This window comes from Andrena cerasifolii, chromosome 6 (assembly GCF_050908995.1).
Source record: "Andrena cerasifolii isolate SP2316 chromosome 6, iyAndCera1_principal, whole genome shotgun sequence".
Lineage (NCBI taxonomy): Eukaryota > Metazoa > Arthropoda > Insecta > Hymenoptera > Andrenidae > Andrena > Andrena cerasifolii.
Window position 1 is genome coordinate 6,912,610 of NC_135123.1, and position 498,613 is coordinate 7,411,222.

The 498,613-nt window shown below is 47.8% G+C and overlaps 20 protein-coding genes and 2 long non-coding RNA genes across 59 annotated transcripts; 13 read left to right on the forward strand and 9 right to left on the reverse strand.

Annotated features, from left to right (window-relative positions):
• Window positions 1-206: 206 nt before the first annotated feature.
• LOC143370385 (uncharacterized) lies at window positions 207-8,944 on the forward strand. Of its 3 annotated transcripts, none has more exons than XM_076815435.1 (8): window positions 207-1,204; window positions 1,349-1,545; window positions 1,629-1,820; window positions 1,893-2,147; window positions 2,229-2,276; window positions 2,354-8,478; window positions 8,568-8,687; window positions 8,757-8,944. In XM_076815435.1, the coding sequence occupies exons 1-8, from the start codon at window positions 1,185-1,187 to the stop codon at window positions 8,838-8,840; spliced, it is 7,041 nt and encodes a 2,346-aa protein (XP_076671550.1). In that variant the 5' UTR covers window positions 207-1,184; the 3' UTR covers window positions 8,841-8,944. The 3 variants fall into 3 exon arrangements, with proteins under 3 accessions (XP_076671550.1, XP_076671549.1, XP_076671548.1); XM_076815434.1 differs by having other exon boundaries at window positions 207-863; window positions 976-1,204; window positions 8,568-8,944; XM_076815433.1 differs by having other exon boundaries at window positions 8,568-8,944.
• An 18-nt stretch (window positions 8,945-8,962) lies between these two features.
• LOC143370387 (uncharacterized) lies at window positions 8,963-11,467 on the reverse strand. 3 transcript variants are annotated; one of them, XM_076815437.1, is made up of 6 exons: window positions 11,309-11,467; window positions 11,186-11,231; window positions 10,941-11,112; window positions 10,771-10,857; window positions 10,667-10,694; window positions 8,963-10,597 (listed from the first exon to the last, which is right to left on the reverse strand). In XM_076815437.1, exons 1-6 carry the CDS (start codon window positions 11,385-11,387, stop codon window positions 9,165-9,167), a joined length of 1,845 nt encoding a protein of 614 aa, XP_076671552.1. In that variant the 5' UTR covers window positions 11,388-11,467; the 3' UTR covers window positions 8,963-9,164. The 3 variants fall into 3 exon arrangements, with proteins under 3 accessions (XP_076671552.1, XP_076671554.1, XP_076671551.1); XM_076815439.1 differs by having other exon boundaries at window positions 8,963-10,348; window positions 10,454-10,694; XM_076815436.1 differs by having other exon boundaries at window positions 8,963-10,694.
• Window positions 11,468-12,141: 674 nt separating this feature from the next.
• LOC143370389 (uncharacterized) lies at window positions 12,142-12,844 on the reverse strand. The gene is made up of 2 exons (XR_013085609.1): window positions 12,727-12,844; window positions 12,142-12,521 (listed from the first exon to the last, which is right to left on the reverse strand). It is a non-coding gene; the product is annotated as an uncharacterized LOC143370389 (long non-coding RNA).
• On the forward strand, window positions 12,371-14,790 carry Arpc4 (Actin-related protein 2/3 complex, subunit 4). Its single transcript, XM_076815440.1, has 4 exons — window positions 12,371-12,512; window positions 12,719-13,045; window positions 13,131-13,301; window positions 13,373-14,790. The coding sequence occupies exons 1-4, from the start codon at window positions 12,510-12,512 to the stop codon at window positions 13,376-13,378; spliced, it is 507 nt and encodes a 168-aa protein (XP_076671555.1). The 5' UTR covers window positions 12,371-12,509; the 3' UTR covers window positions 13,379-14,790.
• Window positions 14,791-18,177: 3,387 nt separating this feature from the next.
• Nfi (Nuclear factor I) lies at window positions 18,178-92,835 on the forward strand. Of its 10 annotated transcripts, none has more exons than XM_076814874.1 (13): window positions 24,281-24,829; window positions 26,168-26,580; window positions 28,794-28,949; window positions 57,557-57,748; window positions 57,991-58,174; window positions 63,659-63,712; window positions 63,933-64,031; window positions 68,377-68,517; window positions 72,052-72,195; window positions 83,450-83,637; window positions 84,705-85,067; window positions 85,304-85,538; window positions 85,659-92,835. In XM_076814874.1, exons 3-13 carry the CDS (start codon window positions 28,908-28,910, stop codon window positions 85,886-85,888), a joined length of 1,872 nt encoding a protein of 623 aa, XP_076670989.1. In that variant the 5' UTR covers window positions 24,281-24,829; window positions 26,168-26,580; window positions 28,794-28,907; the 3' UTR covers window positions 85,889-92,835. The 10 variants fall into 10 exon arrangements, with proteins under 10 accessions (XP_076670982.1, XP_076670983.1, XP_076670980.1 ...); XM_076814870.1 differs by having other exon boundaries at window positions 24,283-24,829; window positions 26,168-26,622; XM_076814867.1 differs by lacking the exons at window positions 24,281-24,829; window positions 26,168-26,580 and adding an exon at window positions 18,178-19,006 and having other exon boundaries at window positions 84,711-85,067.
• A 234-nt stretch (window positions 92,836-93,069) lies between these two features.
• Cerk (Ceramide kinase) lies at window positions 93,070-124,411 on the reverse strand. Its single transcript, XM_076814876.1, has 8 exons — window positions 124,065-124,411; window positions 109,969-110,220; window positions 105,584-105,777; window positions 104,119-104,494; window positions 101,728-101,880; window positions 101,452-101,648; window positions 96,153-96,322; window positions 93,070-95,335 (listed from the first exon to the last, which is right to left on the reverse strand). The coding sequence occupies exons 1-8, from the start codon at window positions 124,192-124,194 to the stop codon at window positions 95,260-95,262; spliced, it is 1,548 nt and encodes a 515-aa protein (XP_076670991.1). The 5' UTR covers window positions 124,195-124,411; the 3' UTR covers window positions 93,070-95,259.
• A 1,668-nt stretch (window positions 124,412-126,079) lies between these two features.
• On the forward strand, window positions 126,080-129,840 carry Sps1 (inactive selenide, water dikinase). Its single transcript, XM_076814879.1, has 6 exons — window positions 126,080-126,672; window positions 127,259-127,363; window positions 127,544-127,805; window positions 127,879-128,069; window positions 128,149-128,393; window positions 128,628-129,840. Exons 1-6 carry the CDS (start codon window positions 126,387-126,389, stop codon window positions 128,778-128,780), a joined length of 1,242 nt encoding a protein of 413 aa, XP_076670994.1. The 5' UTR covers window positions 126,080-126,386; the 3' UTR covers window positions 128,781-129,840.
• Window positions 129,841-130,294: 454 nt separating this feature from the next.
• On the forward strand, window positions 130,295-132,997 carry Ak3 (Adenylate kinase 3). Its single transcript, XM_076814880.1, has 4 exons — window positions 130,295-130,463; window positions 131,568-131,687; window positions 131,803-131,975; window positions 132,115-132,997. The coding sequence occupies exons 1-4, from the start codon at window positions 130,295-130,297 to the stop codon at window positions 132,325-132,327; spliced, it is 675 nt and encodes a 224-aa protein (XP_076670995.1). The 3' UTR covers window positions 132,328-132,997.
• Window positions 132,998-136,804, reverse strand: Atg4b (Autophagy-related 4b). The gene is made up of 6 exons (XM_076814877.1): window positions 136,184-136,804; window positions 135,716-135,886; window positions 135,297-135,644; window positions 134,850-135,131; window positions 134,368-134,768; window positions 132,998-134,286 (listed from the first exon to the last, which is right to left on the reverse strand). The coding sequence occupies exons 1-6, from the start codon at window positions 136,245-136,247 to the stop codon at window positions 134,101-134,103; spliced, it is 1,452 nt and encodes a 483-aa protein (XP_076670992.1). The 5' UTR covers window positions 136,248-136,804; the 3' UTR covers window positions 132,998-134,100.
• Window positions 136,805-145,343: 8,539 nt separating this feature from the next.
• On the forward strand, window positions 145,344-176,093 carry Mglur (metabotropic Glutamate Receptor). Of its 3 annotated transcripts, XM_076813705.1 has the most exons (8): window positions 145,344-145,487; window positions 159,114-159,397; window positions 159,504-160,266; window positions 161,688-162,487; window positions 167,516-167,628; window positions 168,934-169,590; window positions 169,703-170,174; window positions 173,466-176,093. In XM_076813705.1, exons 3-8 carry the CDS (start codon window positions 159,719-159,721, stop codon window positions 173,609-173,611), a joined length of 2,736 nt encoding a protein of 911 aa, XP_076669820.1. In that variant the 5' UTR covers window positions 145,344-145,487; window positions 159,114-159,397; window positions 159,504-159,718; the 3' UTR covers window positions 173,612-176,093. The 3 variants fall into 3 exon arrangements, with proteins under 3 accessions (XP_076669820.1, XP_076669818.1, XP_076669819.1); XM_076813703.1 differs by having other exon boundaries at window positions 159,114-160,266; XM_076813704.1 differs by lacking the exon at window positions 145,344-145,487 and adding an exon at window positions 157,639-159,004 and having other exon boundaries at window positions 159,114-160,266.
• Window positions 176,094-181,871: 5,778 nt separating this feature from the next.
• Window positions 181,872-186,496, forward strand: Dbct (Dihydrolipoamide branched chain transacylase E2). 3 transcript variants are annotated; one of them, XM_076814837.1, is made up of 5 exons: window positions 181,872-182,229; window positions 183,797-183,921; window positions 184,063-184,594; window positions 185,319-185,714; window positions 186,093-186,496. In XM_076814837.1, the coding sequence occupies exons 1-5, from the start codon at window positions 182,191-182,193 to the stop codon at window positions 186,327-186,329; spliced, it is 1,329 nt and encodes a 442-aa protein (XP_076670952.1). In that variant the 5' UTR covers window positions 181,872-182,190; the 3' UTR covers window positions 186,330-186,496. The 3 variants fall into 3 exon arrangements, with proteins under 3 accessions (XP_076670952.1, XP_076670953.1, XP_076670951.1); XM_076814838.1 differs by lacking the exon at window positions 181,872-182,229 and adding an exon at window positions 182,439-182,489; XM_076814836.1 differs by lacking the exon at window positions 181,872-182,229 and adding an exon at window positions 183,197-183,295.
• Lap1 (leucine rich repeat containing protein 7 lap1) lies at window positions 186,490-194,115 on the reverse strand. 3 transcript variants are annotated; one of them, XM_076814813.1, is made up of 10 exons: window positions 193,960-194,115; window positions 193,757-193,892; window positions 193,387-193,676; window positions 192,608-193,319; window positions 192,175-192,365; window positions 191,838-191,951; window positions 191,167-191,599; window positions 190,235-191,085; window positions 190,079-190,150; window positions 186,490-190,010 (listed from the first exon to the last, which is right to left on the reverse strand). In XM_076814813.1, exons 1-10 carry the CDS (start codon window positions 194,113-194,115, stop codon window positions 189,834-189,836), a joined length of 3,132 nt encoding a protein of 1,043 aa, XP_076670928.1. In that variant the 3' UTR covers window positions 186,490-189,833. The 3 variants fall into 3 exon arrangements, with proteins under 3 accessions (XP_076670928.1, XP_076670926.1, XP_076670929.1); XM_076814811.1 differs by having other exon boundaries at window positions 190,235-191,088; XM_076814814.1 differs by lacking the exon at window positions 191,838-191,951 and having other exon boundaries at window positions 190,235-191,088.
• A 991-nt stretch (window positions 194,116-195,106) lies between these two features.
• On the forward strand, window positions 195,107-199,451 carry LOC143370139 (RUN domain-containing protein 1). 2 transcript variants are annotated; one of them, XM_076814833.1, is made up of 9 exons: window positions 195,107-195,490; window positions 195,567-195,663; window positions 195,736-195,903; window positions 196,230-196,410; window positions 196,475-196,569; window positions 196,652-197,413; window positions 197,484-197,581; window positions 197,652-197,746; window positions 197,833-199,451. In XM_076814833.1, the coding sequence occupies exons 1-9, from the start codon at window positions 195,336-195,338 to the stop codon at window positions 197,937-197,939; spliced, it is 1,758 nt and encodes a 585-aa protein (XP_076670948.1). In that variant the 5' UTR covers window positions 195,107-195,335; the 3' UTR covers window positions 197,940-199,451. The 2 variants fall into 2 exon arrangements, with proteins under 2 accessions (XP_076670948.1, XP_076670950.1); XM_076814835.1 differs by having other exon boundaries at window positions 195,570-195,663.
• Window positions 199,452-200,421: 970 nt separating this feature from the next.
• Nrk (Neurospecific receptor kinase) lies at window positions 200,422-205,296 on the reverse strand. 2 transcript variants are annotated; one of them, XM_076814832.1, is made up of 6 exons: window positions 204,736-205,296; window positions 204,470-204,660; window positions 204,124-204,385; window positions 203,447-203,689; window positions 203,181-203,368; window positions 200,422-203,029 (listed from the first exon to the last, which is right to left on the reverse strand). In XM_076814832.1, exons 1-6 carry the CDS (start codon window positions 204,797-204,799, stop codon window positions 202,028-202,030), a joined length of 1,950 nt encoding a protein of 649 aa, XP_076670947.1. In that variant the 5' UTR covers window positions 204,800-205,296; the 3' UTR covers window positions 200,422-202,027. The 2 variants fall into 2 exon arrangements, with proteins under 2 accessions (XP_076670947.1, XP_076670946.1); XM_076814831.1 differs by having other exon boundaries at window positions 203,447-203,698.
• A 434-nt stretch (window positions 205,297-205,730) lies between these two features.
• Window positions 205,731-207,707, forward strand: LOC143370141 (replication factor C subunit 4). Its single transcript, XM_076814839.1, has 6 exons — window positions 205,731-205,973; window positions 206,054-206,329; window positions 206,717-207,110; window positions 207,193-207,306; window positions 207,378-207,461; window positions 207,531-207,707. Exons 1-6 carry the CDS (start codon window positions 205,861-205,863, stop codon window positions 207,621-207,623), a joined length of 1,074 nt encoding a protein of 357 aa, XP_076670954.1. The 5' UTR covers window positions 205,731-205,860; the 3' UTR covers window positions 207,624-207,707.
• A 372-nt stretch (window positions 207,708-208,079) lies between these two features.
• On the forward strand, window positions 208,080-249,387 carry P120ctn (adherens junction protein p120). 14 transcript variants are annotated; one of them, XM_076814830.1, is made up of 15 exons: window positions 220,134-220,159; window positions 233,177-233,221; window positions 233,646-233,711; window positions 234,454-234,495; window positions 234,584-234,713; window positions 234,804-235,086; window positions 235,171-235,299; window positions 235,547-235,606; window positions 236,074-236,696; window positions 236,824-237,211; window positions 239,199-239,512; window positions 239,725-240,028; window positions 240,106-240,244; window positions 240,470-240,593; window positions 243,534-249,387. In XM_076814830.1, the coding sequence occupies exons 1-15, from the start codon at window positions 220,149-220,151 to the stop codon at window positions 243,786-243,788; spliced, it is 2,913 nt and encodes a 970-aa protein (XP_076670945.1). In that variant the 5' UTR covers window positions 220,134-220,148; the 3' UTR covers window positions 243,789-249,387. The 14 variants fall into 14 exon arrangements, with proteins under 14 accessions (XP_076670940.1, XP_076670933.1, XP_076670934.1 ...); XM_076814825.1 differs by lacking the exons at window positions 220,134-220,159; window positions 240,106-240,244; window positions 240,470-240,593; window positions 243,534-249,387 and adding an exon at window positions 208,080-209,347 and having other exon boundaries at window positions 233,175-233,255; window positions 239,725-240,061; XM_076814818.1 differs by lacking the exons at window positions 220,134-220,159; window positions 240,106-240,244; window positions 240,470-240,593; window positions 243,534-249,387 and adding an exon at window positions 208,081-209,349 and having other exon boundaries at window positions 233,175-233,255; window positions 236,041-236,696; window positions 239,725-240,061.
• A 641-nt stretch (window positions 249,388-250,028) lies between these two features.
• On the forward strand, window positions 250,029-253,791 carry LOC143369563 (uncharacterized). The gene is made up of 6 exons (XM_076813655.1): window positions 250,029-251,155; window positions 251,332-251,456; window positions 251,544-251,768; window positions 252,516-252,651; window positions 253,354-253,483; window positions 253,636-253,791. The coding sequence occupies exons 1-6, from the start codon at window positions 250,892-250,894 to the stop codon at window positions 253,719-253,721; spliced, it is 966 nt and encodes a 321-aa protein (XP_076669770.1). The 5' UTR covers window positions 250,029-250,891; the 3' UTR covers window positions 253,722-253,791.
• Window positions 253,792-264,591: 10,800 nt separating this feature from the next.
• LOC143370467 (uncharacterized) lies at window positions 264,592-345,445 on the forward strand. 4 transcript variants are annotated; one of them, XM_076815622.1, is made up of 6 exons: window positions 264,593-269,282; window positions 282,140-282,247; window positions 319,370-319,442; window positions 334,390-334,413; window positions 335,053-335,168; window positions 340,336-340,474. In XM_076815622.1, exons 1-5 carry the CDS (start codon window positions 267,362-267,364, stop codon window positions 335,165-335,167), a joined length of 2,241 nt encoding a protein of 746 aa, XP_076671737.1. In that variant the 5' UTR covers window positions 264,593-267,361; the 3' UTR covers window position 335,168; window positions 340,336-340,474. The 4 variants fall into 4 exon arrangements, with proteins under 4 accessions (XP_076671738.1, XP_076671737.1, XP_076671735.1 ...); XM_076815623.1 differs by lacking the exon at window positions 282,140-282,247 and having other exon boundaries at window positions 264,592-269,282; XM_076815620.1 differs by lacking the exon at window positions 319,370-319,442 and having other exon boundaries at window positions 264,595-269,282; window positions 340,336-345,445.
• On the reverse strand, window positions 303,227-304,031 carry LOC143370470 (uncharacterized). Its single transcript, XR_013085623.1, has 3 exons — window positions 303,944-304,031; window positions 303,442-303,647; window positions 303,227-303,364 (listed from the first exon to the last, which is right to left on the reverse strand). It is a non-coding gene; the product is annotated as an uncharacterized LOC143370470 (long non-coding RNA).
• Window positions 345,446-349,394: 3,949 nt separating the features above from the next.
• Window positions 349,395-352,681, reverse strand: LOC143370468 (glutaryl-CoA dehydrogenase, mitochondrial). The gene is made up of 8 exons (XM_076815624.1): window positions 351,982-352,681; window positions 351,802-351,834; window positions 350,952-351,320; window positions 350,749-350,878; window positions 350,359-350,581; window positions 350,047-350,276; window positions 349,623-349,783; window positions 349,395-349,556 (listed from the first exon to the last, which is right to left on the reverse strand). Exons 1-8 carry the CDS (start codon window positions 352,046-352,048, stop codon window positions 349,489-349,491), a joined length of 1,281 nt encoding a protein of 426 aa, XP_076671739.1. The 5' UTR covers window positions 352,049-352,681; the 3' UTR covers window positions 349,395-349,488.
• A 50-nt stretch (window positions 352,682-352,731) lies between these two features.
• On the reverse strand, window positions 352,732-353,921 carry LOC143370061 (caveolin-3). Its single transcript, XM_076814677.1, has 3 exons — window positions 353,835-353,921; window positions 353,445-353,624; window positions 352,732-352,845 (listed from the first exon to the last, which is right to left on the reverse strand). Exons 1-3 carry the CDS (start codon window positions 353,919-353,921, stop codon window positions 352,732-352,734), a joined length of 381 nt encoding a protein of 126 aa, XP_076670792.1.
• Window positions 353,922-358,599: 4,678 nt separating this feature from the next.
• On the forward strand, window positions 358,600-360,265 carry LOC143370469 (uncharacterized). Its single transcript, XM_076815625.1, has 3 exons — window positions 358,600-359,004; window positions 359,245-359,615; window positions 359,850-360,265. The coding sequence occupies exons 1-3, from the start codon at window positions 359,000-359,002 to the stop codon at window positions 359,954-359,956; spliced, it is 483 nt and encodes a 160-aa protein (XP_076671740.1). The 5' UTR covers window positions 358,600-358,999; the 3' UTR covers window positions 359,957-360,265.
• The last annotated feature ends 138,348 nt before the right edge of the window (window positions 360,266-498,613 follow it).

Consider the following 498,613-nt stretch of genomic DNA (forward strand, 5'->3'; position numbering starts at 1 on the left):
TTCACACTACTCGAGCTGTATCTGAAAGCAAGTAAACGTTGAAAGACTCTCTACTTCGCTTGAAACGTGAAAGAAACTTGAAGGGATATCTCAAGTGAAGTGAATAAACAGGTGTAAGTTGGTCTGCACTCGACAGACTTCTTTTTTTTTCTGCCGCTGAACACGTATTCCGTTTATTCCTTGCGAGTAGGAGTTAATTTTATTGTAAACTGGCTGACAGTGAAATATGCGGCCCTCGGCGTTGGCAAATAAACGGCAGCGCCCACGAAAACGCTCGAAATCCGCGCCAAACCGTTCGGTCAGGAGTGAAAGAAACGACACGTCGCGACGCCGGGGCCCAGCGTCTGGGTATTTTCGATGTAGCCTCGGGGGGAACGCCGCTCTCCAAAGTTTCGGAATATTCGCGGCGGCGGTGGTGTCTTGCCAGAGGCGGCAAGTAACGCGAAACTACGCTGCTTACTTTGTTGCCAACGGCGCGATGAGTGGTTTAGCCGTTCCCGTGAATCATGCTATGTAGATAGTGCAGCGTTCTTAGCCTGCGCTGCGTTAAGTAGCAACGGTTTCCTCCTTTTATCCCGTGTAATTTTAGAATTTTCTCTCGTCAGTTTGCATTGATGACGCTTTCAAGGCGTCCCGTGTTGACATTCTAATGCACCTCGCATCGCGTGCGACGCATCTCCGCTGCTATTTCGACGCAGCGGATCCATCGGGCTCGGTTGACATTGTGCAATCTACTGGCGCCTACCGTCAACAGAATACCGGGACGATGAGAGTGCAGCCCTGCAATTTTATTCACTGTCCGAGCTGATTGCGGAGAAGCTTTCCATTCTCGAACCTTCGATTTCGTTTCTGACAGTCCAACGGTAACGTAAGAAATCAGCAACTCGGTTAACATGCGCGGATAAAATCGCCCCGAGATTCCTGCAGTTTCGACGCTGGGTAAAAGGTGTGAAATTGATGGGGGAAAATCGATAGATGGCGGGCAGGTTCAAATGATTCTCGCGGCACTTGGGATCCATTGAAAGAGTTTTTATCTCGCGTGTTCTGCGATCGAACGAGCAGAGGAATCGAAATGTCAGGTCTTGGACGAGGATTTTCGATCGTGTGTAATGTTAGCCGCAAGTGACCAGTCTGCGCTTCTCGCAGCGCGTTCTACACGCCGAACGATGCCAAGGGGATAAATTATGCCTCGAAAGGAGAACACGTAAGTGTCCACCAGTTACCATTCTAACCTCCCGGTCAAGGGGAAGGATTTACCTTCCCGTGGATGAGAATGAGCGTGCTCGCTGTCGCGTCGAGTTCCCCTCGACCAGGAGCACAGCCGTGGCTAACGTGAACGTATTCCCAGCAAAGCGAAAACATGGGAGCGAGACAGAAGAAAACGTATGAACACATACTTCAAAACCCTGGCGGATCTGCTGCCGCCCACGCAAGAGGGCCGCAAGCGCAACAAAGTCGACATCCTGGTCCATGCCTCGAAGTACGTCAAAGACCTCCATAGCCGTATGGAGGAGTTGTTCTCCACGCATGCTTCGGAAGCGCACAGTAAGAAAGCTCGTACAACACTGTCTTTAAGAAGAACGCAAGCCATTCCGCCTCTTCACCTTTCCGTTTTTGCTTGCATGCAGAGGAAGAATTAACTCGTCTGAAAAAACTTGTAACTCAGCTCTTCTCGCGCACGCAGTTGCTATCCACGCTACTGCGAGAGGCTGGAATCACTGTGCCAGCGGAGCCGGCTCTTGAAAAGATATCTCCCTTAAAGTGGTCGAATAAGATTAACGGAGACAATACGGAGCCGTATTTCAGCTCGACGGAAGAAAGTAAGGGTGCCGGGGAGTCGTGCGATAGAGGGAGGAGATTTTTTTCTATATTTAAAGGGTGCTTGGTTTCAGTAAAAAGTTCTGAGAACAAGAGGGAAAAGTCTGTGGAACGTAAAGTGCCTTCTAAGAGGAAATCCGTAGCTTCTCCTCAGTTGTCCACCAAAAAGTTCGTAGAGAATAATGAGATTCCTAAAGATGTGGACAGCTTGATCGAGAATCAGGAGAATCAAGCGAACTGTGCGAATAGCAAGGATGATAATTCAGATGCGATAAGCAATACCTCAGAAACTGGGTCGAAAGAAGCAGAAAGTCACCAAACAGACACGAGTAAATATTTCTTCCGAGTTACTGTCCTGCTTCGTACGTATAACAAGGATTCGGTATTTGACTTGCAATTCTGTTAATTAGGTCCTGAGGTGGCAGTCACGTGCCCATTAAATAGCAAAACAAATAATGGTAGGTATTTGTAAGCCTTAAATAAGATTTTTGGACTGGTGTAGGCCCAGTCTTTGCATTTAATATCTTAATTTTAGCATTACAGAAATTGGATTCTCAGAAAAAGGTAAAGAAAAAAGTAAAGAAAAGGGATGGGAAAAAGGATGGGAAAAAGTCGGCGACACCATGTATAAATAATTCTGTGCCTAATCTGACTCCGAGCACTCTGATACTGTCTGGTGGTAAATTAATGCCTCTGGTAACTCCTATGACATCGAATATAATTGTAAATGCCCAACAGCAACCAGCGAATCCCATAATTCTTAGCAACTCCCAGCAGAATCAAATGATCGTCATGCAACCCTTAACGAACCGTGTACAAAACTCTGTCGTCTCCATCTGCAATCAGGCTTTAATTAACACGGTACAAAAAGTCACGCTGAACACGGTCCCGAGTATCCGCGCGAACGTGGTCATGGATTCGCAAAATTGGGCGTCGAACGTGAAGAATATAATTAACGCGACGAAAATCGGTGGTCACAAGAGTATTCTACCCAAAGGTAAAGAGGTCACGAAAACTACGATGACGTACAAAGTTCCTATCCCGGCGGTTCACAAGGAGAAGCTAGAAAAGACTAAAGAACAGGCGTGTAAAAAGGACGCGGAAGTTAAGTCCAAAGTTAGCAAAAATCAGGCAAAGAGTAGCAAAACTCAACAACCCGTGGAAGCAGTAGAGGAGAAAAATGAGAAAGAGAGAAGCGTGGAAAGTGTCGAAGATGCGAGTTCACCTCAGAAGGGATCGCTCAAGCGTTCTTCAAGTGCAGAAGCTAGATCTGCCGACAAACCTGCTGATAAGAAACGGAAGATAAACGAAAGTAACGAAAATACCGTTAAGGTAACTTCGGTACCTGTCTCGAGCGCGGACTTTGCTGCGACTTACAAGTCCATTGAAAATTTGAAGCACGTGATTGAGAAGATAGGGGAGGGTGAGGACGAAGATCAAGACGGAGGTGACACTCTTACTCGATCAAACGACAAGGAACCCTGCGCTGAATCAAATGTAGAAACTTCAGCCCCATTGTATACCACTAATGTTAATCACGAGGATGTCTCCGGTTCTTCGAAGTTAATTGAAACTTCAGTCTTGAAATCGGACACCGTGCAGTGCGAAACGAAAAAAGATCAGGACCCCCCGATTTCAGATACGGTATCGCCAGTCACCTTTTCAGAGGAGCATCTAAAACCTGTTGACGAAGTGGTGACAGTTTCTCCGGAAGCCGAGTTCGATATTCCTGTAGACAATGCGCTAGAAAAGCCGGGTAACGATTTAGACCGTCCCGCTTCAAAATCACCTCTGACGGAAGTCGAAGAAGCTGTTCAAGAGTCTGTGGGGTCTAAGAAGAGAAAAGAAGTATGTAACCTAGGCGCGGAATTCGACAACCTGCTACAAGTGACTTCCAAAGAGCCAGAAGCCATTGAAAGCACTGCGAACTTAGAAAGCAATAAGATCATTCTGAATCTTGACACAAACACCACGACTACGTTGAGGCCAGACTCTAGCAGGGTAGCTCAGGCATCAGAAAGTACAGCACAATCGTCGTCATCGTTGCTTCCAGTCAGCATAGTCGAGGACGAGTCGAAGTTAACGAAGACGCCGAAGGACGAGATTTCCAAAGCACCGTTGTCGTACAACACGGAGAACTCCTTCGTACCCATTGGTAATCGAGCCGATGGCCTTCACTCGGACCTCTCGAACGACATATTCGCTTCCCTTCAAGTTCCCTCTAGCTCGCACAACCCCGAGTCGATCTCCCCTACCGCGGCTTTCCTAATGGCGTTTCCGCTGGTGTCCTCGCTGAACGGCAAAACCGAAGTCCTGGATGAGGAGATGAAGGAGGACTTCAAGTATCATAGTCAGACACCGCCCATGCTTTTGCAGATTGGAGCACTGGAGCCCAACAGTTTCAAAATAAAGACATCATCCCCTTCGCATATAATTGCAGAAAAACGTTTGAAAGTAGCCTGCGAGGAGAAGAAGACCATAAATCCGCCCGTAAGCGAGTCAGCGACCTCGGAGATCATCGTTCCCGTGGAATGCAGCTCGACTGCCAAAGCTCTGCCCAAGGTGGTGAACGAGGAACCTTTAAGGGAGCCTTACAAAATAGTGCAAGGTGTGTTGACGTCCTCTTTGGAAAAGACCACTCCTTCGAACTCCTTCACACATGCAGCTTTATACTCTGTGGCAAGTGTGTCGGATACCGCTTCCATCAGTACTAACACAGAAGCAGCAGAAAATCGCCAAAGTCTCGCTAGTTTGCGAAACGCGATCACCAATACTACCAGTGAAAACGTGATCGCCTCCCAAATTGGGACCGTTTCTATCTCGAATAAGACAAGCCAGAACAGCTGTCCAATTCAGTCTTCGAGCTGTGATACCAGCGTCCGTTACTCTACGTCTCAGGACTTTCTGTCCAATTACTCGACCGTTGTCGATAACAGTCTCACCACTTTGCAACAGAGCTCGGCGGTTTGTAATAGTGGAACGATCCAGGAGACGAGTGCGCCTGTATTAGCGCAGAATGTAGCATCCAATGCGTCTCAGGCATCTTTGGCTTCTCACTTAGGTAACACTACGACGACTACGAACACTTCGCCGTTGCCTCTGCAGTCCATGCAGATGGATTACACGCCGCAGATGAAGGATAAAGACTCTCATAACTCTCGTGTTGCTTATGGGGTTCATGGTAAAGATCCTCTAGTTGATTCCAACATTGTACCTAACAATCGACTCAATTATACTGGACACGTAGACAGGGTTCTTCCTACATCGTCTCAAAGCATACAGCAGGATTACTCCATGCAGTCTAAGGATGTATCTCTTCCTATTCTTTCTTCCCAAGCTATGCAGACCGCTTACGATTCGCAGCCCAAAGACGCCCATGTTCTGTCTACGCAACAGAACAGTCATCAGACTTACACGGTCCACGAGAAAGAACACATTGTTCAAAACTCCCACAATGACTACTCTGTTGATCAGAGTAAGAGCTTGCCTCGAAAAGACGCTGTGTCATATCCGACGGGAACTGGGAACGCTTCCAACAGAAATCAAAGTTATCCTTCGAAGGACCCAATTGCGAACTCGTCTGAGAATCACTTCCAACGAAGCTACCCAAAGATGAACAAGGATAACGACTCTACTACCAGCAACATCGTAGATCCGGATGGGAAATTGAGCGATGGTTTGAGAGCGAAGCCTCAGGAAGCGCAGGATCACAGGCGAGACACGAGTTACGCGACAACGAAGAAGATCGATGTGGATCCATTCGCTCAGACGTTCTCGTATGAAGTGAAGGAGTCCATGAACACGCAAGTTGAGCAGAATGTACTGAGCCAGAGCGCTGATAATATGTTTCAAGGGAAGCGAAATGATACTCAGAATTATAGTTCATATTCTAACAAGGACATGAAGAAGATTAACGCGAGCTCCTCGACTAGTATGAACAGTAAACCTTTGATTCAAAGTGCCCCTGTTTCGCGTTACACCCAGCAGCCAACGTCTTTCGTTGCCACATCCAACTACGAGCAGAGCACCGTCACTGACAATCACGCGAAGTCAACGACCACCGTTGCTCACAACTCTTCCAACTTCAGTATTTTATCCTGGACTACGTTTTCACCCGTCGGCGGCAGTGGGAATAACAATGTGGTACAGTTTGAGCAAGGGCCCAATCAGACGGACAATACGGAGACAAAAACCATCTGCGAGAATTACAGCTACGTTCCTCTGCACAAGGAGAATGCAAACTTCTCCAACGTGTTAACGAACGACGTCTATTCGGCGAATTCGACAGTGGCTAATATTGATAAATCGAGGATGAAATCTGGAATGGAGCAGAAGCAAGCCTTCGTTGATCCCTCCAAAGCAAGAACCATTCAGGCAAATGTGCCTCCGTCTGGTAAGCAGAGTCGCATGCAAAGTCAGAGTCAAGCTTCGTCCGGCACTAATGACTACAACAAGTTTAGCACGGAGAATAAAAACAAATCCAAGTACGGAATGGAGTCAGAGTACATTCAAAACGAGTACCCGGCAATGGACCCGCAGCAGCAGCACGCGGCAAAGAGTCATCAGCCCATGCCCACGAAACAGGACAAGGCTGTCTACCCAATGTCCACGTACGATTCCCAAGTGAACTTCGATCTGCCCGAAGTTAGTAGCCAAATGAAGTACTCCGTAGAGACCTATGCCAGCTCGAACTTCAAGTATCCAGACAAGTCGCAGCAGCAGAATCAAAACAAGTATCAACCGTTGGTTCAGGGGCAGGTTCCTCCTCTCCAACACGACAGTGTTACGTATAACAACGACGGGAAGCACGGGCATCAGCATAATACAGCAAAGTCGAAGGTCAATCAGCAACAACATGCTATCAGGGCACCCGTGAACTGGATGATGACGCCCGAGATCAAGCATAACGCAAACATTGCCGACATCATTCTACCGCCTATTGGTAAGGAGCATGAATTTTGCCAGAACAACTTATTCACTCAGACCCCATCGTACAACCAAGGAACGCCGAATCAATTTTACAACAACTACGACGTCGCCGCTCACACTTTCCCTAATTTACCAGTTCTGCAAAGCGACCCGAAGAGGACTTCAGAGGTGTTTTACTCCGAGGAACAGCCGTTCCCCTGGTCCCCCACGAAAACCAGCGCTCATGTCGAGCAAACCCAGGCGGTTAAGGGTATAGATCAGCACATCGTTCCCTCCAGTCTTCCAACTCTGGTCGGTGACCTAGATCTAGGCACTAATATACCGGAGAAACAGAATTTCTTGTTCGGTCAGGTACCGGCCAGAGTTCCATCCGATCCGAGCAAAGATCCTATCAAGGACAAAGAAGGAACTGTTACGGGGCGTGATTTCCACACTGTGCTGAATAACCAGACTGTTCAGCATCCGGGGGCAGGGCCCTCGTTCCTCTCTGTGAGTCAGCTGGTGGAGCACGAGAAGGCTGAGAAGTCACATCAACAGCACCATCAGCAACATCATCACCATCACCACCACCACCATCATGCTCATCAGCATCAACAGCAGCAACAACAGCAACAGCAGCAGGCTAGGAAACACCAAAGGAAGAGTAATACTAGCCCTAGAGGAAACAGCAAACGGCAGATGGATATTCGAAAGCAAGCTTCAGGCAATGATCAGTTGCACCAGAGGCACGAAGAACAGAAATCATCTGCACACAGTTTCCCAGAACAGGGTTACCAGCAGCAGCAGCAGCAGCAACAGCAGCAACAGAAGTATCAACAGAATAATGTCCATTGGAGGAGCAGGAATTGCAAGAGCAATTACACCGCGGAAGCATTGATAGGAACTAATAACAGTGTCCATGATACGAATCAGGACAAGCACGCCTCTATAAAGTTTACCACCACTAATTATCCTCAGAACAAATTTCAGACTAGCTTGCCCACCGCAGACCCGGTCATGCCCATCAATTACTTCTCGAATACGGATGATGGAAGCGGCTATGGGCAAATGGTCAATCAGAACTTCAACTCGTATACGTATTCTTCCAACACAAACATCTATCCTACTTCTAACTTTATAACTAGCATATCAAACACTCCAACCAGCTATATGATGCCGCTACATGATAATACCGATTACATGGAAGCAAACGCCTTCCTCTTATCAAACGTGGCAGCCTCCTCAGCTGCCACTTCGTCGACCACGTCCACAGTGACAACTTCAACTTCCAATGTAAATACTAACACGAAGAATCATCAGCACTATGGGAAGCACCAGAATTGCGATAAGAGGACTTACTCCACGAACGCAAAGAAAGGGAAGAGAAAGGGTCTGGATGGAGCAATGCAGAATCTAGAGTTTCCTCTTTCGGGTATTAATTCACCCTTGGAGGATTACCATCATTCTACATTTTTGCCACCGCCCCCGCCACCGCACGCCAGCCCCCTTTATCAGAATCACCCTCAGGCAAACGTGTATACGAAAGCTGTGAATGGCTTACCACCGCCGCCACCGCCAGTGGCTGGCCCTCAGAGTATACCCACTGTAGCAACGGCTGGTTTCCCCATGAATCCTAACATGCCAAGAGGGGGAATAGTTTCGAGCAACCCTATGACCATGAGTCATCATCCCTCGGGCACTAGTCTCACCAATTTCAACTTGAGTACTATATTTCCCGAGATGAACGATAAAGTACGTAGATCCTCTGATTACTCTACCTCTCCTGTACTCGTATCATCTGTAATGTAGATCGCTAGGTAATCATTGGACCTGTTCATTAGGTTACGGGATACAAACCGCCGAATGGTATACCCCCTGGCTTATCACAGCCAACGAACCAGACCACGGCTTATGCACAGAGAACCAATTATCCGACGAACCCTCTCTGCCATTTGCCACAGGTTTGTTTCACGGAGAAAGAAATTAATGTCGACCTTAAGTTGATATTAAAGAACAAATACCATCTTCAGGTGTCGGAAGGAAGTCAATTTGGCAATAGCGTTCCTCCTCCCCCTCCGCCTCCTCCTGGCGTAATACATTACAAGAATGTATGATAAAGTAAGTACAAATGAGGGAACGCCTCATTGGCCAATCGACAATTGTACATATGTAAATAGCCTGTGTAATTGATTAAATTAAAGGAGACGTTGGAAGTGAATTAACGGTAACGCATGGCAATGTATATCCTAGTCTTTATTGTGTACTTTCGTTATAAATTTAAGACAACTTCATTAAGTTCTATATAAAACAGAAACATAGATAACTATATTATTATTTATCGTCACTAGATCTGGTGAGATTTATCTTAATTCGTAGCATGCACGAGGAGCACGTATATCACAGCATATATTTTCTATTGAACATCTCTGGAGACCGAGTTACCTCAATTCTTTGATAGGCGGTTTCAACGGAATCTTACCAAAGATGAACCTCTCCGACAAATACATGCTCTTTTCATCCTGTGTTAGTTGACCCTCTATCGAGTAAACACTGTCATCGATTACAGCCACTGTCATAATGGAACTGAACGGCGATTTTCCAAACGGTCCGCCCGAGGACACTGTGACTGTACTGGCCACCTGGGTTTGCGCGAAATTGCCAAACGGCGAGGTAGTGTGCTGAGCCCTGGGCGCGAACGGGTTCGCAGTTGTGGTCGTAGCCGTGGTGCTCGTGGCAGCGAACGGTGCTCCTTTTGTGTCGCTGAACGTAGATGTCGCGAACGGGGTTGTCGTAGCGGTAGGTGTCCCAAAAGTCATTCCTGCACTCGTGGTGCCGAATGGCATACTAGAAGATGTGACAGTAGTACCAAACGTTTCGCCGCTGGTCCCCGTCGTTATTCCAAAGGTGGGTCTCGAGAACGGACCGGCAGTCGAGGGGGTGGCTTCAAACTGTGATGTTGCAGTGGCGAACGAACTGCTAGTCGTAGGCGTGGCTGTACCAAATAGAGGTGCGTTGGACGTTGATATAGTAGGTGCGGTGCTCTGGGCAGTTCCAAATATGTTCACATTGGGCGCGGGTACGTTAACGCCGAATGCATTTGCGGGTTGGACAGCAGCGGAACTAAAAGTGGGTGTCGTGGTGTTGGGTCCGCCAAAGATGTTGTTGCCGGGGCCTCCGAACGTCGGTTGTTCGCCGAATATCGATCCCTGCGCGTTTCCAAAGTTCGCTCCGCCGCCGAAAACGGGCGCTCCTCCAAAAGCAGGTACTGTCTTGGACTGCGAGAATATCCCCGAACTGAACGTTCCCGGTGCCGGAGTTGTTCCAAAGATGGGATTCGTAGTCTGTAAAGTCGTGGAACCACCGAACGGATTAGCGGTGGACGTTTTAGCTCCCCCGAATAAGGATGTATTAGATTGAGTAGTAGAACCGCCGCTAAATAATGAAGGAGCGGGTGTCGCCCCGCTACTAAATACTGATGTCGTCGATTGTGATGTTTGAGGCCTGGCGAACACATTATTCACTTGGGCGTTTGTCGCAAACACGCTGGGCTGGCCGAACACGGATTGCGGCGATCCTCCTCCGAAAATCGAGCTACTCGTTCCGAAAGTCTGTGCACTTTGCCCTGTATTGAATGTAGAAGTATTAGAATTAGTGCCACCAAATATAGAGCTAGTGCTCGTCGCGCTGCCAAAGCTCCCTAAATTGCTGGCAAAATTGGGGGTCCCACCAAATACAGGATTGGAACCGGTGGCGGGCCTTCCAAATATCGAAGCGTTACTCTGAGATGCGAAACCTCCACTGAATGGGTTGCTTTGGTTTCCGAATGTTTTATTCCCGAACACATTGGAGGCCGAGGTACTGACAGGGTGCCCTAGTTGAGGAGTTGCAAATGAAAAATTGGATGTTTTCCGAGTTGTATTTCCACCCGTAGTTATTTTACCTTTCTGACTCGCTCCCTGAAGTTCTTTCTGAAAAAAAAGATAATCAATACGCGACCAGGTTCTTGAAAAGCTGAACGAACAATCATCGGTATATTTCACTCACAAGCATCGCTATCGTTTCGTGAGTAGGGTTCTTCAAGGCATCGCGTTTCGCCTTCATATCTTGACACAGCTGTTGGAAATGTAGTTTCTGGACAGAAGGGAATAGGATAGAGTAGTTTACACGCGTTCATGATTTAGTATATATATAAAGTAAGAGTTAAGTATACAGACTGCTTGCTCAACCATCCCATTCTTCTGAGCTTGATACATCTCCCATCGTACTTCCTCTGGAGATAGATCGTCCATGCCAGGGATGCATGGCCTCTGCTTGAGCGGAGCGAAACACGACAACAACCACTGACCACCTCTTTCGGCGCTGAGTACTTCCTTTGCCACAGCAACCCTTGTTTCCATAGACAAAAATTAAGTACTCTAAAATCCAAAGGAAAACAGTTTCACAGTGTCACTATACTCACGCCGTGTATTCCTCCTCATTGTAAGACTCAACCTTAGCACTGGGTCCTACGAATTGAACAGTATTAATGTAAAGAATAAACGTAACATTCAAAATTTTTTGACACCATAGATTTTTATCTAACCGAAAGTATTTATATGCTCGAGTTGGCAATATTGTCCAAAGCGGCAATTGCCTTGTCGATAGTATTTACAAATAACCATCGCATCCGCAATCAATCACGTTCGCGCGTGTTGCCAAACTGCACAAAACTGCATTTCCTGGTAAATGACCGTACGAAGAAATACTGACTTCGCTTAGAAATACTGAATACGCTTCCCGTGAGTCGCACCAGAGTGCGCGGTAATGTAGAACATTTTCAAATTACGCGCTACAACTCGATAGAAGACGGTTGCTTTCGACAGAGTGAATAGAGAGTGTGAAATTAAAGTTCCTTATAAAAGGTCTCAGGGAGTCGACTTAAAACGTGCGCAAATACAGCCCATTTGTACTTAGCAGGGCTGAGACTTCACGAATTTCGCTGCAAGTTCTTATTACCAACAAAACCAGTTATAAGTGAAAGCCTTTTGAGACACTTTAGTCTATATTCTTGAATATTACTCCCGAATATCGATTCTACTTCTTCTTCAACATCTTTCATAAAGTATTTCGCATTTTTCTTTGGCAAACAGTAGGAGTTCTCCTTTTATAATGCAATTCATGAATTCTTGCGATAAATGGCGCAAATTATATTTAAAAGGAGCATTCCTTTTTGGTCTAGTGCCTCGGGCAAGCATCACGTGATAGTTCAGCACATTTCAATTTGCAAATTTATATCTGCGGTAGAAAGGAACGATAGGCGGTAATTAATAAAGAGTGGAAATTTCCGTGGGAATTAAACGGTAATACCGTTTCTCGTGGTTAGTTAGCGAAGATTTCTCCTCGCTCGCGTAGAACGGAATTTGCCAATCGCGGCGGTTTAATTCATTTCGTTACGCACGCTGCTGGAATGCAGACGTAAAGGGACAGATCGTGATCATTTTATCGCAGGATGCGTTCTGATTTCGTTCAGATCCGTTGACGATCGTTGTCCGTTCCTATCAGTTGCTGTGCATCGAAAAGAGAGAGGAAAGAACGATCCTCGTTATCAGTGAACTCCGGAACACGCCCCACGCCGTTGAAATTAAACCGGCCGAACCCAACCCCCCTTTGATATGCACAGAACGTAATGTGTCATTCCTCACGTGTCCTCGTGAACATTTCGTAGAGAGATCGAACCGTCGGAAGGAGCACGACGCTGCTAGGTTTCGACAGGGACGAGAGATTTTTCGTAGCATCCTCGCAAAATGGTAAAGTACCTATTATCGTTCCGCGAGATATAGGTTATGGTGAGTCGTTTCCTTCGAGACGAACGAATTCCTTATCAGTCAGACAGGATGTCCGTGTAACGAGTCTCTGTCTACCATTTCGTATTTCGTGTGCTTCTACAATTTGAGTGGTGGCGAAATAATGATCGTTTGGAACCAATTGTGAGTTTGAACCGTTCTTGTTTCAGTCGGGCACGTTGAAGCCTTACCTGACAGCAGTAAGGCGAACGCTTACCGCCGCGTTGTGCCTGGAGAACTTCTGGTCCCAGATCGTCGAGAAGCACAACAAGCCCGAGGTGGAAGTGACAGCCAGTAAGGAGCTCCTTTTGACGCCGATATTGATAAGTAGGAACGACAAGGAGAAGGTGCTGATCGAGTCCAGTATAAACAGTATAAGAATAAGCATCGCCGTCAAACAGGCGGACGATCTGGAGAAAATTCTGTGTCACAATTTCACGAGATTCATGACCGTGAGAGCGGAGCACTTCATCATTCTCAGGAGGAAGCCAGTGGAGGTATATGCCGTTTAAGTTCATAGGAGTATCGTCGGGAGAGAAGGTGAACGCGAACGGGATCATTGATATTAGAATTCTTTTACAGGGTTATGATATTAGTTTCCTAATCACAAACATCCATGTAGAACAAATGTACAAACACAAAATCGTAGACTTTATCATCCACTTCATGGAAGAGATCGACAGAGAGATCAGCGAGATGAAACTGTCGGTGAACGCCAGGGCTCGCATATGCGCGGAAGAGTTTTTGAAAAGGGTTAGTATACAGAATGTATTGTATTAATGTTAACGCTGCGCTAGATGGTTAAAGAAGACTTATCCTTTCAGTTTTAATTCCTGGGACACAGCGTGTTACCAACATAGCAATAATTGCAAACGCCAGGTCGCTAAAAGTAACAGTGCCCGTAAACTAAGCTGGTTAACGCAGTTAGAATTATTTTACGGATAACATCCTACCCTAACCGAAACCGGCCCTCTATCCGAACGCCAATCCCTGCTGTTCTCCGGCTACGAAATCCATTAAATAAAGTTCTCCATTAATCGGTGTTACCTCCAGCTGTCTAATGAATAACAAGTCTGACGTACAAGTAAGTACCATATGGTATTCATTTAACTGATCGCCGCGAACCATTGTCGATGCTAGGGTCGGAAGGTCCTTCCCTTTCTCGTAAAGGAGGAAACGAGTCGCGAACTGGCATCCACTCAAAAAGCGTCGTTCTAAAACTAATTTTAATGTTCCGAAGTCTGGGGTATAAATATCGAATATTACGAAACTGTGAAAACCACTTTATAAACTTTACACGCGACGAAGTTAGTTCTCTGGTAGGGATATCGTTATCGAGGTAGACCTTTTTCGAGTCTAAACAGACTTTTTCGATCATGCAATCGTACGAATTTTACATAATCTGCCCATAGTGTACCTTTTTTACGATCACACCACTAACGATACAGATTTTTGTAAGCGAAGGTACTTCACTGATTCGTTGAACGATACTTATAATTTAACAATACCATCGCGCACCGTCGCAACTAAGCTCAGCGGAATAGCTGAGCGACGATGCGGTACGAGGCGGGGTAATAGGAAAGATTATTTTGTCGGGTACTGGGGATTTTTGAGGGACATTCCTAATCGTGAAGCCATCGGTTACATTGTGCATTGTTATCAACACTAGTAACTACACCGCAATTGACGTCCACCGACACTGGTATATATTCTAATGTGTTGAACAACTGCCAAACACTATTTAGCGTAGCGGAGCGATCGAGGGACTGTAATTACAATTGTCTTAATCACTACGGTTAGCGCTAAGAAGTTCTGAGGTACTCTTTATTGTAGTTACGAGGGAAGTTGTATCTTTATTGCGGTATCGTATATTTATGGTGGACAGCGCGTCAGGCGTGGACACTTTGTTCGAATCTTTTCAATGACTCCCATCGAGGCTCAGGTTTTTAGAACACGGCGGGATGGTTTTGCACCGCGATTTCTCTGGTTTACAGTTTCGACAGGTAACGTTGTGTTCGCGTGTTCTCCTTTTAACACGGTCGTTTTGGCAGACGCTTAACTCGATACTCCGTGGCGTCGCGCGCTTAGACCAGCCGCGGGCAGCGAGAGAGGGTGGTGTGTATGCGCGAAGCGTGCAATTTCATTTGCATTTACTAAAGTTCTATTTATCTTACGAATCATTGTAACCATATGATTTAATACTAATGTAAATATAAATAAACAAGAAGAATCATCGACAGGGCACAGCTGCACCTTTGGAATCCTCAAGGTGGCGTATACTATGGAGTGTTTGATCGAAGAATGCTTTTAGTTGTGCGTGATAGTTTTAAGTTCTTAGATACTACGTCATCAGAGTAGACATCATTAGAGGAGAACTCATTTTCCTTCGAAGGTGTTTTCAAGTTTTAGTTTAGCTTTCTCAAAGAAACCTGTTATTATTTCACGAATGCGTTGCCCAAGTATGGCGACACTTCTCAGCCAGCTGCTGCAAATCCGAATTCAGATCTCGAGGGTCCAAGATTCCCCCGTTTCCTTGTAACCCACTCTCTGGAGCGCCTTTACGCCTGCAACACGCAGAGCGCAAAGGCCGCCTCGAGTCACGGGTATCCGTCACGTTCATGATTCCTCTTTCCATCGGAGAAGGGTAGCCCGACAGAGGCCAGTCGCTCAGCGATTCGCGATGCCATTCACCAGTGGCAGTTCGCGAGTTTTCCAGCCACGAGGCATCGCGACGGCTCCTCGCGTGCTGCGATCGGTTCGCTCGTGTCCCGGTGCAGTTTCCACCAAGAGCAGTGAGACTCCCCGTCGCGCAAAGTGGATCTACATACTCTAGACGTTAACGAATATACACGTCCAACCATCGTCAGTGATCGATGGATCCCTCCCGTAGAAATAGTTCAAGTAATCTGTAACTCCGGTAGATCATTGAATCCTAGGGATTCCGCGTCCGGGATCGCCAAAAGCCTCGCGAGGAATCGCCCGGCAAAAGGGTTACCCGCGAAGAACGGGGGGAGCAGGAGGCAGAGAAACTGCGAGCGGAATCCTCGCAGAGAAAGTTTTAAGCTCGTCGTCTCGCGGCCAGTTACCAACTTTCCCCGGTTGAGCCCCACCACAGAGGGGTAGTTTCAAGGGGTCCGCGTAATCTCGTTTGCGGCGCTCGCGATTTCGAGATTACCGCGACCCGGCGCGCGCCATTTTCCAGGGAAAAGCTCGCGAGGAAGATTGTTGACAAACTTCGGCGGCGAGGGGGTGCCGTTTCTCCACCCTCCCCTCGGAGGCTGCTCGTAACGGGGATTTTAGCGTCGCTGATCCGCCGAGAAACGTCATCCTCCGCCGGTGGAAAGGGAGAAACTCGGTTGTTAGCGCAGACCTTTGGAGGCCCATAGAGCTAATTCCTAACGAGCGACCAAAAATACACGGGCAGAGAGGGACTGGCTGTAGATAGCCGACGAGGAAGTGGCAGGTAGACGGCAACGAGCCGGATAAATGGAAGCTTACGATTAGCGCGCGAGTTTTCCTCGCTTCGACTGCTCTTTCTTCTCTACCACCCCTCCCCGCTCTGCATTCACCCTTACCCGTGACTTTATCTAGAGACGCGGTAGCGTCTCGACGCCAAGTACATGTTTCGACACCCTGTATATGTCGCACGGCTAATCCAACCTTACCTGAAACTTATTTCATTGATATCTAATCACGCCTGCAATATTTTCTAAATTTAAAGGCACTTTTCTTATGTAAACCGCATATGAGCTTTCGAATAAGACCAATTTCAATAACATCGGTCCGCGCATGACAGAGATATCGTAATGTAGTCTCATAGATCAGTCGGAAACGGTAAGATTTTTCTCCTGATTCTTCTTCTTCTTCTTCTCCAGTCAAAATTTTCGTCAATATGATACGTATACACGTTACACGCACACTTTCAGCCAAAAAGAAACTAACACATGTTTCGTTCGTCAATCGCTATCTTCGGTATGCAATCCACTCCAAATTTTGACTGCTTACCGTCAAGTTATAACCAATTTATAAACGTGTTTTTACAAATATGTATCGTTGTACCATTGAATTGCAACGAAAATGCAGTCTCAGATACAAGGTAATTTGCCGAAATTTGAATCGCGACATGTTTGAATATCATCAAACTGTTTTTTATTTGTAACTAAACTGAGGATTTTATTTACATAAATAAAAATACTCGGCGTGCCCAGGCAAGGTCAAGGTGTCGATGAATAAGAATTATTTAAAAACGCAATATAATGAAAGTGTACTCATATTGGCAGAGTTTTAAATTGACAAATTATGCGAAAGCCTACGAGAGGGAAGGTATGCGTATTGATGATCTGAGAATACCTTGCCTGGCCACGCCAAGTATTTGACTTCCAGGCCGCGGACATCAAGACAAATGTCTAGATGTTACATTTTATCTTCGCATTATTAAAGTGTCTCGTGCAGCTCATTTTGATTTCACATTTTTTTTTATATTCTAATAATTATTATCGTCTATTCTGTGGTGATTTATTTGATTCCATGTACTTGGCGTATTTTTTTACTTTTGTTAAAGTTTTATTTATGGGGTAACATTTGCTCTGGCTCTGAATTTATTGCGAATTTGAAAATCAGCTTCGATTGTTTCTTCATTTTATTTCCTCGAAGAATCACTAGGGGTTGCAATTCGATCGCCCCCATCGCGTTCTCCTCGATTCCTCGATCCTCTTCCCTCCCCTGTTTCTTTCTCTACTTTCTCGCCCCTCTTCCGTTTCTCTTTCTATTTATCTCAGCGCGCTCTAATTGCTCTTGTTTTATTCTTTCGCTACTCTCCTCCGTAGCGACGTCCTCGTCCCTCTCGCAGAAACCTTCCCGCTTCTCTCGATCTCTGCCCTTGTCCCTCTCGAGGGGAAAGCTTCACACTCCACCCTTCCATACCCCGTGTCGCTCGGTCCTCGTCGATCTTTCTCAGCCGTCGCTTCCTCCCTCTCTGTGCCTCCCACCGCCGCCATCCGCGGGTCGTGGCGTCCTCGCGGCGCGCTCCCGCGGCGGGCTTGCGCGACGCCGCGTGCTTTTTACGCCGACGCCGACGCCGACGCAGCGGCCGTCGCTCGGAGTCGGCGTAGTCTGGGGCCTGGCGTCTCCCGATCAGGAACGGGAAAGCAGCTACGGTGAGAACCGAGAGGCAGCAAGCACCCGGTGCGTGTTCTCGCGCTCTCGACGCCGTGCTGGTCGTCGTCGCCGTTGTCGTCGTCGCTTTCAATCGGGACGCAACCCGTTTCCGCCTGAGAACGGAGCCGCTGTTCTCCCTGTCGCGGCGAGAATCGTCGTCGGGGCACGCTTTCGTGGGGGTAAAAAAACAAAAGGGGGCTAGTGAGACGGAGAACTCGAGGGAGAATAGAATTGAGAGAGAGAGAGAGAGAGAGAGAGGCGAGGAGCAGAGCGGGACAGGGAGATTTAAAGCGCGCAGAGGGACGAAAGGGAGAGAGTAAGAGAGACACTGGGAACTCGTGTGCAAGGGTTAGCCGGTCGCGAGGGAAGGGAGAGGAGAGAGAGAGAGAGAGGGAGCGAGGCTGCGAGCAGAGGGAGAAGGGGCTGGGCGGAGGAGGTAGAAAGAGGGGCAGGGAGGCCCGAAGGGGAAGAGATAGAGAGAGAGTGCGAGCGAGAGGGGGAGAGAGATAGACAGCGAGCAAAAGCCGTCTTGCGTGCCACGAGAGAGCACCAGAGAGGGCCTAAAGTCGAGAGTTAGGAGTTGTGGCTCGTGGTTGTTAGATAGGATGCGTGTGCCTGGGTGCGGTGTTCCGCCACCACCCGACAGCCGACGGTTCACCAGCCAGACCAGCGCCAGCAGCATCGTCAGCGACGGCCGTTACGCGGAAAGCAGCGAGCGACCTTACACGGCAACCCCGAGGAACGGCTACGCGGTAGGGTGCGTGATCGCGCGCGATCAGGGGAGGAGAACACCTCGTGGTGGTTGCTGGACACTTGGGCGACCGGCCTCTACCAGCCGCCCGGAGGAGCCCCGTCCCCTCGAAACCAGAGCGACGTCGAACAGGCGTTTTGTGCGCGAGCAACGAAGGTACAGCAGGAGGTCTCACGAGGACACCGTAGCCTGGACCGGCCCCCTGATCGCCGGTTCCGAGCCCGCGTCGAGATCGTCCCTGACCCGCTGGTCCAGCTGCTGGTCCGCTCGGTGCAGCGCGTAGTCGTGCCAGGAGGCCTGCCGATCGCTGGTCCGCCACCAGCTGGAGCGGCGTTCTCCAATCCCGTCGTGAACACGGGCGTCCAAGGACGTCAAGACGACGCTGTCGGCGGGCACACGCTCGCTGGAGGACCGTCAGCGCGGTGCAAGCCGGCTTCAGCCTGTACCACGGCCGACGTCCCAGCTACTCATGTTCATCCCGGACACCCTGAGGAGCTGTATGGTGGAACCGGATGTCTCGACTTACCTGCAGGCCCCTTCCGTAGGACAGGTGCCGCTCCATCATAGTTCCCTTTTCATTTTTCTTTTTTTTTTTTTTTGTTGTCGCGACGAACGTCTTTTCTGTTCTTCTTCCTTCCTTTACGCATCTCGCAGAGCAGTGCTTCGTAGTTTAACCGGCAGCTTCGCTAGACGCTTTTTAGCACGCTAACCGATCAGAGTGGTGTTGTTGTTTCTGTGCGCCGCGCCACGCCGTCGCATTCCGGAGCGCTTCCACGCGCCACGCTTGCCGCTTCTGACGGACGATTATCACGGCTTGGGGTAGACGTTAGGGGTGTTTCTTCGGGGATCTGTCGCGTTAGGAAACTGTTGCTTCGACTTCGCGAGTATTCCTACAGGAAATTGAATCGCGTCATGTGGTCAATCTTTGGTGGAACTTTCACGCGGAGTTCTCAGACTCTTTCCTCGCAAATCTACCACCTCCCTTCTCTCGAACCTCGTGTTTCCCTTCCCCCGAAGATTACGTGCTTCGCTGTCCTCTAGCTTCCGCCCTAAAACACTTTGGTGTCGACTTCGCCGAGCGTCTCGCCGCCAAGGGGATGAATTAGACATCAGGGGGTTGCAATCTCGTCCGTCGCTTCGTCCCCGTTTTGAGAGACTTCTGAGCCGACTTTCCCCGCGTTTCTCGCAAATTCGGGTGGAACTGTGAATCAGGGAGGACGAAGACGTCGCGGGAGCACGTGCGACTCGCGTGCACCGAGCGTCTTCGAAGCTCCCCAGCCGGCGATTATCGCGACGCATCCGGTAAACACCGTTGTTTTGAAGCCGAGTGTTCGCGGATGGGAACGGAACCGTTTGCAGCGGTGATTTTCGTGGAAGCTTGTCCAGCCAGTGATTCACCGTGCACTGTGCTCTTTCTTTTACGCAGCTGGAGATCGAGTTTCCCATTGCGCGGCATTTCGAACATTCTCCGCGAAGCACTACCCCTCGTCCCTGTCGAATTTTCAAAACGCTGAGAATCGCCTGTTCGACGCGGCTGATCAGAAAATTACGTAATCGTCCGAGAGCTGGGAGCCAATTGCTAGCTGCGGGGTTACCTGTGCTACCCTCCGCCTAAAAATGCGACCGTACATTGAAAGAACAATTCACCCACCTTGCAAATGCATTTGGGGCGTCGCTACTCCATAAGCCACCAATCACAAGCAACGGAAAGAAAATACAATCGGAAACAAGGAAGAAAGAATTAGAGTCCAGTCGACAGAGGCTCAGCGAACGCGGGGTGCGATTATTACGCGACGGGAGGGTGTCGGCTGTCGGTGGAGGGGGGGTGGAGGGTGGTGCGAATGCAACGCGATCAGTAACGTTGCACTTGGAGGCGGTGCAGCGGCGCGCCGTGTGTAAATACCGATGCACGTATAAACACTGTGCCCGGTTGTATATTGGCGGGCTGCACGCGAACCTGTCCGGGATTGTTCCGCGTGCTTGTCATATCCCGATCGTCCGAGTTCCATTCTCCGATCCCCCGCTCGTCAGCTGATTTCCAGCAATGCAGCTCTAGTTTACGCGCGCCCGCGCGCGCTCCGACCGTTCGCGGGCCCTCGCGCGTGTGTGCGACGCGTGCATGCACGTAATTATGTAAGGAAACACGACTATTTATATCGATAATCATGAATGTTACGTAAGGAGCGTCGCGGGGCCGCGTCACATGCCTCAATCTAATTTTTTATATTTAGATCGCACTTGTTCCCGCGTTCGCCGGCTCCACAATCGCGCCCTTCGATATCGACTTGTAGTTAGTCGACGGCTCCCTCGGGCTGTCCTTCGATCGGTGGGGGTCCACAGCGGCGACGTGACGTCAGGTTCGCTTGTTCAGACCGCGCTGTTTGCTTTTCCATAGGTGCCCGATGAATTGGGCAGGAGCTAGATGGGAATTCGACAGATTTCATTCGGGGTGACATTTCTTAACTGGGTTACTTGGTTTCTTGCGAGTTCCTTTACTTGTCCCCAGCTCCTTGCTCGAATTTCAATAGGGAAGATACCTTAATTTTTAAGGGATTAGAATTGGACAGCAGGCTACTTAGGGTCTATGCACTTGCTCACTCGTGGGAAGCTTTTCTCCTGCTGTCGTCCCGTCGCTGTTGGGAGCAGCTCGTGGAACAACACGGTGAAGGAGTACCGGGGACATTTCGCCGCGACAATCGGAATTTCGTAGCCCACTTAGACGGCGAAATGTCGCGTGGATATAGCCGGGGAAGGTTCGTTGTCCTCGGGGAAACGGCGTCCTCGCCTCCAGCAAACTTAGAACAGTCATTAGCGCGGCGAATACGGTATTTACTCTGGGCGGTGTGCCCCGATACGTCGGACGCGTGCATTACCACCGTGATTCCCGTGTGTGTCCCTGGGATCCTCGATCACCGACGGTGGCGGAATTGCTCGTCACGCGACGAACGTTCAGACTCCCTCCTCCGCGATCCTTCCGAAAATTAACGTCGCGCATGGAAGGCTGAAAGAACCACCGGCTCCGCTAACGCGCGAGATCCTCCGGGTCCTCAGCTCCTCGGGATTTCGGTGCATTAACAATATTAATGTCGATGAAACTTGTAACGACCCTGGCTCCCAGTCCACCTTACTAACTCCCGCAAACTCCGGCTCTAATGCGCAGAAAGTTCCCTCGGCCCTCCCTAACAGAGACTTAGGCAACGCGTCAGAAGCTCTCCCCTGCTTCCTGTCACCAAAAACCCTTAAACGAACGACCAATAATCCACTTGAACCCGTCACCAGCTTCCTTCCAAGTTCCTCAATGATCCCACCTCTGCCCTCATCCACGAGCAGCCTCTTTTTCATATTGCAGCGAAACTGCCACAGCCAATCTGTCTTATCTCCCCTGTATAAAATATCGGGTGCCGGTCCAGGGGTGGGCGAGGGAGCGGCGGGGAGCTCGTATCAAAAATTGCGAGCGTATCTGCACGCCAGGGCCCCCCATGCATAACGCGCCTCTATCTAGCAGTCTATGTCAGTGTCTATCTTAGGGCAGACGTAGAGGAGTTTGGCTATCGATCGTCTTCGCCAGCGGCGGCCGCGTGCTCGCCACCCTCGCTCCTCGTCTTTTTCTTCGTGTTCCATCGCCGCCGCTGCTTCTTCTCGCCCTCTTCTTCCTCTTCCTCCTCGACGTCGTCGGTCCAGCGACGGAACACGCGGACCGTCCCGCAAAACACGCTTCCACGGCCGTCCGACATTCGCCCGTCCGCTTCTTACTGCGGACTCCGTCGTTGCTCCTCCTCCGCTCCCCGTCTCCCCCGTTTCCTCGTCGCTGTCCACTTTGTTTCCCGGGGGCAGAGCCGGGTCTTTGGAACGCTTAACCCCGCGACACAGGATCGCGAACATCCCCGAGAATTTATGGAGGCAGTTGAGTTTTGGGCTCGCGGGTTTTCTCGCCCTTGTTAGCAGGCAGGGGTGTCCTTTTGTTACGCGAACGATGCTTCAGGCTGGTGGCAAGTTCGCGACGCAGTGAGGTTGTAATTCGCAGATGTAAGATCGCTTTTCCTATTTTGTTCGGATCAGTGACGAACGAGTGTCGTTGCCAAGCCGATGCATTCGTGTCGAGGTGTCTCTCCGCCCTTTGAACGCATAAAGGGGATGTTTTTCCCGTTTATCGGTCCTCCAACGATCCGACTGGTTTCCCGGTATTCGCACGCTCAAACGCAGACACAACGGCCGTGTTTTTCAGCCTCTATAGAATCAACCGTTGATTCACGGTGCAAGCCTATTTTTAGCGTTTCGAAAAGTCGCTTCCATTGCTTTTTTCCGCGGGTTTATTGACGCGGAACGAGGCGTGCAGGACAGCAGCCTCCGCGGGGAATTAAAACGTGGGAAGAATCAATTGTACCCCCGGTCCTCCTTCGTCGAGGTTCGCGCAATTTGCTGATCGCCCCCTGGGGCGGGGGTGAAATGTCGCAGCGCGTGAACTTCGCACACAGCCACCGTCCAGCGACTCTTAGAAGCGCTTCGGAAACACTGAAGTAGAAACTCTATTCAAAACGAATTCAACGGACTCGTCCACTCACCCCTTGAATCTCAAAACACTCAGAAAGAACAATTTTCAAAATTCTTCCATGCAAAGTAGTGTTGTATAAAGCTCGAGTCTGCAAAGCTTTAAGCCTTAACCTTAATGATTCAGCCTTTAAGGCTAATATCATATGAAGCTCGAGCTCTCGAAGCTGAAGGCTCTTGTGTTTAATAGTAATGAAGTTAACTCCAAGTCCTTGATATTATATTTTATTTTGTGGAATCACTATTGTAAAACGTTAAAATTAAACACAGAGAAAGGTGCTTTTTTATGGTTCCATCAATTGGTTGGTTCCGTGTTTTAATAATACAAGAAAAATGCAAAACTATACAATACTATTTTTTTGTAAGTGTAGTCATTTGTAACAAAACTCTTTGATAAAATCTTGATAAAACGCAAAAAGAACAACGCAATCACTATAATATATAAATTTCAGTACATTATCTGGTCTTCTTATAACATTTGTAGCGTTCCTGCCCACTACATTCTTGGTTCGAACGTTTCTCAACATAAAATTAATTGATCATTGTCGTACAACAGCAGTGTACCGCCTGAGCTAACCGAGCAGAGCATAAAGGCGATTTAACCGATTCTGTTTCAATCGTCAAGGGAACCGAAGTACATTGCGCTGACGATAACGGTCATTTTCATATAGTTTTGTGTTGAGGAACGTTTAAAGAAAGAATATAGTGAGACAGGCATTATAAATGTTATAAAAAAAGCTCATAATAAACTGAAATTAATATAATAGTGGCTACCAAAACTCGAGCTTTGTACATATTCACTTCACTACGTACAATTTATACGACTCGAGCTTTAAAGGCTAGATCTCTCACGGCTACAGGGTTCGAGCCTTAAAGGTTCGAGCCTTTAGAGTTTGAACCGCGAGTCGAGCTCTTGAAGCTCGCGGCTCGAAGCTCATTTTAACAACACCAATACAAAGGTATTTAAATCCCTCCCGCACCTTTGAAGTCGATTCGAAGTTTCTTGAAGACCCATCGCTACTCGCGGATCCACGAGGAAGGACCGGCGAAGCTGCGGATTTATATCGTCGCGGGAGGAGCGTCGGAGGGAGGGCAGAGCGCGTAGGGGAGGGTCGCGAGGCGGAGAAGTCGAAGTGGAAGAAGTCGAAGGAGCCGAAGAAGCAGGGTGTAGAGAGAAAGAGAGAGAGAGAGACAAGTTGCGTCGGTTCGAGGGCAAATCTAGTAAGCTAGGACAGGGGCTATTAATAACTGTTTGGGGTGCCGTACCTGGCCGCAGCGCGGTGCCTTCGCCGCGCGTCTAGCTACGCGCGTCTCGTCGGCCGGCGTCTCAGTGTCGTCGCGACGACCGACGTCGTACCCGTCGCTCCGACGTCGACGGTCCTTCTGCCGGGCTTTCTCTGCCTCGCACCGCGTTCCTCGGTTCCGCCATTCGCGCTACCCTTCAGCCTCTGCTCTATTGCCTCCATTCTTCGTGGAACAGAGAGATCGAGGCGGGAGCTCGAGCTGCGTAACGGCATCCAGCGCGCTCGATCGCGAACCAATTGCCGTCAGGCTCTCGGGATCCAGTGGATCAGTGTCGAGGCTCGCCTCTGTGAATCGTCGGATCAGTGACCGAGGACACGCCGTCGGACAGACGAGCCTGAGGGGAGCAAGCTGAGCCCGACCCTTGGAGGGACTCTCGCGGGTTGCAGGCCCGCCTGGGCCTGGAGCATCAGCTGATTGCGCGAGTCGGAGTGCTCGATCGTCGCGGCTTCTTTCTGGGGAATTTGCAACCCTTCTGATAGCTTTGCCGTTGGGATATACGTTAGTCGCGATTAAACTGATAGTAAGTAGTTGGAGGGTTAGACAGAGATCGGTGGTCGAGTAATTTCCCGATTATTTCGCCGAGAGGAAGTTTGATCGTGGCTGGCGAGTAATTATGTAATTGGTCGAAGGATCGCGAAAGAGTGTCTTCTGGGGAAGGAGAGGTTGGCGGTTTCGATGTTTCATCGGATCCAAGGGAACTCGAGGTGCTCTCTGTCGAGGCAAAGCGATAAACAAGCTCCATCGCGCAGAATCCGCGTCGATTTATCGCCGCACAACTACGCACCAAAAATCCGCTTTGCAAATAGAAGCGACACGTGCGCTCGGTGGTGGCCCTCTACACCCTTCAAACCTCCTCCCTAGTCTCCTTTAACGATTGAAATGTTCGTTGCACTAAGTGGTGCAACAGCAATAATTCTAATTCCCAATATAAACCTCCGATGGTTTATCTACTCCCGGATTATAATTCACTTCTAGAAGCTTCTCTGGTTTCAAAAGCTACTCTATACCGCACGTTCTTCGAGCACCTCCCACACCAGCAGGGAAACACTGTGTCTAAATACAAAATCTCCATCCGCTCCAAGCGCGTTTTCCTAAATCAATATTCACCGCTAGGGTAGATCGTCCTTCGACGATCTCGCGCTCCAAAGAGCATTCTTTCAAGGACCAAGGCGAATGTTCTGGATCGAAATGCTCCCCGAAAATTTATTTCTGCGGCCAGCCATGTGCCGGTTCATCCACCCCGGGAATATCGAGAGGAACCTGGCGGAATCGTCCCTGGAGCCCCCGTCCCCCCGCGTCCTTGCCTTCACCCTGGTCTTTTCCGCGATGACGACGGTCGCGGCGTCACCGTGCTCCTTAATGCCTTTGATTTTCGTTGGCCGTCCGAAAATAACGGCGTGCCGTATAGACACATGCGCACACGACGGCACGACTCGCGCGTACGCGCAAAGCGGAGCGGACCGCGGTGACAAAGCGAGCGATCGAGCGGCTCGACTCGCGGCCTGAAAATCATCCTCTTCTGCTCGCCCGGTCAACACTTTCGGATAATCCCAGGGCAGCTTCCTCTCTCCCAGTCGCGTGGACCCGGTGCGTAGTTGCCTGGCGAGATCGCGTCGCGCTCTGCCTCGAGGGATGCCGATCGAGTTCAGCGGAGGGGGGCATCGGTGCTGAAAAAGCTCGCGGCGCGCAATCTGTGCAAAAGCAGACCCGCGATCTGGATAAAGAACTCCCGAACCAGCCAGCGGAAGAGTCCACGATCAAATTTCCCCATTGTTCGCGGCGACCACCACCTCGGGATTCTCGCGCGCGTAGTCCGAGTCGATCAGCAAACAGACAACGTCCGTTTTTCTCGCAACAGAAGCCACAGCATCGGAAGATCTGGCCACAGTCGTCGCATCTCAGAGCGCTTCGACCGTCGCAGTGTTTTCTGGAGAACTCGAGGAAATTCAGGGAAAGCCTGTGTTACTCTCTCCGCCTCCCACGCTTGTTGTCCGAACCGTGCTGAGAAGAAACGAGGATAGAGCGAGCTCGGACAGGGGGGATCGGAGAGAATTTACACTGGGAACAGAGGCTCCCGGACCGAGCGCGGTCGGCTCGTTGGTTCTTAGTGGAATAAAAGGGCGAAGGAAGGGAGGAGGATAGCCGGAGGTGGTGCAGATGAGGCCACGATCAATCTGCGACAGGGTGGCGGAGGAGTATTGCGACCCTGACGGTTGTTACTGCGAGAATCGGTGCTTCTGACAACCGGACGACAGGAGGGACAGACAGACGGTAGTGTGCCACAGCAGCCGCAGTGCTTGCGAATACTCGATGGTTCGTGTCGTTTGACGCTTGTTCACAGGCCACCCTCGTGTTCTTCCACCGTACCCCCTCGCACACCTTCGCTCATCCTGCTCCTTGTTCTCACCGCTCCATGAAATCGTAATTGGTGATTGGGGTAATTGGGCAGGGCTCGAGGAGGTTTTCGGGAACACGTCGTAGATTGCTAAGGACTCTGGTCGATGCTCTAGGATCGAATGCTCTTGATATCTTTGCGGTCTCACTTTCCGTTTGGAAACTGGGAAATGGTTGTCGGTAATGCTCGGCTCTCACCCCCTCGACGTGTCCTGATCGCGGGTCATTGCCATGCACCTCGTCCACTCGAAGCTCCGCCGATCAAAAGCGCATCGCGTCGCGACTCGATGGTTTCTCTCGCGGGCCGAACGGGGCGAGTGAAAGGGGGATGATACTGCGCGTTCGTTATTGTTCCGCCGATGAATATTCCTCGAGCAGGGAGCTGAGGGTTGATTTTGATGGGGCAGAGAGAGAGAGAGCGCTCCCATAGAGAAAGTCCCCCTAAAATTGATCCCCCGTGAAATGGTGTTTACATCCCCCGGTTCCGTCTTCCGTGACGGCCGGTATTTGCCTCACAAAGGGACGATCGCTGCGGAAGCTCGATCCTCCGCGTACCCTTTCGCTCTCCTCACCCTCTGCTCGCGCTGCGACCGGAAAGAGAGATTCATCGACGTTTCGATCCGCCGGAAGAGTTCGACGCTGCGATAAGGATGAAGTTTCCTTTTCCCCGACGTCTGCGACCTTTTTTCTCCCCCTGGTCCACTCGGGGGAAATCGACTCTCTCGTTGGAAACGAGATTTCGACTCGTTTCACCCTCCACGTTGAGAGAGACTCGATATCGTGCCGGTTCAACCCTCGTAAACGGAGATTGACTTCCTGCATTGTGCGCCAGTGGTTTGCTTTCGGTTCGAGCCGCTCATTTCGCCGGAATTAAATCAATTAAGACAAAGCATCGGGCTGAGCTGCCGGGGTTAGATCGCGGTGCTAGCTGTGCTTCGAGTCGGGGGACGGGGATCTTGCATAATGATGGCTCGAGGGATGAATCGTTTGTGTATATTAGTAGATATTATCCAATAGAGTGTACTGTGATTTTTGCGATGGTTTTCTTAGGGTTTCTCTGGGGTTTTGGGAACTTGTAAATCTAGGACGCTTCCTCCGGTCCATCTCCAAATAATCGAATAAAAATCCACACATTATCCAATAGAGTGTACTGTAATTTTTGCGATGGTTTTCTTAGGGTTTCTCTGGGGTTTTAGGAACTTGTAAATTTAGGACGCTTCCTCCGGTCTATCTCCAAATAATCGAATAAAAATCCACACATTATCCAACACAGTGTACTGTAATTTTTGCGATGGTTTTCTTAGGGTTTCTCTGGGGTTTTGGGAACTTGTAAGTCTAGAACGCTTCCTCCGGTCCATCTCCAAATAATCGAATAAAAATCCACACATTATCCAACACAGTGTACTATAATTTTTGCAATGGTTTTCTTAGGGTTTCTCTGGGGTTTTGGGAACTTGTAAATCTAGGACGCTTCCTCCGATCCATCTCCAAATAATCAAATCAAAATCCACACATTATCCAACACAGTGTACTATAATTTTTGCAATGGTTTTCTTAGGGTTTCTCTGGGGTTTTGGGAACTTGTAAATCTAGGACGCTTCCTCCGATCCATCTCCAAATAATCGAATAAAAATCCACATTCGCACGGTGAACCTAATCGAACTGCACGAAGCTAACCGGTAGACTTGCACAGTTAACGCATGCTAATATTGGAGAAATAAGATGGGACATTTCATCCCTTCGAGGACGAGAAGATCATATATTCAACCCTGCCTTTAACCTTCTTACTGCTGGAATTCTAGATCCCTATCCTGCATTAAAAAGAGATCATAAAATTCGAGGCAACCCTCGGTCGAGTCTGCGAGTTGTGAAGAAATCGTTAAACGCCCCCTCGCCTAAATTCAGGGAGCAGGGTAATTTTCCTCTATCGAAATAACGTTCCATCGTCCCGACAGCGGGCGACGGAAACGTTGGCCGGGGCTTTCGACGGGGATGGTTGATAGTGGGCAGGGTTGCGTCTCGTTCTCGACGGGTGCGAATCGGCCGTTGACCGCGACCTCTAATCAGCTTGCGTTATCGTGTGCTCGCAGGATGAGTTCCACCCATTCATTGAGGCCCTCCTACCATTCGTGAAGTCTTTTTCGTACACGTGGTTCAACCTACAAGCCGCCAAGAGGCGTTACTACAAGAAGCACGAGAAGCGGATGAGTCTCGAAGAGGAACGTCAGTGCAAGGAGGAGCTCCAGGTGAGTGACCATTCGCTATTATATTATTTTCAATGATCCCCGCGAGTCTCACAGACGCGGGGGAAAATATTCCTCAACACACACTTTGAGTTTAAAAGAACTACAAAGGAAAGGAAGTGAACCTGAGCTTAATTACATTTTTCTGGGTACCAGTAATATTTAATTTAATATTTATTTAGGTCTACGAAGCAAATGAATCTTTACAAACTTAACAGTTTATAATTGCGATGAGAATACTTTTTTTTTATAATTATCAGGCACCCTAAAGGGTTTGAAATTTATACTCAGTCGCGCGTGGTAGGGCTCGATACTTTTAATCAAGATCAATACTTTAATGGCGAGGTTCCGCGAAGCGAGGCAGCCGCGTTTCGTTAGCCACGGCGGAGTAAATGCCAGACGATTGCACGAAATTCGAAGCCGAGGCTCGCTCGCTAATTTCATGGTTAGGAATAAAAATAATGAGGTTTGAGACTATTTCGGGCGCAAAGCGTCCCGGTGACGTGCGCTATCGCTCAGCCTCAAAGCCAGCAGTTCTCAATCGTCCTATAACGATCGCACATCGGCTCGTTTTTATTAATAGAACAATCCGCGCGAAACCGAGGATATCAGCGAGGCTGCGTGGAATTTGAAAAATCGTCGAGCCGGACCGAGTCACCCGTGCTGCTTAATTTGTGGGACCGTGGAATTTCTTGCGAAATACGCGACTAATGGGACTCGTGACAGAGTCGTTAATGACATGGGTCTCGAGGATCCATATCTCTACTTTTATTTCTGAAGATAGGGCCAGGAGTAACGAAACGTGCCTTTGCTAGAATTTCTCGAGAATTTCCTTCGTTTTCGCAAGAAGCCCAGTAGTCGTTAAATAGTTCGCATCGTTGGATCGAGCTTTTGAAAAATTCTCTCGCGAAAAAGAGCTGCGATCGAGGAAGGTGGAGGGATCTGAAGTTTACCAGCAATTCCCAGGGAGCTTGCTCTTCTAATAAAGTGTCGCCGGTAAGAGGAAACTGTGCTCCTCGAAGGGTAACCGGAAGTCGCGGGGGAAGTAAGAAAACAGTCGGTCTAGTGTAATCGAAACTTGAGGGTAACTTTTCCTGAAAGCTCGGCGGAGACTTATGCTCGCGATTAAAGTCCCCGCGGAAAGTTTCCCTGGTGTCTTCGAGCCCACAGCTTCCGGTCCCGGCGTTGCACGTTAATCGGTTTAAGTTTCAATTAAGCGAAATGTTCCACCGTTACGTCGCCTCGCGATCAGTTCGCCCGTTCGTCGAGATTAACCCCCCGACGATCGCTTGCGAAAGTTGAGCCATTCTTTATTAATTGAACGCTACGGAGGAATTAAAATTAAATAAAATAATTTCATGCTTATTTGCCAAGAGGCTCGGAAAGGGGAATAGAATCCAGAGACGCGAATCGCAAGCTTGATACTCGTTTCAGGGACGTTCCACGCGAACTAGGACAGATTTCGGAGTAACTTTATGTAGACTGCTGATATTTTAATATGGTGTAGTACTTTAGTGATATTTAAACGTACCTCGAAGGATTTTTCAAAATTTTGAAACATGTCGATTTTACAGCAGTTTCGAGTTAAGTGCTAACTTTTTTTCAATACATTATAGCTATGGAAGTAGTAATAGGATGGAGATGAACTTTACGGTGCTTATAGAGAAGACGTTGAAATTTTAAGAAAAAATTATTTCAGTTTAAAAAAAAGAATTTAATCATTTTTTTGCAATTATTTTAAACAAATGCAGGTTTTTAACATCGAGCGCGATTTTAAAAATCTGAACAAAAGGAGAATATAGTTCTATCCTTCCCCTTGATGGACAAACTTTGAAAAATATGGACATTTTAAAATTGGCCCTGTAAAAATTGCCCTGACTGGTCGGGCCGGGCGGTACTCGCAGCGGCCAAGCGGCTATACCTGATATTCTTATACAGGATTCTCGAAAATGGTAAGTATTTGAAAAAAACTGAAGGAAGAAAACTCTTACTGTTTTTTATATCCGACATAATACGGTATCTCAATTTTTGTTTTTTAAATGGAATGCTATATCTTTGATTACCCAATATGAAAGCGACTGTCAAGACAAATTCAACTATATGGTACACTATGACCTTGTGTGGCCTTGAAGGTCATAGTATAAAATATATCAAATATATAGCATTCCATTTAAAAAACTAAGTCACCCTCGTTTCAAGGAAAATATTGCGAACACCAAAAGTTGAGATACCGTATTATCTTGAATATAAAAAATAGTAAGAGTTTTCCTACTTCAGTTTTTTTTTCAAATACTTTGAGAGAATCTTAATATTTAAAACAGAAAGCTTTTATATGTTTGTGTGTTTGTCTATCGCCTAAAAACTTTTGAACGATAAACTCTAGGATCACGAAACGAGCCTCAGCTCATTATGTCTTACTAATCCAGACAAACGTGACTATGTTCACAAAAAAATAAAAATTTCTTTTTTTATAAAATCAGAATGTAAATTTTGGGCGAAGCTGAGTAGTAAAGCTAGTCCTGTATAAGAATATCAGGTATAGCCGCTTGGCCGCTGCGAGTACCGCACGGTCCGACCAGTCGAGCCGGTGCTGGGCGGCGCAGCGTCAACTTTTGGCAATTTTTACAGGGCCAATTTTAAAATATCCATATTTTTAAAAGTTTGTCCATCGAGGGGAAGAATAGAACTACATTCTCCTTTTTTAGATCCTTAAAATCGCGCTCGATGTTAAAAACCTGCATTTGTTTAAAATAATTGCACAAAAATGTTTCAAATTTTGTTTGACACTGAAATAATTTTTTCTTAAAACTTCAATGTCTCCTCTATAAGCACCGTAAAGCTGATCTCCATCCGCTTACTACTTCCATAGCTATAATGTATTGAAAAAAAGTTAGCACTTAACTTCAAACAACTGTAAAATCGACATTTTTCAAAATTTCGAAAAATCCTTCGAGGTACGTTTAATATCACTAAAGACCACAACATATTCAAATTTCAGCAATCTACGAAATCTTACTCCGAAATCTATCCGAGTTCGCGTGGAATGTCCCTTCAATCAAGTCCCATCCCTCTCGAATCTTCCACCCTTCGCAGAGACTGGATGAAAAATCGAGGGAGGGAAAGGCTAACAAAAGTCGACGAACTCTCGATATCGAACTAAGTTGGCCTCGGCTCGGTTCGACCAGTCATTGACATTCGAATTTTCGACTGGACCGCAATCTTTTTCCTTCCCTTTCTTTTTTCTTTCCCATCGGTGGCCCCCGTCCACCCGTCCCTCCCTGTCGGTTCAGGCTCGTCCGCAGGAAACATGCAGGGGGTGGTTTCTCTGCTCTCCACCGCAATTCGTATTCTCCCCCGCGACGCCGTTCGATCAATATTTTAATTTCGCGATGCTGCGGTATTTAGCGGGCGAAAGAACGGACGGACGTACGCGGATGGAGCCGATGCGGCCGTGAAAGGGTTCCTTCCAGGATCGATGTATCGCGGAGTTTAGAGAAAATCGTCGGCCACTGGGATATTTTTTTCCGCTGCCTCGGTCGTCCCCCCGGCTCCTCGTTTATCCAGCGGCCAGTGAAAGGGCTGCAAATCGAGGGAAAACGTTGCCTCGACCGTGCCGAGGGGCCCCGCTCCTCCCTCTGCTTCTTGGCTCTGTTCTCCTCGATTAGATTTTATAGTAACAGCCCGCTGTTAAAAGTCTCTTATTGAAACCTCGCATGTAAATTGAAACGGCCCTCTAATCCCGTAACTCTCCGCGAGCATCTTTGCTCCCATACCTCCGAGTCCATTACGGACGCTCGAAGGAAATAGGAATCGGTCGCAGGGGGGCCGTGGGGCTGATGGAACTTTTCTAAAAACGCAAGTATCCTCGGGGCAGCGGCGCGGGTCACGTTGAATTTTACATGAAGTGCATTTAATCTGCGTCGCACGAAGCCCTGCAGGGTCGGTCGAGCCCTCCGCCATTTATAGACGGGCTTTATGAAATTGCGAGCGCGGAGCACAGGCCGCTTACCATCGTCGACAATTCCATTTGCAAGCTTGATCGAAGCTGCCGCTTGTTAACAACAATTCCGACGGAATTAAAATTGCAATTAAAATCACGGAACGGTGGCAGAGCGCCCCGCCGTCGACACCCGATATCGATCGCTTCGGATCTCCATATGTAAAGCGTTTTCCAATTTTTTAATCGAGCGAACCATTGCCACCGGACACAAGATCAGCGCCAGCGAAATAACAGCGCGAAGCAAACGCTCTTGTTCGATAAACCTTTCGAGGCCGCTCGATGGGAGATACATCGGCGGCGGGCGGTGGAAAGCTCGTTGAATTTTCACCGGCCCCGACCTATCGTTCTTTTTTCTTTTTTCTTTTTCCACGCAAACGAATCGATCTTCCGTTGTCGTCCGCGAGGTGCGTCGACCCGAACCAACGTTTGTCCACTTTCTCGTCGTTCGACACGCCGTCCACGTACGTGCATATACGCGGATGCTTTCCAGAAAGAGCCAGAAAAAACGATACACTTTATGCCGCGTTTACACGAAACGGGCGAAGCACCGGGCGGGGAGGGAAAACAGGAGGGACGAAAACAGGCTCGTTGACATGCGACGCTCGTCCTGGAAAATTGGAATGGACGGTTCTCGAACTGGACGTCGACAGGCCTTCTTTCTAATCGCGATCTTTGAAAGCCGCGCGACGCGATCGCTTGAATGGGTGCGCTTCGAACTCGAGCCACTTTCTCGAGCTCTTTGCTCGACTTTTGTGGATTTCCAGTATTCCTTGTTCGACGTGAACCGTTTCCAAATGATCGGCGGGGGGAGATCTGTCGCGTGGGAAATTCGTCGAATTTATTTTAGAATATCGATTGTCTCGTTGCACGTTTCGTTGACCATTAAAAGTGGGTATTTCTGAAAAAGATCGACATGGTATCAGGAGCGTATCAGTGGGAAAGAGAGGTTTTGTAAGACAGTCTATCACGTAACAGGGGAGGTAAACAGGGGCAGTTTGTAGTCTAGGAACAATATGGTTAAGAGGGGAATGCGATTTGTACTTTGGGATCTTTCATATAGCTAGCAAAATGGCAATTTGCAGTCTAAGGTCTGTCACGTTAAGGGAAGAAGGTACTCTGTAGTCCAGAGTCCCTCGTGCAGTTAGGAAAGAGGTACTGTATGGTTCAGACTCTCGCGTACAATCATGGAAATGGGATATGTGCTGTAGAGTCTATCACATAACTAGGGGAACGGCAGTTTGTTACCCAAAGCCTATCGCATAACAAAGAACGAGGCAGTTTGCAGCCCAGTGACTATTAAATAAGTGGAAGCAGGTGATTCGTAGTCGAGAGTCTATCATACCGCTAGGGAAACGGCAATTCGTAGTCCAAACTCTGTCACACAATTAGGACAAACTGCCATAAAACGAAAAGGCCACTTTGTAGTCCGAAGTCTGTCGCATAAGGAAAAAGGCGATTCGCAGTCCGCCGTCCGAACAATGGCGTCAAGACTCATACTTCATTCGAACGAGGATTCCTTCGTGCGCCTTAAAGTCTGTTTTCCGCTATTCTGATTCCTGGAAGTCTATTTCTAACGCCCTAGACTCGGGAGTCAGTTATCTGTCCGCCACAATCCCTTTCCCCCATGCTTAATTTATCTTACGATCTAACGAGATTTATCGCGCGAAATAATGGTTCGGTATCCAGAAACTCCTACTTCTAAGTAGGACAGCGTAGAAACTTGCGGGGGGGGGGGGGGGGGGCGAAAAGAGAAATTGGGAAATTTGATAAAAGTTTCCTCGACCCTCTGGCAATTAAAGAGGGCTGTGTAATATTGCGGATCCCCAAGCGGATCGCGAAAAGAACGCGTCATATATAGCTGCAACTCGCGTGGCGCGAAACAATTTCGCATCCCACCAGAATTAAGGCCTGCCAGTCCTCGAATCGAATTTTGTTCGATACCTACTCTGCCACCCTCCAGTAATTGCTTGCAAATCCACAGTTTGCCATTCTCAAAAAAACAACGATTCACCCATTCCCATTTATCATTACTACAAGCCCTACGTGTTCCATCGATCACTGGCAAATTAGCGTCCAAATCAGCCCCTAGGTCAAAACCCACCCCCGCTGTGTTCACGTTCCCAAAACGGCCAATAATCGGTCCCCCGTTGGAACCCGATTAACTCCTTCCGCGAAGGGTCTCGTTGCGCGGAAAAGCACCCTCGAAAAAGTCCAGCCCCCCCCCCCCTCCGGAGGGGGAGGATTCAACGTCCGCTGGGAGAAGGGAAAGCGAGAAAGCCCGTGGAGCCAACACCACCTATATAATAAAGCCAAACAGCTTCGTCGTGACGTCACCGCTGAGCGGCATTCACGAATTAGGCGGAATAATAAGGTCCCCTCAAATAATGTATTTACAAGCGAAAAGTTTATTTGGTTTAATTACATCCTGCACATCCGCGCAAGAAGTTCACACAATCGTTTGTTAATTCTCTTAAAAGCTGAAAGGAAGCCAGTTCAAAGTTGTACTTTTTGTATATGTGGAAAAACTAAGAACAAATTACTTTATTTAGAAAACTTTATTCAGTTTTTCATAACATACAAATAAAATATACTGCCTTTGAAAACACACAAAAATAAAATATTCCGTTTCTGATAACATTTAAAAATAAGATATTCAGTTTTTCATAACATACAAAAATAAAATATTCAGTTTTTGACAACTATTATAAAAAGTAATATAAACTTTGCATGTGTTTTTTTTTATAATATCATGTATCAAGTACCTACACAAGAAATTATAAATCATAATTCCCGTCATTCTTAAGAATCTATATGCATGTGGAGATATAAAAAAAAGCATTGAAGAAACTATCATTGTCTCAGGCTGGAAGCGATATCACTGTTTGGGCTGTGTATAAAGCTGAATTTGTGATCTACAAAATGAGAGGATCTTATTATTTTCCTTATTAATAATTTTTAGTGATTCCAATAAATTTAGAACTACATCCGCTATCACATTTTCATCACCTGTATTGATATTCTCTAAAACATCTGTTATTTTTTCAATATCCATCACACTATTTACAAATTTGGGAATGCCTTTAACTGATATTTTCGAGCCTTTCACAAAAATGGTTACTTTCAAGTTCAAATCAATCAAGATATACATTATATCAATTTGATTATTTTCCAAGTTTAAATGAAGGTAAATAATATATTCTTTTTTAACCATAATATTCCACTTTTCACCTATGCTAACCAATTTGGCTGTGCAGCTAAATTCTTCCAAAAGTTTTGAGGAAGAACCGTTTCTCACGTTCTGCAGCAGTTTTTTCACTTTCAATAATAGCACTTTGGATAGCTAGAGCTTCTCGTCTGGTCTTCTTCTCAAGCGGAGATTCTCTGTAATTTATATCGTTACTGAAATAAGAGGCATACTGTGGAAAAATACAGGGCACTGCGCCACTTTTCACCCTGGGTTTCTCTAAAGAAACTGTTATTGTTTTTCCTGTTTTCTAATCTACTGCCGTTATAGTAAATTCAATGTCAGATTTCGCAAAGTGTCGATGGCACACTGCTGAATGCTTCGAGCTAACAAAATTGTTAGTTGGAAATTTAAAAACATGCACTTTGGATGTATCGTTAGCAGAATAATTGCCATTACGCCCAGGTACAGGACACTTGTTAACCATTTTGAACTAATTATTACTTTAAACGACTACGAATATCACTTAAAACAACCACACGTGGTGGACATACATAAGTACATCCGTGACTTCGAACACGGACTGGTCGCTCTATGCCTCTTGTATATGACGTCACAGGGTCACGTGGTACAGAGCAGTTTGGCTTTATTATATAGGTGGTGTTGGTCGAGCGCGGCGCTCGACGGCAGTATGGAACCGGGTGAAAAAAAGGAGCGCGGCAAGCAGGGGGTAGAAATTGCCGGAGCAACGGTGGAGTGGCGGCGGGGAGGGTGGAAGGGAAAGAGAGACAGAAAGGGAGCAAGAAAAATTCTTGCCTCGGCCCGTTTCGGTGGGGGTGTCCGAGTCGGTCGTTTTCTCTTAATTTCGAGACAGGCCGCAGGACGATATCGACTACTTCAATTCCGTTGCACGGGCCACGGGAGAGGGCGAGGGAGAGCGAAAGGGGTGAGCGCTGTAGGAGGATGGGTGGCGAGAGAGGATCAGAAGGAAGAGGGAACGCTACGAGCTGGCGAGAGGGAGACGGAGGACCGGGACGAGGAGACAAAACCAGACGCACGGAATTCGAGAAACAGAGACAGTGACCGGCGGGGGGGGGGGGGTGTGGAGGGATTTCGAAGGGGGGAAAAGGCGGAAGATGTGGCCAGACGGAGACAGGGACATTGTAGGACGCGGAGGAACGTGTACGAGCGCTATCACGCGAGAAGAGGGCGGCAGACGACGAAGGGCGGACGTGGGGGTGCAAAGTGCGCGGGGTGTGTGTGCAGACAGTGCACCCACCAACACCCGCAAGAAGTATCCGAGTACACGGGTATACACACGAGGTTTTCGGGCACGTCGAAAGGGTCGGTGGAGGGCGGGGGGGGGGGGTCGGGGCATGGCCGGTCGGTGAGAGGGTTGGCGCGAGGGGAGCGGGGCTGTGGAACGGGGGTAGCAGAGAGCGTAGACATGTAGCGCATACGCCGTCGCGACGGAGGCTGCGGCTACGCGGCGCCTACCAACCACCATCTATAATCTCTATGCGGATATCGATTTTCCACCCTGTATTTCCTAAATTTATGCAAACTAGCAGCCCCGTCCTCCGCCGCTCCGCGGACCACCCCCCTCGGTCTGCCCTTCGGCCCGACCACCACAACCCTCGTGTTCTGTCCTACACCCGCCCATCCACCTATAAACCCTCCCCCTTTGTTCCTGTGTCGTTGTTTCCCTCTCTGTCCTCCTTGCGCTCGACCGTTGTCTCCTCTTTCTCTCTCGATCCTCCACCTCCTCCCCCCGTGTCGGTCGGTTCCAGTGTTGTGCCCGGTATGTGTGTCGGCCCCATTCATCTAACGAGCTCAAGCGGGCTATCGCATCACGATGCACCTCGCACTAGTGGTGGAGAATTATCGATAGTATATCGATAATTATCGATAGTTTTCAATATCGAGAGCTATCGATATTTTTATGTGACTGTCGATGGTGATCGATAGTCTTCTCCCCTCCACTTCCACTCTGTTCATGTCACGACGCTATCCACGTTGCTCGACACTCTAGACAGCGACAGCCATGTTTTAAAATAATAATTGTTATAATGTTTTTAAGTAAATGAAGCACTTCAACCGTTGCACAGCGGGGAAATTTTGCGATTTTATGGCCAAAACCATAAAAATGAAAATTTTGAATTTCAGCTCAACGTAAAATAGGAATGAAAATCATTGCGGGATATTATGGGATTTATAAGTATTTTATGTAATGAAAATTGATTCTTATATGAAAAGGTTATTTCTAAAACACTACTTTAAAAATTGTATAAATTGCGTGTTAAAACCCGAAACATAATTATCTTGAGGACAAAAAGATATCACGCACCATCAGGAACTGAATCCATGCCTTCAAATTATTTTCGGAACTTTGGATAATACAATATAAATGTTTAAAGTAACTCGAAAATCTAGATTAATTCTTTGCGATCGTTCTAACCTCGCATGAACATAAGTATTTGAGAGTCTACACGAGCTGTGTATTAAAACATTTAACAGTAAAATTGGAGGCATTTGATGCTCATATTAGTTCTTCAATTGACATTTGCATTTATTTTGTCAAATTAAAATTTTTATTTCTGTGGTTTTGGCGATAAAATCGCAAAATTTCCCCGCTGTGCGTTGTCAGAGTTATGCAAGATATACTTCTGTATTCCGGCTACTTTCCTAGAGTATAAAAGAATCTTTAGTAAAACTCAACAAATAATTTCCGAGAGAGGGTCCAGACTTAATCGTTTTTTTAAATAAAAATCAATGGCTATTTTCGTACACTACTCTTTTTTTTAAACTTCTATATTCTTCAATTTGAATTCTTTTCTATTTGGCATTGAACGTCAATTATATTCAACTGTTGCTAATTTTTTCCAATAAAAATGACGATTATTATACGCTTGTAATATAGGTTTAGGTTTATTTTTTTATCGCTTGTAACATGTAGTTACATACATGATAGTGGATTTATGTTACGGAAACAATCGATAATTATCGATAGTACGAATCACCACCATCTATAATTCTCCACCACTACCTCGCACCTCCTCGTCACCGAGGAGGTGGTATATCCCGGTTTACGCCGAGCTCGAACCAGCGGGGGTGGGGGTTGGAGGACGAGAACCGGTGCGTGCCGAGGGGGCAGGTTGTTAATGTTGGATTATGTTTCGGCTTTCGGGGGTTATTAATTATCGATGCAGCCGGCCACCCTGGATTACGCGGTTCTTCGGCCGGGGCGGCCTTTTTTCCTGTCGCGCCGCGGCGGACGGGAGTGGGTAACAGGGGTTTAACGAGGCCGATTTATCGCGCGGCGCGATGCGAATCGATGAGTGGGTAAACAGGCCGGGCGAGCTTCGAGGAGCTGCGGGGGTGGTTTTCATAGCGCTGCTCGACGAAGAATGGGGGGGTACCGTGTAGGTTACACGACAGATTCAACCCTCCGTATGGAATCAGACTTTCTCGTCCTGCCCCTGGTAGCAGTCGAATGCTAACGGCAGATAACAGCGACAACGGAACCACGTATATACATACGTTCCATCATGCTAGCTAACGCAGCACGAAGAAAAGAAACGGTCGGACACAGTGGGGGCCGATGTTCCATTGAATCGCCAGGGAGCCGGAAGTCGCGATGCTCGTGCAGATTCCTGGCCCATAAAACTAGGAGAGAGGAACATCGGCGATGCCACGGCGGTAGGGATATGTGGACGATAGCGCGGAGCGAGAAAGCAGGCCGTTCCGAAAATTTTATTGCCATTGTTTCCGGCGTTTCCGCGGAGGAGCGGGCCGCGCTCGTTTCTTCCGCAGGAATATTCACGCGATACCGAAACACGGCCGGGAGGGGCGAAGGGGAACACGCGCGAAAGGGTTTCTCCTCGAGACATATGCGATATGCCTCTCCTTGGCAATAAAACGCGAATAGAGGGCGAGAGAGGGGGTGAGAGCGAGGGTGAGACACGGAAGCAGATTATTTCGCGTCTGAACGATACGGCCGTCGTCTCACGGGTCTCTGCTTCTTGGGAGGCGGGGAGGTTCCGTCGAGGATTCGTCTTTCCAGAATCGTTTATTTTCGGAGCTTCTCACTTCCGGGACCGAGGGCCGCTGCAGGGGGGTATATGGCGTAAAAAGTCTTACGCGCGATCGAGCTCGTTTCATTGAATCGACGGGGAAAAATTGGAGGATGTTGCACGGTTCGTTGAGAACTCTTTCCTTCGCGCTTCCCCGGCGCGCGGTTCCACATCTTTCTATGCAATTGTGCTTTTTTTGGGTCGACCGTGGAATCAGAGGGAGGGGGCTAAAAACTGTTTGAAGTTTCATCAACCTGGCTGGAAGTAATTATTATTATTATATGGGACAAAAAATCCCATAGTTATAACAGTACATGTTCGACGGCGCTAACAATGATTAGCACTTATTCCACTAAATTATCATCATAGATTTCACCTGACAGTCTATATAACAAAGACCGGAACGAACTTCGAGAGAGACAAAAAGGGTCCATGCCATTAAAACGTTGATGAGCCACACTCGTGGCGCGGTTGAAGGGGTTATACCTAGTCAGGCGGCCGAAAAGAGGCGAATGTTTGCGAATTTTTTGTGAAAAAGCGGAAGCATATATTCTTACAGAACTTTTTGCACTTGAAAGTGCAACATTTAAAGAACATTTAGTATTTTTTTCGTAGAAAAATATTTACGTTTATAGTAAAGTAACAACCGATATCCAAGAAGCGTTTTTAAAAATTTGCTTTTGCGGTGAGCACTGCCATTCGGAACCAGATTGTCTAAAATCAAAAAAACAAAAATGATTTCGTTAGTATATTAATGTATCCTCAGGTTGACGGAGAGAATTTTCCGAAATATTAATCTATAACAAAATGGCGGCTATTTAAATTTTAAATCCTGATTTTTTCGCGTGATTTTTGCACGAAAAAATCAGCAGTTCAACCTTAAATAGCCGCTATATTGTTTTAAATCAATATTCTTTAAATTCTTTAAAAATGTTCTTTAAATGTTGCTCTTTTAAGCGCAAAAAGTTTTGTAAAAATATACGCTTCCGCTTGTTCAAAAAAAATTCACAAACATTCGCCTCTTTTCGGCCGCCTGACTACTTAGGTATAACCCCTTAAGGGGTGAACCGAGTAGCGGCGATACTGAGGTAGTCTCGGAACGAATAGAGGCCTGGATCGCAGTTTTTCTGAACTGTCTTCTGACTTGGGAAAGAAAGTTGACTTAGAAATTTTGTCCCAGTTACATACATCGCCAGACCGCGCTGTATAGTGATTAATGTTTCAAAAGATTCCGTGCACAATTCTTTTCCTCACGATCGACCCTTTTCTACTATTCCCCCGGAGTCGAAGGAATTTCGAGGTCGCCCTCGATTGGCCGCGGCCTCGAGTGCGCGAACAAGCAATTTGATTTGGCGAATTGATTGTTGGGTACACGAGGAACGCCTGGATTAAGGACCGAAGGCGAGGGTGGCGAGGAACTGCGAAATTCATCGCGGCTCGATAAGTCGATTGGATTCGTTAGGTCCCCCACTTTGGCCCAATTCCGGCAGTTTAACTTTTAAACGGGGGTTTAATCGATATCTCGGGTGCCACCGCGTTGTTTCTAGCGGAATAAGTAAGTAGACTCTTTTGTAATCGAGCCTGCTGAATTCCCGAGCAACCAGTTTGCAATGCTCTTTTGCACGATTAACGTTTACACGTTCGTTTCTTGCTTCCATCGCGAGCACCATACAGCTGGAATATAATCGAGAACTATGCGTCTCGTTTACCGCAAACATGGCCCGCCATATAATTAAAGTACCAGCTCTGAATCACCATTGTCACGGTATAACGGTGGAAAATGGTGGAAATATCGCCGCGGAACGATCGTTCCTCGGTAAATAAATCTGTCCACGGAATTCCATTCCATAGCGAAAGAAAGAGACTGGCGCAAATAAAAAGGGTTGGAGGGGCGCGCTTGGATTGAAGCAACCCCCCCAAGGAGACACGAATGAATTATGCTTCTCCTACCACTCTGGCCTATCATCTCGCAGCACGAGCTCTCAGATTAGAAAACTCGCGAGCCCCTCATCCTGACGCATATCAGACTCTGGGATCGTCCTGGTCTCGCGGTTTCCACTCGATCTTTCTTTCCGAGGAGAATCTCTCTCGGTAATCTCGTTAGAGGGATTACTTTTTTTCTCTGAAAAATGGAACCTGCTCATTTTCATTTATCCTCGCCGGATCCTCGCTACCTGGACAACTCAGCTAGGAACCTTTAACTTCGTTTCCCTTAACGCTGGTCGTGCTTGAGGCAACGCGAGGGTTCCCGCGAAAGCCGTCATTCGAAAATCGGGATTCCCCGAGGGCCACAACAATCCGCGAAGCTTCGAGTGTACCCGACCTGTCAAAGCGAAAGAATCGAGAGAGTCGAGTCGCGTTCAAGGAGTCGAGACCCGAGGAAACCGTATAACGCGAAACCCGCGGCGTTTCTCGATAATTTCGCCTGGAAAGGCGGTTTCAGCCCCCCGAAGACGAGGCTCAAAGGGCGCGGAATGAAGCGCCCAAGGGGGGTCGTACGAAGCAGCGAGGGTAACGCACCCCCGCGGGGTTGGGCGGCAGGGTGTGTGAGGTTAAACGGGGGTGGCTGGTGATAGCCGAGCCTTGGGAGGGGTCGGGCGATATTTACAACGCTCTATGCAGAGGCCGGAATTGCCTATAAAGAAATCGCGGAGTCGCTTTGTTCGCGTCATAACGTAGTAACGTAAGGGGCCAGCAGCTATACAGTCGGGAAGCATGCCAAATTAATAAATATATTCCAGTCTATCCCAGCTACGAGCCTCTTCCTACCGAGGATGTGCCCGAGCCATCGTCGTCCAGCGATGGGGGTGTGCGGGCCAACCCCCTTGGAACCAGAGCCCGCCGCACAGTGGGGAAATTTTGCGATTTTATGGTCAAAACCACATAATTTTGAAGTTGACAAAATAAATGCAAATGTCAATTGATGAACTAATATGAGCATCAAATGCCTCCAATTGCACTGTTAAATGTTTTAATACACAGCTCGTGTAGACTCTCAAATATTTATGTTCATGCGAGGTTAGAACGATCGCAAAGAATTAATCTAGATTTTCGAGTTACTTTAAACTTTTATATTGTATTATCCAAAGTTCCGAAAATAATTTCAAGGCATGGATTCAATACCAGACGGTGCGTAACATATCTTTTTGTCCTCAAAATAATTATGTTTCGGGTTTTAACACGCAGTTTATTGAAATAATTATTTTTAGAAATAACCTTGTCATATAAGTATCAATTTTCATTACATAAAATACTTATAAATTCCATAATATCCTGCAATGATTTTCATTCCTATTTTACGTTCAACTATTTTCATTCTATAAATGCAATTATTAATTGCTAATAGTTGCTAATCTTGTAATTATATGAATTTTTTTAAACACGACACAGTGTGTCTTGTATTGCATACGACATAACTGTGACCGAGTTTCTATTCTTTTTTAAACGATTTAATTCAGCTTTGATCCTCTGTTTGATTGTCTGTATTAATGGATTTCGTGTTATTTTACAAATAATATCAAGTGATTACGCAGTAGATGTTAAAAAATTTCAAATATCAGTTGTAGAAACGGCAAAATTATTTGTTGCATTATATCCTTGGTACATGAAGCCTACTACTGTACACAAAATTTTAATTCATGGTCCTCGCATAATCGAAAATGCTGTCCTTCTTTTCTTCTCAGGTTTTGTCCACGAAGATGGATATAGTTCTTCAATCGACATTTGCATTAATTTTGTCAAATTGAAAATTTTCATTTTTATGATTTTGGCCATAAAATCGCAGAATTTCCCCACTGTGCGCCTCGACCACCTATGGGCTTCCCATAAATTTTCCATCGCCGCAGAACCCACCCCTTCGCCCGCCGCTCCACCTTTTTCCCTTGGCGTACATGTTTAAAGGAGGAATCTAGTCCTCGGGGGCTCTCGAGGACGCGGCTCCGGATTTATGGAGGAGCTTCCGAGGCTTCTTTCCGCGGCTAATTTATGTAACCTAGTCGCAGACTGGGTTTTCTTCGGTTGAAGATTCCCTCGATGCTTGATGTGTGCCAATGCGTATGTACAAAAATCTTTGGGAGAATATTTGTGAAAAGCAAGAAAGGCATGGATAAATCATACGGCGTAGAAGGAGAGCTTCGAGGGCAGGGGGCGATGGAATTGTTCGGGAAGAAGGTTCCTAGCGATGCCGAGGATTCTCATGGCTCGCTGGTACCCAGCGAGTGTTTCCTGCAGCGGACATGTGAGATTCTCCAGGAGGGTCCTCCGAAACTTTTTCCAAAGCGTCACAGATCGCTGCCCCCGCAGGCGAGGGCTCTCAACCCCCTCGCTGGGCGGTGGAAAATTTCCGCGTCACGGAGGCTCATTTCCCTGGCTAATTCCCGTGACACGCGTTACACCGCGTGTGCACGATTTTGATAGGATAAGCGCGCGTAAACACGGGGCCAAACAGAGTCGCGACAGGAGGAGAGCGGCGAAACGAGGCGGCCTGGCAGCCGAAAAACCGAATCGATAGGCGCATAGCCCCCGATGCACACACGTGTGCACGGGACCATCCTCCTCCGGTGCACGTGCACAGCGTTGTACGTGTCTGCGAGGGAAATCGCTATAGATCACACATACAGCCTCTGTACACTTACGGGGTTGGCCTGAATTTAACCTCTCCGCCGCCCCTGCCCCGCCGACCGCCTCCAACCCCTTTGAATGCTAGAAGCAGGGAAGAGGGAACGTTCTATCAAAGACATTTTTCCGAGCGCAATCTGTCTTCGACGGGGAGGGAACAGACGACGAAGAGTCTGGGGCCAATTGTCGATTACGTAGCGCGCGCGCGGAATTGCGTTTCATTCTCTTTATCGTTCTCTCGGTGCTCCCCGAACGGTCTGCCGTTATTTTATCGTAATCCAGCGAGGGTCTGAGGATGAGCTGCATAGGCGTGTCTTGAGGTGTGTATGGTTTGCGCTGGATTTTGTTGGCGGTGTCCGGAGCTTGGGGTAGCAGCCCTTTCGGTGGGATTTAGGGAGGTCGAGTTTTCGATTCGCGGGATTTCGGGGCGTCCAGGGTTTTAGAGTGTCTAGGGTTTCGGCGGGTAGACTTTTCAACTGCCGTCTCTTAAGTCTCGTTGAATTTCCCGCGGTCGGTATAAGGCTAAAGGCTCGCGAACTGAAAGTTTTTCAATATTTCGACACTTTCCACTCGGACGAACGCTCGATTTCGTCCCCTTTCCGTATCGGAAATTACCGCGATTTTAGATCGACGCACCCGGTTCCAGGATGCTGGGTGCGATCTCCGGTTGTTTATAATATTCGGGCGCGCTCCGGTTCGGTGGGCGAAATGCTGGCGATTCTACGCGAAACAGCACGTGGCACGGGAAGTCGCGTGCACATGGCCGACCCAACCTTGGTTCGTCGGCTGCCAAAGATTCGTAAACCCGTAATTCGGTACGTAGGGGGCTAACCTTGTTGATTTGGCGTACGCCAAGAAGCCTGGCCACGTGCTCACTCTCTCTCTCTCTCTTTCTCTCTCTCCGTATCCTAACACAAACGCGCCTCCTTTTGCTCGCCGTCTTCGAGTACCATGCGCCAGGAATCTTCGACGCGGAGAACAATTTATCGGAGCGCCTCGCGTACGTACGCGTATTTTCCGGCGATTCGCGAAATTATTCGCTGCTCTGGCGATCCCTTTCTTTGTCCGCGGAGCAATTCCGTTAAGAGCTCGTGAGTCGATGCTATTTTACATGGGTCTTCCACCATGAATGAAGATATTTCAGGGAGAAGTCACGTATAAAGGATTTCCTATAAGGTGAATGTCCCAATTTCTGCTCATTTAAGGGGTTACGCCTAGTTAGCTTTCGAAAACGAACGCGATTTTCGAGAATTTTTTGTGGAATATCTACTGTATCTTTTATTACAACTATTCGTTTATGTTAAAAGTACATGTATGCAGCAACTCTCAGTAATTTTTTTTATAGAAAACATTAAAAAATGAACGAATAACAGACATTCTTGCGAAAGCTGTGTTGATATCGGTGAGCAAGATATTTCGGAAACCACTGTATCGATTGGCTTAAACTTTTGCAGACTTCTTTTATATACCAAAGACTAGTAGATGAACGAAGGATTTTTTATTTTAACAAAAACTGTATTTTTAATTAACGAAAAGCGAATAATTCAGACATCGGAAAAGTGCGGTTTTGCGTCAAACGGCCACCATTTCCGCGAGAATGGCTGTTATTCGTTCATTTTTTAATGTTTCTCTATAACAAAATTACTGAGAGTTGCTACATATATGTACTTTTAAAATAAGCGAATAGTTGTAAAAAAATATACAGTAGATAATCCACAAAAAATTCCCGAATATCGCGTTCTTTTTCGAAAGCTGACTAGCCATAACCCCTTAAGAGGTTACTCGTCAGAAAGAAGGTCTACAAACTTTGTTTGTGTTCGAAATTTGCAGAGTAATTGATTAATTCTTTAATAATAAATCTACCAGTCGAAAACTATCTAAGAAAGATATTTCAAGATGTTTAACTACTAGTAATTTGTAATTAAATATAATGTTTTAAATGTCCGTAATTCTGCTTACATAACATGTTGCCTTTTCGGTTTAAAATAATTTACATCATACAGTAAACCATAAAATAATGATAAACAAAAAATAAAATGCCTTCGAATCGGAATAGAGGTTACAGCATATATTGAATTGTGAGGTTGTATTGCTAAAATTTTGGTGAGTAGAAATGCGGACACGATGGTGATTAACTTGACCCTAAACCTAATCACCTGTTTTCTACTTAAAATAATCAAAAATAGTGCAAAACCTACATCCAGAGCATAATACGTTATCTGTTTTTGTTATTAAATAAGAACTTTTACTGCAAAAACTATTCTCAGCCCAATTATTGAATACGAATAGTGACCCTGTTCCTTACCACAACCAGCTAAAACACGGTCGAAAAATAATGAGTCTCTCATTGCTTATGCTGCACTTTGATTAGCCCCAAGCTCGCGCAACACTCGCGTAAATGTTCAAGTAATTTAGAATTATTTTGTTGTAACTATAGCACAAACGTAACGCTTATAATAATAAGAAAAATACGAAACGAGCAGAAATTGTGACATTCACCTTATCACTGTATCGGGCTGTCGATTATTGCACAGACCGTAAAGCTTTTTAATTCTCACATCCCGATTCTTTTCGCTTCACAAAGTGAAGGTAGTCGCACCAATCAGAAATTCTTTCCACGGACCTGAAGCAATTGAATTCGAAGGCACGACCAAGAAATTCATTAAGCCCCTCCGCGGAAGGTCCGTTAGAGTTAGTTGCACGGCGCCCCTCTAATTGTCAATTTCAAGGGTGCAACAGACACTCTCACCCCTCCGGGGAAAAGTCGCCCCCACGCAAATCGTTGCTCGTGTCTCCAATAACAATAACTTTCGCGAAGTAAGCACCCCGAAAAACGGCTCTCGAGGCGTCCATTAGGTCGCGATATAACGCGTCTCACCCTCGCGGCCTTTCTTTCACCCTCCGCCACCCGCGTCCGCACCCCCCGCGTTCCCTTCGCGGTCCAGCAGGCTGCGACAATTTGCCGCATAACGATGCCTTCTTTCTTTTCGTAATTGAATCTAAATATTAAAACTCCCCCGGCCGGCTTTGGCGCCGGCATCCTTGATTTTTAGTTCCTTAACGCACCCCCGGCACCTCCTCTCCGCCTCCTTCCTCACCCCCCCGGAGCAGTGTCTGCCCCACACCACCGCGGAAAAGTTTCGAGACTCGACGGCCAGCGTCCTCGTTGCCCCTGGAATATCGTTTAGAGCCGAAATTACACCGTAATGCGTGTTAAAGGGCTGAGCTCGTTCAAAAACTTCCCCGCGGACTCGCCCCCTTCGTTTTTATGACCTCTGCGTCGTTACGGGAGAAGGGGAATTGTTGGAATTGTTGGACGACCGCTGGACACACCCTGGTCTGTGTGTTGGTATAAAAAATTCTTCGCAGACTTTTGGATAATAAAGTGATTTTCAAGGGTAGTTTCTACTCTTTAAATGGATCTCCTCGGTAGAAGGGATTCCTTTCTTAGACACTTTAAAGGGTTAGGCCCTCTTGGACGGAGCTAAATTGCAGTCATTTTCGGATTTTTTTTTAGGAAGCTAATGAAATAAACAGAAAATTTAAGATGAAGACTGTTATTGTACAACTCTCGCCTGGAAAAATCATTTTTTTCCCCCAAAAAATGGCGGCGATAGAGCCGTGATACGCAAGATCTTGAGGAGCGACGTTTTCCACGGTGTTCAATTTCACAGCTATACCGTTTGACCTCGAACAAAAAACCAAAAAGTTTTATTTTCTACGTGACTAAATCTATAGAAGTACGTAGCGGTTTTGCGACATCTTGAATATATTCTTTGCAATTGACACTTTTATAAAAAAAAATATGCACTTTTTCTCCCCATGGTCACCATTCCGAGACAAATTAATATTTCCCGATTTCCCTACGTACTTCACTAGATTCAGGCATGCAGAAAATAAAACTTTTTGGTTTTTTGTTCTGGGTCAAACGGTATAGCCGTGAGATTGAACACCGTAAAAAACGTCGCTCTTCAAGATCTTGCGTATCACGGCTCTACCGCCGCCATTTTGTAGGGGAAAATAATACAATTTTTTCCGGCGAGAGTTGTACAATAACAGGCTTCGTATTAAATTTTCTGCTTATTTCATTATCTTCCTAAAAAAAAATTCCTAAAATGACTGCAATTTTGCTCCGTCCAAGGTGGCTTAACCCCTTAATGTGCTTCTGAATCCTTTGGAAGTGACGTATATGCACGAACCAAAGGGTTGTTATTAATTTATCAAACAAAATGGAAGCTTCACGCGTCCACTTCCATCTAGATCCAAACCGAAAGCACCCACTGAAAGGAGAATCGAAGGAAAAGCCCACACCCCGCGTCGATCGCTGGGCTCTCAATTACGCAACCCCAATTAACCCCCTCTGAGCTTAGACACGGAGTCTGCCCCCTTCGTCCATCCCACCCCCGCTGGTGGATAGGCGAAAACGAGCTGACCGTAGGCCGTTAGGCTAAAAATGCGGTCTGCGCTTTATTTCCCGCGCTTGAAAATAGCCCGTGAGCCTCTTGCTGCGGCGTCGGGAGGGGTGGTGGGTGGCAGAGTAGGGGCCGGCAGACGATGGTGGGGCGACAGGAGAGACGGTGCCGAGCATTTTCGGAGTGGGGTCAGACCCCCACCTCTCGCGCGGGGGTGGCGAGGGTGGAGTGCATTTACGGTCGACACAGTCGCGCATAGAGACACGTACACACAGGTGCGCGCGTGTGTAGGAGAATGCACGCGGGGATTTTATACAGGGTGGCTCGATTCCATGTCTGCGTGATCGAGTTTTACCGTGGTCGTTGATTGGGGACGCTTTTAGGCTTCGAGAGGGTTCACAGTGAATCGTTAGAGGGGTAAATTGTTTCGCGATTGGTATCGAATGTGTTTTGGCTTGTTAAGGGGTATTACCGAGTCTTTCGCAAAGCCGAGGCTGGGGATCTTTGATGTAGGCACTGTCGAGCCCTTTCTATTTGCCTCGGACGTGATATCGTTATTCCTTTTAGCATATAAGCAGTTTGGGTAACAGTTAATTCCTTTCTTGTTCTTTAAATAGAAGAGGTATTTTCAAGAAATTCTCTTTACCCAAAAGCTTTCTACTCTGCCCCCGATTTCTTGAACTCACCGTCGTCTGGCCTTTTAGCCCACTTCCTCAATGAACAGTGATTGTCCGGGATAAAGGGTGGAGGGTGGTAATTAGATGAGTGGAGGTTGTAGAAGTTGGAGGACTGCTCGGAGGCTGGGTCTGAGTTATCAGTGAATCTGAATTGCGATAGGGCCAAGAATTTAGATAAAGAGATATGTCTCTGGCTCGCAAGAAGTTTCAAAGACTATTCGGATGCTCGAGAATTTGGGGATAAATTTGTGGCCTCTTTTATCTAAATAGTGATGGCTTTTGTTAAATCATTAAGGGAAGGTATTTAGAAGTACCGTTAAGATTCTCAACTCGAGTGATAATCACCCAAATAGCGAGGAAAACTGGACCACCTTGTATACACGGCGCATGCACGCGTTCGCTAAATTCATTCGCGAGAAGAACGACCGTAATACGTAATTTCGGTGTGCGCGAATTCGAGGATGCGTTTAATGCAGCGGGCACACGTACGAGCACGAACACGCGCCCCGCTGCAGGTGGAATTTTAAAAGGGCGCGCAAGCAAGGAAATGAAAAAGGAAACAGATGGAGAGAAATTGCGGAATAATATTCAGGTTGGGTCTCGAGCGCACAGAGGAGTCTTTGACGCGGCAGCAATTAACCCTCTAGTGCATAGATTTTTAATTCAGTTGGAAAAATTAGACTAGTCTAATTCGAGGATGAAAAGACCGAATCCGATGTCTGTTTTCAATTTGGAGGAAGTCTGGACTCCCCAGGGTAGCCTTCTGGGTCACCGCCTTAAGGCGGTATCATGTAGCAAGTACAAAAATGTAGTGTTTTTTAATAAAATAAATACTTTATTTTTAATGAAAAACTATGAAAAAATATTCAAAAAAAATATAAATTTATGATATAATAGCGAATTATTTTATCGTGCATTGTGAAATTTAACAAAGCACAGAAGAAGCGCGAGCAGCCATCGCGAGCCGGCCTAAGGTCGGTATCAGATATATTGGCCAGTGAGTTCATTTTCGCGAGCAGCGATCGAGGAGAAATCAGCCACCACCATCTGACGATCGTGGATTTGTCAATTGGAGTTGCGTAGTCCCCGAAGGATCCGTATAGCTGTTATTTATTCTGAGCGTAATAGTTGTGTGCCTTACGAAGGTATGCGTAAAATATATCGAGAAAGAATCAATCTGCTGACCAATAAAACTCCTGAATTTTTTCGGAGCTTACGCACACCTATTCTGACGTATGTATTTCTACGCTAAGAACTCGGTGTGTCCTACACGTCAGGAGCTTGGCGCTATCCCCACCACTTCTGATTCACTCTTGTTCCGCGAAGACGAGAGCGAGATGCGCCGAGAGCGAGTCAGAAAACGTTGAGAAAAGGAGCACCGAGGTAGGTAAGCGGTATGGTGGGAGAATACCCCTCGCGAAACGCACCGGCCAATATATCTGATACCGATCTTAATCATGACTTCTTTATGTACATACCTTTTCTTATACAGATTAATTATATTTTACATCAGAAAACATAGCCTATATCCCTTCTTGTTGTTGAAGGATACTGTAGTTAAAATTTTGTAATAATTTGTTCAGTACATTTTGAGATTTTTGTTAGCATACAAACAAATGCTGTGGCTTTATTATAATAGTATGATATGATATATGTGTGTATATAGGTACCAAATTTCATGAACAAAGAGCTAAAACGTGCACAAGTAAAATTTTCACGCATCAACTATTAGGGCGATAAACTAACACCCTAACTATAACTTAGGATGATCCGCTAACGTGATACCGCCTTAAGGCGGCTACCGGCCAAGCCTCACTTCACAGGTGTAAATTATTTTTTGCTTTCAAATCTTTATTCCATCCGATAGATCACTACACAAACTACTTACCAATAATTTTCCTTTAGCTGTACGGTGTCGGGAAGTATTTTATATGATTTTTTTACTTTCACAAATAACTTTCGCAGCATGCTTAGCTAAAAAATGCCAAACTAGATTTCTGTGAAATCGAAACGTCAGATTGGCATGTTTCTTAGGCGAATATATGTGGTGTGGCAATACTTTTAAGGCTGGCAACTGAGAATTCTGAAAAAAAAAATTATAGGCGCCCAACTCCTGGATTAAACAGGTGCCCGCCTTAAGGCAGGCGTACGCGCTAGAGGGTTAAGTCGTCCAGGTCGATCGTCTATTCCAAGCGACTGATTGCCGCGAGCTCGTGGATGTAGCCGATGCACGTTGAGGCGAGGCCGCGAATAAACATTTCGCGGGACTCGCTGGCGATGGAGAGGGATTGGGAAACCCTGAGTTCGATTTCACTGAGATCTATGCTCTTCCAAAAGTATCTTAACGCTCTGCTTGCGTGGCCCCTCTTCCATATCCCGCGTCAGGTATGCGTCGTGTCACACGGCGTGTCATATATTCGCGGCACCCAAGCAAATCCGAAATAAATCGGCCGGCAGCTGTTGCCTCGGTGTTTCGGTCGCGCAGAGGTGTGCTTCCTCTCTCAGTCACTCCTCTGGATACGAAACGCACGCGTTTCGGGGGGGGGGGGCGGGGGTTGAAACTAAGCGGGGAATCGGACATCAAAGGTCTGGCTTGAAATGTGAGGCACTCTCAGCTCTCGATTCTTTCTTCTATTGATAGCTTAATACGCAAAAGTCGAGGCGCGCCGTTCAGCTCTGCGAGCAGTTGCGAGCGCGAAAGTTGGAGATGCTGAGTCTCGAAGTATTCGAGGAAATTCGGGGGCTAAAGCTCTCCACCCCTCTGTAACACCGTTGACTACGAGCCCAGAACCAGCGTCAGAAGCGATCTCAAAGCGATTGTTCCGCGGGCGGAGGAGGCATCCAAGCAGGGGCTCTGGAAATAAAAGTTTCCTTCGAGAGCAGGCGACAACCTGTTTCGCTTTGTTTCGGCCCCCGGTTTCCCTAGCTCCTCTGGCCCTGCCGTCCCGCAGGCGGATGGCAAGGGCTCGGCAGCTAGATGCAAAACGGAAATAGAAACGGCCGAGGCATCGATGCTCTTCCGCGTTCCAACAATCGCCCCGCGGGAGGACCAACTTTTCTTCCCCTTTTCTTTCTCCTCTCGCTCGTCCAGGACCGCGACGGAGGAGCGCCGGCTTTGTTTCTCGCGGATATTGCGATTGAGGACTCCCCCTTTACTTCCTCGGGATTACCCACGGGCCGGTGGCCCCCTTTTTAAGCCACTCTGCGCGCCACTTCCGTTTCGACGTCGTCCCCGCATTCTCGGAATGTTTGTGCCCGAAATAGCTGCAGCTTTTGTGAATCTGCTTCTCCTGGATCTCCACCCACGATCCACCTTCTGTCTCCCTTTCCTGGATCTTTCAAGGCTCCGATATTGTCGGGCGGCGTTTCTGGAAAATCTACCTTGCGCGCTACTTTTCCTGGTGACGGGGCTCCGTCGAGGAATCGATTCGGGGCTTACCCGAGAGGACTCCGAGGGATTGACGAGCGGTTCAGAAAAATATTTGCTGGTTGGATTTAGCGATGGAGTCCTATCGAGGAGTTGCTGAAGGGGATTTAGGATTTAGGGAGAATCTAGAGACGCGGCAGCGTCTCGACGCCAAGTACATGAAAAGGCACCCTGTATATGTCGACTGTCGCTATCGCTATCATTTACCCGTTGCACGGCTAATTCAACCTAACCTGAAACTTATTTCATTAATATCTCATCACGCCTGCAATATTTTCTAAATTTAAAGGCATTTCTCTTATGTAAATCGCATATAAACTTTCGAATAAGACCAAATTCAATTAAATCGGTCCACGCATAACAGAGATATCGTAATATCGTCTCATTTTTCTCCTGATTCTTCTTCTTCTTCTCCAGTAAAAATTTTCGTCAACATAATACGTATACGCGTTACACGCACACCTTAAGCCAAAAAGAAACTAACACGTGTTTCGTTCGTCAATCGCTATCTTCAGTATGCAATCCACTCCAAATTTTGACAGCTTACCGTCAAGTTATAACCAAGTGATAAACGTGTTTTTACAAATATGTATCGTTGTACCATTGAATTGCAACCAAAATGCAGTCTCAAACACAAGGTAAGTTGCCGAAATTTGAATTGCGACATATTTGAATATCATCAAACTGTTTTTTATTTGTAACTAATCTGAGGATTTTATGTATATATATATATATAAGCACCTTCATATATATATGTTGGAAAGCACCTTCATGTACTTGCAGCTCATTTTGATTTCACATCTTTCTTTACATTCTAATTATTATTAACTTTTATTCCTTTGTGATTTATATGATTTCACGTACTTGGCGTAATTTGTTTTTACTTTTTTGAAGTTTTTTATGGGGACAGAGATATACTCATACTTCGCGTCTTATCATTCCACAAGTGCCCGCGAATTCCCTTCCGGCACGATTATTTTAAGGGGCGTTCGGGAGAGTGGGTCGACTATTTGTCGCATAATCACGCGGGGCGCGACAAATTGTCAAGGGCCAGCGCCTTTCCTCCACGGTATTTACGTTCAATTTCACCGACCGTGTGTAACGAGAGCTCGTTGGCTCGAAGTGAGACGAATTCGATTACTCTGCCCTCCCGGAGAACTCCGAGAGAGGGAGGAGACGATCGGACGGCCTGTACGTGGATGTCGTACAGAAAGAAAAGCATAAAAATGAAGTGCTCCCCGAGATTTATTTACCTGGAGAAACTTACGGCTTTTATTCAATACCCGACTGCGAGCCGGGGCTCGGTGAATTCTTCGCTGATGGTAATCGGCGATCCAGGGTGAACGGAAACGGCGTCGTCCATCCATTTGTCTTTAAGCAGGTCGCTTGCCTCGCGCAACAAATATATGTATATTCCAATCGAATTTAGCCCAGCCTCATACTCGAACGCTCGGGCGTCTGAATCCCCGAATCTTCGTAACAGCCAGCTCGGCTGCTCAAATTCATAACCATACGGATACTGTTCCTGAGACGTGCGCCAGTTCTCCGGCACGTTCCTAGCAACGTTGTTCTCAGGGGAGCTCTGGGCATGATTCTGATCCTAGAAAAGGTTCACCGGGAGCACGTAGCCGCGCCGAGGCGCGAATAGCATCGCGAGAAATCGTCGGCGTGAACGAGGTAAACTGCCGCGCCTAGGTGTACACTGTACATACGCATGTCACGATACACGGTGGGCCGGTGCGTTCGCGGGGGCCCTCCTTCACACTCGGCATACTTGATCGGGTTTATGCAGGATGCACCGTAACTGTAGAACTCGGGTCTCTCCCACAGTATGGGTCGCGTGACATTTCTGTGCGTGAGAGAGTGTACGTACGTGCCTGAAATTCCCCCGCACGCGAAAAACGCGCGCGCGGTGCACCGCGCGAGACAGTAGCCGGAGCGCTCGGTATCGTTAGCGGGCACCATTGTCAGGGGAACAATAGGAAGAAACAGGGGAATCTCCCGAGGATCTCCTAACAGCTCTGAGCTCATTGTCAGTAAATCAATCGGCGCGCAGGTAGCTGCTTGAACTAAAAATTTCAAGCCCCCAATCGCTTATTCCGACTCATCAGGGCGACGAGAATCTGCTTTCAGATCCGCAGGATTTGTCGGTAGGAATGGGTGGAGCATTCGCCTGGGTCGGAGCTCCTAGAATCGCGGGCGATTCGCGCGGGTCGCTCGCGTGCACGCGCGTGATTCCTGCTCCGTGGTCTCGCGCGCAGAGTTTCGCGGAGCAGTCGCACGTGCGTGTCAGAAAGGGGCTAGGCGGGATAGATCGGCCGGTGTCGCGTCGTGTCGCGTCGCGTCGCGGCCGATGCATTCCGCGCGCTTTCGATGCATTTCTCAGGGACCTTATGCACCCGTGCATTTGCTATTCCACGGGTGACGAGGGCCGCGGTCGTGCGCTGCATAACCCGCCTCCTGATGCGCTCCACTGAGGTCGTCGTCTTCGTCTTCGTCGGTGCTCCAACCGAGCTGCTTCGCGAGATTTCCACGCTGACAGGAAGAACTAGCGCTCGTCGGTTTCTGTGACTTCGCGATGGGCATTCGGGATGCAGTTGATTTTCGTTTAGATACTTTAGACCGAAGCAAAGCAATTGACGATTAATAGCTTAAGGGGGTATTCTACCCAAAAATTCTATTTTATTTTGTTTGATTTTCAAATATTTTAGGGTTTCGAAAATATGTATCTATAATATTAAGGTGGAATTCGAAAAACTCCCAGAGTTACAGGGGTTTAAGGCCGCAGCGTGGCCGGCAGTCGTTCCCTCGACCCTTGTATCTAAAGAGGCTTTTTTGAAGCTCAGGAAGGTTTCCTCTACGGTCTTGATATACCAGATTAGGCATAAGTTACAGAAATTAGTTGTTATCTGCCGCAACTTCAGTCGTATAGGTCGTACTGCGTGAAAAACTTTAAACGCGTTTTTCTCGAAACAATTTTTTTAGATCGGGCGCACATTTTTCTCAAAAACTACTGGACCGATTGAGATAAAATTTGACACACATTCAAAGTGAACCTGTACCTATAGCCGGAACTAGAATTATATCGATAGTTTTGATACAACCTCCCCCACACCTTGTTTTAGCTCAAGAAAAGTCGAGAAAATCAAATATAAATTTTTAAACAGCTGCGATTTCGGTAACAATGTCCGGACTTGGTTACATCTAGTTCGGGCGATAACTACACTCGTATAGATTAAAGAAATTTTTGGTGCTTTCGTTTCAAATGACTAGGACGGCCGCAATTCGTGCGCCCGATGGGGCCGGTTTTCGATGACATGACCTGCGCTTCGGCGCGTAACTTGTACAAATTTCAATATAACGCATTCCAAAAATTTGTGTTGATAGTTCAAACACTACTAAATATGTGTGCAAAACCGCTGCCCTGTAGGTGCGATAGGTTTTCCAGAATTAATTTCCAAATATCACCTTCAAAAACGAGTGTCTAGACTAGAACACCCCCTTAATTTACTATGACCTTTATTACATTGCGAATGACATATTTTGCGGAACTAGATGTTCCACGGTGGTTTTTAAAGTTTCGTTGTTCAAAAGTTGCCCACTTTCTCCAGCGAAACTGCCCCCTCTTGCCGTCGTTAATTCGCCAAGACCGCCGCACCAGATATAGGAAATTTCGAAAGCGGGTCGCTCCACTTCCGCCGAGCCGGAGTATCGGTTATGCAGACGCGCGCGGTTCTGATTAAAAAGCGCGAGGGGACACGTAGAACGCGCGAGGGAAGGTCAAGATATCAGGCAGAAGACGCGGAGGGAGGGGGACGGGGGGTGGGACACGTTGTCGCGCATCGTCGGGGACGTGATCCCGCATATCGTTTCGAATAGTTTGAGGTCGTCGGTTGCTTTGGTCCCGAGCCATCGACTAGGGAGTTTGTAAACTCGACGGGAACTTTCTGGATCAACAGCTGCCGCGGGACATCGATATGGGAAACTTGGGAATATGCTTTCTGTACCATTTATGATGCATCGTGTAGTTTGCTTCCCTCTCCGTTCGGTTCTTCTTTCCCCCCCCCAAGACGAAGTTACGCCCCGCGAAGTTCCCTGGTTTGACTCTTGAACTATGCGAGCCACCGAAAGGGAATTCCTGCGACTTTTTCCCCGCATAGTTCTTCGCAGGAATCCGTCGAACAGTTATCACATAGACGCGAACGATTTCTCTGTTGCAGAACGAGAAGCTGGAGGTGAAACAGAAATGGGCCTCGCGGCTTCTAGGGAAATTACGAAAGGATATCACGCAGGAGTACCGGGAGGACTTCGTGCTGAGTATCACGGGGAAGAGGCCAGCGATGTGCGTCCTTAGTAACCCTGATCAGAAGGGTAAAATGCGACGGATCGATTGCCTGCGTCAGGCTGACAAGGTACGTCTGACCAATCGCATTCCTAATCTACTGGCGCACACCTATCGCCTTCTTTCTTACCTTAGAGAAACTTCGCACTCGTACTTCCTAGCCACAGAGAAACACTGCGCAATCATTACCAAAGAAACACCCCTTATGCAATCATACTCCACGAGCATCGACCCCCCCGTGAAATTAGTTAGATTTCCGTAGGTTCGACCTGGCTGGCCAATAAACGGCAGTTCCATCGTTTGTGTCGGCAGGTATGGAGGCTGGACCTGGTAATGGTGATCCTGTTCAAGGCAATTCCGTTGGAGTCGACGGACGGGGAACGGCTGGAGAAGACTGCGGAATGTGCTCAGCCGGGCCTCTGCGTCAACCCCTATCACATCAACGTCTCCGTCCGGGAACTCGATCTCTACCTCGCCAATTTTATCACCAGCCACGGTAAGCGATAACGACGATAACCATTCGATCCATCGTAACCGGCAGCTTTCGCCCCCCGAATTCCTCCCTTGCTCTCTTCTCCGAGTGATTACCGTGCTCCTGAGCTCCGCAGCTATATTCCCGTTGAATCTCTGAAGAATTGGGGGACCTGTAGCTGTCGCGGTGTTAATTAAAGGAGGAAGCTGTTATAAATAACTGGAGTAGCCTTCGTTCGTGGATCTGAAATCGTATAGTACTAGCAGAGCACTTAATCGACCTCCCAAATGACCACTTGGATCCTATTATCGCGATCCCCACTTGGTCAGAGACCGTTCCCCAGCTGACTGCTCGGCTCGACCAAAGCAGAGGCTATCCAAGCAGGTCGACGTCTCGCATCAGTTTCGCCCGACAGAAGCGACGGACGCGCGTTCATTCACTCGCACATCCGTCCATTCAAAGTGTCCACGCCGCTCGGCTTCGATTCAAAGTTTCTCGGAACGCTCTGCCAATTTCACCCGGCCGGCCCCCATACAACGGGGCTGGTGCGCCGTGCCTCATGGCGCTGGTTCCCGCGCGCGTCCACCATTCATCGCTGGCACCGCCAACAGGGGACAAAGGCCCCGAACCAAGGAGCCCAGCCGTTTCGCGAGCGGCTCGATCTATAACGATCGCGGCTCCCGATTGGCAACACCTTCGCGACCGCTCCAAGGATCGGCATCGATAATAGTGGATCTTGTCCACCGTCCAAGGCACTCGACCTCTTCGCGTTCCATCAGCCGCGGCGAATTTAAACCCCCATTGAGGATTTCGCGATCGATTCTAGCTGTATAAACCGTAAAGAGGGACACGTTTTACTGCCATAGGACCTAAATCGGTTGAAGATAAAAAGCGGGTTGCTTTGACACCTTGAAGTAGTACTCGGAACTTTGGAGATCCTTTTGGAGCCGCAAGTAGAGTCCTCGGGTTCTCCGAGTCACCCAAAAACCTAGCCGAAAGGAGACTCCACAGAAGCAGAGGTGGTTCCGCGAGGAAGCCAGCTGAGAATGAAAGAAGGAGCCGGAGCACGTGTCCCAGCGACGGTTCATCGACGGTCCGATCGATCAGCTGCCAGAAAAGCCCGCGACTGGCAACCTGGCTGGTTCTTTCATTCGGGGTTTCATCGAACTCACTGACTCAGTCGGGGAACACGTAATTTCCGTGCAGCGCGTCCTGGCACAACCCGTGTCCGCTGCGCGTTGTTCCGCTGGCTCGCAGGCTACGAACCCGTAGCACGCCTTGGCAGCCGGCTTTCTAATGTTTACAGCCGGTTGACGCAAAAATTGGCGAGGCCTGCCGCGGCCACCTACGAGAAAGAGAAAAAAACGCGCGGCTGCCAAGACATGGGGTAGGTTAGGAACTCTCCAGACCGTGCGTCGCCTCGCCGTGCCTCTCTCGTTCTTCATCCCGCTCGATGACACCCTCGATCCGCTCCATCGGGTGCGCGATCAACTTTCCTTGAATTCTCGTTGAAGCTGGTCTTGGTAAATGGGGATGCCGAGCGGAGTAACGACGGCAGAGAGTCGCCGAGGCAGTTCTGGACGCACGAGGAGCCGAGGTGGTCCTGTTACCGAGGGAACTAATTTTCAGAAGAAGATTCACTCCTTGCTACAATTAATTCTTGCGTGATCGTGACGCGTGACAAGGACTCGGAGCTTAGCGAATTTTGCGAAGCGACTTTTCGTGGTCGATTTCCTTTTAAATTGTTAGTCCGGAAATTTGGTGGCTAGAGTAGTCAGGGACAGCTCGTTCGGTTAATTCGCAGGCTAAGTTGCAAGGAGGAAGACCGTCCATCTTGCGAGTGAGGAAGCGCGGAGACGAACGATCAACATCATAAAAATTCCTGGCCCTCTGTAAATATACACAGGCACCACAATAATATAAACTCGGTGGCTGCCAAGGCGTGCCGGATAGTCGAAGGCTTCGCTACTTGGGACCCTTTCGGATTATCCGCCGCGTCGACGTATGCTAAAAGTAGACACTTGCTCCGTTCGTTTCGACTGACCTAATAGACGGTATTATTATAGAAGGGAAGTACCACCGAGACACGGACCAGGGATGCCTAATATTTCAATCCAGCTTCCGACCGGGTTATTCCTTCCCTTCTAACAGCGCTATCGCGTCTAACAACTAATCGAGACAACGTCTTCCACATCTGTTCAACCACCTCCCTCTAAAACAGCCGAACAAATCCCTCCGTCGTTTGTCGAGATGATTTTCTGGGTCAATATTGCATCTTTGACACCATTCTCCTGACTTCGCCTTTGGGATTTCTAGCCTCCCTCTGCAGCCGTGCTGGGTTCTAATAAGCACAGGTGGACTTGCTCCAATTAGTATTCTCGATACCTAGATGACTTTCTTCCCCACGGTTCTGATAATAAAAGAGAGGATGCCGTTCGTTTCGGTCGGTAACATGCATGGACCCTCCGATCTCTGTAGTTAAATGGAGAGGATTATTTCTTTACGAGAATCGAAGAGAGAGAAGTGGGAATAGTCGTTAGTGTTTAGCAGCGAGGAACGGGGCTCTGCGTATTCGCCCTAAGAGCTAAATATCGCCCGGTTGCGTAAGTATCATCGTCTCTTATGAAAGTGTTAGAGAGAGGACAGGTGCCTGCACGCGTGTCGTTCTCGGACACATCGCATTTTCGCGATGCCACCGCTCGCCTGCGAACCGGCGGAGCTCCGTTTTAGTCGGCCGCTTCGAAAACTCGTCGAGAAAAGCCGCCTCGGATAATCCGGCCCTAGCCGGAATAGAACTGTGGGGAGACGTTAGGCCGCGTTTCCAACGCGTCGACAGGCCACGTGGGCTCCTCCACTTCTGTTCCTTCCCTTTTTCGTGAAACCGTTCGGTCATGTTTTCTGACTGGCTGTTCGTTAATGAAAGCGGAGGTCTCTCAGATCTGGGAGCAATGAAAGCCCCGCAGATTTCTTCGGTTTCTTTCCGCTTCTCCGCTCGGCATGCCGTATTTCATCCCCCGCGCCACTATTATATTATTTCACCAAACAATAGAAGTGCCGCCGTATAAATAAATAAATAAACTTGGTCCGAAGGCTCGCGCAGAACGATACGAGCGGGCTTTTCGTGGACGGCCGAGGAAAACGCGCGCGTCCTCGTCGGTGTGGCGTGCACGCGAGCATGTGACCATGCGTGCCGATGTGTGCTCGCTCTATAAATAAATAGTCGACGGACATCTTGTACCGAAGCCTCTCTCTCTCTCTCTCTTCTCTCGTTCAGACACCGTGCTCGCTCGCTTGTATGCTCGATTTTCATTCGTGCCATCGCGAATACCTGAAATGAATATTCTTGTACCTGCGATTAATCCTCCTGCCCTTCTTTTTTCACCCCCAGGATCGTTCGCCCCGTTAAAAAGAGCACCTAGGTTCCCCGAGCGCGAGGCTCTTCCGTTCGGGCAGAGGAGCCTCGGCAGAACTTTTCATTCCTTCCTTCGACCACTCGAGCGGAGTCTCGCGGAACGAGTCAGCGGGTTCGGCAGAGTTTCGTCGGTTGTTCATTCCGCCTTCAGGTATCAGCAATCTTCGCGGATGCTCCCACCTCCTACCGCTCTCGAAACGTTCTATTTACAAGGGGTAGTGAGATCTGTTTAAGATTCCCGTTTTACGAGAGCCAGTTAGAGCAGAGGAGCATTTCCGAAATGGCTGTAAAATGCCCGCGGTAAAGCTGCAGATCACCGTCCTTGACGATCCTCCCCGTGGCGTCGCGGAACTCGCGCGCCGCCCATGGATCACAAAGCGTCAACAGATCCCGCGCTCTATTATTGTTCCAAGATCGTGCCTGCGGTATCTATCGGCCTCCGAAAATTTCTGCGTCGCACGCACACCTGTCGACCACCGGCCAGACTAATTTTGCTGCCCGACCAGCGATCCTTCGGCTCTCGGTGTCGCAATTAAGGGGAAACACCACTGTGACGGCCGGAAAAGTAAGCCAATTTTAAGAATTTTTTTCAGAAATAATTTACAGTTTTCATAGAAAATTTTTATTACCTAATTTTAGTACGGTGTCTTAAGAGACTATACAAAAAAATATAAATAGGAAAACATCCATAAATTATAATATATTAATAAATCTTCTACGCCTCCCCACGCGAGCTGGTCGAAGGTGTAACTATGGAACAGCAGGTCCGAAATCAAATTTAATTTTTTTCCTATAAACTATATGAGTGCAGTTTCCGTTGTACATACCGATTTCTTAAACAAATTATTTTTGTAAAAATGGTGCGCTTTAGAAGAAAAGTTTCGAAAATCCACGAATAAGATGGAGAGTTTTTCGAGTGTATTTAAAAAAATTTCCTCTCAATCAAAGAATCCGTACGTACAACGGGAACTACACTCGTATAGTTTATAAAAAAAAAATGAAATTTGATTTCGGACCTGCTGGTCCATAGTTACACCTTCGATCAGCTCGCGTGGGGGGAGTCTAGAAGATTAATTAATATATTAAAATTGATGGATGTTTTTCTATTTATTTCTTTTTGTATAGGCTCTTAAGACAGTGCACTAAAAGTAGGTAATAAAATTTTTCTATAAAAACCGTAAATTATTCCAGAAAAAAATCTTAAAAAATGGCTTACTTTTCCGGCCGTCACAGTGGTGTTGCCCCTTAAACTCGCGAGTGCGATCTCGGCGACCGGTCGATCTCGCGAGCATCCGAGGCTCCCCTGTCGCCGCGTTGCGCATCTTCTATCGCTGGATCAAGGCGAAGACGAACCGTCTTCGCGCCGAAGGGGACCGCGTAGCGTGAACGGCGACATAAGCCCGAGTCGCAATTAAAAATAACTGCCGCGAGTGAACGTGCATGTTTGTTAACGCCTATTTATAGAGGGACGGTTGGTGTTTGCGACGGGACTCGCAGGTTGCTGTTTAACAGTCGGGGCAGGGGAGGGTCGAGAGCGATTGCGAAAACGAATCTCCTACGAATTTCCATCCGCGTCGAATAAATCCCGTCATCCCTCCGCTTCTCCGCCCCTCTGCCGGTGGACCGTGCGAGCGCGCGCAACCCTCGAGAGGAACTCGAGCACACCGTTCCGGGCTCCCGTGTATTTCGGTGATATGTTGCGTAATGAGATTTGCGTAAGGTGCCCGCGATATAAAACACCGTGTGACAGCGAAGGTGAGATGGGATGCGTCGAGGATGCCGTTTCCCAAATTCGAGGCTCTCGGCTGGTCTAGAGGCTCCCGGAATCTCGAGCTGGGAAACTCTGATCTTCGTAGAACCGGGCTGTGTTTCCCGGGGGAAGCTTTCGCTCGGGCTTGTCTATGGGGGTGAGGTGCTGTATGGTCGAAGCTCTAAACAGGGGCCATTAGATAATTATTTCATAGCGGGGGATGCTTGTGCGCGGGCAGTGGAAACGAAGGTTTTGATCGAAGGGAACACGTGGCTTTCCTATAAATTATACTGTATCCGTTGGCTATCCCACCGTCTGATTCGTGTATCACCCTTTATTGTTACAGAGGTCCTAAACGGCATCTGCAACGCGAGCAAGGAGGAAGAAAGGCGGCGAAAAGGTAACAAAGTTTCCTTAACTCTTCTCCGAGAGCTCTCGTTCGAACGAAGCCGAATAGTAATCGAGAGAATACCGACGCCAGTAACTTTAGACAGACCTAACGAGCCCTTGCGCGCCATTTCATGAACGTACTTACCTCCCGTTGGAATTCGAGGAGCGACACTCTCGAGTTCACCACGAACATGCACGATTAAACATGGTCGACTGGGTTCTGTTCCCAGGCACAGGCTACCACGAACTATATAACGGTGTTGTCTGCAATGACACGATCCTTGCGACAGGTGTCTTCAGCTCCAAGGAGCTCTGGATGCTTTCAAAAGGTACGACGATCTATTTATCTCAATCACGTTCGGGCGATCGTTGCTTCTTGCATGGACGCGACTCGCGGATGATTCCAGGATATCGAAAGTCTCCAGTCTCTCTTTCTCTCTCTCTCTCTCTGTCTCTCTCTCTCTCTCGCTCTCTCTCTCTATCTATCTATCTGTCTATCTATCATCCACTAAAGAACAGAGAATTGTTCGCATTTTGGAAATTCTTTCACGGATGCTTTCGAAAGGTAATCAGTAAATCGACATCTAGAAAACCTTTTGAAAGCATCCTTTCACTAATAACGTTCCACGACGGCGATGCTTGCGGATAGAGGGGTGCCCGAACGACGAGGCTCGCCGCCCACGGAAGCGGGAGAATTGTTTCCGTTATCGAGGGCGTTGTTGCTCCGGTTATCGATAGTATTTTATCGCCAGGAATGTCGACGGTAAACGAACCGAGTGTTATTTTTAGTGGCGGAATGCGATTCGCGGCTTCCACTTGACGGTCAATCCTTTCGACGTGCCTGAGACCACTTCACTGCCTCTTTCAGTATCAAGGACCCGACGAACGTTTCGACGCGCTCCGCCCGTCGCAGTCTCGTAGGGAACTCGCTCGTTCCTACGATCCTTGTCTCCGAAAGGATACCATTTTCAAATGGGTATGATTAATTCCGCACTCTTCTGGCTTCTCCCAGCCACAGTTCAACTATTCGGTTCCTCTGCTCTTCTGGACCACTCGCCAGCCATAGCCACGATAGACAGCTCGACGACTAGCCAAAACTTTGTCATTAGTTTCGCAGGCTCTTCGAGGAAATTTCCCTACGTCCGATCTTCAGCTCCAAAGGGGTGAACCACTTCTTTCCGATCACTCCCTAATAAGGGACAACGGCCTGGATTGCGACCTGCCCCGAGGTCTTCATTTTAGTGTATCGAAGGTTCCTCGCGGTGTATCCGTGTATAGGTAAAGAGGAATGAGATTTGAAAGCCGTTCTGCGACGAAAGGAGCATCGTGGCACGCGTGCATCGCCACTAAATGGAATAATAGGGCAGGGGAGCGCGTATCGAGAAGCGGCGCAAGCCTCGAAACGCCTCGGCGTATGCATCTGCACGCTCTTCCCCTTTCCCCCACCCCCGTCCCTCCGGCTCCTTTTGCAGTTCCCCTCCCGCCTTTCTCCTCCGCGCGTCACCGTGGCAGGAGATTAGTATGCAACCCGGTGTATTAATAGACGGGGAACAATGCTCACGGCCTCAGAGGCTCTGCTGAGAGTGCCTCCGTTGCCTCTCTTTCTCTCGGCCCTCTTGCTGTCTCTCCGCCTCTCGTCCCTCTGCCCTCCTCTCGCTCGCGGGGTGACTGAATCCTCCCGGTGGCTTCTGTCGATCTTCCCGACTCGATCGACCGTCATTTTTCCCCCTAAAAAACTCCAGGCATCACCCGTAATTGTTTCTAATAACGATGACTCTCCGTCTCTCTCGCGACCGACACATTTCCAAAGTCCTTCGGCCCCGTTCGCCATTCACCGACTCCGATATCACGATCTCTCCTGCGAGCAACGAGAACCCGCCCTATAGAGGGTTAACCATCCGACCGGCGCTCGCCCCCCTCCCCGACCCTCGGCAGCCGTGTCTCCGGGAGATTTTTTCAAAGTTCGCCCGCTGCTGGCGAAAAAAACGCCAGTGAATCACGGCCCCGGCGCCGTGCGCGATTTTCGACGAATTTTTTCCGACCACCGTCCCCGCGCCCCCTCGCCCGGATACGTCGCTCCTTTTTCGTCAACAATGCGCCCCTGCACGTACGCGGGCGCATGTGTGCCGGTGGAATCGACGGAAAAGGGTAGGCCCGCAGGGTGGTGACGGTATTTTCCAGGGGCTTTTTTTTCCGCCGATGTCGGGGAGATAGAAAGGGGCGCAATTTCCGCGGCGGGGGTGAGACGGTCGGGTGGATGATGTGAAATAGAGAAGAATATCCTGTCGGTGGTGTGTGACGGGACGTGTAAGACGGGGGTATAATAGAAACACGCTACCTACCGGCGGAGAGGTGGCGATTGTCGCGGCGGATTTTAGTTACGGAATTCGAGGGGCTTGAAGAACGGCTAAACACGGGGGAGTATTGGAATACAGGGGATACGAGTATCCGGGGGAGGAGGAGGAGGTTGAAATTGGACGTTAGTCTACTCGCTGCTGGTTTAAAAGCTGGCGATAATGTGCCGCTGGGACGTTTCTTCGGCGAGGCGTTATTTTAGCAGAGGAATGAAATTCTGGGACTGTCTCTCTTGAAAGACAAATTAACTCGTTTCGCCCGTTCCTGGGGCTAACAGGGTAATAAAGCTTGCTGACGATACGCCACCCCTGCACGTGCACCTGGAACCGTGCAGAGGGTGTTTGTAATTGGTGTCTGAATATTCGGGGCTGTTCTCCGGTGTATCAGAATAACGAGAGAGGAAACACGGAACTGTGTATTCGCGGGCAGCCCTTTTTGTTCAGGGACGCAATTCCATTTGTATAGGGACAGCGGACGGGAGAGCTTAATATTCTTCTGCGCCCTTAAAGAAGCCAATTGATCAACCATTTCGAAACGCCAGCCTCGTCGGGAGGAATAGCAATCGGGGAGTCCTGTCAGGGCCGTTTTCAATGTACGGAGGGTGGATCCGTTGGAGCGGAAGCGGAAAAGCGGAGGACGCGTTACAGGGACGGGAGAGAAGAAGGAAAACAAAACGCGAATGGTTCGGGGCGCACCTGTACCGCGATAGATCCACGTCAGCACACAGTTAGAAATCTGCCGAGCCGAATAAATATCCACTCTTCGAGGCTCTGCTTTTGAACTAATTCTGCGATTAGTAGGTATCCTCTTTAGAAGCGCCAGGTCATTGGGACCGTTGCGGCCTAGTCTCGAGGACAGAACTCCTCTAGCAATCTTTCAACGATACCCGTCGTCTCGTTTATTCTACACGGAAGCTTTCGAACATTTGAGGATAAGGGATCTCGATAGATACTTTATTCTCCGAAGGTACTCGTTGTCTTAGTTCCTGTTAGTTCATTTTACTTACAAATTACCAACAGAGAGCAGCTCTCTGAGTCTTGCTCTCAGTCCGCAGTTCTCAGACTTCCCCGAATCCTCGGAAGGAAGAACTGCTGCCCGAGAATTTCCAAGTTTTTCCCTTCGGTAGCCGTTGGCGCAACCCTTTATTCACAGCGCGGCGCGCCTCATAGAATTTAAATCGCGCGTCACAGGGGCGCAATGACCTGCCCCATTCCTGGCAATAAAATTACTAGACCCAGAAGAGATACAATCGCCGGTGTCGCGTAAATTACGCGGGCCAAAGAAGTCCGGAAGATATTCCCTCGCGGCCCGATGGCGGCGGTGGCGGCAGTGGCGTTGGCCACGGGCGGATGGGTGGTGGACACCCCCGTTGAAGTCGCGATCCGGAGTGTCTCTAGCAGAGAGGGACGCAGCTTTACGAGCGAGTTGCTTACACGGGATGCAAATTCCAGCGGCACTAGCTCAACCTAATTGGTCGTTGACCGTCGTGCACGGGGATCCCTATATTTACGCGTCGCCAACTGCGACAAACCGGAATCCTATTATTTTACGGTCCCGCTGATTCAGCGCAACGTGTAACTGGAGCGTATTCTAATGGCCGGGCGACGATTAATTAACCAACCCCCATCCCCCGGTTCGAGACCAGCCTGTTCGCGCCGCCGTTTTCCCCGAGACTGGAGTCTGCTTTCGATTTCTTGGGACGCGATGCGACTGATCGTTCGTCGAAGGAATTCCGTTCCCGGCGAGGGACTGCGATGGATGATAAAACTTCGAATGGTTCACTTGTTTCGTCCGAGCACTGCGCGTTGAGATGCGTAATGACCTAACGAAGCGGATCAGTCGCGTCGCGTGCAACTTCGTACTTAAGCGTAGTCAGTAACGCATGTGTTGTGCACCATGGAGGATCGATTCTCCCGCCTGCTTCGATGCATCGACACAGCGAAGAGACGCTATTTTATTCTCCGGCCAAACAATTCACGGAACGCCGGGCCGCCTGAATTTTCCAAGATCATTGTCGATGCATCGAATCGAAATTCCGCGAACTGCGCTCCCGAGAGACCCACATTCCTCCCCCGCGGCTCGAGCGGTGCTGAAAGACGCGGGCGGCGGGGAGGGAAGTGGGGAAGCTTCTCGAAGGAAAACGCGCGGAAGTGCGGTTTCCTCGCGGGAATCGGGAGCGCGAGAAGACGACGAAGACGACGACGAAGACGACGACGACGGCGACGACTACGACGACGACCGCGAAGGGGACGGCGAGGAGGAGCGGATGACGTACGAACGCGCGAGGATCCGTAACCGCTAATGTGTGTCTGGTTTCAGCGTCCATACTGCATGACCTCAGCGACATGCAGCCTCAAATAAACGCGATCAAAATAGAGCACCCGCCGTACTACTGCAGCAGCTACACCCCTCCGTCCGCAGCCACGGCCGCGGATCATGCTCAGCCAGCGGCTAGCTTCAGTGAGTTTCAAAACCTCTACGTTTCGCCCTTATTTTTAGTGGACGCGCGCTGTCACGCGGTTCCGCGCGAATCTCCGAGGCGTCGCGACCAGTCGCGGTCCGAGGATCGAGGTGGCGCATCGCGATGCATCCGTGACACGGCGGGCGCACCGTTGGACGAACCGCTCCTTTTTGTGTCAAAATCGTAGAGCTTTTGATAGGAGCCGGATAGAGGGATGATTATTTTTCGAGGCTAAAGCTGAGATGTTGCAGAATAAGGGGAGAATATTGAGAATGTATGGCAAACAAGTTTTGACCTTGAAAATCTACGTCAAACTTGACATTTTCGAAGAAAATTTGGTTTTTTAGGTGTAACGTGTAGTTGATGTTTTTTCTTGACTTGTTGTATATCATTTTGTTTAGATTTTGACGCGGTGAATTCATATCTGTTCGTAGAATTTGTTTAGGACTTTAGTATTCGAAGAAAAATGCGATTTAAGGGGTTGCACTCACCAAGGACGTTTTCGGCAACATGCAAATTCAGCAAAATTATGAAACTCGGAGTGCAAGTAGAGTAGTTCATCCGTAACGCAACCCTATCTTTTGTTGATGCCTTAATGCAACTTTTCGGGGTGAAATCACTCCTTGGAAAAAAATGTAGAATTTTCTTTTCCCTGGAATATCTCGAGAAGAGTAAGAGATATCGAAAAGAAGTCTAAACAGAAGGTACATCGATTTCTTGTATCTGCAAAACCGCGTAAAAATAATTTAAAAAAAATACATATTTTTCGAGTCACCCCCACCACTAACCCTTAAAATTAAGTGTTTGTATTTTGTAAATATGTGCTGAAATTAAACAATACAGCATGTACAAAAAGCGACGAGTCTTGCTAAATTAATTGAAAGCTGTCTAAACTTTATATAAATAATAATTTAAATATGGCTTTTAGAAACCACTTTATTAATGGAAACTACTAAAATGAACTTCAAATTCGATAATAGAGGTTTTATTTGTTTGCCAAACAAAATGTAACACATCAACTATTTATATGTACGAAAATAGATTATCCACAGGTATTTCAGCATATATTTACAAAATACAAAAACTTAATTTTAAGGCTTGGTGGTGGGGGCAACTTGAAAAATATATTTTGAAAATTATTTTTACGCGGTTTTGTAGATATAAGAAAACGGTCTATCTTTTGTCTAAACTTCATTTCGATATCTCTCACCATTCTCGAAATATTCCACGGAGAATAAAATTCTGCTTTTTCTTCAAGGTATATTTTCACCCCCAAAAATTGCATTATGACACCGACAAAAGTAGGGATAACCCCTTAAATCGCATGTTTCTTCGAATTTTGAGGGCCTAGACAAATTCTGCGAACAGATTCGAATTCAGCGCGTCAAAATCTATACGAAATGATAACAAGTCAAAAAAAAACTTCAACTACACGTTATACCTGAAAAACCAACATTTTCTTCAAATATATCAAGTTTGACGTAGCTTTTCAAGGTCAAAACTTGTTTCTCATATATTCTCAATATTTTCTCCTTATTCTGCAACATCTTAGCTTGAACCTAAAAAAAGGTTCATCCCCCTATCTTATTCCTACCAAAAGTCCTACGATTTTGACACAAAAGGGAGCAGTTTGCCCCACTGTGCGGCGCGTTGAGAAACCGCGCGGCTATACTATCATAATAGATGCAGACGTGCGCGGCGACGCTAAGCGCCGTGAATTCGTGCAACGCGATTCGAAGCGCCACGAGCTAACGCGTTTATTCGCTCGAGATATAGCCACGCGAAATGCACTGCAGACCGTTGCGGAGCGAGGCGTCACGGCGCGATGCACCTCGACGCGATACTCGCCCACTGTCGTTGCGCGCAGACCTTGTTTACCGGCCGCCGTTTGCGAAACCGTGATTTTACGATATTTTTATCGTTTTTCCGCGCGCCCACTAAAATTAAACCGTTCGAGGACGCTGGGCTACTATGCGGAATCGGCGGTCTACGACAGTGGCGCGTCGTTCTGCGCGCACCGGAGGAGCACCGCACGGCTCTCCCGCAGTCGACTTTATTAGCCGACGATAGCTTGCTTTCATACTTTCTCGACGTTCGCCTCTCAGCCTTCCTTTCACGCTCCGTGCTCCCTGGAACCCGTGCTTTGTTACCAGCCTCATCCTTCGCGATTGAGCGGACGGTTCATTGATTTCGCTCGATGAGAAACCGCGACAATGGGATCGGCGCGACACGCGTAGCTCGGAATAATTTGTCAAGCAGATAGGCGGAGGCTGCCAGGATCGAATTGGGCGCAGCGGTCGGAGTTTAAGTAACAAATTTGCGGCGGTCAGGGGTCGGGCGTTTTTTTTGCTACCCCCGGTTCAATCTCATCCGGCGGCTTATCGGAGCGTCCTTTTGTTATCGGGATCTACTTTGCTCAGCGTTCTATAGATCATTTTCCCTATATTTCTCCCTTTCCGTTCTCTATTTTCTTTCTATTCTCCGTCGGCCTCCCTTTATCACTCCCACCCCAGCACGCGCCTCCCCCGCCGCTCTTTCCCTCCGCCGCGCCGCTCGCCCCCTCTTAACTCTTTCATCGATCAAACGATAACCCCCCTCCGGAACGGAAGTCCGTGGATGGAGATGAAAAAGAGGAATAACTTCCGGGCGGAGGGTTTTTTTTTTCAGAAAATAAAAAAAAATAGAGACCGCCCGAAGAATAGGGAGCCACGAATATCTCGCAAAGTGTTTCTCGCGCTAATTTCGCGATGGTAAAAAAGTCAGCCCCCTTTCGGGGAAATTCCCTTTGTCCAGCTCCGCTGACAGAACTCTTCGCCCCAACGTTCTCTTTCTCGCGCGCCCATCGATTGCGAGTACGGAACCGCGAATGCTCGATAATCTCTTCCCCCGAGATTGTTGGACACGGAGCTGGGTGTTTCGTAAAGGGGTGCTCGTCCACTTGTCAAACGTCGAGGAACGATCGCGGGATTCCGGCGGGCAAATATTCGCGAGGCAAACAGCGCCGCGTAAGAAGATAAACAGACGGCCGGGGGTTGGTCGAAGGGGTTGAAGTAAGTCGAAAGTTTGGACTTTTACGCAACGAGGGGGAGGGGCTCGCCGGGATAGAGGGAATTTACGGACGGGATAAAATGACCACTTTCTCAGGCAAAATATACACACAGCGGAGAAAAATTCCGGCAATAAGCATACCTGGACCGTGGCCAACCGCATTCTACGGCTCTGCTCCCTTTTTATCATACATACGTTGCCTTTACGGCGGCGACGCCGGGACACTTGATTGACTGTATTGTCGTTAAATTAACGGCCGCGCGTAAATATCCCTCGCCGCTCAACTGAACCTAATTTTATTGCCGCGAAACGGGCGATTTCCAGCTTCCTCACCAGCTTCGCGCGCATGTAAATCCGTGGTCCAGGACCCTGGGCGGTTTCTTGCGCGCCCCTAGCTCTGGGACGAACCCGCCCGAAAACGCCTGGCTGTCCGGGCGTCTCCTCGGCCGCAGGATTGTAATAACTTTGGCCGTTGTTCCTCGCAGGCCCACCGCCGGTGCACCAGCTCATCAGGAACGACAAGACTGAAAAGCCCCCGACGGTTTCCGTTTCCAGCGCGCCAACCTTCTCGCCGGTCCTCAGGCCCGAGGATGGTCATCGTGGAATGGACTCTCCACATTCACAGACGGGTATGTGCCGATGGGAAGCGTTACCGTATCGAACTTTTATCATACAGAAGCTCGCGATAACCTTTCAGACCGTAACGTCGCTGTTTGGGAACCACCGCGGTGAATGGTCCCCGCGAAACGCCTTTCAATGGAGGATCTCGTTGCTCTTTCACAGGCTTAAGATCTTCTAATTTTTAATGTCGCATTTCGCGCAGTCTGAGTTTAATCGAGATGTATGGGCGTGCAATTGTAGCGGTGCTGTAATCGTATATTCAGAAAGTCAGCTTGAATCTGCGAATCTCTCCGCGATGAGGAACGAGATCCTTCATCAAGCAGCGTTAACTGGCAGTGTCTTGACACCTGGACGTCTCTTGGGGAGTGCAAGGGGTAGAAGAGCGATCGGAATAATGATCCCATTTGATCCTACTCTCGAGTTACAATCACTTCGCGTCGAGCCGAGCTCTGACACTTTCTCCGTGGAAAAGGACTGAAAGTGGAAGATTGTGCGGTGCCGTGCTTTGGATAAGAGGACTTAATTATTTATTGGAAGTAGTTCAAGAACACGTAGGATTACTCGACGCGAAGGCGACCACGGTGACTCGAAAACAAGGCCAAACGGGACGCTCGTTCGTACGAGCTCTCTTTATCGTCCTTCTGCCCTGGTTTCGCCCCCGAAGCGACTCCCACGCGTCACGATACACCCTCCACGGCCACCTCGAATTAAACCCACAAATCAAAAGGAACCCTGCCATCCCCTAAAGAAAAAAGAAAGTGACGGAGGCGTGTTTTCTTTCGACTTAGCGATTTAATTATTTGGAGAACTGTAAGTACTCTGCGTATCGGAACGCGCTCTCGCTAGCATACCAGAGACGGAAATCTTCACAGTGATCACAGGCGACGTGTCCGCCGACGAGGATCGCGTCCATGATTCCAGCGATCCCCCAGTTAATCATCTCCCCCTTCGACCCCTTCTTTCTGCTCTCTTTGCTCGTGAATCCCGAGAAAGATCCCTCGACAAAAAAAAGCAGCAGGTGTCGAAGTTGAGGTCGAGCTTGAACTCGCGACAGTGCCGTGCGCTTCACCGTTGTCCGCTTTTGCCTGACGATTTTCACTAACAAACCGCTTAACGTCCGACGCCAGCGAGAAAACGCGCGACGCTGCTGGCCCCCCCCTGGAAGTGGCGTCCGCCCGATAGATCGACGAAACGCCGATAGACTCCGTGGACCAGACGTTGCTCCCCTTCCACCGTTTCTCCCTCGTTCTCGCTGGCTCGCGTCGACGGTCACCGACGACTGATCGATCACCTTTCGTCGATCACCCACGCTGAAGCGTTGTCCCTCGACGATCGAACTCGATGGCACGGGGAACGAGGCACTCCGGGCACTCGATTTCAAATCCACACCATCCGTGGAGGACTTGTTGGACTTCTCACGGATGCTGTGCGCAATTCCTCATCCACGTCTCGGAGAAGTTCGGTGTTGCGAAGCCACCGGGTGCTCCTGCAACGTGGAGCATTAAGCAGCGATCGTGGTCCTTTTGCCCGGGCGCGAGGGGATGATGCGTTTTTAACGCGCGGCCTCGTTGCACCGTGGACCGAGTTCGAGCGCGTCGTCGGCGATCCGGCGCCTCGAATGTGTCCAGTGTGCGATAGACCCAAACTGAGCTCAGCCAGGCATTCATGTAAGTAAATCGATCCTGGATCTCGATCTCTCCGAAGCCGCGAATCGAGCGAAGAGACGCGTAGTGTAAAGCCTGGCGTCTTAACCCGCGCCATGGCTCGCTGACCCACTTCCGCGGACCAACTTACGGATATCTCAAAAATAGAAAGTTCAAGTGAAATTCAGAGGCTGGCGATATGTACTAGAAATTCCTGGAGACTGGCTAGAGCGTCCGAGACGCGTAGGACTGCGGTGCTTGGGTAGTAAGATCGTGGACGAAGCTGAGTAACCAGTTCAATGCGAATGCGTTAAATTAACGATGGCCCGCGGCTGGAAGCAGGTCAGTGGGGCTTGCCGCGATTTTTCGAAACGAAACCGAAGGACGTCCGGGAAATTAACCGCTGCCCTTCAAGGACGAGCATCCTTCAGGCTGCGAGCAACTATCCCAAAGTTTCGTTCGGAGGTCCACTGTTTTTGCGGCGGTGTAGATTCCCGAAGTTCGTCTCTGGCTCGATTCAAGGCGATTCCACGTAGAGGAAACACTGTTTGAAGCTCGATAACAGTGCGGGGATCGGGACCAGGGGATCCGTATCACCAACGTGCGGGGTAGGCTTCGTGCGATCTACGGGATCGATGGTCGTTGGCTGCGCGCAGCTGCAACCGCGATCAACCCCTGATGTCGCGTGAAAATGACGCCGTGATGATCTCTGTTTCAGTCTGAGCCCGAGCGTAGAGAGAAGCTCGCTAACTCGACTTAAAAGGTACTTTGTGACTGGTTATTGACTGTTCTATATATATATACATATTCTATATATATATCCACCTCTATATATATATATATTTATTATACGTATATATACATACGTACGAATTGTACATACGTGTATACGTCTACACGCGGCGGACGCGTGCCGTGCGCGCGGGATTCCGTTTCTACGCGAACGTGTTCCTCGCACCTGCGTACGTGGATCATTTGATGGATCGCGGCAGATCCGAGGTTGCAAGCTCTCAACTACCCCCACCTCACTCCACTCGCTTCACCCTTCTCGGCAGAAAAACAATCACTATGTCGTTACCACATTTGTACAAATAGAAATGGTAGAATAGGAAACCATGGGCGATCGAAAACGAATGAAACAGAGTAAATAAGTATCAGAAGAATTGAAGAGTCCTTGTAGAAAACATTAAGGGACAGAATTTAAAAAAAAATTGTCGGAAGATGTTCTACGGGCCAATGGTAATACTATATTATAGAATTTGATTTTTGGCACTTAGGGTAACTCGGGATAATATGCCACTTCTAAATAATTTTTTAAATAACGCGCAGATGCCGTTACCATCTGCACTAATTCCGTTCAATTTAGTGTAACTGCTGAGGCGACAATAGATTTTGGCTTTTACCTTCTTTTATTTTCAGTCAATTCTGGTTAGTTATAAAAGTATCGTCTTGATCTAATTTCACACTGTAACTAGAGTGCAGATTATACATTTGCGTGAACAGTTATACGAAAAATCAATAGATTATGACAAAGTAGACTAACAAACGAATATTACAACCACTCGCACATCCGTTTACACTATATACTTTTTCAATCCTTTCTTTTATGACCGTGTGGGGTAATATGCCACATGTTTGTCGGTATAATATGCCACAAACTAATATTTTTATAACTCTTTCTATTTAATGCCAGCGAGTTGTTTTTTCGTATTAGCACCATGCCTAAGAAGTATGTACGAACTTCAAACCGTGCTGTTTGGTCAGACGAAAGTTTAAAGGAAGCCCAAGGAATGGCGAAGGAGGCTCGTACTACAATATAGAACAAATTTTGAGAATGTAGATATTTTTTGTGACAATTCCACTGATGCAGAAAATGTGCAACTACTGTGCAATATGTGACCTATATTATTACGATAAAAAAGGACCTAAATGTGACTGGGTAAAAACTACTTGTTGCAAAAAGTGGGTCCATGAAGACTGCGTAGAGATTGGGGACTGTTTAGTTGGTTAGAAATAGCTATTTTTCAAATATATTTTACGTTTCATTGTGTTGAAATATTTCTTATTATTTACTAACAGCTTGAATAGTTTAAAATATTGTTGATTCTGAAAAATTTGAGTGATTAGTTCGCACTTCAGATCTTGTGGCATATTTACCCACCACTTGGGTAATACGCCACTTTCAAGGACTTTTGTATTTGTACATTTCTGATTGAACTATAAAAGTTACATATCTTTAGTTACTAGTCAATATACAGAACTAGTTACACTTTCGTATGGTTTAATCTATTTCCCTGTATCTACTTATACTTCTGAGATATCGCGTTTCAAAGTTAACCGTGACATATTACCCCGAGTTACCCTACAGTGTTTTCTACAAGTCTTCAATTCAGACTCAACGATTCTATGGGAAATTTCAAAACTTGTGCTCTGTCCACGCGAAACAAGGCTTCCTAAACACATATCACTCACAAGAAAGTCCAAGAAGGTCTAATTCTTGACCAACCAGGGTTACCCTGATCAGATACTATAGATCGTAGATAAATCAATTGGAACACGTACGCAGGTGAATGCACACGATCGCGAAGATCGTTGCCTGAGTGACGCGACGAACGCTATTGAGTGTCGGTGGCTCGGTCCTCCGACGGGAACCACCCTCTTGTCGAGGCAGAACACCCCGAAGCTCGTGCCACGTGTCCGTGCACGCGTGTACGTATACACCATGCATCACGATGTCGTATACGCTCGAATATTTTCCTCTATTGCTGTCACGTTTGTCAATTTTCTTTTCCTCCTTTCCAAATCGTTACTTTCTCTCACTCTTATACGTGTCTCTCCTTCTCCTTTCTCTCTTCTTTCTCTCTGTTACAGCGGAGACACGTGCAATCACACGCGCGCGCACCCTCACACACACAGACACACATCGTGCACAAGCCACTTTGCAGAAGTATTCAATTTTTATATCACGAAACACACCGGCCCCGTAGAATATGCTCGATTTCTCTGTCTCTTTCTCCTTTTTATTGTACATTGTCCACCGTTTGGGAGTCGAGGCCCGACGATTCGCGTCTCGAAGCTCCATTGCGATCGATTTCCGCGAGTCTCGCGAGAAAATTGCGCGAGTTTTAGAAGGGCAGGCTTTAGATGGGGTGATTTAGTAGGCCGGCGGAGAGGGGAAACGTCTTAGAGAGGATTTCTCGGAGACTCGGAAGTTTCAAGTACCGTTCCGATTTAGGGACTGCTCGATTTCAAAGCTTCGAGGGGGGCGGGCGGCTGTGGGATTGATGTGTTTTTCTATTTTCGGAGTTTGGAAATTCGGGCTTTCTTGGAAGCGGAGCCCTGTAACTTGAAATTTCGAAATTTCGTACGCTTGGAAGTCGAGGGGATTGATAGCGAATTGAAGATTCCTCCATTCGCGAACTCCGAGGAACTCGAAGGAGAGCATTTCCTTTAGCGAGAGGCAATCGAACTTGCGACTTACTTTGCGAGAAGCGCGGAGAGGGATCGCGGTAGGGGAGGGAAGATAAAATAAAGATCGTCTTGCGAAATCGCGAGCGACGAGGACGCGAATCGTCAATGCGGCTCGAAATTGCACAATCAGCCCCCGCTCTACTCCACCCCCTCGTAGCAGCACTTTATATATTTCTCCGAGTGTGTATTGGTGTCTCCGCAAGCGTCACAGCACACTGGCTTTTTCTGCGCGAGAGGCCAGCCTCTGCACACGAACACACGTACACGGCCGCGCACGTTCGAATTTTAAGGGTATCTTCGACGCAGCTGGGAAACAAATTTTCCTCTGCCCCTCTCCCGAAGCGCCACGAAATCTTCCCTTTATCGTTCGGTTATTTATGAGAGGAGAGCCTCGATCTCGGGATCGAGCTCGGAGAGGGGCGGGTGGAGGCTCCGCCAGCGAGGAAAGTCGAAGATACCTGGCTGGCCGAGGGGAATCACGGCGAAAGGAAAAGGGACACGCTTGGAACGGTGAGAAAACGGAGAGAAACGCAGGAGGTTGTTCGTTTCTTCGCGGCATGCACCGTCGAAGCAATCCTCTCGAATGCCTTCGCTATCGATCTCCACGATGTTTCGGTTCTTCTCCGACCCTTATCTGTTATGTTCCCCTCGATTCAAATAGATCTATTCCCAATCGCGCTAAGTGCAGTGCTTAATTTACAGAGAGTCCGCCCCGCGGAACCTTCAAAACAATCGCGAGCGACTGATTTATCGCCGGCTGGATCTCGACGGGGCATTCCGCCCGTGGAAATTCGATGATCGACGAGTCCCCGCGGGGAATTCCCAGTGGAAAAAATAAAGCGCGAATTAAGCACTGTCCTTTACGCCGATCGAATGCAATGTATTAACAAAAGTGGCACTCTGTTTGTTCCTTGTTTCTGTTTTCCATTTTGTTCGCGAGCTCTCTAGTCTCGACGCTCTTGTTATGGTAGTTGTTGCACCGTGTTGACTTCATCATTGATATATAGGCACATACATATATATATATATCGGTTTGATGGCAGTCCGTTGGAAGTGCTTGCGATGTTCACTGGCGATAAACGTTGCTGCATTCCTTGCATACATAGAGAATTGTACCTGGATGTCAGTACCTCCGGAGCGCGTACTCGTCGATTCCCTCGTCTCGCGTTCACCGCATTTCTTTCGCTTTGTCCTCCTTTTCTTTCTTAAACGTCGCGCGAACCAGCCGCCTTCTCGCGACCGCAGGAGCCTATCGAGCTCCCAAAATTTCAGACTGCCTGCACTCGAAGTTCCCAGAGCCTCGAGAAGTCGAGCGCTCTCGGATCCTTTCCTGCACTCAACGCGGCCACTCGTCGGAATATAAAATTTCCTATTCCACTGGTGCCGCAAGAAATCTCGAAACATCCGTTCAAAGTCAGAACTCGGAGCTAAAGTATCCGCGACGCATCAACCGATAGAGCTGGAACTAGAGCAAAGATAAATCTCCGGAGCCACTAAAGTGATCAATGAATTACAGTAGAATTTAATAGAGGGAATTCTTTGGAATAGAGGGCTATTGTTCGTCGGAGTAACGAAGAACGTCGCCTGGATCTCCCTCGGCAACAGGGCGACCTAAATCTCAGGATCACTCGGGCAATTCAACTTCGTCTCTCGAAGTCAAGCTAATAATCTCGCGTGACGCGTGGGAGTCGATGCGTGGATCCGAGGCGATAGAAATCTGTTCCAAAGAATCTCCGTGCCCTCTCGCGGGTCTGATCCTCTGTCTCTCGATCCCAGAGATCCGCGGATCTCGAGGCGAGAGAGAGAGAGAGAGGGGCGTGAGAGAAAGGGAGGAGAGGGACGAAAGGGGCGGCAGAAGGAAGTGGATTAATCCGACGGTCGTTTTGTCCACCACAGGGGGATCACCGAGAAATCCGCCTGACGTCTGATTGCGATACGGTAAACCGCTACGAGTCACGAGCAACTCGAAGAAAGCAAGGGTGCTCTATACATACGTATACACGTATATGTGTTAGCCCTTAATGAGACGTTTGTGTGTTAGCTCGGTGTTGCATCTCTGTATGTACACATAACACGCGTGCGTGACGATCATTGTAAATAGCCGCGCGCGCGTATATTTGCCGGTAATTACGTCGGTGATAATTATAACGATTAAATAGACGCGCGCGTGGGTGTTTATGATAATCGTTGCTGGTTTTGTGTAGCCGCCTGCAGCTGTGTGCACGATTGTTGGCGCAATGCTGTCGTTGGTAGGCGAGCCGAGATTTTCTTTTTCTGTCCCAGCCTTCCGCCCAATTTCCTCCACCGTCTCTTCGTTTTTGGTTCCCGGACTTCTCTCACGGAGATCGAGGCGAAAGGGCTGCCTTTTCGTTGCGCTCCTGATGGATACAGGTGATTCAATTCCTGATCCCCGAAAGCGGAGTATTGAAACGGGGGCGACGACGCCGACCGTTAATTTTGCGGGGACAGATTTACCGCGCGCGAAGGGTTCGAGGAATTGAACCAACCGACTGTCCGCGCCGTAGTTTCGAACAAGGGGCTCGAAAGACATAGACACCTGTGCTCCATTCCCCTCGCATCTTTTACCTTTTCGTTATCGTCGCTCATGTACTTTGGACGATCGACGAAGCTTGCGCTTTCAGGCATACGATACACATAGTCGAGATCGATTTAGTGAGCGAGAAGTTGCTCGTAGGATCGCGACTTTTCTTTACCCTGCTCCCTTGGCGATCAAAGGCTTATAGATTCCCTGGGTGTTTTTTTTTGGGGAACACCCCGACGAAGAAATTGTGGAAAGTCTTCCAGTCCCCTCTTGGAAAGCTTTCTCACCTTCGCTCGTTAACTGGAACCAACGATTAAAGATGCATCCAACGGATTGAATATCGAGCCACTCGAGGGATATGCCGATCAATAAATACATTTGTGCATTAGAGTCACGGAAGTAGAGGCGGACGACCAGAGTCAGACCGACGCGGGAGTACAATGCGTCCTGTGTCTGACTATCGACTCGTTTGTTCTACTTACCCCGCGGTGCCCCAATAATCGAATTCCCCACCTGTCCTACGGTGGCGTCCGCTCAGCAAATTAACCTCTGCCCCAACTTACGCTACGGTTTCACCTCTTTTAAAAGAATTCTACACCGAGAAGGGCTGCGGAAGCTTCCTCCCGAGCAGGGATTGAAACGGTTCCGAAAATAAATACTAAAACAGTTATGAAGAACCGATATTCTGAATCGTAAAGTCTCAGCCTTCGTGCAAAATTTCTAGCCCTTTAACAAGAAGCTTTTGTAACGAGACCCATTTTATCTCAAGTAAGCGTGGAGCGTTTATTTTCGGCATTGAAATTTATTTTATTTAACGGAAACCTAGTTAATGATATATTAGTAATTCGCTTAAGCCGTAACAAAATTATAGATAATTGAATTTCTTAGCAATATTTCTTGAAGATAAATTCTTAATATGCAGTAATCTGTAAGCGTAATATCTACTTATTTCAATTCCTATAAAACCGATGCGAGAATCAATTCCAGAACCGTTTTAGAACCGATATATAACCGAAAAAATAACTGTTCTAGAACCGTTATAACCGATATAATATCGGTTATAGAACCGTAACCGAAATCGATATACTCAGAAATTTCGGTTCCTTATAACAGTTATCCAGAATATCGGTTCTTCGTAACTGTTTCAAGAACCGAGACCGATATCATAACTGTTTTAAACCCCTGCTCCCGAGGCTTGTCACTCCGAACCGATAAGTGCCTCGAGGATGAAACGATCGTCGACACATCGCGCTACTTCATCCCCATGTCGAATCGCGTACCCGTAGACACCGGAGAGTTAAACGCCAAACAGGACGCTTGTAGAATTTTTTTCAAGGGCCGATAAGTGCCGGGCGCGAAGCTTAAACGCCGCCCCGCGACGAAACCAGCCGAACGAACCACTAATCTCACCGAAATCGTGTCTTTGTACGCCTCTGTATGGAAATAAGTATACTCTGCGAACCATTCCTGTTCACCTGTGTATGTATAGTACTATATGTGTATATCTATATATATATATTTTTCTAACGCCCCCGTTTGCCTGTCCGTCTGACTGACCTGTCTGTTGCCCAACGAAAAGAACGAAAAAAAAAAAAAAAATGAGAGAAACGAAAAAAGAAAGGGAAAGAGACTGACAACGTTCGAAAGTTAGTCGGCCAGAGCCCTGTCCCCCGACAGTCGAAGCGATTCGAACGGGGATTGTCGAGAGATCAGTGGAGAACAAGCACCCCCGTAACGGTAACGAATATATTCGTTCGGGGCTTGGGAACGGACAGACAGACAGACGGACGGCATTTCTTGCTAACTGCGTAGTACCGGTCTACCTGGTAAGCTAGCTGTCGCTGTCTATCTGTCTGTCTGTTCGTCTGTCTGTTTGTCTGTCTGTCTGTCTGTCTGTCTGCCCACCCTGTTACACCCACCTGTTCACGTATTACTATTTTTAAGGGTACGGCCTCGCGTCGGAGGGTGGCCCCGACGGTTCCACGGGGTTGCAGTGGAAAAACCCGAGAAATTCGAGTCGCGTTAGCAGCCGCTTCGCGGTTCCAAGAACTCGGTGCTCCGTTTTCGGGGGGATTCGTGGACTGTGAAATCGAGGGTTGGAGTAGAGTGCTAACGGTGAACTTTAGAAAGCTCCGCGAAGAATTCGGGGAACTCGATAAATTTCGAGTGAACCCTAATTTCCACGAACACCCTGGATCCACGGGGATCGGAGGATCGAGACCGTACCCTCGTCTGAACCGTGCACACCAATAACTATCTCTGTCTCTCACTCACTGTCACACGGCCAATGCTCTGGGTATGTCGTATGCTGGATGAATATATATTAATTACATTGACTTAATTGATACCTTGATTGATTGATTGATTGATTCGATTAATTTGGATACCTTGATTGAACTCTTGTTTAATGCTAATACACACAGTCTGTCTGTCTGTCTGTCTATCTATCTACTCTATCTCTCTTTCTCTCTGTCTCTCTCCGTACGATACTACCTTACTATATTATTACTCTATTGTTGTTGCGATGTTGGTGTTGTTGTTTATACCATATACATATATATATATACATGCATACATGCGTACATATATATATCACGTATATATGTATATCATTGTATTATTGATGTTGATGTTGTTGTTATCCTTGATGTTTCTTGATGTGTTGTTTAATCGTTGTTATCTTGCTGTTTGATGTTTGTTGTTGCACTATATATATCTATATATATATCTCTATCTGTCTACATACCATATATATATACATAATCTATATGTATATATACATACATGTATATATCCACATGCGCGTGATATACGTGCACTCGCGCGCGCGCGCGCGCACCTACCCCTTGCGGTAGCGATCAGCAACGCTGCCTGTTTGACAGTGCAAATTGTTCGCTCGTTCGCGTAGCTCACACAAGTTTAATAACCTTAAAGATTTAACAACGCATCTCTGGCGCATCTGCGCGCGCGCTCGCGCACACACGCGTATATAAATACATGTACATTTCAGCCAGCCAGCCTCACGCTTGGAGTGCCTTATATATATATATACTTAACACGATCGTTATAGTTGGTCGCCCCCCCCCCTGCCCCAACCCCTGAAACACCACTAAAACCACCCCCTAACAGACTTACAGCGGCAATCGTTACCTCTGTTTGCTCCCTCTTCTGCTAAAACTCTCTCGCGACGAGATTCGAGCGGCTAACTTTCCAGCTTCGTTAACGTTCCTCGTCTTAACAATTATTAACATTATCCGCGGGCCGTGCTCTCGCAAAAGTTGCCAACTCTCGATCGATCCGGACGCCTACGTAATCCAGGAGAAATGTACGTAGATATTATCACCGGCGGCGTGTGTGCCTTGCAAACATTTGGGAGTCGAGGTGCGTAGGAGGAGGATCGTTTTGATGGGATTTCTTTCATCCACGCAATTAAAGAGATTCGTCGGAGAGGTTTTATGACGTTGTAGAGGCGAGAGGGGATTGGTCTGCGAAGGGGGTGCGATACGGAGCCGATTTCCAGGAGGATCGTCGGGCTTAGGGGGTGGTTATACGTGGCACCCCGGGCGAACGGCGGACAGTCGATGACAGTGGTGAATTGTGTTTCAGGATTGCACTCGCCTCACGAAGGACTGGCCGGTGGTTCTGGTCAGAGTATGTCCGGCCTCGCCTACTACCAACCGGAGCACCCTGTGTCCGCGGGGGTGGTGAAATACCCCGAGAACGGTCACGACACCCTCTCGGATTTCGTGACGTTCGTCTGCCAGGAGGCCGAGAATACCCAGCAGCTGCCTCAGGTAGCTCCCGGATCCTTTAAAGCCGCCACGTTGCTGTCCTTCGTTAAAGAAACCCTCGCTCTGTTGTACCTTCGTTGACGATTGGTTTTGAAACATTTCCTTTGGGGCGGAACACCGCTGTGACGGCCGGAAAAGTAAGCCATTTTTAAGAATTTTTTTCTGGAATAATTTACAGTTTTCTTATCAAATTTTGATTACCTACCTTTAGTACAATGTCCTGAATTTATATACATAAACTTTAATATATTAGTTAATCTTCTAGACCCCCCACGCGCGCTGGTTGAACGTGTATCTGTGGAACAGCAGGTCCAAAATAAAATTACATTTCTTTTTATAAACTATACGAGTGTAATTTCCGTTAAACGCACGGATTCTTTGATTGAAAACAAATTTTTATAAATATAAAATTTGATTTCGGACCTGCTGTTCCATAGTTACACGTTCGACCAGCGCGCGTGGAAGATTAATTCTAGAAGATTAATTAACATATTAAAATTTATACATGTTTCTCTATTTATTTTTTGTATAGTCCCTTAAAACATTGTACTTAAAGGTAGGTAATAAAAATTCTCTATGAAAACTGTAAATTAATCCTGAAAAAGAATCTTAAAAACGGCTTACTTTTCCGGCCGTCGCAGTGGTGTTCCCCCTTAAATAGCCGCTAGATGTAACTACATATCGCGAAGAAGCCGAGCGAAGCTTTCAGTATACGAACGGAAACAACGGAGGCGGTTCAATCCGACCTGTGGTCATCCGTGTTCCAATCGCCCTGGATTTTTCCCTCCATTTAAGGATGAGAATAATTGACGTCAAAATTCAGACAGCAACCCCTCGTTTGCGATGTAAATTATCTGTAGAAGTAGCAGTCATTCCACTCAGCCTGCCCTACGTATCCGTTCTTGCAAGCGAAGGGTTGCAGGTAAAAATTAAATTAAATTAACCCCGGCACAGAGGGAAGAAAATAGTAGAATGAACGAACTAGAAATCAGTGAAAGTATTTAGAAAACAGGGTGAATGGATCACGCACGGGTCGACGACGTTGATCGGTGGGTGTGTGGTATTTCCAGGCGCAGCTAGCCGGACCCCGCACTGGCATACAAAAGTTCTCACAGTATTATCCGAGTTCGATGCTTCCACCGCCGCCGCCAGCCCCTATGGCCAGGCCCGTCGCCATCATCAGGTCAACGGGTGAACTGACGGCAGCGAGCGCGAACTCGCCCCCAACATCGTCCACCTCGCCCACGGACCCAGCGGAGATGGCGTCGAATCAGGACCAAATGGCAGCCGCGGCTGCCGTGGGCCTGGTCGGCTCTGGATGCCAGAGCTCCGTTGATCCTGCTGGAAGGAAAAGCCCTGCCAGGATCCTCGTCACCGCGCCTCACACCAGCCGGGAGTACACCTTCGCCCATTTCCACTCCCAACCTGGACAGGTGGGTTCGAGAGCTAATGCCAGATTGGGCACTAGATGGATTGTTAGATAATACTATTTGGGGTAATAGAGGTCTTTTTCTGAACGGTTTGAACCTTGAGGTACCACAGGACAGCTATTAAAGAACGTTGCTAGAGAATGTTATGTATAGTATTTACAGCTGCAATTTCTAAGTATTCTGTTTTGCATAATGACACTATTAATAACGAGTTGAAATCTATTTTCTGTTCCATACAGCAAATATTCACGTATCCCACCATCAGCTCAATGTCAGGAGTCATCTCCCCGACGAACCTATCCCTGTTTTCATCCCCCGTTTCGGTGACAAGGCCAGTGGCCACTCAGAGATCAGTCTCCAACGTGCCTCCCCGCTGGAACACAGCACCTTTCATCAATTTGGAAGACGATTACAACATGATCGCGCCGATCATCACTGGGACCGCCAGTGAACCACCTTCTGCCATGGATGAAGGTTTGTAATATTATTAGACCGAAAAGAAGAATCAGATCGGCGTGACAAATTCTTCCTCGCCGCGTCATTCATCCCTGGAACACCGTGCAGCTAACTGGAACTCCTCTTAAATATCTCCAGATCGATACTTTCACCCGGTGCACACGAGCAGCGTGGTCGACAAGAGCGGCCCCGGGAGCCTGATGGGCGCCGACCTGGGCGTAGGGACGGACCCGACGTCGCACCATCACCAGCAGCAACAATCCCAGCAAGCACCCCAACCTCCCCAGCAAGCGACCCAGCAGCAGCAAGCCTCGCAACAGCAGCAAGTAATGCAGGACAAGAGCGGCCGACCGAAGTCTCCCCCGTGACACTGGAGCCAACGACCGGAAAGTCTCGAGAAGCTCGCATGTTCCACGGGGTCGTTGATCACCACCGCGTACGATAATTGCCCCGAAGCGGATGGGAATCGCCAGGATTGCTCGTGCCGTGTTCAGCTTCGCGACCACAGCCCGCGGAGAATCGAGTGCCTGAGAGTCTGATCGTAGTTTAAGCGGACGCGCCGAGGAAACGGGGGACTTCCGGCGGACAGGGGGCCCGGGGGAGCCTCCGGGCCGTTTCACGGACGAAACTGAAGTCGGTCGATCGCAGGCGAAGTCCCGTGGTGCCGCGGGGCAATTCTTTACCCTCTGAGGATCACCTAGGGACGTTCCTGGCTCTCGATACTCTCCGCTCGGAAAACACGGGGCCGTCGAGCTTCGCTTCCTGCAACGCAGGCCCGCGATACGTTCGAGAGAGTTTGGCGCTTGGTTTCAGTTAAGGGTTCAGGAGGTCCTGCATCGGGCGAACGGAAGCGAGGCGCGACCCCCGCGAGGGATCTGCTCCGTCCTCAGAGGGTCAACGTTTCGGTCAATTATTACTCTGCTCGCGTTTGGGTCGGCGCAAGGGCCTCCCAGCCACACCGGAAGCTTTCTTCTCCTCTTTCGGCGCAGTACAATTCGTAATTCTCATTCTCTCTTTCTCTCTCCCTGTCACTTAAGCGTCCTCGAAGGACGCTACTAAGGGCCCCTCGTTTCGTCTCCTATGCATAAACGTCCGTCGATCGTCGTCGATCGGCTCCCGTCCACCGGGACGCAACGAAAGCTGGGGGACAAACTTTACGGGTTCGTCGATCGTTCTTTCGTCGTTTTCGCAACGGGACTTCCGGTTCTTCCTGCTTCGGGAGCCCTTCCGGGAGCGTTTTTGTACATACACCAGGCGACTCCGGCGAAAGCAGGTCCGTTGCATCGAGACGGCGGGCGTCGCCGCGGTATTTTGTAAAATTTTAGAAGACTTTAGAGTAGAGAGGAGCGTACTCGCGGATTCTGTACTCTTCGTGGAAAGGGTTAACGACGGAAGCGGAACACAAGGACAAAAAAAAAGGAGGAGGGAAGAAGAGGGAAAATTTCTAGTGCCAATCGAGTAGCTTATAAATATTATAACGAAATTATAATTTTCTATTATATTTTTTTATAATATTTATGAAGGAACACACACATACACGCTTGTTTAGACGCGACACAGTGGCGGGAGAGTGCTTCCATTCGACAACGAAGCGTTTCTACAAAAACCGTAACAGGAGTCAGAAATAGAATACACGGGGGTGGGGTGTGAAAGGTCGGGGGGATCCGATCGACGACGATTCGGATAGAAGCCAGTCCACGAAACACGGATAATAATAATGATAACTAATGATTAATAAGTTTATAAATTGTATCGTTAATAATCACCCAGATGCTCTGGCTAGTGCTGACGCTAGTGAAACACAGAGAGAAACACAGAGAAGAAAAGACTAGTGCGGGCTAGTCCACCAGAGGCTGCTAGTTAGAAACAAAGTGAATATTTAAATATTGATTACTTGGTAAATTAAGCGGTTAACTGATTGCGAACCCGTTATTCGGTAATGCACGTTGAGCGGAGGATGAAGAGGACGCTGGCGAAGGGGAGACGGAGGAGGAAGAGGAGGAGGAAGCGAAAGGGGGATACTTGGCAAGCGATGGAGAGACGCGAAGAAGAATTCGAGATAGTGAGAGATCTATATAGTTATTAATTAATTAGGGAAACACTAGTGTACGTCGCGCGGAGGAGGATTACATACGTTAACGCATCGAACTCGACGACAACGAACGAACGTGTTCCAAACTATTGTCCAAAGTGCTTTCCGTCGACTGTGTACATTGAAGAGAGGTGTCCGACGATGAGGGACGAGCTACAATTTCGGATCGAACGCTTCCGCTGCCAGGCTCCAATACAGCCCAGGAGAATATTAGGAAAGACTACTAATTAATCCCTTAATGTAGTTCCCTTGGAGCGCCAAGATAGCCTTCGAGCTGGTATATACCAAAGGAAGTACCCACGCGGCTCCAGAGATCGAAGATCCAGTTTCACGGAATTAATGGAGTCAAGGGGATGTCGCGTCGAATGGCTGGCAGCCGAAGGGGTGAGAGCAAGCACGAGGGGCGACCTGTCCAGTTTGTAACTCCTAAGATACCCAAGCTCTCGAGGAACCCCCGATTAAAATGCGCTTAATGTACTCGCTAGACGACCAGGTAGTTTTCGAGGTGGTTCTTATTGGGTTTGTAAAGTCACTTCCCTGTTATTTCTCTCTTCGAGTGATGTTGAAAGGGTGCGATCACCCCTCTCGCCCATTATCGCTGAATATATATGGTAGAGGTATTAGCTGACTCGCTCCCCTATCTGGACCAATGCCTCTTTCGTCACTCGGCACTTTCAAGATCGGTTTCTGTAGCTTCGGTTCGGTCCGCCTCATTTACAGCAAATTCGTCGAGTCCTCTGATCCCGGGAACTTCTACCTTTCGTCTGAATTTTCATTTAGAATCGAAGAATCGAGAAGATTCTTGAAGAAATAGCAGAGAAGAGTGCGCAAAGGGGTCCGTGGTCCAGGGTGGAAGTAGCAAGCCATAATGGGAGGACGGGTGGCACCCCGTCAATCAGTTCGTAGTGATAGTACAAAGATCGAGACTAGCAATATTGGTAATAGCAATAACGAGGTCGGATAAGGGTTGATATGGCGATACGACGCCACTATTCCTATAAAAGAAGAGACGAAAATGCTTGTTCCGCTATTAAACGCCACGCGAGGCGACGTAACGCTGCAACTAATGTTAATACTATGAGGTGACTACTACTATTATTTACTACTGTACCACCACCACCATCACCACCATCACCATCAGCACCGCCACTGAAAAAAGAAACCACTCACCACCACTCTACTACCACTACTACCACTACTACCACTACTACTACTACTACTACTACTACTACTACTACTAATTAACTACCAGCGCTATTATAAACTACTACTACTACTACTACTACTACTACTACTACTACTACTACTACTACTACTACTATTACTACTACTACTACTACTACTACTATTATTACCGCTACTCTACTATTAATTGTAAAAGGGAGACACTGCAGCATACAGTTGTTACTATTACACCGCCTATTCACTATTAAAACGAGTACACCGATTACTACGGAGGAGGAGGAGGAGGAGGGACGCTATTATCGCTGACTACTACTACTAATACTAATACTAATTAACTACTAATCGCTTTGCGACACTACGGTTACTACGGGAGAGAATGATTATTATCTGTAAATATTCTTATGCGAGGCGTTAGGGTATATTGACTCGTGTACGGGGGCGAGCCACCCTTGGCGCTCCAATAACAAGTATTTCTATCTCTCTACAGTGAGACCTAGCTCAAATCCATCATCTACAGGATACCGGTTATTCTTTTTAATTGAACTTTACCGATAGTTTAATAGATTTGCCATACAAAGTGACTAAAGTGGCTCACCCCCATTTATAGTTATTATTACGCACAGGGGCAGAGAGACACGCGAACGAACCTAGATCCCAGATCCGGCGATCTGGGGAGGGGCCTAGATGCCCATAGATCCAGCATTTCCACCCTTTGACCGTCCACTGTCGTCGGACTTTCGTTTCCTAGAGGAAGGATCGATCTCTGGAATGCCTAAGCGATTCTCTTTCTTCTACCCTGAGTTCAAGGATTAGGTCGTAGGGGAGCATTGGATTCCGTGAGGGAGGGATGAAAGTGGAGGTCGATGGGGTGGAGAAGCGATCGTGATAGATGCGTAAGGAATTTTAATATACTTTCCTCGATGCCAATAGGGATTGCCACGAGGCACCTCGTGCTGTTATTTTGTTAAAGGCGCCGACAGAATTCACGGGCGAACCGTGACGAAACGAAACCAGGGTGGTTCGGGATACGCACTTACTGCGAACGTTCATTTATCACCGATATCCGTTGGCTCGTCGCACGGCGCAGAGTGAAAATCAAACTACGATTATATCGGCGTACGATTCTAATAAGGGTAGGGATATAGGGTAGAGTGCCAATTAGGGTAGAGACGGTTAGGCTAAACTAGCTTTAGGTCTTCCTCGCGGGGAATTCGACAAGGTGCTTTTAGGAAGGGGACTCGTAGATGGAAATCGTTCCTTCGACCGCTTCGCGATCGTGTATCTCCGATTTATTTGGCGGCGAGGCCGCTTGGGCCCACCCTGCCACCAGGTTTCTGCTCAAGGCGAAATTCCATTCGCGATTGTCACGTTCGAATTTCGCGTCACGGTGTCTTCTCCTCGGGGCATCCACGGAGCAAACGTTTTGTACACAGCGTCTCGAGCTGCCTTGAACCGAAAGTGCATTAAAAAATCGTCCGCACAAGGGCTGAGCCGCTGGGAGCCGCGCGGCTGGGATCTCTTTCCGAATAACCCGGTCTCGATCTAAATTACCCACCGCTAGGCCTCGACAACTAAATATGGCTTCAACATTTAGAACAGCACTTTTATAATTCCACCTACCTGTAGATTCTGCAAACAGCGATTCGCAATTGGCTGGCGGTCGAGTTGTTGAAATAATCATCTGATTTCTTTGCGATCGAATGAGTTCTTAGGTGGTAGGAAGGTGCGTTTGAAAGGAGTAGCGCGAGGAAAGCGATCCCGAGCCGCTCGCGGAAGTTCCCGCGGTCGCGGCGGTGCGCGCGAGGACTTTTTCTACGTAAGATAGATTCTTCTGTAGTAGACTCGTGGAGTGGCAAGGGCGTGGGGCAATTACAGGGGGGGTGGGTGGGAAGGGGAGCGACTTAATTACGCGATGGTCGCGCGTCTCGATCGGGTACGAGGGTGAAACACTCGATATCCCGGGCCACCCGCGCTAAAACGGGGCAGGTGATCGAATCACTGAGAACAAACAGCCGGTTCTCCCTTCGTGAGAAATTCCGCGTGCGAGCTGTAGACCCCCAGCCGACCCGAACCGAGGGTGGGGGTTGAAAATCGAGACGTCGGTGAGCGTGCAATTAAGTAGAAAGGAAATAGTAGATAGGAGGAAGAGGCGAGAGAAACTTGCTAGGAATTAAGCTTGCCAGGGACTGAACGATTTACAATTGTAAATCGACTCATACACACACGTAGCCAACGAACGATTAGTTAATAAAGGAGGGAGTTTGAAAATTATAAGGGGGGGGGAGGGGTTAAACACGCATTAAGCGTTCTCGTCTTTTTGTTTCGGAGGCGTTTGCGCGAGGGTTAAATAGGGATATAGTGTGCACGAGCATGCGTGGCGCAAGTTCAGCTACGAGAATAACGATAATAATAATTATATAAATATAATGTTATTTAATGATACTGATAATTGTAATGGTTAAAACGAGAGCGACTACGGCGATGATAATATAGTGCGATTATTATTACTATTACTACGGCAATACGATGATATACATATATATATATATATATATATATATTATTATAATGAAATACAATGAATATATTTATCGAATATTTATTGAGCAAACGAAATAGCACACTCTGTGTAGTTATGGTTGTACAAAGTAGGCGACGAGGCGAAACGGCGCGAGCGATTGTTCATTCTTTTTTGTCTTCGTTTCTCAACGTGAAGTTTGAGGGCGCCGTCGGGTGCCGTTGGGGGTTGCGCCTCTCAGTGGTACCTTGTAAAAATTCGCTGCAAAGTTTCTTCGCTTTCATCACATTCTCCTTCGTTGCTACTGTCGGCATTCGTTTCACTAGAATTATCGAGTCTCCCCCTTGCATTCGCTGTTACCCATTTTCTAGTGCCTTCTGCATCGCGGTCTACAAATTTCTTCCAAAAAAGAAACGCACAATGCCCCTCTAGACTCTAGAAAACACTGTTCTCGTCGGCGCGGAGCTTCGCTCCCGCTCCTGCTTTCGCGCGCAGAAAGAAAAGACAAAACGAACCCCCAAATTGCGCGAGACACCCTGACGCAACCCGCAACGTCCCTCGGCGGCGCATCCCCAAGACGAAGAGACCGACGAGCGATCGCGTGGACGAAAAAGGCGATCAGAGAGCACGAAAGACACGGCGAAGTAGAGAAGCTGAGGTGTATTTTCGTCTCACGATCCTTTTTTTACGATTGTGAACGAGGTTCATGTAATATATCAGGGATTAGACTAAATAGTATAATATATATGAATATATTAACGCTGCGAGGGGAGGTGGCAAGAAAAGAAAAAACGAGAAATAAGGAGGAGGAAAGGAACATCGAGGGTGTGGTTGGCCTTTTTGGGGAGAGGGAGGCGGGGTCGAGAGGGTAGAGAGCTGTGACAAAGGTGGTGATAGTGGTAACCGGAGGGGGGTGAGACGCGCAACGGGCGTCCCTGTAGAAAGAGCGGCGAGATTGAAGGCAGCCGGACGAAAGTAGAATTTGTCCCTCTCCAGAAAAAATGAGAGACCGTTACTGAAACCGAACCAGCGGACACTTACCAGTTACAGCTGCGTAATTGTGCACGGTTATCTGCTGAATCGGGACACTCTTTCTACGGGGGTGCGTGATTGCCGATCGTCGAGACTTAATGCTTAAGGGAAACTTCTTGTGATAAGCGTGGAAAGGGGCTCCGCCCGCTGTTCGGGGCTGTAGAAAACCAAATAACGAAGAGGAGAGGAGAGACCGCGCGAGGAAGAAGGGGGAGAGAAAGGGGAGAAAGGAAAGAAGGAGATCCGAGGGTGTAAATCGACGACGTTGATATCCGCGTATGGAGCTGGGCAACCCTCCGACGAAGGGACGCTGACAAGGGAGAGGCTTCTTTGTCACCTTACCGCGCCAATTATACGTTGTGTCCATACTGTCTCAATTAATATAATGTATTATATTATATATATAATATATATATTATATATATATATATATCCGACAATATTGATTATTAAAAATTCTTAATATATAAAAGGAAAGAAAAGCGAAACGACCTTGGCCACGACTGTGTTTCCCTCCCTGATCACACCGGTGTCCATTTTACAGATAAAGGTAGGAAGTCAAAGTTACCCTTCTTCCAGACGTTTCATTTGCTTCGTTGTTTATATTTAGGCTCGGTATCGATTTCACACTATTCCAGGGCTGCTGTTCAATTTAAGCGAATGCGACTCGGTTTGGGGACGGTCGAGGGAGTGAGGTCGGGGGCTTTCAACGAGACACTCGGTGAAAAAGTGAAGTACAATTTATTATTCATGCGCAGCCACGTTGACATTCGGTGCACCATTGTGAAAATAATTCGAAATACAATCGATACGCTACGACCACGCCGGAAGTAACGTCCCTCCCATTCTCTCTTTTCCTCTATAAATACGTCGTAATTAAAATATAGATGTATATATATACACACACATATATATATATACATATTTATATGCACGTGGTGTGTAATCTGTACAACCTGGACATACGCGTCGCTACAAAATAATCTCTACCTAAACGCTAATTTCGTCGAGTCTGTCGGTCGGTTAAACAAACAGAGGGTACGGTCGTCGGACCTCCAACGAGCTAGCCGGGTGTAAAAAAAAAAGAAACGGACGTACAAGAAATGCTATTGGACGAAATTCTGGGGACACAGCGGCTCGCCTGATTATTATTCTTCCCCTGTGATATGTCAGCCGTTGAATGCCGGAAGCGCAAAGTGGGTCGCAGCGAAACAGCCCAACACGCGATCATCGAAGAGAAAATCAATCGCGAGGAAGCAAAGAAAAATCTGTGATTCTAACGAAAACTTCTCGTCTCCATTGCAAATGCACGCTCGCTCTCGATTATTTTCTATCGACGCGTCCACTTCGTGCCTGTCGATGAAGGGGCGCGCTCGCCCTCCGCAGGGCTACAGGGGCGCAAGAAAGCGGAAACCAAGGACGGAAACTGCTCGAGGCTCTTCTCGACGCGAACGCAACAGACTAGGAACGGAGACTTGCTCGCGAGCGTTGCTGCTCCGAGAATCTCCGTTCATCGTTCGCGTCTTCTCTCTCAAATGAATCATTCGACGGGAAAGAATCTTCGCGACAACTATCGAGCCTCCTTTTCCAAGCAGGAAGCGAGGGACGCAGAGGCGTCGCGCACGGAACGATCGCTTCTCGCGGAACCGAAGCTCCAAGGAAGATGAATAAATAGCCGGAAACACTCGTGGTAAAGTAAATGCCGTTCGGTTCATCCCTCGCCATCCTCGCGATACTTCGTTTAATCTAAATTTAAGCTCTTGCTGCCACTTCTCTGGTGCGTTTAAAAATCAGCTCGTTTCGCGAAAATACTTGTTTTCTTTTTACGCGCAGCTGGGCCGTCTTAGGCGCCCTAAGGAAAATATCTCTAGTCTAGTGCTAGCGAAGACGAAACGTTCGCTTGCCCTCCGTGCCACCAGGGTGGTCGGTATGTTTCTCAACGCGTTCCTAATTTAGCCATTCCAACCAACCGGGAATTGGATAATTAAGAATCCTTGCTTTACGTCTCAATATTTCTTCAAGTTCAAACTCGTCTGTAAGCTCATCGGCCACTCTGATGCATCGAGGGACTTAAAGCAACACTTAGCTACTCTCTCCTCGCAACCTCGTTCTTCGTTTACATAATTAAGCTACGATCGTCCCGATCGCGTTTCATAAATTTCCATCGTTTGTCCGTCGGATCGAACTGCACGTTCTATCGATTGTAACTCAAGTGCCCTAATGGTAATGTCCTCGGGAAACGTCGTACAAGAAAGGGTCCGCCTGTGCACCGAACCTACAGCAATCGAGTGTTTAATATTAAGTACGAAAAAGGCGCGATTAGTGCGGCAAACGCTGGAAACGGGAGCGCGGAAAAAGCCGCTCGCATTTGTACAAAATTACGTAAGTACGTACCCTCTAGCAGCCGAGCCGCGAGTTTCAAGCATTCGCGGCGGAATGTCGGACGATTGTTGGCCACAATCTGCGTTGCAAACGTATGAGCGAACGAAAAGGGTGGGGGGGGGGTCCACTGGTATCAGCGAAACGATCCGGGACACGCTGAAAGTGGTGTTCGAGGGGCAACGGGGTTTCGGGATTCGTGGCGCTCCGAAGTGGAAATGTTCCAAGTTCGCGCTTATTCAGAATTCCAAGCTTCTGAATTTCCATCTGCGGAGGCTCGCGAGCTCTCGAGCCTCTAACAAGTGAATCAGCATCTTTAGGGAACACCATCGTGCACGAATCCCAAGGTACAATTGCCGCGCGAACAATAGCATTGTTCGCGATTTGCCACGTGGCACGCGGTGATATCACGTTAATGAATAAAGTGGGGCAAGTCGAAGGAACTATGAGATTATCGATGCCATCGTGTCCCTGTGGAAACGCGCGGTAGTCGTTCTCTGTTGTTCGACATGGGTGCGTCGATCGCCTCGCAACTAGCATACACAGGTCCGCTCGTGAACCGGCTCTTGACACCGTCTCGTGAACACGTTCAGTAGCTGGCAGTGCACCCTGTGAACCAATTGCATCGCCTGAACTTACACAATTCATTCGGATATAACAAGATTATGAGGCAGATTCTAAAGACTACGTAGGAGGCGATATTATCTCAAATAGCCCCTCTGCCAAGTTTTAGGGCCACCCTTCCATTCGCACTCCAGAATTTGATCAGGGTTAAGGGGACCGTCCGGTATAAAAGTCGATTTTTCTTTTATTTCATTTTTCGCATGTTCAACCGTTTACGAATACGGGAAAGGATTTGTTAAAATTCGTAAAATTCCTGAAGTTATAGGCATTTGAGTAGCGGCAAATACATGGGTCACAACCGGCCACTCGGCGCTCACGTAAAACTTTAAACGCGTTTTACAGGTCCCATCGATTTGGATGAATTTTTTGACACCTTGACTTTCACGACTCCCGAGTGCCGTCTGCAATGATTAATTATAAAACAAAAAACATATTTCTATAATCTAAGACATCCTTAATAAAATGCAAAAAGGCCCGTTAAATTATATTTAGTAGTTTCCCTTTAATTAATTCCTAAAGGCCACCTATTTTTTTGGGCTCTCGGTCGGAAGGTCCCCTTAAGGTAGGCTCTCACTACTCCTCGCCTCGCGTCACCACGGCGCAACTTTTCTCTCACTTTCTTCCCAAATTGTCATACTGCATGAGAATAAAATATGGAGAATAAAATGAGCCGAGACGAGGCGTGGCGTAGTGAGAGTGTACCTTCACGTCATTTACGTTGGTCAAGGATCAGAGCACACGTAGACGCGTTTTAACTGGAAAGAGAGAAAGAAGGAATGGCTATCAGGGAGAAACTGTTTACCTGATTTTCACGTTGGAGGTATCGATCACTTCGCCGTCGCAGTTCCACACGCTCAAGCTGGAGTTATAGCGCCTGCTGTTGATCTCGTTCTCGGAGTGCATGTGCAATGTGGGCATGGCCCGGAATGTGAACTCCCTCGCTCTGTACACCTCGACGAACGGTAGGTCGTACTTTGGAAGACAAACAGAGGTTATGAACCGTCTTCGTTACGGAGGTAATCGCAAAGGGAATGCTGTTCAGCAGCCCTGCGATTCCCTAGAGGGCTGCTGCAAGTGTATCACTGCCAGAACTCTCCAACATTCCCAATTTCAGACACTCTCCTATACCTATCTCTAGTGGACGGGCAAAGGAGCATAAGTCAAATTTGTCCTCAAGCTTAAGGGGGTAGACACGGGTAATGCAGCGCGCTGTATACCGACACAATCTAGCCCGAAACATGGGTTCGAGATTTTTCGTTTTTCGTCCTTATATGAGCAGATTTGGGGCTGGGCGAGGTCTCATTCGAAAGAGATTATTTGCAACTTTAAGGCGATGCCTTTGAACCTGAAATTTAGTATACCTCTTTCCACTTCATGTTCTCCTGATATATTGGCCAAAATCTGGCGAAAATTTTCAGAATGCACAAAATTGGGCTATGTACTAGGAGAACATGATGTCGAAAGAGGTGGCACTAAGTAAAGTCTTCAGAGAGAGAATCGAGGATGCCTTCGAAGCTGAAATTCAGAATACCTCTCTTCGCTTCATGTTCTCCTGATACCTGGGCCAAAATCTGGCAAAAATTTTCAGAATGCACAAAATTGGGCTTTGTAACAGGAGAACATGATGTCGAAAGAGGTGGCACTAAGTAAAGTCTTCGGAGAGAGAATCGAGGATGCCTTCGAAGCTGAAATGCAGAATACCTCTCTTCGCTTCATGTTCTCCTGATACCTGGGCCAAAATCTGGCAAAAATTTTCAGAATGCACAAAATTGGGCTTTGTAACAGGAGAACATGATGTCGAAAGAGGTGGCACTAAGTAAAGTCTTCGGAGAGAGAATCGAGGATGCCTTCGAAGCTGAAATGCAGAATACCTCTCTTCGCTTCATGTTCTCCTGATACCTGGGCCAAAATCTGGCAAAAATTTTCAGAATGCACAAAATTGGGCTTTGTAACAGGAGAACATGATGTCGAAAGAGGTGGCACTAAGTAAAGTCTTCGGAGAGAGAATCGAGGATGCCTTCGAAGCTGAAATGCAGAATACCTCTCTTCGCTTCATGTTCTCCTGATACCTGGGCCAAAATCTGGCAAAAATTTTCAGAATGCACAAAATTGGGCTTTGTAACAGGAGAACATGATGTCGAAAGAGGTGGCACTAAGTAAAGTCTTCGGAGAGAGAATCGAGGATGCCTTCGAAGCTGAAATTCAGAATACCTCTCTTCGCTTCATGTTCTCCTGATACCTGGGCCAAAATCTGGCAAAAATTTTCAGAATGCACAAAATTGGGCTTTGTAACAGGAGAACATGATGTCGAAAGAGGTGGCACTAAGTAAAGTCTTCGGAGAGAGAATCGAGGATGCCTTCGAAGCTGAAATTCAGAATACCTCTCTTCGCTTCATGTTCTCCTGATACCTGGGCCAAAATCTGGCAAAAATTTTCAGAATGCACAAAATTGGGCTTTGTAACAGGAGAACATGATGTCGAAAGAGGTGGCACTAAGTAAAGTCTTCGGAGAGAGAATCGAGGATGCCTTCGAAGCTGAAATGCAGAATACCTCTCTTCGCTTCATGTTCTCCTGATACCTGGGCCAAAATCTGGCAAAAATTTTCAGAATGCACAAAATTGGGCTTTGTAACAGGAGAACATGATGTCGAAAGAGGTGGCACTAAGTAAAGTCTTCGGAGAGAGAATCGAGGATGCCTTCGAAGCTGAAATGCAGAATACCTCTCTTCGCTTCATGTTCTCCTGATACCTGGGCCAAAATCTGGCAAAAATTTTCAGAATGCACAAAATTGGGCTTTGTAACAGGAGAACATGATGTCGAAAGAGGTGGCACTAAGTAAAGTCTTCGGAGAGAGAATCGAGGATGCCTTCGAAGCTGAAATGCAGAATACCTCTCTTCGCTTCATGTTCTCCTGATACCTGGGCCAAAATCTGGCAAAAATTTTCAGAATGCACAAAATTGGGCTTTGTAACAGGAGAACATGATGTCGAAAGAGGTGGCACTAAGTAAAGTCTTCGGAGAGAGAATCGAGGATGCCTTCGAAGCTGAAATGCAGAATACCTCTCTTCGCTTCATGTTCTCCTGATACCTGGGCCAAAATCTGGCAAAAATTTTCAGAATGCACAAAATTGGGCTTTGTAACAGGAGAACATGATGTCGAAAGAGGTGGCACTAAGTAAAGTCTTCGGAGAGAGAATCGAGGATGCCTTCGAAGCTGAAATTCAGAATACCTCTCTTCGCTTCATGTTCTCCTGATACCTGGGCCAAAATCTGGCAAAAATTTTCAGAATGCACAAAATTGGGCTTTGTAACAGGAGAACATGATGTCGAAAGAGGTGGCACTAAGTAAAGTCTTCGGAGAGAGAATCGAGGATGCCTTCGAAGCTGAAATTCAGAATACCTCTCTTCGCTTCATGTTCTCCTGATACCTGGGCCAAAATCTGGCAAAAATTTTCAGAATGCACAAAATTGGGCTTTGTAACAGGAGAACATGATGTCGAAAGAGGTGGCACTAAGTAAAGTCTTCGGAGAGAGAATCGAGGATGCCTTCGAAGCTGAAATGCAGAATACCTCTCTTCGCTTCATGTTCTCCTGATACCTGGGCCAAAATCTGGCAAAAATTTTCAGAATGCACAAAATTGGGCTTTGTAACAGGAGAACATGATGTCGAAAGAGGTGGCACTAAGTAAAGTCTTCGGAGAGAGAATCGAGGATGCCTTCGAAGCTGAAATTCAGAATACCTCCCTTCGCTTCATGTTCTCCTGATACCTGGGCCAAAATCTGGCAAAAATTTTCAGAATGCACAAAATTGGGCTTTGTAACAGGAGAACATGCCGTCGAAAGAGATGGCAAAAATAGGAAATCAGGTTTTTGCCGAATTTCTCCTATACTAGGGGATGAAAAATTTTGAAAAAAATCAGAGGCATTTCTATTATCGGAGCACATATTACAGAATTGTTTCAGATTTTTAAATTGAAAAACCAAGCTGTGAAAAATAAAAAATGCCAAAAACTGCTGAAAAATGCCGATTGTGTATCGAAGCAGGCTTTGCATTATAATTATATTTTTACTGTAGGTACGTATGATTGTTACTATTGTCCTGAATTTTTTTCAGATTTTTAAATTGAAAAACCAAGCTGTGAAAAATAAAAAATGCCAAAAACTGCTGAAAAATGCCGATTGTGTATCGAAGCAGGCTTTGCATTATAATTATATTTTTACTGTAGGTACGTATGATTGTTACTATTGTCCTGAATTTTTTTCAGATTTTTAAATTGAAAAACCAAGCTGTGAAAAATAAAAAACGCCAAAAAATGCTGAAAAATGCCGATTGTGTATCGAAGCAGGCTTGGCAATATAATTATATTTTTACTGTAAGTACGTATGATTGTTACTATTGTCCTGAATTTTTTTCAGATTTTTAAATTGAAAAACCAAGCTGTGAAAAATAAAAAACGCCAAAAAATGCTGAAAAATGCCGATTGTGTATCGAAGCAGGCTTGGTAATATAATTATATTTTTACTGTAAGTACGTATGATTGTTACTATTGTCCTGAATTTTTTTCAGATTTTTCACTTTGGTGCGCCGCAGTTAAAAAAATTAAAAACCGATTTTTTCGTCGTTTTTTCCGTGTCAGAGTAATGTCAGGGGCATAACAGTTTGAAATGATTCGGTTTTTTTCAGTTTCTTTAATTCCTATGATGTTTTGCTGTACGCATAAACATTGAAGATCGCATAAAACACTTATTTCATGAAGCAGTTCGACGTATAAGTTTACAGTACCAGCCGACTTTCCGTTTAAATTTTTATAAGTATAACGGAACAGCTGAGAATTTCTTTCCTTATTCAGAATAGAATACAGAAATAGCAAACAGCTCCCTCTCGCATTCACCGGGTAATCGTCGATCTATCGGTATTACCATTTATGTGCAGAAAAAAATGCTGTAATACCGACCTGCCGAATCGGCCAGGTCACGTGACGTGTCTACCCCCTTAAACAGCTTCTTTTTTGTTCATTTTTCTGAATCGAAGTTGAAAATAAAAGTCTTTTAACGCATCGATGGCTTAGTGCATAAATATTGTACGCCCCTCTTTTTGTGAAATTCTGATTTTTATGTGCAACGAATAATTCTTGTGACTGTTTTTTTATGCTGTAAAAAAATCACATTTATACCTACAGTGGCGTGTGATGGAAAGTTTACAACTTTTAAAATCGCATAACTTTTTTAGAATTGGTGCAAACGACATGAGCTTTTCTTGAGAAGCTAGAAGGATTAGTTTGCTAAGCGATTTGTTTCGTCGTTTTGAAAAAAAAAACAAAATGCAATTGAAAAAAAATCCCGAAATTCCCGAAATCAACGATTTTCGACCTTATTCTGCGATCTTTAAGCGTTTATAGCTCAGAGCAACGTTAACCAATTTTGATGAAATTGTAGGCATGTGTGCAACTTACTTCAATCTACAAACGGGTTTTCTGAATTTTCATTACAAGCTCACAAAAAAATTTTAAAAGCCACCTCTACTGTTTTTTTTTCTATTCCGACCAATTGACCTTTTTTTCAAAATAACGAAACACGTCACTTAGCAAACTAATCTTTCTAGCTTCTCAAAAAAACTCATATCGTTTAGACCAATTCTAAAAAAGTTATGCGATTTTAAAATTTGTATACTTTCTTTCGTCCGCCACTGTATTTCACAAATTTGTCAAAAATAATGTACTTAGGTACCATTACACGTTTAAATCTGTTTTTTTTTCTAAAAAACACTAAAAGCGGATATATAATATCTGCACACTAAGCCACCGATATATGTTAACAACTTTCGCGTCCAAAATTTAACACCCGATCTTACATAGCACTTTAAATATTCTACGTAAGTGTCTTCTTGCAAAGATAATAATTCTGTCTCACGCTCGTTTGCCCGCCCCGCCAGAGATATCCCCAATCTTTTAAGTTTGGAAATTTCCCAATGCCCAGCAGGTTCCTGAACTCTCGCCGCGGGAGCTTCCACTTCTAGAATCTTCATTCTCTACCATTAGCAGCAGTAACTTAATTCCAATTGCCCTCCAGATATTAAAAGTGTGCAAAGGCTCGCACGTACCACGTTCTTCTCTTTGCTGGATAACCTGAGCAGCATCCTGATGTTGTTGAGTAGCGACGTGTGCCGAACCAGAATCACGTCGACGCAACCATCCCCGACGTGACAGTGGGGGCTGAAGCCCATGGGACTCCTGGAGCACGCGCAGGCCAAATTAGCGCCGTTCACCATGAAGAATTTCCCTCTGACGGTCACCCATCCTGGAAGGAGCGCATCGCGTGGAAAATTGAAGCTACAGGGGCCAAGCGTAATCAGTTGGAAGCGTAGTGGAAGACTCACTGGAGATCTCCTTGTCAGGCACGCTGTTGTGCATGTGCTGCAAGCACCTGGTGCAGTTTTTCGTGCACCTCGTGCTCGTTGCTGGATTGCACGGATCGGACAGAAGTTGTATCTCCCCCTCGTAGCCTTTGTTCGCGATGATCTTCTTGAAACCTGCGGCAGGGTAAGAGTCTCACTGCACCCATTTTCTGGGGTATTTCGTATCGTTTTGTGTAGGTAATTGTTTCAATTAGTTTAGTGTGGTTTAAGTGGATTAATGATGTGGTCTTAGATTGTGTAGGTGTAAGTGAATGGGAAACGTTGGTGGAGCGAAGGACATCGATGGAGAAGAGAGTGTGAAGTGTGCACAAATAAATGCGATAAAATTAAGCGTGTGTTTGAGCTTTTGAGTATTTTTAATTACGTTTTACAACAGTGGGGGTAAGTACTGCTTAGACTGTAACTCGTTGAGTATATATTTGTCCAAGGTACTTGATGTTACTTTTGCGAAATGTACACTTGCCATCGTTTGTGATAAGGTGATTCGAAAGGATTCGAGGTATTCTGACGAGAGAACGGAAAGGGAGAGATGCAAGTGAAATGAAACAGGGTAGACCGGGGGCGGTAGTAACACTTTGACTTTGGAATATGCTTACGCAAAAACTATTACAGTTACAACAGCTTTTTTTTACTTTCAACAATTGTTGTGCGGACTAGAGAAGACAAAATATGTGCATTTGCATTGATTTGCGACTTCATTTGGCGGGTATAAGCGATTCGAACCTTTGTTCGTGGTACCTAAATAGTGTGGAGAGGTATAGTGGTGTTATGGGAGAGATGTAGAAGTGTTTGTGGGAGGGGTGTTGAAATGCTGTTCAAGTGGTGTTGGAGAGGAGTTGAAGTGGTGTAGGAATAGTGTGAGGGAGGTGTGGAAGTGTAATTTAGGAGTAGTGTGGGAGAGGTTTAGGATTTAGCAACAATATAGGAATGTCGAATTATTTTAAGGCACAGAAATGATGTGCAGAAAATTATTTTAATACAGACCAATAAATTTATTAAAGTCCTGTAAACAATTATAACAAATACATATCTATTATATGGAAATATACATTGACACTGCATCGTTAAATTTGTCACTGCACTGCATTCCACTTGCACAATTCGTCCTGCTAAGAGAAATACAAGAATTCATTAAAAACTCAAGAAATAAACATAAACCTGACCACGACTGTCCTACATATTCCATCGTTTCAAGTCTACACTCGTTTCTAACTTCACCACTGTGGTGGCCAATGCAATCGGAACAATTTTCATCACATACCTGAGAAAATGCATTTCCCAAAACTCAAAACAGATTGGGACACAACCAGAAACATAATTCACCACACTTACCTGCCCAAGCCATCCAATTCCCTCGAGTCTCTTAAGAGTCCATAAACTCAATAATCCTCGCACAAGAAAACACTTCAAACCTCCCTCAAAATTCCTCCACGATCACTTTCTTCAAACCCGACTCTCCTCGCCACTTTGATCTACTTAAAAAAATGACGAACATTCAGCTCATTCACGATCCATGGATCGACGATTTAATGCACCCTAAGGAAAGATAAAGGAACACCATCACTTCAATTCAAAATTAAGCTACTTTTAAAGTATACGGAACAATTTTTTAAATACACTTTTAATTGTCTTTTTTTCAATGTTATCTGCAGTTAAAAACCGCGCCTTTATTTAAGCTCAAGGACAGGTGCCAGAATTAGCCAAGTAAGTCAAAACTTAACAAAATTGCGCGCACTCAAACTTCAAGTTTCGAAAATTTTCCATTCTTACTCGAAGTTTGGATGCGCGCTATTTTGTGAAATTTTGACTTACGTGGCTAATTCTGTCACCTGCGATAGCGGTACTCATATCGATTAAGAATCAGCTTGGTTTTTTTGTTTCAGCTGAGTCTGTGAGCAGAAATCACTCCCGCCGTCTTTTCAAAGGCGCGATTTTGAACTGCAGATAACATTGAAAAAAGCACAATTAAAAGTGTATTTAAAAAATTGTTCCGTACACATTACAAGTAGCTTAATCAATGAAAAGAAAAGTTTGACATCGTTATTCATTGTACTCACTGAGAAAAAAGAACCCGAATGTTGCCGACTTTTGCGGCGTGATTATCAGAATGACCCCTTAATCCGCTCGCAAAACTAGTCTACGAAAAAATGCACTCATAAAACTACTTGACCGAGCAACCTACTCAATCTACTCGCGACGATAAATAATCTGACACCCGATCTACTGAGTATACTCAACAGAATAGCTCGTCCACTACTCTGCTCGCTGGAGTCATCAGCTTAGTCCAAACTTAAATCGCTCAGCCTACTTACTACGTCATAATCCACTGAACAATCTACTTAGTCGACTCACCAGAGTACTCGTATCGCTGTGGCCCCATCCACCTGAACCTCTCGCTGTCCCTGATCACGTCCCCCAGGTACCCGTAGCTGAGAGCGCTGGCGTAGAGCCTGAGCAGCCTGCGCTCGGTGTGCACGGACGAGATATCGAGGCCCGTGCTGTCCCCGAAGATGATATGTATCGCGGCTGTCTGTACGTCGGTCGTCCCGTGAAGACTGTACGCGACAGTGTCGGTGCTCCCGCTGGGTATCACGCCAATGGGCAACGGGGGGGTTGGCAGACTGACATCGGGGTCGTTCGGATCGATCTGTCTGTCCTTCGAGGTCCTCAAGACGAGGCCGTTGATCACTTCCGCCAGGGTCCCGTCTCCGCCGATGCACACGATCGCCTGAATAAAATATATTCATAAAAGATAGCGAAAAACCTGCCGGGTGGTGTCTTGACATCGAAACATCGGGAGAATAGGATAACCCTCGAGTTCTTCCAATGTAGCGATAATAAAAAACGACAACACGAAGAAGGTGTTTTATTCAAATCAGTGGGGCACTCAGGATTTAATCTTGGGGGAGGCGAATCGAAGGGATACAAGTATTTCAATGCAAATTCAATGAATTTCTTTAGGTGATTACGCGAATTTATTTAGAGAATAAAATCCAGTAGGGTAAACCAACCAGTGAATGACCGAATCGTTGTATCTATGGACCTGTGAGATTAATACTTGAATATATTTATGTATAAAAAATAGAAGATAATAATAATTGTAAAATAAAAAAAGATGTGAAATCAAAATGAGCTGCACGTACATAAAGGTAATGATAAATACAAATAAATATTTTAATACTGAATAGATATATATAAATTGCATTAATCTTTTTCTTTCTTTCTTGTGTGCGCGTTCATGAATGTGTGTATGCGTGCGTGCGCATATGCTACGTATGACATTAGAATTAAATGTATGTAGAATAAATCTGACTGCGTTTCTAATATGTATATGTTTATGTATTTTAGATTATAAGGTAGTCATTTTAAATTATTAATACGAGGACAATTAATATTTTTTCTGTTTCGCAGCGCCAAGTATTTTGAATAAAATGTTTATTCGTATTAAAATATTTATTTGTATTTATCTTTACCTTTATGTACGTGCAGCTCATTTTGATTTCACATCTTTTTTATTTTATAATTATTATTATCTTCTATTTTCTGCGATTTATTTGATTTCACGTACTTGGTGTATTTTTTTTACTTAAACATATAATAATGCTTAACTTTATAATTGACATTTCTTTGCCAAACGATCATTCACTGATATGCGGTCAGATTACTGGATGGTTCACCCTATTCTTTTCATTTGACAAAGCTCCTTCTTTGGAGGCGCCGGGGCCCCTTGGCCCCTCTCTGGGTGCGCCACTGATTCAGCTGAATTATTAAGATTCAATTACGCCCCCTACGATTGTACTATAAGTATAGCTCTTACATGGAAATCGCTTAGATCGGCGGTGAAAAGCGTGTCGCGAGCATGACCCACCCTTTCCGTGACCAGCATCTTCGTCTCGATGCCAGCGATGGTCATCAGAGGCTGCACGTCCTTCTCCCAGATCTTCAAGCCCCTCTTCTTACCTCCGAAGGGGTTCACGAACAACAGTATTTTCCTGGGGCGATGGGACAGGCCTGGGTAATTAAAAGAAACCTTATGGCAACGGCGAAGGGACTTTCCCAAGGGAGCGGCGCAGCGTGGCTTTAGTTAGCGCGTTAACTCGAGGCAACGGTGGAAAAGTAGGTCGAGATGGGTGTTTCATAGGGAATGGAAGCACTTCCCCGCAGGAAGGTACGGTTTTTCGAAGAAATTCAACGCGACGAGCGTGAACCCAGATCAATACTCTAACCAGCAGCTCGGCCAACGGGGTAGTTTAGAAGGCGATCGTGTTACATCCACGCCGAGCAGCCACCCCCGCTGTTTTCCCGCTCGACAACGCTTCCCTCGAGGCGAAAATCATTGAACGACGGCGGCGGCGGCGATTAGACTCGCTCAGGAGATCGATAAGTTCCCTCGGTGGCGCTTAGAAATATTGCGAACCGAAGACTCGCGGGGACGTCCTTAGACTCCTACGAACATCCAAGAGTCCCGGAAGTTCCTTGGACTTCTAGAAATTCTAGCGCCACCAGTTCGCCAACTTGCTCCAAGTCAGAACAAGCCCCAGAGTGGCTTTTACTCGCTCCCCGCGTTCGCCGAACTTTCCGCGGCTTTCCAAACGTTTCGCGTGACACGGTACAGCTGACCCGCGGTGAAAGTGTCCTCGCCGCCTGGTAATCCATTTCGGGACTGCAACGAGGCCTATTTTTATACCCTCCAGCACCCCAAGCTGCTCGCACATACTTGCGGCACCCGGTGCCGAAGCAGCGTGGCAGAAGAGACGTGACGTCAATTTCAACGCCCGCAGATTTCTGCGACGAACGGGGAGCTTGATTCGAAAGTTTCCTCCGGAAGATTCCACGATGCTCCGGGATACTTGGAGCGTGTAGAACCTGGAGGATCGCACAGTGTTCGAGCGAATCGACAGCGCTGCGAGCTGGTCTTTAATGTCGAGGCCTGACAATAAGGCGGAAACTTTGAGGAATCGACCCGCGACCTTGGCTTTGGAACGCTTGAATCGTGAAGAATTCATCGACGCGACGCGACGCCGGGGACCGATTCGCCGGGGAGTGATCCTGGTATTCGAGTAAATGCTTTCGGAAGTAATTACAGGCATTACGTCGTCGCTATTGCGTGGAACGCGTGTTTACTTAGCAGAACTGTATTGCGTTGGGACACTTTAATGTTGTTCAAATAGTGGACGAAAGTTATGCATTGAATAATCTTCAGGTTCGCAGGTATTTTTCACAGAACCGCGGCGAGTGGCAAAAAGGCAGCGCTGAAAGGTGCTACACCGGGAAAACACCTTATTTGGGCAACAGGAACTGCAAGTGTGCAGAAGCACGAGCGCTTTCGAGGGCCTTTCCTCTCCGTGGTGAATGCCGATGACGCAAAGCCGCTCGCCTCAGGTGCACAACGAAAGAAAGAGCCTTCGCGCGGATAAAGAAGTTCTGCAAGGCAAACCGGTGCTCCCTACTTGCGGGCCGCTGATCGATACAGTATGTAAATTCGCGTCTCGAGTTCCTAATCGCAGCCGCGGCTTCGTATTCGCTTAACGCGCCGATTAGTTGTGAATATTTCGCGCGTCACAGTTGCGCTGAAGAGCTCGAAGTGTAAATTCGTTGCAAGCCACAGAGGTGTCGATACTGCGAGGGCGATAAGAGTTGCCTGTGCGTCGATAACATTGTTATAAACGTCCCACAATGTCCCCATTTTTAGTGGAAAATATATAGCAACTGCAAAGTCGTATTGCTTTGCAATCTTTCAGAACACTAGCGGTTCTTTAACGGGGTATTCTACCCAAAAAATCGATTTTCTTTTTTTGATTTTCTAATAGTTTAGAGTTTCGAAAGTATGTCCCTGAAATATTCAGGTGAAATTCGAAAAACACCCAGAGTTATAGGGGCTTAAGGGGACTAGGCAGTGGAAAAATTTTTCTCAATAAAATGCCGCTTGGTTTATAGTAAAATTTGCAAAATTGTAGATTTGGCAGCTAAAAACGTCAAGCGTTTTTCTCTTAATTTTTTCCTGATTGCGAGCGAATTGTGGTTCAAATCGACTTGGAAAAAATCACAGGATGCGTAGAACATGTGTCGTTTCGGCGCAAACCTCTGATATGGTCTGTAAAAATTCGAGATTTTCATAAAAAAAATCCGGTGACTTAATTTCTTTTATGAAAGTCACGAATTTTTACGGATCTTTACGGAATTTTTCGCTCTGCTTTTTTATTCGCAGCTTAAAACATTTGCAGTGCAACTTGCAATATCTCATTTAAAAGAATATTTTAAGGAATGCTCACAATGAAAAGACCATGCCGCGCCCGTCGTCAACTTTATCTGATCGCAAGTGATAATCGCACGTTACCCGAAATTCTGAATCAACACCGGGGGATTGTAAAGTAATAGAAGAATTTAACGACTCCACCTTCGCTGTAACGAGATTCCTTTGTTTCTCTATTCCATTTTTTACGAGGCATTAAAAACGTATCTCAAGTTAAACAGCCTTGATCCGTAACCAACGACCTAGTTCCACCATGCGCTATGATTAATCCTTTCCACTCGTTCCCGTGAAACAGCAGACAGTTAATAAAGCAAGCATTAAATAACAGAATGAGAAGCCAAGTAGCGAGAAAGTAGTGTGTTTCAGTTGGCTAAAATTAGCGAGCTCTTTTCGTACTGTTTCGCCAGCTGCTCGTGCGACTAATGAGAATCGTTAAACTTGGTCGATTGTACCGGGTATAGATTGGCTTTGTAACGGGAGACTTCAATGGTCGATGCACGGTCAATTATTCAAGCAACCGCCATTATTCCGTCGCAAATGGAAGGGAAAATAGTAGCGTGTGTACTACAGATTCAACTTTCACCTACTTCTCCCTTATCGCGCACATTTACCAGCGCTATTTTTAGACACCAACTCTGCCTTACACCTTCTCGCCATTGATTTGGCTTCATTCCGGTGTAAATGGCAGGGAAATGGGGGAACATTAAAAGCCAACGATTTTTCCGTAAATGCAATTTCATTCCACCGAGTGCAATATGTAGATACCTAGGTGTCTACCTATGTACCTGTCTTGTATCTGCGAGGAGAGAGCAAATATGTACCGCCCTGTTGCTTAGAAGGAAATAGCGCGCTGTGGTGCTAGTAAAAAGGAGCACTGCTTTTAATCGGTAAAAGTGAAACTGTTTTCGGTAGAAGAACAGATTACGCGAATACTGACTCTGAGAGGTGCGGAAGAAAATATTATTTCAATCTTGCATTCGAGGAAATAAAATACAAACTTCAGCTCTCCCCTTTTTATTATATTTCGCTAAAACTGTTCACAGCTCGTTTAAGGAGTTGTACCTTGTAATTCACAAATATTCGCCTCTTTTCGGTCGCCTGACTAGGTATAACCCCTTAAGGGGACTAGGCAGTCAGAAACTCGATTATTTTGTTGTAGTTTTCGAAAGTACCACCCTTCCCGCACAAAATGCCGTTTGGTTTATGTTAAAATTCGCAAAACTAAGGATTTTACAGCCGAAAAGGTCGAGCGCGTCATAAACCGTTTCTGCGCGCACGCAGATAGACTAATTCCTCTTTCGAAACTTTAAACGCGTTTTTCTCTAAATCACATTTCCTCTTCGTTTTGCAGTGATTGCGAAAAAATGGAGGTACAAGTCGATTTGAAAAAAATTCAGCATATGGGAAACATGTCTAACAAAAAAAAAATAAAATGGCTCTTTTCTCTGGCGAAAAATCAAGTTCCTTTAAAATTTGCCGTTTTACAGCCGCCATTTTTATAATATTTTTTTTCTTTTTCAATAGGTTCAGGGCAGAATGGGGGTCAGGGCAAAGTATCAATCTCAGAGGTTACTTCACAATTCAATTTCTTACGGCCAGAATCACTGCCTAATATCAGCGGCTCCAGAACAAAACACCTATATATATCAGGCAACCGTAGCGCTGTCATACATATGTATATATTATTGAAATAATTATTTTTTTACTGTTTATAGTATTAACGAACATTACCCAAAAGTACTAGTCACAATTTGTATTCGTCACCTTGTAATTAATTCGCAAAAAACCGTTGATTTTCGAGGGATCTGACTGCCTAGTCCCCTTAATGGAAGTTCTCCCTGAATCCATTAACCGGCAGAATGGATTTCCACAGTTGAATTGTGGCGTGTGAATAGTGTTATGGATTGCTGGACGTCCAGCAGGCAATCAGAAGAGACAAATACACTCACCCATGAGGTAATTGCGAATGGTCTTGACCCAGGAGGCCACCTGCCTCGGGTCCGTGTGGCTCATGGTCACGCTGTGATGGCTCCATTTGTTCTTTGGTCCACGAACAGCGTAGTGCAGAATGAAATTCGTCGGGCAGACAGTGGGCGACGTCGGCGACGTCGGTGGCTGTTTCTCCTTAACGTTCACCCCTGGTATCCAATCGTCCCCGTAGCGCACGGCGAGCACGTCCGTCATGGGCAGCGTCCATCTTGCTGGAAATTAATATTTCTTTCGATAATCGTGAAAGAGCCTACAGAAGCTTATTACAAAAGCTTACAAAAGCCTTTCTTCTCGTTGAACGCGGCTTTGTCGCGTCTTTCTTTTCGATAACGGTAAGATAACAGAAAGAAACGGGACCAAGAGATCGATCGATTATCCACGAGACCGATAAGAAACTGCGGCTGCAAACGTCACGAACGATAAGACAGACATTCGTCACTTCGATCGCTGGAGTCTTTGCAGAAATTAATACAAACTCGAGTTCCTACGGTGAGAGCCATTTTTGGGGAAGCTTCGAGTAATCAGAAATTTATTAGACACTGGAATAAGTCTTCTTAAATCTCTAGAAGATTTAACGGTTGCCATTTCGAGCCGTGGTGAAGCAATTTCTGCGCGAGTTCTAGGAATAGGGTAAAGGCAGGTAATATGGAACAGCTGATTTCAAAAGCTTGTTAAAAGTGAGGGAATTTGTTTGTTTTTTTAATAAAACTGACATGAAGGGACGAAGGAACTAATGCATAATCATATTTCCATCGTCAAATGTAAAAAAATCCAATTGTTTTGCAATTATAGTAAAAAAACTGAAGAGTGAAAATCGGCCGTTCGAAAAAATGGGTCCCAATATGGAACACCTAGGAAATTTATAAGGAAAACTAAAAAATCTTTACTTTGTTTTTACTAAAAATAATGATATATTAAGTAGAAGATGCAAATAAATAAATATACATGATTTTTGGAATTCATTTCTGCTTTCTGCGTCTTCTACACTTTGTACACATGAATAATACGTCGGATGCCCCACATTCCTCGATTGCCCACTGAAAGCAGCGAATACATTGGGTCTACTTTTCATTGTCATTATTTTTATAATTACCATCGCAAAATAAGCATTTCGGAAGCTCTTCAGACTATCGTGCCAGGAAAATCCTATCGCGTCGTTGTAACTGTGCTTTGTATTGGGCAATGCCCGTTTAATTTTCAATAATAATAATAATAATATTACGTGCCGTTCCACATTGCCTGCCTTTACCGTACCTATTCGGTGTACTGAGCGATAAAAATTTTGCTGTCGCTGTATGAAAACGAAATACCCACGCGTGACACGGGACGTTTAAGACAGAGACCGATTGAGAACGAGAGAGATAGCAGCCTTAGATCAGCACGAGGCAGGCAGATAAGGCTGTTACGTAATAGATAAGGAAGGAATTGCCGATGCAGCTGTCCCCAGGTAAGTTTTCACAGAGGCGAGGAGGTGTTTACACAGCTCGGTCTTGCGCACGCACATTCGCAGTGCGACTGTCCGAAACTGGCCACGCTGGTGCCTGCGAGAGGTCTCCGGGATCGCGTGTCACGATCGTGTAGCTACACCTCACGCATCCGCGGCACGTGACCGAAATAACGAGCATCCCGAGCCAGGTGCGCGTCCAATTCGTCTGCGGAGGCGGGCGATTCTGCATGCCGGCGGTCAAATCGATGCTTTTCCTTCCCGATGTCGCCTTAATTGCCCCGCACTCGCTTCGGGCCCAGCCAGGATGGACTATCGCGTGCTTGTACGGCGAACGACACAGGCTCCAGCCGAGGCAAATCGCATTGTCAACAGCGACGTTAAACCCCCAGGCGACCGTCGAGATTGAGAAACATTTGATGTCACGGTACGGAATTGGAAGCAGCTTTTCAGCTGGCCCCCTTCGCGGCTCTATCGGCGATGCGAGTCGTGACGATCGTTAATCGTTGTCGCGAGCCCGCACACGCGCTTGCAAACACGAATCGCTGCTAAATATTTATATTGCGCGCACATGGCCTGGGCGCGGAACGATTGGTCGCGTAGCTTTACTCGCTTACGATTACAGCTATTTGAATTTCTGATTAAAACGCGGTGACGCTTTACAATGCATACTTATAAGTAGAGTGAGCTCTAGGATTTCCCTCCTATTCAAAGAGTCAGAGAAATCTACTGGTGGACTTCCTTCGTGGTATCACATATTATTGTATTATTATTTTGCCGGAGTTTCAACGATCTTCAGCTCGGTGTTTTGAATGATATACAAGCGAACTTATTTGATTAAGCTGTGATATCTTCGGATATTATCCGTCGTTGGGGGTGGGGTATCGCTGAGAAATTTTCTCGTCAGTAAGCAGGTGTTGTTGTCTACGATAACTGACTTTTGCAATTTATTATTATTATTATAATATTATTATTATATATATTATATATATTATTATTATATATATAATAATAACATTATTATAATTATTATTACATATTGTAATAATAATATTATTATATATAATAATAATAATATTATCCCTATTGTAGGAATAAATTTAGTAATTCCTATATATTCGAGAACCACGGAAAAAGAGGGCTTCGGGTGACGGGATTCGAACCCACGATCTTCGGGGTCCTCTGCGGTACTAGCCAGCCACCTTACCAGTGTCGCCAAAGTCGACCCTCCACCTGGGTTCCAAATCCCACATTATAATTACTATTATTAGAAACCGGAGTCCCCGTAGTATACAAAGTTATATAAAACAATGAAAAGCAATACAAAGCTTACAGAGTCTGAGACTTAGTAATTAATTGTCTACGTCTATCTAAGTAGATGATTAACCTTATCAGAAATTATCGTCCTCCTTTAGATTTCCTCTTTTTAACGAACTGCAATTTCAGCATTCACTTCGCTACTTTGCGAGAGACAGACTCACAAGTGAAGAAAATCCCGAGTGCGAAATTTAAAAAAAAATTGAAACTTTGTGGATTTGTATGGGATTTTCTCCTGATTACAACGCAATTTTTCTTTGCTGCCCAAATTCACTCGAACGGGGTGAAATTAACCCCTGAAAATTCGGCGATTTTCCGATTTTCTGTTATAACTCGCGAACTGTAAGAGATAGGAGAAAAGTTTCAAGACAAAAGTTACTTCTTTTAATTAAATCTATCATTTGGTAAAAAAACTATTTTACAGTTGACGAGTTATGACACAAAATCGGAAAATAATCGGATTCTCAGGGGTCAATTACACCCCCTTATAGTAAATTAGGGGGACAAACAAAAATTGCGTTATAATCGGGAGGAAATTCCCTACGTATTCACATTTTCCAATTTTTTGATTTTCCGGGTTCGGGATGTTCACTTGTCAGCTGGCTCGCAATGCTCCACGAGCGAACAAAGCCAGCTTCGAGGAGAAAGGACGAGTGCCATCGCTAAGATCCATTGTAGGTTCGCAGCGAGGAAATGGATTGAGCGAACACGATCGCAAATTACGATTACGAAAGGCGAGATCTCCGACGCTGCAACTATCGGCGTCGCAATTTGTCGCGAAGCCTGCATTTCGTAACGCAGCGCGGATCGAAAGACATCAACTCGCGCTTCCATCTGCGTCATCACATGCACGCGAGATCCCGGTCTCGATTTCGCATGCGACGTCGTCTCGTGTCCCGCGATTTTGGGGTCACGTTTCTCGACGTCGACTCGTATCCCCTACCACGTGTCCACGTGCCGTGGAAATTTCGCTCAGAGCGGAGGAGCCGGGCGTTAAGTTTCTGGGACGCAGCTGCACTCGCGAAACCAATAATCCCCCGAACGGCTGGATCCTCTCGCCAGACGTGGGCGGGAATGCAAATTTCGAGGCTCTGCGGGGGCAGCAGGTCGTGTATTCGTTTCGCAACTTTCTTTCACCACGGCGAACACGACTCTTCCGACAGCTCCGATATCGCTCCGAAGCGACGCAGTAAGACAATTAATGAGCCGGCGGGACAATTAACACGTCCGCAAAATGTTTCCCAGCCCGCTGATCGTCCTAATATGGCCTGGCCACTGTGCTTGAACGGACCGTTTAACCACGGAACATTTGACCACGGGATTGCCTCGGAAAGTCAAGCGAACGGCAGTGGACGTTCACGAAAATAAATGTGACCAAGTCGAAGGCCGACCAGTGGCCAGGTTTCGAGGCGGAGCGCTAATAGCCGAAGCCACCTTGTTATTTGCATTTCGCATGCATTCGCTTCTTCCACCAGTCCCAACCAGGCAAAAGCCCAGGGACAGGACAGGACTCCAGCAAAGAGAACACTCCGATCTCTCGGTAAAAGGAACGATTGTCCGTTCAGACGCTACCGTCGCGCTCAGGAATCCTCCCGTTAGCATTGAACGGCGAAAAAAAGAGGAAAAAGCGGAAGACAAGGCGAACTGTAATCGCGACGCATAAAGAGTGAACGGAGGACCGAAGGTGAGCCCGTTCGTGAAATCCCAGTGGCCTTGTTCAGCGTCTAGCTGCCTCCGTCTATCCGCGAAGGCCCGCCGGAGATCGGCTGGTGTGAACGACCTGGCCGCGGCACGGCGACGTCCGCTAAGTTTACCTGAAGAGATTCAGGCTGCAGTTAGTGGACGGGCCAGAGAGCAGGAATCACGGACGCGCGACTGCAATCGAGGCTCGAGAGCGTGAGGTAAGCGGCTTCGAACTGGTGTCGTGCCGGTAATACGAATGCTGACCCTCGCCTTGGCCCGTGCCGAGTAATTTTCTTTTGTGACTGGATCTTCCTGCGTCTCCGCTCTCCTGCCTCCGCCGCTCGTGTCGCTATATTGAATGATTGCGCGCTGGGATTCAGCGGGACCCATTAAAGAATAGAAGTTAAACGGCGATGGGAACTCGAAGGTCCCGTAAGGGTCGAATTCAGCTGCGGAGCGCAAGTGCTGCTGTTTCGGAATGCTGTCCGAATGGTTCGTTAAGGGGAGCTTCCGATCGAGAGCCCAAGAAAATAGGTGGCCTTTAGGAATTAATTAAAGGGGAACTACTAAATATAATTTAATGGGCCTTTTTGCATTTTATTAAGGATGTCTTAGATTATAGAAATGTGTTTTTTGTTTTATAATTAATCATTGCAGACGGCACTGCGGAGTCGTTAAAGTCAAGGCGTCAAAAAATTCATCCAAATCGGTGGGACTTGTGTCTCCAAAAGTTATTATCCGATTCGACTGAAACTTTTTTTTTATTTTGAAGAATGTACTTCTAGCTAGGGGAGAAACCAGAAGAAATTACAAAAATAAGATTTTTCTTTATAAAATAACGACATTTGAAGTTTGAAATCACTTTTTCCCTATATTTTTCACCCCTTCAACGCCTTCGAAAATTATAAATTTTCAATTTTTTGTATTTTTATTCGAAGTATATTCTTCAAAATAAAAAAAGTTTCAGTCGAATCGGATAATAACTTTTGGAGATACAGGTCCCACCGTTTTGAGAACACTGTTTCGAGAAAAACGCGTTTAAAGTTTTGCGTGAGCGCCGAGTGGCCGGTTGTTGCCCATGGATTTGCCGCTACTCAAATGCCTATAACTTCGGGAATTTTACGAATTTCGACAGATCCTTTTAAACGCGTATTCCTAAAATGTTGGATATATCGGAAAATGAAATAAAATAAATCGACTTTTAGACCGGAACCTCCCCTTAAGGGGACTAGGCAGTCGAAAAATCGATTTTTTATTGCATTTTCCGAAAGTACTATCTTTTCACAATAAAATGCCGCTTGGTTTATAGTAATATTTGCAAAATTGTAGCTTTGGCAGCTAAAAACGTCAAGCAAGAAACTTTAAATGCGTTTTTCTCGAATATTTTTTTCTCTTCATTTTTTCCTGATTGCGAGCGAATTGAGGTTCAAATCGACTTGAAAAAATTACAGGATGCGTAGAACATGTGTCATTTCGACGCAAACTTCTGATATGGTCCATAAAAATTCGAGACTTTCATAAAAGAAATTAAGAAGTCACCGGATTTTTTTCGCGTAATTTTTGCAGGAAAAAATCAGGATTTCAACTTTAAACAGCTGCCATGTTGTTTTAACTTAATATTTCGGAAAATTCTCTCCGTCAACCTGAAGATACATTAATATACTAACGAAATCTTTATTGTTTTTTAATTTTAAATAATCTAGTTCCGAATGGCAATGCTCACCGCAAAACCAAATTTTTAAAAATGCTTCTTGGATGTCGCTTGTTATTTTATTATAAACATAAATATTTTTCCACGAAAAAATTACCAAATGTTCTTTAAACGTTGCTCTTTTAAGCGCAAAAAGTTCTGTAAAAATATACGCTTCCGCTTCTTCAAAAAAAATCACAAATATTCGCCTCTTTTCGACCGCCTGACTATGCATAACCCCTTAAAGTGCGTTTAGACAGGAGCGTACACTCGTAGATGCGAATTCGGTATAAATGAGCAGGGATTTTGTAGAAGCGGAGGGGCGAACCAGAATCAAGGCGCATAATACCTGATGTCAGGCAATTAGCGGCGCAAAAGGGGATTGGTGGAACTGGTACCACATATTGCCGTCGCGTAATTATACATGAACGTCGGCGGAACGTGAGAAAAAATGGCACCAAAGTACGGTCCACTGCACGATCTTTTAATTAAAGTGTTTCGCAATCAACGTGGGCTACCTGTGTCGGCAGGGTGCACTTGTACTCCCCGCGGTTTACGTAAGCGACAGCGCGGGACTAACGTCAATGTAGGAAACGTGACGGACGCTTTTTTATCCCACGCTGTTTCTGTCGCGACGGGAGGCAGCAAGCTCCGTGGGACTCGGGGATATATCTCTACAGACGCGTTACTCGTTCGATAAACGCTCCATGGAGGCCCGTTTAGATATCATGCACCGTTCATTTTCTAAATGAGCGTGACCTACAATTGGCCCGGCCTAGCTCCTCCTTGGCGCCGCGCGCTTTGCCCTCTCAATGATCAATAGCGCGGGGAAGAACGAAGAGAAGCGGGCACACGGAAGGAAGCGGCGACGATCAGTCGAGCGTTGCAGGTACGCGACACGGTATGCGCAGCCACGTCATCGAGATAATCGGGACGCGTGCCAAAGTGTCGTTGCTTCTCCGATAAGGCTCACAGGACACCGAAACAACGGGCCCGCGAGGCAATCACAATGGAGGAGGTCGACCTCGTAGCTCTGGCTTCTCCCCCGCCTGGAAAGGTGCCCTGATCGGCCGAGGGGAATTACGTAAGGGGGGCAGCGCACGAACCACGATAAACTGTATATAGAATATGCAGCTACTTGCAGGTTTCAATTCTGCGTGCGCTCGCTTTACGTAATCGTCAGTGCGTAACTCCGCGATGCGGGCGAACACCGAGCGCACCACGAAGGGATCGCGCTTAACGGCGAGCGCGGGAACAGGAATCCTGACGATCGAAGCAGCGTCGGCGAAGAAGGAGAAAGAACGAGGAAGGAAGAACAAAAGAACCACGTGGTAGACATTGCTCTCTCTGGTTCTCCGTTACGTAACGCGGCCTGAAAGCGAGGCTGGATCGAGGTGCGTGGTTTACGACGGCGGTGATTAAAATCCAATTGGCAAGGGTCGACCCCGCGCTATCAAGCCATGCTTTAATGCGCGACTGGGTGCTCGAGCTGGTCGTGGAAACTAGGGACGGCGTCAGGTTCGGTATGTAATCACGAGTGCGAGTCAATTCTAATAGGGTGCACCGCGTCGAATCGGATCGCAGGGCGTATCGGATCAAAATAAGAATTTAGTACGTATTTCTTACATCGCGATAGAAATCAGCATTCCGATCGTTCGCAGTACCTCGTCCCTCTCCCCCGCACCTACCGCAAAAGCCAGTTAATTGTTTTAAGTCGTTGTTTAGAGCTGGCATACGTTTTCAGTGAGATGAACGCGTGCGAACGTTGCAGTTTTGGTCCGAATCTAACCTACGTAATGTGCAATTTAGTGTTTAAAATAAGAAAATAAGCTTGGAAATTCCAATGGGTTTGTTGTTATCATGTATTTTAGACTATTAGAGGAAGTGCGGCATAGTTGGAATACTATTGGTAATTTGGAATACAGAAGTATCTATTAAACTACTAACGCTATTTAATTTGCAACACCGTAGATAATAGGGGCTAATGACCTGTTAACTAATGACATTTATGGATGACCCGCCATTTTCACATTTTCGACTTATATTGTGATTTTTCAGCCTGGCTAAATCACAAAAGCAAATGACTTTATTATCTACATGGTCTTTTAAGTTTATAAAGTAAAGGTAAATTGTAGCACCGGTATTCAAAATTACCTGCACCTTATCGAAATCGATACTTACTGTCATTTTTCATTTAGGCCAAAGTTTCAGTTACCTTTTCGTTTTTATTAATAGAGTTTGAAATATAAAAGTTTATTAGTTTCCCTGTGATATTATGCATGTTTTATTTGTTCCCACCAGCTTTCGTGATTTTTAATTCGTCTTAAACAAACTGGTATTCGAAATATACTGCACTTTCTCTGTATCATATGTTTATGTAAACTACACGCTTTTGAAATAGATACTTATATATGGGGCTAATCGGATCACGTTATTTGGGGTGAATCGGATCACTCTTTATATTCATTTCAGTATTTTTATGATTATAAATATGATAATTGTTTATGTACAGATGGTTAATACGTGCATAAAAAAAGAGCAATCAGGGATCGTGGTTTCCCCCCCCCCCCAAAAAAATAAAGGAATCTGGTATAAAAATTAAATTTAGAGAAATGGCGGGAAAAAATGAATAAATTAATGGTCTTAAGAAGATGGCATGGTATTTACTCTGCTGAAAAATGAATTCGTCCACTTTCAGAAGATTATCTGAGAAGAGTGATGCCACGAGAATTGTGCCGATAGAGGCGGCAAAAAGCGGCAATATCCTTCCGATCTGTGTGCTGAGTAGTGTCACTTGACTTCGCTGTCATTAAATTAAATTTGTTTAAGTTGATTCTAAAAATTTTTTTAATGAAAATTACTTCAGAAAATCGTCCGATTCGCCCCGAAACTTGGAGCGAATCAGATATTTCTCACTCTTTCATTTTTTGTTCGCAGAAGAAACATTTTTAAGTGTGATTTAATTTTCTATTATTAATCTTAAAGCCAAAGATGTACGAATACATAATAAAAAAATTAGTTTTTTAATGTTTGACTAGTATTTTTTTTACCGTCAACACACAAAGTGATCCGCTTTGCCCCGGTCTACCCTACGAATGTCTCTCTTCAAGGGATTCGAATACTACTCGTTCGACGTTTCATTCTATGTGCTCGCAAACTACCTGCAGGATTCGAGGACGTTGTTCGAAAATTTCGAAAGACAGAAGACAAATCTCACAACTGCACAGAACAGAACGCTCCTGATTAATTATACTCGAAGATTATACTAATGGAGACTTCGAATCTACTCAAAAGTATCGTTCTTCTTTTTCGAAGTACCTACTCATGAACCGCTCAAAAACTATCCAGTCAGATTCCAACCTACTTCCAATATACTTCATCCCATCGCTAGATTGGAAACAGAGGGGGTGGGTACCGTGGAGACGTTCGATCGGTCCTTTTTCCACTTCGCCGAGCAGGCGAAGATGACAGCGACAGACAGCAGTGGGAAGGAGCCTGCCGCGCTTCGAGGGCAAGTAGAATAAGGGCGGTGTTTGGTCAGGCGCGGACGGGTGACTGACGGAATTAGAACAGGCTGGATGAGATTCTGAGCGGTGCGACTCGGGATTGCGAGTCGGATGGGTGAAAAGGACTAATTGCTGGATCAGTGGGGTCTCGAGGGAGCTGGGAGCAGCTAAATTGGGGATAATTAAGCCGCGGGCGACTGAATTAAACGGGACTGGATCGAAAGGGAATTGAACTGGCACCCGGCTGAATCGAGACGGGAGCGAACAGCGTCGGAGCGAAGACGGACCGTAGGAAGAGGTAATAGTCATCGTATGCAAATGAGAAGCGCTCCGCGAAGCTAGCATACAGATGTAAAAACCACCGCGGAGGGTACGTAATGGAAATGTATTCCTTCTTCGTCCCGTTCTCTTGAGTTCAACGCGACCACACGCAGGCTCGACCGAACTCCATCACTTATCTTCCTTCAATTAGATTCATTCCTCGAAATAATCGATACATCCACTCGCCAACTCTGCGTTTTTAGAATACAAAACATTCGAGCGTCCAAGAAGCAATTGCGTAACGGGGGGGGGGGGGGAAACGGCACTGTTTAATCGTCCGGCAGGATAAAAAGCGCAATAATTATACCCAGCGAAGTGACCAAGGCTCTCGGGTTTGCTAAGTTCAAGTGTGCCGCGGTTGACAGAGCGTAAGAAGGAAGAAAACGGAACGCGATATGCTAACGAAGCTCAAGGACGAGCCCGGCTACGTAGGTTCCCACCTTCGCGTCACCCGATCGCCGAAAACTCGTCGGTATTCCAAACAGGCACAGCGAACATCGGCGCACATAGTGAACGGTGCCCTAGGCTTCTCTGATCTTTTGTCTGTCCTGAACGGGGGTGATTCTACTCGGACTCTGTTTCCTCGCGCGCCGTTCTTTGTCCGTGCGTTACAAACTCGCAGATCGAGCCTTTACGAAGCAACTGCGCCTGATTTAATTCCACCTATCGATCTCCTGCATATCGCCGCGGGAATTTCGGGGGAGAAGAAGCGCGGGGACCCTCTGAGCCATGTCGTCGGCGCCGTGGTGGAATTTAGAAACCAGAGTCCAGAATTAGAAAGCGAAATTAACCCCGCAGGAATTCACTAAAGCTCACGGGCGACTAATCTTCCCCCGAGCCGTCGACGTTGTCCCCGCTTCCGAAATAGTTGGAACGAAGTCGCCCCGGGCGACCAGAGGCCCCCGGAAGACGATGTCGAAAGGAGCAGGAAATAGGCGTGTTAACCGCGATATCGATTCCTTTCCGCAAACATCGGCGGACGGTCGACAGCTTAGAACGACGGTATCTGCTGAATCTGCGGACACTTTGAACCGCTTATCGCGACAACAATGGCAACCGCGATATTTCATCCCGATAGCAATAAGAGGCGCGCGCGCAACGTTTATTCGGAAATAATTATTGCACGCGCGCTGAGCAACGATAACGCTACGGGAGTGTTTAAGTGCGCTAATCCGGAGGAGATAGACACTACTTCTGCCGGGGATTAAGTTAAAGGAAGGAAGTTCGGTGAGATAAAATTTACGACGAAGGAAACCAAGGACAATCCGCCCGAGCGAAAGTAAATAGACGGAGGCGATGAGGAGGTTCGGGCGCGAAGATTCTACGGGAACTAACGAGCACTTCTTTTGGAACGTAGAACAAATAACGAAGACGGAAAGGGGAAGGTTTGACAAAGAGACAGTAAGTCCTTGGACCTTATGTACCCTTTGCTTTTAATTACAGTTGAAAAGAGAATGAGAATAGTACCACAGAAGGGGACCAGCTTCGTATCCCAAATAACGCCACTTTGCTTGCCTATTTCTCGACCTAAATAGGTGTAAAGAATGACGAAAGGAGAAGACTCCGCGAAGGCAACTGGGAATAAAGAAAGCACCAAGAAACGATAATAAAGAAATCCTCGGTAGGTACGTGCCGTTCGTGCCGATAGCAAGAGACACAAGAGTCTCGGTCCGATAGTGATAACATTGAAACGCCCCTTGATAAAATATTCTATCGACGATAGATGCACTTGTCCCCAGGTCGAGAATAATTCAATGATCCTCCCGTTGCGCTCTAGGGTCCCAGTCGAATGCATGCTCTCCCAAAATAAGTGCGATGGCCCCGATTTTGGAGCACCTGGTTCTTTGACACTGCAGCTCTCCGACGTTGCTTGGCTGCGAGCAGCGCTTCTACTTTTCGTACAGAGTGCAATTCCAGAAGCGTGCCTCTGCACCCGCTGATACGTATCTTTAGTGGTTCGATTGGAACGGTCGTGAAAGTCGTGCCTTTTCAACGACCTGCCAGGAAAGTCCGACTATTTATACATTCCGAAGCGCGTTCGATAAGAGACGCTTCCACCGACAGGAAAATCCTTGGAATAATAACGGACCGGTAATTTCCAAGTAAGTGATTACCTAACTCCGCCTTTCCACGTGTGCGACGCGCGACACGAATGTATTTAATTGCTTAATAACATCATAAGCGCTCTGCCTTCGAAACGTCGCTTTTTTATACGCCTCGAATAAGCTCCTCGGCCCACGAGATGGACACGTGGAAGCGTGGCTTAAGTGGTTACGCCTAGTCGGGCGGCCGAAAGAGGCGAATATTTGTGAATTTTTTTTGAAGAGGCGGGAGCATATATTTTTACAAAACTTTTTGCGCTTAAGAGAGCAACGTTTAAAGAATATTTGGTAATTTTTTCGTAGAAATATGTTTACGTTTATAGTAAAGTAACAACCGACATCCAAGAAGCATTTTTAGAAATTTGCTTTTGCTGTGAGCACTGCCATTCGGAACCAGATCATCTAAAATCAAACAACAAACAAGATTTCGTTGGATTAATGTATCTTCCGATTCACGGAGAGAATTTGCGAAATATTAATTTAAAACAATATGGCGGCTGTTTAAGGTTGAAATGCTGAATTTTTTGTGGAAAAATCCCGCGAAAAAATTCAGGATTTCGACTTTAAATAACCGCCGTTTTGTTTTAAATTAATATTTCGGAAATTCGCTCCGTTAATCGGAAGATACATTAATATACTAACGATTTTTTTTTGTTGTTTTGATTTTAGATGATCTGTTTCCGAATAGCAGTGCTCACCGCAAAAGCAAATTATTAAAAATGCTTCTTGGATGTCGCTTGTTATTTTATTATAAACATAAATATTCTTGCATAAAAAAATTACCAAATGTTCTTTAAACGTTGCTCTTTAAAGCGCAAAAAGTTTTGTAAAAATATACGCTTCCGCTTGTTCAAAAAAAATTCGCAAATATTCGCCGCTTAACTAGGTATAACCCCTTAAATCGCGAGGTATACAATACGGCGCGTAGTAACTTCCGCAAAGATCCCATGAGCCTGCGGTGACGGAAGCCTGGCAATTTCCTGCGTCGTCCGCAGGAATCGCCAGACGATATAACGACGCGTTCCGTTCAATCAACGACAATCGCATTAGAGTACGCGGAAATGATTGTCGGGTCGCGGCGGACAGTCTGTTGGTCCTGGACGTCGAAGGGTGAAGGATGAATGACTGCTGCTTATTATATTTGCGGAGAGTCCTGTCTGCTGGAACCTTAAAGGCTAGGGAAACAGTCCGGTTTGGTAATCGAGGCACGCTACGCGAGCAGCCTGGGTAACTTCGTAAATTGAATTTCTTGGCAGAGCCGGAGGAAAGCTTTTGCATAAGATTCTAGCGGCAAGAGCGAGCCTCAAACTTTGTAATAAATGCGATTTAGCGGGCCACCGAAGCTGAGGCATCGCCGCGGTGATCGTTGGACTTACGCGTCTCATTGTTATTCTCTAGGATCGAATCGATAAGTCGAGCTTAGAGATCCTACTTAGATACTCGTGCTAATCTACTGTCAACAAAGTGAATTCCGAGGCTGTTAATATTCATGGAAGAAGGATATATCGGCGGTGCATGCAACTTATAATCCCTTCATGCGAGGAACAGTAGCTTTTCGAGAGGAATCGTGCAGATAGTAAACAATAACAGCACTCCCGATTCGAGGCAACATATATATATGATGCTCGAACTCCCTGATCACGTCGATAATTAATCGTAAAGTTCAACCACAGAAATGGTGCATAAAGGTCTCGCACGTAACCTCAATGAAGCTAACTGTGTTTACGCTCAAGTTCCTAATTTCCTCTTCTTTCAGTTTATAGAAGAGAGAATGAAACGCAAACAGACCAGCAACCCGTGCCCAGTCAACCTAAAAACTAAGTATGCACACCAGACGCTACCGTTACTAAGAGTGTCGAGATGCTCCTTTGTTTGCAATCGGCGAGAAACGCGGAAGTCGCGATTGATCTTCGTCGCGAACGTTCTAACACACCCTAATCAAACCCTTTCCATTCACCTGGCGACAATGCAAAACGATGTCTGTGGTACTTACTGTACGGCGGTTTCTCCGTTTCCCATATTAACGTGCCGCGATGAAAGTAGACCCTGCACCGTTTCTTCTTCACCACGAACGTATTCAGGAGCACCGTCCTGGAGGATTGGTCCGTGATCTCCTGCATCATCCTGCCGGTCCACTGGTTTCCAACGGGAGTTGATAATCCTTCAATGCGGAGGCCACTGGCACGTCATCTCAGTGCCGATCGATCGGCGATATGCGGGAAAATCGTCACGGGGATCGGGAAACAACGGTCGCGAAACTTAAAACGTACTCCCGCCACAACGTTACACGCTCTCTGACTCGCGCACGACTGCAGTACGCGATCGACTCACGAGGCAATCGTGTCAAACCGTGGCCGCTCGGCTCTCCATACGATTCCCTCCGAACTTTCCCGACAGAGGGCGACGAACGTCAGTCGATTCTCCTAAACCCTAAGCCATTTGTATTCGCAGCATTTCATTTACTTTTAATAGATCGATAATCATGTTATTTAGACAATTATGAATAATTGGTAATGCGAATCGACGGAGGTTATTAGAAATAAAGCACTCCGTGGGATTATTAAAGAAATTAATTAAATGCAAATCTAGTTGGAATTTGGATCAGCCTGACGGTTGCGATTTTTGGTTTCGAATTTCGAAACTTCGAATTCTTGTATTTTCAGTTCGTCAGCCCTTCTGTGTTATATAAATAATTTCAAACGCCTATGCTAATTTCACGGTGGAAAGAGCTTCGGTAAGGTGCTCCGTCAAGCGTGGAAACAAAGTGCTAGGTCGTCGACTCCTTTCCCTTTCCAAGACCATGCGAATAGCGCTGCATTCTCGCTGCAACGAAAGCTGGGTTTTTGTAGTTCGGAGCTAGGACCGGAGTGTTGCATCATTTCTACTTGAATATCTTCCAGAGTTCGAAGTTCCCGGAGTTTGAGTAAATTCTGTACCTTTCTGATTACTGAGTTTATTGGTTGGTGATTGTTCATTCAGAAATGAATGATTGAGAGCACTATGGGGAAAGTTGGAGAGAATCGTTCAAAGATCTATATTATCTACCACTGTTACAGAAACGCAAAGGGATCTTTTTATTTGGATAATTCAGAGCTGCGATTTTATCGACATCTGGCTGACGACGCCTGCCACCTGGGGACTATCTGATCAGCCCGTATATACGATAACATAGTTACATGGGTAACTGGAAACGCGTTTTCAGAAGATTAAAAACATTTCCACGTAACTCTACTTCACGATACTCTATCTGAAATAGTTTTACTTCCGAGACAAACTAACTAAACGTTAAATTGCTTCCTCGAACGCTCTACAAAGAATTCCAATACTTGTCAAACGCAGAATTATTAAGATTTGCGCGGGAAACGAGCAGAGGTGCTCACGGTCGTTCCAAAAACGTATATCGCAAAATCATCTCGTATTTTATAACATTAAGTGTCTGCACTGTCTAATCCAGCTTAAACCCGTCGAAAACGTCTCCTCTTTAATTCTAAATCCAGAATAACATTTCCCAAACTCCAAATTAATTAGTACTAATCACAGAAAAGCATCATTTATCCAAATTGCCCCCACCATCGCCACTCATCTTCGCCGCTCCATTACACTTGCTAACATACGAATCAAATTTTTAATTTATAATACAAAATATTATTCAATCACCGATTCGATCTGAAGTGAAACAGACACGAGATGATATCTAACCCCTCCAACGATTACAAAGCGTCGCGAATGAACCGCGAAACGGAGAAGTATTGCCGGTCCTCGCTAGAACTTATCGGGAGCAAAGCGTATGTGCGGCACAAAGGCACACTTGTAGCGTCGGCTTCCTGGCGACAAGGCTACAGGGACGCCAATATACAACGCGGGCGAAACGGTGCCGTAACGACGTACCTGAGGGGCAGGCTTGAGGTGCGCGTGCGTGGATTCGAAAGGACCAATCAGAGGGGAACAGCGCCACGGTAGGGACATCGGGGGGGCTCTTGGTGGCCTTGCGCGTTCTTCCGATTCTGTAAAAGCTGGAGGCGCGGCCATTTTGTCAGCTCATACGATCCCGGGCAGTCGACGCCGGTGCAAAGTATAATTCCCGTTTGCGACGAGTTCGTGTACCGTGCCCAGTGGCTGTCTGTCGGCGGCGTTCGCGGTTACGGTATCACGGTCGCCAGTGTGAGAACCTGCTACGCTCGTGGATATCGCGCAGGAATCGTCGGGAAGCCGTCGTAGGAGAGCCGTTGTCGCCAGGGCCGCGAGACGCGCCGCGTACCCGCGTCGTCAGTTTTTGTGTCGGGTCCCGTAATAATAGTTTAGCTTTTAGCGAGACATGGCGGAGCTACAGGGAACCCCAGTCAACCAGGACGCCCTGGCCGTGGCCCAGCTAGAGCTCGGTGGGAATCCGAACGCCTTGGCGTTGCGTAGGCCATTCGACCCCGTGGCACATGATCTAGACGCGACCTTCCGTCTTACGCGGTTCGCCGACTTAAAAGGATGAGGGTGTAAAGTCCCTCAGGAGGTTCTTGGGAAACTCCTCGAGGGACTACAGGCAGACGATGGTAGCGCACAAGATCATGAGCATGCCCACTTTATGCACATGGCCATACCACGTATCGGTGAGTATACACGCTGGACATTATCGCGCGCGTACCCTTAATATGCGCCGACATGTTTGATTTTTATACCGCGTCTCGGCGCTCTTCACGTGTTCATCGGATTTTATCGACGATGCAGATATGAACATTCAAATTTTTTTCCGCCGCTGCTCTTTCGACGTGCAACGCGAGAAACACGGCTCGAAATTATATTACCCGATTGTAAAATATTGCTTGTTATAATTTCTCGTGGCCAATGATACTTTATAGTATTTCTGCATGAGTAATGGGAAGAACTATCGCTTACTGCGAACATTTTTCGGTTGAAATGATTAATTTCGTGCGGCACGAGGGTCCCGGGCGCGATCATCACGGTAGACGGCCCTGCCGTGCTAACCGCCATATTGTCTCCCGCCTGATTTCTCCCACGCCACCGGAAATGTGAGTGTTCTCAACTTCTTGAAATCCAATTGAAGTTTATCGTACCACGCGATTTCATATGATACATCAAAGTGAATTTCTCGGGAATAAGACTTCGGAGAACATGTTGCGAAATATGAAATGTTGAATTTTAAATAGTAATTAAAAAAATCTCCTTTTGTTTCAGGCATTGGCATGGATTCCTCCGTGACTCCGCTAAGGCATGGCGGGCTCAGTTTGGTGCAGACTACAGACTTCTTCTACCCGCTAGTCGATGACCCTTACATGATGGGTAAGATACAAGATAGTATCGTGCGTAAATAAAAGCATTTTGTTGTATCAGTTGCGGCGTTCCTCTTAAGTTTGCAAAAAAGTTCTGCCACCTAAGTAGTGGCTACAATCTCATTTGTTAAGGATAAAAATTTCTTGTATGGCATCCTGTTTGACCACTGCTATTGGAGTACTTTTCCAGGTAAAATTGCGTGCGCGAATGTTATCAGCGATTTGTATGCGATGGGTGTCACAGAGTGTGACAATATGTTAATGTTGCTGGGAGTCAGTACAAAAATGACCGAAAAGGAGCGGGACGTTGTTGTTCCTTTGATCATGAGAGGGTTCAAAGATTCTGCCTTGGAAGCTGGCACAACAGTGACAGGAGGTCAAACAGTTGTTAATCCTTGGTGCACAATAGGTGGTGTTGCTTCTACTGTCTGCCAGCCGAACGAGTACATTGTGTATGCGTCTTTGTACGAGTTGTATCACACGTGTGTCCACGTACACCAGGGTAACAATAGCTTTTTAATGCAGGCCAGACAATGCAGTGGTCGGCGACGTTCTTGTTCTGACGAAGCCTCTCGGAACCCAAGTCGCCGTTAACGCCCATCAGTGGTTAGACCAACCAGACCGCTGGAACAGAATAAAGCTCGTCGTTAGCGAGGATGATGTGAGAAAAGCCTATCAAAGAGCGATGGACAGCATGGCCAGGCTTAACAGAATAGGCAGGTGTTTAAATACTGTACGAAGTAGACGAAAGGTAAAAGGGGTAAAGTAAAATCTGATTTTCCGTTCTTTTTATAGCGGCCAGATTAATGCATAAATACAATGCGCACGGAGCGACAGACGTCACTGGTTTCGGCCTGCTGGGACACGCACAAAATCTGGCCAAGCACCAGAAGAATGAAGTTTCCTTCGTTATTCATAATTTACCTGTTATCGCTAAAATGGCAGCTGTTGCGAAGGCGTGTGGTAATATGTTCCAACTCCTCCAAGGTCACTCGGCAGAAACCAGCGGAGGATTGCTTATTTGCCTACCAAGGGAACAGGTGTGTAATGATCTATGCATCAACTTGTCGCATAAGCCCCTGCTAATACAGTAGAGTATACTGCTTATTATAGAATACTCTAAAGAATGGCAGGGAGAGAAACAGAGACTTCCATGCCGATTTGCAGTTTTTAGCATTTTGGTGCCGTCAAATCTCTTACACTTCATTACGTCGCTTCTAATGTCCTCTGCTGGCGAAGTTCTTCGTCGTTCATCAAATACTCTTGTCTTCCAGGCCGCAGCATATTGTAAGGACATCGAGAAGCAGGAAGGATATCAGGCGTGGATTATCGGTATCGTAGAAAAAGGGAATCGCACAGCAAGAATAATCGATAAGCCACGAGTTATAGAAGTTCCAGCTAAAGAGAAAGATGGAGAGCTCTGGTAAAAAGGCGTGGAAGATTTTCTTTTGCTCTTTGATTTACATTCATGTATCTAGAAAGTACCACACGCAACACAGGCAACACGCATTTACACATGCAGATTCAGGGCACCTACATGTGCACGTTATAATGCCAAGAGCTAAGGGAGTTTTAAGTCTGGCTCGCTAGATGAAACATCGATAAATACAGTTCACAGCAGTTTCGATTATATTTTTGTTCCATAGGTTAAAGACGTGATGTATGACGATAACAGCTCGTATTATATGTTATCTTTACTGAAGTTTAATCTCGAGTTTAAGCCTAGGAAGGTAAAAAAAAAACGGTCTCTTTTATTCTTATCTGTGGCAAAAATAGAGACTGTTACGATGACACGTCTGTAAAATGTTCTTAGTAGTCTTCCTGACAGCTATGAACTCTGATTCGGAACTATTTGACGGAAAAGTATGGGGGAGCAATGAAGATGAGTTTAGGTATAGTCTTTCTAAGGAATAAGACTTAAAAAAAAAGTACGTGTAAGTGTAGCCTCTGGTAGCACTAGGCTCGGGCTAAGCTTTTCAACTGCATTTGATCAAACTTGCAATACGTTGGGAGACATTTGGGGTGCTTAGTGTTAATGAAGATTGTTAAGGAACAGAAATGGATAGCTCGTGATCACAAAGAATCTATAAATATATTTTAAGGGGGGTATAGCAACTTCACGAAAGGTTTTAAACGATATAATGTACATTACATTAGTCCGCGGATTTATTAAAGAAAAAGTCATACGAGTCCTAGTTCTATAGATGAAAATTTGTAAACAGAAAAATTACTACCCCGTAGTAATGCGATGATTAAGCCGTTCGACAGGCCGACGAGGATTTTCACGAATTTGTAATTCTGATCTACTGTTACATAGAACGCGTAAGATGTCCAAATGAGAAAGATAAAGGCCTTCTCTAGTTCTCTCGTTACATACGCTTTTGACAAGTGATGATAAAAAAAAAAAAGAAAATACAAGAAAACGAGCACAGGCCCTAACGTTGTATTACTTTTTCATATAAATAAAGTGCTACTTTGTCAATAAAATTACAGTACCGTTGTTGTCACTATATACCCTTCCTTACGCTTTTCTTGGAACGAACTTGTTTACGCGAAATATTTCGAGCAAACAAGCGTTTGGCGGCGGTTCATCAAATTGCGAAATGCAACGGCCGGCTTGCGTCATTGGTGTATGCATATCCGGTTCTTGAAGCTTAACCCAAGGCAGCCAACAGATTAATGACTAAAATAACTAGACCCTTTCATGCATTGGTCGATCGCTTGTCGGGCGACTCGGTAACTGGTCGTGCAATCGCGGTTCACAGGTCACCCACTATAGATCGGCCGATATATTTTCCCTCCCCGGTCATAGTCGTCACGGCATTCCCGCGTTAAAGCTTGTCGTCGGAGGGAAAAGTATCGGGAGAGAAGAGTCTGCCGAGTTCGACCTGACCGTCTCGCATAGTGGTTTCTCCATTCGGGTTTTCAAAGTGACGATTTAATGGTAGCGCTGTCCACGTGGTGTGCCAAGGCTGCGGCCTTCAGGGCCGTGATGCTGGGTGCCCCTGCATCCGGCAAGGGCACCATGTCATCTCGAATTGTCGAACATTTTAAAGTGACTCACATATCTAGCGGTGACAAGTTGCGTCTTCATATGACCAGTGGCACCGGTACGTGCATCAACCATAAACCATTATTCTGTTCGTTATCGACACTACTCGAATGTCCCTTATCTCTTCGAACTGGACTTTAGACCACCATTGTCCCCCTCCACCTCCCTTTCCGTGAAACCAACATTGTCAAACACAGTTTTGGGTTTTAGGTGTATCGATGGTACATAAAATGCGCTTCTGAGCCCGAATACCATCTTCGGGATGCTTTGTTTCCCGAAACACAAAATGAAGAACGCTCCTTTCTTCGAAGTCCCTTAACCAGGTTACGGCTGTCCTTGTTTCCTGACTTGTCTTGCACGTTTTAGAATTGAATTCCACAAGCCACGCTCGTTTCTCGATCCTCTCTGTTTCTCTCGGCCTTTGTTGTCGCTTCGAGTTACGCACACATGCGCGATACGTTGTCGATATATGTACGCATGAGGAATTAATTTGACGCACTTAATAATTTCCCTTCGACACTTTAATTGAGGCAATATGCATGTGACTACTATCGAAGACGGCTCGAATAATACACGCGCCCCAGTTATCTGCATCAGTTCGTCCAGCAACGTGTAACGATTTCTTGACTTAAAAGTATCGCACAGACACGTGTTCTTTGTAAGAATAAAACCTACGTAGATCACCTTGAAAGTTAAACGAAGAAGGCGTGGACGAATTTCGTTTAGTCCGCTGATAAATTAAAATATCCTTTATAGAAGCCTTCCCATTGTGGAGACGGCTAACTGGACGCGATTAGATTGTCCCCTACTCTCGCAATTCTGATATAATTGCGAAGGATATCCTTATCAATTCATTCGGCCGACTACCCTATTTATAAACAATGCAAAAACGTCCGTTACGCGAAACGAGTAAACAAACTTCGTCCAATTACGAGGCACGATTTCGATTGGAATTTTCATACAAATCTTAAGCGTACTTGTCACGACGGATTTAATAACTCTCAAAGACAAATACGTCCCCGCGCTACTTTTGATTTATGGACGAAATTATTAACCCGTTTCAAAGTCCGTCGCAATATTAATTGGCAGAGAAACAATTACGCCATAAACGGACCGACGGACGTTCACGACAGAAATTTAAAAGGTTGTTTCAACAATATAGAACTGGGCAAAGCTGTAGCGAGTTACGTGCTGTCCGGCAAATTCGTTCCCGATGACGTGATGATCTCGATGATCAATAAAGAGATCGAGACGGTCGGGGATAGAAATTGGCTGTTGGACGGTGAGTGATGGTACAAAATAGAAACTCTAATATTCCTAGCGTTGGCCGTGAACGTGTGACGACGACGACGACGCGCTCGCGACTAAATTCGACTAAAAAGTTGGCATCGGTACAGGATTCCCGAGAACATTGCAGCAGGCGGAAAAGTTGCAGAAAGCCCACTCCGTGAACCTCGTCCTCTACCTCGACGTGCCCGTTTCCGTGATCTTGAACCGCGTGAAGAACAGGTGGGTTCATCTGCCCAGCGGGAGAGTTTACAACATCGGGTTCAACAGTCCGAAAGTGCCGGTAAGCCGAAGCTGAAAGCTCGATTCTCGTTAAAACGTATCCCGTCAGCATTCTGCCAACCAAGTAGAATCTCTGAATTAGATTTCGGTCTTCCTTTACACTTGCTGACACGAAGTATTGATCTGTGCCTTTTCAACAGGGCAAAGACGATGTGACTGGAGAACCTCTGAGCAAAAGGGACGACGACAAGGTTGAGATCGTGCAGAAGAGGCTGGACAGGTATAGCAAGGAAAATGAGCCCATTTTAGAGTTCTACCAGAAGCTGGGGATACTGGAGTCTTTCCAGGGTGACACTACCAACGAGTTGTGGCCTCGTGTGCAGGGCACTATAGGAAAATTCTTGTCGTCGTAGCTTGTAAATTGCTAGGTGAATTAGTTGAAACTTCGGACGGTCCATAGTGATCGCATGCTTCCAATAGTTTTAGTGTTACTTTCTGTACGCACACATATTGACGAATTGAACGAATGTATATGAAATCTGAGAGAGGTTTATAATATATTTTTCTGTAATTTTTATACGCGCGATGATTGCAACCTAATTTTACATTGGTATAGTACAAAGCTTTTTAATCTGTAAATATGTACAATTCCCGCTTGTTTCGTGAAAGTTTCATTGAATTTGATACTGTATCTTAACTTTTGTATCTAGAGGTGCCCTGTATGATAATGTCGTCATATCAGATTTGGTGGAAAGGATTATTTCCTAATCAGAAGGAAGCACATATTTGTACAATAATCCACCGAGAAGTTTCTAATTGTAGATACACTGATTTAGATATTTTGGCAAGTTCGATTTATCATCGTTTTATATGAGATCCTTTATAAGAGCAGAGTATTGTATAGCACTATACAGAGAGGCATCAGAGAAGCTGATACTGATTCTAAGGTGGTGGGAAATGTTTGTAGGGCTTATGTAACTTCGATACACGAAAACACGTTATATATTCCGTTAAATTGTTATTGATCGAATGAGATGTACTCGCAACCATAAACGGGAAATAAAGAGAGTATTGAAACGGTAATTTTTATAGCTCTCACCATGTTTATTTTTAACTGTACCGATATACGCTTTAACAATTTTCAGTTGTGTACAGACTTTTAACAATATGAGTATAATATACATTATATATATATATATATATGTATATATACCATGCTCGCATCTTCTTGAAAAATTAAGTCGTTCTTCGGTAATAACAGTAGCTTAGTAATATATACGTCTGTTAATAGCATGTTTCATTTCCATAACATAAAACGTTATGTCGAACGCAGTGATATGGCGCGCTGACGCGCGGAAACTTAGCATAAGTTCAGTATAGTCGTCTGTGGCGAGAAATTAGCACATGAAATAAATAAATAACTTAGGGTCTCATTGCTAAAAGCTTAATGTAACTCAGGCTTAGATGTTATAAGGTAGATATGGTTCGATTAGACGACAAAATGAAATCTGGTCATGTTACGCCTCGCAAGGAATATCTAACGTTGCTGCATTAAAAAATAAGTTACGTCAGGAACATTTCCACAAGGAATTCAGAAATGTTTATAAAAATTACTCTTCGTAGCAAAATCGTCAGCTTACGGTCTACGCAAGTCTCGACGCGTATCATCGATGGGAACGCATCGAATGAAGAATACACATCCTCGAAACGATAATTATATCACTACGATGTACGCTAAATTAATACCTAGGGATTACTAAAAGCAAGAATTTTTTGAGATCAAGAAACAAGGTAAGAGATGTTGTGCAATAACGTACTCGAATATAAAAGCCGCATTAAATTATGATCACAGAATTACGTATTGACGATAACGCTTTTAAAGTCTATAGTCTGTTTTTATCGCGATTGGAAAATATTTGACATGCTAATCCATGCCATTTAGCGGGCACGCTTGAGATCTTGAAAGTTCGCTTCGCGGCAGAAAATCCGTCTGGTAAAATAATATTCAACTGGTCTAACATAATGCAAAGTTGCATCTACTATAGTCATAAATTGGTTTTCTTCCTTGTACGTGTGTGGACGAATGAGCGGAGAATTATGATGAACGTAATATTAGTCACCATTCTCCAAAGACTATCGATGAATGTCTTTAAGTACGCTATATTTAAATGTCCGTGGTAGACGTCTCACTGAACCAGTTCGAACTCTTCGCACTCGTCAAGATCATCATCATAGGTTTCATTACCTGCGAAAGAGGTAGCAGAAGGAATTATGCTTTCCACAATTTCAATCTTCTGGTGGAGATCCTTTCCGCTCCCGTCGCAGAATAAAAACATCGGATAGTCGACCTTTTCATCCTCCGGCACCAAGTACTGCAACAGAAAAGAGATACTCGTTAGAAGTCTGATCCCCTTAAACTGCACGTCCCCGTTTTGGGGTACAGCGATACATACAGAGGGAGCGACCTCCATAAAATTCGTGAACTGCGTTTTGTTGTGAAAATAGAACCCGACGCAACAGCTGGGATCCATTTTCGAAATCAACATCTTTCTCGGCGAGGTACAGTGAAAACTCGTCAGAGGGAAAGTGTCTTTTAATACGTCGACGGTCTCTTGGCAATAATGCGGATCTAGATTGATCAATTTGTCTTCCTGGAAACCGATGAAATAAAGCGAATGTCTAGGTCGACCGCCGATAACACCGATGCAAGTGTCTAACGTAAGTAAATGTGTCAAGCAGGATGCATAGACAGGATTTAACTTGTCAGCACCGAGTCTTAAAGGTACAAAAAGTATAAGAGATTTCCATTTGCCGTCGGGCAGCTGACACACGTGTTCTACATCCTGCAGATAAACTGTAAGAATGCGTTAGGAATTAAAACCGGAGAACATAATTCTATTTAGCTAAGATATAAGTAGCTTAGCTATCGTATCACCTGCGCAGTCCTGAGCAACATAAACAGCCAAGTTACTGAATACTGGATGATGTTCCGCCGCGCGCTCTACCGCTTGGCATAAGAGATGAGCAACGGAGGAAGGCCCGTACCAATCTCCGGCGCGCTTTCCCCAGAGCGCTCCTAAAGATACAAGTGCGTGTATAGAGAACGGGGATATACGTTCGGGTAGATCGCCAAACGACTTTATAATTAATCTGTGATTATATTCGTCCAGTTTCTGCTGCTCCGTTTTCATCGGTTGGTCCGGCTGCCACCGCCATTCTGCAGGGGAAAGTCTTGTTGTAGGAGAATACAACTGTAGGTACATGATAATCGATACTAAGGTACCGATGAACCATGGTAAATATAATAACTATGTACTCGGCACATTTATTTACAGTTATTATATTAGAATTTACTGCTAAAGTCTGTAAAGAAAATATATGCCTCGCCCAAGGAAATGGCAGACCAGTGCCTGCGCCAACATCATCTGACCACTGCGCAGCATACAGCCCCAGCCGCAGTCAGTGGTGAACGTCGATCCGTTTAAACTAGGAAACTCTCTTCTATATGTCAGCCAAAGACGAGACGCGAAATCTTTCTTAAATTCTTCTATACTATCTTCGAAACTAATAGCATCCATCGCCAAAGATATCTCGCTTCCAGTGTCTAAAGTTTTATCCGCTTCGGAAGCCTTTTCTAGAAACTCCTCTGGCTTCTTACGATACATCTTGCCGAGCAGGCAGACCGGAGATTCTTTGGAGAAGTTCGGTTTCACCATCTTAATGGTCCAGCCTTGGAATAAATTAAAAGCCGATAAAACTTGCTGCAGCGCGAACAGCTGTACGTACTGCTATTACACTAACCATATTTGACGTTGTTCCACATAGACAATAGCTTTGTCTTCACTTTACTGTCGACCTCTGTGGCAACATTAGAATCATCCATGGGTAATCCATTGTTCAGCTGTATGCTGGGAACACGATCTGTGGCAATCATTCCGGAGAACAATCCTATCGTGCTGTTACTAAAACCCCCTGGGAATCAAAGCGACCATTAATACGCCGAGCTAAGTGGTGCTTCCGAAGACCCATAAGCCTAAAACCGGAAACGCGAGGGAGTATATCTTTCGCGTAACCGAGCCGAGCACAAAGAGCCGAATACGATCGCGGTACGATGACTTAAACTCGAGCATCGAGGTCGGTATGACTAATAGAAACGATTCATTGGCCGTTATACGCGATCCTAAGCAGCGGAATTCGGGGAAAGAAGGGAAGCAGTTTCTCGGTAATCCTCGTGGGCGGATTTGGCTTCGCGTTAGGTCCGACACTCACCTAACCTCTCCCTGGAGGGCTGCACCTGCCCATTCATGCCCAACAAGTAAATCTTAGACAGCATGCACTCCGAGACATTTAAGTACCGCCAACGGGGACGGCAATCACATTTCACGCCCGCGTACGCGCACGGTTACGATGGCATCGCAGCTGGTCGCGTCCTATCGCATCCCGCCCCAGCGAACGATTTCCTATTCACGTAGAACGATCCAACACGATTATGCATCGGCCCCGCACGAGCCACCACCATCAGCAGACCCGCTGTCAACAGTCAACGCTTCATTTTACGCACTGCCAAGTGAAATACCAGCTCCGTAAGACACTCTAAATATGGTTTGTCGCCGTGAGGACGCGGGACAGCTCGGTAACCGGAGGACAGGCGACGCGACGACTGGAGAGCAAACGATCGAAAATAGGTTTAAGAGTGGACGCGTAGACGCTCGAGCCGCCGACACGAAAGGACGCGTGTTTACAATGAGGCGTCGCGTGAAATTTAAAGCGCTCGCTCGACGCCGCCACCGCCGCGCCGCGGCGAAGCGGCGAAACGCGCGAGTGCACGCCAGCCAGCCGGACTGGCATGCACGGATTGCGCTGATCAGATCTGATTTCGAAACGATCTTATCTTATCGATGTTTGCACGCTCTCGAACAGCTTTTAATTGCACGGATAAATTAGCGGAAAAGAATAATCAACTCTCTTCCCTTTTCCTCTTCGGTCGACGCGCGATAATTCCGTTGCATTTTTCCGTGTCGCCTTTTGTTCGCGTTCCCGATACACTCTCTCGACGTGCATACGTTCCTCCCGCGAGTTGGTGCCCCGATAAGAGAGACACTCGCAAGAAGCCTCTTTCGCGATACTCTTTATCTGCGGGAAGGGAATGCTTTCAGGAATTTTTCAGATTAAACTAATGCAATCGTCGACAGATCGAGGAGTATAACGCGTCACGGGTATTACGAACGGCACTCGAACGCTTCCCAAAGCGGCGGCACGCCATTCCGTTAATTAACACTCCACCTGCCGAGAGGCTGACAAACGCTGCGCCGCTTTCATCCGGAATTAAAACTCCCAATGAGCGGTTTCGCTCCGCGGGCAAGCGAGCGAGCGTCAGCCGCGTTTAACTTATTCGAAGTTATTAATTAAAAAGTTCGCCCCGGTTGAAGTCGTCCAAGCGACGGCACCCGTATCCTTGCAAGTAGAAATTCAGCCGGCACCGTCGCGCGGAGGTGGACCCGCGATTCCCCACCCCGACTGTCCGGTCCTAATTGATTATTATCCGGGACGGAATAAAAATTCACGGGGGAACCGGATTAACGGGTGGGACAAGAGGCCGCGACCGGGTGCTACATTATCCCCCTTTGTCGCGGCGTAATAATGCAGTTTTATCGCGGCGAGGGCGGGGAGTCAGGGAAACGGTCCGAATGGGAAAAGGCTCGGGACCAGATGGAACGGAGATGGGCAACGGGGAGAGCTCTCGGGCACGAAAAAGAGGGGCGCACAGAGGGACTGTCATGCGCGTCTCGCCGCGGAATAACCAATGAGGTACGCGTATCCCGGCTTACCTCATTGATTACCACGTTCGCGCTCCGTTCTAAATTTCCCATTGTGCCCGTTGTCGTCGTCGTGGTCGTCGCTGGGAAATATGAATCGGCGGTGGCGTGGCGTCGTCGTGCCCCGACGGAGGAAGATTGATGGAAAGGAAATGGAACGGCCTGCCTGTCAGGACAATAATCTCTCTCCTGGCCGTGTTGCATTAACAATACCCCCCGGGCAGGTGCATTGAAAAGCTTCGGGGTAAATCTCTGAGGGGGCGAGAGGCGCAGAGGGCGGAGGGCAGAAGGGGCAGAAGGGTAGGGGGTGCCTGATAGGGAGCTGGGGCGAGGATATTTCCCTGTGTATACACCTGTGCGCGTCGTTAGTAAAACGCAACGATAGCTGGAAAGTCAAGAAAGGGACACGCACAGCCTAGGATAATTATTTCCCTCCAATAAGTATAACTCGCTGCTGTGCCCACGGGCGGAGGCAGCGGGTGGTAGGTGGCGTAGGACGGAAATTAGGTCATGCAAGAGTATCGACGGACCGACGTAATCACAGTGCACGAATAAGGATATTAACGAGTCACGGTTGTTCCTCGAGATCCTTCTTCTGCCCCCGGCGCGTTGGCAACCGGAGGGGTTGCCGTCGCTCGGGCAATCGACGCGCCATCTTCTGACGTCATCGTCAAACCGACGAGATTGGCATAATGCGAAAGATTAGCGGAAATTGGCCCATTAACCCTCGGTATCCTTTCGAGAACGCATTACGGTGCATTGCAATGTTTTAGACCGTTCGATATCCCGGGGCTTTCGGGCCGTAGATGCTTCAGACACCAGCGACGCCTGTTCAGGGAACGAGTAGGAAGTCGAACGCAAAAGCTGGCCGAAATCAAACGGCTCCCGGATCGCCATTCCGCGGGTACAGCGTTCGCGCGAGGATCGTTATTGCGCGGCTGATAATTCCTATCAGGAGGAGACTCATTAGCCGGAGCGCGGCTTGAGCAACCGTGCAAATATGCACGGCTCGCCAAACGCGGAAACGCCTGGCAGCTTTGCGCGATATTAGCCCGCGGGATCGATAAATCGACCCGACATCCGGCCGCGAGCGCGCTCACGCGGGACCGCGAATTAAAAGTCTATCGCGTACCGCGATATCTCTCGGGGCTCGATCCAATCAGTTCAATCGGAAGGGGGATAAAGCGTCTATTCCGACGTGACCCAGTTGGCTGCTTCTTCTCGATCCCACTAATTATTCAAAATCGCCGGGTCTCACGAGCGAGCGGCGATATTCCCGGCCCCAGTGACCAGCCACCGTCCGTCGCAAACGGAGAGGGAATAAATCGTCGGCGAGACACGCGGCCGCACAGTGGGCCGGATTTAAAATTTGGCGCCCTTTGGGTCTTCTTTTTAAGATATCGGAATGAAATTTGCGCCGAAAAATGGGAAAGAATTATTCCTTTCTAAGGATGTATAATTTAATATTTCTTACATTTATTTAGTTATTTATTTTTCAATTTTTTTGACTTATTTGTGGTAGAAAGAAAATTAGTTCCGTTTATTTGGTACCTTATTTAATGCCATTTTCAGTAGTTTAAATGGAATGTTCGGGATACTTTTCGTTTCCAAGTTATAAGCAAAAGTTGAATAATAATTGAGTGCAGCCAAATATCGTTTTGTTTAAATTAAAGACCAATTTTTTGCGCTAAACATCATCTTCTATTAGTAATTAATGTAAATGATGTGTTTGAAAATAATTCTGAATATAGTAAGAAAATTTACGATATTTTTTAAAATTGACAAGGAATATCTTTCAAGTCCCAATGAGTCCCAACTTCGAATCAATTGGAATATTTTCAGTACACCCTCCTCTACGCGATTATGTAAAAACCACATCCTACTTCGTCCTACTTTACTAATTATTACTGTTTAAAGCGATATCGGGACTCCGCGAGACACTCTTCTAAGGATTTGTTTATATTTTAGACATATGGAATTGTTTATGCTATGGTGCAGATAAGCCTTCGGCTAAAATTGTATTCTCACTCTCAATAGGTACTATTAAATATAAAAAGATAGTTGAGTTTCTTGATTTTATTTCAGTATCAGCTCTGCAGCTTCAGGATCTAGTGGTTTAATTTTAAGGTCGATATGTATGGGTCGGACGTTAATAACAATCTATGAAATACGTCTTCATTTGTGGCAATTCTGAAATGTTTTCGAGTATTGTTTTCACGTGCCTACAATGTAAACAGATCCTTAGAAGAGTCTCTGAGTTTCTCGCGGAGTCCCGATATCGGACGCGAGTGCGTCGCACGACGCGCTTTAAACAGTGATAATTTGTAAAGTAGGACGAATTAGGCTGTGGTTTTTAAATAATCATGTAGAGGAGGGTGTACTGAAAATATTTAAAATTGGTTAGAAGTTGGGACTTGAAAGATATTCTTTGTCAATTTTAAAAAATATCGGAAATTTCCTCACTGTATTCAGAATTATTTTTCAACATATCATTTACATTAATTACTAATATTAGTATATATATATTTATTAATTTAAACAAAACGATATTTGGCTGCATTCAACTATTATTCGACTTTTGCTTATAACTTGGAAACGAAAAGTTTCCCGAGCATTCCATTTAAACTACTGAAAAGGGCATTAAATAAGGTACTAAACAAAAAGAATTGATTTTTTTCTATCACAAATAAGTTAAAAAAATTAAAAAATAAATAAATAAATAAATTTAAGAAATATTAAATTATACATCGTTAGAAAGGACTAATTTTTTCCTATCTTTTGGCGCCAATTTTATTCCGATATCTTAAAAAAAAATCAAAAGGCGCCAAATTTTAAATCCGGCCCACTGTGGGCCGGGGATCTCGAGCGGAGGGCTGGAGGCTTCGGTACGTGCGGACAAGTGCGGCTAAGTTAAAACAAACTCGCGAAACTCGCGGAGTTAGTAGGGAGAAAGGGGGACGGAGCGGGACGATTGATTAATGCCCGGCCGCAGCTGTTCGAGCGCTGAAAAAGCGCGGCCGCGAAAGAAGCAGAGAAGAGATTGGCAAAGTTCGCGGTGGCGAAATGAGATCTCGAAAAGGGAAACTCCCAGGCGGCTTGCGGCCAGAGTTGCGCGGCGCGGCAGCGAGAATGAGAATTTAATATCCGCGCGGAACTGTAGGTTGCCGAGGTAGGTCGACTGGCGCCGAATTCTTGCCAATCCGCGCGTACCCGGTGATTGAATTTCAGCTGGTGTATCGGCCCTGCTCTGGGACGCCGCTGCGCTTCGTTATTGCGCGGGCACTGGGCCCACGGGCACGCTGGATTCTTCCCTTCCCGTTTCTTGGACCCCTTGACGTTGGATTCTGAAATGCCTCGCGACAAGGTGACGCGCAGATCTGGATGATGGAGAGGCAATTCTGGGCGGGTGTTCTGGTAATCGTTGGGGAGGCTCCTCTAAAACGTGAGCCAGCTTCTCCGAGCTAGATGAACTGGATGCTCGTGGACGTCGTATATAAATTGGTCATTTCTGGATAGTTTGAAAAGTCCATTCTCGCCGGTGATTTTTACATAATTCAGAGGCAGACATTCGGCGGCCGTTGGACAACGGGGCCGGTAGATCCGTGGAATTAGAGTCCCGTCCCGAGGATTTCGTTTTAATTAATGCGCGCCGTCGCCCGGACTTTCTGATGGCCCGTGGAAACTGTGCCGCGTTTAAGGATATTATTTCCCTAGCTGAGTATATTCCCGGGCAGAGTAAATCCTGCAGGGCAGGCCGCTCACAGTGCGACGTGTAACGTTGTTTAGCTTATCGCACGTGCAAACGCGCGAGACCCGCCAGCAGGCACGAGCGAGGACAGAATCCTAGATGGCCCCTTTTGTGCACCGTGTCCCTCTTGAGAAAGGAACGAGCGCCGCCGAGTGTTACAAATATACCGGTAACATTTGTCACTCCGCGTCCCTGAGACGGGACGGCGCTATCAATCAGACCGACGCCCCTCTCGGGGGCATGTTCCTCTTCATCAACGACGACCCATGCGGTTCAGTCACGAGTCTACCCATTAGGGAGGAAAAGAATCGGTCCACCAGGCATCTGGACCAGGCTTCGAAGCCTAATCCTTCGTCCGCTGGAAGGTTGTTCTAATTAATTGAGCTATCTGGGTCGCCCCACGAATTCTGTCTCCCTGAATTTAATATTCGAGGTAGTTGCTGTCTGCAACTCCATTTGTTCGACCCGTGTTTGAACAGTACTTCTTGTGGCAAACGGAAGGGATAGGGAAATCCTGTTATTTGGTCTGTAGAATCTCTGGGTTTCGGTCCTCTAGACTTCTGATACCGTGTTCTGGATCTCCGACTACGAAAACGCACAAGAGATAAAATAATTTAAGGATATTTTCTTAATAAGGTTCGCGTGGTAGGTCGTTTTGGCGCGAGCTAACCCATACAGCACACTCCATTGCAACATTGCTGGAATGTTCCAGGAAGGTTCGTATATCCGCGCCTGTGAACGTTCCGGACATTCTCTAGCAATGGTCACGGAACGTTTCGGAAATTTTCTAGCCATGGTTCCGTAACTGTTTTCAGATTTTACGGCGATGTTGTTTCAGCAAAATTTGTGTGACATTACAGAAAGGATAGAAAATGTAAGGGAAATTGATTAAATTACAATAAATATTGACAATTAAATATTCATATATTTTAATAAAAATAATAGTATTGGCACTGTACAATAAATATTGACAATTAAATATTCATATATTTTAATAAAAATAATAGTATTGGCACTGGTGGGAATTCCCAAGTCCACGTATGTGAAGTTCCAGTCTCTTCTGCCCTCTTTTCTGAAAATGTACAGCGCTGCAGCGTGTAATGAACCGGGAATAATACATGCATTCATTTTACAATTTTACAATTTTAAGTACTGAAATGTGATAAATAATAATTTTTTTTACTAAATATTATATATATATTGTCCAATATAATATTATATTGTCCAAATATAGTAGGGATGCTTCTGGGAAACAGTGTTTTTCAAAATGATTATAACACAATAAGGCGATCTTTGAATGTACGAAATGTTCTGGCTCAGACCCATGTTCTATAACCCACGGAAATCTATACGAAGCAAACAAAAATATTTATTTTTAAGAAGTTCGACTTAATCTACAAATAGTATATACATGGGTTCTACTACATATTACCCGTGATATGTCAAACCTTCATCCAATTCACTCAGGTCTCCTGCGCCACAAAATACACACGTTCTAACCATTTTTATTACTTAAAAGCAATTAAGAAATAATCACGCTCTAACTATTTGCGCTTGTGCTTTCTTACGTGCTTTGGCTCTGCAACCTGTCACGTCGCACGTGAGTGACGTCACACAACGCCTGGAGCTTCACCACACGGGCTTGGGAAGTTCCACCAGAGCCAATACTATTATTTTTATTATTATTATTACTATTATTATTATTATTATTATTATTATAAACGGGAATAGTCCCATAGTTGACATAAAGCATACAACAATATTGAGCTTACATCGTCTACACAAAGCGTAACCTAATATACAGGAGAAAATTTTAACTTCCTACTCTGAATAATATAGTGTGTGTGAATGTAAAAAATGTGTAGCTGATTTATTTAAGAAATCAATGGTGTGTATAAATGTTTCTCCTTTTCCATAAGGATTCTGTGAAAAATATACACATATACAGTAATCTGCACCTACAATAATTATTATCGATATCAATTAGGGAAAAGTCGATACAAGAATCGATTCTGGAACCGTTTCGGAACCGATATAGTACCGAAAAAATAACGGTTATGCATACGATATGAGGAGGGAAATAGGAAACGTAACCGAAACATATAATAGTTGGAAATTTCAATTCTTCATAGCAGTTATTCAAAATAAAGGTTCTTTATAACCGTTTGGAGAACCGAAATCGATATTATAACAGTTTTCGAGCCCCGCTTAGTGCGGGACCTTTGTTGTAAAATGTCCGAAAAGTTCCATGTGCAATGTTCCACCGCAACATTGCTGGAATGTTCCAGGAAGCTTCCTATGTCCGCACCGGGGGAACATTCCACGGCAACGCTCATGGAACCTTCCTGCAAGCTTCGGGCAACGGAGCGTGCTGTATGGGAAATAACGAAACGGTACGCGGAAAAGGTGATTTAGCCTTGCAGGTGGGGGAGCAATTAACCTTCCAGGCCATGGCGATTAATCGATCCCGCTGTTTGCTCGTGATCGAGGCATAAATTCCAAGCGGCCCCGTGAATTACGATGCCGCCACAATTTACAAGGTAGCCGGCGCACGTGACGCCATCGTGTCACCGGCGATTGTTGTAATATTGTTACAACGGCGAGTTAACACGGTCTCCAAACACGCGGCACCGCCGGCGACAGGTGTTTAATTTGCAGAATTAATTATGATCTCCGGCGCGGTGGGCGTGTGCGCAGCGCGAACGTGTTCTCAAGGTAAACGCGACGTTCTTTTCGTTTGAAGCGCTGTGCAAAGTCGATTCTACGAAGGATCATCGCGGAGCTGTGCGCGGAACGGAGAACATTTAGCGCACCCCGCAAAGCGGCTGAATCGTTAGGACGGTTGAAGGAACTTCTATGAAACAGCCATCCCAGCTCCTTCAATCCCTTTGAATCCCTCAAATTTTCTCGGGGCAGTGCTCAGGATTTTAAGAAAACAGCGAGGAGATAGAAGAGACTGTTAGCTTAATAAGTATCCCCGATATCATACCTGCAATTTAGGAACTCCCTCAGACCACAATCCCCTTTACCACCACGTATCAATCACACCCGACGCGCGCCGAGCTCCCTCGCACTGCACTCGCCCTCCCTTCCGCGCGACTCACACCTAACTAAATTCACGCATCGAAGCCGGCCAAGCTCCGCCAAGAAAACCCTCCCCTCCCACTAATCACAAGCATGCCCATGGCCAATGATATTAAAATTCCTCCCGCGGGTATCCGAAAATTCGCGGGAAAATCGGGACGCAGGACGACGAGCGCGACGCGAGGAGCGAGGAGGACAGAGACGAAGCGTAGCGTCGCGGGGGTGGTGGGAGTCGGACGGCAGTGGTGGGAGCCGCGGCGTCGGGGAGGGTGGAAGCAGGAGGCGAGGGAGGGAGACGCACGCAAGAGTGAAAGAGGAGAGAGATACAGGGCGAACAGCAGAGAGGGTGGATTCGGCCGGCCGGCCAGTCGTGCTGTGGCGGCAACCACGACGCGTAGTCGTTTCACGTTCACCGCGATGTTGTCAAACAACCCCTCAAGCGTCCGTTCGGGGACCGGTCCGCGAAAGGGATGAACTGAGGTGGACGTAGATCGGCTTGGACTGGGTCGATCGTGTCGCGATGCACGCGGACCTATCGAGCTCGAGCTCCTCGTCCTTGGGCCCGCTTCCTGCGGTCCACGCCTAATATCTGCCCGTTGCTCTGATCCGTCGCGAATCAGTGGGATCGTCCTGGAACTATCCGGTCGCTGGATGTCCCGAGGAGTCCTCGAGGCATCCCACCGTCGACGGTAAACAAAGGAGGATCCACAACAGAGAGGGGCTGGCCAGGGGTGGGTAGGGGGGTGGGTGACTTTCGAAACGCTTCGGGAGCACGTGCAAGGGGGTGGCCTTTGGTTCGCGAATCGATTCCGCGGGCACAAGTGGTTTTTCCGTGCGGCTCGTGTCCTGAGAACGGGAGATCGCGGCGCAGCCGACCACGGGCGATCGCAGAGATCCCCCCCGGGCCGAGGATCATCCGAAGGTGGTAAGTACGAGGGGATCACCGTGGCGGAAGAGGAGCTTCCGTAACGTCCATCAAGGACAAGACGTTCGATCGTCGGCGTTCTACACCCAGCTGATCCTTGCCCGTTGCTAGAGATAACCTTGGTCTATCTAAATCTCTAGGTCAGACGCGAACTATCGCCAGCTCGTAATTAACGAGGACCTTCCCTACGCTCCGCGTTTATCCCCCTCTTTCTCACTTCCTGGCGCTTCTGATATTCATCGCGAGACGCTCCTTTAGCGCGATTTAGGGTAGCGTAGCTGCGCGAGCGCGGATCCACGAGTTGCCGAGCCGACTGGGATCGATCAATCTTCGATATCGATCTGTTTCAATGATTCTCCCGAGGTACCTGTTAGAGAAGTCGGGGCGGAGTGGTGATCCAGCGATAAACGATCGTCCAACGCGCTGATCGAGCGGTAGCTCGGCCTAGGGGATGATCGGGGATTGAGGCGGCGATTTAGGGGTGGCGAACGCGTCGACCGTTCCCGCCAGCGGGTGCTATCGATTCGATACGCATCATATTCGTACGCGACCAGCGCTCCGGGGCTAATTATCTTGCACGGAGAGGGAAAGGTGGGCCCCACTGGGCGTCGTGGTCGTCGGGCTGGCAGCCGTTTTTCCCGCGACGGTCGCGATGAATGAAGCACGGAGATCGTTATTTAGGTCAGCCGGCAATTTTCGTACCCGGGGCTTTTAAGCGTCCATCCTCTAAAGGGTTTTCAGACCGAGGTGAAAGAGAGGAGAGAGGACGCGATAACGCTAACCCCCTAGTTTAACCCTAGAACGACTTTTGGGATGGTCTCCACTGACCTCGCGAATTTCTCGATTATTCCTCACTCATTTAGCTTTCGTCGACCCCACCGCGGCGAATCCCACGGACAGCAGAGATTCCCGTCTTCCCACGGGGATAATCGCAGCCGCAGAAAGCAGATAGAATGTACAGGTTGATAGGGGAGCTCGAGCCGCGTCGGAAGCTGAACCGAATTGTATACTTGCGAGTTAAAAAGCGTCTGGTTGCGGTAACTAGTGCGCCAGGGCAGTACAGGGTCGCTTGAATTTTAGCGCGTGGTTAGGTTGGCGAGGTCGAGCCCTCGAGAGTTCCTTGGAGGATAGGTGTAAGCGGTGATTGCTCCTCCAAGCCGAGATCCGAAGAATTCGATTCTCAGAGGGGTTCCGTCGCGAACCAAGGAGGTACGGGGAAAAAGTGCTCGAGGGGCGACGGTTCGCGCTGCTCGGTGGAACTGGCCCGACGGCAACTTTCTTCGGGCGTAATTAACGCGAAGGGGTGCCTCTGAAAGTGCATCGAACGCGGCCGATCCCTAAAAGTTAGCTGACTTTCGAGCTTTCGGATTAATTAGAGCATGAATAGTAATTGCATTCCGCGTGCTTTCGCTGGCTTTCCGTTCGGCTGATTGTGAGCAAGGACGATCCTCCGGCAACCGAAGGGGGCAGGTGCTGGCGAGAATCGAGTGCTCCTTCGTGTTCATCTCACGCTTTACTTAACAGAATATACACCGCTTCGCGTTGTACGTGCTGTAGGTATACCGATCGTCACACAAAATAGGGAGTAGTCGGTAGAGAAAGGGAAATAGTAGACAAAGAGCTGCGAAACTGTATCACTTTCGGTGCAAACCGTTCCCTCGACAGATAAGAGGGGCAAGTAGAAAAGCCCGATACGCGGTCAGACGTGGGTCAACGATACGCTGCGTTCAGACATCCAACGTTCCACTGTGGATTCGGTTCCTATTCAACCATATCAGTGCTTAAGGAGACCCCCCGGTCAAAACCATTAAAAAATTGGCGATCTTTATGAATTTCTTACAAGAAGAGGTTATAACATATCATAAAAAATATTTTTGGCAATTATTGGTGCACTCGTTAGGGTGCAAAAAATTGTTTCTTTCATGTTTTCGGTCTTGATGCATTTACTAGGCGGCGCTTAGCGTAGGTGCTGCCAAAAAGAGATGCCAAAACGGTAACCACGAAATTTACTCTGGTTATTCCACGTCAAAATGGGTAGGTGAAAAATTTAGTTTCACCGATTCTCTTCGAAATTACAGCATTTGTCGATAAGCTTGCAAAAACAAAGTATACTAAATTTCAACGGCCTATGTCAAATAGTTTTTGAAATATTTAATCTTAAAGTTTCGAAAATTCAAACAAAATCGGCTGACGCGTCATCACTTAAACTGTAATATCTCGGTCAATTTTAAAGATAATGCCACCGTCTTGGGCTCATTTTAAAACTGAAGGAATGCTTTCTCAACATGTGTATAACATATTTTGTTTATTGTTAATTATCTTAACAGTAATCGATGTCAAAGTTTCAAATCGCGATTTCACGTCGTTCCCACCCACGGTCCGGCTTGAAAAAAATACCATTCGATTCGTTAAGTCTTCAACTAATAAATGCCTTTTTAAAAAAAGTGGAGAGATTTTGGGAACAGTTAATAAAAAATATAAAACTTACGATAGTGCACACCGCTTGGAACTGCACGGATCCCATGGTCAGTCCGCACGCACGCGTTTTCAAAACAATAGCCTAGCGTAGGAAAGTATTTATATACGATGGGTTAAAACAAATTTTCTTTCAGTGTTTTCGGTATTCTCGAGAAAAACAGTAGGAATATCTGCTCACCATATAAAAGATTAGCAATAGTAAGTAACAGATATAAGGTAGCAAGGTTATCGACAAATGCTGTAATTTTGAAGAGAATCGGTGAAACTAAATTTTTCACCTATTCGTTTTGACGTGGAATAGCTCTCACAGGATCGTCCAGAACAAACGATTCAAACAATTTCCTAAAATTTATTTCAATGGCTCTCGCAGCATCCCTTCTCGGGGCAAAAAGGATCAAAACTGCGATGTTGGTGCACATTTGAACGGAGTAGTGTAAAAAGCGAGTAATTTTCCGCACAAATATGCAGGTAAAAAAACAATGTTTCAAAAAATTATGTTATAGGGTGCTGCAATAGCGAATCCAATTACGAATGAAATGCCTCAAGGATTTTTTGAATCGGTTCATTAGTTCTGAAATCGTGGTTATCGTTTCGAAATATCGTGAATCGAGAAAAACCCTTTCAAAGTGTTCTCGGCTCGTACCTGCGTGCGGAGCTAGAATTAGTTACGTGACTGTAGAATCTACACTGTTACGAATTTTGGTGTGAAACTTTGACAGGGTATTCTCGAGATTTTATATATATATAAAAATCAATTTTTTGAAAAATTTTAACCGGAGGATCCCCTTAATACAACACAGAATATCTATTCCTCCGGAAAATTAACGAAACAGTGGAAATAATTGACATTTAGGACATAACTGCCGATAAATAAAATAAAAGAAGCAACTGCTCCGGAGTGGGAATAACTCCTGACAATACACCAAGAGGAACCACCCGACGGAATATTCCTCAGCATCCCCGACCATAGACACCCCCACGTGCCACGTGCTCGATGCAGAAATAGCACCCAGCGTCGTCTATTTCTCTACAGCCTGTTTCTTCAGGAATCAGATCGATCACTGGCCAGCCTAATGAGCGCCTCCCGAGGACAATAAGAGACGTCCACCCGGGCCCGCCGATGCGAGAAATCATAGGAAACAGAGGGACCAGGGAAGGAGAAGGATAGAGGCACAAAGACGGGCATAGAGGAGAGGGAAATAGAAGGACTGCCCGGATGACGCACATCGGGGCGAACCATTAAAACGGCGACCATAGTCGACGACAGAGGGAACGGGACTCGAAGACACGGAATCGTTTTCAAGGGTGGCAAACAGAGAGATCGTGGAGCGTTAGAGGACCGCGGTAACAAGTGGCGTGACGGAGTGGAGCGCAATTTCGAGGGGCACAGGAGGACTCCGAGCGTCGGCGGAAAAATAATCTCGGGCGTGCGTACACAAGAGGGGAGGAAAAATAAGTAACCAGAGCGGGACAACATCGGTGGCGGAGCAGGCTAGAAAGGGGGGTGGGTATATTGATTTGTTTTTCTTGCTGGCGGACACGCGATAGCCGAATGTGTGTCAGAAGCCAGCCAGCGCACGAAATTTCCCCGGGGCGATCCTGATAGCGCGACAGGAGCAACGGGGAAGTAGACACAACAGGGGCAAAAGAGCAAGGGCCATCGCTGTCCCTGGGACAATTATCAGCGGTGAAACGGCAACGGGGTCGCCCGTGTCGAAGACACGGCTGGCCGAATATAATGAGAACCGGAGGGAGAGGGGGGTGGATATCGTCGCTATTGATTCGCTATCGTAAAGCAAACAGACGGGACGGGGGATGATCCGTCTGTGGACCGTTGCGACCTTTCCAGCTGCACACCGCCCGGAATCTCGTCGGCTGGATTAACCGCGTTCCAGGAATCGCGATTCTAACGATGTTACCGGGTAGCGGGCGCAGCCTGGATCCCCGTCGCCGCGGCTGAGATCGCGGCTTCCGGCCCCTGGACGGGCTTTTAATATCGACGAGCCCCGCGCATCCAACAGGGATTCGTCCCCTTTCCTGTTCCACTTCGCCGCCTGGCGACGTCCCGAGATTGAAATAACCCGCGACGAGTCTAACCGCGTCACGGAAATCGGTCGCCGCGGTATCGATCGGCTGCGAGGGCGGCCGTCTCGATCGGAAGACGCGAAACACCGGTCGGGGAGGAAGGACGTCTTGGTCAACGTTTCCACGCTCGCCTCTCCCCGCAGTCGTTACGTGGACGATGGCTTCGGCGACTATCGGGGGACAGGGTGGGCGCGGAACGAACGGCAGGAAGCGAGTGAAGCGAGGTAGCTCGGAGACGGTCCCCCAGGTCCCCCGTCGGCGATCCCCGAGCACTGGAAACGCCGCTCCGTGCAATTACACGAGGCGGTACGCTGCTTTTCCAAGCAATTCTCCTTTTCAGAGGGAGCTCCTCGGGCTGAAAGGAGATCCGATTCGTTCGAAGGCAGGGGGGGTCAATGTCGTTCAGCTGCACAGTGCGGAAATTTTGCGATTTTATGGCCAAAACTACAGACGTGAAATTTTGGAATTTTACAAATTTAATACTAATGTGAATCGAAGATCCATTTTCGTGGTCAAAACCGCAAAACTTATTTTTACAATATAAAATTCTGCAGTTTTACGTTCTAATATATGAGAAACTAAATTATCCAAAAACAGCACTTACAAAAATTACGAACGATAAAATTTGTTTTATTATTTATATTTATACACTTTTTTCTTTGTTAGAGCATGCCTCTGCTACAGTGCAGCAGGGTATAGCGGAAAGGTTATCGCTTCTGACGACAAACAATCAAACAGAGGATCGAAGCTGAATAAAATCGTTTAAAAAAGTAAAGTAAAGTTCCTTCCTACTTATAATGATTTACAATTTTTTGAATTGTGGAATGGGATTTACTCACAATTTTACCCACTTCGCGCAAAGATTTACGTTGGCAATATGATTTTATAATTAATTGACGAGTAGAAATGTCTGTTTCTTTCCTCCTGCTAGCCATTTCGCTAATACGCAATAAACAGATAACAAGTAGTCATTTGGTTTTAGTTTCTTAGCAACCGTATGTCGAGAACCATTTCGCGGGACTTTCCCTTCAATAATACCATCATTCAACCTATGCATACCGCGTAATTTGTAAAATTAGTTATGTGTACGCTGAATTTTGTGTCAGTAAAATAATTGCATCTTTACGTTTTCAGTTAAATATACACGAATACTAACAAAATTCATCAATCATTCACTAAACCATACAAATAAATATATATCGCGTTTTTTACACACAAATATGTACGTTTTTATTCATTCTCCTGTTAATTTTCACTACCAACATAAGTGTACGCACAATTTTGTGAGTAATTGTATGTTAGACAAGACACACTGGATCGTGTTTAAAAAAAATATATAATAAAAGCAATTAATAATTGCATTTATAGAATGAAAATAGTCGAATGTAAAATAGGAATGAAAATCATTGCAGGATATTACGGAATTGATAACTATTTTATGTATTGAAAATTGATTCTTATATGAAAAGTTTATTTCTAAAGCGCTACTTTCAAAATTCTATAAATTACGTATTAAAAACCGAAACATAATTATTTTGAGGACAAAAAGATATCTCACGCACCACCAGGAATTCAATCCACGCCTTGAAATTATTTTCAGATCTTTAGATAACGCAATATAAATGTTCGAAGCAACTTGAAAATCTGGATTAATTCTTTGCGATCAGTCTAACTTCACATGAACATAAACATTTGCGAGTCTATACGAGCTTTGTATCAAAACATTTAACAGTAAAATTGGTGGCATGTGATACTCATACTAGTTCTTCAATCGACACTTGCATTTATTTCGTCGAATTCAAAAAATCTTTTCTCGTGGTTTTGGCCATAAAATCGCGAAATTTCCCCGCGGTGCGCTGTGAGAATTCGGTGGACGCGGAGAAACGACGGGGTGGAGATCGAGGGGGAACGATTGCAGACAGGAGAAAGGCATCTTGCTCGAATTGGACGAGCGCGAAGAGAGGTACCCGGCGAGGACGATTCGATAGACGCGCCAGCGAGGACGAGGAGCGCCGGGAGCGCGAAAGAAAGGTGTGCTGGCTTGGCGGACGTTGCAGAGCCACTAAATGAACAACAGCGGCGGCGCGTTCACCGAGAAGCGGAGGAAACGGCGAGTTGAGTAGCGGAGCGACTTCAAAGGAGGGCGAGCGAGGCGCGGGCGGGTTTGGGGCGAAGGACTGGCGAGGGGGTCGGGGGCAAGGAACGTGGCATGAATTAGAACTCATTTGGTAAAGTGTTGCGCGTGTAGCGAGTTTTGAAGAGGTCGTCGGGGGTGGTTCGACGTCGAGCCGTGGAGGCAGAGAAAGGGAGGGGCGCGAAGGGCTGAGTGTAGCGGAACTAAAAGCGAAAACGAGGATGGGCGAGGAACGGCGAGCGCGATATGAGAAAAAGAGGAGGCTGCTGGCCGACGCCCGAGGAGGTGAGAGAGCCAGACCGAGGCGATGGACCGTATCGTGGGAACTCGAATCCTCTGGCAACTTGAGGAGAGGAAAGAAAGAGCGAGAGGGTGACGCGGTCGAGGGAGAAGGGGAGGAGGCAAGGGCGAAGGGGTTGTCGATGAAACGGAGGAACACCACTTTGACGGTTCTCGCTTCGTTCAAAGAAAACGGGTCGACCTGTCGACGTTGTACCGCCGCCAGGGTGAGTAACACCCTTTAATCAACGCACGGAAGAAGGAACGGGGAATAGTTTACGCTTAGGATCGGCTAACGGTCGCGAATCTGCGAGGAGGGCGCGGGGGAGAGCGTCCGAGGTGGTTGCCTGTCGAAAGGGCGAGGAAAGGTCTTTGAAAGGGGAGCGCGATCCAGCCGGGGTGGTTCTCGACGACGTCATTGACTAGATGTATCTGTCTCATCATTATCGAGCAATGACTCGGCGGCTCCGGTTCGCACGCGCCCTACCGTGACGCGGCGTGAATCGCAAGTGGGGAATCGAGAGGGTGGTGGCGAACGAGAGGAACTTTTGAGTGTATTTACCCTCCGCTATCGAATTTCTGAGTCACGTAATCTTCTCCGAGTGACAGATGATCCTATGGGCGCTGGAGGCGCCGGTTTCATCGGACCTAATGAATGGACACCCGCGGGAACGATGCCGTCTTTCGGAAGATCTCCGCTCGCCTCGATATCTCTGAGAAACTATTTCACGCAGCTTGTAGCTACATAAAAATAAATTGTATTCCGGTGGACTGAATATCCGTGCTCTCTGCGAGCGACGTCAGGTGAAAGCGGAGCTCGACGGCACGATCGAAAATCGCGCAGCGTCCCGTCGGAAAATCGAAAAAACGCGTTTTAAGTACGACGAATCCGCAGGAAAAATACGGGCCGGAGGTGGAGGGAAGCTTTTTTCCGCGCAAAGGGAGTTCCTGAAAGCGGCGACGCTCGAGCTGCAACGAATTGCGTAACCGCCATCGAGATTCCGACAGGGAAATTTATTCAAGAATATATGTATACATCACTGCCCGCGAAATCGTCGCGATGGAGAGGCACGGGGAATATTTTCAATCCGCAAGAACAAAGAGCCGGCGCACCGCCTTTCACGCGATGATGCTTCGATCTTCAGCTGGGCCGTCCATCAGCAACGACAAGCCGCGGCACGGCAATTTACCGAAAGGGATGCGACTCCATGAATCGACGGGGAATAAAAGCGGAGGTGAACTCCTCTCGGGCGAGTTAACAGGTGTTCTCCTCGAAGCACCGAAAGCGAGGGAGCTGGAAACGATGGGAAAGGAAACTATTTCGTCCGGTATTCTTCTCGCGGAACATCGTCGAAACTTCCCCCGTTCGAGCGTCCATGGTTGAAAAGTCGGCGGGAATACACTCGAGTCGATCTAAAATTGAACGCAGAATTTCCGCGGGGTGAGGTCTGGTCTTCTTGGTGCCTGGAACTTGTTGAACGCCACTCTGAGAGCTGCTAGGCGATCGTTCGCTATGTCACGAGATGTTCCAGGCCGTGTTCTACGCTTGAAAACCGAGGGGCTGCGAACCATTTGCCCCGGAAGCACACTTTGCGCGGCAGACTTGCTAATTTTTCCTCGCCGTTTGGGCGCACGGAGCGCACCTCGTAAAGTTCGCGACACCCACTTAGAGGCGCTCCGTATACGGTATCGGCTCCGTGTGTATCCGGTCTTTCGGGCTAATAATTTTGCGGGCAACTTCCGGCCCGTGATTGCCCAGGAAACTGCTAATGCGCGCACGTCCTACATACGAGGGGGCGGCAGGGTGAATCGGACGTTTCCAAAGTCGAGACGGGGGAAGATACACGCGCGGCACCATCGAGATTGCTTCCCGCGGCGGATCCTCCTCCGGACGCCATTCCCACCGTGGAAAAGAACAGCTGCTCTTCTCCGATAGGAACGGGGGATCGCTGGGAAATTCGCGAGGGAAAATAATGGACAGTGTGAGTGGCTGATGGAAGGAGCGAGTCACGAAACGGCATTCGCAGTTAATTGAATACCTCTGACGTTCCCCATGGACCCTGATGATCTTTCATAATGGAACGAACGGTAAAGGGTTCCCTCTGAAGAAACGAGCGAGCAACATCCAACAAATTTTCCTGGCACGGCTGCTCGTTCGCGAGGAAATCGTGCTTGAAGTACACGCAGCCCGCGTGGGAACGCTCGAGGCTCGAACTTCTCGCAAACGAAGCATTGTACCACAAAAAAAAACCATCATACTCCGCAGGTTCGACTGAGTTTTTGCACGTGGAATTGGAATCCTGAATTTCGTTGGCGCAGCTTGAACAGGTAGCCGTAAGGAAGCATCGGGAGTGGAGTGACCGTGGTCAATCTCGTGGCGGAGGAAGGCCCGTCGGATTCGAGCGGGACGGGAAATGGATGTATCCAAATTGAAAGGACCGATTATCGGAGGCTGCCGGAATCGCTGGAAAAGCTCCGGGTAAATATCCAGAGTGGTTGCGAGCTGCACCTGGGCACGGTCGATACGAGCGCGGAAAACAGCAAGATACCCCTTTCTATTTAAAGCAAGAGAGGCGCGGAGAGAAAGAGAGAGAGAGAGAGAGATGCACAGGTTCCGCGCGAAGGGAAAGTACATCGAGCGAGCTGGCTGCGAAAACACGCGTGTGAATATTCAGCCCGCCCCCGGGGGAATATTCAGCGGTGGCCCTGGAAAACGAGAGGGTGTACTTCGATCGACGGGGGTTGAAAATTCGCGAGAGCTAGCCTGGATCCATCTCGATTGAAGCTCGGCTCGCGGCGCCCGGAATGGGCCAGAATTCAGCGCGCGAGTAGAAAAAAAGGACGGATCCTCTTTGTTCGGCTAAATTGAAACGGGCCAGCGAAGGAAATCACTCTGAAAATTGATTGAATCGAAGTCAGCCCGACGGGGATGGAGGAGCGGCACGCGAGAGCCGGCTCTGCAGGCGGCCCGTTTCACCGTCAAACAAATGGCCCAGGTTGTAGCAGTCGGTCCCCGAATGAAAATTCTGGACAAATTCTTCTAAACGTCGCGCGTTTGTCGCGGACGCGTGACAGAAGTGGGCCGAGGGGGTGGACGGCTAACAAAAGAGCGTGCCTCGAAGGAAACTGGGGGGTGGCAAACGGCCGGGGGCTGGAGGCACGTTTGCATAAAACCCCCATTTGCTTTGTGGGATTTCGTAACGCCCGCTCGCGACGTGACAAATTTTCGATACGCTGCCCTCCATTTCCACGTCCATCTCTCTCGGGGCTGAGAGTCTATTTTCCCGCGTTTTTTGCGACCGGGGGACACTGTACATTGCTACCTATCGGATATCTCTGTCCGCGGGTTACGCGAAACTCGAATAGCGATGGGATCGGCGACAGGGATCAGAACGACAGGAACGGCCAGGGCGACGCGTAGAGGATGATCCCCATAAAAAAACTTCAAAAAAGTAAAAAAAAATTGGCCAAGTACATGAAATCAAATAAATCACTAAATAATAGAAGATAATGATAATTAGAATATAAAAATAGATGTGAAATCAAAATGAGCTGCAAGTACATAAAGGTGCTTTCCAACTGCGCTTAAGATGACACAAGTACATATACACAGCTAAAATGCTGTGCTCATACATTCCATTATCGCGGACATTTTAATGATGAGAAGATAAAATGTAACATCTAGACATTTGCCTAGATGTCCGCGGCCTGGAAGGCAAATACTTGACGTGGCCAGGCAAGGTATTCTCAGATCATCAATACGCATACCTTCCCTGTCGCAGGCTTTCAAATAATTTGCCAATTTAAAACTCTGATAATATGAGTACATTTTCATTATATTGCGTTTTAAAATAATTCTAAGATCATTCATCGACACCGATACCTTTCCTCTCACAAGCTTTCAGATAATTTGTATGAACACAGTATTTTAGCTGTGTATATGTAGTTGTGTCATCTTAAGCGCAGTTGGAAAGCACCTTTATGTACTTGCAGCTCATTTTGATTTCACATCTTTTTTTTATATTCTAATTATTATTATCTTCTATTCTGTTGTGATTTATTTGATTTCATGTACTTGGCGTATTTTTTTTACATTTTTGAAGTATTTTGGGGGGAGCTCACTCCTTTTTACAAAGATAATTTGCATAGGAAATGACTTCAGATAATTTTTAATATTATATTTATTATTGTCTTCTATTTCTTTGTGATTTATTTGATAATACTCTTTTTCGTCCTCGACTTTTTTATGTATGTACTTGGCTTATTTCTTTACTCAAATTTCGGTAACTTACCTTGTGTTTGAGACTGCATTTTGGTTTGCTATTCAATGGTACAACGATACATATTTGTAAAAACACGTTTATAACTTGGTTATAACTTGACGATAAACTGTCAAAATTTGGAGTAGATTGCATAGTGAAGATAGCGATTGACGAACGAAACATGTGATAGTTTCTGTTGGCTGAAGGTGTGCGTGTAACGCGTATACGTATTATGTTGACGAAAAAATTTCTTGGAGAAGACGAAGAAAAATCTTAAAATTTCCGACTGATCCATGAGACGATATTATGATACCTCTGTTATGCACGGAACGATTTTATTGAAATTGGTCTTATTCGAAAGCTTATATGCGGTTTACATAAGAAAAGTGCCTTTAAATTTAGGAAATATTGCAGGCGTGATGAGATATTAACGAAATAAGTTTCAGGTTAGTAAATGATAGCGGTAGCGACAGTCGACATATACAGGGTGTCTTTTCTGTACTCTCTTTCCTGTACTTGGCGTCGAGACGCTACCGCGTCTCTAGATAATAATTCGTGAACGAGATTCGAAGGATCGCGAGGACAGACGGACAATTTGGCGAGCGAGTTGAAACAATTGCCAAACCGTGCCGTCAGACGGCGATCTAAGGCCTCGAGGACGAAGACGAGGGGAGAAAAAAAGGCGGAGTACCCTCGAATTCGAAGCTGGAGCCGCGGTGCGACGGTTGTTAGAGTTCCGTGAAATTAAGTCCGCTTAACGAGTACGAGCCGGGAAATTTAACGAGCCCACCGAGTGGGCAACCGTCGAGGATTTCTCCGTCGTTTAGACGCCCACGACTGCGCCCCGACCTGGTGCCGCGGTCGCGGCTCTCTTTTCCCTTCTGGCTTGCAGAAAAAAGCAAAAGTGATATCGTCCTAGATAGCGGCCGAGTCGGTCGCGCCGAGTTAAATCGGACGGAACGGGGCGCGGGGAGCCGGAGGTGGTGAAAAAATCGTTGAGCGGAAAAGAAACGCTGAGCGTGTCGGCGGTCGGCTCGTTCTTTTTCCAGCTACCCAGGGACAGTTTCGCGTGGCCGTGTAATCGAATTTCGAATTACAGGGCGACGGGGATCGATGCCGGGGCTCCGGCAGAACGTCGAGCACGATATTGTCGAGTTTATCGTCGAGGTTTCCGCGTTTTTTTTTTTTTGTCGTCCACCCTCCAGCCGCGTATCGAGTTATTAATACTTTTATCGTCTACCCCGCTCGCGAATTCGACGGGAGATTGAGGGAGAAGTTGGTGGGAAGAAGCTCGGGGCTCCTTCGAAACTTGCCATCTTCCCGAAACTCCTTCGTCTGCTCCGTCGACTTTCCTCGCTTTGTTCCACGCGTTTAGTGCTCGTTGCGACGAAGGGGGTGGTTTGGAGGGACGAAGGTCGTCGCGAAAAATTCCAGTGGAATTGCGGGTGGCTTTTAGAGTGCGAGCTGGCAGAGAGGCTGTGCATTGAGTGACCGCAGAATGATTATTTAACGGACAGCTAGGCTTGTTACACAATAATAGAATATAACCACTCTGTTTGCACTTTCAGTCACGTAGGTTTCGCAGGCGCTGGCGAGTCCACATCTTCCATTGTTCCACTTGAGATATCTGAAGCTACGATCAGCTTATAGGCCCTAGGCTTGTCAAGACTCCCTCATTTCCGTTTTCAAACTTCTGTCCTACAGAGAAGTTTGAAGCTGCAATTCTGAAACACCCTTTATAATCTGAAACTTCAGATCAAACCCAACAACTTTTGCTCCAGCAACTGTTGGAGATAACGCGTCCGCCGGAAGTTACGACTCGTCGAAATAGCTGGAGATAACGTCCCGGATAGCCCTCCATAAAGGATGGAACTTGGACCGGTCGTAATTCTTAACGGACGCTTTAAAAAATCTCGCGAGCAAAGTTTGTTCGATTTGCTACGAGCTCTCGGATTCTTCGCTCGACGCTGCCGCATCGGCCTCCACAAATCACCTTCCCCGGAATTGCCGGGTTCCCTTTCGCGGGCACCACGCGTCCCTCAAGTTCACCAGAAAGTAATCGTTTCCTTTTTACGGGCGGTACGCGAGTTCCCTTTCGCGCGCGAGACCGGGAGCGGCGCTTGGAGACGGAAATCGCGGAAGTCGTGGAAATGCTGGCAGCGGGCGCGAAGGGATCGACGAGGGGGGTACTTTTCCAGGTCGGCTGGCGAGGAAATAACGCGCTTCCGGTCGCGGTGGCGACTTTCTTTCGCGTCTCGATCGATAAAACACTCGAGACGGTAATCCTCTCCGCCTTCCTCCTGCATCCTGACGCATTAATATATCGGGATTGCTCGCACGAGCGGGCTGCGGGCGAGATCTAGAACGATAAACTCGCTTTTCTACCAGATACGTCGGGGAGCGGCTCGAAAACTCGATGACCGGAGAGCAGCGGCGGGGACGAGGGTCCCAGCTGAGACACGGAGGACTTTGGTCGTCGGAAATCCACTGGATGGACACGTGGAGACGGAGAGATAACTTTCGACTCGTCTGCTCCAGTGTGCTGGCTGGCTGGATACCCGAGGACTGCGGTTGGAAATGGCAGAACCTGGCTCCGGTGAATTATTACTGACTCCACCGATGGCCAGGCCTCGCCGGGGACTTTGAAACGAATGGAAATCGAAGCGGCCGAAGTATGTAGTCGAATGAAATAATACAGAGGGCTTAACCATCGGCGACCTGACGCAGGTGGCGCGAGCTTCTGTACGATCCTGCAATCTATCCTCGCTAAATCTCCAGCGACGTCCTTAAGGTCTATCACGGATTAGCTCGGGCCAGCGCAGTCGACTTTAAACGGACCCCGGCTGTACTAGATACTCGCCTAATTGAAGGACGGTCTAAGCGAAGGGACTGTGAAAATCGAAGGCAGGATCGCAGCTGGGTGCGAAGAGGCATAAAATGCGATCTTCGTGGCTGACCAACTCGCGAAGCTAGGCAGCTCCCAACTGGCTAAAATGAGCCACCCTCTCGCCTGGATGCTGGTCCTCCTGGTAACGCTCCGTCAGCTGCCGATCGCCAGCCAGTCGAAGGCGAACACCGAGCGGGAGGCAGTCCTGATACCCGGCGACATCGTTCTGGGCGGCCTGTTCCCTGTGCACGAGAAGGGTGGCGCCTCCTGCGGGCCCAACGTCTACAATCGTGGCGTGCAGCGGCTGGAGGCGATGCTGTTCGCCGTCGATCAGATCAACAGGGACAAGAGGATACTCCCGGGGATCACCATCGGCGTGCACATCCTCGACACGTGCGGCAGGGACACCTACGCGCTAAATCAGAGCCTGCACTTCGTGAGAGCGTCGCTGTCCAACTTGGACATCAGCGTGCTGGAATGCGGGGACAAATCGGTGCCCAGGGTGAAGAAGACAGCCACCGCTGGCCCGATCTTCGGTGTGATCGGTGGTTCCTACAGCTCCGTGTCCCTCCAGGTGGCCAACCTGTTGAGGCTCTTTCACATACCGCAGATTTCGCCAGCGTCCACCGCCAAGGCCCTTAGCGACAAGACCAGGTTCCCTTGAATTCTTCGGTGTCTATTTTTCTGCGGTGTGTCCGGGACACGGGTGGTTAAATTATTTATCAGAGGTTTCTAGATCCTCACCACCCGTTTCTAGAACACCCCACGCTATTCCCAAGGGTCAATATTTCTCACTAACATCTCGGTAAGTCTGCAGGGTGTCCGCGGATCTCCTAATGTATTGGAGATAGAAAAATTAAAATAATATGGCGTTGCGTGGTTCGAGGGGGCCAATTTATTAGCGCGGACGAATTTTTTTCCGATTATTATTTTTAAAGATACGATGGTCAAGTTCGGTTTTTTAAATGGAACTATTTTTTTTTGAAGAGGTGAGTTGATAGTGCGTTCCAAGACAAATTCAATAAGCATTAATGTATACACTTGATTTCCACTGGTTTTTGAGATATTGCGCTTGCAAATTTACTGATTTTCACTGGAAGAAAACCCGCTGAAGTAGCAAGGACCGGGGACGGTCTTGCTGGCGTCACGGGTGGCCTTGCCTGTTGAAACAGATACCTACCTGCCAAAGGTCTGGGTTAGGGTTTCAAAACGTCATAACATTTACTCAATTTCCTCATTCAGACTCAATTTCCAACTTCAATAGTCTTTTATTTCGCACTTGCTTCTACGCTCGGATGGCCGGTTCTTTTGGGAGGGATGCAAATCCGATTGGTCCGAATACAATCTGCTCCCTATAGTTTAGAAATTTGGTCTAGCAACTTTCACACCTCCTAACAAAACAAACCGGCCATCCGAGCGTAGAAGCAAGTGCGAAATAAAAGTAACGGTGCGCTTCTCGATACCGCAGATGTACCTACCTAAGTAGCATTTCTGACGGAAAAGAATTGTTCAGCCTTTGGGCCTGCCATTCCTAACCCAGACCTTTGGCAGGTAGGTATCTGTTTCAACAGGCAAGGCCACCCGTGACGCCAGCAAGACCGTCCCGGGTCCTTGCTATTTTAGCGGGTTTTCTTTCAGTGAAAATCAGTAAATTTGCAAGAGCAATATCTCAAAAATCAGTGGAAATAAAGTGCTCACACGAATGCTTATTGAATTTGTCTTGGAACGCGCTATCAACTCAGGTCTTCAAAAAAAATAGTTCCATTTGAAAAACCGAATTTGACCATCGTATCTTTTAAAATAATAATCGAAAAGAAAAAATCGTCTGCGCTAATAAATTGGCCTCCTCGAATCATGCAACGCCATATTATTTAAATTTTTTTATCTCCAATACATTAGAAGATATCCAGCTGTTCAGTCTTCCTGCGGACACCCTGTAGATGGATGGAAAGTGAAGGTAGTAAGAGGATTGGTCCCGAGTAGCCAGAATATTTTTGAAATATTCTACCGTAGCCTTGGAACACCACCCAATTACCCTTCCGAGACCAACAATCTGAACCCTCCTCCCCCATCAGGTTCGACTACTTCGCGAGAACGGTGCCCCCAGACACGTTCCAATCGATCGCCCTGGTGGACGTGGTGAAGAGCGCCAACTGGTCCTACGTCTCGACCGTGTACTCGGAGGGCAGCTACGGCGAGTACGGGATAGAGGTGTTCACTCGAGAGGCGACCGAGAGGAACGTGTGCATCGCGGCAGCGGTGAAGGTGCCTGGCGCGGCGGACGACCGGGTGTTCGACGACATCATCCAGAGGCTGAGCAAGAAATCGAACGCTAGGGCGGTGGTGCTGTTCACCAGAGCGGAGGACGCCAGGGGCATCCTCGAGGCGGCCAGCAGGTTCAACCTGAGCCAGCCGTTCCAGTGGCTGGCCAGCGACGGCTGGGGCCGCCAGGGCAAGCTGGTCGAGGGCCTGGAGGAAGAGGCCGAGGGCGCCATCACCGTCGAGCTACAATCCGAGAACATACCAGACTTCGACGAGTACATGGCCTCCCTCACGCCGGACAGCAATCGACGCGACCCCTGGTTCAGCGAGTACTGGGAGGAGGTGTTCGGCTGCGTCCTGAGGAAGACCACGCCCGGTACGGTGATCCAGAACGCGACGGTGTGCTCCCCGAAGCTCAGATTGACCACCGCGACCGGCTACGAGCAGGAGTCGAAGGTCCAGTTTGTGGTGGACGCCGTGTACGCGTTCGCGCTCGCCCTACACAATCTCCAGCGGGATGCGTGCACGAAAACGGAGGGCCTGTGCTCCTCGATGGCCAACTACGACCGCGGGGCCTTCTACAGGAATTATCTGCTGAACGTGTCCTTTACAGGTGAGTCGAATTACTCGCGGCGTATGGAGATTGGAAGGCTGCGCCCCTAAAAGCGGAATTCAATACTCCCCAGTGGCTCGTCGCCCATTCCGCGGGCATTGAATGGGCGCTGCGGATATTCGGGAATCGACTGGCTCCCCTATGAAATTTTTATCCACCCTCCCCCGGGACCGTGGCCTGGCATGCAATAAACGCGCGTTATGACGCGGACGATAGTATCGTCGGGGGGTGACGATAAACGCCATGAAACGGAGACATTCGCCGAGGATCGACGGCCTGGTAGGGTGATATGAAATTTTACAAGCCCGTCGGATGTAGGTATCGGGGACGCTTTAAACGCGGGGATAATTCACGGATAACGCTGCCTCGAAGTTTTTCTCCACGGTGATACGCGATAGGTACCTACTTTAGTGTCCGTTGGGTTTCTGCCACTAAGGTTCGTGGTGGGTGTTTTATGTAATAGAAGTAGCAGGATATTTTTGCCACTCCTTAACAAGGAACACTATTCAATTGATGATGGAATGGCGCAGATTTTTTTATACAGATCGAAAGTATATGTCACACAGGTCACAAAAATGTAAATAAAAGATGCTCCCAAAAGCTGGTCTGACCTTGAAAAATCGACAAAGGTGGAACCGGGAGAGGAAGAAAAATGAGGGAAAGAGAATGACAAATCCGTGTGTTCAAATTTAATTATCTCTATTATATGAAAATACGTTATAGTAAATGAATGATGATAGATTAATAATAGATAGTAATTAGAAAAAATTAATGATAAGAAATGATAGTACTAATGAAATCACAACAGTGGGTAATAGTAACCATTACATTTATGATAATCTTGTCGACAAGAAAGTTTAAAAAAGTGATCGAAGCAATAATAAATTTCAGAATGACTGTAACGAGCGAACACTGTTTCTTTCATATCTTTATCAACGAGACAGTCTAAACATGTCACTGACATCATTAGTATTATCATTTATTATCATTAATTTTTTCTAATTATTATCTATCATTAAAGAGTTATCATTCATTTACTATAATGTATTTTCATATAATAGAGATATTTAAATTTGAACAGGCAGATTTGTCATTCTCTTTCCCTCGTTTCTCTTCTTTCCCCTGTTCCACCTTCGTTGATTTTTCAAGGTAAGACCAGCTGTTCGGAGCATCTTTTATTTACATTTTTGTGACCCGTGTGACATATACTTTCGATCTATATAAAGAAATCTGCGTGACTCCATCATCAATTGAATAGTGTTCCTTGTAAGGGGACTGGGCAGTCAGATCGCTCGAAGATCAAGCATTCCTTTGGGAATTAATTACAAGGAGAATTATTCTGCGCTTTTGCCCTGACTACGAAAAAAACGGAAGTTCCGATCAACTTGAAATTTGTACAGCACGTTCAAACTATATATTCCTTTCTGGATTGTGCCTCAGCATAAAGTGCAGAATCTCTAGTTTCCGAGATAAAAAAAAACAGCCATCTGTGTACCGCGAAAATCGACATTTATCGTACAAATCGCCTTCTCCTAGTCGCTATTTTAATAATTCGGGTTCTGGGAGAAACATATTCCAAAGAAACATGGCAATATAAGGGCATCTCCCTGTGGCGCCATTCGTAAAATAGATATGTAGAGAAAGAAAATATTTGTTACTCTACACGGTAGTAATAAACATTGCGTAAAAGGAGAAGTATGTGCTTGCTTTCATCTCCTCGTAATTAATGCGCAAAAAATAGGTACTTGATTTTCCAGCGATTTGACTGCTTAAGGGGTCATGCTCAGTCAGGAGGCCGAAAAAAGGGTGGCCTTTGGAAATTTTTTACTCAAAAGCTATAACACATTTCTCAAAAAATCTTTTAAGGATTGCATCTAGTACCGTGCATCGGAATTTTTTTAATTAAAACTATTTATCAATAACTAAGTTATTGTCCATCACTCGAAGCTTCTCTAAAAAGGAAAAAAGATTTTTTGAGAAATGTGTTATAGCTTTTGAGTAAAGAATTTCCAAAGACCACCCATTTTTCGGCCTCCTGACTGAGCACGACCCCTTAAATGGTCCCTTTAACAAGATACTCGGCAGTTCAGAGAAGCTTGACTTCCCGGCCATCAAGTAACCTAATCACCAGGTTAAACATTTAGAAGCGGGTAGATGACGTGCCAGCGAATGCCTGCAAATGAAAAGCTTCCGAAAACCAGCGTAAAGCCCCCGCCTGAAACAGATAGGAGCGTTCCTACCCGCTTCACCGGAGATCCCTCGAGCCCGGGCGGAAAACGAATTTTCGTCTGTCGGCTGAAAAACGCCGAGAGATGTAGAGTCCGGTTCTCCAGTTGAAAAAGCAACGATCCCTCTGGCCGGTCGAGCCTGAAACGAACGAGCGAGCGAAACACAGACGGCGGTGCGCGTTTTTATCCGCGTACTCCAGCGCGATAAAGGCAGACCCGTTAAAAAGGGTTGAGGTAGAACTACTCGTCCGAGGCCAGGCCAGGCACTCCGTCACTCCTGCGGAGGAGGGTGGAGATCGCTGGAGGGTGTGGGATCGCTGGGAGAACGTGGAAAATGCGAGAAAAGAGACAGAGGGGGGGGGGGGGGCGGTAGGGTGTATCGCAGGGGGGATCGTGCTGTATCGATCCAAAATGCGTGCAGTCCGATGTCATTGTTTTTTACACTCTGCTGATGCGTCAGGACACGTGAGACATAACGCGAGAATTATCAGCGGAAAGCGAGCCACCCCTTTCCCGCTCCCCTACGTTCCACACCTCCCGCCTTTCTTTCGTGGCGACCGGACGACCTTCCAACTTGTATCACAGGATCGAATCGGACGTGTCCGCCGTTATCGATTGCGTTCGGTTGACGCGCGTCGGCGGGGTGATTTCCACGAAATGACCGGGAAATAATGGGGCTGGTTTCGGTGACTCGGCGGGCTTAGATCGATGCCTGGGGTCGAGCTTCCGCGCGACCGTAAAACGGATCGAACGGGACTCCTCGGCGATTTCAGCCCTCCCTCCCCCTCGGGAATCGTCACCGTCGCGCCGATTCATCTGCTCGATGAAGCGCCGGACGCAGCATTGTTTTTAACGCCGATTGTTCGCTGCTGGATCCGCGGGGCTAACGCGAATTGTTGCACGAACGCGGCACGCTCGGGGCTGATTTTTTATGCCACGAAGAAGGATGCGTGCGGCGAGCATTATGCCGCGCTCTGACCTAATCAGATACGCGCTTATATTACCGCTCCCCACTGGCAACCAGGGAAAGTATTAAGCATTGTGCAACTGGTTACCGTGTATTACTTCCACCCGAGTGGAGCAAACGGCGAAATGGCCGAGTGCGCCTGCACTGGAACGAAGGACACGGATGCATGTAGGTAATGCGCACCGTGGCGACCGTTCCCTTTTAACTCGTCACTCCGAGGATTCCAGCTTGATTTTCCTTTAAGAGAGACTCGTTCGACGATCCGCCCGAATACTAGCTGAAGTAATATCCACCTCCGAATTGCGAAGCGCCTGGACACCGAGGACTCAATCGAACTGGACGGCGAACGTTGCTCGCGTGCACGCGTAATATCGCGGGAGGAAATGCGGGGAGCAGAAATCGCGCCAGCGTGTATCTGCCCGCTCGATATCGAGCAGCTAAATCGAGAGTTATCGAAACGGTTTCGGGAATCCGCCTCTCGCCTATCTCCCCAGACACTTGGCTGGTGGCGAGGGGCGCGTGTTGTCGATCGCATTAAAAACAAAGTGGAATATAATTTTCGCCGGCGATCGGGTTATTCCGCAGCAGGAATCGCGGCCGTCCCCGGGGCACAATCGCGTGTCAATTACGCCCGGGCGGAAGAGCGATAATTAAAAGCTATATTGCCCGGGATCGGACGCCCTCGGACGTGTATCTATTAAAACCGAAGCTCGCGCGTGTAATAAGTAAACGCGGGAGCCTCGAGCCGGCGGGCATAAATTCGCCGTGTAAATTTAACGAATCGCCTCCCTCGCTTCCCCGAAATGAAGCGCGGGCTCTCCTGTAATTGAATACGGCGAAAAATTTTGGGAGCGGCCGGCAAGCGACGCGGATCTCTCAAAGCTGCAGGTGCATTATCACGGTAACGAGGCAAAATTGATTTGCACAGCGGTGAAAGGGCAGGGACACCTTCTGCGCGCAGAATTTCGCGCGCGAGAGCAATTACGTTTCGTAACCTGAGTGCACGCCCAGCTGCCTTTAACTCAAATTATGCAGCGTAAAAATTCTAACGATCAAAGTGGCGTTGCCTGCGGAAGCATCGTGCTCGAAGATGCTGCGCCACCGGGTGATCTAATAGCAGCTGGGTTGTGGGATTCATTGGACGTCAGTGACAAGCAGTAGAATAGGCGGTCGTTGGTCAGACGCCTCGACTTTAGGGAATCAATTCAATCAATGGGGCTGGCCGATCGTGAATGGTGTTGAATACACGAATATTCGACGCCTTTGCCGAATCGTAAGCGTACTAATAACACGAGAACTTATATCGCGTTACTGTAATTAATTAATGACTCTGTACATGTGAATTAAGTAACTAATGGTATATTTAAAAATGTAGTTAATACAGAGCAGTGGTCGATTCAGCTGTTGCTAGCTTGACTATTTTCTTCGATCTGACATTTTGCTTTCGCTGAGGCCTTGCGAAGCCTTCAAACCCCTGCAGGGGTGTGTCTAAGCAAAAGATGCTAAATATCCTATTCGTTGAAGATGGTAGAGAAAACGGAAAGGGAAAGTACTCTTTCCAAGAAACCGATCGGACGGTTTATTGTCGTCCAGATAGCTCTCGACTCGGCCCAACGGGCCCTATTTTATGGAGACAGTTGTAAATAATCGGGTCCCAAGCGTTAGGCCCGGACAGGCAAACCAAGTGCCAGCCACGTGCGGTGTGACGAAGCTCGAAGCTCGATAATAAACTGTCCGCGCTCAACAAATGGTGTTATTTTGCTCGATGGTGTCGGCTTCGTTAGCTTCTGGAACGAGCGTGGCAAGGATTAAAGAATACAAGCGATCTTTCAGACGCTGCTGGCAGCGAGGTGAAGTTCGACGAGCACGGTGACGGCCTGGCGCGGTACGAGATCCTCAACTTCCGGAAATCGGACCAGAACGGGACTAATGGATACCACTATCGGGCAAGTGAAAGTACTTTCGACTTATCCCCATCCTCCCCGATTAATTAGAACTTTTTCAAATACGGCCTTTCTTCTCTATTTTCCCACCACCCTCGGTCAGCCGAACTTTTAACGGGGCGCTGCTTTCGGCACTTTTAACCGCTCGCTCCGGTGAATTAATATCGAAATTCGAGTTATCTGCTATTGAAGTCGGCGGGTTTGAACGGCCGGGAGAGATAATTAATCCTTTCGGGTAACTCGGAGCAAGCGTGACTCTTTGAACGCGTCTCCGCTGACAAACTCGAACGAGTCCCTTCATTTTTTAATTAAAGAGTCGTAGATATAGATATATTCCTCCATGGGAATATTAACGCGAGGTAATCTTCTCCCACGTGTGGAAGTGTAAATAGAGAAGCAGAGAGGAGGAAACGAGGCTACTTTCCTTACCCCGTACGCTCGCGTATCCAATTAACGATTGTTTTTCGATAACAATCGTAAATCAAGGGAGGGTCGAGTGAAGTGCTACATTCCGAATGATAAAGTAGCCAGGGGAGGACATAAATTGCAACGTGACCTTCGTTGCGTCCGCCATCCTACGTTACGTGCAACTTACACGATGAAATATAACTTTCGCTTCCCGGAGCAGGTAACGTTAAATCGTCAAAACGCGCGGGTTTTATAGCCCCCGACTGAGCCATTAATAAAAAAAAAAAAAAGTGCCGCCGTACGTTCGCTGATAACGGATAGAATAAAATCCTCTTCGACTCTGCGCCGCTCGTATCTCAGTTTCCACGCGGGGAGCGTATACATCTCGTTATCGGAATGGACTATCTAAGGAACGATGAATTTCAAGAGGTGGAATATTCGTGAAAATAATTCATCCCGGATGGGAACAGCGGGGACAGGGGCGAGCAGCGTTGAAACGGGGCGAATAATTCAATTCTCCCCTGTTCGATAGCAGACGTTTCAATTTTACAAGTATTCCTATCGAAAACTAATTCAGAGGAGAGGGTGCGTGTAGCGGATATCGAGTGCCGCCTAAAAGTGGAGCAGAGTATCGTGCCGACGGGTTCTCGCCCGAATATTCGACCAATCGCATTCGAACGTTTCAACGTCAATCAATGCAGCTCTGAAATGTTGCGTTTCCACTCAGCTTTTATTTCTATAAAAAATTTCTGTCGCGACACGTCGGCGCGAGAGCGCCCCGGGCCGCCTACACGCTCTCTCCTGCCTCGACGAATATAATAAAACAGAAAGTCCCCCGGGGAGAAAGCAATGGATGCTGAGAAAAGGAACGACGGTTAACGATGCGAAATCCCGCGCCAGGTGGTGGGCAAGTGGTTCAACTCGCTGGACATCCGGACGGAGGAGATGGTCTGGGCGAGGGGCACGAAGGACATACCGATGTCCGCGTGCTCCCTGCCCTGCAAGCCAGGTATGATAAAGAAGCAACAGGGTGACACTTGTTGCTGGGTGTGCGACCAGTGCGAGGAGTACGAGTTCGTCTACGACGAGTACACCTGCGTGGACTGCGGCCCGGGTCACTGGCCGCACGAGGACAAGCGGGGCTGCTACCAGCTGCCGATCAACCACATCAGGTGGAGCAGCGCGTTCGCGATCGTTCCAGCGGTGATTTCGTGCCTTGGCATCGCGGCCACCCTCGCGGTCGCCTGCCTACTCTTCCATCACCGGAACACGCCGGTGGTGAGGGCGTCCGGTCGCGAGCTCACGATCATTCTGCTGGCCGGGGTGCTCGTCTGCTACCTCAACACCTTCCTCCTGCTCGCCACGCCCACCACTGTCACCTGCATCCTGCAGAGGTTCGGCGTGGGGGTGAGCTTCAGCGCGGTGTACGGCGCCCTGCTGACCAAGACCAACAGGATCGCCAGGATCTTCGACTCCGCCTCGAGATCAGCTGTCAGGCCCAGGTACATCAGCCCCGCTTCGCAGGTCTGCATCGCTGCCGCCCTGATCGCGCTGCAGGTAAGATGCTGGTAGAATTAAGAAGTACCTAAGCGTGAACTGTACAGTCTGGTGTCATCTTCCGCTGCCTGGGTATAATCTTGCAAGGGTGATTGTATTTCTGCCCCGCCAGGTGGTCCTAACTCTGGTGTGGATGATCATCGAGCCTCCGGGCACTCGCTTCTCGTATCCAGATCGCAAGCAAGTGATCCTCAAGTGTAATATACAGGACATGAGCTTCCTGTTCTCTCAGCTGTACAACGCGCTGCTGATCCTCATCTCCACGCTCTACGCGGTGAAGACGCGCAAGATACCGGAGAACTTCAACGAGAGCAAGTTCATCGGTTTCACCATGTACACGACGTGCATCATTTGGCTGGCGTTCGTGCCGATCTACTTCGGTACCGGAAACGCCCACGAGACCCAAATTACCACGCTCTGCGTGGCGATCAGCCTGAGCGCCTCGGTGACCCTGGTCTGCCTCTACTCGCCCAAGATCTACATCATCGTCTTCCAGCCGGACAAGAACATCCGCAGGAAGGTGACAATGGGCGACAAGTTCAAGAAGCAGGGCAGCAGCGCGGGCACCTCTTCCATCACCAAGTGTAAGTAATCGGCCTCGTGCGAGCGATTTATTCCGCGCCAGAAGACCCCAGCTCCTCCCGTCCGTCTGCAAATCTCCTATCAGTCGCTCGACGATCTCACTTTCCTCCCACGTCTGACAAAAATCGGCCCGCACTGGCAACATCCCCGCAGCCTGATCCCTTTATTAAACGACCACCGGGCAACCGCCTCGCGTCTCATCGAGTCGAACGCGAGAAGAAGTTTAAAGACCCTCGCCAACGAGAAGGAGCCCCAGCGCGACGTTCCATTTTAAAAAGAAGACGCTTCCTCGCCTCCCTCGGCAATCCGCGGGGATGAGGATGGCGCGGGGAACGGTGTTTAATAATGCCCCCGGAATACGCTGACTCGGTCGCAAATTATGAAGCCCCCCCGCCGCCCGAAACACGCCGGTGAACTCGGCTCGCTGCCAAACACTTTGTATCGCGCGACTCCACTTCCCGCGCTCCTGTATTTTCTTCGCGGTGCCCGCACTTCACCGCGACACGAAGCCAACCAATTTGCACGTCATTAACGTGGGGAACAAGGGGAGACAAACTTTCCATCCGCCTCCAAATTGATTCGCTAGGGTTGCCAGTGAGGACGGCTGCCACGCTACCCCTTTAACCGAGACAAAAGCCGGCGAGGAACGAATTAGGAACTTCATAATCTCGAATTCCTATGTTGCACCCTGTAGTTTCTTATTCTTATCCTCATTACGGGTCTCCTTAGTCTCGACCTCCCCGCTCCCTCTCGCCCCAGGCACACTTGGAACACTGGGAGTTGTTCTGCGCGAGACAAAAGCTCGCTGAGCACGGGCAAAGGGACTCGCAAACGATCGGTACTCGATACTAATTGCCCTCATTTCTTGTTATTCTTCTCGTTCTACCGCCCTCTCTCCTGAAATGCTTGAGCCTTCGACGGGAGGGGTGCAAATTTGAGGAACGCGCTGAGTACACAGTCGCCCTTTACCAATTTCTTTGGCCCCGGAGTCTCTGAAAATTCGTAATTAATTCACGAGCACTGTCTACACTGCGAATGAACTTTCGGAAAATTTCACGGTCGATTCTTCCCGGAAGGAACAGTCTCTCTGCCTTGGGCTGTTCGAAATTACGCGGGCCGCGTAACGCGGTTATATTTTCCCGGGGATAATACTTAATGTGGATTCGATTGTTGCCAGAGGCATCGGCACCCGTCCAATTTCCGTATGGAAATCGATTCCCGCCCATTTACCACTGTCTATTGTAATTACGGGGCCGGTTACACGGCTGGGTACCGTGCAATCACCGAGGATTACGCTGCGAACGATAATGGCCAGAATTGTTCTTGCCGGGGCTAAATTATTAAGTTAATTCTTGGATCTGCTGGGTCGCGTCCATTTATCTCTCCACCCGCCGGCGACGAGAGCTTTAGGGCCCTCGACAGAGCCAGCCCGTATTCCCCGCGGGCATTTTCGCAGGGCAGATATGAAAGTTTCGCAGGGACTGGCCTTAGTAGCTGGACAGCCATCGGTTGATCTTCGAAAGTTAAATAGGAGCCTCCTTTAATCTCCCGGAATCAAGCGAAGAGATTCATCCTGCGTCGCGTAATAATATCACCATAAAGAAACTTCAAAAAAGTAAAAAAAAATTACGCCAAGTATTTGACTTCCAGGCCGCGGACATCTAGGCAAATGTCTAGATGTTACATTTTATCTTCGCACTATTAAAATTTCCGCGTTAATGGAATGTATGAACACAGCATTTTAGCTGTGTATATGTAGTTGTGTCGTCTTAAGCGCAGTTGGAAAGCACCTTTATGTACTTGCAGCTCATTTTGATTTCACATTTTTTTTTTATATTCTAATTATTATTATCGTCTATTCTGTTGTGATTTATTTGATAATACTCTTTTTCGTCCTCGACTTTTTTATGTATGTACTTCGCTTATTATTTTACTTTTTTGAAGGTTTTTTGCGGGAGCTCACTTCTTTTTGCAAAGATAATTTGCGTAGGGAATGATTTTAGATAATTTTTAATATTATAAATTACAAATTATCACGGGACAGAATTAAGGATAAATCCAGTCACAGCATCATTTTACGCTTCGATTATATACACATATATATACATAAAATCCTCAGATTAGTTAAGAATAAAAAACAGTTTGATGATATTCAAACATGTCGCAATTCAAATTTCTGCAACTTACCTTGTGTTTGAGACTGCATTTTGGTTGCAATTCAATGGTATTATGTTGACGAAAAAATTTTTGGAGAAGACGAAGAAAAATCTTAAAATTTCCGACTGATCCATGAGACGATATTACGATATCTCTGTTATGCGCGGACCGATTTTATTGAAATTGGTCTTATTCGAAAGCTTATACGCGGTTTACATAAGAAAAATGCCTTTAAATTTAGGAAATATTGCAGGCGCGATAAGATATTAACGAAATAAGTATCAGGTTAGTTTGGAATAGCCCGGCGACGAGTAAATGATAGCAGTCGACATATACAGGGTGTCTTTTCTGTACTTTCTTTCCTGTACTCGGCGTCGAGACGCTACCGCGTCTCTAGATTGATCTATCGTTTGAATGAAATCAATGTTGAAATTGTCAGAGGACTCTAGAGTAGAGCGAGTTAAAAATTCACGGAGCTCGATTTTCCAAGGGAGACATATCTCACAGGGCAGTCTGATATCCGTATCCTTAGAGAACGACGGACACGCGAGTTTTCTCTGGCTCTGGTAACCCAAAATCAAGGTTGCCTGCCGGCGATCGATCGGCCGGAATGTATTATTAACCGCGTACTAATTATCCGTTCGTTATCAGAGGAGCCGAAACACGCAGTTAATATTGCACGAGAGGAAATACGCCATTGGCGCGATCGAACCTCTTAACGCTAATTACAATCGACATTTTTCAACCCCGGGGGAGGGCCGTGAGAACTCGTCCTTGTTCGCGCCGTCGACTGGCATCAGCCACCAGAATAACTACGTTTTTTTTCTCGCACCTCGGGCCTTTCTTAACCCTTTTACCAGGGGACAATCGATACGTCGACGACGCCTCGCTGAAATGATTGCGCGTCAAGATGTCCTTCATTCTAGCAGCATTCTTTTTCCCCTGCCTTTCTCAACCATTCTCCCCTTTGACGTCGCATCAATTCGTCAAAGTTTCAGCCGCGATCCCACGTTCTCCTATCGCACTTGGTCGCGCCTTGTCGCGCGCCCAGGTTCCCTACCAATCTCACTGTCCCACGAGTATGATTTTAGGGGCGGAAAGACGAACGTCGTATGGCCAATGCTTGCACGTTTCAGACACCGGCGGCGAGCTGACCAGCGAGAGCATGCCGCTGCAGAGCGCGCTGACGGCCGCGGTCCAGACGTCCGTGGGCGTGACGGAGATCTCCCTGACGTCCAACACATCGGCCAAAACTAATAACGAGCAAGTGGCCCAACTATAGAGGCTACTTTCGCGGCCCGTAATTCAGATCTCAGAGCGGGCTGGTGTCCTGGCGGCCGGCCAGCCGATAAGACAGGCCGGAGGGGCCGCGAGTGAATAGTGCGAATGTGTGCTAATAAAATAAAAAAAGAAAGAAAAGAAACGGGAAAGCAAAGGATTCTGCGGCCTTGCTAGGCCCCCGAAAGGAACGTTGTGCGTATAATCTGGGGGGGAGGCGTGGGAGGTGTGTGAACGGGGGCGAACGACGCTGATAAGGGAGCGGTTGCTCGCGAACCGTGTCAGGCGGGTAAACGGAGCGCCGTCTTTCGCGTGGCGTTTCCTACGCGACCACTTTGAATCCCCCCGACGGACGGAGGCGGTGGGCAAGCTCGGGCTATTTACGTGGACTCGATAGATGGCTAAACTCCCCCGAGGAGAGTCCGCGGTGCGCGTGGACGGGAATGTGGACGCGTTTAGGCGCTTCGCTAAGCGTGAACGATGGAGATCGGTCGGGGGGGGGGATTAGAGAGCACGAAATAAGAGAAGATATACGAGTCGCATCGACGAATGCGAAGATGCCTACGTTGCCTATTGTCTACTAACGACGCCGATTACATCTCCATTGACGTCTGCGTTCACTCATCGCGCCGGTATAATCGAGACCACTCGTATCGCGATCTCATTGTTGTCGTTATTGTTACTGTTAACGTTACCTTCGTAAATTATATATGAATGATATACACGCATATTCACGCATATATATATACACACATGTATCTATATATATATATATTGGTATTGTACACGAGAACTGGCGGTGGCACGAGCCCGAGGGGCCGTTTCGGCACCCGGCTGCCGAATAATTCGCCAAGGTGCGCAACGGAGGAGTGGAGGACGATCTGGGGGGGGGCAAATGAATTTTTCCAACGTTTGTATCGTTTATTGGCTTAACGAACCGACTAATTGGCAGAGATTAAAGTCGCGCGTCGGGAGTTGAATTCGATCGGGATTTAATAACAACGCCCGATAGGCGTTTACTCTCGGCGCTCGATTCGAGACGCGCCGCGATTTGGCCGGGAACGGTTCGCTCGCGCGAATGTAATTAGCCCGCTGGAGTGATTCGACGTGTTCCCATTGTCCATTCCTCCCGCGCGGACCGTTCGCGGGGCGAGCGGAGAAAATACTCCCGTTCCGGAGTGTCGCGCGGACGACAGATGCCCGCGTACCGTGCACAGGCACTGTGCGTCGTCGCGCGATTACTCAATTTCATTCCCGAGTCCCCGGGCGAATTAATTGCAGATAAATATCTGTTATTCCATTCGCGGGACGGGCCTCGGCTTGGATATCTGAATCGATTCCCCGACGAAGTCACTTTGCAATTCCACGGCTCCGGCTTGAAAGAGTGGCCCCGTCGATATCGTTACGTTCTTCCCATCCTCGCGAACGTTTCAGCGGGATGTTACCGGGTCTGGCAGGCGAGAGATCCTCGCCCGAAAAGCCACGGATACGTACTCCTGGAAGGCTCCGTTCCGGCGCTACCTGAACCGTCCCCTGACTGATCGCCGTGTTGTTCTCGCGAGTAATTAGAGTCTTTAAAGTCTGAGAGATTTATTTGCGTCGTTTTTAGCTCAGATGTTTATCGTACGTTAACGGGGGGGCGGCGATTCCGAGCGCAAATACCGGCGGCGTATTTTCGTTCTCGACGGAAATCTCGTCCGCGACTGCGTTAGTCGCCGGCAGCCGATCGAGGCAGAGGGAAGAGACGTCGCGCTCGAGAACAATGACCGAAACTCCGGAGCACGGGCGCAGAGAGCGAGATGGGGTGGCGAGATTGCAGAGGGAAGAAAATTTGAAACTAGGCCGACGGCGGGCAACGTGCAAATTCGATACACTTCTTCCCCCACGAACGGTAGACAATAAATAAATCGCTTTGAAAGGCGAACTCCAACCCGGCCCGACCAATATCACGATTCACACTCGACCTGTTCAATTACGTCACTCCGATTCCGTTGTCCGAGGCGGCTGACGATATTTAGCTTTTAGTTGAGGACACGTGAAAGGGACGATCGCGACGTCAAATATGTTTGTAGAGCGTTGAATTGCTAGCTAATCGAGGTAAGTTCCGACGCGGGAACAATGGTGCGCTTCGAAGATTGCAATTCCGAAGGCAGGCGACCGAGAGGCCTCCTTTGCCGCTCCGCTCGGTGGAAAGGGAAGCTAGATTAGATTAGGGTATATCGAATTATAAATTGATAGGAAAGAATTGCGATCTTCGACGAAGATTCGCGGACTATGCGGGAGAATGACTCGGGGTAGCTGTCGCGAGTGCCTCGCAGAATTCTGTGTTTCTCGAGAGCGAGTGTGTGATGACTGTTAACGCGATAGGGGGACGAGCATGCATATTTCGACGCGAAGCCGTGAATCCGAAGCATCGTACAAAAGATAACTTTGTATCTTTTATTATAACACTGAGCATTGAAATAGATCTGCCCCGTCAAAACGAACGTTTGCATTTAATAAATTAACCTTCCTGCCTTCGTCCTTTCCTGCAGCCACCGGGGTCGGTAAAAAATTCAGAGCATCGCGTTTCAAATGTACTATAAATCCAGTGCACGATGAACATATACACCATGAATAAAATACTGAGCGTTAATTAAATATGCAGCCTGTCTCGACTCCATTCCCTGCAGCCTTACGATTAATTTATCCCTCGTTCAAGTTTCTAACGCCGCGAAAAGGTGGATATGCATCGGGAACACCATCTCAGAGATCGCAGCTCGAAGCATTATCTGGAAATATCCCGTGTAAATAATTCTTGTGGTCCGAGAACGCGCAGGATCCATATATAGGATCCGATGACGCAAGCGTCACATTTGCTTCATGACTTATGGAAATGTAACCCGATTTCGGCGGCCGATAAATTAGCAGCGGGACGAGAATCAAATTATCCGGAGCTTTCGGCTCCGCGTCCTCGGATAGAACCGATTGCATATCGAGAGTAAGCCTGCTTTTAATACCCTCCGATATAGGCTCGCAAAGGGACCGTCTGGAAAAGCGCGTAATAGAAGAAAAAAATTAGCAAAATTATGCACGAGATCTTGCTTCTGTCATAGGACAGACCTAACATCGTTTCGCATCTGACTTCGTGGGAACTCAATGACTATAATGAACTGCGCGTTCAGGAACAACGATGCCGAGTGCATTCGACTCGATGATGGAAGATGGTAAAGTTAGCGAAGTGGTCTTTTTCAGGACTTCTTGCGTCATTCCAGCCAGAGGCGAGAACCAGAGACACTGAAGGTGAGTCGGAGTTAGAGAAACGGTATGCGACGCGGAAAGTATAATACAGATAAATTACAAGGTATAAATTATGAGAAACTGTAACTGTAATATCTAGAAGAATCACAAATTCAAAATTTCAGTCAGTTCGACTTCAACCGTGAAATCAGCGAATCTGTGTGCATGTCACAGTGTATATTATACTAGCTTTACTAGGCTTCGCTCGAAATTTAGATTCTGATGTTATAACAAAAATATTTATTAGTTTCTTTTTGTGAAAATAGTCACATTCATCTGGATTAGTCAGGCGTAATGAGCTGAGGCACGTTTCGTGATTCCAGAGCTTATCGTTCGAAAGTTTTTAAGAGACAGACAAACGCACAAACATATAGAAGCTTTCTGCTTTATATATTAAGATATAGCGTTTAACAGGAGTTCACTAGAATGTAGCCATTATCTAGAACACTTTCTGAGAAATTCTTTCCTAGTGTCCGATCACATATCTCAGTGATACAGATGCGTGTAGAAAGTGCAGGGTGCATGGTTGCATCGCTACATAAAGAGTGACCCAAAAATAAGGCCTTCTTTAGCCTCTTTTTGGTCCCACGATTTTCGAACGGAATTTTGTGCCAAATGATACCTTACGAGACATCGATCAAAAGAAATTTTCAAGTCCAGGTGACAATTAATTTCTGAGATATGGCAGGTCAAAGAAGTGAAAATTCGTTAACGCATCAACCGCACGATAAAAAAAAACACCCACTACACAGACATTTATATTTTTTTCCGTGAATCAAAGTTCAAATTCGTTGATAGCAGTAAGCAAAACCCCTGGAAGTAATTGTTTAAATTATCGGACTGACATAAAAGTCCGTACATCGAAGCGTATGAGTTGACGCGTTAACGAATTTTCACTTCTTTGATCTCGCATATCTCAGAAACTAATTGTCATCTGAACTTGAAATTTTCGTGTGACTGATGTCTCATCATAAGGGGATCGTTTAATTCAAGCCTTGAACAGATTTAACTTGGGAAACGATCGGGCTAAAAAATTATCTCCAGCAACGTTAAAACATCGAAGGACGGTGGACCCTCGCATTGAGTTCCTAACCGCGAGAGTAATCGGTCGGATAAACGGGTTAGGATGCTACGGTGCATCCTAATTCTCGATATCTCGACTCCTTCAATCCCTTCGATTCGACTATGTGGAATATTTAACAAGCTTCCACTGCAGTACAAGTATCTATCATATAGGAGGCTTTTTGAGAAGCGCTTAGATGTTTAGAATGCACGGAGTACATGGCTGCAGTTGCGAATCGAGTAAATTTAGCAATCTGCATTGCTACGTAAAATCACTTAAGGCCTTGGGAGATTCTAGCTTGTCTGGGGAACGATCGAGCCCGACAACAGCCTCTGTCAAAGTCAAAACATTGAAATACGTTTCGACCTCGCAGTCAGTTCCCAAAAGCGATCGTGATCGGACGTGAACTAGTTAAAGTGCCACGGTGCATCTTAACTGGCGACATCTCGCTTCGTGCATTAATTCCATCGGTGACTGAATTATGTGGGAGGCCTTTAAACAGAAGTTCACTGTGATATACCCTTCACCTAGAAGACTTTCGGGAAAACTCTTTCCACGAGTCTGGACCAATCCTCCCACTACTCAAACGCCTGAAGAATAAACGGGGTGCGTGGCTGCAACTGCGACAAGAGCGAGCTGTGCAACCTGCATTGCGAAATAAAATTCTTTCGGGCCTTGAGGAATTTGAACATCGCAGGGAAACAATCGAGCTCGGCTACATCCTCTAACAATGTCGCAACAATGGAATACAGTGTGACCTGTCAGTTAGACTTTAACCGCGACAGCGTACGGATCCGTGAAGCGTGTGCGTGCTGCAGTGCATGCTATTTCGTGATTTCTCAATTCGTGCATCAATTTCATGGATTACTGGACTACAGTGGCTCGCATTAATGTTCGGACACTTTTTAAAATCGCATAACTTTTTTAGAATTGGTCCAAACGACTTGAGTTTTTTTGAGAAGCTAGAAGGATTAGTTTGCTAAATGACGTATTTGGTCGTTTTGAAAAAAAATGTATTTGGTTGGAATAGCGAAAAAAATAGTAAAGGTCGATTTTTAAACTTTTTTTGTGAGCTTGTAATGAAAATTAAAAAAAACCGTTTGTATGTTAACCGATTTTGATGAAATTTTAGGCACGTATACAACTTACTACAATCTACAAACGGGTGTTTTTTTAATTTTCATTACAAGCTCACAAAAAAAGTTTAAAAATCCACCTTTACTATTCTTTTCGCTATTCCAACCAAATACATTTTTTTTCAAAACGACGAAACGCGTTAGTTAGCAAACTAATCCTTCTAGCTTCTCAAAAAACTCAAGTTGTTTGGACCAATTCTAAAAAAATTATGCGATTTTAAAAAGTGTTCGAATATTAATGCGAGTCACTGTAAATAGAAGGCTGTTTAACAAGATTTCACTGGAATATACCTATCATCTAGAAGACTTTTTGGCAAACAGTTGCCTAGGGTTTGTTCGCATCTCGCAGTGATAAAGATACGAGTAAAAGATGCGGGGCGCACGGCTGCAGTTGTGAGAAGTGCAAATTTGTAATGGACATTGCTATATAAAATTATTTCTGGCCTTGACGAAGTTCAAGTTAGCTGGGAGTCGGCCGAGCGCGACAACAACTCGACAACCCCTACCAAAGTCACTACATTGCCGAACGGTGTGCCCTATCAGTTCGAATTTATCCGCGACGGTAATCGGATCACTGAATATCTGTGCAGTCACAGTGGATATTATTTCGTGATTTCACGATTCCTGCATCGATTCCATCGATTACTGGACTATGTGGACGGCCCTTTAACAAGATTCTACCGCATTACACTCAGTAACTAGAGGACCATTTTGGAAACACTTTACTCGAGACCGAACGCTGTTGAGAGATGTTTAAAAAGCGGCAAGTGCCTTTTGTAATCGTTGCAATGCACCGTTTGATGGTGAACATAAAATCTCGAAAACCGCTCCAACGATTTGGATGAGAATTTAATGTGAGATGCAGAAAACCATTCCCTACGATGTGTAGGGAGCAGATTTTCCAGATAAATTCTTTAAAAAAAGATAAAAAATATTTTTCATACAAGAAATCGATAAAATCGTATTTTTCAGTATAAAAATTGTATTATTTTTTTTCGAAAATCTGCTCGCGACACATCGTAGGGAATGGTTTTCTGCATCTCTCATTAAATTTCCATCGAAATCGTTTGAGCGGTTTTCGAGATTTTATGTTCACCATCGAACGGTGCACCGGGTAACGCCTTTACGATTCTACTCACAACTTTTATGTTCATAGAGATATTTAGACTTTTCTTTTTTGGCGTTAAATCTTATAGAATAACGATTAAAACTAGACAAAAACGTTCATTCTACTGTTATTTATCACTTTACAATTTGCGTTTGAGAAAAGGCCTTTTTTAGGGCTATCGAGGGTAACCTACCCCCTTAAGGGCCCAGATCGAGCCGAACTTACATTCAGTGAGCTTGGTTCGGTCTCGGCAGCTAATCAGAATTTGATTCTGTTTCAGGTAGGTACTTCTACGATGGTGTTGCATGATTTATTTCTTTTCATGGATTTCTTCGATGGTTTTGCATCATTTATTTCGTTTTTCGATTTCTCCGATGGTTTTGTATGACTTCTGTCACTCTGTCATGCATCTCGTCGATGGGTCTACGTTCCCTGCTCTCATTCGTGTATCTCTACGATGGTCGAAAATAAGTAAATAGGTGTCCGAGCGTTTCTGCCAATGGGCCTTAATAATAGAGATATTTACATGGGAATTATTAAAATTTTCATAGTGGCCGTGGGGTTTTAATGGGAAAAAATCCCACAATACCCTGGCGCCCCGGGGGATTCCCCTCTGAAGGAGTCGGGGTGCCTTTTGAAGATTTCCCCAAGTTAAAAAAAAAGAATTTATAAAAAGAAAAATTTAACGTGCAGATATCATCAAAAGGTTAAGCTTTCCCCGAGTTAAAAAAAAGAATTTATAAATTTTTTTCTTAACATGAAGATATCATTAAAAGGTTAAGATTTCCCCAAATTAAAAAAAAGAATTTATAAAAAAGAATTGTTAACGTGAAGATATCATCAAAAGGCACCCTGAGGCATTTAGAGCATCCCAGCCGTGTGACAAAAATCTATATAAGAAGTTAAGTTTATCCTTAAGTCAGCCGTCTCGAAATAGAGAGGCGCGTGCTCCTAATTGGATCTCAATTTAACGACAGGCTGCAATAATATAGCGAAGAATACGGAGCTCCGTCGCGACACGTCCAATCTTAATTAACTTGTCCAACTACATCGGTCTGAAGTGGAGTCTTCCTTTTTTACACTCTACTCGGTAAATTAGAACGTAGGATTTTCTACGTTTTAACCGAAAGAATATTGAATCCGTAATAGACCGTTATCGGCTATCTTTTTGGAGCAAATGGTGGGAACATTACTCGTTCAGTGACGCACGAAACGCGTGCGAAAAAGAATTACGAGCGCGCGACAAAAACAGGGGGTTTCAAATCGCTGATTCCGGCGCACCGAGGTCCCCCGATTGAGACCCTCCTTCCACCGAAGTTGGTTCTACATTCAAGCGCGATCTTATTAGCAGACGACCTGTATAAAAATATTCATGACCCGTATGCCGCGCGTAGCCTAATTTTCGCGGACGCTGGGGAAGCTTGGAAAATATTCTGGGTCGACCCGTAAACCCGATGTTCCGTTTTAGGGTTAACAAACGCCAGCGAAAGAGCGCGAGAACGCGAGCACCGCCCGACCGAGTGCACAGCTCCGTTTAACAATAATCGTTGCCTACGGCTGTCTTCTCCAATTTATATGGAAATTCAATGTGCATTAAATTTAAATACAATTACGTTCGCGTGCTGGGGCACAGACAAACGTTGTTCCACGGTTACGGCCGGCTTCAGCGATACAGCCAGAAAAGACGTTGTCGAATTCTCGTCTGGAAAGAAACTTGTAATTAGCCAACGGTTGGTAATCATTCAGAACATTGATCGGTATCCGGCGTTCCGTGGATGCGCGAGATCGCCAGCGTTTAATGTTTTCAATGAGTGCCACTGATAAGTTGCATAACCCCTGACACGCAAATAAGCAAGTATTTCGATAACAGTGAACGCGTATGGTAACGAAACGAGCTTCGTTAAAAGTTGTACGCTATCCGCTACGGTCACCGCGATCATCTGTTATTTCGCAGAAGTTTCGTCGTTAGAAAGGAAAGTCGGGAAAACGATTCATCTATGGCATTGACCTGGCGACTCACGGCCCTGGCGCATCTGGTAAGGGTACAACGTGAAAGAGCGATCGCATTTCGAGAAATATGTATCATCGTGCCCCATAGAATTGACAGCGGAGCGTGTCGTACGATCTCGGCTACCATCGGACATCTTCGCCGCACTGTTTACCCATACGATACTCGGGCGCACGCGATTGTAGCTGGTTAAAGAATCGGCGGCGTGTTTATTACGTTCCGTAACGAGCAAGCAAATACCAGCTACCGAGAATGTGTGCAGGGAACGCAGCAAAGTGCAAATATTCCGTGCGGCCACTTGCTGTTCGGCTCTGTTTAATCGCCGTGACATGGGATTGGCCGGCAGCCTTGTTATATTCCGTTTATATCGAGAGTCTGGTTAACCTTTACGGTGGCAATACGCTTTGCGAGCAAGTGCGAGGCTCTTGCGATACCGGTCCATTTTGCGGTGGCAAGCAAATTATACGGCAGAGAAACTACCGAAGCTATAAATACCTACGTGTCGCGGCGCAGAAATGAAATTAACACGCGACGTGCTCGACCGATCAAAGCTCGATAAAAGCGTGCACGTTTTACACGTGACACTTGATGGCTGTCGAATTAACGTCGATTCTACTTCGACGTCGGGTGATTAGACACTGTACCGCGTTAACCGTTTCGTCTCGATTGTAGGTATCGTAGAATCGCTCGTAGAAGAAGCATACGCGGTGAAATAAAGAGGTAGATGGATACGTAAGACGCGTTCCCATTGGATAATCCAACTGAATAAAAAGTTCATTGGATAATCTCTAAAGACGCTTACGGGGAGTAGAAGAATCTATGCGACAACCGATTGTATCATCTGATTGCTTGTATAATTTATAGAGATCGATGCACTCGAACCTATTGCACGCGTCGTGATATTATTTTTCGAGTGTGGTATCGTAAAAAAATGTGGATTAGTTGTTTGTTAGTCGCTTACCGATGCACCATTGCGATTAGCGTCTGCCTTGTAACCTGAGAAGTTACCGATGAATGAGCGACTTCGTCGGTTTAGATTGTCGGAACGCAGTTTCGATTACACTGATCCCTGCTTTTTTGATGATCATTCTTGGGTATTTATGCACTGAACCACTGTTTACCACTGCACTCGCGACGCGCCCACATAAGTCAAATTCTAAATCAAACATGGCCGTCAGCTGCACCAGTCGTATCGAACCTACTATCGAATGATACATCGTTGCAATTGTTACGTTTATTCTAATAATTTTAAATGGTTAATTGCTTCTCCTATCGCGATATACGTTCGTCGTAGTTCAGATAAATGAATATATTCGAATTCGAAGCGTAAAAGAATATCTGCTGGTAATTCGACCGCGATCGATTGCAAATCGCTAGCCATTCTACGTGCACGTTGCAAACCTCGACGCGCCAGATTTAAAATGCTCAACGGTTTAAAGCTCATTTTCAATTAGAACACTCGAGATGTGGTTTACTAACTCCGATGCGTTGGACGCAAAATTCAGAATAAAAAAATGCGCAAAATTACTCAAATAAGAGCGAGGATACCAAGATACATTGCTGACGAGTACACAAAGAAATGTATGTTTATTTAGGGTAGGAACGTACGCGATCAAAAACGTCGATTCCTCTACGTAAGCTGCTTTCGGTGCGGAACCGTCGTCCCCTTCAAACTATCGGATATCGGAGAAGGAATTCGAGATGTCACGATAAAAGAATGGTGAGCAAAGCAACGAATTGTTTCGTTAAACCGTCGTATCCCACGCGTTAGCCTCGCGATTACGAAGAAAGGTTAAAGAGGCGTGGCCTGATATTATCCGCGAAGTGAGCTGAATTGTGCTCGATGTATCTAAATTCACAGGTTCGTGAAGCCAGGCGAGCGAGTGTCTCAATTCGATAACATTTGCGAGGTCCAGAGCGACAAAGCGTCCGTGACGATTACCAGCCGTTACGATGGATTAATTAAAGCCTTGCACTACAAGGTGGACGACGTGGCTCTGATAGGAGACTCGCTGCTGGACATCGAACTAGATGATGACAATGGGAAAGCACGTGCCGAAACAGCGGACGCTAAGCCCGAGGCGGTGGCGAGAACCGACCACGAAAACGACTCCGCGGAGGATAGCGTAAAGCACGTGGCGGAGAGTGGCGCAGAAAAAGCGCTGGCGACACCAGCGGTCAGGCGGATCGCCATGGAGAAGAATGTTAACCTAAAGGACGTCCCTCCTACAGGAAAAGGCGGGAGGGTGCTCAAAGAGGATATATTAGCCCACTTGGACAGAATTTCAGCTGGTTCCGCGGAAAAGAGGCCGGAGGAAAAACCAGCAGCAGGGAAACCGGTGCCCGTAAAAGGCTACGCCAAGCATATGTGGAAAACGATGACGCGATCCCTGGTACGTGCCGTAACGAGAGAAACGTAACTTTCTTAACTCGCAGCGTACACTTTGCAGCTTCAACTCCCTCGAAAACGGAAGGCTGCTCGGCCGCGAACGTAACGGCGTGCGTCGAGGTATTAATAAACCGTGAGCGGCTTAAAACGCGGACCGCGCGTGAATTGCGAGATTAGCGGAATTTCGCGTATCGCGTCCCACGTGGTCGCTGAATAAACGGCCGGTTAATCGTTATAAAACAATGCGCGGCGAGGCGCGAGCTAATGACGCGACGGTGAAACCCGTTACGGCGATTAAACGACCGTGGCGTAATGGGCATTTCAGCTTGCGGCGAGCCCACCGCCAGGGGCGAGAAGAAATTCGTGATTTAATATCGCGCGGCCGGTCACGGTAGGCTTACTACGGGAATTTTCCGTGCCCGTTGGCGCTCGGAACGGGCCAGAGTCACGACAAACCGATAATAGAAGTGCCTTGTCTAAAACTGACGTTGACACACGGGATTGATAGCGATCGATTCGCCAGCCGAGCACTCGGCCGAATTTCCTGTCGACGTTGACAGACCAGATACGATTAAAGCGCTGCTGAAAATACCAGCGGTTTCGTTCCCGTTTGTCCCTTTTTTTTCTTTTTTCAATGCTCAAATATCTCGCGTATTTTCTCTCGTTAATTGCGCGCTTTGAATAACAGCCGATCCTCATGGAACATGTACATACGAAAATTTTTGCAGGCTATACCGCACTTCGTGTACAGCGACGAGTGTACCGTCAGCAAATTGATGGATTACAGGAACGAAGTGAAGGACTCCCTCAAAGAGCAAGGTATCTCTTTGAGTCTGATGCCTTTCCTTATCAAAGCGGCTTCGAGGGCGCTGGAGAAAGTGCCACAATTGAACGCGTGGCTCGATGAAGAGAATCAAACGATACGGATCGTAGAGGACCATAACATTGGCATCGCTATGGACACCGCGGAGGGGTTGGTGGTGCCGTGTATTAAGAACGTTCAAGCCTTGAGCGTCGTGGAGATCGCGAAAGAATTGAATAGGCTTCAGGAGCTGGGAAAGAGAGCTGCGATACCACTGAACGACCTGACGGATACTACGTTCTCGTTATCAAACATCGGCGTTGTAGGTTCCACTTTTCTTTAAACAATATAATAGTCACACCGCGACTGTAAATTGCCGATGTCGGAAGGTTTCGAAGGGAATAAACGGTTGTCGAAATATACATCGATAATTATCGCTGTTTAACTTAGGGATGGTAATTCCTACCCCCCGCTTTCAATGAGAGCTTTCAATCGAAAACTGAATTAAGTGATTTAAATTTGGTAAGCTGTCGAAATGAATCCCGAAACCACTTCAATTTTAATTCGAACTTAATGAAAACGGTCGTTAATTCACTGTTGCCAGCGTTATCGATATCGAGCTGGTTAGTACCGATTTATTGGCCACGCGCCGTCGGTCAGCCTCGTCATTTGAACTGCCTAACTGCTGAATTGTTCGTAGGTCGGTGGTACTTATACGAAACCAGTGATCCTGCCACCGCAAATTGTGATCGGCGCGTTTGGAAGAGTGCAGAAGGTGCCGCGGTTCGACGAGATGGGGAATGTAGTAGCCGCGAACGTGGTGTCGATCAGCTGGGCCGCTGATCATCGAGTAGTGGACGGCGTCACCATGGCAAAGTACTCGAATCTCTGGAAGCACTACGTCGAGAATCCTGCGTACCTTTTGATAGGGGCGTGAACACGTCGACGTGCCCAACGAGGTATCTCAGAGATATCTCAACGAGCTCGTTTCTCCAATGCGATGTTTCTCTGTAAACGAACCTAATTTGTCGCGAACTCCGCGGACTTTAATCGGAGGCTGCCTGAAATTGTGGACGGTAATAAAGCTGTAATCGCACTTGTTACGTAAATATTAATTTATTTATTGCTGCACAACCAACTAGGACTTTTCAATAAAGGTAAAATATCTTCTTCCTAACATATTCAAAGTATTACTATACGGTAGTTATTATATGGTGACCAGTCGGAAAACTGTGAGCATTTTTGTACATTAATCTGTTACACATTGCCTTATAAATTATTCGAACGGATGATATACCAAAAAAAAATATCTTAAAAAAGTGGTTGCACGTATCAATGCCTTTTGTGCAGTGACGCGATCGTTGCGGGAGATCGCCGTCTCTCTAAAATTATAGAGAAATAAACGTTACTGAGATACTCACAACTAAAATGGAAACCCTCGCGAGTACAACCACTTGTACATTTATGTATCTGTAATTTGTATGTACACAGTTCAATGCTTCGCACTCTCAAGCACGCATCCTCCCACGCAGTCATTCCATTCCCTTAAATGCCACTTAAATATTTACTCGAAAAGTAGTCAGTCTGTTTAGTAGTAGAGTAGTAGAAAAGATTGTATATGTGTGCTCATGGTCCAAAATTTTCGTGATAATCAAACTGTCGGCTTGCCTTTCTAGAGGCTACAACGCAACATCGTAGACGACGGCTTAAGGTAATGTTTCGAAAGGAGAAATCCGAACCTGTTAAGAAACTTAACGCACGCGAGGAGCTCGGGTTGCCCGCTTACTATTAGTAAATGCATAAAAATATCTGTTTAAACGTAAGTGCATACATAAATATACCATTCTTTTTTTTTCGGTCATAGCTCTTATAGGTAAAACTCAGAGAAAAGAAGAAGATGCACGGAATACTAATACAAATACAGAAGTAATTAAGTGAAAGCTCATGCTCAACCATGCTCCCTATTTTCCAATATGACTAGGTATACAGATTATTCCTGGTAATGTAGTTAGAGTGTAAATACGAAGCTGCTTTTTATATAATAGAACTACGTACATTTGCGAAGATGATGAAAATAACATCATGCTTGTTATAATATCAGTGTTTTTTTTTTTGTTGTCGATATAGCTTAAATTAGAAGTACTCGAATCACGTACAAGTTTCGCAAAGAATACTTCGCGATCAAGTATATAGTCGTCCAAAATTACTTTCGCGAAGTACACAAGTAAAAGCGAGGATAAAAAATAATCTGTTCTTTTCTCAGTTCGCTTTGAAAATACATCGAACTGTGAGTTCTACATATTTCCCATAGAAAGAGCAACTTTTACTTCACTGAATAAGTTTTTACTTGAAGGAAATATTTCTGAAAATATACACTTTCTCTCGCGAGCTTCAATTCTGGAGGTTCTAAGCTTCGTCGCACTTTTGAATAACACATCCATCGATCCGAAGCTCAGACAGTTATAGAGTAGAGTAGTCTATGTACATTTGAAATCCTGCTCGACACATACATTCGTACATAAATGTCCATTGATAGCTACCACGGTGTAACTGTAACCGTAACAATGTTAGTATAATGAAATCGTTAATGAAATAAAGCACAGGGGGTCTGTGCTCGAATCAATGTTAACAATCGCTTCGAATCTACTTTGAAAGACAATCGGAAAAACAAATGTCATTCAAATGCATTCCTCGTGAAATGCATTCTCTGTGCGTTCTTATAGTTAGCAAAGCTAATTAAAAGTGAAATTACATTCGCGAAAAGGAAAAGACACGTAGATAAAGTGAATGTGCATTGTGATTGTTCTGTATGCGAGGTAAAGTGAAGTACAATATTGTTATCTTGCTGTAAAAGTTCTGGGATACAAATAGTGTGTACCGGTTAAAGCTCGTATCTTGACACGAACAGTTCGCTTGTGCTATACATCATTGTACAACCTTTCTAAACATTTATCTCACAGCTCTACTCCATTTACATGAATAACTTTCATTTTCCAATATAGCTCCACTAACATAGAAAAGTAGTGTTCTTTATCTTACGTTTCGGCAACGGTATGCCGTATTAATAACTGCTGTTAATAACAGTTTCTACAAGGTACATACATCTGTTCCTTTAGCATAGAATGAATCAAATATCGTAATAACTCACAACCACAACAATAACGCTTCCATTTTCTCGAAGATCTGTCATAAGAATTTACGATTAATAATATTAAAAAAAAAGGGGGATTACTAAAATATATTTTAGTCTTTCACGAAGTAAACGTATCACGAATCAATGGCAAGCAAAAACATATAAAATTGCCCTAAACGAGACGTTCGGTGAATTAATATAATTCTTACAAGTAACGTGTTGTACGAAAAATACATATAAAAATTCGAAAAAGCTTCAACTCCCGATTAATCGTAGTTTTCAGGGCCAATAACGATAAGACAATTATAAACGTTAGGAATAAAATTACGGCACATAGAAGAATATCCTTTTTCTCTCTTGCTACTGCAACAAGATTCTCACAGATATGTTTTTAAACAAAATCGAAATGTGCCATATATAATACACAGACCGGTAAAAATCACAGAATACTGCGTGCTTTTGAAGTCTGTATATTATAAATTTATTAATATTACAAGAAAATAATAATAAAAAACCGTCTGTAAGAATCCCGTTCAACTGTTAGAGATAATTTTCATATATAATATATATGCATAATATATATAATTCATTTTGTATGTATAGGAGTAATAAATAGTATTTTGTTTCTGGCACGTTTTCAGCTCTCTGCGAAAAGAGCGAGTGAGTCGACACAAATACAACCAACACCATAAAACAACGTAAGCATATGTGTTGGGCATAGAAATTTCGAGAACGAACTTATCGTCCTTAATTGTTCGCTGAACAGTAACCAGCTTATGCTACTTACGTGGGCAAATAATACAAATGAGCTGCGAATTGGCCCGTGAAGAAATTCACCTTAAAAATAATTCTCTTGTATATCACATTTCAAACTTCTTTTTCTTCCGTAATTGTGCAAGGGAACATGTTTTCTAATCTACGATACAACCTAACGATCGAGTCTCTGCCGTACGAGTCTCTTACTATTTCTGTCGAATGAGAGGCATAGTGTTTACGGGTCGCGACCACTGGAAGCCAGAATGCTCTTGTTTCGCTCGGATAAGTGCCCCCGCTCTCACCTTTGGTAACGCTGCTTCAGTCGTATAAGTCGCTCGGTAGCGTCGGAGAGAGTACGATCTACTACCGCGAAAACAAGCGTTCGAAGCACACAAAATCGAATCCCTACGTTCTCGTGGGTCTTAGTCAGTGCTCGTCAACGTCGATTACAAAGGAAATATACCACTAACAAAACTTACGTAAAATGTAGTCAGTCTGAGTCGCTTAAATCGATCTTGCGTTATAAGAGAAGGTGTTTCCGTCAACTTGATGTCATTGATGTCGACTAATCATCATGGATACCACTGCGCCGGTAGCACGAAGAACAGCCACAGCATTGTTGTGGTCGGACTTGGTGAAATCTATACCATCCACCTCCAGAATCTTATCCCCTGGCCGAAGCGTACCTTGAGCTGGACCGTCTGGATTCACTTTTGTTACAATTATTCCCTGAGGTGAGACGCTCCGTTAACAAACGACAAAATTCATTCTTCTCCTCTCGCGATTTGATAACTTACTGTTTCTGCACCCGCAACTCCGCCAGCTATACTGAAACCGAGGCCTGGGTTCTTTCTAATTTGAACGGGCAACTGTAACGCAACAGTTAACAATTAATAATACTAGAATATACGACAGAAGCGTTGAGTAAATCTTCGTGGTAAAAAGAAACGTACTACGTTAGCATTTTTGTGTGGACCAAACATCCATTTGAATCTCGGCTTTCTTTCCAGGTTGAACGATTCATTCATTGCAGCAGCTTTGTACTTGTCAATATTCGAATTGTTCAGCTCGTTCGAAGATTTATTGTTAATCAAAACTGGCGTGCTCCGACCAGAATTAGCTTCGTTCTTTATATTGACAGGGCTGTTCGTGTTCGTCGTCGTGTCGTTCGACGTGCTGTTCGAAGTTGTATCTTGACATTCCGTGTTCAAATTTGCAACTAGATTCGAATTCGCTGTGTTTAATGACGTCAAACTATCGAACGAAGTGTTATTGTTCGAAACGGATCCATTCATCACTTTCTTCGATCGATCCGAGAGTTTCGACTGCATGGAAAGCGGACTTCGATACTTCTTTCCGGTTATCGGCGACGTTGGTATAGATGACGTATTTAACGCTTTTAAACCCTCATAATCCTCAACAGAAGAATTGGTACATTTACTCGATAGATCATTATTGGAAATGGAATTTGTGGCCTCCAAGTGCTTCGTCTTTAAAATCGGAATTCGGCTTGGCTTTAACGAGCGATCCCCTTCAAACGATTGTTCCGAATCGTTAGGTTCCGTTGATACATTAGTCTGATCCGGAGTATTCGAAGAACTCGTTTTTCCATTGTCAATAGAGACATTTGTTGAGTCGGTGTTAACTGATGAAATTTTCTCGTTGCACAGACGCACGTACTCTTCGGCTTTAAATGACTCGCCATTCTCGTCGAAATTTGGTACTCGAATCTCCTCAGCCATTCTCGTATTCGGTGTTTTAATATCGGTTTGCGGGGTAACGATCGCTGACGAGTCCAACTGGCCTGCTAAAGTAATAGAACATACACTTTGAATATATCATACGTGGATTGAGTTAAAAATAATTACAGAGAACAGTGGCGTACGTGGGTTTAATTGTTGAAAAAGCGCAGCTTTCTTCGAGAACGCTGCAGCGATGTGATACGGTGGCGGCACGGGTGGGACTTCATTTATTTTTGGCGGGTGAATGTGCACTTGATCCGTAGTACTATTGCCCACCGTGAACTTCTCGGATTCTACGATTTTCGCGGTGTTCGCCTTGGAATATTCGTCTGGCTTCCAAGTGGAATTCACGTAATCCGCCACTGTCGGCGACTTGGAAAGATACTCGGATGTGGGATTACGAATATATTTTGCTTCTCGGATATCTGGACTCTTTTCCTTCGCTAGCACTGTCTTATTTGCTTCGTCAGAAGATTCTTCTGACACGGACTGCTCTGTCCCAACATCCGTGGAGCTACCGTTCTTGTACGCGTTTGATGCGTGACGTTCGGTAGACGATAGCGGAGAATGTGAATCCTAAAGAACAGAACGTCTTAATTATTCGTAATTTTGACATCATAGTAACGGATGGCAATTTCCTGTTAAATTCTGTCCTACACTGTCGAAAGTTTATGTTGCTCCTGACTTCACGCGTAATCATTTATATTTTAGAATATCTGATCGACACGGTTTTTTTAAGCTTTTAGTGCGGTCAGTAGTTACCCTGGATATCTAATGAACTGCCCTATCGTTTTCATAATTCTCTTATTAATACCTTATTAAACAAAGTTTGCGGAATACAGGTCCCAGTTTTTGAGGCAAGGTCCAGAGTAGCAGTAGCTTTTGCAATAATAGCTTCTTTGATCATAGTCTCCTGTTCTAAATGCATCTGCAAGTTTCAATTAGCAATCTTCCTGTATTCTCGATTTTCACAAAAATAGAAAGACACGCGGGAGAAAGAATATAAAAAAGTATCGATAACACTTAATTGCGTCGCTTCTTATTCTGAAGTTTTCCAATTGTGTTTTATCGTTCAATATAATTATATACGAGCACAGTAAGCGACGTATGGAGGATAGTGAGAGGCGTATAAGCTATTAAACGATACTTACTCTTTGATCGTGGGCTGTTTGATGCTGTAAATTACGGGCATGCCTAGCAAGGTTGCGCAGCTCTTTAGGGTAAGGAGTTGGTGCTCGATGAAGTTGTCTAGGGATTTCGGATTCTACCTCGGCAGCGAAACATATTCTTTTCCCAGTACCAACAATTGAACTCGATATCAGTCCTACAGCCGGCGTTATTTCTATATGTAACAAACACAAAGTTCTAAATGTGCATTTGCTCGCGTAGGAGCTACGTAATATCGTATCATCAACGTCTTTTTTCTAGTTTCCACTTTACCACTTTACCATTTCATTCCTCCTCTTCCTCCTCATCCACTAGCAGCATTAATGTATCACACACAAATTATTGCATATTTGTAAAATTTAATACGATCTGCAGTACCACAAGATGCCAGACACGCAGATATATAAAAGTACTTACGCTCCAGTTCCTGCCGCGGCTTCTGCGGGAGCATGAAACAGCTCAACACCATCATCTCCTCTTCGCAATTGAATTCCTGTTGCAGTGGCACTAACGGTTGACTTTGATTGTCGCTCAGCCATAATGCTTTCAAGTTGTTCAAGTTCAGCATAGAGACGGGCAAAAATTTAATGCAATTGTTCACGAGATTGAGTACCGTTAGCGAGGATAGGTGACCCAGTTCGGGCGGTACCCGAGTCAGATTGTTCGACCGCAATGAGAGCAATGATAATGCAGTGCAGCTTCCAATTTCCGGTGGAAGGCATCTCAAATAGTTATTGTCGGCATTCAAGCAGTGCAGCTTCCGCAGAAGTCCTATCGACGGTGGTAAATACTCAAGGAAGTTCTTAGTAACTATAAGCTCCTCCAAGCTTGACATCTGACCAATGTCGTTTGGCAGTGCGTTCAATTGATTGTCATCGACTTTTAGGGTCACGATTGTACGTAGATAGCAAAGGGAGTCCGGCAACTGATAGATCTCGTTCGAAGAAAGATGCATGATCGAAATGTCTCTCCAACCGTCTACTTCCGACGGTATAATGTGAATAGCGTTCATCGTGCAGTCGAAATGATTTAAACGATAAAGCTGATTGATGTTGATCGGTATACGTCTAATATCGTTACCGTCTATCCACAACTCGGTGAGATTAATGAGATCCCCAACAACCTCGGGCTAGAAGAATCCAGCGAATCAGCACACGGTTTAATAAATCGCGACGCTGCGACGAAGGAGAACCTACCAATTCAGTGAAATCATTATTACCAATATCGAGTCTCTGCAAATTTACTAAACGGCTCATACTCTTTGGTAATGTCATCATATTATTCTCCCTGAGCTCTAACGTCCTCAGAGCTGAGAGTCTTCCAAAGTTTGCTGGTAGATACTCTATGTACGCATCATTTATGTATAACTCTTGTAACCCAACAATATGTGTAATAGCATCAGGGAAACGTTCAAAGGGATTAACACTGATATCTATAGAACGAAGGTTTTTACACTCCTTTATACTGTCTGGTAATTCTTTAATACCTATGGAAAGTGAAATGGCGACGTTAATAGGAATTAAGGTATCATCTAAGTGTTTAACAGAAACAACTTTCTGTACGCACTATTTTTACTCAGGTTTAAATATTCCAGATTGATTAACGACGCTATGGCGGGTGGTAACGTGGCGACTTCATTATCACTAAGGGAGAGTACTCGCAATTCATGGCACTGAAACAGTGGCCTCGGAAGATCTTTTATCTGTAACAAAATAGATTATCAACACCCGTGGTAGTTAGAAGTACAAACTTGCGACGTTCGTGCTTACTCTATTGGCATCTAGATAGAGCTTCTCCAATGTTCTTTCGTAAATGAACACGTCGGGTGGTACATCGTATAGATTACAATGATTCAACTGCAGCTCGCAAATGTCTTCTTCTTGTGCTCTCAAACATGCGGCGCACTGCCACCAAGCACTACCCATTTCATGTATAACTGTAAGCAGAGTGTCTTCCTAAAAATGTTCTCAGGAACGCGCAGCATAAAAGCTATATTAATCCGCATCGATATTAATGGTAATCGCAGCTGAAGCGGCTTGGATAATTACTGATCGTCGCCTATGATACTTCAAGAATGATCCCCCAAGAACATCTATGTGTATCTATGGCAAGCAGATAAATCCGTGGACAGTACGAAACTCGCTAAAAGACTACTGTTCGATGGGACTCTTGCAAAATCATTCGGCAATCGGCGCGTCGACGTCCCGTTTCTTTCGTGCCGGTTTCGCCAGGTTTATTTCCTGCCGTATCATCGCGAATGCTACGATACGCGACGCACTATCGGTGAAGCTGTTCCCTCGGGCAGCACGGCAGTAACGCACCGATCGTAACGATACGCCGATATCGACACAGAGTAGATGTCAAGAGATGCAGGTTATTCGATAGGTTTCTTCAAGGGTTTCTCTCATCACAATATCTCACTGTTCACTCGTCGCGCATTCTAATCCCTTGCAGTGTCGGTGGACCGGTGATAGATCACGATCCATCGAGTAGCAGAGGCTGTCCCGACGACGGTGCGACGATTCGACACATTTACCAGAATCGAACGAACTTACGGGCCCACTTATTCATTGAAAGGAGAACCTTGAACCAGTTGTAATGGTTTGTTCATAACTTTCTGGCACATTGTTCATTGTACTCTACTCTCCAGGCGATCATTCGTAGACTCAACGATTGCCGTGCATCGAGACGTGCCGATTTCAGCGCAGTATATCGCGGGACGAGCAGCGAAAAAGTTTACGGCGTAACGGACCGTTATTGAGTGTCAGTCTGCGTGTAATGGACTGAATCGATTATAGCGTGACTTTTATCATGGGAAAAAACGAGCGAATTCTAAATGAGCGATGGTTCTTATGGCGTCGGGCGTGAGGATGCGCCTTTGGGGGCGCATAATCGACGACAGCCAGTGACGTTTGTAGTCGTACACGTGCGCAGAAGTTAATTAATGGATTGAACGTGACGGGAACGGTGGAAGGACCCGAACGTTGTGATGCGTTGCGATCAGGATTTAATTTCTGGTATGTAGATGTAAAGAGATTTAGACGCGTCACAGCGTTCGCGTGCATCGAGTCGGTTGGAGCGGGGGAATCGATAAATGGTGAAGTATCGGGCTTAGAAGATAATCGAGATCGCAAACGGTAGGAAAATGAATTCCGGGGAGCATAAGGGTTGCGAGATCGAGGATATCGAGAACTCGGACGAGAGCGACAGACCCTCTGGCGAAAGATGGGCGCCAGTCGGGGCGAACGACGGTGACAATGATTTCGCCGATGAATATAAATATGTAGATAATATGGAGAAGTGAGTGAGCTTTCATAAATTTCCAAATATATTCCTTACTTTTTACCTGCGTTGTAATATCATTTCTGTACTGTATCAGCTTGTCGCACGATATGGAGAGGCTGAAGGTGCTCGAAGAGGAGCAGGAGATGCTTAACTCGTCCCTCATAGCATTAACCACTCATTTCGCCCAGGTACTGCTTAGGTTTATCGAAGTTCGCGGAGCACGAGGATACATGATTTGTAATGTGAATATTTCACTGCAGGTTCAGTTTCGCTTACGACAAATTGTGGACGCGCCGACTAATGAAAAGGAAGCGTTGCTCAAAGAGTTAGAAGAGTTTGCTTTTAGGGGGATACCTGATGTTTCAAATAACATGTCATTCGATAGTAGATCAATCACTCCCACTTCTCCAATGTCCTGCAAGCAAAGTGTAAGCCATGTAAAAATTTACAGTGCTAGTGTTTCATTAATGCTTTGGTATTATATTATTTTTTTATCCTTTCCTCCTTTGTTCCCCTTCCTTTTCATTCCTTCCACTTGTTTGGCTTATGTTTATCCGCTTTGCTTGTAAAATCTGTAATATAATTTTTTATTTCCTGACGATCTTATATAGATAATATTTATGTTGTACTTTTAGAACATATGTTTAGTATTCTTACGCCATGGGCTTTCATTTTATTCTTGAGCATTTGCTAGTACCTGGCAGAAATAATGAGGAAGAAAATAGCTGAATGTTTTGTCTATGCGATTTGACAGATATCTGGGGTAATTAACGATGTCGATGTTGAATCTAAAATGGCATTGCAAAGAACGAAACAGAAAGAACTGATATGTCAGTTAAAGTGTCAGTTAGAGGACCTAGAGAAATATGCCTATGAAACTGGTGACGCAGATTTACCTCAAAGTATGATGCTAGAACGGCAGAACATCATAATCAGTAAGTATTTTTAAAGAGGTATTTCCTTTTATAGAACCTATGCTGATTATACTATTCTTCCCAGGTCATTTAAAAGAGAAGTTAAATTTTAATGTCGACGATCTCTGCAAACTACCGGTTGACGATTTAAGATGGCAAGTAGATTATGCTATAAGTCAGGTAAATTGTTTTACTTCGCAGTACGAATCAGTAAAGGAATCGCGATGATGGATCGGCGAATAATAATTTGTTCCGTTTACAGATCGTTAGTCCTTTGAAAATGAAAGAGCAACTAGTGTCTCAGTTGAAAACACAGATCGCGGATTTAGAGCGTTTTATAAATTATCTGCAAGGGGAAGTCAGCTTGGACACTTTAGCATGTACTTGTGCCTGTCCGGTGCACACTAGCGGCTCTGGTTCTTCCACCTCGTACGCGAAGAGATCATTCAAGAGAAAACCGATAGAGGAGGAAAGTAAAACTAAGACGCTTAACACCGTCAAGAAAGTCGTGGCTCTGTTGCATATGTTCCTAGTGTCCCAATTAGGATGCGGTAGCGAACGGGTGCGAAGGAACTTTAAGAAGAATTCGGCACACAATTGGCGTGACGTGCGTACAAGATTAGATATCGCGGTGGAGCACGTCATAGAGACCATTGCCGAAACCGAGCGTCATCCAGACGACGATGACGACGTTAACGATAACGATTATGCCTCGGATTCAGATTCCACGTCGCACAGTAATGCCAGAGTAACGTCTGCCGTGAGAAAGCACCTAGCAACCTCCATACGTGACCTGATGCAACACGGGTTATTGTCCGATGTGCGCTCTAACAGTGTAGTACCGTTCGTGGGATGTTTCCCCCAAAGACACCCTACTACCGCTAATCTCATGCACGCGTGGGAGCTAGTGTTAAAGTACTACGAAATTAAGAACGGTCACCGTTACAATTGTAGTCCGGCACAAAAGTTATCTCAAAGTTTCAACCTGGAGCTCGCGGGTGGACGGGTTCTTTCTTCCAAGCAGGTACATCGCGTACTTTGAGAATGAATTGTATCGCGATATACATATTGTAACAGAGTATTAAAATTTTCAGAGTTTATTGACCACTATCGGGAACATTATTGCTTCGCACAGTCCATACAAACGGAGTTACGATTCTCACTTTAAAGCATTCATCTGCGCATCCCTGAAGTGAGTAAATACTTCTTCAATATCTCTTCTAGTAATTAGAGTGTAAGATTCATTGCCGTTCTTATTCCAGTGCTAAAAAACTTGTCGTGTGGCTGAAACTTATTTTACAATGCCAGTATCTTCTCGAGAGCCATTACACGTCCTGGAGTTACGTTGTAAAGACAGGTGCGTTAAAATGTCGATACGCAAATTATTATTCTCATTGTCAAGGTATGCCTCCGCAATTGTAACATTTACTGATTCTCAAACAGGTTTCCAAGACGCATTTCATACTCTCGACCGTCTTACGAGTTACAGATTCGACTTGCCAGTTGACCTGGCAGTAAAACAATTCCAAAACATAAAGGATGCATTTTGATTGCAGAACGGGTCAGCGTTCGCACTGATGCGAGCATGTAGGTAGTCACTTTTAGCGAGCAAAGTACACGCGGTATCGAACATTGCAGCCACGTAAAGAGCAGTGTATTTTATCCTTATTTTATGAACGTTGCGATAAGGTACGACTTTTTCTATTGTTTTAAAATATCATTTTGTAAAGTGCATTCCTTTCTCATTCCCTGAGTGTTCGTTAGTAGATGAAATTGTTATGATGCAATAACGTAGCTATAATAATTGAAAGTATCAGTATTTTAGAGTTGAATTCTCAGGGTCTGGGTTTCTACTTATTTTATTCTGAAAGCGCGAAATGTTGTTGCCACTCTATGAGCTCTGAGAGGAGATAATCTGTTACGTGTGGAGATTTAACGATGATGCTACGATACATATACATATATATATATATATATATATATATATATATATATATATATATATATACACTTAATATACAGCACAGGTATAAATGCAACGCTGCCTGATATAATATGGACTGAAACATATTAGCTAGTTATTTCGAAGACATTGCGTCTTCAGATATATTGCACGTTCTCAATAAACTAATAAATCTGCGATATTAGAAGCTTTAGTTATACCGTTTAAAGAATAATCTCGTAAACTAATAGAACTGGGGGGAGGGGGGGCGCAGTTTTTACTGTAATCGAAATCAACAAGAGTTTAATACTGAATTTTTCCACGGGGAGGGTAAAGAAAGTGATGTCTTAAGTAGAAGCCAGTTAAAACCAAAGAATAAACTAAATGTTCATTCTTTTTTAAGTACTCGATAATCGAAATAAAGAGATTAGTTTTTAGTTTTAGTAATAGAGACATATAATTTCGCGGTAACATATCATTGAAACAGTAGTTAAATCTAGTAACATATACCGGTGTATGCCATATGTAAACTTTGATGTTGTAATATATTGTCAACATTTTATCGTCGTTATGCCTTATGAAATTTTACGATTTATTTGCTGTATGTATTTATTTGCAGATTTATGTGCGTGCAACGTATACGTGCTCGTATAAATCTGTATTATAAATCGTCGGTTAGCCGTAATCGGTGAAAGAGTTTGAAAGGAGTAGGCGTTCGATCTCATTTTAGTGTGCAGTTAATCGGGCATATTTGTATAAAGTGTTCATACCACGCAGCCCCACAAGTATAAATTTCATTAACATTTCTTTTAGCGGCACAATAACTGTTCCTAATTTTATGACCGCTAACTGGTGCATCGTAAGAAAAACACACAGCCTCCAAAGAATATATACTAGTAGAGTATATGTATTATTTTCAGCAGTTAACAGTCTATTAGATATACATATATAGTTATTCGCAACTGCTGTATCACGGGCATGGTACTTGACGTGTAAGATAGCATTAAGGTAAAGTCAAATGTATCATATAATATAAATATCCGCTTTTTATATATACATAATAATTTGACATTAGTTGATTGGAGAAAAATGTGCAGAAATATATTTATGGAGCAATGTACTGGGTTTTGTAATGTACCGTTCTGGCAGTCCACCCCCTCCGCAAGTAAAGACAGAAGAAACAGAGTAGATGATATTGGTTGTTTATTTCTTGTAAAAGTTGTACATCAGTAAAAGTTTTATAGCAGTTCTTTCAACACGTTTGTAGTATACCATTGATAATTCCTCGATATTCGTAGTAAAAAGGTACATGATTTTCACGAAGCTTTATTTAAATACGATCCTCTACAGCGAAATAAGACGCGACGTTTAAATTAGACCGTTGTTTCTTCGGCGTTCTTTTGAAACCTTACTTCAATATTTATGAATTTCACTTCGGGTACAAAATAGAGTATCGAGGAATCTCGATGTTCATACAGATTATAGTCTGTTGTACATAAAATTCAGAATAGAGTCTACATTGTCGTCAATAACGTATATTTGAACTCAACGAAGTATATAATACCAGAAGTTTCTTTCTTGGTCGTGGACAATACGTTTCATGTACGTATTATCGTTATATGATATATCACGTACAATACTACCTATGAAGGATACAAGTACACAGACGTAAGAGCAGAAAACTTTGTAAAAGTTCTTCTCCTCTTTCGCGAATATAAAAGTTGTGTATAAAAGAGTTTATGGAAGAGCATTTGGATATTGCATTCACATTTCTTTTCTTTTTGCACGTAGTATATAGTACTTGTTAATGCTCAACCGAGAACACAAGACATTCATGTACCTATTGTAATGTATGCTCGAAAAATCAAATGGCTGATGGCATACACTAGCTACGCTTATCTATGTACTTAAATAGAGAATACAACATTCACAACAGAATATATTGCTTGCGAAGCACAAAGGTTGCTAGGAAATTACTAGTGAATGATGCAGTTTTTGGAATGCAATGTATCACAAAATTCGAGCAAATCTACTTATTAGAAAGAAGAAACTAAAATCTCTTTTTTTATATGGCAATTTTATCGAAAGACCTAAAGGTATATCATATAGCCATATATGCTACAAAACAAATAATAGTATAAATCAATCCTATGTTATAGTGAAAACATTCATTTAAATATTGTTTACAGCATGATAATGATTTACTTTCAAACCTTATGTATAACAGTTGCACAGTATACACTCACTTATATGTTTTTTTTTTACCATAACATTCGTCATAATAGCTTTCATTGATATTCTTCGTACATTAAATAGGCTATGTTTTTGGTACAGCAACGATCTAACATCTAACAATTAAGGACAGTTTACGTATAACGTCACTAAATATAAACCCATTTTTTTTTATAGCCAAATCATTTGCATAGTTATATAAATTCAGTTATTATCTGTCTTAGGCTTTAGAGAAACATTATCATTTGTTGTTTTATATTTATATATCTATATATATATAGGAAAGTTTGTCTGCCTTCTGCAATATAGTATGTGTCTCTTTAAAGATTTCCGTTTTAGAAGAGGACATGTATCCGCCAATATATTTGTCGCAAATATATTTGCTAATACATACGATTTTATGCATATAAATATATAGATACACGCATACGGTTATAATCTGGTCAACTAGTCCACAACTAAACATTGCTCCAGCCTTGTACAGAAAATATCAAGAAAGTAATGAGAGAACACTTCATTTGAAACTTATAAAATCATACGACACGATTACAAAAGTTAATACTTACTTCCATTATGAAATGCGTTATCAGTCTTTATAGTTATAACTGTACGAATAACAAGCTTGTAGAATTTGTGCAAATGCAAATGCGTTATTCGCTAGAGAGAACTAAAGAAATTCATTATCACGTATATAAGCATACTTGTATCGATCTACAAGTATAGACAAGCTGATATTTAATATCCATAGCAGCACACAAATTAATATAGTGTTTGCTTTGCACACTGTATTCTTATTACTAATACAATAGACATTCTATCGGTACTATGTTACCACTGAAACCTCTGTATCATGTTCTGTTCTCAGGATCGCACGGTTCGGGCTATTATAAATACTTAATTCATTCCTCAGTGGCAGTTAAGAATATGCTGTATTGTTGTAAAGTTCGTTGACGGAATGTGCGAAATCACAATAGAGAAATAATAAACACAAAGGTTTATGTTTGTGTAAAATTGCTCTAAAAAAAACAGCCATACAACATCTTAATCACACACACGTTGTCCAGAACTGTGATATTATACACCAGTCTTCAATTTTTTAGTTTCAACGTAAATAATAAACGTTAAAGTAAGCCGTTAGCAAAGTGGAATTTTGGAATCCAGGGGAACAAAAAAGTTGGAAACACAAAGGGTTTCCCTCCCTCTGCAATTGTATACAAGAATCATTAACATTTTGTGTGATTTACTCGTTATTGTGAACATAATACTTGCCAATACTAAAACGTTCTTCATAAATACTTTGATCGATTCGCTTAATGAGGCTACGTAACAAACATAACAAAGGCAATTACATGTAACACGTAGGTACAGTTTACCATTCACTTACCTAAATCTCCGCATAAATATCACTTAGTTCCTAGTTGTATGAATAGTCCAGTTCCCTTCTAGTAGAAATTATTATCAGGCTCAAACGTGAATGCGCAAAGGTACGCTGTCTGACTTGTTCTCCGCCTCCAAATTGTGTTTTATAGTGTCTAGGGTATTGTGGATCGTTCTGAAGGTGGGTCTATCGGATGGTCTCCTGTTCCAGCAGAGTTTCATTAGATCGTATATCGCTTGCGGCGTGTTCTCTGGACACTGAAGCACGTTGCCCTCTTTGATGTATTTCACAACCTCCTCGTGCGTCATCCCGTAATAAGGCTGATGCGCGAAGCTGAATATCTCCCACAAGCACACCGCGAACGCCCACACGTCGGACTCGACGGTGTACTTGTTGTACAGTATGCTCTCCAACGGCATCCATCTAACTGGGATCGCGTCTTGCTCGTCACCTTTGTAATAATCCTGCAGGTAGATCTTCTGCGACAAACCGAAGTCGGCTATTTTCACGATCATCTGGTCATTGATCAAACAATTCCTCGTCGCGAGGTCTCGATGAACGAACTTTCGATCCGACAGGTACACCATCCCGGATGCTACTTGTAACGCGATATTAATCAGATCCATGTGGGACAAACGGGAGTCCGTAAAGTGTTCGTCCCTCTCCAAACTTCGAATTATGTAGTTACCCGGCGAACAGGATCGTAGGAATTCGTTCAAGTCACCGCGACCCATGTACTCGAAGAGGAGGCACATTGGTCGACCTAAGGCGCACACGCCTAACAGCTTCACGATGTTCGGATGATCGAACTCAGCGAGTAAGCAAGCCTCGCGTTCGAAATCTTTGAGTAGATCCTCCGAGGCTTCTTCTTTCAGCATTTTAACGGCAACATTGGTGAACTCCTCGCCTGGAATCAGGCCAGGAGCTTTTGCTTGGAATACTCTGCCGAAGGCACCCTGACCTAAGTCTCGCACGTAAATCACGTTGTTCCTTGGGAACTCGAGTTTCTCTAACTTGGGATTAAGCTGGGCGCTTGTCTTGTGGTACGCGTCATTGCTCGGCAGTTTGTTCAGATCGATATTGACGTACTGGAAATTATACACGAACATATAACACATGCATCTTTACCGCTGAAACATGCAATAATCCATTTCTAACTACAATGACCAGACTCAGCATTATATTTCTGGGCAAGTTCGTTGAATCGCATAATTTGCCGATGGCAGTTGCCTTCTGTACCTGATTTTCTGTCGGGTTGTATCCTTGATGACGTTTGTGGAGTCTGTGACTTAAAATGATGGATAGTACTGTACCAGCTATAATTATAAATCCCAGGGAGGATAATATCAGTATAAACATCGGCGTGAACAATGTGTCCATGACTAAGTCTTTCGAATTGATCTCCACTACCTTAGTCGTTACATTATCTGTGGCGAAAATGAGGAAATGAAAGAAACGGAATGATCAACGCAATCAGCCGAATCAGCACAGTATCGGTCACATACCGCATATAGGAATATCACAATGCTGCCATCGTATCCTAGAGTCCATGGTGAAGCACCATGGCACAGGTTCCTCTCCACCCGCGTTTCGACAATAATTCTCCCCATAACGAATTTGAGGGAAGACGTCTGGCGGTCTGTCGTGGCTATGCGGTATTTGTGCATTCCATGACTGACAGTCCAAGCCAAACTTTGTTTTGTTCACCTTGCCCATGTAAAATCTACCGTTGCCTTTGACACAGTCATCTGCAATATCTTAAGATTAAGAACTGAAGGACAGTGTTAGAGGCCATCCTTAAATTACGTAAGGGTAATTTTGGCGATCTCTTACCCCCTCCCTCCCCCAGTATAAGAATTCGTAAGATTTAATATTGCAAGCCCCTTCTTACGTAATATTTTTTACATTTAATTTTTTCAGTTATTAAAATTCTTTTAAAGGTTTATTTAATTCATTTAACTCGGTTTCGGGAAATTTAAACTGAAACTACTTTTCTGGAACATTAATGATAGAATTTGTATTTATTGAAAATTAGATTAAAAAATATTAGTAAGCGCTACCTGACCCCCACTTATAAGAAAACGTAAGAAATTCGCGACCCCCTCCCCCCTAGAAGCCTTACGTAATTTAAGGGCAACCCCTTACACGAATTACGATTAAAATCATCTCAAGTTCGCTTTACATGTAACAAGATCTTCGTTCATATCAGTCAAATGAATATGCGAGCAGGTCACTTTTCCTGTAACTATCTTTGGCAGCGATTCGCAGTCTGGCAACGTGAAGTGTCCCCGCGATCTGATATAAATTTCCCTTTGCTTGTTGTCTTCTATCATGGCCCAATCGTTAAAACAGAATTGATGGCGCACCGCCATACAGTCTTCGTAGCATAATGGTAGGCCGACCGAGTTATGGCATTGAGGGAAGGCGTACATGCACAGCATTTTCTAAAACAACAGAATGTCGTGTTTCTCTTGCATTTGTCTCCTGTTAACTTAGAATATTCTATACGATACATCGATAAGTTATACCTCTGCAGCTGAACGACATGGCTCGACGAGTCGTTGTATTAATTCTTCCCATAAGTTAGTGGTGATCTGTTCGTTCAACAATCCCACAGGGTTACTGTTAGAATCATTGAACCAAACTTTCCCGATGCCAGCCAAATACTTTTTACAGATCTTCTCGCTGTATGGCGCGCAATAGCCCTGTGATTCTGGCTCTGCGAAGATAAAGAGGTAAATATCGTAGATTTTCTTTCGTAATCCTGAGGGTTTCTTTCTTGCGGGATACGTACTGGTGTCGGCAGAACTGAAGTGCAAAATGATTGCTGCCAGAGAAACAATCCAGAGCACCATCATTCAAATGTGTTGCTCGAAGGAATGTCAAGAAAGAGATATTACATGTTTAAAAGGAAAGTCGCTGCGCGAGAAGTACGTCGACACCGGTGTTCGTTTAATTTACATTGAACTGCATCAAACTCATGGTGTGAATTAAATGTTTTTTAACGCACAATCGACCATGATGCTCCATTCTACGCGCTACGCGAACTTTCACGCGTTTTCTCTTCTACGCGACGATCCGCTGAATGAATATTACAATTATCGATTGTAATTTTTCAAACTGTTTTCAATGGGAGGCGGTAGTACGATAATTCAACAAAAATAAGGCTAATGAACTGAGCTATAGCATCGAGCACATAATTCACCGTTCCTGGTGGGCGCAATCAAACTGTCTTGAGAGAGAATTCCTGTTTTCTCTCTTATCATGCGCGAAATCAACTTATTACACGGTCAAGCATTTTCCTTTATTTACAATACCGATACGATGAGCAAATGGTAAATTTGCTCGTTTTGTAACGAACGTAAGTAGCTGCTAATCTAACAAAAATTTAGAACTAGGGCAATATGCGAACTCGATATTTTCGATAATCGAGAGATCGTTCTATCTTTTGGATATATTTCCAGTAAGGTGTAGAAATTAATCATAAGGTTGAAATCGTAAGTATTTATTGGAAATTAGTAGTAATTACAATCATAATCGAAAGCAACTTCAAATCTTTAATGCGTATGAAAGTAGTTTTTTGTAGAAAATTTTGCTGGGAAGATTGGCATGATTGAAGTTCGAAGTAAAATGCGCGGGAAATGGAATGTTTAGTGTACCTTTAAAAGTAATAAATTAACAATATTGTTGCTTCGGACAATTGAACAATGAATTACAATGTCTCTATGAGAGGCTTAGATCCTCAAACTTCGAATGAATAATTAAATTAATTGTTGCATCCTTGCCTGCTCTTGAATGCGACGCCATATTTGTCGCCATTAAATGGCAATAGCAATACCTCTCCCCTAAATTGATAACTTTTCAAAAGCGTTTTTAGCTGAAACTTAATTATTTGGAGAAGTTCGAAGTAGGAAACGTGATGCAGGCTTTTTTGAAGACAGGGAAATTAGGACCAGGAGAGAGTAAAAAGCCCTCGAGTTCGCGGGCGAAGGAGGAACGCAGCGGGCCAGCACCACCATGGGTTGAAAAATAGTGAGCACCACGTGTAGCTTGAACTGTTAAAACTTTCCATCCGTTTATCAACGAACTTTCAGATTTCTCTGTTCTTATAGCCGCCCCAGAACTGTGGAGGACGTAGTTGAACAAGGGGAAGTGGTCGAGGTATTGAGGCAATGTTTGAAAGGTGGCGACTTTCCGAATTTGCTGTTTTACGGCCCACCGGGGACAGGCAAAACGAGTACTATTCTAGCAGCAGCCAGACAGTTGTTCGGTAGCCTCTACAAAGAAAGGATATTGGAGCTGAATGCCTCTGACGAAAGAGGCATTCAAGTTGTCAGAGATAAGATTAAGTCGTTCGCTCAGCTTACGGCGGGTGGTACGAGAAACGAGTACGTTTACTCTTATATCAATGTTGTTCTACGTCGAGCCAATGATGCTTAAGTAAAAGGTCTGAGAGTTACGAATCGAGCTCTGCGCATGGATCGCTTAGTGAATGTAGTTGTTATCAGGAGTTGTAACGAAGGGCTTTGGCAACTCTTATTGCCAACTAGAAAGCAAACTGCTTTCGGCAGGTTGTCCCAAGAGGTTTCTGAAGAGTTAAACTTTTGGTCCTGCATTAAGAGCAGACAAATAGCATTAAGTATTATTCTTTAGCAATCTTGCGCAGAGCTCTAGTAATTTCTGTGATAAAGGCACGATCTGAGGCACTGCCTGTACATTACTTATGACTCGATAGTAAGCGAACAGTTATTACAACAGTATTATCTTCGCTTCAGTGGGAAAAGCTGTCCGCCTTTCAAAATCATCATCCTGGACGAAGCGGATAGTATGACCAGTGCCGCGCAAGCTGCCCTTCGGCGTACCATGGAGAAAGAATCTCACAGCACCCGCTTCTGTTTAATTTGCAACTATGTCTCGAGAATCATACAACCACTGACTTCTCGCTGTACAAAGTTCCGTTTCAAGCCACTGGGAGAAGACAGGATCATCGATAGGTTGGAATACATATGTACGAAAGAGGACTTGAAGGCAGAAAAGCCTGTTTTGGTAAAAATTGTTGAAGCGTCCGGTGGGGACTTGCGGCGCGCTATAACGTGCTTGCAATCTATCACGAGGTTGAAGGGTAAAGGCATTGAAATCACTGTCAATGACGTCCTTGAAATTATTGGGGTAGGGTATTATTTTTGTTCTCTCAAGTAATGGATAAATAATGACGAGATTCTATGATCGTAACGCAACGAAACGATTACAGATTGTCCCTGACAAATGGCTGGTTGAATTGATGGAAGTATGCAGAACAAAAGACTACAGTAAAGCCGAGGCGTTTGTTGATCAGTTCATGTTAGAAGCATACGCTACGGCTCAAGTGAGTTCTTATATTTTTATTAGAGCTCTGATCGATTGTTACAGTGCTTCTAATTGTGATTATTTCTGCAGGTCATCGAGCAGCTTAGCGAAAGCGTTATATACTCTAATGAACTATCAGATAAACAAAAGGCCTTGATCGCGGATAGACTCGGGGTAAAGGCTCTTGATCGTTTAAATAATGCAAACAGTATTCCTTATTCATTTGTATATCTTTTATTTCAGGAATGCAATTACAGATTGCTAGACGGCGGAAGTGAATATATACAGCTGATAAATCTCTGCTGCGGTATTATACAGGCTTACGAATTAGTATAGGGTACCTATCATTTAATTATAACACTGTACATTGCCATTCTCTATTTTTCTACGTCAATAAATATTTATTATATTTTCCATAAACTCTGAAGCATTTAGATCATCGTTTCTTTGGAACCGAGGAAGGAAATAGTACCACGAGCTCCGTGTTCTCCGCGTACGTCCTATTTCCCTAGTACTCGTTTCGTAGTCACCGTTCCCCAGGGAATTTTACCTCGAGTGCCAGCTGTTACTGTAAAGAACTACCTTGACGAACAATTTAGCATTTGAAACGCGGCTGCCAAACAAATAACACCCTCGAAGGAATAGCAAACTCGTAATTACGCCGAGATGTGTAACGACAGAAATGCACCCTAGGCAAGAATCGATGTTCGATACCTCGATAACCGAGGCGCCGCAGCGCGCCCTGTCGACGAGCAACGGAGGGCGAACGCCGCAGTTTGAGAGCCGCTGGAATCGGCGTGTAGGGGCGTCGTTGCTGCGTGCAATGTGTATCGTGTAGGCGTTGGCGAGGAGGAGACGAAGTCGGGGATGTGTCCGTAAAAAAGCTTGCGGTTTCTGCGTACTCTGCCGCACGTGCACTCTGTAAATCGGTGCTCCGCGGATTGGGCGGTAATTACCGGCGCGCGCGTTATCATTCGGCGACGATACCGTCGATCGTGGCTGTTCCGGGAACGGGCCTAACAATTACGGGGCCAGGAGGAAAAAAAGTGCGGCCAGTGCAGAGGTCCCGTGTTCTCTCGTTTCACGCCAAAGGCCGCGTACCGTGCGTGTGTGTATAATCGTCGCGGGGGCCCCCTTGTCAGAGGGGGGGACAGGGCAGTGCCGTCGGGAACTCGCCTGTTCCAGGTTCCAGGTTCCAGGGGACAGTGGCACGGAGAAGCGACGCCCGTGACCAGGATGCCAGGACGTCCCCATCGAAGGGCCATTGAGACGGTCAGTGTTGCTCGAGCGACTTAATCCCGACCGGAGCCGCAGGGGACGACCGTAGTACGCGCACCTTGGAAAACCGTACGGGATAGTAGCGCGCTTCTCGGTGGACAGAGGCGAGAGGAGGGGACCGACGGTGCGGCTGGCGCGCGTGTGTGTGCACGGGAGATGTACGGAATCTCGAGGCGAGATCCTGGTGCGGGAGGATTCGACTATCAGCGGCTACGATCGACCGTATTATCGCACGCACGGCTCCTCGCCGTATGAGACTGTCGACCCGAGCACGCTTGTCAGTGTGAACGCGGCTGTTGACTGTGTGCCCGTGCGTGTGTGTGTGTTGCTTGTGTTGCCCGTGTTGCTCTCGTATCTCGGCCCCAGCGGTGCTGTCCACTGGCACGAGATTTTATTGTCGCTCAGTCGGCGCACGTCACCGGACTATACGCGCCGCGATTCCTTGGCCGCGTGAGTCAGTGCCCGTTCCCTTTTGTGCGCGCGAGGAAACACTTGGACCGGCGACAAAGGATACGTCTCGAGCGGATTCCCAGTGGCTCTCTCTCTCGCCCCTACGTGTACGCGTTGGGTGCTCGATGATAGCGGCGCGGTTGACAGTGCGACTCGGACTGCCGCCCGCGTAACCGTGTGCATCGTTTTGCTCGGCGAAGGATCGCCCCCCCGTGTATCGCGGAGAGACACGTCGGGCAGGGTGGATGTGAAAACCGACTCGCTGCTCCGTCGCGCGTCAACGCGTCTTGGAATGTGACGGGCGACTCACGGCGTGGGAAATATCGTAAAAAAAGGTGAGATACGTCGGAGTCGTAAGCGAGGCGGTCCGCGGCAGCGTCGCGCCCGATTCCACTGCTATTCAATGACGCGACACGAGCTGTCACAACCGCCACGGTGCTTAACGGTACTCCGTTTCTAACCTGCAAACGTGGCTGGAAATAGTGGCGGCGGTACGTGGTAGTAGGATTCGTGACGGGGGAGCGTAAATGCACGAGCACGCGACTGTTCCGAGAAGACAGAGAGTTCCGAGAACCGGCGAGGGCCATGTGTCTGAAGTGCGCCTTGAAAGTTCGTCGCGTGATTTCTGGAACGGGTCACGGTAAACAAAGCGATCGTACTATATCGCGTCGTCGATTAGCAGTTGCTGGGGTTACTCGAGACGCTCCGATCGGGGCCTACTACAATGGAATTGTTTCTCCATTTTTTTTTTCACCGTTTCTTCGACTACCGATTCGCTTGATGTTCTATTGTTAGCTATCGAAGTCGACGCTAATGATCCACCACTTGACAGTTAACGAATAGAGACAGTTATTCGATCGATAGTCGAAAATTCGTGCACTGGCTGGTCCTTAAAGTCGACTACGCAATTTATCAAGGCGTGGAAGGTGACGCATCTCCGAGCCCTGTAATTGAGAAATAATATTATCTTTACGACATTATCCGTTACGTCTGATGTGGCAGAGTTATCGATAAGTAAACAGCACTCGTACAATAGCGCAGCGCGAGCAGTCGCGTGGTTTATTTTTGTTTTGGAGCTTACCGTGAGCATTAAGTCGACCCTTTGAATTCCGATCGTTCGAGTATCGACGCCTCGCGTGTCGATCTCCCGAGTACCGATTCTCGAACCCACGGCGCGAGAGTAACGTTTCTTTAAATAGAGAATGAATGGACAATAGGGAATACGGTTGAAAGTGCCCGGCAGTCGATGCAGTTGTAAGAAAAGCAGGAGTGCGCTCGCGCTGGAGGTATCGAAGGGGGCGGGGCCAGCACACGTGAACGCTTAATAATTAATAACGTATATACGAGCCGCAACTTGGGTAGTAAGAAGAGCCGTAACGAGAGCTTATAAAACAAGATGCATCGCGTGAGTTGTTTCTGCCCGTGTGGTTGCACTCAGGATGCATCTCGCCCGCCGACGCCCTACCCCTCGCTCTTTATATCCGGCCAGATAAGGAGCAACTTATGCCATTCTGGGATAGATGTACCAGGGCCAGACTACGCGGGCACTTTTAGCCGCGGATAAAATTAACAAACAGCAGACTTTCCCCAACTGCCGTAATGAAACCGGAGAATTACCTTTCCGGAGAGCAGCACGAAATTAGCAAGGGAAAAGGGACAGTAACAGTAAAATCCACCAGTCGTCTGATCGAGCATCGGCAGCTTTCGAAGTGACTCACGACCGGTGAATCGGTCACGGTAGCAAAATAGGATAATCTTTCAGCAGCTACCGATGCCGACAAACCGCAAGCTTGCTTAGTATAGAGTCGCGCGGCCATTAATACCTGGACGCGAATAGTTTTCCGTTTCCCCGGATAATAGCGCGACAAGGGACAGTCCCATGCGTCCGCAGCGAATAGCTGCGCCTGCAGAGTGATCTGTGCCGACAGATTCTGTTTCTTTCTCATTAAGATACGCTCGGCCATTTAGCTTCGGGACTCGTTTGATCCTAGAAGTGGCCAGACAACGGGGCTACCCACCCGCGTGGATCAAAGACTCATCCAATCAAAGCTCTGCCTATACAAAGCTCAGCTTACGACGAGTCTGTAAACCGAGAGTCAGAAGTGCTGGCAGCATCTGCGCGTACCTTGGGCTTCTTTTGGAAACCGATTCCGCCGGCACGTCAGCGCCTCCAGTTCTGATCAATTTTCGCAAAGGAGCCCCGGTTGACGGGCGGGAGCGCTTAGCGCGATCCTCGAGCGCGTCAAAGGGATACCTTATCCCGTTCTCAGATCAATTTGCAGCAGTGTTACTTGCCATTGCATACCCCCACTACCCTGTATGTAAACGCAACCCGTGGTTGACGAGATGGAATTTCTCCTCTGTTTCAAAGAGTATAAACAGACGATATGTTCAGCGTCAGATTTAACGGGCGGCCGAGGAGCAGCTGTTGCCTGGGCCCTTGCCCAGAAGAAGGTCCCCTAGGGCCCATTTTCAAAAAAGATCATGATTTTATCCGAACACTAGGGTAATTGCGGGAGAGATGCCGCATCTTCGGTATTTCAGGGTTATCGGTAATAAAATACAACACTGTCGATTTTATTTGCTTCAGGCTGTTCGTTTGGGTTAGATTAATAAGCGAGAACGTGTTTCCATTGTTACTTTTAAAGATTTTGCTATTTTTCGAGGTAAGCCTACCGCACTTTGTCTCGCAATAGTTTTACGTTGAGTTTATTTTTGCTATCGTAGTGGTTAAGAATTCATAGTTTTTCGGGATATAACTTTTGTAATGCGTTAAAGGAACTCTGTGGAATATTTCTCGGCCAGAATAGGTCGTATTCGACACAGCACTTGGAAATAAGAAAGTGCGGCGTCTCTTCCGGGTATTTGGGATAGATGCCGCACTTTTGTGCGCACTGTATCGGAAGGTACCTAACAAGGGATCATCCCGAACCCGGAAATTCAGAAAACTCTGAAACTTTGTGAATACGTAGGGAATTTCTTTTTGATTATAACGAAATTTTTGTTCGCTGCCCAAATCCACTCTAGGGGGTGTAATTGGCCCCTGAAAATCCGGTTATCTTACGATTTTGTGTTGTAACTCGTGAATAGTAAAATATTTTTGTTTACCAAATGATGAGTCTAATTAAAAGAAGTACCTTTTGTCTTGAAACTTCTTTTTCAAAATCGGAAAATAGCCGAATTTTCCGGGGTTAATTTCACCCCCTTCGAATGAATTTGGGCAGCAAACAGAAATTGCGTTCTAATCAGTAGGGAATCCCCTACGTATTCACAAAGTTTCAGAATTATTTGAATTCCCGGGTTCGGGATCTTCCCTTGTAAGTCGACTAAACGATGCTTTTAATGTTAAAAATACAAAAAAAGTGTCTCAAAATAGACACCGCGATATCTCAAGGCAAATTATTTATTTTTCGATGACAAATCTGATAACCCAAACATATTTCTGGGCTTTCTACTCTTTCTTCGCATTCCATTTTTATTTCGTGTGTAACGAACGCGGAAGGAAGAAGAGAAGACAATTAAATTTAGAAAATCAGAAATAATATCTGCACCTATTTATTTCTCCAATTTTATTGCATTTTATAACTGTATAAATTAAAAGGGATATTTCCTTTTACTTTACCTTTACTATTTTTATTAAATAAAAAGTTAAGATTAACAAGTTCAAATGGAAGCTTAAACATTTTTCCGAAATGCGGCACCGCTCCCGCACGTGCGGCGTCTCTCCCAAAAAATTCATGCTCTTAGTTTCAACGTTTTAAGGGTGACAAATATTAAAATTTTCATTTCCTAATAATATGTATCCTTGGAACAAATTTATCATTGCAAAATTCAGACACGGTGACAATTTTGCGTAAGGTGCGGCTACTGCCCCACAATTACCCTATATATTTAATTTCTGCACCACTACACTTAGCCCCTTTTTAGTAAACTACCTCTCTCATTTCCCCGAACAAAAATGGGTCCCACAGAACGTTCGCCAGCTGAGCCGTTTCCCTTAAATCCGCCGCTGTCCGATAGCTCCGCAGGATGAAACGTTCTCCGTCTTTCTCCAAACTTTAATCGATGCCCCGCGTATGTACAACCGGGCACGGTGAACAAATAGCCGAGGGTGGGGTGGAAGAGTGAAAAGTATCGGGGGTAGAACGGTCGTTTCACAGGCCAGAGTCCCATTTGATTCGTAATCGAACGGTCTCGCGGTTCGACAATGCTTTGAATCGGCGCTCGCGCGACGCTGTCCCCTTTGGCCTCTCGATAGATAGACCTCGCGCTCCCGCCCCCCCGGTTCTATATTCACCGCCCGGAGTGACCGAAACCGGTGACACGCGGGTGAACCGGCGATTGTTCACCGCGGAAATGACGTTGTCAGTGTCACGTGTCCCGGCGATTGTCCGCCCCGGCTGCGCTGAACGGCCGCTCGAACGGCAGTCATTAAATCGACGAGTTATATCGCACCTCGAGGTCGCGCGATAACGCCTCATTACACGCCTTTCAGTGATGAAGGATTGTTTGGGTCACTGACGCGGGCGTGTCGAGGAACTTGGACGATTGAAAGAGGTCCGCGGGCGTTGATAGGAGTGTCAAAGGTCCGATGGAAAATCTGCGATCCAACTGGAAGATACTCGCAGCATTGGGTAGGCTAGGGTTCCCTCGGCTTTCCTCGGTACCGCTTCAGTTTTCGCGCATTCGCACCACCGGCGGGATTCAACCTCGGCGAGATCCCAGTTGAAGGGATACAAATACTTCTCGCTGCGAAGCTCATTTAAAAGAATGAAGTTGAGCTTCCTTTTCTTCTCGCAAAGCTGTTGAATTACTCCAGCAGTGGTTACATTAATCTCCTCCTTCCTTTTGTGGGTGCGCCACTGATTCGGACAACAGTGATTTAGATAGCAAACGGCTGGAAGCGGCAATGTACGTTTAAGAATCAAGGTTGCAGCTCGCGGAGGAGAAGGCGAAGAAAAAAGTGACGATATTGGTCCGCGGACCGAGCCTCTGAATCGGAGCGGTATGCAATTTTCCATCCAATCGGTGCTCGGAGCTGCCGGGACCCCGGGTCGATTTGACGATGATGAAATTGTTTCGATGATAAAAGGGCGGCCCCGGGGGGCGGCGGGGATGGACGCAGCTACGCGTCGGGGTAATTCATAACTCGAGAGGAATGCGCCCGGCGAAGATATAAAGTCTCCCGGTGCAGCCTGACACAGAGAGCCGCGAGTTCCCGCGGTTATCGTTTCTTTTTTCTTATCTCCCGCGGGAGCGTTTCCCGCAGCCCGTATTCCAGCGTTTACGCCGACAATTTCCTCGAGGAATCGATAAGCCGCGCGCGGACCTTATCTCCCCGCCTCCGGAGGGGATTACCCATCGAGAAAAATCGAGCGTGTATATCGGGCGGTGATTAGGGCTCGCGAGAGTAATGCGCCGCGGATCCGGCTCTCGCGATTGATAAGTGGGAGATAATGGACGCGGCTGTTGCCCACAGAGGCACGGTTACGTTAAACGTACGATCGAGTCGATATCATAGAATTTCGCGTTGTTTCTCGCTTGCCGCAGGGGAAGAAGGAACGAGGCCCGAGATTAGCGGAGAGAAAGGTTGAATTCACGCGCCAGGCTTTCCCGCCCAGAAAATTCCTCGTTCGTCGCGACTCCCGGGTTCGTCTCTGTACGACTCCGCCCCGCGAGTTCCATTGTGGTGGTCCCTTGCAACGAGGAGAACGATTAATCGTCTGCCGATTAAATCTCGATCGAGGGTGCGTCGCGAAGGAGCTCGTACGCGCGTCTCTTGGTGTTTGCCCGCTAGTAATGACGGAGTGTATAATTTACGAAAAGAAGCACGCGGAGCAGAGCTCGACCGGCTGTTGGGGCCATTCAGGTGAATAAAAGTGGTCCCCAGGGGCACCGGGAGGGGAGCAGGAAACGAATTCCATAAATTCTTCAACGGCTCTGTCTTTCTCTCTCTGTCTGTTGTAGAAAGAGAGAGAGAGAGAGAGAGAGCGGGAGAATGGGACGCGATTATCTTCTTCCGTCCACCGGGGACAATGAGGCTCGTTATTGTTTTAAATCTCGACGCGCCAGTTCGCCTCGTATAAAACGAGAGTTTTATACATACCAGGCGTTTATGTCGCGTTGCTTATCGGCGTCTCCAAGTTGGCTGGAACCGGGAGGGACCGAGGACCAAGCCGAGGAGCGTAAACAAAATTTTATACTTCGCAGTGCTAGCTATACGCTACTGATTAGCATTTCAGACGGCTCTCGGAACAGGGATCGTCCAGCAGACACCTATATCGTTAAGGATGTAGTTGACTCATGGATGCTCAGCATATTCGGTAATTATTAAACTTCGACGAGTTTATACACTCGTCCACGTCCTCTGCAGAGGCCAGAGAGGCGTGCTCGAGCTGGAACACGCTCTATCGCTGCTCCGTCTCTAGAAACTCGCCTTCGACTCGCTCAATACTCGGTCTCTCCATCAAAAACCGACACTCACCAGTGCCTGGCCGCCCCTAAGAACTTTCCCACCCTCCCATAAACACACGAATGCACTTGCAACCGCCGACCCGACCCGACCCCTCCGACGCACGGGAGCACGCGTTCCCCAAACGCCCCGGCCACCCTAAACGCCCGGGAAAAAAGAAGAGTCCTCCTCCTCCCGCGTTGCCACGGCATCGCGAGTAGACGCTCGCTGGAAAGAGCCGGGTGTGTAAACGCGGCCGCATGGATATTAGCATTTCGGCCAAGCGGGCCGCGAGCGCGTTTCATCGCGGGCTTTGATCCGCGGCGCGGCATCGGAACCTGAGGCCCAGGCGTGTCGCGACAACTCCCGCTCGTCTTCTCGGCGCATGGAAAGACGGCGAGGACGGGGCAGGTGGTGGAGGCCGGCAGCTGGGAAACTTAAATTAGGCGTCTCGAGGCAGCGTAACGCGCGACGCTAATTAGACGCCTCGGATTTACCGCGACGCGGCCCATCCGCTACCGAGCTACTGGTTGAACTACTTTCGGAGAGGCCTAAAAAATGGCCGAGTTCCGTTCGGTCGCGTCCCGCCGCCGCGAGGGACCGTTTAACGCGCTTCCGCTCGCTGCGAATCGCTTTTCACCCTCGATTCGGCTCGTCAGAAATGGAGGACGCTGGCAAACGTCTTGAGAGGCCCATTTGTCGGGAAAATGAAGGGGTGGTTTGCTAAAAACGGACTAGTCTAGTGGTACAGAGAAAAATATAGTGTTCGAATAGAATGATCATTTTTCTGCTGAAGATGGGGCCCATTAACCCGAGAGTAGGCGCGATAAATAATTTACGTTAGTAGGCGCACGTCGGTCATTTCGAGCGATGGTAATGTAATCAGAAATAACTTAATAAAATTACTAAAATAATATAAATAATGCGTAACATTGTATTTTACTTACTTCAGAATCGTCACGCGTAAATAATTTTCATTTTTTATGATGAAATGATTAATCGTATTATAATATTATGTGTTCTGGAAAATTTATTTTAATACAAATCATGCATTGCAATTGATTTTAAAAATAAAATGTTATATACAAATTTGTGATAATGCAAAATATAAAATTACATTGTCATTTATCAATTTGAATTTATCACTTGATTTTTAATTTTCAATAACAGCAATTATCTAATATATTTATATTTATATTTGTTTTTCAAAAAATATACTTATAAATTTATGCTTTCATAAACGTATTAAATATTTATATTTTCCTCGGATTAGAAACTGCATCTTGAGAATAAAGAATAAATACTTACGTTTCCTTCGCTCAAAGTACGCGCCTCCTCTACATCTGACATCTCTATATCCGCAGAATCAATTTCCGAATCTGTATCGTGATCGGATTGTATAACATAATCGGAATCTTCTGCGGAATCACTGATCTCGTCTTCAATGTTTTCAATCAATAAGAAATCTCGGAAATTAGTATTAGCCATGATTGCCACACAGGCGCGCTGTGGTCGAAAAGACCGACGCGTAAAAATGTTTGATTTAAAACCTACACGAGTGCACCAAGTGTCGCTCCGTAACATAAATAAGTCAAGAACTCCTTCAAAGAGGAATAGCTCCACGGAAAAAGTAAAGAGTCGAACGCTATGGATCATGTTTCAAAATATATGAAATCGTCGGTCGAAAAGACCGACTTGCGCCTACTCCCGGGTTAAATCCGCCACTGTGTATAATTACGTACCTGTTCAGCGTGTACAATGCACTGCTGGAATATTTCGCGACGGAGTCGGGGTCAAAATTCTGTCGCTTCTAGGGAATCGTATTAATCACTGATCCCAGTGGATGATCTATTTCGAAAACGTGTTGGTGGCTCCCGAGCGGACTTTGGTATTCTATCGATCGAGCCTAGAGCTGTAATCGAGGCTCCGTTCGATCTCAGATACCAGATGCCTCGCGATCATTTCTCTGGTAATCTCCCTCGACTCGTCTTCCTTTTTCTTATCGGACGACTCGGCTAATAAATCGAACGAACCCGAAAGGTAATTCGTTCAACTTTATTATTTTTTTTCTTCAGTTTCTCTTGCCATTTTCTCGACGGCTTCTCTTTTTAACCTCTCCGTCGAAGCGTGCTCCGCTTTCCAGGATCCCGGTATTCGAGAGATTTTAAAGCAGATTACTCAGGGGAAACTTCGAGGACAATTTAGAACCACTGTTTTCTATTAAATTCTACAATTAGTCCTCTTTACGTGGCTCGGGGCATTCCGAAGTATCCAGAGAAAGACGTAGTTGCGTAAGCGTTAAGAACGCTCGAGTCCCATCATCCTTCTGCATCGTATTCCCGCGAATTAATTGAGCCTGATTTATCGCACACGAGTCCCACGGGGCTAATGGTGAATTAGCGCGCCGATAAATTCGCAGCGTTGCGCGCTCCTGGTTAACGAATCGTGCTGCCGGAATCCGGCGAGCTGGTTACACTGTTGGTCCGCGAAATTCCACCGCGTACCGATTTTAACAGAGATCCTATTAACTCTTCTTTCCTCGCAGGCGTCGCGCAGAGTGCACGGATTACGATTGAGCGCTGCAAAAAGTTCGCTGCCCCCTTCCAAGACCGCAACGAACACTTAGGGGCAAAAGGTATCGCGGCAACAATTTTTTAATTGCGAACATTACGATTCGTTTCGCGGTGCTGCGATACGAGACGCAAAGAACGTTGCTCAAGAATGGATTCATTGCGAAACGATCCAGCGCGCCGCGTGATTAACACTTTTCGAGTCATCTTAACGCGATACTTTCACCGCAGACAACTTCTTTCGTACTGCCGGCCGTAATTATGCAACGCTTGCATTCCGTTGCAATCGCCGTTGAACGAAAATCGCGTTACGAATCGCAAGCACGCCTCTGACTCACTCTGCCATTGGGTATTGCGTACTTTTTAGAGCGAACCTCGGCGAAATTTGTGCGTCAAATTCTCTCGTTGCTTCGGCGGTAAATGGTATCGGATTCGACGGTCGAAGGATTCAAGGATGCGCGAGTTTTATCGAAGCAGAGGCTCTCGATTCTTTCGCGTCTCCGAGACACGATTTTAACGAATTCGAAATTTATTTTCCCACAGCGAATTGCTAATATCCGCGAGCAGCTTTCCGCTCAATTTACCGGACGCGAGATTTTATTTCATTATCGCACTGGGGCGTCATGATTTTTCCGCGGGCGCCGATGGGAGGAACGGGAAAAATATTAAAATACATGCAACGCGGGCGCGCAATAAATATTTCACTGCCACGCCGTGCCTCGGCAGGACGCTGCGCTTTAGACACATTCGTTTCCAATGGGATCAGCAGGAATTTCGATAAAAAAAAAGTGTAAAAAAAATGGAATGAAGATACGCACTGATTTTCCGGGCGCAGCTGTGTTTTTCTCTTTTCTCGTGGCCTGTTGTTATTTTTTTCACCCCCGTCCGCGTACTCGTTTCCATCACCGATGCAGATCGAATAATGAAGTATCATTAAAACTCTGGGCCAACAATTTTCAAGCATCATCGGTTTCGTAATAAAATTTCCGCGCAGGATGCATTACGATGCGATTTACAATGAAGAGGGGCAACGAGAATCGAGCATTTTATTGGAGAATTTACCACCCAAAGGCGCACTCAGGATTTAATCTGGGAGGGGCGAGTTGATCGGATAAAAATATTTTCAATGCAAATTCAATAAAATCCATTAGGTATTTATAAAAATTTATTTAAAGAATAAAATCCAGTTTTCTTTTCTTCTTACGAAGCTCTTGAATTACTTCAGTCGAAATTACAATAATCTCCTTTTTCCTTTTTCTTTGGGAGGTGCTTCTCCCGTCTGTACGCGCCACTGCTACCGCCACTTCTAACTTTTCGAAAATTTCTTAACCCCTAACTGGTATACTGTCTTTTCAAACGTAACTGTTATCTTGGGGTCGTGGCAGACCCCAAATAAAAAAGGACACAGAAATTTGTAAAGTCGACATTAGATCAACCTCTATGAACACCTATTTTGTTCGTAGGTAATGTATAAAATAATAGAAACCTCGAAAGTTAAACTATTATGATCAAATTAATTAGAAATTCAGTTTACAAACTTAGACAACCAAATATTTTGCAGCGAACCTTGCGTGCTTGGGGTCATGACTGAGCCCAGGATACCAGTTAAGGGTTAACTTACCCTCCGAAACGGGGCCCTAAAGCCACATTAACATCATTAAAAAAAAAAAGGTAAACGCTGCAGCGGGGACAAAGGGAAGACGTAATAAGTGACAAACAATAAAAACGCTACTATAAAAAAAAGAAGGATTAAAAAAAAAAGAAACAAAGGAAGCAGGGTATCGCGTGATCGGTTGGCGGAGGACGCTCGTACAGAAATGTCCGCCGAGGAGGTGGTGGTGGTGGAGGAGGGTAGCGATAGTAGAGAGAGAGACTTGTAAGCCTCGTACTATCGTACGTCGTTTGACATGCGCGCGTATGCGTGTCCCTACTCCCTCTCCCCACTCGAGCGCCCCACGCGTTCATTCATTCAAACACGCGTCGGCCGCGGATGCGTTCGCACGACCCAGCCATCGAGAGCAGACGCGAGGGGCGCCGCTGCTAGGAGTGGGGCCGGGGGTGGTCGCCGGAGGGGGGAGGGACAGCTTTTCAACGCGTCAGCCGGAAAGGAGAATGAGGTTGCGGTGAGTTCTCATTCTCTTGTGATATATCGCCCCCCGCCCCCACCTCGCGCCTGCCTACCTCCCTCCCCGCTCTCTTTCCCTCGGCCCTCGATACATAGAATCCTCCCCGGCGGTGTCTCTTTCCCGGTTTCGTCGTAAAATAGAGCATTAACTTCCCTTCCGTCGACGCGCGACGGGAAAATTCGATTCGTCACTCCCGCCGGGTCTCCTGGCGATTTTCCGCGTCGGAGCTCACAGCTTGTGACTCGCGAGTGAAAACCGGGAGGTCGACCGGCCATGGGGTTTAACGTTCCCGTGGGATTCAGAGCGTCGAAAGTGAAAATTGTCGATTGTGAAACGGAGCGCGTCGGTCAGAATCGCGGTGGGTAGGATCATTCCCACGTTCGATCGTAAACAAGTCTCGTCTTCTTTGCTGATACAGCTCTGAGATATTTCTTAGCCAGACTCGGGGTGTCGAGTAGTTCACTCTCCGCCGCGACGCGCGGCGGACAATTTGCGATTCTCTGGAAGCGATCGCGTATCCTACTCTTTAACCTATTAACTAGGGAGGACGGCTCGTTGATCGGCGAGGCTTTGACTAATCGCGCTGAGTATCACCGCGTGATATTCGCAGGATGCTAATTCGATAGGAGGCTGTGGAAATTAAGGTATGCTTGCCTGTACTTGCGCGTCCGGACGCGGCGCGAAGAAGTTCGAAGTCGATTTTCTCGAAAACGAAGCGCGATACGAGAAAAAGTTACTCTTTCTTTTTTACTTATAACAAGTAGATAGGTCGATGAGAAGGAGTGGAATTTTTTGATATCGCGCTTCGTTTTCGAGAAAATCGACTCTGAAGAGTTCGGCGACGCTGCGTCCAGTCGCGCGTAGGAAAGGGTTGCGATTCGAAGCGTTCGGCCGAGGTGAGCGTTGACGCAAATCGTTGCCGTGCACAATCGAAGGTGCGGTCGAGGTTCGTAGCTACCTGTCGCTCGCCCTGACGAGCCAATAAAGTGGGCCTCGAGGCCTCGAGCGGCGTCACGAACCGGAGATGGAGGGACAAGCAGACAGGAAGAGCAGGGAGAACGAGGAGACAAAAATTAAGTCACGCTACCGGTTCTCCGCGGCGGCACGAATAGCGCGTCCCACAGAGGAACAGGGAGGAGGAGGAGGACACGGTCCTGAACACGCGACAACGGGACAACAGAAAGTTTGCCCGGGAATAATACCTCCAGGACAAATCCGAGCAATTTTTCCCTAGCGGGGTGGAGAGAAATAATCCCCCGGTTCCAACGAGTCCTTCTCCATACCCCGCCGTTCCCCCTCTATTTTTTTTAATTACAATTTACGCCGGTCTCCGGAGACGCGAGCAATTTCCGCGTACGTCCCTCGTCGCGCTGTTCTCTGCATCGACCGAAAACACGACGCCGGAGAGAGAGAGAGAGGGAGGGAGGAAGAGAGAGAACAAGGGATGATGCGAGGAGAGAAAGGGAGAGAGACGAAGGGTGAGTCATTCGACTGTGGCCCCTAACGTTGGAACTTGGAATGTTTCCGTTCTTTCCGGCGGCACGAGAAAACGTTCGATGGAAATGAATATACATACACTTTCGGCTGCAGGAAATTTGTCGGGGATTGGGCCTGGAAATTTAGCGGGAAATGTTGAAAGTCCCGCGTTCGTACTTGTAATTCCTCGCGGTACCTTCCAGTCAAGTGCGTCGGAAGATTATTCCGATCGCATCATTGATCTATCCTGGCAGCTACATACCCTCGCCTCTGTGCTCCGTTCCATCGTTCCGTTTGACTGATAGATATCTTAAGCCCGTGGCTAGCCAGTCTCTAGCGTCTCGAACAAAGAACCAGACCGCCGTGACGTGAAAAGGGGGCTACGTAGCCATTAAATTTGCTCGGGACGCAGCGAAAGATCCACCGTCCAGGGAAGCAGCCACGTAGTCGATTCTTTCTCTCTGCGGAGACATGGACCGAAACAATGTGACGTCGACAAAGGGGACAATAGGGAGCGATAGGTCGAAGAGAAAATGGTTTGGTAATGGGCTGGTAAAGGGTCTGCTAATGGATTCATCGGCAGAGTTACCCAGCGGAGTACCCCGGACATTCGGTGTCAAGGGTCTGATCTATTTGAAGAGATCAGTGACGAGACGCGTTGCTCGAGAGGGAGCCGGGAACCCTATCGGGACATTCCATGCGAAGTCGGACAGATTTCGGAGTAAGTTTTCGTAGATTGCTGAAATTTGAATATGTCGTGGTCTTTAGTGATATTTAAACGTACCTCGAAGGATTTTTCGAAATTTTGACAAATGCCGATTTTACAGCTGTTTGAAGTTAAGCGCTAACTTTATTTTCAATACACTATAGCTATGGAAGTGGTAAACGGATGGAGATGAGCTTTACGGTGCTTATAGAGAAGACACTGAAGTTTTATGAAAAAATTATTTCAGTTTAAAAGAAAAAATTGAACCATTTTTGTGCAGTTATTTTAAACAAATCCAGGTTTTTAACATCGGACGCGATTTTAAAAGTTTGAAAAAAGGAGAATATAGTTCTATCCTTCCCCTTGATGGACAAATTTTCTAAAATATGAACATTTTAAAATTGGCCCCGTAAAAATTGCCGAAAGTTGACGCTGCACCGCGGTACTCGCAGCGGCCAAGCGGCTATACCTGATATTCTTATACAGGATTCTCGAAAATGGTAAGTATTTGAAAAAAAAATACCGAAGGAGGAAAACTCTTACTGTTTTTTATATCCAACATAATACGGTATCTGAATTTTTGGTGTTCGCAATATTTTCCTTGAAACGAGGGTGACTTTCAGTTTTTTAAATGGAATGCTATTTGAACTATCTATCTAGTAGATTGATTTTCTTTCTTTCATTCCTAAGAACTATATTCTCCTTTTTTCAGATTTTTAAAATCGCGCCCGATGTTAAAAGCCTGCATTTGTTTAAAATAATTGCACAAAAATGGATACAAATTTTTTTTTTAAACTGAAATAATTTTTTCTTAAAACTTCAAAGTCTTCTCTATAAGCACCGTAAAGCTGATCTCCCTCCGTTTACTACTTCCATAGCTATAATGAATTGAAAAAAAGTTAGCACTTAACTTCAAACAGCTGTAAAATCGCCATATTTTCAAATTTTTGAAAATAATCCTTTGAGGTACGTTTAAATATCACTAAAAATCACAACATATTCAAATGTCAGCAATCTACGAAAACATGCTCCGAAATCAGTCCGAGTTCGCGTTTCCATGTGCCTATCGCGACAACAGAGGCCACCTACGCCTTCGATACATCATTTCCACGCGAAGCACGACTCAGCGCTCCGCTGCACTCGAACTCCCAATTTCGCAAAATTCTATCAATCCTCTCGAAACACTCAGGTCTTCGTAGATGCGGGGGAAGAAGAAGGGGGGGACTACCCTGAAGGGGATCCCTTGGAATCCAATTAAATGAAATTTAGCTAAAACCCCGCCACGGTGAATGAGCCGGGCCTCGTATCGAGCCTGGCGACCTTCGGGTCGCCTAGTCACGGCACCGATTCGATCGCATTGTTCGCTTTACAAACGTGTCCCCGTTCGAATGCGCCTCTTTATCGAGTGGAAGTTAGCGAGCCCCGTCGATTGATTCGCGTGCCTATTAAAACGCCACGAAATCGTGAACGCCGGATGGCGAGCGTCGCCTATCTTCGGCCCACCAATCACCGCCTCCCCGCGATCGCCGTGGTATCGAGGAATACGTCCAACTGCCGAAGCTCCATCGATCCAGGAATAGTTTGCGGGACGTGGGATTGATTGATGGTATCGCCTACTACGGGGCTCAATCTCGCCTCGAGGGAGCTGCAAACTGTTCCCCCGATCGTTTTTCCTGCCGCCGGGAAAAAGTGGCCGTTCCTTGAGCCCAGTCATCGCCGATTGTTCCCATTTCACCCCCCACCCCCGCTGCTTCTTATCTAATAATTCTGGCTAGGCAGCTTCGCGCGCGGGGGGAGGTTTGCCGCGGAAACAGGTGCGCGAAAAACGCCACACGCAGTTGCCTCGCAGGAGGCTTCGCTTTTGAGGAAATCGAACTCGAAGGGAGCACGGTTCTCTTATCGAAAGGAGCCTTTTATATTTTTTATTCACCTTTCATTCGTCCTCGCCATGGCGATACGCGATTAATAAAGCCAGTTGAGGAGCAGCGATCCCCGGCAGGAGCTAAGATACGGAACGTCTGTAGCCCGTAACAAATAGCCAGGAAAGTCGATAACTGGAGGCTGCTGCGCGAAGCCTGTTATCCAGAACGAATCCTTAAAGCGTCGCTGAAGCGTGGCCGGAAGAATTTCGCGGGAAAGCAGGGAGCGGAGACGAATGACCCCGTGGAAAAGTTGCTAGAAGTTGGTAGGAGCTGCGCGTGACGAATGGCCAGGGAAGGATTACCTTTGGCAAATAATTTCGCCCCGATATCGCTGGCATAATCGCCGCCATCGTTCTCTGTCCGTCTTCGAGCGCCACTTGGGCTTTCGTGGCCGATTTGATCGATGCCGCGCGCTCCCATACTCTTTTCAAACCTTCCGCGCCGGCCCACTTTTCCTCCTCGCGAATTAATTACCTTCTAATGGGAGCTTTCGCGGCGGAACGAGCGTGCGTGGAGTCTCGACTATATCGATAGCGCTCCGGTACGTGACGTCCCTGATAATTGCCTGTCGCTGCACCTGGTATCGCTTAATTAAAAACTATACGGCAGGACTTTAAAGATAAAGGGACAGCATAAACGTCACTGGACTTCGGATAAGATCGGCGAAGCTTCGTTGTACGATTACTCCGAGCTCTGCTAGACACCCAGCAGACGGAGGCATCTTTCATCCGCGGCGCTCGTAGCCGAAGCCGGACGAAGATATCCGCGCGCGGACTCCGGCAGAGACCACTTAACGATTCTCTACTGCGGAGCACCTGTGGCGGCGGCTCGGAGATCGTTTCCTCCAGCGAGGTTGCCTCGGGAAGTCGGGAGCCTGCTTAATGCCGGCTCCATCGTCGCCGAGCACCGGGCCAACTGTACTACGGGTGTTTAGAAATCCTCCGGCGCGGGCTAAACTTCTTTAATGAATATGTATACGCGCCACTGTACGCCCGGCGTTCTACTCTCGGTTTCGCCGCAGATGGCGCCGGGCGATAACCGGGAACGAACGACTTCCTAAAAAAAGGTAGACACCTAAAACTGTGCCGCGGTAGGCGGCGGGTAGATCCGCTAATTACGGCTCCTTTGTCACGTGTGCCGCGAACACGACTGGTGGCGGGAGAGACGAGCCAATTAAAACGAAATCCTGGGTAAAGAGGATTTAATATCACGCCCCGCGGGACAAAGACACACCGACGTCCCGGCGCGCGGAGCAGGAAAATTGATCGTTAAATTTTCGCGAGCCCCACGTGGGCACACCTCCGGCCACGTGATCGGCGGATTGCTCCGAGTTGCGCGGGTCAACGATCGACGGAACGTTGGTCCAGTTCGCGTAGGATCTCTGGAAAAGATCGGCGCTGCGCGTCTGTGCTCCAGTTTTGAGCCTGGCTCGGTGTAGCCACTGGTGGCGGCGTGGTGTGCGCCGCATTTTAAATTAATTTTCACACGCGCGCGTTCCCATAACGCTAAGCAGACCCTCTTGAAACTAATTAAGACTGCGGCCACTTTAGGCTGAAGAGCACGCCAGACTAAACTTATTTCTGTAGGATAACGCGTCTTAAATCCTCCTTCCTTGGCTTCCGAGCTTTCGAAACTTGGCTTCTTCGCTGGACTTTTTTTTAAGATATCGAATTACTGTGCTCTCGCTTTTAGATCTTTCATCTGCTCGTAGATAGACTCACTTGGGACAAATTTTTCGTACTATTCTTTATATCTACGCGAAATAGTATTAAAAATAAAAAATAAAATTAAAATCTTAAGTCCAGTCTCAGCGGAAATTATTTAACTTTGAGAAAATTTAATTCGGTTTGCAATCAGGTGCTACACCGTCGAAGAGGTTAACAAGATTCCACAATAATTAATAAATAATAAGGATCGACATAAAAAAATTCTACGAGTTTAAAGTTGCCTCCTTATATGTCAAAAGAGTTTAATGCAATATTAACAATAGTTTATTTTAAAAAAATTCATAAATTTCAGGGGCTATTGCACGGGAGTCCCCTCTTAAGCTGCGAATCCACGATGAGATTTCACAACAGACTTCTATCGCGAGACAAAAATCTCAGCAACAACTGAATTTAAACTACCTAATCAAAAAATACATCACGAAACGTGTCTCATGAAAGTTTAAGTAGTTCCATGAAATCAGTGACATAATAATTAAAAAGTAATAAAATAATGAAATAATTGTCTCGTCAGATTAAAGTCACGCGAGACACGAAATTTTTTCCTCATTGTGGACTCGCACCGTTAGCCTCCGCTACCATCGAAGCACACTTTGAGAATTTTGCTAACCCCCCCAGCCTGATCCCCGTGGACAAAGCATCGCGGGCGAAAATTCGAAGTTCCAAAGTTTCGAAAGGTCGATAGCTATCGCGAACCCACCGCTGCCCCGCGACGCAGTGTTCCGAACCAGCCAGCGCGAAGTTTGACGGCGCCAGCGGTGCGAGGCCAATTGGAAACCGCGTTGCTGATTTTGCATCGGCCTGCGAGCGGGCTCGATTAATTATTCGCGGGAAAATATCCGCGGAGGAGTTTGATCGCTGACGGCGGCAGCGGCGGTGCGCTCGACAGATGGGAGATGGAAAGATAAACAATACAGCGTAGTCGGTGCACGCGGTTCTCACGCGTCGGCCATTCGCACCGGCGCGGCGCGTAATTTATGCACTTGCGTAAATGCAGTCGTTGCACCGGCCGCGCGCAAATCTGGTCACGCGTTGCCCTGTGATTTGGAGCAGCGAGAGAGGGTAACGACTCCTGCGAGAGACTTCTAGTCGGCTGCGACGGTAGAAGCGAGCCGAACCTTGGCATTAATTCTTGGGAGCACCCGGGGGAGGCTTTCCCCAGCCGTTTCCTCTCCCGTGCGAAATTTCGGGCGAGTCGTCGACGACGCGAAGTGGAGGAAGTTGAATCCTGCTTTCAATCCTTGCCAGCGCCGAGAAGGGAATACCCGTCCCCTTTGTACCGCTCTTCAGAGGGATCTAGAGATCGATATCAAAAGATTCGGACAGTTCAGGGATCGCGGTATTTCCCCTACGTATCGGCGCTCACGTCACCCTAGGGGCGATTCCGAACGATTAAAATGGGCGAAATCTCGGCGAGACTCGGGGAAGAAAAATCAGCATGGCGATTGTAGGCCAGCGGAGAGCCATGGCCCAAGGGGGCACCCGCCCCGAAAAGGGATCCCGCTCGCGAATTCGTTCTGACGTTTAAAAAAATCTAATATGCCAGAGACAGCTACGGGACAGGGCTTCGGGCGGTGCTGCCCTACATTTTCGGCTGCTTCTACAGTAGAACGGGTTCGAAAAGGTCGCGAGCTCCAGCCTCTTCCCGGAAGCTGAATTTCAAATTAGGAGCGATTGTTTATTAATACAGCCGCGTGACTTGCAAGCGCGCCTAATTTCCCAGATCCTAAGAAGTCTCCCGAATTTCCGGCAACAGACACCGCAGGCAAACTCTCGCACAGTTTACCGTGGTTCTTAGCAATCCGGTAGAAAGATCCTCGCGGAACTTGGACAGTGTCGAATCAGGACTTCGCGATACCAGTTGGTCCCTTTGGAAGAAAGAGGTTCGCGCAAACCCGGCCCTCTTTCGCGATAGGGATTTCGCCAATTAAGGGATCGTGCTCTGTCAGGAGGCCGAAAAAAGGGTGGTCTTTGGAAATTTTTTACTCAAAAGCTGTAACACATTTCTCAAGACATCGTTTTTCCTTTTAAGGATTGCATCTAGTACCGTGCATCGTATTTTTTTTATTTAAAAATATTTGTCAATAACTAAGTTATTGTTCATCACTCGAAGGGTCTCTGAAAAAGGCTACCGCGGTGACCACTGCTGCTCGAAAGTCGATTATTTAAAATAAAAAATTCAAAAGAATTTACTTAGTATATTATATTATCTAGTATTTGAAGGAAGGATTTTTCGAAATAATGATTTGGGAAAAATGGCTGATGTTTAAAGTAAACGTTTGAATTTTTATCATAAATCGTACCTGATTTTCGTGAATTAAAAGAAAACTAAGCATCGGTTAAAAAAAGCCTTCGTTCAAATACTAGATAATATAATATAATAAGTAAATTCTTTTGAATTTTTTATTTTAGATGATCGACTTTCGAGCAGCAGTGGTCACTGCAGTAGCCTTTTTTTGAGAGAACCTTCGAGTGATGGACAATAACTTAGTTATTCATAAGTATTTTTAAATGAAAAAATTACGATGCACGGTACTAGATGCAATCCTTAAAAGGAAGAAAGATTTTTTGAGAAATGTGTTATAGGTTTTGAGTAAAAAATTTCCAAAGACCACCCTTTTTTTCGGCCTCCTGACTGAGCATGACCCCTTAAGGGGGAACACCACTGTGATCGCCGGAAAAGTAAGCCATTTTTAAGTTTTTTTTCAGGCATAATTTACAGTTTTCATAGAAAATTGTATTACCTACCTTTAATACGCTGTCTTAAGAGTCTATAGAAAATAATAAATAGAAAAACATCCATAAGTTTTAATATATTAATTAATCTTCTAGACCCCCACACGCGAGCTGGTCGAAGGTGTAACTACGGAACAGCAGGTCCGAAATCAAAATTCATTTTTTTGTTATAAACTATATGAGTGTAGTTTCCGTTGTACGTACGGATTCTTTGATTGAAAACAAATGTTTTGAAATACGCTCGAAAAACTGTCCATCTTATTCGAGGATTTTCGAAACTTTTCTTCTAAAGCGCAGCATTTTTACAAAAATAATTTGTTTAAGAAATCGGTACGTACAACGGAAACTACACTCACATAGTTTATAAAAAAAAAATGAAATTTGATTTCGGACCTGCTGTTCCATAGTTACACTTTCGACCAGCTCGCGTGGAGGGGTCTAGAAGATTAATTAATATATTAAAATTTATGGATGTTTTCCCATTTATTTTTTTTATATAGTCTCTTAAGACAGCGTACTAAAGGTAAGTAATAAAATTTTTCTATGAAAACTGTATATTATTCCTGAAAAAAATCATAAAAATGGCTTACTTTTCCTACCGTCACAGTGGTGTTCCTCCTTAAGCTGGCAGTCTGGCGAGTCTGACGACGGCCCTCTGAGTTCGAGTTCGGTCGCAGTTATGATTCCGGTAGGGAACTTCAGCTTCCGTTCCTTCTACCCAGAATTTTCCGAAATGTCACCCACCGTTCACCTCGCCGGGCTGTTTGGTTCCCGCGAATTCTGCCGTCATCGTCCCGAAACTTTTCCAGCCTGATCGTCTGATGGGCTGACAAGTTTGACAATTTTCGCGCGTCGAGTGCTCGACGGAAAATTCTCCCGGGGAAAATGTCACCGTCTCTGTTCAGCGTTTCGAAAATCGGAGCCAGTGGCTCGTTCCGAGGGAGGACACTTGAGACGCGGCACAGTGGCTTTTATAGTTTGCGCCGCGTAGAAGTTATTATTTTTTTTTTGAGATCGCGCTGGCTTGCAGTCACGGCGCAGGAATGTCTTTTATAGACGAGCACGAAAACTCGCATAAATCGACGCGCGCGGCGCATTGTGCTCGTCCTCTTTCTCCCTCCCCGCTTCGCTCTCTGGAAAATTATGCATTCAAAGCAGGTATGTTGAACGCGTGCCCTGGAACGCACCGCGCCCTCCTACCCCCCACCGTCCCCGCCCTTTTGCCTCCCTCTCGCTCCGATCGCGCGGAAATCTCATTGTCGATAATGCGATCTCGTCGAATTTTTATTCCCCCGCGGCGTACGTGTCTCCCCCTGCTTCGTCGAATTTTTATGGGTCACGTATGCCCGTAGCGGACTGTGTTCGACGCGCATTAAAGTAAGACCGCTGGGCGGGGGAACTTTCGTCGACTTAGCGATGCGGTAAATACGCTTAAATTTAACATAACCGCGGCTCCTCGAGGGGAATGCATCGATCAGGCCTGGGGCGGGGTTCGCACCAGCGCGAGGCTTACTGTTTTATCATCTTCATTGTGATATCGCATAGCCGGAATTAACGCGAAGCATCAGAGAAACAAGTGGGCGAAAAAAGTCGCGTCGCTAATCTACCAGGACTGCAATGTTTCCTTTAGAAAAAAGCTGGCAGGAAAAACACGAGCGGCAGGGGGGGAGGGTGGCGGGGTTAATTACAGCGTTATCCCCAGCGACGAGGATCTGCGATACGTTGGCCAAAACAGCATTGCCTGCGGGTGAATTAAGCCCCCGTGGCCACGTGTTCTGCTTTCAGCGACGTATCCGCGGGGCGCAAGAAAGGAAAGCGGGAGAGAAAAGGGCTCGTTAGTGGAGCGCAATTTCGGGCAAATGGACGCTTCGCGGTCTCCAATGTCGCGATTACAACGAGGCGAATCGCGCGCTTCGTTAGTTGCACGGCAATTAGTTTCTTCGGGTCTTAATTACTCGGGGGAGGGGGGGGGGTGAGATTTCGCGTGGCGCTCGAAGAATCATCGATCGGGCCATTCAGCCTCTCGCCCCGAGAGCCTGACAACAATTCCTACTGCATCGCCCGCGAAATTTATGCAGATTCGTGCTTTTCAAAATTTACTCCTCGACGGTTCGACCTCTGCTACCTTTGTAGTTGGAGTCTTAGTTCGGGCGGGGGTCGCGTAGATCTACTCAATCCCTCATTGGGATGATTAAGAGGATTGTACGAGCCTGCGCGCGGTTGGATTCGCACGGGCGGTTTAAAAGATCGCGACAATGGCAAACACTGAGCAGAGCGCAAAGCTCCACTCCGCGGAAACTGGGGGAGATGGGGAGAAGGGATCGGGCAGAGGAAGGGTGTTTGTTCAAGTTCTGGTTCTCTTATTGCGCCTTCGACCTGGATTCAGCTGGCCCGAGGACGGAAATCGATGTCACTGGTACCCAGCCGGCGTTCCTAATCGACGTTAACGCAATTATTACTCGAAAAAGGAACACGCGTGGACGGCTCTCGCTTGGACAGCAAGTTCCTCTTGTCGTTCTTCGATATTCCGCGTTGAATCTGCGAGCTACGAGTCCGCTAGCAGACCGCTGTTTTTGCTTTCAGCTGTCCTCCACCTTGCAATCGTAAATAATCGACGAGGGAACCACGAGTTTGATTCAGGGGGTCGTTCTACTTTGATCGGCCGAAAAATGAAGATATCTTTAAAGATTTTTTTCTCTCAATAAATACAACATATGATGGAATAAATCTTTTTGGAATTTATTAAGCTACTCTTATATTATACAAAATAAATTAAAAAGATTGTTTTTTATTTGTTTCATAGGTTTTTTATAGCGTCAATGTGACACCTACAAAAAAGAAGTGTGTTTAGGCTTATCTGAAATAAAAAATTCGGAAAGATTCTTAATCTCTGCGAATGTCGCTATCACCCGTAGCTCAATTAACAATTAAAATATTTGCAAATCTTTTTTTTGTATAATATAAGAGTACCTTAATAGATTCCAAAAAGATTTATTTCATTATATGTTGTATTTATTCAGAAAAAAATCTTTAAAAATAGCTTCATTTTTCGGCGTGTCCATTCTACTTTGCCGGTCAACAAAGAGGGCCTAGATACTTTCACGATTTTTTTACGAGAACTAATATTCGGATTTTAATGATTTCTTTTTGTTAAATGTTATTAGCGAGAACGCAGGCCCTCTGGCAAAGTAGAACGAGCCCTTATTCCATGCCTCGTAGAAGATCGACTCGCGCGAAACACGCTAATTGCCCGGGAAATATAATCGCCGTTCAGATAACGATAATAATTTCACCCTGTGTCAACCAGTTTGCGAAGTTCGAGCGCGATAATTTGCCGAAACGCTGCGCGCCGCCTCCGAGATCTTGGGTAACAGTGTTCGAACAAAAAGCAGGGCAATTAGGCCGCGGCGAAAAAGGAGAATCCCGGCGATAAGAGGAAACGGGGCACAAGCCCGAATCCTTGTAGGGGGCCGCTGTCGTCGGGAAACTCTGGGCCCGTAGTCGCGTTACATGAATTCGTTAGCGAACTTTCTACCCAGGAATCTGTGTGCGCTTGTGCGTGCGCCAGCGTGGGGCGGTAATCGAAACGCGCGATAAAAGAGCGTCGGGGCGACAAATTAATTAAACTCTTCTGCTCGTTTTATATTTTAATGCCGTGATTACGCGCCCTGTATACCTGGCACGCGCGCTAACTGCGTCCCGCGAGTTACGCGAAAGTGATAAAATTAATTAACGCCTTGGAGAGCGGGGGTGGACCGAGAGGAGGTCGAGACCGTTAATCAAACCCGTGGATCCGCCGCTGGGGCTCGGCCGGAATGGATCCACCGTTTCACGAGGATTCGAGGCGGATTAAGCTGCGCGAAAATTTGCGAAAAAGTTGGTGGAAAAACTGCTGGCAGTAATCGATTCGAGCGTTTCAGGTTTCTGGTTGAAAGCTAGGCTCCGAGATGGATGGTTAAAGTTTGTGGCTGAAGTATCTTCTTCGCGGGCTGTAGGTAGTTATTGTTCGGAACAGTTTCCCTGTTGAGGAAGGGATATCTGATAGTTGGAGAAGTCTTGATTTCGAATAATCATGGACGAGAGTCGTGCACAATTGCAACTGATAGGTGGTATCCTCTTCTCCCCAGTCATCAGCCACGCTGTAGTCGCTGTTAGCGAATCTGATGGCCTTCCTAGGAAATCCTTATTAGATCTGGACTTGTTAGCAAAGTTGCGAGCAGCTCTGCTAATTCGCGAACTCTCTGTTCCCCTGGTAGCTTATGTACACCGATCGGGCAATCTTGCGAACCTGTATTATAATCAAACTCCACTGCAAATAGAAGCCACGCTACTTTCGCGCCGGTATCCATAGAGCTCCTCCCTAATCAACACTAGACAACGTTGATCACCGTCGTTGCTCGCCCTCTCTTCGCAATCCTCCATCAACTTCTTTCTCTTTGTGTGATTTCAGGGGACGCCATCGACTGCTGAGCGGCAAGAGACCTAGAATCAGCTGGTATGTCAAATAATCAGCTGGTTGACTCCTGTCTGTAAGTGTCTTTCTCTCCTCGAGCAATCGGGAGACTCGTAACCATATCTCCGTTCTCTCTATTCTGTCCGTAAGAGCGTTCGCTGATCCGTGCCAAGCAAAATTGCCGCTTCTCTCTTGAACCGGTCTATTTAGCAGAAACTGCACCAATTGGCGAGAACCCCGAAAGGAATTCTGTCTACTCCCTGTCGCCCGTTTCTCTCGTTCCAGCCCAGCCATCCGTCCCCGCGCCGGTCCCCACTGTGGGCGAGCGGGCGCGGGGATCGATGGGGGGGGGGGGGGGTGCTAATCCCGTGAAAAAGACAGTTACAACATCTCTCCCTTCACGCCGCGCCGGGGAACGCGTAGCCTTGGCCACGTTTAATGATAAGAACGATATTGTTGGTGCCAGGCTGGTGAACCGCCGGATCGAGAAGAGGCAGGAGCACAGCATAACGCGCACTGAGATCACGCAGAGGTGACTAACATGAGCTAATCGACGAGGTTAGTCATTCTGAAGGCGAGTGTACAATTAACGCAGTCACCCACGATCATCACTTAATCAGCAGCTCCTCTTCGCTCCATCGTAGCCGAGGTCGATTCGCTGTCGATATCCCTCGAGAGATCCACGGTTCCGCTTACCACCGAGAGACCTTCGGCTCGAACGACAAGGGCCCTTTTCTTAAAGAGTCTCTCCGTGGTGAGTTTATAAAGGATCTCCCGAGAGGATGGCGCGCAGCGCCTCGAGATCATCCATCGATCATTATCACCGCGTAAAAGAGCGTACACGTAACACTCAGAATGAATAACTTCAGCCGCACTAACCATCAACCTGTGCCCGCGTTCATTTAGCATGCTTTCAACACTTTGAAGTGGCGTGTGCCTGTGTGTGCCGGTGTGTGCGAGACGAGGAGAACAGGAGGCGAGTAGTTTAGCGTAATTAGAAGTATTTCTGGATGCTCCACTTTGTTCTCCCTGCCCGTAGACCTTTCTTCGGCGAGTCGCTTAATTTCGCTGTTTGTTTTGCCATCTCGCTGCACGACGCGACGACGCAGCGGTCGGCTGCATTATCCACCCACAGCCGCTCTTCTCTATTCCTCTCCGTTCGACCGTTCCGTCGTCTTACGCGACGTCGTTGAGAATCTCGCGAGCGATCGTAGCTCGTTGCCCACGGAGCTCCGTCGGGTAGCCCGTCTCTAAGTCTTCTTCTGTCCTTTCAGACGCGTTCTCCAGGAAAAAGGTCCCGACATGCCGCAATACACGTAAGCTATCCGTCTACCCCACGATCCAATCGTCGCTCCTCGCACAAGCCCACGGGACGTGGCTCTTTAATCGTTATCACGTTTCCAGCGGACAGAGTGATGCAGATTACCACGGAAGCAACGGTCAGGCGGACACCCACTCGTTGCACTCGTCCCACCTGTCCGTCCAGGAGGACCCGTTGCTCCTGCGGACGCACAAGCAGCAGAGTACACAACAAGTGAGAGAGACAGATCAATCCTTTCCCCAGCCGCCTCTCCCCCGCTTCGAGAAGCCCCTCTTCAAGCACCGCGTCCACTGTTTCGCTTAGGTGACGAACGTGTCGAAGGTGGTGCGCGAGGTGTCCCACATGGAGCCGGACCCGGGCGCGGTGAGCTACATGTCGGTGCCGCTGATGTCTCAGGACTACCAGCACGCGGACCCGCGGTACCCTGCGGACGCGTACATGGTCGGCTTCGAGCACTACGAGCCATACCTGGGCTATCCGCCGCAGCCTGGGTACCCAGGTTCCCATGGGATCTACATGCCACGCTCGCATTCCCCCCACAGTCCTCATAGTCCTTCGGAGCACAGTCGCGCCTCGCCTCCTCACGGTGAGTAGCCGTCGCCTCTGTCCGTCGACGTGGACGAAGGGAGCCAGGGTGTCTAACGGCCACTGTCCTCGTTCTTTTCTCAAGACTACCTGCGTAAAGGAGCGGCCCCGTACGTGGAAAGCGGCTACAACGACATCGATCCAGGTCTGAATCCCGCCCTGCAGGATCACTACCGCATCACCCCTAGTCCTGGCGGTCCTGGAGATCAATATGGTATGTGCGGCCCAAGCGGACCGATGGTAAAAATCGACTGTGAAATCGTCTAGGTCCCACCCACACACGGCATTCAAAATAGTTCTTTCGGTTGAACGAGGTCAGAGGGGTGAGCCAGACTAGGCTACGTAACGAGACGCGCTCAGCTATCACGTTGCAGCGGCTATTTGTCTGGCCCGTGCACGGCATAATTCACTTTAATTATCTCCATGCCTGACGTCCGTTGTTATTTTGTGTTTCCCTCTAGATCAAATCAGCAACTCTTGGAATATGGATGACTCCGGCGAACCCTCTCAGCATCCTCATGGTAGGGTCACATGGATTATTTTATATGCCCACGAATATATCTCTCTCTGTCTCTCTCTGTCTATCTCTTTCTTTGCTCTTCTATTTTCTATTTCTTTCGTTTTCTCACGTCGAGCTTCACGCCCTCCACTATCGCTGTTCACGCTTCACCCTCGGCGAGTCCATATTCCACTAAACGCCCACGGATAATGCGAGTGAATTATGCGTTTCACGAGTCTATACTCGGGATGGAAGGAGTATAGGGGTGTGAGCTAGTGGAGTTAACCGGGAGCCGATAAGCTTAGGAACGAGACTCTCTATGATCTTGTGCGACGAAGCAAATCATCTGTACTCTGTCCTTCTTATTATCTCTTCACCGCTGTGCCCCCGAACTATCACACCACATTTATTCCGCCCTCACGCTTCGATCTAACGCTACCTACGAATCTCCCCCAGATTATAACCGCCTCGTTTCCAATGCGACCGCAGATGAGAGCAAAGTGGCCTACGGTTACGTGTCTCCGTCCCCTTATGGACCCGTTGGGTACGGCCCTGGCGTAGGGGTAGGTTCGGTCGCGGTTCCCAACGATGTGCCCGGCTACGACGAGGGCCACCCCGTCCCCCTGTCCTCCGGCGTGCCGCCGGGGATGTTCGAGGACGACGTGCACCTGCAGCGGCTGCAGTCTCGGCACCCGGTGGTGCCCGGCATGGCGAGTCCGCTGGACGACGATCAGAAGTCGATGAGATGGCGGGATCCGAACCTGTCCGAGGTGATCGGCTTCCTGAGCAACCCGAACAATATCATCAAGGCGAACGCCGCTGCCTATCTACAGCATCTCTGCTACATGGACGATCCCAACAAGCAGAAGACGCGAAACATGGGCGGCATACCGCCGCTGGTGCAGCTACTCGACCACGATAATCCTGACGTCTACAGGAACGCCTGCGGCGCGCTGAGAAACTTGTCCTACGGCAGGCAGAACGACGAGAACAAGAGGGCCATCAAGAACGCCGGCGGAGTGCCCGCTCTGATCAATTTGCTGCGCAGGACGTCCGACGCGGACGTGAAGGAGCTGGTCACCGGGGTGCTGTGGAATCTATCTTCCTGCGAGGTGAGTCGACGGGGTAATCTCTCTACTCCACCGGGTAGATCCGCTTGCTCGCCTGTTGTTAGTCGTATGCGCGCTGCAACGGGAGAGAGGACCGGCTGGTTGGCATAATTGGATGCATTGCTTGCAGGACCTGAAGAAGTCCATCATCGACGACGGCGTGACGATGGTGGTGAACAACATAATCATCCCGCACAGCGGCTGGGACCCGAGCTCCTCCAGCGGCGAGACATGCTGGTCGACCGTGTTCAGGAACGCCTCCGGCGTGCTGAGAAACGTCTCCAGCGCCGGCGAGTACGCGAGGAAGAAATTGCGCGAATGCGAGGGCCTGGTGGACGCGCTGCTCTACGTCGTACGGTCGGCCATCGAGAAGTCCAACATCGGCAACAAGATCGTGGAGAATTGCGTGTGCATCCTGAGAAATCTGAGCTATCGGTGTCAGGAGGTCGAGGATCCCAACTACGACAAGCATCCCATACAGTCGACGGTGCAGAACAGGGTGGCTGCGCCAGCCAAAGGTGAGGCGAAACACGATTCCATCTATGCTGCATACCGAGAATGAGACGAGCGTATGTACGTACCTTCCCTCTGCCGTGGTAAACACACCGGTTCCCCTCGCAATCACCGGGCATGCGGTGAACACGCATGCGGCCGAATTGTGTGTGCGCTGATGATAAGCGGTTTACCTTCCCACCAGGCGGCGATAAGATAAGGCAGGAAACGCGTATTAACATTGAGGGTTCTTTCGAATGGGTGTCTTCGGTGGGTGTAACTTTGAATCTTCTCGCTCGAGTTTTCAGTGAAGAGCTTGATAATATGGACGCTGAATTACTGGTGTCTTTTAAGCGTCTTCTAGGCGTCTTTTGCTCGATAAACTGATCGGATCGATACAAATCGGAGGTTCCAGGGGTGGGTTCGACACGTAGCGGTAGAAATAGCTCAATGATTGGACAAACAGAACACCTCGAGATTGAAATATGTAATTGACACCTGCTTCGCGGCAATGGTACTGTAATCAGTCGCGTACCGGCGATTCGTTAGTGATACGTACATATCCCCAGCGTGAATTGTGTAAAGTAGAAATTAGAACCAGTAGACAGCCCCGTACACCCCGTCGAATTAATGAAAACGATGCCACACCTGCGTACACTTTACATTCGTTGCGATGCTTACGTCTGCGCGGAGTTATCGCTGAGGCCACTTGAACGTTATGTGGAAAGATTTGGGTATGATTGTGGTATGTAATGTCGAAACACGTACAATGTTTCGATACGACGTAGGAGAGCAATGATTATCTAGTAATTAGCACACGATAACGAAAATCACTACACTGATTCTTGTTCCCTTACGAGGTATATTAATTGGCTTCGGTGTCTTCATTATTGTTTCCACTTGTTTCATCTGTCGATGTGGCCTGATTTGATGTTTTGGGTAGATCGGTGATTCTGTCTCGTGTTTTGAAATTATGTTTTATCGAGGAGGAGGAGGAGATGTGTGTAAAAATTTAGAAAGAAAGTAATACGTTATATCCGTTCTAGTTCAGCATGGATTAAAGTGTGTTTCAATCTTTTTAGCATACAGTTTATGTCAAGGTAAGACATTCTTGTAATTCCAAAGCTAATTTAGCTTCTTTTCTTTGAAACAGACAGATTAGCCAGTGCATGCTCCGCTTCTTGACAATTATTCAGCAAATTACTCATCAACTTTACCGAGAACTCGCCGATAATTCTCTGATTGAAATCGATACTTCACTCGAACTTACAGACACGTACGCCTATTTTATCATAAGAAAACAAGTCGCGTCATGGTCGTAGTAATCATTATTCCAATATTACTTTCACTGACTCACTTTGATCGCCATCTCAATCTCTGGGAAATGAAAACTTACGTTACAACGCATCCCTTAAAAGCATTAAGCAATTGCATCTTACAGTTACACTATTCAAGCACTAAAAGGCACTAGTGCCCCCAAAGAGTCCACAGATACAGGGCATTACACTTGTTCATATTACTTAAACTCCAGTAGCATTGACCTAGTGCATCCTTTCTACTGCATTTTGCATCTGCCTGCTCCTATTGGCCTATTGTACCGTAACATTGCATCTAAAGTGTACTGTGCATTGCATTTCAGAGATGAACATAAACAGAATCCCCTGACACCCGAGAAACACTATCCAGATCCTATAAGAATCCAACGCCTCCGTAGGAAAGAGGTTCATCGAGTAATATCACAAAGAACGTGTCCGCAAAGCTCCTTCGCGTAAACGCATACTTTTAGTTCCCCTTCAAGTGCATGCCACGCGTTATCGTTAGCTTGTACTCACTCGTATCAACTTACTTCCCGTTCCCGGAGTTGAAACTTGGAGCGAAACTCGCCGAGCGGGTCGCTCGCGTTAGGGAGCGCCGATTGCAAAGCGATGTAACGCGACACACGCAATGCCCACTAGACAAAACGGGTTGGGCCAGCTTCTAGAATAATGCCAGCCTCGAATCGCTATGCCTTAGGTGAGAATTTGGGTTGCTTCGGTGGCAGCAAGAAGAAGAAAGACGGCCAGCCGGTGCAGAAGGAGACGACAGCCTCTCGCACGACCAGCCAAAGAACAGAGCCCGTCAGAGGTATGGAGCTGCTCTGGCAGCCAGAGGTGGTCCAGTCCTACCTCAAGCTTCTGCAGACTTGCTCGAACCCGGAGACCCTGGAGGCGGCTGCTGGGGCCCTTCAGAATTTGGCAGCCTGCTACTGGCAGCCTAGCATCGAGATTCGCGCCGCTGTGAGGAAAGAGAAAGGCCTTCCAATCTTGGTGGAGCTACTGCGAATGGAGGTATGCTCATTTGTCGAATTTAGCAATCCCATGGATTACGATCAAGGGAACTTAGAGGAATGGAAGACTACCATTGTATCAGAGTTGGCCGTTAACTGAATAAAAGATTATTTAAATAACGGATCAAATAGGAGCTACTTTAACGGATAAAATTAATTTTTGCTCATTTCTGCGTTGGATTAATGTGCCGTGTTTCTTTTTCTGTTATCCAGGTGGATCGTGTGGTCTGCGCAGTGGCCACAGCACTCAGGAACCTCGCGATAGACCAGCGCAATAAGGAGCTGATAGGAAAGTACGCTATGCGCGATCTCATCCAGAAGCTACCCTCAGGGAATAACCAGCACGACCAGGGGACCAGCGACGACACCATAGCCGCTGTTCTGGCTACCTTGAACGAAGTTATTAAAAAGAACGCAGAGTTCTCACGGTCACTGTTGGATGCTGGCGGTGTCGATAGATTAATGAACATCACCAGGCAACGCCAGAAGTATACACCTCGCGTTCTTAAGTTTGCAGGCAAGTAATGGAACGAGGACTTTGGTCTAGTCCTACAGAGCCTAGATGGTGTTGCTCAAGTCTGGTAATTCTTTTAGGGCAAGTCTTGTTCACGATGTGGCAGCATCAAGAGTTGAGAGACGTGTACAAGAAGCATGGGTGGAAGGAGCAAGACTTCGTCACGAAAACTGTGGCAGCTAGAAACTCAGGGCCTAATTCACCCAACAATGCAAATAGGTAAAGAGTCTTTAAATCGTGTTTAATAATTTTCTTTGCCCTCCACATTAGTTCTTCGTTTCCACTGGTATTAGCATTTCACTTTGGTTCTTTACCTTTATTTTCGGACTCTGCGTTTCATTCTTTGATATATGATTTACACCTCCACTTCTAATTCGTTCGATAGTTTGAGTTGAGCAGAGTTCAGTTTTAGTGTCTAGTGGTTCGACTCTACGTTGAATGTAGCTATGATTGCAGCACTCTGAACCGGCCGATGGCGAGCCAAGGTAGCACCAGATACGAGGACCGAACGATTCAGAGAGCGAATATGAATTCGAATAACGTCGGTCGACCCACTATATATCAGTCTGTAAGTAACAACAACTAATGGTACTCTCGGGGAGCGTTCTCGCCTAGGCCCCATTAGTGACGTAGGTTAGGCGCACTGTTTCCTGGCGACGAAGTGAAAGTATAGAAAAGTAGTTACGATAAGCGTATAAAAGCAGAGGGAGAGTAGAGCACGGGTCCTGTTCAGAGTAATCTTTCGCGACGCTTCCATTCGGTTGTCGTGTCTCTTTAATTCTCAGTTCAGAATCGAGCGAACGCGAGGCTCCGAGCACAGCAATCAAGCCACGCAATGAGATTTTTCCTTTTGAAATTATGTCTTCCCATTACCGGTAAAGCCGCCGCCACGTTATCGATCGTAATAGATTTAATTTAGACGGGGATTTATATTTGCGTTAGAAGCCCACACACAGCGCGTGTAGAAAATCAATTGGACTCCACGTGTACACATATTGATTTCGTTGTTTTCCCGTTCTTGTTAATCTTTTGTGTTATATTCGCGACAGAGATGCCGCATTCCCGCACGCGGAATGCGGGGAGGTTACTTAGAGAAGAGATATATCGTATATGTACGACATGTATGGAAATATGTATGGTCATAATGGTCGTTGTGACGCTATAATAATCACGATACTTTATTTATAATATTTATCCGCTTGCACGAGACGAACAGAACCGAGCGCCGTTGCACGAGGCGTGTAAAGAAGCTAGGGGCAAATTAAGGGGGAACCGCGAGGGGTGCGTACACCGCATAGTTGTGATACCGGAGGAAAGCAGTTACTTAAACGGAAAACATTATAAGTGTATAAACTAAGTCAATTAACGAGTACCAATTATTATTACCTGGTTTTATGCTACCGGTGGTCAGCAGCCGCTGGTGCAGTATTACTGTAGATTTCTACGCGGTATGCATAAAACAGTCCATGGAATTATCAAGTATCCGAAGAATTTTTACACGATAATCTACACTTGCGAAACCGGGGCGAGGTAAAGACACATTGTTGTTGGGTGACAGAGAGAATTTATATCATGTACAAGGGATACGGTGCAACAATATTGCCGGACAGTGTAGAAATTACAGAATTTATAGATTAACAGAGTACCCGTTGTCGAGATGCGTAATTTATTTCTCCGACGCGTACGATGCGAATCTTCTCGATTATCCGATGCGCCTAATTGTTCGTTAAGGCAACACCTTTTGTTCCAACGAGTTTCGGTAAGCATTCAGACTTTTATACGAGAAACAACGCAGGAATTGTGCTGCAACGAGCGAACACTTGCTTGCCCGTGCAAGCAGAGTGTATTCTTTCGTTTGTTAGACGAGTTCTTGCTCTCAGTTCTGTCAACAAAATTGTTATAGTCGTAGCTGTGAAGGCGCATCGATCAGTGCTCGATGCGCGTAGAATCGACACACTTGGAAATTAGTTTTCTTAACCGAGGATACGTTTCAGTGGGCTAAGGTTTATTTGACGGGCACTTTACGGTTCGTCCTATTCAGTAGCGAGAGGAGTCTCTGTACGAGTAACATGTACTAAAAGTTGAAGCGTCAGATTGTTAACGTAACGTTGAAGCGTGTCTTGCATAATTCTACGATCGTGTAAGGAACTAGGCATTACAGGACCAAATACTTGACATTTTTTACGATTGGGGAGCAGATTCAGCCGACCACGCATAGGGAATCGTTAATGTTTCAGTTATCCCTTCGATTAGCTGGGACTTTTAGTTCTAAACGAATCAGAGAAAGCCACGATGCATTCCGCGGCAGAGTTACGCGCTCTGTCTTTCCAAATTCCGATCGGAGAACAGTCGCGAAAGCGTCACAGAAATTGCTGGAGACCAGTTCGGTTTCGGGGAACGCACAAACCTCCTGTAACGAAGGCTGATGTTTGCTACCTGATTGACAGTAATCGATACAATTAAACGTAGACGTAGCGACAGTGTAATCACTCGTTTTGGCAACACTTCCATCGCGAGGGCTCTGTTTGTTCAAGCGCGCAGAGAGAATTTAGAGGACTTAATTTCGACTCGTTACCCAAGTGATCATAGTCTATCTACGAAGTACAGTAAGAGTAATGTTAAACGGCGAATTCGAAGCGTAATCCGTAGCACGTTCGATTCCGACTAATATGTAGCTGTATGAGTTTCAACAAGCAGGGTAATATACAAGCACAAAAGGAGGAGTCTCTACGTCGATATCACGCGAGCAGGTTCGTTTGCAGGCGGTAACTCGGAGATCATTATCGTAGAATCGCGACGCAATTAACAGCCACGAGGAACAGCTAACGACACGAGTTTCATTTTATACACACTCATTCAAGCCGACCTTAATTGTACGGAAGAGAAGCTAGACGCACCTCGAAGCATGGTTTATAATGACACGTTGACTATTGCACGAACTTATTTATAATCTATTTATATCCAAATTAATCGAGCATAATAAAAGAGTATCTGACAGTACCTACCGCACTTGGAGTCCTGCTTCTTGTCACAAGCAAAAGCAAGAAACAGTTAGCTGAAAGCTCCGCATTTCTTTTCCAATCGACGATCATCTAATTTCGCAGATCTATCCAAGCGTGGTCCATGAATTGGCCTTTCCTGATCACCATTCACTCCGTTATCCAGCGAAGCCGTTGTTACAGGTTCTCTTTACTTAAACATGTGATTGTATTCTTCAGTGCAATTCATTTCCCTCGTCGGAACTAGAGTAGCAACCATTCTACACCCCCGTCCCAATCGAGTCTCTTGCAACCCCTAAAGCTTCAGAGGAGATTGGAAGAAGAAGCGACAAGAGAATAGAAACGTAAAGCGTCGCGAAGCATGTACCTCGGTCCTCGGGGATCGAGGCGTCGGGCCCTGTCCCCTGCACCCCCACGAGTACAGCCCACCCCCCGAGACGCGTCCACCCCCCGCCCGACGATCAGTCGGTCAGGGCTCTAAACTAACCGTTGGCTTGTGTGTGTTGCAGCAACCGAAACCCGGTGAGCCGCTGTACGCGCAAGTTAACTTGGAGAAGAAAAAGAAGCGGCAGTATGAGCTGGGGGTGGGCCAGGGTCAGGGTCAGGGCCCAGTGGGTCCGGGGATCGGCGCGGGGGTCGGCGCACCGACCGCCGGCCAGTGGGTGGCCGACGGGGTAGGTGTCCCCGACGGTTCGGCCGCCACGTCCACGGTAAACGTGCCCCCGAACTCGAACGCGGCCTCAGCTGGCGACTCCTGGGTATAACAGGGTCCAGAGGGTGCACGTGGAGCCCCGGAGGCTCGTATCCTAAGCCTTCCCCCGAGCCTGTACGCCTAGAGTCGCGTGCCCACTGGAACAAGAGGAACGGAGGAGGCGGAGGAGGAGTGCAAGAGGAGACTTTAGAGAATAGTAGGTGTGGAGACGTAGAGGAGGACGAGGAGTAGTAGATGTCCACTGGTTCTCTCCGGTAGATCTGACGGATGGCGCGCTAGGTCCGCGAGACCTAGTACAGGGCATTGATAACGGCGAGCCGAACGATCGTAGGGTTTCCTTGAGTTTCTTTTGTCGTACCCCGCTGGAGAACGATATCCAGGTTGTTGAAAGAGTATACATATATATGAGGGAGCGTAGGTCAAGGAGAGGCCAGCCAGCGTGGACGTAGGGAGCGGCTGAACAGAGGGAAAAGGAAGACTGAGAAACTAAGAAGGGTATAGAGGTGTTAGTCGGGGCCACGCAGCCCCTCAGGCGTCGACTTCCCCTCGGAGGGCTTTCCCCGAGGGGGAGCCTCGGACATCACCGTCCCGGCAACGCGGTGATGTCGCGAGAGCATGGGTCGCAAACTCCGCACCCCCGCGTTTGTTCGTGTACATTAAGTGGAAGCGACTTGTCCGACCACATCCGCAGCAGTAGTCGCACTAATGGCTCTAAAACCTTCATTGCACAATTCTAAATTAACCGTACGGGGTGGGACACCCAAGAGTGCACGCTTGGACGTATCTGTGTTCGATGAGGGGGAAGTACAAGTGATGGAATGATAAAGGATGCTGTTCCAGGGTTCTATTCGCGAAGGAAACAACCGAGAACCCGGAAGACTCTTTCCGCTATCCTACTTCTTCCCTTAGAAACGAGCAACTTTAATTCTCGTATGTTGAAGCGCGACTGTGTTCACGAGGTCACTTTTAGGTGGCCCACTCTGTATATAAATACTATATATATATTATAAATATTATATATACATGTATATGTATATTTTAAGGCGGTACCCCAAGGAGGAGTCGAGCGTACCGTAGAAGTACTACTAAGGATAAGTAGACGGTGTTACAATTGCTAATTACGTACGGCGAGCAGGTCGCGATTATAAATACAGGAGGGTATAAATGAATGAATATACATATTATATAGATATATTATAAACACCATCGTACACAGACACCGACACACGAACACACGCGTAGGAATATCGATCAACTACGATATATTGTATTATGTAAAACTTCTGAGGCTGTGGGTGTGGCATGTAACGAGGATGCCGATTATTTGCGAGCTGCACTTTGTTTTTTCTTCATCGAGAGCGCGTTATAGAGTGCCTGGGTCCCGTGTGAACGTGATGCATTTGCCTGTCTGCTCCGTGAAACTGTCCATTCGCCACTTAGAGACGCAAGGAGGAGCACCTTTCGGGGTGGCCCGAAAATTACGGTCCGTTCATCGAATTCACGACGAGAAGGAGAGGAATCGGGGGATACAACCGACGCGACGCGTTGTCGCGATCCTAGCTAATATTCTTCGTCACATTTACAGAGTATTATCGTCAGAGAAACGAGGGAGACCGATGCGAAAGGTGCGCGAGAATGATGAAGAATGTGATGATGTTCAATGTTATCGAATGTTCGACAGAGAGATATGACACTATTGATAGCCGATATACATATTATATATATATATACATATATATTATATATATATACAGAATAAAGTATATCCTTGTTCTATTTCTTAAAAAAAAAAAAAAAAATATTATTACGACAGTTGAATCGAGTGTGTTCCGCGAATGATTTAGCCAGGTGAAAGTAATAGCACGAGAAGCGCGGGAATGGCGTCTGTTATCAATCGTCCCGTTCCCGTCGTGATCGGGGATTATAATAAACGTGTTGTGGCGTGCACGTCGCGATCGAGGAAGGATCGATCTCGTCGATCGTCTCGCGCAGACCCACCCCTCAAGTCCGATTTTCTCCGTCTGTCATTCTCGTAGCTGTCCATACACCGCCCCCGTTTTTGTACATACTCATCCTCGAGGCGATCGACTCCACAATCTCATTCGAACGAGCGACGAGATCGACGATGTTCCCCCACGGTGGCGATCGTCGACGAGCCGCTAAAAGAAGCTATTATCGTTACTCTGTCAGGTGTTGACCCCTTCAGGATCGAAGCTTCTCGAGGAGGCGAGCTCTCGAGACTCGCGCGATCGTTTCTCATGTAACTTCGAGCTTTTTCGCGGTGGAATACCCGCGAGATGATCGTCCACGATACCGGTGAGTCTGGCGTCAGCGATCTGTGAATATCGTAGCGATGTAACGTTGTTATTAGTACTGTAACAGTATGCCCGCGTCGCTGGAGAACGCGGGATTGATCGCGGACCAACGGCGCGAGCTCCGAGGACCGAGAAATTTCGTAGTCGATTACGATCGACAGGTGGCGCGGTGCCGAGCCACACGAGAGGATACTGTTACAGCACTATCGCCTCGGATATAATATTATGTTCACTACGGAGCGCGCAAAGGGGCGGGTTAGCTGGAGCGACCGTGCGCTATCAAGATTGCGTTTCGCGAGCCGATAACGGGCCACCCACCACACTCGCCTCTCCGGGAACCGAGAGGCGTCTTTCGAGCTTATCGTTCTGGACTGCTAGCAGATCCTCTGCGCTCGTGATATAGCGTGATAAAGAATGCCGTGCGCGACAAGTGGCGCGAATCCTCGAGGCGAGGACCTTGGACCATTACGCTCGAACTGACACGCCGCGGCTCTGACACCCTCGGCGCCCCTCTCGATCCGAGAGCTCTTTCGGCTTTGGTCGCCTTTAGAATCCAGGGGTTTTCTACTTGGGAGTAATCGCGACCGGGTTCAGGATCGACTTATGGATGGCGTGCGGAAAGTGTAAGACGGCTTGGAGCACAGGGGGTGATCCTGTTCTTGGAACTTGAGATCCTGGGGGCGAATGCAATGTTTCCGGCTCCCTTCTTTACGAGGGAAACTGTTCACGAGACCACTTTCAGAATTTTCTAAATTAGCACTGCTCTTTAAATACATTTAAAAGACTCGAGCAAGGCTCGCAATATTCCTCGCAAAAGGGAGGACTCAGAGTTGCATTCGCAGCCTGAAGTAAGAGTACCGAGGGCGACGATCGAGTAGATAGATCACGATTGCTTCGACGATCGAGGAGATCCCCATCGATTTGATAAATACGTATACAGTGTGAAATCATCGGAGTAGCGTAATAGTCGTAAGTGCGTTTGGATCTTCGATTCCGGATCGTCGGAGGATCGACAGGGCCGCCACGATCGACACGAACGAACCGAGATTTTGATACCCGCTTTTTATCGTTTGTGTGAACCGGCGTTTCTAATTTTCTACGGTGATCGACGAGAAACGAGAGACGCGGAGGGGGAAGAGGAGAGGAGTATCCTCGGACGAGGATCGTTCGATCAAGCGAAGCGAAATGAAAATCATGTCTTTCTATTTCTTAAAGAGAAAGCACCGCGACAGGTGCTTAGACGCAATATATTTCCCTTGCAATTAATTTCGATGTTTCTTTCTCTTCGGATTGAACATTATATTTGAAAGAGTCTCTTTATCGTTTAGTGGGTGAATTGCAATGAAACTTTCGAGTCTGCGTCGACCTCTGTGACGTCGGACGTAATCGAGTCTCCTCTGAATTGAATTCGAATTAGAACCGCGATGGATTTTGGTTTCGCAGTGATCTGTTTCCGAAGGCTTCGCGTGAGTCGAACGAAAATCTCGAGCACCTTGCGACCCGATCCCCCCTGGACGATCTTCTTTCGATACTCGATGTTTTAGGACACCCCGCAATAACACGTCAGACACTTTTCGGTCTATCTTAGAAACCTCGCGCTCGTCCAGGGAGGATTCGGCGAGCGTCGCTTAGTGTCTCTTTGGAACAGCGAGTTCCGCCACGCGCGACTCAGTCTGCAGTTTCTACGGGGGATGGAAGCATCGACGAAGCGACGCGTCCGTCTTTTTTTTAAAACGGTGTCGTGTTTTGCTAGCGATTTTTACGCTGTTTTTTACACGTTTCTCACCGGCCTAAGGGAGTGTGCTGTCTTTTACCGCGAGCGGCCAGCTGTCCGCGCTGCTGCTCTCTCGCGAAAGGGGTCGCGAACGGGGCTCGATGATGTCAATCGTGCAATTTCTAACACAGCGTGTCGTGGTCCAAATTCGTCTCGTTGGGAGCAGCCTTTGGGACTCTCGGCCCCCTTCAGAATCGGGATACGGACGTATTTTACAATGGAACTAACAACGCGAAGCATTGATCGTCAATTTTAGGATGTTGCAGTCACACAAGTACCTACTTTGATACTTTTTTAATTGGGTTGAAGTATCCGATGTTCCGCGAACATCGCGGTTGCCTGAAATTCCCAAGAACTCGATATCAGCTCTCTGTTAACTCACCACGAGACGACCAATAATATTTGCCATCGAGCGTAGTTCCGACCCCTCCGATCGAGGATCGAGTTCACCCTTCACCGCGATCATCGTCACCGACAAAACCGAGAAGACTGATAGCGTTAAAGCCGAGTGACTCCGTCAGACCACTCCATCATCCGAGCTGGAAGAGCGAGACGAAGGAAATCGTACAACACAGAATACCAGGAACCGAGGAGAGAACCTATCGAACTCCCCCGCGACAGTGACCAGGCTCACTTCTAAGGGAGATCTGCCAAATTCGATCGCAACAGAAGAAGAGAAGAAGAAGGAGACGAAGACGTAGCGTGGCGAGCAAGGAGACAAAGAACGAAAACGGGAGTAGGGAAAACGTCAAGAAAACTCTCACGTATCTCTCACAAGTGCATACGTACGCGTATACATACACACGTAAGAACACAGACACACGCATAAAGAATAGAGAGAGAAATAAAAATAAATGATAGGCTACAGTGCTGCATACGTATTTAAAATTAAAGGAGCATTAAATAAGCATGGATGTGCATTTTAGATGTATTAGAGGAGTTTCACCACACATTTAACGTTAATTAATACAAGAGTTGTAGTCCGACGTGGGGGAGTGGTGCAAGGGTGGAGGTTTTCCAGTGACCTGATTTCGCCAGAGATCCATGGATCATCCAACCTTTCTGTCCTTTTTATCAGCAGATTGGAGGAGAAAGCAGATTCTGTGCTCTTGGGATTTTTAGGAATGAATTTCACAGGGATTTCTCTCGTTCAGATTAGCGGCAATGCTCTCGAGTATCGTTACTGGAGAACTACCCCTTGCACGCCACCCTTGGCAGAAGCGCGGCGGGGATTTATCATCGTCACGATCATTATCATCATCGTCATCGTCGTTTGTTTTTTTTCTTAGTTCACTCGTACGTGTTTTAACGCTGTTTATCGACGACGCGAGAACTTTCGAAATGAAGTAGGTATATATATATATATATATAAATAAATTTTGTTAAGACAGGGCGGGAGGGGGGGGGATGAAGAACAGACATATTGTCATTATTTTATTGACGTCGTATTATTTATATCGGAGGAGTACCACGTATTATACAATAATTATTAAACGATAAATCGATCGACTAGTGTATTTCGAACCCGACTGACAACAATTAAAGAATTTAATTGCGCTGAACATTGAGGGATGTCTCTTCTTATTATTACGCCCACCACCCCAGGATCACCGTCTTGAAATTCCGAAGCGACAGAAGAGGACGGATCGGGGAAGAATTCTTGGAACTGTGAAGGTATTTGTGATATTAATATTTCCACTTGCGGACAGATGGACATTGGAATCTGTCACCTTCTATCGCTTTATGCATTTGAACACAGTTTTCGACTCTCATCACCCCACCTCCATCGTGTCTTCCCGTTCGTTCGCCGGCGCAATTGAATCTGGACATCGTTTTCGCCCGCAAAAGGTGCCGTTACTCCGGCAAACATTCAAGAAGGTACTCGGAAAATATATCCCCCGATCGAAAACGCCGCGCCCCGGGATCCATTCGGCATCGATTTTCCACGGGGCGGATTGTTAATTAAGAAACAGATTGCCGCGCAGATTGTCAATTTGCAGTCGTAAAAGGTGGGCCCCTTCTGGTCGTCGGACCGAGCAACCCCTTCCGCTTCGGCAATTCCACGAGAATCGTTTCGCAACCTCGCCTCCCCCGCGTGTGCGCGCAGCTACGGTTTTTAAACATTTTATTTCACGCGAGGACGTGGAGCGTTACGTTAATCTTCCCGCGAAATTTTAAGAGCCACTAGCAGGGCTACAAAATTGATACCGAATCGATCGGTTCGACGCGGGAAAGAGGCGCGTCGAAGAAATGGGGACGCGCGATAAGGGTTGGCTCGATGATTGTATTTTAACAAGAAAATCCTCGCGGCTCGGTGAGCACTGGCACCTGCACTCTGTGATAAGAAACCAACACACAAGTTCCCATCGAGGGAGACGTGCTCGAGCACCCCAGCTCCAATGTTATTCCCTTCATCCAGCCGAAGGTTTTGCAAAATGGAAATAGTCGAAAACAATTGGAAGCTTTAGAGACAAAGATGCTTCTTAAGTAGAATTCACTTGGGATCTACTCAAGCCTCCTTCGGCGATATTAAACGTTCCGTTCAGCAAGCAGGAATCGAAGGAGCGATCTTCCACGAGTGGGCTTAAATCTACGCGTACACTTTATCGGACTCCCCATCGAAGCTATTCGTCAGCATTCAGCAGCTCGAAGAGAAATCGTTTCAGTTTCCACGCGCCCGAGCAGATTTCGTTTCAATCAATCGGTAGCCCAGATACTTGTTCATTTCACACCCCCGTGAACGGGTCGCAGCATCCCCATGCGCAACAGAGTCCTTTGCTTCTCTGGAACCCTGTGGAAACATCTTGCCGCAGTTCCACGTCGACCAGCAGGTTTACCGGAGGTCCCAGAAGCCGTGGGACATCCCCAAATCGACGACTCGTGGTTCAGTTTCCCGTGGTAATTAAACAACATCAGGAGTTCCCAGTCAGAATCCAGGTAGACCACCGATCGCGACTGATGCCTCGAGAACAAGTTCTACGAACAAAGTACTTCGCCTCGCTGATAAAAAGAAGCTGAATCCTTCCTTGAGCGGAAACTCGCGGGTCCTTTAAGCCTCCCTACGCCATGGCAAACGCGAACAGTGGCAAAGTGTCCTCGGAGGCCTCGAAGAGGCCCTTCGACATCGCGAAGAAGGAGATACACTCGATAGTAGGGAAGATCGAGGGAACGGGACTTCGGAACAGGACTCTGAAACTGTTCCGCGCGCATTCCGTGCTCAGACCAGGGGGATCGAAGGTCCGCAGGAGACACCTGTGGATCCTGTTGATCCTCGCGTGGATTCTCGGACGGTTCCTCTGGAATTACGCGCACGCCGTTCGCAACGACAAGGTGAGCAACTTGGGCGTTGGTTCTTGCTTCAGGAGTAACGTAATTCAAATCACTGTTCAGAGAATCAGCTTCCAGCTAGTTTATTAATCTGCTTTGACTGCGATTAGCTGATACGTCAATTGAAAGATTTTGCTCGAGGCTTCGGGCGGATCTTTGAAAGTAGAATGCTGTTTAAGTGTCTGGCAGAGCTACCCTCGTTCACGCAGAAAGTTTTCCGACCAGCTGAGGACTGTTCGATCTGTCGGGACGTTCAACAGGTTGACAGGATATCGAACGTGGTCCCTGGGACTTTCGAGGAACGGTATAGCTCGCTCAATTTAGCGCACTTTTTTTTGTTATAATTACAATTCAGTGCGATTGATGGAATTTTTTTAAAAACTGTAAACAGTTACGCGTATTCTGGAAGACCAGTCGTGGTGACGGACGCGATGACGAACTGGACAGCCCCGGAGGTGCTCTCGTTCTCGTTCTTCAAGTCGCTGTACGACGGCGAGGACGGCAACTGCCAGTTCTTCCCCTACAACACCGAGTTCCAGAGCCTTCAGGATGTGTTCGACATGAGCACCAGTCGCTCCATGCTGGAGAAGGGAACAGAACCGTGGTACGTCGGCTGGTAAGTGTACCTACAACCTTCCAATCCGATTCGATGTACTTTCTTCGTGCTAAGCAAGTCGTATGCACCGTGCAAGTTTGACGATCTCTGTGGGATAGCCATGATCCAGGGAAACCGCGGGATCTTCGGGAATTGCGGAAGTTGGTCAAGCAGTGCCCGTGAACGGCACAGTTCTGGGGCTTCGGCAACCACCCCAAAGCTCGCACGTATGCGCACAATCCGTCTAACCAGCTTACGCGCAACTATATAGGTTTATATTTATACTGCGAGACAATTACCTAGAAACTCACATTCGGACAGGCGAACGTGTCCTTTTTGCTCCATATTCTTTAGCCGTGGAGCAAAGAAGTGTACACTGTTTCATTGGTCTTTGATTAAACCCACCTGAAAGCTAAGCCATGCGATGCTAAGCTTTAAATAAATTAGCTTCAATATATCCTTTTGGAACCGTTTCCACCGAAAGCTAAGCCAAGCTGTGCTATGTACTTTATGTTTTATAGCGCAGCACAGTTTAGCTTAGCTTTCAGGTGGATTTTCGGTTTAATCCTGCAGAATCCAATTGCGAGTCTAGTCGAATCTCAGAAAGTTAAGTCTGACGTACGAGGATCGGGATGATTGATTCTCGAAGCATCCTTTCTCTATGCAACTCTGTAGAATAATTATTGAACAGTAGATTAATTATTTATCTACTTTTAATATGAATCTGAGGGTTGTCTATATGAGGCTACAGTTTGGGCTTCGTTAAAGGAGCAACTGCGACGAAAAGATCGGCAGCATCTTGAGGCAGCACTACCACAGACCTTACTTCCTCCCAGCCACCGCGGAGAGCGAAAAAACTGATTGGATTTTCATGGGGAGCCATGGTTATGGAGCTCCTATGCACGTGAGACCTTGTTTAATCAGTCTTCCGTCGAATTTTCTCTTAATTTTTACTCGCGCAGCCTTAGTTTATTAGTTGTAAGAAATTTTATGCTACTTAAAATACAAGTTGCAAGCGCCTGTAGCACAGCAACCGTCTTACAACCTTGCAGCCGTGCGCGTCAGGTGGCTTTTCTTTAAGGTTGAAGGACCAATTATTTCAATCCTGTTACCTAGGGGGCGTTCTTAAATTACGTAAGGGTAATTTTGACGATTTCCTACCCCCTCCCTCCCTCGGTATCCGAATTTATAAGATTTCATATTCCATTTTTTTTCAGTTAATAAAATTCTTTTCAACATTTACATAATTCATTTAACTCGGTTTTGTGTGTGCGATGAAATATCGTTTTTTAGCCTACTCGTATCGAAAATTAGGTTCCAAAATATTACGTAAAACGCTACCTGACTCACTCTCCCCTCCTTCTAAGTAAACGCAAGAAATTCCTGCCCTCCTCTCCCCTAAAAAAGCCTTGCGTAATTTAAGGACGACCCCCATCGATACTACAGTTTATCATTAGTATCGTCTTCGGGCCATTTAGGCGACTATTTAAGGGAACGCAGAACATAACTAAACAACGAAGCTTCTTTCGTTATTTGAAAAAAGCCTTCCACGTGTTCATTAACGCTGTGTATATTCAGGCACTTGCACGTATCGATCTTTTTTCAGGTGGACGACGTGGAGCACCCTTCGTGGCAGGCGCAGGTAAAGGGCGAGAAATTGTGGATTCTAGAGCCACCCAGGGAATGCTATTACACTTGCAACAGGCTCGAGGTTGTGGTGCATTCTGGCGAAATCAGTAAGTACATCCACTTAGATGTAATATGATTAATAAGAGTAGATTACGCGTGAATGGCAAGTGACTGTAAGTGCAGAGAGAAGGTTCGACCGATTTATTATATGAATTTACATTCTCCTATTAACCGTCCTGATTTCTCTCTGATGGAACAGTCGTTCTGGACACCAATCGCTGGTACCATCAGACGAAGATAGTCTCTACAGGACTCAGCATCACTATCGGCGCCGAATACGACTGAAGATACCAAGCAGCACGTGCAACTCGCTCAGAATACTTTGCTCGCGGTCTTTAGATGGTATAAAAGCTCCCAATTCAAAAGTTCCCAAGAGGATCACCAACATTAAACATATTTTCTCTTGATTTTCACAGATTTTATTTAAACCAATCATTTACAATAGATCGTATGGCACAATGGATCACTACTACTTAACAACAGACGGATTAAGGGGTCGTGCTCAGTCAGGCGGCCGAAAAAAAGGGTGGTCTTTGGAAATTTTTTACTCAAAAGCTGTACCACATTTCTCAAAAAATCTTTTTTCCTTGCAAGGATTACATCTAGTACCGTGCATCGTAATTTTTTTATTTAAAAATATTTATCAATAACTAAGTTATTGTCCATCACTCGAAGCTTCTCTCTAAAAAAAGGCTTCTGCGGTGACCGCTGCTGTTCGAAAGTCGATCATCTAAAATAAAAAATTCAAAAGAATTTACTTATTATATTATATTATCTAGTATTTGAACGAAGGGTTTTTCGAAACATTGATTTGGGAAAAAATGGCTGATGTTTAAAGTAAAAGTTTCAATTTTTATCATATATCTTGCCTGATTTTCGTGAATTAAAAGAAAACTAAGCATCGGATAAAAAAGTCTTCGTTCAAATACTAGATAATATAATATAATAAGTAAACTCTTTTGAATTTTTTATTTTAGATGCTCCACTTTCGAGCAGCAGTGGTCACCGCAGAAGCCTTTTTTTAGAGAACCTTAGAGTAATTGACAATAACTTAGTCATTGCTAAATATTTTTAAATAAAAAAATTACGATGCACGGTACTAGATGCAATCCTTAAAAGGGAAAAAGATTTTTTGAGAAACGTGCTACAGCTTTTGAGTAAAAAATTTCCAAAGACCACCCTTTTTTCGACCTCCTGACTGAGCATGACCCCTTAATCCCGATCCAACCAAACCGATCCCCACCAGCCCGTCCTCTGTGTCTCCACCGAGGAACAGACGAAGGTGCTCCTTGAGCGCGCCCCGTCCGTCATTCGTAGATCGCGAACCGTTGGGGGACGACTAGCAGCGACCCGGTTTCTATGCCCGGGAGTTCAGACGGAGCAGTTGATCGGTTTCCTCGAGGTAGGCGGCTAAACACGCGCCAGGTAACACATGATCGTGGGCACACGCGTGGATCCAGTGGCTCTGAAGGGGAACCCCCGCGGCAAGGACCACCTGCCGCCAGGTGCGACTGCCTACTACATCAGACATCTGCATGAGGGTCCCGTGCCCCGTTTCCTTTTCACTGTCCCCCCACAATCCCCGCGATTACTCGAACCCCCGCGTGCTCCGATATTAGGTGTTTCTCTGAGACGGGGTTCGCCCATTACCTTAGGATAATTGGTCAAGCCGATCGTGGACACTGGAACATTTCTGTTGTCCCCATTCGGACACGGAATCGTCCTGTCACCCGAGCAGGAAGCAAAGGCCTTTCCTCTCCGTCGGACATTCGTCGGAAAACATTTTCCACAGCACCGCGTCTATTCAATAATTTATTTAACGGAGCCCTTACCCACGTCGTGCAAAAAGGAAAAATAGAGAATCGCCTGCAATTCCTCAGTTATCGATCATACAACTGCGCGCGGAGGATTTTAATTTCGCAGGGGCAAAAAGACCGTCGTGAAGCGAGCGGAGAATTTTTATGAATTAACGAGATTTTGTTGTGTCCACCCTACTTCGCCCCTCCCCCTTCCTTCCTATTGTGTGCTGCGTGGAATGCAATTAGGTTGGAACAGGAAGCCCTCAGGTCCCTGTCGATACTTCTACTCTGTTTCTTCTAGGGAAAATGGTTTCAGGAACATTTTTAAAACGGCTACGTATCTGCGATCTGTTGAACGTTCTATGCACGGCAGATTGTGGACTACTGGTCTCAGGAACATCTTTAAAACGGCTAAATATCTGCGATCTGTTGATCGTTCTGTGCACGGTAAATTGTCGACTATTTCGCTGCTAGGTTTTAAGGGATTCTGTTGCGGCAAATCTGCCTTTCTCGCAGGTGCAGCAACTCCGAAACGGGCTGTGCCGATTTACGTTCCGCGATTCTTGCACCTGCAAGAGGCAGAATTTCGCGCTGCACCTGCAAAAAACGAAAATGTCTGACTCGCGAATTCTGATTTTCCCTGAAAAAGTCGAAATTCGAAAATCTATATTTTTCCCACAAAGAGCACTATTTCAGCGGCGCAACTTCTCTTGCAGGTGCAGCGCGGAGATGCGCATTAAAACATACTTAGCTGGTCCACACAATCGTTGGCGGTAGTGGAATAACATTTACCACCGACTAATTAATTACAACCGCAATACTTCACCGAAAAGTGGCTTACCTGCTTGGAATTAGGTGTGGATAGCGAGGGACACGTACGCTGCGTCAGGTATGCGAAGAATCCGCTGTATTTGGGTTGTGTGGGATACGGGGGATGCGACGAGACGTGGAATATGGGGGGCATGTGAGACGAATATATGGGATGTGCAGAAACGTGGTACATACACGCGAAATGCACAAAGACTGAGAGCTACCTAAAACGCGCTGGCCGATCTCGATCCGCTCGATTCACCCGCTTCTTCATTCCTCTGTTACACTCTACTCGTCCTTCGAACTCCGCCGAACCCCGTGCCACCTCGCTCTTACCCCTAAAAGACGTACGCAAATTTCACGCACAGAGATACGGTTCCCTGTCACCGTGTTTTGCTTCCCCTCCGCTGACAGCACCTACGCACTTCTCTTCTTCGCATTACTGTCTCCTCCTTCGATCCCTCTACCCACCCCTCCCCGAAAACCCGCGTCCCGTATACACGGGATGTTCAAACGAACAGCCTTTCGGCACCGACGCCGCAGCCTTACGTTACCACGAACGATTAGACGCATCGATTAACGTATTAAAAAATATACGGTTTAATCCAAGAAGATTATGCCTTCCCCGGAAGCCATTCAGCTTTCGCCTGAACCATTTATCGATATCACCAATGGCTTCGAAGATAGTCGCGTGGATCGATTTAAATGGGACACCCTGTAACCTAGGCCGTACATACCCGCCCTGTATGTGTCGGTCCCTCTGTCCGTTTCACTTTGGAGGGACACGTATGTACGGTTTCACACAGCCGAGTCGACCCTGCCGCGTCGTCTTTGTGACTGTAGACAAATTTTTGTCTTCCCTTCCACCCTCTACCTTCGCCCTACCTTCCCTTTCGCTCCGCGTTTATATGGAGAGTTTATATGGGCACGTCACGCTCCATTCTGCGTCTCGTGGACGTATATAAATGTTATTTTCATGCGTTTCGTCACCCTCTTTCTGCCCCTCAGCCCCTGTATCTCCACCCGCCTAGCGTGCGCCGTATCACTTTCACGCACACATCGTTACATTGTACCGAGGGAAGATTTCAACATAATCTAATTCGTCGTTCGATAGTTAGGCGCGTATCGAGTTCGCTCTCACCTGTTCCCTTTTCCTTCCCACCTCCACCGAGTCTTCTTTCCGCGTTCCAAAGGAAAATCCCGTCGAGCGACGAGATTGTCAGCCGCCCCCTTGTCCCCAGCAACAATACAGTGGATGTTCAGCCGCGCTATCACCGTGCCCTTATCTCTGAGCATCTACTACTCCTTCGGATACGCGAGCCGCCTAATCTATTACTATTTGCCCGCTATATTAACGCCCTTATCCGTTCTAGCCCGTGGCCGTATGCAAATTTCACGTACACGCTCGCCTCTTTATCACTCCTCGCTCCGCTCCCTTTCTTTCACCGTGTTTGTACATAGAATTTGCGCAACCGTAGTAATGGGCACGGTACCAGCGTCCCCTTTCCCGCGGCGCACAGTGGGCACATTTTGCGATTTTATGGCCAAAACCACAGAAATGAGAATTTCGAATTTTACAAATTTAATACAAATGTCAGTCGAAGAACTGTATCCATTCTCGTGGTCGAAACCTCGAAACTTATTTTTAATATATAAAATTCGACACTTTTACGTTCTAATATGTGAGAAACTAATTATCCGAGAAACAGCACTTACAACAATTACGAAGGATAAAGATTTTTTTATTATTCACATTTATACACTTTTTTCTTTGTTAGAGCATGCCTCTGCTACAGTGCAGCAGGGCATAGCAGAAGGATTATCACTTCTAATACAAACAATCAAACAGAGGATCGAAGCTGAATAAAATCGTTTGAATAAAAAAAATAAAAAGGTTTGTAATGTATAACATGTGAACCAGTCTCGGTCACAGTTATGTCGTGTGTTAGACAAGACACAGTGGATCGTGTTTAAAAAAAATGCATATAATTACAAGATTAGCAACTATTAGCAATTAATAATTGCATTTATAGAATGGAAAATAGGAATGAAAATCATTGCAGAATATTATGGGATTGATAACTATTTTATGTATTGAAAATTGATTCTTATACGAAAAGGTTATTTCTAAAACACTAATTTAAAAATTCTATTAAAAACCGAAACACAATTATTTTGAGGACAAAAAGATATCTCACGCACCACCAGGAATTCAATCCATGCCTTGAAATTATTTTCAGATCTTTGGATAACGCAATATAAGTGTTCGAAGCTACTTGAAAATCTGGATTAATTCTTTGCGATCGGTCTAACTTCACGTGAACATAAACATTTGCGAGTCTATACGAGCTTTGTATCAAAACATTTGACAGTAAAATTGGTGGCATTTGCTACTCATATCAGTTCTTCAATCGACATTCGCATTTATTTTGTCGAATGGAAAAATTTATTTTCGTGGTTTTGGCCATAAAATCGCGAAATTTCCCCACTGTGAACCGTAGTAATGGGCACGGTACCAGCGTCCCCTTTCCCGCAGCGGCGGACGAATTTCAATTTTACGTCGCCTGCCGTTTACCCGCTCCTCCTTACGGCCATTCCCCGCCCTCGTCTATTCGCAAACTCGAATTTCAGATCTACAACCCCGCTGCTGGGTCCACGCGCAAATTATCTCGCGGAGTCGCGCGCGAGACCCCTAAGTCCAACTTCCCCCGCACCCTCGGCTCAGCCTCGTTTCCGTGTTTATGGCAGCACGCGCATTTATGTGCACGGACTGACCGCTCTTCCCTCCTTTGCCCTCTGTCGTCCCCTAGACCACCCCCGATCGCTCTGTCTCCGTCCCGCTAGCCCTCCCCCGCCGCGCCGCTCGCGTGTAACCACACACGCGACGTACATAGAGAGTGGCCGGCAGTGTTCGTGGCTCTCGTATGTACACGCCTCTCGGTACATACATATCGGTCGCGCTATCGATTATTTTACCCATGTGGAACTTTCCCCTATACCCCTGGCGCCCCACTCGGCGTCGCGACGCCTAGTATAGAGCGTGATATCGACGTTACATCGCCGACCTCCCCTCCCCGCGGTCCCCACCACCGTTGTCCTCCGACTACCCCTTCAGGAGCGGCGAAATCGGGCGCCACTGTGCCACCCCTTTCGAATGGCTGCGTCCGACTCGAAGCCCTTCGTTGGCAACAGCAGCTACAGTCTTCCTCGTGATTCCTCGCCGCCGAGGGAACATGCTACCGATTATGGGCGCAGCGCGTTTCATCGGCACGCTGCGCTGTGGATGAGTCCCCGCGGTTTGGGCTATCGATCTCGCTACGATGGTAGATTCCACGGATTTTCGCGATTAGCACTGTGATCCGGATTGGCGCGAGAGATCCAGGATCGAGGGATAATTGATACTTCTGTCGAAATGGACTGTTCTGGGGTGTCATTATTGTTATTTTATTTTACGAGATAAGGTGAATGTCCCAATTTCTGGTCATGGCCCCATTTCTGCTCGTTTCGTATTTTTCTTATTATTATATGCGTTACGTTTGTACTATAGTTGCAACGAAATAATTCTAAAATATTCAAACATTTACGCGAGTGTTGCACGAGCTTAGGGCAATACATACATCGCTATTTTTCATGAGCAGAAATACGGACATTTAGAGCATTATATTTAATTACGAATTACTAATTTGGGTCGTTCCACGCGAAGTCGGACACTTTTCGGAGTAACATTTCGGATTTTACAGCTCTTTGAAATATAGTGTTTACTATTTTTCCAAAAATTATAACTGTTGAACTAATAAACTGATAAAAATCACCTTTTGGGTGCTTACAGTGCAGATACAAGATTACCTAATAAAAATTATTTCGCTTAATAAAAGCGGATATTTGACCATTTATATAAACAAATGCAATTTTATAGTTGAAGGCACCTTTTTAAAAATTTGGAAAAAAATAGGAGGATAAAGCCCTGTTTTTCCTCTCTATGGACATGTTTTGAAAAACGTGGACGTTTTAAAATTGGCCAAATGAAAATTAATTGAATGTAACGCTGCGTGAAATCACACAGGCTCGACTGGTCGCTCAGGCCGTGCGGTACTCGCAGCGGTCAAGCGGCTATACCTGCCACTTTTATATAGGGTATTAATGAGGACCGCTGCAAGGTTTGAAGTAAATGTATTGAACTATCTATCTAATAGATAGGGTTTCTTTATTTCATTCCTAACCTTGTGTGGCCTTGAAGGTCATAGTATACCATATGGTTGAATTTGTCTTGGCAGTCGCTTTCATATTGGGTAATCAAATATATAACATTCCATTTAAAAAACTAAAAGTCACCCTCGTTTCAAGGAAAATATTGCGAACACGAAAAACTGAGATATCGTATTATGTCGGATATAAAAAACAGTAAGAGTTTTCCACCTTCAGTTTTTTTCAAATACTTACCATTTCGGAAATCCTGTATAAGAATATCAGGTATAGCCGCTTGGCCGCTGCGAGTACCGCACGGCCCGAGCGACCAGTCGAGCCGGTGTGATTTGACGCAGCGTTACATTCGATTAATTTTCATTTGGCCAATTTTAAAACGTCCACGTTTTTCAAAACATGTCCATAGAGAGGAAAAACAGGGCTTTATCCTCCTATTTTTTCCAAATTTTTCAAAAGGTGCCTTCAACTATAAAATTGCATTTGTTTAGAACAATTACTAAATTCTTATTAAGTGAAATAATTTTTAATAGGTACTCTTATATCTGCACCGTAAGCATCCAAAAGGTGATTTTTATCAGTTTATTAGTTGAACAGTTATAATTTTTGGAAAAATAGTAAACACTATATTTCAAACAGCTGTAACATCCACAATTTTTAACATTTCGAAAAATCCTTCGAGATATGTTTATATACCCCTAAAGACTACAACATATCCAAGTTGCACCAAAATCCGAAATGTTACTCCGGAAATTGTCCGACTTCGCGTGGAATGACCCAATATTTAAACATCTTGAAATATCTTTCTTAAATAGTTTTTGAATCGGTTGATTTATTATTAAAGAATTAATCAATTACTCTGCAACCAAACAAATTTTTTACACCTTCTTTATGAGGAGTTACCTCTTAAATGAGCAGAAATTGGGACATTCACCTTAATCCCTTTAAATACGAGAATATCTAAAACTTAATAAGCGCCTGAACCCACTTACAACCCAGCCTGTACGTTCATACATGGTGTTCCTTTGAAAATATTAACTTCACGGAGGGATGTTTCAGGGAAGGTGTGGATGGTTTAGAGGAGGGATGACAATTTTATGGCGAATGGTAGTAACCAGTAATGTGAGTTAGAAAGAAGCACGAAGGTATGGATCCGTGGATCGTACCTCGACGATTAGAAAGGGAAGCTTTTCCGGAAAATCGCCGAGCTGTTTCGAGGGAAATCGAGCAGGGACTCTGAAATCTCGCGAGTTACGTCTCTCTTCGGTCGGTTCGCTGGGGCGCGACGCGTTTTTATTTCTTCCTGCTCGACTTCGCCGGCCGATGTACACCCGATATCGATTTTATTTCCTCGCGAGCACCGATGGATTTCGTCTGGGAAACGTTCCACTGTTCCCCTATCGTTCCTCGATAAAGCTAACTACGCGTAAGCCAAGAATTCGCTGCGAATTTTCGGGCAGCGCGGAGCACGGATCGCGATCGATGGCATCCTCGCGATTACCCGAGAGTTGTTCGAGGGATCGAGGGGTTGCGATTTCTCGCGCGGGAAAATATTTCGCACGATGCGGATCGAAGGCGTCGCGCGTTTTCGGAAACGATTTAAGGATCCGTCCTTAAATTACGTAAGGGTAATTTTGTCGAATTCTTACCTCCTCCATCCCCCAGTATAAGAATTCGTAAGATTTGATATTCCAACCCCCTCCTTACGTAATATCTTTTACACTTAATTTTCTTAGTTATTAAAATTCTCTTAAAGGTTTATATAATCCATTTAACTCGGTTGCGGGAAATTTAAACTAAAATTACTTTTCTGGAACATTAATGATAGAATTTGTATTTATTTAAAATTAGGTTAAACAATATTACGCAAGACGCTACCTAATTCCCCCCTTGTAAGAAAAACACCTTACGTAATTTAAGGATGACCCCTAAGGCCGTCGGGCAGAAAAAGAATGATAAACAATTGCTTCGAATGATGATTGAAAAGAATGATAAGACAATCGATTAATTATTATTAATTTTTTGGATTCCTTTTCCGGTTAGCTTTCCTCTTCCTCGGATGTTTGTTTTACGTGCAGCGTTGGACGTGTCTGAGTTATCGAAGGTCCAAGCTAATGCTGCTGACGTCAGCCTACTACTCGTTGCTTGGGTTTCTTACTAGCAGGTCCTGATATCCCTTCATCCCCGCTGAACTGCGCATCAGCGTGACACGCATTCACCCTTCGCGAGCAAACAGTTTTCGTTGACGACGAAGCCCGTGAGTGGTAGAATTGTTAGCTGGTCGAATAACACGCTTCGAGTGGGAGGAAATGAAAGAGGATACCGTTACCATTCTACATCATCAGCCTGGAGATACAGAAATAGACGGGAGCACTATTTCATGGCGAAAAAAAAATTGAAATCGAGCTGATCCCGCGGGCTAAGCGCGCGACGCGACGCACAGTGGTTCCAAAGTGCCTTTTTGTGGACAAAATGCCGTATCTCCGTCAATTCTCAACCGATTTTTGATTTTTTTTGCTCGTTTCGTCGGGGATTAAATTTGCTAAAATGTCAAACAGTAGTTTTCCAAAATTTTCTTTAGGGATTAAAAAGAAAAAATTCTGAACTCTTGGTTCCGAAACGAGTTTATTAACCAGTTTTTTTTTCATTTAGTTAGTCTTCTTCCATATATTCTACATCTTCTTTATAATTAAACAAAAGATATCTTGCGTCTTTTTCAAGTGCAACGGACGGAGTTGGCCATTGGGACCTCAAAATCGAAATTAAAGGATCCGATGATATTAATAAATGATGCATTATACCAAGTTATACAATAATAGCAACGTAAAAAAATAAATCACGGTTTTGACTTTCTGCAATATTTCTGAACGCTATTAGGTTCTATAATCATACATTAAATTGATATTTCAGACGGTTCTGGTTGTAGTAAACTCGGTAGACATTCCAAATTTTCAGCCATTGTAAAGTTGTATTTCAAACATTCTGACACCTGTTTTACGTTTCCGCTATTGCCAAGTACCAATTAAAGATTTTACGTAAAAAAAACTACTTGGATAAGCAAAATCTTATAAAATTAGCCCCGAAGATTGTTCTACTAAAGTTTTCATCCAACTTTGTCAGAAAAAAGATAGAAAAAGCATGTTTTGGTCGCAATTCAGATATTTGATATTGTAGCAAATTTAATCCCCGACAAAACGAGCAAAAAAAAAATAAAAAATCGTTTGAGAATTGTCGGAGATACGGAATTTTGTCCAGAAAAAGGCACTTTGGAACCACTGTGCGTCGGTCCGTTGGATTTCGAACTATTGCGCTCGATATCGCAATTTCTCGCTCGGCGGTGGAACTGCGCAACCGAGAACCGGAATCCAGCAGACCCTTCGCCCTCCTCTGGAGCCAACCCCTAAGGCCGGGGTTCTGAAAGCCGTCAGCCGGTCCCTGAGCTACCCCTCGCGGCGCTGCTCGCCTGTCCTCCGCCCCTCCACGGCCGTCTCCTCTCGACCCCTGCGTATCGAGTTCGTTACAGATCCCTGTGGCAAGATCTCCACCCCTCTGGTCCCCCCACCCCGCGCTCCGTCGCTCCGTTCCCCGCTGGCCCGCCAGGAAGCACGAAGGACGAGGCAGCGAAGCTACCCTCGCAGCGACGTAGTCGCGTTCGCGATTTGCGCAACTCCGTGGTCGCTTCCTCTCTAGCGCTCAGCCCCTCTCCACCCTCGTTCTCGTTGCAGGGGAAATCGAGCGCCCGCCCGCGCGCACTGGGGGCGGTCTTTGAGCGCGCGTTCTTCGGAAAACGCGTCCTACGCGACGAGCAAAGGACGCGAGGAAAAAGAGGCAGAGGACGAGAAAGGGAGGCAGTTTGCGTAGCGGCGGAGAATCTTGCAAGATACGCTCTACTTGCACGACGCTACCCGCTGGCTCCCTCGCCCCGCCGAGAGGGGTGGTGGTGCTCGAGGAGAGGGTGACAGGTTTGAAGGGTGCGCGCGCGCGTGCGCAATAGCGGTCGCAAGGGCCTGGGATCGCGAGTCGAAGAAGATCGCCGAGGGTGACGCGTGCTGGAATCCTCTTGCGATTCGTCGATTCGACCATTCGAAGGCTCGAGGCTGGAAACTAACCCGACCAGCGAGCGTATCGAACGTGGAGCTGAGGCTCGACCCGCGATATCGATCGGCGTGCCGTAGTAGTCGTCGCAGTCGTCGGAGGTTGTCGCAGTCGTCGCAGTCGTCGTTGCCGATTCCAACCCCTATTTATTGATCGAGCCTATCGACGTCGCTTCGACCATCCCACGGACTCGATCGCGCCGCCCGGGGACGAGGGAAGACCCCCGGTGGAGGACATCTTGTGCAACTGGCCCCTGCTCCCCTCTATCCCTGCCAAGTGGATGAGGATGCGCGTTTCGATCGTGGAATTGCGTGGGACGAGCGGAGGCTCGAGCGCGTCTCGCGTCGCAAACGCTTCGGGACACGTGGAGGGACGCTGATCGATTCGTCGACTCGACACCCAACTGCGATTCGATTCCGTATTGATCACCGGGACTCCGTTCCTCGGGTCGTGCCGGCGCGCGTCCGCCCGGGGAATCATCCGCAAGTTGCTGTGCTACGCCAAGTCCGACGAGAAGTCGTTGGCTTCCATCCCGGCAACTATTTCGACGTTCGAGTTTGTGTTCAACGGAGTAAAATAGAGGAGGCTCAAAGACATCGTGGTGAAAATCTTCGGTCAGGCGGGACGCGGAGAAGAAGTGGAAGAACTGGTCCTCTGCCATACCAGCGAGACCAAGCGCGTAGAAGATTCCTCTGCGAAGGAAAGCCAAAGAACTGCGCGAAGCCTCGGCAAGGCAGGAGCCAGAGAAGCAAAGGAGAAGCTGGTGGTACGCTACTCGGAGCATCGAAGGAACCCGTTACAAATCTAGAAAGAATCGAGGATCGCTGGACAATTACAGGGACTCGAGTAGCTCGGTAAGGAAATCGGCGCGAGACGCGAGCACGGGCAGAGCTGCGATCGGGGAGAGAAAGAAAAGAGGATCGCAAAAGCGGACACTCGATAATCGGATCGAGGTGGCAAGGCCGTCTCGCGAGCTCGCGGAAGGTGGCTACGAGGACAGGCAGCGGCAGCGGCGGCGGATAGCCAGTCGATGTTTATGCTCGAAGTATCGGCGCATCGAGCAACGTTGGTCACGAGGTATCGGAAAATCGATAGAAAGCTGACTGACGCGAGAGTGGTGGTGGCTACGGTGTCGGCGGCGCGCACGTAGTGGTTCCTCGCAGCCACGACGACGACGATATACCGTCGCTGGCGACTTAGACACCGCTGGGGGTGGTTCTGGCCGCGGGTCGGGGGCCTCGAGGATCGCGCCAACTCGCAACTCGCTGCGTTCCTCTCTGTCCTGCACGTACGGCACGGGAGGAGAATAAACGAACGACGATAGAGAGTCTCGAGGCGTGCTCGGTGATGCGGCCGCGTTCAGTTCGCTCACGACTCGACGGGATCCGAGCGAAGCGGGGTTAGCTTTTTCACGTGGACCGTTGCGGTAAGAGAGAGAGAGAGAGAGAGAGAGGGAGAGCTAAAAGAGGTATCTCGCGCAGGTACGACATATCCGTGTGCTCCGGTGATACGATGGTGGTAGTGGTGGTGGTGGACGAGGGGTGCATCGCTGTGGCGCGGAGTCGCTCGTAACCCCTAAGAAGCCACGGGCACGCAGGAGGACAGAGTAACGTAGAGACGAAGGAAGGAGAGAGTGAGAGAGGGGTTCCGCACGTGCATGTGTGTATACGCGCACGCGAGTGCGTGAGCTCGTGTGGAGCGGTAGTTGTTGGCCAGGGGAAGAAAGGAGGACGGTAGGAGTCGCACCTGGACCGGTGGTTGGGAAGCGTAGCTGGAGCGTAGCACGCGTCAGAGGGTGTCGCGCACCGAACGGTGAAACGAACACACAGGGACGAGGAGTACGAGGAGAACGAGAGAGCGCGAACGGTTAGTTGTAGGGTGGACCAGGTGGTGACGGTGGTGGTAGTGGTTGTGACGACGACGGTGCTGGTGGTGGTGACTCGCGCGGCTCGGCTCGGCTCGGCTTGGTGCGGCTTGGCGCGACGCTGGCCGAGGGGCAAGGGGGCGGAGTGAAACGGAACGGAAGGGTCCTCTGGACAGCTCTCGGGGTACCGTCACACGGAAACAGAGAGTGAGGGAGTGAGAGAGAGTGGAAAGAGAGAGGAGAGAGACGGACAAAGAGAGAGAGGGAGAGAGAGATAGAGATTGTGGCGTTCTCCCTTCTCTCGCTCTTGCACTCTCTCTCTTGCTCTTTCTCCCTGGTGCTGGTGCTCTCTCCCTGTCCGTCGCGCTTCGACACGAACTAACGTATTCACTCGAGCGCAGTGTGTGCGTTCTCACTCGCCCCGCGTGTGTCATGGGCGCACGGTGGTCGCCGCCGCTGTGGTACCGGATCTCTATGCCGATCCGACGTGCTGGATGGGCTGTAGCAGCAACGGCAACGGTAACGTCTGAGCAAGGATCGTCGGTGGCGGCAGCAGCAGCAGCAGCAGCAGCAGCAGCAGCAGTAGTAGCAGCAACGGTAGCCAAGGGACTGTCGTCCGTGTCCTGGACCACGAGCGACGTCCTCGGTCGCGATCACGGTGTCGTGGCGATTATCATTCTGATTCTGTTTCTGATTCGTGGTTCGAGGTTGCCGGTGACGAGGCGGTGCTGGTGGTGGTCGTGGCGGTGGTTGTCGTCAGCATCCTCGTCCTCGTGCTCGTGCTCGTCGCGACGCGTACCGAGCGACGACTGGTCCGCTGAGTGACGGGGCCCGGACCAGTGACGACGCGTAATCGAGCAAACGACGGGAACAGGGGGGTTTGTATACGGAGAAGAAGAGTGGAGGCGGTGAGTGAGTGGACGAGATAAACGCGAATCGTGTTACTTGTGCGCGCGCGGTCACGCGGGACAACGAGAATACGAGGAATCGTGACCGGTGTGCGAGTTTCTACCCGCGTGATAACGATAGAGAGAGGTGTGTAGGGAGACGTGGTGCGTGGCGTAGCGCGCTTTCCAAGCGAAGAAGACGGTGTGTGCACGCGGTGTGTCCGAGCACGGAGGAGCGAGTGCGCGGCCACCCGAACTAGATGTGCGTAAATGGAAGGTATAGGGGACATAGCCGATCATCAATCGCATAGCGAGCAATTACTGGACTCGGTCGATTCCCCGGCGGCGGTCTCTACGCATGGCCGGGGAACCGGTGGGGGTGGCTCGAATGGGAACTGTGCAGGTAGTGGAGGAACCGGTGGAGGAGGAGGTGGTGGCAGTAGCAGCGGTGGTAGAGGGACGGTGGTCGGTGGGGGTAGACATCACCATCATCATCACCATCACCACCATCACCATCACCAACAACAACAACAACAGCAATTACAACACCCCCATCAACAGGCGCATCATCATCCTCATCATCACCATAATCAACAGCCGCAACAACAACATCAACAACATCACCAGCATCAACAGCATCAGCACGAGGTCGGAGGAGAAGGTAGTGGAGGCAGAAGCGTCGGTGGAAGTGGAAACGGTGGAGGTGGTAGCGGGGAGGGTATGTCGTCCTCCGCCTCGCAGAGTCCCGACATCGCGTGCGCGAGCTTGCCGCTGGAACTACTGGCGGCTGGCGCGCTCGGCGTCAAGGAGGAGCGAGAGCTCACCGCCGCGGAGGATCTGTCGTCGTCCCAGGAGCCGCCGAGCAACGGTAACGGAGGCGGTGGTGGCGACGACGGCAGCGGCAGCGGTGTCGGCGCTGGAGGTGCTGGTGGTGGCGCGAGTAGCAATAGCAGCAGCAGCAGCAGCAGCAGCAGCAGCGGTAGCAGCAGTGGCGGCAGCGGCGGTGGTGGCAACGGCAACGGAAACGGTGACGGTGGCAGTGGTGGAGGTGGTAGTGCCGGTGATGGTGGTGGTGGTAGACAGAACGCGAGGGAGTCCCTGTCGGTGATCGTGCCGCCTCAGGACGTGGACGTGGACTCGCGGGACGCCGACTCGGAGCTGCTCAGTCCGGGCAAGCTAACGCCGACCTCGGGGATAAGCGTGTCGGTCGCGAGCATGATCGACGCGACGGACTTCAGGGCGATGCAGCCGGAGCCGACCTATCAGACGCTGACCTCGGTCGCTGAGAGGATGTCGCCGCCCGGCTTCAGTCCTGGCTCCTCGTACGCGACCCTCACGCCGTTGCAGCCGTTACCGCCGATCTCCACGATGAGCGACAAGTTCGTGTACAGTGCACACGCGGCGGGCGGTGTAACCGGCAGTTTCGCGGTCATGCAGAACAACGGCCTCGGTAACATCGGCCTCGGGATGGGCAGCTCACCGTACGCGTACGACAAACTGCCTTCGATGGGCATGTCGCCACCGCACAATTACCCGTCGCCGGGCGCGGGCCTTCAGCCGAGTCCCCTGTCGCCGCAGAGCGCCTACAGCCAGAGCGGTCTCAATTCGCCGCACAAGTCCGCCAGCCCTCACTACGATCCGGCCTTTTTGCCGCGGTTACAGCAGAGTCCAGCTGCTCTTAGTCCCTCGTCGCCGCCTGCCGTCTCCGCGACGGCCAGTTTCGCGCCCTCGCATCATTCCCCGCCAACGCACTCGGTGCCCGCTGCCTCGCCGCCTCCTATGCAGACGCAGCTGCAGCAACAACAGCAGCAGCAACAACAACAGCAGCAGCAGCAGTCGATGCCGCAACAGCAGTCGATGCCGCAACAGACGATATCGCACACGCAGCACGTGCAGCACACCTCCGTCGTCATGAAGACCGTGTCGTCGGCGGGGAACGGGGCCGGCGAGGTCGAGGAGATCAACACCAAGGAGCTGGCGCAGAGGATCAGCGCGGAGCTCAAGAGGTACAGCATACCGCAGGCGATATTCGCCCAGAGGGTTCTGTGCCGTAGCCAGGGCACGCTCAGCGATCTACTACGCAACCCGAAGCCCTGGTCCAAGCTCAAGAGCGGGCGGGAGACCTTCCGACGGATGTGGAAGTGGCTACAGGAGCCCGAGTTTCAGAGAATGTCCGCCTTGCGGCTAGCAGGTTAGTCCTCCGTTCGCAATCTCCCACGACGATACATACGTATATCTCTACGTGCTCCTGTTTTGTCGCCTTTACTTTTCTTAAATCGCGTCACACGAGCGCGAGAGCCGTTTAAAATCTACGCTCGGTTCCTCTTCACAATCGCGCGTATCGTTGTCCAGCGTGTCGCTCGATTCTATGATCCGTTTGCTTCGTCCGCTTCGTCCGCGTCTAGTAGAACCATCCCAGACCAACGGCAATACGCGCGCTTTCAACCACCGTCTCTTTGCCAGATTCTATCGCTCCACGCCAGGTCGCTCTTTCCTCGGCCACTTATAAGCTACCTGAACCTCTTATCTCACGACCAAAACTGCAAACTCAGTCGTTATCTAACCCAGCTCCATTAGCCTCGGATGTACACCACGCACCTCTTCAAGTACTATTACGATCTCTCAACCGTATCGTAGACAGCTACTCCGAAACCACCAACAACCCTCTTGCGAACTCCGATCCCCTCGTCGACGTCGTCCCTCCTCATCCCTCTCGCTCGATGAAAACAAACCGATCCGCCAGGGGAATCACCGAGCTCGGCGAAGCCAGTCGGGCACCGCGGCACCCTCGAAGTGCTGTCGCAGCGGTGCCCGATCGGTAGGGAAAAAAGCATAATCCGCGAAAGAAGGTTGGAGAACGGTCACGGTCACCGTTTCGGAGCCGTGACGAACGAAATCGGGCGCGTGCACGCGCGTAAGAGACGCGGGCGGAAGCGCACACGTGGCACCCACGTGGAGAGGCGTTCCCTTCCATATCATTCAGAGATAGACGCGCGGAATAACACTTTTCGAATTCAACATCCTTTGCCCCGGCACAACAGCGCGTACAGTTATTGATCGTGGTCACGCGGTGTTGGCGTCGCGGCGCAGACGCGACCTCGACGACGCCATGTTCGCCATGCCGCCGCCACGCTGTCGTCATCCCCTCTTCCCACGACGAGGGCTGCCCTGTCCGTCCAGGAAAACGTGTTATCTGGCCTGCGCGAATTCGCGCCCAACTCCGCACCAGAGTTCCAAACCGGCCATGTGTCCGTGGAACCGACGTCGTTACCTTTTATAAACCATCGTCTTCGGATCCTGATCCAAAAAGTCGAATCGCACAGTCTCCGGTTGGTATTCTATTGGGGGATGAAGTCTCTAGCATCCCTGGACGTTATCAGTGATCTTAATCTTCGATCGGTTTAGATTACTAAATTTTCAAATGGTCCTCTTTCTAGCTTGCAATTCTCAGCAGGTTTCTGTCGTTTCCCGAGTTCTCTTCCTCGTACAGATTGTCCTCGCACTGTAGAAGCAACTCTCTGGTGATCCAGAGATCCTGGACGGTACCCAGTTCCCGCCATTTTAAGCGACCCATTCCTAACGTTGCTCCTTTGAGTACAGTTCTGACTTTTAGGTGACGTTTAGCGACACTGATTCCCTTCGAAAATGACAAACTCTCTGTATCATCTTCTCGGGGGTACCGCTGACTTTGCTGTTACGCAGTACCTAAGAAGGTCAGGACAGATCGCGCGGAGGGAGCCAGATGGGGGGTAGAAATAAGAAAAGCAAACTCGCAGTTGAGCGAGGACAAACATTTCTCCCAGGCCAGCGGTCTTCTCTCACCCCTTCCAGCCTTTCGTCGCTCCTTTTGTACGACGGCAAAGGCGTAAAGATAATGTCGAGGAGGGGCCAGTAACTATTCTGTAGCCAGTCGGACCTCTCTTTCTCTTTCTCACCTTCTCTCTGCTACTTGGAGCTTCGCGAAGGGTCTGGGTGGAAAGGCCGAGGGAGACTGAAGAAAAGGTGGTGGTAGTGGTAAAAGGGTTCGTCAAGGTAGACAATGCTGCTGAAGAAGAAGGGTTCGATCCAGTGCCCTTCAGATTAGAAACCTCGCTATTGTTTCCCACGTTTCTTTCTCGCTCGTTTCAAAGTGTCGTCTCATTAAAACACGTTCGAGAGTGTCGCCGCGGCGAGCACAGGTGCCGCCTGGCAACCGTTTACCCCAAAATTGCCGACGAAATTGTTGCTGATCTTAATTGTCTGCATCTAAACTCGACTGTGTCAAGTCCAGAACAATAAGAGTAAAGAATTATAAAGAAACTAAATTTCCACCGTAAAACTTAACTACAATGGTATCGGGGCACTGGATCGGTCAGATTAAAACAATTATTATTTTAATTTATTAAAATTAAATTATTATTATTAAAAAATTATTACAAAATTATTTTAATAAATTAAAATAATAATTTTAATAAATTGAAATAATACATCAAAGCTATTTTGCAATTCTTTAATTATATATATATTAGTTTCCGACGTTTCGATCTTGGTTTAGATCGACTTCAAGGAAAGTTAAAAACATATATAAAATACTGCGTATGCTATTGAAAATAAGTCACCGTGTGACTCGCGAGTCGGTTGGAATAAGACTAAGGTAAACCGTGAACAACACATCTGCTTTTAGAAGGTGAAAAAGGGGTGAATACCGTTGATAGTTATAAACATATCTAAAACCCCCGAAATTCAAAATTAAAGGATATACAGTCTCTACAGTAACCAAACATTCTTGCTCATATGGTGTGTTATATACACTCTTAAAGGTGTTAACAAACACTTACATACCAGTAAACTGATATGTAGGAATTAGTTAGATCATATGTAATTCTATGGAGCAAAAACATCATAAGACATTACTTCTTTAGTAACGTTGCGTAATATTCCTGTACTTTAGGTGTTTCATACCTAAGATTTACGTTAGGCTGTTTGATCATGTGAATTGTCTCCAAAAGAATTCTCTGATTTAAATTAGTTCCTTTATCATATATTCATTTATTATCATATATAGTATTCACCCCTTTTTCACCTTCTAAAGGCAGATGTGTTGTTCACGGTTTACCTTCGTCTTATTCCAACCGACTCGCGAGTCACGCGTTGTAACACAACACGGTGACTTATTTTCAATAGCATACGCAGTATTTTATATATGTTTTTAACTTTCCTTGAAGACGATCTAAACCAAGATCGAAACGTCGGAAACTAATATACATATATAATTAATTAATTGCAAAATAGCTTTGATGTATTATTTAAATTTATTAAAATAATAATTCTTTTAATCTGACCGATCCAGTGCGCCGATACCATTGCAGATAAGAGTAACCCCTAGAAAACTAATCTGCTGTGATTCTGCAGAAAATGATCCAATTTCACAGCAGATTTCTAGACTTCGATCGGTAGTTTCGTTGAAAACCGCAATCGCCGAAATGGAGGATAGTAATTTCTGGAAAGGAAAGGGGAGTTTTGCGCCCAGGTTGGTAGAATCGCCGTGGGCACGAGGTCTAAGAATGCACCCTGCCCACCGCGAGTTGCATACGTCCTCGTAAATGATTCAGAGGGAGGATCGATGGAAAAGCGGCGCTAATTCCACTCCCTCTATCTCGGGCTTGTACGTTCACGATAATGGACACGCGTTGCAGTAATAGTCGCATCGATCGAGCTCTGTAACTCTGACCGAAGAAACAAGCTTCGTGTGTTGTACACTTTCCACGAAAAAAAAGAAGGGGAAAATCAAGCAACTGCCGTCGAGCGACGCGTCGCATATTTCTGAACGGTGGAGTCTTGCGTTTCGGGGGAAGTAGTACGAGCGAAATTGGTCAGACGTCGGTTAATCTACTCGAGGATAAATAGGCCTAGAGAAGGAATAACGAATCGAAACGATATTCCCTTAATTCGTGCCTCTGTGATCCGTAACAGGGGTGCGAAGTTTCCATTGAATTAGAATTTACGCAAGGTAGAATAACGAAGAGGAGGATGGATCTGCGAGCATTTTCAAGCATCCGTCTGCTTCTATGATCGTAACGGGATGTTCAGGGTCTCTCTTTCATTTTTACCTACCCCCGGATCGCTGGAACGTCATCAATGACCTCGTCATCGTCGTACGCGTAACCTCGAAGGCAGGCTTTCTTTCGCGGCGACAGGAGCGGGGAGGATTAATTCAAGTACCATTTCCCTTGGTTGGATTTCGCTTGGAGCGCCCGCGATTAGCTTAAAGTGCCCGCTCGTGTGAATGGGGCGCGGGCAGGTGAATGAAGCGGAAACGCTGTTTGTATCTCTTCTGATTCGTCTTTATTATTACCGCATTACCAGCGGCCGAATGAAATTCATCCGGCAGCGACTGCCCCGTTTCTGGCTGTCATTTGCGCTTAATCGCGTTCGCCGCTCTGCTTATCGATCCTCGAAACAGGTCAGGTACATTAGTTACAGAGCCACCAGGCCTCTCCTGTCCGCTTATTTACTTTCCCCCCGCCAAGATGCGTCATCAAACGCGACCGAAATTACGGTTTCCGTGATTGTTTGAGTTGTCGCGCTCGCGTGCCGCGCGAGACGAGCCGTGTTCCGTCTCGCATTTCGAGCGATCCGATTTTAAGGGGGTGTTCTAGTCTAGGTACTCGTTTTTCAAGGTGATATTTGGAAATTAATTCTGGAAAACCTATCGCACCTACAGGGCAGGGGTTTCGCACACGTATTTAGTAGTGTTTGAACTATCAACGCAAATTTTTGGAATGCATTATATTGAAATTTGTACAAGTTACGCGCCGAAGCGCAGGCCATGTCATCAAAAACCGACCCCATCGGGCGCACGAATTGCGGCCGTTCTAGTCATCTGAAACGAAAGCACCAAAGATTTATTTGATCTATATGAGTGTAGTTATCGCCCGAACTAGAAGTAACCAAGTCCGGACATTGTTACCGAAATCGCAGCTGTTTAAAAATTTGTATTTGATTTTTTCGACTTTGCTTGGGCTAAAACAAGGCGTGGGGGAGGTTGTATTAAAACTATTGATATGATTCTAGTTCGGGATATAGGTACACATTCACTTTGAATGTGTGTGAAATTTTAGCTCAATCGGTCCAGTAGTTTTTGAGAAAAATGTGCGCCAGATCTAAAAATATTGTTTCGAGAAAAACGCGTTTAAAGTTTTTCATACAGTTAAGACCTATACGACTGAAGTTACGGTAGGAATCAACTAATTTTTGTAACTTATCTCTAATCCGGTATATCAGGACCGTAGAGGAAACCTTCCTCAGCTTCAAAAAAATCATGTTGGACAGCTGTCTCTTCTCTGCTGGCAGTCATAGCCTCTTAAGCCCCTATAACTCTGGGAGTTTTTCGAATTTCACCTTAATATTTTAGAGACATATTTTCGAAACCCTAAACTATTAGAAAATCAAAAAAAAAAGAAAATCGAATTTTTGGGGAGAATACCCCCTTAAGGGTTACCGCAGTCAGTAAGGTCAGAAAAAGAACGATTCTTTGGGAATTTATTTCTGAAAGCATATGCATAGTTTTAGGCAAAGGTTTTTTTATTCAGATGAGGGGCACTTTAACAGATTATTATATTATGTTTTGGTGTAAAAATATTTATTTATTGAAAGATTACAACTGATTTCCCGGAAGCTGTTTTTAGAAATACGTTTCGCGGTGACCAACATTATTCGGAACTGGGCTATCTAAAATCAAAAAACCAAGAAGATTTAGGTAGTACAATAGTTTATTTAGTCTTTAATCGTTCCGTTTTATAGAATATTAATCCGGGATAAAATAGTGGATGTTAAAGTGGAATGATCGAGTTTCGTTGAAAAAACACTAATTTTTAATCCACAAAATAAAAACTATGCATTGGAATAACAAATGCTTCGATTAAAGACTAAATCTGAATGTCTAGAAGAAACCTACAAAGTTTCAGAAAGATTGGTGAAACGGTTCTTAAGAAATCGTGGTCACCGGAATCCAAAAACCATTTCGGTAAATCAGTTGCAATTTTGGAACAAATAAATACTTTTACACCGAAACATAATATAATAACCTGTTAAAGCGTTCCTCAACTGAATACAAAAACCTTTGCATACAAATATGCATGTACTTTCCGAAATAAATTCCCAAAGAATCGTTCTTTTTCTGACCCCACTGACTGCGGTAACCCGTTAAGGGCTCGAAGCCGCGATATGTCTCAATTTCGAAAGCATAAACTCCAATTTCTCCTCTCTAAGCAACGAGTAGGTACATCCCCGGCATTCCCAAGTTCCGACCTAGCTGCTTGAATATTTCAAAGGTTCCCCCGTCAAACGGTGCCATTATTCCTCCATTTCTAATCCTCGCCGTGCGTCCGTGTCGCGTCAAAGAAATTACAGACGCGAGGGACAGCTGCTCGCGAAAGGTGTCGTCCGCAGAAACGCAAGGTATAAAGAAACGCGGGGGAAAGGAAAGAAAAGGCGTGTAACCGGCGAGGACGGTGCTTCGCGTGACGTCACGCGTACCCTCGTGGTACCCACATCATCTGCCGTCGTTACACAGAGGCGCCCCGAAAAGAGAAACAAGGAGAGAGAGAGAGTAGACAGTTGAAGAGGTTTCGGTGGGATCGGCGGCGGGGTTCGAGGACGCGTACCTCTGTATGCGTACAGCCTTGCACTTCCTGGGGATCTTCTTCCTGTCTTCCCCCTGCCTCCACCCCTTCGTGATCTGCATCATAAAATCGTGCAAGGATCCCCCCGGGGCCGTTTCCACTCCATTGTGACCCCAATTTTCGTTGCTTTCGACGACGTTACGGCGGTCTCGGATCGCAGGGCGCACGCAGCTGTTATTCCACTGTTCTCATTCGAGCAATCATTGCGAATTCATCAGCGATGAAGTGAAACGTCTTCATTCGCCGATGCATTATGTACAGCAGGGCCGTGCGTTCCCGCTGGCGGGAGCGATCGCTACAAATTTGCGGCCGGTTTACGGTCACGGCGACCAGCGAGACGCACAGTGGTCGACCGGCAAGGTGCTCGGCTTCGCGGCATAAAATATGCAGGGAAACGTACCAACGAATGTGTTCCCGGTTCTCAAGGTTTCCCAATGAAGGGAACACATGCTCCAACGGCAAACAGCCTTCTTCCGCCCCCCTTGGTCTGCCTTCTCCGACCTATCCGCCGCGAGCTTCTGCTTTCCGATTACGAGCAACCGTCCAGGTTGCGGTGCACCGATGGCCGTCAAGTTTCGCCGGTTCGATCTCGAGCGTCCGGCGCCGTTTAAAAGTATGGTTTTCTCGGGCACGGTGTTTGCGCTCGCCCAAAGTTCCCCTTTGACGGTGAAAAGTTTCCTTTCCAGCCCGTGTGTCGCTCCTCCAAGCACGTCTCCTCGGACACTCTCTGGCCGCGGGCGATAAAGAGCAATCGATGCGGGCCTTTATGCGAGAGAACGGGCAGCAGGAGGACGTGTACGGTGGTGACCGCCGCGGTTTCCGGCCCGTAGTCACAGGACAATTATTTTCAACGTGCTGGCTCCCCTGTCCGTGGCAACATTCCTTCTTCTTCTTTTTTTTTTCCAAGTATAGAACGCGCCCTCTGCGCATGACGTCCCCGCTGCCGTTATTAATAACAATTGAAGACGTCGAAACCTGCCGGCTCCGGGCGCCGCAACTTCACGGAGAAATCGAGCTTTCCCCTGGTTCCCTTCCCTTCGTTTCAACTGTTCAAACGGTCGGCACTTAGGCGACTCGACCTTCGCTTCTGTCGCGCGTGGGCGCGAAACTTTCTGCCGTAATTTGCTCTTGAGGATAGGTGGAAGAGTTTGAGCTCCAATGAGGCGAACCTCGAGGCACAGGGATTGCTCCTCACCTCGTGGATGTCTTAGCGTTTATAATCCTTCTGACGAGGAACATCGTTCGAGAGCATCGTATTGGTTTTTTTTTTCGGTAGCAATTATCGCGCGAGGAACACGACGGACGTGAGAAAGCGGCCAGGCGGTTTTGGTTTCCAGGCGGTTGTCACAGCACGCGCCGAAACGCGACACCGTTCGCGCGAGGAAGCCATACATGCGCCGCTCGCATGTGCGAATTACGCGCTGACGCACCGCCTGCGAATTCCGCGCGCGACTTACCGCTTCCACGGGACATCCTGCCGGCTTCGCCTAGGTTCCGTTCCCAGCCGCTTCCGCGGCAGTCGTTGCCAGAGGGACGTTCGTCGATCGAGGAGCTAGGGTTCTCCTGTGCAGCGGCTTCTCCGAGCCTCGATGCCGAGCCACCCTGCGCACGGCGCTGTTTAAATTCGACAAAGCTAAAGGTGATCGTTCCACGCGATCTAGAATCGATGACCCTCCCCCGGGGAAATCATTTTTTTCCAGGAGCCAGGCCATATTTGGCTCGGGGAAGTTTGTTTTCTGGATCCTCGGTGCTAGTAGCGGAGAGGCTATTCGGTAAATAGCGGTGAATAGCCGGAGGGGGAACGGAGAGATCAAGGTGCAGATGTCACGTCGACGTGCACCTTTCGTCCAACAGCTGTTACGGCAGTCGATCTAGGAGGATCGTGACCTTCGGGCCCCGTCGCTGTTCTTTTCGTCCACCGTAGCTTATGGAACTTAACGGGACTCGCAGGATCGGGAATTCCTTTTGTGAGGATAAAGGGCGGATCGACTTTTCGGATTTTGATGTAGGATGTTTCTTCAGAGGCAGGGGTCTTCCCTGGAAGTTATACACGACGCTTGATTCAAGGATCGTCAGCAATATCTAGCTAATTAAATTTCGATAGATCTCCCGAATTAACTGGCTTTTAATCCGGCGTGGTTACAGCCGAAACTGCGAACTACCAGTTTTATCGTTCCCAATGAGGATCGAAGGGATCGGTGGCCCATTCTCGTTGCAACAATAACGACAATGTTCCCAGTCCCCCCCCGCGGTGTGGATTAAAAAAAGAAATCGATCGCGTTCCCCTGAACGCATTGTCGCCGGCCGCTGAAAGCGCGTCGAGCCGCTCGTTCGGCTCGAATTAAACTTCACTCAGGTCGTTGATAAACGAAAGGTGACACTGGTATGTTTTACGATAAGCCTGCTCTCTCCTCGAACGACGCTCCGCGCGGCTCGGTAAACGCTTAACAAGAACAACGTTCGCGACCGATGGAAAGGAATCGTCGCGAACGCCGCCCTGCTCTTCCTTTTCCTCGAATCGCAATCGCTTGCGCAACTTCGCCAGCAGTCGACCGACAGCTGTCAATGATTCCGATCGTCCGCTGAGCACGCGCCGAAAATCAACGAGTCCAGTTATCGATTCAGAGGGCCAGGGAAAAATTCGAAATGACTAAATAGAGACACGTCCTCGTCAACGATACTCAACTAACTCCAAAGAAGAATGAAAGAAAGAAAGAAGAAGGCAAGGGGGAAGATCGTTATCGCGGCAAGTTCAAAACTTCGTCAGAAGAGTGCTCGCCGGTTGGGTGGGGTGGGATTCGACGAAGAGAGAAAAAAAAAGGACAAATATTTCCGGAAAGTTTCGTGATGAATTCTCCCTAGAACAGCCTTTCCATGAGCTGACTCATCCTTCGCGTCATGCATGCGGTTCTATGCCTACGTACACCGCGCACGGAACACACGTATTACACAAAGTCTCGCTTTTACTCTCTCTGACAACCCCCCGGTCCCTCTTTCTCTCTCTCCCCGGCGCGCGCCAGCGCGCTTTCTACCCTCTTTTCCACCACGTAGACGCGCAGTAACAGGGTTCTCAGTGGGAACCGGCTTACTGTTACGAGGCATACATGTCAGTCTGCTACTGTTACGTACGTGACTCGCGTATGTACAGGCTGGTACCGACGTGGAAGGGGATGATTCTTCGCGAGGGGAGAGAAAGAAAAGGAGCTCGCGTCGACCCTCAACCCTTTGCGGTCTGGCCTCGTTCCGTTTCTTTTTCGCGTTAACGCGAGCGAGTCGTATCCTTAATGATTATTTTCGATGCTCCGGGGGAGAGATCTCGCCGACGCTCCGGCGGACGCTTTACGGGGGTTGAAGAGGACCTTGAACGCTGTTTCAATCGTTTGTGGAACGTGTCGCCAGAGAGATTCTTCCTTTCCCCACTGTTAGACCGCGCGCTGCGTTTAATGGGCATTTTCTCTGTGTAGAGGAAATTCGTGAACGTGGTTGGTAACTTTCGACGGCTGAGGGAAGACCTTGAGGAATTCCACCCCCCCCGGTGAAGCGAGTCACGTTGTTCATTTTCTCTGCTGAATTGCGTATCGAGGTTAACGACTGTATCCTACGTTCGGGAGGTTGAAGGGAATCTCGAGCGACGGTTCAACCCTTTGTAGATGTAACTCTCGACGTCCCTCCCTGTGGTCCGGCGAGATCTTTCTTTCGTTTCCTGTCGTAGTAACCGCTGCCAACGTTTCCGTAGGCTCGACGAATGTTTTATAGAGATTTTCAGTCACAAGTACAAGCAGACTTTTCGGGTCAAGGATCCCCCTTAAGTGTCCTCCCCCCCCCTGGCGGGGAGGGTTTCTTCGCCCTTCTTCAGCATTGGCCGGAGGTTCGGCATAATTTACAACTTTACATAATCGTTTTACCCCGAATATCCGAACGATTATTCAAAACCGGCTCGCGAAATTATTCGGAACGCTCGTCGGAGACGCGCGAGGGGATGACGGAGTACCTTTCAATTCACTCGATGTCAAGGGGGTTGGGGGTTCGGGAAGAAGTAATTTACAACCCGGTCGCTCCTAGAATGGGGATTTAAAAACTTTTCCCGCGGATCTTTCGCTTAAAAATCGTTCGGCTTTTCCGACAAAGGAGCCAATAAGATCGCAGCCCCAATAACAAGCAGTCGCGCCTTGGCCCTCCGACAAATTTACTTCCTCGCCCCGCAAACCAGGCCTGCAAAAAATGAGAGCTACAGAGATGAGAGCAAGTAGAGCACACCGAAAAATGTGTTCTAAATAAAATTCTACAGAGATCAACCCCCTGTCGGTCGGAGAACTACGTAATACAGCCACCCTTCCTTAGAAGTTAAAAGCTTCGCGTTCTTCGATACGTTCATAATTCAACTTCTTACCACCCCTTTGGTTTTTCACCCGCACCCCTGCCCCCAAGGGAGGGTTAATTGATGCTCGATGGTGTTCACCCCGCCATCACCCGAAGACGAACAACCGAGCGGAAGTCTACATGGAAGATCGCAGAGGAGCAGGCCTCGAGGAGACCACGTCCACGCGCAAAGGCGCTGTCGAGCCGGAAATCGATATCTCGCGTGGTCCACAGAATCGCAAAACAACCCGAGACACGCTCTCCTGTTAGACGCCTGTAGGCCTCGACCAGCCAAACGGATAGACAAAGACACGCACCTCGGGCAAAATCTGTCGAAAATTCGCTTCTCGCGACGTCCAATGGTTTCGTTCCGCGTTTCTTTCAGTTCGTCGCGATATTCTTCCGCCTTTAACCTCCTTCATCCCCAGTGTGCATTCGTCCCCCCACCCCAGCCTCCCGCGTACTTTGATTTCTACCTGCTCTTTCGTTTCTTTTGCTTCACTTTGGTTTTGTTTTTTTTTTCAGCGTAGATTGTATTGGCTGCTCTAGCGAGGCAGCGTCTTCGAATCTGTATTCGAAATTGCCGCGTGGATCGACGATCGATCTTGGTTGAAGAGGTGGTTGTGGAAACGACGGTCCCGTCGAGATTTTTTCCCCTTCGTTTCTAGAACGAAGCGATCGTTTCTTAGTTGCTCCCTTCTTTTTTTTTTTCTATACTTGCGCTTGGAGTACCTTTTCGCACCAGACGTTCACCCCACGTCGGTGGCAGACACTCGGCGAGAGAGCTGCGCTTCTCTCCCAATACTTCGCTCCTGCTTAAATTTCATAGTTCCTAATCGGGCCGATGGGAACGCTATTTAATGGCGATTAAATGAACGTAGCAGACCTCTGCCAAGCTCTCGTCGTTTGCAAAGACAAACTCGATCCGAGTCCGCGCTGACAAACGCTCGGGATTGGCAGCCTGTCGAAAGAATCGTTTTCAGACGTTTCCTCGGCAAAGGATCGTCTCCCCCGGGCCGCGATCGTTTTTGCAACCACCTCTTCGATGACGTACGTGCTCGCCATTTGGAAACGGCCCCGGTAGACACTCGAAGACGCTGCCGATCGCCGGCGATTGGCCAGTTTAGTTACGTACGGAATTTTGCATAAGTTACTGTGTATGTACCTTTTAAGTGAACGTGTGACATACCCCTGCTTTGTGTTTTATGATTTCTTTCACGGCACGTTTCCCCTCGTTCCCCGATTATGTTCAGTTTGTGTTCGAACGAGGAAACGGAGAACGAAGTCACGTACACGCGCCTCGGTTCAATTCTAAAATGGGGGAAAGATGGAGAGAGAGAGAGAGAGAGAGAGAGAGAGAGAGTGAAAGAGAAAGAGAGAGAGAAAGAGAGAGAATTGAAACGGTCGCGTTGTTTCCGATGATTTTCGTCGTCACCCTTCCTTTCCCGGACGCGGAATAATTTCGGATCGATCTCTCGGCGTCTCATCAGTTCTGGAAACGTGACTTTTTCTGTCTTTTTACGAGTTACCGCTCGAGAATTGCTTGTTTGATTGCTTCAACCCTTGACGTAGCTTCTTGTTTATTTTAAATCGCGATGAGAAATTTCAGACGTTAAATTCTCCTTTAGCTTGAACTATAAGTGTCGAAGACTGTAAGATTGATAACGTAGATATTTAAATCTGAGGAAATTTGAACATTTAATCGCTGGTACTTAGAATCCCCGGTATCTAATGAACTAACTTCAGTAAGATTCGCTTCGATTTGCAAATGAAACACCAGCCCAACGGGGGAGAGCGTCTAAATTAGTGACGAAAAGTGACGTTTCCTTTCCGAGACCCTCCGGCCGGGGGCCTTCGAATGGAAAGCAAAGAGAAAGGAAGGGGCGGTGGCGCGAAAGTCGGAAGACGAGCCGGAGAAACGCGAAAGAAATTATAAGCGAGGGTATTCCGCGGAATGACGGACCGCCGCCATGAAAACTGATTTGAAGTTTAAACGCAAGGTGTGTGTCTATCGGTTTGGTTTTAGCCCTGAGCAACTGCTCTGAGAGCGGAGGCGAGCCGGAAGCCATGCTGGATATCCACCACCCAGGAACCGGTCTCGAGTCTCATCACCAACAGTTTCACAACTCATATGGTAATATCAAAATACATCACTTTTAATATTTTACTTAAAATTACACGGGCGCCTTCTCCGGAAAGAATGCGCGCGCAAAAAGACACCCCGGGCGTTCCCTTTCAGCGTCGACAGGGAGACGTTTAAAATTACATCAGGCTCCTCCCTTTGCCGGGAGAAATAACAAAGGACCTGATGCCTAGCTGGCATGGACGTCTTCGTGCGTTGCTAGATTTCCCACTCAGTCGCGATACAATCTACGCCCCCTAAAGAACTCTATGCCAAAGATCGATGAACGAAGGAGACCGCGATTCTTTTAATCACCCAGCTCTTAGAAATTTGCGCAAACTTTCGTAGCTGTTTTTAACGGTTCCCCTGGTAAGAGGGAATAATCGATTGCCCCTCCCTCCCTGTTCGGTAGAAATTAAGTCGCTTATGCCCTTCTTAGCTCTCCCTAACGAGCCCTAAAAGCGGAGGAACGATCTTTCCCTTAATCCGGCCATTCCGAACCCTTCCAGGCGGCCGTTCAACCATCACGGAAGTAAATTCTTGTAAATGTTTGATCGAGCGTTTCCCCGAGGTGGGGCTCGGGGGTGGACAGCCCCCCCTGTGTGCGTGCGAGTCGATCGCGAGCGGCGGGGGGTGGAGATTTTCGGGGAACCAAGGCATATCGTTCTCACTCGTATCCTTTCATTTTTAATTTGCCACTCTTTTCGGTGATTCCTGCCCCGTAGGTGGGGGTTGGTCGATTTACTCGAGGGACTTGGTACGAAAATTCCCCGATAAAACTGAATTCTGGGGCACCTTGCATACGGAAAAAAGTTGTAATAATAAGCGCGTCCCCGGTCGCTCGTTCAATAATTCGCACGGGGATGAATTGGGTCGCGAATTTCCGACAGTTCGGGAATTAAATGGACATGCTTTCATTGGAAATTGAGCAGCCTTATTTAGTCCCCGAGGATCGGGAGATTTGGTGGCCGGTTGCTTTCTTCTCGATGGCTATGGTTGCTTAAAATAAGTCGCGGGGCGAATAAGCTAAATTCATATTCGCGACGGTCGAGCGTTCTCGGGGGAGGCAGAGGAAGATGAACAGCGCTCGGTTTCGGGAAGTGCGCGCGGCAATTTGAATCGGAATGGAAGTCGAGTCACGATCGCGCGGTTTTCGAGCGGGCAGTCCGTGCCACGTATACGGGGCCTTTTCCCGTTACCCGGGACAATTGAATTAAGTAATCGATCCCAACTTTATATCGATTCGTACGTTATCGAAGAGTTTTGAATAATGCGAAGCTCTATCGGGCACCGTGCAAGCAGTATTTTGACCGAAAGAATCGCTCGGGTTCGTCGAATCCGACATGAATTTTGCAGTCGTTTAAACTCGTCGAACTTTCCGATCGGACACGTTAATAGAAAATGATCGGTCGGTCGCTGCTTCGCGCTTTACCTCTGGTCACACCGTGAACTTCCCAGTTAGGAGAAGATCAATCTTCTAAACAACTAATCAGATCCATTGGGAAGATTCGATTTTCCAGTCTTCTCCTAAATATCACGCGACTACATTTCAAAAACAGGGAGAATTAAGGGGTCATGCTCAATCAGGAGGCCGAAAAGAAGGTGGTCTTTGAAATTTTTTTACACAAAAGCTACAACACATTTCTCAAAAAAATCTTTTTTCCTTTTAAGGGGTTAGGCCACCTTGGACGGAGCAAAATTGCAGACATTTTGGGAATTTTTTTTAGGAGGATAATGAAATAAACAGAAAATTTAAGATGAAGCCTGTTATTGTACAACTCTCGAATGGGAAAATCATTTTTTTCACTAACAAGCTTCATATTAAATTTTCTACTTATTTCGTTATCTTCGTAAAAAAAATGCCGAATATGACTGCAATTTTGCTCCGTCCAAGGTGGCCTAACCCCTTAAGGATTGTATTTAGTACCGTGCGTCGTAGTTTTTTTATTTAAAAATATTTACCAATAACTAAGTTATTGTCCATCACTCGAAGGTTCTCTAAAAAAAGGCTTCTGCGGTGACCACTGCTGCTCGAAAGTGGAGCATCTAAAATAAAAAATTCAAAAGAATTTACTTATTATATTATATTATCTAGTATTTGAACGAAGGATTTTTTTATCCGATGCATAGTTTTCTTTTAATTCACGAAAATCAGGCAAGATTTATGATAAAAATTGAAACTTTTACTTTAAACATCAGCCATTTTTTCCCAAATCAATATTTCGAGAAAAAAAACCTTCGTTCATTATAGCTTTTGAGTAAAAAATTTCCAAAGACCACCCTTTTTTCGGTCTCCTGACTGAGCATGACCCCTTAAATGAATTAATTGAAGGGTCGGATGCAATAAGGAGATTAGCGCTCGAAAATGCAAAAAAATTATTGTCCAAACGGTAAGAAATATTGAAAAATTGAATGTTGTTAAACTGAATTTTAAAAAATATAGTGTTGTAAAGCGCGCCACGGCACACATTTCATCTATTTACAGTTTGTTTCTCCAATCATTACTCTTCGAGCAAATAATTATAAACCAAAAATTTTCAACCCCCAAATTCATTATTTCTGTAAACATATATTGCGATAACTTGAGTCAATATTAACGGATCGTTATGAAACTTAAAACATAACATCAGAAAACTCTATCGAAGCCGTAAAATGTATGCACAAAATCCTTACGTTAACAAATGTAATAATATTTAATTAAAAAGTAATACTGGATATAACCCATGTTTTTCAACGTTCGCCGTTAAAAAGTATCGAGGCAATTTTGAGGTACATATAACTCGCAGCGACAAAGTTTTTGCTCAATATACAAGGAAGATTTTCACCAATTTTCACACTGATTAATAAATAATTGTAGACGATATGACGATATATATAGTTCTCGCACGGCGCCAACTGTCAACGCGAGTGCTAAAACTGTTAAATAGACTATTGGTGGCGCGCGAGATTTATATATATATCGTCATATCTGCTACAATTATTTATTAATCACCGTGAAAACTAATGAAAATAAACACATTTGAATTTTCAAGCTCACTTTTTATTTCAAATACGAAATTGCAGATTACGTAGGTTAGATTTCGATCAAAATTGTACCGTTCGCACGCGTTCATCTCACTGAAAATGTATGCCAGCTTTAAACAATGACTTAAAACAATTGCCGGGCTATTGCGGTAGGTGCGGGGGAGAGGGACGAGGTACTAAGAACCATCGGAATGCTCATTTCCATCGCGATGTAAGAAATATAGGCTAAATTCTTATTTTGATCCGATTCACCCCAGTCTACCCTACAGAATACGTATTAGCGGCGTATGACTAGAGAGAGAGAGAGAGAGAGAGAGCAAGGGAATCTCTGCACAAATAGTTAATACCAAATTCATCCCCGATCGCAACATAGGCATCATTACAAACATTCTACCCCTTCTTCTATGCATCATCCATTACACTCTGCCACTATATTCAATGATACTTGTAATACGTACTCACTGATTCAGTGACAATGATGCCTCTCCCAAGTATCACCCTCCCTCCACCCTCCCAAAGAAAAATGCAATTCCTCGCAAGTCCAACGCGGCCCGAAGTAGAGGGCTCGAAATTCAAATAAGTCTCGCAATCATTTCCCAAAGAGACTCGCGGAAAAAGGATTTCCTCGTTGAAAACGCGCCCTCGACGAGTTCGAACTTTCATTTTTCCCCGGCATTCTCGTCGTCCTAATAGAAAACGACGCAGAAAAGCTCGAGGACGACGACAGGGAGGAGGCAGAGGGAACGGTGGGGGAGGAGGTGGGAGAGGGGTGGGATGGAATAAAATCAGTCGCCCGGATACGGGCTCAAAAATCCGCCCCCCCCCCCCCCGCCCCGGCGCAATTCGCGGAAGAAGCCTGGAAGCTGGTTCGATTCGAGGGTGGATCGGCAAGAAAGCCGAACGAATGAAAGTCTAACGTGCTCGGGCCGTGCGCTGGTGAAGTTTAATTAGGTGCGCCTCGACGCTGTGCGCCGCGACGCTGCTCTGTGTATACACGCGAGCCGATACACCACGGATTGCCTAGGCTGCTGTATCGGGGGCGGGGAGGTAGGAAATGGACGCTCTCGGGGTATGGATACCGCCGTCGGAAGGGGGTGGCTTGGCTTAAAAGGACTCCGCCAGCCAAGGGGGTGGCTCTGCCACACGTACGCACCGCTACACGTACACTATCGGCCAAAAGTTGCGGTTACCCGGGGCCTAGAACTCGTCTTGACCTCTCCTCGACCGTTTCCAGTATAGCAGTCGCGGTGCTCCTCGTTCCTCCGCCAGGAGTTGTCCAGGATCCGGTTCGACCGAGGCTCGAGGGTCGGGGTACCAAAATCCCGTTGTCCGATGCATCTTTATATCTGCGTTTCCACTTAGACTCCTAGTTAAACGGCTAATTTAGGACCGAGGGTCGTTTAGGGTTGCTCTCGGTGCACCCCCTGTTCTCCGTCATCGCGAAATCGTAATTAATTGCCCTTTATATAATTAATTAATTAACCTTCTCTAAGTCTCGCCGCGTCCTTGCCCAGAGTGTCCTAATACCAACCCTCTTAACTTCCACGGAACCGTGATTAAGCAACATCAATCTCACCCCTTTGAAGTCCCTCCGAAAAATCTTGCTTAAGAAGACCCACATTCGCTTCAACGGGCGCCCTCCCGCCGCGCTTCCCTCCCTGTTGAAATTACATCATCCCTCGTGCCACCCGATCGCCCCTCCCCCCCGCGGATCTTTGCATGGCCAATCGCGCGAAACTTTTGCCCGGCAATGTACTAGCGCGCGTTCGAGTGGCTAGATTCAAATGGACCGGTGCACACGTGTGCAGCGAGGACGTACGTAGGTGGTCGGGAGGATTGGGAGGGTGGAGGGGGTAGGACGGAGGATCGCAGAAATGGACCGTTGCCTCGAGCACGAGTCGTTCCTATGTCACGAGGAAGCGAACGGAGAGGGGCGGCGGGGACGGAAGGGCTCGACTTTTGTACACGTCAGATTGAAATTTAGCGTGGGATTCGAATGAGCGGCCGAAGAGTAGCGAGATTACCTCCCTCGTCGCGCTTTCCCGCTACTTTCGACGTGCCTCCGACGTTTTTCGTCCGACTTGCCCGTGGAACGGGTACGCTTCGACGCCGATCGATCCCTTCCTCCAGCCCCCTGTCAACCCTTCCACTATCGCGGTTTTGTATTCCTTTTCTTTTTTGGTGAGCCACTCTTGTACTTTCCTCCTTTCCCGTCGTTTTTTTTTTCTTTCTCCATTTTGAAGGGTAGCGGTTCGGGGAGGAGCGTATCATCGGGATCAGGGGTTGCTTTCTTTCGATCGCCGTTGTTCTTCTTCGCTCGACGGTTAGCCGGGGAATATCGTCGAAGGGACATCGGTCGATCTTAGACTTCGTCCACTGGACCTCCCTGATGCTGAGGATTCTTTTTTTTTTTAAAAGTTTCTAGTCTAGTGTTCGCAGAGATGAGGGTTGATTGGACGGTGGCGGGAGTTAGGCGGGCTTTCCTTTGGAAATTCGAAAGCCTGTAAAGCTGTACGTTTGAACAATTGAAACCATCACTCGGATTCTTGCATTTGCGGATGGCAGGGCTCCATCGGGAAGGTATCAGGCTTGTCAAGCCGGCGAGCAGAGATTTCCAGAGTCAACATATTCAGCTATTCGAAGGGCATGCCTATCGAGCAAAACGATACACCGTCGCTCAAACTAATTACCTCGTTACTGATGAAATTAATTGCTATCGCACGCGTGCTCCTCGATGCGAGCTGGTTTCGAGATATCGCGGGAATTCAAGCCGCGGCTCGTCGGGCTCTTGTCAAGCGCACGCCGCGAGCAACAATATCCCACTGCCGCGATGTTCGCCGGTGTTTTCACGCGCAACCGCGAAAATCCCAGGATCATCCACCCCCTGCCACCACCGGTGCTCGATAAACCTAGGGGATGCCTTTTGCTCGTACGTTCGCCACCGCCAAATGAACAGGCGTCGCGGTTCCATTCGACTTCGTAACGCTTCTAAGAAAGAAGCCCGGAACGTTGTAAATTTTCGGATTTTCAGCGAGAGACATTAGAGCAGAAAGATTTGAAGATGGCGAAGTCAGGAAGGTGGAGAGTAAAAACTCGTCTAAAAACTCCAGCGGCGAACCCCCTGAAAACGTGATAATCAGAAATTTTGCAAGTCTTGGAAACTTCGCAGCGCAGAATTTCACAAGTGTCGCGACTCTTTCGGCGAGGCAATTAACGCGGCATGTCCTGAATGAAAGTTCCTACCATCGACGAGCGCCTCGACCACCGGCGGTCCAGAAGAGTAAAGAGTTTAAGTGTCCCTTAATTCGCAAGGCCGATTCTCGCGAGACGTGGGAACCGAGAGGGATGTCCGGTGAAAAGTTTCGAGGAAAGGGCCACCGCCTAATCAGATCAATTTTTCGATAATGAACCGTTGTTCCCTGCCGTACGGGGGAGGGATGGACACTTTCGTCGCAGGGGTGGACGACGAGAAACCGAGGGTTGGTGTGAGGGTGGCTGGTCGCAGGCGCTCCGTGTTTTAAAATGTTCCTGGAAAGTCGTTAATGCCTTTAGAGCGTCTTCGTGTTTCCTAGATATCCGATGACTGAGAGGATAGACTCGGGGGATGGGGTTCTCGGGAGTGGTTATATCCTGCGAGAAATTGGGAATTTTCTAGAGGAATTAAAAGACTCCGACCTGCTAGGGTGTTCCGCTGAAATTTCTATCTTTTTCTTTCGATTCTAATGAAACTTTCAAATCTTACCATTCTGCAAGTCCCTGGCATTCCTATTTCACTCAGTGTCCACTGAAACTCACCCTCGGAAAGACACCCTTTCCGCGCAACTTTTCCAGCCAAGTCCGAAGAATTACACGCGATCAGCGACAGAGCCTCGCTACTTTCGCAGCTCCAGGCGTCGAAGCGAGCAGGACTCGTCCCCGACCGAACTTTCGAGGCCAAAGAAATGGCAGGGGGTGGCTTCACCCTCCGGGGGACGTGTGTATAATGCGAGGAGCAAACGTCTCGGGTAGATATCAGTGATTTTTCACGCGAAAGGGGAGCGACTTCTCTCGCAGCCCGCTAAATAAATGCGCTGGAAGCTCGTCGAATCAATCTTAAACCGTGCTCGCGGTCCGCTTCGACGATGTTCGAGGATTTAAGTGAGTTTGAACGACGCCGTCGCCGACCACCCACCCCCGCGTCCCTGTAACGACGGCGGTGTGTGAAATATTATTGCCACATTTATCTCGCGAACACGGAGGAGGCATTTTCACAGATTCCATGGACGTACAATTTCCTAGCCGGAATTTAACCAATTTTCCCACCATCTTCGATTAACTTTTTGGGCTTTGAGATTCCTCCGTACCACGCTAAAACGTGGGAGTAGATTAGACGAATATATAACCGCGAATTCGCAAGATTTCTCGGAAATTAAATCTACGTAGATTGTCTTTCTTCCGTTGGCTATGCGTGGCTGATCAAGCATAGGGTTCTTCTACTTCGAACGGTTCAGAATCTGTACAATGAATCCCCGTTTTAGCAAACATTCTGGATTGAATAATCTAGAGAATATATATATATATACATGCTGTGACTTGATTTATCCTTAATTCTGTCCCGTGATAATTTGCAAGTTATAATATTAAAAATTATCTGAAGTCATTCCCTATGCAAATTATCTTTGTAAAACGAAGTGAGATCCCCACAAAAAAATTCAAAAAAGTAAAAAAATTATGCCAAGTACATAAAAGCAAATAAATCACCAAAGAATAGAAGATAATAATAATTAGAATATAAAAAAAAGATGTGAAATCAAAATGAGCTGCAAGTACATAAAGGTGCTTTCCATCTGCGCTTAAGATGACACAACTACATATACACAGCTAAAATTCTGTGTTCATACATTTCATTACCCATATCGCGGACATTTTAATAGCGTGAAGATAAAATGTAACATCTAGATATTCGCCTAGATGTCCGCGGCCTGGAAGTCAAATACTTGGCGTGGCCAGGCAAGGCCAAGGTGTCGATGATTAAAAATTATTTAAAAACGCAAAATAATGAAAGTGTACTCATACTGTCAGAGTTTTAAATTAACAAATTATGTGAAAGTCTGCGAGAGGGAAGGTATGTGTACTGATGATCTGAGAATACCTTCCATATTCTATACCTTCTTCTATTCTTTGGTGATTTATTTGATTTCATGTACTTGGCGAAATTCTTTTACTTTTTTGAAGTTTTTTGTGGGAATTTAGGTCCGACTTGTGTGTTGCTCCACTTGCCACTGCCACTTTCGGTTCCCGCGCTTTTTCGTTACCCAATTGTCCAGACACAGGGGTCCAACGAAAGTTCCCCTGGATGCCATCTGCATCCCACTTCTGTTCAGCATCCTGCAGTTCTTTTTGCGGCTATGAAACACAGGTTAATCCGGGCGTCGCTGGCCAATTGGCTTTTTTACCACGTTATTGAAAATTGACAGCCGCTGTTGGCCATCGGGACACTCGAATTATTTAGTTTCGTTGATTACAGAATGGCCGTTTATTATCGACGTTTCGATCGTTACATTAACCCGCGCTTCGTCGCCGAAAAGTCGGTCTCTTGAAATTTACATGACCACTGCTTCGCGGATACTTTTAAACAGTCATGTATCTATGCAGACTCTTCTTTATTCCGCCCCCCCCCTTTCCAGTTTGCAACCCCCCTTTTTCGTCTGGTTTCGGTTGTTCCGACTAATCGGTTTCTCGTCTGAAAGCAAACGACAGATTCGATTTATTGATCGGATTATCTGGTCGTTGAGTCGAGATCAATTCACCCCCCGTCCATTTAGTCGTTGCCTCGAAATGAACCCCGTTAAATCCGTCCGACCCCCTTTTCCGTGTCTTCATTGCGAATCGGCGAGTTTGATTGACAGCCCGTTTGACGGGTTACTCCCGCGATCTATGTTCGTCCCGATTTCTCTGCGGTAATAGAAAAATTTGAAGAATTCCACCATCGATTTTAGCAAGGTGCATGTTCTCCGCGGAAGCAAATCTCGCAATCAGATGTGCGAAAGAATTTCTCGCCAATGAAAATAGTAATGCGCTCAAAGCTATCCTCGAGCGCATAAACAGATTCGATGAAGAGGCGCGGCAGCAGGATAAGGAATTCTGCGTAAGTAGGTAGAACCGAATAAGACCAAGTTCCCGGAGGGGTGCGATGGGGGTGGACACCGGCGGAGAGGGTGGCACGAGGCGGGGGTGCGATCTAACGACGACGACGACGACGTAGTTGCTTCTGCCCTGTACTTGTGTAACAGAGGCCGCAGGGATGGTGAGGCGCGGCAGGTCGGAAGGGGTTGGTCGGGGGTGGCGTGCCTTTGTAACGGCGTGGGGCACCGTGCATGTAACGAGTTTCCAATAATGGCTCAGCTGCGTTACGCCATTGGCCGCCAGTTTCGTTGCCGCCACAAAAGTCGAACCAAGAAACCCTAGCACCCCTCCATCTACCCTCTATGTTTCGATTTTCCAAGATTTCCCATGATTTCGACGATTTCTAAGTGATTCCTAAGTTTCGTTCGAACAGAATACAACCCGTGACTTTTCAAAGGGACATTCCACGCGAACTCCGACAGATTTCGGAGTAAGTTTTCGTAGATTGCTGAAATTTGAATATGTTGTGGTCTTTAGTGATATTTAAAGCTGTTTGAAGTGAAGTGCTACCTTTTTTTCAATACACTATAGCTATGGAAGTAGTAAACGGGTGGAGATGAGCTTTACGGTGCTTATAGAGAAGACATTGAAATTTTAAGCAAAAATTATTTCAGTTTAAAAACCTGCATTTGTTTAAAATAATTGCATAAAAATGGTTCAAATTATTTTATTAAACTGAAATAATTTTTTCTTAAAACTTCAATGTCTTCTCTATAAGCACCGTAAAGCTCATCTCCCTCCGTTTACTACTTCCATAGCTATAATGTATTGAAGAAAAGTTAGCACTTAACTTCAATCTGCTGTAAAATCGACATTTTTCAAAATTTTGAAAAATCCTTTGTGGTACGTTTAAATATCACTAAAGACTACAACATATTCAAATTTCAGCAATCTACGAAAACTTACTTCGAAATCTGTCCGAGTTCGCATGGAATGTCCCAAAACCCTAATTAACACCGAGAATTTATAGCGTCGCTGCAGGTTTCAAGAATTTGACCCATCAGCCTCTTCCAACCTCCTCTTTCACCTTCCCAGCCTCCGACCGACCCCTGTTTCTTTCACCCGTCCTATTAGGCGACAGCCTTTTCTTTACCCAAACCATTCTTTGCCCAGCCGCTGGATCCAACCACCAATTCTGCTTCTCGATCTTTCAACCCCCTCGACGCAACTTCAGCATCGATAGATCTTCCGTTTCCTTTGACCAACAATTCCGTCCTCTTCTTCCCTGGAATTCCACGCTCCGATTCAATCCACCATTTTTGTTCCTCGATCCTTCAACCCCCTCCCATCCGCCTCATCTCAAGTTTTCTTTTGAAACTGTCCTTCCTCGTCTTCCCCTCCCTCTGTTCCCGATTCTGATACGTTCCACGACTCCCCTGAATAGGTTGTTTCGTATCACGGTCTTAATTACCCCTTTTTCACGCTCCCCCTCTCTCAGCGCCCCTTCTGGGTCGACGATTTTTCGCGTCTCGACCGGCTGCCTGTCGTCAGACGCTTTGATCCTTTGATCCTTCCTCCTGGTCGTTTTCTTTCCCGCGACTTCCGAGTTCCACCCCTGCTAAGAGTCCTCCCAACCCACGCCCAGGATACACGAAAACGTTATCTCCGGCAGGGCGAGGAAGGTGCACGCGCGTCTAAACGCTTCTAACGCTCACCTCGATCGATTTCGTGGCTCCAGTGCAAGGCGCACAACAGGAGGCCTTCGGAACCTCGAGGAGAACTGGACCCGAGGACGCAACTACGTCTAGGATTTCCGCTTTCCCGCAGTAACCGCGTTATTAATCGCTAGTACATAGGCCGACTTATCGGGGGCGGGATTCTGAAGTTTAGAACCAAAAGAGACGCGCGCCGAGTTCGTTCGCTCCGCGCCATTCCACGCGCCGCCGATACTCGAGCAACGAGAAACCGGAGGAACGCAGCAACAATGAAGGCTCCTAAGTAGAAATCGTTTTCCCCCTCCCTCCCGCGACGAGAATGCCTCCTTACAGGGAATAATACCTCATCAAGCCGCAATTACCAGCAATTACCACCCCCTGATCCGCCCCGTTCCGAAATCACGAATAAACAAATAGAAAGGAAAGAAAGTAATTCCTCCGATAGGCAGCGAAACAATTCGCCAAGGTAGCCAGGGGAACAGGGGGGGGGGAGGCGGGGAGCAGATAATCGACGCGGGTACTTCTCGCATAAAGGCAACAACAACAACCGTCGTCGAGCAGGAGACGAGAAATTCATGCATCCCAGCTAACGAGTTCCGAGTGGCGCACCGATCGTACAGGATTTCTTGGCCGACTTTCACGGCTATTATAAGCTCGAGTATTTTCATTATACATTTTTTTTTCCTTCTTTCCACGGCCACTTCGCATTGATACGCCGCCCTCCCCCTCAACCTCCTCCTCTCGCTCGGGATCCGTTCTCCGCCCCGCCGATATAACGTCGCGGATCGACGTAACGATCCACTTATGGAAAATGCAGCGACAGAAGAAGAAAGGCTCTTGTCGCTTCTCTACTCGGACATCAGACCCACCCACCATCCCTCCTTCAACCACCTACCACCCACAGCCCCTCTCCATTCTGCTTTTTTTTTTTCGGAGGGAATCCTCTTAGTACTCTAGTGGCTGGCCGTACTCCGCTTCGAGAATATGCTTTCGGGTTTATAAAATCGTCCTGCGCCGACACACGGCTCCTCCGACCACCCTCGGGTCTCCGGCGAGCCCACCACCCCGTTGTGCCTTATCGCGGAGACGCTGGCTTATCGATTCGGTTGTGCGAGTAACGCTCGGAGAATGAGAGATCTCTTCTGCTCCTCGCTGGAACGTTTCGGGTGTTCGATGAAATTTTAGGGGGGTGGCGGGGTGGAGTAAGTCGGGGCGGTCTAATTGAGGTAGATGAAAGTAGATGAGCGACCGAGGGGAGGAGGAATATTACTTCATCCATTATCGGCAGCCATCGACACTGTCTAACCGAGAAGTCTAGTTTCCACGTTTCCGACGACTGTATTTGCCGCTGCTCCCGGGGTAACAAAATACACCAGCGATTGCAGTTTGGAATCAACTCCAAGACCGCGATGTGAATCGACACGCGTGGTGCGACTGGCACTCTTTGGATGAACTTTCAGTAGAGTTTGCTTCGATTTTATACGCGCTCATTTTCTGGAGTTACAGTCGTTAATGTCGCGTTAGAACACATTACCATACAGGCTTCCGGGCGAAACGTCGAGCAGCAAAAGCAGGCTAAAGAAACCGAGAAGTTACATTAACTTCTGCGCTACCTCTTTCGTCCGAAGATCAACTGTTTCGCGTTTCGAGGTTTCTGGAATTAGGTTCACCAAGAACAAGACGAATGCACAACGTCGGTGCGTCAAGAGAGGAGGCCAAAGTGAGAGAGAGAGAGAGAGACTAGGGGGTAGGACGAGAACCACCCATTGTAACGGGAGCATCCGGCCGCCAATTAATTAACCAGTTAATTAAACATTTAGACGCCGCTGGCGGTCGCCTAAAATTTAATTCACCCATTAATTAATGCTCTCGCGGTGCGCGGACGGCGTCGGTCGGCGGGGGCGAGCGCGGGGGTTGGAAAATGCATTATTACCGGGCTCGCTTCTCAGGTATTCATATTCGGACAAAACCGATAGAGGAGCGCGTATCGGTGAATTTTTATAGTCTCGACGAGGAGGAGAGAGGCGAGGCAAAAAGAGAGCGGCCAGTTATCCAGGGAAGCATGGATAAAGACGCTGGTGGGAGAGAAGGCTTGGAAAGCTTGCGCAACTCGGAAGATAAAAAGGGAGACACGGAGAGGGGGTGGAGAGGAGGAGGAAGAGAAGAAAGTGATTAACGGGTCCTGGAGGGATTCGTTTTGGGCCACGACAGGCACATGTGCGCATAATGATGTTGCCAGGTATGGCCGGGGTTTATGTCGGCTACGGGCCGAAAGGTTGCCTTTAATTAGCATAACTACTGCGTACCAACGTTAGCCGGAACGTAGCCGGCCTGGCCGGCTGGTATGGTGGTAATATGCGAGCCGACTAGTCCTTGAGTTATTGCCTGATCAATAATCTATATGTGGCAACGGCAACACAGTACACCGTAGGGCGAGCTGCTGTCCACGTAAACCCCAACCATCCCTCCGTGCGGCACCAACGGCGAGCTCTAAGCTTCCAGCGCTGAATATTGCAGCTGGGTATCGCTCCGCGCCGATAAATCTTCCGCTTCTTCGTGCAAAACAAACGCAAACCAAGGAAAGAAAAAAAAAAGAGGGAGAGAGCCGAGTGCACGCGCGGCGTTCGCGGGGTTCCAGGGGGGTTCGAAGAGGGGTTGGAATGGCGGAACGAAAGCAGAACTGGGCTAACTTCCGGTCCGCGACTGGAATAAGCATTAAGAGGTATTAGGGGTGAGGCTGCGCCGCTCGCGTGTATACATTATTTCTCCGTCGTTTTGTTCCTCCGACGGCGGATATAACAATGGAATGGAAAAATGCTTCCGGCCCGGTCAGCGGATGTATCCGCGATTCGCTAGATACGTTCTTTCCACCGACTGTTTCGCGGCTTCGCGTTCCCCTACGATCCATGAATTTTCTGTTGTTCTCCGGGGGAGGTGGCTGCTGATTGCTTTATACCGGGAACTCTGATGACGTTGGATCGGTTGGTGTTCTTCGTAGGGGATGGTAGAAACAGTCGAGGAAGAGGAAGGGTTTTTTTAGTGGCTGCGATAGCTGTGATCGCCCGTGATCGTTGACCCAAGCCGACGTTGATTGATCACTGATGAGAGTTAGTAATTTCTGATCCTCCCCCTTCGGCGCCATCTTGAATATTTGCTACACATGTTGTGATTACCAAGCCTTCCCTAGCTTACCTTACGTTCAATTTGGGCAAGCAGAATATGTTTATCTTCTTGCGCAACAGTGATCGAAATCCTGATAGTGTGACACGGAGCACGGTCTGACCTATATCGACTCGTTCTACTTCCACTTAGACCAATAGTTCCGATATTCGGGACACCTAACTCGAAACGAAATACTGCTCCGACCGTACCGCCCCGCGAATTATCGTCATTATACAATTACATCCTGCAGCGTTGTTAATGCGCCTCGGGCGGGAAAGTCGAAAGGAAAATCGATAGTGAAACTTTCGGACGCCGGCGGTATTTCCGCGTGGAATTCACGCATCAATTTCCAGAACGAATTGGAACTGAACTGCAGAAATGATTCCACGTCGATGTGGAACCCTTGGACGCCTAAGAGGAAGAGAGAGAGAGAGAGACGTGCATTTTAAAGAACGAAGAAGGTTCCAAGAAGCCGAAGGAAACGCGACAAGCGAAGCAGCTCGTGTCCAAGATCCGAGACAAAGTAGAATCCCTAAACGACGTGGACTTTTGCGTCGACCCGACCCCCCACGCTGTCGAGATCGATCCCATCTCGAACCGTTTCACGAACCAACGCGTCAATCCCTCGTTCGATGTCACTCGAACGCGTCAATTCACGTCACCGTTCAATGAAATCTCCCCAAAATCGATGCCGACAATCGCGCCGGCCTCCTAATCGCAAATGATTTCGGTGGCCGCTGGCTTCGATCTACGGGCCCGGTGCACAGCTGTGGCAAGCGGAATCCGTTGCTGCGAGAACGGAGGGAGATCGTGACGGAAAATTGGGAAAACTAGGCCGCGACGCGGTGCTCCCCCGCGGACGGACGTGAAATGACCCCGAAACGTCACGGTAAATCTGATTACCGGCTAATTACTCGTTACACCGTTAAACTTATCATTGGATTTACGTGACGGAGCCGCGGTCAAAGCACGGTGCTTGAATATTTAACGACGGACAGGTTCGTCGTAACGCGGTGAGATCGAGTTCCCGTGGCGATCGATCGATTCTCGGCGGTTTCGCCGTCGGTCGAACGCACCCCCATTAAATAGGAAAATTTCGCGTTCCGTTCCCGAAATCGATCGGCGGGCACCGTCTGGCTGGAATCCGGCTAATGTAAGTATTAATTCGATTCGCCAGCGATTCATTACGACGGAATTAGAATCGGGCAGCGGCAAAGATGTGGGTTCTAAGATCGTTGCAATTAAATGCCAGCTGCGGAAGACGGGTGGAATCGTCATTAATCGTGTCGATCAGCGTGTTACAATTGGCAGGGCCGCGGTTCGCTCCGCGGCGGAATAGCTGGCCGGAAGGATAAGCTCGCGAAATGGAGATTTCTGAAACGCATCCCTGGGTCGGAGGGTCCGAGAGAGCCGCGGGAAATAAAAACAGAGGGTGTTCGATGACGGGACGAACGAAAATTGGTGCGTTCGAGGGGTTCAATCACCCCGGATCGACGCGTTATCGTCATCCCTCGATTTCTCACGTGCGCGTCGAGCCGCCCGCTCGGGGGTGAATCGGGGGTGCGGAAGAAACGGGAGCAAAATAGAGACGGCGAAAGAGCGAGCGGGGCGGGAAGAAGCGTCGAGCGGGAGACAACGAGGAGGACGGAAAGCGATCAGAAGAAAAAGGGGGTCGCGCCAGTGGGTGGGGGGTGGTTGGTGGGGGACAGGTTGAGGGGGTGGTCGGTATCGAAAATTCCTTGCATTTCGTAGCCGCGTATCGGTGGCTACTAATTTCGAAAACGGCCAGGTACGAGAGAGGAGCGTAGACGCGCTCGGGAGGGGGGGGGGGGGCGATTGAAAGAAAAAGGGAAACGCGGGAATGGGAGGAAAAACGAGCGACAGCGATCGCGGGAAAATAAGAGGAGGACGGAGATGCGCGTTTGGGGAGAAAGAGGTAGAGCGATGGCCAGAGGTGGTGCAGGAGGGAGAGAGAAAGCCACGGAACGACCAGTCCGGTTCTGGTTCGACGCAGTTCGGTTCGGTTCCTAGCCAGTAAGCGGTAGATTAAAGAGAAATGGCTACACGTTCATATTGATTTTTGTCCTCAGTTCGCGGGTGGATACGAGGGTGAGGGTGGCTGGTCGAGGCTGACGGTGAGGCGAGCTCACTCAGGAGGAGGAGAGCGACGGAGGTGGTCTGCACGCGAGAAAGACAGCCTATCTTGCCCGTCCCTCTCGCCTCGCGTCTCTCGCCCCTCAGCTCCGTTCCACCCTCTACTCGGTCCTCTTTCTCTTCCTGCCTCTGTCTCTGGCCTCTTTCTCTTCCCACGTCCTTCCCCCACGTTTCCACCGCACTCTATCGTCCCTCTCTTACCCACCCCCACAAGCGTTGAGCGCGCGCGTGTGTCTCCTTCTCCTCTCGCTCTCCACCCTTCCCGCGGCTCTCTCCGGCTTCCTCCCTGGCCTCTTCCTCCTCCCAGCGGCTTCTCATCCTACGCTCGCCGCTCTCCAACCCCCGACACCCACGCCCCGTCCCACTCCGACCCCCTCTGTTCCACCTCTGCCACCGCTGCTCCCCTGCCCGTCATACCGAGCCCTCTTCTTCTTTCTCGCCGCATTCACTGCTCCCGCGGACTCCATCCTTGTCCTCGTTCCATCCGACGCGGCGGTCTGTCAGCCTGCGGAGGGCTGTGCCACCCCCCAACGTCCCTCCTACCCATCGCCGGGCTGAAAACTCGTCAAAAAATATACATTCCACGACGGACGGCGCACAGTGGGAAAAAATCGGTGCGTCACCGGCCAAAAATCTATAACTTTTGAACGGATGAAGATAAAGTAATAATTCGTTTTGCTTTAATGAATGTTGATGTGGCCTTCATTAGTTAGGTAGCATTACGTTACTTATATTAAGTAATGCTTAATTACATTAAGTAATACAGTAACATTACTTACATTATTTCTATTTAATATTCAAAAATATTTCTTCTGGCCACTCTTCTTGAATATCCTTCCGCTTTTGCTGCAGCCTTAAAGATGATATTAAAGGATCCGATGAAAGTAACGTAATACGGAAGAGATCTTGATTAACTCTTTGCCTTGATATTTTGAAATATTTTTGTTTTCTTTTTTTTTGTTAAATAATTAAACTCTGAGTGTTTTAGGATAGAATGATCCAAGTATAGACAGGAACATTTATTTCTAGCTGCAAGCATTCGCCTACAATGTCTTCGAGTTACTTACATTGTTTGAAACAAAAGAATCACCACGTTTCACCGTTCGACTGTTAATGTAGTATAATTTTACCATATGTCCCTGGCGAGTAAGAATGATACCCGTCTCTAACCGTTTACGCATAATATAGAAGTTTAAGGAAAAGTATACAGCTTTGGTGATCGATAAAGCGTGATTTTACTGCGGTGAATTATTCTGAAATAAGTTTAATTGAGTTCAGTCCGGTGTTCGCATAATAGTTATAAAAATGGAGTATACATATAAATTTTTATTTAATATCTTTATAGAAGAAACTAGTATTAGTGAAAAAAAATTGTTAATAAGATAGCGGAGAAGTGTGGAGTTAAATATGAAGGTGTACCACGATTCTTTAGTATCAACCTTGCTGGAATTTACAATAAAGTAAAAAGTAAATACAAATCTTCATACTGTAATAAAGGAATGTTTTTGACGAAGAATTCCCGATGGCTGGAAACAACTTTCTCCATAAAGGGTCTAAATGAAATAGACAGTGTACCGATACCGAGCACCTCAAAAGGTCGACCAAAGAAATCGTACGAAAAGAGTTCTGACAGGTCAAAAAGACGAAAAAGGAGTGAAATAAACCAAAATTTATCCACTTTAGAAATAGATATGCCAGAAATTATCATCTCCAATTATTTTAGAGCAAAAATATTAATATTAATATTAATATTAAAATATTAATTTATCAGCAAAAATTTTAGAGGCTATCGAAAAAAGCAGAGAAATCAGAGATAGATCGGATATACGATGCCATATTTTCACCGACAGAATTAGATACCTTTTCTCCTCAAGAAGCTTCGCAAATTTTCCTTGATTTAGGTTTATCTAAGGCAAAATATCAGGAACTAACTCAACATCTACAAAGAAAAAAGAGTAAAGCATGTGTTCCCTCCTTACTCTGTAATTACGGAAACAAAGAAGAATTCAATGCCAGACAATTGGAAAGCCACGGAAATATCGGCAGAATGTAATCTTCAAGATTTGTTGGATCACGCTGCTAAAAGAATTCTGCAAACTAAGCTACCAGAAGAAATAGCTGAATTAAATTCTGCTGATTTGATATTGTATTCTAAGTATGGTTTTGATAGATCCTCAGGTCAGAATCAATATAAACAAGCATTTTCCGTAAATGCTAATGACATTTCCGATACAAATTTATTTATAACTTCATTACTTCTGCTGAGGTTAAATTTTGCTGCAGATAGTGAAGAAAATGCCACCGAAGTATGGAAAAATCCCATACCATCATCCACACATTTTTGCCGACCACTCAGGTTTAAATATATAAAAGATACCGAGGAGTTAATTCAATTGGAAGATACAAATCTTAAAAACGAGATTCGCGCGTTAAAGGAAAAACACAAGAATACACGGAAAAAATATAAAAATTAAACACAAGCTTTTTTCTGAAGTATGCGGGAACTACCCTAAATTTATTTTAAAGAAACGTATCCAGACAGAAATTTAACACCAACAGTTCACAAAATTCTGAGCCATGGTGAATATGTTATTGGTTGACATATTTTACCAATCGGAGAATTGTCTGAGGAAGCTCAGGAGGCTAATCACAAAGAATATCGAAGGTTAAGACTTAGCAACACTTGCAAAATATCAAGGTAGAGAATTAAGATCTCTTCTGTATGATGTTACTTTCATCGGATCCTTTAATATCATCCTTAAGGCTGCAACGAAAAGGGAAGGATATTCAAGAAGAGTGGCCAGAAGAGATTAAGGATATTTTCATATTTTAAATAGTAACATTTTAAGTAACATTATCGTATTAGTTAATATAATTAAGTATTACGTAACCCTCGGGCCTCGGTTGTCACACCTATTTTTTCGAACATTGTTGTCACACTGGGTCGATTCGATCCAAGCCAATTTTCAATCAGCTGTTGTTTTAAGTCGCAAATTTTTTTACATCAAGTTTGAACATTGTAGTATATATATCCGTCATTGAAAATTAATATTTAAAGTATCATCATGTTTAAAAAAAACTTGAAAGAAAAAGTTCCTGACAATTTTTTTGCTTAAAAAAATCACTGTCCAATTTTTTGCTTAAAAAATTAAAGTCCAATTGTTGGTCATTTTGACCCAGTGTGGCAACCGATGGTTAATATAAGTAACGTAATATTACTGAAGTAATGAAAGACACATCAACTTCATTAAAGCAGAAAGTATTATTACTTTATCTTCATCCGTTCAAAAGTTATAGATTTTTGGCCGCTGATGCACCGATTTTTTCCCACTGTGCGGCGATACGTCGATGCTCGTAACTGCGCCGAACGCAGAGGTAGAGGAGGAACAGAGATACAGGCACTGAGCAAGAGAAAGAGGACGGGGATGGGTGGTTGGATGGAGAGGCGTAGAGGCGGAGGAGAAAGAAAGAAAGAGGAGTAGATCGGAGGGTAGGGGGCCAGAGAGCCCCGGAAGGATTGATAAAAAGAGAAACAGAGAGCGGCCTGATAACGATGCAAATTTTCCAGGTATCTGCCTCCTAGGGAACACCGAGCTCGCGGTTATTCCGGCCGAGGGATGCGGCAAATGAAGTTGAGAACGTTCCAGGGCGAGGGAGGGGTGGCCGCGGAAGGGAAGGGGGCTGCCCGAACGAAATACCTGATTAGCCGTGTTCGCCGTATCGTTCGACGTGCACGGCTGTTTCGTGGACGACGATTACGATCGTCCACGGCGACCGGGTTGGGGGTGTCGTTACGGGGGTGTTAGGTAACGAGACGGGAACGTAAATTTGCGACGGAGGATTGTTAAGAGCGGGCTTTCTCGACAACGGATGATTTACGGGCGACCGTGTCCAAGGTTTTCTAAAGGCCCAGCTGCTCTCTCGGGGAACTTGCGTTTCGCAAATTGTTCGAGGAGTCTGCGTCCGAATCGAGATTCTAAATTTCTCTTTGAATAATTAATAAACATGACAGACCTCACCTGCTCATCAAGCTCGCTATTTCATCACTCTCTTCCATTTCGGTGGGTGATCGAAACCCCCTGTTGCACCGTTGCACCCTTCTCCGACGCATCTCGACTTCCCTCGCCCGTGTCTTTTTTCTTTCCGAAGCACTACACGCGAACAGAACGAGGGGAAGATGCGAAACGAACGTATTACACTAATTTTCGACGAGTAATCCCGTCTCGAAGGACGCGCCTCGTATCGCGGTGCATCTCGTGGTCGACTGCGATCGATTTGCGTCGCGGAGCCCGCTCCAGCACCAGTTCCGTCCCCCATAAACACAATTCGACCGACCTTGCGGTTCGCATTCTAATTCCTGTCGCGACCGCCGCGGCAAACGCAATTATCGCGCGGCCACGGAAATTGCGCGTATGGAAAATCTGGTTTAGATTGCGCCCTCCCACAACTTACTGTCGTCCGGCCAACGAAATCATCCTGCGCTCCTTTTCCACTGCCGCGAACCTTCCACCCGCGAGCTAGCGAAAGCGGGGACAGTCGAAAAATTCCTTTAACCCACTCGTCGAGCCGCGAATTCAAAAGGTTCCCCGCCTATACAGTACACTCCATTGCAGGAAGGTTACAGGAAGGTTCCTATGTCCGCCCCGGTGGAACATTCCACGGCAACGCACATGGAACCTTCCTGCAAGCTTCATGCAACGTTCCGGATATTTTCTAGCAATCGTCCTGTAACTGTTCGCAGATTTTACAGAGTTGTTGTTTCGGCAACATTTGTGTGAAATTACAGAAAGGACAGAAAATGTAAAGGAAATTGATTAAATTACAGTAAATATTGACAATTAAATATTCATATATTTTAATAAAAATAATAGTATTGGCACTGCTGGAACTTCCCAAGTCCGCGTATGTGGAGTTCCAGGCTCTTCTGCCCTCTTTACTTAAATTGAACTGCATGCAGCGTGTAATGAACCTCGAATAATACATGCATTTATTTTAAAATTTTACAATTTGAAGTACTGAAATGTGATAAATAATAAACTTACTTACTCATTGCTAATTTTACTATATGTTTGAATGTGCTGAATGATTGCTTTTGCTATTTTCCGTACCAACTATATTTCTTTGGCACAGAATCCTCTATTAATTTATTTAATAACATCAACGCCATTATCGCGATATTGCTTCCGCAGCTTCTCTTCAGTAAATGAATCTATAAAAGGTCATTAATGAATTATTTTAGTCATGAAAAATGGCTTCATTAACAGCAGCATTCATGTAACGCCAATCACTGTGTGCATTCAAGCGAAGCAAATAAAAATAACAATCACCGTTCCTTTAAATAATTGAACAGAAAGTGAAATGAAAGTTATACAGTATATGGATGTTTACAAGGAAACTGTGTGAAAAGTAAAAGCTTGTAGCACGGAAAGCAAATAAATATAAGTAAATAATTAAACAATAGCGGTTGGTTAACAAGCATAAAATATTTTATATTAGTTACTTTAAATTAAAAATAAGCTCCTTAATTTGAATAAATCATATCCATTACTTGCTAAACGATCTGTTTTTATCCTGTCCTTATATATCGTGACAGGAAACACTAGAACATTTATATTGTCCAAATATAGTAGGGATGCTTCTGGGAAACAGTCCGGAACGTTCCGTGAAGCTTGCAGGAAGGTTCCATGTGCAATGTTCCACCGCAACGTTGCTGTAATGTTCCAGGAAGGTTCCTATGTCCGCACCGGGGGAACATTCCACGGCAACGCTCGTGGAACCTTCCTGCAAGCTTCGGGCAACGGAGTGCGCTGTATGGGCGGTGGAGAAATGGGCTCGCGAGCCGGTCGTCATCGAGATCCTGGCGAAAGGGAGCAGGCGGGCGGGATGGAGGCAGAAAGAGGGAGAACGGAGAAAAGAGTGAAAAAAAGAGAAACTATCGCGCGAATATAATTCCGCCGGGCTGAATGGTGGGGCCCCTGGGGGTGGCGCGAGGGGGTGGTTGGTGAAATAATTTCTTCCTTGGGCGAAACTTGGACGGTGGCTCGAATGGACGCCGGGGAGAGTCTTCCTCCGGCGGAACTTGACAAATTTTCAATAAGATCGCTAATTGGCCGGTTATTTCATCCCCCGCGAAAAAGAATCCAGTGACGCCGGACTTGGTCTCCGTCCCCCGTGCCCCCGCCTCGCCGATCGTCCCCCCCTACCTCTCTGTTCCGTTCTGTTCGCCCGATATTCCCGCTCATATCCCCTGGCTATCAATGTATAGCCGCGTTATCGATCGGGTCCGGCTTTCATTTTTTGCTTATTTGACTTTTCGGCCCGGGCTTTCGCTCGTTCGTTCGTTCGTTAGCTCTTCTTCGAGGGCCATCGAACGACGCCCCACCCCAAATAATTTTCCAGATAACCCAGCTGCGATGCGCGAGCCACCGGCGAATTTCGAACGTTCCCGCGCCCCCTTGCCTGTCTGTCCGCCTGTCGGTGGTCGGGATCAGCCGTCTCCGAGGTCCTTGGCGCTCACCCTGGCGCGAGATCACCCCCTTCCTGCCATTTTATTTTCGAATCTCGTTCTTCGAAAATCAGCCGCGCTCGTCGAGTTTCAAGATCCGTGGCCACCCATCGTCCACCCTTAAACATCATCATCCCCTGCTCGGCTTGGAAAGTCCAGGACGGAAAAAAAAAATTTTCCCCGGGGAAAATCACGCCGTTCCTCGAACCTAGCTCGGACCATCCCCTGCGCCGGAGGCGTTGGTCCATTGATTCCTCGATCGCGGCTTACAATTACCCCAACCCCCGTCCCCACTGTTCCAGGTCGTTCTCCCGTTACAAGCCGCGCAACCAGAGCACCGCAGCCTTCGAAACTCCGCCGGTATTCCGGCGTATTATTAATAAAATATTATAGAACGCTTTATATAAAAAAAAGTGGTCGGCCGGTAGGAAGAAAGACAGAAAGAGCGAGAGAGAGAGGAGAGGGGTGCGGTTTGAGGCAGAGGCTCGAATAAACCGCAGATACCTCGGCTGTAGAGAGCTCGCTTTCGTACGGCCTCGGAGGGGAGAGGGAGGGACAGCTAGGTGGTGGACCAGCGGGGGTTGGGAGTGGGGCGGAGGAGTTCTGGAGTTCGAGCGATATATTGCGACTAAACCAAACTGACGGAATGCCAAAACTTTTTTGTAATTAAATTTTTCACCGCGATAGAAAAGCCCGGTGGCGGGGCTGCAGGAGGAGGGTGGGTGGTTGGGCTGCGCGCGAGGGGGTGGCTCGCGCCCAGTATGCACGGTGTACGGCTTTTTCGCCGGCCCCGCCGTACGACGTTCAATTTTTTCCTTCTGTTTTTCATCGCTCATCAATCCACCCCTCGACCAGGCACGCCAGGCCTTCGTTAATGGGTTACAGACGCTACGAAGTCCCGTCCCAGAGGGTAGAAATAATGATAGTTTTCCGGGGGCCGCGGGTGCGTTCTCTCGTACATGAATTCGCCGGCGTAACGGCTGCAGAATGCAGCCAGCTGATAAACGCTGGCGAAGGGTAGAGCGCGCGTTTCGGATGTCAGATCCTCGCGAGAACTTCAGTCTCCAATTCAAGATCCTCGCTCCTGGGTCCGAGCGAGGAATAGACCACTATTTCTGGTGAATTACAGCGAGGAATCCAATGGAAATTTGCAATTGAAGGGTCCTCGTTGAGACTTGAATGTAGCTAAAATTTCGCAATCTTCTCTGCTCGCTCGGTGGAAAAATATCAACCCGCCAATCCCGATCCTCGAAATTCCGCCTTAACGAAGGTGCTCGCGCCCGGCCTCCAACTTCGACTTCGCTTTGTAATCGAGTTTCTTAAGCTCCTTTGGCTCGCAGTGGCAAACAGTTCGCTTTCCGCTTGCCCGCGTTTCTACACGCCTCCGGTAGCTGGGGGATTCAGGCACACTCGGTCGAAATTAATAAAAGAGAGGGGCCCGGATCGGGGACAAAAATTCTCCGGAGCCGGTGAAATTTACACGGCGAGCACGTGCGCGCATTCCTAGGCGGGCGACCCAAGTAAATTACACACGGCGAGTAATTACGTTGTCAGAATTTTCTGCCCGGCTGCTACGGCCGAGTTCCTCGAACAAACGATTCCCTGACAGCGCGAGAAATGCCTCCGCGACCGCGTAAATAATCCACGAAAGAACGAAAATTAACTGTGCTCTGGGGGACGGGAAGCCGGCCTTTTCCAACCCCTTTGCGGGCCACGCGCTCCCGGCTTGTTCACGTGAAACGGATAAGTTCGTGAAAGCCTGCTAGCATGGAAACGTTTGACTCAGGCTGGGAGAATTATCGACTTGTCAGGGCAAACGGGCATCCTGAACTTGAGAATGTTATTACTACGATTCGCGCGGGTAGCTTGAAGAAAATTAACCCTCTAGTGCATAGATTTTTAATTCAGTTGGGCAAATTAGAGTAGTCTAATTCGGGGATCACAAAGTTTCAGAATTTTTGGAATTTTCGGGCTCGGGATCTTGTTAGTCATGACTTCTTTATGTACGTACGATTTTTTATACAGATTAATTATATTTTACATCATAAAACAAAAGCTATATCCCTTCTTGCTGTTCAAGGATACTGTAGTTAAAATTTCGTAATGATTTGTTCAGTACTTTTTGAGATTTTTGTGAGCATACAAACAAATGTTATGGCTTTATTATAATAGTATGATATGATATATGTGTGTATATAGATACGAAATTTCATGAACAAAGAGCTAAAAGGTGCACAAGTAAATTTTTCACGCATCAACTATTAGGGTGATAAACTAACACCCTAACTATAACTTAGAATGATCCACTAACATTTTCACGCATCAATTATTTTTGCTTTCAAATCTTTATTCTATCCGATAGATCACTACACAAACTACTTACCAATAATTTTTTTTAGCTCTACGGTGTCGCGAAGTATTTTATTTGATTTTTTTATTTTCACAAATAACTTTCGCAGCATGCTTAGCTCAAAAATGCACTTCAAACTAGATTTCTCTCAAATCGAAACGCCAGATTGACATGTTTCTTAGGCTAATATGTGCGGCGTGGCAATACTTTTAAGGCTGGCAACTGAGAATTCTGAAAAGAAAAATTATAAGCGCCCAACTCCTGGATTAAACAGGTGCCCGCCTTAATTCAGACGTACGCACTAGAGGGTCAATGCGCGTGATTGTAAATATATTAGACAAGCGTAGGTATGGATTATTAATGAAATTATGAATAAAATTCAGGCGATGGCGCGAAGACGGAGAGGTCTCGAAACTAGAAGGCTAAATGCGTCACAGATCCTATTCCCATCTAGGATTCTACCAATATTACCACTTCCCGAGATGTCTGTCTCTAACTTATTTAAGTCCCGGGTGCAGGATCTCAGAATAGAATACTCGAATCAGTTGAATGATCCTTTACCTCTACTCCTACCCCTCTGCTTCCGTCTCGAACGAAACTTCACCGAACAAACAACATTCCAAATTCAAAGAAAACAGAAGCAAATTCCGTGCTGGGCTCTTGGAAGCCCGAGTCCCCCCGTGAAAAAAGAACGCGAAAGCTGAGCGCTAAATTCTCCGAAGTAGCCTGGGAACCGGTGTCTCGCCGATACCGATCTCGCGTTTCGCGGGATCGATCGATGGGAGGAAAGGGAAGGAAAATTTCGCCCGCGCGAGCCAGCGAGGGAAAAAAACTAGAACGAAACGAAACGAGCTGAAACAGAGGTGCAGTAGCGGGAGAGGGTTGGGGGAGTAGTTCCTGCGGGCACGATCGTTCGCCAGGCCAGGGAGCCAGCCTTTCCGCCGATGGATGAAAAATGTGTAATTTTTATTAATTGTACCTTTATTAATTTTCACCGGCCGACTCCTCGGTCGGTCTATCGGGAGGGTTGGAAGGAGGCGGCTGGTGGGCGTGGGGGTTGCGGAACGCGGTTATGTGCATGTACGACACGTGTGCACGTACGCGCCCTCCGCAACCGGTACAGTCAGCTGCAATAATGGCCTCCGTTCGACTCCATTTTCCTCGGCACGATATACTCTTGTGTTCCGTCTCGATGCCTCTGATAAAAACTGTTTCGTCCCGATGCCCCTGATAAAGCAGGCCAGCTGCTCCGTGCACCCGGTTGCAAACCTGCAACGCCTCCGACGTTCGTTGGTGCATCTACCTTTGCCCATACTTCGCCAGTTTCACGATGAGACTATAAGGTAGCCGGAAAAAATTCCCAGCCGAGCCAGCCACCCGAGAATCCCCCGGTTCCTGCCTCGAGGACATACCTCCCGAGAATCAGCCGCGAGACAAGCGAGCGTTTCTTCATCTGGATCAACGGTGGCCACGTCCACGTGCAATTACCTCTGCCGCGTCGCCGTTTCGAAAACAGAGGCAGCTTCAAAGCAAGGAATTCCTAACAGCCGCGAATTCGGTTAAGAAATTTCACCCGAGGATTCAGGGGCGCGCTGATATAGGGGGTGGTGGTCGAGTGAATTCGAAAACGTGGACCGTCCGTTCGCTCCGCTATCGAATTAACCCGAGAGCTCGCCCTCGTCCTTTGTCGCAGCCGGCGCGCGTCCGCTTTGCCAATTATTCTCCTCTCTTTTGTCTCCCTCTCTGCCCCCATCTATGCCCACCGCCTACGCCCGACGGGCCGGACGCCTGGCTGGAAGTAGCTGTATAACGTTACCGGGTAACTCAATAACGATCGAAAGGGCCTCCCCGCCAGTAACCGAAACCGGAAGCGCACGCAAATGAGGAAACCCCGTGCAGCCGTGGCCAGAAGTCCTCAGGGTTCGATGCTCGCCACGCGACCGTCTTTCGGCTCCTCTTTCCCTGCTCTACTTCTCTGCTCCTTCATTGAACTCGATACAGTGGCAAGGGTGAGAGGGTGACCGCGAACGCTGAGCTGTCCAGGTAGCGGAAGCTTGTGAGATTTGGGAGGTTTGGTTGCAATCGCCAGGCTGATTGTTAATGGTAAGAAGAGTAGGTGGGAACCACCTTGCTGCGCTCCCTTCCAGCTGGATTAGAGAGCCAAGTATTCCGACACCCACGTACGAATTAAACGCAGAACTTGCGTCTAATCCAAACACGCTTTTGCTTTTGGCTAGTCATTTGCTCAATCCGTACGCGGCACAGTGGGGAAATTTCGCGATTTTATGGCCAAAACCACGAAAATAAATTTTTCAATTCGACAAAATCAATGCGAATGTCGATTGAAGAACTAATGTGAGTATTAAATGCCACCAATTTTACTGTCAAATGTTTTGATACAAAGCTCGTATAGACTCGCAAATGTTTATGTTCACGTGAAGTTAGACTGATCGCAAAGAATTAATCCAGATTTTCAAGTTGCTTCGAACACTTATATTGTGTTATCCAAAGATTTTTAATAAGTAGTTTATACAAATTTGAATGTACTGTTTTTCGGGTAATTTATTTTCTCATATATTAGAACGCAAAAGTGGCGAATTTTATATATTAAAAATAAGTTTTCAGGTTTTGACCACGAAAATTGATATAGTTCTTCAATTCACATTTGTATTAAATTTGTAAAATTCAAAATTTTCATTTCTGTAGCTTTGGCCATAAAATCGCAAAATTTCCCCACTGTGCGCGGGTCAGTTAGTTTCTCAGCCGCGTTCAATGCCTCTGGAAATTGGACTTTGGGGTCCTCTGCGATAGAGATAGCCGAATTGATTCTTCGCAAAGAATTGTTCCTTCAAGATTTTTGGAGGCACGGCCCCTTGCCACGAAGGTTGAGCAGGACACTAGTCCAAGGTCCTTGCCAAGTCGGAATTTATCGACGTTTCACTTTCCTTAGGATGACCCGGATATTTCGCGTACCTGTGCCTGTGACGTGCGCGATCCACACCCCCTCCATCGATAAGATCTTCCTCTTGGGGCTCGACCAGCGGAAGTAACGCGTTAACGCTGAGTAATCGCCGATTCCCTTCTACCCCGAAACGCTGCACCCGGGGCTCGGGTGTATCCCCGAATTGCCCCGCCGTTTCCTCGATTTCAAGAACTTCGTTCCATTACTTTTTAAGCAGAATCCCGTGCCGGCAGGATTCTTCTCTGCGAGGGAAAAATTAGAGGGCCAACGAGCCCGGTTGCGAGGCAGAAATCGACGGGTCGCTGGTTCCGTTGGATCACGGACGGCCGATCGAGACGCTTCAAGTCGATCCCCGTGCCAGCCTCCACGTCAGCCGGCGCTCGTTTTCAATGCATATTAATCACGGGGGCGAGCTGGCTCCGCGATCGCGGCCATTCATCAAATCGCCGCGATTCCGAAATCTGCTACGCAGCAAACTGAAAACCCGCCTCCTAGGCGTTGCTCCACGCATCCGGGGACGAAACGCGCCCGCAGGGGGAAAAATTCCACCGCGCCACCCCCGCAGCTTCCTCTCCTCTCCTTTCCTCTCGTATGATGGAGGAGGCGCCAGGAGAGCTTTCGCCAAGCTTAATCTATCGACTGGGGGTCATTATCGTTGATATTCCGCGTTCATCTCCGCTGCTGGAAATCGATCCGTCTTGTTCCTTCCTCCATACAGCGTCGTTTACGATTTCTACGCGAGAACTCAACTGGAAGGACACGATTTTACCAAGCCCAACTGCAGGGGATACACGCTCCTGCAGTTCTTACGTTGGGGACATCCCGTGCGAACTCGGACAGATTCGGAGTAAGTTTTCGTGGATTGCTGAAATTTGATTATGTTGTAGTCTTTAGTGATATTTAAACGTGCCTCAAAGGATTTTTCGAAATTTTGAGAAATGTCGATTTTACAGCTGTTTGAAGTTAAGTGCTAACTTTTCTTCAATACATTATAGCTATAGAAGTAGTAAACGGATGGAGATGAGCTTTACGGTGCTTATAGAGAAGACATTGAAGTTTTAAGAAAAAATTATTTCAGTTAAAAACAACAAAAATTTGAACCATTTTTGTGCAATTATTTTAAACAAATGCAGGTTTTTAACATCGGGCGCGGATTTTAAGAATCTGAAAAAGAAGAATATCGTTCTATCCTTCCCCTTGATGGATAAATTTTCAAAAATATGGACATTTTAAAATTGGCCCCGTAAAAATTGCCGAAAGTTGACGCTGCACCGCGGTGTTCGCAGCGGATAAGCGGCTATACCTGATATTCTTATACAGGATTGTCGAAAATGGCAAGTATTTGAAAAAAAAAAACTGAAGGAGGAAATCTGTTACTGTTTTTTATGTCCAACATAATACGGTATAATTTTCTTCCTTTTATTCCTAACCTTGTGTGGCCTTGAAGGTCATAGTATACAATACGGTTGAATTTATCTTGACAGTCGCTTTCATATTTGGTAATCAAATATATAGCATTCCATTTAAAAAACTAAAAGTCACCCACGTTTCAAGGAAAATATTGCGAACACCAAAAATTTAGATACCGTATTATGTCGGATATAAAAAACAGTAAGAGTTTTCCTCCTTTAGTTTTTTTCAAATACTTACCAATTTCCAGAATCCCCTATAAGAATATCAGGTAAACTTTCGGCAATTTTTACAGGGCCAATTCTAGAATGTCCATATTTTTGAAAAATTCTCCATCAAGGGGAAAGATAGAACTATATTCTCCATTTTTTCAGACTTTTAAAATCGCTCCCGATGTTAAAAACCTGCATTTGTTTAAAATAATTGCACAAAAATGGTAGAAATTTTTTTTCTTTTTAACTGAAATAATTTTTCCGCAAAACTTCGATGTCTCCTCTATAAGCACTGTAAAGTTCACCTCCAAAATTTCGAAAAATCCTTTGAGGTACATTTAAATATAACTAAAGACTACAACATATTCAAATTTCAGCAATCTACGAAAACTTACTCCGAAATCTGTCCGAGTTCGCATGGAACGTCCCGTCTGGATAACGTGGCGCAGACCTTGCCAGAGCTCTGTGACATCGTTTCCCTCCACTCTTACCCCTGCGTGCTTTATTCACTCTTAAACAGCAATTCCACCAATAATCAACGCGAGACGCGAGCCCTCTACTCGACGACCCCGTGCCTCGGCGTGTCAAAGAAGAAGCCCACCACTCGGAGGGTTAATTATCTCCGCGCGTGGCGTAGAAAAAAAAAATAATTTCTCCCGATTAACATCCGAGAGCTGCCACTTGATCGAACCACGATGGCTGTCGCATTAATTACAAAGTCTACACTCGTGGCACCGTCCACTTCCCTGGATCCAGGCAGTCGGCCAGGAAAATTCCGAAATTTCCCTCTCCGCTTGTAGATCGCCCGCCCGAGCAGTATGCGCGTGTGCTTAATTATACGCCGACACACATACCCGCGCGCACACAGGCCTGCTTATCGGCCAGATTCACCGCGGACGGTGTATTTTTATTCGCATAATTAGATACCCATCAATCCTGCCGATGGCAGTCCGCCCCGTCTGCCACCCCTGCATTTATAATATATTTGAGACAGACCGTGGAGGTGAAAAATTGCGAGAAGAAACGGGGGTGGAGGAACGGTGGACACCCGGGGCGAAGAGGTGGAAGGGCTCGATTATCCGTGGCAGGTTTTTCTGGACCGCGAGAAAATTATAAATTATAAATGCGCATCGAGAGCGAGGCAATCGCTCCCTGGGGCTACTCGATTCTGGTTTTGTCGTCCCCCCTCTCTGATCACTCGATTCTGGCCCGACGGGGGTGCAAGTGAAACGACGGTAGATTCGACGCGTAGTTCTTCGGTGGTTCTTCGCACGCAGCACCAGCGATTTTCCAGGCGGAAACGATTTGTGCCCTTTTTTGGAATATCTTAATCACCCAGGGAATTGTATTAAACCTCAACTCGCCGTTGCAAGAGCGAAACGCAGAAGAACGTATAAGTTCTGGGGCAGGAGGCGAGGGGTATGGTCGTGGAACGGCTTAATTTCGCCTTAATAAAAGTCCAGCGACCGGGCAGCCGGTTTTTGGATTACCCGTTGTCGATGGAGATACGCTGCTAGACTCCGCCGCCGCCACCCCTCGAAACCACCCCCCGCTAGCCGAATATAAAATATACACGTCGCTAGATATCCTGACTAGTTGGAATATATGTGCATCGGCATATTAAGAGCGTTTCGCGGTGCACGTGTGTGCGCGCCCAGTCGGTCGCGTACCAGCCCCGAAAACCAGCGGCCAGGGGGTAGGTATTGTGTTTATATGCATATCGGGGGAAGCCTCCGAGTCTCCCTTGTACTCGAACTCGGCGTTTTCCAATATTCGAGCCGAAACTCTCCACCGAAAAGCCCGGCCTTCGAATCCGTGCGCCGCCCCAGCCCTTTCGACCGCCACCCCCTCGGCCACCCCCTTCTGGCCAGTGTACATCGAACCGTCATATTTGGACAAAATCGAACGTATCCTATCTAAACGTTTCCCTCGCTCCCTGGCCTCTCCGTCTGTTCTTTCCATACGTTTTCCAGCCGACTCTTCTCTTCGAGCTAGAGCGAACCTGACGGCTTTCTCCCTCCCCTGCACCACCTGGTTGCCAGGATAACTTCTCCGCGTATCGCGCGCCGTCGAAATGGTTAAAAATGACTTTCGTGGGTGACACTTTCGTGGGAGGGGCTCAGCCGATTGTTTCACGGAAGCTCTGGTATTTTGTCGGGGCTGATTATGATCTGGGGGTGACTTCTTGTATCGAAATAGGTAGAAATTCTTCTTTAACGAACGATAGTAATTTCGTGGGATGCAGGGAACGCGAGGAAATAGTGTTCTCGAACCTCTCTGAACGCCTTGTTGTAGCAATGCTCCTTTCTGATTAGAAGATGCGAAATCTCGTTTGGAACTCCGTTTCATTCCGCCGTCTATCCAGTTTCTCGAGCTTGATCAACTTCAGCTCTTTCTCCGCGGCGCGTTCGCGATCGCTGTCGAAACTGTTAAAGTTTATTCTTATTTTATTTTAATATTTTTACTAGTAGAACTCGCGAAGCTTTATTATTGGGATCAGGAGGATTCTACAGGATTAGTTTTAATGACCACGTGTTTTCTTAGAGAAAAAATATAAAGGATACATATACTTTGTACGTGTTAACGCTTCTTCTGTACATACAAAGTTTAATACTAAAAATAACTGTTATACTTTAAGATATATCAGAGACTTTGTTTTGTATATTAATTAACTATCAAACGCTTTATCTTTCTACCTAACCGGTGAGCTCAGCTCTGTATCGTACGACAGTCGCAGCTAAAAGAGACCGAGTCTCTCTACTCTCGACTGCGTCCCCTATCTTACTCTATGTTCCGTCTCGCGAACTAAAAAATATAGGCGCGCAGTTTAGCCTCGACTGCATAGGTGAAGAACTGACTAGGATTATCTATTAGAGAGTCTATTCTTAACGGAAACAAGCCGCCAGCTTTCCAACAAAGGGCACCGAAAAGCTAGCCAAATCTGGGTGGAAAGGGGTTGCGAAGCGGCAGGCGAGCGCGGAGCAGGGGCGCGCGGGGGTGGCACGGAGATCAATCGACAATCGTTAGAGCTTGGAAAGCGGTCGGTGTCCGGTCCGCGACACTGTCGCTGAAATCCAAAGATATTCGGGGGTCGTGGGGGGAGGAGAGCGCGACGAGAGAGGCTGGGCGATATGTCGACGGACGGCGGAGGGTGGGTGGGTTGTGCGTGGAAAAAAATAGCGGATTCCCGAGTCGAAGCTGGAAAGACAGACGGACAGGCGCGTGCAGTGGAAACAGGGGCGAAAGAGGGAGACGGTGAGAGGAGAATCAGCTCGGAGCGGCGCAAAGCCCGCGCCCGCCCGCGCGCGAGCGAGCGAGCGGGAGCACCAAAGGATTTATCCGCGGCCTCTCGACTAGGATTGAAATAGTAATATGTTATTGGTAAGCTCTTCTTTTACATCGCCAGCGCCAATAAACACTGCAGACAGGTTAACGAACCGTCCATCGTCACGTGGGCGAGGGGTAAAGAGAGAGAGAGAGAGAGAGAGAGAGGAACAGGGAGGGATGTGTATAGAGAGAGAAGGCGATAGGAACCGTCAGAGAGAGACTAGATCCGGGGCGAACAAGAGGAAAAGATAGACAGCTGGACGAACAGACGTATGGCCGTAGCGGGACGGAGGGAAAGAGAGAGGAAAAAAAGAAAGTGGACTGAAAAGAGCTGGCAGATATGTAGATCGAGTGGCAGGAGGGGGCGGAGGGTGGTCGGGCCGGGGTGGTGGAGGCTGTAGAGAGGTGGCATCGCTAAACTGTCGACTTTCAAGCTTTTAATTCGCGATCAAAGGCCCGTAACGATCCGTCGGGAACCCTTTCGCGGCGCTCTTGCCGACGTCAAAATTACTTTTAAATTCGCCGGGGCCCTGCTCCCACCCTCTGCCTCCCCACCTGCGAACCAGGGGCCTCCAACGGCCGGAGCCTCTTCCCCCCTGACCTCCACCCCTGCCCCAACGTCACCCTATGCAGCCTGCGACGTCCACTTTGGCCGCTTTTTATAGAGTGCGCCGGATACGAGCGAATTCGGGCGTCGCTAGTGGAAAAAAGAGAAAAGGTCGAACAGGTGGTTCCGTCAAAGGTAATCGACTCTCTGCGGTGGATCGAATTCGCCTGGCGGAGTTCCTGTCGAGATCCAGGCGACCGGAGGCCTCGACCAGCCCTGGCCTCGCGATAATAAAGCGATTCGGTCTCTTTTTCGCGCCCGCTTCCGCAGCTGGACTGCTCTTTTCGAGGGGGTTCTCGATGGAAATCGGCTGCAAGTTGTGGCCTAAGTAGCTCCTCGGTCTGACGCCAAGTAGAGTTGTGGTGTCCATTCAACTGCTTAGCGGTCAGGCGCCTACTGTTAACGGCTTGCAACGGGGACTTTCTTCGTACTCGCTGTGGAAAGCTGAACGGTTCGTTTGGGGAAACTTTCTGAGGGAAACAGGCTGTCCGAATTGATTTAAATTAGAGGTCCCTGTTTCACGTGTATTTACATACACTTGTAGTAAACGTATCCGAACTTCAATCCGTGCAATTTTTAATACACGGATACCCGTGTATTTCTGTTACACGTGTGCACTTATATTTAAATTGGTTTGTCACGATTCATTTTGCGATTGCTTAGTTCGTATATCTCTTTTGTCTGCTTAGCATTGCACGAATGGTCTCACAGATCTAAATATGAGACACTGCAGTCTGCGCGCACGCAAATACTTACATACCTCCATCGCATCACACTGAAATTTTATTTTATTAAAATAATTTAATCTTTTACTCTATTACCTGAAAGTGTCGGTACTTTAGTTTTCAATAGAAAATTAATAGATTAAATTTTCTTATGAAATTTTATTATGCGTTGATTATTTTTAACTGTAACTTGAAGATTAGTTTGCTTTCGCAAAAGCGGGCCAATATATTTAGATACTCAGATATTCGCACGTCGAAAATTACAGAAATCGAATAATTATTTAAAAATTAATATACGCGTACGTATAGTTGCGCAGAGAAATAGCATGGTGGCCAAATACCGCGTCGAACTCAGGACCGCGCGCATCTTTCAGTGTGATGCGATGGAGGTATCTAAGTATTTGGGCGCGTGCAGACTGCAGTGTCTCATATTTAGATCTGTGAGACCATTCGTACAATAATGCTAAACAGACAAACAGAGATAGGGTAAACCAACCAGTGAATGCCCGAATTTTTGAATCTATGGACCTTTGAGATTAATACTTGAATATATTTATGTATAACAACAAAACCACTGTTGAAATTGCATTTAAATTTATATTTCTTGAAATTTCTATAAAAATAATTTAGCATTCTTATCGTAATTAAAAAAAAAAATTATAAAATGCAAAACGTGTAGAATCCGTGAACAGAACTACACGTGTACTTATAATCCGTGTGCCTACACGTGTATTAAGAACACGGACTTTTAATTCCTTGATACACGTTACAAGGGACACGCGTACACGTGTATTTAAATACATGCGAAAAGCCACGACCTCTAATTTAAACTGATTGTAGAGCCTACTGGGCCATTCGAGGATTGCCTACTGTAACTGATACTCCTAGTATGCTGCGTTTAGACGGTGCTTGAGTTGCCGCGAGAGAAGTTGGCGAGTGGCGTGGAGCTGCAATTTGTTCACCCCCCTATCGACCCTTACTAAACTCGAATCTCTTCTTTATTTCGTTCAGTAGATACTAAATATTTTTTTTCAATGTTCCATAGTCATCTGAGCGACACGACAACGATAACGATATGCCTCTTTGTCCCCTTGCAGGAGCGTACTAACTTTCTTTGCAGGTGCCGGGAACCTCGGCGACTGTACGGCGAATTTCTCTCAATCGTGCACTCAACGTCCAGGTAGTCTATAATTAAAAATAATAATTACCCCAAGTTGCGAAAGGAATTCCGTATCGCGCCGAGGTTTCCCAAAGGCTTTCACCAATAATCGAGCACCTGGGTCGCCCGACCTGCCGGCGAAAGACGATCGAGCAGCACCAGAAGAGAGCAAGCGAACGTGGAGCGAAATCGCTCGGACGTAGAATCCTCCCTTTCGATCGGGGGAGCGTGCCCCTCGCTTTCGGAAAAGATCCGCCGGTCCACCGTCGAAAACGCGTTCGCTCCCCTCCGTTTTCGACCACCGCTCCCCTCACAGTCGAGGCGGGAGGAGAATTCCTTCGCGGGGAGGAGACAGGCAGAGAGATAGACAGAGATAGAGAGAGGGAGAAGAAGAGAAGGAGAAGTACGGAATAAAGTGAACGGATGATCCAAGTCGAGACAAGTGCAAAAAGAGTTACAAGAGTACGAGTAGAGGGGCGATCGGTGTGCCCGGGGATCCAACGTTCCCTCGTCTGTCATTTTGCCCGCGCAAATTCATCCCGCTCGTTCCGTTTCGAATTTAGAGTGGACTTCTGCCCGTAGTCGGCACCCTCTCGTAAGAGAGCGACAGGCCGCGACTACTCAATTCCCGTCAAACCGCCGGTGAAAAGGAGGGAAATCGAACCCTTTTCCGCTGGCGAAACGGATCTTCGACCCCCCTCTCGCGTGTCCCCCGTTTTTCTGTTCCTTTAATTTCGCAGCGAGTTTCGCCGGACAGCCTCGCGAGAATCGGGGAGGACGGGGACTTCACTGTCGAATTCACTCTGTTTTCGACGCGATCAATTTTCCCTCTTTCCAAAGTGTACAAGCATCGTGGTATATTTTATTTACGCAAAGAGTGATCCCAGAATCTGTGACTTTGTGATCGAGCATTCGGATTAGCGGATGGCACCGGAGGGTTGCCGTTGCCGTTACCGTTTCGAAAGTTTTCCAATCGATTGCCGGAGAGTCCCCAGCCTCCCTCGACGACGATATTCCGGGACGATCGAGATCGCGCCGATCGTTTCTACCACAGGCGACAGCAGAACGAACTCCCGAGGAGGCGTTTCAATCGTCGAGGAATATCGGGGTGGATCCCGCGCCCGGCGTCCGAATCCGTCGGCGTTCCCGTGGAGATTCCAGGGGTTGGAGTCGGTCGAAGTCGCAGGACGCCCGCGTCCAGACCCCGCGAGCGCCCCCAGGGAAACCGGGGGACGGAGAACGAACCCCGGCAGCTCTGTAACTCGAAGCTTAGCGAAGAAACGAACATCCGGGGGCGAGCGTCCGAAAGAGGGGTCGCTTTCGAGGGTCTGGACCCGACGACCGGTTCCACCCCCGCCCGGCCGAGGAAGGCAACACGGAAAGCACAGACGACGGCTTGCGACGGGGGTGCAAACTCGTCCGTTGCTAGACGGTTTCAGCGAGAAAAGAGGGGGGTAGTACCGCGCACCGCCCCTGACCTAAGAGACAGAGATGATAGCGTGAGAGATAGAGACAAACCTCGATCAGCCGACGCAAGAGAGAACGAGAGAAAAAAGCGATCGTATAGCGAGCGTGAGCCGACCATCTGGCGAACGAAGTTTTTTAGAAAAAAAAATTAATAATAAATAAAAATGAAAAAAAGTTTCTTTTCGTTTCTCGTCACCTCGAAAGGCCGTCGTCCGTCCCTGACCCTACCAAAGTGTGTTTTGCATTGCAGACTACCAGATGCGCAATGTTAACGTGAGATCGGTCAACTCTAAACGAAGGAAAACACCCTCCTCTTCCTGCTTGTGAGTCTCTCAGTTTCGGTGTTTCGTAACTAATTCCACCTATGATAAACTACACTGTTCTCAACCAGATATACTACATATATTATATTATATATGACGTTGTTGTAATGGATCGAGACGTACGTTGACCTTTGACCTTGCCTTTATATATATATCCATATATATATTCTCTATACGTTACATACATATATTATATATATATATATACACACACAGCTTGTGTATTACATGATACATGAACATTATATCTCGTGTCTCGCATCTTCCGCCCGCAACGCGACTGGTTGACACAAAGCTCAATGGGAATCATTAGCTCGAGAAGCGAAACGCTTGGAAATAGAGTTCTTCCGTTGGGAGAGGATCGATCATTCTTCGGGTTTCTGTATAATTTGCGAATTCGATGGTGCAACGACGGTATTCCTGGAGGACGTGGGATTGCAACGGATTGAAAGGTTCGACGAGATATCTTGCAAGCAACGCAGAAGCTTAATCAGCCCGTGAAAGCTGAAGGGAGGATTCTTCTTCTCGTTACTGGTATCTTGTCTAATTTCTCTCTCAATTGCCATCTTTGCTCTATCGAATACCTACTCGTCGCGCCAATCAGTTCAATTAGCTACCATCCACCGGGACTGGTAATACTCCAGCGAGAAAATCATCCGCAGCAGGAATTCGCGACGCGTTTGTAAATTCTGGAGGAAGTCGGGCGGAGAGATTTCAAGTAGACCCAACGACTCGATGGAAGAAGCTTATTTTTATCAATGTTTTGTGCCAGCCAAGTGGAGGTTCCAGTGAAAACCGTGTCAACTGGAAGCAGCGCGACACTTCTTGCCTTTTCTTCTTTTCGTTCAGCCCCGATCAGCCTCGATCTTGATTTTTTGATTCGACGAACGACGGATGGATCGATCGATCGACCCCTCGCGGCTACGGTTCCTCAGTTATTTACGTTCGTTGCGTCGCCAAAGGCTAATGCAGGCTTTTTCTTCCTCTTTTCACCCCAGTTTTTAACCCCGCGCAGCAATCATTCTCTTTCGTTTTGCCCAATCGGAGATCCATGCAGTCGCCGTTCGAGCGAGCCACGATCGATTTGGTATCTCGTTCAAGTGTTACTGGCGGATTCGTGCAGCTCCCGCGAGCATCTCCCTGTCCCCCCGACGCGGAAATCGGTAGAAATTTCCTTCCAAACTCCTCGAATCCCAGAATCGAAAGGGTAGCTTGGTTTTCAGTAAGCAATCCCTAAGAAAATTCCATCCCAAATCCCAGTGGAACGGCTAGAAATATACCTGCACATATTTTGTACGCTCCGAGACCAAAGAGCCCAGATCGATCTAAATCAATCCCCATCGTCCACACCATCCTCAAACCCTGCTCCGCCCCAGCGAACCCTCGAATCGCGGGACTTGCACGAAAGATTCCAAGTTGACCCTTTGTAGATCGCCTTCTTCCAGACGATCCTCCACGGATGAAAAATCGCCGCTGCTGCGCCCTGCAAAGGGTTGACCGCGAGAAACAGTCAGCGCGGTTCGTCGTAGCCAGTTTTCCGCGGCTTTATCGGTCTCGTTGGTTTCACGTCGAGAGCGTCGATTTCGTCGCTCCGAAGGAATTCGAGTTTGTTTCTTTTTTTTTTTTGTTCGGGGCGAAAGGGTAACGAGAGGAGCGGCCGCGAGGCGACGCAGACGTACGCTGCGTCACCCCGTTCGACGAGTCCTTCTCGTTTCCCCCCTCGAGATCTCGCGATGATCGATCGAGATCTCCTCTCGGTGGCAAGGACAACGGCGGTTGCTCGCGCCCAAAGCCACGGATGTCCTGCGATTGCAGGCCTCGGTCGCAGGACATCTTGGTTTCGGCGCGTCGCGACGCCTACCGCACCTTGTCGTCGATTGCGCGAGACGTTCGAGCTCGATAATCGGTATCGCTGATAGGACGCGCGAAATCGACGCTTCGATTCGGTGAAAGGAGCCATATTATTTCGCGAATATATATATATTCCGGAGCTTAGAAAGAACGGGACTTTGCCTTCCGCGGGTCTCGGTTGTTACACGAAGAAATTTCGTAAAAGTTTCTCGATCGGACAAAGGTTATCGATTTCTTTTCTCCCGCTGTTTTCGTTCATACGACGACGCTGGATCTCTCTGGAATCTCAACCCTCCCCCCAGCCTTTTAAATATTCCACCGAGATGTAGGATAGAACCCAGACATCCAGATTTCCAAAAGAAATTCCAGAACGGTCTCGTGGGAGGATTCCCGTGTCCCTCGGGAGAGATCCAGCGGAAACCGCGCTGCCTCGAAACCACAGCTCCGAGCAGATCTCGCCCGCGTATGAAAGAAGGAAATATTTGCTAGCGAGGGCCCCGACTGCAGCATCCGTTAGCATTGACTTTTCGTTTCCTTGATTTCGCCGCCAGACAGCCGACAGAGCTCGGGAAACAGACATTGGAGGAACACAGAGAGACAGTACCAATCCCACAAAGTAATAGAGATCATTTAACACAGAACAGAACAAGTACAGTACAATAATTCCATGCACGTTCGCTGTACCTGTATGAACCGTAATATTATTTATAATCTCCGTACACACGTAAACGTGACTATGGCCTCTGCATACCCACCACACGTACACACACACACAAAGAGAGAGAGAGAGAGAGAGAGAGAGAGAGACACACACACGTGTCTGTACAAACGTATTTTTGCTGCTGCTTCTTTGAACGTAAGCTTTAGATTGGAAAGAGAAAAACAGCGACCAGACAACGCGAACAAAAGACAGCCCCACGTACACCAGTTCACACCGCAGACACGCACACACACACACAAACACGCGCGCACTGAACAGAAACAGAAAAAAAAAATATATATATATATGAAGAAAGAAAACGACACAATCACCATTCTCATGTACGTACACTTCTCGAAAGCGAAAGAGAAAACGAGAAGGTACAAAGCCTGACAAGTGACACGTACGGAGGCATTTTATTGAGAAGCCGCTCGAGTCGCGGTTGTGTCGAGGTGATAATACCACCGGAGAAGAGAGATATCGAGACAAAAAACCAAGTGAGGGAGAGAGTGAGAGTGAGAGAGAAAGAGGGAGAGAGAGAGAAAGAGAGAGAAAGAGAGTGAAAGAGAGAGAGGGAGAGAGAGAGAGAGAAAGGGAGAGAGAGAGTGAGAAAGAGCGAAAGGGGAAAAAAAGGACAGTGCAAAGAAGAGACGAAAAGACGAAAAAAAAAGAACGTACGAACGGAGGGTGGGTGGGGGGACACGAAGGAGAATCGAGGCGGGAAAAACGTGACGACAGTGATGGGATTCGCAGAAACACGCGGAGACGAGGTCGACGATGAAAGTTTCGTGATCGAATTGATGAGGAAACGGGGCCGAAATGGCTGCTCGAGAGAAGCGAGAGATTCCAGGGTAGATTCGCCTATCTGGATGTAGATTTTCGTTGCGGATCGATATCTTGTATCTGTGCCGCGTCTGAATATGCATCAACCGCAGAGTTGAGTCTGCTAATCCGCTTGATTCCTTCTATGAATCCGAAGTGGCCGCGAGGCGGAAGCCGGACGGTTGCCGGAAATTCCGTTCGCACAGCGTAGGCGCGATCGATCGATTAAGCGGCGCTAAAATGCCCCGACCTTGACCCCGTTGCGATCAAAATGGAGGACAAGCTCGGCGGCGCGAATCTCTGCGAGTCTCTCTCCTCGAGTTGCTTCCTGTTTCGCAGCGATTCCCTTGCCGCGCTACGCTCGAGCATTCTCTCGGACGTACGGGCATTCAGAGAGTTTCAATGGAGTCTCGTGACTCGAGATATCAATTGATAACGGGGCGGGTGGGGGGGGGGGGAATTATCGAGGGCGACGCGGTGCCGTTTTTCGCTCGCCTCGGCGCTGCCCCTGTTTCCACGGCCGACGGAGAGCCGACTAAATCCCCGCGCGGCGGAGGCTTCCAGTCGCGCGTAGAATTTCGATCGATAACGGAAGTTGAAGCGCGCCAACGGCCCTCGACAAGTTTCGGGGAAGGATGCTCGAGAGAGCCTGGTACACGGTGAATCGCAGAATCGGGAATCAACGAGGCCCCGTCTATTCTAATTGGCTCCGAATATTACCTCCAAGTCGAGGGACGAACGATCGACCACCACCCGCCGGCAGCTAACGCGACTCTCGCACGCGAAAAAGTACACGCTACGCCAATGACCCAGAAACCGTGCGCGACCCTGGGTGCAGAGAAGGTGTTCGCTTCATGTGGGGAACCATCGTTACCGATCAGTCCGTAATTGGGAGCCTGCTCTCGGCGTTGCAGAGATTCCGAAGGGAAAGTCGGGAACCTAGGATTAATACTCTGGGAAGAACGAAGGGAATAGCAGCGCGACCCGAGGAAATATTACGCGCACGAATTGCCAGTAAATGCGTCGTTTTATCCGAGTACATCTTACTGGAAAGGATTTCGAAAATAAACCACGTAGAAGAAGCTACAGGGCGATAGACGCTTGCTATGCTGGGAGCAGAGGCGTGTCTGACCAAAGGCTGGCCGCTACTACTCGCGCGCCGGTTTCCCCTTCGTTACTCACTCCTTCTCCTCGTTCTAACACATCAGTTATCGCATTGCTGACTGTACTTTCCTACATCTTCCTGTAACTTTTACGTCACGGCTTGATAGAGAAGTCACCTGAGGCGAAAGTTCGCGGAATTAATAGCGACGTTAGAAGCATCAGCGCATTTACTGGCATTTCTATTTCGAATTCCTAAGTCGCATAGTTGTTCGCTCGTTCGAGGGTGGTTTTAAACGTTCCGCAGTAAAAAAAGAAAAGGGAGGTTCGATGAAACGGAATGATCGATCCACTTTTTCGCTAGCGAGAGTCCGGAAAATAGAAGGCAGAGTCTAGCGACTCGATCTCCCCGTGCTTCTGTCGGAATCGTTCGTTCTACTTACATCGGGGTACCGAGATCACTACCAAGTAGCCACACTCTAAATTCGAAACCAGCTGCCAATCGGCTAACAAAATTACACTCGACGAATTCGGCAGGCAGATTAACCGGATTTATAACCGAGAGGGTCGGTGGAAAGCTCGATCGCCGCTGCCGGGGCTCCCTGCGTTCACCCTGAAATCTGCTCAAGGGATCCCGCAATTATTTTTAACGAATCAAACTTTCCCAGCCGGTTCTTCTATTCGATCGAAAGCTTCTATTGAAAATACCTCGAGACTGGAGCGAATCCAACCGAAAGGTTTCGGTAGATTCGTAAAATTCTAACGGCAGAATTCCGAGATCGGAGAATGAAAGGCCGCAAAACTCGGGCGATTAAAAACGACTGAGCAGTTCAGAGATTTTTACATGAAAATTTGAACAAGGGAGCCCTGAACCGTGCCGAGTCGAACAAAAGGGTGTCGATGGGCCGGCCAACGAAATTATTTTCAAAATCCAGCGCGCCACGGAAGGGGTGACTTTTCTTTTCACCAGGGAAACTGTCCCTTTCGCAATTTTCTGCCCTGGCCACGGTTTCGGTGAATTTAAGCCGACGTATTGTCCGCTGGCCTCACTGATGACACGAGTCACCCTCTCGACCGCCACTCTAGTGTACGAGCCACCCTTTTCGGAGCCACGCTGCCAAGGGAGTGGGCTTTTTTTAACGCAGCTATCTTCCATTCTGCAAGAGAGCCTCGCTTCGTCTTTAGCGCCAGACTCGCGCCGTAAAAATCTTCCTCTTTCTATTTCAAACATAATTGTTGCCTTTTACTCCTGATTGAATTTAATTACTTCCCCAAACACTCGACTTTCACCGCGGATGACTAAAAATCTCGACAGCCTTTTCTTTGCATTTACTCCAAGTCACTTCTACTTCCGTTCCGGCTGGATTTGCTCCCGAAAATTTGTCTCAACTTCAACCGAGCGGTTCGCCAGAGCAGGGCTTCGGAATGATTTTCAGCTCGAAGAAGAGCCTTCGCCCTCGCGGTTAAGTAAATCTCGCCACGCCTGAATGAAATACAAATTCAATTGCGGCTCGAGGGTTGATTAACCACCGTAGCCGGTTTTTCCTCGATTGTACTTTTCCCGATCGTTTCGAGGCTAACGAAGGAGGCCGCGACAGGGTTGAAAGTCGCTTTTCAACCCCGGCGCAGAGTGGAAGATACGAGTATCGCGTTCGAAATTGTACGACGCATTTCGAGTTGCGGAGCGTCGACGGTGCTCGACTAACTTTTTTTTCCCCCTCTTCGACGGGAGCGGAGCACACTTGCTTTCGGTTTTCATCGCGAATCTTCGCGCTCGCTCCGTCCCCGTCGCCAGCGCTGGTGGAATTCAATGAGCTTCTCCCGCGTGTTCGCGCACAACGAAGTAGAACAATGGTGCGGCGGTGATCGAACACGCGAGGAGCGGCTGGTCGTTTCGATTACCCCGGACGAAATATAATATGCAGTTTGATCATTCCGAGGGGCCGAGAACGACACGAAAGGGAGGCATTTCGGTATTAGAAACGAATCTGAATTCGAAACTCTGATTTTCACGTTGAATTTCTTGTATCACTGGTCGCAGGAAACATACGGAAACGAAGCGGAAACTTTTCCCACGCAGTGTTTCTTAACCCCTCGATACCCACGCTGTCGTCACGCCGTCAAAGGGTTACGAAGATCACGATCGATCCCTTCATTGATACCTTCGACTCACAATTGGTACAGAAATGATCACAAGTCCCATCGGTGGTTCCCTCTTTACAAGAATCTTCGCGTTTGATTCGAGAGAAATTTATCAACCCTTTGCACTTGTTAAGCGAAGTAGAAATTTTAATATACTTACCTCTATCTACCAAGACAGAGGGGGTCAAAATATTCAGGCTCCAACGTTCACTTTGAAGCTATATCGAGTACTGCTTTCTCAAGCCCGAGCTTGGCAGCAGCTAGACGCAGCGGCGGAGCAGGCGCAAAGGGTTCCCTGTATATCTGTACATCGCGATCCCTGAAACTTATAAAGAGAGAACCACCGAAACAACCCTTACCCTCGACATTGACGCAACAACAAAAAAAAAAGGACGAAATGGGGTTACACAAAAGAAAAAGACTCGTGAAATTCCAAGCATACGTAATCGAGACAAGAGGGAAAGACGAACGAGATGAAACGAAAAGGAGTGGAAAGAACGTGGAAGAACAATGCGAGAGGAACGAGTAGATAAAGAGAGATTAAAGCAAAAAGAGGGGGGATGATGCACGGTGCGCCGGTAAATCGTTGAGGAAGAGACAAATTTCTCAATAAAACGCCACCGGGCTATCTCAAGTCTCTATATATGTACAGTAGCATATTGCATGGCCAACATATATATATCCATATATATATATATACGTTATTATGTAAACCGAGTGACTTTAACGAAGCATTTCCCCTCCGTTCTGCGTCTTCGAGTCTGTTCTCCGACGCGGTCGAGGAACGTCCAGGGCGTTCCGATCGAACGACGTCGTTCGGAGCGCAAAACTTCGAGGCACAGGGGTAGTCGAGAATGGTGCGAGATTATTTGGGAAAACGGTGCTGGGTGGAAACGTTCGACGTTCGGACCACGCGCTTCTCTTCCCTTGCAAATTGTCACCCGTCTCAACTACGAGTCGCTTTTTTTTTTCTCTCGACAAAACTTCAAAGAAACGTCTGTTTGGAAAATGATTGCTCACGAGATCCCCCAGCATCGTTGCAAAAAGAGAGAGAAAAAACCATGGCAAACCAGAGAAATCTCGCCGCATGGGTCACACATAGGGTGTCCCCCAATTCTTTCATGTTTCTCACCCTCCGGGCAAATTGAGCGGCGCGTGGCTAAAGGGATAAGAAGGGACGATTGGAAGTCGATTTTCACGAGAGATCGATGTACCTGGAGCAAAATTCGTTCGCGATATCCTGGCGAAAGGAACCAGAGAGAACAGACGAAAAGAGAATACAGGACACCCTAGTTACACGGCGATCCTTTCGTACAAATTCGACGACGACAGACGAAAGTTTGCTTGCTTGCTTGCTTGCTGAATTCCTCGGCGTGGAAACGGGGACGAGGAACACCGTAACACGCCCTCGTTTCCGGTGCCCCTCTCTGTCTCTCGCGTCTTTGTCCTTAGAATACGACACGAAGACGTACACGGGGAAAGAAAAAAAAAAAAAGAAAAAAAAAGAGCGATGTTTAGACGACTTGTAACCCCTGGAGGCCGGCGAAATTTTTCCGTCCCCGTCGATCGATCGCCGATACAGGCGTCCCTGTTGGAGAAGGGATCGAACGCACCGAGTCTCAGCTTGGACAGCGACTGGAAATTCGAGATTCTGTCATAGGGGCCCGCGAGAGACGATTGTCTTTTACTTCGCTCAGAGACCGCTCGACTCCTTAACGCCTCTTTCCGCGAGGCACCGAGAGTTCCTAATCTTCTTTCGCAGACGCTACTGAATGTTCCATCCGGGTTCCATTTTCGGCAATCTATTCAGCCGGCCGAAGTTCGCGAATTATCAGATCTTGGAGTGTCTAAATCTAGCGGAACGGAGCACAGTCGCGCGGCGCTAGAGTTTCGCGAGAAGGGTTCGGGATGATCCGTGACAGGTATCGACGGAATCTCGATCGAACCGGGGAAAAGTTTCGCCGACGTCTGGGCTCGAATGCTGTCTTATTGAACGCGAGCATTTTGCTGCGAGCCGACCATCCCCCGCCAGATAAATCCCAATTTTAGAACTCCACTTGTAATACAGAGAGTGCCGTTTTTTACTTAGCTGTTGATTTGAGGTCCTTACGCAGGTAGTATTTGCCCCCCTCGCCCTTACTCAACCAGATACCAGTATTGTTAGTCGACACCTTGTAAGACAAAGCATGAATGTTCAGCCCGTTGGAAAGAAGTCGCACATTTTTACAGGCGTCAATCACATATCGTCGGTGACCCTCGGCGGTGTAACAGAAATCGGACTCGTCTCCCTTTCACCCGGATCCAAGAAACTTCGAACAATAATTAGCAAAACAGCGACGACAGCTGAGCGCGCGTTTTCTCGCTGTAAAACGTCGGGTCCAAGCGCCGTCGCTTAGGAGAAAACGCGTCGAGGGTCACCAGCTCAGAAACATCAGGGGGGTACACGAAACAAACGATCCGAGATTCGATCGTCCCCCGCATCGCGACGCAATCGACCGAAATCGCGAAGCAAACAACGAGCCGCAGAGGGTTTCGAGAATGTTATACTTTTTATATTCACCGAGCAGCGTCCATCCCCTTCCTCTCTGTCCTCCTCTTTTCCGGAATATCTTTCCAGGGAGGGGAGGGGGAAAAAAAGGACAGTCGGTTCTCGCGATTCAGGCATGTAACCGGCGCTCGTTAAAAATGCCCGATACCCGTGACGCTCTAATTAACTTTCTCGAAATTGAATCGTGCAGCTGTCGACTTGCCACGGCGGAACGTCCGTCAAAACGCGAAGAATTCCGGGGGATCCGATGAATCGATAATGAGGGCTCTGGCCCGTTATTGTTGCCATCGCCGCGGTTTGTTTTCCCCGTGTGCCGTCTGCGAGCCATCGGCGACGGTAATTAAATTATTAACGTGGCCGATCGTTAATTACGCGTTGGGGAAAAAAAAATTCCACGAGAATCCGGGGATGGGGTGGATCGAAACGTCCGGCCTCGAACGGGAATATATCGCGTCCGAATTTAGAGGGGCGGCGCTCCGGATCGAAGCTTCATCTTCTTCCTGCTTCCTGGCGATGGAAATCTCGGGTTCGAGATATTTCTGAAAGGCTGGCCCCGAGCCCTGCTGCCGCGTTAATTTCGACCAGTTGTCGGTCTAAATTCATCGAATTAGCATTTAAAGCAGCTCCCGGATCGAAGGAAACGACGGAAACGGCCACTTTGGATGCCAGAAGCGGAGCTACTTAGCCTTGCCGAAAGGGAATAAGATCGAAGGTGAGCAATTATGAATATGAATGACGGATCGGAGGCAGCGGAGGGGAGTGCAGCCGGAGGAATTCGAAGAAGCGGTGTCGTTGAGTGAAAAGCGGGCGAGCTTCCGGTGGGCGGCGAATATATCGGTGAGTTCGGCCAATAAGCAATAAAATCGAATCGCCCTCATAAATCTGCGCCAAGCGAGAAAATCCAAGGCGAACCGGGCCGTCCCGACTCCGACGGAATGCGAGCCTATCAGGCAAAAAAGGGGGCCGCTGGGGGAGGCCTATCGGAGACGAGGTTCACCCTTGCACCGACCACCCGCCACCCCGTCTACAGGGTGTGCTTGCAAGCCATCCGAATCCGCTCGAAATTTCCAGCTGCGCTACTCCGAGGAAACGTCTCGAGGTCTTTTTGAGAAACCGTTCGTTAAATAAATCATCTCTCCTCCATTCCGGAGATATCTGGGGGGAAGTTGCGCAAGCTACCAGGTGATGAATGAAGGAGAACGTTGACGCAGAGTCGGCGGAGAAATTAATGGAAGGGACAGTGCGAGTAGCTGGGAATTTTTTTATTCAAGATTCTTCCCCATCACACCTGCACGGACGATTGTACTAAAAATGGAGAGGACGGAGCGTCCAGCGTTCAATCGCGTTAGACAAAACTCCGAAATCGCGATAATACGCGCAATTGCCGCCGGTGGATTAACGGAAATGAAGCGGAATTCAATTTCCTGGCGGCTGGGTGTTTTCCTAAAAACGGCGCGATCGAGTCTCGCTATCAATAATATATACGGAGAGAGAGAGGGGGAGGGAAAAAAGCTGGAAATTGTTAACCCGCGAAAAGTCGAGCGCGCTGGGGCAGACTTTGTCGATTCATTACACAGCTCGTCCGCAAAAATTTGAAACGGGATCTCGCGAGTTACAGACCGTGTTAGCTGCTTTCCCAGAAAGCCGGTCCAGGGAAACGTAGGTAATATCGAAAGAAATGGAGGCAGAAATAAACTGGAACTATTGGGGAACGTTACTGGGGAAACGGCGATGCCGGAAGCGACTCTTCTTCCCCTATTAAACCAGCCGAGCGAAACCGTTTCTCACTTTAAGGAGGTGGGACGATAAAGAGGAGCTGGATGAGAGGAGTCGAGGAATTAAGCACGTATCAAGAACACGCGGAAAATGAACCGAACCGAGGGTGAACGTAGAAGTCGCCATTGAGCGAATACGAATAAATCAAGGAAGAACATTAGAAGCCTCTAAAAGAAGGAGGAACGAGAATCATTGTGGAGAGAGCTGTCTCGAGGACACATACACCCGATGTGTATCGGGGAGGCGAGCGGAGGAGGCGAGGGTGGTTGGAAAAGGTTGGAGAACAGAGTATCGGGATCACGTGGCCCATGTAAATGCACGGTCGCCATCTCTGCGTGTATTATTTTATTATATAGCAGAAGCTATTGGGGCCACGTGACGCCAGGCGAGTTCCTCGGCCGAAACGCAATCATTCTTGAGTTATTCGAGGAGGGTGGCGGCTGCAACGGATACACGGGCCGCGCGTCTCTTCTCCAGGACCCGGCTATATGAAGAAGACGTCTACGTGCCGCGCTTGCAACCCTGACAAACTTCCTTTTGATTGGCCCTGGCCGACGGTTGCGGGGACGGATACCCCACGTACGGCGGATCTCAGCCGAGGGTTAATGGAGTTTCCAGTTTCATGGTCTCCAGATCTGCAGCTGCAACTCCTGCGACTCTCATTTTAATTCATAGACGCTTCTTTGGCTATCCTCCGTGGTCCAGGCTTCGGATCGTTTCGTTCTGAAGTAGGGGAAGATGTGGTCGGTCGATTTTGGGGCAGGTCTGAGGAATTCTCCGAGGATCAGCTATTAGAAGCTTGCGAACTAGAGTTCCTCCGTTTCCTTCGATGGAAAAGTGTGCTCGTTTATGCGACCCTTGGATCTCGATTGTATCGTGGAGAATCGACGATTCACAGGAAAGGGACGTGGTCCCCTGAAGTCACATTGCTGTTCGCTCGTTGTCTCCTCTGATACGAGGACAGGTGTTCGATAGACCACCCCCGATAGCCCGTGAAATTTTTCCGGGCGACCTGATCTTCTCGTCAAAGTGACCCCCGGCCGGCTTTTCAGGCCGCGACACAAAGTGTCAACCGGATTATTTCGAAAAGCCACCTACCGACCGCACGTCAGAGATTTTCTGCACGTTAGGAGAACTGGGGGAGAGGGAGAGAGAGAGAGAGTAGCTCGTTAATGCTTTATCGCGCGGTGCGCTCGAGTGGATTTGGCCCACTTAGCCGTTTCTGGAATCCTTCGATCGATCCGCGTTGACATCCGGTTCTTGCTTGCATCCATTTCGAGTTCTGCCCGCCGATGGATACACGCCTGACAACCCGACCGTCTTTCCGCTTGACAATTTTAAAGTCAATTTTGGCCCCCCTTCTCGGCAGCCCGCGCGGAGACAACTGTCATCGGTGTGTCCTCCCGTCTGACACGGGGCAAGAATAGATTTTTATGCCTCGGAGGATATGCAAATGGTGCGCGAAAGCAGGTGTGTATCTCTTCTGCTGTAAGTTGGAAAGTTGCTGCTAGTACCTAGTTATCTTCAACTGTATGGATTCAGCTGTTATCTCCTTCTCGATTAAGGGCTCGAGGGGTTAACGAGAGTAAATTTCAGGTGGTCGAGAGTACTTCAGCTTCTTCTTCTTCTTCTTCTTCTTCTCTTGTGGACACTGCGAGGGCAGAGTCGTCGAGTCTGTTCGTTCGCAGATATAATCGATCGTTGAATTATTAGATAGGGAGGCATACGGAGACATCGTTTAGGTGTTTTAGTCGCGGCAGCTCCGTCTGATCGAGGAATAGAGGGATAGGAGGAAGCGGAGGGCGCTTCGAGCTCGCCCGCAAGTCGACGGTCGCCACGATCGAGCTTCCCCCGCTGCAAAGTCCCGGGGGTAATAATGAACGCGTCAATTTTCCGTCTCTGCCGGCCTGTCCACCCCCAAAGGCAACCCCCTGCGCCGGTATCCCCGTGTCCCTGTTCCCGGGTGCCATTTTTTTCGCGAGCTTCCTTTCATTCGTTATCGGCCGCTTGCTAATGGCACGCGATTGCCTTTTCAACCGCCACCCCCGCCCCCCCTCCCGAGTCCCCCGACAGTGTGTCTTCGTCCCTTTGCCGCCCCTCCGACTACGCGATGGCATTCCATTTTCGTGGATCGACGCCGCCATCGCCACGTGATCGCGGTCCCTCCGATGGAAATTTTAATTGGCAACGATTTTACGGGGCTAGATTCTTTCATTAGGAGCGAGGTTTTTAAGATCATTCCAGGGGCTGGCCACTCCTCGTGACAGCTTAATGGAGAATTCCTAACGCGATTCGACGCGATTGAAATATTCGGATGTCCAGCGATCGACATTCCGGCTTCGACGTTCCTCGGGGAGAGGATCGAGCGCAGTCGATGTTTTAAACGTTTCCTTGGGCCGATAGGGGGTGCCATTGGCAGATCCGAGAATTGGGACATTCATATGTTTCCGGGGCTGTGGCAGGACGATCGTGAGGCTTCGAAACGAGTTCTTCTAATTTCTGTTCAAGTACTTCTAAGCGCAGAGGAGCATCGTCTCTCGCCGTGCATAATCGATTTCGCCGAACTGCCAGCAGTAAGCGCGAGTTTTTCTCCGTCGCGCGAGCGATTCCATCCCGCCGGCCGAATGGGCAACGCATCGCCGAGGAATTTAAACGATTTCCAAGTTTTGAGGGACCGATCGACGCCGGACAAAGGGAAAATTGACGAGTTATTTAATCTAATATCGATCGGGGCCGCTGGGAAATTCCAGCCGGCTAGAGAGCGACGCACGCAGCGCAAATGTTATTTCTTCCCTTTCTTTTTCTGCTCCTCTTCTCCGTAATTATGCGCCATAACGTTACAACGGGCGGCACAAAGGGCCCGGGCAGTGATTACGTTCCAATTGCCAGCTAATATCGCGATCGAATCGAATTCGACGCGCGGGATCGTTATTATTTCAAAGAGCAGTCTGTCCGCGGGCGCGCGGCGATAAAATCGGCGCGGCGCGATTCGCTGAAAAATTAACCGATGGGGAAAACGCCCGCTCCGTCGCGGCGCGTTACGGTAACTCCTAATTGGGAGGAGCGGAGGGCTCGAGTGATTCCTAATTACGAAAATGGAGAGCCGAGGATCGCCTGGCCGGGGAGATGGAAGATCAAGAAACGCCTAATTACGAAATTCGAAAGCGGAGAGGCCATCTAATTAAACTACTTCCTATTAGGAAATTGCAAGATTGGCAGCTTCCCAATCAAGAAATCGGGATTTCTGAATTAGAATATGGAAAAGCCGGGGAGCGCGCCACGGTAGCTTCTAAGCTCGGGTGTCCGAGGCTCGATCGAAATCCGTGGCCGGTGCAAAGATTTTCCGGCTCGCGACGGGGGATGGGAGAATTAGCTGTCGCGTCCGCGTTGGATACGTTCCAACGAGGGGGAGAAGAATAACGGGGTAAACGTACACTCGACCAGACATAAATACCACTCAGATTCGAAACAAGGCATCCACACCCACTCACTCGAGAACACGAAACGAAAAAACACACCGAATACCACTCGCTTTCTCCAAGGAAATGCATCTACCGACACTCTTGCATCGTCACACGTCCGTCCCCCTAACGCCCCTTGCCCTGTTGGTACCCTTTAGTGACATGTTTATCAGCTGTAGCATTAATTATAAGTTTGAGATATTCGTGGTATGCAATATGAACCCGCCCCCTTTTTTATATCCAGTGACTTGTATACATGTTACTTATATATATATATATACATATTACATTGCCATTAGGCAAAATTTTCTTGAATATGCGCATCTGTATATCGAGGCATCACCTTTTTCGTTTCGCTCGATGAACGGCACGAGAGGGAGTGTGGCATTGTTTGGCAAAACGAAAAAGTGGCATACGCGATAACAGACAAGAAAACAAAAAAAAAAAAATTCATAGAAACTGAAGAAGACGAGCCCCGAGACGGAGGCCCGTCCGACCGAATAACTTCGTCGTTCATTCACGTTCGTTTCTTTTTTCTGCTTTCAGCTGCACAGATTCCACAACGCGCAAGTAAGTACGATTAAATTACATCGAAAAAACGACCCGTCCACCCCCTTTCCCAGTTCCGCGTCTACCACGTAATTGGTGGCAAGAATCTCTCCCTTCCGATCCTCTTTTCTTCGCGTTTCGAAAAAAAAAAACTTCGCGTTTAATGGCTACTTGCGAGTCCGTTTCGAGTAGAAGACGTCGCGTTTGAGCTGGCCTTCTTTCCATTCCCGTCGGGACGCTATTCATCGGCTAATTACCAATTAGTTCCCGTCCTCTCGCGACAGCGAAACGTCTCCGGCGGCGCGGTCTTTGCGAGAACCAGAACTTTTAATCCGTTCCTGGTCGAAACCGACAACCAAAACAATTTGCCAGTGCTCGGGCGTTCGGTACATTGTGCCGGGGTAAAGGAGGGTTCCCTGCTTCCTTGTCGCGATTCGGAGCAGGAACGGATCGAGCGCGACTCTTCGAAAGTTCTTGGAAAAAGTGCCGCGTCAAAGTGACCGAAGTGGTCGTTTCGCAATTATAAATCTCTTACCTCCTATCCGTCCCTCCACCTATCTCCCGTCGAGTGTTACTCCCGTTCTATGGCGAATCCTCCAACGATTCTTTCCAACGTCGGTTGTTCGAGGGCGATCCACTAAAGGATGGTTTGAATTTTAGCATGCAAGAGGAAAGACGAGATGGCGAGCCAGGCAGAACACCAACAGCCCGCCCCCAAGAAACCGCGGCTGGTTTTCACAGACCTTCAGCGCCGTACTCTACAGGCTATTTTTAAAGTAAGTCTTGTATAACTTAACTCGCGTTTTGATCGATAGCGCCCACTCTTCCACCTTCGGTCTCGCGATTGTCCCGGGGTGGAGGAAGCAGCAACACGCTGGGGCAATCGAATCGGGACCTCCCTTCTTTTCCCCCACTCTGCGTGGAGCATAATTTTCCTAACGCGTGATTCTTAATCAACCTTGCGGGAGAGAAAGGGTAGTCCGTTCCACCCTGCCGCGAGCAAAGCATTCGGGGAATCAACCGACGAAACCTCCACCGGTTCCTGGCGGCCGTCGAGGGCAATAGGCATCGTTAAAAGTGGAAGGCGCGTACCGCGCGGCGCGGCAGGCGAGGGGGTGGATTTTTGTCCCGTCGCGACGGGAACGCTAATGAGGAAACGGACAATATCGATGGCCATTCTTGAGAGTGGTCGCGATCGTAGTCGCAATCGAAGCGCGCGGGGAGAGCGCGACGGAGGAATCGGCCGCGAAATTATTCAAGACGGATCGATAGGGAACGGTGGCGGTCGACGCGGGAGGGTGAACTCACCCCCTGGGGTAGATACGCGCCGTTTTTCTCCACGTGCACGCGAAAAATCAGGGTTACGACACGCCACCTGTCTCATCGCCTCTACCCTCGAGGATTCAAGATTCTTCGTCGCTCTTAAAGGTTAACTTCGGCTTGGGACAGCGATTCGGTTCTGCTGGCATATATCGCTCCACCCCCAATTGCTGATTCTCTGAATCTTTGTCCACGGTTGAAAGCGCAGTACGAATGGGGAGAAGAATTCGAGTCTTCTCGAATGTTACGAGCTAAGGTTGGAAGTGGAGGCAGAATACGCTCGGTAATGTCGTTGGGAACTATGCCAAATAGTTAGCAAACCGAGCCTACGGCAACTGCGACGAGCTTGTCATTAAAGGAGGCATTAAAAGACAACGAAAGAACACGGGAATGACAGAGGGGAATTTACGCGGCCGTGCACTCGATACCTTCTCGGTGGGCCATCGATACCGCGGCCATTCTACTCTTCGCGTAAAATTCTGCAATCCTTGGAACACGGTTTTAGTAACGACATGCCGCTAATTGAGGACTTGCACCGAGAGAGGTGCAACTTCGTTTCTTACAGTTTTTCAGTTATAACGTGTAATATATGTAGATAAAAAAATCTATATCGTTGATGCAAATCCGATAACAAATGAGCGATTTATTGCAAAATTTTGTGCAATGTTTTTGTTTCGGGGCGGCTCCAGATTCGAAAAATTCGCCAAAAATAGAAACGAAGACATATCAACTCAATAAATACTATCTACTGTGCGAAAATGTACATTATTCGATTAGTGTTCTCTTTTCAATGTTAAGTGAAAGAAATAATTTTATGAACAGATTTTTCGAACTTTTTCGAAGTTGATAAAGGTGGAATGCACTCCTCTCGCTGCAAGGTCCTCAGTTGCCGTTTAACTGCGTCTTATATTGTGCCTGCCTTTCGTCGAAGACTACAGACTCTTCGAGTAGGAAGCTGATGTTCTATTAAATGGGAAATGAACTTTAAATTTAGAAGAAATTTATTCAAAGAGTAAATCTAGCTTAAATATAGGATGATCTGAATTAGGACTAGTGGTTCTCTGTTAGGTTTCAAGTAGATGTAGCTTTAATCGAGAATAAGTATCGACTATATCTGGATTAAGCTAACGCGCAATTGTATAGTGTGACTTCAGTTTAAATTATTAACTTTTAATCTCTTTATTGGACCTCGATTAAGTTTCACTTAGAAGTGAGTTAGATGTTTGTCAGCTGCGTCCCGAAGAGCTTCTCCCTCTCCAGAGAACAGCGCGGGAGTTCTTTTCGTTCCTATATCTTTCTTCCAACTTCGTATCGATTAGTCTCCGCGGGACGCAAGGAGAGTCAGATTTATCGAGGCAATTGGAATGCAGCAGAGCCGGGGCGAGATCGGATCGACTCTGTCGGCTAGATTGCGGGATAAATATGGAAATAACGCGGACGTTCCCTAGGAAAAGGGAAAATGGACTCGCAGCGTATTCGCCAGTTCTTTGGAAGTATGCCAAATAGTTCGCGAATTGACCTTAGCCCAGTTAACGCCACCGCTCGATCTTTCTCGCGTTCCGCTTCTATTTCCCGCTCGATTATTCGGGCCCCAAACTTTCCCCGACTCTTATATTAATTCCTCAATTTGTAAAAATGAAAACAGGAAGGCCGTTCTTTGGATTATCCGCTCGGACGAAGTAGCCGCCGAAGAAATACATTGAAAGTGCGAGAGATCGATTGTCAAGCAGCGACGAACGAGTTCGCGCGGGGTAGGTGCGAAGCCAGCGACGGAAAGAAATTAAATTAAGCCAGTAGAACCGCGCTATTACGAGAGATTTAATTACTCGAAGTGCCGCGGGCGTTAGCTGGCAGCGTAATTCGCTAAATACTTGAAGCGACACCCGCGCGAAAGCAGGATACTCGCAAGAGACGTTTAAGCGACCGTTTCGGCCCGACCCGACGCAAAATTCCGAGCCGATCGAATTGCGACGTCGTTGCGATTAATTTCACCTGGCTCGCTGTTGCTGGCCGAAATTTCATCCGGAATTCTGAATAAACGAGTGGATCTGAATGAAATCCGCGCGATCGATCGATCTCATTGATGGCGGCTCGCCGCGAGTGTCTCCAGTCACTGGAATTTCCTGCAATCTGCCGGAATCACGAATTTTCTCCAATCTATTATGCGTCTTAATTGCGCGAGTTCTCTTAGCTCGCTTCGGCGGCTATATTTACGGGCGTTCCTTAATTGAGCAGGTTCTCCTGCCACCTAAAGCACTCGCAACTTTTCTAAGCCTTTCCATCCGAATGTTTCACCCCCCACTGTTGCGTTGAAAAGTTCGATGGCGGCAGGAATATCTAAAAGCTACGGTACTCGAAGAGCAGGTGTCGTTCGTGGTTTTTGAAGTTGCACGCGCATCTTTCAAGCCGTGACACGTATGCAAGCCACCCCTCCTTTCCCTCCGTATGCCTTCAGGCACGGTGCACAGTGGCTGTCAAGGAATAATCACGATCCTTGTGCCGATAGTGTCCCGCATTTCCAACAATTGATACGCCTCTCTGTAGGTATATAGAAATCGGTATCCCGTAGACAGAGGAGGCTACCTTCGTTTCGTTGCGTTACACGCGGTGAATTACACCTAGACAGGATATCAATACGGCTGCGGCTCCTTGAACGTCACCTCGGTGCATCCTCCAAGTGAATTAAGTGAAACTAGGTTCCTATTCGAATTTTCTTAAACTCTCTTAAACGGTGTATCGCGACTTCTCTCAATTACTTATGCCTTAGAATGTTCTGTAATTTTCTAACACCTTTCTGGTATCTATATCTCGAAACTGTCTGATATTTATCAAGTCCTTCTAAATTCATTGTTTCGAGTTCTTTTAAATTCATTCCTCGGAGCTGTGTTCTCCAGCTCTTAAAACTAATAACCGGGGGAAAGGATAATTCGCGGGACTAGGCCATGCGAATCGTTCGTTCTAGCGCAATTGCGTACAAAAGCCTAAACGTTCGCGTTTCATACGTGGAGCGCGTTAATTATCCCGTTCAGCTGCACGCGTAATCGAAGTATCGGTTTGTAATAATTGTTGCTTCGACCAATCGATACGCTCTACCCCGTCCGTTTATTGATCGACCGACGTCGAGTAAGAAACGTCGCGTGGGAAGGAAGCGTGCCAGCTCGTTCGCCACATGCAGAGAAATGTTTGCCGTGTATAACACTGACGGCGATTTTTCCCTTTCGCCGCTTCCGTGTAGGGTAGAACGAATCTCAAAGAAGATCTAGATTCCCCGAGGGCGCGAGTCTCTGTCGCAGAAACTTCCCCATGCTTGTGTCTGCAAAAAGTGAATCGTAAATTTTCTAATTCATTGGCGAAGCGCTTATCACTCGGGTGTTTGAACAAGGACGAGAGTTGGCTAGAGAGCGGGTCACTTGTCGAAAGAACACAGGACTTAGAGTAATCGCAAGCTTTCGATGACCTCCGAATTGTTTCTGTAAATTCTCCACCCTGCACAGTGGTTCGAGTATACTACATGCTAGCTGGAGAAAATTATTTTTTCGCGGTATTGGGTTTATATGGGGTTCAAATTGTATCACAGTTTATTATTTCACCAAAAATATCAATGAAATAAAAATATGACTAAGTCAGTAAAGGAGAAAGGACAAAACGACAGTACACATTGTACTTTAACTATATATTTAACATATTGTACTATGATTATCAGTTATAACGTTATGATTATTCCTGTAATTTCTGAACTGTTTTCGAGTACGAGGCTCGGCAGGAGAGATAGCACAGTTGTTATATTTCAGACTCTATACGTATTATAGATTAACTACAACTATAAGTGTGCCTTATAACAATTAATTTCTTGTTAATTACATTACAGTACATAATAGAGTCTGAAATATAGCAACAGTGCTATCTCTTCTGCCGAGTGTCGCACTCGAAAAAAATTCACAAAATATAGTTTTGCAAATTTTTGCAGATCGATCGTGTGATTAAAAAAAACTAGAAAGTCTATACTTCCCATACATTCAACCCTTGTTGCGTGGAACGACGTGGAACATATAGTAAAACACTGTTTTAATAGCCATCTTATATTAGGTGAGTCAACTGTGGCTCGAATTTTTTTTAAAACTCCACGGAAAACTCAGAAGTTACAGGAATAAACATAATCTTGCAACTGATAATTATAGTTAAAGTACAATACTGTCATTTTGTTCTTTTTCCTTTATTGAATTAGTCATATTTTTATTTCATTGATATTTTCAGTGAAATAATAAACTGTGGTACGAATCAGGTTTCTTTCTAACAATTTCAACCCCATATAAACCCAATACCGCGAAAAAATACTTTGTCCAGCTAGCATGTAGTATGCTCGAACCACTGTGCCCTGCTTCGATTGTCAAAGGAGCGATCAGAAGTCTGCTTAGAAACTCTGCAAACGCTGCTCGAGTAGCCAAAAACTGAACGTCCACCCCTAAGCAATTCCTCTCCAGCGTAAGAAACTGTCAAGGTACCGCATATTTCTAGACATCTACTGGAGGAGGTCTGGGTTAGGTAGATCTCCACCCAAGTAGGCTAGTACTCTAATAAATACTGATGAATATGAAGGTTCACTGACCGACTGGTGTCTTACAGGAGACCAAGAGGCCGTCGAAGGAGATGCAGGTGACAATCGCCAGGCAGCTGGGCCTGGAGCCGACGACGGTCGGCAACTTCTTCATGAACGCTCGACGCCGCTCCATGGACAAGTGGAAGGACGAGGACCCGAAGACGGTGGCCGTCGAGGAGGGACAGCTATCACCCACAATAGGTATCGGGCAACGGCAGCCCAGCGACGTTTTGTGACACACGTCCGACCACGAGGAGTACCACGACGAGTCGCCCGAGGAAGATCTGCCCTTCTCGTAAGGGCCGCACGTAAACCCTCGACGCAACACTCACGACTGCCCGATCACGACCGGTAGCATTCGCCAGCCAGTCGACCTGGAACGATAGTTTTTTTACCACCGCTAGCAAGTCTTCACGATCGCTCGTAGAGTCTTGTTTCGGCCAGGTAGCGAGGACCCCGAAGCGCGCGTTGATAACAGGGCTGCTCGCGTTAACTGGATTATACACAGTGGCTGAACTTTCGGTATGGATGTTTCTCAGATTCTAGAGATGAAGATTCTGCAGGGATTTGAATGGCATCGATGTTATTTGCTGATAAGGGTTCCTGGGCAGACTGGGAGGTTTTTTTGTTCTCGCGGTTTAATTTCCGAAGGGGATTTCAATGGGAATGGAGGCATTTTCAGGTCGGGGAGTATCGTTTGACATATCGCAGGATGGCGTGATTATCTTATAGCCACTGTGATAATTTTTTAACCGCAACCATTCGCGACGCGTGGCAGCCTCTGTTCGTGAATATTGCAATCGGGCCTCGCTGTGACCTGCTAAACAACACGCCTATCGCTGTTTCTAACATTCCTAAGTGCAGTTTAACAACAGAATTTCAAGCTAGTGTGCCGTTGCCGCTGTGGAAGGGGATAGAACTCGCGAGTATAGCAATAATTCTGTGAAAGTAGACAGCAGAGATCCTCGGCTTAAATGAGAGTGGCTTCGCTCTCGATAATATTTCACGATCGTTTCCTTTCTCATGCAGGAGCTTTCCACGAGCGCGACGGCGGTAGAATTCGTTTGAAAAACAGCCGGGCGTAGGATGATGATCGAACGCCACGTTCCAGGAGTCGGGGTCGGTGTATCGTTGAGTGGCGTCGAAAGAAATCGTGCTGGCCATCGGCTTCCGGTCGCGAGAATTCTCACTGCCCCCGCCAACAGGGTTCGAGCGATCCTCGAAGGGTTGCTGGTCGACGGGAAGCTCGACTTCCAAAGCACCGTTCGAGCTGAAGGTCGAACTGCTCCGAGGAACATGGTGCCATAATTTGCCATATTAGAGTAAGCTACCTTTCTCCGCGGAGAGGTCTCCTTCGCCCCCTCGATTTAGAACACATTTCTAGTCTACGCGTGTCGTCGGTGGTTCCTCGAGGACCGCCTTTTTTATCTAGTCAAAATTATTTGAAGACGCGCTGTAAGTTTCCTAGAAGATACACGTTCGAGGCTCGCGGTCTTCCTGGGGCGAGGAAAGGATTATATTTGCGTTCAAACCTACGAGAGACGGAGAGGGTTATTTTCCTGGATATTAAACGGGTCCACCCTTTGCGATTTGCGCTTTCCTCCGGCGAGCAGCCTGGGGTAGTTTACCAGAAAATCCTTGAGATTGAACAAGCGCAAGTGTTTGTTTGTTTTTTATTATTATTCTAACGAGTACTTTGAAGGATAGAGGGTTTAGTGCCATGCGGATGATATCCTGTGCCATGTTTTACTTAATTTAACGTAGGAGAGAAGGACTTGCGAAGTAGAGGCTGACTTGCTGTGAAATCGCGGGGGGTTCCAAAGCTGTGAGAATTTTGTTAACGTACCCCGACGTTTCTTTTATGAAATACACCTTTCCAACGACCCGGGGAGACCGTCGTTGTCAGTGATCAACGTCGCCACTTTGAGCTAAACTGTTCATACACAAATATCCTCGATTTCGATTGAAAATTAGCCCACCTGGCCTTGCGAGCAATACCAAAGAATTCCTGCAGCAGAGCGACATAAAATTCCTTCTTAATCACGGTCAACTAAACGCGCAAAGTGGCAGCGCCTCGATCATCAACCAAAGTGCCGAAAAGAATCGATCGAACATCGAGGGGGTGAAGGTGGAAGGTGGCAAAGGGGGTGAGAAAGCTCAGTCCAGGAGGTGGGTGGTCGAAGGGGGTGTTCAGGACTCGTCGTGTCCTCGTTGGTCGCTAAAGGAACAACAACGGAGAAACCCGTAAAAAAAAACTGAACAAGGACGCGAACAAGAACAGCTTCGTTTCTTAAAAAGACAGACAAACACACACCCACCCACACACACACACACACACACACACAGATGAAGAGAAATAGAGAGGCAAACATTCACACATTAACACAGAGACCACGAAGAGATGAATAAAGATACAAACAAAAGTGGCATCGTGTCGGGGGTGCACGTGCCAAGTGATATATATATTCTATGTATGTAATGAACATTGTATATCAGAGTGGACGCTGTTTTGTGCGAAGCGACGGAGAAGAGGAGGAGACGGGACACGGGAGGTGCGGAGGGGTGATCGTTCGCGAGAATTAGTGGTTTTCAGTGTTCACCGGGATGCGAGGGGGAGAGCTGATTGAATGCATGGGAGGGAGAGAGTGAGAGAAACAGAGAGAAAGAGAGACTTTGCGAACCGCACTCGATACCGTACCGCAATTGTGCTGTGCTATTGTACATATTAAAGAGAAAGAGAGAGAGAGCGAGAGAAAGGTAGAGAGAGAGAGAGAGAGAGTGAGAGAGAGAGGGAAAGAAAGAGAGAGAGAGCGAGAGAGAGAGAGAGAGAGTGAGCCTGTGTGAGAGAGATAGAAACAAAGAGGAGAGAGACACATACATACACACACGCGCGCGCGTGGAGGTACTTTCGATTGCGTGGAAGAGCGGTGATCGAAGAGACTGAAGGGAAAAGCACCGATTTCCAATGGCGGAGGAAGCTTCTTTTCGCGTTTCCCGCCTGCTCGCGAGCCGTTCCTCGTTGGGAAACTTCGTTTTTGCGTTCGATGAGGATTATTTTTAAGCGGACACGCGACCCTCCCCCCCCCCCGTCGGGATACACTTGCGAGCGACGTTACCCCCTGCCCCTTACCGGTTTCGAGGCGAGAAACGTGGAGAAAACCCCTCTAAAAATCATCAGCACCGCCCTCCCTGCGCATCGGAATATTGGCAAAATAGGATCGTAGAAGTGTATCTGAGACCCGCTCGGCTACTTTCAGCCCACAGCTTGAATACCGCGAAGGGCTCCCGACCCTTCGGCAATCGAAGTTTGATTCGGTTATGACAGTGTGAAACCGGAGCGGGCAGGGTGGGAGGGGGTGGGGTGGGGCAAGGGCGCGTTCGCAGGTTGGCCCGCTGGAAGGATCGTTTGAACAAGAATCTTCTGTACTAGTCTGTATATTGTACCGTTACGTTGAAACGTCCGAGCGGCGGATACTTTCAAGCTTCTCCGGCCCGCGGGCACTCGAATCCTGCGTTCGTTCGATTTTTCGCGCTCGACGTTCCGTTTCCCGATCGAGCACCGACCTGGCGCGCAACGAGGCGACGGGCGGAGCGCGAGGGTGCCGGAATAGTCACCGCGTCCGTGTGGAAGGGAATGGCTAGACTCGTCGTACCAAAGGCTTAGGACAGCGGAAACGGATGCGGCCCTGCGCGGCCGTCGATTATAAGATCATATATAGTACAAAGTAAACATATATTATTGTAATAACGATTACGAGTAAATGTAAGTGAGGGAGCGTCGCTGTTTCAACGGGGTGTTACAATGGTGATACGCGGACAGGAACGTTGACGTTTAAGGGGGGCTGGGTGGAAGAGTGCTGTCGATGGCGTGTGTCGAAGTACGAGGGTAGGGGGGGGGGAGAGAGAGAGATGAAAAAACGACTCTGAAAGAGGTGACGGCGCGAAGCGTGGAGTTCTCACGCGAGTTTCCTCGCCCGGCGTGGTTCCGCCTCGTTGTCGGACGCGATCACCTGCGCGAGGACGTTGTACCGGAGGGTTGTATCGGGATGGAACCGAGGGAGGAGAGAGGGTGTTCGCGTTAACGATGCGTCGACTTCGTCTGCCTTCGTTTCAGATGATCCGATGAAGACGAGTTCGATATTTCTGGAGAGAGAGAGAGAGAGCAAAAGATATTCTATTCCAATTATGTAACCGAGAATCGTGCGGAGGGTAGTCGCAAGGGACCCGGAGCAGTCGTCGCATCGTTAGAAAGGGAGAAGCGGCGTGTAGAAGGTTGGAAAGAACGGGAGTCGGTGGAAGAACGATGAGGAATCGAACGGGACGGACGAGAGAGCGAGAATCTCGAGACCATAAGAGGAGAAACTAGAGGAAGACCGCGATGGGAGAACTCTATCTGTACGATAAACTTGTAAATACACTATTAATTGCGCTCGCGTTCGCGGACGATTCTATTTATTATTACTACGATCAGCGTCGATCATCGCCATTTGCCATCGATCACCTTTGTCACTATTCTTCTTCTCCTTGATACGATTATTTATATTGCCATTCCTATTATGATTATCGTCATTGTTGCGATTTTTATTATTGTAACTGGAGAGCGGGAGAGAACGGAGGAGAGAGAGAGAGGTGGATGGAGACAGAGAGACAGAGAGAGAGAGAGAGAGAGAGAAATTGATTGATTATTATATAAATATACCGTCTACACGTTCTTTGTTGATGAAGGAGAGGGATGAAACGGGGTTGCGGAGGGGTGAAAGGAAAGTTTAACTAGAGCAATTATTCGAGAAACGTTGAACGGAGACGAAGGGATGGCGCATCGTTAAGGGGCAGGGGGAGTATAAAAAAGCAACAACGTCGCGTTTGAGTTGTGTGGTGTTTAAAACGGGATTCATCATAGGGGGTGGGGGCAGGGTTGCTGGAGGATTATCACAAAGAGGAAAGGGGGGTACCGAAGGACACACGCACGCTAGGTACACGCGAAACAGAACCCGCTAAGCGTCATGCAAGAACATAGTATATAATTATATATATACTATATATATATATAAATATATATAAATATAAATATGAATATAAATATAAATATAAATGAATGATATATTATATATATAAATATATAAATATAATTGCCATTTTCAGGCAGCCCTGGGGTAGTTAGGGGGAGGGTGGGAAGTCGGGATTCGGGTGGGTGGGGATATAATTTAGTACATAGCGAGAACCCCAGCGATCGATGGGGTTGCGATTGTCGATCGATCCCGGTGCCGATCGATCGACGATACGCGAACACACGTTAATTAGTAGACACCGGCTACGAGAGGACCGCAACGGATGAACAGAGAAGAGAGTATTCGATGATCTATTTATGTATATTTGCGGTGCACGGTGCCTCGTCTCGAAACGACGATCTACGGGGGTTGAAGCGATTAGAGAAAAAGAGAGCGAAGAGACACGAGGGTGGAAATGGTGGCCGTGAATCCGACGGAGAGTGGTTGTTCCGCGACGACGCGGGGGTTGGGATTTCACGGGGGAGGGGACCTCGAGACGACGGTGAATGAACATATATAAATATAAATATATAAATAATATATATTAAAGAAGCAGAAGTAATAATAACGATAAAGGTGGGAATAAAAGCGTAGAGATTAAGAGAATCTATTTCGGGTCCGTGTGTGTATACGCGTTTTTTTATATTGCAACGATGCAAGTCGCGCGCGCGAGTTTTAAATCGATAGAAACGAAAGAAACGCGGCGGGAGATGGACAGGGGGGGTGGTTAGGGGAGAAGCCAGGCGTAGCTGTAAAAGTTAGTCCTTGGAGGGTGTGGAGAGGAGTTCGGGGTGGACGTTGGACGAATGTTGAATAATATATTACACGAATATATTATATTATCGTATAGCGCGCGTAAAGATCGTGGATGGCTTAAGGGAGGACTGGTTTCTGTGCTCGACTTGGCTACTCGCTTCGTAGGCTAAGGCTCGCTTTTGTAATTAGAGTGATTTCACTGTCGATCCTGTATCGTGCAATAGCGTTCGATAGAATTCCGTGGTTGAAGCCTGAGGTTGCTCCGAAAAGGTTCAAACCTTGTTTCACGGCCACTTTCGCGGATGATTTTAAGTACTCGATTATGAAACTGCTACTTCGTCGGATCAGTGAATCTGTTGAATTGTTTTTAAACACATATCCAGTGGATGAGATAGGGGCGCGACGATGTGTAATTCAGTTTTATCGGAACTTCGTCGTGCGCAACAGCTAGCATACACCGAATCTGTATCAAAGAAAAAGACCAAGCCGCGCTAATTTTGAGATGATTGACTATAACGTGGACCTACAACAAAGCTATCGGCAATTGAATCGCAGGAATCGTCGCGACGCCCCATTTCCAATCCACTCGAGCCAGTGGCGAGCGAGTGAAATAGAGATCAGAAACCTTTCGGAATCCCAGAGATAAGTCCGAGGACCTGTGGCCGCGTTTCGCGGTCGTTGATTAACTAATTATCTGTTAATTGGAGCGATTGAAGATCAGGAAACGACACTTTTGTGGTAACCAGAACGGTGGGGGGGGGGGGAGGGGGAGGGGGTTCGGGAAGAGAAAGAGAGAACGAGGCGAGAGCGGGTGAACGGTTCGTACGACAATAAGGTATCGATTAGTTAATCAGAGATGAAATAATGTAAAATACAAGTGCAAAAGCAAGTATACATTATTATATTTATTATAATACGAGGGTTCGTCGTGTCGGCATCCAGTGAAGGGAGGTTCGAAGTATAGGGGATTAGAAAATCTTCGACGGGAGGGCACGATCTCTTTCTCTAACAGCGGAAAGGGGGAAAGGATCGGGAGAGACGGAGCAGAGGGGCGGATGATTTTCACGCTGGGAGAGGCGACGTCGAGGCTCCTTTTTAGAATTTTAAAACGCGCGAGGCGCCGCGCCGCGAGAATCGATGCACAGCTTAGGTTTGCGGGACGTTTTAGTAAACGGGATTGCGAAACGAAGCGGAGGACGGGCGAAACAAAAGAGAGAAGAGAGAGAAGGTGGGCAAAAGTGAGAAAACGGGGGAGGATATCGAGAGTTCGGGAGCGAGAGGATCGCGGAAACGTATCGATCCCTCGCCTCCGGCGGTGTCGTTTTCGACGACCGCGCTGATCGATGACGCGGATCGACGGATCTCCGCGAGGACATACCAAAGGATCGTAGATTAACGCGAGTAAAAGATGAGAAAAAAAAAACATTATTTATTGTTTACACTTACGTATTCATTAGCGAATGACACAGACACACATACACGGAACACGCAGACACACACGTACAGAGAGTGATTGAGAGAGAATGAGAGGCAGAGGGGGAGGCTCGAAGAGCCTGAAACTTAGTCGCGGAAGCGGCGCGCCGTTGACTTTGCGAGGCGACGGTGAGAATCGAGCGCAAGTCCGAGTGTTAGGGGATAATTGTAAATGATGGAGTCGAACTTTCCCCCGTCGTCGGGGTATAGGAGATCGATCCAGCCAGGATGATCGACGAGAGGCTAGTTTTTTTCTTGTAAGTGACCACTTTGTTAGCGTCCGCTCGTCGATCCACCGGCAGCGATCGAGGAAGGGATCCAGGATCCGTGGAGCGTCGACTCGGGCTTCTCGTGTCGTCGAGATTTCGAATCTTTTTGGTTGCGTTGATCGAAACTGAATAGGGTAAAACGGTTGTCGAGGGGGAGTAGAGGGGGAGCTGGAAATTAGATAATTAAGGTGGGAAATTCGATTCCAGCATGGCGGACGTGTAACTATGTAATAGAGACACACACAGACAGACACACACAGAGTTCTGGGTGAGATGCAGGTGAGCATGGAGGCGGGGCGATTGTAAACTACTGTAAACTACGATGTTACTACGTTTTACCAAGAGCTTATTGTAGTCGAGAACCATTAAAAGAAGAACACACACAAACAAACAAACCAAAAAAAAAAATGGTAACTTACGTCGTAAAACCAACAAAAAAAAAAATAAGATGGTAATTGAGTGTAGCACGAACAAAAAAAAAAAAGAAAACTTCTTTACACTTTTGCACGAGACGTGTGTTGTACTTAAATTAATTATCGATTGACATATGTAATTAACGTTTTATTACTTAGCAATTAAACTTAATTTATTTATGATTAAATCGGAGTCGCTTGTGTTGTTGTGGACACGCCCTTGTTGACGATTAAGTCTTTGAATGATACGGGGCTCTGGAGGATCTCGCGTGTCCCCGCGCTCCTTTTGCGGCGCGGACGAGATGAGAGAGAAAAACTGTGCAATTCGACGGTGTCGAAATAAAAAAAAAAAGTGAGATAAAATGAGAAAAGAAAGAGACTTCTGGCACGATTCCTGATGGCATCTGGATTGTTCTTTGATTCTTCTTCACCGACACAGCGATCGTTCTTGTTCTTTTCTTCTTTCGTTTCTCTTCCTTTCGACGATCACATGTAAATCAATGGTACGAACGCACTTCCCTTTCGAATCGTTCACTGACACTCACGGTACCGTGCGACCCGATCTGACAGCGACCTGTTGCTTATTACCTTATTACCGGTGGCCTTTCTTTCAAGCTATTCGTTCGGTCGCGCCTGACCACTGGTTCCTGAGACTCGGTTCCGGCGACTTGTAAACACGATGGTTTCTGTACGACACGGTGACACGTTAGAGGGAAATTTAATTTTAAGCTTAGGATGGATTATAGAGCGACGGATGGTCAGCAATCGGGGTAGAGACGCCTTCGTTGTAACGACCGAATCTAGTCAAATAAAGCATTAACCCATGGGAGATTCACACAGTTAAGTTAAATAAACTCGAGAAAGAGCGAGTGGCCGTTTTGTCATTTATTCGACTGCTTTGTCTTTCGTTTCTCACTGCTTTTAGCCTTGTACTCAGCTACCAGAATTAACTGATTGTCCTTGGACGAACGAAAAGCGATTTCGAAAGCTGGATAATAAACAATTACGAATCAGACAGCGAGAGGGTTGCTTTGGGATTTTTGTAACATGGCATGTATCGATGATTCGCAAAAGGGGGATGACTTTCATTTGCACGGACAACTTCATTATTACAACAACTTCAGTATTTCACCGAAACGTGTTTAATTTGTATAAAAGCGTGTACAAAATAGTTTGATTATATACAGTATATAACTGCATAAAAAATATGCTGCTCTTACTTAGGAACGGAAGGCCTGTATGCCAGTAATAACTCTGCCAAGTATCAGAGCGTGAATATCGTTTGTACCTGTGGAGAACAATGATAGATAGAACTACCCAGCGATATCTTGCTCGCGAAGGAGCGTGTACGTACCTTCGTAGGTAACTACGCTCTCTAAATTCATCATGTGCCTGATGACATGGTACTCGTCCGATATCCCGTTACCACCTAACATTTCTCTGGCCGTTCTCGCGATTTCTAGAGCCTTCGTTGCTGAATTCCTCTTGATCATGGAGATCATCTCTGGTGTTTCCCTAACGAAAGACAAGTTTCATGACAAAGTAATAATTCAGAAAAGTAAGGGAATCGAAGAAAACAAGAGGACAACGAAAGTTTGAGAAAACGTGACCAAGAAGAGGAAGAAGAAGAGGAGGAAAGAGAGGACCCAAGAGGAAGAACTTTCAACGTGGCCAGCGTTGCTTCAGCTACCTCCAGCACTGAGGCACAGAGGCTGACGTTGCAAAGATTCACCGAAAGCCAGCGCTAACACTAAAAGCAAGCAAAATGCTCCCCTTACTTGCCCTCGTCCTTCAGCCTGCCCACCCTCAGGCAAGCCTGAAGACCGAACGCGATGTCGCACATCATGTCGGCCAGCTTCTTCTGCACTAACTGATTCGCCGCCAGCGGCCTGTTAAACTGCTTCCTCTCCAGAACGTACGACCTGACCAGCTTCAGACAGGTTTCCGCTGCGCCCAATGCACCCCACGCGATCCCGTACCGAGCGTTGTTCAAACCGCTGAACGGGCCCTGTTTCAACGTCGCTCAATTTACACTTTACACCCTTCGCTTTTACCACTGTTCCTTTTCTAAGCTCTCCACGGAGACTCACTCTCAGGCCCTGAACGTTCGGCAGGAGGTTCTCCGAGGGCACCTCCACGTTGTCCATCAGGATCATGCCCGTGATGGAAGTCCTCAGCGAGAACTTGCCCTCGATCTTCGGGGTGGACAGGCGGTTCTCGTTGCCCTTCCTCTCCACGATGAACCCCCGAATCTGACCGTCCTCGCACTTGGCCCAGACGATCAATACGTCCGCGATCGGGGCGTTCGTGATCCTGATTCAGAGTGGCTGTGTAACTAATTAGATGTTTCGTAATGGAAGATGAGACGAGTCTTTGAATCTACTGGCGGTGGTTGTTAGTGGTGCTAGTGTCTGCGGAGGATTTCTGGAGTCTCGCTTAGTGGATTATGTGTCGTTTACGATGCAACGATCTCGACTGACCATGTTTTGCTCCCGTTCAGTCTGTAAAGCTTTTTCTGCGAGTCGTAAGTAGCCCTAGTCTCCATGGACCCTGCGTCGCTGCCGTGATTCGGTTCGGTCAGCCCAAAGCACCCGATGGTCTCGCCGGAAACTGTAAATGATCGGTACATTGAATGGTGTCAGTGTACCAAACAATGCCATCGTCCAGTTTTTCGAAAACGTACCCAGTTTGGGCAAGAATCGCTGCTTCTGCGACTCGTCCCCATGGGAGTTGATGGAACCTATCGCAAGGGAGGATTGCACGGACAGGGCAGACCTGTACCCACTGTCTACAGACTCGATCTCCTTGGCCAGGAGCCCATAAGCCACCGAGGAAATCCCCGCAGCACCGTAGCCCTTCATCGTGCAACCCAGGGCGCCTAGCTCCCCCAACTCCCTCATGATTTCCTTGTGGAACAGCTCCTTACGGTTCGCCTCGATCACTCGTGGCAGCAGTTTCTCCTGGCAGTAGGAGCGAAACTGGTCCCTGACCAGGATCTCGTCCTGGGTCAGTTGGGACTCCAGGTCGAACGGGTCCTCCCAATTGAAGGTAGCTAGTGTTTGCAATCAGCGTCAAAATCTGCCCTTCGAATGCTCCAAATAATTGGGGCCATTAAGATTAGGGAAAGATGCTGAGCGGATTTCAAAGTTGCATCTTCAATTTTTTTTTTTAAATTTCGTACTGTGTTGCAGTGACGAGCAACCCGCGGCCCGCAATTATTTCCATTGCAAATCTATGTCAGAATTAACAAATTCACTGATAAATTAAAATTCTTTGAGTAGCGTATTTCTGTATTTAATCTTGCGGTCCACGTAGCGTATCAGCTTTCCACTTTTGGCCCGCTACGGGCTAAAGGTTGCTCATCAGTGCTGTACTGGGTGCATTAACTCCCATTCGAACGAAATATGAACCACTGCTGACATCTGACTGCAGAAGCCGCAGCTATCAACTGGACAGAGTCACAGCTGATTACGAGACGGCTGTTTCCACGAGAAACAACAGCAAAACAGTGTAGAAGCGTAAAGAGCACTTACATTGTCCTCCCAGCGAGGATGAAACGGAGATCTCTGATTTGGAGCACCGATTAAGAATAATAAAAGACTCGCAGCAGAATAATGTGGAATGGAGATGAAAGTTTGTCAGCGAAAGAAAATTGTTTACACGTGTTTCCTTTTATATGGTAACTGATTTTACATGTCTCGACGAAAGGATACGCCTGGATGGAGCTCCTTGGCAGAATCGACCGCATCGTAGAAGAAACTTGTGCGCGAGGGCTGCCATATTGATCGAAAACCAGCAGAGAACTGACTTGTTGGCCCAACGAGGAGCTCCTTATCAACTTCGCCCCACTTAGAGATTGATGATAAAAGCAACCGAGCTCTGTCTGTTTTTTTTTTAAATTTCATGCTAATAATTTTTATCTACTGTACACAGATTGTTCGTGAAATCTGAAGCGACAACCTTGCATCGGTCGACAAATATGTCCGCGCTAGTGAGTACAAGGCGGGAGGTTTGAATTCATCACTGTTCTCAGCCAACGCGCTCTTAAACTGTAATTAACTTCGTGCCTCCAATTCGATATTTATTAAAAGCTTCTCAAAGCTACTGCGCGCTCGAGGTTCTAGCGCCGAAAGTTCTCACGAACGGAAGGGATACCGAAACCCCAAAGAGCACACTCCCACACATTTTATTTACAAACCATTATAACAATATATATATATATAGACGTGGTTCTCCTGCACGATCGAGAATTGACTATGTTTGCCCAGGTTGTCTGTAATAATTAGAACTGCGGTATGGGAAATGGCGGTGGAAAACGAGGAACTTCGTGTCGCTCGAAGACAAGGAGATGCGACGGGACAGTGCTCGTCGTTGAATGTTTCGTACTATTTTTCGGCTCGTCGATGCGAAAGGCACTTGAATGATTCAGAAACGCGAAGGCTGGTCGATCTCCTGGCGGGAGCTTACACCACTAGAACGTCGTCCTTGTGAGCAGGACCATCTGGTAGCTTCTGACTAGTGACGCGAATGTTGTGGAGCAGGTAGCCAAGGGAATCCATGACTGGCCGCACGACCGCCTGCGTCACGGCTGTGAGGAAATTCCTCGTAGCAGCGCAGGTTATTTTCCAGACGCGGAGACAGGGCGCCAGGCACCATATATGCTGGAAAGATCGATCTCTTAATTCCCCTCGCCGTGACTGGACAACGCTTCGCTGCTGGGCGATAATAATCCAGGCTTTCCTAATTGCAAGCCTTCTGGAAAAGCTTGGCAGAGGACGTTCCAAGAACGTTGCTGCGAAGTTCCCCAAGGCCTGAGGGTGCTCTGCTTTTCAAGTCTAAGCCTCGGAGGAAGCGCAAGAAAGTTCCTCGAAGTTTGGACGCGGCTTACACTCGACAGCCTTCTATCAGTGCTAACTGGTGGAGCCGAGTGCGACGTCTTCGAGGGTCCGACACCGCCGCCTAAGCTTTCGCTATGACGCGCGGAATGCAAGTATCTTTGCGCAGCGGTGCAAATCCAATATACTATTCTTTTTTTACCACTTCGCGCTGTGCCGATGGAACGAGCTGCTCCGGGGGAGCGTGGAGAGCAAAAATAAACGCACCGATCGCGGCGCAGATAGCGCACCTGGCCGTGATCGATCCAGCAGAGGAGCGAGAAAAAGGGTTGTCGACTCACCTGAAACGCGAGGCAAGCGAAGGTGAAGCCCAGGCAAAGGGCGAGCAAAGGGGCGACGAGAACGGAGAGGAACACGTAGCAGCATCCCCTGGACAGACGGAAGCAGTGGCCGCTCAGGCGCCACGCGCACTCGGGGCTGCGTATTCCTTCCGGTTCCCCGATCACGTCGTCCCACATCACCTGACATAACAATTCGTGACACAGGAATTCTCCTAGCCAAACGAGAAACCAAAGGCAAGAAAAAGAAGATGACGCAAACAAAATTGCAACGTGCCTCTGTAAATTCGTAGTGTCAATGAATCTGGTGCCTTCCAATTGAAACAGAGATAGACGAATGGAAAAGATAGAGAAGCGCGAGCCCAAGGTTGGCCTTACGGTAATCAGAGGTACCTGGAGGTGTTGGTTCAGGCTGTTCGGATCCCTGTCCTCCAGCTCGGTGTTGCTGTCGTCCCCCGTGGAGGACCCGGCCTTCTCCATCCCTGGAAACGTGAAAGACTCGCATGTCGGCAAGGAACACTTGAACGAGTTCTTGAAACGCCCGAGCATCCTTCCGTTCCGGCGCGATGCCTGAGCAACACCGTGTTAATCGAGTACGCTGGTCGAGAGACTACAGGTCAAGTGCGTCGCCATCGCGGAACTATAACGCGCTACACTGTCTAACACTCGAGCCTCCGCCGATCCATAAGACTTCCCATTGATTGTCGGGTCTTGAATAATGAATGCCTCTCTAGCAACCGGTGCACCGGTGCCAATGCCAGGATCAGACGGCCCGCTGCAGCGGACTTGTTGCCGCCTTCGAGCTGTTCTCCAAGGGAAACGCTACCGCGAGCTTACGTGTACACCTGGACTTCAACCTCGCGATATTCGGATCGATTCGGCTGCGACCCTGCGTTGTCGCGAACTGGCGGTCTGCGTGACGAAGAGCGTCTTTAAAGGTTCAGATTTTTACTGCTGTCGCGGGGTGAAGGTGTCTCATTGGTGGTGAGAACTTTGAAGAGGGTAGAGGAGGGTGTGACTGAAAGTGGACCTTAATTGGCGTAATGCGGGCCAGAGGGATAATCTTTGGAAGGCATCGTGCTAGATTGTACTCTATGGATAGTTATGATGCAATCGCAGTTCGAAGTACTTCTGCACTGTACGTGGAACCACGGCACATTGAGAGATGAATTTTTAACGGGACTTAAGAGCGTCAGAGAGTTGTTTGGAGATTATCGATTCGTAACTTCCGATTGCCAAGAAGATCGCCGCGAGTCCCTCATTAACAATGTACCTAAGAAGTTTCTAATCCCTCGCGAACACCTGCTGGGTGTTTCTATTTATATACAGCAGCAAGTGTAGCTTGCAACTTTGTCTTCTGTAGTACCTAACGCTATATTCACAGGGAATAGTGAGCCAGTAAACTTCGACGAAGTTTGTTGAAAGAATTAAATTTATTCCCAAAGAGACTTAGAGTCCACACTCACCCCCTTGGCTAACTACGATTAACCCCTAGAGAAACGTAAGAAAAAGACTTTCAGGAAGGTTGAAGAAGAAGCGAGACTGATCTAGCTGACACGAAGCTTTAAAACTCTAAACGGTTGAACTCCTTTCTTCCCCTTTCCTCGTGGAAATGTCTGTCCCCGTCCATTGACCTCTCTATTTTGACTGCTACTCGACGAAAGCAGGAACTCCCTCGAGGGGGCGTATACTCACTGGACTCCCCGTTCGCGACTCGTGATCCCCTTATTTTGCCTGCGGTTTTTCGCGACGGTTCAGCGACTTCAGCCTCGTTCGCGGCACCTTTTTCTCGTTTGTTGCTCGTCCAGGTGCGAGCAGGTGGCGGATAATCCGCGATCTAGCCAGGTGGACAGCGGTCAGCGCGGCTGCGCGACCCTCCCCGACCCTCTCATAACTTAGCGACCACCGCGGTACAACCACCCCGGCGAAACGAAAGTGAATGGCCCGATTCCTTTCGACGCGAGCAATCAAAGCGTATCGCGCTCGATAAAACGTCGAACACCGTCGAGTTAAGGGTAGAATCGCCTGGTGACTTGCCTAACTGCTTGCTTCGTGGTCTGAGTTAGGTAGGCTTAGCCCCTTCTCGATTTCAATTCTTGAAGGAACTTAGAGAATCAAAGAGAGCTGAATATTTTCGCTTGAAACGGGAATGGGATTTTATATGTACGTAGGAGCTGAAGGAAAAATGAACGCGAATATATATATATATAGCACGCTTAAAAGTGGTTTGATCGCTGCATTCTATCTGAACGGTTATGTAATGTTTGCGAAAAACAAGTTTGTGGCAATACGTCGTCTTCGGCGATAAATATTGTGCAAACATTGTTACCTAACGCCAAGTGTACTTTGGTCTCGAGGTCTTTGATCGCGGTTGGCTTCCTGGGTCGAAGCAAGTCGCGGCCGAGTCGACAGATGGAGCGAGAATGAACTCGGCCCGAGCCGAGGGAACGCTTTACCGATCGTGCACAGCGGTTCATTCAATTGCCAGCCGATGACGAACTTGGTGCGTCTGATAGCTAGACATTTTCGCTGGAAACCGAAGAAAATTCAATGTGAATTCCCACGAGTCGATTATTCTCAAAATACCACCCCGAGAACGTGATTAACTACCTAGACTGCTAGAGTACAATCATTGCTGTGTATCTTCAGCCTCGTTCTATAAAGCACTCTACCAGAAATCTTCCAGGAAAGTCAAATTTCAAGTGCAACGTGCCACGTGCGCGCAGTGAATATTCCGAGTATCAAGAGGCAGGGGAGTGGAGAGGAAAGAAGCTGGTCGAGGAAAGACGTAGGAAAAGGGTCGAAAAGAAGTGATGACGTCAAGAAGGAGGAAGGAACGAAGGGAACGAAGGGCCTGCTGGAAGCTGCGACCGGATGCAAGCATCTCCGTCGAGATAAAGATAGCCCGCGGGGCCTTCTTGTTGCGTTAGCTGGCTCATAAACGTCATCTTCCTATTACGGAGTTCCACGTAAGCGCATAGAAAGTCCTTTGATGCCCCGTGGAATCTCGAGGGACTCGCTCGAAGAAGAATCCACACCGCGGCGGATCCATCAGCTCGGACCTTAAACAACTGCCCCCGGAAAGAATGGCCCTGCGATTCCAGACAAGCTTCCACTCGCTTCTAAAATCCGTAATCACGCGCGATGCACCGAGGGAACGCGCCACCCCCTCCCGGTCCCTGTGCCCCGGCTCGTTAGAACACTTGGCCGTAGTGTTTCGCCATCGGTTTCGCTACGTCGCGATACGGTCGCCGGCGTATCGATCCGCGGAGCCCTGTGTCTCTGTGAACCGAACCGTGAATTTGTCCCAACTAAACGAGCCCCGGGGAACGGGGATCGACACGATCGAGCGTCGACTTGCGCAACCTTCGCCGAGGGTTATGACACCCCGGTTATGGCACCAATACGCCGGGCCCCGGTGGTTATTGTCGAGAGCGAGTTGCACGTGTCGTTGATCGAAAGGTCCGACGGTCTCTTCGTGTCCCGCTGGCGCAATCCCCAGGCTGCACCTACGCGCTTATTCATTTAGGATTACACAAGGCTTCTGGTGGAGCGCGCATGGGACATTCCGCCGTCGAATCGGTTTACCTTCTGGGTAGGGAGCAAGGGAATACGACGATAGGAGCTCGAAAATGGCGCTAGGAAAGAACGAGGATGGAGCTGATGAGTGACACTTAATTCGGGGACTCATTGGCAAGGTCGTTGCACAGGGCTACCTCCCTTCCACCCCTCTTGGAATGAAAACGGGATACCGAGACCCGGAAAACGTAGCCGGTGGCCGCCGAACAGGTACAATGGAATTAGCAGGGGCGGATTAACGGGACAATGGGAATATACGATGGACTGCCGCATTGTCGCATCGATCTTCGATCTGTCACGGCGAGTCCCATCGCGTCGAAACGTGAAACAAAGCGATCGCGGCTCTGCGGATGACAGGACAGATCTGGTCGCATGAATGGGCGACGTTGTAGTATTAATAATGGACATTCCGGGGGCAATGGTGGCGCGAAGCTGCGTGCCTGGAGCTGTGGTTGCATAAGCCTGACCCCTCGTCGTTCGTTAATGGGACTCGCCACCCTTCGATCTGCCGATAAGTGGCCCTTGGAAATTTCAGTAAGATTGGGCCCGCGAGGGGTGTGGTTCACTTCCGTCTCTGCTTCAATCTTCCAACCGATCAGTGACTTCGGCTGGTTTCGTTTAGAGTGGAATGTAGTTACTGTGGGTGTGTCTACGCTGAGATTCTTCGCGATAGATCTAGTTTAAATTGATGGGAAGTGGACCAGTCAGTGAAATAGTCCGATCTGGCTTGATTTCTTTTATTTGTTTAACACGCGTGGGACAGGGGATATCGCCGGGATTTGCCAGAGCAAGAGGAATACCGTCTGCCAGCAAATTGCTCTCTGGCAGAGGGTACAGCCCCTAATCGCAGCGTACACACGAGCAGAACTGGAAATAGTTGGGGGTTTTAAGGATATGCGGTTAAGCCACTCTCCCTTTATTCCTCCTACGGACCCCTGTTTCCTTACGTCAGCCCCATCGCTGAGTCACGTCGCACCCTCCCCACGGGGTCCCATAAACCTCCGCCTCCCTCGTTCACGCGCCTTAAAGAAGGTCGAGCGCACCCCTGGGCGACGCAGAGGGGGTGGGAGTCCCTTTACTACTCGCGATGGGATTATCCAACTTTACACCTTGTTTGCTCGGCGTTCATTTGCTTTCGACCGACGATTCGGAAGATCTCGAAGAGCTCCAGAGAAAAAATGAAAATTCGCGGGCCAGCAGGGCCAGGCTGCGCTCTGCTATCCTAATCGAGGGGAAGGCGGAGATCAACGTAAGCAACAGTCGCCCTTTCAATTCCCTCCGCTGCATCGGTGCGCATACAAAACGTGTAACTCAAGATTTCCCAGGGATCGGTTATGCGCCGCGCGATCCGATCAGAATTGCGTCAATGTTCGGGATTGCATAACGATTTGCAACGCGATTGCGCGCGATACCAGTCGCGACTCGCGTCGCCACGAACAATTAAACAGCCGCTTTCAGTTATTACACGGTGCCTATCCATTCCGTGGAATATCGAAAGTTTCCAGCGCGAAAATTGGAATTTTGCGGGATTCATTCAAGTAGAAATAGAACGGAGGTGATTCTTCTGCAAAAGGTAAGGTTAATGGGATAATCGTTTCGAATCTACCGCTGCTGCGGTCTTCTCTAAATGTACACAAGCGGCAGGAACGGTTACCGAGGAACGTGACTACCGTGTGCATAAAAACCTATGGTGTTCGTCACGGGATACACTCGAATGTGTGAACGTGGGGCGCAAACATCGTGCTGGTTTCGGTGGAATCCCTCTCTAATTGAATCTTCCAAATCGTTCGCGATACATTCCGATTCTAAGCTGCCTGTTTAATGGAAAAGTGTACGACGCTATTGCTCTTAAAGGGAAGTAACTGTGTTTGATGAAGGAATAATATTTGGAGACTGGAGGAAATATTGCGCTAGAGAGTCAGGACTAAAGAAGATCGGACTTGACGGAGCAAGGGTTGCAGGGTTTAAACGTCTACGAAATGAGGTAAGCAAGATTCGAGTGAGCGTATAAAAGTTTCAAGAAACAACAGGTATGACCGTTTTGCAGTCTTGCTAGCTCGTCCTTCTGTCTACCAAGGTTCTATCAACAAACAGAGGAGAGCGACGGTTAGCGATTTGAAAAAGTTCCATTTCATTTGTGTCTCTATTCGATGTACGAGGAAATATTAGAGTTAGAATCGAAATCGTTTACTGCCTAAAGTGTAAAGAATATTCCCAAAAATAGTTGCAGGGTACGTGCTCCGAAGAAGTCGGCCAGGAAGTCCACTTCTTCGTGCTGCAACCGTTCGGACAGCACGGATAGTTCGGACTCTTTCTCGGATTGCTCGGACAGCACTGGTAGTTCCTCCTACTCTTCAGACTCCTCTGATTATTCGGACAGCTGTGATTGCTCCGACTGCGACTGTGGGGGCTGGGACAGTGCTCCCCAGAGAAGGAAGGGCAAAGGGAAGTCGAAGGGAAAGACTTCTCAATCTTCGAAGGGAAAGACTTCGCGACCATTGAAGGGAAAGGCTTCTCGAGCGTCCAAGACGACGAAATCAAGCAGACCGTCTTGCGGCCCAAAAGCGTCGAAGAAGAAGCCGTCTCGGCCGTCGAGTGAGTTCTTCTTTAAAGCTACCTCTGGATGCACTCGAAACGCAAAGGGTGCAGCATCGCGTCATTTAGTTTTAACGAGATAGAGGATTCTTGCGAAATGTGGATTAGCCTCCCAGAGAAACTGATCAGGATAGTTTAGAAGACTGAAACTGAGCACATACTTGACTCTGTCGTTGTGAAACGTTCACCCAGATGTTTCGAAATTAATCGATTGCAAAACTGACACTGTTTCAGAGCGTTCGGCGATCATGCGCGACTACAATTCCGCGGATTCATCGATGAGCAGCGAGGGAGGTTGTGGCTGTTCGCGAGGCAAACCGCGTCGCAAAACTAGAGGCTGATGGCCTCGAATCTAATTAATCCCCGACATCGTTCCTCATTTACCTATTTATTTCTACACCAGCTACCCTAAGTCACTTGCTTCTTACCATTTCACTGTCTATTTATTTTATTTATATATTTATATATTTACCAGCTGTGCGTTGAAACGATTTTATGTACCATAACTTGTATCTTCGAAGTGTCTCATAGTTTTATATAAGCCTGCGTGGACGGGAGTAGCGTTAAGATAAAGAGCGCTGCCGTGTATTTCGAGGGAGAAATTGTAACGCGTTACGCGAACCCAATAAAGGTGTCCATTCGGAGCTAAACAGACGAAGCTTCTTGCTCAACTTTCCGCGCCGTTTGAGTCATACGCGCCCAACGCTGCGCTAATTGCGCGCACGTGCGCTTTTGCCTGTAATTCGGCGTGTCCCCCGAACCATGAACAATTTTCTGACTTCGGAGAGCGGGAGTCGATTTCCAAACCTCGCCGGCTAGCCTCGGTCACGAAAATTGCTACTAGGATTAAGCGCGAGTCTGTATCGAAGCTGCGACTTAAAAGAACCGAGGTAGAAGCCGAAGATCGGACGAAGAGCAGGGGACATCTGTTCTAATTGTCATAAGAAGACAGATAAAATTCTCGAAATTAACACAGCCTTTTAATTTCACTGACGGAGGAGGCACGATTCGACTCGGAGCCAGCTCGCGTTTAATCCTCGAGGGAGGGTGTTGACCGCGATTATTTATCGTCCCAGTCGGGCACAGCCCCGAACGAGAGGGTAGGACCGCTCTTAATTGGATTTGAGGGTGGAGGATTTCACGGTTCCTCGAGGGTGGCCGGGATCAGGCGATTTTCTCGTTTCCTCGTTAAATTCCCTCGGTTTGTATGGCTTAATCGATCTGCTCGATGTATCGTTGCTCCAGAGCCGCGCAGGGAACTCGGTTACGTAACCCCGGGGAGATTGAAACGAGAATCTGATCCGCCTTTCGTGGATCACGACATCCGCGACGACACGTTGGAATTTAGATAAGATTGTCTGCTGGCGTAACAGGTGGGCGCGGGGGAGGGGTGTCTGTTATCGAGCATCCATCAGATTTTATTGGCACTGCGCGGTGGTCTGTTAAAATGATAGGGACTTGCTCGGGTGAGATTCTTCTTAGTTGAAGCGTGTCTTCGTTTCAGGAATACAGAGAGGAGAGAAAACGGCTGGCGGGTAAGTTTGAATGAACGAGTAAGGTGGAGACTATTATAATACAGCGTGGAGAGAAAGAAAGCAGAAAAGGCTGCACTGCGGAGCCAGTCACGTGCGACCATGCAACGTGCTAGCTGCACTTAGGTTCACGGCCTGCCTCTACCTTGCCACTGCAGCTAGGAGTTGTGACATAATAGTCTCTCACCACTTCGCCCAGCCTCTTTATACGCTGCGTCGATCTTACGACGAGGAAAATCGCGACGGCTGCTGAATTCGTTTGACCCTTATCGTCTCTATCTCTCCGCCGATGCAAGAGGAACCGCGATTAGCCAGCGTTTCGGCAGACGGGATCCCCGTAGATATTTCCACGAGCTTCTTCTAATGCGGAATAGAACAGATTTAAGTATTCGTTCGCTATTCGTATCCGTCGATGATTATCGTCTGGAATGGTTAATCGAGAGTAGCTCAGCAGAGTTTTCTAAGTAAACGGCAATCGCCGGATAATTTACTGGCGGATTAAATGTCACGCGCACGTCTACGGTCTCGCTTCGCATCCAGGCGGCGGATGCATCGGGGACAAGCGAATTAATTCTAGATCCGAGGCACACGGCCGAACGCTTCTCGTCTTGTAATTCACCGTTAACGACAATTTAGCTCGTTGCACCGGGTTGCAACACGCTGCCGAGGCCCGAGCAGCTGCGTTGGCCAAGATAACTCTGTTAAAGGTCTCCGTCCAGCCGTATTGTCTGGAATCTAGGTGGGAGTAGTTATGGTTAGATAATGGCAATGCCTCCAGCATATAATTAGCGTCTTGGTTACGCTATGATATATCATTCCCGTGGCCGCGCACGCCGCAATCCTGCCCCAGCATCTCGCCCGGCCGGATCCCCTTTCGATATATTTCCACTACGACATCACCCCTTTAACGAGCGTCCAGCGTCTCTAAAAATGGACGCCCATCGCGGCAACAGAAAAAGCAGCGATCGCCGGACTATTTGCGATCCCGCGAGCCGGCCCTTTTGTCCCCGGCAGCCGGCGAGCGAGCAAAATAGACCGGGATAGGTGAACGTGACGATTTACGAGTCAAGTGGGAACAGAATAGACGTCGATGCGAATAGTATCGGATCGTTGGAAAAATGGGAGCCGAGGGAGAGAAAGAAAAGAGTCGCTCGTCCGTGGTGAATGGAGCGGATCCAAAAGCGATCTTCACGTGCCAGTCATCGTGGCCTCCGTGGCCGGCCAGGTTTTGTCGTTACGAGGTTACACGGCTACGTAAGAGTAATTCCATTTTCAGAGATCTCTACGAGCAGAACGTGACCGGTGTCCACGTGGTGGCGAGCACGTGTACGGGGCGCGGGACTGTTACGTAACCGCGCGGGCCGAGCCGAGCCGAGCCGAGAGGACCCGTAACCGTACGCCTCGGCAAACCACCCACGTCCCTACTTTCCTCGCGAATCTCACCGTCGAACCTTGCATCTCTTTATTTATTAATTTATTTATGTAAGTCCCATTTCTTAAGAAAATTGGTAATAACAATACCCAGTAGAGACGGACATAACGCAGAAAAGGAAAATAAGAAAACAAAACGAAATATGTAAATACAATGATCACGAGACCCGAGAAATGCGCACAACTATCAAGGCATAGCCGTAGGTGCCACTGCTCTATAGACACCAGTCTTAAAAGTGGAAGGAGAGCCATGAAAATCTCTTGTTTCTGTTGCGAAATGATTCGTCGACCTACGCCGACTGCGAGGCTTCCCAGCGAACCGCTGAATCGCGGAGGGATTTGAAGCGAGAAGTTCGGGACAGGAGCGCCCGTCAGGAGGCGATTTTCTTATTAGCCGCGCGGGCTGTCTCGACATTCGCACGGTTAACGGCGAGGGAATATTACGCTAGATAGGTTGCACAACGCTGAAACGAGCCGCCGATACGCCGCGAAACGGGACCTCGCGTAATGAATCTTCATTCCTATAAATAGTCATGTATCAAACCGTCCCTCGACACACTTCGGCCAGAGACTCTCTCTCTCGCAACTCTCTCCAACAATGCAAACACTTTTTAAGCGCGTCCCCTCGCGGAGCCTCGAGTTGTTTTGCAAATCGGCGAGGGGCTGCTGCGAACTTTGAACGGCTACGTCGAAATCAGAAGAGGAACGTTTCCATTCGGGGGAGGGGTGGGGCAGCGATTACGGGACCAGAGATCTCGGGATGGCTTCGCGAACGAAGATACGAGCTCCTCGATCTTTCCTCTCGCTAAACGGCTCCGACGAGCGAGCTGCGGGAGGATATCTTCGAACTAAGATTGACAAGAAGTTCGTCGGCGATATTTAGAAGAGCGCGTCGAGATTGGAGCGCGGAGCGACTGCAGTTCCATGGAATGGCGCCGAGCTGTAATGGTACCGTTCCGTGTACCACATTCCCCTCCCCGGCGTTAAAGAGACGAATCAGTTGACACTGTTGGGTTGGTCCAAATAACGGTACGCCGGTGTCGTTACATCGCTTACACGTTACACGAAAGGGGCTGGACGCTTGGACGTCGAGGACCGTTTGCGTAACACGATCGAGCACTCGAATCCAACTGTCATCCTCGTTTCGCAGAACCCCGGCCGGGAATATCGAACGCAGGTCCGCGCAGGTGACGCATCCTTCGTCGTTAAAGCGAGATTATTCATCGGTAATCATGATTCTCTACAGCGACGCACTCGATTATCCCGCGAGTGGATATTTTCCTCGGCTGTGATTCGTTTTCTCAGAACAGGATTGCATCTGGGATTACATAACTCCGATAGACTCCCGTCACGGATCGACGCAAGTCGTTTCGCGGCCTCTCGGAGCCCGGTGTATCTCGGTCGAGCCGAACAGATTCGTCTGAGAAGGAAGGACGAAAAAGCTCCGGAGACCCGTCGCTGGATCCTCGCCCTCCCCTCCCGAATTGGCCTATTTTTCCAGGGCAACGCGGCCGCCTTAGCACCTTAGCTCGCCTCCGCGCGTTTCTGGGGTGCGAACACGATCGCGTGGGGTTGTCGGAGGGGCCTATGTAAAAAGGAGAGGAATAAACAAAAAGCCTGCTTTCGGTCCAGAAATAGCGAGACTCGAAAGAGAGCAGCGACGACGGTGGGGACAAAAGCGGCGCAAGATTTGCGGTGCACGCGCGGACTGGCCTACTTGCTTTTAGCAACGGCAGCGAGGCGCCTGAAAAATTTCGCTGGGCGCCTCGAGGAAGCTTGAAGGGGACCGCTGGCTGATTCGTTCCTCCTTGGCGAGCACGGAGGTTTAACGAGGCTCGCGAGAAGAAGATCGCACGCTCCTCGAGAATTTCAACTTGCCGAGCCGGCGAGGCATTCGACGATTCAGTGATATTTCAGCGGAGGCTCTATAGTCAGCGGTGTAAACGGCTCGGCTGGTGGAAGCGAGCGGATCGTAGCGCGGAGGCGCGAAAGGTCGATAGTGCTCGGTTTCCCTTGGCCGATTTCGCTGGAGGTTCGAACCGCGACGCTGCCCTTGCGAAATTCTCGCGGATTCGCGTTACAGTTCGCGCGCGAGCGGAGTTTCGCGGGCCTTCGGCGCGGCGCTCGTGGTATCGTGGCGGACGGTGCTCGGGCTGCTCCAGAAACCTACTTTTCCGAGTCACCGGTGGCAATGCCAGCCTCCTCTGGTTTTCTCGGCTATCCTCTCGCGCCGCGCGTTACGTCAACGGCTGCGGGCTGCTCCGCGCGTTTACACGGGCAGGACGAGCCACGGTGGACCTTTCGCCTTGCTCGTAGACTTCGAATTCGAATCTCATTTCGAGAGTTCGGGCACTGCGAACGCGCGGCAGTTCGTTCAGGGAATTGAATCTCGCCTGCAAGTTGTCCACGGCACTTAGACGTTTAGGTGGTTTAATTAAAGCGGGAACTTATTTATTTGGAACTGAAAGCCACGGGGAACCGTCTGAATAGTTACTCAGCGGCGATTCAGCGGTGTCAAGGTGCAATGGATTCGATACGCCGATTTCCCAACGTTTCTCGCTTATGTAATCGCATAACCGACTCGATTGCAGCGATTGCGGCGACTTACCTTGCGCCGCTTATGAATATTATTTGTACCGCATGTTAAGTGCTCGCGTGCGGAACACGAACGGCGGTTTATTTATTGGCCGTTGGGAGAGCGTGGAGAACGCGGTGTCCGTTAGAGCCGATTAAAGGAGAAATGATACGGACGAGGTGGGAACACCTTCCTAACACAATGATGCGGGAAAGCGAGGAAAATAATCAGCGAACGTTTTATAAGGAGCCTTGCGACTCCGTCTATCGTTCATTTGCATACGGAGACACGAGAAAACAGTGTATCGCTATTTTTGCAATGAAACCTCGCACCCATGCGCGCGTGGTGCCCGCGTGATATTTCAGGCGTGTTCATTTATTAGCGTCTTCGCTATCGTCGCGTTTAACAACGACTTCCTTGGATAATAACGCTCGTCATCGGGTAACCTCGATTGCGCCGGCCTCGATTTCGCGATGAAAACATCCCAGCGGAACGCTGGATCGTGCTCCTCTCCCGTTTCTTCTCGCCGTATCAAGAGCAAACCGGCCGAAAAATTCGAGCCAAGCGACGGCGGGTGGCTTCGCAGTGACAGACATACGGATCGCTTTCGTGGCTACCGGAGGCTTTGCTGTCGCTTTCCCAGAGCCGCGATTCGGGAACTCGTGTCTTCCGCGGATTGCCACCGAATCTCGAGCGCGTTCCAGCGGGAACGCATCGCTCCGCCGTGGCGCAATCTCCGTCGAATTGGACCGATCGAACGGGGCCCAGCGAGCGAGATAATGAAACGGCGAAACACGACGGCGGGCAGGATCATTTTTCTTCCACGATCTAATTAACCGAGGCTGCGAATGGCTCTAGGATTTCCTAAGCGGCGCGGCCGTGACTGAACAGTAAAAGTTCCCGCGTGTGCACGTGGTAAGTCGTATTATGTCAGATTTCAAGCTTGTTACGTAACCTTTACCGTAAGCGAGTTAACGAGCGAGTGGTACCTTTGCTCTCCAGTGCCGTGCCTGTCGGGCCTCGCGCCCGACCCTTTGCTAACGCTGGCACGAGGCAACCGACGAGAAGCAGCCGGCGATGTCGGGAGGACTGCGGACTGCACGCGTCGAGGAAACAGGAGATCTCGGCGCAGGTTAACCAATTCTAGAGGAGTCTGGTTCGCTGAAATGGTACGCCGAGGAGCAGAAAAATTCGCCGCGTCCGCGGGAAAGGGGAGCCTCGACGTGGCTGACATCACGTCGAAGAAATCGCGAAACGGCTGGCCGATAAACAGAATCGGCCGACTGTTTGCACACTCCGTTAAGCGCGGGAGACTCCGTCTTGTTTTGACCGCGGGAGAGGACGGAACGATGTTAATAAGATTTTTCGGTGCCGTCATCGTGTTTTCGACGGGCGTGCTTAGGTCAGGCTAGAGCTACGACGCGGACCACTGTGCCGGGGAGAAAGTTGAAAGCCTGCGAATCCTTCGGAATCGTTCTATGTTGGAAATTATTATTATTATTATTATAATATATACGGGATAAAGTCCTATTAATGTAGAAGAGCATAAACAGAGAGAAAGACAAAAAGAAAAAAGAAATAGCAATACACAGCGCATACAAAAAAGTATACGATACTTAAAGTAGGTAAATGGTTCGCAAACTATAAACTCACACGCAACGAGGTTACGTAAGTTTATATTAGTTTATCAAGAGCCTTGTGAAAGGAATAGGTTGATTCCGTGAAAGAATCAAGAGAATCGCCAAAAGCGTTTGCAGCATTGCAAATGCGATTGAAACGACACACAGGAGCAACTAACGAGAGCTTCGAGTTCCCTTTGCCTGATTCCCTTTCTTCTTTCGATCATTAAACGTTCCCAGCTCCGAGCATCGATTCCTCCGGAACGCGGACAGGGCAGAAGTTTACTCGAACCTGATTGTTTCTCTGCGGCGACGTAGACGTCAGTCCCAAGCGAGAATTATCGCAGAAAACTGACTACCGTCGAGCGCTGCGTCGTTCGCAATCACGCCGGGATGACATCACGCCGGAGGAACAACGAAACGATAAAAGTGCGCGAAAATGTTTGCTGTGTGACTCCTCCGCGAGCCCCGTTGCTCGGCGCGAAATCACTTTTGCGCGTCGGTTTTCGCAGCCTTCGCTCCCCGGTGCGGTAGGTCGGGGATTTTTAGGATGTTATTTGACGCGACCTGCGGCGCATAACAAGCGCGCCAGACGGGCGTCTGATAAAAGAATCGACTTTAACGTGGGACGCGGCGGTGAGCAGAGAACGACTCAATGAATGTTAACGATCGGCCGTTCTCCTCTTCCGGTTCACATCGCGACGACGAGCACCGAAATTGCTCCATCACCGCCACTGGACGCTTGTTTTCTACCATTCCACCAGGTTTCGCCTCCGGACGAAACACTGGAGAGAGACTAAGCCGGTGTTGACGCCGACGCCAGAACATCTCCGATCGAAATCGATGGTTCCATTCGAGATTGAGAGAAAAATAAGAATTGTTGGAAATTACTCCGCAGAGGTTGAAAATTAATGTCGCGCTATAAACATGACTATGGTTTATTATATGAACAATGCACAGTGTATCCACGTAATAGTGTTATTTTTATTTATTTATTTATTTTTTATTTTTTATTTATTTATTAATTTAACGGGACGTACCCTTTAGATACAAAGAAGCATATAACTAAGTAAGAGACAGTCAGCTATAGTTAGCCTGTATGTGAAAAAGAAAAAGCAAAAATAATAGTAATCGCAAAGGTAAAGATAACAATAACACTATGGTATTCTACGCTCTAGCTCAGAAATAACTTGCGCCTTGAGTTGTTGAGGCGACCCATTAAAAAGGTCTAAACAAGAGAAGAAAGAGTTCGCCGTTTCGCAGCATCTATGAATGGGATCACGCGCACCGTAATGAGACTTGGGGCAACCTATCCGAAAATGTAACTTACGAAGTATGTTACGCGACATCGCACACAAATTGATAGACCCCAATAAATCCTTACAATCGATTCGGCAATTTAAGATGTTGCATAGAAAACACATATCTTATAAAGTATAAAGGTATACAAGAAATAAGAACTTAAATTGACGAGTCGGCCAAGACCCTTCGCCCTCCACCCTTTTTCCTAGTTTGGGGAAACGCAGCCACTTAAGGCTAAAAACCCTTACGGTGAGAATCGTTGAACTCCAACAAGAATTATACTCAGGTAGATATTAAAGCGATGTTTAAGAAATTAATTGTGTCGCCAATCTCTCCACCGATACTTGCATTCTGAGATACCGCAACGTGTCGAGTCCGTTGAGGAATTACTCATTAAAACACCTGCGTCGATTCCCACATTTCGGCTAATTGAGACAGGTGCTTTGGTAGCCTTTATACGAGATCTTTTTCATGAGAAAACATATTCGTCTGACACTCGATTTTCACGGCTGCAGATCGAACGTTCCGCGAGCCAATTGGGCGGGATCAGGTTGTAGGATATTCCTGTTAAGGGCTCAGTCCATGCTCAGTCAGGAGGCCGAAAAAAGGGTGGTCTTTGGAAATTTTTTACTCAAAAACTATAGCACATTTCTCAAAAAATCTTTTTTCCTTTTAAGGATTGCATTTAGTACCGTGCATCGTAATTTTTTTTACTTAAAAATATTTATCAATAACTGAGTTATTGTCTATCACTCGAAGGTTCTGTAAAAAAAAGGCTTCTGCGGTGACCACGATAAAATTTGAAACTTTTACTTTAAACATCAGCCATTTTTTCCCAAATCAATATTTCGAAAAATCCTTCGCTCAAGTACTAGATAATATAATATAATAAGTAAATTCTTTTGAATTTTTTATTTTAGATGATCGACTTTCAATAACTCAGTTATGGATAAATATTTTTAAATAAAAAAAATACGATGCGCGGTACAAGATGCGATCCTTAAAAGGAAAAAAGATTTTTCGAGAAATGTGTTATAGCTTCTGAGTAAAAAATTTCCAAACACCACCCTTTTTTCCGGCCTCCTAACTGAGCATGACCCCTTAACGTCCGAGCGGATTCGCCCGCGCTTTTCACATCTGGAAAAAGTCGCCGCGAATTAATTCGAAAGAGGCACACGATTCTTGATTCTAGAAAACACGGCGCGTCTTTTTCTCGGAACGCGTTGCCAGTCGAAGCCAACAGATGAATCACTCTCTCGAAAACATTTACTCGCAACTTCGCCCAGCGTCCCGACATCCTGTTCGAGAGTCCTTCGTGAACTGATTCTTCGCGCAACCATCCGTTCGCCCAGAGAGCGATTTCTGGAACGGAAATAGAGTTCCACCGAGAGAGCAGCTTTCGGTGTACAGCCTGCGGAGCAACAACCAGCGGAACAATGACGCCGACACGCGATCACTAAAGCCGGAAATGCGCCAGTTTCGAGCCCACTTCCTCCGTTTCTTCGTCTCTATCGATCACTACTGTGTAGCAGAAAAAAAACCACCCTCCACTGTGCACGTAGGAGGACCGGATAGCCCGAGGTTCGACGTTGAGTTAGGTCTGGTCTGCGAATTTAGATCGCTGGATCGAGAAAAGGAGGCAAATCATAGCTGAAGAAATCCGTCGAGGTTTGGTTACAGTCAGGCCGAGCTGGGGAGCTACGTCGGACGCTTGACCATCGGGAAATTAACACCGCTCACGCGTTGTGACTTTACAACCGGAAACGCGGTCGTTTCGGCAGCGAAACCTCCATTGTTTTTCACGCGACGTTGTTTTCTGATCGTTTGGACGACTACAGCGATAACTGATCACGCGATGCCCACGACGAACAAATGCAGCCATTATCGACGTGGATTTGCTTTCGATGTACCAAGTGCGTCTGACTTTCGCGAGTGGCTATGCCGCGAGATAAACGAGCGAACTTTCTTTGTTTAGCATCTGCAGATGGAAACAATCAACCCTTCCCTTCTGGATTTTCAGCCGCCATTTCGGTGCCGAGTAGCGTGATCGAGGATAATCGACGCTGCGAGAGAAGCGGAACAAAGAGATATTCGACACCGAGGCACACTGTTTCACGGCGGATGAAAGAGATCGTTGTCTATTGTTCCATGGAAGAATTGAAATGAAAAACAAGATGCCGCGGAGAGTTACGCAACGAATATCGCGACGCAAGGTCAGTTACATCGGGTCGGATGAAAAAAATGTGGAAACAAGTAAAAAGACGCAGCGTCACCCGGCACATTGTAAACAATAAACGAGTTGCGCAACCAGGGTCGATCGAATTTTTACGCAGATAACAGAAAGCAATGACACGTGCTCGCCGGCTTGCAAACATCCTCCAGGAGTGTTTTTTCCCCGCCCCGTTGGTGGCAGGTTCCGCAGCCAGCTGGGTGGCACCCTTCGTAGGATTCACTGTTTCCTAGCGAAGGGAGGACTCTTTTAAAGAGCTGAGGCATACGCGCCAGGTCGGATTAGTCGCGAGCCATCGATTAAATGCTAATCTCGAGGCGGACACTGCTAACGCCGATCGTCGGTCGCAGAACCGCGATGAATTTCGCGAGCAGGATCGCTGGATCGCGTAATCCAGATTCATGATGGAATAACCCTGGGGCAGTATAGTACTATTACAGGACACGTATTACGCGTCTGTAACGCCAGCGCGTAACTAAGTAGAATAATGCAAACGAGTGGGTAAACAAAGTGAGTGACGGCATTATCGGCGTCCCTTGTAAACGTAAATTAATTACGCAAGTTTCGAGAGCGCAGTTAATTATTACCGCCGAGCGGGGGAGGGTAAACCGGAGATAAGCGAGCGTGTGTTTTGGAAAATGTCTTGGCGCAATCGCGAGCCGCTTTAACGAGACGCATCCTTGGGGCGTAATTAATGCCCGAGCTGCACGTCCCCTCGCTCTCGTTAATTATTCCTCTTTGCTCGATTAAAAGATACATCTGGAGCAGTTCAGAGATTCCTCTCCGTTAAATAGACCCCTCCACCTTCACCCGTCGATCTTTCGTCTGCCGTGGCCTCCGCAGCAGTGTTCATTATCAGCACGATAAATGCACTCGATCATTCCCGGGGACAATTTTACCGCGAGCCGTGTGATCTAACGCTTAATCTCTGTCGCGCGTCAAATGACTTGTCGTTTCCGCTGGTAGAAAGACAAACAGACCCGGGCCGCGACACGTCGGATTACATGAATCGCGTAATTAATTCTCGTGGCCGATCTCGAGAACATAGTCGCCCGCTGGATCTGTTTCTCGACGAATTCGAGCGTTACGCTGTATCGTTATCGCGCGTTCGCTCATCGAGGTTACGTCAGAACGAATCGATGAACGGCTCGCAAAGACGCGCCTCGAAGATCCACGCGAATCAAAATCGCGCGCGTATTGCCGCGCCGCAGGAAACACAGAAAGTCGCGGGAACCGCGCGTTCACACGGGGGAGTAAATTTCTTTTGCTCTCAGCCCCTAGTTTGGTTCCACTTCATAAAAAAATAGTCCGTGAAAAAGATTATTATAATCGGAGAACAGAAAAGGCTGCCCGATCAGGCCTTATAGTTTAGAATTCATTCAGTGGTTTATGTTTAAAGAATTTCTCAAAAATTGTGAGCCCTATTGAAATTTTGTTAAAGTAATATTAAAAGACCACTGAATTTTCTACAATTACTGTGTATATAATTCTTTCGTGCTTCCGACAGTTTTTTAGATAATAGGTATAAGTACTCCTTCACTTTAAGTGGTGAAGGAGCTATAGGTAATTGAAAATTCAGAAGACAAGTAGGGGAAAGGTGGGATAGTTGATCACAGTTTTGATTTTTTATTAAAATAATAATAGTGGTATGCTTTGTTTGTATTTAATTATGCACGTTGTGATTCTAGGAGAATTCTCAATATAATTGTTGAGAGCTGAAAACTAATTTTAATGACTGAATTTCAACAGTTTCTGTTATGCACAAGTATCCCCCACTGAAGGGGAGACTCGATCAAAAGGTTAGGGACTCTTGAGCAGTGAATTTTAAGAGTAAATAACACATTAACTTCCTAAAAAATATTTATTATCTTCGTCACTAACATGAAATTAAAGGAATATCACAAAAAGAAAGTAAACTATAACTAACTTGAAAGAATTACTGAAAAATGAAAACCGAAGAATTAAATTCTATGACATAAAACAACATAAATGCATTCTTAAAAGAGATTTCACTTAGATATCATCTTCTATGGTTCTTTTTGGGGCATTTTCAGCTGTTCAAGTATCCCACCTGACGCACTGATCAAGTATCCCTCAATGAGCTCGATGTTAAAAAGATGAAAAATGAAACTTACCTTAAATATTTAGCTGAATGAATAAATAGCATTAATAGACCCAGGAATTGCTGGTTGTACTTAATATATTTCAAATCGTTGAATATGCAATATTTACTTTTTGGCTGCAAATAAGATCGAAGCTTCCCAGCCAGACAATTTACAGCAAATTTGCGTAAAGTTTATCGAATATCAAATCACGTAATGCAACAATATTATGCGCTTTGTGAGTGCTCACCTTGGCGTTAAATTTAAGACATGTAATGATGCAATTAGAACAGAAAATATTGTAGCAATCTTTACACACTCGATGAGGATATTCTGTTCAGGTCATATTTGAATCACATTTGAGTCATGACGTGCTGCTAATATTTACACAAAATGAAAAATTATCCGATCATTCTCGAAAGCGGATTGCGAACGTTCCCGCGTCAGACCGTCATCTATTTACCTTATATTTGTGCAAAATTTGCCCACATTTGTGCATTGAAAAATAGGGATCATATTTGAATCACATTTGCAGCAAACAATGCAGCACGCAATGATTGCAAATTGCCATCATCACTTTACATTATATTCACAACATATGTTTTAGTCATATTTAGTAAATTAACATGATTCTAACGATGTAGCAATATTAATCAAACACGTAGTAAATGTATTGGTTCATTGCATGATCAAGAATTTAACTCATGATACGATGTAAAATTTAGGTAAATTTGATGTTATATATTTATTCAAACAGAATTTACTGTACATTGCTTCAAATTTTCGATAAATTCATTTCGGCATCTCAAGACAATCTCATGAATTCACTTTAAAGTCTACCTGGGTTCTAACAACATTATTCTATGCTCCCAAAAGAAAACTGCACCGCGAAGCGTTGCGACAGTGCAAACATTACCACGACAGCGTGACAGCAGGCACAAATCTCCAATACATTAATTAAAAAACTGCTGTGACCGTGTATCCCCGCTGATCAACTATCGCACCCTTTCCCTAACCCTAAATTCCAAAAACCACAAATCGCCAGTCTACCAACTAAGGCATCCACGTCGATTGAAAAATTGAAAAGGGCATTAAGAGGTAAAAGTGCAGAGTTCATGGGAACGGCAGTCTCGAAGACACAGCTGCCGCGAGTGACGATCGCATTTGGCGTTGCGCGCAGGGGCGGTCGATCCCGCGGGGAGGCGTGGAAAAATTCGCAAGGCGACGAGATTGTGCGACAAACACCGCGAAAAACGATGCGAGAAAGGACAGATAGAGGAGTAACGCGGCGGAGGGGAGGGGGCCGAATAATAAGAGCGGATAATAAACGCAGCCTCGGCTGCATTTAAGAACGCAAACATATTTGCAGACACAGCCCGAGGACTCGCGATAACGGTTATCGCGGTTACGGTGCAGCTGTGCGGTTGCACCGCGCTTATCGGCCGCGAGCGAGCCCCGCGGCAAGCATGAACTTCGCGGATTTGCTATTTTAATCGATCCGTGATGTAACTGTATGCATAATAGTGGCGGGGTTAAATATAGTTGGCCAATAGGAGCGCCGGCTAATGGTGGACGCGGCCCGGGATCGATCCGTCGATCCTTCCCCTCGATCGTACCATCGATCCTCGCCCAGGCCGCGTATCTATTTAACTCCTCAGTCGCGACGAACGCGCGGCTCCGTTCCGCCCAATAACGTGGAGCGTCGCGGGGCAGAGAGTAACGGGGATCGACGATCCCCGTCGATTATTCTACGCCGCGAATCGTTGCCAGGAGATGGCACGCGGCTTAACGAATGCCTGTCGAGGGGTTCGCGATTCCTCGGCAGAGTCTCGTTGGTCGGAGATCAATATTTTGCGACGCAGGCTCTGTTTACTCCAATATTTTGTTTGCGATGCACCGTTATCTTGGGGGAGAGGGGAGGATCGTATTGTTTTCGATTTCGGCTATATCGGTAGCCAAGGCGATGATTCGCGTAAACAGGAACGGCGCGAGGCCTGGGGATCGATCGGGGAATAGTTTCCAGCGATCGAGCTCGAAGCGAGATCCCAGGCGATGGAAACCGGCGAGCTTATCCGCGGTCGATGATCGTGTCAAGTGGAACGGGACAGCCAGGCTGCAGCCTTTCGATGGGGAGGAAGGGGGACATGGTTCCGAAGCGCGACTCGGCTCGCATAATCGCGCGGATGACGCAAAGCAAAGAAAACTATCGGTGTGGCCGGGGTAATGATATCTGGACGGGGAGCCAGGAGGGGGCAGTTAGCGCGGTAATAGCGCGCTTACGTAACCCCCGCGCGCCAGGTAAAAGCGGTAATTTATTCCTAACTAGTTAATTGGCAGAGCGTAATTCCAACCAGGCTATCCTAATTACGCGCGCAAGACCTTCGCCAGGAGAGCGGAGCGCGCGATCGATCAGAAAGAACGGTGCCGAAGAGGATCGGTGGGCGTGGGCCAACTCGCCGACACTTGGGCCGGGATGAACCAAGGCGACGGGGTCTCTCCTTGGGACGACGCTCGGCGAGCACCGATGCAATTAACGATGTTTGCGTTTCATTAGACAAAGAGGCTCGGCGGGCGTCTTTGTCCCGCCAACTGATTCAACGGGCACCGGCAGCAACGCGGCCGCAATTTTTTTCGGGGAATCGAAGCGACCGGTTGATGCAATAGTTGGCGCGCTGCTCTTTTTCTTTTCTGTTGAATAAAAGTCTCGACGTGTTTGTTTAATAAGAGTCTAGACTGCAGGGACGCGAAAATACCCGCTCTGTGTTTTGATAAGAGGATGCCAGCCGGGTCGACGAACCAGCCTTGCAGGAGATATTTAAACAATGCTTGCGAGAGACAGTGCAATGTTACCTGCGCGGCGTCGAATCGTTATTAGAAGCGAGCTAGTCGGTTTGGCGGTTGGGACGCGATTCGACGACGCTATCGGTTCCTCGAAGCTCGACCGCGGAGCTAATCGTGTCGTCTCTATGCAGAATTTCGAGGCGCCGAGGGGCTGCATCCGCCGAGGGAGGAGAGCAGGAATCGGGAAGCCGTAGGTGGACTACGCAGCGGCGTTCGCGGGTTTCCTACGTTTAAATAACCGCGACGCAGCTTCGGTATTATTGCTAACGGGAAGCGTAAACAGTGATTGCGCAACGTGACGCAACTGTTATCGGTCCGCCCGAGATCTGCGGGGAGCCAGGGGGGAAAGGGATCTATCGGGCCCCTCGATCGCGCCGCGGCTGCGTTACGAGATCGAGCGGGTTCACTGGTCGATAATCGAGCGCGATACGCCGCGGATTTTCGACGGTGCAACCGTCCGGATGACATCATAGCGCAAACAAGTCGCGACGTTACGAATGTGTACGCTTTATCGGCTCGATTGGTCTCTCAAGATTGCGCCTCGCCTGGGCGTTCTGCGCTGTCCCTCGAGTGATCGTCTCCGGGCGTTAGGTGGAAAGCTGCGCACGCGATTGTGGGCGGTAAGTATAAATCCCGCTTCCCTGCCCGATGATCGAAAACGAGGAAAGCCCGCCGAAGTGTCCCACCGCGTACGTCGAGCACGCGGCAGAACCCTCGCTAAATTTAGAACGCAATTGGTCCGCAATCTGGGGTCAACGAATTCCGCCGTCCGATCGCGAAATTTCGTTGCAGAAGCCGCTCGCGATCCGCGGGGATGCAAACATATTTGCATCTCTCTCGCGACGGTCGTCCCCCGATAACGTTGTTTTTCACCGAGGCCACGCTCGAGGAAGCGGCCGAAACGAAAATGCGGTAATCTCCGCGAAGGATAACGTTTGTATGCGGCTCGTCGCGCGAAATCGCTCGCGCACCGATTGCACGCCGTTGTGCAACGTGTTTGCCGAAGCGTCGCCTCGAAAACAGGTTGAACGGCGCGCGTCCCGCTTGAACAGGGGGTTGAAGGGCGGCAAGACCTTGCACCGCGATCATCGCCACGGCACATCGGCGATCGAGACCAGAGAATTCAGTCTGAACCACCGAACTTGCAAATCGGCGATTCCCGATGCGATCGCGGCGCGGTGGCCTGGCTTGCAGGGTTCTGGGAAACTGGCGGACGAGGAAAACGGAGCGCATAAATGAACGTAATGCACGGCTAATTTCTGTTCCTCAACGACGCCTCATAAATACGAAGCCAGTCGCAGGTGACTGGAATTGTCAGTCAATAAGAAGCGGCGTGATTTGTTTCCTCGATCGCAGACGAGATGCGGAACGAGGAACCCGAAGCCGTAGGATCTTGATAGGTACGCCGAAGATCGCAATGTCTGGCTTGGAGCCTTTGTTTGGCATCGAAACGCGTGCAGGTCGGCCGGCGGTGCGAGTCACGTGCTCCTCTGACCTTGTATGCACCGAGGAAGAGAAGTTCGACGTCCCTCGGAACGAGGCAAGGTCACCCATGATGCAAGACCACCGTGGCCGTGTTCCTGTTCGAAGGAGGCTCACGGACGTGTACACGTCGGTGAAACGAAAATGTTCAGTCGGAGGAGCTAATCGTTTAGGTGGAGGGACTCCAGCCGCTTCCTCTTGGAGGATCATGATGGATCGGGTCCCTGTTTGACAAAGAACGCCAAGCGCGATCGACGCCCAGAAATAAAGTCCAATCGATGCGAGTTTTCTACGCCGAGGCGAACGCGATTTTTATCGTGGCGAAGGGCGCGTTAGCCGCTCCATTTGACCAGCAGGTTTTCGCGCCTGCTATTGGCTAATTATATCGCGCGTGTCGCCCTTCTCATCGATTTCTTCTACGACTGAAATAGAGCTCGATAGGCAGCGAGGTTTCGACGAAGCGCTGCTCGATTCTAGCTGCGGCTACAGCCGACCGCCCGTTGATAAGCAGTATCTACGAAAGAAAGAAATCCACATCCCTCCAAGTATATCTATCCACGTGTTAAAAGCAGTGTCTGCTTCCACCTGCTCAAACAAGGAAAAAGAGGCTGTGTCTGACTCACTGTCTTATTCCACTTCCTTCATTATTCCCCTCGCTATCGGTTCTTTCTCTGCTGATTGTTCCTGCCAACACTGTTGACCTTGCCACGGGCGCACAGTTATCCAAGTGCAGCGACAATTCCCACCCTGCTTCTTCTCGTTTTACCAATGCAAACATCTCTGTTATTGTTACGGAGAAGTCGCAGCTTCGCGAGTACACGTCAGATAGAACTCCAGCATCCCTCGTGTCGATTTCAACTTTCCTAGTAGAACAGATGATCTGGATTACAGAGGCCGCGATCCCCGATCCTTTAAAGCCAAGCCAAGGACGCGCAACGCTGATTATTTCCGTGGAAGAAGGCACAAGGGACTCCTTTCCTTAAAGCTCGCCTTGGACGGTCGCGAAGAACGGAAAATTTCACAGCGCTACGGGGGTCGATGCGAGATGATTGAAGCTCGCGTTGGCGAGAAGGAACGGGACTGGGGAAATCGCAGCTCTTACCCGAAAGCATGAGCGTCCGAATCTGTCACGTGCCGTCGGCGTTAATTTAAACAGCGACGGTTCGTTATCGCGCACTTTTCCCGGGCGAAACGTGACCGCGTGGTTATGCGAGCGGCGGCGTTTATGCAACGCGCGCCACCCGTAATATGCTAACGTTTTTGCGCGTCAGGGGCGTCGATAATCGACGGTCACGTGTCGGGAAGACGTTAGCACTCACGGTTTGTTGCTGACGAAAAACATGCGTCGAAACGTGCAATCATCGCGGAATAAGCAGATGGGAAGATTACGTGTTCTTCTCCCTACTTCCACGGCCTGAAACGGAGCGCGGTGTGTGGGATATTTTTTTAAGAGAAACCCTCAAATTATATTAATTGAAAACTTTATGCCTATATTTGTACATATTTAGGCAACGTTTAAAAGAAATAATTAAAAAATAACAGTACCTAAACCTTTAAACGCATTTTTCTCGAAACAGTGTTTTTCAAATTAGTTAGCACGATATCTCAAAAACCAATCGCCCGATATACTTCAAACTTGGTATATATCTTCGGGAGATGTGCCATTCTCGTTGTTACTAAAACTAAGTCGGTTTTTGCAAAATTAGACTTTTGCGACTTAATAAACCAGCGAAGTTTTTGCAGAAATCGATGTCTGCTTTAGACGCTACTATTTTTTGTTACTTTTCAGTATTTCTCATTTAATCTAGTGCAGACGATAACCAGACTCGTACAGATTACACAATTTTTTTAAGTTTCTACTTCGGACAACTAGAACGGCTGATTTTATGCTAACCATGCGCATATGTTTTTTCTAAGGCGCTCTATTTGAGGCACTATAACTCCGGATAAAACCACTATTTTTGCATACAACTTTTTTGTCATATTCTTTAAAGATCGAGAAATAAAGCCACAAAGTTGGAAGTAAATATATTTAATGGTTTTGTTTTAAAAAATTCCCCAAGTTCGCATCATTTCCGACCGCCAAGGTAGGGAGACCCCTCAAAATGGTTGAGAACCCGATGGTTCTTAAATCGAGGCAGAGTGTCACCAACGAGTGGAGTTGTACAATGTTATATGCCTGTCCGGGTATAGTTAGATCGAAACTACTCGTGAATCTATTACAGTCAGAAAACGCGTCATAGTCTGAATGAAAATGTCAGAGAAGAGTGCCCGATGGTTCCCCCGTTGGCAGGATCGATCTGGTCACGGTTATCCGATCGATCCGGCTTGACATTTCGATTGAAAATCAGAGGAACGGTCGCAGTGACCAGCGAGGGCCGCCTGGTTACTCTCTTGGTTGACGCAGCTGTAAAACCTCGCGGCGAAGGCGGCACGTGACTTCGCAGCATCTACTTCCAGTTACGTAAGCACCCTCTGTTCCCCTTCGGGCTCTCCTCTCCCTGTTCCTTCGCCGTCGGCCAAGAATCTATCCTCTCCTCGTGGAAACGCCGGCCGACACGCGTGTAACGTAAGGTCGTGCGCGCGCCTTGCAATAAAGTCTAATTATGAAACACGTAACAACGTATCTTCGACTCTCCACGGTCCATCGAGTGTGCGTCGAATGTGCAGTGGCTAGCATCACGGGCCAAAATCGCTACCATGCGTACAGTAGAGAGAGAGTAGATTTGCGAAATAAAGCTGAGAAGCAATTGCTGTGGGGTAGGTTGACGGACTTTATGCCGTAGTATTAATGCGAGAGAAGTTTACGAAACGGTCGTGGAAGCGTTCGCTAAGTCTGACGTTGGCTGACTTATTCCACTTCGTCTGCCCTTCCCGCGGCAAGTTTAGAGAAGACCAGCTGTCTGACTCGGCTGGCCTATTCTACTTCCTCCATTCTTTTCTATAGCAAGCAGTTAACGTAATGACCGTTCTCTATGCCGCAGAAATATCGAGTGCTGCCTCGAGCACGACGCACACTCGTCCCTCTTCCAGTTTCATAAATAAACATGGCCGAACGCGCACGCAAACGCGTGTGCATCGGGTTGCGTATCGTTGCACGCGGCTGCAGCGAGGTTGCGTCCACGATAATTGCGCCCGATGACTGATTACAGGTAGGCTGGCACGTGAGCTCGGTAAAACGTGAGTGTTACACAACGTCACGCACGGGGATTACGCGGCGCGAGCCATCGACAGGTGCTGCTACGATCGACCGCGCCGCGCCAGACGGCCATCACTTCTCTCAGACATCCCTTATCGATACCACGCTCCTTACACACTCGGACTACTTTACGCTTACTATCGAGGTTGATCGCAAGAATCGTTTGCGGATAGAAAGCACCTGGAATCCTTTCCTTTCCGAGCGAACAACGTGGATTGACAAATTACTCTAATTGCAAGAACAAAGCACGCGACTGCTCTAATAAATTCCGCATTCGTCCAGCAATATATTAAATTACTGTTGGAATGTGTGCAACGATAGACTGTTCCCAGAGTTAGAGTGTCAGGGACTTTAAGGACCCGGTAATTTATGAGTTTCCTTTCTTTCGCTACAGGAGACCCAAAAGAGGGGAAAACGGTCTTCTCGACCCCTGCGCTTCTCAGTCCGAGAGAACCCTCTGAACGGATAACTTGTATCGCGCTAAAGACAGTATTCTTTCTATTACTTTTAGTTTAAGTTTTATACAGTTCTTATTATTATTATTATACTGACGTTCGACTGTGTAACTTTTATTTTCTTGAATAAATAAACATTATATTCTAACAATTACAAATAAATAATGATTGCTCTCTAATTCCGTACACCGACGCTTCGATTAACTGCCCAGTGTATTTATCGCTTAATTATCTGTCCCAGTTAGCCAAAGGATATTCAAATTTCAGCCGCTTCGTTTATAGGCCGAGATAGTGGTTGTTGGACGTTGTAGCCAAGATTCCATCGTTGCCAGTGATTCTCGGTCGCGGATTCCGGCGCGGAGCCGGCGATACGGCGCGATCAAGATCAATAGCAAGGTTATCTGGCGAAAATAAAAGCCACTCGACGGGAAGGGAACGATCAGGGTGGCCGTCCAAGGACCGCGGTGGACGTGCAGCCCGCAACTAGCCGTCCTTCGTCCTGATCCAATCCCCAGGGCCGTCCGTTTTTTCCGTCTGGCCCGTGCTTGATCATAATTTACGCGGGGGCCCGACGATAATTCGCATCCCCTGAATCTCGCGGGCGTTTACGAGCGCCTTGTTCGCCGCGATTAATTTATTAACAGTCCGGCGACACGGTGTCCCCAGCCTTCCGCGATCGTGCGATTTTTACGATCGATCCACCTGATACGGCCGGACCCTGTGCTCCCGAAGGTGGTTCGGTTTTTCCCTTCGCGGTGCGTATCGAGTTTCGTCTTCCAAGTACCGCAGAAGGTTGCGCGCTGTTAGAATTCCAGAAGCTCCTTTCGGAATAATGCTAGTTCTCCAGTTAGCCGTTCGCGCGAGCCGGCAATAATAAATAATAGGCAGTTCTGCGTGTCACCCAGGTGACGGTCATCTAGGATCTGTCGGTGGAATAATTTCAGGGCACGGCGACGACGCGAGGCACGAGACCGGTGTGTCTCGCGATGATCCGAGGCGGAGGGAATCGCGTGCCGAACGAGCGACTGTTGCCGCAGGTCAGCGCCGTTTTCCTCGCGCGACAAGATTCATTTGTCCGCCGTCGAAGGAGAGGAACGCGGATAGTCCGCGGAGGCCAGCCGAGGCTCGACGGGGGAGGGGAAATTAATTTCCAGGCCTATTTATACGATCGCCGCCCGTGAGAAGAGGCTGCGTAACCGTGTCGTATAATACCCGGCGTTGTATAACGATCACGTTTTTTGCCGGAGGCGCGCGAACGTGCCTCTAGCTTCCCGATAAACTTGACGAAATCGCCCGTCCGTTCGATAGATAAACGTCTCGAGCTTCCTTGGAATCGAGCGAATGTCTTCCTGCCTGCGTCATCCGGATAATCGAGCACCTCAGCTCGTACGCCGTCGCCGCGATGCGGGTTCCACGAGGCTGTTTCAGAGAAAGCGAATGCCGGCGAAATTCCATCGGTCCTCCGGCGCGCATCTAGCGAACGAGTGCGCGGATAAAGATTTATTGGAGTAGCCGTCGCTCCGCGTCAGGGGGGCCCGCAACCTTTATTATTAAATCAAGGCTGCCAGCTTTCACTCGCTGCGGCGCGGAGGCGCGGGATCAGCGGTGCAGCAGCGCACTTGGAGGTTGCTTGCTCGGGACAGAGGATGGGAGGGAAAAGGCGAGGAAAGAAATGGACTGGTACTCCCTCGCGACGGAAATAAAAGCCACCGAGAATAGTCGAGGCTTCTCAGCCGAAATAGCGAAGCAACGGGATAATATCCTTAAGGGGAGGTTCCGGTCTAAATGTCGATTTTTTTTTATTTCATTTTTCGAATGTTCGATCTTTTAGGAATGCGTGTTTAAAGGCATTCGTTGAAATTCGTAAAATTCTCGGAGTTATAGGCATTTGAGTAGCGGCAAATGCATGGGTAACACCCGGCCACTCGGCGCTCACGTAAAACTTCAAATGCGTTTTTCTCGAAACAGTGATCTCAAAACGGTGGGACCTGTATCTTCAAAAGTTATTATCCGATTCGACTGAAACTTTTTTTATTTTGAAGATTATTCTTTTGGCTAGGGGGGAACTAAAAAAAATACAAAAAGTTGAAAATGTATAATTTTCAAGGGCGGTGAAAGGACGAAAAATACAGGGGAAAGTGATTTCAAACTTGAAGTGTCGTTATTTTCTAAAAAAAACTGCAATTTTTGTAATTTTTTTAGTTCCTTCCTAGCCAAAAGAATAATCTTCAAAATAAACAAGGTTTCAGTCGAATCGGATAATAACTTTTGGAGATAGAGGTCCCACCGATTTGGATCAATTTTTTGACGCCTTGACTTTAACGACTCCGCAAAGCTGTCCGCAATGATTAATTATAAAACAAAAAATATATTTCTATAATCTAAGACATCCTTAATACAATGCAACAAGTCCCATTAAATTATATATAGTAGTTTTCCTTTAATTAATTCCTAAATACCACCTATTTTTTTTAGCCCTAGACCAGAACCTCCCCTTAAGGGGTTACGCCACCCTGAAAGTTTTGAAAACACGATTTTTTTTTTCTTTGCATTTTCTTATTACGTGAAGTTTTAAGAATAATTTAAGTCATTGTAGACTAAAAAATTCCCCAAAATAGCCGAGTTATAGGCTTTCAACGAGGCGCGGATGTCGATATTCCGCAGCAGGTAGCGACCATTCTACTTTCCTTCTTTTGCGTTTTTCTCGGAACTACATTTTCAAAGATGACCTATCAAATATCTGCAAAACTATTTGTCCGATTGAGTTCAAACTTGGCACGCATATTCTTAATGGTATTATCTACGATGTAGCATATCAGTTTTTCCATCCTATACCCCATTCGTATATAATTAATGGTTTAAATTCGTTTTTTCATGTGAAAAACGTATAATTTTTTTCACTTTGCTTTCACTTATGCAATAAATTTTTTTTCTCAAATCCCTATGCTACATCGTAGGTATTTTATTAAGGAACACGAAAATCATCGAGTTTTTGATTTCAGACGAACATGTTCGTTATAATTTGTTAGGTTAGTCACGCATGTAACGGCGGACGAGCTTCGCAGGAGTTCAAATAACTCGGTCATTTTTTAATATTTTTGTGCAGTATTTATACAATATATGCACTAATACATGCTCTACCCATAAGAAGAAAAAAAATAATTTTCAACCTCACAGTATCAGTAAAAAAAATTCGTCTAGTTTAGTGCTGTTTGGAGCGCCTGAGGGTGGCGTAACCCCTTAAGCGCCGTTTATCGACGGCCTCTGATCGACGCCTCTTCCGACCGAGCGACAAGAGCGCGGGGTTACGTCACGGATCGCGTGCAAATGTCGCAGGGGTGTTCGCGGAGCTGTCGTTTGAAACGCACTGCTGGTACGCGCGTGCAAAGTGTTAGGCATTTAGCGTGATGTAAGCACTAGGGATAAGCATAATCACGGGTAGACCTTGCTAGGAGGAGGCCGCTCCGCGCGAGATCCTTACGCAAGTCGCGTGATTCGCACGTACCCGAGCACCTTATCCTTGGAAGACTCGTGTACATTTTCGCCGCGGGGGTAAAGTTCCCCTGAACAACCTGCACAGAGTGCCGTAACCTTGCCGACCTCGCAGAGGACTATCCGAAAGCGTCGTACATAGTCCTCCAGACGTCGCAAGCACCTTCGAAGCCGCTCAAGTACCTTTGCCGGCTGCAAAAAAATAAGCCAGGAAAAACGGGACGAGCGATTGGGTAACCCTGGACCCTCCATTTCCCCCGAACACTGCGAATCACCGAAAGGTCAAGGGTGAAAAGGGAGCTTATTTATCGCGCAGCGAGACGTCGGGACCGCGTCGGGGCAGACAAAGCCCCGAAATCGCTGGAAAACGCGGAGGAGGGAGAGGCAGAGCTTTCAGGAGGGCTTGGACGGATCCTGTGGGCGTCTCGTTTGGCCCTCCAACTCTTTTACGATTTTTGTCTGGCCCCTTGGCTGCCAGCGACTTAGCCCAGGGCAAAGCTGTCGTGATTTATCCGTCCGTCCGTCGCGTCTCTTAGACGCGATTCCGCGCGTCCACCCCTCCGCTCCGTATTTTCGTCGCCAGTTAATGACGTTCCTGAAACATTATTTTTACCATCCGTCAGCCTTTTTCTTCCGTTCAGCGCCATTTTTTTGCCGCCGAGCAGGGACGCGCGTACGCGTTTACGCGGCCGGGGCCGCGTGCTGGTGACTCGCGCGATGACGAGGCGGCCGCGGCGAGACGGACGAGCCGGATTCTGATGATCTACAGCGAGCAAATGCGCCCGTCGGGAGCGCGGCGACGCCTGAAAAAGGTCGTCTGACTCGGTTTTCGGGACAAATCGTCGTCCCTCCGCGGGAATCCTCTTGTCGCTCTTGTTTGCGCTAGACGCTCGCTTCGCGGTGGATCCGATGAGAAAAGAGGGACTTGGGTTGAAATAGGTCTCGGCTCCTTTAAGAAACGCCTCGCTGCCGGGCGATAGCGTTAAACGCACGTACACGTAGCTTGCACAGCAGTCGCGCCATTAGCGTTTCCAAGACCGTTATCGTAATGATGCGTCCTTCTGCGCGCTAAGCAAGCACGCTGCCTGCCGACAACTACCGTCTCCGTTTATGCAAAATTATCCGTATTCAGTTACCAGTTACGCAAGGGGCTTCCCATCGGCGGCGATTACAGACGCATCCACGTAATGAAATATTCAGAATATGGATATCGAACGTGTGATTATTTATTTATGCGTTTACCCCGGCCGGTCACGCATGCCCCTTCGCGACTGGCTGAATCAACGGCCGTTTCCCGGCCGCGGCACTGTGGCGCTGAGAAACTGGCGAGCAGCCTTTTAAAACGATCGAGATCTCGGGTTCGCTCGAGCAGAAGCCCCGGACTGGAGGTTGGCTTCTCGGGGGCCGTGGAATTTCGCGAGGCGCGCAAGTTGATCGTTATTGCGCCGCGATCTTCTCGGTTGGTTAATTACGCGAGCGCGGGGCGAGAGTGTCGCAACGGGGTTGCTTGACGGCGGGGAATTTCGCGGTATCGGGGTATCAGATCAGGCGGGCAGCTGAAACTCTCCCGTTTACGTAATACGCGATGGTACGCGGCAACGTCAATTAATACCGTATTACGAAATCGCCGGCTATTTGCATCACACGGACGTTGCCCATCTGTGTCTAGGCCTCCCAGCCTTCTGCACTTTATTCCAAAGACATTCGTTATTCTTGCTACGCTGATTACGCGCGCGTTGCACAATTCACACTCGCGGCGGCAAGCGCGAGCGGCGTATCCATCGCTCGCCGTCTTTTCGGCGTCCGCTTCGTGCCTGCTCCTCGCGACGCGGTGGTTCGCGGTGCAAAAGTGTAACTCGCCTTGTACCGAGCTAGCGTTGATGGACGTTGATGGAGATCCACGCCAGGGGTCTAACCCCCGAGTCTAATTAAACTGAAACTACTCCTCGCTCCCGAGGTGATCGTCTCATTGGAAACACGAGTCGGAGCCTCGAAGTCTCTCTCCCCTTACGAAAGTTTTTCACTCCGGGAACCGAACCTTGACCTTTGAGACCGCGACGCTACAACCCCCGTCGGTAAGAACCTATCTCCACTGGCGCTCGCTGAGAGCGACGCGCTTGGAACCTGAATTCGCGTCTCGACGGTCCCACGAGCTCCCAGTGGATGGAGAATCGTCATCGATCGCCGCGAGGGGCCGAGGAGCAATTACGGATCGATCTTGGCGCTATTGTTGCTGTGTCGGCGCGGCGTAACGGGGTATATCTTACCGTTAGCGATCACGACTCGTTCTGATTCATTACCGATCCCTTCTGCCTGATCGATAAGTCACCCGTTCACCCACACGAATCTAAGCCTGCTCCGGCCATTTCGCTCGGTGGAGCCCGCTAACGGCCGACAATCTTTCGTCTAACGGTGTCGCCTGGCCGCTTTGTACGTTACGCAACTGCTCGTAATATCGTTTCCCGCGGCCAGCTCATCGCGGAGCTCTTGGATCGCTCGGAGCCAATCTTCCACTCGTCGTCTATTAAATTTCAATTCCCTTTTGCACGCTCCACGCTCGCCAGCTTCCTATCCACCTTGAAATGTCCCAGCAGGAGCTGGTACAGCACCGTTCCCCGCGGTACAGTATCCCTCTCCCCAGTATCGGCGGACCGATTTCTCGCGGGGTAAAAGAATGGAGCCGCGATCCAAAAATAGCCAGCCAGCCGCTGGTTCGTGGGCCGTCGATCTTCTGAATGGACGGTGGCTGGAGGCGGCTTATCGATGCGTATCTTAACGGTAATGCCTGTGCAAGGGAACCGTCCGTCTCGTGCGGTCTTCTCGTGACTCGCCGCCGAGACTGCTCTCTAAAAGGGGTCTCACCTTTGCTCCACATCGCGGCGCGCATCGTGCCGCGAAATGTGGGTCGCCGCGGACCGTATCCAGGCCAGGCCGATGACGACCAAGGATTAAAAACACCGACACCCCCTTCGTGTTTCGCGCGAGCAGCGCCTTAGGTAGCTCTAATTCGGGACACAGTCGATGATCGAGTGGAGGGATCGAGCGAGTGTATCCATTGCGTAACAAAGACTCCGGAGGATTTCCGAGGAACTTAGAGTTAGCCCGCGACTAATGTAACGCCAGCTGTGTAACGGCGATTCACGGATATTCGGAACGCAGCACGGTCAAAGACCGCTCGGCTTCGATTACGCAAGAGACCAGTACGAACGCAACGACGTAACGCCGATGGAAGCCTGGCAATTAGCTAAGGAGACGAGCAATCGACTTCCTGCGGGCCTCGTCGACGTTGATAGGGCAACCGGTCGCCGACGACGATGAGGCAACCAGCTGGAGGAGCGCGGCGATTCTTCGACAACCGGTCGACTCTCCGCTCCGTGGTTCTTCTCCTCCGTTACTCTGTTTCCAATTAGGGTAGACCGGGGCGAATCGGATCACTTTGTGTTCGACGGTAAAAGAATACTAGTCAAACATTAAAGAACTAATTTTTTATTATATATTCGTGGTCAGCACACCTTTGGCTTTGAGATTAATAATAGAAAATAAAATTAAACATAAAAGTGTTTCTTCTGCAAACAAAAAGTGAGAAAATTGGCCCCGAAACTTGGGGCGAATCGGATAACCCATAAATTTCTGAAAAAAAACTGAAACTTTCATAACAAAATCTTTAGAATCAACTTAAACGAATCTAATTTAATGACAGTGAAGTCAAGTGACTCTACTCAGCACACAGATCGGAAGAATATTGCCGTTTTTTGCCGCCTCTATCGACACAATTCTCGTGGCATCACTCTTCTCAGATAATCTTCTGAAAGTGGACGAATTAAATTTTTACCAGAGTAAATACAATGTCATCTTCTTAAGACCATTAATTTAATTCTTTTCTTCGTTATTTCTCTAAATTTAATTTTTATCACAAATTCCTTTTTTTGGACACCGCGATCCCTGATTGATCTTTTTAATGTACGTACTAATCATCTGTGTATAAGCAATTATCATATTTATAATCATAAAAATACTGAAATGAAAATGAAAAGAGTGATCCGATTCACCCCGAATAACGTGATCCGATTAGCCCCATATATAACTATTTCAAAGGGTGTAGATTACATAAACATATTACGATAAAATAGCCTAAAATACATCAGATACTAAACTTGGACATCGTGCAAACTAATAACAATAAACACATTGGAATTTTCAAGCTTACTTTTTATTTTAAATAAGAAATTGCAGACTGCGACGAGGGGGAGAAGCGAATTGGTGTTATCGGTAGCTGGATCAGGGGAATCTCTGACGACGAGTTTACTTCTACTTCATTCTCAAAACTTCCTACGCGAATCCTCGTAGTTGCTGAAAGGTTTGGAAGCAGCTAGCAGCGGGCTGGGGTAATTGCGTTTGTCCAGTTCGCTCGCGGCTTTTTTATATTCACGGGCGTTCATTTCCACGTGTTTTATATTCAAGCGTAACTGTTACACAAGCAACAGGAAGCGACGCATCGTCGGCAGAAACGGTTCGTACATAAGAATACGCGGTACATTCGGCATTGAGGATATAAATATCCTAATGTTTCCGCGAACGTCACATCTCAGCCGCCGATGCTCGTCCCAATAATCCCCAAGCGAATCGGCGAATCTATCTGCATATTAAAATGCTCGCTGGCGCGACCTATGGCAACGCGAGCTTCGTGCAGCCTTCGGCAGAAAAATCGGCGTTCACCCGCGACTTCCTCGGGTCAAATCCAGGGTCAGGCCTCTTCCCGATAACTCCCTCGGTCCCGTTTCACGAGGGGCAGCTAGGGAATGCGTGTTGAAAGGGAGGATAAGGAATAGGGACAGCCTTGGGCGTCCACCGAACGGGGAATGCGCATTCCCGCAGCGAGGACTCCTCGAATGATTCGAAACTTTTGAAGAACGCGACGAAGCGTCCGCGTACATCGTCCACGGGGGGGGAATGTTAATTGGACCGCGATAAATAATTGCGCCTGAGAGAGAGAGAGAGAGGAGGATCCCTTAACGCGTAAATCGGGCCGATTCGACGCGTTAATTGACGCTAACGAGCTCGCGGCTACGCGATCCGCGCCCTCCTCCCCTCGGGAACATCCTCCGCGGAATTACGCATTCGCGGCGGCGCGGACGAGCGCTCTAATCTCTTCCCTCGTGACCTGCAACGCCGCCGGCTGATAAAAATTGCACAGCTGCTTGGCAGGACGGTGGCGAAAACCTTCGTGGCGACCTCGAGCGCCAGGGGATCCGGCAAACGAGGAAGAGGAATCCTAAACGATCCGTGTAATAATCTCGAGGTTCTATCCCGCGAGGAACAGAATGGATGTTAGAAGTTTGTACGAGTCCTGTGTAATTCGTACGGAATTCCAGGCCTCTAGCTTGATATCTGTTCTTGAGCTTCGATGAGAAAGATATACTCTGGGTGTATCGAGGAACGGGGAATGCGATTGAGATCTAAGTGGAGTTGATACAAGAAATTCAAACGGAAGAAAGGATTAAGTGGACTGTTCCGGGTCGACGGAGATCGAGGCGCCGTTCCATCGATTACGCAAGTGGAATTAATTGGGAAGACTGAAAAAGGAGACGCGACGAAACGGAGGAAGGAAACGATTATTGCGAACGCATCGGAGAATGCAACACGCTCGAATCGATTCGCGGGACCGGTGACGTAAAAAAAAAAAAGCACGAGGACGAGAATGGCGAGGAAACGCGGAGGTGCGTTCGCACGCGAGCGCGCGGGAAACTTTGTGACCCATTGGCCCAGATAGCGAAAGCGGTAACACCTAACCGTTGCACGCGCTTGCCCATCGTTTCACCAAACTTTTCCATCGATTCGATCGCTCCGGTACCCACCTTATATAGGGTGGACCGGGTCGAATCGGATCAAAATAAGAATTTAGTCCGTATTTCTTACATCGCGATAATAGTCAGCATTCCGATCTTCGTAGTACCTCGTCCCTCTCCCCCGCACCTACCGCAAAAGCCAGTTAATTGTTTTAAGTCGTTGTTTAGAGCTGGCATACGTTTTCAGTGACATGGACGCGTGCGAAACGTTACAATTTTGGTCCGAATCTAACCTACGTAATCTGCAATTTAAAATAGAAAGTAAGCTTGAAAATTCCAATGTGTTTATTGTTATTAGTTTGCACGGTGTCCAAGTTTAGTATCTCATGTATTTTAGACTATTTTATTATAATATGTTTATGTAATCTACACCCTTTGAAATACTTATATATGGGGCTAATCGGATCACGTTATTCGGGGTGAATCGGATCACTCTTAATTTTCATTCGAGTATTTTTATGATTGTAAATATGATAATTGTTTATATACAGATGGTTAGTACGTACATAAGAAAGAGCAATCAGGGATCATGATGTTGAAATACACTAATCACATTAATTAAAGGATCACCTCTAGGAGCACGAAAAATAGGGGCAAGTTTACATGGGCATAACTCCGGTAAAAATAGTCGTATCGATATTTTGAAAATATGCTTTGAAAGCGTGGAATCTCTACTTTCAGCTGCTTTTTCAAATTTTAGATGCATCGCTTTTCGGCAAAGTTATAGCAATATAAAAGCACTTGGTCAATTTTAAAACAATTTCTTCAACTTTGCGATGTTCCACAGGGAGCATGATTTTTTTTACATAAATTCCATTTGCACCAGTCGAAAGCGGCTACTTTCCTGTGTAAGAAGAGAGTAACAAATTTCTTGTGCGATTTTTTTGGGCCGAGTTATTCAACTTTGAAGTAAAATAACTCCTTCAAAACTTTGAAGTAACTTCCGATCTGTGTGCTGAGTAGTGTCACTTGACTTCACTGTAATTAAATTAGATTCGTTTAAGTTGATTCTAAAGATTTTGTTATAAAAATTTCAGTTTTCTTAAGAAATTTATGGGTTATCCGATTCGCCCCAATTTCCAGGGCGAATCGGATATTTCTCCCTTTAATTTTTTGTTCGCAGAAGAAACATTTTTAAGTTTGATTTTATTTTCTATTATTAATCTTAAAGCCAAGGATGTACTGGCCACGAATATATAATAAAAAATTAGTTTTTTAATGTTTGACTAGTATTCTCTTCCCGTCAAATACAAAGTGATCCGATTCGACCCAGTCTACTCCACTCGCCATTAGTCTCTCTGAAAATACTATGCGTCGCGTGAATTTCCTACTTGCTTCGTTTTCCTCTCAGCGGACTCTAAGCGGCGACAAAGTGTTGATTTCTTCCTCCGCCGCAATTCGAAATCAACGCAAAGAATTTTCCCATCCTCGCGAATCTACTCGAGCGGGACGAAGCAATCGATATCTCGCGATCCGAGTCGAAGGGAATCTCGTTGCAGCGAGATTAACCGACGAAATAAATCGTCGCATAAACACCCACGCGATTCGTTTCCCAGAGCGGTTAAAGAGGCGCGGGGATTACTTTGATAGAAACAAATGTCCCCGCCTGAAATCGTGCCAGCCGCGAATAAATATTCGTTAGGGGGATGCGGCGCCGCGGGTGGCGGTAATTTAAATAAAAGCTGCGAGCAACCGCGGGGGGTGCGAGCTGGGCGGGGCAGGGGGCCCGGAGAACGTTGTCCCTGATATTTCTTCACCTTTGACCGACTGCTGCAGGCTCGGCGTTAGATGGAGCGGATAAAGGAGCCTCGTTGCGATGCACGCCGCGTTTCATGGTCGAAATTTCCATAGAGAAGCCAGGGTTATCGCGCGCCGTTTTCCGGGATTGCGTAACTCGTCGAGTCTCCCAGTCATTCCTAGCGCGCGCTAAAAAGATTACGCCGTCGAGCCGTTCAGCTGCCCTCTCAGCTCTCAAGCGACTCGACGCTTCGGAATACTCGGGAAGTATTTACCATTCGATAAGGTGCGGGGAACTTTTAGCAATTTCCCTCTGGGAACTGAATGCTCGACGCGACATCGATTCCAGGAGAGCCCCGACAGGGACGTTGCTTCGAGGAGACCGAAGTACCGTCGTTTGCATAATAACGAGAACAATTCTAACGGTCCTCCGTTCCACATAGGAGCGAGATCGATCGCGACACGCACGCTTCCGATCGCCCTCCGCGTATTTCATGCAACAGTTCTGCGGGAAATTTGCAGCGCCGGCTCGAGCAACGTGTTCCATTCGCGAAACGAACGCGAAACTGCTATTAAAGCAGCCGTGTATTCGTGGCGAATGGAAAAAGTGCTCGAGATTTATCACCAGTGATCGTAAAACAGCTGGGAAAAAGGAGATTCCGATATCACCTCTACACTTGGCATACGGTAGCTGATACAGCGATCCATCCAATTCGCGATCTTCCTCCGAAAGTTCATCCAGCGATCCCCCCCTGGAATGACTCAATACTCGTCTCCGATCAGTCCGAGCCCGATGGAAGACGGCGAAACGAGGCAGGATCAGGCAGAAGGAGCGTGTAAAAGAAACGACGGCAGGGAAAAAGGAACGACATGGCCCCGTCGGTCCGAGGAGTTTGTTGCGTGCAAGGAACGAAGGAAAGCGATCGGCGCTGGCCGTGATATATCCTTGGCAGTCCAGCAAGGACTGGCAGCCTTCCGCTCGACAGGCCTGGCGGGACAAAGAGCAGGGAGGAGGAGAGGAAAAAAAGCCGACGAGGAGGAACGTGCGGGCCGGCGCAGGCCGAGGATTTACCTGGCGCGATAAATTCAGGTACGCAAGGCCGTAAGCCGTATACGTAATGCGCATAACGCGTTGCGTGGCCCGACTCGCTCGCCTGGCACGCTCGCGCGCTCCGGCTTCGCGCTCGTGCTCGTGCCCGTGCTCGTCCACGCAACACACTCTCGACTGGGATCGATCCACGCCGTTTCTCCTAGTTCGAGGTCCTTGAGCCGCGGCGTTATGTAAACCGATCGGGAAGCGATCCAGCCGCCGCGAGAATTCCGCGGACTTCCGGGAAACTGGCCGCGGAAAACGCCGCTGGGTAAACAACGTCGTCTTAGGAAACTCTGTCGCGATTTTCCACGGTCTCCTTTGGAGGATGTGTACGAGCTCTTCTGGATTGGGTGCTTGGAGGATTTATTATCTTGGAGGATGCCCTTGGGTTTGGAAAGTTCAGACGATTCGAGGGAACTAAGTAGGGCGCTGATGAATTCTTCGGATCAATTTTTCAGGTTGAGGCTCTCGGATGATGTTGCAGGTTGACTTGGTTTCCCGGGGAAATATTTTCCAGGCACGAAGTCGTAAGTCCTGTTTGAAATTGGAGGGCTGGTAGCGAGACACTTTGCTTGGGCGTTTTATGCATAAGTTCCTTGTAGGAGGAAGCACGAGATACGTTTGGGGTGAACATGGACACGGCTGCGATCGCAGCGTCGAGATGCATCAGCGTCGCGAATCGAAACCTCCCAAGTCTCCTAAGGTGCTTTTATGGAACGGTTTCCTTGGCCGTTCTCGGTCCGACGTGCTTTTCCTGTTTCCCTGCGGCCGGTTGGTGCGAGAGAGAGAGACACTTGGCATTGATTGTGCAGGTGATTCACGTAACTGGGACAAGCTACGGCTCTTTCTAGCAGAAAATACAAAAAAGTGCGCAGCGGTAAATGAGAGTGTGGTTGAACGCGACTTCTTATGAATTCGCTTCCACCGCGAGCGCATCGGCGCACTTGCAACTAGCTCGGCCACGCTAAGCGATTAATTTGTCCGTTGCAAAAACTCGCTGCCAATTAACAGGGGCGAGAACAAGAGCCTCCTTTACAGGCATTTACCAGAACACTTTGATTCCCCAATCGGCGGGCCCAAGCGAAACGGTTCTTATCGATCGTGCGCCGCGCGGAAAGGGCCCGGCTATTTTGGGCCCGGGCGGGGGGGAGGGACGAAAGGACCGGGGCACCGAATCGGGGCTGGCAGGTGATGGCCCGTTATCGCGGCGGCGTGTACCGGACAAGCCGAATCGCTGGCCTGTGAACACGTATCGGCGTGTACACGCTTATTATGTAACGATGTTAACTGTAAATATTTACCGTGCCCCTCCACCTGCGCTCGTAGCGTGGCGCGGTGAATAGGCACGATTGCGCGCGTCCGCACGGAAAGTAGACCGAAAGAAGTCGGCTCGGTGGAAGTGGGGTGGCTAGATGGCGGACCGGAAGGGCGGTGAGAGAGGAGGACCGTTTAAAAATACCAAAGTGGAGCACTCCGCTACGCTCCTGGAATCGATTAACACCGGGGGCCCTCGCCTGGCTAGCGGCTACGCCGTTGCTCCGGGCCCACGGATATTTCCTTTAAATATTCCCCAGCAGCCTAACCGAAACTCGCTTCAACTGGGGACTCGATTTTAACTCTCCTAGACGCACGCTTCTATTTCTGTTCCTTTCCTACACCCAGCATCGAACAGTAACAGTAATGGAGGCAACTTGCTGGACAGGATCCGATCGTTTCTGCCAAGGCGCAGGGAAAAGCAGCGCCGAGGCCGTTCCCCTGGACGTGACTGTTTTCCGGAAGTTTTCCTCAATGCCAGTGGCGCTTCTCGAGTCTCGCGGCAGCAAGGACAGTAAACGATCGGAGGAACAAAGTCGTGGAAACGGATTCACTCCTCGGTGAATCAAGCGGGCTCTGAATGCGCGTGGATAAAAACAGCTTCTTCTAGAAGGGATGTCTCTCTTCTGCTAGAGCCTCGGGGAAGCAGCCAAGGAGGTGGAGGAACCTGAAGACGACCCCTCGCGAAATTGGCGAGTTCGCGGGCTAGCCTGGAGCGGGCCAGTGGCATTGACATTGACGAAATCTCTCGCGGCGCTCCTCGCGCCTTTTAGACCGGCCTGTACGTTACGTACGGGGCCCCAGGGCTGTCATGTAAGTGTTACATGTGCACTTTCATCGGGAAAGGGGGAGCAGGACGGCGATAGCAGGCGGTGGAAGACGGGGAAGGATCGCGTGAAAGTTGCGGCTCCGCTCGACGAGAATTATGGCGGTCGACGGCTACGACCGGCCACCTTCCTACGGCCACTTCCTCCTCCTCGCATTGAACTTGCGCCTTGAGTCGAGGCGCGATCCGCTTCAAGGATCCTGACCCAGAATGCAGGCACCGCCAAAACACGGTTTCACAATCGACGTGTCGCTGAACTTCTAGCCCACGTACGCTCGCTCGGCGATTTCGTTCCCGGGGCAACTGTTTCGACCTCGGTCGGTTAGACGTCTGCGTCCGAGAGGAGCGGACGCTTTAATCTTCTAATTTCCATAAAAGCCGAGGAGACTTTTGGAGGCGCAAGGTTGCCTGAGATACAGATTTAGCGCATTCCCATGGCGCGCCGTGAACCGCTAGCCGTTTCAGTTACGAAACGGGGTACCGGGATTACGAAACGAGAGGACGTAATATCGCGGCAATGTAGGCGAGCTGATGCCGAGAGCTCTCTATTAGTACCGTTAGATTTTCTCCACCAGCGCCGCGATCGTTGTCACACTTTTAACGCTACGCCCGTTAACCCTTCACGCTCCTCTATTCACCTGATTAGTGCATCTCTTCCGTTTAATTCGCGCGCGATATCGCCCACGATTATTGCCCGTTGCTCGCCACGTGGCAGTTTCGGAGCTGCCCGGCACAGAAATGCTTGAATTCGGGGCTGCCATAAAAGGCGCGCAGGTTTAAAAATAATTGAAACGATGTCGTTACGCGAAAGCAAGCTTTACGGCTTGCGCTTCCGTCCGCGTTGGGATTCGTTTGTTTTTTCGATGGCTATTTCACGTCCCCTTCGGGGCAAAGACTCCCACCATCCCGCGCGCTTAGATGTTTCCAAAGCGCGAGCCTGGGAACGGAATAATTCAAGAAACCAGTGGAACGCTCCGACGTTGCGCGGCCTGTCTAGGTGGTCTATGCTCGTTGTCAGAGGCCGTTGTCCTGTACGGCTGTGTTCGACATCGCTGGACAACCGGTAGATCGATAGATCCTACCCGCGACAATTTGTTACGTTTCCAGCTGCCTTTAAAGGCCACCACCGGGCGAAAAACTGATCGATGCATGGTGCTGGTATGAAACTTGTATCGCTACGATTTCCAGGCCTTCCACTATCCAAGCCTCTTCTAATCTTCCGACTGGAGTCTCCAGTATTTGGATATTGCCGCGGGACTCGATGACCTAGGCGCTTGATACTTCCAATGGAAGGCTCAATGAAGGTTCAAATGAATTCTACAATCTCGCGAAAAGCTTCGCGAAATTGCGTGCATCGATCGTTGAATGGTACATGTTTTCGACTATAAGATCTGCTCTTCCTCTATAAGGTAATTCATGGTCGTATTAATTGTCCTGAGCTTGTTGCGTTGGTTTGTTATCATGCCCCGCAAAGGTCTTTGCGTCCGAGACCTCTCTTTGCATCGAGAGTTCCCGCCTATTCACACTACACCGTGGACCCCATAAACCGTGCGATGGAAGAGTGGAATCGGTGCTGTGATGCCATTGAACTGTTTACAGGTTCGCTTGACCGGTTCCGTATGCATTTATTTAGGCATCTCCTATTGTAAATTTTCTCTTGCTCCGGGATTAGGCATTTTTATCTTTGTTATTTTATTTTATATTATATTATATTATTTTATTTTATTTTATGTTATTATTTTATATATATATATTTTATAACTTTCTCTTATTTTTTATCTTTCTATGTAATAATGGTAATATTTTTGTATCTCTGTACACTAAAGGGTTTCCCGTTAATAATAATAATAATAATAATAATAATAATAATAATAATAATAATAATAATAATAATAATAAGAGACACTTTAGCTACAGTTTGTTCCGTGGAATTCAATAGCCGAGCGGAGCGAGCGGATTCGCGCGAGCGACGAAGTGAAAACGAGGAAGATGGTCGTCGATAATCCCTTCTTTTTCTCGGAAAGCGTCGCGACACCGTGGATGAAAATGGCGAAACGACTGCGCGGAGACGAAGGTGGTTAGTGAAGCGTCTCATCCGCGGCTAAACACGCTCCACATGCTAGCGCAACGGCGTAGAGGGAGGCGAACTTTCACGTACTTATACAGTAATAGCATCGCGTTAAATGTAATGCATCAGAGGCTGGTCTTACCTCACTCTATAATTTCGCGGCAGACTTTCCTTGGCGTCGTTCACTTATTACCTTTCTAACCGGCACGCCGGCTGAATTTCTTCGCGGAAGTTTGACCGTGACGAGGTTAAGATCCCCGCGGCGCGCTTTTTCTGCTAGAAAGTATCCGCTCGCGAAGCTGCGCTCGCAAAAATCCGCGTCGACCGAGCGCGTCGGTTTCTTCCTCCGCGGCATCTGTTTCGCCGCTTGCCGTGAAATCTTTAGCAGGGACAGCTCTGGCTGTTTAACGGAACGAAGGCAGCAAGAGCCAGCCGATTTCGGCCTGACGAAATCGACGAGGCATCATCCGTCCTGGCATCGAGTAACGGTGTTCTCTATATGCTCGGGAGGCGCCGAATTAGGCGGTTACGGTACTGTTATGTTTACCCACGATCGTTAGATGCCAAAGGAGGCCGTTTTCGGGCCGACTGACACGTACCGCGAACAGGAATTTATGGAAATCAATTTCACCGCGGCGGAACCTCGCAGGGAGCGGTGAACCTGCCCTGCTGAATCCTAAAACTGATGAACGGTGTCCGGAGATCACGCGGAAGGATCGGGAAGAAGACGCGAGAAACGAGGATGAGGGTGTGCTCTCTCGATGAAGGCGCTCTTCTTTGGTACGACAGTGTCGGTTGAGGAAGCTGGTAATCAAAGATACGGCTCGGAGTGGAGGAGCTCTACAGATTCGCACGAATGCACAAGATCGGCGAGTACAGTTAGGGGCGACGAGCAAGCGGCAGACGAAAATACCACGGAATGTCTAATTGGGCTTGACGTGCAGCGACCAAGGTAGTGGCCTTGATCTATCTCGTAACGTTACGTCGTAAGGAACGGTATGGAACCCGTTTCGGGGCTGTCCCGTTACGTCCACTGAGGAGGAACCAGGTGTTTCACGTAACAACCGAGCAAACAGTGGGAGGCAAACGAAATCTCCTTTTCGCCGCCTAACTGTACAGATCCACGTTGGCCACTGGGCTTTCGGAGTGGGATTTAACCACCTTCCCTGTTCGATAAATCTCCTTGGAACTTCGGTAGCCTGCCAACATTGCCCAACGTTGCCCATATCGATAAATAAAATCCCTGACCGTAGGAGAAACGCCACATCTAATCCTAATTGTCTACGATTCCCCTCCTCGCTGTCCTACGATCTACCTAGCTGCAGCAAGCGTGCATTGCCATTGCAGACCGAGGACTGCGTCTTCCCTGTAGCCGCTGGGCATCATCCTCGGACCGAGATCCGTTCGGAAAGGAGCTCCCCGTGGCTGGAGGAGCGTCGGTGTCCTTGCTACGTCCGCGTTTTCCGTTCTGTCGCCAAGAAACGGTACGGAACCCGTTTCGAGGCTGTCCCGTTACGTCCATCGAGGAGGAACCACCGGGAGAGAGAGGCTCTGTCGCGCGGAGGATGAACGAAAGCAGCGGGCACGGGGAGAGAAAGAGAGAGAGAGAGGAAGGAGGCGAGGCGCGCGAGCTGAGAACGGGGCAGAGGGGAACGGAGGGTGGCGGAGCCAGTTTTCGAACGGTCCCGGAGAAAGTGGTGGCTATACATTTACTGACCTACATTACCCTCGTTTTGCCCCCTCCTCGGGCGACGCTGACACCCACCCGAGCGTACCGCCAGCGCACAAATTGTCCCGTTAGACACGGCGGCAGCGTGCTACACGTCATCGCCGTGACCCACAAAATCGCGCCGGCCCCCGGCCCCGCCGCCCCGCCGCCATCCACTGTCTTTTAGCCCGAAATTATGTCACGCGACCGAGCGCCAAAACCGGCGACTCCTCTCCCAAGGCGGATCGGGAGCGGCGGAGGCGGACAGCCCGTGAACTTCTTCGGCGTGCCGCGGAGCCTCGAAGGAGGTCGTCCGATCGTCCTTTAACAGGTTTAGGTAGGCAGCGGAAGAACGCGTGGAGTAAATTTTAAAAAGTCTACCTTCGACCCTTCGCGTGCCACCGATCTCGCGACTCACGACGAGACAGGCACTGCCTGGATGATAGGAACTCTTGACAATTATTCATACAGACGCGTAAATAGTAGTCGGTCTTCGGCGAGAAGAGCGTAATGGGCAAATTGATTTAGCGCGGAGGATACTAAGCGACTTGGACAGGCGATTAAGATGCAAAGTTTGCTGTCGAGCCGAGGAAGGAGCCGCGGAGTGGATCGCCGATGACACAAGCGTACCAGGACGCGTCCGATCGCGCGGATATCCTTCGTGCCGGGAGATGAGACCAGCGGAGGTATCGATGATTCCTCCGCGCATAGTCGAATGCTCGTCGATTGATTTTAATAAGCATGCGGGGACCGTTATCTGCTTGTCTATCGCGGCAGCGGCGCGAAGAGCCTTGGCATTATTTTCTCGCTTCGCGGTAGGCGCGTTACTTAATCGAGTTATGAAACCCCGTGCGGCACGGTATCGACTAAACGGTCGATTAGAACGGCCACGGTGCAACGAGGGAACGAACAACGATCGAAATACAGAGACCCCTGGCATCTGAGTCGCGAGCTCCACCTCGTTCCTCCCTTTGGCATTTCTAACGAGCCTCCTTCTTCCATTCATCGCTGGCAGATATTATCGAGACGCCCGGGTCTCCTGGATACACCGTTTGCAAACTCGCGTGCATCGAACGGCGAGTATCCTGTTTCCAAGCTTGCTCCTAATATGCGCCACGGTAAAGTGTGCATCGTCGTTTCAGCTGTCGACTTGGATTAACAGTAAGGGGTTAGGCCACCTTGGACGGAGCAAAATTGCAGTCGTTTTCGGATTTTTTTTTTAGGAAGATAATGAAATAAACGGAACATTTAATATGAATCCTGTTATCGTACAACTCTCGCCGGAAAAAATCGTATTTTTTTCCCTACGAAATGGCGGCGGTAGAGCCGTGATACGCAGGATCTTGAAGATAGCGCCGTACCTATTATTTTTTAAACTAATTTTCAGTAAATACAAATTGTATTGATGTTCCAGAAAAGTAGTTTTAATTTAAATTCCCCGAAAGCGAGTTAAAAGAATTATATAAACATTTAAAAGAATTTTAATAACTGAAGAAATACAAATATTTATTTACTTATTTATCTCCATATGAACGGGTAAGACCCATGTTTGACGGAAAGGTGTAAACGACGCAGAGTAGAGACACAGCGTCACAACAAAGCAGAACAAAAGAAAACAAAACAAAACTAAAACTAAAAAGTATAAAATACTAATTACAATTTTTATACTGGGAAAGGGAGGGAGTAAGATATCGCCAAAGTTACCCTAACGTAATTTAAGCATGGCCCCTAACGAGAGCGTGTAGATAAGCTTTTGATTCGATTTGGAAGCTGTATACGGTAGATGTTTGAGTAATGCAGTCTGTCTCCTTTCATTCTGACGAATTCCCATGAATTCTGTCCCGTCACTAGAGTCCTTTGCCATATTCGGGTCGCCTTGCATCTAAATAAGCGACAGGACACGGGCTCTCGTTTGCATACTATGGTAATGCAAGCTCGAGGCAGCTACGCACCATGTTTTGGAAGATTCTTCGACCCGGGGTTGCTTGTTTACGTTCACGTGGCCAAGGAAATTCCGCTGGCGCAATCTCGGCTTTTGTCTGTCCGTGCAGCTTTTCTTTTCCCTGGCGAAGAAGCCACCTCTCGATTATCGTCAGCATCGTCCTCGATGATGTAACGGTCCTGCATTCGCCCTTGACCACGTTCCTTTTTTCATATCTCGACGCCCGTTGCGCCGGATACGACACACTTCTCCCGCCCCTTCCAGTCGCCTATCTCTCCGCGCTTTCTCCTTTTTTTATTTTCGTTGCAAATAACTCCTTTACCGGCCCCTGGAGCGTTCATGATACGGCCGGGGAAAAAGGTCTCGCGGCGTGAAACGGGACGGTTCAACCCTTTAACGGCCGATCTGGCCACGTTGCGGAGGGTAGGATTTATTGGGTCGTTGCGAAAGGTCTTTTCGATCTTCCTCCACCCAACTGCCAGCTACTTCTTCCAGTTGGCAGCAGGCTGGCTTCGAGTAGGAACTCAAGAAGACAACAAAGAAGCGATATGTGGGTCAGATCGGGGCCTCGTGGATCTCTGAGCCGTGACTCACTGCCGCGAAGATCGGAAGGGAATTTTCCTAAGGGTAGGCGACTTCGTAAACGGATGCCTGGCGGTTTCCTCGGGCGTCGCAGCTTTTCCCAAACGAACCAACCTGCCCCTGTTTCTTTCGCCGCGGAGGGACATTGAACCACGTCTGAATTCGAGGTCGCCTGGGAAGAGAGCCGGCGCAGAGCTAGAAGTTCTTGGCTACTCTCCCTGCCGCGACGCCACCGGATCGCCACTTTCTCCTGCGGTGAACGCAAACACCTATCCGATCGAGCAGCCTTCCTTTTTCTTCCTCTACGCCTCTCTTTCCGTCATTTTTGCCGGCGCGCCTGCCGCGCGCTTTGTTTTTCTGCGGATTCCTTAAACCTCGCCACCGTTAACCGTGGTAACTTTGTCTCGCGGTGGAAAGTGTGCTCTGCCGATGCTCTTTCTCCTCTAACATAGTAACGGAGCTTAACCAACAGAATAGTCAAACTAGCAATAATTATCGCTATCCTTTAATTCCAAACACCCAAAGGGACAATCTCCAGCTTCTCCAACCACCCAGGAGATTCTGTAGATCGTCCTCGACGTTTCCCTTGGTTTCTTTTTCTCCTGCTATCTCCAAGACATCTGCGCGTTATCGCGGCCCGGTTGACCCTGTCCTGCCCCTGCCGCGGTTATGTCACATCGCTGCGATTCGAACGGCTGTAGCGCCGCGCCGCCATGGGAGAAGATAAAGGCAAAGTGGGACGCGAGACGAATTACCGTGACCCAGATTCGATAATCGGGGGATGCTCGATAAAGACGTGGATGCGTTAGAACGCGGCGGATCGGATCGACGAGAGCTAGCTTGGGATCGGATGGTCTAATCCGGTGATTGGCTGCACGTTACCGCCGCGATTCTCCTCGTCGTAATTCCTATACTTACGAGGCGGCGTGAGTGAAAGCAACGGCTGCGATCTCGCAAGAAAAGCCAGTTAGTCGCGGTGGTCGTCGCCGTCCACCTCTTTTTCTTCTTTTTCGCGTTGACCACATACTTTCCCCTCGTTTTCGCGATCCGACTCGCTCCGGAAACGTCCGTCAATTACCCTGACGACCGCCCGTTATTATTATCCTTGCCGTAACTCCGTGCAGATTCAACGAGCGTTATGCAGGCGAAAGTAGTCGAGGAGGACGGTGCACGCGAGGCGTGCAAAGTGGAATTCGGAGGGTAAATCTTGCGCGAATTGGCGATAGAGTTAGATAGCCAAACCTGAGGGAACCACTTCCTTCTCGATTCGCTCAGTCCATCTACTTGCAGGCTACGGAGTAACCAGACGACGATAACTCGATGCAGAATATCTATTATCGGAGCACCAGAAGCCCGATGTAATTTCCTTCTCTAACCGCTCGCTGCACTGCAACCGCCCACGCTCGGGATTCTAAAGCTTCGAGCCCATCCGAAGGCAAACGTCGAAATAGAGTGGGAACCGCGGAACAAAGCTCGTAAAGCACGATCGAGATCGAGGTCAGAGGTGGTTATATATAACGAAGACGATGGCCCATTACTTAATCTTTATTTCCAGTGATATTCTACGCGATACAACGCGGCGGAGCCTCGCAGGCGCAACGGAGCCGCGACGGACCTACATTCCTCGGTCTAAATTTTCCAACGAGGCGATATTTTGTCCAGGCCCCGCGCCGACGTTTCGAAAACGGGCCAGAGCGCGGACAGCGCGGGGCGAATCCCGCGATACCAGGGGAATCGGACCTGAAAATAGACGGTGGACAGACGCGGCCGCCGTAGGAACAAAGAAGACCGACCCTCGCCGCGACAAAGGGACGTTTCCGTGACGAGCGCCGCGATTCAGACAGTAAACGCGCTTTTACTGCTGGTTGCGAGGCTTCTGCCAGTTGGAGCCAGGTGTGATCGCGCTCCGAAGTGTCCGCTGCCTCCATAAACTGTCTTCGCGAGACCGTGCTTCCCCTCCGCTTCGAGGACCCGTTGACTCAAGTGGGTCAGCTCCCGCCGCGCTTTCGGGGCAGTTTTTCCTCGGGAGAGAGATACAGTTGCACGCGCGATGCGCGTTTTTGATAATTTGCCAATGCCGAACGCGCCCCACTTTGTAATTCCCGATGAAAGCACTGGCTTCAGGCTTTTCGTCGCGGCCTTTTTACCGATACGGACGCAGTTAGCGGCTAGCTTTCCCAGAGAAAAGGCAGGCTAATTGTAACGGGGAGTGAGTCAGTTTTCCGCTCGTCGGAAGGGGCCACCCTGTACCCTAGCTGGTTGCAGATGGTAATCCGCGCGATTACTCGTTGTCTCGGAGGCAGCAACGAGGCCATCGCCGGCGATGAATCCTCCACGGTGCTTTCTAACGGAGTGCAACGAGGAGAGCAGCTGCGAGTAGGGTTTCGCGATCAGCGCAATTACGAATCCGCTAAGAAAGTCATCCAGAGAACGCGTGTAATTCGGATCTGTTCTAACGTTGATTCCTAACGCTTGGAGTTGCTCGTTTTCTTCCCCTTATATTATTATTATTATTATTATTATTATTATTATTATAATATATACGGGATAAAGTCCCATTAGTGTACAAGAGCAAAAACAGAGAGAAAGACAAAAAGAAAAAAGAAATAGCAATACACAGCGCATACAAAAAAGCATACGATACTTAAAGTAGGTAAATGGTTCGCGCACTATAAACTCACACGCAACGAGGTTACGTAAGTTTATATTAGTTTATCAAGAGCCTTGTTAGGAATAGGTTGATTCCGTGAAAGAATCAAGAGAATCGCCAAAAGCGTTTGCAGCATTACAAATACGATTTATCGGGTCGGAGAAACCGTGATTCAACTTATAAACCGATGGATAAAAGGATCGTCTCAACCGCAAAGATTTTGTAGGGGCATAAGAATTAATTAACCGAGGGAGTCGAGGACGTTTTGTCATTCCATTAATCAACTTGAACACGAACAGAAAGTCAATGCGCACCCTCCTGCTTTCAAGTGATTTCAAGTTAAGCAACTTCGAGACGGGCGTGAAATAGTGATCGTTATACGACATCTTACGTCCAGATTTGTTCGCAACGAGACGCAGAAATTTATGCTGCACCCTCTCTAACATTAATTTATACCTTACATAGCGCGGCCACCAAATAACCGACGCGTACTCCAGGCGAGGTCTGACAAGTGTGCGAAATAGTAATTTAAGAGTACGCGGATCCCTGAAGTCTGCCGAACAGCGTTTCAAAGAACCAAGTGTCTCGGTAGATTCACCAGCAATGCGCAGACAATGTTTTGAATAGTTTAGCAGCGGTGTCAAATAAACACCTAGATCGAGAATTTCAGAGCCGCGAGTTAAGATCGCGTCGCGAAGCTTATGGTCAAAAGATACGGGCCAGATATATAAAGAGTAATCACACTTTCGATGGCTATCGTTCATCCACCGATCGTTTTTAGCTGCTGGGGCACTCGACACGAATTAAGAAATGATGTAACCGTCTGCGCGATGCGCTGACATTCTGATATAGATTCATCGTAGAACACGTGCCTCACGAATGATTCTACTATCAGCGTTCTACGATCTCCAATACGAAAGAATGTTAAATGCCGTGTACTTCGATCCTTCTATCAGCAGGCTCGAAAAAGCAACACTCGATTGGAGATACTATCGGGCTTAGAAAAAATAGATCCGATTATCGTAAACGCGCGGTCTCGATCTTCGGGGGACACGCTGCCATCGAGCGATTGAAACCTTCTCGCGGGTGCACTGTCGTGAACGATACTACCGCGATCTAAATTCCTAGATGACCAGCACCCAAGTGATACCATCGATAAACTATGGTTAGGTACAAAGTTCGCTGGACCTTTTGCCTGTGCAATTTAATACGTATGTAAAAAGGGCAATAAAGATGCAATAATAATATTAATAATAATAATAATAACAAATCAGAGGATGCTAGACTTTTCTCACAACAACACACCAATCGCTCATTGATCCTGAACCCCCCCAAGCGCGTTACGCTCCGCAACGTCTTGCGTCACTTGTTTCCCCGCTTTCGCTAAGGAAGGAACAAACAACGAGCGTGAAGTTCACGTTCACGCTACCGCGGCCGGGCCTCCGAGAACCCTTGGGTCCCATGGAAATTAACGAAATTCGAGGAAGCAAGAGGGTCGGACGTAGATGGTCGAGGCGCCACGTAACACTTACCAGGTAACGGGGATAATTCCGCCGTCACGAAATACAGGCCACGATTAGAAAGGCCCCGGCGGTTGACGCGTTGGAGCACACGGAACGCCATTGTGGCCCGCTTCGTTGCTCCTTCGCGCGCTCCTCCGTCCACAGTCTAGTTTCAGCAAAGTAGGCCTCGTCGCTGCCTACTATCCGTGCCACTTGACCCCGATACTGTCGTGCCACTTCTCTTTCGCCGGTATCCTTCGTCCTGAGCCACCGATGCCCCAACCCCTCCCGCGGGCGATCGCCAGCAGCGAGGGCTTCGTCGACTGTGCTTCGCTTTTATTTACCAAACGCGGCTGACTATGCAGCAGGAGCTCGGCGCAGCTTAGGAGCCTGGAGGTGGTGTGTTCTTTGCTTCGCCTCCCTTCGCTTGCTGGGGATCCCGGCAGACTCAACAACCGATCGGCCCTCCTCGTCTGGGTAACGGAAATAATAGCGGTCTCGCGCGCGCCTGGCGTAAACACGAGGAGAAACTCCCCGAGGAAAGAGTCGTCTCGAGGGAAACGCGTGGGCGAGGCAGACATTGTCCACCTGGAGCAGCGATGCATCACGAGCCTGGGATCCCTGGCCTTTTATGCACTCGATGCACCCGCGAGATGCACCGATTCCGGGAACAATGCAGCGAAACCTGGGGAAACATTCGTTAGCCTTACTTGGCCGAGACAGTGGCTCCGCGATATGGGCATGGTGGGTGCAACGGGGACCATCTATGAGGAAACGGGCAGAGCTTTTTCTCGTTAATCTTATTATTTGTCCCAGATCACCATAGATACCTCGAGACTCCTAGGATCTCCTCGGTTCTCGAAGACTGGAACTTCTCCAGCTTACTACCGCAGTAATCCCGCGAGAAGTGGTCAGATTTAATTCCAACGTGTCCCAGAATTAAGAGAGAACACTTGGTATCGTACTACGTTTTTCCAATGATTTTCATTCAATTCACACACTAAGATCGCTATATATTACCCTTGTTCGTCTCTTGATAGAATACGCTTCGATTATACGGTCTCCGAAACGCTTTAATCACGAAATCATGCTTGAGAGAGTGCAACATAAATTTCTCATATTTTGTTCATATAAGCTGAAGAACCCTATGTCAATATTCGATCGTGATTACTCTACAATATTAAACACAGTCAACCTCGAAACATTAGCTGCACGTAGAAGAATATCCGACCATTTCTTTATTTTTAATTTAACCAATAACCATATCGATCGTCCCTCTCTTCTTATGCAAATCAATTCCCACGCACCTGAACGCGCATTGAGTTCTAGAGCAGGACTGCAACCACTTAAATCCAGATCTACATATGGATTAATTAATCCAATAAATCGAATTATTGCTGACTCTATTACTCTCTATAATAGTATTGATTTCTTTAATGGATCTGCGCACACCTTTAAAAGACAGTTACGTAGGATTATCGGATAATGTCTTATCCGGTGTACCATGTAATTTAGCGTGTCTATCTTTTGTTGTATCAGGTAAAGGTTCTTTTTCCTTTGTAAACATTTATGTAAACAGGGCTTCGGTCCGTTTATTAATAAATAAATATATAAATTACAACCGAGTTCAGAGTCGAGGAAACAGTGGTGTCCGCTTTAACCCGAAATCGAGAATTCCCCTTCTGATTTGCAGGCTTACAGTCAGATCTAAATCAGGCCCCGGATGCCCCGCGAGGAGCAAATGGTCGGAGCTAGATGCAACGCGTGGCAGAATTGTCCATCGGACTGGCTCGTGCAACGATCGATAAACCGTTGGCGGGGTAAAGCGTTGATCGTGTCGTAAAACACGGTGGACGGCGATCGACGTGGAAGAGGAAGGCCAGCTGGCCCTGAACTTGAATTCGGCACAGTGGCTCGAAACGAGCCTCGACTCCATTCGACCAGGGTTCAATGCCTTCGAAAGTTTTCGAGAGAGTCCCCCCTCGCGCAGCGGTAGCTCTCTCGAAATTCCACGGCGCCTGACGATTGTATACATCATCCAGCGTTACACGGCGGCGGACGTGCGTGAATTACGCATCGCCGATTGCGATTTCGAAACCCTCCGCCAGTTCATTGCCACCTGGCTGCGGCTACACGCCCGCGCGTGCCTTCTATTTACACGGTCCACGCTTATCTAGGGTTCGATCGTTGGGTCGCAGCAGATCGGGACCATCTCCGAGGTACCGCTGTCGAAATCGTCGCGGATCGGCGCAGAGTTGGGAGAGAACGTTGCAGGAGGAGATTCGCAAGTGCTCCAGCGGAGAACTTTGAAGGAGGAGATGTTGGTGACTGCATTGCGGCTGAATTTCTAACGTAGGGTATTGGAAGATGGTGTACCGGTTCAAAGTGTCAACGCGTGGGAACCCTTAATTCGCTATAATCTTTATTGAATTCTAAAGAGAAGACACCACAGCAGTGATCGGTGGGAATGGGAGAAGAAAGCAGCTACCTGCTAAAAAGCCTGCAGCGCATAAAATAGTAGACGGTTCTTTGTCCACCATCCGAGCATCGATCATAGGTACCAAATTTCATGAACAAAGAGCTAAAAGGTGCACAAGTAAATTCTCACGCATCAATTATTAGGGTGATAAACTAACACCCTGACTAACTAAGGATGATCCTCCAACATGATACCGCCTTAAGGCGGCTACCGGCCAGGCCTCACTTCCCAGTTGTAAATTATTTTTAGCTTTCAAATCTTTATTCCACGTACGGTGTCGGGAAGTATTTTATTCGATTTTTTAATTTCACAAATAATATTCGCAGCATGCTTAGCTCAAAAATGCACTAGATTCCTGTCAAATCGAAACGTCAGATTGACATGTTTCTTAGGCTAATATATGCGGTGTGGCAATACTGTTAAGGCTGGCAACTAAGAATTCCGAAGAAAAAAATTATAGGCTACCAACTCCTGGATTAAACAGGTGCTCGCCTTAATTCAGGCGTATGCACTAGAGGGTTAAACAACTCCAGCGCGGCGACCAGCAAGAAAAGGCTAAAGCCTCGTAACTCTACCGTTCTCCAGAGCCGTTGAGCAGCGGATCCTGTCGATTCACTGTTCCGCCGTGAACTTGAACGCTAGTCGGTAGTTCGTCACGAATGAACGGTGACTCTCTCCCTCTCTCGGCCCCTCTGGACGCAGGGAGCAGAGAGCGGTTCACTCCACTTTCTCCGTGGAACCGCGTCCCGCGGAATCCAGCGACGGTCGGCCGCGCTTTTCACATTCTTTTTGCGGGGTACTCGGGGGACACGCGGCTGGCGCGATCGGATATGACGTGAAAATCCCGCGGCGGTTTCACGTTCGAGATCAAAACTTTCTCCTGGAGGTGAGCAGACGGGTGCAAGCGGAGGATAGAGGCGGGCGAGTGCGCCGCGGTAGAAGTGGGTCGGTCGCAGTGAAAACGTCTCTCGATTATCGGGCCGCAGCGCTCGCCCTTCCTCGCGGATCGCCGCGTGGGCCCACTTCCTGGACCGAGCCCTCTGCCCGCGTCGGCCACTGGGCCCAGAATCGCGGGGATTATCGCGACAGAGTGGGAGGAAGTAGATTGCGGTGACGTCGAGCACGGAAAGTCTCTCCAGCGGTTCCCGAGGGCAAGGATCTCGCGGGGGATCGCGCGTAGCTGCCCGTGGGTAGAAACACGGTGCTCGCAACAGTTTCGCCGAAGGAACGGGCAAGGTAAATCGCAGGCGAGGGAGAGCAGCTCCGATGATCGTGGGTAGATCTAAACGCGATCTAACCTCGAAAACGTTACGCGATAATGGTACTTTTCCGCTGCCGGTCGATCCACCGCGGCTGAGATTAGAAATCTCGAGGGGGAACGGAACGATAACTGGCTTCCCGTCACGAAAGCCACGCCGTCGCAGTCTCCGCGGCTCCTCGCCAGAGGAGAGCGACGGAGCAGGCGCGCTCGCGCCGATCGGTCGAAAGCGCAATTTTCCTTGGCCGTGGCGCAGGCTGCGCCGATCATTTTCTCCCGGCAGATTGTCTCACAACGATTACCTAAATGATTATACATCCGCTGCCACTTTCATCGCGACTAATTCGCGCCGGTATTACCCGACAGTTACTCCTCTCGGCGTAAAAGGAGAGTGCACCTCCGCAACGGCGCGCCGCGCGGGAGAAACACAGCCGCGGCTGGAGAAAGTCTTTTTTCCATTTCTCCCGGCGGCGCGAGGCGATTTTTCCCATGGCTGCCCTCGATCGACGTCTCGTGAAAATTCACTTCGTCCTCCGTGGGATGGGACGGCAAAGGGAAACGGATAGAAAGCTGGCTCTGCTATGAAAGACGTTCGACCAGGAATCACTTGAAATTGGAGAGGAATTACTGAATCCGAACGCGTCGCGCAGGAAAATCCTCGATACGAATTATTCTCCGGGGATCTGATTTCGAAGCTGATCCTGAATTAGAGGCGCCTCGGTGCCACGGCTAACGAAGAGAAAGGTTCTCTCTAATTGGAATTCTCCTTTTCGCGGCGTTCCCACCTCCCTCGATCCCTGTTTGCAGTAACCGCGAGTAATTCTCTGGTAACAGCAGCAGGTAAGCGATGAAAGTGCAGCGGACGTATAACCACTTGGGTAATCGCGGCGGGAGATATCCGAAGTGAGAGGCCGTCGGATGTCCGACTCGGTCCGTCGAATCGGGACCAGTCGGCGAACGTTGGTCGATTTGTTGGTCGGTTGCCGGCGAAACGGAGATTAGAAACGGTGTCGTTTCACGAGCGGAGGAAAAATAGCCTTCGCTTGTTGCTTTTGCCCCGACAGCAGACTGTCGACGATATTTCTTCGTCGAAAACTACGCTTCGTTGCTGTTACGGGTGTCGATGAGATCTCCCTGATAGAAATAAATGGATCACTCTGACAATGAGTGCAGCCCGCGTAGATCTGACCGCCGCTGAAAAATCGCTGCTGCGATCGGCGATTTGAAAAATCCTCGGCTCGGGACGGGCAGATCGGTTGAAAAATTGCGAGAGAGAGGAAACTGGACGTGCATCGTCCCCTTCCTCCGCCCTGTTCCACCGTGCCCTTCCCCCTCCCTCGCCCCGTCACCCACGGGACGCGTAACAACCGACACGCGATGCACTTTCATGAAACTTTCAGCTTTCCATCGGCCGCGATACGAGCGGAATGGAAAAGAAACCGCGTCTCCCACGTCGTTTGCCCAGGTCGCCCCGATATCCCTCCGTTTCTGCGTTGAAAATTAACGCGTCCCCCTAACGAGGCCGCGCCTAATCGCCCCCGGTGCGTGCATTCATTGTTCACCGTGAACAGCCGAGTGAAAATCCCTGGAAAGTCGCGGCTGCGCGCCTCTTTTCTCCCGGCGCTTAATCGGCCGACCTTGGCGAAGTTTCTACTGCGTTTCTCCCGTTCATTGAAATATCAATTACGGTGCACTGAATTTTACGATCGCCTCGGTAAAGGCGAAGTGGGGGAGGTCGACGACGAGCGGGAGGGCGAGAATAAGTGGATACTTTCCAACAGTACTGGTTTCACGACTGATCGAGAGATCCCTGTGGTTGGCGATGTTTCTTCTCGATGCTTCTCCGGTGGGGAGAGGTTTGAGAATAGGGACGTGGAATTGATGAGTATCAGCCTCGATTAGAAGCCGGGGAAGGGAAGATTGGCGGAGGTGTGCGGAGATCACGGAGGTGACTAAGACAATGGTCGATGATCGTGAAGGTTCGCTGGATGATTCCTAAGCCTGGGATGAAGTTTATGCATCCGCGTTAGAGGAACATTTACGGGGTACTTCGGGCGGTGTCGGAGAAGATTCACCGTCGGCATGTTTTCGGCTGGAGAGCTAGCTCTACGCGGTGGTCTCTCCTCTTTCCCGTTGCCCTTTCCAACGGTTTCGAAACTCGATGGACTCGTTCGAGTGGACGTGACACTATCAGTGTCGGAAGCGATCGGCTAAAGAGAAAGAGAAAGGTGAAGTGCACGCAGCACCGCCGTGCACGTCCGGTGAAGAAAGTGCAACGATGACGTCTGCGCCCACCTCATCTACCTAGCGATGGCAACGACTCCTTCGCGATGTTCGAATAATTCTAATGCACAGTTACCGCGGCAAGTCCACTCGAACACCGATAGCTTTACGGTGACATAACAGCGCGCCGAGAATCATCAGCTGTCGCAACAAAGAATACCTCTCGACAACGCATTTCCTTCCCTCTATCAATAGCTTCGAGCACGTCGTCAATTTCAACGAGTGCTCAATCTCGACGGGTACTCCTAGTCTACTCTGGTAGCAAGAAACGGTGACGCATCGCTAGTTTCTCAAACGATCGTCCGGATCGGTCCCATCGCTACTCAGATATTCCCACCTCAGCCACCACGGCCACCTCCACCTTGAAGTACCTTCACGTGCCACCTCCTCTACCTTCTTCCCCCCTCGCACACACTCTCTCTCTCTCTCTCTGTCACTCTGCCTCTGGTCGCCCAGTCCTCTGGACGAAACCCTGAAACCACGAGGAGAGACCAGACCTACCTCAAGAAGTTCATGCGACCTGAATCGCCGTGCCGAGCCTTATGACGAGGCACTTTGCCTGCAGAAAATATGCGTCCCGAGCAGCGGAGCTTTACGCAACAGATAGCTCGCGGCGCGATCCGGCGCTGGTCAACCATTATTCGCGATGATGCTGGTGTTTCTCGTTCGATCTCGCGGTACTTCGCCATTTCGCGCATGCTTCCAGTGGAGACGAAATAATCGCCGATCGATCTACTAACGAAGTAGATGACAAACCTTTCGGTATGGCCAATTCCGTGGGAGAGATAGTAATTCGATTTTATAATATTCGACGGACTGTCCCGGGTGGAGGTAACTGTGTTTGCAATGGACGTCCACTGCGGGGTCCTCCGAAGCAACGATCGGGATCGGCCGCGGCGATCGTGGCAACTGGAACGCGGCCGAGTTGGCTTATTTTGCTCGCAAATCGCTCGCGTCGGATTCAATTACCTCCCCCGGCGGTTTGCATTTCGCGGTTTTAGTGTGTCACGTGAAAGTTCCGCCGCGCATCGCTTCGATTCTCGGCGCCCGCGCCCCCCCCCCGGTAACGGTTTCGAATCGACGAAACGAGGCTACCGGCGGAAAAATCGCAGCAACGCCTTGCCTAGAAAGTTGACCACATCCCAGGCTCGACTTCTAACCTGCAACATTCTCATCTACCAACTGAAATCCTGCGAGCTTTCAGACGTCGTCCCGTTCGCCAGGAATCAGATTCAATAAGGCGGTCTCGATGAAAATCATATCCGCGAGCGTCCACACTGACAAGTCGGACGGGTGTGGACGCTCAGGGATGTGATTTTGATCGGGACCGCACCGATAGTGTGGATCTGGCCTAAGAAGGCTACGGAGCTCCCGCAGCACTCTCTAACTGACAAGATTCGTTTCGGTTGGAATAGGTCTGGGTTGACTAGATCGCAAGCGAGTTGGGTCAGTGTCGTTGACTGCGACACGGATGTTGGGGCCTAGGGAGCGGAGATCTGTGATCCAGATAGCAATTAGATCGATTAGAGCTGTCTGCTCTGCGTTAGCTACGGTGGACAATTTTCCAATTGTCCCATTGCTGCTTCGTCTGATAATCGTCGCGGTGGCTGTTCCCTGTTCTCGGGCAGATAAGACGAAGTTCCCTTCGGACCTCTTCAACGCTTGGTAATGACACTCGGACCCGATCGCGTCCTCCGAGCGGCGCCTTATCGCGCGACGTTCCAAATCCGGCGTCCATCTAGCCGCCCCCGAAGTTTTCAGCGACACGTCGGCGGACAGTAGCCGTGGTGGTTATCGTTGATCGGCGCGATCCGAGAGACCGATAGCGATTCTGAGGCCTGAAGCTCCGGGTGGACGCGCGTGATTACGCAACGTGCGTGGCTAGAAGATCCGTGGATCGTTCGTTCGTTCATAGGTTTCGTTGGACAACGGCCTTCGAGGAAATAGGCCAGCCGATACACGGAGATAACAATTACTAGCTGATACTAGCCTCTCGGAGGCGCACGGGTGGCGAGCAAACGGTCGTCACGTTGGAAACTGATACGCTTCACCGTGATCCCAGTAATTACGTAACGGAACGGAGCTGTACGGGATACGTATCGCAAGGCCTACCACGTGCCGCAACCTACGGTCTCTTAAATCAAACGCAGAGAATAAACGCAGTTCCATATGAATGGCAACGCCTCGAGTCGCCTCGAACGTGGCGCGAAGCGTGGCGGAGGATTCTGCGGACCCTCGGCCGACTCTTGCCAGCCGTACTTTTATTCAAGAACCAGCGATAAACGAATCTAGAGCGCCGTTACTCCGAGCCACTATCTCCTAAGAGGGTGACTCCGACGATCAGGCTGCTGCTTCCATAATAGGAGAACAAATCCAGCTGCTTTATAGACTCGCCCGGATTTCGGGCCCGCGGAGAGAACACAATGAACAGGAATCGGCTGGAACGCGCTGCAGCGCGAAGTCCAAGGAGTTCAAGAAAGTCCCCTGTGACGTAAATGCTAACGACAGCTCGTAAAGTTTACGAGAAGACACATATAGATAAGGTATCGCGTTTATAAGCATTAATTACTTTAAAATTCGTCTGTTTCCCTGCGCCGAGGCTCCTTTGCGCGCAAATAGTGCATAAAGAATTGACATTAACCAGGAACAATGGACAGTAAATACAAATGAGTCGATAATATTGCTCGCGGCGACTGAAGGCGTTCATATTTATGGGAACGCGGTTGCGTGCATCCGTCGATCAAGGATTGCCAAGCTTAATTCGCTACATAAACCTACAAGCACTGTAGCGCTCGGTAAGCGACAGCCAGAGTCGTGGACGAAATTTTAGGGAAGCTGGCGTTCGAATGGAAAATCATAGACGTCTCAACGACGGAAGGAGGATCATCCGACTGGGGAAAAGATCGTCCCGACTCTCCGGACTGGTGTGGAAGGCCGGCTATCAGAATCGCAATGGGCCTCGGAGGTAAGGCTGATTCTTGGTTCGGCCATTTAATTCAGGTGCAGAGCGATGAATCAACCGCGAGCTGATAATTGGTGCACACGTAATCCACGGCTTATTGATGATGCCGTTCGGCTGTTTCGCCGACGGTGTCGCGTCGAAATGTTTTCTGTTATTGAAATCGCTCGGGCATTTAATCAGCAGCTGGTTTAACCGGCACGATAATAAGCGTGGCTTACTATCGATGCTGCGCTTACGATTCCGTTACGGGGATTGTTTATCGGCGATTAGAGGAGCGTGCAACGTGATATACGAAACGGATGTCCTGCACGTGGTAGCCAGGGATCGTGGCGCGACTGACCAGGAGGCGATATCTAGCGATAGGGCGGCGATACAGGGTACGTGGAATTTGAAAATGAGCGGAGATAGCGGAGCAGCAGGATCGTTACTAGAGAAGCCTGAAGATTCGATTAGACCCCGGCTCGGGGCCGAATCTGGTCGGAACCAGTAGCCTCTCGAAAACAGCGCGACCGATAGAAAACTGCTCCCCTTCCGCCCCTTTAGCTGGATGCCCCGCGCGGAAAGAATCGCGGCCGATTCGTAATCGGTTTCGCCACGATTTAAACGATCGTTTATCGTCGTTAGCTGGTAGAATCAGAGACGTAACTGTCGCGTTGCGTCACCGATACGTTGTACGTACGTTAGTTGGCGAGCGCGTCCAAGGAGCCATGAAAATGATCTAATCGCCCGCTTAGCAAATAGTGGCGATAGTGGCCGATTGCGTGCAGCCGCTGCGTGACTTTTTGTAACGACTGTGATTGTGAGTTACGGAGCTCGATAGCGGCGGCTCGCGCTCGTAATCGGGGCAATTTCATAACTGTGAATCGGACTGAAAACTACAGGCCTGTTAATTTCGTAAGCGTTCGAGAGGACGCGTCGCTGGGACGCGATCCAGCCGCTCCGGATATGCCCCCGGGGCGTCTCGTTGTGGAAAACTTGGAGCGCGTTGGGCAATCGCGCTCTTGCAAACGAATGAATAATTGATCATTTCGCGGTACCTTTCTCGCGCCTGTGCGCCTCGTTTTGCAGCTGGAAATAGAATCGCGGAAGGGAATATCCAGCTCGCGACCTGCCTTTTAGAGATCAATGAATTCTGCAGCATGTATCCAGCCGATCAATGAATTCTGCAGCATGTATCGAGCCCGCACACGCCGATTTTTATGAGAGTCTGCAGGTTTGCGGAACGGTGAAAAATATTTGACACGTGCCTTTTGTTATCGGCAATCGTGCATGTCGAACGGGCGAAAACAGCTCCTGAAGATGAGGGTTGAAAGCGTATCTTCTGGAATATCTTGAGAAATATTAGGCGTAGGGTTTTTTTAAGCGTTGGTATTTAAAGACAAATCCAACCCCCTGCTCAGTTTTTGCGAGAAATATTCAGAAAAATGTGTTTTCGACCCCCAAAGTGTTTCTTTTTACTCCTTCGACGTGGTCGATTACCGATAACAACAGATACCTGTCAAATATTTTTCACTATTCTGCAAATCTGCGGAGCCTCGTGAAAATCGGCATGCGTGGGTTCGATGTGTCCTCTCATTAAGAGGAGAGCATTCGTCCGTGGCTACAACCCCTGACAATAAGTTTGGAACCAAACGCAAAAATACGAAATTAACGAGAAACAATATTTTTTATGTATAATATGCAACAGTATATATATGAAACGCGTGGTAATGTTAAATTGGTCTATTTTAAAGTAAATGCACCAAAAATGATTAAGAATTTTGTTTATTATATAATACAAAATATGGAAGAAACAAAATTTGTCTGGGAAATAAGTATGGAACGGACCGATGTTCTGGGAAAAAGTATGGAACAATATGAATTTGCAAAGAGATTAACAATAATGTTTTCAGTATTTATATTACCTAGTATTTTCTGACATTTGTACATGCATATTAGTTAGTTACTTCATGGTTTTCATTTCATTATTCTCTTTTCAATATTCTTTTGAGACAGGAAACAAGCAAGTCGAATGAATAAAACATGTCTTATTGAAAGAAGGTAATACTCAGCAAAAAGTAGCTGAAATTTTGAATTGTAGCCGAAGCGCGGTAAGTAAAATAAAAGGAAAATTTAACGAGACGGGCAGTGAGGTGAAGCGCAAAAGAGGCGGACGTCCGCGCTCAACTTCAAGAAGAGATGACAGACGATTAAGACAGATCGTAAAGAAAATGAGAAGAGCCACATCTCACGAAATTAATGAAAAAATGGGGTATTCTTTCTGCGAAGCAAAGGCAAAGCCATTTCTCACTAAGGAACGCAAAAAGAAACGTTTAGAATAGACTACAGAAGATTGGAGTAAAGTTGTTTTCAGCGATGAATCGCGTGTATGCATCGAAAGAGGAGAACACCAATTGAAAAATTTAGTGAAGATTGTTTGAATTTTAAAATAAAATATCCAAAGTCGTATATGGTCTGGAGCTGTATGACAGCTCAAGGAGTTGGACAAATATGCATTTTGCATAAAAATGTGAGCTCTCAAGTATATATTCATATATTAGAACACTTTTTAATACCGAGTTTAGATCAGTGGTTCGAGGATTCGGATGATTTTTATTTTCAACATGACAATGCAAGTTGTCATCGAAGCAAAATAGTTCAAAACTACCTTCAACAAAAAGGCTTTCGAACCGTAAAATGGCCAGCAAATAGCCCAGATTTAAGTCCAATCGAAAATTTGTGGGCACTTTGGAAACAATTTAAACGCGACAAAAAAAACAAAAAATAAAACTGAACTTTTGGAAGCCATTAAGCTGTCATGGAAACAAATTTTGCCATCACAGTGTGAAAACTTGATTACATCGATGCCAAAACGTATACAAGCTGTGATACGTGCACGTGGGAACGTCGCAAAATACTAGGTGATATAAATATTAAATCAATTATTGTTACTTTTTTCCAGAACATCGGTCCGTTCCATACTTATTTCCCAGACACATTTTGTTTCTTCCATATTCTGTATTATATAATAAACAAAATTCTTAATTATTTTTGGTGCTTTTACTTTAAAATAGACCAATTTAACATTACCACGCGTTTCATATATATACCGCTGCATATTATACATAAAAAATATTGGTATTTCTCGTTAATTTCGTATTTTTGCGTTTGGTCCCAAACTTATTGCCAGGGGTTGTAGAAGGCTGGTTGCAGCGCAGATTCGGACAGGTGCGAGTTAGAGCGACCCGCTCGGAGCTGAGAAATAATCAAAGGACGCATCTAGATCGAGGTTCCCCCGTTGAGTAAGCCACGCTGACCCGTATGGAGCCGATCCGTTTTAAATTACCGGTGCAAGTCGGAGAAATGCACAAGCCTGGCCGTTACTATCGGAAGCAGAGATCTTCCCAGCGATTCAATGACGAACGTGTCGAATCGCGACATACGGTCTGACTCACTTGGATAAGCAGAGGTCGAATGAGTATGTAGACGCGAAAGTGCACATGTAGGTGCATAAATATTACAAAGCGTTGATCAGCGTTGTTGCCGGCTGATAGGGGCTCGGTTGTGTGCGCATCAGACGATGATTATCGCCGCCGATAAGCCTGTTTGAGGTGACATTAGACAGCGTCTGGCTTCTCCAGGCCGTTAATTGTGCAACGAATTTTGTTTATCGGTCTCTGCGCGCGCGCGCGCGCGTGGTGTCGAAATCGGCTTTTGTAATTCGAGCAAACACAGGCCCGCCGGGGAAAACTGCACCGCCGTTTCCACGTAATTTGCGTCTCGGCGAACGGCAAACATTCCCAGACGGCTGCTCTCGTGCTTTACCTGTGACGGAGCACCGCGAGAAACCGATTTCAGGATTTAATTCACTCGGGGGGCGGGGGATCGCGGTGCATTCCACTCCGCACCCCACAGACACTCTTTTTTATTCATCCGATCGCGCAACCTGCATCAATCAAATTTATAATTTCAAGAGCTTGCGAACAGGGTCTCCTGCGGAGCTCTCGCCCTGGGATTAACAAGGGAGTTCGACAAGGCGCGCTGCTTTTCTCAAGTTAGCCTCGCGCAACCGAAGGCACCCACGTTCGTCAACCGATTCAAAGATCTTCGTGCGAGCGGAGGATTAATTACAGTAGCTCGGAGCCGAGGGGACCCAACGGACGCTGCAAGCCCAGGAACTCGCCTACTTTTTTCACCGCGTCGGATCGCCGTCGCGTCGACGCGGTGACGCACAGTGCGTCGACCAGCGTCGCGAGAAAGGAACGGGAAATGGAGCAAGGCGACGGGACGGCAGTTGAAATTCGATCGGAATGCGAAGGAATCGAAGATGGCTCGGGCACGGGCTCGGCCCAATTACCAAGGCTGCCGCAAATCGAGGAGCAGAGGAAGGAACGTTCGCGGGCCGGGAATAGGCATCGTCCTCCGCGCGCAGACTTCCTTTTATGTCGCCCGCGGCCATTGTAGTATTTATGTAACAATAGAATTAGCCGGTGAGTGGACCAGTGGGACATGGAATCGAAGGGAATCCAAAATAAACGAGCGGACAGAGTCAAGAGCTTCGCGTTCGCCAGCCTGAAATAAACGGTGCCGAGCGGCGATCGGCGGCTTTCGAGGAAAGTGCTTCTTACCAGGCGTACTTTGTACGGTGCAGAGAGGACAGATAATCGGAGCAGGCAGGAAGCGCGTCTCTGCTGCTATCGCGTTCTCGTGGATAAGCTAATTTGGCCGCGGCTCGATACCGAATCGAGGAAAGCGCTCTGCAGCGACGAACACCGCGAGGCATCGAGCGAAACATTGCCTCGGTGCGCGTGAATGTGCCGATCATGCACTGGCGATTGCTAGCCCTGGCTATTTACTCGAGGAAAGCCACAGAAACCCGAAGAAATAAAATAGTTAAAAAGGAAGAAATACATTTTTAATCAAACTTCCCTGCGCTAAACAGGAATTTCCTGCGCACCAGCCTAATAAACAAAATCCGTGACTCACGTTATCTCCTTGGCTCACCGCGATGACTCCTCGTCCTTCCGTTCGGTCTGAAACAGAAGAAAGACTTTTATGAAACAACCGTTCCATTACCTTTAATTCAAACTTCAAATATTAGACACAGTGTCCTGGAGTGCCTTCGACGTTCTTCCTAGAAATACTACGAAATTGGGAGGGATTATTTTCCACGCCAAAGCACTCTGGAATTTCGCTGTACGCAGACGGGAACTCGGCTGGCCCCTTCCGGTGAGGAGGCCCACCGCAGCGGTCCTCCCGCCCGTTCGTAGACGTTTCCACGCAGCTGCGGTTCGAGTGAATCAGCGAAATGGATGCGCGAAGCAGAGCGACCGGAGCTCTTCTCAGGTGGACGATTTATGGAAAACCCGGGGGAAGCACGTAGCCACTTTCCTGCTGTAGCCGCGATCTGTTTCTAAGCGGAGTTTCAAGGAGGGCAGGACGACAAGGTGGCGAGTGTGTCAATCGTTCCGTTGCACTGCGAGCGTTTTTCCGGTTGAGTCACTGCCGCGATAACGACGCGCCGAATAATCGGCTTACGTGTCCGCAGCCACGTAGGGGAACGGTTGGTTATTTTTTCGAGGCGGGCACACGATGTCGGCTTGCCCGTTTCCGGCTTCGGGTATCGCGGCGGACGATAAGTCCGAAGGGAAAAAGGGGCAGCTTTTCTATCGAATGACGCAAGAGTTACCGCGACGATTACCATTGCGATTATCGTCCGTTGCGGCACGACGCCGCGGCCATGCAACGCGGGATCGCAACAACAATGCCGATTATTAATACGTAACGGGCGTTATCGACAAGACCTCGCATCGCTTTGTGATATAACGCGTAAACATCGATCCAAGGCGAGTGGAACGCTTTCAGATAATTTCGTTTGCTCGGTGTCCCTTCTGGATGTAATCGCCGGGCATCCTTCGGCTGTCTGTCGCTCGAGACGGAGGTATGCGCGTAGGTGCTCGGAAGGATCTGCTATCTGAAGTGCTCGTCGCGGGCTTAGGTCGAAGATAAAGCGTCGATGCAGGTGGCAATTGCACGGTGGTGGAATTCGGAGAAGCGGATCGAGTTCCTTTCAACGGACTTGAAGAGCTTCCAGGTCTGGACGATATTCTAACGGATTCGAGACTCTGCGTACCGTTCAGCGGCATAGAATCTAACACCCACGTCTAGCTGTTGCACCTGAACCGTTCGTCTGCGCGACGAGAGGACAGAGGCATCTTCCTTCGTCATTTCTCCCTTTATTTCTCGGTTACGGCGCCGGCCTTCGTGTTCGTCCGTGAGCAACGCGATAGAATTTTCTTTGATCCACGTCACCACTCTTTACGGTCGCTGTAATAGATACCACCTGCGCGATATCTCAATCCCCCGTTCGATAGCGTTAGCTGCTCCGCGCGATTGTTCCCTTCACCGAAAAAGGCATGCCGCGTCAGATTTTCAATGCCGACGCAGGGTCGCATCTCAAGTAGAATCGGCACAGTATCCAGCCAGACACCGCGCAATCTTTTTAAACAGATTCTGTTTCCTGTTTCGCGTGAATGGGACGTTTCTCTGTATTTCTATCTTATTCTTCTCGCTCAGCATATTTACAGGCGACTGTACCGCGGGAATATAAACTATTCCAACCCCTTTGCATGTACCCTGCCGTGTCCCCTTGGCTAAATATGTGAACGGTAGGCCGCTGACGAATGAAGCCCAGATACGACTTAATTACGTGGCTCGAAAAACAAGACTAGCATCCCTATCGCATCTTGCCGCGTAACAGGACGCTCAACAACTTGTTTGCTTCCAATAATACCATTTACAATCGATGACCCGTCGCGAATGTGCGAACATTGCGAATGCTTTCTCCGCTGCATTCTCCGGCAACCAAACGAGGAACGAAGAGAGGCCGAGCGATAAACCCTTCGCTCCGAAGAAGCCACCCCTCGTTAACATCTGTTCCTCCAAACTGTCGACGCCGGGAGCGAGCCGGCCCGGCTAGCCGGGGAAGAGAGTCGCGATTAACGTCCAGACGAGGAGGCCAGAGGTTGACGGGGGTCAGATCGCTCGGATCCGCGCTTCCTGCTCGGCTCGGCCCGCCGAAAATATCGGGCGTGGTTACGCAAGCGATCGAGCGGTGCGGTCGCGATTGGAAATGGGCGAGTGACGCGCAGTGGGTGTCGCGAGGGCGAAGATAATCGCGGTACGCGGGTTCCACGTGGTCGTAACGCGCTCGCCTTCTCCACGCTGAACGCGAGCAATGTCGAGAGCGATTGTGTCACAGCCGCGCAGCACTGACCTCGCGCACTCCGCCAGCCTTGCGCTCGCCAGCGCCCGATCGCGGCTCTTTTTTGCCAGCTCGCGCCAGTCACAATCCGGACGCGTCCACCGCCGAGAAATTTCTCGCCGCACGCCTCGAATCGCTCGCCTCAGTTTTTCTTCTTTTTTTTTTTCCCTCCCTTTCTTCCCACCCGCCCCGCAACCCTGTCTTTACCGTTATCGGCTGCTGAAAGCGGCAAGGTGAAACGATCGACGGTGTGACAGAAATGTCACCGGCGATCTTATCGCGATCGCGCTCGATCTCTGCTCACCTTCGACACCCGGCTCACGGCTGTATGCATGATAGGAGCTGATTTATTCGTGGCGTGAGGAAATGCTACGATATTGCGGTAATCAGGCGCAGAGGTAGCCGAGGCTTGAATGAATCCTGAGCGTTCAGCGCGACACGAAGGGTAAACGGGTTAACGCGCAGATATCTTACGATTCTCCGGAGAGATCCCGAAGGATCTTCACTGCATTCGGCTGATTTTCTTGCGCAAGGCTGACCCCAGAGGCTATAACTCGCGGGTCGAACTCGGCGTAGTTAACGAGACTATTAACCCTTCGTTGACACACCTCCAGTTTCGATCGACTTTGACACACTGGGTGGCTCACACCCACAAGAATTTTTCAACGACTGCCATTCTTATGTTATGTTTTTGTTATCTGTTATTATCTCTTCTTAATTTATCTTTGTTATTTTATTTTATATTATATTATTTTATTTTATGTTATTATTTTATATATATTTTTTATTTCTTTCTCTTATTTTTATCTTTCTATGTAGTAATGGTAATAATTTTGTATCTCTGTACACTAAAGGGTTTCCCGTTATTAATAATAATAATAATTCTTATCTGAAGAATCGAATCGTTATGAAAAAAATCAGGGGTCAACTTCAAGGTCTCTAGAATGTATTCCAATAGCTGTTTGACTGAGATTTTATCACAGTTTTTGTAAAAAAAATTCTAGATTAATATACCTATGTCGAGAAAAAATGAAGGAAATCTTCAAAAAATTGTAACTGATGCAAAGTTCAATATTACAAGCTACGAATCTACAGAGTTGTTGTTTAGATATAATATTTTGAGAAAAAAAAATAGTTTGCTCGTCGGCTTCATATAAACGTTTTATTTTTGTTCAAGAAATGATAGAAAATTGTTATATATTGTATTTCTCTGAGAAATTATGATGAAAATTATAGATCTCCTCTTCTTCATTGTTTTGCACTACAACTTGTACGACTGTTCGAGGACGCACATTATAAGCCATGGTGCAGTGTACTGTAATACATAATGCGCAATTAATGTAATGCATAATTACTGTCATTCTAAGGTATACCTACGATAAATACGAGCGAAAACAGCCCGGAGCACAATACTTTTTTCTTCACTCGAAACTGACGTCTTTAACACACATTGGGTGGTTCACACCCATAACCCGCTACCTACGACCCCAGGACAACAATTGACGCTTGCCACGTTTGAGTAACAGCCCTAAAGTGTAGTAAACTTTCCAATCTAACGCTAGATGCTGCCATTAATCCGATACTCTACGTTTTGGAAAAAGGTACACGGCGTCAAAATCAGTTTATGGGTGGCTCATACCCAGAGTGTCAACGAAGGGTTAATGTAATGAGATTATTAATGTAATAAAACGGTAATAAAACATTCTCCCTGAAAGAAGCGTCCCAGGTTTAGCATTTTTCTGAATTAAACGCGACGGTGTTCGCCGAGGCATCGACGATTGGCGTCTCTAGAGGTGGACGATTCCATTTTCGAGAAGGGGCGGCTTGGCCACGCGTGTAATAGCTCGCAGGGTTAAAGCTGGCTTAGCTAATGTCGATTGTCGTACGCCTCCGTTGCATTACATAATGCCGATTATACAAGAGTTGCATGCTGCGGTCGGATCAGGGCCAGCGCGATATTACGTAGTAAATAAATATATAATTGGGTTGGCTACATATCGTAGGCTTAATCCAAGGCTGGGTCCATGACATAGAATTTCACTATTCCGACGTGCCGTCGCGTATTAGCCGATTATAACGGCCCCGTTATTGCGAAACCGCGCGACGGACCTCGCGAGAAGACCATCAGCCACGCAGACGAGCAGCCGCAAGTATTCCTACGCGATCACACTGGTTTCCACAATACTTTCAAAGAAACTAACCAAAGTCCACCCCTCAACTGATTAAGGGATTATGCCTACCTGTGAGGTCTGAAAAAACATGTATATTCGGGAATTTTTGGGGAAAAACTAGAAGGCTTTTTTAATCAAACCTTTGTGTATTCGAAAGTGTATATGTTAAACTACTTGTAGTAATTTCTGCGATGGGAAATGTAAATAAATAAAAGAAATATCAGCGATCTCCCGCAAGCGATTTTTTTTCAGTAGTTTGCGGTGACCACTAATTTTTACCTGGATCATCTGAGATAAAATTAGGTAGTATATTGTATTATCTAGTCCTTAATCGTTCATTATCCTGAAAAATTAATTTCCTACGAAATGGCGGCTTCTCATAGCAAAACTATCGATTTTCACCACAGAATCGCATTTTTCATCATTTGTAAAATAAATACTACGCAACGGAAATGAAAAAGCCACGATTAAGGAGTAGATAATCTAATGTACTAACTAAATTTGGTCGAATTTTTTATTTCCGATGAACCAGGTCAAAGCTACAGTCGTCACCATAAAATACACTCGGCGGTATGCAAGGATCACTTGCATACATATGTACAAATGTGTACATAATATATATTTGCTTACTTATTTATAATAATTTTTAAACAAGTTGGTTACACAGAGTAATCTATGGTTGTAATATGCTCTGATTTCATTTACTGTAAAATTCTGTACAATCGTTAGAAGAATCGGTTCTATAACCGCTTTGTAACTTACATAGAATCGAAAAAATAAAAGTTATAGAGCTATATAGGAACCGTAACTTATACTTATATAGTCTGATATTTCGGTTCTTTATAACGGTTATTCAGAACAAAGGTTCTTCATAACTCTTTCAAGAACCTAAATCTTTATAATAACGGTTTCAAGCCCTGCTTACAGGTAGGCATAACCCTTTAAGTACCAATAAGTAGAATTAGTCTATCACAGCGCAGACACAGCTCCATCGTTCCTCGAAAGTGTTCAGTTACTTAAAGGAATACTTTCCAGTTATAATTGAACATTAGCTGGCACAGCGTTCGTAGAAGCTTCTAGGAAGCCCCTGTTCCAAGGATGCTGCTCGCAGAGCCGATGGATAGATAATAATAATCATAGATATCGCAGCGGTACGCATTGGAGGATTAGCGGAACGACAAAGATGGATCCGTTGCATCGGAGGCTGATTGCTCAGAGGGTGACGTAACGAAAGCCAGGTGCGATTACCAAGGTGATTAGAAGATTCTCGTAATGGCGGGACAGCGGAATGTTTAATTGAATCGGCCGTCTGAGAAACCTCGGGAGTGAATTTTCTCAGCGGACCGCGTCGATCGCAGTCGCTCGTCCCACGAAAGTAGATTCATTCGGCCTCTGAACGATCCATCGGGATTCAATATATATACAGCTACCACTGTTGGATAAACTCCTCGAAACTGACCGCCCACAGATATCGGACTCGATCGAGAATAAGGAGACGGAGTGGACGAGGGGGCTCGATTATTTCCAAGTCACAGCAGCTTCCCATTGAGAAAGACAGAAGGACATTATTCCTCTCGCTCCTCCGTCGGCAGGCCAGCTTTCACGTGTGAAACGGCGAGTCCTTTGGAACACTCGTTACGTTCGATGAACCTCTGCCAAGTCACGTTCGCGGAACGGAATCGGCCACGTGTCGCGAGAGAACCGCTCGCGATCGACAAACGACACCTGCTGGCTCGCTTTTCAACGGGGACGAACGCTCATTACCGTCCATTCCCATGGTTCGCGGAATCCCCCGGCTCTGTTGTTCGTCCGCAGCCAGACGGCCTTTCGGCGCCGCAACATGTGCGAAAATAAAAGTGTCGCTGAAAGCAACAGCCGTTTCGCTTTGCAGGGTGGGAATTACTCGAGCATCGACGACTATTATTCGACCGTTCGGGGTAAATCGTGCGAAATGTTTGGGTAGCTGCGTAGACCCTCGGGTGCCGCGGTAAAAGTGTTCGAAAACGCTCGGGAACGGGGCTGGAAATAGGAGGAAGCGATTCTGTTACGTGGCTCGCGCGTGCTACGCTCCGAGTATTGCGTTTCTTCGGCGGCTGGCGCCACGAAGAATTTATCTCGCGCAAAATACGAGACGCGCAACGTATTGCGACAGCGGCCCGATAATGTCCGGCCTGCCGCAAGAAAAACAAGTTGAACGGCCTTTTTATGGAGTGCTCTGGGTGGACGGGCCTTGTTTCCACGATTGTTTGCAGAGCCGGCGCGCACGTGGCCGCCGCACGGCCCGCGAAACTGTCGTATAAAGGAAACGCTCGCACGGCCGGAGGGGCACGCTTTGTTAACGACTTTTCCCCCCTTCGTATGCGCGGCGACGCGCGCGCGCGCCTCCTGGAAACAAAGAGGCGGCTCCGAGATGCGATTCACGGCACGCAGCGTCGTTAATTAAACCCCGCTGTATCGCCTTCCCTTTTACACGAATTGTTCAAAGTCTCCATAAAGCGATACCGGAATCGTCGACGCCGGAGGCCTTGCTTCGATCCTGGTTAAAACGCGCGCCGATTCCGCGCGGCCGAAGGAAGGCCGCGGCCAATGAAAAGCGACGGCTCGAAGGATAAACGTCCGAGGCGATTAATATTACAGCGACGGGCGAGCGGGCCCGCCAGGGAAACGCGGAAATTTCAGCGGACGGCCGCTCCGCTCGCGACGCGTCGTCGCCGTCTGCCAAAAAGGGAAGCGAAACACCGCGACACCCATCGCCGCTCGATTAATACGTAGATCACCTTGGCGATAATCGACGAGCGCTCGCGTCCTTCTCGCGTCTCTTCTCCTCTTTTCCCGCCCGACCGTTTATTTGTCGTCGCTCGCCGCCCGGTCGATTGGCCGCGAGTTAACGACAATGCGCACCGCGGAGAATCGTGAAAGCGTGGAGGAAGGCAGGACGAAGTTAATGTTCATTGCGCTGGGACTTGAGAAGGGAAAGACGAGGTCCGAGGTGAATCCGAATCGAAGGGCATCGAAAAACAATGTTTAAATGAAACTCGACGCAGCAGCGGAGGAGGAGAGGGGCAGGGAGGAAGGCAGAGAGGCGGCTAGCGATATAGAGAGGGTTGAGAGGGGAGAGAGGGCCTTGGGTAGGCTGTCCTTGACTCAGCACAGTTACCCCGGCTCGAAGTGTGACGTCATTCTGCATAACTCGCCTAATTGCATCGTTGCTGCCGCTGCCGCTGGCTGCTGCACTCCGCCACTCCTCCCACTCCCAGCGCAGCCATTCCCCCACCCCGGCGGTGCTTCCCCTTTCGTCGCTAGTGCCCCTTCAACCCCACCACGAACACCGCGAATCCCTTCCAAGACCCTACGAAGCCTTCTGAGAGCGCTAACTAGTCCGTCGTTCCTCCTCCACCTTTTTGCTCCACTCCTCCCCCTCGTCCCACCCCTCCACTTTCTGCATCCCCGTGCACCCTCGCCCCACGACTCGTCACTTTTCTTCGTACGGTTTTGTTTGGACGTTACGAAACCGAAGGTTCGCTGCAATCTTAATTGGTAGCGATATACCCGCGTTTTTCTTCCTCCTCCTCCTCCTCTTCACCCCTCGATCGACGGGGTGGCGGATTTAGTAGATGCTCGAGGCTCTCGCTCCCTCTGACGATACTTTCAGATGACCGTCGACTTACGTCGCGATCCACCGTTCCACCGAACGTTTATTACAGGCTTATTTTTGAACATCGTCCAAGGAGAAGTCACTGGACGCCTCGCATTTTGCGCGTGTCGCCCGGAACGACCCTGGCGACACGACCGGTGTCGAAATACCTCGTTCGATCGGACACCATCGCACGCGACGTTCACGGGGCACTGTCAAATGCCCGCGAGTTTTTCCCGGTGTGCAGCTGCGCGTGGCCGCCACGTGCATGGGCATCGGCTGCGAACTCCGCCTGCGAGTCAACGTTTCGGCGGTGAGTTCAGCACGGGGTCAAAGCGCGGAAAGAACCGCCCGATGCGTTTGCGCCGCCTGGTGTCGATCTAGCCTCGGCGCAACAAGGGGAATGGGTCGTGCGGGATCAGCCGCACAGCTCTGATGGCTGTCCTGTCTTCAAACCGATTCCTTGGGTCTATCGAAGCTTCGATCAAAATTAGCAACGCTGCAATTGGGAATCTCTGATATCGCGGACCAAGGCGGAGAGCACCAATCGATCTCATTACTCACGGCTACGTTCCCAACGCTTCCGCAACGTGTACCTATTACACAAAGCCACCAGTTTTCCGAGGGAGAAAAATTCGCCCGGTTTTCCTTGATCTGGCACCGAACGATATCGTTGCTCGATTCGTTGGAACGGTTGGCGAGCAGCGACGGCCCTGAACCCGCCTCCGATCCGCGGAGGTCGTGTCAGAAAAAATCGTGGATGGCGTATCGTTCCGACCCTGGATCGACGCTTGCCGGGTATGGCACGGCCAGGCAGAAGGCAGAAGGCAGCTGGGACCGCGAAAGAAAGGAGTCATCGACTCGCGTTTGACTTGGCCTTCGGTTATTAGCAACGCAAACTGCGCGCTCGCCAACTGCAGCGCTGCTGCAATGCCACCGTGGCAAACAAAGTATCCTGCGCCGATCGGGCCGAGCGTAAACGATTGCACGCTCGCCGTCCGCTGCGATTCCTGCGCGTCAACGATTGCGCTAACAGGAGATTCTCTTCGCGAAAGTCGTGTTTCTTGCTTGGATCACGCGTAGACCAGCTCTGCGTTAAGGGAACTAGAGTACGCGCGAGCAGAAGTGGCTGTGACCTAGCTCACGCTTCGAGTAGGTTTAAGTCAGGACTGAGCAAAGTAGATCGAGTTACAAGAGACTGTATTTTCGGGACCTGTACTTACAAGGAAACATATCGAACCCGAAAATTCTGATTGCAATGAAACTCCGTACGATTGTAGAGCATGTCGGAGTATGTAAGAAACGATTTTTTTTTGTGCGGAAAAATAGTCCGAGGGGGTGAAATCAGCCCCAAAATTTTCAGCGATTTTTCGTTTTTCGAGTATAACTTTGTAACGGTGCGAGGTAGAAGAAAACCGTAAATGGATAAAATATTCAGTGTTTGATGCCGTGTAACGCACTGCGAAAGAAATGTTTGTACGTCCAAGAATTTATAAATAAATTAAAATTTTCGTTATTTTACATATAATTTCTAACCGTGAGGGTTGGGGACGATCTTTTTCCGTGTAAAAGTTATAATTCGCAATGGTTTACTAAAATGTAAAAGGAAAAAATTTTGCTTCATTTGCTTATTTGTTTACAAAAATTTTCCGCCTTTGTCCATATTACTACCATCTGAACATTTTGTCCATTTACGGTTTTCTTCTACCTCGCACCGTTACAAAGTTACACTGCAAAAATGAAAAATCGCTGAAAATTTGGGGGCTGATTTCACCCCCTCGGACTGTTTTTCCGCAGAAAAAAAAATCGTTTCGTACATACTCCGACGTGCTCTACAATCGTACGGAGTTTCATTACAACCAGAATTTTCGGGTTCGATGTGTTTCCTTGTTAGTAGTACGCACAGGACCAACGGAACTGGACCAAGAGAACACGTACGTCAGAGTTATTGAGATGGCGTTACACGCGGCCGTGTAATCGACGAACGATACTCGCGTCAGCCCCGATCGCTGGAATATAATTATCTTTATTACATCTCCTTTCCGAGGACAATCGGCGTGCCGTGGCGTGCGTGGCCGGTCGATTCCGATCGAATCAGCCGCGCGTATTCGCGAAGAAATGCCCAAGGACGAGGCTGCGTGCAGGACTCATCGCCGGAGATGCTAACAATAAGTGCAGTGTGCCAGTGACGTTGCTTTCAGCAGACCCGTGGACGGAGCAATCGTGTCTGTCGCGTGTAAAGCGCGCCGCGTAACCTTGCCGCTTTAAATTTCCCATGAAATTACAACTGGACGGAGGTGAGGCCCAAGGAGAGTCTTGAGTGATACCAGCTGACACTGCGACGAGACGTCTAAGTAACGGCCGCTTGTTCGAGACCAGCGAAGAGAGATCTGGAGTTGGATGATCCGCGCAGGTAGTCGACCCACGGTTCGATTCTCCAGCGAGGTCCTCGCCACTTGGAAGGTGTCGAAAGCGCGAGCTGCTTAAATTTATTCGAGCTTCGAAGCGTGCATAAGCGAAAATAACACGAGCCGGGTCCGCCGAGGGGCAAGGAACGGCTGTTTTCCTGGAATTCCGGCGGAATTCATGGTTTCGACAAGGAGAGCCGGGGATCGGGCGCGATCAGGCTCGCGGATCTCTCCGATAGAAGGAGCGAAGCCGCTGGAGGGAAGGGAAGAAGTGGACAGACTCAATAGGTGACCTTGACGGGCAGAGAGTCCTTTAAGAGCCGAATGGTCAACGTTCCAGGGACCTTCGGAGTCTCGTAGTCACGGACGGCCAAACTGCAGCGAAGCCAGACGCTCCCAATAAAGCTCGCTCGCATCTGCTTCCACGGTGCACCGGCCCGATGTCCTCTCCCTCTGCCTCTCCCTCGCGCTCTCCACGGGCCTCTGATGCTCGTTTTCGCGTCTTCCTCTCTCTCTCTTCTTCCCCGAAGCCAGCTCCTCCCTCTCTCTCGCCCCTGGCGAAACTAAATCCGGATCTTTCGCGGACAGAGGAATTCCTCCTGCCGCCCAATTCCCCGAGACGTTTCCCTCCGATCGGGTAATAATTTCTTAGGGCCGTCCTTAGGAAGCGAGAGCCAGTCCTTCGCCCTTTCCAACTGCCAATCGAAGTCACCTCGAAGGGTTCGGTCCGTGGGGCTCGCGGATGATCCAGCGAGACACGTCGAATCTCCTTCGTTGTCCAAAGTAACGCGAACGCGCAAAGCGCTCCTATTTGACGAAGAAGAGCCGGGGAAGATAATTCAGTCCGGTCCAACGACGAGGGACATCGCCTTCTGCATTTTTTCCTCGGCGGAGAAGCCGGAGAAAATAGTACGCGAGGCGAGGACGAGCGTGACGGCGGCTCCAAGATTTATGCGGCTTTTAGACTTCTTTGTATCAAGCAACGCTTAGAATCTCTGAAGAAGATTAATGAAGCCCGGCGCAAAAACAAAGAGACCCAGACGGCGAATTCGCCGCGTCACTGGGCAACCTCTGTGCGAAAAAGAAGCGCGCAGCTTTCCGGCTAGTCGAAGCCGACGATATTCCGAGGTTCGACCGCGATATTCGCCTGGATTTTTAGCGCTCCAACGTGCCGCGACAGGAATATCGCAATTACGTCCCCCGTCGGGTAAGCTCGCCGCGCGCATACTCGATTTCGCGGCCAACGACGGACCGTCCCGCGGGGATTTAATTATACGCGGCCGTGTTTCCGTTTGCGTTTTCTTTGTTACCGCTCACTTGCCGCACGCAACCAGTCCCGTCACGTAAGTAACGGCCAAACAGCCAGAGGTGAGAAGACAATGCAGCCGCGTAATTGCTGTCTGTCACGATAACGCGTAAACACCCGAGGGGTGCCCTCTCGCGAACAAGAGGAGCCGCCCGGGTCCCCCGAGACCCGATACACATGCGCGGCATCGAAAGAATCCCATTGTCGAGCTTTTACGAGGCCGATTAATACACTGCCCCCGGGCATTAAGCGTCGAACGGTTCGCGAAAAACTAACGTTTAACGAGCCCTCCGCCGGATGGCCGCGCAATAAAACAGCGCATTTCATGGAAATCTGCATTTCCACGCGCGGACCTCGACGATTGTTTCGGAAACACCGCGGGGAAAAACAGGAAAGTGGCCCGACGTACGTTCGACCGGCTAATTAATTTAATTGCCCTTAAAATGCGGCCGCGCATCCGCGGACGGGGAGCAATTACGATAATAACACTTTATCGCTTCGCCTCCACTGAGAAATGTCGAGCGGGCGAATTATTAATTCTGTTATACAATTCGCGTGGACGGTCGAGTCGAACAGTGGTCGTTAAGCGGGAGAAATGTGGAGCGATTGGAAGGGTGTCACGCGAATCGCGAATCACCGCTCGCGTTCCCTAAGCGGCCCGACGATCGCGCCATCCGATATTGTTATTCCTCGTTTAAACGATCGTTAATACGAAAAGTCTCGTTAGCCCTCTCCCCCGTTCCGCCTTTATTAAACGGACTTTCGCGGAAGACACTCGCGGCGCACTCAACATGCTAGTGTCACCGTCAACAGATTTACTGCCACATTTTAATAAAGGACAAACGACTTCCGACCGGCGTTTCACGCCGGGGTCAATCTGGCAGAAGGGCGAAGAAGGAGAAGAGGTTGACGCGAAGGTGTCCGTGTGCACTAGGCTCTTGTTTTCGACTCTTCAATTTTCTTCGCGGCACAACCCAGAATTGTTCCAAATAATAATAAAAAATATAGATCTGTGCAAAGTTTGAGTCCGATCGGATATCGGGAAAAGGTGCCCTGGCTCGTGAACATTTAAATACGTATTTAAAAGCTCGCAAAGTTGATTTTTTATAATATCCTCCAAGTTATTGATTGCATACAAAAATATGTCAAACAAAAGTTGTAGATTCAAACAAGGAGCATCTTTTATGTTGTATTACTTTTTCTCGCGCGACAAACGGGTTTCGAAAAAAGTACGAAACACTGCAAAAGAAACATTTTTATTTTTCAAATTTTAAAAAATTAAATCCTTCTCGAACACTTTTTATTTTTGAGGGCGAAAAAAATTGTTTTGATTTTCGAGGACTATTTTTTAAACATTTAAGGGGAAGGGCATACACCGAAATATACGAAAAAGATAAAAAAAAAATCTTATTTTCAATGTTTGATATGTTTCCTGAACATTTGGGACCGAAATTTGGAAAAATATCGAAGATATAGACATCATGATATCGAGAAAAATGCATTTGAATACCTCACTTCTATATCTTCGATATTTTTGCGCATTTCGGTCCCAAATTTTCAGGAAACATTCGTGACATATCAAACACTGAAAATACGATTTTTTATATATTTTTCACATATTTCGGTATATGCTCCCCCTTAAATGTTTAAAAAATAGTCTTCGAAAATAAAAATTCCTTTTCTTTTGTTCGTGTTCATAAATAAAAAGTATTCTAGAAGCATTGAAACTTTCAAAATTTGAGGAAAAAAGTTTTTTAGTTCTTCGGACTTTTTTCGAAAACCGTTTGTCGCACAAGAAAAACTAATACAACATAAAAGTTGCTCCTTGTCCGGATCTACAACTTTCGTTTGACATATCTTTTTACTTAATCAATAACTTGGAGGATATTATATAAAATCAACTTCGCGAGCTGTTAAATACTTGTTCAAATGTTCAAGGGCCCAGGGCACCTTTTCCCGTCATCCGATCGGGCGCAAATTTTACACAGATTTTTTTTTATTATTCGGAACTATTCTGGTGGGTGCCGCGAAGAAAATCTTGAAAACAATTACACCAACAATAAATAAGAGCCACCCTAGTGTGCGCTATGCTGCACAAATTAAAATCGCTCCCTCCTCGAGCACGCGCAACGAGCGTTTTCCTTGGCGGTGCTAGTCATTGATACTGTGACACCGTCACGTTGCCGTTGCGTGGCGATGACTCCTGGAGACGATTGCTCCGACTCGCGCGCAATAATCGAGTACGTGCCTGGATGAGTATTGTGTACCGATTCGAGTCATAAGTTCCGAGTACCTTGACGAATCTGTTTCAAAGTCTCGCAGCTCTGAAGCTGCGAATGACTATACGGGTTCCAAGTGCCCTCGATAAATTCTCGGTGCAGATAAAGCCTCCAAGGACCCGCGAGCTGCTATCAGCAGCGCGGGCAAGGTTTCGAGGGCCAATATCGCGTCCACTCGCGAGCCAACGAAGGCCGCGAAACAGGGAACCTTTCGAAGGCCCATACCTGGGGGCCCAGCGACGACCTGGTCGCCGTGGAACGGCCCGAGGCGTGTTCCGCGGATAAAGCCATTAATTTGGCCTGCACAGAAGCGGCGCGGGGCGTCGCGGCGTACAAGCCCGGCTATAACGTGATACATAGGTGGTATAGTAGCCGCGGAACGATGTCTTCGGCCGCCTTAACGTTTTACGATTTACCGACTGCGAAATAAAGTACGGCGGCGAGGCAAGCGAAGCACGTAGCTAATGTCAAAGCACAAGAATTAACGGCTTCCCTACCACGCTCGGATACGGGATACACCTTCTTTCGCGCTTAAAGGCCCACGCACAACCAGCCGTCTCGCTCCGGCCAGCTGTCACTCCGACTCTCCCGCTATTCGCGCGCTGATCGGTTTCGCTGGAACGCCGCCGACATCCACTCGCGTAACAGTCGTTCCCGGAGGAGAGGAGAAAAGGATTTCTCTGTTCCGCGAGATTTATAGCGCGCCGCGAATAGAATCGACGTGCACGCGATTCTCGGACGCGGCAACAGACAATGAGAGACTAGTCGACCGATGATCCGCGCAAAATGCGGTTGGGTAACGTTCCTTAGGCGTCTCGCGGAACGTCATAGTTTCAGGGATTTGGCATTACAGCGACTGTGTCGCTAGTGGCAGTCGTTTCCTTCGGGGGAGAAGCTCGTATGTGTCTTCGCTCTAATCTCTAGCTGATGTCCCAGCTGATTGGAACGATCGAGCGTGCTGGGCTCGGTGTGCAGGGGCCTTAATCGCGCGTAGGGATCCGGTATTACGGCGGATACGTTACGACACCAGGCCGCTCGTATCTTTGGCTGTCAGAGGCTGACGGGGAACGTTCCCCCCCGCATAACGACCGCGAAAAAAATTCGTTTATTACGCGATAGACAGTTGTGCAAGACAATCTAATCCGTTGCAATAATCTCCGCAGACATTTAGCTAACCTTTTCTTTGCGAGGTTACGAAACGCGCCGCGGCGAGTCGAAATATTGCGCGCGGTGCGTCGAGCCCCGGCTCCGTAACAATGTTGCGCAGAGCGTCGAGCCCTTCGCGGGACTACCCTGGTCGCTAAGGAGGTGCAACATTTTTTTTTATGGGAATCGATGTTCGCAAGAGTTGACCAGGAGGAAGGAGAATGGAGATTTTCTCGAAGAAAATCGCGCCAACAGGCTCCAGGGGCCTGGCAACAGAGCGCACGTGGCCTCGAAGAGGTCGACGACTGAACGCGTTGCGCGAAATTTCAGGAAAAATGTCTGAACGGCCGGAAGCGATGCAGCCGTACGGGCAATGAGTTAAGTTTAGCGGGGGCAACGGACTTTCGATTGAAATTCGAGATTTCAAAGGCGGAGAGTGGCTCGCCGGGACAGGGAGCAAGGGAGCGGAAGATAAAGAGCTGGAAAGCCGTATTTCAAATTTCCATGCAGCGGCAGGGGCCACTGAAACCTGCACCTAATAAACGAACGTCTCGGTCGATCGACTCCTAAGTGTGCAACGGATAATTCTCAGCTGAGCTGTGTCGATATCGATGGAGGGTGAGTCGAGCAAGGTGCGACGAATGCCTTGGCACTTCAGATTCATTTCCTATTTCAGGATCCTCGGATGGGACCACCCCTCGAGATCAGCCCCAAAGCCCAATCGAATCAGATACAAGTCTCTGCGATGACAACCCCACCGTCCATCATGGTCCCCATTTTGAATCGACCGTAGTTGCCAAGAAAAGTTGAGCTTCGGTGGCTCGAGCTGGGGAAAACGGCGAAGCGAGAGGCAGCGAGCCGACAGCGCACGATATTTTCGGGTTCGCCCGTGGCTAAAAACGCGCGGCGAATTTCGCTTTCGTCCGGCGGTGGCTCGCGACGCGATGCATTTCGGCCGCGGTTCAACGAGGGTCATTCCTGAGTCATAGACCGGACGAGCCCGGGCCAACGCGCTCTTCGCAGTATCCGCAGCCTCCGCGGAGAGAGCGAGAAGGAGAGAGAGAGAGAGATCGCTATGCCAGCCTCCGCTCTGCCTGTTCCAGAAATTTCGATGACGAATTCGCCGGTCGGCGACGGGACGAAGCCACTCCTCCGCTCGAAGCGTCTTCTACTGGCTCCACGGAGCCGTGAACTTGAAACCAGCCCCGCTCCACCGCGGGATTACGATTTCGACCTTCGACTAAGCGCGTCGCCGCTCGAAATATACTGCACCTTCGCCGAATACCTCGACCGAGCCCCGGCGCGCTCTTTCTTTTCCCCGATACATCTGTTTCGGAGCGGTTGAGCCTGTTGATTCGATCGCTGCGCGTAACAGGCCGAGGAGTTGCGCGCCGGGGTAACTGGCTGCTCTCGCTGCGTAACTAGAGGGGTTAGGAGACGCGTAGTGTCCTAACCGAGGAGAGTAACGGTCTCGGGAGCGCAGTAACAATTCCAGGGGCACCGGCGGTTCCGCTCGACGCTCCAATGGCGGTGCAAGCACAAAGAGCGAGATCGAAGCACCCGGTGGGCCAAAGAATCGTTCTATTTCGAGGCTCGACTCTGGAAACGTGAGTCGGTGACCCGGTGAAGAGCCTCTCGCTCCCGGTCACATTGCCGCAACGTGACAGAAGCCCGATTTCGGGGCTTACCTGAGCCATCCCGTGGACCCGCGACGTAGCGAGCGTGTTCGCCTAATCACCGCGGAAAAACACGGTGCCCGTTGTGCGTACGTGTCAGGATCGTTAGGCGGAGAGCTGGTTCCTCGGACCGATCTCTACGGGCGGGAGGAACGACGAGCGTCTTGGAAGTGTAACGACACGGTGGAGGAAGAGGAGAGGCAAAGGGGGTAGTAGATGCGTTCCCTCCTTCTTCCAGTTGCAACGCATTCCTGCCTCGCCGCCGTTTCCCCTCCGTGCGCGTAACCTTCGGCCACATATACGCGCGTAAGGTGAATGTCCCAATTTCTGCTCATGTCCCAATTTCTGCTCGTTCGTTTCGTATTTTTCGTATTATTATAAGCGTCACGGTTGCACTATAGTTAGGGGAGACCGGGGATGTAAGTTGCGATTTCGATAAAACGTAAAAAAATGACTGGAAAATAATGTAGTTATTCTCTTCACTATTGAATAATTTTATGTTAGATTTATTATATTTTTTTTTAGCTTGTGATTAATATATTGTAATAGGTTTTTCATAAAAAGTAATTTATTTGTGGCTGATCGAAGCGAAATTTCTTACACTTTATGGGGCAAGTTGTCGCCGCATTGGGGCAAGTTGTTTCTAAGATTTTTTATTTTCGAATCGTTTTAGAGGTATCATTCGTTTCCCTCAATTCAGTTCTGAAATTGTTAAGGAAATCCCGTTGTTTCTTCGTTAGATCTTGCGCAATTTTTACTGGACCCTGGTATTTCCCTTTGTTCTTCAAAGGGATATACATCTTATAAAACATCTCCGTAAAAGATGTAACTTATTTTAACCTGAGAAGGTAACATATTATGTGAGCAGAAATTGGTACAAATGGTGAGTAGAAATGCGGACATTTAAAGCATTATATTTAATTACAAATTACTAGTAGTTAAACATCTTGAAATATCTTTCTTAAATAGTTTCTCAACTGGTTGATTTATTATTAAAGAATTAATCAATTACTCTGCAACCAAACAATTTTTTTACACCATCCCTTTGACCAGTAACCTCTTAAATGAGCAGAAATTGGGACATTCACCTTACGCGTATTTTTTTTACGCGAGCAAACGCGAAACGGGGTGGAGGAGAGACGGGGTTACGCACGTGCGAGCTTTCACCGCGATACCTCGGCGGCCGATGATGCGGTCCCGCTTCGATCACACCCTACGGTAGGAGCAGCGTGCACTCCCGTGGCAGGAGGCGCGTGTGTTTTGGCAATGTTCACGTTTGTCGCGCAAAGGAATCGCAAGGGAAGCCCGAATGACACGCGCGATCGTTTCGGAGGCTGAGACGAGGCAGGTTGCACGCGCCAGAAGGGAGCAACGCCGGCTCGGCTATTCATCCCCCATTGTCCGCGGAGCCCCCGATCGAGTCTCCTAGTTCTCCGGGGGAAAAATGGGTCAAGATCCAAGGTAGCGAAGGACGAGGAGGGAAAGAATGGGGCGAAAGGGCGCGGGGGGCGCTAACTAGACCCATGAGGTAGAGAGGAAAGGGGCGACAGAGAGGAAGCGAGCGGAGGCGCGATGCAGAAGAGCAGGGAGGTGACGAGAGGCGAGGTGAGGTTGGAGGTTCGAGGATAGAGTGCAACGTGCAAAGAGGGAGCGATGGCGAGGGCAGGCGGAGGTAAAAGAGGAGAAAGAGGAGAAAGAGGAGGAGGACGGTAGAGAGGCGGCAGCGGCGCGACGGCAACCGCCGCTCTGCCTTGAACCTCGCACGGTGCATTGCCCGTCGCTCAAGGGCGTCCGCCGCCCAACCCCTCCCGCCCTCAGGCATCCCGACGCCCCACTACTCACACCCCACTGCCGATGTCGACGTGCTCGATCGCTGCACCAGTAGTCACCGCCACCGCCTCCGCCACCGTTCCTGCCCACCGCGTCTGCTTTCCTCACGGTCTTCGTTCCCACTTTCGGGGCGCTTATGCACCTCTGGACCACCGACTTCGGTCCCACGAGGGTCAACTGTGGCAGAGAGGGTTGATTTTTGGGTTCGGAGGGCCCGACAGTGAAGAGAAGTCACTGGCGTAAACGAGATACGGAGCTTGTTACAATAACGATGGCGCGATCGATGCAGGGACAGGACAAAAAGTATACGAAGCATCCCAACGACCAAGGATTTTACGCCCCCCCGAAACAGCCAGTTCTCGGAAGAAGCGAGGAGAGCAATGCTCTCCGGAGTCAGAGATACGTCCCTAGACGCTCCCGTTTTACGAGCGCATTCCTCCCTCCCCACAGGGGAGAAGCATTTACATGGCTCCATCGCGTTGGCTACCGCTTCGAGATCGAATCGATCCTCCTGCCTCCGAGTGGCCGCGTCTCCTTCCAGCCTCTCCGCTGCAGAACTCGCGCGCGGAGATGGAGCGCGCTCGGTCAATTTCCCAGAGACAAAGAGCGCGGTGTCCCTGCGTGGGTGGACACGATCACCGGCCAGGGTTACGAGGGTATACCTGACCGGGACGTGGCCCCGGCTCTGCGCTGCAACACGGCCTGGACGACGACGAGGACAACCACGACTTCGCGCTATCAAGGTCGTCGGACTCCGACGCCTCGCCCTGGTGGGGGTGGATCGGCTGGAGGGGAAGTGTGCAGCACAAAGAGCATTCCAGGAATCGAGCGCCTCGAAGGAGAGGCACACCACCGCTCCAAAACGCTCCGCTGCGGACATACTCGACCCGGGTTGCGTAAGAGTCAACGGTTGTTTCGCGACTCCACTCGAGCCACCCCCTTTGCGCGCAGCTCGGGGCGCGATGTGGACGTTAATGGGGAGTGTTTGGAAAATCTGTGAGCTCTCGAGGAGGAGAGGGTTGCTCTCGATTACTACACCAGACTGCAAGTAGCCGTGACACTTTGCAAGCTCGCTGCGGACGGAGAAATAAAGGAGCAGCGCGAGGATGATAGCCGATATTACAGGTTCGCGTGAAATCGGGTGATTCACTGGCGGCCAGTTACGTGGCCGCGTGCGTCTCTCGTAGTTCCCCGTGACAGCCGGCAACGAGTGACACGAAAGCCTAGAAACTGGTTACATCATTGCGGTATCCTCGACTAGTCGGCAGAGATTCACGTGCCGGAGAACTACGAGTCCCGTGGTCGAGCTCGTCGACCGCGCGGCAACCTTCCCGCCCGATAACGAGGATAACTCGTATTCGAGGCGAGGCAGCGACCAAACTTTGGCCCTCCGATCTAGCAGGGTAACTTCCAAACTACCCAGCCCCACGAGTTCCGAAACTTCGCTGACCAGCAGAGTACCCCCAAGAATGATGCGCTCTTGACCCTATGCGAGGTCTCGACTTCAAACTGCTCAATCGCAGCGAGTAATATCCCCGCAATCCTTATCTATTCCCATACAGCACGCTTCGTGGCGGCAGCGTTGCAGGATGGTTGCAGTAACCTTGCAGCGTTGCGTGGTTGCAGCGCAATGTGGATGTAACGTTGCATGCAACATTGCAATCTTGCACTGCAACCATTCAGTGACTTCGCTGCAACGAGCGTGCGCTGTATGGGTTCCCCGTAACAGCCCTGGGAATCGGTAGCCATCGGCCCTGCGCGAAAGCGTCCAGGCCCGTCGGACCAGAAAACGCCGCGGAACGGCCGAAAGCAGGGCAAACGGCACGGCTGAAAGGAAATCCTTGGAGCGTGAATCCGCGGATGTGCAGTAGGCTGGCTACGAGGCAGGTAGGGTGAGCACGTCCCCTGTGACACAAGAAGAAGCTAGCAGCGCAACTAGTTGCATAATCGGCTGCATTCCCCGGTACTCGTGCTACGCGTAGGGCTCGCGAATACTCGCGCGCGGAGTGGTGGCGATCGGAGGGAAGCCGGTCGGTGCAAGGGACAAGAAGGGAGAGCGCAAGAAAGAGGGACGCTACGGCCAGGGGGGGAGCATGGCGGGGCGGAGGGAGAGCCGCGTCACGTAGGCGGTTAGGGCGCATTCGCACACGCGAGCACCGGTGAGCGTACGAGGAGAGCGAAGAGAACGAGGAGGATAGAGAGAACGATAGAATGTCGGCTGGAGGAGGACAGAGGGGTGGCAGGCGGCGGCCGAGGAGGGGACGAGAAGGTTGAGGTTATAATACCATTGGAGCAGTGGCCGCATGACCTTGCGTATGCGTCTAGGTCGATGAGCCACGGTCATCAGGCGTCGGCCGCCGATTCTTCGACGAATTTCGGCGCAGCCGGTGAATGGCAAGCGGCCCGGCCCCGTCTGCTTACGTAATCCCAGCCCACGGGCCTTGCCCGGCAAAAAAAAATAAGCCGGACTCGAGCGGCGATTAATTACATCGGAATTAATCTGGCGTCGCGACGCTATCGACGATACGCGTGCTACACGAGCAACGCACCCGACCCATGCCAGACTTATTTTCGCGTCCCTGTCTGAACGGACGCGGAGAGAGATGCCTATCTAGACGTCTCCGAAATTAGCGGGCGCAGATATCGTTTATCAAAGCGCAAATAAAAACAGCAGACGACGACGGAGCGTCGTCGAGCCGGCGAACCTTCTTTCGTTAGGGAAGACCGGGGCAGATTGTAACGCGGGGTAAATTCTAACGTAAGTAAAATCTTTTCAACGACAAATCTGGTAACCCACAGCATCCGAGAGCTGCTTGACGATATCAGCACCGTTTTTAGTGACACAAACAGGCGTTACGTATTCAATTTATGGGTATAGCCCAGAATTTTAGTATTTAGAGCACGCAAGTAAATGTTGTCTTAGCAATTTTATTTCAGTTAATCGTCATTAGAAACCGTTTGAATTTTTGCTTTCTTGTCGCAAACGAATTAGTAGGCATTGGTTTATTATAATGTGTACGCATTTTAGTAATTTGATGTTTAGTTTTCTCGTTTGCTGAGGTAAAACGGAAAAATTCAAGCTCGGGGTAAATTATTTATTTATTTATTTATTAATCATAAACGGGTTAGAACCGGGGGTTTAAAACAGTTATGATATCGGTTTCGGTTCTTGAAACAGTTATGAAGAACCGATATTCTGGATAACTGTTATAAGGAACCGAAATTTCTGAGTATATCGATTTCGGTTACGGTTCTATAACCGATATTATATCGTTTATCACGGTTCTAGAACCGTTATTTTTTCGGTTATATATCGGTTCTAAAACGGTTCTGGAGTCGGTTTATTTCCGTTCGTAAATTGATTCTTATATTGCTCCTACGAAATTGTTATATGTGTTAACTCTCCGATGGCTGTGCATGGATTTATTTTGTCAACGCAGACGTCTATTCTTGCTTTAACCATCATCTCAGTAACGTATCTACGTCAATGTTTTGACGCGTAGCTGTTTATTACTCCGTGGCGGAATCCGCCTGACTGTGAAAGTGTGAAAACTTGCGTTTGTTTCAAAGTAATAATGTGGCGCGGATGCGGGCGAATGCTTCGATACAATGTATAAGTAATTTGCTCGGCACGCGTAGCGCGGACGCTCCGCTGAACTCTGAAACGGGCCTAACGTAAACAATTTTTAGCTTAAGCCAATCATCGCGAGTTGAGATGTTTCGAAAAGCTCTTGACAAAAGAAACCCATGCACGGCCATCCGAGAGTTGAAACAGTGCGATGAAATAGAAACATCATTTCCGATTTGGTTGTCGCAGGATACGCAAGTTCCATTTAGTTCCAATTAGAAATTCTAATAATAATTATAAAATTAGTAGTCGGTAGTAATTATTTTATTAATAAACAGTTAGTGTTAGTAAACACTAACACTAGTGCTAGTGTTAGTCAATTCAAACGAATTAGGGTGTATTTTAGTGTTAAGAGTAATTATAATCCAATAAAAATTAAAAAAAAAACAATTATTATAATGGGTAGAAAGAAGTGCGATATTATTACTCGGTGATTTATACGAAATTTGGCAACGATGCCTTATGGAAGTAAAAAAAAATACCGAATTTGCAACTGAATTTGTAAATAACATAAAGGGGCGAGAATCCGCAGAATTTGAAAGCGAAATTGCTTTAGCTGCAATATACAAGGACCCTCGATACAATGTCATTTTAACAGATGCACAAATTCGTGCTGCTAAAGATTGTCTATTAAACACATACACCAGAATAGAGCAACTATGTATAGAAACGGAAAAAGCATCGAATGAAGACAACAGTTGTATAATTCAGGATACACCTCATATAGTAGAAAAAGCTGAATTTGAAAGTTTGTTAAAGAATGCAGAAGCAGTCCGTGGACAAACTAAATCCAGAAATAGTACGTCGCACTGTTCGGTTGAAAATAAGTTAGACGACCTCCTGAAAGAACCGCGATTAAAATCGTCCACTGATATTTTGTCGTACTGGAATAATAAAAATACATCCGAATTATACAAATTAGCAGAAGTACCTTTAGCTGTACCACCAACGCAAGTAAGCGTGGAGCGTTTATTTTCAAGAGAACCTCAAATCGAGAATCCAAAAAGTATAAAGACAAAAGTAAAGAAAGCGAAAAAGAAGATTTTGATAGAATCAGATGAATAAGCAATTATTGTTTGACTCATGTATATCAAATGTTTAATATGTGTTTTCATTTATATTTTTTAGAAATGTTTATTTGTGTTCATATTTGTATTTAAATAAGTACTTAAATAGATGCGTTACAATTTACCCCGGGACTGGGGCACACTGTAACAAAGGTTCAGATTTGTTTAAGATGAAACTAGGTGTCTAACAAGGGAACATCCCGACCCCGGAAATTCAAAAAATTCTGTAACTTCGTGAATATGTAGGGAATTACCCCCCGATTACAACGCAATTTTTGTTTGCCGCCCAAATTCACTCTAAGGGGGTGTAATTGACCCCTGAAAATCCGGTTATTTTCCGATTTTCTGTTATAACTCGTGGAGTGTAAAATAATTTGTTTACCAAATGATAGATCTAATTAAAAGAAGTAACTTTTGTCTTGAAACTTTTTTTTCTATCTACAAAATCGGAAAACAGCCGAGTTTTCGGTGGTTAATTTCACCCCTTTCGAGTGAATTTGGGCAGCGAACAAAAATTGCGTTGTAATCAGGAAGAAATCCCTTACATATTCACAAAGTTTCAGAATTTTTTTAATTTCGGCTTCGGGATCTTCCCTTGTAAGTGTCCAAGATTAATAGTTCACCACATATGTAAGTAGTAAATCACGCAAATTATTTCCTGATCGAGGAAAAGACTTTCGACAAAACCCTGTGAAAACTTTTTTTGTTACAATCTGCCCCGGTCTCGCCTACGTCCGAGGTGCATGGCGCGAGGAGTTCGAGTAGGTGCGGCCAGCTTTCGCTAACCGATCGATCAAACGCTTTGGGGACGTTAGATTGGGAACGGTTCGCGGTTCCGTTCGCTCGAGAGATGTCCCCTAGCAGAAAATCCGGCCGCTTGCCACGGAGACTCGCGAGGGACGGAGTAGGTACGTCAGCCAGTCCTCAATGAGCTTATCAATCGGCCAGATTTGTTTGTTACAATTTCATAACCGTTGCATCACCAGGTTCGCGGCAATATCGCGATCATGCCGAGCGCAAGGTCAGCCGAAGATCACGCGATTACGAGTCGTTGAATCCCTCCCGGGTGTGAACCGCGCCGGTGACTTTGAAATCTCCAAAGATACGCGACCTTGGCATCGTTTTCGCCCGCTATCGGTCGAGACGGCCGCTTCGAGCCAAACAACTTTCGCAAAGGACGTTTTTTGCAAGTTCAAGAGTAGCGCGATTAGACCGGCGCGGTTCCCGCCGCAATTTTCGATGGGAGTTGCGAATAGAGCTAGACGGTTGGAATAGTCGAGCGAGGCTCGAGCGAGGCAACGCTACCGGCAACAGGCGCATCCTCTGATATAAGAGGCAGGCGGTGCGGCTAGTTGCATAATCGCATTCTCGTTGCTCGACACGGAGAGCACGTAGGTGGTTAAAGGCAGAGCGCGTCCAAGTGCGCTCGCACGGGGGGGAACGATGGGCGAGATAAGCGGGGAACAAGAGGAAGGCCGTTGTCCCGGCGGGAGAAGAAGAGCGAGGAGCCGCGTGGAGCACGGCACACGGCACAGGATGTTTCGAAGGGGAGAAAGGCAGGGGTTCGGGTTAGTAGCATTGGATCGGTGACCGGATGGCCTTGTAAATATGCGCCAGGGGCGAGCCCGGCCCGATGCAAGCGGTCGGCCGATATTTCTGGACGGTTGCCGAGAGTTAGTTCCAGTTAGACGGCGCGCAACAACTCCAGCCACCCAACCATTAAATGCCCCTTCGCCTCGCGAGGCACGATTAACGTCACTTCAATTCCAAGTAATCTAGGCCCGAGCAACTCCGGCGTCTAGATCGCAGACTCTAGATCCCGCTGCACAGAAGCGACAGAGTGCTGGAGCGTTCATCCCCCACTCGGAAGCCAGCTCTTAAGCTAGAGCTAACCCGGTTGCATAATCGCGTAACAGGGCGTCGCGGGTGCAAGAGTCGTGGCGCAAGAACGATAAACAGGAAGGGCAATAAAAAAGATTGGTGCGCGGCGCGAGTAAAAAGGTTGATGGCTGTCGGGAGGGGACGGGGGAGAGCGGAACGGCAGCAGAATGCCGTTTCTCATTCTGTTGACGAAGAGCCGAGGGGCGGTGTCGAGGGGACGAGGCAGCGGACGCCGGACGAGGTTAGTACCACTGCACTGGAGCGGTGGCCGGCTGACCTTGTATTTGCGAGCCTGGAATAAGTCTGGAGCGACGCCGGCGGCTCGCTGTCCCGTCCCGACCACCTCCTTTTCATCCTCTCGTCTTGTTCGCCGTCGCCATCATCTTCGTCTTCTTCTTCGCGCTCGTCGTGGCCGTTGAACAACATCGGCGTCGCGTCGCCGAAGGTCCGTCCGCGGGCATGAACCGCCGCGGCATATTTATAAATACGCGCTATAAGCTGCAAACGCGCGAGCGAGCGGAGCCCGCCCTTCTCTCTTCGCTGCGACTGCTCCCCGGTACGGGTGCTCTTCTCGGTAACATTTCGCCCCGGGGAAGATTCGTCGAAGAGAGACGTTAGGAGGCTCGTGGCCACTCGCTCGCTACTCGCTACCAACCGCGAGCACCAAGGGGTTGGTAGGGCGAGGAGGGTGGGGTGGCAGAGAGGCCGAAACGCGCGACCGTAGAGGAGAGAACGACCGAGGTTACAGGCCCCGGTTCAAAGCTCGCCGAGAAGGACGGGTCTCTCTCTCGGTTCGTGGTAAATCTCGACGGCCAGTGGCTCGAGACACAGGGCCCCAACCTTTTCCGCTGCTTCGACCGGCCACGAAAAAAATTCACCACAGTGGAATGCCTCCGTCACCCCGCCGAGCCCCCTTCGGCCATTTAAACGTATACATCGTGCGGTCCCACGCGCCCGGACAATTAAATTTATTCGCGACGGGGATGCTGCTTCGAGGGCTGCGGAATTGGACCGCGCGCGGCTGTAACGTACTGACCCTTTCTTATCGTTTTTCTCCGACTTTCTCCGTAAATATGATGCACAGTAATTACCCAAATGCTGCGTAAATGTAAATACTCCGTCATCCCTGCTACCCATCGCTATCTCAGCCAATGCGTCACCTATCCAAAATCCTGCAATTCTGCCCTATATTAATGTATCCTCAGGTTGACGGAGAGAATTTTCCGAAATATTAAGTTAAAACAACATGGCAGCTATTTAAAGTTGAAATCCTGATTTTTTCCTGGAAAAATTTCGCGAAAAAATCAGGATTTCAACTTTAAATAGCCGCCATTTTGTTTTAACTTAATATTTCGGAAAATTCTCTCCGTCAACCTGAGGATACATTAATATACTAACGAAATCTTTTTTGTTTTTTGATTTTAGACAATCTGGTTCCGAATGGCAGTGCTCACCGCAAAACCAAATTTTTAAAAATGCTTCTTGGATGTCGCATGTTATTTTATTATAAACGTAAATATTTTTCCACGAAAAAATTACCAAATATTCTTTAAATGTTGCTCTTTTAAGCGCAAAAAGTTCTGTAAAAATATACGCTTTCGCTTCTTCAAAAAAAATTCACAAATGTTCGCCTCTTTTCGACCGCCAGACTAGGCATAACCCCTTAAAACAGTTGAATCTCCAATATTCTTACTTTAAATTGAATAAATATCTTTGTAAGTATTATTCGTAAAAACGACAGTTTAAATGATCCTTGTGTCCATTACACGGCTACCGGCCGCCATATCTGCCCCTCGGGCCCGGAATCTCTTTCCTCAACCCCTACTGTTTCTAGGATCACCCCCCGGTGGTCTATGCTTCATCCACCCACCGCGCACTGGCGCACTGCCGCGCGAATCGTAGCTTAACGAAGCTGATATCACTGTTGTTGTTCTCACCAGCGGACAACGGGTTCTTTGATTCGGAAATCTTTTTCTCGGCGGAATAATAACGCGTAGAACGTCTTCGAACGGCCAAAGGCGTAAGACCAGACATAATCCTGTATTTTTCTGCGCCGCGCCGGTGATGGATCGGCCAATGGAGGCAAAGGCGGGCCTCTTGCAAAGCGTACGGACGGTAGCTCCTCGTTAAACGAATTACGACTTGCTTCGAACGGCGCGTAATCCTCCCGCGGCGCTGTTTTCCCCGCGGCGCGCGATTGTTTTTCTCGCGCGGCGTCTGCCTTCCGCGTTGGAATCAGTTAAGCCGGGCGATAAGGAGGCGCGACGCGAAATTATCGAGCGTCAGCGTTGCACCCACTAATGCAACGAGCGTTTCTCTGAAAAAGGTCGTCGATAACGTTACCGGGAACCGTATCAGCGCCAGCAACCATGTTTTCAGCCGTTATCTCGGGATTATTCGTTGCATTAATTGAGCGCGGCCGATGCCATAAGGCCGCTTTCTAAAATTACGCGCCGGCTGGACTGGCGCAAGATTGATTGCGCTTTTGTCGCGCGAAAAACAGTCGCGGGTTCATCGTACCGCCGTTCCCGGCCGCTTAAAACGCACGTAAACCCCCGCCCGATACGGCGTGTCGCGCTCTTGCTTATTTAACGCCGATTAGCAGCCATTCGACGGGACCCACGGAATTCTTTATCTCCGGCGAGCGCGTCCGCGGAGGCTTTTCGAGCCACGTAACTCACCGACGATAAACACCGTCCCGAACAAGGACAAGCTCGGAAGACCAACCAAGACAAATATTTTTCGCGAGCGATGCAGCAACACGTGGACACCAAGTGTCTCGCTATCTCCCGCTCGCCATTTTCACACACCACTTTCCCTGACACCCATGCGGGCGCTGGCAACGGTTCGCGGGCGGCTCTGTTCTTAATTACCTCTATCGAGAAAGATGGGCGTAAGTAACAGAAGTAAACAGAAGGCACCGTTGCGTTCGATATTGCGGCGCGTTGCGAGCGTCCGAGCGCGGAGCAACGGCCGCACGGAGGTTGCCTTTATTAGAGCGTTCGTGGCTGTCTGTGCTTAATTGAGCCAGCCCAGGGGGGACCATCGCGCGTCCACTGATAACCACCAGTGGCGGAAAACAATTAGCCGCTCGATGGAATCGAATCAGACACCGAAGGAGCGGCGGATGAACTCGAAAAAGCCGATCGTGATCGCGATTAATTGGCCAGCGATTGCGTAACCGTCTGGCGGCGCGGTTTATTGTGACGGGATTCGCGGAGATCGACCAGCCGATGGAACCACGGTGGGTGCACACGCGATACGTTCGCCTGATCATCTTGTTTCCTCGATTTGTCGGAGGCACGATTGCCTCGCACCAGGAAAACGTAGCGGTCCGATCGATCCACGCGTCCGTCTTCTTTTTACCTTTTAGGTATTTCGGGGTAGGGGAGACCGGGGGTAGTTGGCTAACGAGGTTAGTTGACTAGTTCCCTTTAATTGTTATATTATGTTATAAATTGCGCTGCGATTCGCGATATCGAAGCATACGAATCACCAGCTTGCCATTTAATGCGTCACCGTGACAAAAACTTGCGTGTTCTATCAGTGAGCATGAACAATCTAAAAAGGTCGGCGGGAAGTAAATATTTCTGTTTCGAGTATTTATGAATTTTTTGTCCACTAAGTATCGCTCGATGTTTTTTCATGAATATTTTGTGGAAACCTGATACGTTCATTATAATTTAGGGTACTTTATTTTATCCGGTGCGTGGAGGTTTTCTACGTACGACCCTTAACATGTTGACAGTGTCGGACGGGGTTACTTGACCAAGCATAGGAATACCACTAAAAATTGCATTTTTTATCCTTGAAATGCAGTTGAGACAAAGAGTTTAGCTGCTCAAATCCACTTTCCACACCACAAATCCTTCCACTCACCCCTACTAGTTTCACACTCTATCCTCTCTTCAAACTCTCAGGCCGTGCAAACAGACCGCAACAAACAAGTAGAAAATAATTACAGTATCTAACACCATGATACTTGATAAAAAAAAATAACAGTGTGAAGGAGTGAAGAAAGAAATTTATTGGTCGTAGGATATATATATACGCCTTTCGTATATATTGATGGAACTGAAAAGTAAATGTCAAGTCAACTAACCCCGTCATATTTGTCAACTAACCCCACAGCCGGGGTTTGTTGACTTATTCGTCTCGCTACTCTAAATATAATAAAAATTACGACCCAGACTCAATTAAAACAATTTTAAAAATTAAACCTGTATACCTAATGAAATTTGCAAACTTTTGCTGTGGAACAAGTTAACAAAATACCAATAGTCTATTTATAAAAATTAGAAATGTTAAGAATTAGTCAACTAGCCCCGGTCTCCCCTACCATTTTTCACGGCATCCCCTGGCCTTCGTTAAGCAAACGTATCGGTTAGAAAAGCTGAGGTGCGATTTAACTGGAGCTTCGCCAAATACATCGGTGAGTTATGCAGCGGCGAATGCAACCATCGGATGACGACCCTTCGCGATATCCGAGGGGTCGTCCGCGGGAAGATCCAACTGTGTTGCTCGGCGAAAGCGGATTAATTTTCGCGGCGATTGTCGCGCTCGTCGCATCGCGTAGATACGAGAGGTCGATATCGCCGTCGCGACAACGAACGATGCACTTTGGCGAAACGTTCGGACGGCATTCCCCGAAAGTGAGATCACCGGGTACCAAAGGCTGGCCTGGTGTCTTTCAGGGGTTCGCGATGATGCCTCTAGGCCTGCGAGCCCTGGACCCTCGTCACCTAGCGTACCATGGGATCCCCAGCTGACGAGCTTTTGTCTTATCTCCTTCGAACCGGCTGGAAGGATTAGGTGATCGCAGAGAAGAGGTGCAGATATCTAACCAGCATAGATACCCAATGTCTCTCTTTGAGGCTCCATTACCACAGAGCAATAATCGTCACCCTGTACCCTCTCGAGCCACGTACACGCATATACAGCAAAATTGCGTTTGAAAGTGCCCGCGAGGGTCCAAAGCTCCCGACACACGATCGGCGAGCCCCCTCCACCGAATCCGCCAGCGGGCCCGCGGAGCGCGGGCCAACGGCTGCATAGAAACCGGTCGGGGGCCTAAGCAGAGGGCCCAAGGGAGCTTAGGGGGCCCCGAAACTGCTGGATGATCCGATCCAAGGCAGGGAGCAGGCCAGGTCGTTCCGTAATCGAGAGTCGGCCGCGTCCAGAGCTGCCCACGCCTGCTCGATAAACGGAGAGGCGACCGTGGGAGGAGATGCTCGGCCGGGCGGAACAGAGAAAGCTGTGGCAGCTGGTCTCGGGACCAAGTGAGACGGGCAGAGACGGACGGAGGCCGACGAGAGAGAGAGAGAGAGAGAGAGAGAGAGAGAGAGAGAGAGAGAGAGAGAAGGAATAGAGAGGAAAGGAGCGAAGGGGGGAAGGAAGGGTGAAGAGAGAGAGAAGGATGAGGAGGGAAGGGTCTCGCGCGATAGAGCAAGGTGCAATGCTCGAGCGGCGCTGCACAAACAGCGTCGGGCGTCGCAGTCCGCACCAGCCAAGGTCACCCGGGTAATGTCCCGATGCCCCCTATGCAGGACAAATTCAGCCACTCGACCGAAAGCGGTGACTAGCCAGGCCCCTGCGCGGGGCGCGAGCGGCAGGATTCGCTGGTGCACGCGCGAAACGGCGAAACGCCGATCGAGCGACCGCTGCCAGCCGGAGAAAGAGAGGAAGCCGCATCGCCCTGGCCATCGGAGTTCACAGAAACGGCCGTGTTATGCAACGTCCCGTCGGGAATAATGACGAGACGAACGCCGCGACCGCGCCAGCGTATGGTATATGTATTCCTTCGCGCCCCGCTAGCTCTATCCTCTTTCTCCATTCCCCTCGGGATCGCCGCGCCCGGCCAATTTAATATTCGTAATAATTGGCCGTGCGAAGTAACGCCCCGCGGGGGACCAACGGAGCAGAGCGGAACGAAGCGGACTGGCTAGCTTACTCGGCTGGATTTGGAGCGACGGAGGCTGCGCGGGCCGATCGAACACAGGGAATCAGAGAATGCTCACGGCCTTGGACGTGTTGTTCGGCCGATGGAAGCCGATGGAAGCGATGTTATGCAAGATCGCATCGCGAATGACCCGGCGCGACGACGCTGCGCGCCTTTCCGTCCGTTCCTGGAAGCGATTTCGGCAGTCGATTAAGCTAGACTCTGGATGCCCGCCTCCCGTCACGCGCCCAAATCGAACCGCAGCTTCGTACGATATTCTTCGGTGATACAGGAGAACGTCGTCTACGAGCCGGGGTTAGCGTAGACAGAGACAAGGGAAGTAACATTAAAGCTTGTCACTGTTGCGAAAAAGGTGGGATAGTTGATCACAGTTTTGCTTTTTTTATTAAAATAATAATAATGGTTTGCTTTGATTGTATTTAATTATGTAAGTTGTGATTCTTAGAGTATTCTCAATATACGTGTTGAGAGCTGAAAACTAATTTTAATGACTGAATTTCAAGATTTTCTGGTAGTGACGTTATGCACATGTATCCCTCACTGAACCGGAGACTTGATCAGTGAACTTTAAGAGTAAATAACACATTAACTTTCGAAAAATATTTATTATCTTCGTCAGTAACATGAAATAAAGGGAATATCATAAAGGAAAGTAATGTAACTAACTTGAAAGAATTACTGAAAAAATAAAACGGAGAATTCAGCTCTGTGACATCAAACAACATAAATGCATTCTTAAAAGACATTTCACTTAGATATCATCTGATTAAGACGATGATGAAGAAAATATTTTCCTTCTCACTTTCTTTGCTGTATTTTTCTGTTTCAATAGCCGTTCTATGGTTCTTTCTAGAGGCATTTTCAGCTGTTCAAGTATCCCACCTGACACACTGATCAAGTATCTCTCAATGCACTCGATTTGAAAAAGATGAGAAATTAAACTTATTTTAAATATTTAGATCAATCAATAAATAGCATTAATAGATCAGAAATTGCTGCTTTAATTTAATATATTTCGAATGGTTGAAAATGCAATATTTACTTGAAAAGGAGGAAGAACAAGCAGACCGAAATATTTACTTTCCAGCTGCAAATAAGATCACAGCTTAACCGCTCCTCCAACTTCTTCAATTTTTTCCACAACTTTCCTTCTTCTTTATCCGCACTCCTAGGGCTTCGGGCCCTTTTCCTTCTTCGCGATTTTCCCATGATTGAAAATCGTATGATAAAACGAAGATGGTTCAATCTTATCGTACACTTCTGTATATACATACTGATATCTTTCCTTTCATTGTTTTCTCCGTAACATTGTGTGTTTCTTGTAATATTGTAAGAATAAATCTCCGACCTTTGAGATTGAAAAAAAGAAAATAATAATAAGCTGCGTCTAGATGAGAATCTAGTCCGCCGCGAATTCGCCCAAGCTTCGAACCAGCAACTTGGGTTAGGTCATACGATTCGCGAGCGTAATGGGTTCCCCGAAGAGAAACCTGCACGGTTCGAGGGAGATAATCGATTTCGTGCGCGACTGGACGCACGCGACGCTCATTTTCACGGGGCGGGTACGCGCTATCATCGGCCGTTTCGTGGAATATTTTGTTTGCTGCGCATCCGTCCGCTGACGAAACCGGATGACGCTCCGGTGACTGGGAGTCGAGCGTGTCTCCAATGAAAGAGAGCACGGTCGAGGAATAATAAGAGAGCGCGCGGCCCGCCCGCCACGCGATGGGGCAGCCGCGACTATCGGTGCGCGGGAAAGCGGCGTAAATATGCATTAACGAGGCCCGATCCACCGTCAGCTCGTTCCAAGTGCCATTGACTTTGGCAATGAAGCCCTCGCCTCGCCGCCACTTTTGCGCGGCGAAACGCGGCGGATCGATTACGGCTACTTCGAGGCGTACATTCGCGGCGGCCCGAGTGGAGGGGGCGACGTTACGAGCGCTAATAATATTCTGCGGACTGTTGATTCCGTTTTCCTCGTTATTTTGCTGCCTTCGCGGTAAACAGTGCTGATTGCAGCGATCGCTAATGGCAGATCGGATTCGGCCACTTTCGTAATGGACGGACCGTCGACGTGGCATTTGAACGTCGAGGAACGTTCAGCTGAATTTTCTTTCCGAACTACGCGTGTGTGACTGATCCCGGTAGGGATTAGTTTGTGTAAGACGCAGCGCGTGCTCGAAATGACGCAACGGTCCTCTCGTTAGCGATGCTAGCTTCTGCGTCTCTTCTTCTTAATATACATACCTAGTCTGGTTCTGTATTTAGGGAATGTAGGGTAAACTCGGGTAAGTTCGTGGTACTGGTTACTCCGTGATACTTTTTCATTTATCTGTAACTCTAAATTGTCTGACTCCATTTCGATGGAGCAAACAGTAACAGATAGCGTTGATCTTCTAGTTTATGTTGTGGTGAAATAATTAGTCAATTGAAGTTAGTGTGATAGAGTGAGAGAGCATTTTGTTCCAGCAGCGCATTATTCGTGAAATTTTTCGCGCTAGTTGTGGACGATCGCTTGATTATGTATTATATGTGCTTTAGAAGATAAATGGAAAGTTATCATAACAAATTATCATACAATAAAGCATCAGTGTTATTTTTGTTTATGAAAAGTGACTACATTCTTATTTTTCACAATTTCACGATTATGCACAAAATAACAATAATATAAAATAATGTAAAATAATACAAAATAATATAAAATAATATAAAATAATATAAAATAATATAAAATAATACAAAATAATATAAAATAATATAAAATAATATAAAATAATATAAAATAATATAAAATAATATAAAATAATATAAAATAATATAAAATAATATAAAATAATATAAAATAATATAAAAAAGTAGCTAATGACCATATCATGGGCTAGCGAGAACTATCACGGAGTTGCCAGAGTAATATCACCAAGTAACCAGAGTATGTCAAGACAACTTAATTTTGTATATTTTCAATTAAATATACTTAGTAAATTTCAGTTAACCTATTATTTGTTTCTCTCATGTCTGACCTATCATTATATCCTAGACTCGCTTACAGAATATGCAAATATTAACAATTAATAGACAAATTCTAAAACTATCACGAACCTACCCGAGTTTACCGTACCTACGGTGGGTAGGTGATTATGGGATGTGGTCTTTGAAGGTTGTTAATGGAATCGCGAAGGATCGATAATCGACAGGACTATTTCTATTTCCCCAAGGAAAGGATAGAAGCCTGGCCCGCGAGACCTCTAGGATCTTCGTTCTGCTCTCGGCTGAATGTCATCGTTGGCCCGCGCCCAATTAACCATTCTGTTTGCAATATCATTGCCCTCTCTCGGGGCCTCCGGCTGCACGGCGATTCCGCGAATTAAATAAGGCGTAGTTCTGGCGGGCCAGGGGAAAACCATTGCGAGAAATCACGCGATACCCGAACGCCTGTAGTCTATCGTCCGCGCAACATCCTCCAACTTCGTAATCACTGCGGCGGCTCCTAGCGCTGGCATAATTAACCGATAACTGAGTCGCCTATTCTACAGACACTCGATGCTTAAACTGACTTAAACAAATGTCCAATGATAATGAAGCAGAGGGAGAAGTCTCGCAATCTCTCGTCGCTAGCTAAAAGTTACATAAACAGAGGCAACGCCGCGGAGTTCTTTTCTCGGAGAAACGCATCAGCCTTCCCCGATTCGATTATAGCACCAATTCTATTCCTATTCAGCGGTCATGATCGATAGATGGCCGATTTAAAATTAGCCCGTTTCGCTGCCGCGCAACGTACCTGTACAGACCGCGCAGTCTGGGCGCGAAGTGGACGGTACCATAGGAAATCGGGACCGGAATGCATACGCTTTCGTGGATCTGGTAAGGTGACGACGGTGTCGATCGGTCACGTGCACCCCCGCCAATGTATTTTCGCCCGTCTCGGCGGGGCACTGGCGAGCGGCGCGTATGCAAAGTAGTTTTATATAATTTCCAGCGCAACGCATGCATAATTCTTGCCACTTACGTAAAGGCTAATCCTCGATCGGCCTACGCTCCTTATGTACTGTTATATCGAGCGTTAATTACGCACGGCGAGGGAGGCGAGCGTTGTTTACGATCGCGCCGAGACGTCGGAGTTACTTTGCCGTTGTTGAGCCGCGTATTCACCTGCGCATTCGCCCCGAATGTGCATTCGGCGCGCACCGATTTTTTGCTGTATTGTCCGGTGTTCGGGGCGCGGCGCGCATTCGAACCGATCCGCTTGCTGGCGTTCCATCAAAGCGCGCATTCGGGTCCGAACAATACCCTGAAATGGACGCCACAAATTTCACTCAACCCCGAACGCGCGCAGAGCTCCGAACTGGCAAAAAATCGGTGCGCGCCGAATGCACGTTCGGGGCGAATGCGCAGGTGAATACGCGGCTTTGGGGGAGGCAGCGATTAACAGCGATCGACGGCCGCGTCGCAGGAGGACGCGTTCCTCGATCGCGGTTACGATACCCCGTTGAGGAGCGCTCTATTGTCGCGGCTCGACGGAATCGCGAAAGTGAATGAGACGGGAGCGTGGCTCGGGCGGATGTAAACGAGAAACAGCCTGCGAGGATGCGTTCACGGTTAGCGGTGATCCGGGGAAGCCGAATCGAAGTGCGTAGACGGCCGAGTAAACAACTTGAAGACAATCATTCGAAATGCAGACGGGCTAAAAATATTCGCAAAAAATAACGGCCGAAATTACGTCTCGTTCTCTGACCACTCGCGACCGTGGCGGCCACTTTCGCTCCGCAGCCAGAAAACAACACGGGCGTGTATGTACTGGCCAGCGGTACCGATTTTTCTTCGGAACCGTTTGCGTCAATCCGCCAGTGGCGTCGTTCAATTTTCGGCTGATGCGCGATCTCGACGTGAACTTGCGAAATCCTTTGGGACGCTGATTAGACAATGACGCCTCGGGCAGACGCTTTCTGCGCGTTGTTTACCGTCCGCAGATTCCTCCGCTTCGCAATGAAATTTCGGGAGGGGAGGACGATCGTCAGCCCCCGACTCGTCAGCTGATTTCGTTCCTGCCGCGATTTTCCGTCGGCGACGCCGGTCTCGGGCCGATCAGAAAATGGCATTGGAGCAATTTTATCGCGGCGGTTCCGCGCGAGTCGTGAGTAGTATTTAAATTACTAATTTTCGAACACAACGCCGCGGCGCGTCCACATAAATCACAGACACCACTTTGAATGAACGTTGTTGTGGCAGCTTCGGAAGGATATAAATACTATTTATAGAAGGCAATGTTACGTTACCTCTATAGCGGCATTTACATCTTCGACTCCGCGCAGTATGCGCGTTACGAAACCGTTTTCGTGCTACAGCGAGCTATTCGTAATATTCCGGAGAATTCACGGTTAATTAAGGACCGCTCTTTACAAGTGGCTTCCGTGGCTTAAATCGCGCTACCATTCGTCGCTGGGCTGGCAGAAATGCTATCGGTAGACGCGGCGTCCGCGGCCGATCGTATACAGGAGTCGTAAATCCTCGAAATAGCCAAAGTCCCGATAAAAACACTCGGCTGGCGAAAAAAAGAGAAGTGAACTCATTTAAATATTCCTCTAAACCGTCGCCTCGTTTTGGACCCGTACAAAGCGTCGTAAACACGCCGGATAAGCATTAACGGAGCTGAGGAATGCGTAAAAACACGCGGGGCGAGCCGGGCGAGTGATTGTCGTCGAACGAGGGCCGATCGAGCGAGCAAACCGCGAGCCGCAGGTTCACATTGCTATTCCAGACACTCGTGCAGAAATCAACTGTCCCCTTCGCGGAAAACAATCGACTTGGCCTGCCGTCGACGGGCAACGATCGATCTCTCAGATTCGACTACCCGCGTCGCTGGGCAGCACTAGGAAAGATCCGCCTCGCCGATTTCGGATTTCGGCGAAGTTGCAGCAGATTGCACCGACGTCTCGTCATCGTTTCGATTCCCTCGGCGAGGCTTCCCTGCCGATCCGCGAGCGCCGCGAATCTACTCGATGCCCGCGCAGATTTATTCTCATTGACGCACGAGCAGAATAATATTGCGCTGCACAACAGAGTTTATGAGCCGTGTTCCTTGAGTTATTTCCGTCCCAGGCAATCCGACGATGCGTTCCTAAACGTGCAACGACCCCATTCGAACCGTTCATATCGACAGACATTCCGCCGTGATGTCAGTCGATTAAAACCGATCGGTTCGTTGCGTAACCGTGCCGTCGCCCAACCTCCCAGGGCTGTTCCCCGTCCAGCGGGCTCTCCTTTTTTCGCGTCGACCTCGCGGAACCGCGCAAAGGTCACGGTCCCGAGCTGCTTCTCCTCCCGCGTACATAACTATTCGACGGTGCCGTGAATTTTTGTCGCCCCTCTCCGCGGCTCGGTTGCCGAGATTCAGCGTTTCGCTTATTGTTAGCCGCGGGCGGCGAGGCGGCCAGGGCGAGATTCCCGATTCTTTTTTCGCCTCGGTGGAAAGAGAGGGATCGGCTGGTGGACGTGCGTGCCGCTGGCTTACGAAGCACTTGACGTGACCTTGCTTTGTCACTGACCTGTCCTAGGCGGTGGCTGTGGGTTGCCGGCCACACAGCCACGCGTGCACCGGCCATCGTGCATCAACGTTTGCGCACCATCTGCCTGCGTGGTATACCGATATACTCGCTCCCTTAGGCGGCGTGCATAACGGGCCGACTCGGGCTGGGTCCGATCGTGAACTTGGAAGCCACGATCGAGTTATCGAAGCGCGGAGGATCCTCCACCGGGTGGATTAATCGAGGAGTTGGCTTGCAGCGTTTCAACTGTCCCTTTGGGATACGGGATCTTTGAACTGCAGGTAGCGTTGATTAATATTCCATGTATCGACTGTTGGAAATTACTTCACAGGGGTAGAGAATTAATGTCGCAGTATAAACGCAACTGTGGTTTATTATGTGAACAATGCACAGTGTAGCCACGTGTAATGGACACAAGGATAATTTAAAATATCGTTTTCGCGAATTATACTTATAAAGATATTTATTCGGTTTGAAGTAAGAATATTGGAGGTTCAACTGTTTTAACTTGACTCCGTGACTGACACTGGTGGCTTTTGGAATAGTAATGCTGTAGGATAAGGGACTGTGATGGGTTTTAAAGGTTTCTGAATGTAAGAGAGGGGATGACGGGATAGGGCAGAATTGCAGGGTTTTGGATAGGTGACGCATTGGCTGAGATAACGATAGGTAGCAGGGATGACGCTGTATTTACATTTACGCAGCATTTGGGTAATTAATGTGGATCACAATTTACAGAGAAAGTCAAGGAAAATGGATAAGAAAGGGTCAGTACATTACACACGTACTAGTGTTATTTTATAAAGTATAAAGGTAGGGGAGACCGGGGTAAAGTGAACCTCGGGGTAAAACGAGCTTCCTTAATTTGTTCTTTAACGATAGAATGTATTTAGAAATTTTGTTGACGTAATGAATGTATGTGATATAAGAATGATAATTATGCACATTCAGATATCGAGAAATGTAAATTCATTTAAAGAATTAGAAATTAAGTTTTAGAGACTTCCGATTGCTTTTCTTTTCCATTTAGCTTTTCGGATAAATTAGTCATAAATGTGTTATTTTAACTCCAGATTTTTTCTGCGCGTTTAAAACAAGCTTATAAACGTACGCGTACACGCGTTTGCGAAAACATTAATCCTAACGTTATTAAAGAATTAATTTTCCACTGAGTACATATTCGGGGTAAACTGAGCTGCAAATGGCTGCTAAGAACCGATGCGCAAGTGATGTGCGCAATATCCTTACCTATCAGCTGGCTAGTAAACCATGCGGCGTAGTGGAACAGAAACAACCCTAAAAAATAATGAAAAATCTGCCACAATTTTTGACAAGCACGGTGCAAAAAAGCAAGAAGCTGCCGTGCTACACGTGTCGTTCCAGCGCAAGGGGTTAATATTTACCTGTATCCTTAATTAAAGTTCTTATTTTGTTGCATCTCACTTTACCCCGGATAGGATACCGCTTATATCATTTCTTTCAAGTTGAAATTTAATATACTCTAAGTTTATTTTAAGTATTGCTATTCGTCATTTACCAACAGTAATGTTTAAATTATATTATAAATCTATCTCCACGCATTTTTATTGAAAGGAACAAAATTTATTTGACTTCAAACTTCGGGCTTACTTTACCCCGGTCTCCCCTATACAAGAAATAAGAACTTAAATTGACGAGTCAGAACACACGGATATGCACGGCGTGGTCACATTTCTTAGACTGACTACTGTCGTCACTTTGCGTTTCGGCCAAGACCCCTTTTTCCTAGTTTGGGAAAACGCAGCCCCTTAAGGCTAAAAACCCTTACGGTGAGAATCGTTGAACACCAACATCAACCCCTAATTTATTTTTTGGAACAGTTAACTTAATAACTTTTCAGTCTTGAAACATTCCAATAGTCTTTGTAAGAAATGACTGACCGAGAAATAGATTTGCCACAGACGTGAATGTGGACGCGACTTAACGGAGAGCTCGAGCTAAGCCACCCACTTGCGAGTTTGACTTGGTCAGGCGACGACCAGTGCAGCTTAAATTCTCTTACGCAGAAATAGCGAGTTCGTGAAATAAAATGCGGCAAGAACGCACCATGGCCCCAGGCTCGATCCCCTCGATACTCGGGAGCCACTGTGCTCCCAGGGTGAGTTCTCGATTCGCAAGAGACGTCGACGAAGGGAAGACAAGCAACGCCGGGATAACATTGGCAAGCTCGACACTGCATCGTTACGCAAAAGCTGACAACGATCCGCTCGCTTCGCGCAGGCATCCTACCCCGCTCTTTCCGCTCCTCGGCCTTCCAGCCATCATTTTTCGGAAGACACTCCCGCGTCGGTACGCGTACGCGTCGAGCACGATTGCACCATGTTGCAACGCGACTACATAATCTCCAGATTTAGATCCCGAACCTGGGCGAAGATTTATAAACAGCGAGCTTTTGCAAACGTAGCTTCGCCCGAAATCTGTCTTTTCTTAGAACCGTTATCACCGCCGATCAATCGGGATGCCGGTCTGGCGCGTGTTTTTGTCACGTTCGACGGGAAATAGATCGTAGATTGTCGGAGCGGAGCGCGGGCAGAGATAACAATAAAGTAACAACGGGCAGTGGATAAGATACTAGTACTATTATTATCGACAAGATTGTATCGGCCGATCAAATAGTAGCACACTCCAGTGAACACGAGATACAGCGGCTACTCTACGGAATGAAAATAGAAACAGGTATCTACCGACGTCGCGAGCTAACAACCACCAAAGCGGTTCCCCGCGGCGGTCAAGCGTCGGGGACGGGCGCAGCTTTCGCGGCCGCTTCCGCGGCATCGATTTTCACCGGAAAGTTTACAGGACCGAGCTGTTTTTCTCGAAGCCGGCAGGCTTCGCATGCAGATTCTTTCCGAGAACCATCCGTTGACTCGTTACGTCGCGGTGTCCGACGTGGAAGAAAGGAAGCATACTTCTGCGTCTTTCGCGGGATTAAAAATAGAGAGCCGGCCGCGTTTTGTAAGTCTCCGGGGAGCTGTATCGAGGGATCGTGAATTATTCCACGTTCTCAGACAAATTGTCGGCGTTCTCTGCTCGGGAAGCATCGGGGCTCGGTAGGCTTGGCGGTGAACGCGCCGAGTGGCAATCTCGTAATTGCCCCTTTGACGCGTGCTCCCGCGATGAGATACGACGGATCGGGTGGCTGCATCGCGGATATCAGCGCGTCCCGAAATTTCTTCCGCCGCGAAAACTTGCCGCGGAATAACACGGCGATATTTCTTTCCCTGAACGACGCGCGGCGACAATCAGCGGAGTCGGGCGCGAGTCGGCTACGCGGGCTTTTGCGTCACGCCGCGTGGAATTAATTATCGTGTCCCACATCTCCGATCTCGATGGAATAATCTTTTGTCTCTGCTGGCCGACCAACGCTACCTGGCCGCGGCTATCGTGGAGCTCGTTCGGCGCTGACGATCGACAGCGCGCGGGTTTTTGCAGCTCCGAAACGGCCACCGCGGAATGTCGGGCGGATGAGTAAACAGCGCTCGGGTTTTGAGGAAAACTGTCCGTACTTGCGACGAAATCGCCTCGGGGATTTGCATGTCTAGGCTCCGGTCAAACTCTCGAATCCTTTTCCCTCGCAGTCGAGGAATTCGTCTACACGGATGCTTTGTTATTCTGATCCGAGCTTCAAAGTCTGATGTTGTTCGACTTTTAATATCGCTCTGCCTTGCGCTCAGAGGGAAAGCTTCGAAGGGAAACCTTGCCGCGTTCGAGTCGCTGTAAATGTGACTTGTGAGGCCGCGGATTGAATACGCGTCGGTGATGTGGAGCCCTAGACACCAGCAATATTCCAACTTAATTGAAAGGGTTCAGCATAAGTTCCTGAGGCTAGCCACGAGGGCATCAGGTCACCCGATGCGGTTTAGCGACCACGACTGCGGCCCAGCCTTAATAAAAACGAGGCTTTATACTCATAGCGACAGTCGTGTTTGTTCCGACCTACTATTCATCTACAATGTTTTCCACGGTCGGATTAATTGTCAAGAGCTTGTTGCAAGGATTTGTTTTCATGCTCCGCAACGGTCACTGCGCCTGAGACCCCTTTTTGTATCCCGAGTCCCAAAATATCATTATTACTCTGCCGATCCGATTAATCGTGCTGTGGAGGAGCTAAACCAGTGCCCTGCAGGATTAGATATTTTCTTAACCTCCTCCGCCTCGTTTAGGACTCTGGTACTTAGGAGACTACCATCTCATTAATTTGCGCTCAGTGGTTTGGCGATGTCGTCGTTTATGTTGTTATGTTTTTCTCGTTACTTTATATTTTCCGTTTTATTTTATTTTTTCTGTTTATGTTACGTTATTTTATATATATTTATTGCACTGAATTGCTCAAGCTTTGTATTCTAAAGGGTTCTCCCGTCGAAATAATAATAATAGTAAATATGAAAAAGAATTCCATTCTGTGGAAGAAAGGGAGAAAGCTGCCCCCGTTGAAGCTAGACAACAAGCAGCTTGAATCCCCGAATCAGCCCGGCGTTATCGTACCTAGAAATTCCTCGACTGTTTGAAGCTGCGCGGAGCAATTTCGAAAACAGGTTCCCCGACGAAAAACCCGAGCGAGAGGGGAAACGGGACGGCAGCGAGATAACAAGGCTCTAGCCGTCTCTTTTCGACGTGTTTTCAAGACTCGGTCGCGAAATTAAAACAATAATATTACGCTCGCGAAAGACAGATGTATATTGACAGAGGCGAAGGTCGAACGTTCCTCACGTGTTTTCCATTTCACCCGACTGGAGCTGCAAAACACCGTGAATCATTCTATATTTTCAAATCGTGTCGTACCCCCTTTGTAATCGACGCTCGATCTTTCCGCCCAGGGAAAACCCACGAGCGTCGACGAACCTTGCCCTAGCCTGCTCTCGGGAGGAAGGTATATCTGCCAGATTTCGATAGCAATCGTAATTTCAACCTTAAGAACCTCGAATTTTCTTATTTTTTCGATCAGAGTTCATCCGTGGAGTGAGAGAGTCGTCGGAAACTTCGACGATTCAAATGATACCGTGGGAAGGAAATCGGCAGCGGCAGGCTGAGTGGAGAATCGAGAGATCCTAGTTTCTAACGCCTAATTGTTAATCGTTAACTGGAGGTTCAGTGGCGCGTGAACTGCACGCAGGAAACGCTCGGTAAAGTCGAGGCAACTCCAGATGCCCTCGATACCCGTCGATTCTTCGTGCAAACTCCGAGCTTGCTGCGAGGAATTCATTAAGGGAGCAATTAACGATGGCTCAGGAGACAAATTCGCTGCTTCGAGACATCCCCTCCGCTCGCTCGCAGGGAACGAAGCTTTGGGAGATCTTTGTTAGAATTCGAAACGGGAGATCCACTGTATCGTATTTATTATTATTTATTATTATTATTAATATACGGGAAAACCCATAGTTTACAAATTTCTATACAGTGAAATTGCAGAGTCCGGGCACTAATATTTATCCAGTATTGAGTGTGAATAGGATTAGGCAGTAAGCATTTGGGGAACACCTAGGCATCACAGGCAACACAGCTACTGTTGATACCCACTTTACCCATATGTAACGAGGTTCTTAACGAATTTAGGGACCCCAAAAAAGGGTCAACGCCGCTAAAGATTTCGTTGGCCACGATCATCGCTGTATTAATTGCATCTACTGCATAGTAGTGATATTTTGGATAACTCGGAAAGAAGAGCGGCCTAGTACGCATACGCCTCACCGGGGCATTATAGGAAACCGAACCAAGAAGATCGGGGCAATCTGTATATCCATTGATAACCTTGAATAAAAACTTAGAAGCTCCTTCATTGATAAAAGAATATCTTTCTCGTTACGTGAAAAGAAATTCGGACAGAGGCGAGCTTTCGCGTGGATCGAGGAAGAAGTCGATTCCGAGACCAACGGAAGTGCGCAGAAATTCATTGGCAAAGATGGGAGTATGTAACTTGTTTTTCATAGCGACAAAGGCAAGCTCGTCTCGGGGGACAGAGAAAGAGGGAGACAGTGCGCGCGGATGGCAAAATTCTGGCGCCGTAAAAGTACCGTTTTAGCTCTCGAAAGCTCACGTGGCCGAAACGCCTCAGCACTCACGTGGACTCTGCACGAGGCTCGAAGGACAACGGGGGCCGAGATCGGAATAAACCTAACGTAATTGTTTTGCCTAACCGCTCCTTTATCCCTTCCTGCGCAAAGGAATTACGCCACCAATTCTTCGATCTGTCCGCGGACGTTGATCGACAGCTTCGACCGTCGGCGCCCTTCCCTCTTCCCCGTGAAGTTTCAGAATTTTCAGTCGATCCTGAGTTTTCCAATCGGAAACGAGAGCAAGCCGAAAGCGTTAATTTGTAGCGTGCGTAGGCGCCGGACTTCGAGCGAAGCAGAAGACCAGGAAGGGTAATAAAGTTCAACCGAAGATTTCGCGGCCTTTGGACTTTGCCAGGCGACGAAACCTCCCCTCAGGACTCGGGGTTTGCCCTTATTTTTGCACGCGGTACGCGTATTCTTCGGCTTGGGAAGGAACGCGACCGTTGACGGCATTCGGTTGGAAGCAAGCGTCTTCAGCGGCTGTGCTTTTCGTCCGCTCAACATTTTTTACTCGAAAGAAGTTTCTGGTGTTACATCCTTAAATAAACCGTATTCTTCGCTGAGTTTCATTAAGACGCGTAAGTTATTACTACCCTCGCGTCTTCCACCTGAAATTCCTCCGCGTACTTCCCTTAGAAATAATAATTCGGTAAATTTAGAGTTCCTCGTGAAGCGAATGTCTTTCCCCGAAGCCTACTCACCCGCAAAACCTTGCGCATTCCCAAAATCGAAGCTCCCCTTCAGCCCTGCTCGCGCACCCGAGAATCCGCGCCCATGATCCAAGAATATTCCTCGACAAAGAGGCCGGCGGTAACCGGCAGCCCCCGTTGCGTGTCGAAACTACATTTCTCGCGACGAGTTGACTCACCACTCGCGCAATTTCGTTGGTAACCGGCGTTAGAGGAGTTCGTGACATAGGTGACGTGGCGATGGGAGAAAGGGTGGCGGGAGAGTGAGAGTTTCACCAGCGGGGGGTCATTGGCAAGTCGATGATTCGCTGCGGAACGAGTAAACCGGCCTCGGTAGATCGTTCCACGAAATCCCGTGCGATCGGGAACGTAAAGCTTTCGCTTGGGATCCGAACGAAGACCCGAATCAGACGCGAGACGTAGGTATGATAAATAGCAAAGTGCTGCCGGTGTCACGAGTTCCAGAGATAGGACGAAGTGGGCTAGGTTAGCGCGTTCGAATGACGAATTTCAGTGGAACAGCCAGAGAAGGTGAATTAGGCTAGCCGAAGTGGGGAGCAGCCGTTACGACGCTGATGCAACGTTACAAGCCGCATAGCTTCGCCTGGATAAGAAAGTCGGAAGTAGTACGTTGACCCGTGGAATTCGGCATTGGCAGTGCGGACCCCCAGGCGGCGGAGTGCCGCGGGAAAGGCGGAACGGACGTAAAAGGCGCAAACAACGTTATGACGAGGCCGGTTCAGGGAACTCTCGAGTGAGAGTTTCGTCGATGCTCGGCCGAGAATTTCGTCGCAAATCGGGGTAATCGACCTCTGCTACCGAAAGCAGATTTAACCTCGATAGTTTGGGCCCTCGGGGAAAAGTGTACCGGGTAAAATGCGGAGGATATTCCTCGAGCTGTGCGTCGACTGCGATCCAAGAAACGATACCGAACAACGACACCTATTTCCAGGGAACCCCGAGCTCTCTGATCCGTTCCTTGGAAAGCTTTCTTCGGACCAAAAATTGGAGGGAAGTTGGCGCGATACGAGGAAAGAAACGAATCCTCGATTAACTAAAGGCGAGCGCAAGTGGGAGCTCCGGTTGCAAGCTCTACCGAGCGAGGCACAGAGTTTCTTGCAAGAGAAAGAAGAATTTTCGGTGTCGCTCACCGACGCGTCTTCGGCCTGCCGGTTCCGACGCCGCGTCCCCATCGTCGGCGGGGCAGCGTAGGTGGAGCGAAGGATCCGAGACGATGGTAAAAGATGAGAACGGTGGTGACATTGATCGACAGGGTGCTCGAGGAGCGTCGTTGGCGACCAAGTGCGACGGTTTACTTGGTAATGACATAACGCTCGTCACGGATGAGCGCACGCGAGCGGCGCCCGCGTCCCGTGCATTTTCCCCGCGCAAATATTACGAGAGTAATTCGCGATCGAGCATGACGATGACTCTGGCGAGCGTAACGAGCTGGAAGGGGCGAGGGACGCGGAGAAAGAGAGAAAGGAGCTCCGCGAAGGGGAGGCGTCTCGGATGGGAAAAGAAAGAGGAAGAGGGAAGAAAATGGTGGCGACTCTCTCGCGGCTGCGGCCAGTGTCAGTGGCCTTGCTTTCTGCGACCCACTTTCTCGCTCCACGATGCTAAGTGCCCGCGCGAAAACCGATGCAGATCGCTGCTACGATACGATTGACCTTTTTCACCGGCGATCGATCGAACCTCTTTTGCTGCTGGGGATCCAAGCGCAGCGATAACGAGGGGAGCTGAATCGGCGCGAAGTCTGTGCGAGTTATTTCGATTACTTTCGATTGCTGCGTCCTCGGATCTTTAGGATTCCTCTGCTCTGTGCGGTAGAAAGGAAGGTCGTTGGGAGGGTTAGAATTACTTCTTAAGGGTTGAAAATTAATACCACGCTGTAAACACAAATATGGTTTATTATATAGCCAACACACAGGGTAGGGTAAGCTCGGGTAAGTTCGTGGTACAGGTTACTCCGTGATACTTTTTCACTTATCTGTGAGTCTAAATTGTCCGACTCAATTTAGATGGAACGAACACTAACAGATAGCGTTGATCTTCTAGTTTATGTTGTGGTAAAATAATTAGTCAATTGAAGTTAGTGTGACAGAGTGAGAGAGCATTTTATTCCAGCAGCGCATTATTCGTGAATTTATTCGTGCTAGGTGTGGACGATCGCTTTATGTATTGTACGTGCTTTAGAAGATAAATGGAAAGTTCAAACTGCAGGTAAGTGATGGTAAAATGACACTTTAACAAGTCTTAATCTTGAAATTATCATGCAATAAGGCGTTAGTGTTATTTTTACTTATGAAAAATGACTAAATTCTTATTTTTCGTTTCTGATTGCGCTGTTTCCTTACATCTCAGATATCTAACGATCATGAAACGATTGATTATGCACAAAATAACAATAATATAAAATAATATAAAATCATTTAAAATAATGTAAAATAATATAAAAAAAAGTAGTTGATGGCCATATCACGGGCCAGCGAGAACTATCACGGAGTAACCAGAGCTATCACGGAGTAATCAGAGTACCTATGTCATGACAACTTAATTTTGTATATTTTCAATTAAATATACTTAATAAATTTCAGTTAACCTATTATTTGTTTCTCCGATGTCTGACCTATCATTATATCCTAGACTCCCTTTCAGAATATGTAAATATTAGCAATAAATAGACAAATTCTAAAACTATCACGGACTTACCCGAGTTTACTCTATCCACGTATCAGTATAATTTGGTAAAAGCTAAATGCACGGAAGAAAAAGAATTAACGCGCATAGACAAGCAAGAACACGGTGCGCACAGCCTGATCACATTTCGTAGACTGACTTTGTCGACGCTCTATCCTCCCAGACAAGACCCTTCGCCCCCTTTTCCAGAACAGAAGAAACAAAGCCCCTTTAGCCTAAAGCCTAACAGCGACAATCGTTGAACTCCAACAGGGAGAAGAAGAAATCGAAGGAGGAGGTATGTCGATGCATATCCTGCTCGAGGTTGTTGACGCCTGTCCCCAACAAGGCTGGCGACGGCGACGGGGGTGACGCCAATCATTAGAAAACGCGTTGACGCCAACTTGGCATTCTCATTAACATTTCTATACGAGCACCGATGCAACCAATGTCGTAATCGCATAAAGTCCGCCGCGAGACAATAGCGGCCGATTGAGGAACGTGTTCGCGCCGTTGACAATGCTCGTCTTAATCGTCCACTTGACTCCGGGGACTGTTGGCGACTTTAATCCCCCTGCTTTCTTATCTGCGATTCCAAGTAGGATATTAAGAAAGATTACGCTAATTACGTTCACACTGAGAGCTCGGGGTATCGCGAATGTCTTGCAATCTAGTAGACGGTCGTTCAAGCTTCGTCCACAATCGGGTAGCCGATATCCCCTCGAACTTTCAGATGAAATGTATGGTAATGCTTCAAGTCCCAACCCCAGCGTACAGATGAAATCTTTAAAACGGTTTCCACCCGACTGGGAAACGATCATTCAGCCCTGGCCGGTCCAACTAAGACACTTTGTTGCTCGAGCGAGGCAGCTTTCCCTCGTTAGCCAGGGTGTAGAAAACCTTTCTGCGGCCTGCCGAGGAGCAAAAAGATCCCCCAAGCGGTACGGGTCTCGTGACGCAACGGGACAACGTGTCAGCGAATTCCTGCTCGCCCGTGCCTTCCAGAAGAGGAACGTGCCGCGGACACGCGCGTGCGCACGTGCGAGATAACCCGATCGCGCGATACCCGATCTCACGCGTGCCCGACCGCGTGTTTCCTCACGCAAGCCCAGCTTGCAGCCGCCATCGAGCGCTCGTACGACGCGATTAGCACGCGATTCGCCGAGCTGATGCTGCTCGCTGCTCAGCTCCTCGTTAGGCGCCTCTCTTGCCACCTTGCCGCCGCTTCTGTCTCGGAGCATCAATCCCGGTCTCTTGGCACCGGGGGCGCCGCGATGCGATCGTCATCCACCACTGTGACAAAGTTGGACGCGAGAATTATTTTGATACAACCTCAAGATCTTATCCAAGAGTCTCGAGCTTCTCAGTCGATCGCATCGGTTCACCCAAGGAAAGACAAGGTGGGACGCGAATGGCAGAGGCATCCAGAGACCATCTTTCAGCTGGTAACCTTGTTGCTCAATCGTTCACCAACCGTCCCCCTGTTCAGCCCACTTGCAGCTAACTAAACAACACGTCGAGCCGGAAGAGCTGCTAGTCGATCTAGCAGTGCGGGTTACAGGAAACGCAAACACGCCGGCACATTGGCGAACGTGTTTGCATGCGCCACTGTGTAATAATTATTACTGGCACTCGATGTTACGTAAGGCTGAGCAGCCATAGGAAGTAAATGCATATTGATGGGAATGATCGACATCGCAATTGGAGGAGTTGAGTGTGCAATAATTGAGGGGCTGTCGGGTAATCATTGCAACGTCATCGACACCGCCGATCTGTGCCAACTACACCGCTATTAGCTGGGACTTCTCGCTCGATTCTGAACCGATCCCTCGAGTGCCCCCCGCCCCTAAATCGACAGGATCCCCCCGGACAACCCGAGAACAGCCGTCGGAGCCTCGATCTCTGATCTATCGCGTGAGCCCGCGAGAAAGTGGCCGGCTTGGGGACGGCGCGTGCCGATTAGCGTGCACGGGCGTGACTCGTTAGCGTGTAACGCGCGGCGTGTAGGCGCGAACGATGGAACGAGTTACATAAACGTCAAGTAGGAACTCGCATCGGAAGGCCAATGTCCTGACCGGCTACGTTCTCGTAATGAAGAAACCGTCTCCCCTCCCTCGATAACGCGTCCGATAGAGCCGGCCGATAGAAAGGGGAGCAAACGGCGTCCGCGGCGAAAGAAACCGCTAGAAAACGCGGTGAAAAGAGCTACTTTGTTTGCCGGCGATCGCCCGATCACTAGATACGGCAGCTTGGCGGAACGCACTTTCATAAAACTCCACCGTTTCCTGGGCCTTTCTACTTTATCAGTTCCCCGTGGAAAAATACAAAATCGCGGGGCCCTAAGTACTATGTTAAGGGGTCATGCTCAGTCAGGAGGCCGAAAAAAGGGTGGTCTTTGGAAATTTTTTACTCGAAAGCTGTAACACATTTCTCAGAAAATCTTTTTTCCTTTTAAGAATTGCATCTAGTACCGTGCATCGTAATTTTTTTATTTAAAAATATTTGTCGATAACTAAGTTATTGTCTATCACTCGAAGGTTCTCTAAAAAAGGGGCTTCTGCGGTGACCACTGCTGCTCGAAAGTCGATCATCTCAAATAAAAAATTCAAAAAGTATTTACTTATTATATTATATTATCTAGTATTTGAACGAAGGATTTTTCGAAATCTTGATTTGGGAAAAAATGGCTGATGTTTAAAGTAAAAGTTTCAATTTTTATCATAAATCTTGCCTGATTTTCGTCAATTAAAGGAAAATTAAGCATTGGATAAAAAAATCCTTCGTTCAAATACTAGATAATATAATATAATAAGTAAATTCTTTTGAATTTTTTATTTTAATAAGTTTTTTAATTTCAGATAACACAGTTCCGAATAATGTTGGTCACCGCGAAACGTGTTTATTAAAACAGCTTCCGGGAAATCAGTTGTAATTTTGCAATAAATAAATATTTTTCTACCAAAAACTTAATATAACAACCTGTTAAAGTGTCCCTCATCTGAATACAAAAACCATTGCATAAAAATATGCACGTACATTCTCAAATAAATTCCCAAAGAATCGATTCTTTTTCCACCCCCTGAAGGTAGGTAACCCCTCAAAGTACGCTCTCGCTACGCCTCCGCTTCGCCTCGGCTCATTTTATTCTTCCTGTGCTTTCCTCGCGACCCCGATCGATGGATCTCTCCCCGAGAATATTTTGAGACAGATAGGCGAGGCGTGGCGCGAGTGGGTGCAATGCCATTAAACAAAATAATTATCACTGAACGACTGATGAAAAATGTGAGCCGAGGCAAGCTAAAGCCGCAGGTAGAAACCTTTACTTTTGAAATCTGGTCGATCGCCCCAGCGAAGATACCGGAATAATTGGCCACGGAGGGCAGCAGAGGAGGAAAGCAGCATAAAAACTTGCGCCTCGGCGACTAAGAAACTGCGATTGTTTTTCGCCAGGGGGAGGTTTACGACGTCGTTTCGCCCCGTTTGCTTCGCGCCAATGGTCGGCTATCGGGCTTTTGTTTTCCACAGCGGCGAGGCACGTTAGCGTAATTAGCCCGATAATTCCGAGCGCGATAAAAAAAAAAGGCCGCGCGAGTGTTGGATAATAAGTGGCAATTAAAGCGGGGCCGCAACAATGTGGGGGTCGCTGTGCATCTGGCGTAGATCAGTTCGAATAGCGAGCGGAGAAAACGAGGGAATTGCTTCCTTGTATCGGAACTGGTATATCTTTCACTTGGACGGGGCTCGTCTCCACGCTCTCCGGAAACTTGCGCTTCGCCCGCCGACCGTGGAGTTTCGTTTTTCGATTGCAACCAATTCTCCTTAGAAAGGACGATCGGGGAACGTGTGTTTTCTCAAGCGAGCGTTCCGCGCGCGCTAAGAAAGAGACGGTTGGAGCTTTTGCTGAGGACAGAAGGCTTCTTACAGGTACGTGTTCAGTTGGATCACTGGAGTTAGAGACGTTGAGTAAAACTGCCGTCACAGTAGCAGAGGATGCGAGAGATCTCTCCGGGCGCAGTAGAGGAGCCGCGAGCGTCGCAGCAGCTGCAAGGTGCTATTCTAACGAGCACTTTCGCGCGATAGGAGACCGAGGAGCGAGCGGGAGGAGAGCGAGAAGAATCGAGAAGAATCGGCGCCGCGATTCGAGAGCGCGCCGCCGGCAAAGAGGAGGCGAGGACTTTCGAATGTTTGAATGCACTTGCCGCTGAAACTTTCTTCGGGGACGGGAGCTCGAGAAAGCAACTTGCTCCGTCCCAGCCGCATTTCATAACTGCTCAACGTTCCGTAACGCGGCAGAATAACCAGCGTCCAGGATAAATAACACGAGACGCTGCGATAATCTAGCCGCGCGCATAACAGACGCGTGTAACACGCTCGTGGCGCTGTTAAACGCCAGAGGAATCGAGAGAATTCTTCAATCTGCGAGCTCTCTCCTTCGATCAGCTTCGGTGGCACGAGAATCTCAGCGATTCCCTGCGCGAGGCTAAGAACGGGCGACCTGAGTCAACGTGAATCCATCACGCGGCGTTGCCTCTAGGATTCACGCTCCTATTGACACTGGCAATCGTCTCGCAGGCGAAACCTTGGCCGAGAGGGAGAGAGAACCAGAGAACGAGTGGAGGAACGACTCGAGGCTCTGGTTGCGAAACTCGTAGACAGAAAAGTGGCAGGTCCGCTGGTCGGTCGGCCGATCGATGCCACCTGGGTCGTTAAACGGAGGGCAGGTCGTTTTCGAGATGGCTCGAGCTGGGGCGTCGCGGGTCGGCAGGAATTTCGCTGATTCAGGGTCCTGCTCTGTCGCAAGTGCAGCCAGCCGAGGCCGCGCTCGTCAGGTTACACTAACGGGGTCAACGACTTTCTCCGATTACTTGCGCGTGACACTGTCACTGAAACTGTCAGCCGATTCGCAATTTCCAGGGAGAAGCCTGCCTCCCCACCTTCCGAGCGGGAAATTACGCGCGCGCCCACGGAGAGGGAAAATCGCCGAGGAAAGAGAGTGCCTCCGAGGTGCTTCTTTCCCTTCGACGGCTGCTCGCACATCGAGTCTTCCCTTTTCTAGAATTTACACTGCTACCCCTGAAGCTTGTTCCCCATCGTCTTGGTCTCGCGTAGTAATTCGTAAGATAACTGCTCTGCCGAAACCTCTCCGCTTTCCGTAACATCTCTCTGCTGCTCCGGGAAGTCGCAGCTGTTGGTTCTCCTAATCCAAGGGCGCAAGAAGACACGCATCTGCGCGAGCTCTTCCTCGGTCGCGCGACAGTGGCAACTCCGTTGCAGGAGAGTTGCTGGCCGAATGGATTTGCATTCCCTCGGCGATTCGCGTTGCTCTAGAAACTGGCAGCTGCAGAAGGCGGGAATGGTCCGGAAGGGTAAGAAAGCGGAACGGCGAGTGCCGCGTTACACGTGCTTGAAACTTGAACGTGCCTCGCGACGCGTCCTGCCGCGCATATATGCGTTCTCCTCTGAATTCCCTCGTCCAATTGTTCTCTCCTCTCGCAACTGGCTTCGCGATGCCTTCCGATCTCCGATCCTCAGCGGCGTTTCACGCGGTCCCCGCGACGCACCAGCGTTCTCTGGTAGAACGAGTGACCCTCGTCGATAAGATTACTTCGAAGCCAATACCTTTGGACTTCTACTTGGATGGCCTCGCGACCAATCTACTCAGCCAAGACTGGGCCTAATCTGATGCCTGTTAATCGTGCTATAAATTATCGCGACACTCTGACCAGGGATTTCCCTTTCCAAAACATTCCCGGCCCGAGCTGCTGCGCGTTCATTCCAGAAACGAGAGGAGCCTCCGACCGGCTCGTTCCCCGCCACGAATGGAAGAATAGCGGTTTCTGGCTGGCCCGATAACGACTGGGTAAACGCGCACCGGATAATTACGCGAGATACAGCGGCCTCGCTTTCACGCCTCGCGTCCGTTCGATTGTAAAAGTATCGTGGCCAATGAACCGGGGCGAGAACAGTGTCGTTGGCTATCAGGGGCACGCTGTTCTGCCCCAGCGTTTTCAATGACAAGCGTTGGACTCTGGAGAGCTCTGCGAGCGGATTCGTCGAACCGCCGCGGAACGACTGGCTTCGCTCCAGGGGTGGGAAAAAGCAGGCGAGAGTCCGGGAGAAGCGTGAAAACGATATTAACGAAATCCCGTCGCCGGAAACGGCGAGCCCTCGGCCATAATTCGACGGCGAAACGGGGGTGAAAGGATGTCGACAGGACGAGAATAACTAATGGCCGCGACGAGGGGGCTGGGATTTTTCAACATCTGCCGGGGACAAGTAATTATTCCCCTGTTCGAGAGCAAGAAGCAGCGAAATTGATGCGCGCCTAGCGAGCCGGAGTGCTTCGAATTTCCAGGATCTTCGCGCGTCCCCAGGAGGAGCGGCATCCAGAGTGGCTCGTTCAGCTGGCCGATAAAAAATTCCACGGTGCCTCCAATCTCGGGGCGAAGTAAACTTTCCGCGTTGCTGGCGCGCCGAGGAGGATCGGCCGTTAACGCTGCGACGATAACGATGCACGAGGGGCAAAGGCTCCCAGCATCGTTGCACCCCGTTATCGTTCTCGTTCAAGGACCCTGCGCCACTTTCTCCGACGGCCTCGTCTTTTGTGATCGCCTCTGCTATCGGCGTCTCTTTCTTCTAATGGCCGGGGTAACGTTCCGAGATCGATAGCCAGGGGAACGGGCGGTTCGTACCGTTTTCGGACGTGGCTACGTACGCTCGTTACTGGAAACATGTCCACCACTCGATGGTCCGAGAAGGGAGCGCTTGCTGTTTCGTTGGGAAAATTTATCAAAGTATTCCTTCCCTCCAATCCCGTGACGACCTCGATTTTCTACAAAAACAGTGGTATGTATGGATCACGATCCATTCGCAATGAACGAACGATGCGCTGAGGAACGCCTGTAAGTCACGCCATAAGAGGAAGATGCATAAGACTCGCAGTGGATCGTGCCCTGAGCGAAGTTGCAACGACGCGATAAATAACACTGGATTACGGCATGCCGCGGGAGCGTCCGGGGATTAATGCATAACAGCTTACGAGCTGGACGAATGTGAAAAGAAAAGGTAGTTAAATGTCACGGCGGCTAGATATGGATTACCCAAAGAACACGTGAGCCCGGGCATTTGTAGAAATTATCATTCCCTTAAGGGATTGGGTCGCTTTGGACGAAGCAAAATTGCAGTCATTTTCGGATTTTTTTTTAGGGAGATAATGAAATAGACAGCAAATTTAAGATGAAGCCTGTTATTGTACAACTCTCGCCTGGAAAAATCATAATTTTCTTCCTAACAAATGGCGACGATAGAGACGTGATACGCAAGATCTTGAGGAGCGACGTTTTCCATGGTGTTACTGAAAAAAATACAATTTTTTCCGGCGAGAGTTGTACAATAACAGTCTTCGTATTAAATTGTCTGCTTATTTCATTATCTTCCTAAAAAAAATGCCGAAAATGACTGCAATTTTGCTCCGTCCAAGGTGGCCTAAGGTAGGTTTTCCTACAAGAATTTCAAAGCCGATTCTCTGGAAAATGAAGCGCGATATGAAAAAAAGTTACTCTTTCTTTTCGACTTATAACAAGTAAATTAGTCGTGAAGAAGGAATAAATTTTTTTCATATTCCGCTTCGTTTTCGAGAAAATCGGCTTAGAAATTCTTGACGTTGCGTCCAGTCGCGTATTGGAAAATCTACCTTTACTAAGAACGCAACTGCTTACCCCAAAAACTGCCCGGAAGATCACCTACGATTCTACCTAATTTACAATGCTTCGCGTGGAACCACGGACTGACGGTTGAACGACCTCGAACCACCATAAAGGAGACAGCAACACCCTTCTTCGCGGTTTACTTGAACGTTACATCATCGTCGCCGCGGCCATTCATCGCGGGCGACTTCTTTCGGCGCGGGCTGGATCAATTGCAATGCAAGGAGCGGGGGGATCGAAATCACTTAGGGCAAGCGACGAGGCAACGACACGCGATAGTTATTCGCCCAACGATTAGCGAGCGAATTTATGACCGCTCATAAAACGCACGTACGTGAATGAGTTACAGTGGCTCGTAAAATCCGCGTGCACGCGCTGCTCCGTTTGCGACGCCGTAATTAGGTGGAAAACGGCGTTGTTGGTGACTCAGGCCTGCCAGGACTCGATCACCAGGACAACGGTTACTTTAGCTGTAGACAGAGCCCAAGAACGCTAGCGTAGAGACGCAACCATTCGACACCTTTTAACGGTTCCCGAAGGAATGCCAGCCACCTCATCTCGACTCGGTCGCGTTATCGGCAATCTCGTTCCCCGACCTACCTCCTCCTTTCCGCCCCGGACATATTTTCCTGCCGCAGGTCCTACCGAAAGAATGAAAAGAAGGCGCGTCGTGACGCGAGTGCTCCACTTTCCTCAGACTCGTGACCGTTGCTCTGTGTCGATGCATTAAACGTGCATGGTCGTTGATACAGAGGACTTGGAGTCGATACTGCTCGCAGATAGCGCAGGCAGAATTTCTTCTGGTTTGGAGGAAGCCAGTAGAGGGTGTAGAATAATTTGTAGACTGCAGGAATTCACGTGGAAGAGGGATGCTCGAGTGAGCAAAAGTCCTGCGAAGAAGCGTTTGGATATCGATGAATGTCGAGGGAAAATGTTACTGGGTTCGAGCAGGATTCGTGGAAGCCAGATAAAGGGCAGCAAACGATCCTTTAGCGATCGCTGCTGAACCGAGTGGAAACAGCTTTCCCGAACGACAGGTCGACAGGGAGGCTTTCCCCGTTTCCTGAAAGGGCTGCCTCTGTGGACAGCAGGGATTTCGCGGGTGGACCCGTTCAATTACGTATCGCATTACACAATTGGACGCGCGGCGAGATATTGGCCGAGAAAGTTCGCAAAGAAAGCTCGCGCCGCTCCGCTTCCTCGTTGCCGTCCGCTGCGGCGCGGTATATAAAACTTCCCACCTAACGCGGCTGGCTGGGGAAAAAGAAGATCAATTAAAAGGCATGGCTCGAGGCTGACGAACGAACGAACGAACGGACCGCCGGCTGAGCGGGAGGGAGGAGGAGAAAAGAAATTACATAAAACAGAAGGCTGGTAAGGAAACGGCCTTTCGTGCTCGAGCGAGGAGCGCTCGTGCCTGGCACGAGCAACGCGACGATTAAGAAATCATCGCCCATTCAAATCACTCTCATTCACTTCTCTGGTCGATGTCTTCCAGGCACGCCTCCGACAGGTTCCTAAGTCCGAAGGGAAACTTTCCTCGAGGAGGGAAGAAACTTTGCATTCCCTGTTACTTGGGTATTCAGCAGGTTCAAGATCAAGAGCCTCAGATTTGTATTCTGAATTCCCGAGGACGCTGGTCTCAAACGGAACTGGGGTTTTCGAGGGAGCAGAGGGAAGAGGAGAAGGCTTTCCTATCGCGAACTGTTGATCCTTTCCAGCGGAACGGTATTGAGGAAGGTTACGGAGAGCGGAGGATGACGCAAACACAACGAGCAAGGCATAACCAGGCAGAGGCACGAGTGTAACGGAAGAAGGGAGACAGCAACCCTGCGGGCATCGTAGGGCGAACAGGGACGAGATGAACACCGAAGGGGAGCCGGCAGGGAGGGAGGGACCCTCCGGCACAGGAAAGAGGGTGTCGGGGACAGAAATAGACGAGCACGCTCGTGTAGAAGCCTCGTGAGGCTCAACCTTCGAAAACGCGATGTAAGCCATCGATGCACGTGAATCTTTTCTCTCCCTGTCCGTTTCCCCCGGCTTTTATTTTTTGTCAGTTTCCACTTTTAGCAGCCGCCGTGTAATCGATCGTGTCTTCTCCCGCGCGCTCCACGTGGCCCACCCTTGTAGGAGGCGAGGCATCCCCGCGGCTCCACTCGAGGCACGCGCGAGGGAACCGCCGCCGCTCGACTCGCGCGAGCAAATCGACAGCAGCCGAAGCTCTGGTTGTTCCAATTCCACGGCCACGTGGAAAGCTCGATAGCCATCTGCGCTCCTTCGAAGCTCGGAACAGTGGACGTTGAATTAAGTTACCTCAGCGATATACCAAAGGTCACCGTCGTAACCGTGGCAGAACATCGCGGCGCATCGTCGTGTGTAACAGCGGCCGTTGTTACGCGGGGACGTAACGATTTCTCCTCGAGCTCTTTTCGCGGCGACGCGACGCGCTCGCGTTCCGAGAAAAGAAGTGGCGCTGCTCGCTTGAAAGACCATTCCGTGGCGGGCGTAACCGCACGCGCGCGCGCCGTCCAGCGGAAACGTAAGTCAGTTAAGTAGCGTAATGTGTGACCGGCCTGACGCCGGAGGACCCGGGTTCATCGACCACTTTCTCTGGCCCCGATCGTCTTCGCGCTGCTCAAATCGCCGATGGTGTTTTTCTGCGGTCCTTCTCGCGGCCGTGTATCGCCAGCAGCGGGACGTCCAGGGCCAAGCCTGCCGCGCACTGAAAACCGCCACGCGCGTGACTTAACCCCTTGAGTCACCGCGGCGAGTGGCTACGATTTCGTCACTCCACCGTGTGCGCACTGTGGAGTACAGTAGTACGGTTATCGTCAGACAGTCTCGCAAGGAGAATCGTATTTTCTGCTGCGATCCTGCTCGCAAGGAGCCCGCTCGGTGTACTCGGGGAAATTGCTTTTGCAGGAGCGCAGACACGGCTCGAAACTCGCCTCCCCCGTGTTCGCAAGTATTTTTAAGCGATGAATGGGAGCAGGGAGAAGTTTTTCACCGCGAACACAGCGACACTTTCGATTGCGCGTTATTTCCGTCGCGGCCGCCCACGTAATTCGAATTCATTCACGCTGGGGGATAGAGGGCGGGAGAAAGAGAGAAACGGGCCAGATAACGTGGACGCCACGTGACCGTTTATAACGCCGAATATCGCGGGACGGTTCCGGTTATCGCGGGCAGAGAAAGAAACGCCTAGCTGATAGGATCCCAGCGGCCGGCCAGACCGGCCAGGATACGACGGCGACGGCTTCTATCGCGTCGCGGACATCCTGGATGCGTCCAGAGCAGCCTCCCGCGGCTGGGTGTCGTTAACCTTAGCGGCGGCGTGCGTTGGAAGAGCCGATAACCGCGACGCCCAGGGATTCGCGTCCTGCCGGCGAAATTGGCGCAACCATGCTGTGGGTGGCGCGCGCAGTGAACTACTTTAACGGTAGGATCATCGTTTAGGATTTTCGCTTACAAGGGAACACTGCGAAGCCGGACTCACCGATTGGAACCCGACTTTGTGGGTTTTTAGAGTGACTCAAAACAAGAACAACGGTGTCTTTCATTTGGACCTTATCGCACTTTAAGGGGGTGCAAACTAACCTCAAAGTCAAATTGGCACTTCCAGTTTTTCGCGTGTAACTCTCAAAGTACAGCAGACAGAAATAAATGTTTCAAACAATATTTTAATGGTGAAATAAGCGCTACAAACTGCCGTTAACAAAATTTTGAAAAGAGTTAAAAAAGTATATAATTGACGGAAAAAACTGTTTTCAAAATTTTGTTAACGCAAGTTTGTAGAGCTTATTGCACCAGTAAACTTTTGTTTGAAACATTTTTTCTGCCTGTTGTACTTTGAGAGTTATACGCGAAAAAGTGGAAGTGCCAATTCGACTTTGAGGTTAGTTTTCACTCCCTTAAAGGGCGATAGGGCCCAAATGAAAGACACCGTTGTTCTTGTTTTGAGTCACTCTAAAAACCCACAAAGTTGGGTTGCAATCGGTGAGTCCGGGTTCGCGGTGTTCCCTTGTTAGTACGGTTCGCTAGTTACTCAGTAAGTCAATTGTTCTTTTATTTTTTCATTATTATATTATGTAGGATCCGTGACAGAATAAAAGCGAATTTGTACCTGTTTGGACCGCGAGGAGTAATTGGGGAATGCGAGAGACCGTGGGGTAGTTCGTCGTAAGACTTCGACGTAATCACAAGCCAATTGTGTCTCTTGACGCGCTGTTATACAGCTGTTACACTCTTCTTCTATCATTTACGAGTTTGACTGTTTCCTACATATAAAACCTTGATCATCAGAATCGAAAGATATATTTAAACGCCAATATCCGTCTGGCCAAGGAATATCTAGGAGTGTCTAATAGCTTTGAAACGTACACATTTACATTTTTTAAATGTTTGTGCTTTTCTTTATTCAATTTCATAGAAGCTATCGTGCAATAAGTCGTAGAAAATGAACTCGACGAAAATACAACTTAAATTTGATCGATTAAGGTTGGGTTGAAAAACAGTCCCGACTGAACCCCGCCTCTGCGTTTGTCGCGTTTCTATCTGTTTTCTACTTGCTGTGTCTTGTTTGTTTGCAATAAAGACGCTTAATAATAATAATAATAATCACCCCCGAGAAGATGAATACTCGAGGCTCCCAGGTTCTTCGTTATTTCGCTGGGAATAAGTCCGAGGGATAAGCGATTCGATTGCTCCAGCGAGGATACGTTTGGGAAAAGGGAATCGACGGGCGGCACTCGACACCGTTTCCTCTGCGAATTTAATTTGCTGAAAGGTAGAAAGAGGAATTCGCGAGCCACTTGACCCGACGCGTCCATCGGGAAAGACTCCCCGTCCCGATCGAGCCGCATCGATACCGATTCACTCGATAAAACCGGGGCCCTGCACTCCGAATGCATAACTCCGGCAAGCGGGATTCGCATTACCATTAACCTAGAATATAATGCCACTATTAAGGGATGATCGACGACGACCAGCGGGAAAACAGGTAACGGATTATTTCCATCCAGATCCCTCGAAAGCTGACCCACTTGCGCCCGCGGAGCCCTCCCTCCCGCGGAAAGTGGTTGAAAGGGAAAGATGCCTCGAGGAGGGTATCGAAATAATTAATCTCTTTGTGCGGCCGGTTGGAACCGTTCAATTATGAATCGAACGTGGATCAATGGCCCTCTTCGAGCGCCGTTTAAACGCTCGTTACCGGTAATAAGGCGGGCTCGAGGGCCCGGTGAATGGGGAGTGAGAACAATGAGACATGAAATTGCTTATCATCGGCTGCGGGTACCGCGCGGGAGCTGTGGAGTTTTCTAATCCTTCCGCGAAACAGGGACGATCGCGTGGTAGACGGGAGAAGCACCGACAATTACAACAGTTAGTCTCCAAGCTGAAATCATCCCCCCGGAATCCTCGTCGGTACCCGTGCGTTAGGGGTTGAAGTCGCGGAGGCTGAATCTGGAGTATCGGTAACGTTACCACCGAACGTGACGCGCTACCACGGGGAAGAGCGAATAAAAGGAAGGATGAAGAGCGGAGAGGAGAGGCGGAGGGGCGAGACGATTTCTTGCAGGCAACGAGGAGGCCGAGTCCCGGCTCTGGGTAACACGGTACCAGCAACCAAGGAGCTAACGGTGTTCTGCCCTCGATAGCCGCCATTGTGAAACTACATATTATGACAGAGGATCCGTCGCGTGTACCGCTTCACCACGACACACTTACTCGCCGCCTCGTCTCGTCTCGTCTCGTCTTACTTCTCCGCCATATTTCAACGGGACCTCTCCTTGCCCCGCGACTTCCCCTTTATCCAACGCTCAATCGATTCGTGACCATCCCTCGTCACTTTCCGTGTCGCGTGATCCTGACATTTCGCGCCCCCTCCACGATAACACCGGGGCCCCACTTTTCTGGGGGGAGCAGGAACCTGCTGTGGGAGGGAAACGACGAAACGACGAGGAGAGGGTAGCGTCTCCATGGGTCGTCGATGACCCGAGACGATGCAAACTCGTACCGCAAGATGAATACGCGGTAATTAATTACCCCACAAAATTACCTTTTTTTAAAATAGGTACAAACAAGAGCGCCAAGTATGTAATCCGATCAAAAAGAATCTTATTTAAAAACATTGTCGTAAATTAATATAAATTTATTGTATGTGCTATATTTAACTTTACAAAAGTAATGGTATACAAAAATTGCGCCAATTATCACAATGGCTATTTATATAAAGAAAAAATGTATTAAATGATATTAAGTAGATATATTTTTATACAAATAAATATTTTAATACGAATAAATATTTCATTCAGAATACTTGGCGTTGCTCTGCGAATTGGTGTTGCTAAACTGAATAAATGTGTGTAAATTGCATTAAAATCTTTTTCTTTCTTTCTTGTCTCAGTGGTGTCTTGTCTTGTTTTATTTATTCACCAAGACAATTAACATTTTTCTTCGGTTTCGCAGCGCCAAGTATTTTGATTAAAATATTTATTCGTATTAAAATATTTATTTGTATACAAATATATCATTAATATTATTTAATACATTTTTTTCTTTGTATAAATAGCCATTGTGATTTCACACATTTTGTAGTGTTTATTGATGACTGCATAATTTTTTCACCGCCTCGGGGTTATTTTTTTTAACAATATATTGTATTGTCATCCAAACTATGCACGCCTGCAAAGCTACAAGACACTTGACAATGGAGAAAAATCTCTTAACATAAAATTCGGCAAATTGCAACTTCACATCGGAATATCTCAGCTCACAAGGCACGTAGGAACAAAACGAGGACACTTTTCTTATGTAAATCAAACCCAAGCTATCCATTAAGACGATTCAAAACTTAATCGAATCAGCCCTTATTGAGATTCGGTAATCTCAGGGCTTTTCCAAAAACTGTTCGGCGTAATATAGCCACGGCAGTGTCTCGCGCTGCGCATATACCTATACATACTTAGCGCGAGACACTGCCGTGTCTCTTGATTGCCCTTTGATACGAGACGCGCACCCCCGTGTTGATGAACGATTATGAATGGAGGATAAGTGGCGTCGCAAATCCGATTGTGAAACAGCGATGATCGCCCGGTTCGGATCATCGTCTTTCTGCAATCGCAGCGACGCTCCTTTATATGCAAATTACGCGACGGCCGAGTGTCTTGGCGGTGCAACGCAATCGGACGGGTCTGTTTATCGATCGTTATCGTCCACCGCCGTCTCGGCCCGATATCGATCGAGCACCGCTCGCGGAAGTGTCGAAACCACGCGGATTTCCTATAAATTCCCACCACCACCCCCCTCCCCCTCTCGATGATTCAACCGCCGTTGCGCAAACTGGCGAAGGAAAATGTTCCAACGAAGCCCGTCGCAATCGCTGTTTCCTCGCGATGACGTTCCTCTCAAGGTGATCCCTGATACCGAGCCACCGATTTCGTCACGCCACCGAGCCAGGGATAATCCAGCCGCGATGCGAGAGCAGAAATCATCCGTGTCGTTTCCCATTTCGATGCAGACGCACGCGTCCGCCGATGGCCGAGGTACAAGGGATAATCGAGCAGGCACAGTTGGGCCGGAAATACCTCGTGTAGGGCCCATGCTCGGCGGTAACGGGGATCACGAAGACTCGTGACTCGAATGCGGCAGGAAGATGGGAGGAAAAATGGCGCGGATGTAAGTGTCTCGCGTCTGGGCTGCGGTCACAGGCTGGTTCTTTCGTTTCGCGGTTATTTCGAGTGTAACGCGCGGGAGCGTGTCCCGTTTCGGCGGCGATTTCGCCCGAATGCAAACTACCCAAGGCTAAAGCGTCGCGTGACCGCCGGTGGAGAGAAATGGGGAGCGTCCGCCGACAGGAATAAACCGCGACGTAAAAGCGAAGATTGACGACTATTAAATCATTTTTAAAGCCAGCCAAGGCTCTCCGACAGCCGAACACCGAGATGGGACCGGCGAATGTGGTACGAGGTACCGTAAACTGCGCGCGAGCTCGTAATCGAACGCTCCTCGCCGTCTGCTGTCGCAATCGCCGCGATAAAAATTGATAGGGCGACAAAGAAAGCGGAAGAGGCTATCTGCGCGCAGCCATCGATCATTCCGCTGTTGCAACCGAAATCTCGCTTCGCGCTGCTCTTACTTAACCGTGGAAAAAAAATAAAATAAAATAAAAATTCATCCTCATGAGAGCATCGTCCCAGTGCGAGCTTCTATCGCGCCCTAAGCATTCCTCGATCTTGCGCGATCGTCTCGAACAATGGAGCTGGAAAGGCTACGGCTATCGCCTGGAAACGTAACGGGAGACCGTAAGGTACACCCGCAACACTATTTCGCAACTCGCGCGGAGGGCGCGCACAAAGGGGGCGCGCCAAAAGGGCACAAAGGGACGGGACAATGATCGAGAAACGCAGGAAATCGATCGGAAGAGCACCGCTAGATCCTCCCTTTCCTCTTAGCGAGCCATTCAACCAGACCGAACTACCGTTTTCCTTTTTTCTCCCTTTCTGTATTCATTATTCCTCGAAGAAGGGAAGGAGGGCGTTTTTACCCCCGTGACCCCGATTTCGCTCCATTCTGCTTCCGCGTCTCCTTTATTTCTAGATCGAGCCATATGGGCCGCCAGGGGGCCCTTTTTCATCCCCCGTGCCGCTGAGAAGGTGCACGCGCGATCGGGAGAAATTACGTGGAGATAACGGTCGCTATTTTCGGGCCGGTCGCCGGGCTGCAACGGCGCGGGAGTTAATACGCGAGACGCTGGCGGATTTCGCGCGCCTTAGCGTCGCGATAAAGCTCGCTAATCCGCAGCTGCGTGACCTATCTACTTGGTCGGCCTCTATTTCTGTATGTACGATCCGGTGATTTAAGCGGTAATCCTATTTCCGACGAAAATTTCATTACCGATGCCACGTGCCCTCGCGGGTCGTCGCCCGCCAGCTCCGACGGATTATTAAATCGAATCTTATTCTTATGTATCATAACAGTAGACCGTAGCGAGACTGCCGAGGAGAGTTCTCCCTTGGGCCAACCGCGCAGAAGAATAAATATTATGGAACCGAGGAAATCTAAAGCAACGCGATGCACTGCCAGCTTAAGAGGGCTTGCTCAGTCAGGAGGCCGAAAAAAGGGTGGTCTTTGGAAATTTTTTACTCAAAAGCTATAGCACATTTCTCAAAAAATCTTTTTTCCTTTTAAAGATTGCATCTAGTACCGTGCATCGTAATTTTTTTATTTAAAAATATTTATCAATAACTGAGTTATTGTTTATCACTCGAACGTTCTCCAAAAAAAGGCTTCTGCGGTGACCACGATAAAATTTTAAACTTTTACTTTAAACATCAGCCATTTTTTCCCAAATCAAGATTTCGAAAAATCCTTCGTTCAAATACTAGATAATATAATATAATAAGTATATTCTTTTGAATTTTTTATTTCAGATGATCGACTTTCGAGCAGCAGTGGTCACCGTAGAAGCCTTTTTTTTAGAGAAGCTTCGAGTGATGGACAATAACTTAGTTATTACTAAATATTTTTAAATAACAAAATTACGATGCACGGTACTAGATGCAATCCTTAAAAGGAAAAAAGATTTTTCGAGAAATGTGTTATAGCTTTTGAGTAAAAAATTTCTAAAGACCACCCATTTTCCGACCTCCCGACTGAGCATGACCCCTTAATCAGCCAGAAGGTTCTGAAGATTTCCGAGACAAGTGGTCGCGGCTCGTTCATAACGGGACGATCGATCCGAGAACTGTCGGGCAATCGATGGATAATCCTATCCAAAGCGATGGGGTCGGAGATTTGGACGGGCGTGAAACGCGAAGTCAGCGTTAATCAGCGAAACGCCAGCAACACTTCAGGCCAAGGTGGAGTACACATTGTCGCGTCGGGAGGCAGCGTTGCGGCACGATATTTCGAGGTCCAACGAGTTTGAAGCCTGGCCCGGTACCAGAGCAACGTAAATAATAGCTAATATCCCTGTTATGCAATGAACGGCCTCGAACTCGGTCGAGTGTGCTCCACGTGCTCCGTTGCCCTACTTTCCGAGCCCCGAAATCTCGCTTCTGTTTTCCGCTCGATGCACCGATGCAACTTCCCGCCCACGGCTCTGTTAAATAACTATCGATACAGGAAGCCACCCTTAAACGCTCGCATCCAAACGCTACATACGTTCCATCCGATAAATCGCCAGGATCGAATAAAAATCAGGATCGTGGTAAGGTGCGACAGAAGATCCGTGCGAATCGATCGGTCAACCATGTCGCGAAAACAGCACCGTCAACCCGCGATTCCCTTATTTCTCGGAACTGTCCCGCCTGGCTGCGCCGAGGGCTGACGATCTTCTCCGTTTTTCCTCGCGGGCTCCCGCGAGCGCGAACTGTTAGCCTGGCTTATCGTCGAACGAATCTCGCCTCGATCTCGCAACCGGCGATCGCGCCACGACTTTTATCGTCTGCCGTCGAGGACGCGGTTTCACGGGAATCGCTAGATACCAGCCGACCCTGGACGCGCTCCGCAATTCATCCATTACGATCACGGCCGAACGGGGCTTCTCCTTCCGAGGAAAATGTGGGCAGCTTGATTCTTTTCACCTGCCCCCTGACGGACGCGACCTTGAGGGCCTTGCCCTAAGCGTGACCGTGGTCGCCGGCCCTCAAGGTCTCCCCCTGGTCGGCTCCTCGATAGGTACGTCACGTGCCCGCGACTCGCGAATTCTGCTGGAGCGGATGAATCAGCCCTCGCCTCGGGATGAAGCATCGCGGGCGAGGATGATTCAAAAACGATGACCAACAACGGGGCTCGGCCGGACACTTCTCACGGCCCTCGGGGCAAAATATGGTTTTTAATGGACTCGTCGTGGAAAGCACGGGCGCGCAAAGGTGATTACGAGGGCAGACGGTGGAGTAAGAGGACACGCGGCGAGTGTAACAAGCGTTGCATTCCGTGCTTTGCCACTCCCGGCGGGATGATAATTCGCCGGCTCGGCCAACCAGCACGATCGAAGCGTGGTGGCTCGCGTGTTGTCGCGCAGTTTGCACTGATCACTTTGGAGTTACGACGAGAGGGTTTGTGGATTTGAATGCGAGAAGGAGAAGGAGAGCGAGAAGAATGCACGTATGTCGGTAGATTTATCGAGATCTGAGCTACTGCAGTTTAGAAGAAGCTTGACCAAGGCTATTGACCAAGGCTATTGATCTATTATTGTTATTATTATTATTATTATTTATTATTGCATGGGTATATTACCCTTCAGTTTACAATGAAAAGAAATAAAGAAAAGAGAAAAGGAAAGGATTACATATAATCTAAAATTAACTTGGAGTAACGTATGACAGGATGGAAAGAATAAATGCTTCCTTAGAGGCCGTGCGTGTCAGCGTTACTACACCAGGCAGTGCCGGCGATTTTTAAATGTAGCTAACAAGGGAAGATCCTGAATCCGAAAATTCAAAAAATTCTGAAACTTTGTGGATACCTAGGGGACTTCCTCCTGATTACAACGCAATTTTTTTTTGTTGCCCAAATTCACTCGAACGGGGTGAAATTAACCCCTAAAACTTCGGCTATTTTCCGATTTTGCGTTGTAACTTGCGAACTGTAAGAGATAGAAAAAAGTTTCAAGACAAAAGTTACTTGTTTTAATTAGATCTATCATTTGGTAAAAAATTATTTTACTTGATTACATACAAGTTATGTACTACATATATAAAAATAATTATAAGACACATTTTATGCTCGAAATATTACTCTTTATTACATATTAAAAATATCTGTGATTTTGCTTTGCGCTAGTCTTTTAATGTATTATAAATCAATATAGTTTTTAATCAGGAACAATGCAGAGAAAACATTTTTTCCCAAATAATACATATGTAGAAGTAAACTTCAACTTGTAGAGCGAACTTCTTGTAACTTCGAGTTGTAGAGGTGAAATTATAGTTCGAGTCGAGGAAGTTTTATTCCGAGTTATCGAGGTTCGACATATTTTCCGCGTATTTCACACTTTCATCCTTCGATTACAATTTCCCCCTGAAACCCTATCGCCTCAGATATGCGAAAACGAAATTATTACCAATGATAATCGGAACACATTGCGCCACGACTCAAAACACATACACCTCATTATCCACCTGATTATCTGCCCCCCGATCCCTCGATTTCCAGATACCCAAGCACCCAATTGAGCCGTTGTAGCACTCGAGATAACGGAGCAGCGTTGCCCGAATGATCCGCCGAGTGACCTACTATCGATCCATCGAGCCAGATAGTTTCTCGAGCGATAACGCAGCGACAGCTCGGCGTGATTATCGGCGTCAGCGAAGAAAGCCGCGCAGGTTCCGCGGGGCGAGCGTGAAAAAGGAAACGGGATCGAGTTTGCATTCGCGTTGTCGCGGCTGTGCACGTGTTGCGTCGCGGAGAAGATCGCGAAGGCTGCTTTCTCCGCGGCGTTCGATGGCCAGGATTTCCTGGCTCGTAGGCACGTGATCTTGGCGATCTACGATCCGCGGTTACGAGGCGCGTTGCGTGTTACGCGGACGCGTCAGGCCAACTTGACTTTACACGAGCAATGGGTACCTGCTCCTCCATGCGCCCTTTCCGCTCTCCTCCTCTGCTCTTCCACCCTTCCCTCCTTCGCGCATGCGAAACGTAAACGAAACAAGATTTCGCGACCTTGGGAATCGACGTGCGATCCCCCGAATTCAACGTTTGCAGCTTTACGAGGACCAATTCGAACGCGGGGAACCGAGCGCAAAGTGAATCATAGAAGCACAAAGGGACGGAGGGAGAGGGCAGTGATTAAAGGTTTATCGACACCGGAGCGGCGATCGACGATCATGGGAATTGCATAATAGTTCGGGCGGAATGAACGAGAGCACGCGAGCGAGCGCAAAAGGCGGGAAAGAGAAAAAGGGGGGCTGGGGAAAGGGGGGGGGGGAGGGAAAAAATGTAACTTTCACTGTGCGTAGCTTCCGCGGCTTCCCTTCGCTGCCCGGGCTACTTTCTTCGACTCTCGTCGATCGATTTTTCCGCGCTCGCGAGAGGGTTAAAATCCTCGATGGATATAATTAGCCCCCTCCCCCTCCTCGTCCCTCCCCGCTTCATCTGGCCGAGGGGGAGGGGGGAGGAAGCGTGGTTAACGGCTCGAGGCCCCGACAAGTGTAAAGTACCGCACGCTTACCGCCGTATTAATAGTACAGTCGGTATCGTTGGCGTTAATTAATCGCGGATTGGCGACTATTTATAACGAGGTGGCGATGATGCCGGGGAGCGGCACGACGAGGGCCAGGCATGCAGCCCATCGAGGCACCTGCGGAATTAATGAGCGATCCTCGGAATGGTAAACACCGACGGGCAAACCTGCGCCCGCCCAATACCCTGCTAGGCGATATCGACAGCGAGACCGCCGCGGATAAATCGCGAGCCTCGGATTTGTAGATCGTATGCCGGCGATTCGGCAGAATTACATAACCGAGTGATGCTAGTCGTAGATGGACCTTAGAACAGATCCAAATTGCGATAATAGGGTAGTGTGGGAAGAATGGAGAAAGAAATATTTGTTGGCCAGTTGCCTGTAGCGAGGAATAATCAGAGGACACGCAATAGCGCAGCGTTCGGATCGCGAGGGATCGCACGGTGCGCAGGCACATGCGATATCCATTTGAATCGAATCGCGGATGGAGCGATCCAGCCGAGCCAAGCTTACCACATTCGCAAAGACATCGTTATCTTAGTTTATTTAATTATATAATAAAGACATACTTCTGATAAATTAAAACAAAATTAAAACACTGTACTTGTATAAGAAAAAATTAACTACATAGATCATAGAATATTAAAAATATATGGATATATATTTTTACTTTCTGCCACTACGAAAATGTCAAAAAGGTTATATGTCAAATCGGGACAGAGCTACGCGATCCAGGACGTATGATCACTTTAGGATAGATATAACCGCACTTTATTCGCACTCTGGGGCCGTAACCTGTTGCACGGTTTTCGGACAATGAAGACTGCATACGTTTTTAATTTTCATGACAAAAAAACTATATTTTAACAAAAAATGGCTTAATCTAGGTCACTACTATAGCCTTTTATACGTCTCGCCAGACAGCCGTCCATCTATTTTTTCTAAACTGTCCATCTACTAGCCCTATAGTCCATCTACTGGCGATACGGGCTGTGAGAAGAATTTTCATCACTTTATGCTTAAATACATTAATTTCTTTACTTACAGTAATTTTTCTCTTTAAATTTATACAATTTTACGTGCAAAGCTTTTGATGTTTCTTTCTAATACAACAGATATTTCTAAGAAACACCTTGACGTAAACATCGGAATCCGCTAAACCGTCCATCTATTGGCCTGCTTACCCTACCTACGTAGAAAGATACAGGTCAATCACCAACGAGCTCGTGGGCTGTGTAACGCAATGGAAGAGGTATGGAAAGCAGAGAGGCGTCGATGCGTCAACGACCAAATCATCGGTCCGACCTTTCGATCTTTCCCCTCGGTAATCGCCCAGAAACTCGGACGACGCAGCCGCCCAGTGGAATCAGCTCCTCGCAGCGCGACTCCTTTTTGCAACGACTCGTGCCGTGCGTGCGCGTCGCCCAGTGATACCGAGGCGAAAGCATTGCCGCGCGGCAACCACGTGTTACGTAATAAAGAAACAACGAAATCTGCGTGCCCCACTAAAGAAATCGTTGCCGACAACCGTCGGTCGATCGGGAGACAGATATGGGTTTAAGTGGGAAACGCTACTTAGAGAAATGTTTCCCGCCAAGGTCATCGTTTCCGAAGTTATCAAGGTTATTAGCATTAATTCAAACGGAGCGGTGTGTTTCTTTTACGATGCAACGACGCAGATAGCGGTGGGAGGCGAATACAATGACCCCAGATCAGCGGAGACCATCGCGTCTTCCCTCGGTACAAACAGGATCGCGAGCAGTGCTCGCGACGAAAGTTTAAGGTCGCGATACCTCGATAATGGGGCAATGTCTCCAGCTTTATCGCGATCGCCTTGAGTCACCGCCGATCGCCGCGAAACAAATCCCCCGCCGAACGCTCGCAGAGGAGCGAGGCTCGCTTTTTCTCGTTCTCAATGGAACGACCTTGAGCAGAAAAAGATGAATGGCCCAGTCGCTCTTGGGGCCTCGACTATGTAGTATCAATCAGCCTAAAGATAGCAACAGGTCCAAACAGGGTGCGACTTCGTCCGGTTGAGAAACTACCCTCTCGACTGGGTTCACCCCTGCAGGACACCTACAGACTCCTCCGAAAAGGCCCTATGGTAACCAAATAGTCCAAGTCTCCTCGGCGAAATGCTACCAAGAATCACCTAGCTAAATTTCAAACCACCACGCTGCTCCCCGCACGAAGTTCTTTTCTTCGGCAATTTCTTTGCGAGCCGCGTTACCGCGCGTCGCCCCAAAGCCCGTGCAGCGTTCGCAAAAATCGTGCCGATCTCCGGCGACGGACGGAAAAACGAGGGGCAAGGAAGGGGTGGTGTCTATCGGGGCATCTGGCGATGAACGCGCCGCAGCCCTATCTATAGTCTGGTAATTGCGCGGATCGATGCACGCGAAAGTGGATGCGAGCAAATCGAAGGCGACGCGCGCGGTCCCGCGTAACGAGCGCGGCTGAAAAGGGCAGAGCCACCCGAGGAGGATGGAACCAGTCGAGATACATATTACGCGGGCCGCGCGAGCGGTTTCTCCTCTCATTTTCCAGCTGGGCGTCCTTCTGCGCGCATCATTCCCGCGGGCCGGTATCGCGTGAAACTGCAAGAGTTATCGGGCAGTGGTGACCCGTGCCGAATGAAATAACTCTCCACCCCGCCGCGATAATTCGGTATCTAGGCCCGATAGCGGTTTATCGCGCCGCTCGCGCGCTCGCCCAATGTTACAACAATTCAGCAATTACTCCCGACCGAGATACACCGGCCCCTCCCCGGCCGTAATCTGCGCCTCAAAATATTTATAGTCGGCTCGCGAGCGGGCTGGTGCAACCGCCGAGAGATGCTTTAGGTAATCTTCGACTGGCTCCTGGCTGCTAGATTAAGTCGAGATGACGTAAAGAATGCTGATAGATATTCGCTGGGACGAGGAGCGGATAGCTCGACGCGTGGAGGGGAACGGCGCTGTCGAATTAAAAGGGATATCGTCGGGACGGAAGGAGGAATTACGCGAGCCGAGTTATGTAAGGAAAACGAATCGTTACGGTACGAAAAGGAACGGCTAGACCGTAATGACCGCTGACCTTAGCCACTGGAATCAAGGACCACGTACGGCGACGCGAATTCTTCCCTCTCGCTCTGCTCCGCGGCGTAATCGACCTCATCCTTCCTCCCCCGTTTCTCTCTTTTCTCCCCGTTTCTGCCCGCTTCTGCCTGTTAGCCTCCTCTGCCGTTCCCTTCCTTTCCCGCGCAACGCTCTTCAAATGGGTCGGCCGCGGCACACACGCACGTAACGCCGTTCGTCTTTTTATCGTACATTTCACCTTTCTACTTTGCAATCAAGCACTTTCATATTGCTTTCACTTGGTCGATGAAAGTACCGTCCGCGAGCCAAGTAGGCTCCCGTTCTTTATACGGGGTGAGCGAAAAGAAGCAGCTACGAAAGTCCAGGTCGACTATCGCCGGCTCATTGCCTCGTAACTTCAGCGTGCTCTTTAGAAAGATTCGGGAGACCTCTCCAGTTCTATCGCTTCGGTTTGTATTCTGTATATTAAATTGAACCGTGGAAGTGCAAGAGAGTACTGCTGAGTAGGGGAGACCGGGGCTAAAAGTTCCGGGGGTAAGTTGCTCCGGCGGCTCTATCTTCGAAATAAAAAGAGCGTTGTACTTTAAGGTATTTTCTCCGTGTGAGTTGATCGCGCCACTTTGTCAAGCTACAAGTACAAATCTCAATAAGTAGGTACCTACGTACAGTTGAATGTGAGACTGATTAGTAGATTATAGTTTTTATACCAAAGATAATGTTTCTGGTTATTATATCGTTTTGGTTTTCTTTTAAAGATAATACACTTTTGTTGGTCCGAGCCTTGGTAAATAAAAATTATTAATAAAATTCTGTTTCATTTCATTAGAAAATTAAATATCTCATTAAAAGGCAACTCTTACATCTTAGTAACAACTTACCCCAATGCGATAACAACTTGCCCCAAATAGGGGTAAGAAGTTCCGCTTCGATCAGCCACAAATAAATTACTTTCTATGGAAAACCTATTACAATATATTAAATACAAGCTTAAAATCAGAAAATATAATAAATTTAACAAGAAATTAGTCAATAGTGAAGAGAATAACGACATTATTTATGTTTTATCGAAATCGAAACTTTTAGCACTGGTCTCCCCTACCAAAGTTTACTTGGACCGTGAAGCTGGTCCTTTAACGTGAAATCTAAAGGGTGTCCCGTTGTTAATGATAATAATAAATCGAATTAAAGAAAAAGGCCTGCTTCTTCAGCACCCAGTGTATCGATGAGGCTGTACACGAACGTCAGAACCCACGTTTGTTTTTGGGATTCGGGATCCAAGGGTCAAAGGCCCCGCAAGAAGCTGTACGAATATACAACCACCCTAGACCTCGGTCTCTCGCAACAGCCATCGCGTCTTTCGCCCTAAGTCAGTAATAAATATAAGGGCAGATAAGGCCAAGGTAAATTAAGGGAGGGCAGTGTACCGCGCAACACGTTCCGTTTATCGATCCTATGCACCGGCTATTAAACTGCTAATCTTGTGCAGCGACGTCTACCCGGATGATGAACGTTCCAGGCGTGCTGCGCAGATTGAAATTCAGCTCCGTCGAAAACGTGCGATTTAAATCCGACCATACATCGTAATTGCGCGATTAATTGGTGATTCGCGGGATCGAAGACGGTTTTCGCCGAATGAATTTCATTGATTGCGCCACGCTCGATTCGCGAGTTATTGCTGCTCGCCGAGGAATTAACGATCACCGAGCCGAAGCGAAACAAAATAGGCAAGGGGGGACGAGGCGAGCCCAATAAATAAACGCCGCGAGCTTTCGGGGTATTTTTAAAAGCGCCCCTTTCGATTCAATCGCTTTTAAATTCATCCACCGCGAATGTTCCGCGGCGCATCGATTACCGTGGGAACGATATTTCCCCTGGCCGACCGGGGAATACTTCAATTAAACGAGCGGCCCGCTGAAACGCTGCGTATTTAATGCAATAACCAGCGAGTCCTCGCGTGAATTAATTAATACACCGACATCGATCCGCGCGAATAATGAATGGCTCGAATGGAAATGTCCAGCTCGCGGGCCAGTAATAACCACACCTCTAATTAATTTCCGCGCATGCACGCGTGTCGCGAGTCCTTAAGCCTCCATCGACCCACGAGAGACACTTGCAGCGATTGCGAAATTTATTTGGACAACCGTTGTTTGGTTACTGTACCGTTCGTTGTCAACGGCAGTGCTCTAAGCTCCGGCTGACGCAAGCCTCGCTAAACGCTATCTGCAATCTGCAGCGCTACGTCAGCTAGACACTAGAATAGAGTTCGCAAACGTAGCTGGAGTATTAATAATTTACTATGCCGGATTCGCGGTGACGCAAGTATCGCTAGCTCGCGATTAATGAGGATCCTTTGCACCGATCAATTAGTCATGCCTGGCGCACGGCAATGCGAACGGTAGGTCTTTAGCATTCGTTTGCTTCGGTAAGCACGCTGTGTATGATTTAAAAGCTTTTGTGGCTGAAACTTTTATGCGCACCCGGTGGACTGGCGCAACGATTCCTCGGCTGACGAAGACGAGCCTTTTGGAGTTCGCGCGGTGGATATTCGAGGAGGGCTGCTGGATAAACGACGATAGTAACAGCAAGAGCAGAAGAGAAAAGTGCTGGGGAATTTCTATCCAACGAACGGGACGGTTCGATCACGGTCGAGCGCGGTGAAAGAGCGTGCGTATCCTGCATTAGCGTTTAGATCGCGTACTAGCCGTACACGCCGGCCGTAGACGAGCGGAATTGAAATGCAGACACGCTATCTCAAGCATTCGCACGCGCAATCCGGATTACACCTGTATCGTCACTATTACTTGAACAACAGTTACACTTTCTCCTTAACGCTCGCCCGTGCGGCGAGCGAGGGACAGAGAGGGAGCGAGAGAAAACCGTCGTGCACAGAGGGGAGGGAATTATTGTTAAACGAGCTGCTGATTCAAAATAACAGCGCTCTCTCGCTCTATCTCTCTTCCAACGCCACGGTCAGGCGCAGCTGCCCAGATGAAAATGTTCTTAGATAATCCGAGAGCGTTGCGCGGCTGTAACCATCGACTGTTCGATCGAGCGCGTTACGAAAGCCCCGGTCAGAAAACGATCGATCCAATTATCATTTATTAATCATTCCACAACTGAACCGGAGCGAATCGAGACCACGGGCGACCGTGTGGGGAGAGGATAATTCGTCAACAATTTCCCACGTTCAGATTCGCTGGGATAGAAAGTGGACTCGTCGGTGCACGTACTAACAAGTAAACATTTAGTTGCAGGGAATAGATTTTCCCGATTTGGAACGTGTGTTTTTAAAGAACTCATAGTAACTATGAAATCCTCAAAATAATATTCAATGTGGCCTAGAGGCGTATGCGAGAAACGGCAGAATCATCTTGTTTAAGGGGGAACACCACTGTGACGGCCGGAATAGTAAGCGATTTTTAAGAATTTTTTTTCAGGAATAAGTCTCAGTTTTTGTAGAAAATTTTTATTACCTACCTTTAGTACGCTGTCTTAAGAGACTATACAAAAAAAATTGAAAGACATCCATAAATTTTAATATATTAATTAATCTTCTAGACCCCCACAACCCCACGCGAGCTGGTCGAATATGTAACTATGGAACAGCTGGTCCGAAATCAAATTTCATTTTTTTTTTATAAACTATATTAGCGTAGCTTCCGTTGTACGTACGGATTCTTGGTTTGAAACACAATTTTTTGAAATACGCTCGAAAAACTGTCAATCTTATTAGCGGATTTTCGAAACTTTTCTTCTAACGCGCGCCATTTTTACAAAAATAATTTGTTTAAGAAATCGGTACGTACAACGGAAACTACACTCGTATAGTTTATAAAAAAAAAATGAAATTTGATTTCGGACCTGCTGTTCCATAGTTACAGATTCGACCAACTCGCGCGGGGGGTCTAGAAGATTAATTAATATATTAAAATTTTTGGATGTTTTTCAATTTATTTTTTCTTGTATAGTCTCTTAAGACAGCGCACTAAGGGTAGGTAATACAATTTTTCTATGAAAACTATAAATTATTCCTGAAAAAATTCTTAAAAATGGATTACTTTTCCGGCCGTCACAGTGGTGTTCCCCTTAAGAATAATCGGCTAAAACCTGGCATCTGTATGTTTTTTGTAGTGCTGAATCCGAATATGACGTTATTATTTGTGTAAAAGAAATTCCTAAGGTATTCTTAAATAACAGGATTTTGCCGTTTTTCGCATACGGTCCATTGCAGATATAATTTTCAGGATTTCTTTGTTACTATGAGTACTTTAAAAATACATTCCAAATCGGGAAACTCTATTCCCTATAAGTGAATTTTACTTGTAAGCAAGCTCCTGCTAATCTGAAGTGCATCAAGAATCCCCCATCGTGGCCGGTGCCCGCGCATTATCGTCCGGGAAGCAGCGGGTATGGTTAATCGCGCGAGGATCCCTCCGGCCAGCTCGCGATTTCCACGTTTCCTCTGATCGATCGCTGCGCGATGATTCAAAGGAGCAGATGCGATTTTTAGACGCGGAGGTGCTCGCGGTTAGCGGATTCTCCCACCGGCTGGCGCTAATTGGGAGGCAGCCGAACGAAATGGCTCCTATCTGACCGCGGCGGCGCGGGGTGCACGCGGCGCAAACCGGTCGTGCACCAGGATTTCGAAACGTCGAAGAAAGCTCGGTTTAATCGAGATATCGAGGTCCCTCCGCGGCCTTGCGCGTTACACAGGCCGCGATAAACGAGGTGACTGGCCGGGAGCCGAGCTGCTCCCTGACTTTCTTTTAAAATCGCCGATCGGTCGGCGACGCGCAGCCTCGGCCAGAGAGCACACGACGCTCGAGACTCCGTACGCGCGAAAAACAATGCGGAAATTTTCCCCAACGCCCGCCGCGGATCTCATTGTTCCGCCGGGCGATTGTGCCTCGCGGGATGGAGAAAGGAGCCGGGATTAATTATAAGAGGGGCCCCGGGATACGTCGAACTCGGGCTTCTTTCTGAAAGCAAAACCGCCCGACGGTTCATGCAAAGTAAACCGGCCGCGGATTACGCGCCGATGAAAGTCGAGGAGAAACGGCCGGGGCACCGTGGAGGATGGGGAGGAGACCGTCCTGAGTCGACGCGTTGTTCGATTAATCGCAACTCCGCGTCGCTCTTGACGTTTCGCCGAGGGACCGTGACATGTGCGCCTCGCTTCTGGCAGCCGACGCGGGTTGAACGACTCCCGATGCGCATCGCGAAAATAGTTGCTGGCGAAATCGCTCGATAGAGCGTGCGCATTCGACGGGGAGGATTCCGGGCGGATTGAGAATAACGGAGGATGCTCAAAGGACTTTATGGCTGAGCTGGCCAGCGCGGTAGAGGCTGCGACGCGTTGCGATACGAGAGCTATACATAGCTCTCAAGGATCACAGTGGGTGAGTCTGCGGCTTGATCAGCCACTCGATTACGAGGATCCCTATGATCAAAGCAACTGCAAGATCGCGCGCAATGATAAGTTGAAAAAACGTGCGGGCTGGAAAGCGAGCTGGCCGGCGAATAAACCGTGGAAGCGATTCGTTTGTGTATCGAGCCTGAGTAGGTACTTACTCTCCTAGAAGCTGCCTGCCCGGAGTGCTCGTCCCTGCATCGCGATGAACTTGAACTAGTTCCGAGGATACACAAATCCTCGGCGAGCGTGTCGCAATCCGAGGCGGCCACCTATCCAAACACGAAGATTCCTCGTTAGTGTTTAGAAATAGATATTGCGCGGGTACTAGAATCCGCAGCCATAGACGTATTACGCCGTTGCCACAATAGAAATAAATATGGTACCTATTTAAAGAAGATACGACCAATAATTCTGAACGCCACGCGTTGCGTTAGAATCCCGCGCGAATGGCGTGAAACTGTAAAGGGACAATCGACCGGTCGCAATTAAGGGGACATTCTGGTCTAGAGCCCAACAAAAATAGGTGATATTTAGGAATTATTTAAAGGAAAACTACTGTATATAATTTAATGGGATTTTTTGCATTGTATTAAGGATGTCTTAAGCTATAGAAATATATTTTTTGTTTTGTAATTAATCATTGCAGACGGCACTGGGGAGTCGGTAAAGTCAAGGCGTCAAATAATTGATCCAAATCGGTGGGACCTGTATCTCCCAAAGTTATTATCCGATTCGACTAAAACTTTTTTTTATTTTGAAGAATATACTTCTGGCTAGGGGGAGGGACAGACAAATTACAAAAATAACATTTTTTTTAGAAAATAACGACACTTGAAGTTTGAAATCACTTTTCCCTATAGTTTTCTTCCTTTCAACGCCTTTGAAAATTATAATTTTTCAATTTTTTGTATTTTTTTCTGGTATCCCCCCTAGCCAGAAGTATATTCTTCGAAATAAAAAAAGTTTCAGTCGAATCGGATAATAACTTTTGGAAATACAGGTCCAACCGTTTAGAGAACACTGTTTCGAGAAAACCGCGCTTAAAGTTTTACGCGAGTGCCGAGTGGCCGTGTGTTACCCATTAGCGGAGGCGTATAATTTTACAAAACTTTTTGCGTTTAAAAGAGCAACATTTAAAGAACAGTTGGTAATTTTTTCGTAGAAAAATATTTAAGTTTATAATAAAATAACAAGCGACATCCAAGAAGCATTTTTAAAAATTTGCTTTCGCGGTGAGCACTGCCATTCGGAACCAGATTATCCAAAATCAAAAAACAAACAAGATTTCGTTAGTATATTAATGTATCCTCAGGTTGACGGAGAGAAATTTTCGAAATATTAATTTAGAACAAAATGGCGGCTGTTTAAAGTTGAAATCCTGATTTTTCCGTGCAAAAATCCCGCGAAAAAGTCAGGATTTCAACTTTAAATAGCTGCCATGTTGTTTTAACTTAATATTTCGGAAAATTCTCTCCGTCAACCTCAGGATACATTAATATACTAACGAAATCTTTTTTGCGTTTTGATTTTAGATAATCTGGTTCCGAATGGCAGTGCTCACCGCAAAACCAAATTTTTAAAAATGCTTCTTGGATGTCGCTTGTTATTTTATTATAAACTTAAATATTTTTCCACGAAAAAATTACCAAATGTTCTTTAAATCTTGCTCTTTTAAGCGCAAAAGGGTCTGTAAAAATATACGCTTTCGCTTCTTCAAAAAAAATTCACAAACATTCGCCTCTTTTCGACCGCCTGACTAGGCATAACCCCTTAAGGATCTTCGCAGGCTGGCGTCGATCCCAATCGATCGTCTGAAATTTATTCTCATCGAAATGACACGCGGGCCGGTGCAGGGGAACTGCATCGAAAAACGAGATGTCGAGGCAGCGCACGTCCCGACGCGTCCTTGAAATTCCAAATTCGCCGAGCCATAGGCGCGCGCGTCGCACCATCATTATGCATATGCGATCTATGCAAATCAGATTGCCGAATCGCGGCTGAAGAGCGACGCGGTCATTCGTCGCGTCTGCGGCGGCTGATTTATCGGGCGAACGCGTGAGTTTCGGTGTCGAAACACTCGGAACAGCCTTCTTCCTTCTCTTCCCCCGAAACGATCGTATAATATCCAGTTGCGTCACGCGTAAAATCGAAGGCGAGACGGATCGCCGCTTTGTTTTTTCGGGCGATCGATCGGCGGATCGAAGGAACGAGATCGTCAAGGGGATGGGCCGCGCTTTTTTCCCTGCCGCGGCTCGTTCGACATCCAGCCAAACACAGCCGTGCCGTGATTACGTCGCGATGCAAATTTCCGTATCGATCCTGTCGGTCGAGTCGGGAGCGGCAGGATTCGTTCAACCGGCGAGGTCGGGTGAGAACAAACTTGCATAAAAAGTGAAGGTGACCGCCGGGTGATTCATGGGGGCTGATGCCCTCGTTGTCTGGCATTCGGTTTATAGAGGACGGAGGTGGAGCAGGAGGCGGAGGGTCCTTGCAACTGACTCCCCGGCCAAGTGGCGCTCGCTCGCTCGCGCCACCGCTCGGTCTTTGTTTTTCGTGGATAAAGAGGATCCGTTGAATCGCGCCTTGCAACACGATCGAAGTCAACCTTCTTCTGCCATCGTGAAAATTCCACGCTGGACTGCTTTGCGTTATTAAAATCGTACCGCGAGTGGAACTAATATAGCAAAGATCGCTATTATGCTCTCGCTGCATTCCCTCCGTCCACGACACACTCGAGAAGAAAGAAAACGATCCTCCTAAGAAAAGCGTTCCGGTTGCTGCGGTAAAATCGAACCCTTTCAACGGAGGTCTCTCGCGGGTGAGAGGCGAGAGGAGAGGGGACGAGGGAAAAATGGAGAGATGGCTATCGCGTCCCATGG

Excerpts from the sequence above, each read along its gene's own strand:
- LOC143370139 (XM_076814833.1), top strand. The coding sequence starts at position 195,336 with ATGAATTCCGGGGAGCATAAGGGTTGCGAGATCGAGGATATCGAGAAC. Across the intron at positions 196,411-196,474 it reads ACGGCAGAACATCATAATCA|GTCATTTAAAAGAGAAGTTA; the intron begins GTAAGTATTTTT and ends TATTCTTCCCAG. Across the intron at positions 197,414-197,483 it reads GGGTTCTTTCTTCCAAGCAG|AGTTTATTGACCACTATCGG; the intron begins GTACATCGCGTA and ends TAAAATTTTCAG.
- Lap1 (XM_076814811.1), bottom strand. The coding sequence starts at position 194,115 with ATGGGTAGTGCTTGGTGGCAGTGCGCCGCATGTTTGAGAGCACAAGAA. Across the intron at positions 192,366-192,607 it reads GCCGCGGCAGGAACTGGAGC|AAATAACGCCGGCTGTAGGA; the intron begins GTAAGTACTTTT and ends TGTTACATATAG. Across the intron at positions 190,151-190,234 it reads CACACAAAAATGCTAACGTA|TTGCCCGTTCAAATTAGAAA; the intron begins GTACGTTTCTTT and ends GTTGCGTTACAG.
- LOC143370387 (XM_076815436.1), bottom strand. The coding sequence starts at position 11,387 with ATGGTTATTTGTAAATACTATCGACAAGGCAATTGCCGCTTTGGACAA. Across the intron at positions 10,858-10,940 it reads ATGGGATGGTTGAGCAAGCA|AAACTACATTTCCAACAGCT; the intron begins GTCTGTATACTT and ends CCTTCTGTCCAG. Across the intron at positions 10,695-10,770 it reads ACGAAACGATAGCGATGCTT|AAAGAACTTCAGGGAGCGAG; the intron begins GTGAGTGAAATA and ends CTTTTTTTTCAG.
- Dbct (XM_076814836.1), top strand. The coding sequence starts at position 183,212 with ATGAATGAGCGACTTCGTCGGTTTAGATTGTCGGAACGCAGTTTCGAT. Across the intron at positions 183,296-183,796 it reads TTTTTGATGATCATTCTTGG|GGTAGGAACGTACGCGATCA; the intron begins GTATTTATGCAC and ends ATGTTTATTTAG. Across the intron at positions 183,922-184,062 it reads GATGTCACGATAAAAGAATG|GTTCGTGAAGCCAGGCGAGC; the intron begins GTGAGCAAAGCA and ends CTAAATTCACAG.
- Atg4b (XM_076814877.1), bottom strand. The coding sequence starts at position 136,247 with ATGCTGTCTAAGATTTACTTGTTGGGCATGAATGGGCAGGTGCAGCCC. Across the intron at positions 135,645-135,715 it reads GTGGAACAACGTCAAATATG|GCTGGACCATTAAGATGGTG; the intron begins GTTAGTGTAATA and ends ATTTATTCCAAG. Across the intron at positions 134,287-134,367 it reads TTATGGAGGTCGCTCCCTCT|TACTTGGTGCCGGAGGATGA; the intron begins GTATGTATCGCT and ends TTTCTGTTGCAG.
- LOC143370385 (XM_076815433.1), top strand. The coding sequence starts at position 1,185 with ATGCCTCGAAAGGAGAACAC. Across the intron at positions 1,546-1,628 it reads GCATGCTTCGGAAGCGCACA|AGGAAGAATTAACTCGTCTG; the intron begins GTAAGAAAGCTC and ends GCTTGCATGCAG. Across the intron at positions 2,277-2,353 it reads AAATAGCAAAACAAATAATG|CATTACAGAAATTGGATTCT; the intron begins GTAGGTATTTGT and ends TCTTAATTTTAG.
- LOC143370141 (XM_076814839.1), top strand. The coding sequence starts at position 205,861 with ATGCAGGCTTTTTTGAAGACAGGGAAATTAGGACCAGGAGAGAGTAAA. Across the intron at positions 205,974-206,053 it reads CCACCATGGGTTGAAAAATA|CCGCCCCAGAACTGTGGAGG; the intron begins GTGAGCACCACG and ends CTGTTCTTATAG. Across the intron at positions 207,307-207,377 it reads AAGCATACGCTACGGCTCAA|GTCATCGAGCAGCTTAGCGA; the intron begins GTGAGTTCTTAT and ends TTATTTCTGCAG.
- LOC143370469 (XM_076815625.1), top strand. Across the intron at positions 359,616-359,849 it reads GAAGCCGTCTCGGCCGTCGA|AGCGTTCGGCGATCATGCGC; the intron begins GTGAGTTCTTCT and ends ACACTGTTTCAG.
- Nrk (XM_076814831.1), bottom strand. The coding sequence starts at position 204,799 with ATGATGGTGCTCTGGATTGTTTCTCTGGCAGCAATCATTTTGCACTTC. Across the intron at positions 204,386-204,469 it reads CATGTCGTTCAGCTGCAGAG|AAAATGCTGTGCATGTACGC; the intron begins GTATAACTTATC and ends CTGTTGTTTTAG. Across the intron at positions 203,699-204,123 it reads GAACGAAGATCTTGTTACAT|ATATTGCAGATGACTGTGTC; the intron begins GTAAAGCGAACT and ends CTTAATCTTAAG.
- Arpc4 (XM_076815440.1), top strand. Across the intron at positions 13,046-13,130 it reads TCAGGAGGAAGCCAGTGGAG|GGTTATGATATTAGTTTCCT; the intron begins GTATATGCCGTT and ends ATTCTTTTACAG.
- Cerk (XM_076814876.1), bottom strand. The coding sequence starts at position 124,194 with ATGATGCAGGAGATCACGGACCAATCCTCCAGGACGGTGCTCCTGAAT. Across the intron at positions 96,323-101,451 it reads CCAGCAAAGAGAAGAACGTG|TACGACCTACCGTTCGTCGA; the intron begins GTACGTGCGAGC and ends TGTCTTCCAAAG. Across the intron at positions 95,336-96,152 it reads ACCTCCAACGTGAAAATCAG|GGTGCACTGCCAGCTACTGA; the intron begins GTAAACAGTTTC and ends ATTGGTTCACAG.
- LOC143370468 (XM_076815624.1), bottom strand. The coding sequence starts at position 352,048 with ATGGCAGCCCTCGCGCACAAGTTTCTTCTACGATGCGGTCGATTCTGC. Across the intron at positions 350,277-350,358 it reads CGAACGTTCAGGGCCTGAGA|GGCCCGTTCAGCGGTTTGAA; the intron begins GTGAGTCTCCGT and ends ACGTTGAAACAG. Across the intron at positions 349,557-349,622 it reads GAGCGTAGTTACCTACGAAG|GTACAAACGATATTCACGCT; the intron begins GTACGTACACGC and ends TGTTCTCCACAG.
- LOC143369563 (XM_076813655.1), top strand. The coding sequence starts at position 250,892 with ATGGCAAACGCGAACAGTGGCAAAGTGTCCTCGGAGGCCTCGAAGAGG. Across the intron at positions 251,457-251,543 it reads CCTGGGACTTTCGAGGAACG|TTACGCGTATTCTGGAAGAC; the intron begins GTATAGCTCGCT and ends AACTGTAAACAG. Across the intron at positions 252,652-253,353 it reads GTTATGGAGCTCCTATGCAC|GTGGACGACGTGGAGCACCC; the intron begins GTGAGACCTTGT and ends ATCTTTTTTCAG.
- P120ctn (XM_076814830.1), top strand. Across the intron at positions 234,496-234,583 it reads CCCGACATGCCGCAATACAC|CGGACAGAGTGATGCAGATT; the intron begins GTAAGCTATCCG and ends TCACGTTTCCAG. Across the intron at positions 240,594-243,533 it reads GACCCACTATATATCAGTCT|CAACCGAAACCCGGTGAGCC; the intron begins GTAAGTAACAAC and ends TGTGTGTTGCAG.
- LOC143370467 (XM_076815620.1), top strand. The coding sequence starts at position 267,362 with ATGGAAGGTATAGGGGACATAGCCGATCATCAATCGCATAGCGAGCAA. Across the intron at positions 334,414-335,052 it reads ACAGATTCCACAACGCGCAA|CATGCAAGAGGAAAGACGAG; the intron begins GTAAGTACGATT and ends TTTGAATTTTAG. Across the intron at positions 335,169-340,335 it reads CTCTACAGGCTATTTTTAAA|GAGACCAAGAGGCCGTCGAA; the intron begins GTAAGTCTTGTA and ends GGTGTCTTACAG.
- Mglur (XM_076813703.1), top strand. The coding sequence starts at position 159,719 with ATGAGCCACCCTCTCGCCTGGATGCTGGTCCTCCTGGTAACGCTCCGT. Across the intron at positions 160,267-161,687 it reads GCCCTTAGCGACAAGACCAG|GTTCGACTACTTCGCGAGAA; the intron begins GTTCCCTTGAAT and ends CTCCCCCATCAG. Across the intron at positions 162,488-167,515 it reads GCTGAACGTGTCCTTTACAG|ACGCTGCTGGCAGCGAGGTG; the intron begins GTGAGTCGAATT and ends GCGATCTTTCAG.
- LOC143370061 (XM_076814677.1), bottom strand. The coding sequence starts at position 353,921 with ATGGAGAAGGCCGGGTCCTCCACGGGGGACGACAGCAACACCGAGCTG. Across the intron at positions 353,625-353,834 it reads GCCTGAACCAACACCTCCAG|GTGATGTGGGACGACGTGAT; the intron begins GTACCTCTGATT and ends TTGTTATGTCAG. Across the intron at positions 352,846-353,444 it reads TCGCTTGCCTCGCGTTTCAG|GCGGTCGTGCGGCCAGTCAT; the intron begins GTGAGTCGACAA and ends GCCGTGACGCAG.
- Ak3 (XM_076814880.1), top strand. The coding sequence starts at position 130,295 with ATGGTAGCGCTGTCCACGTGGTGTGCCAAGGCTGCGGCCTTCAGGGCC. Across the intron at positions 130,464-131,567 it reads TCATATGACCAGTGGCACCG|AACTGGGCAAAGCTGTAGCG; the intron begins GTACGTGCATCA and ends TCAACAATATAG. Across the intron at positions 131,688-131,802 it reads TAGAAATTGGCTGTTGGACG|GATTCCCGAGAACATTGCAG; the intron begins GTGAGTGATGGT and ends GCATCGGTACAG.
- Nfi (XM_076814865.1), top strand. The coding sequence starts at position 18,926 with ATGTTCATCCCGGACACCCTGAGGAGCTGTATGGTGGAACCGGATGTC. Across the intron at positions 85,068-85,303 it reads TCCACTCCCAACCTGGACAG|CAAATATTCACGTATCCCAC; the intron begins GTGGGTTCGAGA and ends TGTTCCATACAG. Across the intron at positions 85,539-85,658 it reads ACCTTCTGCCATGGATGAAG|ATCGATACTTTCACCCGGTG; the intron begins GTTTGTAATATT and ends AAATATCTCCAG.